This window comes from Ixodes scapularis, unplaced genomic scaffold (genome assembly GCF_016920785.2).
Source record: "Ixodes scapularis isolate PalLabHiFi unplaced genomic scaffold, ASM1692078v2 PGA_scaffold43__4_contigs__length_2004386, whole genome shotgun sequence".
NCBI classification, from domain to species: domain Eukaryota; kingdom Metazoa; phylum Arthropoda; class Arachnida; order Ixodida; family Ixodidae; genus Ixodes; species Ixodes scapularis.
Window position 1 is genome coordinate 1242391 of NW_024609872.1, and position 576716 is coordinate 1819106.

General features: G+C 47.5%; 5 protein-coding genes, 2 non-coding genes and 2 pseudogenes across 7 annotated transcripts; 3 read left to right on the forward strand and 6 right to left on the reverse strand.

The window, feature by feature from the left end:
- The first annotated feature begins 4744 nt into the window (after positions 1-4744).
- LOC120838242 lies at positions 4745-8996 on the forward strand (annotated as a pseudogene).
- A 21334-nt stretch (positions 8997-30330) lies between these two features.
- Positions 30331-261558, reverse strand: LOC8052228 (integrin alpha-PS1). Its single transcript, XM_040208078.3, has 26 exons — positions 261224-261558; positions 87042-87172; positions 79963-80042; positions 77322-77504; positions 75796-75946; positions 71981-72185; positions 68627-68711; positions 65808-65913; positions 64098-64189; positions 61627-61775; positions 60665-60769; positions 56750-56999; positions 56010-56159; positions 54300-54379; positions 51955-52108; positions 50414-50491; positions 49017-49096; positions 48800-48880; positions 47318-47420; positions 45766-45885; positions 42272-42331; positions 41545-41658; positions 40653-40772; positions 39240-39341; positions 36605-36733; positions 30331-35388 (listed from the first exon to the last, which is right to left on the reverse strand). Exons 1-26 carry the CDS (start codon positions 261445-261447, stop codon positions 35305-35307), a joined length of 3216 nt encoding a protein of 1071 aa, XP_040064012.1. The 5' UTR covers positions 261448-261558; the 3' UTR covers positions 30331-35304.
- LOC121046197 lies at positions 240418-247175 on the forward strand. Its single transcript, XM_040500170.2, has one exon. The coding sequence runs from the start codon at positions 241690-241692 to the stop codon at positions 246001-246003; it is 4314 nt and encodes a 1437-aa protein (XP_040356104.1). The 5' UTR covers positions 240418-241689; the 3' UTR covers positions 246004-247175.
- Positions 261559-262493: 935 nt separating the features above from the next.
- LOC8031720 (succinate--hydroxymethylglutarate CoA-transferase) lies at positions 262494-279783 on the forward strand. Its single transcript, XM_042293077.1, has 12 exons — positions 262494-262717; positions 262931-263084; positions 263156-263216; positions 263356-263429; positions 263492-263577; positions 264430-264480; positions 264544-264664; positions 268184-268419; positions 271061-271326; positions 275085-275187; positions 278504-278561; positions 279583-279783. The coding sequence occupies exons 2-12, from the start codon at positions 263015-263017 to the stop codon at positions 279723-279725; spliced, it is 1269 nt and encodes a 422-aa protein (XP_042149011.1). The 5' UTR covers positions 262494-262717; positions 262931-263014; the 3' UTR covers positions 279726-279783.
- A 10468-nt stretch (positions 279784-290251) lies between these two features.
- LOC120838243 (RNA-binding protein 33-like) lies at positions 290252-373866 on the reverse strand. Its single transcript, XM_040500172.1, has 20 exons — positions 373635-373866; positions 373184-373226; positions 371252-371330; positions 368578-368695; positions 364922-365003; positions 357449-357773; positions 353970-354097; positions 340446-340680; positions 338986-339272; positions 335455-335592; positions 333484-333550; positions 332519-332772; positions 320136-320435; positions 317593-317721; positions 314087-314321; positions 308547-308812; positions 298480-298641; positions 297002-297139; positions 296814-296902; positions 290252-294536 (listed from the first exon to the last, which is right to left on the reverse strand). The coding sequence occupies exons 1-20, from the start codon at positions 373640-373642 to the stop codon at positions 294488-294490; spliced, it is 3132 nt and encodes a 1043-aa protein (XP_040356106.1). The 5' UTR covers positions 373643-373866; the 3' UTR covers positions 290252-294487.
- Positions 373867-379833: 5967 nt separating this feature from the next.
- On the reverse strand, positions 379834-380943 carry LOC8031722 (E3 SUMO-protein ligase PIAS2). Its single transcript, XM_002406907.4, has one exon. It carries the CDS (start codon positions 380784-380786, stop codon positions 379908-379910), a length of 879 nt encoding a protein of 292 aa, XP_002406951.2. The 5' UTR covers positions 380787-380943; the 3' UTR covers positions 379834-379907.
- A 26790-nt stretch (positions 380944-407733) lies between these two features.
- Positions 407734-409538, reverse strand: LOC121837479 (annotated as a pseudogene).
- Positions 409539-473214: 63676 nt separating this feature from the next.
- Trnas-aga lies at positions 473215-473296 on the reverse strand. The gene has a single exon. It is a non-coding gene; the product is annotated as a tRNA-Ser (tRNA).
- A 5138-nt stretch (positions 473297-478434) lies between these two features.
- Positions 478435-478516, reverse strand: Trnas-aga. Its single transcript has one exon. It is a non-coding gene; the product is annotated as a tRNA-Ser (tRNA).
- Positions 478517-576716: the final 98200 nt, after the last annotated feature.

Genomic DNA, 576716 nt, shown 5'->3' on the forward strand with positions numbered 1-576716 from the left:
ATTGCAAGCAAAAATTTATGAATGGTTCATCATTTCCAGTTATGCGGAAAGTGGTGGAGCTCCAAAACATTGCAGCCGCACTTGCCTTGCCGGATTCCATGCAAGCTATAGAGGTCCTTGGGCAGTATTCGACGCTTTCTCTCGTTATTTGTGCACCCTATGACCGAGCAATGGTGTCCCCATGACCGGGGGACTGTTTCCATCGAAGCCCGTGGCTCTAATTAAGTTTGCGAGTTTAAAACAGAAAAGAAAGCGCGAACGAAGTTGGGGCACAGCAGACCCAACACCGGCCAAGCCTCTCATCCGGGACTTTCACTCTTTCTACACAATCAGAAAGGGGGAAAGCGCCGGGAGCCCTTTCCCCTTTTCTCTCTCGCTCTCAAAATGGCGGTACCCACGATGTACTAGAAGACTGGGCAGTGTAGCGAGCGCCGGCGGAGGGGGGGCTCTTTCAGCGATGACCGGATCGGTGGCCGCGAGAGGGCGCAACGTGTAGTAGGCGTGCTGCCGGAGTGCGGAGCGCAGGCAGCGGTAGCGCTTGGCTGGCTTGGCGTTCCGCACGGGTTCGATTGTTTCGTATTGTTTGGCTAACTCGTTACGGTATTCTTTATTTCTGCTGTTTCACATATTATTTATAGCACTAATTCGTTGCCAAATGCTTTGCCCGAGACGTGCATCTTCGGGCAGGACGCCACAGTACACATCGCGACACTGTTAGCGCGAACAAGACATTGGCGCTTTCTCGCATTTACTTCGAAAGAGTATTAGTGAGGACGAACTTTTATCACCTGCATTATAGACCCGAATGAGCTTTATCCCCAGCAATTAGAACTTTGCTGAGATCCTTTGGTTTCTCATAGAAAAACCGGCGATCGCTTGTTCGCGCTAACAATGTTGCGTTCTGAATAGCTGCGGGAAATCCATCCCCCAGGGAAACGTTCGAGAAGTCTCTTGAAAGAGACGTCCCAAACGTGTTTAATCCCCTGGATAACGTAGGATAAGCATGCTGATGGCATGATACCTAAACAAATGTGTGCTTTTGTGACCCTTTAATTTCGCTGTCACTGTAGTTGTGATCAATGAAATCCGTGGTTCAAGCGCACTACCCTAATGAATTGTTTCAATGTTTGGGAAAACAAAATGGGCTTACAAAACGGATTATATCGCGTTCTTCCGTAGGCTGCATGGAGGTGCCATTGTCAACTCTCGCAACTACTTCCACGGGTTTTCAAAGGAATTTCCAGCACTAGCCTTTATCGTATTTTCTGTTACTACGTGGGGTCTTCAAACAGGACTGTACGAATAGTTAGAAAAATGTATCCACAGTGGATAAATTCTTATTTATCTACTGAACACCAGCTATATTGATATGTGTGGGCACGGCACACAGAAAAGTTTTTAATTGTACACTGGGCGCCAGCGCACATTTGAGATTAATGAGGTGCACCCAAGGAATCGGATTCCGGAGGCGATGCTACTTGCTTTTCCCAAAAGCTCGGGAGAGGGGGGCTCCCGAGCTCCCCCGTAGTCGGCGCCTGTGGCGTTTTGTACCTCTACATTCTCCAGCCTGAGGTCATGATCCTGATAAGCTTCGACATCTTCAGGATAAATAACTCTGCATCTTCCGCTGGGACCCTTCAATTTTCTTGCGGCAAAAAAAAAACAAAAAAAAAAAAAGGCCTTTTCTTATTGAAGAGACGGAGTGCTGGGCCAACCCTCATTCTTTTTTAAAGCCGTTAGGAAAAAAAATAATTTGCTGATGTGAGGCCATAACCTTTAACGTCACATTTTCACAGTCACTTTTCCAAGCCTTTCTAATGCAGTCAGCGTGCACAGGACCCTTCGGTCTGTCCAAACCAGTGTCTGTAAAACCAATTTAGCATACTTTAGAGTGCAAAAAGTCCGAAAAAAAAAATGTAGAGGACGACTGTCATGACTGCCTGCATTAGATGAAGCAGAGTCTCCCTGTCACTCCTTTTAATGTTGCGGGACGACGACTGACGCCGATCGAACTCGAGAGGGGCACGAAAAAGGGAACGTGCTTCTCTGCAGGACCGGTAGCCACTGTTCCAACCCGGCACGGGCCCCGGGAATTGAGGTTAGGAAGGGGGGGGGGGGGGGGGGGGGGGGGGTTCAGGGGGCATTGAGAATATAAGAGTCGTTGCAAATTAAAGGGGTTCTTTCGAAAAAACAAGGGGGAGTATACCCCCGTAGAGGGGTGTGGGGAAATCAATGCCCCGACACAAAACACGTCCCGTCTCTCTTGTCCCGCCGTTTTTCCGTCATTGCACGCGTTGTCTTACATCCCACTGAACGGCACCGATCACAATCAATTTCACTCAACCATTAAAAAAAAAACAAAAAAAAAACAGCAAAACAAGGCGACGACGTGAACCACACGATCACAAGCAGTACGACCACATGGCAATCCGAGCGGGAAGGAGCACGCCCAGCACGCCTGTTACCCGCAGCGCCCCCTGGCGTCCTTGCGCGCCGTCATCGCTGCGCCGACCTCCTCCCTCCGTTGCTTCTCGGCGCGGACGACACACTGCCCAGTTCTAGTACGCCATACTATAGTCGACCCTTTCTTCGTGTCCTCAGGACACTACATAATGGCGACGAGGGAAGACCGTTGAAGAACCCTGCCGGGCCTGCTACTGCCTGCTGCCGGTGAGCGGACGCCATGCTCAGTTACAGTCAGTCACCACCCCCCTTCCTCGCTACGCCGGGACCAGCGTGCGTGCCGTGGCGGCAGTGGAAGTTAGCTTTCCTGAACTACTTGGAAGCCGTTGGCGGCGACGACTTCGCGCCAAAACGCAGGAGGGCTATTCTGCTCAATGCGCTGGGCCTGGAAGGACAGCGGATCTACAATAGTGTAGCACCGACTACTCCGGCATCGGTCATCAAAGAAAAAGGAAAGGAAGGAGTCACCGAAGGGCATGACGACAAGAACGTATTCGACGAAGCACTGGACGTGTTGGACAACCACTTCTCGACTGCGACGAACGAACTGATGGAAAGACATCGTTTCCGTCAGCGCCGTCAAATGCCGGGAGAAGCCTTCGAAGCCTACGCCGCCGCACTTCGTGAGTTGTCGTCGGACTGCAACTTTGGAGAGGCAGCTGACAAGACTATACGCGATCAGCTCTTGGAGGGGACAGCGTCGCAGCAGATACGCGAGCGCCTGCTCTTCGAGGGAACGAGTCTGACACTAAACCGCGCGATCGACCTCGGCAGGCACATTGAACAGACTAAGCGAGAGCTGAAGGAGCTGGCTGGAGACCCCGTCGTCCAGCGAGTTGTCGACAACAGGGACGGCGCCGAAGGGAGGCGAGGGGTGGCGGGCGCCTCCCCTAAAATTTGTCCTGCCACCCCAAAAATATGCCAGCCTTTACACCCCCCCCCCCCCCCCCCCTCACCCTGATTTTCGCGCGCAGACCCGCATACGCTACATGGCTCGTTATTTTCCTAATTTCCTCGTCCCACGGAAAAGACATTGGCTCGAAGGATAGCCAGCCTAAGGAGGCCTCATACCGGACGTTTTCAACTTTTTCGTGCCGTCCGCTTTATTTTCTTTACGTACACCATGAAGAACGATGCATGAATATCGGTATGGCTTGCCGAAGCTAAGGAGCGTCGTCTAAAACTCAATTCTTTTGTCACCAACAATAAAAGACTTCCTGAAAGTAGCTTCAAGCAAGTGATTACTCGGAAAGACTTGGAATCCCATCTGCACTGCGCCGTCGCTTCGTACCTGCCAGACAAAAGAACTCAAGGGCACTGTTCATGTTCTGACCGAGTAAATCTCCCAAAGTCCTAAGACGCTTGGGCCGAGTGGCGAGTTCCCAAAAGGCGGCTTTGGTGTGTCTTGGTCATCCTGCTTATTTCAAGTCTCTATGGGGTCCTTGTAGCAACTTTGGTGACGGCGACTGTGTGTGCTCTGGAAGGGTGTAGGTCGGAGTCTGGCGGTTCGAGAACTGCCATGCTCCCATCAGTAGTGACCCTGGGGCACGGAGTCCCTTCGAGGGACTATCCCAGAAGGTTGGAGGAAAGCTGATTGTGCATTTGGGGGGGGGGGGGGGGGGGGGGGGGGGGGGCGTAAAACAGTGGAAGAGCTGTATTTTCACAGAGGGTTGTCGAAACTAGAAGTTCTTCAAAAGAAAGGCGGACTACGACGCCACTCCAACAGTGCGGCACGCAAAGTGTCCCAAACATCATCGGCTTCCTTCAAGCAGATGGAGAACAGTGGCGCGGCTAAAACAGTCGCCGTGTATCTCTGCCAGGCGTATTCAGCAGAGAAGGGAGAATCGTCACTACATCTACATGATCGCTGACGTACTCCGGTTTTAGAGCAGATGAGTCACGACAAGCGTGAGCGTGCTTATTTAGTATTGCGGAATGTAAACATGCCTGAATATTTTGCACGTGAAATTCTACATTAACCAGAGTTGTAGATAGGTTGTAAAATAATGAAATAAATTGAGCTGATTTCTATTAAAAACTCACGAAGCGCCAAGTCATCGTCCCTGAATATTTGTTCTTTTAGTCGGATCAAAGGCACCATGCCTCCCCAAAAATGCCGTGCGCCTCCCCACTGCCCCCTCACTATGAAAAGCCTGGCGCCGTCCCTGGTCGACAAGCCGACGAGTGGGAGCACCGGAAAGGCGTTGACTGCGTCGTGCTACCGTTGCGGCTCGACTGCGCGCCGCGCGAATGCGAAGGAATGCCCGGCCAGAGATAAGACATGTCGCAACTGCAACAAGCGGGGGCACTTTGCTGCGGTGTGCAAGACGAAGCGGAGGCAAGAAGGTCGGCAGGAAAATCACGCCGCGAAAGAATCGTCGGCGGCCACGAACTCTGTCACGATTTTGAACCTGGATCCTGACAACATGCGAGAGAAAGGGATCTACGTCGACATCGACGTTGACAGCGTGACATAACGGTTTCTGGTCGACACCGGCTCGTCTGTTTCACTTCTGAGTGAAGATATCTTCCACAAGCACTTCGCTGGCCGCTCGCTGACTGACGCGACGGTGACGCTGCTGGATTATTCCAAAAAGCGCATCCCAGTGAAAGGCTGTTTTTTAACTGACGTGGCCTACAAACACACACGCACGTGTGTTCTGTTTCATGTTGTACAGCGTGGCAAGTCACTTCTTGGACTGGATGCCATTCAGAACCTGCAACTGAACATCCACGGCGACACGCTCAGTTGTCTACAAACTGTCGCGCACTCAGCGGAATTGCTGCCAGTGAATTTACGCGGTGAATTCTCACATATTTTTTCGGGCGAGCTTGGCCTGGCCAAGGGCTTCGTTCATCAAGTCAAGGTGCGTGCATCGGTGAAGCCAGTCGCTGCGAAGCTACGCAGATTGCCCATTACGTTGCGCGAACAGGTGTCTGAAGAGTTGCAAAGGTTGGAACGTCTCGACATTATCGAGCGGGTGGATGCAGCGGAATGGACCTCGCCCATTGTCGTGGTTCGGAAGAAGGACGGCACGATCCGGTTGTTTGTCGACTTGAGGGAACCGAACAAAGCCATCATCGTGGATGGATTCCCACTTCCCCATACTGAGGAGCTGCTGCACCAGATGGTGGGTGCTACCAGGTTTTCAAAGCTCGACTTGGCATCTGCGTACCACCAGGTTGAACTGACGCCCGACAGCCGCGAGTTAACAACTTTCGTCACCCACGATGGTCTGTTTAGGTTCAAGCGCGTCTGTTTCGGACTTGCATCAGCGCCGGCTGCCTTCCAAAAGATGATGTCGCTCATCCTGAAAGGATGCAGTGGGGTTCTCTGTTACATCGACGATGTCATTGTGTGGGGGAGGACGACCAGCGAGCACCAAGAAAACCTGAGACGTGTCCTGAGGCGCATTTCCGAGGCTGGACTCCAACTGAATGACAAGGGCGTGTTCGACGTGGACCAGCTTTCTTTCCTCGGACACGTGGTGGGCAAGGAGGGCCTCGCTCCTCTGCATTCGAAGGTGGAGGCCATCGTTCAAGCACCAGTACCGAAGGACGTCTCGGCGTTGCGGTCATTTCTGGGACTCGCAGGCTACTACTCCCGTTTTGTCCCACACTATTCTGATGTGGTCGAGCCTCTCAGGAAACTTCTGCGTCAGAGCCAGGCATTCACTTGGGATGATGCATCGCAGAGAAGCTTTGAGAAGATCAAAGAGGTCCTGTCGTCAAGTCCCGTCATCAAGATGTTCGACCCTAACCTTCCAGTAGTTGTGACCACTGACGCTTCAGACACTGGCCTTGGAACCGTCCTTCGGCAACAAGCTGGGCAAGAGCTACACACTGTGGCCTTTGCATCCAGGTCACTGACTTCTACCGAGCGGAGGTACTCTGCTGGGGAAAAGGAGGCGTTGGCGTGTTTGTTTGCTTGTGAACATTGGCACATCTACCTCTGGGGCCGAAGGTTCCTACTTAGAACGGATCACCAGGCGCTTGTGACTCTGTTATCGTCCAGAGGTTCCGGCAGGAGGCCACTACGAATTGCAAGGTGGTCAGCAAGACTCCTTTACTACAATTTTGACATCGTCTATCAAAGAGGCAGCGACAATGCTGTCGCAGATGCGCTGTCCCGACTACCTTTGGTGGCAGCAGCAGAGCCAGACATGGAGGAAGAAGTTGTGTCTTTAGTGTCATCTTGCATCACCAAGGATCAAGTGCAAGTCGCAACGGCCAAGGATTCTATCCTATAGCTAGTGACCAAGTACCTTGAGAAGGGATGGCCGGCAAAGAGGATGCTCACTCAGGAGCTGATGCCTTTCTTCCAGCTTAGGGAAGAATTGTCCATGGTGGATGGCATAGTCTTCAGGGAAGACAAAGTTGTTGTGCCGGATTCGCTGACCTCGGACTTGGTTTCTTTTGCACACGAGGCACACCCTGGCATCGTGAAAACCAAACAAAGACTTCGAGACAAGTTCTGGTGACCCCGGATGGACAGGCACGTGGAGTGTGCCGTGCGAAGTTGTCACGTTTGCCAATCAGCCGACAAGTCAGCCAAACCGGTCGTGGCACCACTACGTCCAGTTACTCTCCCGGAAAAGCCCTAACAGAAGCTGGCTATGGACATCGTGGGCCCGCTGAACCTGACCACCGCAGGTCCTAAGTCTGTCGTCACCCTTGTGGACTACCATTCCAAGTGGCCGGAAGTTTGTTTTGCAAATACAGTTACGTCACAAGCGGTGATAAATTTCTTGCGAGGCGTGTTCAGTCGGGAGGGCTATCCGGAAGAACTCGTAACAGACAACGGGCCACAGTTCAAGTCGAAGCTTTTTGAAGACTTCCTGAACCAAAGAGGAATCAAGCACTGTGTCTCGTCGGTATACTACCCACAGGCCAATGGGTTGGTCGAACGATTCAACAGGAGCCTGAAGGACTTTATTCAAGTTTCAGTTTTGGAAGGACGACCGCTTAAAGAAGCCGTCGTGGACTACTTGGGCGTATATCGGTCTACCCCACACTCAACCACAGGAGTGTCTCCTGCTCAGCTCCTCCACGGTTGCCAACCAAGCACCCGACTTGACATCACGGGCCTTCCATCAAAGAACTTCTTCCAGGAGCCAGCCACGGCAATGGAACAGTTACGAGCTCGTGTCCAAAGCAAGCAGCGCTCGACGAAGGAGTATACAGATGCGAAAAGAAGTGCCAAAACTCCAAAATTCAAAGAGGGAGATTTCGTACGGGTTCGTAAACCCACAAATGGCGGTAAGGGTGAGCTATCATATTCCCGACCACTGAAAATACAATAACAGGTGGGTCCAGGCACTTTCCGCTTGGAAGACGGACGCAGCTGGAATGCCTCCAAGCTGGTGGTCGTGCCTGAGGAGTGCGTCACGGAAAGAAGTAAACGGTTGCTACACTTGCTAACCGTTCCTGGAGATCAAGAACAGTCAGCCAGGAGAACCGTCTCGGACAACCAAGGCGAATACTCCATTGGGGAGAATTGCGAAGCTTTGGCAACACCATGTCAAGTTTCTGGAGGCGCAGACTCGGTTGACGAACATCGCCTAGCAGCTTCGGAGGCGCCAATACAAATTACGATTGGACCAGATTCCATTGAAGAACAACGTCGGGAAGTTTTGACATCGCCGGTACAAGTGTCACAAGATGAATGTCCTGTTGTTGGACTTCGACTGGAAGATTCTGCGGCGCCTACACAGGCTCAAGGAACGACGTGGTCGGACGGACCTTGCAGAGGACCGTCGACAAGAGAACGACGGCGTCTTTCCCGTCTGCAGGACTTTCATATAAATTAGCCATTTTTCGCTTAGTTGTTTCGTTTTTCAGGGGGAGATGATGTTGTGTTCTGCTTTTATGTTGGCAACACTGTACATACCATAACGTGATCTGGCAACCTATGACTCGCATTAAAAACGCTTTTTCGTTCAACGTTCGAATAGACTAGTCGACCCTTTCTTCCTGTCCTCAGGACACTACAGGAACGATCTACTAAAACTCTCGAATATCAGACAACGGCTGCAACGACGAAGCTTTGTGCTATCTTCGAGGTAAATAGTACTTCCATTGCTTCGCTGAAAAATCTCAATGCAGAGCATAAAGCATTCGTGAGGCACAATATGGCAGGCACTCGCATGCAGTGCTTCAGTTCAAAGGGTGTTCAGCGTAGCAGTCCACGTATTGAGTAAGAAATAACGCAAAATGTCAGACGAGACTTTTGAGACTCAGCTGGTGCTCAAAATAGCTAAGGTCAATAAATGAAACAGGTTCCAACAATAAGAACTTGAAAAACCCTCTTTCCTTTGTTTCTTCTTTGAGGGCAATATTGTTGAAAGTAACGCCACGAAAGTAACGGATTACTTTTTGGGGTAACGGTCACTTACTTTTATTGAAGGGTAATTGTAATTGTAATAAATTACAATTTAGCCTCGAGTAATTATAAATGTAATTCCTTACTATTTTTCAGTAACGTGTACAAGTCCGCCTGTGACAACCGTCACAGACTCTTTTTCTATCAATAGATCAGCTTTCTATCTGCAATTATCCTTGGCCCTCAAAACAGCCAACGAAAATAAAAGCGACAGGTCCAAGATGTGTTGTTATTTTTATGTATTATTTGTTTAAACTTTAATGAAATATTGAAGGCTATGGAGGGTCACTTGTGCGGGAACACCTGTTTGCGTGGGCCTTAGCCTTTCCGTAAAACTCGCACCAGCCTGCGCAATCCTTTATCCTTTCTATTCATGAAGTGATATAATGGTGATCGTTATTCAGTCTACTGTCCGCCAAGCCAGATTTAGTATATGCATGAAGACAAAACGTCTATATATATATATATATACATATAAAGAGAAAAAAAATTGGCTTGCCGTTAACAGTATATTCAAAGTAGGGAGCCTTCATGTGCGCTTTATGAAGGCACTCTAATTCAAAGAGTCTGTCATTGCTGCAACTTACTCTTCGCTTACAACGTCTTCCGGCTCATTCACCACTACGAGTTCACCTATATATGTATATACAGTTCTTTTTTTTAAGCTTAACAGAATAACGGTTTAAAAAAAGGAGATAATAGATACGTGGATGCCGTTTTCACTGAATATTTGTGGGGCTCGGCGCACATCAGATAAGGGGATAAACGTCACGGTATATTGACTAAATAACCCAATTCTTATCATTTCTTTCTAATTAACAGTTTAATGGGCTTAGTGCCAATTATTGGTTTAAAGTGGGCCATTATTAAAGGCTAACCCAATTCAGACAGCTTTCCGAAAAAGCAAAGAGCTTTGAAATATTTATCGTTAAAATTTTGCCTTTCGTCGCTTCATTCGAAATTGCTCGGTGAAGGGCGCGCCTGATTATGATGTGTAGAAGAGTGACGCATCTGTTTCGAGCCCTGCGTCACTATATCGGCAGCACGTATTTGGTGGACGCGCCGGCGTCACACTTCCAAGATCGTGACGGAAACACAGACCGCTCATAAACAGGTGCGCTCTTCAGCGCGCGGTTTTGAATCAAAACGTCAAAATTGTACCGATGAATATCACAAAGCTTGTTGTCTCTTCGTAAATCGCTCCAATTGGGTTAGGGTTTATTAATGATGGCCTTCAAAACTGCAATAGCGACATGGCCAATTAAATCGTTAATTAAAAGGTTAATTATAAAATGTTGGTTAATTAGCATATGCGACGCTTATGTTCTCATCTAACGTATACGCCGAGCCCCACGTATATACAAGATGACGGCCTCGACGTACCTATCACCTGTTTTCTATTTTTTTTTTAATTCTGTTCGGTAGAAAAAAGAAAAAAAAAAACCTTTATACATTTATAGAAATATGTGCAAGAACGGTTGACAGACATATTCAAGCAAAAACATGGTGCACTTTTCAAGAAGCTGAACCATGAAAAAGGCAGAAATCAATATCAATAATGAAAGTAGAGGTACTAAATGGGGTTTGATGACATTGACAATTATCTGAGGAGCAGGTTTTTTAAGTACTCTCTAATCGCCTTGGTAAATGTGTGCTTGCTTCAGACAATTTTTTTTTTTTATTTTATTAGGGTCTTTTTGAAAGCTTTATTCAGTCCGCAAAACAGCTGCTATTCTGTTCCTCCCGGATGGTAATTTACCAGAGGATCGGGCGGGATTGTAGATTGTGGCATTTTATACATCCGAACAAATGTAAGGCCGATAGTGATCAGTTCCATTGTCACTATGCCTTCCAGGGAGACATGCCCATACTACCGGAAGATCGCCAGGTCCTCGCATACATTTTGGACCGACAGCAAAAATCATCTTGTGCAGTGCAGACCCAATGGAGGTTATCCAACTCAACTCATCGTGTACCTTGGAGAGGGTTTTTGTTTTGTGCATCCCTATATACTGCTTCAAAGACCTGACTTACCCAAGCTCCTTCGCCCAAACCCTTGGGCTCGCGCAGTGTATGTTAAAAGGGGTGGCAGGGTTTGAGCGTGTGTGGGTGACTAAGAAACTGACTGGCGTGGACTAGAGCATTTCGTCTAGAATCTAAAAATTGGGCTGACCAGATAATGCCTCTTACCCGCATGTGTTGTTGGTGCCATTTGTGTTTGTTTTTTGCATCTTTTATTATACAGGGTGTCTCCAACAAAAGTTTAGATAGATGCTAAAATAGCCCGCAAAAATCAGAAACTTGACCGATCAAGTTGTAACTGCTTACAAAAATATATTTTACTAATCATATCTTTGTGTTAAAATTGAAAGCCTCAACTTCGAAAACAAAACAATAAAAAAAAAAACGGATTTTTGCATGTGTTTCAATGGCGGAGAAGGGGTTTGCTTACCTTTTACGGAGGTGGCGTCTCCCTTTTCCGTCGTAGAAAAAACAAGTAAAAATCAGTTTTGCTTTTCTTCTTTTCCTTGTGCACGAAGCTGAGACCTCAAATTTTAGCACAAAAATGTGACCTGTGAACGTCATTTATGAGAGCCGTTACAACTTAATTCGTCAAGTTTCTGACTTTTGTGGGCTATTTTAGCGTGTAATATTCTTGGGGGGGACACCTTGTATTTTCGGGTATTTATTTTTAATAAGCTATGCGGAGGGCAAGTTCGTCTGCTTCTTGCGCAGTGGGTAGCGGTGACGTCAGAACGCCGAGCCCCGATTGGCTGATCGCGACCCCCTATCTGAGCGTCGTCTGCTCCTTTGCAACGTCGTCTGCTCGCAACGTCGTCTGCGTCTGTCTCACCTTTCCTGCGACTTTCGGAAGTGCAGAGGCCAGCTGATTCACGAAAAGATCTTACGCCAAAAATGTGCGTAAGACAAAACGTAAAAACAAATTCGTATTCACGAAACGAAATTTTCGCAAGTTTTGCGCAGGTTACGACGAAATCCTCCGACAGCTCCGAAGTTGTCTTACGCACTTCTTACGATCCAATCAGCATGGCCGACAGCGTCGCGGTCGCTACGACCCACGGACGTTTATTTTTCTACGTGCGCTTCACGCGCGTCCCGACTTCAAGCAGCAAGAAAAAAGTAAGAAGTACTTGAAACACACCACGACGAACAAGAACGCTGAATCCACAAACACCCGGGAAAAGCTCCAACGGCCACGATTCTACCGAACGCGACCAAGCGAGCACGGCAGTTAGGCCTAGCAGGCACTCCGTGACTCGGCGATCGTTTGCCCACGACCGGCTGGCGTGCTGAATGGAATATGCCCGCGCGACCCTTGTGAACCCTTCCCGTATTATACTTTGATCGCTGACCTCAATTTTAGATTAAGAGGTCCATTTCTTCCTCTTGTTATCTCCTTGTTAATAATAATAATAATTTTATTTGCACTTCCAAGGGCGCAGGTGGTGGTGTGCTGGGCTGAGCAGATAGGTGAGAACCCTTACGCGGAGCGCCTGTCAGCCCGAGGCAACGGTGACTCTCGCCGGTGAAAAAGCGGTGAGTCTCCGGCAGACGCAGGAAAGGTAAAGCAGCCATCGCTTTGACTAGCAGACGTAAAGCAGACGACGTTAACTGCGCTAACCCGCCGACGCCGTTAAAGAATGAGGGGTCTCGCCGCACACGAAAGGAGGGAAAAAGTATTTGGGAGGGAACTTGCGAACACTAACACCCTCACTCTCGGTTCTTAGCAAACAAACCTCGGCGCCCCGGGACGCGTACCTCGCCAGTCAGTCCTTTACTTCCCTCCTTGATTTTTTTTATTTTTTATTTATTTAGGAATACTACTGGCTCCAGACAAGGAGCCATGGTAGGAGTGGGTACAAAACATGTATACAAGATGCAGATTTATAAATAAAAACTCAATTAAGTATGAATTCAAGAGCAGATACAAAATTAGCAACAGTTGTGTTAACGACGACATCATTTGGTAGCTCGTTCCATTCTTGAATTGCCCGAGGGAAGAAAGAATATCTAAAACAGTCGTTTTTGAACCTGTATTGTTTTAACGCTCTTGTGTGGCTTAGACGTGAGGACCCGGTCGGTAATGGTTGTATATAGTTAGAGCTTTGAACATGAAGAGTGCCATTAAGAATATTGAACAACAATCTTAATCTATCAATTTTCGCTCTCATTTGCAACGGTTGAAGCTTCGCTCTAATAACTAATTCGGTGGACGATGTTTCTCTACGATAATCATTAAAAATAAACCGAGCAGCTAACTTTTGGATACTTTCAAGCTTGTTAATACCGTTTAGTGTGAAAGGGCACCATTTTTGTCTAACAACTAGCGTCTGCTAGTTGTTAGACAAAAACAACGTACCGCTCGAGTTATTTCGTCTGCCCTCTCTGAAAGGCGAAGTCGAGCTCGCTCGACTTCCGAAAGTCGCAGGAAAGGTAAAACAGACGCCGACGACGTTGCGAGCAGACGACGTTGCAAAGGAGCAGACGACGCTCAGGTAGGGGGTCGCGATCAGCCAATCAAGGCTCGGGGTTCTGACGTCACCGCTACTTCCTTTCTCATGCGCAGAAGACGAAAATGAGCCCACTTGCGAGGCGTATACCGTCATATGCGTTTTGAGCGTAAACATTTCGGGCTTAAATTTTGCACGAAGTTGAATATCAATGCTTATGCCTAAGAAGTTCAAGTCTCTTAGAACTCTTTGTGTAATCTGTCATTCAATGCTACAGTTTCATGATAAGTGTCAGTGTTTTGTAAATTGAAAGGCTTCAGCTAATAGTTAGTAATAAGCTTAATCAAACATCGTCGCCAGTTGCAACATTAGTTCCTTTTCTTCCTGTATTATGTTATTACTTCTACACGCTTCCAAATGGTATCATGCTATTGACAGCAGCACGGGTCCTTACAAGACTTCACATCAAGTTAAACTTACAAGTTTCCATCCATTTAGTGTCTGCTTTGGAACTGCAGCCAAGGATTCATTAAATGCATTCTTGTGATCACTTCGCCCAAGGGGCACTCCAGCGCAAACACGTTTTTTACGAACAGCCTTAATACAAAGCGCTGGTCAAAATATATTTTTCACGAAAATGTAACTTATTTTCGAGCAATATTACGGCGCGGAACGCAGTTTTAACGGGCGGTCCTCCTCTCCACTTTTCTCTCTCGCACCTGTCTGCAGCAGCGGAGGCCCTATGGGGATTGCAACTTGGAACCAATTGCACCGCGTATTAAAATGCGTCTTGCTCCGGAAATATTGCCCGAATTACATTATTTCTTTGTGGAAAATCCGCCTTTTGACCTGTGCTTCCTATCCAAGCTGTTCGTAAAAGAGAAAGTTTTATGCTGATGTGGCTTTTTAATTAAACGAGATCTCACATTTGTGGGTTTGGAATGCGCTCACGCTGACCATGTGATAATCTTAGAACCAGGGCAGGAATTGCGATATTTTGCTGTGCATATGACTTTTATGTGACGAAAATATATACAATTCGTTCAATAACTGATTAGCATTTTTTTTTATACAGTTCTGGAGCTCTGAGTGTTTGATGTGGTCTTTATCATGCACCATTCCCCTGGCTGCAGTAGACGCCAACATTATATTTTTCATGTTGACAAACTAAACTGTTGAAAAACAACTACTTTGAACAATTAGGTTTCTTTTCTAATCATGTCCTTTAAGGTCAAAAAGCGCTTGTTTTCTAATTTTATGTTTTAAGTGTAAACCCTGTACACACATTTTAGTTTACATAAGTGGTTGAGTGTGTTGTTTTTGTTAGTATGGAGTAGATCATGTGGAACACAGGGTTTAATTTAATAAATAGGTTTAAAACTGTCCGAGTCGTTGTTCTTGTTCTTCCTTGCGCGTGGGTGCTGGAAAGTGTAGAAACAGCCGGCTGAAAAAAGACAGCAAATTGGACGGCCATCTTCAACGGGCCGGCTGAAGATGGGCCACCTGTATTGACTTGACATGTCACAACTATAAAGCCGTGAGAAAATGGATGTGGCGTCACGGCTGCATTGCCGTGACGTTATGTCACGGCACCATTATATAGCCATGACACGAGATCCAACTTGTCACTGCTACATAGCCGTGGCATAATGTCACATCAATACAGCCGTGACACCGAGATCAAACTTGTCACGGCTACATAGCCGTGACATAATATCATGGCAATACAGCCGTGACACAAGATCCAACTTGTCACAGCTATGAAGCCGTGACATGCTGTCACGGTATACGTGTGGCACGGGTATTAGTCTGGGGCCGGCTACTGGGCCACCTACAGCCGTGACAAGCGAGATCTAACTTGTCACGGCTGTATATAGTATATACAGCCGTGACAAGTTAGATCTCGCTTGTCACGGCTGTAGGTGGCCCAGTAGCCGGCCCCAGACTAATACCCGTGCCACACGGGCAACTCGACTGCCATTTACAACGAATGACATTTGTGTGATCGGCGAATCAGCTCGCAATCTGTCGCGCGTGGAATGCGCCACGCCCAAAGTGTCGCGCGCTGATTGGCCGTCCATGCGCGTCAAAACTGTCCGATCCGGCGTGCGAACTGTCGGGAAGATGGCTGCTCCGTTCGCGACACATGGTTTCCGACACGTCGTTGGCGTCGTTGCGTCGCTCCGTTCAGCTATGGTGCCTAGATCGCGTCTTCGACTGGTGTGTTTAGCGTCCTATCCCGCCCATACATCAAAAGTGGTCCCAATGTGGCAACAAATGACGCGAGTGTCATGCTGTTGCCTGTCGCGATCCTGGCGGTTGGCCGTAGAAATGCTGGCGAAAAGCACGAGCGAACGCGAGTGTCGCTTTCGTCACGGCGCCCCTTTAGGCGTCCCAACTTCCGGATGCTCTAGCTTCCGTGAACTGTCACAGTGGAAAGCGACCTGCAGCAGAACAGGCGTCTGCCACTTATACCACAACTGTTGGGGCGCCGCCAGGGTCGCAACAGGCGACAGCATGACACTTCTATGACGTCATCAGGCGGAAATCGAGGGACCACTTTTTTGAACCCGGTAAACACACCGGTCGGAGACGCGTTCCAGGCACCATAGTTCAGCTATGGTGTACTAGAAGACTGGGCAGTGTAGCGAGCGCCGGCGGAAGGGGGGCTCTTTCTGCGATGACCGGATCGGTGGCCGCGAGAGGGCGCAACGTGTAGTAGGCGTGCTGCCGGAGTGCGGAGCGCAGGCAGCGGTAGCGCTTGGCTGGCTTGGCGTTCCTCACGATTTCGATTGTTTCGTATTGTTTGGCTAACTCTTTACGGTATTCTTTATTTCTGCTGTTTCACATATTATTTATCGCACTAATTCGTTGCCAAATGCTTTGCCCGAGACGTGCATCTTCGGGCAGGACGCCACAGTACACATCCCGACACTGCTAGCGCGAACAAGACATTGGCGTTTTCTCGGATTTACTTACAATACAATACAATACAATACAATACAACACTAATACTCGAAAGAGTATTAGTGAGGACGAACTTTTATCACCTGCATTATAGACCCGAATGAGCTTTTTCCCCAGCAATTAGAACTTTGCTGAGATCCTTTAGTTTCTCTTAGTAAAACTGGCGATCGCTTGTTCGCGCTAACAATGTTGCGTTCTGAATAGGCGGGAAATCCATCCCCCAGGGAAACGTTCGGGAAGTCTCTTGAAAGAGACGTCCTAAACGTGTGTAATCCCCTGGATAACGTAGGATAAGCATGCTGATGGCATGATACCTAAACAAATGTGTGCTTTTGTGACCCTATAATTTCGCTGTCACTGTAGTTGTGATCAATGAATTCCGTGGTTCAAGAGCACTGACCGTAGTTAATTGTTTCAACGTTTGGGAAAACAAAATGGGGCTTACAAAACGGATTATATCGTCTCCTTCCGTAGGCTGCATGGAAGTGCCACTGTCGACTCTCGCAACTACTTCCACGGGCTTTCGAAGGAATTTCTAGTACTAGCCTTTATCGTGTTTGCTGTTACTACGTAGGGTCTTCAAACAGGACTGTGCGAATAGTTAGAAAAATGTATCCACTCACCAGCTCTGGTAGTAACCATGCACAGTGGATAAATTCTTATTTATCCACTGAGCACCAGCTATATTAATATGTGTGGGCACCAGGGCGCACAGATATATTTTTAATTATGCACTGGGCACCAGCGCACTGATGAGATTAATGAGGTGCACCCAAGGATTCCGGAGGCGATGGTACTTGCTTTTCCCAAGAGCTCGGGAGAGGGGGGCTACCGAGCTCCCCCGTAGTCGGCGCCTGTGGCGTTTTGTACCTCTACATTCTCCAACGTGAGGTCATGATCTTGATGAGCTTCGACATCTTCAGGATAAATGACTCAGTATCTTCCGCTTGGCCATAAGACCCTTCAATATTTTTGCGGTAAAAAAAGAGGCTTCTTAACACCTCCTCATTGAAGAGACGGAGTGCTGCGCCAACCCTCATCTTTTTAAAGCTGTTAAAGAAAAAGATTTGCTGATGTGAGGCCATAACCTTTAACGTCATTTTCACAGTCGCTTCTCCAAGCCTTTCTAATGCAGTCAGCGTGCACAGGACCCTTCGGCGTGTCCAAACCAGTGTCTGTAAAACCGATTTAGCAGATACTTTAGAGTGCAAAAAGTCCGAAAGAAAAATGTAGAGGACGACTGTCATGACTGCCTGCATTACATGAAGCAGAGTCTCCCTGTCACTCCTTTTAATGTTGCGGGACGACTGACGCCGATCGAACTCGAGAGGGGCACGAAAAAGGGAACGGGCTTCTTTGCACGACCGGTAGCCACTGTTGCAACCCGGCACGGGCCCCAGGAATTGAGGTTGGGAGGAGGGGGGGGGGGGGGGGGGGGGGCATTGAGAATATAAGTGTAGTTGCGAATTAAAGGGGTGCTTTCGGAAAAACAAGGGAAGACTACACCCCCGTAGAGGGGTGTAGGGAAATCTCTGCCCCGGCACAAAACATGTCCCGTCTCTCTTGTCCCGCCGCTTTTCCGTAATTGCACGCGTTGTCTACATCCCACTGAACGGCGCCGATCACAATCCATTTCACTCAACCATTAAAAGAAAAAAACTGCAGCAAAACAAGGCGACGACGCGAACCACGCGATCACAAGCAGTACGACAACACGGCAATCAGAGCGGGAAGGAGCACGCCCTAAGCACGCCTGTTACCCGCAGCGCCCCCTGGCGTCCTTGCGCGCCGTCATCGCTGCGCCGACCTCCTCCCTCCGTTGCTTCTCGGCGCGGACGACACACTGCCCAGTTCTAGTACACCATAGTTCAGCTTCGCCCAGTTTCGGGTATCCCTCCACCGAATGGATGGATGTATACTAATGGCTATATTTATAACGGGTGGTAGCTCGCGCTACCTAGCCTAGAAAACTAAAATACAATCCCCTCGCCCTTCTTGGTTTTTCTGACTTTAAAACAAACACAATATTTTTATTACATTCTGTTAAAGTGTGCGTGTGTGAAGATTTTCCGTGAGGCTACTTTTCTGCTCAACATCATTTAATCGCAATGGACCACAGCGGACCATAGGAGCCATCCCAGCGAAGCGAGCACTACGTACAAATCACGTGACTACGTACCGCGCGCATTGCTGCGTCTCTCCGGAAGTTCAGGTCACATGACATTGGAATGGCTCGTAGCGTCCGCTGCCGTCCATCGTAAGGTGAAAATATCGCCTCGAGATCGAACCGTGTCGCCACTGTGCGGCCGAAATTGGAAACGCGCGAAAGCGGGGATACCGCCGTGCGTCGTCTGCTACGGGCGCACGCTCAGAAGCACGGATCTTGACGACGCCAGCCCGTTTCAGGCTGAGCGTGACATTCCTTATATAATGCTTTATGTTTTTGTTGCCGTTTCTTCTAACTAAAGATTGTGTCATGTCGTTTCCCATGCGTAGAAATTCAGCAGAGCGATTATTATTATGTCGGAAGCTTCCATAATCTTAGTGTGTTGGTTTGTATACATTCGCTGGTCCCACGTATTTTTGTTATCTCGCACAAACCGTGGCTTTCATAAAGAATTGAATGTTGAGTGGGTCTGTGGTTTGATTAGAAAATTAACCCTACTGATCGCTATCCTTTCATAGACTAACCAATCAATAAATCCTTATGCTGATTTTTCGCCGGTCATATTGCGTGAAAGACGTTAAAACTACACATTTTTTTACTGGTTTTACTATGTCATAAATGGCATATTACATATCCCATTCTAAATATGAACACGGAAAGCCTTTTAAAATGAAGTATTTTTTTAAGTTATTATTTAAACAGTGTAATCACCCTCGGTGAAATGACAAGCACGCTGAAGTGGTTTATCGTGCAAGCCTGAGTCACAGAAGAAATAAAGACGCCAAAAATATTAAAGCAGGCATTTTTCACTCCTTGTTGACTTTCTCCAGCTCAAGACTCCAATTAACCGCAAAAAAAAAAAAAAAAAAAAAAATTGCAATGAAAGCATTACTTGAATAATCTGAACTTTAATCGATGAACTGCCCAGTCCCGATTTACGTTAGGTGAGGGCGGAGGGTGATCGGAAAGTCTCGTGAAGGGCCCTCATCAGTAAAAGAGTATCACTGCGGCCGATGCTGTTTGTGTCGTGGTGCGCGTCGTTTGTTGGGGTTGCACAGTCTACTGTGTTTGAATACAAGATTATTTAGCCAGCAATTTATAGTATTAGCCTCTTGACATCCGCGGACCTCACCAAGGAAATTGAAGCGGGTGAACCCACACTACCGAGAAAAGCATTTAATAACAGGAACATTGCTGCGTTAATCGGTTACGCTCGTTTATTACAGTCACGGCACATTTATTAGAACAGTTTGTTTCACTTGTTGCAGTTGTCTTGCCAACCGTGCAGTTTGCAGATCTTAACTAGACGAGACACACTCTCCTCATCGCAACGCAGTAGATTTGTTCAGACTCCAATAAACTTACCTACACTACGGCACAGTAAAAAAGCAGAGGAACTTAATAGCATGGCGATTTCCAATACAGCGCTAACTTATCTTCATTCTCTCTCTCTCTCTCTCTCTCTATATATATATATATATATATTACTGCAAAAGCTAGAAGTAAAAAAAAATTGGGTTGTGTGGTATGGTTAAACAGCCTAGAACTTGGTCTGCCTCACAGGGGCGACGAGTCTCCCAGCTGTAGATGAGCAATTTAGCCAGTGCAGTACAACCGCTAGCCTGGAGTCTTTAACGTGCACCACGCAGTAGTGATACACAACCGCACGCCGGTACGATGCTCATCTAGATCGAAACGGGCAGGGGTGGGGATTGAACAAGTTAAAAAAAGAAAAGCATAGAAGCTGCGATTTCACAGCCCACAGTACCACTTTTATGTTATCTGGGTAGGAATTTATTGTGTTTTTTTTTTTTTTTTTTTTTGTAATTCCCACGTTGATGAACCGATACATCCATTTTAAAAGAAACAAATATTTAACATAAATATTCCAGTTCAGCCGGAGACAGGCATCAGTCGTGGTGATCCATGCTTTCCAACGTCTACCTAGAGCAGACGACGCACCCACAGAAGCGATTATATAAATTTAGGCCGCACGCTGGCAACACAATTCGATATTCACTGAAGCACCGAACAGTACCGCATCCTTTTCTGCTAGAATTGTTTTCCCATTGATAGTATGCGACAAAACAAACGCAAGAATCGACGCCGTCTAGCGCGCGAACATGGAGAGTCTATGGGGCGGCCGTTCTCCTATCCCCGCTTTGATGATGATGATAGCGCGACCGTAGCGCCACCACTAGGTTGATCTCGAGGCTTTCGACGGTCTCGATCGGTCCCAGAAGGCCGGCTTGCTTTGGCGCGCGAAATCAGCAGCTCGTTTTTATGCGCGCGGGAAAACTCGATGGCATCCATTTCCTTACAAAACTTGAAAATATAAAACAGAGAGGACGAGGACGGGAACAGGACATCTTTCTGAAAGATGTCCTGTTCCCGTCCTCGTCCTGTCTGTTTTATACTTTCAAGTTTTTGTATCTATTAACCAACACCCCCTTTCGAAAGTCAGGTGCCGGTTATTAGAAGGTCGGAACCACTGCACAATGGCGGAACAACGGCCTCGAGGAACAACGTGCAAGTCATCCCCTAAGATAAGCGAACGTCGGAGCGCGGCCAACACTACGAGCCGACGAGCCAGTCAAGCAGAGTCGAAAGTGCAACGTCACTGCGCTCATCAACTTTTTCTGTGGGCGATTCTTTTTTTTTTTTTTTTCAGTGTGTCGTGAGGTTGAGGTTTTAGTCCGCCATTGTGCAGGGATTCCACAGCTGCCAACAGAGGGCAGTATTTCGAAAGGGGTCCTTCCTTCACAACTACGACTCGCGTCCCGTGACGCACTGAGCGACTTTAGCCAGCTTTAGCTTCCCCAAGCCACGTAGCGGTTCGAAAGTCACGTGACAATATGGCCTTCGCGCCATCCGTGCTGCCATTGGGGTCCATATCACAAGAGCGAATGACATTTTAGCGAACGGCGACATTTGAGCGAATGGTCGTTTTAGCGAATAACGGGGGCGCGCGTTAACCCACCTGTCAAGCTGCGCTTTACGCCGCTTCGCGGCGACAGTCTGCGGCAACTCATTACAAAAATATGAACTCACTTGGCCCACCCGAAAACGCCGCTTCGCGGCGTCCGACTATTCGCTAAAGTGTCGTTCGATGAAACGTGGGCGTTCGCTAAAACGTCATTCGATCAAGTGAGTGCCTCCCATCGGACAGTTCAGACGCACATGTGTCTCGCGCTTAGTGTGCATAGGCGCTGCGAGCGAATGTTCTCCGCGCCTCGCTTTGTCAGTCGCAGTTGGAGGCAATTGCACTTTGGCTCGGCATCTGAATGCACTTTGCGCTGGTGTACTTGGTGACAATACTTGGACAACTCGGATACCACTTGCCTGCCGCAACTTCCCGATGCGCTTAATAACACTGGATGCTGTGCTTAAGCGTGCTGTGTGCGTGTTCTGTGCATCGTGTTTGGTGGCAATGTCTGGACGGTGTGTGCCGCCGGAATCCCCGCTGCGCTCACCACTAGACTCTACAAAAGTATTTTGCGCGATGTCCTTAGCCGTTGAAAGCGAGAGATCGTCTCGATTTCACACCCGGGATCTTCCGCCCTGGTCTGAAATCGCGACGATCTCGCTTTCAACGGAATTCACCATTATGGTGAATTCCGCTCGCAGATCTCGAGCGCTCCAAAAGCGCTCCATTTGGAGCGCGCATATTCCGCTCGCAGATCTCGCTCAAGTTGGTCATCTTCCGCTCGTAGATCTCTGGCAGCGCCCGCTCCACGGAGCGCCCCAAACTCCGCCGAACTTGCTCTGCGGGGTTTCACGGATCTCTCAGAGGAGTGCAACTTCCTATACCGCCCATGGAACGCAAATTGGAAAACCCTGGGAGGCCGCAGCGCCATTTGAATCCCCTGGTATCTGGTGGCTGTACTAAAATCAACATGGCGGCACAGCGAAACCAAAACCGAAACTACACAACAGCGCCATTGTGTTTGGATGGATGGGCGGTAGCTTGCGCCACCTAGAGTTAAAAGTATATATATTGTAGCTTTTTTTTTTTTGCTCGGTTTGCGCGTTGCTTTGCTAGGCTTCTGCTGCTTTGCGGCTGGTTTTCGCATTTCAATGCTGGTTAATGTGCGTTGAAACGCACACAAGCCAGCACCGAAAAGCGAGACCAGCAGCAAATCAGCAGAAACCTAGCAAAGCAACGAAAGTGACACATACACAAAAAATATGCAATGCTTGTCCTTTTGCGTTCATTTTTATTCAACAGACAGTAGAAAATACAGACGAAATTTCTCACTGTTTTGCACACGAGAAACAAAGAAATTAACAACAAAGCAGGATAAAACGTTAAGGTTACGTGCGACGAAGGTGACGATATGCGTCCTTGCAAGTTTGATTATATAAGTAAGCATATACGTAAAGACCGACGACGGTGTCTCAATTGCAACTAAAGGAAACTAAGCAATGAGTACCAAAAAAAAAAAAAACAGCTCAGCGCTTTGGTATTGAGTCTTCATCGAGAACTTGCCCATTCGTTTTTAATATTATCACCTAAATTTAAAAGTGCGTCACTGCTAAACGAAACGGGAAACCAGAGCGGATCGCTCTATCGCTCATCCTCAGTTAATCGAAAAATATTTAGGCTCATATTTTCACTCCTCGCGAACAGACGCGTGAATCGCTGACAACAGTGCCAAATAAACAGCTCACAACAAAAAGTTTGCCATCTTTTAAAGTGAGCATATGTGCTCGATCTTGATATGAAAAGGTCTACACAGATGTCTCCAGTAATTTGACAATGGCATATTTCTCGCGGCGAGTGAAGAGCAATCCTGAATAATGATAGGATTTGGTTTTGTGATTGGAAACCATCGTAGCTATTGCCAAAATCAAACAATTAATACTCACTACCACTGCGACAGTTAGGTTTTGTTGCAAACATCTAATCAGAAACTTAAGCAAGAGAAGACCCAAAGAGCGTACCGCACGTCCATTCGAACTCGAAACCATTGATATCCCGGCTTTCGGCAGTCATTGTTTCCCCACTTGGCACATCAGTGGTGTGTTGATGACGAAAATCCATGCTTGACCACATTACACCAACAACAAGTTCCCACGAAAAAGAAAAGATAGCCGCGCGCGCACGAGCGCGGGACGAATCTCGCGCCCGGACGCACTCCCAGAAGCGAAACAACTCGCCGGCTCGCGTCCCTCGCGCGTTCTAACGGTCCACCGACTTCCCGGCGCCAGCGGCCAGCGCATCTCGAGGCGAGAGGCGCGGGTCGGAGAGAGAGAAAGCGCTCCCAGACCGCCCAGACACGTTGAAAGAGTGAGAGAGAACGTTACAATAACAAGCTCCAAAGCCATTCACACTTTCAAAACAACTTCACCTTTATTTCACATCATTAGATATATGAATCAATTTTATTTAAAATGAAATAACAAGTGCCAACAGCCGCTGGGAGCGCAGCAATCGGAAGCAGTTCGCCGGACCGGACAAACGTCATAAGTATACGCGGCGGGACGGAAGTAGCCACTGATCTCAATGACAATTGCTGGATCGCGCTTGCCGCTCCCGCAAGTGAAGCCACCGGGCGTCACTCGCTTGGGATACGATTTGCCGTTTTTGCTAGCCTTTGCTGCGGTTTTCCAGCGTGCTGACGACACGTTTTCTACTCGTTCGTCGTCACTCGCCGAAGAAGCTTTTTGAAGACTCTGTGTATTGTTGAGACTTTCCGTTGTGAACACGTGGAAAATTTTACGAAAGTGCAGTGTCGCAGGAAAAAGGCACAACGCGTCGAAAGGAAGGGCTGGCGGCGTGTTCAAAGCATCCTTGGCACGCCGAAGTGCCGTGTCTCTGTGCCTTCGCGCGCTTGGATACCGACCAAGAACCGACGCCGTGTGAATGTGTTTAGCGAGTGCAATGTGCGTGAAGCCGTATCAAAAGGTACAACTCGTCGAAAACGTGTCGCCGGTGTCGCGGCGTGATCAAAGCTTCCTTGGCACGCCGAGTGATGCATCTTTGTGCCTTCGCACGCTTGGATACCGGTCAAGAATTGACGCCGCGCCAAAGTTCTGAACGTGTGTCGCGCGTAGATGCCTTTGGATCATTTATATATATCGGCCACGGAGTTCTGGATCGTCCAGCTGTTCCGGTGAGTTGCTATCAATAAAAGGGGGAGATCTGTACGTATTCTTATGTACTATATTAACCATGGCTATGTCCCAAATCTACTCTAATAGATTCCGTGGGAGCACGAATAGGGCAACGTTGTACGTGGAGCCAGGGGGGTTTTCGAAAGCAAATGTACAAGACGGCGAGAATGAAAATCTTTGAAGCGCGGCCGATATGGTCGTGTGCAATCTGTTGACCAATTACAATTAGGCGAGTCGCGTAGGTTGATAATAAGCCAGCACTGATCAGTGATGAGGAGCTGTCGTGCACGGTATTGTGTAAATCGTCTAAGGACGAAAAAAAGACGTACCTTCTCCCCATCTCCCGTCGCTAGTGGACGCTGGATTAAGCTCGTTCCTAAACCGCGAGGGGAAAAGACGCTGATCCAGAGGCACGAACAGCTTCACGCACATTGCACTCGCTGAACACATACACACGGCGTCGGTTCTTGGTCGGTATCCAAGCGTGCGAAGGCACAGAGACACGGCACTTCGGCGTGCCAAGGATGCTTTGAACACGCCGCCAGCCCTTCCTTTCGACGCGTTGTGCCTTTTTCCTGCGACACTGCACTTTCGTAAAATTTTCCACGTGTTCACAACGGAAAGTCTCAACAATACACAGAGTCTTCAAAAAACTTCTTCGGCGAATGACGACGAACGAGTAGAAAACGTGTCGTCAGCACGCTGGAAAACCGCAGCAAAGGCTAGCAAAAACGGCAAATCGTATCCCAAGCGAGTGAAGCCCGGTGGCTTCACTTGCGCTGCAGCATAGAGATCATACATACTAACTCTAGAGGAAAAGGTCCGCCATTTTCCCATACATTCTGGCTGCCGCAAGCGGCGGATCATGCAGGCAGACCTTCTGGGTCCCAAACACGGTTACATCATCAGAGCAGTTTCGTGAACTTCAACAATTCATGAACTTACCGGTGGAAAGATATTCACGTTCCTTTCGAAGCTTTCTTTTTGAAAAGCGCGCAGATGTACGGCCTCGCGTTAACGCTAAACTAAACCATATACCCGGCTTCGCCAGTGGGGCACGGCTGGGCGCGGTTGAGGAATACGAAACTGCGCAACCACCAGATTTCCGAGATTTCGACAGAAGGGAAGTTAATGCAGCGTAATGAGTTTATTGCTTTTTATAAGCGTTAGAATAGCTCATAATTTAGTTTACAACGTTAAATTATCACTGTTTATATTGCTAAGAGTTTTCACTCTTCGCGTTACCATGGCAACGTTGCTTTCTTTCTCTCGTGTTTTGTCGCTCTCTTTTGCGTTCGTTCACTCGGGACCCAGGATGTCGGCGCACGGGATTTGCCACTCCTCCTCACCCACCTTTACCCCCCTGCGCTGCAGCGAACAAGCGGGGAAGCGCGATCCAGCAATTGTCATTGAGATCAGTGGAAGTAGCCGAGAGCTTCACCCCACTGGATCTCTCCGGAAGCTGACAGAGCGGCCCAAGTGACTTCCGTCTAAATCGGCGGTGCGCCTGCGCGGCGAGGTGGGAGAGATCGGCGGGCCGGTCGGGTCGTGGAGTCGGATCTGTTCGGGTGCGTCGGTTGTTTACTCTGGATTGTGACGGCTCGAACGCTTCTACCTCGCGTAGATCAGGGATAAAGAGTCGGGAATGTGGAGCGTGGCAAATCGTAAGCGCTGACGTCTGTGATCGTGAGAGGAAGAACGAGAAAAAGAACAACAGAAAAGCCGGAGGCAGACGCAAGGTTAGGCCTATTCATTCTGCAGCCAGTGATTGTTTACCTTTTTACGCTGCATTCCGTCGGCGTTTTCCCGTGAAATAAAGCAAGAAATGGTTAGGCAACGACCGCGCAAGTGATGGTTTGTTACATCTGTGTTTATTGAAGTCGTACTACAAATCTGAACTCCACGCTGGCAATCCCTGTCCGTGCCCCGCCGCTTCGAGGCGGCCGAAAGGTATATGACGGTGCCGAACGCGGACGTCTTCGTTATTTGTGACATGGGTGCCGCGGTACGTATAATTTCGCCCGGCCTGTGTCGCGTGTTACTTCTGCAGCTAAGCAGTGACAGTCGTCACTGGTCGTTGGAAAGATCCGCCGGCTGAGGCGTTGGTGGGCTGGTCAAGTTCAAGCAGCGGCCATTTTGTACGGCGGAGGGAGAAGGGGTGGAAGGGGTGTGGGGGAGGTCACTCCAAAAATGCAAGTTTATCTTCCCCTCGTCGATTCGGAGCGGGTCCCACGGAGTGGAATTTTGCCTCCCTCGCGGATTTTGGAAAGCGCTCCAGATCTACGAGTGGAATTCACCGCATCACAGGAAATACTTTCATAGAGTCCAATGGTGAGCGCAGCGGGAATTCCAGCGGCACACCACCTGGGTTTGAAATTGGGGCACCGGTTGGTACCACGCGGTACCAGTGTTCTGCAGAACCACTGGAACCAGCCGGTTCCGCCTGGATCTAAAATTGGGCAGCAGTTTGTATCCCGTCTGGAACTGCGTGGTTCCAGGCTGGATACAAACTGGTGCCCCAATTTTGGGTCCAGGCGAAACTAGCATTTTTCATTCCGGCCTGTATCTGACATTTTCGTACGGGATGGCCCAGGCCGGGGGGGGGGGGGGGGGGGGGGCACGAGCCCCGATGCCCTCCCGAAGTCTACGCCTATGACCTGATTCTTCCAACGGATGAACTCCTTCACAGCGGAGGCGATGTAGCCAGATTAGTTCACATATGGATCGGCCAGATCGGCTTCGGCAGCTGTCGTGCTCAGGAAGCAATGGTGAAGTACCGTACGGTGCCGCAATGCCGCAGTTCTGCGACCGACCCAAACATCAGCTTCCGCATTTACCCCAAGGAGGAGCAGCTTTCGAGATGAAGACTTCGTCTATGCGGTTGGAGCGAAGATGTTTGGTAAGAGTTCTCAAGTTATTTCAGTGGACCTCCACAAAGGGGGGGGGGGGGGGGGGGGGGGGTATTTTGTTGGCACCCGTCAGAGATCGACGCTCTCGCATTTTGCACGTAAGCTACAGACACGAAAAGTTTCTGCAGAGAGTGATACCACGCATGCGTGCATCTTAAGTGCTTAGCACTGCTAGTTTTCCTGTGCCACGATGCCCCAAAGCCACGCCAGCAAACAGAGCAAAGCTGGTGATCAGACGGCCGAGATCGACACATGCTCGCGCTCCGTTGCGAACAATTTTTTTTCTCGTCGGGCTGGAAAAAAAGGACACTCGCCCCAGGAACCATGCCGTCCCAGAATCTACCTTTACGGCTACTGGACAAGCCCCCAAAGCTGCGACAGCCCCTGAAGCCGCGGGGAGGTGTGAACACATGCAAACCTCGCAGCGAGTGCTCTCATTTGTAGGGAACATTCGTGGTATCAGTGGATGCTGTGTGATAACCAGGTTTTAAATATTTGGCTCCAGCATACCTGTACGTTTTTATGCAGTCATCACAAGATAGAACATAGTCGTGTCTATTTCAGTTCCAGTGCTGAGCTGTAATTTTAGGGTTCTTTTTTTTTCACTTGGAATCAACAGCCAAGGATGACCTGCCAGCAGCAGTTACCTTGGCAGAGCTGAACTCCGAGGAAGCCGGCACCAGTGAGGGTTTAGTTAAGCAGGACCTACCAAACCAGGATGCTGATGCTGCAGATCCCATTGAAGAGGAGAGAGTAAACATTGCATGTCCAGTGCGAGAATCATGTCAGCATAATTCTAGTTGACACCACAGTTGTTTTCAATGTTTCAGGTCTTCAAGCTGAACTTCACAGCGTGAAGAAAGATGTTGGAAGTCAAGCCGACACCCTACAGCTTGAGAAGGATCAAGTAGAGTCACTAAATAAGCTTTATTTAGTGACACTATACTCGTTTCACCTTATGTTGTGCCGCAGCGAAGACTAGAAGCGCGAGCTCATAGTGTTGGCAGCGAGATGTGCCCCAGAGCAAGGAGCTCGTGCTTGTATCCTTTCCTGCGGTACAACACAAGGCGAAACAGAGCATAGGATCAAGCGCTCAGGATAAAAATGAACAGACTTTTTTTCGATTGGGAAAGCCACGAAACATTGCAGACTGCGTATCTGTGTGCTCTACATACTACCAAACCATGATATGGCCTTGCTATATGAATACTTATTAGGAGGACTGTGCGTGGCAAGGTCTGCTTGGAAGCCTAGTTTGGAACATCCACGGTAAAACACAAGGGTACATATCAGTCTGTGTTGATGACTCGTGTGGACTGCTTGTTCGAGGTTGGGAGTCTCTCGCTTCCTTTTGACACTCGTGGTGCCTAGGGGATTTCTTCCGCATTTTCCTAGCAGCTCCGACACGTGTAAAGTCAGGTAAAGTGTTCACTAGGTTCGCCGAACCTCAAGATTTGCCATTTTTACTCGAAATCCCGATCAGCAGCTGAACCTGCAAGCCTCAAACAGCACCTAACCTCCTCTGCAACCCCGTCTACTTCTGCGTGATAAAATCTGTCTATGGTCCCCGTCACCACGACAGCGAAGCGTCTACCGAATAGGTGCACACGTGGGTGCCTTGTCTAAGCCAGCAACAGATATCATTTTCTGAATGCCATCTACCAAAGTTCACACAGGAAAGTTGACCAAACCTGGACGTGCCGGTTGCATGGCGAGCTTTTGGCAGTTGTGGCGAGGTTTGGTACAAGTTCGGGCCCGAGATTATTATCCATTTAGCCTTGTGAAGTAAGAGGTGACCACGCGTGACAAGGTCTGCTTGGAAGCCTAGCTTGGAACATCAAGCTAGGCATTCAGAAAACGGCACCAATTGGCGGCTCCAGATGCTGCGTTTGGATGCGCTTCCATTCAGCAGACACTTTGTTGCCATAGTGATGGCGACCATTGCAGACGGCCTTTATCATGTGGAAGGAGATGGTGGTGTGGCGACATTGGTGCACTTTTCCACTCTTTTGCCGTGAAAAAAAATTTCAGATGAGGGCTTAATGCAAATGGCTGCTTTTCTCCAGCACCTAATATCTTGATCAGCCTTACATAAAAAGCACATTTTTTATTTAGCTATAAGCCAGTATTTTTTTTCCCCCTGGGACATGGGGCTAAGTTGGCAAACTGCCTTACAAACTGCTGAAGCTGCAACCTCTGGGTTCTTTTGTTATCCTATGGAAATCCTAACTGAACCCAACAAACACTCCTGAGCAGTGACTGCCACGAGGTTCTTTCTTACAGAGGAGTGATAAGACTTCAGCCTGCATTTTCAGTTTTTGAAAAATAATTAAAAAAAAAATTTGACCATAAAAAATCATAAAAAGAAAAATAAAGTGAAGTTTAAGCAAGGCGGTTGCAGCGTTCGAATCTCGTCTGGCCCTTGTCTGGGTCTGGGAGGGGGGGCCAAGGCTTCCTTTCGTCGGCCGGTCATCCCTTGCAAGGGCTGGCTGGTAGAGGGGTCATGAAAGGGTATAGTGGAGGTGGAGGACCTGGGACGTGGTCCCAGACAGTCCTTTCCTCGGGCTACAGAGCTCATCCCAAAACAACCAGGAAGACTGGAAGGATAAGGAAGAAACTAAAGAGAAAGAGCTTGTCCTCTTTAGTTTCTTCCTTCTTATCCTTCTTCCATCACAACACACATAATTAGAGTGACCCTGTACCCAAATAAGGTCATGGTCTTAGAAAACTGCCAACTTGGATCAAAGAGCCGAGTATTTGCAAAATTACAAATGAGTGAAATATGTGAACTAGAGGAAGGAAGGTAAAGAGTGTATAAGACATGAAGCTGCAAGTCAAGTCAACATAAGCTCATCAGTTTTTCTTTTTTTTTATTAGCCTAGAACGTTAAACATTCTTCAATTCATTTACAAATTGTACCCTATGTTGTTCGATGCCCCTACGAAAAAAAACAAAAAGAAATTACAACCGCAAGGTTTGCTCTGCATGCAACATTTGGACTCTGTAAGCATTTGTGGAGTAGAACAATAAGAAAACAGAGTTCAATATGTCGGCTATTACAGCAGAATGCATACAGTAGGCGTTTTGACACCCCGTCTCAAAAGGCGTACGTGCGCAACATGTTCGACTTGATATGGACAGGGCACCTCTGCCAAAGGGCGAAACTGCAATGCCTCAGCGCTGCGCAAGCAGCAAGAGCAGCAGACCGATCTACCATATTGATCCGGCAAAGGGGAAGGAAGGAAAATGAAATGAGAGTGGCTCAGCAAACCAAAGAATAAGTTCCTCAGCAATCTAGAATGCTTTTTCATTGAAAAAGAGAACACAAAATAACAATGCATCTCTGTTGTTTTCAGAAAATTCTAAGCAGTGCACACTGCGAGGCTAGGCAAGATTAGGTATCTGCTCGATACCTTAGAGCAGATATCGCAGAACCCCCGCAGTTATGAATCTAGATCGGTCCACCATTCTTGCTCCAGGAAGCCGACAACGCTGCGGTCTGTCCCATTAGCCGCACAGATTGACCTGTCTCAGGTTAGGTGTTTTGCATGCGTACGTACGACAACGCTGAAAATAGTCCTCTTTCAACGTTGGTACCAACAGTTTTAGTTGATCGTCGGTTATCCACACAAGATGAGAGCAAAATGAAGTGTCAATGAAGTAACTCGCGCAATATTAATAAATATACGATAGTGTGACACGAATAAGCTAGCCAAGTACAAAATGCAACAAGACCTCAATCCCATCACCCTTGACAACAGCACTGGAAGACTACATGTTCGATTTGCAGACTCAAAAAATGTCCTTCACGAGTAGGGATATGGCATGCCCCAAGCTTGGAAAATTCTGTTATCAATAAAGTGCAGAGAAGAAAGGAATATTTCTCTCCAAGGCAAATCTGTCTGGAGAAAGCAGCCACTTTATAAATACTCCCTTCCGGCACAAAAATGACAAAGCTTAATCTCCTTTTTTTTTTTTTTCTTCTGCATTATAACGTGTTGGTTTACGGGTTCCCAGTCAAAGAATACTAAACTCGGCTGAGGTGCCTGCAATTTGTCGGAGGCTCATTTCGGAAAGTGTGCCACGTAACCGAAATTTTATTGGCGTGTCAAAAGATAAGTCTGAGTCTCCTTCGCCCGTAAGAACTGGGAAGGCGAGAAAAACAAGTGTTGTTAAATCGTATGGGCAGAATAAAAACTGAGAAAGCAGGAAGAGTACCTCTGCATTTCTGCACTCGTACAGACACCATTATGTCCCCTCACTCGGAGGTACGAAGATAAAAACAACGGCAACGCAAACCACACGGTCCCGTGGCTCCCGCTGAAAACAACACCGCACGTTGCCACTTTTTGAAATTAGCAAAAGCTTTCACAAACAACTGTAAGAGAAATGATAAGTGACAATAACAAGTTGCTATTTCTTTCATCCAGAAGAAACAAAAAGTTCACAATGTATGAAGCACACGAAATTCCCAGACACCCACCCTGTAGCTGCCACCGTCCGTCATCATCTCGTCACTTTAGGAATCGGCAAATAAACAAAATAAAATAAAACACTTTCAGACATGTTTAACTTGTCATTCAACATACAATAGAAGCGCAACTGCAGCAACACGCAAAATAAAAGAATTTGCACACAAGCTCACAGTCTCGGTAAAAATGAGCATCCTCTGCTTACCTAAATGTTTGGTGAGTGATGCAACAAACCTTCCTATACGCTTAGCGCTGCCGACTGAAACGAAAGAATGGTTCACTCAGAATATGGAGTGCAGGTTGCCTGCTCCGCCTGTGCAGGTGCGTTCCTATTGGTCGAAATAAAAATAGTGGGGGAACACCTTTATGGACCAGCTTGGCTCGGCTGCATGCAATGTTTCCAAAGACCTGCATGCTTTGTTGCAAAGAGTTGGGACTAGCCTTTTCCTAAAATATTGATGGTTTTTTGATGAATGCTGTGGGAACCGCGAGTGTCCAGTGCCCCTATCTAGGCCTAGCACCTGCAGACCACGGAGGGCCGCTGTGGCGGTGCCTTCCCGGATACGAGGCAAGGCTGCGCTCCTGGAAGAGGGCGGCGCCTCCCTCGCCCTTTTGGGTGAATGTGCCCTGGCGCACCCTTAGGAATGATCGTGGACGCGACCCCTCTCCGGGATAAGCCAGACCACCTACCCCGGGTGCGTCCATTTCCAGCAGGCTAGATAAGCTGGCCCCAAAACGGTGGCCCAGGCTCTCGCCGGGGGAGGCTCTGGTCCTCAGAGCCTCTACTTCCTTCTTTGCAGCTTCCCCATTCCCACGAATCTGCCTAATACGGTAACATGGGGCCCTCTGGGTGAATCCCTATCGGAGGGTGGCGCCCACCTTTTAGTCTTTCCTTTCATCGTTAGCCGACATGCAAAACATGCTGGCACGTTTACCGACAAATGCGTCGTTCTATGGACCCACTGACATGCCTTTTAGTTCTATGTGGTACCCCCTCCAAAGGGGAAACCCACAACGCATGACCAAGTTTTAAGGAAGAACGGATCAGCTTTCCTGGGGTTCAAACTCCATCGAGTTCCCCGAAAACGCCGCATCAATGCCTCCGTTTAAGTTTTTTTTCTTTTTCTTCCACTGTTTTTCCCTTCTTCCACTCCACAAGCAGGCAGGAACTATACCCGCAAGAAAATGTTTCATATCAGGGAAGCACTTCCCCGCTCTAATGTGCACCAACCCACTCTTGCACGTTATATTACGGACAGAAAAGTTGCTCGGACTAACTACTTCAGAAGCAGCGCAAGCCACCTGTGTGTCACTAAATCCTCTTAGACCAAACGAGAATAAAAATAAAATAAAAAAAGGCCCAGCTGGCTCGAAAGCACCAAAAAACAGCGAGCAAATCAAGTATCGCTACCGACTGACTTCACTGACGCGGTCCTTTTTAGGCGGAACATCGTTGTGCAGCACTTGTCTGCTGAGACAACTGGCAGTGTTTGTAAAACAAGGAATTCATCTTCTGTTGCACAGAACTTGAAGTGCGACAACCGAAACAAACAAACAAATTAGGACCCATCTGATGGTCGAACACTCTTGCACCACTATATGTACCAAGTTGATTGTTCCAACCCTTTTGACAAGCAGGGCAGCTGTTTTTTGCTTTGTCTTGTCGTCTCACAACTCCTACAAGAATAGAATTTGCAACAGTTAACAACAACCTTCTCAAGGCACTGCAAAAACCAAAATGACTCCTAAGCTTCCAGACAAAACGAACAGAGGTTGCAAACCTAAGACAGCGCGAGCATTTGATTTTCTCGAGCCCTGTCAGTCTCCGAATAATCTTCGATTTCAATCCTTAGCCTTTCATTAAAGGAATTGAAAACATAATTTTTCCTTCGAAAGATGCTAAAAAAACGCCAGATATTCACACGTGCACACACTAGTATCATTCACACCCACGCAGGGATGCGCCCCCATAACCATACACGCGCTCGTTTGAAACAATTTTCACTTCTCATGCATAAAAAACGAAGCGTGCAAGACATCACAAAAGGCAGTGGACTATAGCCGACGTTAAGAACTGTCGTCATCAAAAGCAAAGCCTCAAACACACCAGCACCAGTCTTTTTTGCCAAGCTCCACCGTTAAAACTCCGCTACTCAGCTTTGTCCATTGAGTTGCATTGAACAGTTAAGAACTGTCTCGAACTGTGGTAAATGAGATTAAATTTGCAACTGAAAATAAATGCCAATTATAGTCGCTGAGAGAATTTGCTTCCTTCAATGTAAGGTTTTTGATTTGATGTACACTGTACGCTGGTCATTATTCATTAAATGGTTAAGATGCGAAAAGAGTTGCCACGATTAGTCTTGGAAGACAATTCCAGTTTGGAACATTTTCCCGAAAGACAACCAAAGCGATTACCAGAAATGGTAATTCCTCTACTACCGTAGAATACCGCGCATCCACCCATTCCATATTAAGCGCCCATTCCCAAATTTGTAAGATCTGAAAAAATATGCACAATGCATCAATGCATTGACATGTAAAACTGATGACTGGACAAGTGCCCATCCCCCATTTTTTCGCAATTATCTCTAAATTTCGGTGGGCGCTTGCCCGGTATTTTACGGTATACGGTACCTCATTTGTGTCCATTCATTTGCAGGCTGAAAAATGTTTGGCAATGTACTATGCCAGCAATGGTTGGCTTACAGCCGATTGCTGATGGCTTACAGCCAATCACCGAGTGGCTTACAGCCGAGCGCCGGATAGCTTACAGCCAGCCGCTGATTGCAAAAGACGGACATTGACAGAACCCTGGTATTAAGAGCAAGCAAGATGGCTGTAACCCCATACAGGTGTGAGTCGAGACAAGCGATCTCTCCGTAACAGTTTCAGACTATCGCATCGAGGCAGCACATTAGTGAACGTCTTGGGGAGTCCGTTTCGACCCGTACTGACACATTGCTAATCGAAAATAAAGTTCACACAACCCCTCCCACCCTCCATTCACATTCGAAACGGCTCGACGGTGCAACGGAGGCTATGAGCACAAGCTTGCAGCTTGGGAAAGGAGGTTCTGCCACACGCACGTCCACGTTGCAGGCGTACGCTCCGAGGCAGCAACGAGTCTCGGGCTCGTAGCTTTCGCCGCACGGGACGCAGCCAGAAATAACCTGGCAAAATACACACTTCCCCTAGAGGAACCTTTCGACCGTCGTGCCTCATAAGTTGAGGCTGCGGCGACGCGGCTAGACGCGAGGGAGGGCTCTTTTGTTGGAGGGCCGCGGTCTTGGGGGCGACTCAACGACGCCCGGACGGAATCTTATCTCTCTGCGTAAGCTCATTTTCTTTGTCTCTAGGAGGATCCGTTGAAGTCTTTGTCCGACGTGGGTGCGGGAGAGTATCCTTCCGCCGGGCGTTTCCGCTTGAAGAATCCCAGCTGCAAGAAACAACAGGCACATATTTATTGAGACCTATATACAGGGGGGGTTCGACAGTCTGTTGACCCTTCCAAGGGACGGTATAAACCTAAGCCCTTTCTTTTTGCGAAACATTGAGTAGCGATGCGGGTCATTGGGGCATTTATTACGACAGAAAAACGAGCTGAAGGAGAAGGGACTAAAATTGTCATCCAAACCTGGGATCTACCGATTACTGGTTACGGATGTTAACAACTACACTACCCAACCACGTTCTTTGGCGGTTCCCATAATTGGGAGATCCAGGTTTGGACCCCAGCCCCACCACACATTGTTCCTCGGCTGTTTTCAGACTTTGTTTAATCAGCACAATTTGTCCTACAGCACATCCGGATTGCTTAAGGTTGGTTCACACACTTGTGACTGCTTACGACTGCCGTGCAGAAAGTTGTGAACAGTCACAGCAGGCTTAAGACCGGTTCTTGGTCTCTCTGGTCGTAAGCAGTTGCCAGTGTGCGAACCAGCATCTACCGCCAGAGGTGCCAAAAAGACGATAAAAATTTTCTCGACAAAATGGATAACTGGGCGAGTTGGTACGTATTCATATCAAAACAATGCAACTGGACGTGGACAAAGCAAAAAACTGGACGAAACAAACACAGCGTTCGTTTCGGTCAGTTTCTCGCTTCGTCCGTGTCCATTTTTATTTAATTTATCTACTCTCTGGGCCTGAGAACAAAAAGAAGTGTAGCACTGTGAGACAAACACACAAGTAAAAGAATGAAAAGGTAGAAATGCAAAACAGGTATGACGCATCGTTTAACAAATTAGGAATTGCAATTATAAAACTAGCGGTGTTAGTCATTGTAACCATCACTGTGCGAAGGAAATTCCAATCAATGGAGATTTTGGGCAAGGAGGCAATAATTAAAACGTAGATGCGCCGCCCACGGGGATCCCAACCTTTAGTTGATAATTGGCGCGCAACAATACATAGGAAAACTCTGTTAATTTACGCATGTAGAAGCGCTGGGTCAGAGTGATAAATGTTGTGAAACAAACATAGGCAAGACTTTTTTCTACGAAGGGAGGGATTACGCGAGGACAGGGTTTGTTTCGATGCGACAACTTTTCTCCGACAAAGGTTAGGTACCGGTTGTGTACACACAACTTCTGATAAGGTATGCAGCCGAGACGGCGCGCTGCAGAAGCGAGAGACGGGGAGGGAAGACGAACCTTGTAGAGAAGGAAGATGACCAGGAGCAAGAGCAAGATCCCGGCGCACACGGCCAGGATGATGATCCAGAGGGCGACGCCTTCCGACTTCTGGTACAGGCTGGCGTCTGGGTAGGCCCGCGTCTCCGCCTGCGCACAAATGGCGTCCGAGGTGAACTCGGCTCCCGGAGTCTCGCCATAAAACAATCGGCAAAAGGCTCCTAAACGCTCGAGGAATTCCGGAAGAATGTGTCTGGTCTCTGCACTGATGCAATGAAGCGGTACAAAAGCCCTTTGTACACAATAATGCCCGTATTGGGGTGTGTTTGGCTCGTGGTTGTGTGTGAATGGCAGCTGCATTCCGTACCTTCGGTTACTTGAAGCGTAATCTCAAATCTGCGCTTTCTTTGCAAACCATCGTATGAAACTCACCTGAAATTAGAAAATGCATCCGCTATCTGGTCATCGAACTTAATTGAATCTATTCAAAATTGAGCTGCCAGTTTCTTTCGTCGCCATATTTACGTTTCGACAGCCCGTCATTAATGAAAGAAAATTGTTTGATTTCTTTGCTAGAAATGCGCCGTACAATTTCACTTGTACGTTTCATTTGCAAATTATGTAACAACTCCAATCGCACATCTATCTTGCTTCTTGAACCCATTAATAAGGAATCGCGTTACACTGGAAGTTTCGAACATATTTTGGGGTTAACATTAGCATTGAATAACTCTTCCTTGCCTTTTGCCACCAAACTCTGGAACAATCTTTTCGATGCTGTGGTTTCTATTACAGATCCAGAAAATTTCCACTCAGAATTAGCAACCATTTTCATTACATAATTAACACCCACGTGTTTTAATAGACAATATGTTTTAGGTTGCGATATAAAATATCCGAGAGTCACATTTATTTTGTGCATCTATGTGCTTGCGTTATATTTACTTGCATTAAAAGCCCAAATTCTATAAATATGTATAAGTTTTCCTTGTCAATACATCCTGCAGTGTGTGCTCTTATTTTTTTGAATAATTTAATTTTTGCCTCGTTAATTTTTTATTAAGCTGTACAGCTGCCCCCATGTAATGCCAAGAGGCTTTGGGGTTTTTTGAACAAATAAATAAATGAATAGATGGCTTAAACCTGCTGACAGGCAGACGTGGCAGGGTAGCGTGGGTGCTCCCCCACCACTCTTTGCTGTACTAAAGGTGTCTCTCGCGTGGAAGGCGCAACATTTAATTCAACTTTATTTCATTAAGTCAAGCCGTTTTTCTTTAAAACTTTTATCACGCTGTCCCTGATGACATTCGATCAAGAGGAACAACCTCCCGATGATGATTATGAGATGCATGTTGCCAATGCAGACCCAAGAACACCACAAGATCTTTTCAAGATTCGGTTCTCGAGGCCCGACAGGTAAACGATTGGGTCGGTGTCAAAATGAAGACGCGTTGCGGAGCTCCTTTGTGACAAAATCCCATAGGGTAACGACGTGGGTATTCTGAGGCTGTAGTGCGCCACGGCGCTGACACTCCTACGTAATGTATCGAGACACTGACGCAGTAAAAGTTTTCTGACAAAAAACTCTACCATAGGCAGATTAATCTAAAGAAAACTAGCAACGGTCAACTCGGCAGTGTTGATGAACGAAAAAAATGGGGCGAAATCTCTGCTGCGGCCATGCTGATTCTCAAAGAAATGCATTGGCATTTCACGCAGCGGTTGTATATAACGAAGCGTGGTGAATGCTGCCTCGCTGCACTTTTCTGCGGGGTGAACATTCTCGAAACCCCTCTTCTTCCTGGTGCAAGATCAGGTCACTTGGCGTGTGCGTGAAGGACGCCGGTCACACGGGATTGGCTGGTTATAGACAGCGACAGCATTATGCAATGCTTAGCGACCGAGGTGCAGTGGGGAACGGTGGGGTTGGGGCGTACTTTGGCTGCCGGCGGGGCGCCGCCAGGCGGCGTGCACGGGTGGCCCAAGGTGGTTAAATAGTTTGCATTCGGCCATCTGCAGACTGTCGCCGCAAAGCAGCTTGAATGGGCGGGTGTTAACTTGCGCCCCAGCGATACACCCGCCGTCCCCCACTGCGCTGCGCCTAAATTGGTGAGGGGGGACGTCGCTGACGATCTTCGGTTGCTGGGTGTTACGTCGGGGCGTCCCTCCCTATGAGCGGCCAATCCAGCGCGGCCTCCGCCGCTACGCGTCCTATCGCCTGGCCTCTCGAAATGTGCACCCCGCCGTCCTCTGTTCGCGCTTGCAGAAGGTGTTTCCTAGCCAGTTTTCACGGCCAGTGGGGCTGTGGCGCCATTCTATGGCGACGTTGCAAACTGTAGACTCCAAAACAAAAAAAAAACAGCCAGATTAACAGATTAATTGAAGGTTTGATTCTGCTATGGTGCCTTAGCACTAACCCATTGAGCTCCAGAATTTGCACCCGTAGATGCCACAGAATGCAGTGCTCTGGGAACAACGAGTGGTTACACCAAAACAGACTCGTCAATAAAGTAAAACTCTCCACAGCTGGAAAACAAATTCTGTGCAGTGCAAGCCAGACTGTAATCTTGTCTCATCTAACAACCAGAAATTCCCTTTCGAGTGCACAAAAAAGTTTCCTTCTTTCCCAAGAGACAGAGAGATGAAAGTCGCATACATGCGCGAAGTCGTCTTCGGGTCGTTGTCGCACTTCCAGAGAAGGATCGAGTTCAATTTCGGCAGATGAGAAAATGCTGACTTGGTCCACCGCTGCATAATCCTGCAAGTCAAAATCATGCAAGTTTAAGAGAAATATCCCTAGCTCTTTGCTACAGTACACAAAGAAGTAACAGCAATAGTTGTCATTGCACGCAGTAATGCCTACTTTGATGCATATCCTACAGTTTTATTTACTCGATCACACTCAACACAGCATCGTGGTCACTCAAGTTTGCGGGAAAGGGAACCAACTGCACACGAGTCAACGTCCCTGTCCAAGACTAAATTGAGAGAGGTACCGTTACGAGTGGTGTTCTTTTCATTTATTTACAAAAAAGACCAGCAGTGCCGAAGCATTATACAGCAAATGCAGCTCTCAAGAACAAAACGAAATGCACAATAATATGACAATAATACAATATGCAGTAAAGGCTGTCAAGAAAAGAAACACAAAAAGTAAATGTAAAGAACATAAGTTTTGGGTGTTGCATTACATCCGACGATACACGCGAACTGAGCTATAGGTGTGGAATGTGTAGTACCACCCCCTGCCAACCGTAAAAGTAGAAGACACCGCAGCCTTGCAAGAGTCAATTGCATGGGCCTTGTCTAGCATCTCGAAGTGCTACCCACATGAGTGCGCGTGGAGCGGAGTTTTCTGCCTGGCTCAACGCCGCCGCCGCAAATGCAGATGGGAAGTCTCTATAACGGCTATTGCCGTAAAATGTTGCAGATTAGCTTAGGCCTAATCCGATACCTGCACAGGTAACAATCTCATTTTTAGAGTACATCGCAAGGTCTACAAGCCCCTCGCAGAATTTCCTAATTGCGCAGCTGTCGATCTTGAAGGTTTTGTACCTACAGCATTGGCAGCAATAAAAATGCATAGCAATTTGCTGGACCACTGTGTTGCATGTGAAATGTGTGGCAATTACGCTCTTGGCGCTCTTCATTGGTTAGTTTGGTGACTGGCTTAACGCGGAGTGACTCAGCAGCATTTTCTGGAATGGAGATATTGGGGCTAATTCAGGTTCTAAAATCTGTGACAGGGCATGAAGCTGCTATCTGCCGAACGCAGAGCAGATGTCCCGCAAGGCAAATGGTGGCGGTGTCTGAAATAGGGGGTGTGCAGTCATCGCCTGGCTCAGCCAATTGGCATCGAGACAATCGGCGGCTTTGCAAACTTTTCGGACACCGATCCCCCAGCGAGGCAAAGAATGCTTTACAAACTGCACAAACCCAACATTACGAATTCAAGAGCTTGCATCAGCATTGAAGCCCAATTCCTGTTCAGTCTACACGCTCAGTCTTTTCACCACTACCCCCCTCTCTCAGTCACTTGTCCGAGATTCCCCGCAGCAAAGTCCCCCACCTCGACGAGCGTGGCGTTCCAGAGCCTCGCGTTGATGGTGATGGTGGCAGACAGCTGCTTCTTGAGGTTGCGGATGGTGCACCGGAACTTGAAGCACTTGGCACTGCCTCGGTCGCACTTCTGCACGCACCGACGGGGCAACATCAATTAGGCTCGAGGAAGAACAGCACTCACCATTTGGCAGCGTCTACCTTTCCTAGGCAACTGCTATCTACCGCAATTTGCGGTCTAATTGCGACTTGCAATTTCACAATTTGCGGCCTAATCGCAGCTGCAATTTGCAGCCTTATCACGTAGGCCACAAACCTCGAATAGACAATGTTCTGCGGCCCGGGTGCCAATTGCAATTGCAGCGCAGGTGGTTGGTCCTAGCCTGTCTTAGTCTGGTAGCCATCTCTAAAACCCCACAACCTACTTCTGGAAACTGAGACACTTTCTCAAGCGCAGTGCTCGAGCCTTTCAGGATGCCGAAAAAAAACAGCCTGCCATGAGAACAATGGACACTAAAGCGGCTTTTGAGATCGTCTTTTTACGGTGAACACTCAATCTGTGTGCTTTAAGCATCCTAGAAAATTCTATATTTCAATCACATGTGGCCATTATTCCCGTTTAACGATGCGCCCAAAAGTTACATTGTCCCCCTTTTCTGAGATATACGTCAAAAAAGAGATGCGCAACGACAACTGGTTGCATTTTAATAGGGAGAAAGGCCACACATGATCATAATTTTGGATTTCCTAGGATGCGTAGGGCCCATAGGTTTGAGTTTGCACCATGAAAGACAATCTCAAAATCTGCTGTAGTGCCCCTTTAATGAACCCAAAAAGCAGATCAAGCACGTGATAACTATGAAACGGGAGTGCAGCGAGGCATTGAGACACTTGGAACTCACCATCGTCACCAACCGGACGGTCTTGCCCTCGAGACGAACTTCTTCGGGGGTGATGACAACCTCGCGCTTCTCACGTGACCGTGAACGACTCAGCGAGGCTGGTGCCGGGCGGTGCTGAAAAGGTGGGAAAGAAATGAGCGAACAATTCAAGTTTGTGCATTCAAAAAGTTTCTCTCTCGGTGACACAAACACAACAGTGCATCTGCAGCACAGTCGTGTCAATCTCGTGAGATATATTTGTAAACTGTTCTTTAGTTACAGGGATAGAGCTGCATGTTACTATACCTTTGGAGCACATAAAGGGCATTCTCTGATGTGTGAAAGTGTTCACGTGCAAGCTACAGACTATATTTTGGAAGTGGGAAAAGCACTAGCTACTGTTCCATAGCCTCTAGCACTGAAATAAAATTGTCTTGTAGTCGCAACCTTTTACAAATTTGGTAGAATAAAAATATCCGCATAAAATATTAAGGATATCAATAATCCGTGCTAACTAACACAGGAGGTCTATAGCCAGTTCACCCCTGATCGTGACCTTTTGTTGACTAAGATATTCCAAAAGAGTGGCACTCGAAAAAAGTGTGAAATATTAAGCTCGCCACTGTGCTATAGTTGTCGATATTACATCTTCTCACAATAAATCATCTTTACGTGATGATAAAAATCACTCGTCACATTTTTCTCGTACAATTCAGAAAAGTTCAACCTTGCAAGAACTAGAGCTTACCTTGAGGCCCAAAGGATTCACCTGGCCTTCCAACATTCGGCACTCTCCATCTCCAACAACCTGTCATTTGAGGGGGCGGAAAGAATAGCAAAAAACAATCGAGCCAAAGTACGCCCATGTCATGGTGAGAAACATTACATGATCATTATCAAAAACAACCTTATTGTTCACCTATGCTTATACCTGCATTGGCTTTTAAAGAAACACTAACATCCCCAAATTTTTTTTTTTTTTTAATTTGCTATGCGATATAGAAGAATATCCAATCAATATTTTGCAACAGTGTCACATATATTTTTAATAAAGTAAAAACACGCAACTGCTGGAAACTGAAACCAAAACTCGTCTGGGGAGGAAGAAGAAATATAGAGGGGAAAGATACCAAAAGTCCCGTGGCTGTGCAACATTTGTTTTAACATATTTGCAGAATTTTAAAAGCCATGACAAATGGGTATTATATTTTTTGACCGTTTCTAGTATTGAGTGTGTACCTTCGATGACCCACGACTTGGATTATCTTTGGTGGTTGTGTCTAAATCATAATAAACGGCACGTGACTATGGAGAAGAGAGTGAGCGCAACTCAACCTGGCCAGTTCTCGATCGGCGGTTTTCAGGCGGAAAGAGAACGAATTTCGAGCCGCAAATTGTGTTCTGGGCAGTTGAGCTCTCATGTGTCATGTACAAATAAAAACCTTGCCGAGCATAAATATCCTGTCAGTGCCCCTCTAAGTATTATAGCCGTAGTGGGGCAATTCACAAGAAAGGGTGCCTGAATGATCTTAAGGTGGAGCCACTTTTTCCAGTATGGAATACCGACAGTATGTGATCAGAGTTGAAGTAAAACGGAATAGCATAAAGAAAGATAGCAGTAAAGCAAGAATCACATCTAAGCTGCCACTATGCATAGTATGTCTGAAAAAGTATAATCAGAGAAAAATATCCTAGGCTGGAGGTATGTAGACTTCAAATAACTGAGCCCACAGATCAGTGTGTCTTTTATAAATAAATATACTTCATAAAGCATGCAACAGTTTTTCTGCATGGGACCAACACCTGTGTTTGACGTGGGAGAAAAAAACCCGACACTCAAAGCACTCAAAGATGTCATGTTCTGTGTTCCGTCCTATGTGTTTATTCCTTCGTGTCTAAATTGAAGAGTTTGTTATTTATTATTCCTCTCCAAACAAAACCCAAAATATACATTGATACACGTGATTATTAGAAACTTTCAAATACAAATTGAGTTAAGTCCAGCAGTGGCATGGAAGCATTTAAAATATTGTGAAATAGTTTCAAATAATCTTCCAACATATTTGTTGCATCTGCTTTTCCTACAGCACCGACGCGATGCAGTGAAGCGACCTCAGCAGTACTAGAGTGGCAGTGTAGAAGAGTACTCCTCACAAACGCCACAAGTGCACACAAAAAAGTTTGTGCAAAGGTTGCAATTCTATTTTTATCTAAGGGATTATTGCGTATTCCTAAATAGTAATACTATGAAAGTAGTTATAGCAAAGCTAGTTTGCTGTTTCGATGCATCTCTTGCTTTGGAAGGTTTTTCTCTTGTTCCATCATGAACAGTTTAGATTCAACAAAATTTTAAAAATAGTAAACAGAAAAGCAAGAGTTACTTTTGTGTGAATGTCTGACTACTTATGGTGACAAGTGATCTAGTTGTGATCAGGAACCTTGTTGCAAAGCAGGTTTTTTTTTTTAATATCTTGACAACCCCCAATCTCTCTTTATTGATAGTCTAGGAATGCCTCCTAGTCTCAGCAATAATACAATAAAGCAGCATAAAAGCCTACAGACCTTGTAAACAATATTATGGCCATATGAAGTAGGATTTGGCTCAAAGTTACACATCGAATGGAGGCTCAGATCTGCTAAAACAATGCTTAAATTAAAATAAATAAATAAATAAATACTTTATTTGGGGGCAGAGATGGCCCAGGAAACTTGGGAGCTTGGGGAATTTGCAGTGATATGATTGGCACAAGTCATTTTGGCGCATCTTTTGGAGCAGCCTAAAGTTCATTTTGGAGCAGCAAAAAAGAACCTTTGGAGCAGAACTGTAAATTTCGTTTGCATTCAATCCACGATAAATAAGATGCTAAAAAAAAGAAAGTCAGGTATTGCCCTGTCAAGTAAAAATACTGTGCCTTCTTTGCTGCCACACTGCTGCGCAACTACTCATGGATTCCTTGCAATGTAATTTTCCCAAAACACTAAACTAGTGGTTCAGCCCTGCTTAAAAGCGCCAAACACGGAAATAAACTATTCTTAGAATATGTATGCTTTTGCTCTCTAGCAGCAACTGCATCTTTTTCAAGGTTCCGAAAGTTGCAATAATAATGCGATTTTTATTTCACTTTAAATGAAGCTTTCATAGGTAATTATAGCACACCAATGACCTCTCGGCTGTGGACGGCTTTATGGTTACGCAAAATCTGTTTGTAGGCAATAAATGTGCTTACTTAAACAAAATCCAGTAGACTTTGTTCAGTCTATTGGCAAGCTTCCATTCATCTGTAGCCAAAGCTAGTCCAATATAAATTGAAACCACTTATCGATTGACTTTGACTTCAAAGAGTCAAAGCCCTAGAGAGAGGTAAAGAGAAAACGAGAAATTTCACATAAAAAATAAACCTGAAATGATGCGTCCTTATACCTACCTGTTCGGCTATGTATCAACCCTCTCGATACACTCAAATATTCTTCCTTAAATCTCAAACCTGAAGAAACATTCATGTAGCTATTTAAAACATTGCAGTCGCGCATAATAACCGTGTTTTTCTTTAGACAACTTTGCTGCAATGCTGCAGTAAAGTTGTCAACATTGCAGTCCTATCAACATGCACCACATTCCAAGTTTTAATTTTTTCAAATACCATACTCGGAAGATGTGTTTTCCAAGAACGCATCTGCACTGCAGCAAACACAGCACACAGAGTCGCTGCGGCCACAATATGGTTGCTTCTCTGCAGGGCACCAAAGCCTACGAAGAAGTGCACTTGCCGGAGCTAGCAAAGCCACCCAAACTTTGAAAAATTAGAGCTACGCATATCGAAGTACTTTTGGCAGTTGTCGCGTTTAATACGAAGGTCGAGTCGAACAGGACGTAATTCGAACCGATACTACAAATCATCAAAAATTGGCACGATCCTACCGTAATGATCCGGCGATCTACCGAGACCCGAGTCATCAGAAGGCAGTCAAGAACCAACGTGAGCTTTTGGCGAAGCCTCGGTGCAAATTCGTCACATTTTGGTGAATTGTAGCAGCATGTAGCGGGGTGGGTCCATTGGCACAGCAATCGCATCGCTGAACTCGCAAGGGCACTCTAGGGAAGCCCTGGGTTCTCAGAGCCTTCGAGAGTAGCTATAATTAGTGACGATTGTAGCGCAATAAATATTTAAAAACCCACGTTGCGAAGACTAGTTGCAATCGGTGACGGAACCGAGCGGTTAGAAGGTACGCAAGGGCTCTCACCTTGGGCTCCTCAGTCATGTAGAGGAGGTACTTGCCGTGCTTCTGCTCGTTCTCCGCCTCGTACGGCCACGAGACCACCACGTCCAAGGTGGGAACGGTCCAGGGGCCGTGGTTGAACACCTGTTGGCAGTGGCAACGTAAAAAAGGTTTACTGTGCTACAGATACACAGGGGTACAGTGGAAACGCCATGAAGAGAGCATGAAATTACTTTCAGATTTTACACCCCTGACAAAGCTTAGTTTAGAAATGTGGCGTGTATAAAATGTACTTATGTTGTTTCGCACCTTGATTTTGTGCAAAAATATCGTGAGCCATATTACTCTGTGAAGGTGAATGTCCAGTGAAGCTGTTTAGCATATGACACAGACACGCCCCAAGGAGCTGGAGGAAACTAGACGCGCAACAAAACCACCACCTTGGCAGAGCGGAAGGAAAGGAAACTGGGCACACAAGCACTTGGAACGAGGACAAAGAAAGGGTGGTGTGAGCGTAGACATGGCCGACGCGGGTCGCACAGCGGCAATTCATTAAGAAACCTTTACTATCTTGCTGAGAGTCTACTGATCTTGAAAATGGTGCCTATTGATAATCTACTGAAATGAACTATTGCTAAATTACCCAAGCATCAAGGAGGATTCAGAAAATGGTGTTCCACGCGCCGCGCGTGCCGGCGTCTGCAGCACTAACTGTTCTAAAGCAAAAGCCTAAAACAAATGGAATCTTGCACGCACGTTCGTCAATGCTTTATTTTGGTCATTTACTTCAAATCTTTTATACAGGGAAGGCATGCGTGTGCGGTGGTGCGAGCATAGAGTTTTTAGTCACTGCACACGAAAAATCCACAAAACCCTAGCCAGAAAAAGCTTCGCTGTATAATATCAATGTATAATAAGTGCCGTTCCTCTGAACTTGTGCAAATCATAAACTGCCCCCCCCCCCCCCTTCCCCCCCCCCAAAAAAAAAACCCTTCATTTTCGAGCAAAAGAAAAGTTCCACATAAACTGAGTTTTAACATGAAACAGAAAAGAAAAGAAAGGAGCTACCCCCAACAAACTAAAGCTGCAATTCAGTAATATTTCCTAAAAATAAATAAACCGAAACAAGAAAAAACTACAAAGACATGATGAAAATAATCCCTGGAGAAGGGGAACAAGAGGGACAAAGGACAAACACAAATCTCCAAACACAGCTAGGTGACTGGTACAAAGACACTTAAGACTGCTAACGTGTCGGAATGCGAAAGCATTCGTATATGTAGTGTGTTCCTACAAGGCCTCTCTGGAGTCTGCCCAAGTAGGCTCTACTGGCTCTCAGGGCGGCCGCTCCCCCTTATCGGCGGCCGGGCCGCTGAGCCACAGAGAGGGCTTCTCTGTGGGGTGGCGGCCCTTGGAGCAATGCCACGCACCAGCCAATGGGGTGGCTGCTACAGACTACAGTCTTCGCTCCATGGGACAGGGGAATTTAGGTGCCGTTTGGTGCGGCTTCAAAAGCTGATAACGCTAGTTCGCTCCACGGGACTGCTAATGCTTTCGCAATAAAAATAAGGCTCACCTGGTAGGTGTGGACGACTTTGCTTCCTACTTCATCAAAGTGCTTCATGGCATGTGCCCCAACAACCACTCCGCCGTACCAAACTTGTTCCGGTTTGGTGGCCCTGAAAACAGACGTGCGAGCCAGTGCTGGTTTCACGTTTCTGACACCAAGCTGGGAACCTGGCGACATCTGGTTGATATGATATCACCATCGGGCTAGGGTTGAAATACACATTCTGGATATTTATTGGCCCGTTAAAAATACTGCGAGATATTTCGAGTTGCCTCAGGAGTGTGGAAATTGATTCAAAAACTGTGCGGTGCTCCCCAAACTTGTACAGAATACGGGAACTGCGCATATTTTTCGTGCTGGGGCTATTCTGAAGGAAGCTGAACAACAAGTCCTTGACATTGCGATTCGGGATGGCTGGTCGAGTGTTACATCACAAAACCGTTACCCTGCTGCCTCCAGTACGGAGCTCCCATAACAAGAGAGACTGTTTGCACGTTCCGTTTGGTGAGCACTGTGCATCAACAAAAACACTGCAGAAAAAAACAAACTTTGCATAGTGTTCCCGATGAATGTTATGTATAAAAAATCGTAAGAGTGAACATACAAGTCACCTCAGTGTGGCTTCCCCATAGCATGAGAATATATTTGTCTATATATTTATGTATATTTATTTTTATTTTGGGCAGAATTATTTTGTTAGTTTGAATTTCTGATACTTCTCCTCAGTGTTTTTACTGTTCCTACTCCAACTGGTTTTATTTTTTGTCTTTAGTTTTATCTCTCTCTGTTTTGCTTTGCTTTTTTTGTATGTATGTATTTATTTATTTAGTTAATATACCTCAAAGCGCAATTTCGGGTATTGTATGAGGGGAGAGTGCACTAGACAGAAGGCTGCATAACCACTTTAGGGCACCCGAAAACGAAAAAAATGTATTATATTATTATAAGAATGCAAAAATTCTGTAAAACAACTTTAAAAAAAAAGTGTGTTTCTTTTCCTCTTTACGAGTTTTATACAACTCGAGGTTTGTAAATAAGTGGCCATACTCAACATACGAGCGCTTAAGGTTTAATAAAGATGATGATGATATTGAACTCAGTCTCCTTCATTGACATGCATTCGCTGCAAAGCTGCCCTACAAACCATTTTCCTGCAAAGCTGAAAATTTTGTATCTTCTGCGGGCCCGTTGACAGGACAAGGAAGCAATGCCTTTTGTACGAAGACGTTTTGGCGGATTTGCCTTACCTGCCCACAGTCATTGGGAAGGAAGGAATTCCTTTTCCTAATTGCAGGAAACCATTGGAAAAGCTAATTAATTCAGTCATGCAAGTAAAAATCCGGAGCATTGCATCTTTGCAGCTTCCTCAGCACCGCGAATCCAGATCAAAACGTCACCCAATTTCTCAAAGGCTATAATAAAAAAAAAAAAAAACGAAAAATGTCGTATTTTTGTATTTATGAAAAAGAAAAAAAGGTCAGCAGGTACCCTCTTAGCTCCAGCTCTGCCACTCTCACAACGTTCACATCGATGTCAAGGTCTCTCTGGGGGCTCAACTCGAGGCTGGTGCTGCAAAAAAAAGCGTGTCGCAAAAATTGTACCATCAAGAAAAAATCGCAATTGCACGGGTGACAAGCAAATTGGATGCAAACGCGATTCTCTTCTGGGAAAGACGGGAAAGAGCCGAGTTGTAAATGTCACCTACGTGTTGGCACTGATGATGAAGTTCAGGCTCGTCTCCGCGTCGGCTTCGCTGCGTGCGTTGAACCTCAGGAAGATTTCCAACTGGACGAATCAAGTTGCACGCTTAGACATCCAAAAGGTTCAAGTAGAAGCAAAACAAGCACGAAAGAGTAAAGTCTACCAGAAAAACGTCCCGTATGCAGAGTGCATTAGCGACATACAATATGCAAATCTGAACAGTGTGATGTCATACACATAATATTCTGGTGCAGCATCGAATGTTACTAGATCTAATAATGGTGTTGACACCATGACGTCATGTAACCGCACGGCTTCGCATCACGAGTTATACCAAACCCTGATGTCACCTGATGTGATCCATAGCCGCACGTGACCACGTGAGCCACAGTGGTACGTACCAACGAAAGAGGAGGTTGGAAGATGGCTGGAAATTATCCAGCAGGAAAATCGAAAGAAGTAAAACTAGATAACTAGCACAGCTGGGGAAAGGCGGGACAGAAGAAAAAAAAAACTCGGCTATGTTAGGATATTACGTAGCGTGAGCTTATGCGCACAAAATGAGAGGCGCTATCAAGCTGCTCCGCTGCAGCGTAAGACTTGGGTACTGCGCAACGGAGGCGCAAGGCGCACAGCTGGGCACGCGGCGGCACCAGTGCGTCTGCCGCGGCTATGACGTCACTCCTCTAGAATGCGCAGACCGGCGATGCACACGCGGTGGTGGCGGCGGCAGCTCCGGCGCGCCAGCTGTGCGCCGTGTGACGTCGCTGCTCCTCGCGCTTGCGCAGCACAGCTCTTTGAAAGCGACGCGAAACTGCCCCACCTGGGCCAGTGTAGCTCACGCTACAAAATGGGACTCCCTCCCGCGTGGCTTTGACCCAAAGCCTGAACCCTGTTCCCCAGTGGGCCCAGTGTTGAGGTAGTGCAGACAAGGTTTGACCAGAAAAAAATTGGTGATTCCCTCGCTGGGGGCAAGAGGTGAGGGGGGGTGATGTCTTTATATTTTTTTTGCCCAATCCCCCAAAGGTCATCCTGGCAATATCCCACACTGCCTGGTGTTAGTTAGAAAAATGCAGAATGATACTTTTGGTTTCTAGGCTAGATGGCGCAAGCTACCGCCAGTTATAAATGGTACAGCTATTAGCGACTATCAATTTATCTATCCATCCTTTGAACCATATAATCATAGCTGCTTTGCAGTGAATTTAGTGGGACATTAGCCCGGTAAATTTAGCAGGTGACCACTTTTGTGTTGCTCCCAACGCACGGTACAGCTAAGGTGTTGCAACGCAAATCCCAACTTTTCCGTAGTTAGAATGCATTCTGCATCAAAAAGACATCTTAACTTCCTTCGAACTAAGCATGAAGGAAAGGCATGCATGCCCTCTGTATGCCACTCACCGTGCCTTGGTTGAGGGGGTTTCCGAGCTCGCACTTGACGTACGACTCAAGGGGCACGCAATCCACGACATCCGTGCCCTGCAAGCGGTCACGAATGGGAAAAGGTCCAGCACCACCGCAGAGACCCTCCAAAAGCCAGAAAGCCAACTGAACAACCCCAGAGTGCAAGCCTTCACACGAGAATTCTGCACATCAGGAAACTACGAGATTGCCCACCAGCTCGAGTTTCTTTTTGACATCATCGGCGATGCGACTGGCCAGAGACATTTTGTAGCACCTTTCAGAGCAGTCAAAAGTCCATTATGGAGCAGAAAAAGGTACTTTTGGAGTACAAGCACACACTTCATTTTGATGCATACCACTGCGAATATTACATATGTTAAGATTTGTGTGGAAACCTATCCAACTTAAAAAAATTTGCATGACATTTGATATTTTTGTGCGAAGGCAGATTGGATTTCCTCAAACATCAAACTACCTAGCTGTTTAGAGGCACATAGAAACACTACAGGCGTAGCTACAAGAGGCTGATCAATGAAGGACAGTATATGGAATGCTGTGAATGGTCATTTTAGGTTCAAAATAAAATGAAAACCAAACAGCATATTCCACTAAAATAATGTTAGAATATAGTAATATAGCTAGAATATACATGGGTGGGGGATTCCCCACATGAGTGGAGAATCTCCCACCCATGTCCTGTTTTCTTTTATGTAAACCCCCAATAAACGCCACACTCTTGTCTGACACCAAACTGGACATTTAAAAAATATCTGTAAGAAAATAAATTAGAAGCACGTTTGGTGATTCTGCCAAGTGCATTTAAATGCGGTAGCTTTACACGGTGGGTGGTGCACTTAGTTTGAGTGGTGTCTAGGTCTGGATGACCCTCAGGCTGTGTTCCAAATCTTACCTAGATAAATCCCAGTTACTTCGGCGGGTCGTGTCACGTTACGACACAGATTGAAAAGGGCTATACACGGGTAGGGTTTGGGTCACCAAAGTATGAAAACCTTACCCTGAAGTAAGACTGAGTAAATCTTTGAACACGACCTTAGTCTTTCAGCATTTGGGATGGGTGGTGCTCTTAGTTTTGTAGAGAAACATTACGTCACACCATTGTCTCTGTGATGCTGCTCACGCTTCCCTTCAGCACCACCTGGATAGAAAGATTTTGCACCGAATCTTTTAGGCCACCAAGAGAAAAGCACGCTTTCCTGCCCTTTCCACTCCTCTCTGCACCGTTCCCCTTCTCACACCACCTGCTTCTGCTCCTCCCATTCCTGCGTGCTAAGTTCATAGTCCGGTCGTCAGTGCACTCGGCTTCTACACAGGTGACCAGGATTCGATCCCTGACACTGCTTGCTGTTCATTTTAAAGATTGTTCAGCGGTTACGGACCGAGCAATCTACATGTTTCGTGCTTACGTGGCTCCCGAGGTTGGTCAGCCCTATAAAGCTGCTGCTCTATTACACCCCACAAACACGGAACCCTATGGACGAGTGGACGCGGAGCACAAAGGGGTGAGGGGGCACACTGACCGAAGAGATGAGCTTGCGGCCGACGTAGCTCAGGACGGAGGGGTGGAAGACGTAGAGGGCGGCGTCGTAGGCGGGCTCTCCACGGTTGTGCACCTTGATGGACATGTTGATGTGCTCCTCCCCCAGGTACAGGACCGGCACGCCCCCAGCCTCTCTGGAAGGGAAGGAGTTGGAGGTGAGCACGTTGGCTGCAATTATAGACGGAAAATGACAAGAACGATGGGGGAGGGAGAGGGGTCCTTCAGTTGAGCCGCCTCTGGCGCGAGCGTCCTACTTCCGTTAACACTTTGGAGTCTCGCAAGGTTCGAGTGTGCACGCGCAGCCGACGCACACCGAAAGGCAGTGAGCGTGTGTTGCAGGCCTGTCAAAACAGTTAATATTTTGTACCTTATTCCTGTCTGGCAACAAACTACCTTAGTACCCTTTTTTTGTGTTGAGCGAGGACAGTACCTGGTGTGAACGCCCACAGCATAAGCATGCTGAAGTGCCTACTACAAATCCCGACTTAATTGCCTGTGGTACAACCTGTTGAAATGCTCGATATTTCATGTTTCTTACGCTGTCCCTCTCGATACATCTCTTTCCTGTGTGAAGTGCTTTGTCTTTTTTATGAAATATTACTTTCATTTGCTTTCGCAGTGTAGTTGTCTCTCCCCCAGTATCTTGCAACAGAAAATACCTAAAATTTGAAACATGAAAGTGTCCTCCAAGCATTCTTTACTTAGAATCTTCCAACATTCTACGTGCATCATACCACAAAACATAAAAGTCTATACCCGAGTTACGAGCAAATATTCGGCGGAAAATTGTTATTACCTAGGTTACTGGTTCTCAAAACAAGATCTACGATCAGCATTTGTAGGATCTATACTCCCTTATTATAGTTGGTATACACTTCCCTGTATTGCATAGGTCTGCACTGCAATCAAGTACGGAACAGAATAGTAGTGTTAACCAGTGATTTCGCTCAAACGGTCACACCAACATACAAACTGTTGAGTTTGCTTATGTGCGAGATGGTCCTTCTCACAAACTAGCATAAAATACCGAGCATTTGCTCATGTAATGCAAGAAAAAATTTGGCAGACACACTAAAGACTGCTTGCGTGTGGGAATGTGAAAGCATTATAGTCCCTTTAGTGAAATGCTTTCGATTGATGTTTTTGACATGCATTAAAGTTCTCTCTGCTGATTTGGTGTGTGTGTTTGTGTATATGTTGGCCACAGACCAAAAACATTTGAACCATTTCGCTGCAGAACGATACATTTTCCGAAGAGCAAGTGACGTGCGGGAAGCAGCGTGCTCATTTTATACACTCATGACATGGCGCACGCACTAGGCCACACATTTAGTCAGCCTGATGGCTACGACGTGTGCAATGACGCACACACTATGCACACATTTAGTCAACCAGAACCATAGAGCTGCCGTGGCGTAGAGGAAGCGTTCTCGTGTCGCACCCCGGATGCCCGAGCTCAATTCCCACCCAGACCCAAATGTACAAAATTTTCTTTTCAAAGCTATTAATTGACTTTGTTTACAGGAACCTCCCTAAAAATTTGACGTCCATCCGAGTATTTTTAATCTGTTTTTAATCTCTGCGCCGTTGGCCATTTTTGGTACCATCGCTCTGTCGCGCTGCCGCCGCCAACGCATTTTCGCGTAATGGGTCATTTGCTTTCGCATTAATATGAGGAAGGACATACCAAGCCCCCATTTCAGACTTCCGAGCCCACCTAGCTAACCGAGATGCTCCTCCATGTAAGCCGCTTCCCCGAGCACACTGGTGCAAGGAGGTGAAGCAAAACGCAGAATTTTTGCACTTTGACCTAACCCCAGCCTTTTTAAGATGGTATCGATCGGGCTCAGTAGTTCACAGTCAGTAGGAATCGTTCCAGACTCCGGGCTGATATCCTCAGTGTTCAAGTATAAGATAAAAATAAATTTGTAAATCAAGGGCAAGGAGGAAACTTGAATCTTCTGCAGCGGAAGCCAGACTATTGCGACTTTACATTCGTGGCACCATTTACGAACTTAGGATCCCCAACGCTAGAAGGTGGTTCAGCTATTTTCATTAGCGACCAGACGGTTGATATGGCAACTACTGTCCGCGCAACGTGTCACATTATAATGCAAGGGTTGGAGTGCAGTTTCCCTGTTGCATGCGCCCTTGAGAACAGCTCATCTTGGCAGCTAGCATATTACCTAAGTCACAGCTAGAAGTTAGCAATGATCTGTCGCAATAACTGGATCTAACTCTTGCAAGTGGGCTTGCACAGCAGAGAATGCTTAGTTGTATCCTCTCAAGCCACATTATTACCGGGCCCAAGGATGTGCCACTCACTTTGGCAAGATGAGATCAGCTTCGACGTGCAGGTCACTCTCACAGATGTCATTGCTGCCGCAGTTCTTCAGGAAGCGCGCCTGCAGAGACCAGCAACCCCGTGAAGTGGACTCAATGTCTCATTTCTTTAACTCATGAGCGCACACAGAGCCAACTCGTCAATATGTCACAGAGAGTACAGCAACTGAAGAAAAAGACTGCCAATGGTTCAGAGACGAAGAAAACACAAATTGAAAAAAAAATGTGTCTTTAATCGAGTAATAGACGCACTACTTATGGACAAGGCCCTTGCATCTGCTTTCTCGCCAAACACACATGCAGCTAATATGCATTCTGCACAAAAGAATGTAGTGAATAGCAAGTTAGAGAACTTGATTCCCCGTAAAAATGCAATCTGCGCAGATAAAAGTTTTGTACGAAGACATTAACTCTGTCCCGTAAAACGTTGGCACGTTTCTGCCGACTATCGGTGATTGGCTATATGCTTGCTCCACGGGAAAGCGGAGCCCAGGCCTTGTTCACGAACACTGCGTCCATTAGTCTAGCAAATACAGTCTAAGCTCGTTACAACAGACCTGGTTACAACAGACATTTGGATATAACATACCGATTTGCGAAATTCAGTTGGTTTTTCTCAATGTACCATTGACTCGACTTCATATCTGCATACAACATACTCCTTTACCAACAGACCGAAATCTTGGTCAAAGTCAAGGTCTCTTATAACGAGCTTAGACTGTATGGTAGCATTTAAGCTGCAACAACTCCTTGCATAGTATGGATGGAAGCCACATCTACGTGACAGTAGGCAGTGCACCTCTAGCACTGAAGTGGTAAATTGTGTTCCTGGTGCCACCTGCGTCAAATGAATGAAACCATTTTTAAACGGATTAAAAAAATTGGCCTTGGAAAGTTTGTTTCTGTAATTCGATACAAACAGGTGCTAAGATAGTAAATCGGGGCAGTGAAAATATCAAAGCAGATCTATTGCAAAAGTTAGGAATTAAAATATATCATTCTTATAAAGAACACAGCATATATTTGTGTCTTAATAATATTGGCATCTCTGTTCCCTGGAAGCATCGCCCATAATAACAAGACAAAAACATATATGTTTACGCAGTTCGTACTCAAAAAGTTTTGTCTATATATCCACGTTGACAGGGTCCACATCAATGACACATAACTGTAGTGCATGATTTAGGCTATTTCTCATTAGTCCAGAAAAAAAAACAAATCTGTGCCATAGATCCCTACGCCAATAAATCAATATGCTGATAGTCCAGTATGCCGGTGGACCAATATGCAAATAGACCAATACAAGCGTGCGGTTACAAGCGCGCATGGTGCGCTCAAATGCAAATGTGCGAACCAGCCACTTCCAAAAAACAAAGCCTTAACGCCGGATTTCCTACATCAGCTACCACAGATTGGATACGAGTGATGCGCAATCGATCGGCGGAAACTCGTGCCTCACTGATCGGACACCCGGGCAAATTCCGACGCAGCACTCGTGGCCAATCGGTGCCTCGCCGATTGGCCACAAGGCACCAATCGGCCAATCGGTGCCTCGTGTCACCACGGTGGTGGCACCGTGGTGCCAATCACTTTGGTAGGCAACATAGAAAATTTAGCACTGTGGCCTTGCAGTCTAGGAGCTGTTAACCTCAGTCTGTCTGTCCTCAAGCGGTGCAGCAGTCAGAGCCCCACCTCGAAGACTTTGGAGGCCTCTTTCTGGTTGAGGATGGGCAGGCGGTCGATGTCCGGCAGGCCGGCCCCCTCGACAGGGTACCGGGGCTCCTTCTGCACCAGCTTGTACATCAGCTTCATCTTGATTGGGCTCTGGATGTCCGACTTGTCCTGGACATCGTGCGGTCGCGAGGTCACTTGGTGAGGGAACGCACGTCCAACGAGCGTGTGGTGCAAACGAAAATTGGACGTGTCCTATAATGCGCAAACAAATGGCGCGTCGCGAGAGTAACTTGTCACCCTCGAGTGAGCGCAAGCCTGCCCGAGGAGCGAAGAACAACGCCTAAAGGCGATCCTGAATTTTCCGGTAGAGTTTGTCCCAAAGTCTGGGATTCATTTGTTTGTCCGACAGCGCCGAGGTCATCCACCTTACCTTGCAACTTCACGCACCCCAACAGACGACGATCCTCAAATCGTGCATAACACACGTCTGCAAACCACAGATGAAGGGCAGCCAAACACATCTCTGCTCGTCAAAACACATTGCCATTGTGCTGCCGTATCTGTTTTCATCGTTTTTTATGCTCAATACTATCGACGGTCGGGAAAAACAAAATCGTAGAGAATTAACAACTCGGCCGCAAAGGTAGGGCCGCCCTTTGAAAATGGCGACGGGGAAGCAAGGCCAGTAGAAAGGGTGCAGAGGCTCATTGGAAAGAGGTCCGGCGAGACTCGCAAGATAGGCCCGTTCCAGCGCGTACCTTGAGGTAGACGAGCTCCCTGGAGCAGTGCTCGCGGCCCAGGGTCCACCACTGGAGCTCAAGCTCCCGGGTGACCACGTTGGGTGTGTCCGAGTCGGCCGAGGCATTGAAGCGCACCCGGTAGTACTTCTTGCCCGTGAAGGTCTCCGCCTCGATGCGGTACTCCAGCTGCAGACGGTTGTCCGTGCCGTTGCGCAGAGAAGCCGACTGCGTCGTGCGGCTGAACTGGAAGCACGCCTCGAACGAGAAGCTGCAAACACGTTGCTTGTTTTGGCTCCGTAACAGGGCGGGAGTCGAAAGTTGTGCAACCTTATTACGCTGGCACCTTTATGGGGAAGCCCTGGAATTCCTTCAATTAGGGTGAAGGTTTTGCATTAGTCACGAGATCAGACGTGCCATCTATGAGAGGTGGTTGTTTATAATGTCGTCAAAAGTTTTTTTGAGTTTGAGGCGAAGGAATGATGCGCAAAACAATAAGAAATTTACACAAAAGACAAGTGTTTCAGGCCTACCTTACAGATGCCATCAATATGCTCTCAAGGCTGCACAAGGCTGCGCAATGCTGCGCAAAGCAGCACAATGCATTCGGTTGCACCTAAACGCAAGTGTGCCAACTAGAGCATGCAAATATTCGTCAAACCGGATATTTCGTTAAACCGCAGGAAAGCGAATCCGGCTTTGAGAGCCGGTTATCCGGATTTTCGAATATGACTAGCAAACTGGTTTTTTGGTTATTCTGTCTTATCTACGCAATTTAATAAGGCTTTTATTTAAATTTTTTTCGTAGTCCTAGAATTACAAAGAATGCATCATGTTCCTCTGGCAATTAGAAAGTAATAAAATTACTTATTTCTGCGCTTATGGTGAGGAGAGTAAACTACAAAGAGTGCTTTATCCAGTTTGTTCTCTACAGAGTTTGGTGTTTACACAGCATAAGGCCTCTCGACTGAAATAGTTTCTGGGGCTTAGATTTGACACGAGTGCTGTGTGAGTGTTCAATTGGTGCTTCAGTGATTAAACAGGAGCTCCTGTTGAACGCTGCCACGGCGTTCGGCTACATCAGCCAAGCACTGCGCTAGAAACACAAACAAATAATTTATGTTGTTGTGCCCATGGGTGTAGTTCTCCACTTAGGGGCGCAATGATTGGATGGATGAATGACCTCGAAGATCCCCCTTCATTTTCAAAACATGCAGGTGACAGTAGTGAAACCCCCGGGTAAAAGGCTGCAAAGGCAAACATTTATTTCGGCCAAACAATCTCAATTTTGGTATGGGGTAATGTACTGTACAAATATTTGAATATATGGATATGTATTAATATAACCAATTCCCAACCGTTTGGTCACCAATATTGGATTTTCCAGTGTTAATAATTTGAATAATTGGAAGAGTGGCTGTTCGGGGTAGTTGGTTGGTCATTTCATAAAACTTGTGCATGCGCAGCAAAGATGAGGACAAAGGGAGAACAGGGCACAACTTTTAACCAACCGGCTATCTCAAAAACCTCTGTACTGCTGCCACTAGTGTGAACCAGTCATAAGGTGGAAGATCTTTCTACGGTGCAAACTGTATCCATGCAATCCGAGTAGAAAACCCTGCATTGGTCGTGCATGGCCTTTTTCCCCATCGAAAAGGCACCAAACCTTGCATTTTGCCCCTTTTAGAGCGCAGCTCTTAGGGGCCCGTTCCCGGCTTGAGCGGCGTCGGCGTAACCAAGGTCATCCCAAGGTCACGCGACCCCCAAGGTCATCCCAAGGTCACGTGGCCCCCAAGGTCACCTCAAGGTCACGTGACCCCTCCCCCAGGGTCACGTGACATCCAAAGTCACGTGACCCCCGAGGTCACGTGACCACCCCCCAGGGTCACGTGACCCCCCGCCAAGGTCACGTGACCTCCTCGATGACGTCATCGTCACTGATGACATCACCGGCATCCGCATCGTCATCATCCCTGATGACGTCATCAGTGACGTCACTGATGACCTCACCGGCATCCGCATCGTCATTGTCACTGATGACGTCATCAGTTACGTCACTGATGACGTCACCGGCATCCGCATCGTCATCGTCATCATCACGGATTACGTCATCAGTGACGTCACTGATGACGTCACCGACATCCGCATCGTCATCGTCATCATCGCTGATGACGTCATCGGAGCCCGCATCGTCATCGTCACTTATGACGTCATCAGTGACGTCACTGATGACCTCACCGGCATCTGCATCGTCATCATCATCATCACTGATGACGTCATCAGTGACGTCACTGATGACGTCACCGGCATCCGCATCGTCATCGTCATCATCACGGATGACGTCATCAGTGACGTCACTGATGACATGATCGGCATCGTCACGTGACCCCCCCCCCCCCAGGTCACTTCAACCCCCAGTACCCTTCCCTCCTCCTCCTCAAGAGCTGCGCTCTAATTCGGTGTTACAGGGAGTTGTAAACGGCTTTCACTTTTTTTTTATATATAAATCGAAAAAAGAGGCGTGTCACAATATTTGGTCGCATTTTTACTGAAGAAAATGATCGTGCACGATTAGAATTTAAGGTTTTCTAGGATGCTTAGGGTGCCTGGATCGAGTTTGTGCTCTGAAGACATAAAATGCACTTTAGTGCCGCTTTAAATAAAAATAACAGAAGAGACAAAGGCAAGTAAAAGGACAAGAAAAGACAAGTGATTTCACTGTCTCCTCATATGTCTAGTCCTCGTCTATCATGCTATATGTATTCATTTGTATTAGTTACAACAAATTAGACTCTGCCTCTAAAAGCAACTATGTAAGAGTACTATTCCAGTTACCGTAATTAGTTACGATTTACGTAACTAAACGAAATGTCTTTTTTTAGGTTTAAAAGATTTGTTTTAAAAAAGCTGTGAGTGTGTGGGAAGCACGATGGGGCACTAAATTACTACTTGTGCAATGGGCACAGGGCTGGACGGGCAAAAGCACAGGTAATAAGAGACGAAAAAAAAACAAAAAAAAAAACTGCGTGGTCGTGTTTTCAGACTGCTAGACTGGCACACGTTGCACGAGTGGTGACCTTAGCGCCCCAAATTTTAAATATATTTTCTTTATCAAGAGGTTTTCACTTATGCTCAGAAAGTTTATTTAAACCCCACATTTATTTTCACTAATTAAAAAGTTAATTAACAATTTTTAGTTAATAATCTGAATAATGGCGATGATTACCCTTTTCTATTATGTCCCCTCGACCGCATAACTCACCCGCACAAACCGTACTAGTGTAGCTTTCGTAGCTCTTTTTTCAAAAGGACAAACCTGTATATAAGGCTTTAAAAAAAAACAAAAAAAACACCCTGTACACTTTTGAATTTACACAGAAATTACAATACCTGTAACTTCATTATATTTTAGACCTGCTTGTAATCTTTAAGTTATTGTGGCTTGTCAGAACTGTGTTGACGAGTCCATAAATCACCCACCTGAACATTCCGAGAGATGCCCTACCCGTGAAAGATAACACCCCTATTTTTTGGCACAATTTTTCCATTTTTTTCAGAAGTGCCAAAAGGTAACCCCGTCCTAGTAGTAATTGCGGGCCCCTGGCCAATGATGTCCTCGGCAGAAATGGTGTTACTTAGCCAAGACGGGAGATATGCAAACATTGCTGACCAAGAAGGACAGTCCTCTTTGGTTCGTCGCCCCTCCCCGCAACTGCAAGGTTCGCAAATAAAAAAATCTGAAACTAGCATTTCTTAAAAACCTTCTTTCTTTATCACGCATTGAAAGTTAGTTTACTCCTTATTTTCACCCGAAATGCTTTCAATTTTAGGTGGACCTCTTTCGGGATGTTACGGTAGATGCCGCGGCATCGATGCTGCTCCGACGCGTAGCTCGTTCGGTGGGTCCAATGACTGGAACGGAACAGGTGCACCCACCAGACGTAAGGGCTGCGGAGGTCTTCGGGGCATCCGGGCACGGTGGGGTCAATGTTGGTCAGCTTGCCTTTCACGCTCGTGCTGATGTCGATGATGGGACGGGACCTGCAGGGTGGACGGTGAAACAACAGTCAGTGGGCTTCTCGTCTGCCAGTCATTTAAATACCTACCAAAAAAACAAATTCTGACAGGGAACGAGGCTGCTGCAAATATTCTGCTCACAAATATACAGAATTCTCATATCCTCGGACTTACTGGCAGGAGTTAAAAGGGCTTTCCTTAGGCTGATTCAAGAACCAGAGGGTACTCTTCCAGCACAAGCTATACGACGAGCAAGATGACCGAAATGGATCTCTCCAAGCACGAGAGGAGGCGCAGAAAGCAGAGGGACGATGTGTGCAACTGAGCCCAGCTCCCACAGATGATATTTTCTTTGGCGAGTAGCAAACAAAACCTTAGTTGTGCACCCTTTGTTTTGTTGTAGTGCATCTGGTAGTCGTTAGTCCATAAAACATATAAAAACAATGTACTACCAATCGAAGTCCTTTCTCTACCCCTTCTCGAGGCCGAGTCCTCATTTTTGAAAAACCAGTAAATTTCTGGCAGCCATCTAAAAGGCAGGAAAACCGCGTCTAGCAGACGGCGGTGCGTTCGAGCGCACTCTGTACAGATTTGCAAGTGCGATCTCAGGGCACCGCCATCTTGCTCGCTTGGAGCACGCTTGGGTGTGTAATCATCCCATTACGACGACTTGACAAAGTCGTCGGGATCAGATTATGACGTGCCGAACCAGCAAGATGGCGGCACCCCGAGGCTGTACCTGCAAATGTGTATATCTTCCGACAAGAGGTTGGCACTGTGACATCACTGCACCCTCTACACAAAAGGCAGACAAACTCGCTCGCTTTTTAGACCCAAGGAAGGCGCAATGGAGGGTTGATGAGAACGGCGGCAAGTCTCACCGAAAGAGGATGACACTGTCCGACTCATAGTTCCCGCTCAGAAGGTCAGGGTAGCCATTGGAGTCCAGGTCCATGCCACCGAAAAGGGAGTAGCCCAGCGTGGTCAGCTTGGAGCTCAGTGGTTTCGGCAGGTCGCTCGGCCTTATCACCTGTCGCGGCAAGTGACGAACCATGTTTACTCGGACGAGGGACAGAGCAATCCAGGTCTGCGTGCACACTCCTCACTAGGATTCTGCATTGCAACTATTATACCGGTTGTAGGTTAATCCCAAAAATTAACTTCCACGCCGGTTCGATCAAAATCGTGAAAAACAAAATCCCTGTACGAAAGCTTTTCCAGAAAAAATCAAGCTTAGCGGGAAAAAATCTTTATCGTGGCTTTATTTTCCGCTGATCCAGAGCACAGCCTGCACCGCAACGTCTTCCAAGCATTCGGGTACCGCACTTGTTTCCTTCAACTTGAGAAATCTCACACCTGTGTCTTGTTTTCCTAACCAAAGCCATGATACACATTTTTTTTTTTATGCGACGCCAATTACTATTGGGTTTCCGGTAAAATATAGAGCTAGAAAAAACATCCCCTAAATCAACAAAACAAACTGCAAAAACATCAAACCCCATACTCATAATACCATAATATACCGGGCAAGCGCCCACTCAAACTTCGGAGATAATTGCAAAAAAATGGGGGATGGGCACTTGTCCAGTCATCAATTTTAGATATAAATGTACCATGCGTATTCACTTAGATCTTACAAATGTGGTAATGGGTGCTTAATGTGGAATGGGCAGATACAGTATAGACCACTTACAACGTAACCGCTTATAGTGCAGGACCGGGTATAACGCGGCTTTTTTAATCTACCGGTTCGCCTCCCGTAGAACTCCATGTAATTACATACCACTTAAAATGGAGGCGCGCGAAGGGAAATACCGGTTATAGTGCGGTTTCTGGAGCAGTGCGCCGACCGACTGGTGCAGCGAGCACGCTTCCCTGTACGACACCAGATAACGGCGCTAGCCGCAAGCGGCACTTGCGGGGGCAAGGATGGCAAGGAGGTTGCTCGAAGAAGCGGGGAGAAGCGAAGAGAGAGGCTTCAGTTGCCATAGCGACGGAGGGACGCACGCACGTGTCGTTCACGGCGCAAGGCGTTGGCGAGACCATTGGTCATGGCCCAACCAGCCGTTTGCACGCGTTGCATGCCGGTCGCGGACTGGCTGCTTCTATCCGCAAACATGGCGTCGGTTGTGATCGTCGACGTCGACGGCGTAGTGGAAGCAGTGGAAGCTCATCATACCGCGTAAAAGCGCTATCCTTGACTGTGAATTTTCGTTGTGTGTCGCTATGATAACCCAGCACGTACCAGAAGGGAAGATCCACCTACTCGTGCGGAGATGTCGTGGCGGCACTCTCAAGACGGCAGAAACGCCCGTGTCGTCGTGTTCGTTTACTCCGACTACAGTGGTGCTTTCTAAGCATTTGTGTTTTCGAACATCGCCCGGATTTCTTATTCGAAGCATTTCATGCGTGCATTTCATGCCTTCTTTGGAGCATTTCATGTGCGTACCGTATAAAGAATGCAAATTTTCACACGTTTTCATCACCGGAGAAAAGTGATTAGGGTTAGCAATCCTCAATGCTCGCAACGTCCGTCCTCACTCCGCGACACCGTTAAAAGGCTGCGGGAGGCAAAAGTCACTCATTTCTTTCAAAATGTGTGACGCACTTGAGAGGGAAGTGTACTAGTCTGGTGAAATAAAGACTTTCCTCAAACTAAGCTTTATTTTTCATCTAACATAAAATAAATTCTTTTACAATGGTTGTCTCATGGCATGTATTTTGGCCTGAAAACTTTATGTTTTGGATATAGCGCGGTACTGCTTATAGTGCGGATTTTTGAGACTCCCGCGACATACGTGATATGCGGTCTACACTGTACGCTGTATTCTACGGTAGACATTGAGGAGAACGCACACATTTCTTTCGAGGCACGGCAACGAACAGATTGCAGTGCTGAAAATGAGATGTGCATTCCCTCCTTGGGCCACATTAATTTTATTGGCAGCCATTCTCGAACCTCGAGAGTCGGGTGCCATTTTGGTGCTCGGCTTCGTAAGGATTCCAAGTGCCACTGCGCATTATGGCTGGGAACAAATTGCGAGGATCCCGACAGAGCTTTGCGATTAAAAACCGACTATAATGCGCATCAGCTAAAGAATTTACTCTTCCTAAGGTACATGTCTATCATCAAACGACCTTGATGTACTGCATTAAAAAAACATTCCGGCACTTCCGCCTCTTGTGGATGCTTTTTACGGAGCCAGGCATCCTGGCAAAAGTTGTATAATTAGAAATAAATAATCAGGCAGATTTTTCGAAGATAATCTTCCCTACAGTAAATGAAGGCAGCTTCTGTTTTATGAAGACACTTTATTCTAGTGCAATAAATATAAACTACTTTCCAGCTCACCTGGGAAGGCTCCTTGACGATCCCGTCGGCAGAGCCCAGGTAAATGTAGATTGCTCCCCCACCGTCTTCGTACGGAGCTCCAACCGCAAGGTCTGGAAAATGAATAATTGCAGCTAAAAGCTCGTAATTTACAAAACATGTTTGATTTCCCACTTTTTTACCGGTGATGCTGTCAGCCAGAGAGTTTTCTTAACACGAGTGTTAAGGCTGAATCGACACTTTTGGCACTTCCTTGTAGTTCGCAATGCAAACGTCGCTCATAAACTATGTGTCATTAAAACTTTGGTTTAGGCTAGTTGGTCCATGGTAGGTGTAAGGTTTAAAAGCACAAACAGACAGGGACAATAGAAAATAACACAAACAACAGGGACAAGGCGCTACTCTTAACTGATTTATTGCAAGACCGTTCAACGCATATATGAACAAATCATCTACCGTTTACATTTCAAACAATGCCAACAGCCAATAAAACACTTTACAGACGCCCATCTAGATAAGTCACTCCTTTATCTAGTAGGCTAACAGATGGCACACTGATGCACTTGTCATTCCTCATTTTAATAAAGAAAGCCTTTATAATCTCCCGCTCTGTTTTTTCTTTTGATTTTTTTAAGAACGTCGTTGACTCTAAAAGTGGTTCGCAGCCACAACGCTTACAATGCTGAGACAGATGACCTCCCGAATTGTTGCTTAGATAGTTTGTGTTCTCTTGCCCTGTCATTAAAACAGCGTCCTGATTGTCCTATATAAACTTTCTCGCAACTAAGCACCTACTGTTAGCCTACTAGATAAAGAAGTGACATATCTAGATGCGTGTCTGTAAAGTATTTTATTGGCTGTTGGCATTGTTTGAAATGTAAACGGTAGATGATTTGTCCATGCATATAAGCGTTGAACGGTTTTGCAATAAATCAGCTGAGAGTAGCGCCTTGTCCCTGTCGTTCGTGTTATTTTCTATTGTCCCTGTCTGTTCATGCTTTGAAACCTTATAGATAAACCATGTGACCTTAATCGAGCGGTTGGAAACTGTCTTTAATGTAGGCTCTCCAGAGAACACACTGGCCTGCTGGCACCATCGATGAGGTGAGCCTGGAACTGCATTTCGCTAGAGCAAAGGTTTTGCACTATTTGAGAGATCAAATGTATGTACTGTCTATGACAAATGGCCGTTATAACACTGTCGAGTTTTTCGAGCCAATAAAAAAAGAATGATGGCCAAAAAAGATAAGGATTACTCATAAATCCCAAACGTTCTACAGCTACTTGATAGATGGTGCCAGTGTCTTCTCACGTTGTAAAAAATCGAGAGAATTTAAGGCACTTACCGTAAAGTTCCGAGAGAACGCTTCTGCCCAAACTATCGCCCACCCACCTTTTTGGGCGAAATATCTATTTTAATGAAATTCCCAAACGTCGCCCACCCCCTAAAAATCGCAGTAGCTTCGACGCGTTTGAAAGCCCGGGGAGCTCTTGCCGCAAACATGCCGATGACCCCTCTGGGAAAACCTTGGATGACCGGTCCACGAACACCGCCAGTTACCCCTTTGCTCTAGACAAATGTAGTTTCAGGGCCACCTCAAAGGTGGCGCCAGTGTGCCAGCATGCCCTCTTATCGTAAGAAATAAGAAGTTGATTGCGAGCAAATGCAAATGTGTGAACCAGCCTTTGGCCCATCTGGGTGTAAAAAGAAAAAAGTCAAAGAAAGCTAACCTGGGAACCCGTCCTTGTTGAGGTCGCCGGCTGACGACAGGCCAAAGCCAAACCTAGACTCGTCCTTCCCGACCAGCTTGATCGGCTTGGTGGCTTTGCTGATGCCCTGAAAAGGTGGAACGGGCCCCCTTGGCTTCACACAAGCACTGACCTTTTTCAGACAATATGGTCAAACTACTCACAAAAAATACTTAAAGCAAAAAGTAAAACTTTCGCATTTTTGATTGAAAGAAAAGTAAAGTTACATCGGGTGAAATGCACTCAGTTGAACTACGCACACAGACATATTGTACTTTAAAAGTATAAGGACATTTCAATACAGACATTTATAAAGCCCTCTCGCTTGCATGCTGATCTTTAACAAAACACAAGTATATATATATATATATATATATATATATACATATATGCAATGAAAATGGATGTATGCTTTAATGAACACAAAGTCAGGGTGCGAAGGAGCTGGTGAAAATTGAGGATAACACGACCCCGAGACTGCAAGTAAGCAAAAGGTGACATATAGACGAAAAGACACATGCCGTAGCATACTACACAAAAAGTGAGACGTTTCGTTTATACGTTATCCTTCACTCACCTGCAGTCTCGAGACATGCTTACCTTGAAAGTATCAGAAAAATATACATTAAGTATATTTTTTTTAAAAGTACTTGTTTAGGTACCTTTATAAACTTCGTTATACGAATCACTTACTTCTACGGGTCTAGCACAAAAAATCAAGTCTGTGAAACAGTACTTTCATGTAGTGGCATATTTGTGCTGTTTCAGCCAATGGTGGTACTGAACTCCTACATATACATCTCCATTAAACTTGAAGAGTGATATTGTCACGTGCATGGACGAGAGGAAATGCTACTCCACACTTCTAGAAGGTTTGTGTTTACCAATACCCCAAATCTCAAACATTCTATGGCAAATGTTTGAGATATCGAGTGTAAAAAATAAGGAGGCCAGTGTGGCCTTGCCAAAAGTCTCGCCCTAGTCAGGTGTCACACGGACACCTCGACGCTCGCTTCTGTTTTTCCGACACTCCTTCTCTCTCTCTCTCTTGTTTCTGGCAGGAGTTCGCCAATTAAACCTTTATTTTCAGTTTTACGTTTGTCAATCCTTCTCCATCCCCAACAATATTTTGCAACAGTGGTTAACTCGGGTGCATTTCTCGAGAGACCAAACAGATCTCAATAAGTGCCACACATCTCCTCAATCAAAACTTTCATTGATTTGATTTCTTAGAGCAGTAATGCAAGCCCACTAATTATAAGGGTTAGGCTGGGAGCCCAGTATACTCATTTGGAGACTAATTTGTTAAAGAAATCTGACTGTACACATAGGCTGAAAATATATTGGCATATCCCCAAAAAAAGATTAGAGACTAAAATAACCCGAAAAAACCAGCGACTCCAGCTATCAAGCAGAAACTTTGATACAACTGATTTACATACCAATATTTAAAACCTCAACCTCAAATGCAAAAAAAAAAAAAAAAAAAAAAAAAAAAAAAAATTTTTTTCAAGGGTTGTTGAAACAAATTTTGGGCAGGGATAAATGAATTTAGATTGGGATTTTACTAATAACATATCGTTGAGTGGGCTAAAAGAAGGAAGGTAGAAAGCCGAAAGCCTGACCTTTGGTACGAAAATTTTAAGACACAGCGGACTACTTCGTACCTCCTTCCCTTCGAAAGCTCTCTGCCTTTTCACTGCGATACATCCACGGTACCTAAAGCATGTCACCCGGCCTAAACGCATGTCACACGACACCGGACCTCACTTATTCCCTTCACCCCTAAGCTGACACTGTGGTGGAGGCTATGCGATAAAAGGAAGGCGGCCAATCAGCCGCCTCCCTTTCATTACCTGACCTCATTCTTTGCCGGGCGTATGCGCGAGGAAGCGTGATCACATGGCAAAAGTGCAGCTGGCCCAACGAGCACGTAGCTTCCATAGCACTGTCAGCTTTGGGGTAAACGAAGTGGAAAAAGCAACGTTTGTTCGAGTTTTGAGCGACGGGCTAATCTTCTAGAGATAAAATGGTGGTGTCCGGGTACACAAACGAGTGTCCAAGCAAGATGAAAGTCCCTCCTTTCAGTTTTAAACTGTTTGGTACAATGAGTGATTAGTGAGTTGAGGAGGAAAACTAAGAAGGAAAAAGTTGAAAAATCATTTTACGACCCCTTTAAAGGGGCACTCCAGCGATTTTTTGAGCTATCTCAACTAACCATAATTTCTGACTCCCCGGCCTTCACCCTTTCTGGTATGCTATTTAGTATAGCGAAATTCATAATAGTTATAGCGAAATCGGCAAATGAAAAAGATGAAAAAACCAACATTCAAATATACCCGCACTTTTCAGTGTTGTGACGTCAGTGGCGGGCAGGCTTGCCAGTCGAGTGAGCAGTCTAAAAAATACAATATGCCAATCATTTGTTCCGTGCTGGAGCGCGGGGACTGGGGCGAGCTTCCAAAGCATTCATTTGCCACCATGAAACTGCTTCGAATCAGTTGGGAACAAATTCTACACTCCAAAGAGTGAACCCCTGCACTTCCACTGATGTCACTTTTTCGTTGTTGCCAGTAGAGACTTTCAGTTTGAAAAACATGGTGAGGACCAAAATTGTAAATTCAATAACTTCGTGAAAAAAAATTATTTTGACCTAATATTTGGGATACTATTTTGACAATGTTGTTTGGCGACTTTAGCAAAATTTCAAGCAAATCGGGGACCATGAAGAAATGGCGGAGTATCCCTTTAAGGACAGAGCAACAGTTAATTTATTTAAATGTAAATGCAATGAGACTGACCGTTTTCGAGTTCATGTAAATGTAAACGGCACCCCCTTCGCCTTTCCCGTGGTAGAATGGGGCGCCTACCACAAGGTCGATGAATCTGAAAAAACAAAAGCAACTCTTTAGCATGTTAGTGCCCTTCCTCAACTGAAACTCAAGTTGAATCTCAGCTCATGCCATAGACCCTTTTCAAAGGTGCACACTATCTAGTAGCTCTTGCACCAGCTATCAGAGTCAGCCACTGTTTGGGCACACACTCCAAGTATTCATTAAACACAAGTGCTGCGTTAGCGTTTGGTGAGGAGTCGAATCCAATCAAATGCCCAAGAGATAGAGACCACCAATGTTCCTTGACGGACTTTTAAAAAGGGTCTGTTGTTTAGACATTCTTCAATGAAATTGAAGTGGCACCTTTGTCATAGACACTGTCACTGAGACCTCATATCGACAAGTACAATCTCCCCCCAAAGACAAAATGTTAGCAGCAATGTTGTAGCCAGAGATGCGTTGATATAAAGGAATGAGAAAACGCAGGAAATACAGGCTTTCTAATATAAAATTCAAATGAAGGCATACTCGATTTGACCTTCGAACTAGCAGCAATCAACAATTCATCAAATTGATTACTAACTTATAATCTTGTGTGAATAGTGTATTTTGAGTTTGAAGCAAATTCGAAGCGAATAGTGGTTGTGGCCGAATATTTTAGACTCAAATATTGAATAGTTTTTCGACGTCTTTCACTACCATTGCATAATCATAATGCTCAGACGAAAACCCAGCTAAACTTGTGAAGGTTGTTCCACTTGTTCATTTATAAGCCAAGTTTAATCTATCTATATTGCTGAACTGTGACCTGAGGTCTGGTGTCTCGGGATGGCAAGTAAACGACGGATTTGACATAAAATGAATCCTATAGAGATGACCAACTATACCCAATTGAGTGAATTTACAAATTTTGCTATATAAAATATTCTTTCTTTAATCTCGAGTTAAAGAATGAATTGCGCATGCTGAACGCAGGTTGTAAGGGCATGTCTGCCTTGCATAACAGTCAGTTTAATTTTGAAAATTTTACTACAATGTAGATATACGCATTCACAAAGTTTCTATTTATTTTCAAATACCGTATTCACTCGCACAATGAAAGCACTCGCATAATGAACGCACTCGCGTAATGAACGCACCCCCAAGTCGGCTCTCAAAATTTCGACTTTTTTTTCACTCGCATATAAATGCACCCCCAACTCGGATGTCAAAATTTTGACCCCTTACCCCCTGGCGCGCGAAATGAACGCACTTTTCTATCCTGGAGCAGCGGGGTCGCCAATGCATGGGCAGCGTGGGCAAACAAAACGCCTTGCAAAAGGCGTTAAAAAAATTTGCAAAGATCCAACGGAAGCAAGAAAAAAAAACAACATGGAGGAGCTTTTTTATTTTTGCACAGCGCAGTCTGGACTTAGGGTTGGCGCGCCGCCTCGCACAAGGAGGTAAGAAAGAAAAGCGGAGAAGCGCTCTAAGCGAACGAAACAGCTTGCGAAAGGCGGAAAAAAGAAAAAAACAAAAACAAAAAAACACGAAATTAAAAAAAAAAAGCTTTTTTTATTTTTTTTTTGTATAGCGCAGTTTGGTTACGGGGGGTCGCGCGCAAGGAGGTAAGAAAGAAAAGCGGAGGAGCCCTCTAAGCAAACGAAACAGCTTGCGAAAGGCGGCAAAAAAAAAAAAACAACCCACGAAACTGAGATAAAACAAAAAAAAGAGGAGCTTTTTCTTTTGCACAGCGCAGTTTGGTTACGGGGGTCGTGCGTCGCGCGCAAGGTGATAAGAAAGATAAGCGGAGAGCCCTCGCCTAAGCAAACAAAACAGCTTGCGAAAGACGGCAAAAAACAAACAAACAAGAAACTAAAAAAAAAGTTTTTTTTTGCACAGTTTAGTTTGGTTACGGGGTCGGGGCGGCCGCGCGCAAAGAGACAAGAAGTTACTTCGATTTTTCAGGATAAAAGGTCCGTTCACTATGCGAGTAAATACGGAGGCAAAAATGTTACTTCGCGTAATGAACGCCCCCCCCCCCCCCCCCCCCAAACTTTGCATCGATTTTTCAGAAAAAAAAGTGCGTTCATTCTGCGAGTAAATACGGTACAGCCGCCGTGCGTGTACCACCCCGCTTTGAATTTATGCTTTTCTTTCAAGCACGCAATTGTGATATTCATACTTTTCCAGATGTTTATCGTGGCGGGTTACCCCGTTGAGTGCGCTTCTTACCGAGCACAGATGTAATGCAGAGAAGCAACACCCGCAGAGCTCGCTTCCGCGGGTATTGCTTCTCCGCAGTGCACCGGTGCTCGGTAAGAAGCGCACTCAACAAGGTAACCAGCTGCAATCAACACTTCGAAAAATGCGAATGGTGTTGAAGTGAATATCGAATAGTGTATTATTCGAAACTACTATTCGAAATTTTGAATATTCACACAATCCTACTGACCTAAATGTTAAAAAACGCCATTTAGTTCTGTTACACGCCGTTCTTGCACGACACCGCCGTATTGCAGTGCAACAACATCTGAGGGAACAGCTACTGTGCTTCCCAACCAGCGGTGACGGAACAGGGGGCGATTGCCCCCTGTACATTTTAGACATTTCTAGTAAACAACTCGGGGGAAGCTGATTGAGAGGCGAAATGTACTTGGAAGCTGGAAAATGGCTGGGCTACAGATACGAGCGGTTTTTAACGCTGCTCATAGATGGCACACAACGCAAAATTGTTGTGCAAGATGGATATATTTCCAACAGATGGTGGCTTTTTGTTAATTTAAGCTTCTTTTTTGTTTATTTTTTGTTATTAAATTTTGGTGTTCATTTGGAAAAAGATGGCAGCACTGAGCATTTAGCATGGTCTTTCTAACAATAAAATTATAGGCATTGTCTTTGGCAGCAAAGGTGACGGATATCTTTTGAAGCCTTCTTCCGACAACGAGAGTGCTCCATAAATGGCAACAGAGCTCCATAAACACCTACTGGTCTAAAAGGAATGTGATCAGTACTCCTTTCCCTGCATTCCCAAGTGCTTCGAGACATAAAAACTATGTAACTGCCCCTCCCCAGTGATTTGTCAACTGACATGAGGTCTACAGGAGTGTTAAGAAGCATGCTTCTTTGTTTTCCGCATTTATTTTTATTTTAAAAGCTTACTAGACGAGCCAAACTATCGCAGAGACTAGCTCCGTTCTAGTGCAAGGAAACATGTGGTACAGATAACCCAAAAACTGGCAGTCTTTGCGAGTTCATTACAAAAGGGAACATTTCACACTTTAAAAAGAAAGGGGCAAGCGCAAAAAAAAAAAAAAGAAAACAAGCAGAGGCGATCCCCACCCGTCACTGTTGAGATCGAGAGACGTGAGCGAGTATCCAAAGGAGGAGGCGAACTGTTCTCCGTCGAGGATGAGAGCCGTGTGCAATTTGGTCGATGCCTTGTCCTTGTCAAAGAAGACCACCTTTCCAGTCCCGTTGGAGCGTGGTGCCCCGGCCACGAATGTCGTCTGGTTGTGGAAGAACCGCCCGGACGTCACCGACATGCCTGCGTACGGAAGGAAGCGAGTGTCGTCACCGACCGCTCGCCCGAGCATGGAACTCTGAAAGGATCGCACGTTTTGTCCCGAATGATCTGGAAAGGCACATCATTAGAGCAATAGGTTTTAATGCAGAATGTGCTTAAGAGCTGGGTCCTCAAGAAAAGCTTGATGCGACGTGACAGATATCATATTTATAAGGTTGGCCATACCGAGCATTAACACTCCCACATTCAACATCTCATTCAGACCTCAAACATCCCATGACTGGAACCACCTTCCCACTTCGATTGATGCAATCAGTAACATTGTTCTTTTTACACAATCTCTTACTAACAGCACCCTTAGTTAACTTAAATGCCATCTTTTTTTTTTGTCATTCACTCCATTATGTAATGCACTATGTACCTCAAGAGTAAATCAATCGATAAATAAAAAGATCAGCACAAAAGAACACTTAATTGAGAAGAAAGAAGGAAATATTGAGCACTTCCCAAAGAGAACCAAACCTATGACCTCAAGATACTTGGACAAACAACTGCGCTATTTTTTTAATTGATGTCATTACATTTTAAAACCAATCACTAACAGGTTTTGGACTTCTAACCTTTAAGGCGAGACACTACCCAGAAAAAAATTTCTGCAAAAAAAATTGCTTTTGAAAAATGCTATATTTACATCCACCAACATCTAGAGCAGGGGTGGCCAAACCGCGGCTCCCGAGCCGCATGCGGCTCTTTGCTGGTCCAAGTGCGGCTCGCGGATCCCTCGTAAGGGGACCCCCCCCCCCCTTTCCCTTCGCCTCTTTCCGCGTTTCCCCAGGAAACAAAAAACAAGAAGAAAGGATTTCAGAATAAAGCACACTGCAGCTTGCAGTTTGACAGCCTTGTACTCCCATACGTACAGTCGTACAGCCTTGTGTCCCTATACGTACAGTCAGACTTTAAACAAAAGTTACCTTTGCCCCCCCCCCGCGGCTCTTAGAAGTTCCGTGGTTTTGTTTGCGGCTCTTAGGCCAGGCCAGCCTGGCCACCCCTGATCTAGAGAGTGTTCCCAAAAAGTTTGATTAATTTACCCTGCAAAGTTAATTTTGTATAAATTATTTTCTGTCCACCGAAGCTAAAGAGAAGGTAGGGTTTGAAGCACTTCAAATGCATTTTTCTCCGTTCCATTTTTTTGGTATAAATTACATTTCAGTCAATTTATCTTTTGATAATGGCAATACAAGGAAGGCTCGTTCTTCACTTTTCCCGACTGAAATTTAACAAGAAATTCAGCTATGAAATGTTTTTGTCACTTTACGCATGTCTTTTATAAAAAAAATGTTGACATTTTGTCGAAGACACAAAAACCAAAAAGTTGACCAATTTTGCAGTAGAGAAAATGTATAGAAATAAATGACTTTTTAAAAAAACTTTTCATAGCCAGACCTCTTAGGCATTCTGCTACATATCTAGCGAATAAAAATCTTGAATATTGTGATAGTTTTCCGACGATAGGTTAACTAAACAATGTAGGCGTGTTCTTGACAGAAGCTGCTCCAATTTCCTTCCCATTTAACCGACAGACCTGAGATTTTGTTAAGCATCCTCTAGTATGACCACCAGCCTACCCTGTACATTTAATTAATTTTAAGCCAAGGGTTCAAAAGTTGACCCTCCCAGGGGGTGTGTCTCCTTAGGCTGGTTCACAGATTTGCTTTTGAGTGGGACCAAGTGGCACTGTTCTCGCTTGAAACAGCTTATGTCAAGAAAACACACCGGGAGACTGGCGCCATCTATCAATTAACCCTGGAACAATTCCCATCTGCGTACTGGAAGCGTACGACGAGACAATGGCGCCACGGTGCAGCTTCTAGAAGAAGCATTTTGCACTGACCGCGGCCAGACTGGGATAGACATCTTGAGTAGCAGCCAAACTTTCTGATCAATGTCAGCTTAGCTGAGCACAGCTCATTACAAAAATGTACGGGACCACAGTCGGCGCTAACTTTTTTTACGCGAGACGCGGAAATTGAGAACACAGATCCCCACCACGTGCTGGCGAGAACCACAGCGATTATTTCAATTCCAGTACATCTACCCGATCAGCCAGAGAGCAGTCTTATAATAGAAGAAACAAAAATACTTCTTACGGATATTTTATCGATTACCGGCACTGGCAAATGTCGTCCTATAGTGATCGCTGGACCGTCGAATACACAGACGCTTTGTAGAGGCACCTTTCAGCGCAGATAAACGAAAAACATGGCGGTGTGTTGCCGTCGTTGCTGCTTACAATCGCCAGACATACGAGTGAACCCAAACTCCGAGCAACTCCTACGAGTTGAATGGTGGAAGCAAGGTACAGAGCAGCGCTTGTTGTCAATAGGTTTCCAATGTCGACGTGCCAAACCTTTACTCCGGAGTGAACAAAAAACACGGTCGCAGGAAGGCACGGACGTGGCCAAGGGGCTGCAGGCGCATTAGAATGGGTCGGAGCGCGCAGCGCTTCGCTATGCGATGTATTGTGGATGCCGTCACTGGTGGCGCTGCCAACCAGCTGCCAAGGTGGAGTGGCGCACTCCCATAGGTGTCGCACGCTCCCAATGACTGAACTGAATGTTTTGCAGCATTTGCTGCAAAACCTTTCATTTATATTATCAGAATTATTTTAATCCCGCAGTAAAAGAGGGCTGCGTAAAAAGTGAGGAAATATTTGCGCAGAATCGAATTAATTCCAGGGCTACCAGACAGGTAAAGCCAGTATGTTCTCTCGTAATCAGGCACAAGTGAGTATGGTGCACTTAGTCACACTCAAAAGCAAATGTTTGAACCAGCCTTTACTATGACTTCTGCAAACCCTACCATGGAAACACTGTCCCAAAGGCCTGTTCACAAGCTTGCATCTGCTCACAACCAAGTTGTTGCGATCTCTTACGACGAGAGCATGCTGGCGCCATCTGTGAGGTGAACCTGAAGCTGCATTTTACAAGAGCGAAGGTTTTGCATTAAATTTGTGAGATCAAACGTATCTATGAGAAATGGTTGTTTATAACACAGTCAAAAGTTTTCCGAGTCAATAAAGCGGCGGTTCTTAAACGGGGGTCTGCAGACCCTTTGGGCTACCTGAAGGCCTTGTTGGGGTCCCCCAAGCCCTAGACCAACAATCAAGACGAGCACTACAAATCTTTTTTTTTATTGATGCTGACTGTTCCACAAAGCTAAATATAGATCAAATCATTCGCACTGAGCAAGTAGGTTAGATCATTCTCCGTTTCAAAGCTTCAAAGTTGATTTTCACGCATTTCATTTTCTTCTTTTAGTACCCTTTCATACTGGTTCAATACCCTCTTCTCCCTCCTAGTGGACCCACATCACTTCCGCCTATTCAGACGGAAAACATAGCAAAGTTACAGAAGTGCCTAGTGTTCGCTGGCTACCCAATAGATGGTGTGTTCTATCGGTGTAGAAGATTCTAAGAGGTTTTAAGACGCTTGGTTGTAAGCAGTCACAAGTGAGAGGACCAGCATAAACACCACCATTTGTTCGCAGGGTACTAATTAGAGTGATCGCCCAATTCCCGCAAAAAGAAGGCGAAAGGAAGACCACACGTGGCCTTGGGCAGAGGCGGACTGACCCAGGTAGCTGTACTTCTCAACGGGGGCGTCCTCCTCGAGGAAGGGGCTGACATTCCAGACCCAGTCCTTGAGCAGGCGCTTGGCCGAGATGGTGAAGATGGTGCCCTTCCACGTGTAGGGCCCCGGGCTGCCCAGCACTATGGTCGAGTCCTGTGCGGAAAAGAAGAGGACGGGCGGCAGCTCGATTACGCCACGTTCCACCCCGATCGTAAAGGCAGGTTCACACGCTCGCGTTTGGTTGCAACCGAGTGCGTTGTGCAGCCTTCAAGTGACACACCCAGTTCCTCGAGAATGCAAAGTACCAAACAGTGGTTGCAACCAAGTGCGTTGTGCAGCCTTCAAGTGACACACCTATTTCCTCAAGAATGCGAAGTACCAAGCGTGCAGAACGCTATGCAGCAAGGACACATTCCGATGCCACCAACCGCAAGGTTACCGCTGGAGCAACGTGATTCCAGTTGTCTGCTTTGCATTCTCCAACCGCCCGACAGAATACTACAGTGTGTTCTCCCGTCATAAGTGATCACAAACGAGGCTGCATGGCGCAGTCCGTTGCAACCAAAAGCCTTTAGAAATACAGACACCAAGAACTCTTTGTGAGCAGCTTTCTCAAAGGCTGCATTCCAAATCTTATTTGAGTCGTATATCGTGCGATAAAACAACTAGAGTGACGCTCGATGTGAGCAGGCTTCTGAGCGCCAGGGTACGAGACCTCCACTCTGGGTTGAGATTGAGTAAAATTTGGAGCACGGCCCAAGTGACACTTGGCTGGGTCATGCTAGAGTAACTAAATGGCGGAGCCAGAGTATTGTCTTCCTTTTCCTTCTCAGTGGTGGAGAAGCCGTCACATGCATCAAATATGCCTATACTTCATTTCAGCTTAAGTCCAGATGCAGCCGAAGCTACGAGCTAGTGGGCCGGACCTATGAAAGAGCACCAAAAGTGCAAGTCACTGGGCCTTTTCTGTTTATGATTAGTTCAGTGACGATAGAACACGCATAGATAGTACATGATGAACATCACAATGGTGCACTTTTGTTGTTGTACGATCGATCTCATCAGCTCGGAGCTGAGCCTGGACTTAAAGTGAAATGAAGTGTAGAGCGCTTGCGGAGAGCTGGGTTTGGAGCTGGACATATTTCTTGTTTTGCGTTTATGAAACATACATCTTACACTGAAGTCTGACGAGGAGGAAGCATCTTTAACCTTCGGATATTTGTGTGCAACTTAGATATGTGCAATTGCATTCTTTTTCATAATGAGAGTGCAGTTTCAAAGCATGAACAAGCAGATGACACAATAACGACGACAACGACGCAGCGCACGCTTTTTAAGGATTTGTGAGATGCACGCCGGTGCGTGCACGGTAAATCACCGCCTCGCGTCGCGGCCCCTGTCGCGTCTCCTGCAAGAGTGACGGTAGCTTTCCACAATATTTGGGGGCCAAAATTTGAGACCGTCGCCATACTCTGCTCTGCAAGCGGAGAATGTGCAGGTACTCTAGGTCGTGCCGGTTGGGGCGCACCTCCGAGATGACTCCGCTGGTGCCGGCCTGGCAGAAGCCGAACTGCTCGTGGGCCTTGTCCACGGGCCGGTTTTCGCACGGCTCCCAGGCACGCTCCAGGTCCAGGTACTGGGTCAGGGAGTAGCAGATGCCCCGCCCCCACCGGTACGAGGGGCCCATGCTCACGTGGCGGTGGGCGCACGCCTGAGAACAATGGGACGGCATTGGCTGCGGTCGTGTCAGCCCACACCTTCATCGCGCCGTAAAGCACCACAACTGCGAAAGGCCTATTTGTCGGGGAACTACGGAACACAAATGTGTCAACAGTTTGATGGGAACAGCGCAAAAAAAAAGTAGGACAAGGTCGAATGAAATACACAGACAGGGCGCTGCTGTGTGTTTCATGCCTTGCTGCAGCAGCGCCCTGTCTGTGTGTTTCTTCGACCTCGTCCTACGTCTTTTTTGCGCTGTTCCCACCAAAAAGTATGTACCACCAACTAGCCCAACTACATGCCTTGTGTCGACAGATCTGCCACAATCCGAACATGTCCCAACCAAGATGAAAAAAAAAAAAAGAAATAAGATGAAACAAAAATACAGTCCCTTATAAAATAAAAACTGCAGGAAGCCTCTTAATGACTTCTGCCATGTTTTGACACTGCGTGTGCGTCCCCTTGAGGTGCACAAAAGGCCACAGGAAGGAAGCTGAGGCTGGAGGCAGAACAACTGAAGCTCCTCCCTGCCATCCTCACCTTGTCAGTGACTTTAAGACAGTTCACTGATGGTGGAAGGTAGCCTCGCTCGACTGCTTCTTTCCATCACGAAACGAGGAAACTGTTCTGCAAGGATTAGCTCCCAAACCCCCAGATCAAGTTATAAGTAAAGGAGGATTCTCTCGCAAAATGAAAAGAAGCATGTAGTTGAGAAGCAGATAAGAGTAGAGAAGAGAGTGCAGTGGAAAGTCAGCTGCATGCAGGTTAGTCATATGGTCGGTGTAAAAGGGAATTGGAACGAGTACTAGGACCTTTTTGAGGCCGACGTTTTCTCTAAAATTGACCAAAAATATTTTTGTCTCATGTAACAAACTCAAATTTAAATTAGGTTTTTTCTTTTTTTTTGAGTGGTGCAAGCTGCCTTGTCAGATTTCAAGACTTGGAGCAACAGGCCCTATATTGAAAGCAGATTAAGCGGGCAAACAATCTGTAAGTAACACATTCGCACAATTCTGTTTGCCTTTATTTATATTGGTTCCGGCATTAAGCTCAGTGTGTATAATAATTAATTCTACGGGGAAGTTTCCTCTGAAACTAATTATGTGTAAAGATTATCTTAAACTTGATTGAGTACCGCTGCCATGGTACTTTCCAATCTCAACATGTTTTGCTATTTCTCAATAGGAGCCTCACACCTAACTGTTGTCATGACTCTGTCATCTGCGTCAGTATCCACTGTCCAAATTTCAAAAATGCCGTTCTGGCATTTTTGAATTTCACGCGGTAAGAGCCGACTCTAAAACACCCATGATAAAAATTTAAGCTTGGTATGTGCGCACACAGATTTTTCCGGCTCATTTTACAGCCAGCCTCACGTTCTCCATGCTATACTATATACAAAATGTTTTGTTTTTAGGCTTTATAGATTTGATTTAAAAAAGCCATGAAAGCTACACTGTGCACGTGAGTTACACGGCCAGGAGGACACATTATAGGAGGCTAATCGTCACGATAAGTAAGGTGAACAAAATTTGTTAATGAGCTCTTTAATTAGTGAATATTAACATATAGTTTTAATTCGAAACTTGCCAATCGTCATCAAAACCCCTAAATCAGTCAATTTAATAAAGGTTTGGAGCTTGTAAAAAGTGTAGTGGCGCACTAAAGCTACCCTCATGCAACAGGCGCAAGGCTGCACTGCTAAAATGCTGATGTCAATCTCATCTTTTTTTTTTGCATTGCCAGCCTCGCACATGCTATACAAGTTGTAACTTCAAAGCGTCAGCGTGCTTCCCACGCGCTTCCAATTTTCCTTCAATTTAATGGTTTTCGATGATACTAAGCAAGTTTATAATAAGAACCAAACATTTATTTTCCCTAATAAAAAAGTGAATTGTTCAACTCATCGTGACAATTAACATCCATTACATACCCCTGGCCGTATAACTCAGCTGCACACACCGGATTAGCGCAGCGTTCGTGGCTTTTTTAGAACATACCTGAAAAGGCTAAACAAAACACCCGCCATATATAGCAGAGTGCTCAAAGCAGTATAGGGTAATAATAAACTGGTTGACTGGAGGCAGTGATAGGGAAAGATATTAAAGTTAAGGCCCCTCATTAAGCTTAGGGGCCGAGATAACCCATTACTTTCAGCCTACTTTTGTTTGGGGCTTTCTGCTGGCAACAACAACCACACACACTTGCCATTTGCTTCACCCAAATACGATAACTGGGTTTTCACCCAATCTAAATAAAGAAAAAGATTATACTCTTAGATATTGCGATTTCGACTTTGTTTTACCCCCAAGCAGCATGCACCGTTAGTGACATATCACCGAAAAAAAACAAGATATTGATATTTGTTTCTGGGTTTTCATTACACGGTACTAAATCCCAAAACTATATCTCTCCTTTGAGGATACCAAGACAAAGTCCGGAGGACTCACTAGGACGTAACCTCCAGGACCCTGGCTCCTGACGGTAACCCCGAGCCACTGGTCATCCTTGAGGATTGTGTTTTCTGGAGCTGCAAGGCACGAAAAAGAAAAAAAAAAGAAAAAGGCATCAGTCACTCTTAACCAAGTGGGGCTATCTGGCAAAGCTAAAGAATCTGAGTATGGAAACCGTTCGGAGACATGCACTCTGCTGCATTTAATCTTAGTGAACTTCCGCCCCACTTAATTTTGCGCACGGTGTTCGTACGACACTGTAACGCCACGTGACACTTAAATTACCGCCAAACGTCGCTAATAAATTTTCTGCAATATTTTAAAATAATTTTCTGATAAATGTGGCGGGAATTTGCTCCCGTGACGTCAAAATTTCCCGCTGAATTAAGAGAACAAGTTGTCCGCTAAATTTAATGGGAATGTAACGTCACAGGACGTCACTTCATGTGAAGTCAGAATTTCCCCATTAAATGTAGCGGAGAAATATTCCCGCTAAACTTCGAGGGAAGCGTTTTCCATGACGCAAGTGTCACGTGACGTGGCAACATATGACGTCACCGCCCTAAACGTAAAGCACACGGGATCGGCTGCAATAGTTGGCGAATAACTGCCGTCGGCACTTGTCCTTCTGCAACATTGTCCCCAACAAAGCGGTGAGCCCCGTTGAGTGCGCTTCTTCCCGTGCTTCAGTGTACGGCAGAGAAGCGGCACACGCGGAGCGAGAACTGCGCGAAAGGCCGTAGTAGCCTCGACACCTGGCCGAGGTGTGAAACGGAGTACAGTTTGGTGATTTGCACCAAGGTGCGTATTCGGAAGAGCTTGTGGGAAAAGTCAACAGGCCCATTTCGGCACTGATTGTCGCGTTTGCATGGCTGTCACAGCGCACGATTTACGGGGAAGAAACCTAAGAGGAAAAGGGGGGCAAAGCTTAGGTAAACGCCCCTCAGCGATTCACTCGCCATACTCCGCGACAACTTTTCTTGGCAATGCAGTGGAAGGTACAGGCCCGCTTCCCCTCTCTTATTTTGAGTGTGCGCGGGCTCTCCTCCTCCTACAGGCCCGCGTCCCCTCTCCCATTTTGAGTGTAGGCAGGCTCTCCTCCTCCCCCATTTCCGGGGAGAGGAGGAGAGCCCGCGCACACTCAAAATGGGAGAAGGGACGCGGGCCTGTACCTTCCACTGCATTGCCAAGAAAAGTTGTCGCCGAGTATAGCCTTTAGCCTGCTCTCAGGTCTGCTTACGCTTGCCGAAATTATCCCGCTGATTTAATCCACAAGCTTGCCGAATACGCCACCGGGGCCTAAGCACCGAACTGCGATAATAGTCGTACTCCCGTCAGGTCATCGAAACAAAACTGATTTTACAAAAAAAAGAAAGAAAAAACGTTTTTAGCGTTAACAGTGATGTGACTGGCCCAGTGGCGTACCAACTTGTTTTTGAGTGGGGGGGCAAACCAGACCCTCTCCCCCCCCCCCCCCCCCCCAAATCGAAAATTCGGCGCAACTTTTGTCCAACTTTTCTAAAGATTTGGCAATGATTCGGCAAAATTACAACGTTACCAGACTTAACATTGATATTTTGTTTTTTCTCACGAAAAAAATTTTGCTTCTTCTTAAAATAAATACAACTTGTAGTGCCTATTGAAAGAGTTATGACTAAATTGATATTCTAGAAGATAATTGTATCGATGTCGCTTTTGTGTGTTTACTTGTAATTTTGGTGTATGCTTCCAGAAAGTGGCGTGACAACGAGGTTGGGTAGTAGCCGGCACAGTCACGAATCACACTACGAGAGCTTTGATTTTGAGGCTTCATCAGCGCACGCCTGCAAGTGTGTTTACATTGTTAAAATAAAGGCAATCACTGCGTTCTTACTTTCTCTGGTAGTCGCCGTTTCGTGCGCGAAAACGGATGCAACGGTTGCTGAGCCTTCTCCAGAAGAGATAACAATATTGTAAATATGCATGTTTTTCGATTCGAGTCACTTGACGTCAGCTTTGCATGAAAGTGCGCGTTCCATATTCGCAACGTGCCGTTTTTAACCTTTAAAATTCCGGTTTCTGGTGTTCGGACACACACGGACGTTTAGGAAGATGGGGAGAGTTAGGAATGGTCGGATGTGCAACGTCGACCATGATAGTTCTGTGTTTAACGAATATTTTTCATCAGTGTTTACTAACGAGTGCTTGGACTCCGTCCCCACTCTCCCTGAAGAGCTTTACGAGCGCATGCATCCTATTAACGTTAACTCCGCCGGTATTATAACATTGATTGATAAACTAAAACTTACTTCGTCCGCTGGAACCCATAACATCAACTCTAAAATTTAAAAGAAACACCAGTGTTAGTTCGAGTGAGTATTTAAAACTTATCTTTATTCAGTCCTTATCTCAAAGGTGCCTTCCATCTGACCAAAAGGTGGGAAGGGTAATTCCCAGTCTTTAAACAGGGCAGCCGCTCTTCCGCATCTAATTATCACCCTAATTCATTGACTTCAATTTCTTGCAAACTACTTGAGCATATCCTCTACTCCAATATCATGAGGCACCTATCATCCCATTTCTTTTCTTTAAACAGCAGCACGGTTTTCAAAAAGGTACACTCTCCGGCAATATGAAAGACCCACTGGGAGCGCGTGGCCGAGGCGGTGGCTGGCGGGGGCGCAGCGAGCCCTCCGGGCACTTCCATTCTGCTTCGAGGGGAGGACGCTCACTCGGGCTCAGATAAAGCGAAACGCGCTTATCAGTTTGTGCCGAGTGCCGAATGAGCGTCCTCCCCTCGAAGCAGAATGGAACTGCCCGGAGCGCTCGCAGCGCCCCCACCAGCCACCGCCTCGGCCACGCGCTACCAGTGGGTCTTTCATATCGCCGGAGACTGTACTTTCCTGCGAAACACAACTCTGCGACTTCATCCATGACTTGCACACTAACCTTGAACCTTAAACCTTGAAATGAAAAAACTGACGCAGTTTTTTTTTTTTTTTTTTTCAAAAGCGTTCGGGCGTGTTTTTTATCAACGCCTTCTTTCTAAGCTATCATCTTTTTGCCTCGACCAAATAACCGTTTGCATAGATTCGTGACTTTCTTTTTTCCCGTGTACAGGTCACGTCCATGATGATCATGAATCTTCCTTAATAAATGTATCTCCTGGTGTTCCCCTGGGGTTCGTACTTGGGCCCTTACTCTTTTTAATATTTATTAATGACATCCCCATTGGGATTTCTTCAAAAAACCGCTTTTTCGCCGACGACTGCGTCATCCATAACAAAGTAACTTGTGTGCAAAATAATAACCAGCTTCAGGAAGATCTAGAGAAAATTAACAATTGGTGCAAAGAGTGGATTATGACATTAAACAAGTATAAACGCAAACTAATCCACTTCACCAAGAAAAAAACAAACACTATCATTTAATTACTTCTTGTACTCCGATCTGATTGAGACCGCTACTGTGTATAAATACCTTGGTGTAAGACTAACATCTGACCTTCCCTAAAATAACCACATTGAAGTCATTACTGCCGATTCATCTGGAACTCTTGGACTAAGCAGACGTAACTTAAAAAGGGCTCCACCCTTTGTTCGTAAGCTAACCTTGGACACGTACGTCAGACCAAAAATAGAATATGCTTCAACCATCTGGAATACCCATCGACTGTACCTCATCAATACCCTGTAGAGGCAGTTCAGAACAGAGCTGCTCGCTTAATTTCATCCACTTATGACTTTTTTTTTCAGTGTCTCAGCGCTAAAAACTGAACTAACCATGTCCTCTTTGCAGCTTCGCAGAAAAGTCTCTCAGCTGTGCTTTATTCACAAAATCTACTACCACATTCCCGACCTCAAAACCACTTTGTTATTACCCCCCGACCGAACATCTTCTCGCCTCAACAACGTCTGCACCATCAAGCACATTTCTGACTCTACTAACGCTTCCAATTGGTCATTCCTTTCTCAAGCCATCAGCCACTGGAACAGTCCCCCATCCTCCATTGTCACCATCTTGGACCCTGCTGATTTCTCCTCTGCAGTAAAACTACACCTTTCTTGGCCCATGTGATGGTGTACGGGGCTAGGCAGATAGGTGAAAACCCTTACGCAGAGCGCCTGCCGGGCCAGACTTGTACGTAGTTCAACTACTTTACTCAAGTTACTGTATTTTAACTACTTTTCTGGGTAGTTTAGTAACTTTTAATTACATTTATATTCTAGTAATTCGTAGTTTACTTTAACTACTTTTCCGAGTGACTTCCACTCAAATTACAAATTACTTTCTAATTTTAGTGGTTGTTTTGCCTATCAACACAGAAAAGATTTCGGAAGGTCAGCTGATATTTGCAGAGGGGGAAGCATGCGGAGTAGAAAAGGGGGGGATGGGAAGAAAGAAGGTGATTTAGATAGTCCAAAAAACCCCAAAATTTTAACGAGCCCCCCCACTGTAACAACACTGCTACGAGGCGCGGGGAGCGAACAGACACGACGCAAGAGAGGTCGAGTAACTGTGGGATTAGCTCCGAATAGTGGCGTTTCTTTGTATTCCGAAGCTCAAAGAGACTTGACGCATTTGAAGAAAGGGCTTGTCCCCGCTTCTCTCCAATGTAGGAATTCTTGCCCACTACAGGAGGTGCACACACTGCTCCTTTTACGGTGCAGGCGATAGAACCCCTAACAACGACGCTCACGCCGGATGGGCTGCTCGTGTATCACTCGAAGCGCGTTAACCCACCCCCGCGCCTGCGTTCACGCCGCTTCGCGGTGACGGTGTGCGGCTGCTAATTACAAATCTATTAACCCACCTAGCCCCCCCACCCCCCGTACACGCCGCTTTGCGGCGTCCGGTCGGCAACCCAAGCCCCGCTGCCCCCCATGCACTTCCGTAAATAGAGTCGATACGATTTAGTTTAGCGATGTTTCGTCAACAACATTCGTTTTTTTAGTGTTAATGGTAAAAAAGAAATGTAAATATCGCCAAATGCCTCGACAAAACAAAATGTTCGAGAAAAAAAATAAAAAGAAGTAAGCCGGCCCACACCATAAATAGAACCCGGGTCTGACACGTATGAGGCAGACATCTCACCACTAAGTTACGCTACCTCTTCGGAAACTCGCATTGCATCCGCTGCCTATGTTGACGGCGGCAGCGCCTATCTCCAAGCAAGCAAGCAAAACTTTATTTTGTGTATTGGCCTACGTCCTGGTCTGGACGGCCCGTCCGGCCCATGTCTCGCGGATGGATTCCGTTAGGTTACCGTGTAGCCTTGTTCGTGGAGCAAGGCTTTACGAACCAGCCAATCCGGCGTGCGTGAGCACCGTTGCTAGGGTTTGTATCGCCTGCGCGTTAAAAATATGCCCGCGCGGGTCGGGGGGCAGTGCCCTTGGTATTCCTTGGGCGCCGCCGGCCTGTGTCTGCTCTGCCCAGTGGCGGCCGTTTCAGGGGGGGCAAAACGCATGCCTTGCCCCCCCACTCTGAGAACTGGGGGGGCAAGTGCCCCCCTTGCCCCCCCGGTTGGTACGCCCATGGACTGGCCTAAGCCATTTTGGAGCACCTTTCGGAGCAGCTAAAACAGTGTTCGACAAAATTTAACTGAAGTTCGAATGTCGTGCGCATGCCCGAAATTTTGAAAACGAGTTGACGCCGCATGGACGGAAAACGTGCAATATTTGTTGGATATATTGTTTCATAGCTTCAGATAATAAACTAATAAAACTCCATTCCATATTTAGGGTTCGACACTGTCGAAGCTACTGGCGCAAGCATGTGGTTTCAAATTCCCTATTTCCACGAGAGAGCGCGCACATCAAACACTAATAGCGTTCACTGCACTCGTACCCACGCCTGACCACTGCATGCCAGCGTGGAGCAGGTTCGCTTCGGCCGGCACTACACGAGTGGCTGCACTCTCTGAGTTCGCTTCGGCGCCAACACTCCACGCTTGCATGCACTCGCTGCGCCGAGAAAATTGAGGGTGCGCCAAGATGCAATCCCGTCATGCCTCGCTCAGACGAGAAGCGGGAGCAGATGACGGGGGTTCATCTGCTACGTTGTGTCATTTGCACAAAAAAAAAAAAAGTTTTTGCTAGAACTTGCATTTCGCGGGCAACGGAATCAAATGCGGAATCGTGAGCGTCAGCTATTTCATGAATGAAGCAATAGACAGCCCGTGCTTTATTTCCAAGTCTCGAATCGCTCTGTCGCCGTGCAGACGCTGAAATCTACCAGTGCGTAAAAATAGACTCAGGAGAAACATATAACAGCGGCCGCGAGTTCTCTCTCACGGTGAAAAGTTAAACATTTGTCGACAAAGCTCCCCTAGCAGAAACCTGTGACGTGTTCAGTCAACATCCGGGAAAATTAAACATGGCGACTTTACCCAAAGCTTGGGCGAATCATGTTTAACGTTCCCCTGCGTCAGCTATCTAGCCCCGTCGAATTTGGTTTGAGAAAGCTCTCGATCTAAAAGTTTTTTCTCTCTCTCAACGCCCTCACCGAGGCTAAAATTTGATCCACCAGTAAACGACGATCGAAATCGAAAATCCCACGAAAGGTATTGCTGGATATTCTAACGGAGTTTTAAGACGTATCCTTTCCGTGGTTCACGGATAATACCACGCTTAATAAGCTTCTGCGAGAAAAGTATCATCAGTTTTCTCCAGTGTAAACGCCAGCTGTTTTGTAGTAAGCTGGTCGCGGAAACTTACGCCCTATGTAAATATAGCTTTACAACAGCAGAGTTGCTCGAAGCCATCGCAAATGCCAACTATACGTTGCAGCAACCAACGTCAATAATAAAAAAAAAAAAAAAAAAAAAAAGAACGATGTCAGCGACTGCCTTTTCCCATCCCCACCCATCACGTCGAACAGAAAGTCACTAGTTTCGGTTAAGATCGGTACTCTCACTACCACATGGCGACAGCATCAGTCTGTTCTGCACTCGGTGCATTTGGCAAGTTAGTTCGAGGCCGGTTCTCGTGCAGTGCGATGCATTCTGGGAGAGAACTCGCACGGTGCCTCAGTTTTCAGAATTCCGCTACGAATTGAGGAAACGCACATTGTGCGCATTTTGCAAAGAGGTGTGTTACCCGTCTTTTCTTCCTCGATGGGTATCTGCTTGCAGTCCTGCAGCCAGGTGGTCATGGGGCACTTGTACACGGCCCCGGAGCGGTTCGTGCCCGGCTGGCTCGTCTGCGCCCGGGGAGCGCCCACCAGGAGCCTGGAGGAGGGAAGACAGAAGGACGGCATGGTCACCTTTTTGTTTTCACTGCTACTGCGCTCCGCTTCAAGCCAAAGCTACGATCGAACCAATCAAGCAGCACCAAAAGTGGATCGTCCTGACGCTTTTCGTCTTTGTGCCTTTTCTACCACGGGCAAAACCAATCCCTCATCAGATCAAACTCAGTTTCGAAAGCTAGAGACCCCTCTCAAGTTTGTTCCTTTCCCTAAACCAGAAAACAAAGTAACCGTTCGACTTTCATGGACAGTTCTGGCTCGAACTGGACGTCCACGAGCTTCGTTGCCAGATGCGGTTTACGACTAATATTAAACCTCCAAACGTGCAAAAAAAAAAAAAAACTACGGCCGGATTTGGAAGTTTTGCTTCACTGCACAACAGCCGTGCAAATGGCGAAGCCCAGAAACCAACGTTACTAAAACACTCAGTTGGGAAACTCCCATAGAGACAGCTTTGAAACAATGGCCCCAATCTGTCTCCGAGCACCGAGCTAATGACGAACACAACGCCACCATTTCTCCCGCAGCGGCCACTCGAAGAACTGCACGTGACTTCTATTTTGGCTTTAAGAACAGATACAGCGGTAGAGGTTACAGGGGTGCCACCCCCCTCTCCCCGGCGGACGCGCCGCGTTGAGCTCATGAAGTTAAAATGCACCTAGGGCGGGACGTGCTACCTGAAAGGCCCGCTGAGGCATGGTTGTTTAAAAACAATATTAATTGTGCCGCAAAACCCTGCAAACTAAAGATGATAAAAACATCACGCGCCCATCATTTAGTACTAAACTCCAATAAATTTCATACAAAAAGAGTATTTTCCGTTTGTTTTTACGCAAAAACAGGCTTTCAAAAAGCTCGAAGTGACCATAGTACAGACAAACGATAAAGAGTGGCGCTGTTGTCGCATTTAGCTCGGTCTCGGTGGACGCCAGCGGCCCAGGTTTCGACGGCGAGTTTCCCAACTGAGTGTTTTAGTAACGTTGCCAGAAACATTCGCGTCGGCCAATGGCGATACAGTTTTCGAAAATAAATTGGGACGGTTTTTTAGCGTAAGTATTGCAAGACATCGCTGAGTACGAAGGATGTGGCAAAAAGATGCCGTATAGGTCAGGCAGAACTGACGTAAGTTATTACAAAGAAGTCTTCAGCCGCACAACGCTCTCCCTGCTGCGACTGCACTGCAGTCACATTGAAGGTTGTTGTTTTCCTCCTTTCCCGCACCTTCGAGAGTTCCATTACGGAGCCAAGCTGGCACTATAACCACGCTCGGATTACTTATCATTTTTATCGGAAAGCTCCAACGCCACCGAAGGTTGTTATGGAGACCAAAGAAGCTATACTCGCACGGAAATATGTCCCGAACTAGGCTTCCTCTATGGAAGGCTCCGCGAGGAACAGCTCCAAAAATGTGATTGATGAACGCCGTCCCGTCTTCGCAATACGCAATATTGCCCGCGTTGCATTCATCGAACAAGCAACAACAACAAAAGCGCCGACCAACGGCCCTCGGTTTCTCTAGGTCTCGTGAAAAATGAGCGTCGCGCAGACTTTTCACGCGGCAAATTTACACTATATAATGCCGACCCCCCGAGCCAGCAGAAAAGAAAGGTCTCCTAAACGTGCCACCAAATTAACTGTAAAGCGCGTTGGTAAAATGTACACAAAAAGAATAAGCTCGGGATAAGGGACGACGAAATATCTGCTCGCCGTCCCGATTGTCCCGAGCCTGTTTTACGGCCGCATTCTTAAACGCTACTCGACTCTAACTGCACTCAGTCGAGTGGAGGCCAAATGTACACCTCCACCCCAGAGGCATTCGGCTTCACAGACGCTTCTCGGCGATTCCTCCGCGGAGCAATTCCCGGAGATGTCGTACTCCACTCCACAGTTCCCGAGGATGTCTGGAGACGATCGAGATTATACCCACACGTTTCGTCTAAAACATAATTTTGGTGCAAAGTGTGAATATGTCTGTTCGTTATGTTTCAAAGAATCTGCTTTACAAGCACTGAATTGGTGCGTTTCAAGCTATTCTCTAGCCAGCGTGAAATGTTTGGTTGCTTTATCGTTAAAACAAACACAGGAGCTATCTAGTCTAGTCTGGCAACAGTGTGGGTAAAATAACAGCTGTCAGTTTTTCCTCTTCCGAATTCGACTAAGCATCACGCCTTTTCGCGTACTGGTCTCTTAGAAGAGGGGCGTTCTGCATTGCGTTGTTTTAACTGGATGCTGCTAATTAGCCCAGTTCTCATCTTCGGCATGCCCCAAAATGCAACCGTAAAAAAAAAAAAAAAAAAAAATGAAAACAGCAAGCAGTGGTGCCCACTTGACGATATGGCTCAGATATTTTATGTATTTGTGCTGGCGTGAATCCACAATCATGTGGCACTAACAGCACAGTGAATGTGCCAGTGTACAGTGAACCCCACATATTCAAAATGCTAATTTCAGTGCGACCTTTGAATTTAATTAATTATTTATTTATTTCGATAGTTTGTACGTGCGCATTCTTTCCGTGTCAGGTAAACAAGAAAGTGTCGGAAGAGAGGAAAGAACACAACGGTCGCAACTTTTCATTGTCTGACAGCTTAATTAACGTTTCTATCGACAAAGGCCGCTCCCTTATCGGCAGCGACTTTTGATAGCCACCTCAGAATTGGTTCAACACATTTTTTGACAGATGTGAACTAATAACTGAAATTACAAGTCGCTATGATTTTCTTTTTTTCTTTTTTTAAATTATTGAAGTTTTGAACTTGGTCCGAGGCGCTGAGAGGCTCTGCTGGCAACGCTCAAAACGTAATATAAAAAAAAAAAAAAAAAAAAAAAAATCGGTGTTTTTTTTTAGGCTAGGTGGCGCAAGCTACCGCCCGTTATCATCCACGTTGCAATATGGGGCAATACAGCTCGTTCTCAGCCGGTTAAACTAGGTATGATGGTGTGAAATTAATGCTAAACAAGCTCAAGGCAGCAAAAAAAAAAAAAAAAAATAACACGAGTAAGTTACCTAGTTTTTGTGCGCTGGATTCACACGTTTTACAACGTATGACGTCACCCCCCTGGAGCGCGCGGGAACATTTGAATGTTGGTTTTGGCATCAGGTTCATTCGCCGACTTCTCGATAGCTATTTTGAATCTAGAGATAATAGGAAGCAGGCCGGAAAGAAGAGCCAAGCCTGGGTATTCCGGAAATGTGTTTGGGTAGCGGATTCCGTCAGAGAGCCCACCCGACAGGCGCTCCCACGCACCGCTTCGAGCGTCGTTTGCGAACACTTCCGGACTCGGTGGGCGATCTCCTTGAAGACCACAGATGAAGTCAACTGACCCATCGGGCGTGTCAGTCCTTCTGACAGTCGCCCCTTTCCTCGGCCTGCTTCGATACGTCCTAAGGCACCTGGTCTAAGTGCAGCAAATGAAGGAGGCGAAGGGGATCGGCAGCAAATCGGCGCAGCGCCAGCTGTCTTGCGTCGGCGCCAGAGCGGCCTGCAGCGTCTCACAACCAACCCGATGGCGGCAGGCGGCGACGCCGAGACGCAAGCGTCGGTGCCGCTTGCCGCGTAATCTCGTCGGTTCCGTTTGGGGCGGGGATCTAGTAACGATGGCGTAATGCCTTGTCTTTTATGTAATACTGTCATAGCATATATCCATGCAAAGCTTTAGAAAGGCTGCAGTTTTCGGTCTCTAATCTACTTTAAATCTTTGTGCTGCTTCTTCGCTCGACGAGTAAAGCAACTGCCAACGATGTGTGCAAAACACACGCACGCACGCAGGCACGCACGTAGACGCACACAAACACACACGCGCGCGCACACGCACGCACACACACACACACACACACACACACACACACACACACACACACACATATATATATATATATATATATATATATATATATATATATATATATATATATATATATATAAAACCGCAATGTACTGCGTGGTACGTAATGCGGTTTATTTTATTATTTTTGTCTTCGTACGGTTGCACCTTACATCTGAACGGTATCTCCAAGGTCCCGAACAAAAAGCAGATCCGGGATTCACGAGCAAACGCACACACGCACAAGAAACAAATGGGGGCGAACACTACTCAGAGTAGCGGGCGACACGACTCAAAGTAGCAGACGACAGCGCTGCAGAACTCACGGATGACAGCGCTAGCCACCGCCACTCTGTACTCCAAATAGGCTAAAGCAAATAAAACAATCAAAGTAAGAAAAAAAAAAAAAAGGAGCAGCTGGAACGGAAGATTACGATGGCCGCAGCTCTCCTCCGCAGTCATAGCGAGTTATAAACAAACAGAATATCCGCTGGGCGTCTATTTTGGACATGGCCCTCGAATTCCGACGCTTTCGCCGGCTAAATTCGGTCCGGCACCGCACTGACCCGGTCAGAAGGCTCCCTTTCCTGTTCCTCCTCCTTGACTCTTGGCGTCATTCGAACTATTTTCTATGTGGATGTGACAAACTCGCCAATCAACTAAAATAAGAAAAAAAAAAGTTTTGAATTACAGACACAGCGTAACCGGCTAACTTCATTGCAGCAGACGAAACCAAAACAACGTGCGTGTGCAAAGAAAGGTCCAACGGGTCTCGTAACAACAGCATAAAGCGGAAATTTCGCTTAGCGCATTAAGAACAAATTATAAAATTAAAATGCAGACGTTTCGTATCGTATTCTGTAGTCATGGATTATTTTCCAATTTGCCCCAAGCTAAACCTTTCTTTAATAAACGTCCGGGAACACTGTTCAAAAGGTCGAACTTCTACAATTTTGCCAAATGCAGAACCATAAAGATTATTCCGACAGATTCCACTGACTGATTCAACGGATATTCAAACTGAAGCACAGAGCCTGAACCACTAATTGCATGGTTGTACTTTTAGCAAAATGGTAAAAGCAGTAAAAGTTCGACTTTTACAGGTTTTGCCGGTTTTGCCGCACCTTGTTTACTCCTTAGTTTGTACGAAAGCCCCAAGATGGCGCCACCGGTTCAGCCTATTGTTGCAGACGACCTTCAAACTGTAGCAGGCAGCCGAAAAAAAAAAAGAAAAAAAACGGTAGCGCCCGAAAGAAAACACAGTGTGGATCCCCGCCGACCAAAAACGCGGGGCAGGGACTAGCTTAATGAATGTAGCGACTCCGACCCGCCACGCCACGCCACCTCCGAAAAGTTACAACTCGGAGATCGCTTTTAGAAGCGGCGAGAATAGCGGCGGAAGCCCCGCCCTTGGAGCACCAAACCACCTTGGCGGCAGCAGCCGCGCTGGCCAGTCTACCGGCGACCTTGAGACGCGTTTCCTGGTTTCATTTTTCAAATTATTACCCATAACCCCCGCCGAGCACTCGTCGCATCACGCTAGCCTGACAGGCTCCCGCCCAAGTTGCGTAATCCGGTACCGCAGCTCTTGTCGTTGCCAGTTGTGCGAGTCATTTTGTACAGCCTCTTGGAGCAGCCAAAAGTCCATTATGGAGCAGCAAAAAGTACACACAAGCACACACTTCATTTTGATTCATACCAACGTGAATATTACATGTAGGGCTCCGTGTTTTCGGATAAATCCGAAAAAAACTCCGAAAAACACCAACGGTAAAATTTTGGTCAATCGGTTTTATCCGATTAACTCCGAAATTTGATGTGTCGACGCCCCCCCCCCCCCCCCCCCCCCTTTCCAATAAACTAAATAAAGACGGAATTTTATGATTAAGTTTGATCAGCATGCAGGGCCTATCTATGGTCCCGAAAAAATGCCACCACAGTTATCTTTCAAATCTCCGTTCATTGACGAAAGGGGTCTTAAGACCCGTCCACACTCTTGCGACCGAGTACGACTGAGAGAGACGAGATCTCTTACAACTTCTTAAATGTTTTTAGAATGAGGGAACATACCAACGAGGTATAGGGCATTAGAGTGATAAACTGGCAGCTGAAAGTGACCCCCAATTGACCGCCGCCATGTTGTACAATTTTGACCACAAGACACGTGACAAGGCCAAATCTATGACGTAACCAGACCAAATCTCTGGCGTCAACGATAAGATGGCAGCGCCCAGTGCGTGTCGGAAGCGTTATGGGCGTTGATCGGAGTGTGTGGATTTCGTGAGCGGAATTCGGTTTTTGAGGGTTTTGTGTGCTCTCCCGCGTAGGAATAACGTGAAGTACGAGGGAATGAGGCTTTTCTTTTTTATTTAATTCAGAGTAAGCCAGATTCGGTCCCGTGCTTCTCGTACGGGCTCGGATCACTACCTCGGACATCGCTCGGTCGTTCGAGTTTAATTAAAATATCCGCAATCGTTAACCACGGGAGCTCCTCCATAATCGTTGAGTCGAAGGATACGTCGAACCCATCCGGAACGCGGAGTCTAAAGGTATGTAGGACGTAACCAGAACGCGGAGTTCTAACGGTACGGCGGACGTGCCCGGGCAATTTTCTTAGCTCGACCGTCAAGATTCGCATTTGAAGCAGCGAGTGAAGTGTTGAAATCTCCGAACTGCTCGGTGCTGACCTAACTACGGACCACTTCACTATGTGATCCGTAGTGACGTGAAAAAGACCGACGGCGGTCACTCCGGGCGGACGGCGGCTCCCGGCCGCCTGCCGGGTGCCTTCTGTGAAGGGACCACAGTCGTGTAAGCAGTACTGTACCAGCTTCTCTTATAGTTATGTTGTTCTCGAGCAGCTTCCCGATCACTAAACCCCGCAAACGCGTGCCGAAATTTCAAAAGGTGTCTGCATGCCAACCTGGAAAGCCTTGAACTCCCAGGGAATTTCGGATCATCTGGGAAAGTCAGGGAATCATTCAAAAAGTGGGCTAAATAAGGGAAGACGACTAGTGAAAGCGGCATGGCGGTTGCTCGTCGGCACGGCCATGCTGAATGACATTGCCGAAATGTCATCCTTCGACTCAAACTCAACGAATTTGATCAAAATAGTCAGGGAAAAACTTGAAAAAGTCGGGGAATTTGAAATCAGTAGTTTGTTAGACACAATGTTTGATTTTCTTGGCACTCCACGCGTTTTTACACACGACAGGCACACGCCCGTGTATCACACGGCAGCCAGGCCAAGCGGCTGCCAGCCACTTGTGCAAGGTCGATAAGACGCAAGCGTGGAACGCTTTCGGACTGCTGTAAATACACCAGCGGGAGCGTCCGGCCGCAGTCCGACTGCCTACGCTAGGACACCCGACACAGACTCCGCGTCCTGGGTACGTCTGACGTATCTTTAGATTTTGCATCCTAGGTACGTCAGACCTATCTTTAGACACAGCGCCTGATAATAGTAGTGAATAGGGTCACGTTCAGTGCGCAAGTCACTTTATTACACTCGGAGAGCGGAATTCCATTCCCGTTGCGCAGGTAGTTCCCGAGCTAGGCATGCACTTGAAGACTATGTTTCACTCTTTCATAAAGCAAGCCTTGCGGGACCCCTCCGCCCTTGTGCACCCATTCGCAGGTCAAGTCGCCTTTCCTCACGTAACTCCCGCAGGTTCAGTGAGTTGCCGAGCCACTGCAGCCCTGGCGTCGCTCGGTACATACAAGAGGCGGCTCACGTCGGTCGTCCAGCAGCGTACTGGAGGGACGCAAAGCTAGCAGCCTCCTTGGTGCACGCAAGACGAGGCTGAGCAGAGCTCCAAGCTCTTCTGACGCACATGTGCACTCCAAGGAGACCGGTGTCGCACCCCGATTCCTAGAGATGTGGTCGCACTGGCAGTCTTGTCGGTCCCTGGGGGCCGTCGAGGAGTGCCAGAAAGCAAAATTCCATCCTTCTTGCGCAGGTAGTTCCCCAGCTGGTCACTTCCTTGACGACGTCGCACCCTCTCTGGAAGCAAGCTTCGGGATGCTCTTGTGCACCCATTTGCAGGTCGTGTCGCCTTTGCTCACGTAACTCCCGCAGGTCCAGCGAGTTGCCGAGCCGCTGTAGCCCCGGCGTCGCTGGTCGTGCATCCTGGTCCTGGTCGTGCATCAACCACCGCTGCCCATTTCCGCTGAGTGCTTGGGTGTGGTAGCTTGACGTGCTTTCGCAGAAAGCTGTATGCCTTTGCCGAGTAAAAATGGAGCGTGAGGGCAAACTTGCGCACATCCTCTGTACATGCGTTTTTGTTGCGCCTGACTCTTTTTAAGACGAGGTTGCGCATTGTGTTGGTGAATGCATTGTCAAGTATGTCAACTGCTGGCTTAGGAACTCTGCTCCGTGAACGCTGCTCCGTGAACTGGGGCTCAGTTCACGGAGCAGCGTGTTCAGCTTCCTAATCCTGGCCGTCTTCCGATTGATCTTCTTCTTTGCCTGTTTCAACAGTTTCCTCGCCTTCTGCAGCTTTTGCCTACTCGTGGCCAGGACCCTGTGCAGTCGTGGTGACACAGCTGCGTACGAGTGGTCACCGAAGGAAGTGTTGCGTCGCTTGAACACAGCTTCAGGGGGAGTCTCTTACGTCGTAGCCTGAGAGGGGGAAGTAACCAGCTTTACATTGCTTCCAGAACCAGCAGCAGCTTGGGCCTCTCCTGGGGTTGGCTGATCAGTCGTCGATCCAGGCTGCCTCTCTGGAGGGTGAGACCTGTCAGCAGAACAACGAGCGGTGACATTCAAGACTGCCTGTATTCCACAAGACTGTGTGCCAGGGCATGCATTCTTGGCAGGTTATACTGTGCAGTGTGATATGTGACCACACCTTTTATGCGTTGGCCAGAACTGGCACTGACCCACAAAAAGGGGGTGCTGGGAGTTCTGGCTTATGAATAGGGTTCCATGTTTTGGGTGTTTTTTAATTTGTGAGTATTACCTGGCTCAGTGAGCAAAAGAAGAGCCGTGATCAAAGGGTGCAGCCAAAAGCTGTAACCAAAAGTTGTGTCCAAATGCCGTGACCAATGCGACGCAATCTAAGGAAAAAGAAAATAAGAGAAAAACAAACAGCTGTGCTCACGTTATCATTTTCGTCATGTGACTTAATTAGTAATCACGTGATCGAACAAAAAATAAACCTAGAAATAAATTATCCCCTGCCCGGTTTCAAACCTAGGCTCTCATGATCGCAAAACTAGTGTGCTATTCATTGGGTCAACCTTGCTCATTGACGTCAATATAACTCTGCCAAAGGTAATGCTCACGCATTCTCACATCATAAAAGAAAGCTGAGGTGCTCTCGTAGTTTTATTTTTTTAAAAATGGGGGTGATTTTTTGGTGCTTATTTGTTCTCTCGAATTTTGAGCTTATCAGTGTCTTTTTTTGATATCGACTAACACTCGGAATGTCACGGTACTTATGTGGTAAAAGCAAATGCATATCTGTGGCGTTTCTAGGAGACACAACATGATATGCACTACTCATTGCTAAATGGAGCACATAAAAACAATTTCCAAAGAAAAAGAGCAGCCTCGCAGACAGTTCAGTGCGGTCGGTGTTGTGGTTCAACAAAAGTACAGACGTTTATCAAGGTTCCCTGCCGTGGAAAGTGCAATTTCTCTTCAAAGCAAGCTCAATTCGGGTTCTTTCGGTTTTTGCAGATTTCAAGAAAAATCGTTTGGAGGTCATATTTTCATGTATATCAGTATATACTGAAAACACGTAACCCACTTATGATTGAATGATTGTAAAAAGCATGCAGCATGCCATGGAGTTATTATAATGGTGGTGGTTGAAAGTGTTGCAAAGAACCTGAATGTTTTACTCGAACCTATCAACTTGATCCCAAAGATGCCACTTTTCTAGTGATTCGTTGACCACCACTTTCATATACAAGAGACACACCTTTGCAAGTTGTGCAACTAGTCGCCCGAAGTATCTGAAAACTGGAGCTTGTTACTTCCCCCTCTCAGGCTACGACGTCAGAGACTCCCCCTGAAACTGTGTTCAAGCGACGCAACACTTCCTTCGGTGACCACTCGTACGCAGCTGTGTCACCACGACTGCACAGGGTCCTGGCCACGAGTAGGCAAAAGCTGCAGAAGGCGAGGAAACTGTTGAAACAGGCAAAGAAGAAGATCAATCGGAAGACGGCCAGGATTAGGAAGCTGAACACGCTGCTCCGTGAACTGAGGAAACGACTTCCTAAGCCAGCAGTTGACATACTTGACAATGCATTCACCAACACAATGCGCAACCTCGTCTTAAAAAGAGTCAGGCGCAACAAAAACGCATGTACAGATGATGTGCGCAAGTTTGCCCTCACGCTCCATTTTTACTCGGCAAAGGCATACAGCTTTCTGCGAAAGCACGTCAAGCTACCACACCCAAGCACTCAGCGGAAATGGGCAGCGGTGGTTGATGCACGACCAGGACCAGGATGCACGACCAGCGACGCCGGGACTACAGCGGCTCGGCAACTCGCTGGACCTGCGGGAGTTACATGAGCAAAGGCGACACGACCTGCAAATGGGTGCACAAGAGCATCCCGAAGCTTGCTTCCAGAGAGGGTGCGACGTCGTCAAGGAAGTGACTAGCTGGGGAACTACCTGCGCAAGAAGGATGGAATTTTGCTTTCTGGCACTCCTCGACGGCCCCCAGGGACCGACAAGACTGCCAGTGCGACCACATCTCTAGGAATCGGAGTGCGACACCGGTCTCCTTGGAGTGCACATGTGCGTCAGAAGAGCTTGGAGCTCTGCTCAGCCTCGTCTTGCGTGCACCAAGGAGGCTGCTAGCTTTGCGTCCCTCCAGTACGCTGCTGGACGACCGACGTGAGCCACCTCTTGTATGTACCGAGCGACGCCAGGGCTGCAGTGGCTCGACAACTCACTGAACCTGCGGGAGTTACGTGAGGAAAGGCGACACGACCTGCGAATGGGTGCACAAGGGCGGAGGGGTCCCGCAAAGCTTGCTTTATAAAAGAGTGAAACATAGTCTTCAAGTGCATGCCTAGCTCAGGAACTACCTGCGCAACGGGAATGGAATTCCACCCTCCGAGTGTAATAAAGTGACTTGCGCACTGAACGTGACCCTATTCACTACTATTATCAGGCGCTGTGTCTAAAGATAGGTCTGACGTACCTAGGATGCAAAATCTAAAGATACGTCAGACGTACCCAGGACGCGGAGTCTGTGTCGGGTGTCGTAGCGTGGGCAGTCGGACTGCGGCCGGACGCTCCCGCTGGTGTATTTACAGCAGTCCGAAAGCGTTCCACGCTTGCGTCTTATCGACCTTGCATAAGTGGCTGGCAGCCGCTTGGCCTGGCTGCCGTGTGATACACGGGCGTGTGCCTGTCGTGTGTAAAAACGCGTGGAGTGCCAAGAAAATCAAACATTGTGTCTAACAAACTACTGATTTCAAATTCCCCGACTTTTTCAAGTTTTTCCCTGACTATTTTGATCAAATTCCTTGAGTTTTTGAGTCGAAGGATGACATTTCGGCAATGTCATTCAGCATGGCCGTGCCGACGAGCAACCGCCATGCCGCTTTCACTAGTCGTCTTCCCTTATTTAGCCCACTTTTTGAATGATTCCCCGACTTTCCCAGATGATCCGAAATTCCCTGGGAGTTCAAGGCTTTCCAGGTTGGCAGACACCTTTTGAAATTTCGGCACACGTTTGCGGGGTTTAGTGATCGGGAAGCTGCTCGAAAACAACATAACTATAAGAGAAGCTGGTACAGTACTGCTTACACGACTGTCGCCCCTTCACAGAAGGCACCCGGCAGGCGGCCGGGAGCCGCCGTCCGCCCGGAGTGACCGCCGTCGGTCTTTTTCACGTCACTGCGGATCACATAGTGAAGTGGTCCGTAGTAAGCTCAGCACTGAGCAGTTCGGAGATTTCAACACTTCACTCGCTGCTTCAAATGCGAATCTTGACGGTCGAGCTAAGAAAATTGCCCGGGCACGTCCGCCGTACCGTTAGAACTCCGCGTTCTGGTTACGTCCTACATACCTTTAGACTCCGCGTTCCGGATGGGTTCGACGTATCCTTCGACTCGGCGATTATGGAGGAGCTCCCGTGGTTAACGATTGCGGATATTTTAATTAAGCTCGAACGACCGAGCGATGTCCGAGGTGGTGATCCGAGCCCGTACGAGAAGCACGGGACCGAATCTGGCTTACTCTGAATTAAGTAAAAAAGAAAAGCCTCATTCCCTCGTACTTCACGTTATTCCTACGCGGGAGAGCACACAAAACCCTCAAAAACTGAATTCCGCTCACGAAATCCACACACTCCGATCAACGCCCACAACGCTTCCGACACGCACTGGGCGCTGCCATCTTATCGTTGACGCCAGAGATTTGGTCTGGTTACGTCATAGATTTGGCCTGGTCACGTGTCTAGTGGTCAAAATTGTACAACATGGCGGCGGCCAATCGGGGGTCACTTTTGCCTGATGAACGGTATACTAGTTTATCACTCTAAGGCCCTCTACCTCGTTGGAACATACTGACATTGTGGCGCCATCTATGCGGTGACCCTGGAACTGCATTTCACAAGAGCGAAGGTTTTGCGGGATTTTCGAGGTCAAATGTGCGTAATACCCATAGAAAGGCTCGTTTATAACATTGTCAAAAGTTTTTCGAGCCAAGAAAGAAAGGATACTTCTCGAGAAATAAAAAAAAATATGCCGGACCGCCGAGTTTACACTGCTTCCCAATAGATGGCGCCAGTGTGTTTTCTGGTTTAACAAGTTTTAAGAAACACAGGTTTAAGAGGTCGCAAGAGTGTGAACAAGCCTTTACCGATCATCTCGTCAAGGTTCAGAATGACATGTCATTGTGCATTCGGGCCACGACAAAAGCCCCTGTATTGGTTTCCAGTTTGGGCCATACTATTTGTGTTTTAAGAGGAAGAGAGGTTGTGTTTTTGTAACAGCTAAAGCTACATATGGATCCTAGAGATTACATAAAATTGGAACAGGGGCAGTTGAAACTTCCCTATTCCATCCTTTACCACACCACCTCGCGGGCCGCGGGGGTAGCATGGGATGAAGACGTGCTTTCCAGCGACTACCTCTACGAGTTTTTTTTTTTTTAGGTATCGACGTTTATCCAAGCCACAGATGTGTACAACTTTTGCCATGGGACAAATTAGTATGGCCAATGGCAATGGCACAAACACCAAACCCAGCTCAAGAAATCTTATTTGACATCAGGCTTATAAGCGCGTTTTATTTTTCTTTATCATTATTAATTTTTTTTTTTTTTTTTTTGCTTTTCATAAGAAACATTGCAAACTTAAGCTCCGAATTTCGGGGTTTTTGGAATTAAACAAAAATAAACTCATATAAATTTTGAATTTTCGGAAAAAAATAAACTCCGAAAACAAGGAATCCTAATTATATGTTAAGATTCGTGCGTTCGCCTATCCAACAAAAAAAACATGTAGCTTTGCCTTCACACTAGTGTGCAACGGCCGGTTTGATTTCCTCCAACATCAAACTAGCCGTTTAGTTGCACATAAAAGCACTAGGCATGGCAACAAGATGCTTATCGATGAAGGACAGTGTGGACTGCTCTTATTGATCATTTTAGGTAGGAAATAAAATGTAAACGAAATAGTATATTCCACTAAAATAATGTTACAGTAATCTTGAGCACACCGATTCATGTTTCATTTAGGTTCTAAAGGTTGCCATGAAACAAATTCTTTATTTAGATTAAAAAAAAAAAGCTTTGTCAATAATTTATGAAAATTAATGTAATTTTGCACGTAGCATGCCATAATCACAGAGATCAGAGATGGGCATGTGAACGATATGTACACCTTCCTAAAAGAATCCACCGCGTTGCACCGCCCGTCCGCAACAATTTGCGGACGGGCGGTGCAACAATTTGCGGACTTTGGCTAATTAATTGCGGGAATTGATCCCGGCCACATATAAAACGAAGGACCGAAAACTATTCTTTCCAAAAAATAAAAGAAATTGGTATCTCCGGCACCCCTCAACTCAACGTTGAAGCGGCACCAGCTTCGCCTGTGACGTCATTCGGAGTGGCGTTGGTTTCCGGTTGGGTTCTTCTGGCTTTCCGTTTCCCCAGCGCTCGCCGGCTCGCCAGGCTCGCCGCTCTCCCGCTCTCCCGTCGATTCCCGACCAACATGGCGGCGCGGTGGGCAGTCGAAGTCAAAGTCGAGGTCGAGACACCAGGAACAATAACGATACCACGATACTACGGACCACGACTTGTCCACTGTACCACGACCAACGCACTCCGACGAGCGAGGGAAAGACAAAACGTCCGGGTTGCTCGTGTAGCCGCCGTAGGCGCCACGGGCGTCGACGGATGACGGCGACGGCAGGTTCTGTTGACTTGCGGTAGATGGCGCCACAAATAGTTCATACCCTTTTAGCGGCAATATTAGGCTTTTGAAGCGTTTCTGCATGCCTAAACAACAAGATTTCTTAAACTTAACCTTAAATCAAGCTTACAATTGCCTAACACTATCACTTACAAAAACCACTCCGAATGACGTCACACCACAGGTTCCATTTGCGGCCACCATGTGGCCGCAAGTTGGGAAAAAAAGGGGTCTTTCTTCTGCGATTACGCAGCAAAATAAAGGTATTTTGGTGTATGGTGGCACTTTTTCTCTTACTTATGCCGAAGTAAACGATATAAAAAAATACAAGCTGCACATTCGTTCAGTGTTAAAATCAATGCACCGCCCCTTTAAGGTCGTTCCCAAGCTTCCTTTTCCTGCTTCACCTAAATCATGCGAATAGCCCGACTTTGAATAAGATATTGCCAGAATACCGCAGTCTATCGACAGTAATAGCCGCAGTTTAATTCGGAAATTGTTTGCAGCAAACAACTTTCACACTCACAAAGTTCTTTTTGAACTATCCCCGAACGTCCCGCTTTGGGGGAAGGCTTTCCCTTTAGCACTCAGGTGCACTGCGGCGAAGCAAGATCAGCTTAACTGCGATGCTTCCTTGGCGGCTACCGCTTCACTGTAGTACACAAGAGCGCGGTGAGAAGCGCACTCAACAAAGCTACGCCAGAGCAGACTATAGTATATACTCTGTTTCATACTTAGTGTGCAACCGTGTCAAAGCTTTTGGCGCGAGCATGGGGCTTGATCTCGTTGATCATTTGCACGCGTTCTCGCGCAAACAAAACCATAGAAGAAGCCACGCGCTCGCACCAGTAGCTTTGACAGCGTTGCACGCTAAGTGTGAAACGGAGTATAGTCTAGTCCAGACACAGCCGACTCTACCAGCTCATAGGACCAGTCTCTCAGACAGTATGAAAAGCGCAAGTCACTATTCCTTTTCCGTGGTTCAGTGATGATAGGACACGTAAACAAACAGGACGAAGACTATGACGATGCACTTTTCCCAATGCTTGATTGGTCTCATTAGCTCGTAGCGTCTGCTGCGTCAGAACTTAAACGAACTACGGAAACCCCAGAGATATTGCGAAAATTGCGAGCACTGTCAGTGTTTGACACTGACAGAGAGTTTAAATAGAATAGTATACGTCATTTGCGGCTAAAATCGAAAGTTGCGAATATTCGCGCAAGCCTACCATAACGGTCCGGACGTGCTGCGGGGCCCGAGCCATTATATTTTCAGTATGAATGAAGTGAAATCATATTTTGGCGCAATGTTGCCACAAGTTCCCTACATTTAGGCGAAATGTAGCGGGGTAAGCCCTTTGGCGCAAATGGCGCAGCAATAGGGAGTTTTCGTAGACCGCGCTGCCCCGTCCGCTAAGCGTTCCGCAACGAAGAAGTCGCTACTGCGCCTGCGCGCCGATAGCCTTGACTGTGGAGTTCCCGCTATCGTAACGGGTTGCGGAGGGCCTTGCGGGACGGCGAAAACGATCTACGAAAACTCCCTAATAACATCGCAGCGTTACGCTCGTGAAAAGCCCTCACCTCACTGCTTCCGAGGCCGTTTGCTGACGCCGTCTGAAGTCTAGACTTGCTCATGTAAACTCTCCGACACATCGTGGTGTGTTCGCTGTTTTGAAATTAATTTTTTTTTTTAACGCGAATTGCGTTTTTGTTTGTTTGTCTGGTGCTGTCCGCAGTTCCGCGTAATGCAGTTAGGAGAATTTTTTTTTTTTTCGACAGTCGAGTACATTTAACTGCGTACCGGTGGAATAGGTCCTTGCGCTCGTCCACATGTTCCGAGAAGGAAAGGTGCATTCTCGCGCCCCCCGCAGTGTTGCCAGGAGGGATCGTAGACCCCGTGGAGTTCGTCGAAAGCGGTGTTGGCGCAATTTCAGCTCGAGCGGTGTAAGGCCGCCTCATCAGAATGTGTTCTGGTTTCGAAGGCGGCGGTCACCCCGCTAGTACATGGTACAGTCCACAGACACTGTCCTAGGCCCTCGCTCGTATGGACATTGTGCAAGAGGAGAAGAAAACAAGCACGAGGGTCAAAGCTGGGGTCTGCGTCCGCAAGAGACGCATATACAGCATTGCTCCCTCTTAAAGAAAAGAAAAATCAACATTCTATTTCTTTATTGCAAAAGAAATCTACTCAGAGTTTTCGAACGCAAAACAGTTAGTTTTGAAAGTACGGCATCTGGTCCGGACCGTTAGCGCTACGGTTGGGCGGAGAATGAGTGTGGGGCGATGGGTAGTTTATTTTTTCGGTGAAAAAAATCAAAACAACGTTCCATTTTTTTTTTTTTGGGGGGGGGGGGGGGGGGGGGGGAACTGGAACATACTGGGTGGACATCAAGGCAGCTTCCTCTGAGGGCTACCCACTATCCTTCCATCGGAGCCAATCAAAACTGGACGTTTTGATGTCACCCCAACCCCCGCAAAATAAGCGGACGAACTTGCGCCCCGCATACTTTTGGCAAAGCTTCCTTTCAGAGACGCACACGACGGTGCTCGCGCCGCGGACGCACGATATGCCTGTCAATTTACTTGCTCCGTGCAACACCGCCGCGGATACTACCGCCTTCCGATTTCCCACTGCCCTTGCAGTGCGGAGAAAGAGCGAATTTTCCCCCGCTGACAGAAGACCCGCGCGGTAGTCACGCTCTTGAGGAGGAGGGGAAGGGTACTGAGGGGAAGGTATATCCTTCCTCCCTCCGCCTCACCTCCTCATCCTGTCTGCTACGCGTCGCTCCGAGCGGCGTCGCAGTCGCCTCACGAGGGTCACGTGACCTCACGGGGGTCACGTGACCCCTATGAGGCCACGTGACGAGGATGTCATCAGTGACGATGACGATGCGAATGCCGATGACGTCATCAGTGGCGTCAATGATAACGTCATCAGGGAGTATGACGATGTTGATGCCGATGACGTCATCAGTGACGTCATTTATGACGTATCAAGGACTATGAGGATGCCGATGCGGATGCCGATGACGTCATCGGTGACGTCACTGTTGACGTCATCAGTGACGATGACGATACTGATGACGTCATCAGTGACGTCACGCGTCCCATAATGCACCGCGCGGTTACGCCGACGCCGCTATGCCGGAAACGGGCGCCTAAGAGCTGCGCTCTAAAAAGACACACGTATGACACGGACAGGCGCCAACTTCCAACTGATTTATTGAAACACGAATCATCGTCAAACTCGGTTCCAATCGCCTAAACACATGCAACTGATAAAAATTCTTATCGCATCCCTCAAGAAAGAATTTGTGCTTCTTGAGGGATCTGTGTAAACCTAGCCCCAACCAAAGTTTTATTGATTCAATTAAGGATACCAAGGGTTCGCCCAAAAAACCTTTCGAGCGTTTTTTTTTTTGGCAGCAATTAAATTAACCGTGGAGAGCAGAATGCTGCAACTTTATCGAAAACTAGCCGCACTGCAGCGAAACGTGCCAGCCTTATCCGTATGCAACGAGGGAAACAATTTCACGTAGATTTCGAAACGTCGCTAGAATTCGTCGAATTGAATGGGTGACGCCAACTAGAGCGACACCTTGCCCTTTACATTTTTATTTGCGCCGCAAACCCCGTAAACAAAAAGACGATCGTTAGCGCAGTCCTGGTGAAAAGGAAGTTTTCTCCTCCCGAGACACCCTCCCGGAGTAGGATTCGGTGTCGGTGCCCGTTATCTTATCGGCCGACGCCGCCTCCACTCGCACGGAGGCTGTTTGCCCGAGCTCGCCCACTGGCCAGATAAGCTTGGACCTCGGCACCTGCGGGCACCGAGTCCGCAAGGTTCGCAACAAGGGAGTGGCGTCATGAGCAGCGAGGCGCATCGGCACCGCGCTCGCGACACGAGGACCGACGAAACAGCGTGCAAAACGCAAACTCCCGGTGCTCGTCGTGCAGGGAAGGCCCAGTGACTTGAGCGTATCTGTGTTCCTGATTAAGTTGGTGCCTTCGACTGTGCTCAGAGTTATGATGAAACGAAATAGGGATGTCACCAACTTTCGCCGAATCTGAGCTGCTCACCTTCCAACTTTTGGCTAAATCGGCCAATGGACGGATGGATGTTAATGGCTATACCCTTTGTAACGGACGGTAGCTTGCGACACCTAGCCTAAGCCTAAAACGACCAACAGTTCGACTTTTTTTAGCAATGTAACCCAACTTCGAGACAACTGCAAAATATATAAAAATATATTTTTGTAACGAAAGTTTGTTTTAAATTGTAGAAAAATTGTCACGAATGCTTATGCTATATGAAAGCGAAGACGCTTTTAATGATTTGGTTGTTCGTTAATGCGAAACAAAATACCGGATAAATAGTGCACTCCTCCTCCGCCACGGGAGTCCGATCGTTCTGGATTTCCCGCGCACGCGCAAACTAGTTGAACTTCGGTCGAACGTTCGTCGTAATTTGCGTCAAAAGTTGGAAAACACCGCGCCCCGTCGAAGTGGAATGTCAGCGGGCTCACCCCACATCCTAGCCAATCCGAGCTGTCGCGCTTGTTCGAGCCACGGGAACGGTGCTGCGCCGCTAATTAGCCTGCAGCCTGTCAATCTAGCATTTCAGATTCCCAAAGCACCTTCGAAAACCAGGCGGGGGCGAAAGAATTTTGATTTTCATTTCCGCGCATCTCGAACGCTACCGACTTTCTTTCCTCGTGTTTTTTTTTTTTTTTTAGTTTTAGTTGAGTTGTGTAGTGACAGACGAAGCCTGCCGTTGCACGAGGGCTGAAGAAAAAGGAGGGAGCGAGAAAAGGAAAGTGAAATCCTCTTGACAAAACAGGACCCCCTATTCCAAGACCCGAAAGGACGCAGGAAAATATGCTCCCCTTCCCCCCCGACCCCTCTGGTCTCTTTCACCTTGGCCACTATCTTCTTCCCTGGGCTCGCAACCGAAAAATTCCGCGCAAGGCGAAAGTGCGGTTATTTTCAGCAGCCCCAAAATCCCCACCGCCGTCCCCTTTAAAAAACAAACAAAAAAAACATTGTTTTATTTTGTTTATTTTCAGGCGAACGAACAATCGAGCCGAGAACAAGAGGTACAAAGGAAGGAGCCGTAGAATTCGAAGTAAAAACCCAAATGTTTCTAGCGCCCCAGCCATCGAAACGGCCGCCCAAGGGAGCCAGTCTGACGGAAGACGGGACTTATGACCCAGCCTAGAGCCACCAAATCTGCTGCGCTTAGAGCACCGGCACTCCGTTCCCCGACATTGTTGTGGGCGCCGCCATTTCGGTGCTTGTGCAGAGCAGACGTAAGTGTCGATCATCGTGACTCGAAAGGGCGACTTCCTCAGCGTTAGATTTGGTGTTAGGAAGCTCATGTAATACTGCTTTGCTTTGTCGCAAACTGTTCAAACATTTGTGGAGAACGGAAAAGCGTTTCCTGCAATTTCAGATAAAGCCTCAGATAACTGGCAACCATGACTTTAAGACACAATATGGCCAAATGTCGTTACTCTGAAGCGCAGCTTGTTTAGTGGCACATTACAGGAGCTTGCAGCGCTTAATAGAGACGCTCTATAAAGACGAGGCACTCCGTCTACGAAGTGCCACCGAAACTTGGCAAACGGCGAAACGGTCCCAGTGAGCCTATCAGGGGGTCGGAGGAAAGACACGGGACTGTCTCCAACCTCGCTAGTTGCGCGCAGAGCAGTCAACACACGGGCGGGAAAGAGAGGAAAGGCGCTCTTGTACGGACTTTAAGTGACACTTTTATCTTAGTTAAAAATCTATGAAGTAACGCAAAGAAACAGGAACACGATGTAAACTGGACAGGCGCTACCTTTCAACTAATTTTATTCAGGAAAAAGCGAATCATGTATACATACCCAAAGCGGCAAGACATATATCCAGCCATTAAGTCGGTATCTGATGGCGCGAAAGCTGAAGTTCCCTTCCATAAAGCACAATTTCCACTAAATGTCTACATATATGCCTCACATTATACATTGGGACACTTGTGGCTGTTCCGCGACTTCGGCAGTTAAGGATCCTGGGGAGAAGCCGAGAGACTGTTGCTCGGTACCTCCTAAAGAAGTGTTTTCTTGGTTTTTTTTCTTTTTTTATCGAGAAATGTGGGACGGTATCTGTCAGTGACACGCCAATGGACCGATGTCACCGACCGAAATGCGCAGGCGCGCGCATTCCAGAAGCATACTTAATATAGACAATTGTAGGTATGAAGCTCCGGCCGGTGCCCCACGCGTGCAAGCACGTAGCTTTGACAAGCTTGAATTTCATGGGCGTGCCCGTAAGAGCAGAAGCACGGCGCCGGCGAGTCGCTCTGCTGGAAATCGTCAAGGTACACCTTTCCAAAAAAAAAAAAGCGTTGAGGGCGCGTTTATTGCTGTTTCTGAATTACCCAAACATCAAGGAGAATGCGGGGATTGGTGTTCCAAGCGTATCACGCGCACTCCTTCCCCGTATAAAGGATTCCAAGTAAATAACCAAAATAAAGCGTTGACGAACGCCCGTGCAAGATGCCATTTGTATTAGGTATCTGCTTTAGAGAAGTTACTACTGCTGACGGCAGCAGATGCGGCGCGTGGAACATCAGGGTGATTCCACGTCAGTTAATTCATGCAATGATGGTCCGGGTCATAATAGACCGATTTCACTAAGCGTTCGGCGCATGCGTCACGCCGCCATAACTTTAGTTGACAGGGACAGGCATCAATGCATGACACGGTTCGTGCCGTCTCATGATCTGCACGTGCAAAGCCGCGCGGGTTGTTGCACGTGCAAAAAGACCAAAGTTCCCTGCACGCATCGCGACAGCGGTGGTGTAGCTAAACTGGCTGGTGAGATCGGTCTATTTAGATCTTTTTGTTAAAAATATGTATGAAAGCCATGTTCTTCGGATGAACATTCAACTATATGTGAAAGCCGTGACATTTTGTTTTCGCTGAGATATAAAATGAGAAGCTCCAGGCGCGGAAATTTAGATTTCACGACGCTACTTTGCACAGTCGTTATTTCCCCAACGAAGCTTTCACGTCACCATAACTTTTTTTGATACATTTCACAAAAGATATACAACACATACACACACACAAAAAAAAATATCAATAAAATATTTCTATGCAAACAAAAAATCAAACATGGCATAAAAACGGGTTTTAAAACATATTCACAGTTTTTTTGCAAATAAACCATCTTTCATAATACTTCACACAACATATCAAAATGCGCGTCCTTAAATATTATTTACGAATATATAAAAATTAGATGCCCACCCTGAATTGTCTTTTTGTTGTTAACGCGGAAATGGAGCTGACTTTTCCAAATGTGATAAGATTGGGCGTCGCACTTCGCAGTGACTTGAACTAACCTGTGATGGCAAAACATTGAGTAACAAATGCTAGGCTGTATACTTTCCGGCTTTAATCGAAAAAAAAAAAACAAAGAACGATAAGCATCCGCCGTTTTGGATATTTTCGTACAAGCGGCCAGTTATTTTTCACCGAAAAACTCATGTGTAAACGTTCCTGAAGCTCGTTCATCTTTTCTTTATGGAAGTCGTTTAGGTTTTTTAATGTCTCTTAGTAATCGAGATGTGTTTTTTTCTGACAGCGCTCATTATCATCACTTTATGTCCCAAAAGTTTGTCCTCATTGTGCCCGTTTGTAGATAGCCCCGCTGAGGGTCGCCCTCCTCCTCTGTGGACCTTAATTGGGGGATCTAAAGCGTCTTTCAAACTGTGTGGATCTAAGCGCGTCCGGAAGCTGCATTCGCCGGGCTGGCCAGTACAGTCCCACCTCCTTGGGCATTTTGGGACTTCACATGACATGCGCAAATGTAGAGCGCGGCTCTCGAAATTGCGCGCAGCCAACAGGAAGGAGCGGGCGGGAATGACAGATGCCAGCCTTGGAATGTACGCACGCATGTATTAGAGTAATGAAGTGTGAAGTATATTCTGTATCAGATGTGAATGAAAATAGAACCGTTCCTCGTCTTCAGTTTTCGTTTATATTCGCGATTTTTTCCGTCGATACAATTCGTTTTAAGCGTCTGCACGAGACAGTTACTGCACCGGCATTTTGGAAAGAAATAAACGCCGAAAAACTTCCGCAGCTTTTTGACATAAACAAAAACCGGAAAGTATACAGCCTAGTTACGTCCCTGTAGCTTTGGTAAGGACCGTCACGTGCTTCGCCTCCGTGACTTTAATTGGCTCCAAGGGGGGCCGTAGGGTTCGCTCTTTGCCAAGTAACGCCAAAACCAAGTTTAGAAAGACGAGTGCTTCGAAGGAGAAAGCAATGATATATCGGCTAAAAAGTTTACGTCATTTAGCGTCGATCGCGGTGTCGTCACTAGAGGGGACATTTTTGCAAAAGTCAAGTCCTTAATTAGAAAACGAGAACAATAAAAAAAAAATTACAACTGGGAAATTTTGTGATCGAGCCCAGGTTCGGCTGCCCAGGTAGGCTGCCCTGCTGCGCGTGGGAAAGAAAGCGGCGTCACTGCCGCAAATTTACACCGTCATTAGGGACTTTGAGCAAACCGCGTACCGCACTACCGGAGCCTTTGAAGCACGCTTTTAAGCGCGCGCCCGGGTTATACCGTATACAGTCAGTGACTGCGGGGCGCGCGTTTAAAAGCACGCTTCAAAGGCCCCGGCACAGTGCGGTACGCGGAACACGGGAACGGTTTGCTCAAAGTCCCTATTACTGCGACGCCGCGTTTCCGAGCGCCCAGTTGCTTTGTCTGATAACGATCTGCTGCGTGCTCGCTGAAAATGTAAGCTGACGAGCCGACATATGGTAAAAGCGGACCTGTTTGTAAACACCGCGTTTTTGTATACAGCGAGACTTGGTTATGACGTCCCGCCACACCGGTGGCGCCGCTGTCGGCACGGCGCAGACGCTTCACCTCGCGTGTTTCTGCGCACGCTGCCCATACCCAATGGCATAGCCTCCTCTATGCTCACGAAGCCTGGCAGTTCGACGACGGAGCCATAGAATGCCCGCTCGCACATTTGGAGCGCGAGGATCTGGTAGCACAGAGCATCAAAGAGCCATTTCTCGGGGAACCTGGACGTCTGCGCACAGCTTATGAAGCGGCGAGGACTCGAAACACACTTGTTCGCTCGGGAGAAGTGTGTTTCGGAGTCTCGCCGCAGCGGGGAGTCAGTCACGTGGCTCTCCTCTCGTTCGTTGCCTGCCGCTCCACCTTTTCCATTTCGGCGGCCGCTTTTCGCGGCGACCTGCCAGGCTTTGTCAGTATACGGGAGGCTATGCCAGTGGGCAAACAAGAGCTTCTTTGAAACGGCTCGGCTGTTCACAATCTCTCGAAAGGCTTTCGCTTTCAGTTATAGCACACTGACAATGCTCAAAAAATGAGAAAATTACTGCCGCACCGCTTTAACGGCACTGAAGAAAACACAGCTCACAGTGCAACGGGAGCTACGCTAATCGCGCTTCCTGCGCGGAAACACCCTCTGCGAGAGGGAGTGTGATTACGTCAGGTCGCAAATGATAGACGTACCGACTGTTCCTACAAGCATGAATAGCTTGCTGCTTCTAGCGCACCGTCAGCTGGGGGTTGAACGGAGTAGAGGCGGGCCTCACGGGCAGTGAAACCCGTTCATTTATGTTCTCCCCGTTTGCCCCGACAGCTCCGAGAGCGACCCACTTGGCCCCGTCACGCAGCGGACGCGATAACGCCGAGAAAAACAAAGATCTTTGTGCTAGACAATTCCGTCAACAATCGGGCTGTTTTTTTCGCACAAAGGGACAGCGCGTGCATTGCTTTGTATTGTTCTACTTATCAGCGGCTTTCCATTGCAACCCATAGCAGCACTGGAACTGACGTTAAAAATACGGAACAAAAATAAACGGAAGACATCAAAAAACAGTTTAAGAAAGACAGTTTAAGAAAGAAAGCGTTACAATATTATTTTCGAGTGAATAACAATCTTGTATTGCCCGAGGGAAAAACGAATGTTTGAAAACATTGTTTAAATTGGAATTGCTCGACCCATCCGGTGTGACACATCCTAGGTCAATCCGATGGACGAAGCAGTCGACACTAGTAATAAATTCGCCACGAAGAAAGGAATACAAATATTTTTGCATGTTTATAGCTGCCACAGTTTCTAACGATTGAACGATTAGCTCGTTTAAACGACTGTGAGACACCTGTCGAGAGAAAATCGCGCTATTAACGGAACTCAAACGAACACGGAACGTCTAGATGAGTATCGTACCGACGTACGGTTGTGGAATCGCTACGCCGTGATGCAGCACTCTTTAGAAATATGGCACGTATATTGGTAGACCCCTTGTCCCATATGTAACACCCCCAAAACTACATTTCGACGTTCAGTCTACTGACGTCAAACAGGCGATAGCAACCTTTACGAGTGGCTTGACAGCTGTTGGATATAACGTACTGAATAGCTCATGTGCGTATCAGACGAGGGAAAAAAGATCACAGGTTTTGCAGCAAGGCCAAGAAAACCTTTAATACGTCTATTAGCTATTTTAATAGGTTGTATCTCTCGACTATCAAGCCGCTCTTGAAAGTATCGTCGGTTCCACTGCTGTGGACTGAAAGTCAAATTGCTTGGGAGTATTACACATGGGACAAGAGGTGTACCACTATGTACTTTCTATTTCTTAAAGTGGGGGTTAAAGAACGTCCCGGATTAGCATCCGCACTGCACTGGCTAAATCGCTCATCCACAGCAGGGCCACTAAAAGAGATTACCTTTTGATTTGAGAAAACAGGATACAACGGCAAAGACAGGTATAAATCGGTATGCAAATCGTCAACAGTAATAATCCCCATATTCAAAGTAATATCGTTATCATTCTGCGATACTGTTTGCGGAAAGCGGTTCAATTAAAGAAAAAAAAATACGCAAGCTCGATGATGTTGACAAATACAGGGGAGCAGAAAATGGGTCGAGTGCACCCTTCGCAGAACCACCTCAGAGAAATTGGCATCGCGCGACTCGAGATAAGTCCCACATCGCATCACTCTGCGAAAATCCTTAATGAGGTGTTTGTTCAATCGTTTTCTAGAGATGTACACTGTTCTATTGTTACTTACCCTAATCGTGATTTCTTTCCAATGGACCCGCTTGTGTTTGAGTTTGATGGCATTGTTAAGCTGATTGACAACCTCAAAGTGTCTTCATATTGATAATATTAACACTAAGTTTCTAAAGCATACTAAAATTTACAGTGCAATTTTTCTTACTAAGATTTTTGAGCAATCTATTCTTACTGGTGTCCTTCCTGAAGATTGGAAAACTGGCAAGGTGGTTCCACTTCATAAATCAGGCGACAAACACTGCCCCGACAATTATAGACCCATTTCCATAACCAGTACTCCTTGTAAAATGTTAGAGCATATTATTTATTCACATCTTGTTAAATATCTCGAATCCAACTCTTTTTTCTCGTCCTCACAGCATGGCTTTCGTAAATTTCTTTCTTGCGAAACACAACTTCTCGTCTTTACTAACGATTTATTTTCATTACTTGATCATGGATCCCAGGTTGACTGTATTTTTCTTGATTTCAGCAAAGCATTTGATAAAGTTTCTCACCAACTACTACTCTTCAAGCTTAGCAAACTCAACCTCGGCCCTCAGATACTAACTTGGATTAAGTGTTTTCTTACAAATCGTTCTCAGTTTGTTCATGTAAATAACTCTAATTCTTCAGTGTCTTCTGTTACTTCTGGCGTCCCTCAAGGCTCCGTTCTCGGTCCTTTGTTATTCCTCATATACATCAATGACTTGCCGTTGTGTGTCTCATCATCGCTTAGTTTATTCGCGGATGACTGCGTTATTTATCGTAAGATTACTAATGATTCTGACTCTCTCCTTCTTCAAAACGACTTAAATGCTGTTCTTGATTGGTGCAAGCTGTGGTCCATGACACTTAAACTAAAAAATGTAAAACAATGAAAGTGTCTCGCCGTAACACTACGCCTTTTATCTATCATCTTGATAACGTTTCTTTAGAATGTGTGACCTCATATAAATACCTCGGTGTGCATATTACTTCTAACCTCTCCTGGCATATTCATATTAACCACATCATTGCTAATGCCAATTCTATGTTAGGCTACCTAAAACGTAACTTTTCTCTAGCACCAGTTTCTCTCAAACTAACTTAAGGCCAGGATTGGGAGACATTTGCTTTAGTTCCCCCAGGAACTCCCAGATGGCGCGACGAGCGGACTACGAGCGAAGAAGCGGGAAGCGGGGTCGGACGCGCTGAGCCGATGATCACCGCTAGGCACCCTTCGTCTTCCCCTTCCTTCTCCCCTCGAAGTGAGAGAGAAGTTTGCGGGTGGGGTGGGCGGTGGTCAACTGGGTCGGCTGGTCGTGCGGTCCAGCCGTCGGGCACAGGAGCACATCGCTTCAAAAAGGAGGTGTTCTAAGCAACCAGTCGCTTACTGTTTCTGGCAGGGATTTTTTTTTTTTTTTTTCTGCTGATGTTGAAAAAGAATATTACTTTTATTTGATATAGGTCCGTCAGCTCTGACAAACTTATATTTTCCTAATTTAGAGGCAAATATTACGTGCCTAACATCACAAAACTTCAAACATATAACAACATTGACTTTCGAGTGTATCGGTCTGAAGATCAAGATGCAGTATGGTTGTTTCCGAATATATGCGTATATGCTTACGCATGTGACCTGGATTTGCAACTAAAACGCAAGACCTTCTTACTCAGATTTTCAGGGGCCGCACTTGAAATATCCGACTCCGAAAGCTTTGCAAACTAAGCATGTGTTTTGTATAGAGAACACTAGTAACGTCGGTGCTATTATACTGCATAAGGAGACCAATGAATAACGTTCGTGTTAGAGGGGTACTAAAGATTCTACTGAACGTGGATTCATCGGATAACTTAGTAATCGCTTAACGCTGTTTTATTCATGTTCAGGTTAGGAAATTTATAAACGTTACAATTTCAAAGCGGATTTCTAGGCCTTCGCTGTGAATATTATATGAGCGTATCAGATTCACGTCTCAACATTAAAAGAACTAGCTTTGCCCCCGTTATCACGCGCTACAAATAGTGATGTCCTGATGATCACTACGTAGTTTCCATGAGCACAAAATTTTAGTATTTATTCTATTCACATTTCATTCTTCTGGATGGAAGTAAACAATCAAAACTCGTAATTAGCTTCTAAGATGGCAAAAAAAAAAAACATTCGCACATAAAAAGAAAGTTTTACATCTGAATTTTACGGTTGCGACCGCTGAAATTGAAGAAAACTTTCTGATACGCGGTCAGTTATCCAAAACTAAGACGCGAGTTTGCCGAATTGTTTTTCTTCCAGGGTGAAAAGCAGTTTGCTGTAAAGAAAAGAAAGAAAAACAAGACACAACGCTTTTTTGCGACTTTTAGGGTTACATTGTCCTCAACCTACTTTCCTACGGGACAGAAACAAAGCAAACCCCTTCCTTATGCTTGCAAACAGCTAACAGCTAATATGCCTAGTGAAGCCTATAAAAGGGTAACGGCCAGTCCGACTAAAGAGCTAACAACAATCCTGTATTGTGACGACTGAACGTAACATATAAATATGACATTGAAAAAAAAAAAAAAAAAAAAAAAAACGTTATGTACGTTGGGGTAGCGTTGGAACAGAGGGAGAGGAGACGGGTTCGATAGCCCGCCCCTCTCCTCCTATAAAAATTGCAAAAATTCGAAGTAAACAATGCGATGAGGGGCCAGAAAAACGCTCTCGACTCGCCTAACACGTACACACACATTATCGCCACCGTCAATGGCCGTTGCCACTGTCACCCCTGATATGGAAGCCGGGTAATTCAGACTTGGTAGGGCGCCTCCCCCCTCCCCCCTCCCCACAAACACACATAGATACACCCCTCTTTCTCCCTCCCCTTTAAATAATATCGAGACAACTATGTGAATATGTAGGCCCAGGAAGTTTTTACATGTTCGACATCAAATGGAGTGCTACCAAGTGTCTAACCACGCCTTGTGTCAACGACACAAGCGAGTTTAGAAACTTGCCGGTGTCGTTCGACGTTTTCGGTCTACGATCTATGTCGACGTGTTTGATCTACGACATGTACTTCGAAAATAACACCCCCAATGTTTTAAAGGAACTTACTAGTTCGACAGGAGAAGAGTTTGAAATAATATCGCATGGAAGGTCACAGTACTTATTTTTGGGGCGAAAGAAAAGAGCTTTCGGTTTATTGTCACTTATTTTTAGATTATCTGAACTAGCCCAAGTTTCTAAGTTTTTTATGGTGTCATTAGCTATGCCCACGACTTCCCTGCCGAGACTCCATACTTTAGGAGCTTCTGGACGCGGATGGCCCTTCGACGCAAATAATCATGTACTCAGAGTAGCAGAGAGCGAAACGAAGGAGGGGGGCTAAACAGTGCCATCCCACGCCAAATTTCTGTTCACAAGGACATCGGGCTTACAGGATGGCGACCCCGCCTCGACACTTGAGAAGCGGTCCCGTCGCCCGAGGAGGGACGCTTTTGTGTGCGCAGCCTCTCCTGCTCTGTTCGGAAATACCACTGGGAGTGAAATTCGCTTCGTCGGTTCTCTTCGCAGCCTTGGCCCGACGGACGGTGTACGCTAAGCGGATTTGTTTTCCCGATACCCTATTCACGCCGTAGGCTGAAAATGGGGTGGAAGATACGCGCTTGTTAAACCACTCATACCGTCATCTCTTTGCCACGTGATCACGTTCTCACGCACAGAGAGGGGAGTCAGGTGAGGAAAGAAAGGCGGGTGATTGATTCTACAAGCCCGTCGCTTCTACCGTACTGTCAGCTTAAGGGTCAACAGAGTAGAACCCAGGTAGTACGCGGATTTCTAAGCTTTAGAGCTTACGTTGACATAATCTTCTGCTTTATTGTGCTCACTCCCTATTGTGAATTATCTATTATTGACTGTACAATACGCGTGTCCACAATCGGGGGAAGTTTACTATAACCGAAGGGAGAAAAGGTAACAAAAAAAAAAAAAAAAACTAACAAGCAGCCAGTCTGCTTTCTGCTCTTGCAAGCAGTTTGGAGCGGATGCACATTTTTCTCTGCACCCTTCCCGGATGCTCTGAACTGCTGTAGTAAAAACGAGAACACTGTGGATTGGTAGCTCCTCTGAGACTCATTCGCCGTAGGACGTGTATTTAGTCATTTCAATGCATATAGATTTGATGTGAACTTCTTGGAGCGGTGTTTAGGCGCAAAAACTATTAATTTCACAATGAGTGCGCCAAGTACATTTTATTTTTATTCATTGTTTTTCTTCCCACCACCGATTTTTATCACGATGTAACAATATTACATTGTTTTATTCAGAGTTTTCAAAATAAACGCCCGGAAATACATATTTATTAAAAAAAAATAAAGAAATAACAACAACAAAAGACAAGATATGAGGACCTTATAAGTTGCAAGGATACCGAGGCTGTGAGCGACGCTCACAAAACTGCTTGGCAAAGGGTCGCCCGCGGTTCGAACCCTCCATGTTGAGTTCAGGAGAACGACACTGAGCATGAACGTCACTGAGCCGATCGGAACAAAAAGAAACTCAAGCTAAACACAAGACGTGCCATGGATGATGGCACACTAAATATTATATCAGTAGGCATTTACTTAAGGTAACAAAATGACGAGAAAAACAAATAATATGCGCATTTTTCACCGCTTATATTGAAGGCACATTTCCTGTTCGATTTACAAGTTCATACGCAGAGTAAATAAACTCTTCCACGTGGTATCATCAAGGCCTTCGCGTGAAAATATTTGTTACGACTTGTGAGGGCTAATGACGGGCTGAACGGCCATTTTGCTTCGGCGGCGGTGATCCGAGCACATCATGTATGCGACATTAGAACTAGAGATTCCGTGAACTTTTTGCGAAGCTTCGAAAGGATTGCAAAGGCTTTTTTGCGCTGAGGTTTCCGATTGTTTTCAACCTTCCAATTTTTCGCGCTATTAAATTCGACAGTTTTGAATTTACTACGCTCAGAAATTCGACGATTTTCGAACTTTCGACCCTGCTAAATTCAAAAGTTCAACGAACTTCGAACTTTTAAACAAAAGTTGGAGAAAGTTCCAACCCAGTTCACCACTATATATAGGGGCGAACTGTTGCCTCGAACGTACACGTTCGAGGCAACAAATATCAATAATGCGAGGTGTCAATGTATGAAGTGAAGTTGAAATTGCACTCAGATTCTTACCGTTAACTGATCCTGCCACTAACGAAATGCTTGTAAAAAATTGGCTTGCTCTTTATGTTTATACAGCCTTGATGGAGATGCGCCTCAACGGGTAATCGGTCTCTTAGCTGTAGATGAGAAATTTGGCCAGTGCGGTACAACCGCTAACCTGGGGTTTTTAACGTGCATCACGCAGTGGTCATCACACGAACGCGTGCCGGTACGAAACTCATCCAGATCGAAACGGGCGGGGGTGGCGGGGACTCGAACCCAGGAGGTTCCCAGCGCAAGCTTTCGCTCCACGCTCCGAGCTGAGACGCGTTAGCCCACTCGGCCACTTCCTCCCCAATGCTTGTAAAGCGCCGATTCATCGCTTTAGGGTGGCCTCGTACCCCGCACCTTCTTCTTTTGACTTCCGCGCAGAGCCTCTCGCGCGCACAACTCCGTAGGTTGCCCCGAGGTAACCTGTAGGCCAACAGATCCTTTATCTGCATGCTCAAAATTCAACCGGGGCGCTTCGCTGGGAGCGTCCTTCGTAGCATTAGTTGTTTTTTAACGCGAGTCACTCGATTCCCTCGCGTCAAGGGAAGACGCGCGCGGAGAGTGTCACCGATGCGCTGCAGTGAACGCTGAACCGGCGCTTACTTCATTATCATTAGTGACCGGCTACATTTTAGGGCGTCCAATACTTCCATTCGTCGAATAAGAAAAGTTTCAGGGAGCGGCATTATGGTTTGGTCGAGAACAACCGATCGTGACCTGATCAGTTGTATTAGTCCTGGGGATCCCTAATTGAGCCTGGTTGCCTCCTATACCCTGAGTAGTGTAGAGTGCTGTGCCTGTGTTCAATGTTTTCTCCATCCCACGGGTCATCCTGCCGAAAATAAACGCCCAGTGCAACTGAAAATATTTGAGAAGCCTGGATGCCTTCATGTGACTGCGTTGTAGCGCATATTTAGTTGTCTTATGCCAGCGTTGCATTTAGGCGACGTTTCAACAGATTGCTATTAGTTCGCAAGTAGGAAGTACGTTCACCCGACCGCGTCGGGTTTTTTCGATGAACCGCTCAACCAGTTCAACGCTTGTTTCATAAGTTTCGACAAATGACGAGCAATACAAATAATACCGTCAGTACCACAGCACTGAGAAGGAATGAGTATTTTATAACACAACGTGGAGGGCGCGAGTGAGCTGATGTAAGCTTATAATAATCTGGGCAACGTTTTTAGTAAAATTGGGAACACATTTCGCTAACTTTCTAGATGAATTCATGAAAACTTAGTTCGTGCAGAATTCGATTTTCATTCGTGAAATTCAGACTTGGAACTTGAAATCAAACCTTTTAAAATTTTCGACTTTGCAGTTAGAAAAAAATTCGAAATATTACATTTTTTTTCGAACTTCAATATCAAATAAATTGAAATTTGTATGTGTAAACGAATTTCTCACGGCTAGGCATTTACGTAAACCTGACAAAATTGGTGTCGAAGATGACTACGTCATAATTGCGCGATGCACACGCCTTTGAAATTAAAGCGCCCTTTGGAGCCTGGTTGGAAATTCCGAGGTTAACCGCCGAATTCAGAAACCTCACTCAAACTACACTCAAACTGAAGGGCCCCTCCACTTCCTCGAGGAAGGCGCGAGGGCCGGCGCTGGCCAATCGCGACGGCGGATCCGTCCTCGCGATTGGCCAGCGTCGGCCCTCGCACCTTCCTCGGGGAAGTGGAGGGGCCCTTCAGTTTGAGTGTAGTTTGAGTGAGGTTTCTGAATACGGCGGTAAATATCTGTTTTCATGCTCTAAGCTACCTTTTACTACGGCAGATACCCAGATTGAAATGCTACGACCGGCTATATGAAAACAATATATTGGGGCCCATGGTAGTCGCCTAAACATATTCGAAATTTGCCTTTCGTTTTTTTTTTTTTTTTTTTTTTTTTTATGTTATTACACGGGAACACTACCGGTCGTTGCTTAGGACTAGCATATGATCGAACTTGTCTCATGCAAAATGTAATAATTAATTTCGAGTTAGTCTTCATTTGATACGTCATGGAGCTGCGAGCTCAGTTTTTCCGGTAATTCGTGCAAGCGCGTCCGGCCTTCACGATAGGAAGTTTCTCCTGGGTTCGCGTCGTCGTAGAGCCGTCCAGGCGCCTATTTGCTCAATCAAGCGCATGGACGTAATCAATAAAAGCTGTGCGTCGGAGGTCATAGCTAGTTATCGTTATCGTTAGTTAACGTTATTCAAATAACGTTGATTCCGACCCGCCGCGTGCGGCAAACACGCTTGACGAAAGCGACCGCAAAGCGGCACACGCGTCCGTCTTGGCGTCACTGCGTGATAGCGTCGCGCTCCTTGGAAACGCTGCAAGACGCGCTAACGACCATTCTGACGCAAGGAGATGGGGCTGCCTGGATCCATCACCAATGACCCATGAGACGGGGGCGTAAGCCTTGTCTTCTAGGTGGTGCACACGTTTTTCTCAATTCCCCAGGAATCAGGGAGCATGCTGCGAAAGTATACTCTCTCAGGAGTTGTGTGCAGCAAACGCAAAGGCATTGGCGCGGGCACGTGGCTTTCAGATCTGCTTTCTCTTCGCGAGTGCTCGTGAAAGGAAAGCAAATATGAAAGCCAGGCCCTCGCGTCTGTGCTTTTGCCTCTGCTGCACGTAACTCATGAGATGGAGTATGGTTACACGCACTGCACGTGCTGGCCTCCTCAACGGTAGCTTGTTCTTGCGTTTACTCATCACAGAGCATGGCCCGTGTCTCATTGTGCTTCGGCAATTCTTTTCAACCATGATTTAGTGAAGATTGACTCTGAGTCTGTGGTCATGTGGCTATGCACAACCACAAACGCAGCACTGCATTGAAGATGTAGCGAGTGTTTTTGTAAAAATTTGAATAAAAGCGCATGATCGAACGCCAGATATTGACGGTTCATAAACCAGAGAGTGGCGAAATAAAGCGTCTAGTACAACGTAAAATTACAGTGGTGGTTGCCAGCGTAATCTACGTAAAGCAATATCAATTTTAATGCGTATTAATTTATGAAACCGGACTGAAGCGGTCCCGAACTCGTTCGAACAACCACGCGATATGGCTTTCTGGATCTCGACAATCTAAAAAGAGTGCGAAGGGCACTGCCACGGCGCATCTTCGAATTTTACTCTGAAAGGGTATTGTGTGGGGCGTCACACTGTATCCCTTACCGCTCATTCCCACTGGAAGCGGATCCGCGTTCGCAAAGTGGTTGCAAACGCGGTCGTATTAGCGGCGAGATGTTTCGGTGGCGCCCTCCTATGGTTCCCCCTTGTGACGTCATTACCTTGCAAACAACAAGTTCGATGGTGTTTGTAAAAAGCATCGTGGAAGCCTGAAATCATTGCGCTGTCAAAGGAACACTGCCAACACCGTCAAAATTGAAGTTCTTTCATTCCTCTTATTTCCGTCGATGATAAATCCCCTTTAGAACGTCATAGTCAGCGTTCGGCCAATCGTGGAAGGCCGACCACAGCGACGCTTTCGGTCGCGCACGTCGCCAATAAAGATCCAGTAAAATTGCACGCTCACTTGATGTCATCGAGTGCGCGTGCAATTGTACTGGATCTTTATACAACCGCGTTCGCAACTGCTTTGCGAACGCGGATCCGCTTCCAGGGTGAATAAGCGGTTAGTGTAGTGCCCAGATGCGCACAGCTACATATACGGCTCTGCAGGTGCGCACTAACATATTTGATGACATTTTTCGAGCTCGGAGAGAAAAAATAAAACGGCAATGTTTATTTGCGTTGAGAGCCTCGCGCATAGCACACTTCGGCTTCTGTGTTGGTGTATATCCAGCATGGGCGAAAATGATTGAACTCACTTTAAACTGACCGCATAAATAGGTTTCTTAACCTATCGCGCTGGGATTTACTACAGAGATGCCTTAAGTTGGTTGAGGCTTTCGGTAAAATTGTGTAAAGATTGTATCACCCGAGTAAGTAAAAAAATTTAAAAAACTATGTTTTCATTATACTTTGCAGGTGCACCAAAAGTAAGTTTTATTGTGGCGCTTGTTTCAGCAAAACGAAGTGAAGAAAAGGTAAGTCAATAATATTTTCTTTCCACTTGACAAATTTTTCAATCGTAGTAAACGCCAGAATAGCCCACAACGATGGTTTTATGATTTTGAGATAAAAGGCTTCTCGATAAATTGTTCATAGACAAACCCAGTTTCTATTTTCTTTCTTTTGACTCCGAAGATTTCATGCATCCATACTCTCAATTATTGAATACACCAGCTTCGAGCACGTCTCTAGTAAATCCCAACGCGACAAGTTAACCAATTTATGCAGTCAGTCTGAAGTGCTTTCAATCCATTTCGCCCAGGCTGTATAGACCGTTTTACTGAAAGAGGGCGAGAGAGAAAAGGGGGAAGGGCCACCGGCGCTTTCCTCCTTTCTGATTGTGTAGAAAGAGTGAAAGTCCCGGATGAGAGGCTTGGCCGGTGTTGGGTGTCTGCTGTGCCCCAACTTCGTTCGCGCTTTCTTTTCTGTTTTGAACTCGCAAACTTAATTAGAGTAACGGGCTTCGCTGGCAACAGTTCGCCGGTCATCGGGACACCATTGCTCGGTCATAGGGTGCACGAAAAACGACAGAAAGCGTCGAATACTGTCCGAGGACCTATGTAGCTTGCAATGAATCCGGCAAGGCGAGAGCGGCTGCAATGTCTTTAAGCTCCATCGCTTTCCACATGACCCCGGTCTTGGCGGCAGTGGATTGCGTTCGTAAACCGAAAAGACATTTCCTCAACACCATCTTCTCGACTGTGCTCGGAACAGCTTGTGAATGGAGCGCGCACCGAACGCTGTCCCGCCTATGAACATGGGGTACGCTCGCAAGGTGCGTGCCAGTTTTCTTGTGATAATTGCTGTTTCAGCTTGTAAAATTTTGTAACTGAATTTATCTTAATATTGATAATTTGCAGCGGTGACTCACTCGATTTCATCATTTACAGCACTTAGTTGAAGGCTTATTTCCGCCGCCGGGTGAGGTTAGAAATTGTTGAAAAGGTAGTTCTATCGGTTTTCCTGAATAGCGATCCCCTGTGCGATACCAGAGAGCCGGCAAAAGCGCTCCTTGGAGTGCCGCTGGTGGGTTGTTTGGGTTGTTTCCGTTGATTGGGCGCTTTGAAGTGCTGGATAGTCGCTCCAGGGTACGACTCGTGTGTTGCGATCTGCGTCTTCGAGCCCAGTGTGTACGTTTCTTCGTTCGTGTCATGGCATCCGCCAGTGCGGTAACGGGGAGAACAGCGGCAGCGAACGTGTCAGTGATAGAAATTGGAGGTTAGTACTCAAAATATTGCATCAAATAGTTAAATAATTCGTGGCTGATTTGACGCTTTCTGCGGTTCGATATAAGCACATCTAGAACTTCTTCGTCGTTCATCGACAATGAAATGTGGGAACACGGATACGCAAGATAAAAGCAGCGCAGCAAAACAATCTGTAGCAGCTCCGGGTGTTTACAAAAATTAATTGAGGTTCCCGTTTCGTGTATCGCTGGTTCATTACTAAAAACGGCTGCGTTGAAAGGGGCCTATTGCAAGCAAAAATTTATGAATGGTTCATCATTTCCAATCACGCGGAAAGCGGTGGAGCTTCCAAACATTGCAGCCGCACGTGCCTTGCCGAATTCCATGCAAGCTACGAGGTCCTTGGGCGGTATTCGACGCTTTCTGTCGTTATTCGTGCACCCTCTGACCGAGCAATGGTGTCCCGATGACCGGGGGACTGTTGCCATCGAAACCCGTGGCTCCAATTAAGTTTGCGAGTCTAAAACAGAAAAGAAAGCGCGAAAGAAGTTGGGGCACAGTAGATAGCCTTCACCGGCCAAGCCTCTCATCCGGGACTTTTACTCTTTCTACACAATCAGAAAGGGGGAAAGCGCCGGTAGCCCTTTCCCCTTTTCTCTCTCGCTCTCAAAATGGCGCTACCCACGATAAAACGGTCTATAGACATTTTCCACAGGGGCGCCGCCATCTTGAATTGTCGTCACTTCCAGTATGGGCGACGACAAAATAGTAAAACGTTTCAACCTGTAACCAGTAAAAAAATAGAGGGGAGCCAAAACGAGAATTTGTGACGGTTAGGCTTATAACCTAACTGTCTTGTATTGGCGTGGCGACGGCAAAGTTACGTTTTCGCCCATACTGGAAGTGACGACAATTCAAGATGGCGGCGCGCTTGTGGAAAAGGTCTATATGCCTGAGATTTGCTTTTTTCATTATTTTACGTGATGACGGGTTAACGAAATACGCGGCTTGGGATGAGTCCAACGTGCATTATTCGAGTACACGCCCTGCTGCCTAACAATACGTTTTTTTCTCCTTGTGCCCTTGTGTTTAGGATTAGTTTCGTTCGAGACCAGGTGGCTCAGCTCAAAAAAGCTCAAGGCCTGACCTTGGCGAGGCCGGAGGCGAACATGACCGCTTGCCCCAGAAACAGAGAGCGACTGATGTAGTCTCTGCGACCTCGTAACCCCCCCCCCCCCCCCCCCCCCCCTTACACACACACTCCTTACATTCTTTCTTGAACGGACCTGCGCCCGGCGTCCGGCATCCGCGTGCGTGCGTATGTGCGTCTGCGTTTGTGAGTATGTACGGGTGTTCCCAGCGCCTCCTTCAGAGCATACATCGAAGTGGCAGCGCGAGCTCCCGCTACAAATCGTGTGGCCTGAAAACGCGATCTACTAAAGGGTTTGACCGCATTTACGACATTAAAAGTGTAGAGATATAGTCTGTCAGTACACCTTTATTGGTAGAGACATAGCAAAAAAAAAAAAAAAAAAAGAAAACTCAAAGGGAGAGTAGTAACCAAGAAATGTATTGGGTTGAATCCCTGCCATCCTGCATTGACGAGGTCACGTTTATGAGAGGGTGCAAAACTATTGCACTGAGAGGGGGGGTGGGGGGCGGATTTAACGGATGTTGTAGTTTATGGTGAAAAGATTAATTTTGTTTTGTTTTGGTTATTTGTCTTTCCGTGATTCCGCTCAGATATCTGCGTGTGTGTATGTCCATCAACAATCCCGTCTTTGAATATGCATGTGAGTGTGTGTGTGTGCCTGCGTGTGTATGCACGTGTGCGTTTCTGTGTGTGCGTATATTTGTCTGCGAGGATATAAGCGATAATAAAGCCATTCGTGATTTCGCATCGCCGACCTTGAGCAAGCTGAACGTGTGCTAACTTTAGCGAACTCCCGCGCCTCCCACGCGTCCTCAAATTTCCTGATCTAGGGATTTTCAATGACTCTCACAAAGGCTCTAATAGAAAACAAACGTTCAAAGTGTCGGTGCAACAATTTTTGTACTTTCCGTGAATACCACACAGAACGAATACCTAACGTTTATGATCGATGAAACATGCGCTCGTTTTTCTCCGCACGTAATAAACGTCGCAGAAAAAATAAAGAAGAACAAGCAGCGTTGACCCCCTCAACTGCCAGCTAGAACAAGCGGCCACGCGATCTGGAGCCGATTATATGCCGCCAATGTTGATCATAGCCACGCGCTAGAGTCGGCAAAGCAGGAGACAAGTGTTGAGTTCCAGACATTGCTATGGTTCGCCTATTGTCGCCTTTGCAGCGATTGGACATGGACCATAACCCGAATGCTTGTCGAGCTATCGACTATAGAGCCCAAATCAAGTGCTGACGCACTGATCGGGTCCAATCTACGAGCCGCATTCAACTACCGTCTCTGGGGGATACTGCGATCCCCCAGCTACGTCGTCAAGTTTTGCGAAGGAGAGATTGAAAGAATACGCTCGCTTTTACCCTTGAAGTTACACCATAACAAGGAAGTTTCTTAGACAATGGCGTTGAGTGCGAGTATTCATGAGTCCCCCTTGTGCCAGTAAGCTAATCTAAAGTGAAAAATATTTCAATTGAATACCGCTGCACCACCCCTTTAATCTCACTTATTAGATAGCCAATCGGGAAAAAAATTAGTTTGCTAATTAGTATGTTTTTTTGTATGCAATTTTCAATGTCCGCTGTGGCTTCAGTTAGTTCCCCCCGAAAGGAGTTTATTATCTTCCTAACTACACAAGATTTCAGACTTTCTAAATTATTTGCAGAAACATCCGATATAAGAGGCTATGATTTAAAGGGAAGCTGAAGCGGTTTTAAATATGAGAAAAAACACCTGAGCCCAGTTAATGAGACCTCAGCCATCACGAATATCGTATTCGTTTGGTCGTTTTCTGCGCGGATGAACCGGAAAAGCGCCTTCAAAGTAGCGCCCAAGCCACGCCTCTCCGAAGCAGAGGGAAAGGGGAGAGAGGAGGAAGCCCGTCGGCCGGCGTCACAAAAGGACCGGCTGGGGGATCCCGCCACGGATGGCCGCGCTTTCCTCGTAGGCTGCTCTAGTGCCTTTTCGAGCCGTCCTCCTTCTGCCGTTGCATAGCTCTTGTTTTTATCCCTTGACCAGTCATGCTATTGACTCAATCACCTGACGTGTTGATTGTTCTCTTGTTTGTTCACGTGTTTGCAGAATTCTCGTGGCAACGAATTAACTGACTCGTGCTGTTGCACGATGCCGTACTCATGTGTAGCCGCCAGCTTTCACGAACAGCGCTCGTCGCAGTTGTTCTTCCCGCTTACCGTCTTTTCCACTTTGTCACCGAGATTTTAAAGGGGTGGGTGGGTTTGAGCAAGTTTTAAAGGGTTTGAGCGAAACACGTTTTGTTCGAAACGTGTTTCGGACGGCGCGTATGAAAACTATGTACAGTCTCCGGCAATATGAAAGACCCACTGGGAGCGCGTGGCCGCGGCGGTGGCTGGCGGGGGCGCTGCGAGCGCTCCGGGCAATTCCATTCTGCTTCGAGGAAAGGACGCTCACTCGGGCTCAGCTAAAGCGAAACGCGCTTATCAGTTTGTGCTGAGCCCCGAGTGAGCGTCCTCCCCTCGAAGCAGAATGGAATTGCCCGGAGCGCTCCCAGCGCCCCCGCCAGCCACCGCCTCGGCCACGCGTTCCCAGTGGGTCTTTCATATTGCCGGAAACTGTACGTATGGGTTTTGGTCAGAAGAAGGCTCGCCTGAACCCGACGCTCTGCCGACCATCCTTGAAGGTAATAAGGCAATTCAGCGCATTAAAAGTCACAAGCACAGAGGAAACGTAACTAGGTAGGAATTGTAAGTCGACTGTTTTATAAAAAAATATATTAAGTTATTAGAATTGTGCAGTGTGCTAGAAAAGCCGCGATCATTTAGCCGAATATCGGGTTTCTACTGGCTCTCTTGTGTTAACCGCCTTATATTAGTGTTTTAGTGTTGGTTTCTTATATTGTTGAAGTGACCATATTTTCCGGACCGGACCGACTCCGGTCCGGGAAATCTGGGAAACAAAAGGAAATATTGGGTAGCCCAAGATTGCTCTATTTTGCTTTTAATCTACTCGGCTATTCAGTCACTTGGGAGGGGAGGAGGGCTTGCTCTAATAAGTGGTCATGCAATTCACAATGAGACTTTCATGGTGCAACTTGTTTTAGCATAAACTTTTTTTTACAGTTTCTGACATTATTTGAGGTCTCATATTTTTTAAACGTAAACATGTATTTTGTTAAATTTTCCTTCATAAGGTTCATATTCTCTTCAGGAGAGCTTTGTGGAAATAAAAAGCATGTGACCTTCTGCTCTGAATTGAGGTCTATTTTTACAAGTTACGCGATGTTTTTCGTATAAAGTTTGTATCATGCAACAATTCTTTGTGCCGTAGAAATGCGATCGCACGATGATAATGCTTGGAGGTGGTGTGATGTAGTCAAGAAATCTTGGTAGAAGTATGCGAATGTGGAGGCCCAGGAAGCTTCCACGATTCGACATCAAATTAAAGGCTGCCGGGCACACATCTCCGCTTTTTCTACGTAATAGTCTGCGCAGTTATTCGCATAGTGCGCAAGGACATGCCGGTGGCAGAACGGCCACCCTATCTTATCACCCGTCTCATCTCAGGGGAAGCTCTCCCGTCGCCCGAAGCCGATTATACTATCCCTTCAAACCACTTCAGCCTTGATGAACAATGCAGCCTGCACGCTCACGCGTTCAGCGGCTGCCAAGCACGAAGGCCGATGTGTGGAGAATTCTTGTCCTTTGACGACCGTTTTGGGGAGGGTCACGCTAATCCGGCTTGAGGCTCGTAAAGTATTTGAGGCGTCCCGTCAATAGCACTCCGTTTATTGTCAACGTTTTAGGTTACAATATGTAGCAGTCAGTACGTTCCTGGAGGTATGAAGCCTGCCATGTCGCGTCCGCGCAAGCGGTTCCTCGTGTTTGCGTTTATTACAGCGGGGGTCATTTTTCTACTTTGCCAACGGCTGGAACGCGTACTTTGTCACGTCGAGGGTATTCTGGACACATTCCTCTTTCGGATCCACCGAAAGATTTCGAAAAATCTGAAGCTGAACCCGATTTACGAGAGCAGAAGACCCGGCGCCCGGCAACTTCCGCAAGCGACGGAGCAAACGAGAATCGAGATGGTCCTTTAATGACGTATGGCGCGTCACGCGTGGTTAGCCAATGGCGTGCCGCTGCGGCGATCGCTTTTGGTTTCTTCGCTTTTTTTCGCGTTTAGGGATTATTTTGGGTCAAACGGTAGTGATATTTGGACTCAGCAGGCACAAACACGTCAGAATCAACCATTAACTCATTTTTTTCGAAAAGCTCTTCAGCTTCCCTTTAAGTTATATAGTGAGTAGAGCCGGAGTATGAATATTTTCTAATTTGTTTTTATCGTGATAAGGAATATGCATATCTTAGCAGAGCGTTACTGCGGGCTACAGTGGCCACTGGCCTCGGTACGGTTTCTGGCGCGTGCAGGAGGGCCCGCTTCAAAGTCACAGTGCGTGCTAACGGCAGCAATACCTCGAGGGAGGCAATGCTATTCTAAATCCCCCTTTTATTACAATAAAATTACTAGTAAACTAACCCGTTCATCGAAATCTTCTTTTTTTTAAATAATCTTCTGCATTTACTTGGGATCCAGTTCAATATTGGTTCTAGAGCGTTCAGGGCTTTGGGCCCCAGTTCAATATTGGTTCTAGAGCGCGGCCCCTTTGACAAAAGTTTTGGGCGCCAGGTTTGCTATCATATTTGAGAGGTTAGAGTACGCTGAGGTTTGAACCCTAGGTGCCTCAGCGCGGCGCCTTTGCCCATATTTTCGGACCACGCCCCCTTTTTGGCCGTTTTTGATGGGAGAGAGTATGTTCTAATTAAAATAACTCGCGAAGTAATCCGATTCCCGAAATGCTCCCTTGGATTCTAAAACTAGACCAAGTCTGCTCTCATATGTGTGGGGCTAGAGTACTCTGAGGGTTGAAACCTAGGTGCCTGAGCGCGGCGCCTTTGCCCAAATTTTCGGACCACGCCCCCTTTTTGGCCGTTTTTGAAGGGAGAGAGTATGTTCTAATTAAAATAACTCGCGAAGTAATCCGATTCCCGAAATGCTCCCTTGGATTCTAAAACTAGACCAAGTCTGCTCTCATATGTGTGGGGCTAGAGTACTCTGAGGGTTGAACCCTAGGTGCCTTTGCCCAAATTTTCGGACCACGCCCCCTTTTTGGCCGTTTTTGAAGGGAGAGAGTATGTTCTAATTAAAATAACTCGCGAAGTAATCTGATTCCCGAAATGCTCCCTTGGATTCTAAAACTAGACCAAGTCTGCTCTCATATGTGTGGGGCTAGAGTACTCTGAGGGTTGAAACCTAGGTGCCTGAGCGCGGCGCCTTTGCCCAAATTTTCGGACCACGCCCCCTTTTTGGCCGTTTTTGAAGGGAGAGAGTATGTTCTAATTAAAATAACTCGCGAAGTAATCCGATTCCCGAAATGCTCCCTTGGATTCTAAAACTAGACCAAGTCTGCTCTCATATGTGTGGGGCTAGAGTACTCTGAGGGTTGAAACCTAGGTGCCTGAGCGCGGCGCCTTTGCCCAAATTTTCGGACCACGCCCCCTTTTTGGCCGTTTTTGAAGGGAGAGAGTATGTTCTAATTAAAATAACTCGCGAAGTAATCCGATTCCCGAAATGCTCCCTTGGATTCTAAAACTAGACCAAGTCTGCTCTCATATGTGTGGGGCTAGAGTACTCTGAGGGTTGAACCCTAGGTGCCTGAGCGCGGCGCCTTTGCCCAAATTTTCGGACCACGCCCCCTTTTTGGCCGTTTTTGAAGGGAGAGAGTATGTTCTAATTAAAATAACTCGCGAAGTAATCCGATTCCCGAAATGCTCCCTTGGATTCTAAAACTAGACCAAGTCTGCTCTCATATGTGTGGGGCTAGAGTACTCTGAGGGTTGAAACCTAGGTGCCTGAGCGCGGCGCCTTTGCCCAAATTTTCGGACCACGCCCCCTTTTTGGCCGTTTTTGATGGGAGAGAGTATGTTCTAATTAAAATAACTCGCGAAGTAATCCGATTCCCGAAATGCTCCCTTGGATTCTAAAACTAGACCAAGTCTGCTCTCATATGTGTGGGGCTAGAGTACTCTGAGGGTTGAACCCTAGGTGCCTGAGCGCGGCGCCTTTGCCCAAATTTTCGGACCACGCCCCCTTTTTGGCCGTTTTTGAAGGGAGAGAGTATGTTCTAATTAAAATAACTCGCGAAGTAATCCGATTCCCGAAATGCTCCCTTGGATTTTAAAACTAGACCAGGTCTGCTCTCATATGTGTGGGGCTAGAGTACTCTGAGGGTTGAAACCTAGGTGCCTGAGCGCGGCGCCTTTGCCCAAATTTTCGGACCACGCCCCCTTTTTGGCCGTTTTTGAAGGGAGAGAGTATGTTCTAATTAAAATAACTCGCGAAGTAATCCGATTCCCGAAATGCTCCCTTGGATTCTAAAACTAGACCAAGTTTGCTCTCATATGTGTGGGGCTAGAGTACTCTGAGGCTTGAAACCTAGGTGCCTGAGCGCGGCGCCTTTGCCCAAATTTTCGGACCACGCCCCCTTTTTGGCCGTTTTTGAAGGGAGAGAGTATGTTCTAATTAAAATAACTCGCGAAGTAATCCGATTCCCGAAATGCTCCCTTGGATTCTAAAACTAGACCAAGTCTGCTCTCATATCTGTGGGGCTAGAGTACTCTGAGGGTTGAAACCTAGGTGCCTGAGCGCGGCGCCTTTGCCCAAATTTTCGGACCACGCCCCCTTTTTGGCCGTTTTTGAAGGGAGAGAGTATGTTCTAATTAAAATAACTCGCGAAGTAATCCGATTCCCGAAATGCTCCCTTGGATTCTAAAACTAGACCAAGTCTGCTCTCATATGTGTGGGGCTAGAGTACTCTGAGGGTTGAACCCTAGGTGCCTGAGCGCGGCGCCTTTGCCCAAATTTTCGGACCACGCCCCCTTTTTGGCCGTTTTTGAAGGGAGAGAGTATGTTCTAATTAAAATAACTCGCGAAGTAATCCGATTCCCGAAATGCTCCCTTGGATTCTAAAACTAGACCAAGTTTGCTCTCATATGTGTGGGGCTAGAGTACTCTGAGGGTTGAAACCTAGGTGCCTGAGCGCGGCGCCTTTGCCCAAATTTTCGGACCACGCCCCCTTTTTGGCCGTTTTTGAAGGGAGAGAGTATGTTCTAATTAAAATAACTCGCGAAGTAATCCGATTCCCGAAATGCTCCCTTGGATTCTAAAACTAGACCAAGTCTGCTCTCATATGTGTGGGGCTAGAGTACTCTGAGGGTTGAAACCTAGGTGCCTGAGCGCGGCGCCTTTGCCCAAATTTTCGGACCACGCCCCTTTTTTGGCCGTTTTTGAAGGGAGAGAGTATGTTCTAATTAAAATAACTCGCGAAGTAATCCGATTCCCGAAATGCTCCCTTGGATTCTAAAACTAGACCAAGTCTGCTCCCATATGTGTGGGGCTAGAGTACTCTGAGGGTTGAAACCTAGGTGCCTGAGCGCGGCGCCTTTGCCCAAATTTTCGGACCACGCCCCCTTTTTGGCCGTTTTTGAAGGGAGAGAGTATGTTCTAATTAAAATAACTCGCGAAGTAATCCGATTCCCGAAATGCTCCCTTGGATTCTAAAACTAGACCAAGTCTGCTCCCATATGTGTGGGGCTAGAGTACTCTGAGGGTTGAAACCTAGGTGCCTGAGCGCGGCGCCTTTGGCCAAATTTTCGGACCACGCCCCCTTTTTGGCCGTTTTTGAAGGGAGAGAGTATGTTCTAATTAAAATAACTCGCGAAGTAATCCGATTCCCGAAATGCTCCCTTGGATTCTAAAACTAGACCAAGTTTGCTCTCATATGTGTGGGGCTAGAGTACTCTGAGGCTTGAAACCTAGGTGCCTGAGCGCGGCGCCTTTGCCCAAATTTTCGGACCACGCCCCCTTTTTGGCCGTTTTTGAAGGGAGAGAGTATGTTCTAATTAAAATAACTCGCGAAGTAATCCGATTCCCGAAATGCTCCCTTGGATTCTAAAACTAGACCAGGTCTGCTCTCATATGTGTGGGGCTAGAGTACTCTGAGGGTTGAAACCTAGGTGCCTGAGCGCGGCGCCTTTGCCCAAATTTTCGGACCACGCCCCCTTTTTGGCCGTTTTTGAAGGGAGAGAGTATGTTCTAATTAAAATAACTCGCGAAGTAATCCGATTCCCGAAATGCTCCCTTGGATTCTAAAACTAGACCAAGTTTGCTCTCATATGTGTGGGGCTAGAGTACTCTGAGGCTTGAAACCTAGGTGCCTGAGCGCGGCGCCTTTGCCCAAATTTTCGGACCACGCCCCCTTTTTGGCCGTTTTTGAAGGGAGAGAGTATGTTCTAATTAAAATAACTCGCGAAGTAATCCGATTCCCGAAATGCTCCCTTGGATTCTAAAACTAGACCAGGTCTGCTCTCATATGTGTGGGGCTAGAGTACTCTGAGGGTTGAAACCTAGGTGCCTGAGCGCGGCGCCTTTGGCCAAATTTTCGGACCACGCCCCCTTTTTGGCCGTTTTTGAAGGGAGAGAGTATGTTCTAATTAAAATAACTCGCGAAGTAATCCGATTCCCGAAATGCTCCCTTGGATTCTAAAACTAGACCAAGTTTGCTCTCATATGTGTGGGGCTAGAGTACTCTGAGGCTTGAAACCTAGGTGCCTGAGCGCGGCGCCTTTGCCCAAATTTTCGGACCACGCCCCCTTTTTGGCCGTTTTTGAAGGGAGAGAGTATGTTCTAATTAAAATAACTCGCGAAGTAATCCGATTCCCGAAATGCTCCCTTGGATTCTAAAACTAGACCAGGTCTGCTCTCATATGTGTGGGGCTAGAGTACTCTGAGGGTTGAAACCTAGGTGCCTGAGCGCGGCGCCTTTGCCCAAATTTTCGGACCACGCCCCCTTTTTGGCCGTTTTTGAAGGGAGAGAGTATGTTCTAATTAAAATAACTCGCGAAGTAATCCGATTCCCGAAATGCTCCCTTGGATTCTAAAACTAGACCAAGTTTGCTCTCATATGTGTGGGGCTAGAGTACTCTGAGGCTTGAAACCTAGGTGCCTGAGCGCGGCGCCTTTGCCCAAATTTTCGGACCACGCCCCCTTTTTGGCCGTTTTTGAAGGGAGAGAGTATGTTCTAATTAAAATAACTCGCGAAGTAATCCGATTCCAGAAATGCTCCCTTGGATTCTAAAACTAGACCAAGTCTGCTCTCATATCTGTGGGGCTAGAGTACTCTGAGGGTTGAAACCTAGGTGCCTGAGCGCGGCGCCTTTGCCCAAATTTTCGGACCACGCCCCCTTTTTGGCCGTTTTTGAAGGGAGAGAGTATGTTCTAATTAAAATAACTCGCGAAGTAATCCGATTCCCGAAATGCTCCCTTGGATTCTAAAACTAGACCAAGTCTGCTCTCATATGTGTGGGGCTAGAGTACTCTGAGGGTTGAACCCTAGGTGTCTGAGCGCGGCGCCTTTGCCCAAATTTTCGGACCACGCCCCCTTTTTGGCCGTTTTTGAAGGGAGAGAGTATGTTCTAATTAAAATAACTCGCGAAGTAATCCGATTCCCGAAATGCTCCCTTGGATTCTAAAACTAGACCAAGTCTGCTCTCATATGTGTGGGGCTAGAGTACTCTGAGGGTTGAAACCTAGGTGCCTGAGCGTGGCGCCTTTGCCCAAATTTTCGGACCACGCCCCCTTTTTGGCCGTTTTTGATGGGAGAGAGTATGTTCTAATTAAAATAACTCGCGAAGTAATCCGATTCCCGAAATGCTCCCTTGGATTCTAAAACTAGACCAAGTCTGCTCTCATATGTGTGGGGCTAGAGTACTTTGAGGGTTGAACCCTAGGTGCCTGAGCGCGGCGCCTTTGCCCAAATTTTCGGACCACGCCCCCTTTTTGGCCGTTTTTGAAGGGAGAGAGTATGTTCTAATTAAAATAACTCGCGAAGTAATCCGATTCCCGAAATGCTCCCTTGGATTCTAAAACTAGACCAAGTCTGCTCTCATATGTGTGGGGCTAGAGTACTCTGAGGGTTGAAACCTAGGTGCCTGAGCGCGGCGCCTTTGCCCAAATTTTCGGACCACGCCCCCTTTTTGGCCGTTTTTGAAGGGAGAGAGTATGTTCTAATTAAAATAACTCGCGAAGTAATTCGATTCCCGAAATGCTCCCTTGGATTCTAAAACTAGACCAAGTTTGCTCTCATATTTGCGGGGCTAGAGTACTCTGAGGGTTGAAACCTAGGTGCCTGAGCGTGGCGCCTTTGCCCAAATTTTCGGACCACGCCCCCTTTTTGGCCGTTTTTGATGGGAGAGAGTATGTTCTAATTAAAATAACTCGCGAAGTAATCCGATTCCCGAAATGCTCTCTTGGATTTTAAAACTAGACCAAGTCTGCTCTCATATATGTGGGGCTAGAGTACTCTGAGGGTTGAACCCTAGGTGCCTGTAAGCGGCGCCTTTGCCCATATTTTTGAACTACACCCTTTTTTGACCGTTTCTGAAGTGAGAGACCATGTTCCGATTAAAGTAACTCGAGAAATGAAGCGATTGTGAAAATGCTCTCCGGGATTCTAAAATTTGACGAAGCCTGCTATCATATGTGGGGAGTTAGAGTGCACTCAGGGTAGGACCCTAGGTTCCTGAAAGCAGTACCTTTTCCCAATATTTGCAGACCACGCCCCCTTTTCGGCCGTTATTTACTGCTGGGGTCGAGCGGCACCACCGTCACGTATTGCTTCACACAAGGGAATGCATGAAACTTTACGGGAAAAACGGGGAAAACTGCTACTTCTTACCTTAGTAAGCTGTTCTCGACGATGAGACTTTTATGTTATGTGGGAATGAAAGTTAATATTCTCGTCGCAATTATCAAAAGCGATACAATACTAATATATTTTAATAACTGATTTGTGCTTTAGGGTCGAGGGTTGCGGCTTTGTTGGGTGTAAACTGTGATGCGGTTCAATAAGACAAGAGTTGCCGACAGACAATGTGGAGCCGTTCATGATCTGGACGTCGTCAGAGGCTAGCAAGCGGTAAGTTGGCCTTTGCTGAGGACATTTGCATCGTTTCGGGAGCTTGCACAGACTATTGCTGGGGCGAGCCTTTGCTTTAAACTTCAGTGAGGGCTTCTTTGACGATTTAAAGCTTGGAGCGTGCCGTTCATTCGCTGAACGTGTCATTTATTTAGCAACTGAAGCAAGCGACGCCGGCACAATTGGTGGTGCTCTGGCGCTTTTATTTTTTAATCTGCGTTCGAATACTTGAATTCTACCGATTCGATCTCCAAACACCTGATATAATGATCGCAGCACATCATAAAATACTTGCCTTCGAGCACCGCGTACAAGCTTCAATACTCCTCTTCTTTGTGTTTCTCCCTTAGACTTGTGTGTATCACCCGGGGTCAATCAATGTCCACCTGTGGCGCCACCGACGTTCCCCTGATCCGCATTCCAGCCTACTATACGCCGTTTAAGCTGAGACTAGAAGCTCCACCTTCCGCTCGAGCTTACTGCCCTTGCTAACACAAGTGTGAACGCGCAACGCGCAACTAAAGCTCTGTGGAAGCGAGCGAGCTCGTGCTGAAGGCGGAGATTCTAGGGTATCCACACGAAGGAGAACTCTGCGGACGGATGTCATGACGTCAACCACCCGGGAAACTGCGTCCCCGGCTCTGCCGCGTGCACATGTGGAATAATAATTGGATTGTGTCTGTGTTTATACAGCCTAGAACTTGGTCTGCCTCACGGGGGCGACGAGTCTCCCAGCTGTAGATGAGAAATTTAGCCAGTGCGGTACAGCCGCTAGCCTGTGGTCTTTATAGTGCATCACGCAGTAGTGATACACGACCGCACGCCGGTAGCTTTCGTGCTGACAGCACGAAGCCTCCGCGCCTCCGCCACGGAGGAAAACGGGAGAACGGCGACGCGAGGCGTCAAAAAGGGATGACGTATGTCTCACGTGATGCGCGATCCTCGGAGGAAAGTGGGGGATTTCTCCTTCGTGTGGATACCCCAGGGGTGAACGGAGTACACAGTAGAGATCTGTATTGCCACTACTGCCAAGAAGCTGACATGCAAAGCGACCATCTTGCGCGCGTCACGAGCGCGGAGCGTTTCGCCGAGAACATATTCAAAGGCAACACCTCCCGCGGCTCGCACGATTTCGCGTTTAGGCGGTCAATTTCATACGTGTAATCCCGCTGTGCTCAGAAAGCGTGACAAGTTGTCACGAGAACGGCCTCTAAAAACCGTCAAACGCCCACAAAATATAGCTAATTAGGTCCCGCTATGTAAAAGTTACAGAATGCATTGCAGAAATGCTAAATCACCCGCCCAATTTAGCGCACGATCGTCACGTGACATTATAAGCGAGGTGTGACCCCGTTACTTCATCAGCATAACGTCGTCCCGTGTCATGTGACAACGTCACGCAATACTACACAATGCACATGACTTGAGGCCTAGGCGTGACACTAAAAATCACGATGTCAAGATACTATGACATAACTCTACATTGTGTCACGTGACGTGACGTTATGACGCGACACTGTGACATCACGTGCCCCAACCACGTGATCATCGGACATATTGTACCTACGAAAGGGTTTAAAAAATCTCAAACAAATACCCAGCGCAGCTCATAACACGCTGCTCATTTTTTGTCTTGAGTATGCCCAAAGGATTAAGATGAATTTTAATTAATTATATTAAGATCATATTTAAATAACTCGTTCAAGAACGGCAAGTCAAAAATGTATTCTCAAGTGCACTTAAAATCACATCATTATTATAACTGCGTGGTTGAAGTCAGCGTAATAATTTTTTTATTCGTGTGCGTGGCGTTAGTGCTGCTTGATAAATATATATTTTTTACCTTGATTTGAGAAATTAGATGTAATATTGTATCTTACTTACAGAGAAATGCTTTTACCTTCCGGAGAAACGTTCTTGCCCCACCGTAAAACTAATTCAAATTTCATTTATATTTTTTTTATTCAGGAACTCCAGGTTCAAACCCCGGGGTTTGGTAAATATGTGCTTGGAATTAATGATGCACATTTATCATGTAGTATACATGGTAAGATTAATTTATTTAATTTGTCATTATGCGCGAGAAACAGCTTTTTACTGCTCTAAACGGCCCTGAATTCATTTGGAGAGCCCTGCCTTTTGTTCTTTTAATGACGAGGGCACTTCGAATTATCGGATCGCAAAGAAAATAGTACCATGATGTAGCTGGGGAACTGGAGCTTATATAACCGCAGAGAGCAACTCGTGATACGGAGTGGTTAGTTTGTAAATCAAGTTTGAACTTAAATATTTCTCTGTAAATCACAGTACCCCCATAAGGATATTGCATTTTTTTGCGATTGCCAGTTGGCTCTATTTATCATAGACATACAGTCCTTAAATTTAGCACAATGAACAAAAAGGGTATCTACTAAAAAAGGTCGCTGAGAGCAAAATAATGCGACGCTTAGAATTTCGTGAAATAAAAAATATATAGTTCGTCCCATTGAGTTACGGGCCGTCCCGCCACCGCTGCCGATAGATGGCGCAAGTAGTGTCGGCGCGCTCGTGTCTTCGAATCCTGGGTATAGTATTATTCAAATCTTTGGTTCGCTCAAAATTAGAGTATGCAGCTTCAATCTGGGATCCTAGTCAGACGACGCTCACTTCTCATCTCGAGTCAGTTCAGAACCGCGGCGCTCGTTTCATACTTAACAATTATCACCGTACAGCTAGTGTATCATCCATGAAATCTCTTCTCTCCTTGCCACTGCTTTCTTTGCGCCGCAAGTGTTCTCGTCTATGTCTTTTCTATAAAATATATAATTCTAACCCCATTCTTAAAGAAAAGCTCTTCCTCGTCCCACCTTACGTTTCTCCACGCATTGATCATCAGTACAAAGTCGGCATTCCTCATTCTCGAACCTCAGCCTATCACGAATCTTTCATTCCTAGGACATCACCAGAGTGGAACCACCTTCCGGCGTCATTAATATTATTACCCTCGTTAGATGTGTTTAAAAGTGCTGTTACTAATTATTTTTGCGAAAGTGACCCGTGACCTATTCCATGTCTTCTATTACTGTTTGTTGTTGTTTTTTCACTCACTCCCCTCTGTAACGCCCCCAGGGCCTTGAGGGTATGTAAATAAATAAATAAATAAATAAATTTCCCCACAAAATTTAGCGGGGAACCTGACATCACGCGACTCGAGGTCACATGACGTAAACTTCACCGCAAAACTGAGCGGCGAAATTGACGTGACGGTTTCGCATGACGGTTTTTCGTGAAGGTATTCTCATACAAGTCTGCTCATAAAACGCGTTTTTTTTTTTTTTTTTTTTTTTTTTTTTTAAATGTCGGGTTGCGTTGCAAACAGAACATCCCGATTTCAAAGCTGCCGGTTTCGACACAGCCGAACCTTGCAGAGGCGTGTGTGTGCACTCACGCGATCACTCGTGGGTGACGCACGCTGAAGCGCGCAGGTGGGAAGTCTCATCCCACTCCACGGCAAAGACACAAACTGCCATTTCGGGCATCGGAGAAGTGCCACGACGGGTTTTCGACGTGTCGTACGGCGCGTCGGAAAAAGGGCCGAATTCGACCAGGCGCCGGTCAACCAACACCTATTTTCGAAGACCCGCCACCACGGTGGCGCTGCTGTCCGCACCACGCATGCGCAGAAGCTCCGCTTCTTCCCGATCCCGTTTGCGCGCACGCGCAGTACCTCATGTGGGCAGAAGGGGGCTTGTATGTCAACAGATCGTTGGTGGGCGGGCCAGAGATTGAGCACGAGTGCTGCTTCAGGGTTCCGCCTAGGATCTTAACTGACTCGAGTACCTGCCGAATGCTGAAGTAGCCTTTCCAAATCGTGTCCCGCGCTAGCCTCGGGGAGGTGACATGTCAGAAATCCAGCACCAGAGCCTTTCCATCTAAGAGGTGTCGGTCAATCACAGCGTCACGTTGACGGGACACTGACAGGGTATTTATGCTCGCCAAGGTTTTCACTTGTACGTGACATATATGAGAGCCCAACTACGCAGAACACAATATGCGGCTCGAATTTCGCTTGCTTTCTGCCCGAAAACCGCCGATCGAGAACTGGCCGGTTCCGGTCGCGCTCACTCTGTTCTCCATGGTCACCTGCCGTTTCCTATGGTTTACACACAACAACCAACTATAATCGAAGAGTCGTGAGTCATCGAAGACACACACACTAAATATTATAAATAGAAAAGAAATGATACCCATTTTAGAGCGCAGCTCTTAGGGGCCCGTTTCCGGCTTGAGCGGCGTCGCCGTCGGCGTAACCGCGCGGTGCATCATGGGAAATGTCCCATAATGCACCGCGCGAGCCCCCCACCGGGGTCACGTGACCCCCTCCTCGAGGTCACGTGACCCCCTCCTCGAGGTCACGTGACCCCCGCCGATGTCGCGTGACCCCCCGATCACGTCATCGTCACTGATGACGTCACCGGCATCCACATCGTCATCATCACTGATGAGGTCACCGGCATCCACATTGTCATCATCACTGATGACGTCACCGGCATCCACATCGTCATCGTCACTGATGACGTCACCGGCATCCACATCGTCATCGTCATCACTGATGACGTCACCGGCATCCACATCGTCATCGTCATCATCACTGATGACGTCACCGGCATCCGCATCGTCATCATCACTGATGACGTCACCGGCATCCGCATCGTCATCATCACTGATGACGTCACCGGCATCCACATCGTCATCGTCATCATCACTAATGACGTCACCGGCATCCACATCGTCATCATCAGTGATGACGTCACCGGCATCCACATTGTCATCATCACTGATGACGTCACCGGCATCCGCATCGTCATCATCACTGATGACGTTACTGACATCCGCATTGTCATCGTCATCATCACTGATGACGTCATCAGTGACGTCACTGATGTCGTCACCGGCATCCGCATCGTCATCATCACTGATGACGTCATCAGCGACGTCACTGATGACGTCACCGACATTCGCATCGTCATCATCACTGGTGAAGTCATCAGTGACGTCACTAATGACGTCATCGGTACCCGCATCGTCATCGTCACTGATGACGTCATCAGTGACGTCGGTGATGACATCATCGGCATTGGGGGTCACATGACCCCCAAGGTCACGTGACCCCCCCCTGGTTAGTTTAACCCCCCCCCCCCCAGTGCCCTTCCCTCCTCCTCCTCAAGAGCTGCGCTCTAATTCGGCGTTACAGGGAGTTGTAAGCGGCTTTCATTTTTTAGAGCGCAGCTCTTAGGGGCCCGTTCCCGGCTTGAGCGGCGTCGCCGTCGCCGTCGGCGTAACCAAGGTCATCCCAAGGTCACGTGACCCCTCCAGGTCACGTGACCCCTCCCAAGGTCATATCAAGGTCACGTGACCCCCAAGGTCACATGACCTTGGGGGTCACGTGGGGTCATCTTGGGATCACGTGACCCCTCCCAAGGTCATCTCAAGGTCACGTGACCCTTTGAACGCCACGTGACCCCCAAGGTCACGTGACCCCTCTGAGGTCACGTGACCCCCGAGGTCACGTGACCCCTCCCAAGGTCCTCAAGGTCACGTGACCCCAAGGTGACCCCCACGTGACCCCCCAGGTCACGTGACCCCTCTGAGGTCACGTGACCCCCCCAGGTCACGTGACACCCCCTCGAGGTCACGTGACCACCCCCAGGGTCACGTGACCCCCGCCCCCGAGGTCACGTGACCTCCCCGATGACGTCATCGTCACTGATGACGTCACCGGCATCGTCATCATCACTGATGACCTCACCGGCATCCGCATCGTCATCGTCATAATCACTGATGACGTCATCAGTTACGTCACTGATGACGTCACCGGCATCCGCATAGTCATCGTCATCATCACGGATTACGTCATCAGTGACATCACTGATGACGTCACCGGCATCGTCATCATCACTGATGACCTCACCGGCATCCGCATCGTCATCATCACTGATGATGTCATCAGTGACGTCACTGATGACCTCACCGGCATCCGCATCGTCATCATCACTGATGACGTCATCAGTGACGTCACTGATGACGTCACCGGCATCCGCATCGTCATTATCACGGATGACGTCATCAGTGACGTCACTGATGACATCGGCATCGTAACGTGACCCCCCAAGGTCACGTGACCCCCCCACGTCACTTCACCCCCCCCCCCGTACCCTTCCCTCCTCCTCCTCAAGAGCTGCGCTCTAATTCGGTGTTACAGGGAGTTGTAAACGGCTTTCACTTTTTTTTGTGGCTTCTAAAAAGCCGCAAATACGTTGCCTCAAGAAAAAGAAGTTACACAGCCACGTGACTCCGCCAACTCTTTACTCATCTATATTTACTCTTCCTTCCCAGTCCATCTTTTTTTATTTCGGTTTCGAGCAGTTGAGTTTTTTTTTTTTTACTTTATTAAAAAATATACGTGACTCTGTACAAAATATTGATTGCGTAGTCTTCTGATACCATAATGAATCGCCTGGCAAAAAACAAAACAAATTTTGGTGGGTGTCAGTGTCCCTTTAAAAACTGTCCATACCAGACACGCTTTCTGCTGTGCACAGCATTTCCTGGACGGAAACGGAGGTTCCGATCCGCTTTGGAGCTCTAGTTTGCCGTGGGGAAAGTCACTGTTCGCTAGCGTCCTTGGACAAAATGGAAAAAAAGCCTCGGTGCGTGCTTATCACGTAAGACAGGACGTAGCCACTCACGCACTCCACGTCAGTCCCTAACGTCCCGACTACAAAGGGAGGAGACGACAGCGAGGAAAGACGCGCTGTTGTGTGGCAGATATGTCCTCACTGAAAATTAACGCGCGCTTCCCACGTTCACAATAAGCATGACTTTTTTTTTTTTTTTTTTTTTTTTCACAGCAAGAAGCGTGTTTTGTATGGACTAAAGTAACTGGATCCTGGGAAAGTAGCGCCAAGCTCCCCGTATGGTCGCCATTCTGCTCTATGGAATGAGCAGACGAATAAAAATAGCGGAGAAATCAAGTGAGCGGTATTATGGCGTTTTAGCCACGGCCTCCTTCCTTCATACTGACAATGCCTGCCCAATTTCTGGCTTCCCCAAGCTTTGGCGCCGCTGCGCCTGCTTCACATGATCACCGCCAGGGGCGTCACCTAAAGATACAATGAAGACGATGCTTGTCCGATCTGCTGCGCACTGCTACTATACCGCAACGTACCTGATTCCAATACTTTCGGAACGTATATTTCATAGCGGGTGAGCAGAGACAAGTGTAGTTTCCAAAAGTGAATAAATGGTGTACGGTAGGTATACCCCGACACGACTTGGAGGACAGACGGACGAGCTAATAAACTTTCAGAACGTCGAAACAGCGGACACTGGAAGTTTTTATTGCTTAGGCAGAGCATCAGGCGAAGGGCAGAAGGTGAAGAGAAACTGCAACGGTCCGAGTCCTCTGGGGTTACAACCCTTGCGAAGTGTTAACTGTGCCGGGGCTCAGGTTTCTTAATGACGTACTGACTGAGCCTTGTTAAAGGCTGGAGACCGGGTTTCGGCTATATGGTGGCGATGTTTAATGAGACATGATCTGATGATGGTAGCGTTGATCAGTCCCATTTTGCTTCTGCCGTGCGAGTCCGAGGGTTCTCCTTATATAGACCGACACGCGGAGCGGCTGTGTTTACCAACACGGCCGGAAGGCCGCGCATGCGCGGTAGCTGTGTGGGCAAAAGGAGCCCGGCTCTCCGTGCTTTCGCCATTGCGTTCTATGGCGTGCGCTCGTTGTTGAAGTTTTAGGGACGCTTGTATCTTTATTTGTGCGTCGTATTTCCTCACAAGATATGTCGTATGCTATGCCCGATTATTTGAGCTCGTGGCCCGAGCCTGAACGGCAGTGGTATCGAAACAAACTGCGCGTGGACGGCGTTGCCTACGAGGATCCGTACGCCGTAAACAAGGCCTGCTGGACTTCCGACGTAAAGTTGCTGCCACGGAAGTCGACGGCTCACGTCGTCGTGTATTTAGTTTTTTCAGCAAGCCAGTTCACGGCCGACATGGTGAAGGCGTACAAGTCTCTCGAGGTCTACGATTACTTCGAGTCGGTTTCCGCACTGCCGGCGGGATCAGCAGACTCTGGGTCTGCGGAAGTGTGTGTATTCATTAATTAATTAAATACACACAGCGTCTTCAAGTCAAGGTATAATATTTTTCCTACCCGCATGACCACAAGGCATGACAAGCAGTAACGGTTTGTCCGTTCTGCAGTCTTGGCGGTAACAGGTTACAAGTAACGGCGTTGTTGGTAACGCGTTACTTTTTTCAGTAACGTAGTAACCTACTCGTTACGTTTTCGACACAGTAACGGTAACGTACTTATGTTACTCTTTCAAGTAACGTAGTTACGTTAGTCGTTACTACTTCCCAATTCTTAAAGAAATTACACTTCAATTTTTTCCGTGTTTTAGGTGTCAAGCCATGTTTTCTTTTGCGTTTTTTCTCGTAAGTATTTAGGTAAAACTGTAAAAAGAGATAAAGTAATTATGTTCACTTTCTGCATGAACGTAATGTTTCTTAATATATGACCTGTATCGTCAAAACCGTAAAATGTGTTAAATTATAATTTAAAAAAGTAACGCAGAAGTAACGTGCGTTACTTTTTATCGGTAGCGGTAACGCGTTCCTTTTATTTTTAGGTAACGTAGCTCAGTAACACGTACCTTTTATTTGCAAGTAACGAGTGACGTATTTCGTTACTTTATTTAGGTAACGCCTACAACACTGCCGTTCTGTCGCCGATCCCCTTCTGCTGGGTAGCATGGGCGTAGCGAGCCGGTGCTTTGTGCGCGAACACCATGGGAACAAAATACGGGTGGTCTCGATTCTGCACATAAGCAAGCCTCGGGACGGAGATTGAAATGAAAGCTGCACTTGCCTTTAAAAAAGTGTTTGCCGCACAAACGGTCGCTCGCGCGAGGCGACCATTCTTTAAAAAGAAAAAAAAAATATATCCACGGGTATTATCTACCTTCTGTGTCTTTCAGAGTCTGCCGGGAACTTGCGGAAACTCACTCCGCTGCTTTTCTTGTACATTTCGGTGCAATTAACGGCAACACAGCTTCGCGGCATGCTGAAATGCTATGACGCCCATGCGAAACGTGCGCGCTTTTGCCCACACCCCCCGGCTCCGGCGCGATCGCAGCGCCGCCGCAGCTCCGTGACGTCAAGCCCGCGTGTCGGTCTATAAGGTGTATTCACTGGACGGCATTTTTTAGGGCGATGTTTAGCGCGCGCGCTCAGAACGAGCTTACATTAATTCTACTAAAATAGTAAGGTAGGCTAGTTGGATATGCATACACTCTAAAAAAAAAAGGGTATCACCTTACACCCTTTTGTCCCATATAATACACCCCAAAACTTCATTTCGACGTACAGCGCCTTATAGTCGAACAGATGGCCCCGAATTTTACGAGGGGCTTGATAACGGTGCGATATAACTTATTAAATTGTTAAAGTATGTATCAAAGACCTAAGAAAGAAAACACGAAGTTTTTGGAGTAGGGCCAAGAAAACTTCGATAATCTTTTTTGTAGTCAATAATATGTACATTAGCTATCTTAATAAGTTGTACCACACGGCTATCAAGCCTCTCATAAAATTTGGGGCCGCCTGTTTGATTATAGGACGCTGTACGTCGAATTGAAGTTTTGGGGTGTATTATATGGGACAAAGGGTGTAATAATACACCCTTTTTTCTGAGAGTGTACTACAAATACATAGAGCGAAGGTCGAGTACACACTGACGGAACAAGCGCTAACTCACAACTGTCGTTTTAATACTCGCACTGAGAAAAAGGTAGGGTTTCTTTCTCTCCTTTGTGAACTGAGAAATGACATAAAAATGAAAAAGGAGGATGTTACGCTCAAGAAAATCGAGAAGTAGTAGAGAAAAAGAAGAGGAAGTTGTTGACAGTGAACCAAAAAAAAAAAATTGGGTTGTGTGTGTGTTTATACAGCCTAGAACTTGGTCTGCCTCACAGGGGCGACGAGTCTCCCAGCTGTAGATGAGAAATTTAGCCAGTGCGGTACAACCGCTAGCCTGGGGTCTTTAACGTGCATCACGCAGTAGTGATACACGACCGCACGCCGGTACGATGCTCATCCAGATCGAAACGGGCAGGGGTGGGGCTCGAACCCAGGATCCCTGGGTTCTGCAGGACAGTGAACCACTGAAACAACATCAAGTAGGAAAGGTAACGTAATGAAGTTCTTTATCACGTAACGCCACTGATGGTGCACTGACACAAGCGTTTTCTTTGATGATCATCGCCTCCAGTTCCCTTGATTTTTTTTCTCACGGAACCTTCGGAGGGCTTTTGTTTCTGTCAGTATCGGCTCGCAGTTACAGTCTCTCACGTGCACTGCGAGAAGCCCCGCCGTTGTTGATTTGAATGAAGAACTAATGTTCCCGTAACCTGGTGTTCACGCAGTGGCCTGACTGACCTACGCATACTATGCCACAGGTAAAAGGTATTTCATATAACTTTGGCGAGGTATGTAGGTCAGTCAAGCCAGGCCGCTGCGCGGACACCAGGTAACGGGAACATGCTCCTCCACTGAAATCAAAACCGCGGTGACGTGAAGATATTGCGTCACCAGCGGGATCCCGGTGGTGGTGGCTGTTGCTAGCTTCGATGAAGATGAAGTCCAACAGCCTCTGATTGGCCCGGACGTTTATGTCGTCGCAGCAGCAGCTTCTCTCGATGTTAGAGAAAGAGAAAGACGAAAACCCGTTGACGTCGGTTTACTTCGGCCGATGTTCAAAAGCCTCGGTTTCGGGTCTTCGAGAAGGTCTTATACCCGTGCCACACGGGCAACTCGAATGCCATTTACAACGAATGACATTTGTGTGATCGGCGAATCAGCTCGCAATCTGTCGCGCGTGGAATGCGCCACGCATGGAGTGTCGCGCGCTGATTGGCCGTCCGCTTTAATGTCATTCGTTGTAAATGGCATTCGAGTTGCCCGTGTGGCGTCGAGCGATGGTGTTGCGGACAGTGGCTGTAAGTGTGCTTAGTAGGAGCACGGCCCCGCCGAAGTTGGGAAGGTATATGTGACGGGTGCCTGTCGTCAGGCGCCCGTCCTTGAGGTGCGTTGTTTTAAATTGAGCTCTCACCTCGGAGCTCGGGAAAGCAAGAAAAAGAAAACCGACAGCTCTGACTCGGAGCTCGGGAAAGCAAGAAAAAGAAAACCGACAACGATATGGCGATAAATCTCACGCGGTACGGCGCAGCGTAAAGAAGTACAGAGGAGGACGAAGTTGCTCCCAGCGAACGGCAATACCGGCGAGCCGGGTGCGAGCAAAGACGGCCGTTTTCGCACGAACGAATGAAATTCGAGATCGCCGGTTGGGCACGAACGAGGGAAACGCCGAAACAGAGCAGAAGGGGCGAGGAGGACAATCGTCAGATCGAAAAGGAAAGCGACGAAAGACGCCACGCAAAATAACTCTTTTCTGTTTAACTAACCTTGAGTTGTTGGTTTAGATTAATAAACATTTCGTATTGGGTTAAACCTTGCGGTTGTCATTAAACAACATGCGTGAGAAAGAGAGAGCTGGGCAGGTCAGCCCGTCAAGCAGTGCCGAAAGAGGCTGCGGAAGGGTACAGCCTCCCGATTTTTTTAACAATATCGCGCGAAAACCGACCTGCCATTAGATAAGCGCCTTACCGCGGTGTGAAACAGCAGGTTAGCAAGACTACGCGCGTGTGAAGGCACACGCCTAGCCCCTCGCTGACTACGCGAGATACTGTTAAAAAATCTGGAGGCTGTAGCCTCAGCAGGATGTTGAGCCTCTGCTCCTCAGCAGAGGCTGAGGAGACGACCAAAACCTCGCAAGGCGATTGGCTCATCTGTCTAGGTTGCCATGTCAATCGCCATCTCGGTCCATTCAAATCTTCGAAGCGTCCAGAGGGTCGTTCTAAACCAGTCGCGCCAAGATCACCATGGAGCATCATCGTACTGGAAGCTTTCCTCTCCAATATACGCGTCTTTGGTACTGCGTATCCAATCAACTTATCCATCATGCCCACCTCCACGGATCTCTCACAATTATATTGTCGTTCTTGCATATTTCAAATCAGTAAATTATTTTTCAGTGCCTCCAAGCACCGACACACCATGCGATGGTGCATATCCTCATCTATACTCACAAAGCCTGGCAGTTCGACAACGGAGCCATTGAGCGCCCGGTCGCATATTTGGAGCGCGAGGATCTGGTAGCACAGAGCATTTCTCCGGGAAGCTGGTAGTGAGTCCACAGCTTTTGCAGCGGCGAGGACGCTCAAGGAAAGCGAGGAGCACGAGCGGACGTTCCATCGCTCGGGAGAAGTTTGTTTCGGCGTCTCGCCGCAGCGGGGTGCCCGTTACATGCCTCTCCCCTCACCCGTTGTCTTCCGCTCTACCTTTTCACTTTCGGCGGACGCGTCTCGTGGCGATCTGCCAGGCTTTGTCAGTATAGAGGAGACTATGGGTGGTGGTACGGAGGTGTACGCTTGTTTCGCCGCGGTGTGTGGATAGCAAACTCTCGGTATACAAGAAACGTCTCCATAAAGCTACCCGTCACCAGCGAATCTAGATCGGCTCACCAAGAACGGAGGTGTCAAGGAGAAATTGCTCATTTCACGGACCAAGGTGGCGACCATACGCGGAGCTTGGCGCTACTTTCCCAAATTCCAGTGACTTTAGCTTTGGCGAGGCTGCCTGAAACGCGGCAAGGAGCATCGTAAAAAGAAAAACGAACTGCCTAAGTGCGACCCACAGTAACCACGGCAAATGCCCAAAACTGCAACCAAGAATTTTCTGTCTTGTATGGGAAACCGGCGCACCCTTGTGGTGATGGCTGGTAACCGGCGATCGGGTAGGCATTATCAGTATACCGGAGGCTATGTGTCAGCAGATCCTTTCGACGTGCACGAATGAGCCACCGGGACTTGCGCTTGGAAGGAAGTTCCTCAGTTCCGCCACACCGAGTTACCAATGTCGCAACCGGAAATTAAAAAAAAAAAGTCTGCTAAAACTTTATATCGCGCATTTTTAAGGCAAAAAAAAAAAAAAAAAAAAAAAAAGAGCGCCTGCTAAGCAGAGAGTAGAATACAAAACGCTGTCATCGGACGACACTCGGACAAAATGCAAGCGGGCTCTAAATATTAGCGGTCCAAGTTGGCGCGGCAGCCACGCCCCACGACGTCCTTGGTTGACAGGTTGACGCGAGCACAAAAACAGAAAGGAACTCCCGGTTCCGGGGACTGCCCCGGGGCAAAACCCCGGGCCGCGTCAGCCCCGGTCGACGACGGCGAAGGGTCATGTAGAGAAGGGTCAAAACAAACACGAGATTCCTGTCGACTTGTCAGTACGGCTAAAAGCATCCGACGTCCCGTCCGAAACCGCGGCTAACTTCAATGCACGCTGACAGGTGTATACGTAAACATACACGCACAAGCACACGTATAGAATAAAAGAAAAAAGGCTGGAAAAAAAAAAAAGAAAAGCTGTCGTGGTTAAGCAATAAGCAGAAAGAAAAAAAAAAGATCGAGGAAGGTAATGAACGACGTGGTCCTGCTCGTTTATAAGCACCGTGCGTGCGCCCTGAAAGAAAAAGTAGCCGTAGTGAATTATCGATCAGACTTAGTGGAGTTGGAAGGAAATACATGCGGTATTCTCCCGTGGCCATAAAATTTGCATATTGTGGCCTCAAAATATGACAATACGTCCGGTGCCATTGCAATGATGCCGCGCGCCATCTTCGGGCCATCAAAAGGCAATTAGTGAGGCACGACTCGGTCTTTTTTTTTTTTTAATTATTTGCCGGTACTCCCGTTCTTTTTTTCACAAAAAACCCGAGTACAATCTCATTATTGGCTAGGCGAAGTGCAGCGTCTTTGCTGTGCCTTTAGAAAACGACACGGCCGAAAGAAGCTCCCCGAAGAAACCGGAAAACGCCAAAGAAAGCAGACGGCAGCTGGCCCGTCAGTGCAGACGACTTTCGTGAATTGCCTCTTCAAAGGCAGAAAGCGAAAGCGTCCGAGAACCTCGACCCAGTTTGAGCGAGAATTATTAAACGCACGACCGTCAATCGTACCACTTTCATAAAACTTTTACTCGAGGAGAGGAAGAAGTGCGAGAACTCAAAGGAGACAGAGAAAGAGAGAAAAAAGAGGGGGGGGGGGGGGGCGCACAGAAAAACAAAAGTAAAACAAAATGGCGCTGCAATCGACCTCCTGGCAGACGACGACAGTGTCGAAACATTTTCTGGCCCGATTCCAGGGCACCCGTTCGCTGCATAGTTCCTTGCGCGTCAGTAAAAAGAAACTTAAAAAAAAAAAAAAAAAAAAAAAAACGCGAAATGACAAGTAAGAAAAAATGGAAAGCAGACAAACGAGAGCAAGAGAAGGGTCGACAGAGCCATCACTGAGGCGTGGACGCACCGAGGGTTTTGTAGCATTGAAAGTTTCGGCGTCCCATGTTTCCTGGCGCAACGACCGAAGCATCCCAGAAAAGGAGAAAGCCCGCCTTCCAGGGGCAAATGATGCAGGACCAGCGAGATGAAAAATGACGGTGTATTATAGATGGTCACGGGGACATAAAGATGCGTCCACGAGGCGAGTTTGTCGCCGCAGAGTTCGGGTCACTACCCTGATGCTTTTAGTGGGAATAACGCATCCGTTAAAGGAGCTGTGCAACAATTTTTGTACTGTGCACAAATACCGCTTAAAACGGATCCCTAACGTTAATGACCTATGAAACACACGTTCGTTTTTCACCCCACGCAATAGAAGTCCCAGAAAAAAATTAAAGAAAAACGAACAGCGTTCACCCCCTCAACTCGCAGCCAGAACAAGCGGCCACGCGATCCGGAGCCGATTATATGCCGCCAATGTAGATCATAGCCACGCGCTGGGGTTGGCAAAGCACAGGACACGCGCTGAGTTCCAGACATTGTTATGGCTCGGCTATTGTCGTCGTTGCAGCGATTGGACACGGGCCACTTACCCGAATACTTCTCGAGCTAGTAATTATCACGAGCCCAAATCGAGTGCCCACGCAATGCTCGGGTCCAATCTATGAACCGCATTCAAATATCGTCACTTGGGTGTACTGCGATCCCCGAGTTACGTCATCAAATTTTGCAAAGGAGAGATTGAATGAAAATGATCGCTTTTGTCCTTGAAATTACACCGCAACAAAGGAGTTTCTTGGCCAGTGGCGTTGCGTGTGAGTATCCTTGAGTTCCATGTGTGCCAGTAAGCTCGTGTAGAGAGAAAAACATTCCAACTGAATATCGTTGCACAGCTGCTTTAACGCTGAGTAATTGATGCTTTCAGAGAATTACCGAGCCACTAAAATAGACAAACCCGCGTAAAGCCTGCTTTGCTGACAGAGACGTCCCGCGCAACCCCCTTTCTGCAGTACAGAAAAAAAGAAAAAAAAAAAGAAAAAAGAAAAAAAGGGGGAATTGCAAGCATTTTAGAATATTATAATAGATGGTGGGTACGGCTTTCTGTCGCACTGCACCCTTTTATTTCCCACAAGACTGACGTATTAACGAAATTTTTAGGCCGCACGGTTCATGCTACATCATGCTACCCCGTATCCCTTCTGCGAAAAGCATGGCTGATCCACACGAGGATAATACTTCTCGACAATTCTAAGGGAGTGGAGCAGAGAGCGAAGGCAAAAAACGACTGTAAAGCTTTACACACTACAACACCCTGAAGGGTGTAAATCTGTTTCTCGCAAGGCTAACACCATGTAAGTGTTACAGGAGGCTTAAAGTCTGGGGGGTCGCAGGGGGTCTCGGACCCCCTACTAGTCTGAGACCTACCTCCACAGCCCCAGCATTAGTGAAATCAAAATCATATCTTGCAATAAACTACTTGTTCTCAGGGATGTGACATTTAGGGATTAGCAATTTGAGGGTTGCAGGTACAACGTGGGCAGAGTCAGCAATGGGGTTTGTTTTATGTGCATCTAATACATCTCGTCAAACCCCCCCTTCTTGTAGGGACTCCCCTCAACTTATGGGAGGCTCTAAGCACTGCAGGAGCAACTCTAAAAATGGGGTGCTGGCGATCTTAGTAGCATCCGATAGGATGCTACTAAGATGGCCCAGTATATATACACTCGGTTCAACCTAAGCTGCGGTGTGAGCTACGCCTTCGCCGGACCAATCAAACGCCTCCCTCTCATCACCTGGCCCAGCTCTCCACGCGAGGATGTGGGCGACAGCTTTATCACGTGGCCAAGGATCGACGTATGACTGGTCCAACACACGCTCATACTGACAAAGCCTGGCAGATCGCCACGAGAAGCGGCCGCTGAAATGGGAAAGGTGGAGCGGCAGACAACGGATGAAAGGAGAGACACGTGACTCGCGCCCCGCTGCGGTGAGACGCCGAAACACAGTTGTCCCATGCGAACAACTGTATATCGGGTCCTCGCCGCTGCAAAAGCTGTGCGCTGACGTCCAGGTTCCCCGAGAAATGGCTCTCTGGTGCTCTGTGCTACCAGATCTTCGCGCTCCAAATCTGCGACCGGGCACTGTACGGCTCCGTCGTCGAACTCCCAGGCTTTGTGAGTATAGAAGAGGCTATGCTCGAAACTTCCAGCGCAGTCTTAAGTTATGGTGGCGAACGGGGTACGGGGACCAGCAACGGACCACCGTGCAGTTGTCACGTGCAACGCAGACTTCAGAAACTACCGATCCGCACGTGACCAGCTCCGAAATTACGAAGGCTACAAATAGGCGTGTTGCTGTGTTCTCGCGAATATTTCGCATAGACCATTATAGTACAGCGAAGTTCGAAAAAGTTTCTCTAAGTAAAAAGTGTCGGAAGAGGCAATAATTATTCGATGTACACGTCGGTAAAACCACCTCCGCTGAAGGTGTTCGGCTGCGCGGTACTGGAGTGCAGCGCCATTTTCCACGCCCCCTTTTTGCACCCTTCAAAAGTGAAGGATAAAAAAAGGCGCAATGCTCGGGGTGCTTCGAAAAAGTCTCGCCATGGGGGTAAATTTCTAGAACAGCCTCTTTGGCAGGCTTAAAGGGTAACTGCAAAGAAAAAAAAGTTTTTTTTTTAAATAGCCTAATTGGGACAAGCATGTCAAAAAACAATTTTTCCGCGAGAAAAAACATTTTTTACAGCAATATTTATTGCGTGAGACTCATTTTAGTTTGCGGCTATTTCGTCCGTTTTAAATCGCGCGCCACGAAGTTGTGATTATGTGACGTCAATCCCAAAAGGTTCTCATTGGCTAAGAGTTTGATTGACAGCTTAGATCCGGTTGTTAAACCTTTGTTATATGTTGCAATTTCCTTTTGAGCGGCATATTTTTACGTTTAAAGAATAACCCATGTGATGAGAGTTATTATTCTTTACAAAAGGTTTACAAGACGGGCACTTCCGTTTGGATTCATACAAACAAAAGCGCTTCGCCATTCTCTCATGGCCGCCGAAGTCTCTGCTCCCGCCTGTCTCGCCGGTCTCGCCTACCTCGACTAATCGTTTCACCGAAGTGATCAGTGTTTCGTCGTTTCGTGCTGACCCAGGTGCTTGAGTGAGACTTCTTGAAGTGAAGTAGTGTGTGTTTAGCAGCTGTCGCAGGTGTTAGTGAAAGGAAGCGACGCGGGGTTTTGGCTTTCATAGCGCGGTTCTTTCGTTTTCCTCTTTGCTTGCTTAGCGTGTTTTTTTGTTGGTTGCTTGTTTGCGCGTGCAAATGCTGACTTTTCGGAGATGTCAGATGTGTGATCCCGACAGTGAGCCTTCCAGCAGCCATGTCGCCCCGAAAGGAATGCTATTTGGCTGGAGGCAATCGGGCGTTCGCGTAGCGACCAACGTGTCAAGTTACGTTCTCGTCATATCGCTCTGGAGGCCGTCGAGATTCGCCCCGTGTGCACCTAACGTCCGCGACTAGACAGAAAATAAAAAAGCACTATGTCCACTACGTAAAAATGGTCTCAGTTCATGCATCTGTAGGCAGGTACGAAATCGTGCCCAAATTTATTCACACCGCACGATGCAACACGTCGCTGTACAAACGCAGTCCAACACGAAGCATAAAAACGGCAGATTTAGGACAACAATTCGGAGTCTATTGTTCAATTAAAACGACGTAATTTTGTTGAAAACGCCCGCAGCTTTTTACTCACGGTATGCGTCGGGAAACTTCCACATTTTGAAACAGTACGAGGCAGATTTACTTTTAAAAACGCTCCCAGCGTCCTCCCGGACCAGTTTGACTGGATCAGCTGACGACGACGGGACTTAACTGGTTGAACGTCAACCCCACAACAACCAATTTGCGCTCCGTGTTAGCACCGCATTACACACACCACGAACGTTTCAGCTCTGTCGCATCGCCATGTTGCACCAAACAGAACGGGATCGCCGAAACCAACGCAGCGCTGTCGTGAACCTTGGCTTGTGGTTGCGCACTGGTGGATTCTGTGACTCCCTTCGCTTTCAAAGCGCGCACGACGATTACGAACGATACTTTTCGTCTTCCGGGAACATCACAGGGGCACTTCTCCGGTCACGTCTTCGCTACATGTGCTCGCAAACCCGCGTCAAACCAAAACAATACGACAATACCGCGGTACCGCTGGTACCGCCACTATGGTCCTTCTAGCCACCATACCGCCACTGCCGCCACCGCGGCCTGGCGTAGTCAGCGTAGTTGCCAGATCTTGCCGGAAGTCGAGACGCTGCGTCGTTCAACTCCGCAACGCAAGGAGAGTGAGGGGCGGGGCGTACTCCTCTTCCGCGGGCGTCGAAAGAGCGGGAGTTTCAAATGTGGAGAGGTTCTCACTCTACTAAATTACGTCCTGTGGCGTAAATATTGATTAAAAAAATCATTTTTTTCGCGGAACATTTGTTTTGTGACATGCTTGTCCCAATTAGGCTGTTTAAAAAAAAACTTTTTTTTCTTTGCAGTTACCCTTTAAGGGTGTTAGATGAGTGGCCATCTCCAGCTAGACTATACAAGAACGCAGCCAATCTCTCAACCACATTTCCCTTTTTTTTTTTTTTCATTATTTCCTGGTGACCGCCTTTCTTAATTTTCACGTCCCGTGTTTCGGAGACTTCACGTGCCGGAACCAAGGTAAAACGCTTGACAAACCTTTATTATTTTTTTTTTTTTGTCGTACGCACGATTTTTAATTTTGTTAAGGCAGTATTTTAAATTTTGTTAAGGCAGTATTTTCATGGAGTTGGCATTTTTTTTTTTTTTTTGAGCTGCACAACGCTGAGAGCACAGTAGCCCGTAAAACTATACGATGTTGTCAGCATGCGCAAGAAAAAAAAAAAAAAATTTAAACCACAAAGCAGAGAATAACCGACTGGACAATTTTGAACGAGATCTCGCTGTGTGTTGGGAAACCGACACAACACACCGAAAACAGAAACGCGAAACTAATAACGGGTAAATTTTCCGGCGCTTTATTTTAGCCCTCATTTCCGCCCCCCCCCCCCCCCCCCCCCAAAAAAAAAAAAAAATAAATAAAAAAAATAAATAAATAACTCAGCTTGTATCAAAGAACGGTACAATAAACTGCATCGGCGATTCTGCGACGAATATAAAAAAGACCGTGCCCGTACACCCCTACGCTCAGTGTGCGGAGGAAGCTTTCAGCTTTCGCCGGACCAACCAATCGCCCGTCTTTCACTGCAAGACCGCACCTCTCTGCGCGATGGAGTATGTGCGGGAAACGTGATCACGTGGTGCCAGACCGAAGGTTCTTAGACGGTTCGTCCGCTCAGCGCACTGCCAGCCTAGTGGTGAAAAACGGAGTCAGAGCGCACACGCGGGGGCCAGAAAGGGGGAGATCCCAATATCCCGACTTCCGACGGCCGGCGAATGCGTTTCCCTCTCGCACGCGCTGATGCGTCGCGACTGGACGTCCCCGGGAGTGAGCAGCCGGGGATCACTCGGGCGGCCCGAGCGGTTGGTTAACCCCCACGTGTGACGGAGAGTGAGTCACCATCGAGATCGCCCTCACTCGTATACTTCTAGCCCCGGTCTTTTTGGTACCCCGACGGAAATTACATTAAAATCTACACAGTGTATACTTTATTATTGCGGTAAACACTTTTTTTTTTTTTTTTGGGGGGGGGGGGGGGGGGGGGGCACAACGGTTGCTTTTTCGGAGTACCTTTTAGGTCATGAGAACCATTTCATTCTTTGTACGCCCATTGCAAATAAACGCACCAGATGCAATGTACGAGTTAACTGTTTCCTTTTTGTTTCCTGTGAACGCCTGACACGTGCGTGCGATGGAAGGAATAAGAAAAGCACATATTTCTTTTAGCTCTCGCTGAGAGACATCCGAGCGACTTCCGAAGGTAGCGACTACTAACTAGATATCTGGACCGGTTTGAATGTTCCCAAAGGTGGAAGGATCAGAATCGGGGAACAAATCTAGCCGATAGATATATCCCATTTCCATCGTAAACTGCTTCGCAACCGAAGAACCTTCGGAGTACAAGGGAACTGCTCGAGAGAGCGAGACGCAACTAAGCTAAAAGATACGTGATGACGCTACGGGGAAGCGACATGACATACGAATCATGATGTATGCGGGCAAAACTTCAATTATGTTTTCAGACGAGGATCCGCGGAAGAACTTGAGCTATTTACCTCGGACCCATTTTTGATCAATATGCTCGGAAGTCTGCCAACTTCATTTCCTCGGATTGCATACGAGGACGGAGGAATAGGCATGAACCCCGATCAAAAATCTGTGGAGACGGTTCAGAAACTGGCGCGGTTCACTATAAACAGGAAAGTTTGACGAACTACAAGACAAGCAGGGTCTGTCCTAACACGAGAAATAAATGAGGAGTGTGACAACGGCTCAAAGGCCGACGTACACTGCGCTTTCCACCTTCTCGCCTCCTCCTTTCCTATATCCACTTTTTGCCTTGCCCCCAACTTGGCTTCCGTCTCAGCTTAGGAGAGGATAACCTTCCCTGCAGAAAACCGAGGAATTGTACGTCAGCCTTTGGGAATGCAATGGACTTCTTCCAAAACCGACGCGCCCCATCGCGGCGAAATACCACGCAGTGCACTCTGGGAACTAGTTGGCCACTCAGTTTCGGTTTCGACTGAGCAGCTTCATATCATGCTATCACGCCGCGGCCGAACGCGCTGCTTGCGTTTTCAATTATCTGACTTTTCACGAACGTACAATACACTCATTCTTAAGCGATACAAAACGAAAACCGGGGCACTTTTCTTGGTTCCCGAAACACCGGATATTGTGCGTGCGTATGCGAACGTAGTGAGTCGTGGCTTAGTCGCCTCACCCCACGAGTGCATCTTTGAGCTCAATGTCAGTAATCCCGTCTAGTACCAGTGAACTACAACTGAAATTTGTTCGTCTGGAGCCTTACACGCATTTTGTTTGCCAAACGTCCGCTTCTCGTTACTTCATTGGGCGAAAAGCAAGCCGCATCCTCACAGGGTATCATAGTTGAGGCCAGCGTTTACGCATGAACTTTTAAGGAAACGCAATAAATTCGACCTCACTACTGCACAAAAGTTACTATGATGTCTTCCTCGTGTCATCATATATCTCCACTAGAATTTTATGCTGATAGAAGATTAACTTTTCGCAAACGCTGAGATCGGCTAGCTACGACGGAGGCCCTAACAAGCGTCCCCTACTCCTCGCTAAGCCTTTTTGGACGAGCTTTTACTGACGCCCGAGATCTGTGCCGGAAACGGTGTGTCTGAAATTATCTCGGCATACTCAGGCAGGAAGAAAGCAAACACATAACAAATATAATGGCCATTAGCAGCCGTCAAATGCGCTTTGAATTCGTTCGAGCACTTGTCTGGAGAATGTCGCACCGTGCGCCGGACGGGCATGCATGAACCCCAATGCGGTACGCATAGGGGTTCATGCCCGTCTGACGCACTACCGGCGAACGGTGTGACATTCTTCACACAAGTGCTCGACTTTTGCATTCTTAAAACGGCCTGTATGCGCGAATTTGCCTATATGATTGCACGATAACTTTATGCGCATACGCGATGTTGAATATTAGTGGAATGCAAGTGGGTGGGGACTGCACTTCGTGCAGTGCTGCGGGTCAGTACAGATAAGAGATAAGTGTGTTAAAATTGAGCTTTTCAATGGCACCTCCGAGTTTTACCTCGCGTACTCAGGCACATTAAGAAAACAGTAATTGCAAAAAGTAACATTTCGTCTATGGACGCACGAAGCAAACTTCCTGATCAACAACACTAATGTAAAGGCGCGAGCTCGATGTATGCATACTTATGCGGAGGGCAAGTTCGTCTGCTTCTTGCGCAGGGGGTAGCGGTGACGTCAGAACGCCGAGTCCTGATTGGCTGATCGCGCCCCCCTATCTGAGCGTCGTCTGCTCCTTTGCAACGTCGTCTGCTCGCAACGTCGTCTGCGTCTGTCTTACCTTTCCTGCGACTTCCGGAAGGCCAGATTCACGAAACGATCTTACGCCAAAAATGTGCGTAAGACAAAACTTAAGAACAAATTCGTATTCGCGAAACGAAATTTCGTAAGTTTTGCGCAGGTTACGGCGAAATCCTACGACAGCTCAACTCAGCATGGCCGACAGCGTCGCGGCCGCGACGCCCCACGGACGTTTATTTTTCTACGTGAGCTTCTGACGCCTCCTGACTTCAAGCAGCAAGAAAAAAGTAAAAATTACTTGAAACAGAGCACGATGAACAAGAACGCTGGGTCCACAAACACCGGGGAAAAGCTCGAACGGCCCCGATTCGACCGAACGCGACCAAACGAGCTTGGCAATTAGGCCTAGCAGGCACTCCGCGACTCGGCGACCGTCTGTCTGCCCACGACCGGCTGACGTGCTGAATGGAATATGCCCGCGCGACCCTTGTGAACCCTTCCCTTGTTATACTTGGATCGCTGACCTCAATTTTAGATTAAAAGGTCAATTTCTTCCTCTTGGTATCTCCTTGTTTCTCGAGGCAACGGTGACTCGCCGGTGAAAAAGCGGTGAATCTCCGACAGACGCAGGAAAGGTAAAGCAGCCATCGCTTTGACTAGCAGACGTAAAGCAGACGACGTTAACTGCGGAACCCGCCGGCGCCGTTAAAGAGTGAGGGGTCTCGCCGCACACGAATGGAGGGAAAAAGTATTTGGAAGGGAACTTGCGGACACTAACACGCTTCACCTCTCGGTTCTAAGCAAATAAACCTCGGCGCCCCGGGACACCTCGCCAGTGAGTCCTTTGACTTCCCTCCTTGATGCGCGTCTGCAAGTTGTTAGACAAAAACAATGTACCGCTCGAGTTATTTCGTCTGCCCTTCCTTAAAGGCGAAGTCGAGTTAGCTCCGAAAGTCGCAGGAAAGGTAAGACAGACGCAGACGATGTTGCGTGCAGACGACGTTGCAAAGGAGCAGACGACGCTGAGATAGGGGGTCGCGATCGGCCAATCAGGGCTCGGCGTTCTGACGTCACCACTACTTCCTTTCTCATGCGCAGAAGACGAAAATGAGCCCACTTGCGAGGCGTATTGGTTGCTACAGCTTGTTGATTCGTATACAAGCAAGATCCCCGAGCACCCGAGCTTCGCAGCGTCGAGACTCTCAGCACTGGCTCGTCCACATACCTCGATTGGAACGCTAACAGGAAGGCTCAAGTACAAAAATACAACAAGCATGTGTTAAGACAAGCTATACGTCTCGGGATTGTGCTAAAGCTTCGAGTTATGACCATTTAGGTTAGTTTAGAGGCCACAAATGACGCTCTCGGGACCAGAAAACAATCTCTTGTCGACGTGTCGATCGAAACCGAAACCATGCCACGCCTCCTCTCTGGCCAACTAGTTCCCAGAGTGCAACGCGCGCCGTGTTGCATGCAGGGCTTTATGGAAGTAGTCCATTGTCTGCCTCCTCCAGACCGGAAGTAGCAGATCCCTTACTCGCTCCAATGAGATCAACACTTGAGAGTGCCGGCGCTTACTCAGTCATTTTCTCGCTTCCCGGCGCAAACATTCTCTTACAGCCCTCGCAAGCAACAGATAACGTCTGCTTGCTCGTCGCTTCCGACACAGTTGGCACAAAAATAGAACCCAGAATGGTTTGCCAATGTTTCCAAACGTCGACACTCCAAGTCACCTAAAGTTCGACTAGCGGCCAGGATTAGAAATAAACGAATTATATATCGATTTGCCATCTCTTGCGTGTCGGGGTACGGCGCAGCTTCTTGAAAAGGCACGCGTGGCTCTAACTGAGCCAGCGTTCACGCTAGTCTTTGTTCCGTTAAATCGGATAACGATACCAGATAACGGCAAGATGCACGTTCAAAGGCGCCGACGGTATCGTTATCGGAGTTAGCGAAATCGATCTACGAAAACTCCCTAATAACTGCGGCGACGGCCGAGGCGCTGCACACTACAAGCTTCACGTTCTATAGGGGCCGCTCTAGTTCTTATCAAAATGGCTGTCATCTGCATGATTGCCGTAGAACAGCTGAACGATGCTCGGTCTATGACGCCTAAGTAATAATTTAATAATTTTGTGGAATACGAGCGATATGACAGCCTTACGTCATACTTCCGCGACAGGAAGGTGAAAGCAAGCACATTTAATCATATATTTTTTAAATAATAGTGATACTTTTTATTGACATTTTTCTTGGTTTTACAAAGAAAAGAAGGGCGCCAGGACTAAAAGCTGCTCCTGCAGCTTGACGGGGTCCTGACGCCCGGCACACTTCGGCGAGAGAACAGCATTGCACAAACCCACACGAACCTCAAAACCACTCTTCACGTGATTGCACTCGGTAGAGATGAACAAATTCACTACTCATACATGATTAGTTTTATTTTGAAGCCGATCATCCTGGAGCGTCATTCTCACACCGCGGAAGCACCAGCGCTGAAAGTTGCGAATATGTTGCACACAGATTCACATGGTGAGATTCTGCTTGCTATTTTCAGTCGCGATGTCATACGGGCCGAAAAAAAAAAAGAAAGCGCGGGCCGTAGTTGTGATGTTTGACGTCGATACTAAAAATCGCAAGCAGAATCGTACCAAGTGAATCAGGCATAACAAGTCGGTGATGGCCACTGGTCACAATGCTCAACATCTTGTATCTACTGTTTACACCGAGCCTATTTACCCCAAAACATCCCTCAAACTTAAAGGTATCTGGAGGCCTTCACTTACCCCTTGTCGGAATGACTGGGTCCACGTTTGGTCTACGGGGCACTGTCGTTTGAACAAGCAGACGACAGTTTGAACGAGCACACGAGTACGAAAGAGCAGACAAAATTTGAAGGGATCAGACGGCCGTTTGAACGTGAGCGTGGTCGGCGGGTGATTCGGACAACTTGACAGTTTTCTTGCGTTCATGTTGGAAGAAAACAAATAAATCTGACGACCAAAAGTATTCGCGATCTCGACGCAAAGTGCTGCCCGTACAAGCAATCATGCTCCGGTTTTCCCTTTTCACGGCACCAATGCACGTTCTCGGACGAAGTGAGCAGGCAAAAAACACATGAAACCCGAACTTCACACCTTTCCCGGCTCTTTTTGTACAGCCCCAGTCGCGGCGTTTCGGTGCACGGCAGGTGTTAGTTAGTCTGACTTCTTCCAAAACAACGCAGGAATGCCAGTCGACATGCATGGCGACTTCCGCCCACACCCCCCGACCGGAAGTGCGCCCGAAGCGCCGCCACCGCGGCGTGACGTAACAGAGTTACATCACAGGACGCCAAGTTTGAGTGCACTGCTCATTGGGAATGCCCAGAAAAAGCTCAACATTATAGGTTCCCAAGATCGGGAATGTTGATAATGGTGAATGCACGTAGCAAAAGCACCGCTAAACCTCGCCGTCAGCACGCGCTGAGTAGTTACGCACTCATCTATGGCCGTCAGTGAATATTCGTGGCGAGTACCTCGCAAGGGGCGCTTCTGTTTTCCTCACTCTGGGTAGTGCACGCGCTACCCACGCGGTTATGTTTTAAATATCATAGTGCACAGGAGCTTCGGAACGCACGTGTTTGCACCAGCAGAGAAAGTTAGAGGTATCCTCACTCTGGGTTCTCAAAAAATTCCACCGGGCGGCGATATTCAAACTCCTCGCCGCGAATAGGGAGTGAAGAACAGTGAAAACAATTCCACTGGCGGCCATAGCTGTGTGCTCGACTGCTGAGCGAATGCTGATGGCGAGCTTCCACAGTTCTTTTGCAACCGTGCATTCCGCACCACCAAGATTTTCGGTCTTAGCACCCGAGTAATGTGAGCCCGTTCTGAGCGTGCGCTCTAAACATCGCCCTCAAATATGGCGTCCAGAAAATTACGTCTGTCGCCGTAAAAAAAAAAAGAAAATGAAAAGAAATTGCGCTAATAGTATCAGCCACTCATCGACCAACTACAGCTCCCGATGACGTAACGCTGGGAATAACTAACCGCTTTTAAACACGCTGGACGCAAAACGAAACAAAAGGAAGGAAAGAAAGAAAAAAGTGCTGTCGTTCGACAGAGGCAGGCAGCCTGGCCGATCTCGGAAAGCGGGGGTGAAACTGAGCGGGGGGCGGCGGGTTGCGAGAATTTACGGTTTCCCCAAACGGTATCTCCCCCCGCTCCCCTTCCAAAACGAGATGCACGATTGTAGTCTCTTCCCCCGTCCATCCCCATGCTGGCAGTGCGGTGGAAGCTGGGCGCCCCTCAGGACCAATTAGCTGTCTCCCTTTCTCGCCCGACTCCACTCTGTGCGTGATCACGTGGCGAAAGATTGGATTATCGAGCAGGTAGCTTCCACCGCACTGTCAGGTAGGGGAGCGGGAGCTGCCCGTGCAGGAACGGACACGTCGTGGCGGTGTGGGATCAGCAACCCTCCGGAGAGCTTCGTCGCCGAGCCTTCTCAGCAAGTCCGCCCACACGTGGGACGTGTCTTTGTGGTCACTGCTGGCCGTGGTCTGGGTTCATTCGGCACCCCGTTCGAGTCTTCTGGATGCTTCTGGGCCCTACGAGGACGGCACTCCATCCGTCCTTCCCAACCCCCTTAACTCTCGTTCGGGTGATTTACGACCGTTTACGAATTTACGCCCGCCGTGGCCGAGTCGCTTCGAACCGCCAAGTAGGGACACGCCCCCTCGCCATGTTGCGTCTCCTCTCATCCCGACGAGAGACAGATAAATAGACATAAATATGTAGATGTATAACTAGAGATAGATTGCTCTATATATATAGGGTGGCCCAAGTCACCAGACTCGATCTAAAATGGACCTTCAAAATCGACGTCTGCACGTAGCAATCTAATTTTTTCGTCAAAGGTGTATTTTTCACAGGTCGGTATTTTCTTGTAAAATTAAAAAGCGTAACTCTCTTCCTGTAAGAAAAAAAAAAATGGGGTCCGAAAAATTTGCCAGGGTCTACGCCGGGCGGCGACGCAGACGACCAAGTCGAGTAGCGGGGTGCTTTTGGCGTTCGTATTGATAGATATATCAATACGAACGCCATATATATATACCTCCATATCGCGACGGCAAAAGACCAGCGTGGTTTATTAAAATGAGCATAATGTTCTTGAAATATACCCTTGTTTAAAAAATAAATACGGGCAATAAAAGCAACAAAAAAAAAAAAAACAGATAAAAAAACGCGTCTACATAACGACGGCGCCTTCGCTGCCAACGGATTTCGTTTGCGTGTCGTCTGCTTTCTTTCGCTGGTCGGCTGCACCTTCGGACGCTGCTCACGATGCCATCTATCAATACGAACGCCAAACACACCCCGCTAATGGACCCCTGTCGTCTGCGTCACCTGCCGCCGTAGAACCTTGCAAGTTTGTTGTCCCTGTGTGTTTTTACAGAAAGAGGTACGCTTTTTAATTTTACAAGAAAAGACCGACCTAAGAAAAATACACCTTTGATGAAAAGTTTAGATGGCTACGTGCAGGCGTCGATTTTTACGGTCCATTTTAGGGCGAGCCTGGTGACTTGGGACACCCTATACATACAAAAGTCGAGATGTAGGTAGAAATAGAGGTATAGATAAACATAGAGATAAAGATAAACATAGAGATAAATAGACAAACATGCCGATAGATAGATAGTGAAGTGGACAGACAGATAGAAAAAATATATAGACAGGTAGGTAAATAGGTACACAAATAAATCAATAGATAAAAACACAAATGAAGAGAAAAATAAATAAATAAAGAGCGAGAGAATGAGAACTCTGCAACGCGGAAATAAACGATAAGGTGTTGGGAGAAGAGAAGGTCGCAGAGGGGGTGCGCTCCATCAGAATGCGATGAGCGGCTTCCGATGAATGCGTCGGGCTCACGTCTTTCCATAAAGAGGATTTGATGAGGCCAAGAAACGATCGTTCCACCCCCTTATCGGGACGCCAGCTTCAAATGCCCTTTTATCGTCCGCGACCGCTCCAACGACCGTGGCGGCGTTTGCTTTTCCCCGCGCGTAGGAACGGCTGTTCGATGAACTAAAGACAGGAGTTATTAACCGCAGCGACATCCTTAATCTCTACCATTGTTTCTGCAATTAGGTTTGACTGCATTTTTACCCTCTTTTCCGGGAAAACCCCGGAACCGTGGGCGGTAAATAAATAAAACTAAAAATGGTCGGTCTGAACAGTCTGAGCGACGCCGCGCCTTCCATGACGAAATCGTATACCGATTAAGAAAAACCAGCGAGTTTAAAACGTTTAGTACGGTCTCGAATCGTCGGTGCCCCCCCCCCCCCCCCCCCCAAAAAAAAAAAAAAAAGTGCCTGGTTTGCGATTATTAGACCTAAGAACGAACACACTGCGTTCCTGTTGAGACTAAAGCCTGATTCACATGGTGCGATTTTCTTCTGCGAAATCGGTGAAGCGATGAACCGCACATGCGAAATTTCGCGTTTCCTTTCACATTGATTGAGAACATATGCGATTTTCCGCACTTGCGAAGCACATGGTTGGAACCCTTGAATTCGTTTGACGATACTAATTTCGATATTTAACAAAACTATAAAATTTTCAGATTTATTTATTAGCTTCTTGTAAAAAGTACACGGTATACTTATATTTAGGGCCGATTCAGACGTTTGCATCGACTGCATTCGCATCAACGAAAACGACGAAAACAACGAGTACGACGAATGCGACAAGGACACCGGGAGAGCCACAGCTCATAACTGCTTGAGCTTTATAGTTGTTTCGTTGCTTGGCATGTCGCGCAAGGCGAACAGTTGTCCCGGTGGCTTCGTCACGTGGACGATATTCCATATTGAAAGAGGGCAAGTAGCAGCGCGTCTTGACTTTCATAGAGCATGATGGCCGCTACTCTAGATGACCGACGAGTTCAGACTGCTCTGTAAAAAGGAATACCTACTTCTGCGAAAAAAAAAAACTGCTGCTCCTAGACGGAAGCCCGCGGTGATGGTGGGTCAGGCCGTGCTGGCAAAACAGAGCCAAAGGATCGGAGTTTTACTCATTGGTAAGTCGACTTGTGCTTTTCTGCGAGCAGGTTTCTGGAATACTTTATCTCTGCAGACCCTCTTTATGCTGCACAGGGACCCGGAGCAGTTTCGAAGATATCACCGGATAATGCCGAACGCCTTTGAAAGACTACACGCTTGCCTGGAAACAAAGCTTACGAAGCAATATGTCGTCAGAGAGCCCATTTCGTCGCGGGTGCGGCTTGCTATCACTTTGAGGTAAAATGGTATTCTCTTTAAACTGCACTGTTTGGAGTGAATACGAGGTGCAATTAAACTGGTTTATGTGGCGAACTCATTACTAGTTTCTCGGCTTCCAGACATTAATGTACACAGCAATGTTTTGTTTTTATTCAGGTACCTGTCATCGGCAACGTCAATGCAGGATCTCGCACTGCAATTCAAGGTTGGAGTGTCAACAGGGGCATCCATCGTGCATGCGAGATGTCCACATATATGAAAGGTGCTTCGCCCAAAACATATGAAGGTAAGCAAAGAAATCTGATTTCGTTTTTGGTAACTTGTGGAAAAGAGGACGGTTTCACATGGAGCGATTTTAGTTGCGATTTCGCAGTTGCGACGGCGCTGTTGCGGCAAACAGGCAGGTTCAATGCGATTATGAAATAATCGGAGCTGCGTCAATTGCCAAACATCTTTCGAGACGTCACCAGCGCCGCTGCGACGGTACGAAAAGACAGCCAATAAAAACGCGCCTCATCCAAAACCAACCATATTCTTAGTGTCGCATGCATGCTGTGAAAGAGTCGCTGGCGTCTCGTAATGAAAACAAATGCTTCAAATAGAGGTGGTATTCCGGTCGTGTGGTATTCACTGGGGGCCATAGCTTGCGCCGGTTGCTGTTGAGAGCACGTGCTGTTAGTGAATTTGCACAACGCTTCTGCAACGTATATTTCACACCGTCAAGATTGTTTATCTTTGCCAGCAGTCCGTAGCAGTTCTTTTTGCGCTCTAGCTGCGAACAATGCGCGCCAATACGGCGTCCACTAAATACCGCCTTTAAAGATGTAGATCATTACGAACAACAAGACTCACTGTGGTGGTGTTGGGAAATTGATGAATTCAAGTCCCCCCCCCCCCCCCCCCCCCCTGCCCCGGTGTACTCTTTCTACACACTACCAAACCACGGAATCATCCAGATTTCGAAAGCAGGGGGTGTAGCAATTATTCGAGGGGGGGGGGGGGGGGTGCTGTTGGGAGGGGGTGGCCTTAGGTCTAGATGCATCGGTCAAGAAATTCTGGGGGGTGTCGCCCCCAACCTGGAGATAAATAGGGGGGGTGTAGGAAGGGGCTGGCTTTACGTTTATATACATTGCTTAAGACATTCTGGGGGGGGGGGGGGGGGGGGGGGGGGGGTGTCACACCCCGCCTGGAGATAATTATGGGAGTCGGGTGTACAAATCACTGCAGCAAACTCGTCCTTTGCAGCTGCTCCTTACTATTCGCAGCCGAAATATCTAAATGAATCATGTTGAAAGCTGTTATGTCAAAAATGGTTTCTCAAAACGTTTACACAACAGAGAGCCATTGATCTATGATTATAGGGACGAACTTGGGGAAGAGAGCGCTGCAGACCTGAGGATGTTGAGGGCCCCAATGCTGTTACTGCGCCACCTTCGAAAGACGGGGTCACACATTACGCATCCTACGAATACAGTTTGCAGACAAATAGTAATTCCAGGCACCGCAGCATCCCTGCTTTGTATGTCGCACGGCAACCAATGAATGGAGCAGCCTGGCACGCGGCTTATGAAACACGGATGCGTCAGTGAGTCGCGTTCGATCGATGTCTGCAGACTGTTTTTTGGTCTTTTGTATAAGCAGTCTGACACCGGCCTGAGTTGGGCATAATATGATAGCTTACAAAAGTAAGTGGTGAGTGCCTGGAGCTAGGCTAGTTGGCTAAACATGCTTCTGAAAGTTTCAGCTGAACGTAGAAAAAACGGAGCGAGGGAAAAAAAGAACAGACACACAGCTTTTCAGATTCAGTTACAAAAGTATTCGCAATTGTTAAGCGTCAACAAGTATTTTTCATATTTGAGGATGCATTTATTACCAGTATTACTATAGGTAAAGTAATATTACATGAACGGCTTTTAAATAACAACGTAAAACCATGTGTGAACTTTGTGCTGTACTTCTAGCTCCCATCAAGAATCACAGACTAAGGGAAATTGCCAAGGGCCTTGAGACAGGGCGGAATTTTCCTCATTGTGTGGGGAGCGTTGACGGAAAACACGGACATATCGAAGCCCTTGCCGATTCTGGAAGCCTGTACTATAACTACGAGGTGCTGTATATGGGTCTACAAATTTACTTTAACATATATCATGTTTTGCAAGAGCGCATGAAGTGAGGTAACATTCGGCTTTTCAGGGTAACCTACTCTATAGTGCTGATGGCCGTCGTGGACAGCAAGTCGAGGTTTATGGCCACAGACGCTGGAGCGTATGGCCACCAAAGTGATGGTGGCGTCTTCAAGGCATCAAGGATAGGACAGTGCCTCAGTCAAGCTGCCTTGAATTGTCCACCATTAAATCTGCTGCCATCTTCCCATGTTATCGCCACGTCCGTCTTCGTTGGAGACGAGGCATTTCAACGGAGGTCGGACTTTCTAAGGCCCTGTCCTGGTTGATACCTCAGCGATTATCTAAAAATATTCAACTATCGACTGTGTAGACCTTTAGAATTGTTGCACTTGCATTATAATAACAAAAATCACAGTGTTGTCTTTGTCCCATTTCCAGAAGGTGCGTCCAGAACGCATTCGAAATTTTGGCTACTAGATTTTGCATCTTCCGCAGGCCAATCGACCTCCTCCCAGACCACGCCACTGGAGTCGTCCGCGCAGCTTGTGTACTGCACAACTACCTACAAGACGACAAGTTGCCCATGCTAAATGCCAATGCTGATTGAAGTCGACCACTTCGGCAACATCGTTGATGGCCATTGGCGCAAGGAGGTCTCTCAACAGACAAACGCGTTCCTCCACCTACCGAGGCTGAGATCGCGGCACGTCGACCAATCTGCCCGAAAATGCAACACAGTGGCCACCGCAGTGAGAGACCTGTACTGCAGGTACTTTGTAAAGGAAGCTGCAGTGTCCTGGCAAAGGAACCGCGCTGGATTGAAATCCTAAGTAGTGTCAGCGGTATGGTGACAAATCACGAAGTTTTCAAGTTTTTGTGTGTGAGGATCGTCTGACCTATTTCCGGTGGAACAGGGAGCTGAGGCCACCATTAAAACAATATTCTGCCGCTGCTAGTTAGCTACTTTTGAACGGGCGCTCTGGTGAGAGACGGCTTCCGTGTGAGGCCCACTAGGACTTTGAACAGAGAAAGTGAAACATGTGTATTGTACCAAGACCGGTGCTACTGGAGGGGGATGAATTAGGGACTCTCCCTGTTCATGTACGCTCTTAATGTGCTTAACTAGGAGTGGACGTAATTTATACTCTACCGCCCGTGAAGGAGTGACACAGTCCTCTCAGATCCTTGGTTGGATAAGTGGGACGAGTGTTTTCAGTGCATGTTCTGCAAGATCCTGAACTGAGGCGCAGTCCTTAAAGGGAAGCCGGAACACTTCTTTTAAAAAAAAAAAATGAGATAGAGCTTTATTCTAGCGTAGTTTTATCTCGTGGATATAAATATCGTGTTCGTTTTCCCCGAAGATGTAACTAAACTCGAGAAAACACGAGAAACACCCGAACCGTCGTGGCTTCATAAAAGGGCCTTTCGGCCGCAAAGCTCGTGTCGCTCGAGGGCCGCGCATGCAATCCCTAGCTTGCCAGGTGTGTTCCCCCGTACTGGCACAAGTGTTAACATCTTTTTCTGCCCTTCTTAAAAAAATAGCAAGAGTACGCGTGCATAGCTTTGGTGGACGCTGCTGGAAGGAAGATTCCAAAAACTCCTTTTGTGGCGACACGCTCCTGGAAGGAGGGCCTTCGGCGGTACTTTGAAAATGATTTTCTGCAACCTCCATGCACCAAAATATAAAATAAATAATTTCTATATTCAAGATCCTGGAGGTGAAATGAAAACGATTTAAGTGTGTTTCCTCAAATACAAAACCGCTTCAGCTTCCCTTTAACTTGGTGTGTGAGTTATTTGAGTAGTCTCCGAAGTATGTGCATTTAGGTGGTTCAGGTAGATCTGCAAAGTGCTGGAGGTAGTGTAGTGTTGAGAGGGAGTGTGTTTGTACACGCCGAAGAAGCGTAGCATCTGCCCTCTTTGCAGTGTGGGGTGGGCTGTAGGGGGTTATGTGGTTACGACGAAACTATAACAGAAGGCACGGCGAGTTTCCTTCTTGTCGAGCCTTGCGTTGTAGCTTCCGGGTCACGTAGGGGTCAATTTCGTCTGGTCATTGACAAGGGGTACTCGGATCGTCGGCGGCGTGCGTAGATGAGCGGGCGGCCTTGCAACACCGGCGCACAATTCAAATATTTGCCTTTTGGCGCCGGTGCACCCCATGACTCCAGCAACGTGTTATGTTCCTCTTTATTCATATTTGATGTCTGCCAAAAAGGTGAGCCTGTACTTGATTTTTTTTTTCCTTTTGTAATTGCATCTTTTTTGTCTTTTGTTAGTTATCTTTCAACATTTAAAGCCAGCAATAAAAAATGTATTCCTGGATCACCCCTGCCTCATGTCATCTCTCTAGTTCATTTCCACCCCGGACCTGTTGCCTGCAAATCAGTCTTTTTTTTGTAGAAAATGGGTTGTGGTCTTTGCCTCTTTTACGGACAAACTGGCGGACACTTTTTGTGGCAGGTATAGCCCAAAGTAAATCGACAGAGTACTGGCTGATTCCCCACAGGGTGAGGTGCTATTTTACTGTTTTCGTTGGACCTACGCTGCCCAATCGGGTCTTTACTTAACACAGAATGCGTTTTATCGGCCGACTTTCATGAAATGAACGACACGCTGGACGTGCAAAACACACTCTTTACTTCCTCAGTGTAGGTCAGCATGAACAAGCTAACGTAAATGTTAAGCTCTTTTCTTTAATTCAAAACAATATTAGTGATTGCGAACATGACAAAAACACTGAAGATAAGGGAAACGACATAAATAAAAAAACACAGGTTTTCAGATGCAAAAAAAAAGCCAAAACAATCATGTTGGTGAAATAATCGCAAACTATGCACGAAACCAAATTGTCACAGGATTTCTATGACAAATGTCACGCGTGGCACGTGTGACATTTGCGTAGGGGACTCATTGAATAGTAGAAAGACCCTTTCTTGAAATCTGTTTGGGGATCTGACACGAAGGTCTGTCCAGAAACCGAGAATCGCTGATCGGCACCTTGTAATTAAAGCCATTTTACACGCGTGTCGCTCGCGTAGCACGCATCCAGCGCGTTTACATATCAATTAGTTATTGTCACTATAAGTAAAAATGTGAAGCTCGATTTTTATCAAATGGCTTTAATAACAAGGTTCTGTTCAGCGTTTCTCGGTTTCTAGACAGACCTTCGCGTCATCTGCAAACAGATTTGAAGAAAGGAGCTTTCTACTACGCCACGAATCCCTTACGCAGAGTGATCGAACAGAAGCGCCAATTGTTATCGCCTGCAATTTTACAAAGGAAGCAACCACAACCCTCGCGTGGTACGCAAACGCCAGTTCGTTTTAATGCCAAACTCAAGCCTACATCCCCCGGCGAAAAATATTCACTTGGAAGAAGCACATCTGCCGCCCCACCCCCGCAGCGAATTTTGAAGACGACGACGTAGGTGACGCATTTTTTCGTATTTTTGATTCCCACGTTGCTATGACTACCGTGACGTCTTTCACGAGCCGCGTTTGATTGGCTGTCCGTCCCCTTCGCAAGAGCGGCCGTTCGCAAGGAAAGTTTGGCAAAATACGGAGTTGCGAATTAGTCGAATTCGCACCGCAACTGCGTTGTGCCGCAAGAACGGCGTCGCAATTGCGAAATCGCAGGCAAATTCGCACCATGTGAATCAGGCATAAGAAACGATCGTTGTGCCGATTAACCCAAATGCACTCTAAATTACGTTATTTCTTGACCTAGAGCGATGTTAATGACAGCTCAAGGAACGGAAGGCGGGGTCAGTCAAGGACATGTTATTACTGAGTTTTGTTTTGTCTAGGGTATATACGAGCGAACGCAAGCAAGTTGTGTGCGTTAGTGTTAGCATTGCGTGCTCCGCACTGGGCGTGCGCGGAGCCTAAACTGCCGTTTTTGTTTCGCGCATGACAACGACGCGCACTCGCAGCGTTGAGCACGCAACGCTAACGCACAGCGCTTGCCATTATACGCAATACTAAAAAATTGTCCGCAGTCAACGTCGTGAGCCGACAAGAACGCCGAATCACCGAGCCAGAACACAGTAGTGAATTGAGAATAGCGAGCAGGGACATATAGGAAGTTTTAGGGTATAGTATGCCCAAAAGCTTCGCGTGAAAGGCAAAAAAATTTCGATCACGCGCCAATTCAAAACGCAGTTTGGACTCGGCGCATGCGCAGTGGCGACGACGCTATTTCTTTGCGTACGCCAAGCTTTTCCGTACGCTATTTCAAAACACATTGGGGAATTGTAGTAGAGCGTTTCCGCAGCCCGCTAAGCACCCGGATAGCGCTCCGTAATCCGCCACAAGACCTTGAACTACGCAGATAAGGCTGGCGGCGCGCATGCGCAGCTGCTGCGTTTTCTTCAGGGATACCGTAGCGGAGGAGAAAAACGGTCTACTACAATTCCTTATTAGGGAATTGTAGTAGAGCGTTTCCGCAGCCCGCTAAGCACCCGGATAGCGCTCCGTAATCCGCCACAAGACCTTGAACTATGCAGACAAGGCTGGCAGCGCGCTTGCGCAGATGCACCGTTTTCTTCGGGGATACCGTAGCGGAGGAGAGAAACGATCTACTACAACTCCCTATTAGTAAGCCACGCTCCGCGTCTCCTAAACTACCAGCAACTATGAAAAATTACTGTCATTTTTTTTTTTCTTTCTTTTTATTTACGCGGATTTGACGCCGTTTTCGTTCCGCCACATTGTGAACCCTTGTTTTCGGGTGTAAAGTGCAGACCGCATGGACGCGTTTTTCTACACGCGAAAACGCGACGCGCTATGAACGCTCGCGCGGAAGCTGACGCGGGGGCACTCGCATGCAGACAAAGCCAAGCGCCGCCGGCCGCGCGTTATGAGCGTTGCCAGATAACAGAATTCTCAACACGCTATGTCAATGTTGACGCAAATACTACAAAATGAGAATTAAATGAACAAATAAGTAAATAAAACGGGTTTGTGCGTCACAAGAAACACCTTTTCAAATTTTATATGGAAAATAAAAATGCTCTTGAACACTTTGAAATGTGCGGAATACGAAACAGCGTACCGTGCAGGATCACGTGATAGTTCGACCGACCCTCATTGGGCGAGAGCCGCTTTGACGCCTCGGCGCGCGCGTCTTGTTCTGGGCCGGCTAGAAACCAACGCTCCCGCGAAAACGCGCGCCCGCGCGCAGGAAATGACGTCAGTTTGATTCCGACGCGCCTGAATCGCGAGCAAAAACGCGCCATGCGGTCTGCGCTTTAATCGGAGCGCCCCTAGCGGACGCCGCCGGCGCCGCGCATGCGCGATGGGGGTGTGGGCAAGAAGCTCGCAGTCTCCCATAAACAAACCATTGAAATGCGATGTTGTCGGCGTCAGTGTGAGTCCCCCTGCTCTTTTTCGCTTTCGAATTGTTGATTCTACGTCTTCCTGGCGATCTCCGACTACGTGAGTGGCGTCAGCGTATACGCACCGAGGCTCCTTACACCGCGAAACTTCGCGTGAATAATAGAGAGTTTTAGAATAGCGCACGCTAAAGCTTTGCGCACGCAAAGAATAGCGTCGTCGCCACTGCGCATGCGCCGAACGCAAACCAGGTTTTGCGCTTTCCGTGAGCAATTTTAGCGTGCGCTATTTATCGGAAATAGCGTGCGTACGCAAAGAGTCTTTGCGCTTCTCCAAGCAGGATTCGTGATCAGAAGTTGGCTAAAGCCAAGACGAGCAGAGTTTAAAAAAATGGCGGCTTCCAGGGATTATGTCAGCGGCTGCTTTGGCGGCGTCGTGAGTGCGACTTCGGCGGCATCCTCGCAACTGCGATTTTCAATACAAGCCGACATTGTACTCGGTGTGGCAACGATCACCGGCAGCTTGATGCTTGTGACGCGCGAACATTTCTCGGCGAAGATATACGATGTGCGAAGGTCAGTACACGAGACCTCTCTTGCCGAGGCGACGCAAGCGGACAGGACCGGTCAACCGCTCGCGTCGCATACGAAATCTAAAATGGTGTACTCTGAACCAAAAAACTTTTTTTTCTCTAATAGACAGCATTTCGTGTGTGAAATAAAAATTGTGACTATATCTTGGTGGCGTCGCAAGCGCGAGCTGCTTGGGCTTTTGCGTCGCGACGGAGAAACCCTATTCTAAAACTCTCTTGCGTCGCGTGCGCTAATACAAGCGCTAAATTTAGCGCTAGCGTGCGCTAAAATTGCGTACGTTATTCTAAAACTCCCTAATGTGACATGTGGCGATTCACTCCGCGTGGAAGCCGCAGAATGTACGCTAAAACCTGATTCGCATGATGAGATTTCGCTCGCAATTTTCAGCCGAGACGCCGCTCGGGCAGCAAAAGCGTGAACCGTAGCTGAGATGGTCGACGTCGATACTGAAAATCGCAAGCAGAATCGAAGCAAGTCAATTAGGCATAGCAAGTCAGTGATGGTCACTGGTACCAATGATCAACATCTTGTATCTATACCGTTTACGTCGAGCCTGCTTACCAACCTTCAATCTTGTCTTCTGAGGCCTGCGCTTACTTCTTATAGCAAGTACGGGGCCAACATTTGGTCTACGGGCCGGCGTCGTCTAAGAGAGCAGACGACAAGCAAAAACGTTTGAAAGAGCACACGACAGTTCGAACGATCAGGTGGCCGTTTGAATTTGAAGACGCACTGAACGTAGTCCGCAGGTGGTCCGCACAACTTGATGGTTTTCTGGCGTTCATGTTGGAACAAAACAAATAAATCTAATGACCACAAGTATCCGTGAATTCAACCCAAAGTGCTTCCCGCCCAAGCAATCGTTGTCCGATGGCGTTTGCTTTTCCCTTTTCACGGCGCATATCCAGATTCTCGGACGAACCGAGTACGTGAAAACTGACCTTGAAACCTTTCTCGACTCTTTTGGTACAGCACCAGTCCCGGCGTTTTGACAAGAAGGCAGGTTTTTGCCTGGTTCCTTTCAAAACAACGCAGGAATACACGTCTGGCATGGGCACTCCTGCTCACAGCCCCAGACCGGAAGTGCGCCCGACGCGCCACCATTGCGCCGTGACGTCACAGAGTTGAGTTGGTGTATATAGCAAGGCCGTAGCGCTGGGTTTTCTACGTCACCTAACAGCGGCCAGCTGAGTCATCGAAATTCTGTGGCTCGCGTTGGCCTCCGGCAGGGGACGTAGAAACTCCAGCGCTGCGGCCTTGTTACCCGGCAGCTTTTTGCTATGCGTCTGGCTGTTCCCGAGAGATGTGTCGACGAGTGACTTCGGCGACAAGAGACGAGTCGACGGAAGTCCGGTGGGTCGCCCTATCTTGGGCCTATCTGCTGCCGAGCGTCTTCCGCCATTGCTCAAGCGAACGGCGGCGCGCTTCCTTCCATGACGGGCACCGTTACGAGTGCCGCCAAGGGAATTGACGCGACAGCCGAGGCGATGGTCTCGGCTGCGCCAACATCACCAGATCAAATCTTCAATCCAATACGTTTAAAGACGCTCGAGCCCAATGGAAGCGTTGGCGCTATCCTGGTGACAGGCACGTAGCCAGGATTTTGTTTCGGGGGTGGGGGTGGGGGCACCTATGACAAAATGCTGTATGAGGGGGAGGGAGGGGGGAGAGGAGGTCCCAGCAAAATGGACGATTTCGGGGGGGGGGGGGGGGCGGGCCAAATGGGCCTCCCCCCCCCCCTCCCCCCCTGGCTACGTGCCTGCCTGGTGATCATCTTCAATGGAAGAGAAGGCTAAACACACGCTTCGATTATTCTAGGAGGCGTTGGCCGCACACGGACCCCACCCCACACGAGCATTCTCCGTCAAATTTGCCAAATGTGCGACGATCAAATTGTCACGTGGCATCCTAATTTAAGCGCCAAATGCACCGTCACCTGACACTGATTCCCCGCTAAATCTAGCGGGAAGCGTACCCAGCTAAATACACCTTTCCGGAAATATGTGGCGCACCCAGCGTCTGCTCAATGCATTCACTCTAAACCCGGTAGCGGATGTATCCGCTATTTATCCACCACTTTTTTGCAAATTCGTGGTGGATATATTTGTGACGAATATATCTGGGTCCGCTTGAAAATGTTTTATCTGGGTTACCTTGGAGAACTTTTATCTGGGTCACCTTGGAGAACTTTTATCTGGGTCACCTTGGTGAACTTTTATCTGGGTCACCGCGAAAATGTTTTACCTGGGTCACCTTGAAAATCTTTTATATGGGTCACCCCAGATATTTTTTTACCTGGGTCACCTCGAAGACTTTTTATTTGGGTCACAGTAGATACTTTTTTATCTGGGTTGATTACAAAATTGTTCACCGCTACGAACCTTATTCGATACAAATTAAACCCTTCTTTTAGGGTTACTAACGTCATTCACAAAGCCTTGAACATATGTTTCCAATATACTGATGCAGTCGGCAGCAAGTATAGTATGCATTTAAGTGTTGAGGACGGCGCTAGTGACGCTAAAAATGAATGGAGCTGAATTATATCTACAGCTAGAACTTTTCTTGCGCCTATAGCACGGGGTTATCTAAAAGCTTCAAGAATACGTGAGAAGCAAGAAATAAATAGTACGGTTTCTCACATACGATGCTATATTTTTGCATCTAACATCATGAGAGAAGGACATGCCTCGTTGCTACATTAGGTCATTTAACAGGCGGCTGTTGTCAGTGAGCGCATCGGATCGTTCTATGTCACCTCAGACACAATATGTTGCTCTATGTAAACTCCGGGACACTGTGAGCACGGCTACATCAGCAATTTTTCGTACCAGGGCTGTTTTTTTTCGACTTGCGACAAATTGTGTGAAGAAGAAAGGAGCGATTAAAAATATTTGTATATGCAGATTGCAGATACATGCTCTAGCCACTTTACCACATAATCATGGCATATATTTAGGCAGCCATTATGACATTGCACAAGCTTTCGTATGCACCCCACTTTACCACTAAAAGGGGAGGGCATACGAAAGGGAAGAAGCATGCAAAAGCTCGTGCCACGTCATAATGACTTCTATGTGGTTAATATTTGTAGGAGTCTCTCGAGTATGTGTCTACATTCTGTGCGTAAAAAAATATTTTGAAGCACTATTGTCTTGTTTACTCAGTTCTTTGGAAGGGCTGACAACCCTGGCGGAAGCCTCCTTTGGGGAGGGCATCGAAAAGTTTGCACCCCGTCATAATAGCAGCTTTAAACATTACGGTGATTATGTAAAAAGGTAGTCAGAGTACATAGCTACTATTAGCGTATATTAATATATTTTAATCACTATTGCTTTTTTTACACATTTATTCGGAAGTAAAAAAAGCAACAACAAAGAACTAATACTTTATAGGGAAGTTTGTGGGTATAAAATATGAATGCTTAGGTTAGTGCGCCCCAAAAACCATTTTCCACCAAACTACTAGTTTTGAAGACAGCCCTTAGGCTTTAAGAGGGACAAAACAAAAAAACACAGCGATCGCGTGTTCGCGCAGTGTACTTAATCAGCTTTCTCCAGGCACTACATTAGGATGTCTACCAATATGACTTTCAAATTCTACTTTTTCAGGTTTCCCCTATTCTATCGTAACTCCCTGCTGGGTTCCAAGGGGGAGTACGTATCTGGACCCTTAAGCACTGTTTATATGTGAAAAACACTGGTATATCTGGCGGCCAACAAAGCGTTGGCCAATCACTATATCATACTACCTTGTCAGTCTATTCTTTGATATTTCACCCAAAATAAATCTTTTAGCGCGAGCACAAGGAGAGCACCTCATCTTAGTACGAGCACAAGGATAGAAGCTATATAGTGCGAGCGTTTCAAGAGAACGCGGTTGGAGTTCCAGAGATTTGCGTCGGCACGCCAGCCGAGTTGCATGCAATTATGCCACACCACACGCGCGTGATTTTCAGTCGCTCAGGGAAAGAAAAGCTCAATTTCCCGGACTGCGAGGTGTATATTCCCCGCCTTTTCAAACTCGCCAAATTCGCTGACAATTACAGGTTTTCTGTTTTCCAGGTTGGTAGACAGCCTGTATACAAGGTAGATCATAGGGATCTTCAGTGTGTGTGTAACTGTTGATATCAGGCACGTAGCCAGGGGGAGGCCCGTGCCCCCCCCCCCCCCCCCCCCCCGAAATCATTCATTTTGCTGGAACCTCCTCTCCCCCCTCACCCTCATACAGCATGTCGTCATGTTCGGCCCTCCCCTCCCCTCCCCCCCTCCCCCCTCCCCCCCCCCCCCCCCCCCCCCCGAACCAAAATCCTGGCTACGTGCCTGGTTGATAGCCTGTTTGCATTAGAGAGGTACTGAAAAGTAAGGCATTAAACTAAACCAGCCAAAAGAACGTAACAAAATGATACGTGAAGCAAAGGTTAAACAATGTGAAACGTATTTATTTTATCTTAAAATATTCGCACAGTGAATCCTGGTGAGCTTCCAGAAATTTTATATGCGAATAAGGAAACGTGATTAGTTTCAAAAACTGTATAGTAACGTCTATCAAGATTCTTCACTCTTTCAGGCTGCAAAGATTTTAAGAGGGCCTTCAGAGGTACCCTTCTTCAACTTTGGCGAAAGTTAGCGTCGCCCGCCACCACTATTTGGATTAGTGCCAGGAGCTGAGAAAACGCCACTGGGTAGGTTATGTTTCTTGCATAATAAACTCCCAGGCCGAGCACCAGTGCTCGCTCCATTGATGTTGTCTTGAGGACGATCTTTTGGTCGCTTGAGCACCAGATGACTTTTCGGTCAGTGCCAAAAAATAGTTTCGGCCCAGGTTCCACGACGTTGTCCTCTGGACATTCTAGCTGCGATATTGAATAAACATTCCCACTCACTTATACCGTATGCAAAATGATCTTGTCAAGGATGAGTCGATTCATAATTTACAATAATATTTTTAAGCTAAATAGCAAACAATGTGGTTTACCAGACTGATGAGCTCAAAACGGGTGTTCTGAGGCCTTATATGCTTGTCGATGCTGACAAACGAGCTGTTTTTTATTTCCTTAGTCTCGTAGAAACACCGAACACCCCTTTAAGCCAGAATGGCACAATAAAGACGTCTCTCTCTCTCTCTCTCTCTGTCACCCAGTCGACGGGCTCACGCAGTTATGAAGACGACGAACTCTCAATTTTCCAGGCAGTCCGGACATCCGGAAACGCTTTAGAACGGGCCCCCATCGTTTCATCAAAACTCGTTTCGTGCGACTGCATTTCGTGGACAACATTTCATAGACACTTTTTATGTACACACGTTTCGTCGACACTGCATGGTTTCGTGGAGGCTCGTTACGGGAACACATATCCTCCTGCGACAAAACGTCACAGGAGGAGTTCACGAAATGCGACCGTAATACACATTGCAACGGACTGTCTCGAGGAGTCTCGACGAAACGAACGCGGAAAGCCTTGCGATAAAACAATCTATCGAAGAAACGTCGCACGTCAACGACTTGCCGATGACTGATTTCTCACCGCTTCAAAACAGGTCCAACTAGTTCATTTCCACAAGCGCGAACGGATTCCAGAACACTAATTACTTAAATCCGCCAGACCTTCGCTAGGCGAGGAGACAGTCCACTTCTACAAACATACTTGCAAAATCAGAGGTAAAGAAATGAACTGTGAAAACTTACCCAATTCACGATGCGAAACCGGGCGGTGCCAGCAATCGATGCAAGCACCGAGTGGAATGTCCGCGGCAAGCTGAACTATATCGTTCTAGCGTAGCGGTCGCACCGACACTCAGCACGGACCGCGTAAAGCGCCGCGGAGGTCACGACTTGTTGCCTCCATTATAGATCCTTCTGTCTGAATATCGCTGCTCTCTCTTGGTGCATCTCCCGCGCTTTTGAAAATTCATGACTTCCCATTGGCTGAAGTTCTCCCGGGACCGGCGTCGGGTTGTAGCGTGGTTTTGTTTTTTCTGTCGGCTTGAGGCTCTCTCTTTACAGCCAACTCTTCGTCCCCCTCCTTCTCCCTCCCCTTCTCCCGACGGTGCGGTCATGGATTCAAAAACAAAAACGAAACAAAAAGCAAAAAGGAAGAACACTTGGCCGCAAATTTCACTTTGTTTCTTCATTTTCGTGCACAAGTCAGGGTTCGCCATGGGCTTTGCTGTGCGCTCTGAGATTCGTCCGCTACCGATCTATTTTAACCAAAACGCAAAATGTAAAAAAAAACAACAAGGTCCCTTAACCTTGAAAAATCCTTTCCGCAACAGCGTGGGGAAAAAATATTCGCTACGAAAGGATTGTATCTTTTTTGATGGATTCATTCGCTACGTACCTCTTTTTGTATGTTAGGTTGCTCGGCATTTTGTTGGTATTTTACTTTTTTTGTGTCTGTAGCGAATACAGGACTGTGGAAGCCGGCTTTTTACCGCTGTTGTAGCGAATATATTCGCTACGAGCGCTTTTATTCGCTATATATTCGCAACAGAGATTTAGAGTGTTGTGACCTTCCGATGTACGCCACGTTCGATTATTAGGGAATAGGAGACGAAGTTGACGTAGGTTTACATCTGGCGATTTCAGAACGCTGAAGGAAAGAAAAACGGAGTATGCGATGAGCTCCTTTTGTATCACTTTATTTCTTGTGCGTTCTGAGCTCCTAACAGGGAGTTTTAGGAGATCGTTTTCCAAGGCCCGCTACCGCCGAGCGCGTGCTTCGGAGCATGCGTCCAAGGGGCAGCGCGAGCTCCCGCTACAAACAGCGTGGCCCGAAAATACCATCTACTAAAACGCTCCAATGATAGGGGAGAATGAGTCGTACCGCTTCCAGGATATACGAAGCGTTCGGGTCGGCACGAGCGAACATCAACAGCCCCGCAATAGCCCCTTCCAAGAAAGAGCCTGTGGCTGGTGCCATCTTAAGTGTTTGTGCGTATCGCGCCTGCTTTCTTCGCTTTCCGAAGCGACGAACACGCACTTCTTGGCTGTGAAGATCGCACGCTGGACTGTGATTTTGTAAACATTAATGGAAAGCTCTATAGACTACTCGCATAAATCCGCCACCGCACTCGTTGCATTCGTTGTGGGCCAGGAGCAGAGAGGGTATAATTTTTGCTGTCCACAATGCATAAACGTTACGCCGCGATGAGGCGCTTCGAGTTTTGGAAGAAGACTCTTGGCTTCGCCGCGAGGTCTCCAGGTATTTTTCGGAAAGGTCCATCGAGCGGGCCACCGTACACACTCCGCGGATCCGACGCGAAGCCTCGCCAATAGAGTACATCGATATCTCCGATAGCGATACGATGCACGCGCAAAGGCGGCGGCGGAGTATCGGTATCGGAGCCATCGGGACGATCTACTCAAGCTTTCGAATAACGGCTGCTACCGTACAATTTTCCGGGGTTCCGAGTGTGTGCACAGGCTCGCGTGCCTAGCATAAAAAGATTCTGAGAGGGTGTCGGAGTCTACCCGGGGAAGGGGAGGGTGCATAAATGACCGCCTTTCTGACGCGCAGCCGAACACTGGGCACCTACACCGCAACGGGCCTCGATCAGATTGAGACCACCGTCACGGCACCGGGTGAACGACCACGTCGATACTGCGGTGCCCGACCCTGAGAACGACGGAGACAAGTCGCAGCGGGCGGCCAGCCAAGTCAACCCAAAACCGCCCGAGAGTCACGTGACCCAGGGGAGCGTCGCGCGCGGTCACGTGATGCGTCAAATCAAAGTCGAATTTGGGGTTTTTTACGTGCCAAACCAACGAAGGGCATCTGGTATATGCCCCGGCGGAGGACTGAGGATTCATTTACACCCCCATGGGAATCTTGTGACGTATAACCGAAATATCGGTTACACGGCGCCCGCAATAAGCCTCCGTCAGATGGATCCTTCCCATGACTCCGATAATAACCGACACCTCCGCCCGCGCCTTTGCGGATGCATCGTATCGTCATCGGGTATCGTTATCGGAGGAGCGATAAACTCCAACTTTGTATTGCGGGGGCGCCTTGGAGGGGATTCGAACCCGCCACCCGGGGATACGTAGGCCGGCGCCTCGGCGCTACCGAGGTGTTCGCGGCGCTGGATGGGATGACCCGTCGCGTGCGCTGCCGTCCCTCGTTGCGTTGGTCTGCCGCCCCAACACGGAACGGCGGCCTTGGCGTCCGGAGAGGCGATCATGTCGCCCTCCGAGAGAGGGCCAAGGACGCGCCGGCGCGGAAACAACGCCCGGGAGGCTTCTTCCCTGCCGATGGAGGAATGACACGCGAGGAAACACCGGCCGAGCTGCGCTTTCGCCTCGCTTCCTGGACAGATATGCCTGCCGGTGCAGCTGCTCTAAAGGAAAACACGGACCCTTCGCTCGTGTACACACACACAACCACAGGGAACCCTCGTTTGTGTTGTTGATTTTATGCTTTCGTGTGCCGGGGTATCAAGTATAGGTTTGCCAACCAAGCTCGCTCGTGTTCTTTCGCATCTCCCGACACTGATGTTCCTCCGAAGTCTCGAAAGAGGCGGGACGTTTAATAATATTTTTGTTTTTCCTGCCAATCCCTTCTTTTCTGCGGATGTACACTCGTGGACCATGGAAGCTGAAACTTTTTTCTTCCAAACGACCGAGCGACCAGCGATATATATATATATATATATACCGGTGGCGCTGCCTGCACGCGAAAAGTTGAATTATCGACGAGTGGTCGCATGCGGGCGAGGCCACTGCTATCTCCCACAGCCGGCTCCTTTTCCGCTTTTTAGAAGGATACGATGGGGTTCGCATTTACATTTCGCTACTACCCACCCGCGCTTGTGTTCGTCTTCATAATCGTGGGCGCATCTGCACCGATCAATTTTTTTTTTATTGTAGTGCGGACAAGCTAAAGTTTTGATAACTAGGAATGCGCCCGGCAGCAGCACGTGTGCAGCCACGGTGTGCACTTTTCCAGCATGAGCGTACTGAGGCAGATAGTACGCCACTGCAATCTCGTATACGTACGCTATCTTTTGACGGGAGTTCCCTTTCTCGCGTTAGGGCAGCACCGCCGGTATCTTTCGGTCGTCGCTCGGTCGTCTCGGCTTACTTTGTCCACGACTGTACATCGCCGGCGCACGGGTCGCCTCGAGACAAAGGCGAAGCGAATAGACCGACCTCACCGAGCGTTCAGCCGTTCGACGACGGAGCCATAGTGTGCCCGGTCGCGGATTTAGAGCGCGATTATCTGGTAGCACAGAGCATCAAAGAGCCATTTCTCGGGAAACCAGGACGTGAGCGCACAGCTTTTGCAGCGGCGAGAACTCGCAACACACTTGTTCGCTCGGGAGTAGTGTGTTTCGGCGTCTCGCCGCAGGGGGGCGCCAGTCACGTGGCTCTCCTCTCGTCCGTTGTCTGCTGCTCCACCTTTTCCATTTCGGCGGCAGCTTCTCGTGGCGACCTGAAAGGCTTTGTCAGTATAGAGGAGGCTATGGTTCAGCGCATGCGTGACGCCGCCATATCTTCAATTCGCGGGGGCCAGGGGGCAGTGCGCGAGACAACTCGTACCGTATCGTGCTCTGCGAGGTCGGCGCACTCGCAGAAAGAAGTTTCTTTGATGCACTGCGGCCGCAGCGGTGTAACCAAAATTTTTTTTTTTTTTTCTTTAGGGCACAAGGAATATTACAGAGGAGAGTGGGAACAATCGTAATAATAATACAAAAGGAACAATATATACGATACTTAAACAACGGGGAACGTGCGATTGGTAATATATGTACACAAAAGTGCGTGGTCATTAATTGATGTGAGAGATGCGGGTAAGCGGTTGCAGTCTTTGGAAGTTCTGGGAACAAAATAGTCGTAATAAACGTGAGGCGAAATCGGACACTGACCTTGTGACGATGATCGAGGCGTGCTGAAACTAAGGGGGAGGGGGGGGGGGGGGGGGGGGGATGAGGAATATGGCGATGTATTTTATGAAAAAAGACAAATACGAGAAACTGCGCGACGATGTACGAGGCTTGAGAGTAACAAACTATCGTTCATTAACGTTACGCTTGCGGTGCAGTTACAGTTGGCGAGTATGAATCGTGCTGTTCCGTTCCTGAACCCCTTCAAATGCAGATAAGAAGCAACGACGTCGCGTAAAACGTCGTGCTCGTACTAACTGCACGGTAAACATTTTGTAGATATCTCAAACAAAACTATAGGCCAATCATTCTCAAACTCGTCGATGATAGAGACAAAACTAAAATTTTCAGCAGTTGGCGGCTGTTGAAGGGTTCGGCTTATAGCATTTCGGAAAATTTTTCCTCACGAGTGCAACAAATTCGAAAAAAAAAAAAAAAAAAAAAGCTATGGGAAAGAGCTAAAGACCTAAAAAAAAAGTGAAAGCCGCTTACAACTCCCTGTAACGCCGAATTGGAGCGCAGCTCTTGAGGAGGAGGGAAGGGCGCTGGGGGGGGGGGGGGGGTTAGACTAACCAGGGGGGGGGTCACGTGACCCCCAATGACGATGATGTCATCACTGACGTCACTGATGACATCATTAGTGACGTCACTGATGACTTCACCAGTGATGATGACGATGACGATGCGAATGTCGGTGACGTCATCAGTGACGTCGCTGACGACGTCATCAGTGATGATGACGATGACGATGCGGATGCCGGTGACGACATCAGTGACGTCACTGATGACGTCATCAGTGATGATGACGATGACGATGCGGATGTCGGTAACGTCACCGGCATCCACATCGTCATCGTCATCATCACTGATGACGTCACCGGCATCCACATCGTCATCATCACTGATGACGTCACCGGCATCCACATCGTCATCGTCACTGATGACGTCATCATCATTGATGTCATCATCACTGATGACGTCACCGGCATCCACATCGTCATCGTCATCATCACTGATGACGTCACCGGCATCGTCATCGTCATCACTGATAATGACATCAGTGATGATGACGATGACGATGTGGATGCCGGTGACGTCATCAGTGTCGATGACGTCATCGGGGGTCACGCGACATCGGCGGGGGTCACGTGACCTCGGGGGGTCACGTGACCTCGAGGAGGGGGTCACGTGACCTTGAGGAAGGGGTCACGTGACCTCAGGGGAGTCACGTGACCTCAAGGAGGGGGTCACGTGACCTCAGGGGAGTCACGTGACTTCGGGGGGTCACGTGACCTCGGGGGGGTCACGTGCCTCCCCACGAAGTCACGTGACCCCAGTGGGGGGCTCGCGCGGTGCATTATGGGATATTTCCCATGATGCACCGCGCGGTTACGCCGACGCCGACGGCGACGGCGACGGCGACGGCGACGCCGACGCCGCTCAAGCCGGAAACGGGCCCCTAAGAGCTGCGCTCTAAAAAATGGCGATCAAGTTATCTTTATCTTATCTTTCGACAAAATAAAAATAAATGGCGAGACTTTTCGCTGGGATGACACAGCGATCGTAAGAGTGCCACTAAATTATGCCAGGCAAGAAGATACTAATCGACTACGGGCCAGTACCCCCACAGTTCTAAACCGGTTTTCGTCAACTGCCTCCAACAATAATCCTTGCGCTGTAACTAATAAACCGATTAGATTATTTCACTTAAACGCTAGAAGCATTGCAAATAAAACGGTTGAATTCGAAGATATAATTCTCAGTTATGACCCCGATGCAATAATAGTTACAAAAACTTGGCTCACGGATAATATATCTGATAATGAGATTGTTCCGCAGTCTTATAAAATTGTTCGCAAGAACCGTTCCTCCCGGGGAGGGGGCTGGTCGCAATCGTTATTAAAGATAGCATTGATTTTTTCCAGCTAAATACGAAGTTCACAGCTGAGGCTGTATGGGTGGAACTTTTTTTCCTATAACTGATTTATTCTTGTTGGAGCTGTTTAAGGGCCACCAAGTGCTGGCATAGCTGTGATGTACAAACTTCCAAGACTTCTTACAGGAGCAATCTAAGAGTTTCATGAATATAATTATGGGGGAATTACTTTAACCTCCCAAAAATCGATTGGCCTTCGATGACCACAGTGGCCTCTTGTAAACATTCCGATGCTTTAATAAACATTGCATTCGCAAATCATCTAACACAAATAGTGTCAAGTCCCACTCGCATCACAGAATGCACTAGTTCGATCCTTGCACTTGTTTTTGTTTCTCACAATTTGTATGTTGCCGACGAGCACTGTGCGGTCGCAGAGGGCTTATCCCACCATCATACGGTTGTTCTTGATTGTCCGGGACTTGTTCCCAAACGTTGTCCTGATAAGAAATCTGAGTTTAAGGACTATAATAGAGCACAAGACGAAAGCATAATATATTACCTCGAGCTATCGTTCGACAGATTTGCTGATAGGGCTTCAGCTTCGGGACGCGGAGTAGACGAACTATAATGCACTTTTCAAAATGCGGTGCACACCTGAATAGAAAGGTTAGTGCCATCTTGTAAGAAGCGATCTAAAAAGAATAACACATGGATCACAAGGGAGATTTTACACATCAAAAGGAAAGCCAATAGGTAAGCAGAAAACGCGAAAACAAAATAGGATTGACTGCCTTACGTCATAGATTGAGAACATTAATTAATAATTCTAAGTATGAGTATTACAGCGTTAAAATGTCTAACTTTCTTCGTAATGAACCCCAGAAGTTTTGGAAGCATATATCGGGTTCAAGGCACCCAGTTAACAAGATCATTAGTCGTGGGATACAATCTGTCGATAATAGTTCAATCACGAAGATACCTAACGACTACTTTGCCTCTGTGTACACCACAAGTGACAACTTCGTTCCTCAGTTATTGATTAAACTCGCTTACGTACTAGACATACAACTATCAGAGGAGGGACTCTTCTCTGTGTTACTAAATTTGAATACAAAAAAAAAAAAAAAGTCTTGCGGTCCAAACAAAATCCCTCATTTTTTTTTAAACGTAGGTAAGTGGTGTTTTAAATTTCTTTTTCTAATTTATAGCAGATCGCTATACTTCGTTTCAGCTTCGGTCCGAGCGCGGTCGATGTTATGAGCCGAAGGGCCAATCAAGCAGCGCAAAAAGCGCAGCGTCATGGCGTGCTCTCTGTGCCTGATAGGACTAGCCGGCGGAGGAGCACGCACAGAGACACGGCGAATATCGGCGGGTCCTATCAACTGCAGAGAGCACGCCATGACGTTGGGCCTGTTTCGCTGTTTGATTGGCCCTTCGGCTCATAACATCGGCCGCGCTCGGACCGAAGCTGAAACGAAGTATAGAAAGGGGGTGGTATCTAAACAGTGGAAAGTGACAAAGGTTACACTCATCCAGTCTTGGGCAGTAACTAGTTGCTAGTAACGCGTTACCGGTAACTAGTTACTTTTTCCGGTAACTTTTACCTGTAACGCGTTACTCTTTAATACTGGTAACTTGTAACTGTAACACTGTTACTTTTTTATTGGGTAACGGTAACTGTTTAGGCCGTTACAGTTACTTTCTTCTTTTTTTTTTACTATATAAATTAGAACCTACTTCCGCGGACATAGAAATCGCCATCTTGAAGCATTTTTCTCCAAAAATCCTCGCTGACAAAAGAAAAAAGCGTGGTTATGCAATAAACAAACAAAAAATTGCCTGGTTTAGCCCACGACCCAGAATGGGCGGCGGACGAGTCAGCACGAAACCGGGAGATAAAGGAAGCGGCGCCTGCGGTGGTAGGGGCGGCAGACAATGTCTGTTTCACATACTTTGGCTCACTCTTCTCTCGTGGGGACCATCTGCGGATGTCGGTGGTCGTGCAATGTCTCCGAGTGTTCGGTTTGGGCTGTGTCTGGGATATGTCCGTGCTGTCGTTTTTACACCCAGCCGTTCACCGTTTCCTTATCCCAATTAGTTTTCAAGGAAGCCGTCCCCATACTGTGCAGAAAGCCGGCGCTTGATTAACTTATTCTATTCGGAGCCGCTCGAGCAAACATGACATCCACAGTTGGCGTTTCGGATATATCCCATAAAATATATGTGACCATCTCTGTCCTCATTCGTTTCGGAGTGGAAAATAAACCAAAACGTTCACTGACGCGGGCCGATGACAATTTTGAAAAACGGTTGATTCTAAGTTTTAACAAGTATTGGAACTAAATTATGCACATCAAAATGCTGAAATGGCGAATGACGCAAAAAAGAAACACCCTTCAGGTTTGAATTTTTAAAATTTTCTCAGCTTACTTTTCTTTTCACCGTACTGTAAGAAATAAAATAATATTGTTTTAGTTTGTGATTTCTTGTGTCCGATTTTTGTACTGTAACGCGAAAGTAACGGCGTTACTGTTTTTTCAGTAACTGTAACTGTAACACGTTACTTTTTGAAACCGGTAACTGTAACTGTAACAAAGTTACTTTTTCCTCCTAGGTAACTGTAACTGTAACACTGTTACTTTTTACTGGTAACGTGCCCATGACTGCACTCATCCATCAGAGAGGAGATAAACATGATGCATCGAAATATAGGCCCGTTTCCTTGCTTTGCTCGTGTAGCAAGGTCCTAGAGAATTTTTTATTTAGTCATCTCATGTCCCATTTTGAATGGAATAACTTTATCAGAGAGCCAGCATGGTTTCTGGCGTGGTGACGCCACGATAACTCAGCCCCTTTATATAGTAAATGAACTTGCGAAAGTCGTTGACAAGGGCGGGCAAATGGATGCAGTATTCCTAGATTTCGCCTAGGTTTTTGATCGCGTGTCACACAATAAACTACTTATCAAGCTAAGGGTGATACTAGGAAATGATCAGCACTTGCGATGGTTCGATTCTCACTTGAGCAGCCGTCATCAGTTCGTTAAAGTAGGTGGGGCTTGTTCCCCAATTGTACCAGTTATCTCGGACATTCCACAAGGATCGGTGCTGGGCCCACTGCTCTTTCTCGTTTTTCTAAACAATTTGACGGTTGATAAACGTATACATTGCCGTTTTTTTTTTTTTTTTTTTTTTTCAGATTACTGTGTGTTTTTTACTGGAATAGCTTCGAGCAATGACCAACTTCATTTAAAAAAGTGCCCGAGTTCAATTTCTCAATGGTGTGACGAATGGAAAATGTTGCTAAACAGCTCGAAAAGTGTACAAGCGAGTAACGCGCAAAAGGTCCCCCTTGGAATTGGACTATTGCATACAAAACTCCCATTTACAAATTGTGCATGAATTAAAATACTTAGGTGTCATAATCTCTTCAAGCCTCAGTTGGAATAGCCACATATTCTGGACTGCTCAGAAGGCATCAGCAAAGCTATAGTCATTGAAAAGGCGGCTGAAGCACTGTACCCCTGCAACCAAGCTTGCAATCTATACACGACAGAAATACGACCTGTGCTAGAATACGCGGATTTTGTTTGAACCCTGCGACTAAATTGAATATTGATCGACCCAAGGAGGTACAAAAGAAAGCACTGCGCTTCATTTACAACGAATACACAAGAATGAGCTATATCAGTAACTTGTAGAATAGGCCGAAAATTGAGCTTCTTTCAACCCGGCGCAAAATTAATCGTCTAAAGCTTTTTTTATACCATTGTACATGACTCCTCTCGCCTTTCATTCGACAGATTTATGCAATTTAACACTTCCCGTCACACACGACATAAGCATTCCAACACAATTGTGGTACCTTACTCCACACCCCAAGTTAAAAAAAAAAAAACAAGTTTTCGTGCGAACCACTAACGATTGGAATAGTCTTCCTGTCAACATTACCGATGTATCGTCCATTCAGGAATTTGCTTGAGCATTACAGTGTTATTTCTGAGATGTAAAGTCCTAGATGCTTTTCCTTTCACTAGTGTGTAACTAGCTTTTCTTCTTGTGTGTTGCTCTGTATGCCCTCTCCTGACTTGGCTGCCAAATGGCAGCCGGTAGTACGTATAAATAAATAAATATTCGCCCTAAAAAAAAAAAAGAAAGAAATATTGGGAATGAGATACGAAGTGACACTCGTAGCTGGCCTCCAGCTATACAGGATTACTCGGACACGGGGAATGAATCCGCGTACTCCGTCTCCAACTCAATCACCCGAGAGGTCGGTGGTGTTCCCGACGAAGACGTCAATCCCAGAGCACGACAGAGACGTCTCCATTAGCTCCTTCTCGCGCGGGTGGAAACGAGATGGGGCGCCCGTGTGGAAATAGCCCCTGAACGCTACCGCTGCTGAGGAAGAACGAGACTGTGGAGTTTGTTCGCCGTGTTTGCGACACTACACGTATATCTTCTAGCCATTGTCCTATAGATAGGTTACAACACTGTCAGAACTATTTCGAACCTTGGGCGAAATAATTGGGCGTATAAAATTCGGAAATGCCCGTAGGCCGGGAGTGGGCCAAAACTACCCCAAAAATAATGCCCCCCCCCCCCCCCCCAAAAAAAAAAAAAAAAAGTATGTGCAAAGCAAAAAAGAAAAAAAAATTATTTTAGCAGAACTTGGCCAACAACAAAGATTATACGGCCCTCCTAATCCAATCAGGGAGACGGAGAGAGGACACCTCTCCAAAGGACAAGTGCACACCGTCGCTATACGCTGTCACGTGCTCCCGCACCTTTATGATTGGCTGGCTGGGGCCGTTTAAAGGCCGACAACCAGACTCGAGATTCTGCAAGGCAGAAGATCCTCCTCACCATGGGGGAGGAGGAAACGGGTAACGGTGGACAGGGTAAAAGAGGGAGAGGAGAAAGGGAGAGAAAAGTGGAAAGCGCGAACTGGTCGTCGGTCTTTAAAAGGAAACTGACACCCCCCAAAACAATGCTTTTAATTTTTTGCCAGACGATTAAATATGGTGTCAGAAGACTACCCAATTAATCTTTTGCTACAGTCACGTACAGCTGCAACGGAAAAAAAGTAGCACAAGTGACCGACGACCGGAGCGACAAAATCGCGACACGCGGCGCTATTGTTCCCGAGCGCGCCGATAGCGAGAGTGCCAGTCACGTTCCATGTCTCATTGCGGGGGGGTGGCCGGCAAAAAAACAGCCCATCCTAAAGCCCTCATTTTAACAGCTATCTTATCTCTCAATTTTCTGTCGGCCACCCCCGCGTTGAAACATGGAACGTGACTGGCACTCTCGCTATCGGCGCGCTCGGGAACAATAGCGCCGCATGTCGCGATTTTGCCGCTCCGGTCGTCGGTCACTTGTGCTACTCTTTTTCCGTTGCAGCTGTACATTTTTAATAAAGCCAAAAAAACGTAACTGCTCGAAACCGAACCCTAAACCTGCGCATGGAGGTCGAAGGAAGTCACTAGGCTACACCCGACTGTGTGCTTTCTTCTATTTTCCCCCTCCGTTCTTTTTTTTTTTTTTTTTTCTTGGCACGCGCAGCAGACGACATGCTTTGCAGAAATCGTTTGCCGTGCGATTGCTTTGCAGTTATGTTTGTTTCGAAAGCTGTTCTGCATTTCAAGATGAGTTGTTTTGTACATTGAAGAGTTGGAAATGAGCAGCGAGTGCCCGCGGTGAATGCCCGCGATCGGCTCCGAAACGAATACCCCCAAGATGTTGCGTGAAGAACTGCCTCATATGTCCTGCATCCGAAAGTGGCATTGTGCGGCAGAGTCCGCGCCAGTTTCCGAAATATCAACGGGATCGGAACCAATGGCTGGCTGCAATTCAGGCAGAACAGTTACAGGGACCACGAAAAGCGGACGCTCCGATTTATATGATCCTTGCATTTTGTGGAAAGCGACTACATTGAGTTCGCAGGTGTCAAAAAGGGAATCCCATACCATTTAGTTCAGCGACGTTTCGTCCACAACATTTGTTTTATTCCAATAATAATTGTAAAAAAAAGTGTAAATATCGCAAAATGTTTGACAAAAAAAAAACAAAAAAAAAACACAGTACGTTTACATTTTGGATCAAACCTGGTCCACTGCGTGCGAAGCAAACACTTTTCCACTGAGCTACCGGGGGAACTCTTCGTTTGCAGCAGCAGGTCGACTGTATGTAGGAAAGTTTGCTGCCGATTTCCCTCCAGCAAAGGTATTCCCCAGACTAGAAGTCGGGCAGCACCACGCATTGGCCACATTCGCACCTAGTAAGGAAATCGTACGCGTGCCTATTCAACTCGAAGTACGCACTTCGTGCTTGACGTTCGTGCGAGCGAAGTCTTTAGCCGCGAGAAGGAGCGACGGCTCGGCGACGTCTTCGTGCAAATCGGCATGGTAGTCGGGCGTGTGGTACGGAATGAATTCCAATTCATTTGACCGGCCCAAATTTGTCTTTCTAAGGAAGACAGGAGAGATTTGCCAGTACCACGAACGACAGTTCTGAAGTAGAGTCCCACGCCCGTCGTCCGCTGTCATCGCCTTCCAGCCCGCGAGTCCCCCGATACGCGATACGACGCCATGCTGGTAATTACGCGCTGAACGCACAGAATTAATGCTTCCAATCCTCTGTGCAACCTTTCTTTTTCCAATCAGTGTATTTTCAGCTTTTTAGAAGCCACAAAAAAATGGGTTTCATTTTTTTAAAAATATTTTTAATACCTTTAATGACCGACGACTTTGTTATACTTGGTGGTTGTGTCTAAACCTCAAAAAACAGCACGTGACCACGGAAAAGAGAGTGAGCGCGACTCGAACCGGCCAGTTCTCGATCGGCGGTTTTCGGGCGGAAAGAAACCGAATTTCGAGCCGCAAATTCTGTTCTGGGTAGTTGAGCTCTCATATGTCACGTACAACTAAAAACCTCGACGAGCATAAATACCCTGTCAGTGCGCTTTGTTAGCTTAAAGGGGTCATGAAACGATTTCCCGACTTCTTCCTCCTTAGCTTTAATCCTCAACTCAAATGCGAATTGTGAAATCACGTGGTCGTGAAATTCCTTCGGCACCGGTGCGATGACTCCTAGCTTCCACCGTGCTTTTTATGCAGACCATAGAACTTGTCACTCCCCAGTGACAATAAGTTCCGTCAGGGCAATCATTGGCCACGAACGCGAATCCAAATATTCGTCGACGGATTGATTGTTGACGAGCGCATACGTCCGAGTGACGCAGTTCTCGTGTCCAATGCGTGAGCTGGGCTCTGCTGACGTCAGTTTGGCGCCGGTGACGCGCCTTTGGAACCGCGGATGTATCATAGTGAAAAGGCGGAGAGCTTTCGAAGGCAAGAAGGTACAAAATAGTCCGCTATATTTTCAAATGTTCATACGGAAAAGCTGGCTTTTGACTTTCTAGCCTCTTTCTTTTGGCCAACTAAACGATATGCGATTAGTAAAGTCCCGATTTAAAATCATTCATCCCAACCCAAAATTCGTTTCATGGGCCCTTTAACGAGAAACCCCGGCAAAAAGATAAAACGAGCTTGAAGCGACCACTATTAGCGTGATCGCGTCAGAATAAGCATCTCTGTAATCTAATACATTTTCCCCCTCTCGGAAAGTTCGTCATCGGAAGATCAAGCGGATTCCCCTAATATTTAGATATATATCCTAATTTTCTTTCGACGGGTCGTAACAATCCGACCCCAACGCCCTCAAGCTGCAAAAGTAAATCAATCTCAGAGCAAGAAGAAAGAAAAAAACAGGATTTAGAGCACGCGACACGAGCAGTCTTGCCCGGTAGCTGGCCCCAATCAGGCCGAAAGCCTCTGCAGCGCGTGGATTAGAGACGGCCCACTCGTTCCGCCGGGCCTGCAAGCTGCAACCTGGCCCTATAGCATTTGATATAGCCCTTCGCATTGCCCTCGATCCGAGCCGCGTGTTGTTATTTCCTTTCGGACCCCGGAGCCACAGACGCCGAGGCCGCCTTGAGCCGACCGAGAGCCAAGGCCGGCCACATCAACCCTTTTTGACGACCATTTCCATGGCAGCGCGACAGGGGCTCGCAACGACGACCTCCCCGCGTGCTCTCTCTCTCGACACAGCGCCGGTGTAATACCGATAGCGCGCACTCGAGGAAGATAAAGCACGCTCGCGCTGCACCTGCGATACAACCAAGAGCGGGGCAGGGCGTGGGAGGTTGGCCGGGTCAATGGAGCTCTTATGTCTTTTCCGCTAACCTCCATAAACATTTTTTTTTTTTTTACAGTAACACCGCTAACAAGAATTTACCGTAGTCTTGCTTCCCTGTGCCGCCATTTTCGGAAGGCATCGTCCCGCACGAACAACAATATGAGCAAAAATATCTATGAGTATCGGTGTATGGAGCTTAATAAAAAGGAACCAAAAACCGATACCAGAGCCCGATGCCAACGTGTTCTGACGGGGGAGGCATCTTTGACCGATCTCCATTTATAGTTCGCTGACAAACGCTGCTGGTTACTCGATGACAAAATATCCATTGCGTTCTGGAGGCCAGCTGCCCAAAATATGCCGGCTGAGAAGCAGCTACACTCTAAGAAATGCCTGCGCGTCTACTTACCCGCAAAACACTCGAAGAGCCAATCTCTGCGATCTACGAAATCAGCTCAACGAGTAATGAGGCGGAACATCCGTTTAGATCGAAAAATGAAGTCTGCGCTGTGGGATTACGCAATGCAAGCACGACGCCTTGCATTGCGTAATGCCACAGCGCAGACTTCATTTTTAGGTCGAAACAGATGTTCCGCCTCATTACTCGTTGAGCTGATTTCGTAGATCGCAGAGATTGGCTCTTCGAGTGTTTTACGGGTAAGTAGACGCGCAGGCATTTTTTAGAATGTACTGGAGGGTGCGGACTTTAAAAAAAAAAGGAATATTGCCGAGTGCAGTGATGTGATGGGTCCGAGTCATTTTGAAGCAGCACCCTTTGGAGCAGCCAAAAGTTCATTTCGGAACAGAAAAGTAACTTTTGGAGCAAAATTCTTCGTTTTCATTCGTACAAGTGGGAATGTGGCGTTAAAATTCACGTCTTCGCCAATCCGCCTAAAAACACAATAGGGAGTTTTCGTAGATCGTCTTCGCCGTCCCGCAAGGCCCTCCGCAACCCGCTACGATAGCGGGAACTCCACAGTCAAGGCTATCGGCGCGCAGGCGCAGTAGCAACTTCTTCGTTGCGGAACGCTTAGCGGAGGGGTCAGCGCGGTCTACGAAAACTCCCTAATCGCGAGTTTTCGTAGACCGCGCTGCCCCCTCCGCTAAGCGCTCCGCAACGAAGAAGTTGCTACTGCACCTGTGCGCCAATAGCCTTAATTGTGGAGTTCCCGCTATCGTAGCGGGTTACGGAGTTTGATGCAGATAGAGATCAAATAAAAAAAAAGTACGACATTTGAGGCGATAACCTTAAGCTCCGAAAAATCGCAAAAGCCTACCGCGACAATCCGGTCGTGCAGTGTGGTTTGAGCTATCATATATCGAGTGAGTGAAATTAAGTCTTGGCGCAACATTGGCGCACATTCCTTACATTTTGGCGAAATGTAGCAGGATGTAGAACGGAAGCCCGTCTGCGCAGTTTGGCGCCAATGGTGAAGTAATAGGGAGTTTTCGTTGATGGTTTTCGTCGTTCCGCAACCTGCAGGCACGTTAGCCAGGATTTTGTTTCGGGGGGAGGGGGGGGGGGGGGGCGCCCATGACAAAATGTTGTACGAGGGGGAGGGGGGAGAGGAGGTCCCAGCAAAATGAAAGATTTCTGGGGGGGGGGGGGGGAACACCCCCCCCCCTCCCCCGCCTGCCTCCCCCACCCCCCCCGGGCTACGTGCCGTCCCGCAGCGTTCTCCGCAACCCGCTACGACACCGGGAACTCTACAGTCAAGGCCATGGGCGCGCAGGCGCAGTAGCGGCTTCTTCGTTGCGGAGGGCTTAGCGGCGTCGCCCTATAGGTTCGCTTCGGTGCAGCACACACCTGCCAAGTGGCGGAGCTCCTTTCGCGGACAGAAGGGCCTGCTTGCGGCCACAGGGTGCAACCAAACTGGAGCACCTCAGCTGCAAAAAGTTGTTATTGAAGAGCACGTGACTACCGTTGTTACAGCGACGCTGTATGTATATGGCTAGGGTTCCGTGGATTGTATTTATGTGCGTTCGTTACAGCCACGCTGAGAACTTAACAAACGGCCTGGCGGGTCCCGGCATCTTATGATCGCTCCTCAGGCAATATTATTGCGGTCCGATAAGAAACGCCCAAATCACAAAGCGTAGGAAGACGTGCCTTCCTTAATTTCAGAGGCTACTGTTGTAACCACCGACGCCGACTGTGGTCAGACTGTTTATTCCAAACAGCAGGGCAGCCAGACAGCCACAACTCCAGAGTCCGATGGGCGCGCAGGGTTTTATAGGCGGCACCGATCCCAATGACGTCCACTGCTATCAATGAAAGATTCCACACGTGTGTGATAACCATAACAGAGCATCAATACAAGTTCACCGCGATATATCAACAATAACAACACTTACAATGATACATCATTTCCAATAATACAGCAGTTACAGGTTCAGTTACGCTTTAAAGGGAAACAGGGTTATATTAAAGTTTCTCAGAAAATATTAACCGACGTCCGAGCTCTGGGTGGCACGCCTCCTATAGGCCGTTTTTTTTTTTTTTTTTCTTTTCCTGACGGCCGTTACGTAGCATTTTGACTTAGCCGAGTTGGGGCCAAATCGAAAATCATCTAGTTGCCGATTGGAAGGCCCTAGAATTCAGGGAAGCTGTGCCAACACCTTTACTTTCTTTTTTTTCTTGGCTATACTTTCCTTTATTGTAGCGATGCTTCGAACCATTAACTTATATTTGTAGCCCAACCCAACTACGTCATATTTCAACGTGGAGACTGTCACACGAAAACGGTCTACACAGCGAGCTTAATCGAATGTTACTGGCCGTTCATAAGGTGAAAACCGCCAGCATACAGATAACGAGAGCGTCCGTTGCTTACGTCATCTACAGGAGGCCAGAGCGGGGCGCCGGTTGGACACGAGTGCCACGTAAGCGTTCGGCTGGGATTCCTCCCTAATCAGGAGCCGAGTCCCCGCCGAACGCTGAGGCAGCCAGGGTGTCCCATGAGCCAGTGACCAACGCGCCCAGTGCGCATCCACTATTGGCCCTCTCCTCCCCCTCCCCCCATCTTCACTTAAAACGCTCACACATACACACACTAGTGTTCTATGTGTGCCCCGCGGTAACGTAGAAAATCCGGAGCTACGGTCTCGCTACCTCGGAGGCGTAGGAAACGCTCGTCGACCCAACCGCTCATCGAGGCAAAGAAGACCATTGCGGCGGATTTGCTACGTCGCCAACCGCCAACTGGGTAATCGGTGGGCTGGTACTTGGTCTCGGAGCACGTGCCTTTCGCCAGGGCATCCAACAAGTGGTCGTTGGAACATCTCCCTCCACACCACGGTCTATTTACGGTGTTGGGTCTGGCCGAACTACTTGGATTTCGAGCCTCGCCGCCGGGTAACGTAACCCGATCCGAGAGTTCACGGGAACAGTTTCCCAGCAAGGTGCGTTCGCACGCCCCGCCGCCGCCGGTGTAAACGGATAGTAGCGGCGACGACGTGACCGCGCACGCTTCTCGGCTCGCCCACGGCGTCAACCTCCGACAGCGAACAAGCGGGATCCATCATCCCACGCAGGGAGGCGCCTCCCAAAAACGAGGTCGACGCACCGGAGGACAGGTGGCGCCACCGCCCGCCCGCCGCCAGCGCCCGGGCTGCGATCCGCGCATCGCCTTCTTTCCAGCCATCGACAGTGCCCCAAGTTCGACCAGAGCCAGCAAAAAAGAGCTATGCGTCGGCGTATTGTCACCACAATGGAACGCTCGACACACTACTCGGCTGAGGGAGGCACAACTATAAAGAGAGACCATAACGAGAGATGGCGCTGGCTTCCACGGTCAAAAACCTGCAACGTATGAATCCAATCTGTTCGGGTGGAGTAGTGGAGTACTACCCACGAGAAGTCGTGTTTGGCGCGAGAGGACATAAAACGTCGTGGACGCTCGATACTTCTTTTTTTTTTTTCTGAGACAACGGAAAGTATGGTATCACCACGTCCGCTAGCGCCATCTGTCGGCGTGGCGTCCACACAGAAAACCTGTTGCTTCCAAGGTCGTTGCGTATGCGCAGTGTCCAATATTCACTAGACATCTTCATGTAGTCGAATTCAAGAATCCGCCGAATCAACACTATCACGTAACAGCATCGAATGGCTCACACCAGGAGAGGTCATGACGAGTTATGTGACGTCAGCGCGACGTCACATAGGGACAGTGGGTGCCAGTAATGCTACCAACTTCCGCTATGAGCTTTAGCTACGAGTGTACTCTTTACGAGCAAGAAGCGGTACAAGCGTAGGCACTGAACCTGCGCATGTGGCTAAGCCGGCTGTTAAATCTGTCGCTGCGCATGTGCAGTACCAAACGACACTCTCCAATGTAGAGAAATCCCCGGCCGAAGAAGCCACCTCCACAGCCCAGTGCGCACGTACTGTACGTATTATTAGGATCAAAAATGACCTGAAACAACCAAACCGGCCTTTTCCTATATCTGCGGACCCCACAAGCTCTATCATCTCTCAATTTGCCAGAGAAGGAGCCCCAAGCATGAGACCCCAACTTGACATTCCATTCCTCCAAAAGTAGCAGGTGGGCCAAAGGAGCACGAAGGACTGCTTCACTCTATACTGAACGTGCAGTACGTGCTACGTAGACGCCCCGTCGGGTCTGTAGCCACGCTTGGCGGCAACATCTGCAACCCCCAGGAGTTGCAGCAGCAGCTAGCCTTTGTTTCCGAGGCAAGCGCGGAGTCATCGAAATCCCTACATGGTCGGAAATCCGAGATTCCGAACTCCGACGTCACGCACTTCCTGACCAATCATCGCGAGGGCCTACGCAGACGACAACGACCGCACCCGCCGCCGCTCTCACCGCCTGCCAAGAAAAACACGCGTCATGGCGGCAGCGACGGTGACTCTCGCAGACGAAACAAAGTCACGTGATCTCGAAAGCAGTGGCGAAAAAGCCGGAAAAAAACAAAACAATAAAAGAAAAGGGGTGAAAGATAGAAAGACGGAATGAAGCGGGATACAAATCCGTATAATAACTCGTCCGTTTGGCAGAGTCGCGACGCAAAGCAGACGATCCTTACGTACCGCGCAGACAGTCCCAAGTGTTGTTTGCTCCACGCCTAAACCATTAATAACGACGCTTTTTTTTTTTCGTTACCCGAGTTTTTACGGTTTTTGTTTTCGCGTAAATGAGAGAAGCTCTTTTTGTATGGAGGACTCCTTTCGAGGGGTGATCTCCCTGAACTGCCAGCTATATTGCTTGAGTTCGCGCACCCATCTTTAAACATAAGAACGACGTATAGAACTCGGAGTTAAAAAGGCTACATTGATGGAATGTAGACAGCAATTCGGAAAACAGAGAGCATGAACACGCACCACGCAATGTTCGTTGGAACTGGAAAATTGCAAAACGCACACCGAAACCTCTCAAGTCGGTCACATTCGGGAGAACACTGAATTTGGGAGCTTTCGCTCTGTGGAGTGGCATCGGCAGGCACGTAGCCAGGATTTTTTTTTCGGGGGGGGGGGGGGGGGGGGGGGGGGGGCGCTTATGACAAAATGTTGTATGAGAGGGAGGGGGGAAAAGAGTGCCCCCCCCCCCCCCCCCCCCCCGGGCCAAATGCCTGGGCATTGCATACCGTAACCGTTTATCAAGGTGGGGCAAGCTGTCGCCTGATACAAAGAGTACACATCCACTACCATCCCTCCATCCATCCACGAGGTAAGAAAATTGCCGCCTGCACGAAGTGATTTGAAACTTGTATCGAAGACAAGTAGCCAGTTTTACCAGATACAATTTCGAGACGCCACCCGCGTTTGGTTTAAAAATTTAAGGACGAAATCCCTAAAACATTTAACGAAAAAAAAAAATCGCCAGGAACATTTCACATTTTTGCAGTGACATCCGTACGAAAGGACAGACAAAAAAGACAAAAAACGGAGCACCTCTAATGCTTAATTGTCAACGTCTTCCGCGCGTTACTAATTTAAAGCACATACGTTACTAAGATTGTCCCAATCTAGTAATCTTTGTTTGGGGTGTCTAGCAACGCACCCGAGAAAGATGCAAAGTTTGTGTAAACGATGGATTGGTCACGGCCGGTGCACGTGGCACCTCTAAATCAGAAAAAGACAATCGAGTGCACCGAAAACAAATACAAACAACTAAAATGCTTAACGAGTAATGCTGCCGCGTTTAGTATTAAAAAAAAGGGGTGGGGGGGGGGGGGGGGGGGGGACAGAGTACATGAGCAGTTTTTGTACTAGTTAACTGAGATCCTCAGATCACTTTTCCAGCCACACGCAAAGAAATGGCGCTGCCTGTCTCCGAGCAAAGCCGGGCTGTTCCTCGCGATCGGGCAATCCGAACCCCAAGTGGAGCACGACAAAAACAAACTGACGGTCGTCAAAGTCAAAGTGCAGCCTCCCACACTCCAAAAGGCGGACAAGCTCGAAACGCGGCACCAGCGAGTCCGGTCAACGGAAGCGGGAGGATCTGTTTGTTTACAGTAAGTCCCTCGCTCTCTCCTGATCCCGATGTCGGGCACACCGCAACAGCACATGCGGACGATATAACCGCCCTCCCTAAAAGCAACATGCAAGCGAGGAAGCGAAAAAGAAAACCCAAGTAAAAGCTTCTAGCTTCCACTTTACCATACAGATTGCAGAGGACACCACGAGACATCCGATTCCCAGCCAATTGAGCCCCGTAAAAAATACCACGTGACTGTGCACCCCTCCCAACGTTGGCCCCTCTCCCGGGAGGTCACGTGACACTCGGACGGCATCGGATTGGCTCCCATGGCCCGTAGCGTCCCCTGGGGACCGTCGTCGCTTGAAACGGAGTCAGAGCTCCCGCGCTCAGTCGTTCCTCGTCACTTCGTCACACGAGGTCGCTGCCAGCGAGCGTTGACGGACTTCGGACGGCGGAAATTCGATAACCAGGTTTCAGACCCTTTCGACGCTTCGGCTGGTATCAATTTTTCCCCGTTTCTCCATCGCGTCGTGGCAATGCCAAGCACGCCGACGAGTTCAGTCTGTCGAGCGTGAGGCGCACGAACGGATGACCGCCCACCAAGCACCGATCAAATGACGGAAGCGCCGAAGAAGCGAAACAAATTCCCCACGAAAGAAAAATTCAAAATAAGCGCACAACTAGACAAGAAGACTTGCGTAAGCTTCAAACTTGCAAATCTATCTAAAAAAAAAAAATTTAAATATACAAGTAAGGGGAAAAAAAAAAAAAGAAAACTGCACACACAGTCAGTCGGCCTTGCACGCGAAGAGTGTACGCGTGCAAAGCCCGTCGTCTGCTACGTCTGGACTAGCAGACGACCGCCTGCCACAGCTGCGGACAGAGCAAACGATCGTTTGTTCCAGCTGGACTATAGCAGACGACTCGATCATTCGCTCCACGGACCGCGAAACCAGCGGAGCGGAACCGAAAGACCGGCTCGTGTTCGCACACAATAAATTCGGCTTCCGGGCAATAAAAGCGCATAATGCCCGCGGCGCTTCTTCTCGCGAGGGCGTCCTGTTTTTACCGGGCGCCAGTCGCCCATTGTTACAGGGCCGAGCGTCGTTATCGTCAGAACCGCGACGAGAGAACAAACGACTGCTGGGTCGACGAGCGAAAACAAGTGGTACCTGCATGATCTTAGTATGGCCCACGTATACAACAAAAAGAAGAAAAAAAAAAAAGAAAAAAAAAAAAAAACAACATGGAAATGCATAGCTTAACTTTGAACTTTACAAAAACCCGCGACCGAGGAAATCCAAAAACGGGAGACAACAGCTGCATATCTTGCCTGTTTTGTGCAGGTTCCGCGGTGTTGATACGTAGAGCTCAGCATGTGCACGGCAGGCCAGCTGAAAGGGTCGAGCTCTCTCTTCTAGCCTCTGCTTTGCATAGGGAAGCGGATCGTATATCATAAATGAACATTTCGAGTCCACTCATCATTTCTTCCGTAAATATAGTTGAGCAGCTGCTTTTGAATATGAATATAATATTATGGCATTCATAAATTAATTCAAATATTTATAAAAGAAGGAAAAACAGAAAATAAATTGTAACATGACTCGTACCTAGCGTCATAGCATCGTGCTGGTGGCCACTTCTACTCGTTCCTATCGAAAAACAAATTCGGTAACGCAAAATACAATGTGCCGCCCGCCCCCCCCCCTCCTCCCCCAACCCACCCCCCCCCCCCCCCGAAAAAAAAAAGAAAAGAAAAAAAGGCCGCTATTTTTTTGTTGAAAATTCTAGAAAATCTTTTATCACATATGAATAAAATAACGGTTAGTTCTGAAACATTGGCATCCGGTTCGGACCGATAGAGCTATATTTGCGCGAAAAACAAGCGTAACTATTTAACATAAAAAAAAAAACACAAAAAAAAAAACACACAAAAAACTATACATGTCTTTGTAAATTTGCTTGTTGTTGTTGGTACAAGGCACGCGCAAAGCAGCAAGGTGGCCGCGGTGAGCGCTGCTGTCACATCCAATGCCAATCCATGTATACTAACAATACAAACCAGGCCGATTTGCGACAACCGCAAGCAGATCGGGGACCACGGGATCGTAGCCGCCGAGAAAGCAGACGATAAGGGGAGAGGGCGTGTAGCAGACGACGCGCACCGGCCGGCGGTAGGCAGAGACGCCCGCTTCGCTTCCATCAACGGCGGTTTTCTTCGTTTTCCGCCAAAGACAGCAGGGGGGTCACCGTCGCGTTCCTTTCCCCACAGCCTCGACTCGAGGGGCTCCCTCCCTGTTTACAGGACTGATTGGTCGTGCACGTCTCTCGAGGGGGGGGAGCAAGATGCGGTCAATTTGGGTTAGTCCTCTCTCTGCATAGACCTAAAAGGCGGCCTAAAAGGCGGACTCTACCCGTGATCAGAGTTCGGCTACTGTCACACCACGTCCGTTTTAAGCGAAACTGACGCCGCACGCTCCCTCTATTGGAGCTCAACGACGTCGGGAGTAGCTCTCCTTCTCACCTTACCATGAACCGCAGAGGAAGCTTGGTGCCAGCCATCGGAGCCAATGAAACGCCGAGCGAGTGTCACGTGCAGAGGGGGGTCACAGCGACGTGCGAGGGCCGCGTGGTCACGTGACAAGTTCACGACGCTGGATTGGCTGGTGGCGTCGGCTGCGGTCCACGGTCGGGTGCAACAGCGGAGAGGAGAGCCTCCCTCTCGGCGCACTCCGGCTCATTGAGAGGCCCGTGGAGCGAGACTCAATTTAGGGGCAAATCTGTCGACCCGCACGCGTCATTCGGAGACAGCCGACTCGATGCCCTGGGCAGCCAGTCCCGCACCGAGACAATAGCCAGCCGGATCTTTTAAACGTCACGGCTGATTGGGGCCGGCTAATTGGGGGGGGGGGGGGGGGGGGGGGGGGCTTTTATTGGCGCGTTTTTTGGACGGACCTGAGTTAATTCTTCCTGTTTAAAAATGCACCAACGTAAAATAAAAGTGCAAAAAAATCTAAATAAAAAAAAAAAGGACAAAGAAAGAGGGAATCTATGTCGTGTAACTAATTTGAACAATTCGGAAAGATACTTCTATCTCGGAATCGACGTCTCGAACGAAAGAAGAATGCTTCGGAATCTCCAAGTTAAACTGGGTTTCACAACCTAAATTTACAATCGCATAGTGTGTGTGTGTGTCTGTGTGTGTGTGTGTCTGTGTCTGTCTGTCTGTCTGTGTCTGTCTGTGTATGTGTCTGTCTGTGTGTGTGTGTGTGAGAGAGAGAGAGAGAGACATGTGTGGGAGGGAAGGAGGGTATTTTGCGACATGCGTACCTATCCCAGAGATTAAAAAGATATATGCAGGAGTTGAGGAAAAGAGAGAGACAAGGAAGGGATTTTTCCAGATCTTCCAACCAAAAATGATCCTCAAATAGGCCATCTGCTCTTAAAACAAATCCCCACGATGCATTATGAAAGGTAAAAAATAAAACAACAAAGCTCGTGCCCTTCGCAGGCAACGCACGGGGTAGGAAGCTGCAAAGACTGGGTCAAAGCGCCTAGGTACGACGAACTGGAAATCGGTGTCTAGGTACTTCTGTTGTACCTGAGGCACAGACCTAAGCACTTTTATTTCTCGCTATCTGTGTCTTAGGTACATTTTCCCATAACTTGTAACTAAGTGAAGTTACTTTTTACCATACTTGGGTAGTAATTCAATTACAGTAATTAAATTACTGTAATTTAATTACTTTTCCTGGTAATTTGTAATTGCAATAATTACTTTTGGCTAAAAGGAATTGTAATTGTAATTTAATTACTTTCTAGCGTCAGTAATTGCTAAATTTCAGGCACAATTACAATTACTTTTGCAAGATTTTGTGGCGGCGGCGCTTTTCCCCCCTGGCCACGGAGACGACAGCACAGCCAAAGCGACAGGGGAGAGAGCGTCTCCCAACCTGTTAAAAAAAATATGGAAAAGAGGGATGGGAAAGAAAGGCTGGGATAGAACGGAATGAAGGATTTTGTACTGTAAAACGATTTAATGAAGAATTTGAAAAATAATTTGATAAATGAGGGCTACATTCGCGTCCGTTTTCGTTCCTGTCGTAGTTGAATCTGACTCTTCGTCTCGTTTGCTTCCTGTTGCTCCAGCTTCTAGGGGTCTTTCTTATTTCTCATTCCCACACGGGGGCATCGGAGGTCGAAGTCGAGCTGGTTGGCTCCGATCACATCATTCGGTCGAGGCGGGGAGGTTCGAGGTTCTCCTTTCGCGTCTTCGCCGCTAGCATATTCGCTTACATATTTCAGTCAGGTTTGGAACTTTTTTGTTCATGAAATTATTCTCTTTTCTTTATGAGTTTTTCACGTCCTTCTCCTCTATCACGTATGTTGATACCACTAACAGCAAGTCGTGCTACTCTAACATCGAGGCGAAGAAGCAAAGAAGCAGCAGGTCTCATTAACACGACTCACCCTGCCTTACTTCCAAGTGTTCTTGCTACACTGCTCTTCCTTCTCCCAATCCTCGTCTACCTTTTTGTATAAATCTTCATTATTTAGTGTTCGCTCTACCTAACCCTTTCAACCGTTTTTCAGCCTGATTGGACGAGATTCCAAAACTTACAAACCGCGGCTTTAGCTGTAGGGAGCTTGTTTTTGCATTTGTGGTTCGTTGAAGGCTTCTTTTTTTATAGAGGGCTTGGCTTGCACTTTGTTTTTACACCTCTATCGTGACCCTCCACGCGTTGTCCTCTTGTCTTGGCCTGTGGAACCGTCCCGAGGCGCGCAGTGCTGCTTTGCATTGAGAAGCTGCAACAGTCTTATCTACAATGGAACAGGAAAGGCTGCCGGGGCCTTGTTGCGAAAAATGCTCTAAACAGATTAGCACCAATGTAAAAAACTATAATCGTGAGGAGCAAACTCTCCGCACCGTTTCTGAAAACAAATTCAATAAACCGAAAGGCGACCTCCAATTTGCGGAAACACTTGCAGGTAGGCAACTTTCTTGTTACTTTGAATAATACTTACAGTTATAAAAATAATAATAATATTAATAGCTTGTCTATATCTTCCAGCTGAAACACGCTCAAGTAAATCGTGAAATCGAGGCGTCCAAGAGGCCGCAGTTTTGGAATAATTCGCGGATTCTAATTTTCGCGACGCGGTGCGGTCGCGATATAGATTCCAATATGTTTACATTTTTTTTCGCGAATTGTAGGCGATTCGCGAAATTCGCGAAAATAAAGTCGTTTGCAGTGTATCATGAATTTTTCGAGGTTGTTCTTGCCATGCTAAATTCAAATCGGTCTTCTTTATGAGACGCATAACATCGATACAACCATTGCTATCCTAATGATTAGCTACATGACGATCCTAAATTTATTATTTATCTCAGGAGCTTTTTGGGTGTTACCGTGCACTGAATTAACCCAGAATCCCTGGCAATAGAGTTGCTGCTATTGTGACACTAGTTTTGTGAAAGCGACCACAGCTCGCGTGCTACGGTTACCCGCATCCGGCATGTTACAAGTCCACAGACAGGGAGAGGCAGCGAATCATCGTGGCTGAAATGTTTTCGTAAGTTGTCGTATCCTTTAAATGTTTGACGTCGTTTACAAGTTTCTCTTATTAGCCATTTTTGCGTGAGTTTTATGATACCAGTACTGTCGCATATTTGTTTCCTTGTATTATTTTTAAGTTTATTTTTTCTTGGTTTGACTTGGATATTATTTGCATAAGCTCTAAGGAGATTCACCTCGCACCTGTGAATTTTGTCGCCATTTTTTATGTTTTGAGAATATATGAACGCAAGAGTTCATTACTCCAAACTATTAAGTTCTATAATCCATTTAACAAATTTCATAAAAGGAAAGTACAATGCGTGACATTTATACAGCGGCCATATAACTCGTTTACAGTTATATGGCCCAATGTGGGGGGCAACTCTCAGAAATAAGTAATTGTAAAGTAATTGCATTACTTTTAAAAAGTAATTTGTAATTGCAATGAGTTACTTTTGCGTAGTAGTAATTGTAATTGTAGTTAAACTACTTTTGGAGCTAAGTAATTGTAATTGTAATTAAATTACATTTTGAAAGTAATTTACCCATGTATGTTTTTTACAGGTACTTTTCTATTCACCTCGTCAAAATCGCAGAAACTATAAATCTTGAAGTTGAAACGTTGATCACGACACACTACCAAGTGCCGTGATCAACGCTGAACTGGGTACGACCTGGAGGCACTGACTTGATCGAGCGACGTTTCAGCGAACGAAGCCGCGCCCATGATGTTTCATCGAACGACACTTCAGCGAATGGCGGTGTTCATTTGAGCGAACGGTACATTAGCGACGCCGTTCTAGCAACACCAATTTATCGAATCGCTTCGGAACTCCGTTTAGAGAAAATAGCGACCTGCTTCCTTCATCTCAAACCAAAATCGACTTCATTGCGTGTTTGAAGCTCCTCTGATACGAGGAAGGGGATAACTTGAAAGATGTGCGTAGTTTCTGTTGCCTGTATCTCGTCCTGGTGGTGGCTCTCTTCTGCCATAAATACAATATAAAATATAATTGAAAATAAATTATAATTATAATCGTAAAGCGATGTAACATCGCGTATACAGTTTCCACTCAATAAATCGGATTAAAATTTTGCAGTTATCAAGACTGAACAAGTTCAAGAAGAAAAAGAAAATCTTATTTTTCTTCCGACTAAGGAAAGAAAATGAAAACGAGGAAGCTTCAAGTCATTTGCTTATCGCCTCGAAGATTAGGTGCATATGCACTCGACTCATGCGTTCCTTCATGCGGCCGACGTCTTCTGGGCCCGTCGACGTCAGCACCGGCTCATGTAAATGAGGTTTTCCTTATTTCTCGCATTGGCACCAATAAAGCACATTCACCGAACTCGTTTTTGTTTGTATTCTTAGTATAAAAAGACTTCCAACATATCCTCACAAATTTGGGGAAAATATATAGAGTCTCTTTGAAGTAACTGTACCTAGGTACATTTTTATGCGAGTACCTAGGTACCTTTTCGTACGAGTAGCTGTAACTGTTTCTTACGTACATTTTTAAAGTCATTTTTACGACCCCACCTGCCAAGAAGCGGCGTTCTTCTGGAAATCTCTCCGGTCGGTAAAACCCAGCGAGCGTGCCAAATCTTTCGGAGCACAAACGACCCGGCGAGCAAAAAGGAGCGGCGAAGCACGGTCAGGCCGAACAACCACTTCCGCTCTGGTCACCCCCAGTTGGCCGCCTCGACTCCATGCGGCGTCCGCCGTCCGGACCCAGACAACCGCCCACGGATGGACAGGTAACACGAGGCGCACCGCTCCCCCCAAAAAAACAGCCCGGCCGACCGATACCCCGAGCGGGGCAGGCGAGCAGAAAAAGGGGTGGGCAGTCAGTCGCCGGCCCGACCGAGTTCGACGATCTCTCCGATCGCCCAGATGGTCACTCGAAACGGTCCCCACGGGGCCCCGGCGCGAGCTCCGGCCAGGCGCGGGCCCGGCCGAAACGGCTTCTGGCGCCGGCCGAGGGACCACGCCGCCGAACCGGTGTTCGGATCCCGGTTCGAGCCCCGAAGCGAGGCGAAAGAGCCACAGCTGCTGGCGTTCCCTCGGTCGTCCGCCCGGCCCGGTATAGGTTCGGCTGCTTGGGCAGGGCCGCAGGGGGAACCAGTAATAGGAAGACCTGGCGGGGCCTGAAAGGATGCTCGGCAGGTAAGCAGGCCGTAGCGCTCCAGGGTCTACGTCACCCTCAAGAGGCCAGCGCGAGACACGCATTCGACACCAGTGTCGGCCTATGGCTGGAATTCTCCGCGGTCAGACTGCTTGCACACCATACGGAGGATAGCCTGCAGATTGCAGGCATGTTCACACACGAAGCAAACGTGCGTCCAACATGCCTGGGGCGTGTCGCGAGATTGTCACGACGAAACCAGCGAACGGCTTTTGTGTGGAGCAGCACGACTGCGGCTTTCCTCACATAACACCAGTGGCAACAACAGTCATCTGGTACGCACGGGCTAAAAAAGGAAAAATCATTTGGACCACCCGAGGATTTTCCGACGCACGACCGAAATCTAGGTAACACGGCACTTTCTCCGCAAACAGCCTCCGTCAGATTGCGTTCGAATCTCAACAGGGATTCGAACCCGCGCCGCCTGGGGTCCGTAGGCCGGCGCCGCTTAGCATCGGAGCCGCGGAATGCGGCTGACGCTGCACTCGCGCTGGCCTTCCGTACGTGACGTCGAACGGACCCGGCACACCGGCCTTGTCGTATACGGGAGGTGCGGGGAGAGGCCGGAAAAGAAAATATGAATGGGCTCGCAGCTCGGAGGTGTACAAACGGGTTCGCGCGCGATCACGCAGGTCCGTGGGAAGGACAGGGGAACGAGCCAACAAAAAACAAAAAAACAAAAAAACATCTATTGGAGTAAGGAGGCTGACGCGGGCGGTAGGCGCTGAAGCCGCTGCACGCGCTTTGCACACGCGCTGCTCCTCGTCCTACGCGCGGAGGGCGGGGATGAGAGCAGCCCATGCTTTCTGCCGTCCACGCAGTGCGCAAATAACTCCGGCCATACACGAAAACGTTATCAAAACGGAGGAGAAAAAAAAATGCTACCCCGGAAAATACACGAGCGTCTGCCCCCTCGCCGGCCGTTCCAAACTAATATAAAAATATGCCTTTTGATAATACGAAGCGCCCAGACTCTTTTACGGGGAATGGTGCTTGGGCGCTAACGAAGGATCTTTGACGCGTCGGGGAGGGCTACAAAACGTGTTTGGAGAGACGGGCGAAGAAGAGTACACGAAGTGGGCGAAGGAGTTCGGCGACGCCTGCAGCCGGAAAAAGACGCGGCTCCAGTTCGGTGTTTTCTTTCTTCCCTGGGAGGTCATTCACGGGCCCTTTAAAAATACGGGCGGGGGTATCTCAGCAGGGTCAGAACGAAGCTTCCACCGCTGCACACGTTGAACTCTTCCGTTTCAATCGCCAATGAACGGCCTTTACAGGAATACACGTTGAAAAGTTCAAATTGAACGCGGTGCGGACTGTACGATTCCTCGTTCAATATTGTTCATTACCACGAGACGTCACGGATCTGGTGAATGACAGAGTGCGTTAATGATATGACTTTTGAAGCATGCGAGCTTCTTTGTAAGCTAAGAGCGAAAATGGAAGAGCGAAAAGCGAAAAGAGAAGGAGTAGTATAAAACAAATGTGCATTGTATGCATCGAAGTTTACATCCTTTGGAATAGACGAGTACTGCTGATATTATTAATAATAAGTGTTTTGCCGGCGTTACGTCCCTCATAGGCTCAGTGCACGGCACTAGGAAAAAGTGAGCACACGCGAGGAGTAACAGTTAGGGGAAGGGGGCAAAAAGGCGCATGCTTCTCGGAAGTATGGGCAGAAGGCGACGATTGGGATGACCGGACGGAGCGGCGACTCGGAGTCAGCGCGGTGGGCGCGCGCACCCGGTCTCCTGCAGCGGCTGCTGAGTCAGCCCTGACTCAGTCCTCAATGCGCGCCCAGAGGATGCATCACCAGGCGTCGCCAACCCCCGTAGCACCGATACGGCTCTTCGATCGTGCGCCCCGAATGGAAATCGCACGCGCTCGAGACGGCGTCGCGCATTTGGCCGAGGCGGTCACGCACAAAAACACAAATCACGGCAGATGATTCGATATTGGGCCACCCTCACGCCTCGGCTATTCTGGGTCTCATACGAATCATCATCGTAATCATTCGTCTTATTATTATTATTATTGCGCCCACAAAACTCCGCAGTAATGCACGAGGACAACCTGGTCCTTTTTTCATTTATTTGTGGTTTATTAATCTAATGCTAATCTCTTTCGAGATTCTTACATGAGTGGAATCAAAAACAATATCACACACACACTACACTTGAACGGATAACTTAAAACGAAAGTCTAGAAAATTAGCAGTATTCGCAACATCGGGTGACAATTCATTCCAATCAATAATTGTTCACGAAAAAAAAAGGACAACTCGAATGCGTGCTTTTATACAATTAAAAGGTCTTATGTGGGGGCTTACCGGGCAGGCGCCGAACAAGTGGGCTCTTAATTGATCCTTAGGGCAAATGATAACTTTTTTAGAGGCGCGCGTTACTCTACATAACGTTTTACTTGGACTACTTACAATGCACGCCACAAAACCTACTTGGTTCGGAAGCACCTGGCGTCGCTGCGACACTAGAGCTCGTGTGTCTCGTGACCACCTGGTTCCTTTTAGCCCGGTCACTACAGGTACAGATCTCCAACTCTATATATAGGAGGCGGAGGTGAGCAGCGTGGCTGAGGTGGCCGGTGCTGTGAAGCGCCAGTTCTCTAGGTCCGGCTGGAATCTAGCCTGATGAACGAATGTCATTCACGCAATGCGAGAACAAAAGCCGACCCGAAAGAGTGCCGTTCTGACCGGCATTTTCCTTCACAGGTGAACACTTGAGACTCGATTAACTAAATCTTACCTAAAGCCATCACACAAAAGCCCGTCTGCAAACACGATCCACCGCAACATGTGTGGTTCGAATGCCGCCTGCCAAATTTTCTCCTTGAACCCATTGCCTTGCGGCATTCGAAGCTCAGATCTCGTGATGACTCGCGTTCGAATCTGTATGCACACTGTCTCTGTACGATGGATAAGCAGTGTGACCCCGGCTTTAGAGGCTAGTTCGATGAGTGGGACACACAAATAGAGGGACCACGAACGCGTAAAAGAACAGTCTTACGCCGTTGCTAATACATAAAAAACGCTCTCTGCAGACACTCTGTGAAGCATTACAAAAAGCCAACATGGTATGAGCATGCGCGAGGAGCCGTCTGCATGCAGCGAACACGTCTCTGCGGCTTCGCTGCATGCAGACACCAAATTGTCTTTTTCATGCCCCTGGCTACGCGTTGCAAAGCAAAGCAAGGCCGCCTGCTGCCGGTGCCGCCCTCCAGAACGTACACGATGTCACCCAATAGTATACAGGACGTGACATTCGAAAACCTACCCGCGTCCCGTCAACACCTCCTATAGATAAAAAATCCGTAGTGCGGAGTGAGATGGCGTCATCAGCCAAGGCGAACGCTGCAGGTCACAGATTGGACACGACGAATGCGTTGACGTTCGGCTCAAACTTGACTCGAAAGCGAGCGCTGACGCAGCACATGTTCCCAGTCTGTGTCCAGCGTTAGCCTTCCCTGATGACGCAATCTCATTCAGCACTAGGGCCTTCTCCTCTATTGGTCAAGCGCTGACCATGCATGTCTGACCCAGCCGTCTTGTCGCGCGATACGACCTGCCGAAATAAAGTCGGAACGTATCTTTATATATACAGCCGCTTGCGGAGCCTGTGGATGCCGCTCCTACGAATGTTCACACTGTCAACCTTTAAATGTCACGCGCCCTTTTAAGTGCCCCGCCGCCCCAGAACGGCAGCAAGTCCGCTCAAAGGGCGGCGATAAGCTGGCGTCGCGTGGGAACGTTAAATATAAACAAGATAAATATAAATACTACAGGTTACGGAACGCTTCACAAATGACGACTTCCGCTCTGTTCAACTTAAAATGCACTCCGCGTTCTTATACGTACGACAGCCTCACTGGCCGCAACCATCATCATTAGAGGGGACACTACAGTGATTTCGGAGATCGCTTTTTGTGTACCGCAAACTCCACCTACGCGCCCTAGGCATCACTCACGCCCCCCCCCCCCCCCTCCCCCCTAAATATAAAGAAAAAAATGGAGATCACGCGTTGCTTTTATCTCCTATTGAAACCACTCCACACGTCGGAAAGCGCCTCTTTTCAATGATAACTGTATTCACCGTATTTATGTACATATATATGTGGTATTCACTGGCGGCCATAGTTGAGTTGAGTCCGTTGTTGCAGAGCGCAAGCTCACGATGAGCTTCCACAACGCTTCTGCCACGCGCACTTCACACCACCAAGATTGTAAGTCTTCTTAGAAGTGGGATATCGTTCTGAGCATGCGCTGTGAACGCTAGGCTCAAGTAGAGCGCCCAGTGAATACCACCTATCAGTATGGCGGGGTCTGGGGGGTTCAAGGCCGACGTACCCAACCTCGGTTTTCTGCAGGAAAGATAATCCTCTTAGTACTCCTCTCTAAGCTGCGAGGGGAGCCAAGCTGGGCCAAGGTAAAAAGGGGAGAGGACATAGTAAAGGAGGAGGCGGGCAAAAGTGGAAAGCGCGAAGTGTACGTCGGCCTTTAAGCTGCCCAAGCAGCCTGACTGGTCCCCAACCCCTTTTTTCGGTGCACAGCGGTGCAGAAAAATAAACTGGAGATTTCATACCGAGATTCCTCGACAAAAGAGCAACGAAAAAAAGAAAACAAAGAAACATACACCCAAGAAATAGAGTGAAAGAAGCCTTTAAACGAATGGGCATTATTGCCGTTTACCCGCATGCTACCGTTCCAAAATGCTCCGAAGAAATCATCGCCATATATCTCGGTGAAGTGACCTTGCGTCGAGCTTTTAAAAGGGGGGAAAAAGGCCCCAAGTAATCGGACGCTTATAGGCAGCCTAACGTGAATCCTCTTCTGAGGTGTCCCTTGGGGACCCCCAAGTGGGACGCAGAGACAGCAGAGCGGACCCTCAGACAGTCCAGGTGCGCGCACAAGGTCCTTCCGACAGCTGCCCGGGCACAGACACGGCCCCACCCTGCAGCAGGGGGCAATGCGGCGTCGCATGCTCGGGATCGGCCATTGGACACGGCTAGAGTGCCTGGAACGCGTCTCCAACCCTCCTATAGATAAGAGCTTCCTACAAGTATAGCGACCTTTTTTGAAACACAGACTGCCTAACGGTGGATGTTTCAGGAAGCGAATGGCGGCGCACAGCAGAGAACTAAACTCTGGGACGCCATTTTGTTCCAGCGGAGTTTGCTTTGTCATTTGTGTTGGTTGTTTGTAGAAGAATCGAGGGACTTTCTCAAACTCGAGTGTCCTAGCTCCAGCAATGTGCTTCTTCGATATCCGCCTCATGACGTCCTAAAAGCGTCGCCATCCTGGTGACGCAGCAAAGCTGGATGTGGCGCCTGTTCTGCAGCGGGTTCTCAAGCGTCCAAGGAAGCTTCGGCAGTTGAGACAAAAGCCCCTCGATCTGTTGGTGTTCCCATTTGTAGTGACAATGCAGCGCTTGAAAGCAAAGGGGCGGCGATGCACTGAAATCAGCGGCCCTCGGAAGCGAATGCCGGCGGAGCACTGGCTCCTGACTACTGTCCGGCGCGTTCTCACAACAATATTGGGTGATACTTATATTTAAAAAAAAGCACGTCAAGCGTCAACTTTATTGAGGGGCTTTTGCTGAGATATATATAACGTTGAGTAAGACGGCCAAGACGCTGTGACTGCAGCGACACTCGCGCTTTTTGCCGAACTTCTACGACCAACCACCAGGATCGGGACATCCGACAGTGTGACATTCCAGCTTCTGTGACGTCATTTGTTGTCACTTCGGGATCGAGACGGAGACACGGCACAGTACGATCAAAAGCGTCGCTCCGGTCGGCTTTCCATGATTGGCCAAACGCTCGTTATGACCTGTCTACTGAGATTACTTCCGCTTTTAGTGGCAGACATAAAAGCAAATCAACTTCAACGGCGTTAATTTAAGATCCTGATAAGTCGCAGGTTCCGCCGTGCTTTTTACACACCTAACAAAAAAGAAAAAAAGAAACGAGATGACATTGCCCGGCGGAGGATGGGTGGAGCATTTCAACAAATTCACTAAATTATTAGAAACTACAGCCTTTTACACTGTGAACATTTATACGCGTAAACACTGGTAATTTTGTCTAATATATGAAACACGCTACAGATAAAAATACTCAAATCTCAAAATTATAATAATAAAAATAACACTTTTCCAGAAGCAGGGCAACAATGCTTAAATAGGCAGACTTTCGAACTTCGGCAAAAGGTCGAAAGTTCGCCGAAGCAGTCGAACCCCGAGGTTCGACGAGAATTCCCGACAATACATCGAGCCCAAACACATACGTCTTGCGTTGGACAAGCGATAGCTCCCCGCTTCTCTCCTCCGCGTCTTTTACGCTGGATGGCGTCATCACCTCTGGTGTTCCAAATAACGGCATTTCTTCGTGCCGACTTTTCACTGTCTTCAGACTGTCTAAACGTATAATAGAAGACATCCGACTTGACGCAGGCGCACCGGGCGGCGGAGAGAAGCTCACCGGAGGAAAGCTCACGCAGCCACGGTTGCCTTTTCCTTTCTGCTTCTCGTTACAGGTCCGATCGAGTCACGACTGTCCCACTCACTGAGTCCGTGGACGCAAGATCGTGCACCGCGCGAACCGCCCATACGGCCAAGGCTGCAACAAACATACAGAATCCGATGGCACTGACGACGTCGTTCACTTACGACGCGAGGGCGTCGCCCAACCGAATACGCCAAACAAAATTTAAAAAAAAAGAGCGACAAACAGCCGGACAAGATGAGAAAAAGAAAGAGCCGCGTTTCTCGATGCGTGTAACAGGACCGCGACGTGTATCTCCCAAACGACAGCGACGTGCTGGCAGAACCGGGCGTCCCCGCCTCTTGCCGTGCCATGGTGCGGGGGACGACAGGAACATCGCCGAAGACGGCGGAAACGTCCCACGGTCCATCACTCGCCAACTCGCGTGATATCCCCGCACAGACGACCGGCATGCGCGTCGGCAAACGACTGCTCCTCGGTGCCCGAGGCAGCCCCAAGCGCGTATGCACAAAGAAACTGGTTTCGCCTTCTCTCGGAGCCGGACCAAGCAACCAAAACAGGCGCGCAAAGACGAAGCACCGATCCCTGACGAGGTGCGCGGAGGAAACGGCAGACTGGAACCAGTCTTCTGGATGGCGGCGAACCTTCTTTGACCGATGCGACATGGCGCGCCGCCGATACACCAATGCCTTTGGTTGGAGGAAGGCACCACGTTAGCGCGGGCTATATCCGTCTGCTCAGTATTAAAATTCGCTATTAGAGAGTACCCAGGAGCTGCACGATTATTCGCGGCGCGACAGCGATATTCAAACCCGAAAAAAACATTCCGGAACTTTTCTGCGCAACACTGCTGAGGCGCAGTTTGTACGGTGCAGCGGGCCCCCCACTTCGCGTAAGAAGAGCAGACCGTTTTCTAAAGTAAGCGCCGTCTGGCAGCTGCCGATTCAATTCTTCGAGAACGCCACTCTTCGGGCAGCAACCTCGAGTGTGTAATAATGAACACGAGGTCTGCGTCACTGCTCGGCGTGAACTCTGCTCAGCTCCTTGCTCGATTGGTTCAGGGCCCGACAGAACCGTTAAAGTGGGCTCCTTATCGCGCATCACGCAATGGTGATAACTCGCCAGGTGACCGCGGTACAAGGCGGCCCTGTCCAACATCCTAACTTCTTTCTTCCATTTGCAAAGATGTTTCTCAGTCTGAGTAAAGTACGTAAAAAAAAAGAAGAGATTACCCAAAAATAATAAATTTGAAAGTTCCCTGCTTCGACAGACGAGCGGCGCGCGTATAGATTGCGGCCAAATGCGTTGCAGCCATCTGTAACACGTTTGCGAGGCTTCCACGGTTGTCAGCACCAGCTTAGACTTCCGCCAGATTGAGCACCTCGCCTCAAGGGCTTCCTATACCGAAAAGAAGCGGAAGCAACGACAAAATATCTCGTTGACGGAATGAAGGAACGGTCGAAGCTTGCGACGGATGCACTCTCTGTCAGCTGCCTCGGTTCGAACACTCCGAATGCCCTTGCAAGAGGCAGACAACGCGTGTCTTTTTTACGGGAGAGCAATACGGGAAACGCCAGCAGCTTTCGAATCGGCAACAGACTTATTCCAAAACTCGAAGAGCCTCATCGCGGAGTAACGCCACGTTATGTATTGTGCGAATAAGCGGAAAAGCAAAATATACGCTCCTGGCTTACACTTTCCCAGAATGCAACGGGCGCGGTGACGGATGTATTGGAAGTACTCTATGAACTGAGGGACTTTTACGGGCGAAGGCTCCGATGGACTTTTTTTTTTTTTTTTTTTTTTAGCTATTAAATACATTTTCGGAAAATCTTGCCTTTGCTGTTCCCGGCATGCTATTCAATAAATCTAAATTCGAAATAGCTATTGAGAAAAAGGCAAATGAAGGATGCAAAAACCAACATTAAAATTTTTCCGCTTCTTGGGAAGTCTGATGCTATACGTTGTATAACCTGCAAGTCGAGCAGGCAGTAAAAAAAAAAAAAAAGTATTTCGCACGTTTGTTCTTGTTTTAATGGCGTGAGTTTTCCCAGCCTTTTTGTTTCCCACTATCAAACTCGAAGCAGGTCGGAAACAAGCTGTACTGTCCTCTTATCGCAACATTTGATGTCACGTCTTTTTGTGTGGCCAGTATAGAGCCTAGGACCAAGGTTCAAAATTTAAGAACTCCGGGGGAAAAAAATGGAGACTCGCAATTTGGGCTTGATAGATCAGACATATCTATAAAAATGTTAATCATTTTAAAGGGAGATTGCGGAGACTATAAAGATTTCGCCTTTGAAGCGATAGTCTTATATAGGAACACTGCACTAACCTTGCTTGCTCGTGTTGGTGTTGGTCGCACCGTAACAAGGCCATGAGATAGTGTCAGCAAAGAAACGCAGGCGCAACTGTTGCTTTGACGTCATAGCGCGCGCGACCAATGGCGTAGCACCGCGCAAAGGGGGGTGAGCCGCGCGCTGACACTCTCCTCTCCCCCACCTCCGGCTTGCCTACTATTGCGTATTAGTGCTATCGCACGGTCATTGCATTTGAAGGAATGTCTAGCTGGACGATCTTTTTATAGTCACTGGTAGCATCACTTCACTCAGACGTGAAACTCGGGTACGGAACCGCCCATAGGTGCTGCTTCCACGATCAGTACCATCCTCTCGTCCCAGAGTCCGCTTCTCGTCGTTCGATGCGCCACCGTTTTGCGGACGGCTGCTATGGTAACAGCAGCGTATGCTATGTAATCCACCTGTTTTGAAGCACGGCGTCTAGATGGCGCTTCACCGTACTCTATGAAAACCCAACGAAGTCAGGAGAGGCACCCAGGGTTAAAAAGAGGAGAAAACGTAAGAACAGGTATAAAAAAACAGCACAATCAGACATTGGATATATTAACATGCAGGGTGGTAGAAATAGGTTAAAATGGGAAGAGGTAGAGGAGCAACTAAGAAAGGAGGATTTAATGGTGTATGGGTTTGTGGAAACACATCTCAGAGACATGGAGCAGCCACCTTGTAACCCTGACTATGTGTGGGAAGAATGCAACAGAATGGAGGGAACGAGGAAGGGAGGTGGAATTGGAGCATTTATTAAGAAGAATATGAACTTTCAAAGGATCAGAAAGGAGTGCGCCGAACATTTGTGGCTGAAAGGAAAAGTCGCTGGGGAATCAACAGTCCTTGGATGGTTTACTTATGGACAGGGACAGGTGCTAAAGAGGAAAACAGAAAAATGATTGATTGCATATCAAGAGACATTAGTGAACTAGGGGAAGGCTCCGAAATAATTATTATGGGAGACATGAATGCCCATATTGAGGGTCTGGATGGGTATACGGACTCAACTGGAAGCATATTACTAGAACTGGTGGAAAAACATGACTTAGTTTTATGTAATACCAGTCAGAAGTGTGACGGGCACATAACTTGGGAAACTGGCAATCTGCATTCAACTATAGATTACGTACTCATATCACACAAAATATATGGTAAGTTACAAGTAATGAAAATAGATGAAGAAGGTTCCAAAAGTCTTGGTAGTGATCACAAACGTATTAAGCTGAATTTTGCCAGAGATGTAAATGCTGAAACTAGACAACATAATTCAAAGCAAACTTTCTGCAGCGACAAAGAGTTGGAAATAGTTGTTGAAAGAATAGAGGCAGCAGTTGCAGGGCAACGGCATACAGATTGGACCTATGAGAGCCTAACTAGGCTTTTTGCTCTAGAACTAGACAAAGTTAAGAGTAAACGAAAGGGGAAGCAAGGACATAGACCAAAAAGCTGGTGGGACAAAGAAGTGAAGCAAGCGATACAAAAACGTCAGGAAGCCTCTAGAGAACACAGGTATTCCAAGCGTAGTGGGGAGTCCGAAACGGAAGTAAAAAGAAAATGGGACAATTTTATAACATGTCGCCGAGAGGCATCCAGTTTGATCAATGCAAAAATTCAGAGAAAGGGTGAGGAATGGATGAGTAATGTAAGTAAGAAAGATAGAAACGCTGCCAAGAAGTTTTGGGAGCACTTGAACTCACTCGGTGAAACAACGCAAGCTAGACAGAGGTTCATACTCTCGCATCAGGGAGATCAATTAGAGGGAGATGATGCGATACAATATATAGGAGCAGTGATGGAGGAGAAATTTCGGGAACGGTTACATGTGGAAGATAGGAGAACCGAAGGAAGTAGCAGTCCAGTTTGTGACATCGCGGATTTTGGACAAAGAGAATGGGAAAAGGCGGAACGAAGAGTCCCTAGTGGCACGTCGACAGGCACAGATGGTATCCCTATCAAGCTGGTGAAGAATTTGGATCCTAAATCTAAGGCAAAACTAAGGGAGGTAGTGAGTACCATGATAACAAAAGGAAATATTCCAGATGAATGGAGGCTTAGTAGGATGAGTATGATATATAAGGGAAAGGGAGATAAGTCTGATATTAGGAATTATCGTCCTATAACCGTGACACCGGTTATTTACAGGTTGGTAATGCAGATTATAAAGAACAGACTGGAGGAATGGGTAGATTGCGAGGGCATACTGGGCGAATTACAGAACGGGTTTCGAAAACAAAGAAGGTTGGAGGACAATTTATTTTCTCTAACACAGTGTATAGAAATAGCGCAAAAAGAAAACAGACAGCTCTGGCTGGCATTTCTGGATATCAAGGGTGCCTATGACAATGTGAACCAAAGAAACCTGTGGGACATAATGGAGAACTTAAACCTAGATGAAGGATAACAGCACTATTAAGGAACATTTACAAAGATAACAAGGTGATTATAACATGGGAAGGAAAGGCGACAGGGAAAATAGAGATAAGACGAGGCCTTAGGCAGGGGTGCCCGTTATCGCCTATGCTGTTTATGTTGTATCTGAGAGGATTGGAGGATAGACTAGAGAAGAGTGGGCTTGGGTTCAACCTTTCTTACAGTAAGCTAGGCCAAAAAATTCAGCAATCCTTACCGGGATTGATGTATGCGGATGATATTGTACTAATGGCTAACAACATGACAGAGTTGCAGGAATTAATGAGCATCTGTGGTAGGGAAGGAGAGGAATTAGGTTTAGAATTCAGTAGCGAAAAATCGGCAGTCATGATTTTTAACGAGGATGAAGTTGAGAGGCTGAAGATCCAGAATATTACAGTTGAGAGAGCTAGTAAATACAAGTATCTAGGAGTATGGATATGTGATGGTGCAGAATATCTCAGAGACCATGAAAAGTATATAATAGGTAAGGGCAACAGAAATGCAGCTGTAATGAAAAATAGAGCACTTTGGAATTACAACAGGTATGAGGTGGTGAGAGAGATTTGGAAAGGGGTCATGGTGCCTGGCTTGACTTTTGGAAACGCAGTGCTATGCATGAAATCCGAAGTGCATGCGAGACTAGAAATAAAACAGCGCGGAGTAGGTAGACTGGCTTTGGGGGCACATTGCAAAACGCCAAACCAGGGAGTACAAGGAGACATGGGATGGGCATCATTTGAGAGCAGGGAAGCGGTGAGCAAGGTAGAATTTGAGGATAGGTTGAGGCAAATGGACGGGGAGCAATGGGCACGAAAGGTTTTCAGCTATTTATACATGAGGAGTGTAGACACAAAGTGGAGACAGCGCACTAGGAAATTAAGAGGAAAGTTTTTGGGCTATAGCGAATATACGGAAGAGCAAGTCTCAGTTAAGAAGAAAGTTAAGGCCACAGAAAGAGATGGGTGGCTAGAGGGAATGCAGACAAAGACGGCTCTGGAAAGCTATAGATTAAACAAAAGAGTTATTGCCAAAGAAAGCATTTATGACAATTCTAGGGGAAGCTCATTGCTGTTTGAGGCAAGAACGGGTGTTCTGCGAACCAGAACATACAGAGTGAAGTACCAGGAAATTGATACAGTGTGCACTGCTTGTGGAGAGGAGGACGAGACGGCTGAGCACTTGATACTCTACTGTAAAGGGCTTCACCCTATGCCTACCGAAGACAACATAGATTTAATAAAGTGATTGGGTTTTAGAGACAGCGAAGGGAGAGTGGATTTCAAGACTGTAGAGATTACCAAGCAAAGATTAAGTGAATGGTGGCAGAAATCGAGAGAAAACTAGGTATTTTCTTATCCACTGATGGCCAGGGGGTTTCATAGCCTCACTTTCTTTGCACTGCGGAGTGAATATAGATTTCACATTTAAATAGTCTAAGCTTAAATGGTAAAACAAAATGGCTAGGTGGCGTAAGCTACCGCCCGATCCAAAGGGCTCAGCCGTATTCATCCATCCATCCATCCATCCATGGAATACATGGTTATGAAACGAACCCCGAGATGGCGCTTCAAACGACAGGAGGCGGACTGAAGGGTCCAACAACTAACCTAATCTAGTAACGTCAGAAATACAAACAGAAATAGAAGTTGTCATTGGTGCGTGGAAATATGCGCGGTCTGATTGGGCGCGCTGAAGACTAAGGATGCATTAAATCAGATAAGAAGCTGTCGATGGTTGCGAGTCGCTGCAAGTCGATACGCACTGCAGTATTTATGAGGCCGAGATGTGACGTAATGTTTGTTTTTCGAGACAATGTTCAGGCGCAAAGCTGGAAACTTTTGATTTATATCTGTCACGTCTGTCTTCCATGAGCTAATCCTGCGCAGATTTATGGTCCACCCCGGCTCCCAAGTCGACTGCTGCTTAGCCCACCCACGTAACTGCTTCTTCGCCAACTCCTTCCGGCTCCCTCTTGGCCGAGCTATTCTGGAGGCGAAATAGAGATGGAGGCCTTGTCAAGAACACCCTTGCTGACAACAATGGCCTTCTTACGGGTCGCTCAGTCACCAGTTCCCATGCGTCTTGGCGCCGCGAAGAAGGCGTCTCCAGCCAAAGCGCGTCACCAATGCAGATCTCTGACCCACTTTTGAAGTTCTGAAACTCTCTAGTTTATTTGGTTTCTAGTCTTACTTGAATGCAAATACGTTTGTTTGTTGCTTTTTTTCTTGGCTCGGGGGTGATGATAAAAAGAGACTTAGCGTTTCAGACAACATGTAACGTCACGGAGAGATGTGACGTACCGGACGGAGCAAGGGTCCTTTACTCGCTAAACACAGCGGGAAATTTTATCACGTTAGGTGGCGTGACACCTGTGAACGTATATTGCGTTTACAGAAGTTCCGCGGGAGCATTTCTCTAGTGTAAGATTAATTTACAAAAATACATAGAGAAGTAAGAAAAATGACCCTGGTCGTCATGGTGGGTCTCGCCCGTAACTGCGCTGTTTCTTGTGCCATGATCACCATGTACGCCCGCGGATGGCCGCGGTTTTCCTAGAAACGCCCGGCCCGCGGCCCGCTGCTACCAACGCGAAAAATAAGCGCTCGTAAAAAAAATTATTTTTCGTCCACAACGCGCGAAGTAAAAACGATAACTGTGGCACGGTCGAACAATGCGGGCGAAGTAATGCCGTCACGTATGTACCTGAGGTGCGACGTGGTTAATTCTCGTTACCGTCCTGACAACGACGACCACGATCACGACCCCCACGAGTGCTCGGCGATCCGTGGAGCGGGTAAGCGCGGTGGAAGACATTACTCATAGCAACTCGATACTGGCAAAGTGGCATTTCGCGTAACGCGAGCGACATTTGAAAACAAGTGTTCGAAGCAGACGACAGGAAGACTCTCCCTTCGCCGCGCTGTTACTGGTGGGACGCCGGGGCTCCCCTCTTTTCTCTTCGCGTGGCGCGACCGACGGGAAGAACCGACTTTCCTGTCCTCGCGACAAGAGGGAGAGAACGGTCTTTCCATAGCGGCGACGACAGCCGACGGCCTCGAAATCTCTGCAGTGTCACCCTTGAAGAAAAAATCCGCGCTGCGACACGCACCAAAAGCGCAAACGAAGATATCAGAAGGAATGAGAAAAAACAGTCGTGTTGTGCGAATATTCGAATAGTCATTTCGAATATTACGCTATTTGATATTAGCTTCGAGATGAACTCTGATTTTATGAATTAGATTGCGCAACACGACAAGGAAAAGTAGAAGGAGACAGGAGGAAGCGCTTAGACAACACAGGACAGAGCGCAATGGACCTACCGCAGGTGTAGCTGAGGTTTGGTTTCCTCTTTTTTTATTTTATAGGATGCAGTCTTCATTGCTTTTTTTTTATCTTTCTCTTCCTGTACCGTTAAACGTCAGTTGATAGTAGCGCTGTGTCATGTACCCCTCTTCTACTTTTCCTTGCGTTGCGCTATCTAATTTGTAATATGTTCTACAACTAGCCCACCAGATGATCTTGAAGGACTTTGATATTCGTATTTTTCGAAGTGTTGACCGCGGCGGGTTGGCAAGCCCCGTTGAGCGCGCTTCTTACCGAGCAATGGTGCACTGCGGAGACGCAACACTTGCGGAGCTCACTTCCGCGGGTGGGGCTTCTCTGCAGTGCATCGGTGCTCGGTAAGAAGCCCGCTCAACGGGGCTTGCTAACCCGCCGCGGTCGACACTTCGAAAAATACAAATATTGCAGTCACGTTCCCACGAGGAAAGCCCAATTTCAAAGCGGGATGCATGCGCGCGTGCGGTGCGTGTGAAAAGAAACGGAAACTTTGTGAATGTAGATTTCTACACTACCGTAAAAATTTCAAAATTTAACTGTGGCTATTATGGAAGAGTGTATGTTAGGCAGACATGGCCTGACAACCTACGTTTATGATTCATGATTTCTTTTTTTATATTTTCTTTTTCAAATTCTAGGTCTAATAAAGAATATTTGCATATAGCAAGACCATTTTGTAAACCCCGTCGATTTGGGTATAGCTGGGCATCTCTGCGTTAATTTTATATGAAATGCACCGTTTAGACTAGTCATTCCCATGTAGGCAGTGGACTTTCCGAGGTCACAGTCCATAAATATGGCTGGATTAAAATAAACTTAGCTTCGATATGGACAATTGGAAGCTTGGGAATAACCTCTACGGGTTCAGATGAATTTTCGTTTAGGCATGGTGCAGAAGTGAAAAGCTTGGAGAAACTATTCGATATTCGTTACTGCACGACATTTGTTTTCGAAAAATGCCGTTTGAACCGCGACGGCACCTCCAAGCAAGATGACATTCGTTTGACCGCCCCTTGCAATCCCAACCCAGTCCGAACTCCAAAGCAGCTAAGTGTAACCAAACTGACCAAAGAATCAAGTGCTATGTTCGAGACGTCATAACGCAAACCAAATATTTTGACGGGGGACGTCAAAATGATTTTGAAAAGGTTCTCGGTCTTCAGGAAGTAGCATCAGACAACTCAAAATAGTCACTACCTAAAACGTTTACTGCGACTTAACAGACACACACAAATAAAAAGATACCGCGACGCATTACATGTGGCATCCTCAGTGCACGGGTCGTAGAGGTACGAAATATCTGTCTTTTAGTTAGTTTCATTGTGTACAGTGCTAAGTCGGAGTAAATATTTCAGTTCTCTCGACTTTTGGAACGGTTTTGCGCAACCAGAGCTGTAGCAAAATCCAAGATGATTAATAATTAGCGAAATATCACAATATACGCGCCCATTCAGTTCTGCCATCGCGTAAACGAAGGAACGTCGTTTGACGATAAATCAGCTATATTTTCCGCCGTACTGTCTCTAAGCATTTAGCGTGAACATCTGTTTGGCTAAATCTCGATTACGGATAGGCGTCACATGACTATGCAACCCCCCCCCCCCCCCCTTAAGAAAAAAATAAAGGAAGAAATGGAAGCGCTATTTATCTTCAAAGTCCTACGACGCATGGAATGTAGTATTTAAAGAGCGATTGTTCGCATTTGTTTCGAAGCCATTAAACAGCTAGTCGTTTCGGAGGGTGAAGAAGAGCCTAATTTCCTGGCTAAATTTAGCGAGAAATTGAGAGCTTACCCGCTAAACCGAGAGGAAACTAAATTGATGTATAGGCCCCACTTACGTCAATTTCCGCACTAAAATCAGATGGGTAATTACATTGATGGATAGGTCACATGGTCGGGTTACGTGACGTCGATTGCCCCGCTAAATTTAGCGGGGAAACTATATTATTATACCGGTCGCGTGACGTCAATTCTTCCGCTAAATTTAGTGGGAAAATGCACCGACGGACGGACGGACGGACAAATATCTGGGTTTAGGGAGCTCCGTTAACAATTAAACCGTGCCACGAAAATATACATATATGAGGTATTCACTGGACGCCATATTTGTGGGTACTGTTCAGAGCGCATGCTCAGAACGAGCTCACATTAATAGCCTGCTAAGACCGGCAACCTTGATGGTGCTAAATGCACGCTTCAAAAGGACTGCGGAAGCTCGCCGTCAGCACGCGCTCAGCAGCAGCGCACACGTACTCCCTTAAGATAAAACCCTTGGAACCATATGTGTGGTCTGTGATACCCCAACTACGCGAGGCGTAACTCGACTAGATTTCCAGTTGAACAGGCAGGCGCAAGAGCGGAGCACGGGAGCCAATTAGCGGGACTCCCCGGTGTTCACGCGGGCTATCAACCTCGGCTTTTTCGTCGACCGAGCGCTTGTTCTTAGCGCACTCCTGCGACTCGCCCAAGTCTCGAAGTAGCAATTCCTTGGCCTGCCATTTTCTAGACGCCGCGCACTGGAAGTTGGAACGCATCCATGGGGGGCAAGCGAAACTTTTAGGGGGCTCATGAGCAGTCTTGTTCAGAGTCCTCCCAAATCCCCAGCCGATCATTAATGCAACGCACAAAGAGCCCTATTCTAAAGGTGTATCCACACGACGGACCGGGCCGCGGACCGATTGATCACGTGATGCGCGGCCCGCGGGCCACCCGGCAGCAATGAGCATCCACACGGCGGACCAAAAGAGCAGACGACAAAGTGAACGGGCCGGTCTAACCGTCGACCTCACAGCTCCGCCAAACGCATGCAGCGAGCTGCTTTGAGGCTATTAGCGGCGAGATGTTTTGGTGGCGCCCTCCTATGGTTCCCCCTTGTGACGTCATTACCTTGCGAACAACAAGTTCCATGGTGTTTGCAAATAACATGGTGGAAGCCTGAAATCATTGCGCTCTCAAAGCAACACTGCCAACACCGTCGAAATTAAAGTTCTTTCATTCCTCTTATTTCCGGCGATGGTATACCCTTTCCGACGTCATAGTCAGCTTTTGGGCCAATCGTGGAAGGCCGACCACAGCGGCGCTTTCGGTCGCGCACGTCGCCAATTTGTAAGGAGCCAAGATGGAGGTTGAACGAAAGAGACGCTTGGCCGCGGCGGCCCTGGCGTTGACTATTGAGGACGAGGAGGACTTCCAAAAAGGGCATGCAACTATCGTCCCACAGAGCGTGAATTGCTCCACGAGCGCGATGAAGTAAAAAGTTGCATCGTCGCACCATGCCGCCATCGTCGCACAACAAAAGGTTCGTCTTCTTCGTCTTCAACAGTTGGCGCCAAAAGAAAACGACTTTGAATTTGGATTCCAATCCAAACAACAAAAGTCAGCTTGTTGCCAGACTTAGCACTTCAATTATACTAAAAACGCCGCGGTTCGCCGCCAAGGTCCGGGCGAGAAAAGTCGCTTGGCATTTCTCACAAGCGCGGGCCGCGGACCGCCGGCGGACCTCGCAGACCGGTGACGTAAGATCCCGTGATGCGCGGCCCGAGGACCGAAACAGCAATTTGGTCCGTCGTGTGGATACACCTTAAGCAGCCTTGTCCACCATGTTCCGCTATTAGGGCACCCGTGTTAATATAATAGATAAATAAATAAAAAAAAATATATATATATATTTATGCTGTGTACGGTTTATAGAGTCCGAAGTTAGCCAGCCCCCACGGGCGTCTGGTGGCTCGGCTGTAGATGCAATCTTTAGACAGTGGAGGGTATCACCGCTCGACCGGGGTATTTAACGCGTGCACCACGCAGTACACGACCGCATGCTGGACCCGACCACATGCAGAACCCAGGACCCTTGGATTCTGCAGCGGGATCTTTCGCTCCACGCGCTCCCAGTTGCGGTTGTCGGACACCGATGACCCGCACCCGTGTTGCGGAACGTCAAAACTCACAAAATCACAAGAAAACACGTTTTAGACATTAGAAAACAAAGGAATTTAATGCGATAAAGCGGATATTCGTGAAAGTAACTACCAGACAATTATCCTGGAGCTCTGGGGTTCCAGTCTGCACGGCCAAAAACTGAACGAGTTTCCTACGTGAGAACCGAGTCCAGACAAATATACACCATGGTCAAGTCTGAGTTATCCTGGCTATCGCGTTTTGTTTGTCCGACTTCCGGGCAACGCTACCCCCTCTTCCCCGACGTCCGCCCCGTCACGTGCCCCAATCCGAAAAGAGGGAACCGGAAAAACACCGGAAGGATCGAGGCTGACAACAGAGCTCTCGCGCCATCCGAGCGCGAGAGAACAAAGCCGTCGGCAAGCGAGCGCGCAGCGACAAAGCGGGACAGCGTCCTCGGCGACGCCGAAGCGGAAGCCCCAGCCCCCCGCGCCAAGCAGTCGGTCATTGCCGGCCCCGGAGAGTAAAGAGGGCCAGTCAAAAAAAGGCCCGGGGCCCGAGCGCCGGAAACGCCGGGCCCGGACTCCGGGCTGGAAGTAGGCCAACTCGAACGGCGACTCGACGCGGCACTGCTTCTTTCTCCTGCCCCCGCTAGAAACAACAAACGGGGAGCAAAAGGAGAGCGCGCGCTCTGCGCAGTCGAGGGGGCGACTCGGGTGGAGGTTACATAACCGCGGTCCAAATCCGAACGGACCGTGGGCCCGGTGGTCCGTCTGGCGTCCGTCCTGTCCACGCGCCCGCTCGGCGAAACAGCCGGCCACGGGACCCTGCAGGAACGTTAGACTGAGGTCCGTGTTTTCCACAAAGGAGATTACGGATTTCGGCGGCTGGAGTCTTCTTCGGCAATCGCCTGTAGGCTTTGTCCATGCCTCTACGTCTTTCGGCTTGTCTCGCTGTATCTTTCTGCATTTGATTGCACTTCGTCCCCCGCGCAGTCAACGTTCGACGGGAATCACCGACAGGGCGTGTCTTTCGAACATCCGGCCTCCAATATGTGCATGAGAAGCGCCGGAGACAACAAACTGCTCCCTGCCCTTCTCACACTGTCAGAGACTGTGTTTTAGGTGCTTCTTCCTTTTCTTTTCCGACGCATTTTCAGTCCGATGGCATAGATCAATGCGGGGTGCCGTCTGCAGGGGCATAGCCTCCTCTATACGGCAGGGGTTCTGGCGGAAATTCCGGATCTAGTCTGCTATTTGTTTGGTCTTCCATTTCTTTAGGAGCTGCGGGGTCGTGGCGCTGCCAGCCCTCACCATTTTCGGGAGAATGGCTTGATATACCCCGAGTCCGGAGGGAATGGAGTCTCAGGGATGTCTGTTTTCTAGCTGCTCATATAGTTGCTTCTTTGCATTCTCTGTGATGACTGCTGCGTCGTGTCCATTATTTAAATTCTTTGACTAAACGCAGTATGTGTGATCTTGTTGAGATTGCTTCGCGTTGTCACAAAGGGAGGGGCGACTACTATACTCTTTCGCGACTTGGTTAGCACTATCGTTTCCCTCGCTTTCCGCGTGTCCCGGAATGCAACATTCTCGCTCTTCCGTGTATCATTACTGCCATCTTCGGTCTCGCTGTACGCAGATCGGGAGCGTTCTACCCGATAGATGGCGCCCGTGCGTTCTCTCGAAAGTTTTTTCAGACATAGGGTATATTAACATGCAAGGTGGCAGGAATAGGCTGAAATGGGAGGAAATAGAAGAGCAGCTGAGACAGGAGAATTTAATGGTATATGGGTTTGTGGAGACGCATCTTAGGGACACAGAGCAACCACCCTGTAACCCAGACTATGCGTGGGAATATTGCAATAGAACAGCAGGCTACAGAAAAGGAGGTGGAATTGGGGCATTCATTCATAAAAGTACGGATTGGCAAAGGGTCAAACAGGATTGTGTGGAACATTTATGGTTAAAAGGAAAAGTGGCGGGGGAGCAAACACTACTTGGCTTTGTGTATTTGTGGACAGGAGCAGATGCCAAAGAGGAAAACAAAAGAATTATAGAATGTATGGCAAGTGACATTAATGAACTAGGGAGGGGGTGTGAGATTATTATACTAGGAGACATGAATGCACACATTGAAGATATGGACGGGTACACGGATTCGACAGGTAACATGCTGCTAGATATGTGTGAAAGACATGACTTGGTTTTATGCAACAGTACCGAGAAGTGTGAAGGGCTCATAACTTGGGAGGTAGGGAGTTTGCATTCGACGATAGATTATTCACTAATGTCGCATAGGATGTATGATAGGCTAAAGGTAATGAACATAGATGAACTTGGGGTCAGAAGCCTGGGTAGTGATCACAAACGGATCAAGCTGAGCTTTACGAGAGAAACCGGGAAAGGAAAGATGCAAGATGAACAACCAGATAGGATCTTTTACTCGGAGAAGCAACTGGAGATAGCAACCAAACAAATTGAGGAATTAATTTCTGGCGATACCACAGCAGAATGGACTTACACAAATTTAATGAGATTATTTGAGCTAGAGCTATCCAAGGTCCGACCTAGAGAAAAAGGAAAAGGAAGGCATAAACCCAAGAGCTGGTGGGATGGGGAGGTTAAGAACGCCATAAAGAGACGCCAGGAAGCATCCAGGGAACACAGACATTCCAAGCAAAGGGGGGAACCAAAAGCCGAAGTAGACAGAAAATGGGATAATTTCATAATTTATAGAAGGGAAGCATCCTGTTTAATCAGTGAGAAAATGAGAACAAGGGGGTCCCAATGGTTGTCAAAAGTGCACAAAAAGGATAAAAACGCAGCCAAGAAATTTTGGAAACATCTGAACTCCATGAGTAATAAGACAAGTTTAGAACAGAGGTTTATAGTTACAGCTCAAGGTACTCGACTGGAAGGGGATAAGGCAATGCAGCATATAGGGACAATGATGGCGGAAAAATTTAAAGACCGAAGGAATGAGGCACATGCTTTATCGCAGGAGAACAGACCGGTAAGTGCTATGGATTCGTTCGGACAAAGAGAATGGGAAAGGGCAGAGAAAAGAGTTCCTAGTAGCACCTCGACAGGCCCTGACGGTATTCCCATTATGTTAATCAAGAACTTGGGCCCAAAATCTAAGCAAGCATTAAGAGAGGCAGTGAATAAAATGGTAACGGATGGGAAAGCCCCCGATGAATGGAGACTAAGCAGGATGAGCATGATATATAAACGAAAGGGGGACAAAGCGGACATAAACAACTATCGTCCTATAACGGTGACGTCAGTGATTTACAGGGTGGTGATGCAGATTATAAAGGATAGACTGCAGGCATGGGTGGAGAGCGAGGGGGTGCTGGGGGAGCTGCAGAATGGGTTCCGGAAGCAAAGGAGGTTAGAGGACAATCTGTTCTCTTTAACGCAGTGTATCGAAATAGCAGAAAAGGAACAAAGGCCCCTATGGCTAGCGTTTCTGGATATCAAAGGAGCCTACGACAGTGTAATTCAAGAGAATTTGTGGGGCATACTGGGTACATTAGGGGTAGAAGCTGGAGTAACTAATCTTTTAAAAGATATATATAATAGCAACAAGGTGCTTATAAAATGGGAAACAAATGTATCGGAGCCTATAGAGATAGAGCGGGGGCTTAGGCAAGGCTGCCCTTTGTCGCCTTTGTTGTTCATGTTATACTTACAGGGATTGGAGAACAAACTAGAGCGGAGCGGGTTTGGCTTCAACCTTTCTTTCATCAAGCAAGGTGAATGGATTAAACAATCACTACCGGGGCTGATGTATGCAGATGATATAGTGCTAATGGCCGACAACAAAGAAGATTTGCAGAAATTAATGGATATCTGTGGTACAGAGGGAGATAAACTCGGTCTTAAATTTAGTCAAGAAAAATCGGCAGTGATGATTTTTAATGATAAAGATGGTGGCGAGCATAGGATACAAGAGGTCATGTTGGAGGCAGTGGATAAGTACAGGTATCTTGGGGTATGGATAAATAATGGTGTTGAGTATCTAACGGAGCATGAAAAACATGTAGCGATGAAAGGTAGCAGGAATGCAGCCGTCATGAAACATAGGGCTCTGTGGAATTACAGTAGGTATGAAGTGGTGAGGGGGATTTGGAAAGGGGTCATGGTTCCCGGCCTGACCTTCGGCAATGCGGTCCTGTGCATGAGACCAGATATTCAAGCAAAGTTAGAAATTAAACAGCGGGGCGTAGGTAGGCTTGCTTTGGGAGCTCATGGAAATACGCCGAATCAGGGGGTACAAGGCGACATGGGATGGACGTCATTCGAGGGCAGGGAAGCTAGCAGCAAGATAGAATTTGAGGAGCGTTTGAGGGAAATGGAGGAAGAGCAGTGGGCTAGGAAAGTTTTCAGTTATTTGTACATGAGGAATGTAGATACCAAATGGAGAAAGCGAACTAGAAAATTATCAAGCAAATATTTGGGCGGCAGTGGGGGCGCCAACCAGGAATTACGGGTTAAGAAAAGGATAAAAGAAACAGAGAAGGGTCTGTGGGAAACGGGTATGCAGACAAAACCAGCACTGGAGACGTACAGAATGTTCAAACAGGAAATTTGCAAAGAAAATATCTACGATAATTCTAGGGGAAGCTCTTTGTTGTTTGAGGCCAGGACAGGAGTATTGCGGACTAAGACGTACCGGGTTAAGTACCAGGAGATGGACACTTTATGTAGTGTGTGTGGGGAGCAGGAGGAAACGGCTGAACACTTAATACTTTTCTGTAAAGGGCTTCACCCAACAGTTAACAGTGACCGGGCGGATTTAATCAAAGCATTGGGTTTTAAAGACAGTGAAGGAAAAATAGACTTTACACGGGTAGAAATAACCAAGCGGAGGTTATCAGACTGGTGGCTAAAATCGAGGCAGGGGTGAGATTTAATCTTGGAATTCAAAACATATTAGATTTATAATGTTGGCTAGGTGGCGCAAGCCACCGCCCGATTCACAGGGTTTAGCCAGATCCATCCATCCATCCATCCATCGTCCAGAACTCTCGTCCTAAGCGGCCTACAAGCGGCTGCAAAGACGTCGATCGCACACAAAAGTGTGACGTAGCCCCTTTGGGTTGCTGACGTCAATCGTGATCGCCGGCGCCGCGCCGTCGTTCGACGTGGTGCCACTGTTGGTCAAGGTGGATCCCACCTTTTCGGTGCCTGTATCATCAATAGGATTCATTATCCAGTGCTTCCGAGAACCGACTAAGCACGCTGTCAATTTGATCCGACAAAACGCTATGCCAAAGCGCTGGGCACGATGACCGGGGTCACGTTCAACCCCTCGCTCAACTCATCAAGTACGCCCTCGGATGGAAGGTTCCCACACTTCGGACTTCTTACGACCGAGTGCCTCGGCGGGAGAGCACACTGCCGCCATCTATTGGGCAGCCATAGAACGCTCGGAACTTTCCTATATATATATATATATATTTTTTTTTTTTTTCGCGCACCATTTTTTCATTATGGGCACAAAAAAACTTTTGAGTACGTTATAAAGGTACATTTCTCAGATTGCACGTACATTTTATCACGCAAAACCTTCGTCGACGTTCAGATGGCGCCAGCGTGTCCTCTCGTCGATCGCAAGAACTCGGTCCTCAGAAAATGCGAGCGAGTGAACGGTGCTTTACGGTGGAGTACCCGGAACGTTACGGCACGCTTCCACGTATCATTCACGCTGCGGTTGTCGGAACGCAGATCGAAGACAGCAACCTATACGCCCGACTCCTCGCAACCTAAAAAATAAAAAAAATAAAAATAAGAAAAAAAAAAAAAAAGTTCGCTGCTCGGGAATCCTTTCAGGGTCACGAGTTCCCTCAACCTTGAAGTGAAAAAGAAATCATTCCTCCGGCATTCCATTCCTCGAACGACGGCGGATTAAGGCGAATCTAGTCGCCGCGGGTCCCACCGCACACCACGATGTCGGGGGAGCCGCTTGAGAGGGAGGTCGGCGGAGGACACCACGCGTGAAGCAACACGTGGTGCTCGGAGAACGCCACAAAAATGAGAAAAGACGGGGGGCCCCGACAGATGCCGTTGACGCCAAGTCTCGGGAGCGTGGGTCGCAGCCGCTGCTCGGGATAGCTCGGGTGGCGGATTAATTGGGCCTCGTCGGAAGCGACCACCGAGGGGAGGCGCTAACGACCTTGCGCCCCAATGAGCGGGGCCGACCCCGTTCCAGCATTCGACGCTTTCTTTCACCAGTGGTGACAACCAACCCGCACGACGAACGCATTCCGCGGGCACAATATGGCGTCTTCGAGTTCACTATAAATGATGCTGTGCGCCACCGTTCGCTTCCAAAAACCCGGACAGTTGCAGCCTGTGCTTGAAAGGACGAGCCTTCTATCTCCACTCCGTTTGGCTCGAAATACGACCGCAGTCAAAAGACCATGGTCCGGGCGCTCATCATCTGCGCGCACCGACCGACTGAACCAATCAGTGAATGTGCCGTGATCCTAGCTGAGCTCGTACTTGGAGGCAACCTACACTCGAGCGAAAGAATGCTTCGGTTTTACGAGTAAATCAACATTAAAACAACTATTCTATTAGACCGTACCCTACTGCTATACTCACCCTACGATGGAGGCCAAAGCTACGGGGCGACCTCATCCAATCGCGAGCCAGCTGGGGAACCACGCGTTGCTGCGACGTGCGTATCGGCGCTCCGAAACAGTGGCGTTGCCACGGCTCCGAGACACGCGCACTAATGCGCGAGGGCCACATACCACGTCGGTCTCTTATCTGGCTCGTGATTGGACCTGGCAAGCCTCGACCTTTGACCGACCTTAGGGCGAGGAGCGGCGTAAAATACAATTCCCTTCGAAACGCTCACATCCTATAAGAAACGCAAAGTGTCGCGAACGCATCTTATATTGTCGCAGTCAATCAAATTGCGGCATTAGGCGATCGCCGAACAACCAGTCCCCAAGCAAGAAGCCTGGCCACGCGGTAATTATGCTGCAATATAAGACAGTTCTTCTCAGATCTAACCTATGCGGGCAGAGACTGAGCGGGATAAAGAGAGCGGGGGTCGTCAGAGCTCTGGCTCCAATCATTTGTGACAGCCTTTGTCTCCACTGCACTGTTCGAACCTGCAACGCCGACATTCTGCGTTCGAATAATGCAGGGGGGACCACGGCAGTTGGCTTTGCGTCCACCCACTCATCATTTCAACAAGAGCTCGGCGCTTCCTCCTCTCCCTTCGTTTCCGCCCGCACAGCCAGAGCGGAGTCCAGGAAAAGGGATTCAATCCGGGGGTGTATCATTGCGAAGTCACTGTAATTATTCTAGGATTAGATAATCCGAAAATTAACAAAATAATATTGACATCGACGAGTACTGAATGTACATTACACTGTTTACAAGACTGCGACATCGCTATCGCACACGGCCATTCCGACGCACGAACAACGTGGTCTAAGTGCGCGAACGGCATCCTTACGGCGACCCGAGTGAGCTGTTAAAATTGTTCCGCATACGACACCTGAAACGGTTTGCCGGCATGTCGCCACCTGTCGCAACCTTGACAGTTCAGTGCGGCGTTGTCTCAACGGGTGTGGACATTGCATCCAGTGGCGTACCAACTTGTTTTTGAGTGGGGGGGCAAACCAGACCCTCTCCCCCCCCCCCCCCCCCCCCCCCCAAATCGAAAATTCGGCGCAACTTTTGTCCAACTTTTCTAAAGATTTGGCAATGATTCGGCAAAATTACAACGTTACCAGACTTAACATTGATATTTTGTTTTTTCTCACGAAAAAAATTTTGCTTCTTCTTAAAATAAATACAACTTGTAGTGCCTATTGAAAGAGTTATGACTAAATTGATATTCTAGAAGATAATTGTATCGATGTCGCTTTTGTGTGTTTACTTGTAATTTTGGTGTATGCTTCCAGAAAGTGGCGTGACAACGAGGTTGGGTAGTAGCCGGCACAGTCACGAATCACACTACGAGAGCTTTGATTTTGAGGCTTCATCAGCGCACGCCTGCAAGTGTGTTTACATTGTTAAAATAAAGGCAATCACTGCGTTCTTACTTTCTCTGGTAGTCGCCGTTTCGTGCGCGAAAACGGATGCAACGGTTGCTGAGCCTTCTCCAGAAGAGATAACAATATTGTAAATATGCATGTTTTTCGATTCGAGTCACTTGACGTCAGCTTTGCATGAAAGTGCGCGTTCCATATTCGCAACGTGCCGTTTTTAACCTTTAAAATTCCGGTTTCTGGTGTTCGGACACACACGGACATTTAGGAAGATGGGGAGAGTTAGGAATGGTCGGATGTGCAACGTCGACCATGATAGTTCTGTGTTTAACGAATATTTTTCATCAGTGTTTACTAACGAGTGCTTGGACTCCGTCCCCACTCTCCCTGAAGAGCTTTACGAGCGCATGCATCCTATTAACGTTAACTCCGCCGGTATTATAACATTGATTGATAAACTAAAACTTACTTCGTCCGCTGGAACCCATAACATCAACTCTAAAATTTAAAAGAAACACCAGTGTTAGTTCGAGTGAGTATTTAAAACTTATCTTTATTCAGTCCTTATCTCAAAGGTGCCTTCCATCTGACCAAAAGGTGGGAAGGGTAATTCCCAGTCTTTAAACAGGGCAGCCGCTCTTCCGCATCTAATTATCACCCTAATTCATTGACTTCAATTTCTTGCAAACTACTTGAGCATATCCTCTACTCCAATATCATGAGGCACCTATCATCCCATTTCTTTTCTTTAAACAGCAGCACGGTTTTCAAAAAGGTACACTCTCCGGCAATATGAAAGACCCACTGGGAGCGCGTGGCCGAGGCGGTGGCTGGCGGGGGCGCTGCGAGCCCTCCGGGCAATTCCATTCTGCTTCGAGGGGAGGACGCTCACTCGGGCTCAGATAAAGCGAAACGCGCTTATCAGTTTGTGCCGAGTGCCGAATGAGCGTCCTCCCCTCGAAGCAGAATGGAACTGCCCGGAGCGCTCGCAGCGCCCCCACCAGCCACCGCCTCGGCCACGCGCTACCAGTGGGTCTTTCATATCGCCGGAGACTGTACTTTCCTGCGAAACACAACTCTGCGACTTCATCCATGACTTGCACACTAACCTTGAACCTTGAACCTTGAAATGAAAAAACTGACGCAGTTTTTTTTTTTTTTTTTTCAAAAGCGTTCGGGCGTGTTTTTTATCAACGCCTTCTTTCTAAGCTATCATCTTTTTGCCTCGACCAAATAACCGTTTGCATAGATTCGTGACTTTCTTTTTTCCCGTGTACAGGTCACGTCCATGATGATCATGAATCTTCCTTAATAAATGTATCTCCTGGTGTTCCCCTGGGGTTCGTACTTGGGCCCTTACTCTTTTTAATATTTATTAATGACATCCCCATTGGGATTTCTTCAAAAAACCGCTTTTTCGCCGACGACTGCGTCATCCATAACAAAGTAACTTGTGTGCAAAATAATAACCAGCTTCAGGAAGATCTAGAGAAAATTAACAATTGGTGCAAAGAGTGGATTATGACATTAAACAAGTATAAACGCAAACTAATCCACTTCACCAAGAAAAAAACAAACACTATCATTTAATTACTTCTTGTACTCCGATCTGATTGAGACCGCTACTGTGTATAAATACCTTGGTGTAAGACTAACATCTGACCTTCCCTAAAATAACCACATTGAAGTCATTACTGCCGATTCATCTGGAACTCTTGGACTAAGCAGACGTAACTTAAAAAGGGCTCCACCCTTTGTTCGTAAGCTAACCTTGGACACGTACGTCAGACCAAAAATAGAATATGCTTCAACCATCTGGAATACCCATCGACTGTACCTCATCAATACCCTGTAGAGGCAGTTCAGAACAGAGCTGCTCGCTTAATTTCATCCACTTATGACTTTTTTTTTCAGTGTCTCAGCGCTAAAAACTGAACTAACCATGTCCTCTTTGCAGCTTCGCAGAAAAGTCTCTCAGCTGTGCTTTATTCACAAAATCTACTACCACATTCCCGACCTCAAAACCACTTTGTTATTACCCCCCGACCGAACATCTTCTCGCCTCAACAACGTCTGCACCATCAAGCACATTTCTGACCCTACTAACGCTTCCAATTGGTCATTCCTTTCTCAAGCCATCAGCCACTGGAACAGTCCCCCATCCTCCATTGTCACCATCTTGGACCCTGCTGATTTCTCCTCTGCAGTAAAACTACACCTTTCTTGGCCCATGTGATGGTGTACGGGGCTAGGCAGATAGGTGAAAACCCTTACGCAGAGCGCCTGCCGGGCCAGACTTGTACGTAGTTCAACTACTTTACTCAAGTTACTGTATTTTAACTACTTTTCTGGGTAGTTTAGTAACTTTTAATTACATTTATATTCTAGTAATTCGTAGTTTACTTTAACTACTTTTCCGAGTGACTTCCACTCAAATTACAAATTACTTTCTAATTTTAGTGGTTGTTTTGCCTATCAACACAGAAAAGATTTCGGAAGGTCAGCTGATATTTGCAGAGGGGGAAGCATGCGGAGTAGAAAAGGGGGGGATGGGAAGAAAGAAGGTGATTTAGATAGTCCAAAAAACCCCAAAATTTTAACGAGCCCCCCCACTGTAACAACACTGCTACGAGGCGCGGGGAGCGAACAGACACGACGCAAGAGAGGTCGAGTAACTGTGGGATTAGCTCCGAATAGTGGCGTTTCTTTGTATTCCGAAGCTCAAAGAGACTTGACGCATTTGAAGAAAGGGCTTGTCCCCGCTTCTCTCCAATGTAGGAATTCTTGCCCACTACAGGAGGTGCACACACTGCTCCTTTTACGGTGCAGGCGATAGAACCCCTAACAACGACGCTCACGCCGGATGGGCTGCTCGTGTATCACTCGAAGCGCGTTAACCCACCCCCGCGCCTGCGTTCACGCCGCTTCGCGGTGACGGTGTGCGGCTGCTAATTACAAATCTATTAACCCACCTAGCCCCCCCACCCCCCGTACACGCCGCTTTGCGGCGTCCGGTCGGCAACCCAAGCCCCGCTGCCCCCCATGCACTTCCGTAAATAGAGTCGATACGATTTAGTTTAGCGATGTTTCGTCAACAACATTCGTTTTTTTAGTGTTAATGGTAAAAAAGAAATGTAAATATCGCCAAATGCCTCGACAAAACAAAATGTTCGAGAAAAAAAATAAAAAGAAGTAAGCCGGCCCACACCATAAATAGAACCCGGGTCTGACACGTATGAGGCAGACATCTCACCACTAAGTTACGCTACCTCTTCGGAAACTCGCATTGCATCCGCTGCCTATGTTGACGGCGGCAGCGCCTATCTCCAAGCAAGCAAGCAAAACTTTATTTTGTGTATTGGCCTACGTCCTGGTCTGGACGGCCCGTCCGGCCCATGTCTCGCGGATGGATTCCGTTAGGTTACCGTGTAGCCTTGTTCGTGGAGCAAGGCTTTACGAACCAGCCAATCCGGCGTGCGTGAGCACCGTTGCTAGGGTTTGTATCGCCTGCGCGTTAAAAATATGCCCGCGCGGGTCGGGGGGCAGTGCCCTTGGTATTCCTTGGGCGCCGCCGGCCTGTGTCTGCTCTGCCCAGTGGCGGCCGTTTTAGGGGGGGCAAAACGCATGCCTTGCCCCCCCACTCTGAGAACTGGGGGGGCAAGTGCCCCCCTTGCCCCCCCGGTTGGTACGCCCATGATTGCATCGGACGTGAATTGACGAAATCCACACGACAGGTAGCCTGCGACGCTATCCAAGGCACGGACACTCGCACCACGAAGATACAAAACAGCCTGTCCGGGGCCGTAGATACCTCCCACAAGATTGCCCACAACTGCCGAGATTGTGCAAACGAAGCATTTTGAGGGCGGTGTACTATAATACCGGCTGGCCGCGGCGCTAGATTTTCTACGTCAGCTAGGAAGCCAGACGGTGCCAGATTGGACACGACTGCTGAGCCAGCATTCCTCATGTTTTCACTCGTGAAGTAACCAGTAGTGACCCTAGCCTCTTATCGTTAATTGCGACGACAGGCTCGATGGCGCGTTTAAACGGCACAGGGGAAGCCAAGAGCCCGAGACACTGTCCAAATGGACAGTCTGACAAGGCTCCTATGCTCGTGGTGTGGCCTCGCACGTCGCCAACAGAAGGTTCGGCTGACAACTGATTGTTCACAACGTGCCTCCCCGCCAGCGCTTGCGCTCAGGTAGAGAATTTCACGACGTCGTGCAGCCAAGAAAATAGGGTCACTGTTCCGCTCACAGGGGATGTAGGTTCGGCGCCTCGAAGGGGTTGCCCACGTACCGCGAGGATCTCCAAGAAAACCAAAGGAGTTGAAAACACGGGCCGGAAACGCCAGTCCCGGGAGGCCAAGGTGGCAGAGGCCTCTACCCCCAAACTTAGCACTTCACCCGGGGCCCGAAAATACATGACGCGTGCACCGGGTGAAAAGGAGGCGCCGGGGGAATTGGCTCGGCCGCCGGCACGTGTTCGCCGACGACGGACGCCTGCGAAACGCCGTCAAGTGGCCGCCGTCACTCCGACAGACGTCCCTATCGCCAGGGCAGATCGGTCATCGCCGCTAAGCTGACAGGGCGCTAGAAGCTACGTGCTCGTTAGGGTATCGCTGGAAAGTTCGCCGAGTGGCGAACCTGCACAGGCTCGACTTTTTCGAACTTTGAACGCAAAGTTAAACAAAACGCGGAAATCGACCGCGAGCTGATATCACCTGGCGGAGAAGAGGCGCCAAATTGATCGTGCGTATTGCTTGGGATTAACGAACTAAATAATTTGAACTGCGTTTTTATGTTGCGTATATTTTAACGCAAACTATCGTATAAATTATTTTTTCCCCGGAAATTTAAAACGTTTCGCGTGAAGTCGGGCCACAATGTTCAGAACCTTATGGTGGAAATAACCCAACGCTGTGGTAAAAGATTCGAAATTTGGTAGAAGGAAAATGACGCAGGAAAAAGAAACGCCTCAAACTCAGTCAACAACTACTCAATTTCCAATCTTTTACCACAGTCTATAGGGTACTTTTCAACATGATCAACATCCACCAGCTCGACTGCACACACTGTATGTTCGTTAATGTTCAAAAGTAGGACGGTCGAATTTTGCAAAAAAGTTGTTCGAAGGTTCAAACCGGTCGAACCTCGACAATAGTTCGCAACATCCACGGAGAATTTGGCCATTTCTTTAGATCAGGGGGAGGCAATGAGGGAACGCCACTGGCCCCAAAACGGGTTAGGCGTGTTCCCAAACACATTTCCTGGTCAATCATAGGCCGCGAATAATCCCCTGGCGTGAACAAAACAAGTAATCAGAATTCGCTTCAGTCATTTCAGCGTATAGTACAAGGCTATGGATCTTGGTGATCAAAAAATGAAAGACGTTTACAAGTCTCTGTAGTGCCGAATTATAGCGCAGCTCTTGAGGAGGAGAAGGGGAAGGTACATGCCCCTCCTCCCGCTCCGTAACCTCCCCTCCTCCTCTTCTCCCATTTAGCGAAAAATTCTTGCTAAATTCAGAGCTAAATTTAGCGAAGAAATTTCCCCGCTAACTTTAGCGGGGAAAGGTCCCGACGGCGACGCCGCTCAGCCCAGGAACGAACGCCTATACACGTTTGCAAGTCCGGCTTCAGGGCGCTGCCATCTTGCTTGGCTGGGGTGCGCTCGGACGAGTAATAATCCGATTACGAAGCCTTGCTAAGGCGCCATAATCGGATTATGGCCGCGCCCAAAAGCGCACCCCACTGAGGAAGATGGCCGCCCCTTAGACCGGACTTGCAAACGTGTATAGGAGCTGCGCTCTAGAATTTGACAGACGTGATGCTTCCGTGGCGGTCGTATTTAAAGGAGTCATGAAACGCTTTTTCAACTTTTTTCTGTTTAGCTTTCCTTCTCAACTCATAAATCGCGCATTGTACCAAACAGTTCAAGAAGTCGGAAAGGGGAGAGTCCCCTCTTGCTCGGAATCTCGCTTGACTAGCCGGACACAGCCATTGTCCCCCTAGAAGATTAGCCCGTCGCTCAAAATTCCGACTAGTTGCTTTCCCCACCCCGTTCACCCCGAAGCTGACAGTGCTGTGGAAGCTACGTGCTCGTTGGGCCAGCCACACATTTTCCACGTGATCATGCCCTCTCGCGCATACCGACCCGCAGAGAATGAGGTCAGGTGATGAAAGGGAGACGGCTGATTGGTCCGGCAAGCGCGTAGCTTCCACCGCAATGTCAGCTTAGGGGTAAAGGGATTAAGTGAGGTCCGGTGTCGTGTGACGTGCGCTTCGGCCCTGGTGACGCGCTGCGGAGGCCCGGTTATGGTAGCCCGGTGACGCGCTGCGGGGTCCGCGGATGTATCACAGTGAAAAGGCGGAGAGTTTACGAAGGGAAGGAGGTACGAAATAGTCCGCTATGTTTTGCAAATTTTCGTAGCGAAAGTCCGGCTTCTGACTTTCTACCTTTGTTCTTTTGGCCCACTGAACGATGTGCTATTAGTAAAATCCCAATATAAATTGATTTACTCCAGCCTAAAATTCGTTTCATGGGTCCTTTAACGAAAGAGTTTTAGTATAGCGCTGCGCGTTTGCGTTAGCGTTGCGTGCTTCACACAGCGCATGCTCCATGCGTGCGCAACGCCGCGAGCTTTACGTCCGTACGCTCCCAGTCGATTTCTGCGTACGTATGCAGCAGCGCTCTGCGTTCCCGCCTCGTTGCTCTCGTCGCGCGCAAGACAGCGCGAGACTCCGGTTAGCTTGACTCAGCTTGACCGAATACCGACTTTAGATTACTTGGAGCTGTTTGCAACAGCTGGGTATACCTTCCGCTGAACTAAACACGCAGGTCTGACGTTGTCACAGAAGTAGTGGCATCCTGTAATTTATTTTTATTACGTTATTTAAATATAACGCGTTTTCGTTTCCGTACACATATTTCTCCTTGTAGCCTGTATGTTTCTCCGTCGCTGGTTCGGTTGCTGCAAAGGCACGTGTACGTGCGCGTTGTTTTCGTTCTGTTAGTTTCTTCCTAGTTAGCTCAACCTCTCGCGGTTCGCGAGCGGGGGTGTACGTGATTCATGTTTTGTGTCTTCCTTACTTTTTTCAACCTCAAAGTCACCCTCACTGCGCCCAAAGTCTTGAGCTCCATTTGTGTATTGGTAAACTTTTCTCGCCTGCAAGGTCACCCTTAGCAGGACAGAAGTTGTTGGCGTAGGGGCCTCCTGTTTTAGCTATGTCTTACTTTTTCTAACTTCAACATGGCGGCCATGCAGTGTCAAAGGTGCCGTGTCTACGTGGTCTTCCCTTTTTGTATGAACTACTTTGTGTGCTGTTGGTGTTGTGCTGCTTGGACTCCGACCCCGTGCGTGAACAAGCGTCCGCGAGTGCCTCGGCCGTGAGCGCCCGACGCCGTTAAAAAGAGGGCGACTGGACCCCAGCATCAGTTCGCTCTTCGGGGGGGAAAGCCGCCGCCGCGTACTCCCGGGAACCCGAGCCGCCGCACCGCATCTCCGAGACCGACCACCCGCTGCCCCGGAAGGACCGCCGCTTCGGGGGCCGCTCTACGTGTGTCGTCTCTGTGGATGGACTGCCGCCGTGCTCCCCGGTCAACTGTATGTTGCTTCAATTTTGAACTTTTCCTTTCGACCGTCGCTAATTGGACTCTTACTTTCGTCTTGATCTTTGTACACGCGTACTTAACTGGATGTGTAACGTACTTCTCTGTGCTTAACTCGACACGTTTGTCGCTCGTAGCATCACTGTCTTGTAAAATGTACGTTCTGTTACTTTAAATTCCCTTTATATGTTCGTTTCGAGCCTATAAACACTGTTTTGTTGTTGTTAATTTATAACACGCCTCCGTCTCATTCTCTGCGTTTGCTTACCGGCTATGCCGGGCATCGAACGACCACCCCCTTATTGTCATGGCTCGGTGATGACCTTCCGTCGTCGCCGGGCTCGTGACAATTAACTGGCGTCCGCGACAGGACGTTCGATGCGAAGGAAACGTGGTGACTGGAGAGGGAGACGAGTTCTGGAAATGTGCCGCGTTATTTGAGACGTACGATGCATGAACGGGATTTCCTTTTGTGAGCGCCTGTTTGGGTTGTTGAAAGTGTTTCGGAGATAGAAGCATGGAAATGGAGAAGTTGCTAGCGATGGGTAGTCAGCTTGGCCTGGCGGGCGCTGAGCTCCGAAAATGGGTAGAAGATAAACAGCGAGAGGATCGAGCGTTTGCACGGCAGACAGCGGAGGATGAGCGCACAGCCGCGAAGGAGGCTGACGAGCGTCAGATTCAGCTTATGCGCCTGAAAATAGAGTGTCAGCAGCTGGAGAAGGAGACCAGAGAAAAGGAAGGAAGCCGGGGAAAAGACGCGGAGCCAAGCTTGAAACTGAACACAAGCAAGCTTCTCATCCCGTTCGATGACCGGAAGGATGACCTAGACGCGTATATTAGACGATTTGAGAGCCTTGCGGAAAGCCAGAAGTGGCCAGAGAGCCAGTGGTCTACAGCTCTAGCAACATGTCTGAGCGGGGAAGCACTCAGTGTTTACGGGCGGTTGCCGCCGGGTGATGCAGCGGATTACTCCAAGGTAAAGACAGCCCTTTTGAAGCGGTTTCGTTTCACGGCGGACGGCTTTCGGGACAAATTCGATTCAGGCAAACCGGCGGATGGTGAGACCGCAGCTCAGTTCTCGGCGCGTCTCAGCCACTATTTCGATCGCTGGATCGAGCTGTCCGATACGAAACACGAGTTCAAAGACCTCCGAGAGCTCCTGATTAAGGAAAGGTTCCTACATGGGTGTCATTCCAACATGGCGCTCTATCTGAAGGAAAGGAAGGCGAAATCGTTGGGAGAGATGCTGGATCTAGCCGACCAGTTTTTAGAAGCGCAGGGAAGCCTTAACCTCGCCAAAGTAAAGAAGGATAACCGAGATGATATCGGGAGGCCCGAAACTGACGAGAAAAGAAGCAGTCAACGAACAGCGCCTCGTTGTTATCTTTGCAACCGCGTTGGGCATCAGGCTTCACAATGCCGGGCCCACACCACTAACAACCACGGCCTTACTTGCTTCAAGTGCGGGCGAAAGGGCCACAAGGCCGACGCGTGCCGGTCGGGAACAAACGATAGGCCTCAGGCATCGTGCGTTTACGCCCCCGTCGGGGTGACGAATCGGGAGGGCATTCGCGACGGCTACCTAGAGCTGAAGAATGGGGAAAGAATCCCCGTCGTGAATGCAGTCATGATAACACAGCCGAAGTTTCTAGTCGACGGACTGCCGGTGGTCGCCGGAACGTATGAGGGCAAATCGATTTCGGTATTGCGAGACACCGGGTGCAATACGGCGATTATAAGACGAGAGCTCATCCGCGACGATCAGCTCACAGGAGAGACCCGGCCCGTTTATGTAGTCGACGGAACAGCCAGGATGCTGCCCGAAGCGCGGGTGGAGATCGACACCCCGTACTATTCAGGGGTCATCACGGCGCTCTGCATGGCGGAGCCGCTCTATGACCTAATCCTTGGAAATATAGAAGGCGCGAGGGCACCCGACGACCCAAAGGCGGCAGTGGAAGAACCCATCAGCAACGAGCCCGCTGATGAGGAAGCTGTAGCAGCAGTGGTAACGCGCTCGCAGATGAGGAAACAACCCCAAAGGTTCCAAACCCTCAAAGCCCCCGACGTCCCAGCACAGCCGCTAAACAGGGATTACGCGGATGAGCAGGAAGCGGACGAGTCGCTCAGGCCGTGCTTCTCTCAGATTGGCCAGATACTGACGTGCAGGGATTCCGAAGGAAATATCGAATTCCACCGGGAGGGTAGGCTACTGTACCGCAGCTACACTGAGAAAACCGGACACGTGGTGCGTCAGCTGGTCGTCCCTAGGTGCCATCGAGAAGCGGTATTGAAAACTGCACATGACGGAATAATGGCTGGTCATTTGGGCGTGCAAAAGACGAAGGACCGAATTTTGGAGGAATTTTTCTGGCCGGGCATCACCGCAGACGTGAAGAGATTTGTCGCATCATGTGACATCTGCCAGAGAACGATCCCAAAGGGCAGAGTAACCCGTGTGCCGCTGGGGAAGGCGCCGCTCATTGAAACCCCATTCAAAAGAGTGGCCATAGACATCGTGGGTCCAATTCAGCCCCCTTCCAAGCATGGAAATCGGTATATCCTGACCCTAATGGATTACGCGACCCGATACCCGGAGGCCGTGGCGCTGCCGAGTATTGAGACGGAGAGGGTCGCTGAGGCGCTAGTAGAAATGTTCTCTCGATTTGGCGTCCCGAACGAAGTCCTAAGCGACCGGGGCACCAATTTTACTTCCGATTTGATGAAGGAGGTTGCCCGACTTCTCTCCATACGCCAGCTGCATACAACGCCGTACCACCCTATGGCAAATGGGATGGTCGAGAAATTCAATGGCACCCTGAAATTGATGTTAAAGAGAATGTGCGCCGAAAAACCGAGAGACTGGGACCGCTACCTGGCGCCGTTGCTCTTCGCGTACAGGGAGGTCCCCCAGGCAAGTTTGGGCTTCTCGCCCTTTGAGCTGTTGTATGGGCGACATGTGAGGGGACCCCTGGCCATTCTGAAGGAGCTGTGGACGAACCACCACCTCGACGAGGAGGAGAAGACAACCTATCACCACGTTTTTGACCTCCGAAATCGGCTGGAAGAGACATGCAAGCTAGCGCACGAGGAGCTCGCGAAGGCCGGAGCACGCTACGCTAAGATGTACAACCGGAAAACTAAAGAAAGGTTCTTCCAACCAGGAAACAAAGTGCTGATTCTGCTGCCTACCGATAAGAACAAGCTACTGCTTCAGTGGAAAGGGCCTTTCGAGGTCAAGGAGAAGAAGGGAGAGGCCGACTACATCATCGAGACAGCAGGAGGGAGAAAGATTTTTCATGCTAACATGCTGAAAAAATACGAAGAGCGGGGAAGCCAACCGGTGGAAAGGGTGTGCCAGGCGATCTGCGGCGTCACAGACTCGGACAGCGATGGAGGCATTCCTGTTCCAGCGCTTCGGCAATCCGAGGACGAGCGAGATGTGAGGCTTTCTGATTGTTTGGGGGTGGATCAGCAGAAACAGCTCCGAGATGTGATTTCAGAACACTCGTGCATTTTCTCCGACGTCCCGGGCAAGACGGACTGGGCCGAGTGCCGGTTAGAGCTCACTACCGACACTCCGGTCCACGTAAAGCAGTATCCGCTTCCATTTGCGACGAGAGAGGGCGTAGAAAGAGAGGTGCAGGAGATGGAGCGACTCGGAATAATTGAGAAATCTCGGTCGCCCTACAACGCTCCAGTCCTTTTGGTCAAGAAACCGGACGGCACGAACCGCCTGTGCATTGATTTCCGGCGCCTGAACGACGTGTTGGTTGCCGATTCGGAGCCCATGCCCCGAGCTGACGCGGTCTTCGCTGCGGCTGGAGAGAAGAAATACTTCTCGAAAGTAGACTTCGTCAAAGGCTATTGGCAAATTCCATTGAGCGAAGAGTCCAAGCCCAAAACCGCATTTTCAACCACGTCGGGACTCTTCCAATTCCGCTTCATGCCATTCGGCATAAAGACAGCCCCCGCCGTATTTTCGAAACTGATGCACCGAGTTGTGGAGGGAATTCCGGGAGTGCAGCACTACTACGATGATGTCCTAGTTGCCAATGCTACGTGGGAGGAGCATCTCACTTCTCTGAGCCAGCTGTTTGCAAGAATCGAGACAGCCGGACTAACAGTGCGACCAGGCAAATGTGAATTTGGAAGGGAAAACATCGAGTTCTTGGGGCATCGCATTGGCGGCGGTGAACTGGCACCACTCGGGAAAACACTCGACAGGATCCAAGCGGCGCCAGCCCCGCGAACAAAGCGACAGGTACGAGCATTTCTCGGCTTGACAGGGTATTACCGCGCCTTCATTCCCGACTACGCCAAAATCAGCGAGCCGCTCACCCAGCTCACGAAAAAGGGCGGCAACAACGTCGTTAGGTGGACGTCGGCCCATCAAGAAGCCTTCGAGGAGCTCAAACGCCGCGTCTCAAGCCCTCCAATACTGCGACTCCCAGACTTCTCCAATCAGTTTGTGCTGCGCACGGATGCCTCAGATACCAGCCTTGGAGCGGTACTAATGCAGCGGCATGACGGCACGCTCCACCCCGTCGCATATGCTAGCAGAAAGCTGCTCCCCAGGGAAGCAGCATACAGCACCATCGAGAGAGAGTGCTTAGCACTAGTTTGGGGGGTGCAAAAGTTCGCCACCTACCTATACGGCGTGCATTTCTTAGTGCAGACGGACCACCAACCGCTGAGCTACATCCAAAAAGCGAGGCAGCTAAACAGCCGAGTCCTCCGTTGGAGCTTGCTGCTCCAAGAGTATCAGTTTAGCGTCGAGCATATCAAGGGCAAGGAAAACATGGGAGCTGATTATCTCAGCAGGTTGTAGACTGGTCGCGTTTTATTTGCCTGCACTGTTTTGACATCTAAATATGTTACTACATCTGTACTTTGATTTGACTTGTGTGCTCGTCTGGGCAAGGGTTATGTGGTGCATTCTTATTAGTACACAGGCCTGCGCGCCGACTTCTGTGGGTCTAGAATATTATGTGATAATATTCCGAAAGTGGGGGGCCGTGTCACAGAAGTAGTGGCATCCTGTAATTTATTTTTATTACGTTATTTAAATATAACGCGTTTTCGTTTCCGTACACATATTTCTCCTTGTAGCCTGTATGTTTCTCCGTCGCTGGTTCGGTTGCTGCAAAGGCACGTGTACGTGCGCGTTGTTTTCGTTCTGTTAGTTTCTTCCTAGTTAGCTCAACCTCTCGCGGTTCGCGAGCGGGGGTGTACGTGATTCATGTTTTGTGTCTTCCTTACTTTTTTCAACCTCAAAGTCACCCTCACTGCGCCCAAAGTCTTGAGCTCCATTTGTGTATTGGTAAACTTTTCTCGCCTGCAAGGTCACCCTTAGCAGGACAGAAGTTGTTGGCGTAGGGGCCTCCTGTTTTAGCTATGTCTTACTTTTTCTAACTTCAACATGGCGGCCATGCAGTGTCAAAGGTGCCGTGTCTACGTGGTCTTCCCTTTTTGTATGAACTACTTTGTGTGCTGTTGGTGTTGTGCTGCTTGGACTCCGACCCCGTGCGTGAACAAGCGTCCGCGAGTGCCTCGGCCGTGAGCGCCCGACGCCGTTAAAAAGAGGGCGACTGGACCCCAGCATCAGTTCGCTCTTCGGGGGGGAAAGCCGCCGCCGCGTACTCCCGGGAACCCGAGCCGCCGCACCGCATCTCCGAGACCGACCACCCGCTGCCCCGGAAGGACCGCCGCTTCGGGGGCCGCTCTACGTGTGTCGTCTCTGTGGATGGACTGCCGCCGTGCTCCCCGGTCAACTGTATGTTGCTTCAATTTTGAACTTTTCCTTTCGACCGTCGCTAATTGGACTCTTACTTTCGTCTTGATCTTTGTACACGCGTACTTAACTGGATGTGTAACGTACTTCTCTGTGCTTAACTCGACACGTTTGTCGCTCGTAGCATCACTGTCTTGTAAAATGTACGTTCTGTTACTTTAAATTCCCTTTATATGTTCGTTTCGAGCCTATAAACACTGTTTTGTTGTTGTTAATTTATAACACGCCTCCGTCTCATTCTCTGCGTTTGCTTACCGGCTATGCCGGGCATCGAACGACCACCCCCTTATTGTCATGGCTCGGTGATGACCTTCCGTCGTCGCCGGGCTCGTGACAGACGTGCTCCACAGCTTTCTTCCGAGCGCTGGCGTGCATCATACGCGATGCTAACGCGAGGGTCCCTTTACGCTATCCTAGATCCCTCTAGTGGCGGAACGAACGTGAAAATCAATGGGTCGGTTGTGCTCGTTGAACCAGTCCGATTTCGATGCTTCGCCACGTGATCAGGCTCCCTTCCATATACCTATGCACAGATACCGGAGCCTGGTGATTCGGTGAGCGCGTAGCTTCCACCGCCCTATCAGCCTAGGGGTGAACGGAGTTCAGCCTGAGCTGGCTGGTCGAGACACATATCCAGTCAAAAGATTGAATCAGAGGATCAACCAGGAAAGAAATTCAACGAGTCAAGCACGATATACATATATCTTTTGTACCAGCGTTTCTAATTTTGTGGGGATGCCCAGTATGATGTCCAAGCTTTCCTTGAATTTCCTGCCGAATATCGTTACGGGTAAACCATGGAACGCGCCGAACAAGCCGAAATGGCCGAAACCTGCGCCGGAAGTCAGAGAGAAACAGGAAACGGCGTATCTGCATGTGGGTAACCCGTTACTCGATCAAAAAGTAACAAATTTGTTGCCCGTTCTCGTTCGCAAAATGTAACGAACTATTCGCGTTCGCGTTACTGAACGAAGTAAACGGTCAAAAGTAACGGCGTTACTCATTGTTATGCGTAACGCGTACTCGTCTGGGCTGTATCCATTGGCTTGGCCCGGCACTTACGGCGACAATGGCCCTGCGGACACCTTATAAGCCGAGGACGCACTATCGCGGACAATTTAAGCTGCAGCAGTCGTTTATTGTTTTTCCACATACAAACCAATTTCTAAAAAAAAAAAATGTTTTGCTTGCACTGTTCGATGGAAGCTTAGGTTCCATTCTTTGAACTCCATGGCAAATCGAGAGATAATGATAAGCTGCGAGGAGTACACGCAGACGGAGAAAAAGGCACGATTTGGCGTTGCATCTCATGATGTCCGCAGGAGTATATGCACTCTTTTTTTCGCTAATCGTGTCGCGTTTTGTGCACGGCAAGCTTGCAGTCTCCACTCACCGGAGCGTGTGGAGTACATCGGCCTTTTCCTGCAACAACGCCCACCGTGTTTCGATTAAAAAAAAAATACTGCTCTGCCCCGGCGAACAGAAGCGCCGATGAAGCGAGTCGAGCAACCCAGTTGAGGCATATCGTACTGCGGTTGCCACCGTACGCGCCCCCATTGCGGAACCTCAGACGGCGTCTCTGTGGAGTCCTAGCCCGCGGTCAAACTGCTCGTAGGAAAGACGCGGTCTGCACACACTATGAGAATTAGGCTGCGGACGCGCATTTCATGCATGCCTGCAGACAGCTTTTCCAGTGTCGTACAAACTCCCCATACATGTAGTGTCCGTCGATTGTTCCTCGTACGATGTCCGCGACAGCGGCTTTAGGTTGCGCCACCTAGCGTCTTGGACGACAGTTTTAAACTCCAAAAATTGACTCACAGTGAGATAAAAAAAGGAGCACAAATTCGTAACAAGAAATGATGTGTCTGCCTGAAGGGCCTGACAACTAACCCTTCAGGAACACAAACCAGTAGACAGATCCACCTAAAATAAAAACAATAATAAAAATATCTGTTGGGATGAGGATCACCCAAGGTGGCGCAAAAGTTGGCGCTGGTAACTATCTGAAATGACCTATTTACGAAGCTTCGGCAGGCGCGCCCGGCCGGAGGAATCTAGACAGGCGCGACGGGACCGCCACCCGGCGGAAAGTAGATTCGCGCGATGGGACCGGGAGACCGGAAGGAAAGGAAACTAGGCACGCAAGCGGCTTGAAACGACAACAGAGAGAGGGCGATGCGAGCATAGACATGGCCGACGCGGGTCGCACAGCGGCAAATCTTTCAGAAGCCTTTATTATCTACTCGAGAGTCGACTGATCTTGAAAATGAATAATCTACTAAATAGACCTATTGCTAAATTACCCAAGCATCAAGGAGAATGCAGGGAATGGTGTTCCACGCGCCGCACGTGCCGTCGTCTGCAGCAGTAACTCTTCTAAAGCAAAAGCCTAAAACAAATGGCATCTTGCACGGGCGTTCGTAAACGCTTTATTTTGGTTATTTACGTCGAATCTTTCACACGGGGAAGGCGTGCGCGTGCGGCAGTGCGAGCGTAGAGTTTTTGTTGACGCACATAAAAAAATCCACGGAACCCTAGCTATAAATATTCGCGCTGTGAAACACTTCGAATGTAAAAACGATATTGTCAGAATATCGCAGTTTATCATATATACTAGCCGCAATTATATTCACAAACCGTGCGTACCGTCCCTCACTGGAGGGACGCTTTCTCTTCATCTTCAGCACACAGGTGTGCTGCGGCGAAGCAGGATATGCAAAATTGTCCTTTCACGGCAGCACACCACTGCGCGGTGACAGGCGCAATCAACGATCTGGCTATTCATTCGCAACAAACAAAGAGCGCAAGAAGTATTATGAAACTTCCGAAAGGTGTCAATGATTGATGGAGATCATATGGAATATGATGTTATTTGAGAAAATAATTGGAAATTTGCACAAGTCTACTGTAACGATCCGGCCGCGTAGCGGTGCCTGATGTATTACATTGTCAGTATTAATAAAGTGAAAATAAGTTTTCGCGCAATGTTGGTGGAAATTTCTCACGTTTTGGCGAAATGTAGCAAGATGTAGCACACTCAAGAAAAAAAGGGTGTCAAAAGGTGTATTCTTACACCCTTTGTCCCACATAATACACCCCAAAACTTCAATTCGCCGTACAGCGCCCTGTAGTCGAACAGACAGCCCCAAATTTTACCAGGGGCTTGATAGCCGTGTGGTACAACTTATTAAAAGAGCTAATGTACGTGTTACTTAATACAAAAAAAAAATAATAATCGGGGTTTTCTTGGCTTCACTGTAAAAACTCAGTGTTTTCTTTATGTGGTCTTTGATACGCACTTAAGCTATTTAAAAAAGTTATATCGCACCGTTATCAAGCCCCTCGTGAAATTTGGGGCCGTCTGTTCGTCTGTTCGACTATAGGGCTCAGTACGTCGAAATGAAGTTTTGTGGTGTATTATATGAGGCAAAAGGTGTAACGATACACCCTTTTTACACCATTTTTTCTTGAGAGCGCAGGGCAAGCGCTTTGGCGCAAATGGCGCAGCAGTCACATCACTGCAACATTGAAAAACACTATATTTAGCGGGAATAGCTCTAAACTCGCAACTCTGGAAGATGACTATGCGATCAGTAATTTGACATTTGAACAAAGTCTAGACACAATGGAGGATACACGATAGGAGAGAAAAGAGAGGCGACTAAGGATCTATACACCGACACGCGGGTTTGACGTCACGGAGCTGCGGCGGCGCTGCGATCGCGCCGGAGCCGGGGGGTGTGGGCAAAAGCGCGCACGTTTCGCATGGGCGTCATAGCATTTCAGCATGCCGCGAAGCTGTGTTGCCGTTAATTGAACCGAAATGTACAAGAAAAACAGCGGAGTGAGTTTCCACAACTTCCCGGCAGACTCTGAAAGGCATAGAAGGTGGATAATATCCGTGGATCGAAAAGAATGGTCGCCTCGCGCGAACGACCGTTTGTGCGGCAAACACTTTCTTGGAGGCATGTGCGGCTTCCATTTCAATCTCCGTCCCGAGGCTTGCTTATGTGCAGGCAAACCGTTGTCTGATCGAGACCACCCGGATTTTATTCCCACGGTGTTCGCGCACAACGCCCCGGCCAAGCGCTCGTCAGAGGCTCGCTACGCCCGTGCTACCGAGCAGAAGGGGATCGGCGACAGAACGGCAGTGTTGTAGGCGTTACCAAAAAAAAAAAAAAAGTAACAAAACACGTTACTCGTTACTTGCAAATAAAAGGGACGCGTTACTGAGCTACGCTACCAAAAAATAAACGGAACGCGTTACCGCTACCGATAAAAAGTAAGGCACGTTACTTCTGCGTTACTTTTTTAAATTATGATTTAACACATTTTACGGTTTTGACGATACAGGTCATATATGAAGCAGAAACTGAACATAATTACTTTATCTCTTTTTACGGTTTCACCTAAATACTTACGAGAAAAAACGCAAAGAAAAACATGGCTTGACGCCTAAAACACGGAAACAATTGAAGTGTAATTTTTTTAAGACTTGGGAAGTAGTAAAGACTAACGTAACTACGTTACTTGAAATAGTAACACAAGTACGTTACCCGTTACTGTGTCGAAAACGTAACGAGTAGGTTACTACGTTACTGAAAAAAGTAACGCGTTCCTGGTAACGCCGTTACTTGTAACCTGTTACCGCCAAGACTGCAGAACGGACAAACCTTTAGTGGTTGTAATGCCTTGTGGTCATGAGGGTATGAAAAATATCATACCTTGACTTGAAGACGCTCTGTGTATTTAATCAATTAATGAATACACACACTTCCGCAGACCCACAGTCTGCTGATTCCGCCGGCAGTGCGGAAACCGACTCGATCTAATCGTAGGCCTCGAGAGACTTGTACGCCTGCACCGTGTCGGCCGTGAACTGGCTTGGCGAAAAAACTGAATAAACGACGACCTGAGCCGTCGACTTCCATGGCAGCAACTTTACGTCGGAAGTCCAGCAGGTCTTGTTTACGGCGTACGGATCCTCGTAGGCAACGCCGTCCACGCACAGTTTGTTTCGATACCGCTACCGTTCAGACTCGGGCAACGAGCTCAAATAGTCGGGCATAACGTACGACATACGTTATGGGGAAATACGACGCACAAATAAAGACACAAGCGTCCCTACAACGTCAACAACGAGCGCACGCCATACAGCGCAATGGCGAAAACACGGAGAGCCGGGTTGCTTTTGCCCACATAGCTACCGCGCATGCGCGGCCTTCCGGCCGTGTTGGTAAACAGAGCCGCTCCGCGTGTCGGTCTATATATGAAATGTCTGAACACCAAATGGACAAACCAAACCCAAAAACTGAAATAAAAAAAAAAAAGAACAGTCAAGTGCTGGGCAGAGCGGACTACCTCTGTAGAAAAGGAAGCAAAAACAAACCAAGAAAAAAAAAAAAAATGTGGGAGGAAAGAATGCAGGAAAAATCGGCTTTAACTATGTATAGGGGCTGAAAAACAGGAAATAAGGAAGGAAGATAGGTACGGTAATTAACGGGGAGCTCGTTGTTATATGAGGCTAGAACACGAGTATTGAGGACTAGGACATACACAACAAAATATGAAGAAATGGATACGTTGTGTGACGTCTGCCAAGGCGAAGACGAGACAATAGAACATGGGGTGTTGAGATGCACAGGGCTTGCTCCCGCCCTCTCGGAGGGGGCGACGGATTTAGCCGGAGCGCTGGGGCTTGCACACGAGAATGGAAGAATGCATAAGTGCATTTCAATAACAAAGAGAAGATTGGAAGACTGGTGGAAATTATCTAGGGAGTATCGAATGACGCACAACTAGTTACCACAGCTGGGGACAGGCAGGACAGAGGAAAATTAGGACATGAAAAGCGGGTACAAACGCTATCGTCATCATCTCACAGGGGTGCAATTTAGGTTTCGCCCGAAAATCGAAAAACTCGTAGCGTAGCGTAAGTATCGGCGGAACAAAAAAGAAATGTTTTTCGACGCACGTTTATTTCCAGACATATACCTAACCTCACCAGGTAGAAATTCGTTTTTTTTTTCCTTCCAGGTTGGGCGTTCATTTTTTTTAAGGGTAGAATGAATGAATGAAGGAATGAGTGACAGAGTGCCTCGTCTCTGACCGGACGTGTCGCTGCGAGTGTCCACGTCAGCGTCGTCCCTAACAGATAACGGGCAAATCTGTGGGCACGGAGGAATCAGCTCAAGAGGTGTGCCGACCTCCGGAGCGACGCCGCTGATAAGTGGCCGCCCCAAAGAACCTCGCGTCGTCCCTCTTGCTCGGACCTGTCATCTGTCAGGCAACCAGACAGCCAGCCGGCAGTGATCGAGAATACCTCGCTTATTGGTGCAACCATGAATATATACAGATGAAACAGATCCCATGACTTGTGATAATAGAAAGGAAAAACTAGCTCGGCGCGTTATCACGAAGACATGACAATCGGGGCTGTCTTCACCTCAGGAACCGCACTAAAAAAAAAAAGAGTCCGGCGGAGCATTACTAATTTCCCCCCTTACGAGGGTAATTAGATTATATGTAGGCGCATTTTAGATTAGATAAGATGTGTTATATTATCAAGACGCGCAGGCTTCAAACGCCAAAAGCGTCCTTTCTTCCTCCAACAACGAAATCTTGTAAGAACTACTTCGCGTGGCGTAGGAACAATGCGCAGAACTTCTTTTTCTGTTCAGGTAAAAACTGAACAGAAAAGTATAGTCACCGACAAGTGGCCCGATCTTTTCGCGTGCTAATCTTTTATCGCATCAACCATCTTGACCATTCGTGTAGATTATGTGGAATTTCTTTGTCCACACTCTCTTCTCAAATGCCTACGATACCTTTGGCATAAAAAGGCTCCATATATAAACCACCTGACTAGACTGTTTCTATACATAACCAGACATAACGCTAATACATTTGCAGCAACCCTACTACCCTCTCCCTCTCTAACCCTTCGAATTAAATTACAGGATTTTAGTATCGCGTCCATGTTGTGTTGATAGTTTTATTTATTTTTTGTCTATATTTATATGTGAATGTGCATGCCCACTTCACCCTGTAACCCCTTGCGGGTCCTCGAGGAAAAGAAATGATGATGATGATGATGATCGCGTCCGCCTCAATAAACGTCGCAACCGCTGCCACTAATGAAATACTCTGAACCGAAAAGTCTGCCCACCCCTGCCCGTTTCGATCTGGATGAGCATCGTACCGGCGTGCGGTCGTGTATCACTACTGCGTGGTGCACGTTAAAGACCCCAGGCTAGCGGTTGTACTGCACTGGCTAAATTTCTCGTCTACAGCCGAGACACCAGACGCCCATCGAGACTAACTTTCGACTGTCTACAACATACGCACAATTATTATTAAGCGAAAAGTAGGTACATCCCGCTCCCACCTTCGTCCGATTTTTCTTTCCCGAACGATGGTAGAAAACAAACTAGTGGAAGGTGGATGTTTACGGGGCGCGAGTTTCGACTGTAAAAGCATGATGACATTAGGGAGTTTTCGTAGATCGCTTTTGCCGTCGCGCAAGGCCCTCCGTAACCCGCTACGATAGCGGGAACTCCACAGTCAAGGCTATCGGCGCGCAGGCGCAGTAGCAACTTCTTCGTTGCGGAACGCTTAGCGGAGGAGGCAGCGCGGTCTACGAAAACTCCCTATTAGCGAGTTTCCCGTGTTTCCGTCTCCGCTGCCCGGAGCTCTGCAGCCAAGCCCATCGGCGCGCAGGCGCAGTGACGGTTTCTTCGTAGCGGAGGGTTAGCGGAGGGGGAAACACGGTCTACTAAAACTTCCTGTTGTTACACGTTGTAGATGAGCACCAATGTTCGGTGCTAAACGGGTGTTAACTTGGGGGTCTTTAACGTGCATCACGCAGAAGTGATTACATAACCATAAGGCTGGTCTAATGCCAGCCTTAGTTGTCAAAAGAAGTAGGGGCGAGGCTCAGGATTGCCTGAGCATTGCATGAACACGTACGTGCATGCGATCGATGAGGAGGGGGGCGGAGATGACTAAGCACCAGATGAAGCCAGTGGATGATGACACTCGCCTGCGTGCCTGCGTGCTGAAGGTCAAAACCGCAAGACCGCATTCCGCAGACAGCTCGTAAACTTTGTGCAATCTTTCCTCCCTTCTCTTTTCTGAGCAAAGCAGTCAACCCCGGACGTACTTTGGCTAACCAATCGGTTATTGTTTTCTGTAAAACAATACATGTAAAAAAAAAAAAAAAAAAAAAAAAAAAAAAGACGGTAGCAGTACAATACGCGCAGTGATCCTTGCCTTAAACTTGCTTTCGAAATGTTTCCACTGTGCGTCGCCAAAGTAAGCGACGTACGAGGGCTGATTGAAAAGTAATAAGACCTCGTGTTTTTCTTTGCAAGAAAGTAGACGGACAGTGATGTACTGATGTCTGGGAAGGTAATAAATCCACATGTCTGAACGTGCAGGTGGACCGTCATGTTCTGTAGGGCTCTGTCAGAGCGAGCGAAAGCACTGATACGTGTCGCCATGCCGGACGACGAAGACGTGCTTGTGAGAGTCGGCAGAAGTGCGCGATTGAAGTTTTTGTTAACCTTTGGAGAGCGGTAACTGCACTGTAACACAGTTCTAATGAGCCGAACTTATCACCCTGTAAAATATGGGCATTCTCAACCCCCCCCCCCCCCTCCCTAAAAAAAAAAAAAAAAAAAAAAAAAAAAAAACTTACGCAGCAGTTTTTTTTTTTTTTTTTTTTTTTTTTTTTTACGACGAAGTAAACAAAAGGTTTGGGCACAAACGAGCTTGCCCAAGACAGGGACAAGAAGGGACGGACAAACACAAAGGCTCAATGACTTCGTGTTTGTCCGTCCCTTCTCGTCCCAGTCTCGGGGGTTTTAGTCAAATGTTTAAGTAAACAAAGATGCGGCTGCAACGCTTGAGAGTAATGTCACAAAACATTGTTTAACATTTCTTTGAGCTGTTTTTTTTTAAATATTCTAGTCAATAGCAGAACGTCTTAAAGTGGGGAAAACGTTATTTTTTTCATGTGTGTGTGTAAAAAAGGGAATGCGCAATTTCTTTATTTTATTTATTTATTTATTTGACGGGAGCATTTGCGTTTGATTAGACGGGCACTAGAATGCTTTACCTTCGGTCGTATTATATTATGCTTTTATCGAGAAAAATAAGTCTGTCAACTTTGAGGGTGATGGTTTTACGAACACGCTTGCGTGAGGCTTCCGCCGTGCTTGTTGCACGAACCCTCGGGCTTGTTGTTCATATCTGACAGTCCGTCACAATCCATGAAGCTCCAGTCCCCATACATGATACAGAAGACACGCTGTTCGCTGCAGTTATGACAACGGAAGCATCTGCGCCTCAACCATCTTCCAAGCACCTTTGTTCTATATACATTGTCTCGTGCATGTCTCAGACAGTGCCTGCAGAATGACTTTTAAATGATGTGTTAGCAGTGCTGGCCCACGAGTACGCCACCGAAACATCTCGTCATCAATATCCCCAGACTCCCAAACACGAAGGGGGGGGGGGGGGGGGGGGGGGGGGGGGGCTATGAACTCATAAAACTGTACTATTGTACTTCTAATTTACAATAATCTTTCCGCAATCGTTTTAGTGATTCGATGGATCGATCAATCAACCTAGTTGCTATGTTCAAAAATACAATTAGTAATAAAGGATACATTTTCTCTAGCTACGCTAATTTAATAAAACAAGTATGATTTATTTTATTTAAAAAACAACTTTTTTTTTTATTTCCCTATTAGCTGATTGTGGTGAGCAAGTTATAACTTTCTCCAGTTCAATTTCGCGGCGAAACTGCGTGTGGTCACACGTTTGCATTACACTTCCCTAACACTTTTGGGGGGACTTTCTATTTAATTATTTATTAATACTATTAACTCGAATTTCGATTTACAGGATTGATAGTTACAGGAAATTAAAGAAACCACCAACATATGAAAAAAAAACTTAATAAAATTACGAACAAAACATTTAATACTAGTCAACTAGCCAATCACCAAAAGCCAAGAACAAGATACACCGATACTCATGTAAACCGTTAACATGGAATAGTAATCAGAGAGCGACCTATAGTACAATTCCAACATTGAATACCACTTCTATTTGGTCATCAACAATAAACGCAAATTACTCTTTTTATAAACATGTGCATATTCTGTACAAAATATACACATTCTGCCCCAATAAATAAATATATATATATATATATATATATATATATATATCAGTGTGTCGAACCGAAAAAAATACGGGTTCGGTTACGGTTCAGGTTCAGGTAAATTTATTTTGTTCCGGTTCAGTTCCGGTTCGATTAATTCGATCTGCGAACCGGTCCGCGAACCGGTTCGGGGCGCTGAACCGGTTCGCGAACCGGTTCGGAAATGATGAATGACAAATTGCAACATCAAAATAAATTACAAATAAAACATCTGAAATCAGCACATACGAAACGGGATACATCGTAGTGTAAGGCTCAGGGATTTCTACCAGGAATGGTTCCTTTATGTGCACTCAAAGGTTACCTCACCGACGTTTACGCATTCGGACTTCATCTAATTGGGTCCGACGCAGTAGCTGTAAAATCCGCGACCTCCTTACAAACCCACTTACAAGTAGAACTCGATAACTATCCCGCCACCTCGGCGTGTAAGCATTTGAAGGAACAGTGGGGAGAAAATACAGCTTTCTTTATTTGACCTAGCCTTCGGTAACTCAAATTAGACACTTAAAGAAGTTTTCATTAAACAAGATACGGAATATAAAAAATGAAAGCCGTTTACAACTCCCTGTAACGCCGAATTAGAGCGCAGCTCTTGAGGAGGAGGAGGGAAGGGTACTGGGGGGTGGGTCAAGTGACCTCGGGGGGCGGGGGGTCACGTGACCTTGGGGGTCATGTGACCTTGTGGGTCACGTGACCTTGTGGGAGTCACGTGACCTTGGGGCGTCACGTGACGTCGGGGGGTCACGTGACCTGGGGCCACGTGACGATACCGATGACGTCATCAGTAGCGTCACTGATGACGCCATCAGTGATGATGATGACGATGCGGATGCCGGTGACGTCATCAGTGACGTCACTAATGACGTCATCAGTGATGATGACGATGACGATGCGGATGCCGGTGACGTCATCAGTGACGTCACTGACGACGTCATCAGTGCCTATGACGTCAACGGGGGTCACGTGACCTGGGGGGTATCCCCAGGTCACGTGACCCCAGGGGGGGTCACGACCTGGGTAACCATCGTGACCCTCGTGAGGGTAACCGTAGTAACCCTTGTGAGGGCAACTCTCGTGACCCTCGTGAGGGTAACTCTCGTGACCCTCGTAAGGGTAACTCTCATAACCCTCGTGACCCTCGTGAGGGTAACTAACCCTCGTAACCCTCGTGAGGGTTACGAGGGTGAGTAACCCTCGTGAGGGTAACTCTCATAACCCTCGTGACCCTCGTGAGGGTTATGAGAGTTACCCTCACGAGGGTTACTCACCCTCGTTACCCTCACGAGGGTTACTAACCCTCGTAACCCTCGTGAGGGTTACAAGGGTAAGTAACCCTCGTGAGGGTAACCCTCGTGAAGGTAACCCTTTTGAGGGTAACTAACCCTCGTAACCCTCGTGAGGGTTACGAGGGTAAGTAACCCTCGTGGCCCTCGTGATCCTCGTGAGGGTAACCCTCATGAGATTAACCCTCGTAACCCTCGTAACCCTCACGAGGGTTACGAGGGTTGCGGTTACGCCGACGGCGACGGCGACGGCGACGGCGACGGCGACGCCGACGGCGACGCCGCTCAAGCCGGGAACGGGCCCCTAAGAGCTGCGCTCTAAAAACACTTCACCTAACGCAACGCCAGAAGGACGTAATAGGATAAATATTAAAATAGAAGAGTTCGCTGTCTCACAAATATGTTAGCTTCTAAGTGCCTATACGAAACCGGATGCATTATTATCAAACTCCACAGCCTTTTCTTTTCTCATTCCGATGGAAGCAAGCTTCAAGAACTCGCGCGTTCTAGAAACGTGTTATGAAATGAGCACACAGCAGCATTAAGGATTTACGAGATTGTCGGAAAATGAAATCCCGTAACGCGATTTTTTTTTTTTTTTTTGCACAGTTTTTTAATTTTCTTTCTTCCGTGCAAGCCGCGACCAGCGCAATACTGGTTCCTATGTCAAGATTCATGGATGCAGGGTTTGTCAAGATTCATGGATGCAGCGTTTATATTCCTAAGACTGAGTGGAGAAGAAAAATATGTAAGCGAGGTGTGTGCCAGTTGACGGAACTTAAAAAACAAATGGCATTGATAGCACATTCATTGTCAACAGCGCGTGGCCGAACCGTTTTCACATGAGCCGGTAACAGTTATTTTTTTTCCGGTTCAGTTCCGTTTCGGGTTCATCGCGATAACAATATAACGGTTCGGGTTCGGGTTCAGTTCCGGAAAAAATATCGGTTCGGTTCCGGTTTTCGGTTCGGTTCGGTTCCGGTTCGACACCTTAATATATATATATATATTTTTTTTTGCACGATTCGGCGAGCACCAGCGCACGCATCGTTGACCAAGGCCGGCAAGCAACCCGAGCCAAAGACGGAAGCGAAGATCGCGCTTGGGGAAGTTTTCTACTTCCCCGTCGCGCGCCCAAACAACCCCCGACGCCTTTCCCGGCGCAGGTGTGGGCACGAGGCTCGGGCTGACGCTACCATCGAGTCGGATGCAGCACTTGCTAACCCGCAAAAGAAGCCCGCGGTGGAAATCGGTACTGGCTGGCGCTCATCTTTTATCCGCAGTTGTAAAGCGGGAATACTAGGTGTTCACGCCCACCTTTTGGGCGGCTGAACACTCGAATCCCTCCACCCGAATAATAAGAGAACTTGAGCGGCGGCGCGGAAACACTGCGCGTCTACATACAACAATACCTATGCGCAAAAATAAAAAAAAATAATACTGCTGTCAAGTTCGAGATGACGGATAACTGGCAGATGGCACAATAATCGTGTTTCCAAAACTTGAGCGATAAGTGGGGGGAATAAAAACGCTAAACAATGATTGCTTTGGCGGCTTCATATGTAAGACACAGGCGACGAGCAGGTGAAACGGATCCTTTCACCTGTCTTGAACTAATGTCGAGATAAAAAAAGTCTTTGGACATTTTTTTTTCTTTTCTTTTTCAGTATGAGGTTTTGACTTTGTTTCATATTTTATGACAAAAAAAACGAAAAAAAAAACTTTTTTTTTTTTTTTTTTCGGACATTTGGACAGTGGTTTTGAGATTCTTTAAGTGCATTTGTTTCCGCATTCACATTTGGATGCTTTGTATTTGTATGCATACTCTCCCAGCCCGACGATTACCACGATTGAATCGGCAGTATTCGCCAATAAAAAAGTAAAACAACGGAACAAAATTAAACTACTTAGGGCGCCAGCGGGTTGCCCAGTTTCCGGCAGAGTTGGCAAACCCGGCGACTGACCCCTCCCAGACGGACAGACGCAGTCCCCGGAACCGGCCAGCAACACAGCGACCGCAGCAGCACGCGATACCTACAGGTGTTACAGCTGGCGGCGCGGTTTGTGCGGGCGGGCGCGCTCTTTTGTCGATGTTTTGCGCTGCCAGCGCACGAAAGAAGGCAGCCCCAAGTTTGGGCAGAGAGCGAACAGGGACCGACGCGCCCACACCGCAAGTCCCACTCGGAGGGGCGTCGATTTCCCCCGAGACGGCTGTGCAGCGGCACGCATGCTACCCCCGCTTTCGGGCAGCACGTCTTCCGAAACGGACCGAGTAGGAGGCTCCGAGCAATCTGTCGAACGCTAACATAACTCGGGAGCGGTTCCACCGGGCGGAACTTGGTGATCTCCGGCGGTGCATTCCTGCGGCTGTTTTCTTCGGTAGACACACGGTTTGCATCAAAACGTCAGCGACGCAAACGCGACCGAGACGAGGACACCGCGGGCGTCAAAGTGCCGGAACTATTATTAACTTCTTATTTTTTTCCCTCCGTTTTTATGTCTTCGACGTCCAAGGGCATGTTTACGCTCGCTCGACCGCTCGCTTCCCAAGGTGTTCCGCCGAGAAAAAGCGCTGAACGTCCCGAACGAAGTCGAGAACTTCTCGTGGTCGATAAAAAAAAAGTGGGGTCCCAAAAATGCGTCGTACAGCGTGCCCGTCCCACTCCGGCAAAAAAAGTTGTCGGACTCGGATTTGGGCGGGCAACGACGAGCGAGACAAGCGGCATGTAGTACTCACATGTGCTCGATAACGCTGTTCTTGTTTTCGTTTAGCACCTGGTGCTCGGAGACGGTGTATCCAAAGTAGGTACCCTTGGGGCCAAGTTTGAGCACGGGTAACCTGGGTTCCAGGTTGAACGCGCACACACTAGTCAGTAAGCACAACGCAGACGCGATTAGTAAACTCATAACGTGTCCTCGTTTCTGCACGCCGACCGCGCTGGCGCTCCCCGACCCGCACATAACTCCCAGCCCAAAAGCCGACTGGCGGACGCGCGAGCCCACCACGTACACGACAACGCCGACGCTAGCCGACCGCCGACCGTGCGTGGGGGGCGCAGAGAAGGGGGAGTCAAGCCAGTTGTTAAGCGGTTAGAGTAGATAAAAATATACACAATATCACCGCCACGTGGATGGATGGATGGATGAATACGGCTGAGCCCTTTGGATCGGGCGGTAGCTTACGCCACCTAGCCATTTTGTTTTACCATTTAAGCTTAGAATATTTAAATGTGAAATCTACAGGGTGTCACAAATGAAAATTTACACGGTCTTTTTTACCGCAAAAATTAATTAGGCATCGCCGAATGCTCATTCTCCGCCCAAATGTAGAGCTAGAGGTCACAACCAGATGCCAAAGTTTCACCCCGATCTGATAACTTAATCAAAAGTTATAAGTTATTTTCTGAAAATTTCAATGGGAAAATGGAGCCCATTTTTGACCGTTTTCGGTTTCTGGTGCCATAGAGTCCCATGTGTTTGAAAACTCCGTCGGCCGCCATTTTCCCATTGAAATTTTCAGAAAATTATTTGTAACTTTTGATGAAGTTATCGGATCGGGCTGAAACTTTGGCATCTGGTTGTGACCTCTAGCTCTACCTTTGGGCGGAGAATGAACGTTCGGCGATGCCTAGTTTATTTTTGCGGGAAAAAAGACCGTGTAAATTTTCTTTTGTGACACCCTGTATATTCACTCCGCCGTGCGAAGAAAGTGAGGCTATGAAACCCCCTTGCCATCAGTGATTAAGAAAATACCTAGTTTTCTCTCGATTTCTGCCACCATTCACTTAATCTTTGCTTGGTAATCTCTAGTCTTGAAATCCACTCTCCCTTCGCTGTCTCTAAAACCCAATGACTTTATTAAATCTATGTTGTCTTCGGTAGGCATAGGGTGAAGCCCTATAGTTTAGACGGTAGGTCGCGCCATCTAGGAAATCAAAAAGCAACCATAACGATAGCTGTTTGTGGTGCCATCTTATGCCCTTAAAAGCAAATACGAAATATTTTTTTTTAGCCTTTCATGCGGTTTCTGTTACGGATTTACACACTGCATTAACCGGTGGCTATTAATTAAGTAATGCATTTCAAATGGAAATTTCGAGTTCACAACGTTCAATTGCCGCCTAGCTTACCCGCTACATCGCGGGCAGCTCTAATCGCTAGTGATGCAGTCTAGCAGACGAATTTGCGATAACGGCGGCACTAACGTTGGGCGGCACAATATCAGCTGGAACCTGGGGGGCTATGTTCGACAAATGTTTCGTTTCTCCTAAAAAGAAACGGAAGTGACGAAAGTGACGATATCGCGTCTGATTGGTTAGAGGCTCAATTGACGAAAGTTCCCTCTTTCGTCATTTGAACCTCTAGTCAATCAGACGCGATCTCGTCATTTCCGTCACTTCCGTTTCTTTTTAGGAGAAACGTAACATTTGTCGAACATAGCCCCCCTGGATTCGTCTGCTGCCCGAGGTTAATTGCCAGCCGAGTCCCAGCAATGAACGCGAGAGTGTAGGTGTACCCGTAAATCACAATGTCATTCGCAAACCGCGTTTCAAACTGGACCTATCAATGGATTAAATGGAGCACGTGCACCAAACGAGGTACAGTCACGAGTCTGATCGTTGCCTCCCGAAACTTTCCATTACACTTTTTCTTAACCTGTTGGTTTTAGCTGCATCAACGGGCAAGTTGGATGGACCACTGGCTGGAATTCGGGTGCTTGATTTGACACGGTAAGTGGGCATCGCCTGCGCACACCTCTTTGCGAGCATGCATGACATTTGTCGCGTAAAAACGGTCGTGACTGCCGCAGTACACTACCAAAAAACCCATAAACGCGTTAATCCGAGGCGCGTCTTCACGGTTCCGCAGAATATTGGCGGGACCGTACTGCACCATGATACTGGGTGACCTGGGGGCTGAAGTTATCAAGATCGAAAAACCCTGTAAGTGATTCTTTCAGCTAGCTTTGCCACCGTAATATACACTTTTTTTCTTTTTTTTGCAGTTATTGGCGACGAAACTCGAAACTGGGGACCACCATTCATCGCGGACCAGAGCTGCTACTTCTTGTCTGTCAACAGGAACAAGAAGGTGCAGTTGCAATCAATGCGGAGCGCAAGATTGTCTGCTTCGTTTGGAGGGGTTGTGGTGACGTCAGAAGACCGAGCTCCAGCTGATAGGCTCCGACTAAAGGATAGTGCACGGGTAGACCTAAAGGCTGCTTGCTTTGAGGTCTACCCACTGTCCTTCAATTTGAGCCAATCGGAGCTGGGCGTCGTTTTAACGTCATCACAACTGATGCACAAAAAGCAGATGACTTGCTTTCCGCATAGCTTAATCTTGTCTGTCAGCAGGTTCAAGGTAGAGTCACAATAAATATGAGGGTGAACACACGAGTGGCAGTTAGTCGATCTAGCCTATCGGCGATGCAGTGCCTCGCAGTGGCACGCTTAAATTTGAAGGTGAGAGTAGGTGGATGTCCCTCGCTCAGGGCGAAGAGACGGGCTGTTGTAAACTTGAGCTACGTGCCAACTATGGTCCTCTCGTGTTAATCTGCAAGGACGTCTCAGCAAGGCGCTGCAGCACATATCGGCTGTCGTTCGCATGTTCACCCTACCCTCTTTTGCCGAAATATTGATTTGAGTGTAAATGGATTTGCTACATATCCTCTCTCTCTTCGTTCTGGCCGAGCATGGAAAGGTGTTTTCTTTGTTTAAACTTCGTGGCCGAAAATAACCCTCGAAGGAGACAACAGCGAAGTTTTGAAGAGCCATACATCGAAGTCACTAGCTGATGTTTTGGGCAAAGTTTTGGGTATCGAACGGGTGGGAGATGCCTTCTGCACACATTGTTTTTTAGTCATGCAGTTAGTCTCGAACCCAGTTGCTTGTTTAGGTGGCAGCACAGATTTGGAAAACAATGAATTGCTATAACTTGTTGCAGAGCGTAGCCATTGACCTGAAGAAACCAGAGGGTGCCAGCTTGGTCAGGAAGGTAAATTTCCTCATCATTGTGCGTGGAATAGACTCCTACCAACAGTAATCCCAATGGTTTCAGATAGCTACGTCGTGTGATGTGTTCATGGAAAACTACCTGCCCAGGAAGCTGGACACTCTGGGTCTTGGCTACAAGGATATCGAGGCGGTTGCACCTCAAATTGTCTACTGCTCTGTGACAGGTATGACACTTAAAAATAGTTCCCACTCACATGCGCACGGATACAGGGTGCTGCAGGATATCATACAATCGTGACAAGAGGTCGTCTTGCATATGTTACAGAGTCACCCTCTATGGATAGTACAAACTTGCACGTCTCAAACTAAACGCGTGTACCAGCGTTTCGGCTGCGGTGCACATGGTCACGGGAAACACGCAAAGGAAGAGCGAAAATTTAAACTCCCTAACACGGGTCAAAGCTGAGACGCTAAAAGCTCGGGGTGGGAGATGCCGCCGTTTCGCGCGTTTGAGATGAAAGAAAAGAAACCAAAGCGCCACGACGCTGGTCTGGCATTACCACCAACAACTAGGAGATGCATACCCTAGGGGGGCATGAATCTTGCAGTTTCTATTGTTTTAAGGCATCGAATCTAGGCGATTTTTTACATAAAAACGTGTTTTCTGTTTGCCAGCACTACTAAAAGGGAAAATATTTCAGCGATGAGGTCATTATGTACAGCCCCCTCTGGTGGCTAATCACGTGAGCCCGTACTACTCAAAACGAGGGCGACACAGGTAGTGCGAGATCCATCTTGGTGAGCTTGCATTACCCAAAGAGAGGGTGTCACAGTTAGTCTTCAGTGCGGGAGGCCTGACAAAGATAGGAAGCTTGCAGTTAGGGAGGGACAGCTGAAGCTCATCCCTGCCTTGTCAGTGACTAATACACAGGGTGTTCCAAAAAAACATTTACGGGGTTTTCTTCGCCGCAAAAATAAACTATGCATGACCAAACGCTCATTCTTTGCCGAAAGGTAGCGCTAGAGGTCCATACCAGATGTCAGTTTTAGCACAAACCAATATTTTATTCAAAAGTTATAAGTGGTTTTCTAAAAATTTCATTAGGAAAATGGGGCCCATTTTTGCCCGTTTTCGGTTTCTGGCGCCATACAGCACCATGTATGCGAGAATTACGTCGGCCACCGTGTTCCTGTTTACATTTTCGGAAAATCAGTTATAACTGTTGAATAAAATATAGGTTTGGGGTGAAACTTTGGCATCTGGTTTGGACCTCTAGCGTTACTTTTGGGCGGAGAATGAGCGTTTGGCGGTGCATGATTTATTTTTGCGGTGAAAAAAACTCTGTAAACTTTTTTTAGGGACTCCCCATAGAAGCACAGTTTCAATCTGACCAATGGATCGAAACATCTACACTGACGCAGTGTTTTTGAAACGAGATCTAAGTACAACACTTTCTTAAACACGGCACGTTCAGAAAAGGCACACATGCCCGCCAATTTTATATGCTCTGCAATCATCATGATGATTCTGAAGGAGCCTAGTGGATGATAAGGCTGGCATTTGCCATGCTCACAACCCATCTCGGGTATCAAGCTTGTGTACAGGCATTATTGGTGCATTGTGATTACTAGCTCGGTGCACAGATCTTTGCTCTCACAAGTTCTGCAAGAAGGCAGAAGTGTGGGTCTTTTTTATGCACAAGCGATTTGTGTTTGGCCAAAATTCTCTCAAACGTTTGCAAAGAAATGCACACACACACACACACACACATCTAAAAAAAAATAAAAAAAACAATTGTCCAGACAAGCGATTGAGAGCACCTGAACTAGCGAGGAAAACATGGGTAATTAATAGACCCTTTTCAGAAGTGTGTGCCACCTAGTGGCTGCTGCACCAATCACCCAAGTCTGCCATTGTTTGGTCATCCACTCCGAGCATGTATTTAACGTGAGGGCTGCGTCAGCGTTCGACATGAATGCGGCTCAGCTCGTATCAAAAACAAGTGCAGCATCAGCGTTTGGCGAGGACTCGGATTCAATAGCATGCTTCATGCCCAATGGATGGAAGGATGCTATAACCAGAGCCGTACATGTAGATAGTTTGGTCATTCGTTGGGAAGTATAGAAGACAAATGAGGAGGCGCCATTGGCCGAAAGCGGGCTGGGCGTGTTCCAGGGCGTCTTCAGAAATTCAAATGTGACCAACCAGAAGCCGGAAATAATACCCTGGCGGTGGTCGCGAGAAACAAACCTGATAACTGCATTAGAGTAACTCTCGATGGCTGAAAATATGGTACACGTGATGTACCGATCACGCTCATCAAAAATGATGGTGGAAGAGTGCGACTAGCGGAACGATTGACATAATCCGTACGTCAAACGCCGAGGTCCGGGAATCTGCCGTCCGAGCGGTCACACACTGTCCGTGCAAAACAGAGTTGAGCGGCGCATTCGTTTCTTACATCTTTCTCGATGATCATGATCAAAACAACACGTGAGCCCATTTTCAACCACCAAGAGTTACTACACTTCGCTCTTACGCATTTATTAAAACCGTATACGAACATAGACTTTCGATCAGAACTGTTTCTCGCTACCACCGCTAGGGGATTCTTTTCGGCTTCTGGTTGGTCAAGAGAGCATGCCAAGCCCTCTTCCCGAGTCTGCCGCACGCCCTGGCTCTGCCCGCGCCTCCCATTGACTAAACTCTCTACATATACGGCTCTGATGCTGACGACTCTACCCTTTATAATGGGTGATAGCTTGCGCCACCTAGCCTAGAAACTGGAAACCAAAAGTATGATTCCTCCCCTCGCCCTTCTAAGCCCATGGCGACTGCCAATGTCGCTCGATGGGGTTCTGAAAAGCGTCTGTACCAACTGAAGAGGGTGAGTGAGAATCTGGGGGGTAAGGAGGGGAGCAGAATGCGGCAAATTCTGGGCGCTGATATCGGCGATTCCGAGAGAAAGAATGAAAAAGGGAGAGCGGAGAAAGAAAGCAGACGAAAGGTTAGGGCTGTTCATTCTGCCACGACAAGTTGAAGTTGCTCGAGTGCTTTTCAACTTTATTAAGTTTCATACATTATGCGATTCTGGTGTTTTCCTGCACAATAAGCTAGAAACGAACATGGTACAGACGACACATGACATTTTGCTGCTTCTTTGTGCATATTTAAGGTCCGTTCACACATTTGCGACCTCTTAGAACCGAGCGCCTTGGAACCTCTTAATATCTTTTAAGACTAGAGGACACACTGGTGCCATCTATTGGGCAGCAATGGAAACTTGGTGGTTTCGCATATTTTCTGTTTCTCTCGTGCATTACCTTTTCTTTTTCTGGCTCGAAATACTTTTTCCAACGTTATAAACGAACACTTCTCATAGGTATTATGCACATTTGGCCTCAGAAATCCCGCAAAACCTTCAATCTAGTGAAATGCAGTTCCAGGGTCACCGCATAGATGGCGCCAGCATGCTTGTGTGTTCTCTCGTCCTAAGAAATGTTAAGAGATTTCAAGACACTCCATTCTAAGAAGTCGCAAGGGTGTGGAACGGGCCTTTAGGTGTCGCCAGTGGTATGGGCCCATCGGGACCACCAACTGAGATTGCCAACGTCCGCTTCTATGCCCCACCGTTCCCGAGTGACCCCATGCATAAGAACTTTCCCTCTAGATTATTACGACGACTCCACGGTGAGGACACCTTGCACATTATAACCTTATGGTGCTCCTCCCTCGAGCCCAGGGTATAATCCCAGGGGGCCGTACCGGGATCGAGCAGGGTACGACGTCATAGCGGCCTCCATGGGGGGTCTGCTGCACATCACTGGGCCGGCCGATGGCGAGCCCTGCAAGGTGGGCGTGGCCATCACGGACATCTGCACGGGGCTGTACGCCCACGGAGCAGTCATGGCCGCCCTGCTGCAGCGCCAGACCACCGGGAAGGGACAGTGGATCAACTGCAACCTCCTGTCCACCCAGGTACGGCCGCAGCCACTGCCCACGGGAGGAAGTGTGGCAAAACTGTACACGTACTATCTGTGTCACCTCATGGGTGCTGTAAACAGATGCCCTCGAGAGTAACATACAAGGATAAATGGATGGTATTGGCTGTGCCCTTCGTATCGTGCACTAGCCCAACAATACGAGAATGACAGGGAGGAGCTTCAGTTGTCCCGGAGGGGTCTTTACATCCCTTTAAATGGCTACGAGGATATAAAGGCAGTTGCAGGTTTGCACTAAGAGGGTTGCCGACACCTGTGTGTCAACTGAGTGTTTTCACTAGATAGCAGTAATCTTACGGAGCTCCTAACTGTGCACTCTTATTAACCACTGTTGTAATCTGCTGCGAGGCTGACCGGAGTCCAAGGTTGCCATAAAATAATTGCGTTCTATGTATCAAACGTGGTTAATGAAAATCAGCTTAAAAAAATATGGGGACGAAGAAACTAACAAACACGACAGGACGGAACTGTCCTAGCTGTCAAGTTTCTTTCTTTGTCCCCGTTTTTTTACCTGATTTTCATCAACCATGTTTAATTATTACCAGCTGGCCCAGTTTTCTACTTTGTTGCATGTATGTTTATACAGCCTGAAGTTAGACTGCCTCGATGGGCGTCTGGAGTCTTAGCTGTAGATTAGAAATTGAGCCAGTGTGGTACAACCACTAGCCTAGGGTCTTTAGCGTGCACCACGCAGTAGTGATACACGACCGCACGCCAGTATGATGCTCATCCAGGTCGAAACTGGCAGGGGTGGGGACTGAGACCAGGATTCCAGGGTTTTGCAGCACGAGCTTTCGCTCCACCTGCTCTGAGGTGCGATGCATTAACGCTCGGCCTGCAGTGACAGGAAAGACCCCATCTGGGACATGTGAAGAAACAACCAAACTCGGTGGTGACGGAGGCAAATGACGTCGGAGCATCCACTCGGCTCTTCTAGTCAATGCTTGAGATTACTACAGCCACATTTGTGCACATAGACGAGCAGCTTCTGCATCAGGGGTGCCAGTACTGTGAAAAGGAACGTAAAGAGTGCAACACTTTTGCCAATGTGATCTTGGCTTAGGCCAAGATCACATTGCTATCAATTTGTGGATGTATAGTCTGCTTTAGGTTAAGAAAAGCAGGGGCCACAAATCTGCTCACCATGATTGGCGGTTTCTTCATCTCCACAGGCCCGCCCCCTGGTGTTCGCTCTGCTGAAATGGAAACACTGGAGGGGTTTAGGGGAGGAGCTTCACCCGCTTCCTTAACCTGCAACTTACTACAGCTCTACTTACACTGCAGGGCTAGAGGACATTGCACATTGATGGGAAGATGGGTTGCCACGTTTTCCTGGCTTTTCACTTGTCTTTTATCCCGGCTCTTGTGTAAACCTCGAGATTTCTCTGGGGCACCCCTGCGCTAGGCTACAAATATGGTTTTTATAACTTCGCAATCTGAGCACTGTTGGGAGCTTGGTTGTGCAGAACCAGCATCAGCGATTTTTAGACGGCCACACGGATGAAACGAATCTATATCAATTGGAGGGCTAGTTGGTTGGATATCTAAACGGCGGTTTAAAAAGCGCAAAGGACTAAGGAGAGAAGGAGACAGGACAGAGCTCTTACTTACAACTGTCAAATTTAATAGAGCATCTAGAGAACGTTCTCTAGATGCTCTATTAAATTTGACAGTTGTAAGTAAGTGCTCTGTCCTGTCCCCTCCTCTTCTTAGTCCTTCGCGCTTTTTAAACCACCGTCTGGATGAAATGTAAGCTGTTCAGTAGACATTTTTCAAACCTTATTAACGCAGTGCAGGATGAGTGACAGTCGTGTACTCGTGAGTGTGGACAGGGGCCCTCTATACCAAATGAATGTATGTATGTATAGCAGTGGCCATCCCTCCATTCATTCATCTTTTGTATTGGGTGGTAGCACGTACCACCTAGCTTAGAAACACCCGCACCCATCCGCTCAAAATTCACCACTTTTTGAAGAACTGGCACCCCAATACTTAGTTCGAGGCTTCCATGGTAGGAAACTCTAGGAAACAAAAGGTGCTATTAAAGGGGGTGGCGAGAAGCTTCAAGTAAAAGAGGGGATTGGTGGTCGAGAGTGTTAGCGCAACACAGCTCTGAGTATGTGGAGCGAAAGCTTGCGTTGCAGAGCCCAGGGTTCAATGCCAACCCTGCACGTTTCAATCCGGATGAGCATCGTATCGGAGTGCGGTCGTGCATCACTACTGCATGATGCACGTTAAAGACTCCAGGCTGGCAGTGCTACTGCACTGGCTAAATTTCTCATCTACAGCATAAAACAGTTGCCGCACCTCAAAGGCAGACCAACCTTACGCCACATAATACAAAAGTCCATATCTTTCTTTTTTTTTTGGGGGGGGGGGGGGGGGGAAGCTTTTTAGTATGAACTTGGGGGCGAAACATAAGCCACAATGAGCACAAAAGCAATGTTTTGGCAGATCAGTCTAGGTGATCGCAGCTCAATGGGCCCAACAGGATTCTAGTTTCCTTGCTCGAAGGAATGTTCACGCTCGCACGTGCCACGACCGGATACCTTCGTACTGAGAAAACGTCAGACGGGGAATTCAAAAAATGGTTGATTGATGATGTTACCTGTTCCTAGATCGCCTGCCTGGCCAACATAGCGTCCAACTACCTTAATGCGGGCAAAGAGGCCACGCGGCAGGGTACTGGCCACGAGAGCATCGTGCCGTACGCTGCCTTTGAGACGCTCGACGGCCACCTGACCGTCGGAGCGGCCAGCGAGAAGCAGTTCCAGGCCATGTGCAAGGTCATGAGCCTCCCCCAGGTCGCCGTCGACACCCGCTTCAAGGACAACGCCAGCCGCGTCAAGCACAGGGAGGCGCTCACGGACATCCTCAACAGAGTGTATGTGCAGCACACGTGTGCCTCGCTTCCTTCTCATTGGCAGAGATTGGAGATTTAGCACTAAGATGGTTCAATGTCGAGTCAGGACATGCAAAAAATAAAATCCCAGATAACTCCATTATTAGATGTCACTAAACTTGCGTCAAACTTGTTTTGTCAGCAATGTGTTAGTTTCTTGGATAAGTTCGATGAATTCAATGAATGTTGGAGCTTTCTACGTCCAGGCACCAACAGTTAAGGCTTAGTTTACAGCGTCGGATTAATTTGAGCCATCCTGTTACAGTAAGACTGATCAGCAAGACCTAAGCCCGCACATTTAATTGCCGTGTCATGAAACAGTTTCAAAGCCTGGGCAATAATAGAGAAGCAGTAATCCCCACTTCCATCAAACTCGATGACTAATGTTAGTCAGTACCCTGAAGCGCTTTTAGTGTGATGTTGAAGTCAGTTAAACACTAATTGCCTGGTCAGTTGCGGTAGTACGACTCTCTGCCAGTGCTTCGACAGTTCCTCGAAGAGCTCTCTCTTCCAACTTGAGGCAGAGTCGGGAGAACTGGAATGTAAACAGCAACTTCATCCGGGATCCAATTCTTGTCACAGTGAGAGCAAGGGCAATGTTGAATTACACTCTCATGGAGCAAGCTAAGGTATCAATCCAGGCGATTTGTCCACCGCTGCGAGGAAAGAATGGGGTTTGTTCGCTTAAGCGTCATACCCAGATGGAAATAAATCGTGAAAGCACCAAACATTGTTAGCTAACAAAGAAAAAGAATAGTTAGTTGTCTTGTGCGAAGCGAGTGCCGGTCCAAAGCGAGATCCAAAGCAGACCGAAATTGTTATTGCCCGCTATATCACATTGGAAGTGATTGAGAACCCATGCTTTCTTTTGCAAATTGTGCTGCCGTACTCAAACTGACATTGACCAGTGGATGGAGTACTCAGGCCAAGCATATAGAAGGCTGCGAGACTTCTTCCGCTATGCTTTGAATGCCATTTATTCTAGGTTTCCTCTGGCGCCTGTGTTTTTACTCGGTGATTTTAACCTACCCCTTATTGATTGGTCGGGAGAATATCCTGCTACTTCTTGCAGCTCTCCCCATTACCATGATTTCCTTAATTTGTGTTCAGATTTTTCTTTTTCACAAGGTGTTACCGAACCTACACGGATTTCCGGTACAACTGCCAATGTGTTAGATCTTATACTTACAACTGACTCCAATCTCGCTTCCTCGATAACCTATTTACCAGGTATTAGTGATCATTCAATTTTGCAGTTCAATTTGTTTACTTCAGCGTGTACTTCCAATAAAGCCAGAAAACAATTCCCAGACTACAGTAAGGGAAATTTTGAAGCGATAAATAATGAGTTAGCGGGCTTCCTTAATGAGTACCTACTTGACTTTTCTGAACGTTCCGTTGAAGTTAACTGGAATTTGTTTAAGGACAAGATAAACTTTAATTACCTCTTTCATTCCATGCAGGTTCATTTTTTCTAACGTATCGTCACCTTGGTTTAACGTCATTAAATGTCTTTCTAACAAGAAAAAACGCCTTTTCCGCACTGCGAAATCGTCTGGTTGTGATAAGCATTGGGTAGCTTATAAAACAGCTGCAAATGCTTATAAGGCAGCCATCGATGAAGACAAGAGAATCTTTTTAATGTAACCCTACCTTCTATGCTATCCAATAGTATTAAACAATTTTGGAGTGTCGTAAACGGACCAAAGAGGACTGATATTACGCTTACTGGGGTTGGTGGCGTCGACATTCCGAGAGAGCAGTGTGCCTTTGTTTTAAATGATATGTTTGTTAAGGCATTCTCCAGTGACGTTGGCTCATGTTTTCCTATGTATCCAGATTATGATTTTTTCCCCATGGATCCTCTTATACTTGATTATGACGGAATTGTTAAACTTATCGACAATTTGAAAATATCTTCTTGTGGCATTGACAATATTACCCCTAAATTTATAAAGCACACTAAAATTTACATCTCCGTTTATCTTGTTAAAATTTTTGAACAATCCCTTAGCCTTGGTGTCTTGCCAAGTGACTGGAAAATAGGGAAGGTGGTTCCACTTCACAAGACAGGTGACAAACATAGTCCTCTTAACTATCGAACCATTTCCTTAACCAGCATGCCCTGTAAACTTTTACAGCACATAATTTACTCTCATCTGGTAAATTTCTTAGATTCGAATTTTTTTTTTTCGCCTTCACAACATGGCTTCCGCAAATCACTGTCCTGTGAAACTCAACTTTTACTAATGACCTCCTTTCCATTCTTGACCGTGGATCCCGGGTTGACTGTGTCTTCCTCGACTTTTGCAAAGCGTTCGATAAAGTTTCTCACAAATGCCTATTTTATAAACTTAGTAAACTTAAGATAGACCCGAATGTTTTGTCATGGATTAAATGTTTTTTAACTGATCGTTCTCAATTTGTTACTACCAATGAAGCTAAGTCCTCTCTCAGTCCCGTTATATCTGGTGTTCCCCAAGGGTCCGTTTTAGGGCCCCTTTTGTTTCTTATTTATATAAATGACCTACCCATGTGTGTATCATCATCCATTTGTTTATTCGCCGACGACTGTGTAATCTACCGTGAAATTACTAACGATTCTGATACCGCACTTCTTCAAGATGACCTATGCGTGGTATCCGACTGGTGTCTCTTAATACTAATAAATGTAAAGCTATGAGTGTCTCTCGTGGTATCAAGACCCCATCGTCATACTCAATTTGTAACACTCCTCTGCAGTTTGTGTCTTCTTATAAATATCTTGGCATACATATTACTTCTAACATGTCATGGAAAGCTCATACTGATCACATTATCGCTAATGCTAACTCTATGCTTGGGTATCTCAAAAGAAACTTCTCTTCAGTCCCTATGTCCCTCAAACTAATTTTATACAAAACTCTAGTTCGCTCAAAGCTCGAGTATGCTGCAGCAATCTGGGATCCCGGCCAAACGACGCTCATGAATAACATTGAAGCCATGCAAAATCATGCGGTGCGTTTCATTTTCTGCAATTATCACCGCACTGCTAGTGTATCATCTATGAAATCAACTCTATCTCTGCCTCTTCTTTCACTACGACGAAAAATATCACGCCTATGCCTGTTTTTCAAAATGTATCATTCTAACGCCTCGCTGAAGGACAAACTACTTCTGAGCTCATCTTTCATTTCTCCCCGCATCGATCATCGCTTCAAAGTCGGCATACCTCTTTGCAAAACCTCGGCATACATTGACTCCTTCATTCCTCGAACGTCCTCCGATTGGAACCACCTTCCCGCATCTTTTGTAAACATATCATCAGTTGATTTATTTAGAGCTGCATTAGTTAATCATTTTTGCTAATACATATTAGGCTGATCTTTTCTTCTCTCTAGCAGAAGTGCATTGTTGGCCTTTGCTTTGCTTTTTTATGTTTTTGCATTGTTGTTGTTCTTGTCTACCCCCTCTGTAATGCCCTCTGGGCCCTGAGGGTATTGAAATAAATAAATAAATAAATGGTACCAATGAACCGCCCAACGGTAGGCTCGGAAATGGAGAAAAACTTTATCAATGGCCGATTACGTGCGCTTGGCAGGAAGCTCTGAATTCACATCCGATCGGCAGCAAAGAACGCTTCTGCACTCACTTTGACCAAAACCGGACCGCTGGATGACCCGGTGTCAGCGTGGGAACATTGCCAGGCTTAATTTATCGTCACCGCTGCAACAACGCCCATCTCCTCGATTACTGACCAGGTTCAAGACCAAGCCGACGCAGGAGTGGCTCAGCCTGTTTGAAGGCTCGGAAATCCCCTATGGCCCAATCCAGAACATGCAGCAGGTCTTCCAAGACCCTCAGGCAAGTGTAACTCTCTGCGTGCTGCCATTTAGGGAATGCCGTCCTTCTCAACGGTGACTTAGCACGACGCTTCTCAAACATTGCAAACCCCCAACTATCTTGCGGCTCATTTGCAGAGCTCCAATGAATATGTAGATATGACACAGACGTGTTGCACACATCGAGGAACTTGCGTTGCCGTAAATCGGTTGAAGTTGTAGTCAATCCGGATTAGTATAAATCCTGTTTACTGCCTTTGGCATCTGGCGGACGAGCCCAAAGAGCTCTTGCAGCGAAAAGCGAAAATGGCAACACATATTCAATTCACTTCATTTTATTTACTCCCACAATACAAAATGGGCGACGGAGGCAGGAGAAAAAGCTGCGAAAGTGCAGCTTGACAAAGCCCCTGCCCCCACAGGCAGATCGGTCAGCGGGATACAATTGCATTAGGTATTTAAAACAGAAAAGGACATTTATGCACCACACCGAGAAAGATGTTATTACAAGGACAATATTTCACGCAATGTATTCTTATTGAAATTTTCTGTGCAGACACCTTGTTCTTTGAAAAAATTTAATACTGTTGGAAATCTGTGCTGAATCATCTGAAGCCCGTAATTAGTTTGTGGACATGGTACTCTCAAGGATCCCGCGCTGCGCATTTCAAATGAAATATTTTTTTTAGTTAACGTTAACTTGGAAATTCGTCATAATGGATCATTAGGAAATTTAAGTGATGCCAATACATTGCTGCTAGCTTATATTGAAAATATTCTTTGATTTTCATTGTTTACAGAAAAGAGGTTCAGTATGTGTGCAATACGACTCATTACTTAAGATGCAAATTGCTTTTTCTGCAGCAAAAACAATTTATTAAAGTTAGTGCTTGTTGTAGTTCCCCAAACCGGATGACAGTATGGTATACGAGAATTATATACTGCATTGTAAATTAAAAGTTTTACACGAAATGGTAATATATAGCGATGCTTATATAGAACATCTATGATATTCGAGAGTTTGAGAGTAAGATTTTGAACATGCGAGTCCCATAAGTTAACATATGTTTGTGAAAAATCATGCCCAGGGTTTTAACAGTACCGTAAAATACCGGGCAAGCGCCCACTAAAAATTTAAAGATAATCGCGAAAAAATGGGGATGGGCACTTGTCCGGTCATCACTTTTACATATCAATGTACTGTGCACATTTTTTCAGATCTTAAAAGTTTGGGAATGGGCACTTAATGTGGCAAGGGTGGATGCGCGGTATTCTATGGTAGTTATAAATTTAACTTTGGAGGAATTCATCATTAATTTTGTGGTGGCATTAACACTGTACCTCTCGGTTCGAAGATGATTTCATTTATTTTTAGAGAATTGGAAACAGTCCACCAACTAAGTTTTTCTAGGCACATATTTGCATCAGTAACTAAAATATCAATGTTTTTTCCTGAAACAAAATACATATACTGCCCGATTTGTCATAAATGACAAATGAGGCATTACTTGTGATAGTAACTACATAATTTATGAATAGGTTAAACAGCAATAGCCCCGAGACACTACTTTGAGGTACTGCTGTTGGAACTGCTTTCAGCATCGAAGAATATCCATTTATTTCAACACTGCTGCCAGAAGCACAAGTAGTTTTCTATTAGAGCTAGGGAACGCCCTCGAATTCTATAAGAATATAGCTTTTCTAACAGAGTTTTATGATCCAGAGCGACTCTTCTGCAAACCATACTGAGAATCCCTAAGTAGCATATTTTTTTTTCACAAAAATGATTAAGCCTGACATGAATAACTTTCTCTAAGCCCTTGGAAACGCTTTATCCGCAAAAGCGCGTATTAAAAACGCACTCGCCAACAAGAGTGCACTGCAACTTGTGAGAACACAACTACAGCTGGAAACCCTTACCTGTCATTGGTAGAGCGATCACTGAATCAGTGTGGACCCCTAGGGCTCTGTGGACCACAGTTTGAAACCGCTGACTTAGCATATTGACTTTGCAGCATATTTCTAACAGCATGTTTGCGATGAGCCGCATGAACTGCCCACCCGCAGAAGTTGCAATTTCAGCCAAAAGGTATTTGTGCATTGGAGAAAAAACATTGTTTTTTTCTCCAATGCACGCAACAGAAAAACAATTTTTAGAGGATACAGACATGAATTTGTTAAGCAATTGTTAAAGGAAGTGACATAAAACTACCAGCCATCATAGCTTACAAGGTCAGCTTGTCTTTCATCTTGCTCAACATTGCTCAACTGTAGAGGTAAAAGAGAGGACAAGATGCACACGAAGTCATAGACAGAGTAATGCCAGTTCTGCTTCCTGTACCTCGGCCAGGTTATATGCAGTAGGCTGAATTTAGCCCCTGCTGGTCTCTGCTTGTGTTCCCACTTTTCCTTTACCTCAAAATACAAAAAAGCAAATCCAAACTTGACTTAAATAAAATATACTGAATCTGCTAGATTTAATGCAGATGAGACATAATTGTCCCTTTTGAAGTCAGCTTACCACTACTCAGTAGTTTTCAAGATGCTTTAAAACATTGGAATGATTGTCCAGGCCAGAACTTAGATTGCGTCGGATCAACCATCAGTGTTTACGGAGAGCGGACAAAAAATCTCCGCAATTTCCTGTCGGCAATGAAATTTGTTCGGTGTTTCCACTACTGCTGTTCCTGGAATACCCACACATTTAGTGGGAGTTAAGTGAAAGAGCTGGAGTAACAGGGTATCTCGCATAGTTCCTTCGTGCAATTATTCCTGCAGGTGGCTCGAGCCACACCAGCCTTTCACCACACTTGGTGCACAAGAGCTACTCAGCTGCAGTTGCATAAAACACACACTAAAACAGCTAGCTGATTAGCACTAAAATGCCATTATTCATCGAGTGTCATTGAAAAATTCCCGTCCCTGCAACGCGGAACAATTAACCCCTTCAGTGCCAACTTTTTTTTCTCCAAAAGTAACCTAAAAGTGCCATATTTTTTTATTTTGAAATTGTTATTCCTCTAGTATAACTCATAAAATCTGAAAAGTTCATTACGCAAAAATCAGCGGAGGCGAAAAAAATATTTGCCAACTAAAACAAGTGCTGCCATCTATGATCAGCGCCGCAAAACTACTCGGACGAGCCTAGCTCGTCCGAGTAGTTTGAGGGGGACCGAAAAAAACCACTGGACGAGCTGAGCTCGTCCACAGCATTTTTAGCCAGAAAGTGGCAGACGAGCTCAGCTCGTCCAAGGCACTTAAGGGGTTAAAACGACGATTAACGGTACTGTCGAGATTGTGACGCTCCTTATCCTCCTTATCTCTTTCCAAATGTTCAGGGACGAGAGATGGTGGTGAAGCTTCCACACAAGACTGCGGGTGAAGTGTCTGTAGTAGGTAAGAACAGTTTTCCCAGCTAGAATCTGTTGCATTTCTCAGCAGCAGAGGGAAAGATCCTCCCCATCACGCAACCATTCGGCGTCAGAGCGAACTGGAGCTTTCGGTATACGTGCACATTGTTGTCTGACGATTGGGAGCAACAACTGCCTTCTTCGAGATGTGGGCATCCTCGAGGCACTTTCTCACCATGTTATCGTGTGAAAACGCAGCTCCTCGAGTGGTGCCCAGAGGCAACATGCTTCTCTTTACAGATGGAAGCTCCCATGTTTTCGCTTGACCGTCGAGCGAGAACATACAAGCATGAGAAGATGCATTGAAAGCTGGCACAAATCTTCTCAAGGTTTCCACAGATTTGTGAGCTGGTTTTCAATGTCATGCTGAGACTTTTTCAAAGACAAAAACCATAGAAATTTTATAATTTTAAGATAAACTCCACATTTCATGACAGCGACAAGGAGGCACAATTGTCATAGGCTGTCTTGTACAGAACTGTTATAAGTATTTTACAGTAGTCCTTGCAATTCTCACTCTCCTTGAGGCTGTTAGTGTCGCCTGCATCTCCAGTTCTCTCCTTTCTTGTGCCTTGAATGCTCATCGAGGGCTATTCTCCATGTCACCTTACGACGGACTGCAGAAGACGCTACGAGTCGTCGAGTTAACCGACCCAGTGCCGTGCAAGTGGCGCACGACTTTTGGGAGGGGCGCAGCAGCGTGCTGGGCACTAAGGCACGCGACATGTTCCAACACTAGGTCGGCCGGGACCACTTCTGACATCCGCTGCAAACCGTCCAAAAGTGAAACGGAGCGAATGCAAAATTTACCCTCTTCCAAAGCCTCGAGAACCTCAATTTCATTTTCAAGGGTTTGCAGGAAACCTGGTCTTTTGTCCCAATATTGGGCCGATAATTTTGCAGCGCTTCTACCCAAATATACCGGCAGCGCTTATTTTCTGCCAAAAATAAGTGCCGCAATAGCTGCATCACAGTCATAACTATGCTTTGTGTGCCCCGCAACCCAGGACCAGCTGTGGAATTCGGTGCTGCAATCAACGCCGTGCGTTCGCCTCCTCCGCTACTCGGAGAGCACACCGACGAGGTGCTGTCGGATTTCCTCGGTGCCCAAGAAATCGCCAGGCTTCGAGCCGACAAAGTGGTCTTCTAACGCGCCAAGCAAGAGCAGTGCACGGTGTATAAATGAGAATAAATTTATTACTTTTTTACGACCGCCACATTGTATTTGTATAGAAATACAACAGAACAGGGTGTGCAAAAGTTCTACTGCAAGTAGCACTCGAAAAACATCAACAAAAGCTTGGGTTGTAAAGAGACCCATCGTAGCGGACATGGAACCAATAAATTGGTCTTGTAAAATATAGTCTATATAAGTGTATATCACATGCAGAGGCAGTCATCTTCAGGTACATCCACTGGCTTAACGCACATTTGTCGTAAACACGTCGGAGGTAGTTGTTTGGAAGGTCTGGTAGCATTCATAGTGCCCCTAACAATGTTAAGTTGCTCACTTAACGAAACAATCCTTAAGACGTATTGAGACTTGCACTTTCGTGAGTCTTGGTTCTTATAAATATGGGGCTATGCAGTCTTCATGCTGTCTCGCACCAATTCTCACAATAATGCGCACAACCAGATCAGATGGGCTGAAATCACACCCAATGCTTCAAGCCATATCTGTACAATGACAATGCACAAAACGTGAAGTGAAACATGTCTTCTAAGGTGCAGACTAGTACCAGTGTCTGGAAATGGTGTAACAGCACTTTTCATAAATGTTGAACAGGTACACTGCAAACAACAATCCTCACAAATAAAAAGCGGATGAATAAAATTGAGCAAGCAGCTGAGCAGACATCACCACCTCGAAGTCAAAATTACATACTACAGGGTGAGTGAAAAAATAAACATAAAATACACACGGTGACCCTTAGGTACAAATTTCAGTCACAATCTGATATGAATGCCATGATAGTGTGTGATCATGCTTGAGCACACGTTGAAGCACAGTTGGAAAGTTACAATCGTTTTGCAATTCTCATTTAGGACATCATTCTGCAAGCCCTTCAGATTCAACCCAACAGAGCTTCAAATTTAAGTGCAGCCATTCAAACAGAATCCATCTTTTAAATGCACCGGATGATCCACGATAATAAATACTGGCAGTAGGAAAATTCGGAAGACAATATTTGCTTAGTAGTGCTGAGAACAACTAGCACATCCTACTAAAAGATCGCTTGAAAAAAGGTTGTGAAGGAGCAGTGTTCTGCAGTACTGCCCGAGTGTCGTCCTTCCGAAATGGAGAGCCATCCCTAAATGGTCAGCACTGCGGTGGCCAATACTTACCTTGACCATTACCATGACCACTGTCTGAAGAGCTAACAAAACCTGCAACAACAAACTTGGCCGTAAAGCCTGCCCTCCAGACTTAGGATGGCGGTCCTAACACGCTGACCTGTCATTGTATGCTTCAAAAAAGAGACATTAGTGGCAGCTTCCAAATGGGGTCAACGAACATCCTTTAACATTTAACACAAAGTATGAGGTGTCCTAGGGCAAAGAAACCTTCAGCAATGCTGAAAGCACCTGAGAATAGGGAGCATATGTTGCGTCTTGAGCGACACGAAAAACTCCAGCTTGGGGGAGCTTCCCATACAGAGGCTGAGAAAACTGTACAGACCAGAAGCAGCAGCTGGAATATGGAAGTGATCCCAAGTTCTTGACAAACGCCAATAACATTGCCACACTTGAGCGCTCTGCTTGGAAACGGCTCATACCCAAAGTCCAAATGGAAAGATGCGACACACCAACACAAGTAGACAGATACCCCGCAAAAGCGCGATCAGTTCTATGAATTAAGGGTGCTGTTAGAGCTCTAGGATTGAGTAGATTCCACAGAGCAGTGACCATTCAAGCAACGACAGATGCAGGCAGGAGGCAGATTGTGCAGTAGTGAGAGGGTGACAACCACAAGCAAATGGAGGGGAGGTTGCAAAGAGCCAACAGATCCACAGCAGCAACAGAAGAGGACAAGTTGGCACCAGCATCACGAGTTGGGAAACTGGACTTGGCCCTCGGTTGCTTTCACAGCTTTAAAGGCTAACCACAATTACATGTTACCTCATTCAATTGCAGGGCTGTCACTAACAACATACTGCAATTTATCTCCTAGTTCTACAGTTACTGCAATCTCCCTGGAGCCTGCTCAAAGAAATAAAAACTGAGCTGGTTTCGTGGGATTCTTTGAAGGCCACACTGTCAACATTGGTTTCAGCAAAAGGAAGACATAACGCGCAGGAAATACAGACATGCCATGGAGAAGCCAACCCAACCTTGCACAAGCAAACGTACGCTGCCATGATATGAAACTCGTTTATACCCCGTTTCACCTTCAGTCCGAGCGCAGCGGACGCTAGAAGCCATCCCAGCCAATCCAGCATGGAGAGAGTGTCATGTGACCTTGAGTTCCCTGCGTCGGATCGGCTGGAATAGCTCCTGGCGTCCACTGCGCTCGGACCGAAGGTGGATTGTTCAGTTTCAGTTTGCACTCACTAAATCGTAGGAATCGTAAAATTAAAATAATATAAAATTATATATAATATATTAATATAAAATAATATAAATAATAGCAGGTCCCTATAGTCTGGGTTAGAAAAATATGAAAGAAGTCCTTGCCCCAAAAGCTCCTCACAACTTCTAGAACCACCTCCACCGACCGTGCAGACGGGGAAGAAGGCTACCTTGTACAAATTCCGGCTCGCAACATAGCGCACACCGAGGGCAAAAGAAACCTTCGAGGGACTCCCGAAAGCTATCTTCTTTGCATCGTGAATTATCCCAAGTGGTAAAGTTTGTACAAAGAAGCTGGAAGTGGTGAGGAGGGGACGGCCTTCCCTGAAACAGACCGTTCGTCAACCCAACGTGCGCGAGCTGGTGCCGAAATCTCCCGAGAAAGAAAGGAACGTGCAAACCTGCGCATTCCACTGGCCAAGGAAAATGAAACGTGCCAATTCATCCAGCAGCAGTAGGTAGCAATGCGCAGCACAAATACAGCATCTCCGAGCAAAGCTTTAGCACAGAACATGCCCTTACATCACCACCAATTGACAAAGCCACAATTTAACGCTCTCTCTCGAGATCTTCTTCGGTCTAAACTTCTACAAGCGAGAAATCCCCGACAGTGCGTACTTCAATACTCAACACGTCGTGGCAATCCAGCAATTTATGTTTTTGGGCTACAATATGAAGACGAGAAAAGTGCAAGAAAACGTTTAAAAGCGTAGCAAACCACACCTAGAGAAGAAGACGATTAGCTCAGCTAGGCAAGTTCAGAATGGCAAAAAGCAAATAAAAGCCAGGGGATAAAATGGCATGGGCACGACGTTGAGAAGGTTAACCTTGCAACTTTCCATTGTGAACGGCTTTGTCAAAACTGGCAGAGTTGTGGCATCGCAACTTAACGGAGAGACGAGCAACCCAAAAAAGATGGGGTCTCCGAGCAAGAAACATCAATGCATTCCTCATGCCTTCATTCCCCCCCAGCCAACCAGGACATGACCACCCCCATTGGAGCAAACAGGAAAACAGAAGCGAACACAAAAAGCGTTTGCCAGAGCCGCTCAAGGTCATGTGGCACTCTTTAGACAAAACTGCATGCTCCAAAATGGCATAGATGGAATCAAACTCTTTTCGGGGCTCTGGCCAACATTCTATGGTGTCTTCACAAAATTGTGATTCACCGTGTAATAGTGGAGGGTCGGCAAAATGCGACAGTACCGCGATGACTACTCTAGTCCGGTAAAAGAACCCGAGCAGATGGCGCCAATTTCTGTGCCCCATCCCCAATACCTGCCTGAAGGAAAGAATTGCTGCCCTACTTCCAAAAGGCATTCGTTTTTGTCTTTCACAACCAGCTGCCATTACTTTTCTCCGTTTAAGGATGGCCAGACTATTTCCATTTCAAGCAAACCAAAGGCCCGAGATACTAGATATTCTTTTTGCTCCTCTTCTTACTCGTGGCTTCAAGTTCCTTTCCTATCAAGCTCAACATTAAAAAGACCATGCTCAAACATACAAACCAATCTGTTTGTTCTGCTTGTCCTGAAGCAGCACATGAAACTGGTGTCCTGTCATCCCATAGCAGTGCACATCTCAGAATTTTTTTCAATTATTAAAAAAAAAAAAGGCTAATCATGGCTGTGCTAAATGCTGTTAGCAGAGTAACTGTCATCGTCATAAATGCCTTTCAAATTAGAGTTGCAGTGAACTTCCATGATCTCGAGAGTCAAGTAGAAAAGAAAGAACAACATCCCGACCAGCTTTACTGGGAGGTTTACAGCTGCAGCTATTCCAAGCATTTTGCCTAGGTTCCTTTCGATTGCTATTTTATTCAAAAAATGAAAAAACTCCAAGGAAAAAAATTACTTCATTAACATGCTTCTGGTTATTGGTTACTTTTCAGTTGAAGCATAGGGTAGGAAAATGTCTGTTTGGATTAGGACTTGGTCAATATTACCTGGCATCCCCCTTATAATACTTGTTATAACTACCATCAAATTAATATTCCAAAATTGCTTCAGTGTCCCTTTTAAGAAATGCAACATGATGCTCACAGGTGGATAATCAAGATGAGTTGTCTAAAATTTACAGCCCATTTCCATTTCCTAACTAAGAGCTTGATATTTGTTTTCCTCCACCTCCACGTAAACCTAGTGCTACTGTGCATACAACCATAAAATGTGCATTCAAAAATTAGATTTGAACATACTGAAGAAAAAAAGGCAGCATTTTGAATTTTCAATCTCAAGTTTGCAACTGCATATTGCACATGTCCTTGTATCTGTGATGAAAAAAAACAAACGAAAAAGGTCCTTATTTCATTGATCTTCTAAGGTAATTACAGTGGTCAATAGATGCATTACAAAGCTGGAACAGGCAACAGCTGTTCTCACAATTTGGGCATCATGTCCAGCACACGATTGGACCCAAGTCTGCGTCAAATAACAAACACGGCGCTTCTGTCCATCCGATACAAGTTCAGAGTGCAATCCCAAAATATGGAAGCCTGTAATAATTGCCGCATTAGCTAGTAGATGCTGCAAGCTGCCACTCTATAAAAAGGGCGTTGACGTCTGCAGAAAAAGCTGTGAGCAGGAGTAGTAGACTACTAGATATCTTGTTTGAAACGCAAAAGTGGCTACAAACCAGTAAATAACTATGAAAGCGTTATAACAAATAACTTGATGTGAACCTTGTTTAATTTACCCCCCAAGTTATTCACTTGTAAGCATCATGTTTCGTCCCTCAGCACTCAAGATAAAGAGAACTGTTTCGTGTAGACCCCTTGCTTTGCAAATGCTTTAAAAGTAAGCTATCTGGCAAAAAATGTTGCTGCAGCTGTACCGGACTAGGCATTTAACTGGCAAGAAGTGAACGAAGCTACCATAGAGATGCCGTCACTGTACCCTTGCCAAGAAGATAGATTCTGTGGAGTCAGATCTCATTAAAGCATGGTGACTGACAACCTGAGGCCATCCTTTCAAGTGTGACTTCGATGCCTCAATTGGACCTTCCCCGTCAGTCTAAGAAGCTCAAAGCATTTGAGAAAATGAAAACTCACTGCACACATTTTCGAGAATTAAGGAAAAAACCCCAGCAAAGAGGTAGAGACCTCAAGCTGTATAAACAGTACAGAAAAAAAAAAAAGGGGGCAATTGAATATTTGCACACCACAGGTACAGTAAACAAAGTCAGCAAAGTTGGGAAGAACGTTAGAGACAACCACATTTCTTGCATGACGAGACCTCTGCAATTCAGGAGCTGCAGGTCCTTAGAGTTATGACAATTAGGCAGGCTCATCCCCTAGGTCCTTTTGAACCCGGCTATGCACAGCCTGTGCCGGCCTTGCCAGCAGGGATCAAGGCTGCCTTCAAGCATAGTAAAGCTCGATTTCTGTCCATCCCTTTCATGAAGCTGAGTTGGTAAGAAACAAATCAAGCCCAAAGCGGACATAGAGAGTGTGTCTGTCGGTACAATGGAGTATTCTAAAGCAAAATAAACTTTTTAAAGAGCTGCGCTGTAGTAAAATAGAACCCGTATAGACAATGCAAAGCCCCCCTCTATGCGATAGTTTCTGAACACAAGGCAGTTTTAAAGATTTCCCTAGGGTGTCATAGCAAAAGCCCCGAGCTTTGGCACAGCATGCCAAGACTCTTCGGCAACCATTGGTAGATATTTTTTTATATACTACGGGCTACTGTAAAAGGGTAGCATGATCACAAGCTAAAAGTGAGACATAAGCCACTGCTTCATCAAAAGCATTCAAAAACAAGACTTTTTGAGATTTTGGACACACTGCATATAAAATGTCCAAGTACATGCGTGCTCTCGTGAAACTTTCTGCAGCTGGCAAAAAGTGTAAAAGCTTTCATAATTGGGAACGGCGTCACTAAAATGCTCGTGGTTCCAAAAGTACCAACAACTGCCCGAAATGTTCTGTTTCACACACCTAAGCACAAAGAAGGTTTCACAAGACTCCAAAAGCATCCCCAATAAATCTTGGTTAACATGTTGCATACATTCCATATAAAACAAAATAAATAAATAAATAAAGGAGTAACAACTACGCCGGCATTCTTGCACAGATGAAAAAAATAAACAATTCTAAACTTCACTTCTACAAAAAAAAAAAAAAAAAAAAAAAAAGCTTTTTTGAGATTAAGTTAAGAAACAGCAGACCAGGGATTCTAGAAGCCAGAGCCCGCTAAAACCACTTCTGCCAAAGTGCAACTGCAAGGTGTAAGCTTTTTCTATGCGACTTGTGTGCACCGAGAGACCGGTCTCTCAGACAAGCGATGAAACCGGGTGGAACGTCCTTCGAAGGGCCAATCAGATTGTCCCAGTCCTCACTGAAAATATCCACTCCAACCCCCCAGGGTACATGGTTTTAAAACGAAACTAGCAGCCCCTTCATTGCCTTTTAATAAAGTGTATACTTTCAAGGAAATGAACTAAGCTTCGGAACAGGGATGCCAGAACAAAGAGAACTCATTTCAAGTCAAATACTGATGAAACAGCTTCAGCACTGGACGGAGAGGAACTCGTGATTTAATACCCAAAAGCAAACCGCCACCTAAACAGAGGTTAGGACATAACCTTTTATGACCAATGACTGGCATGGCATGCACCTTGTTTTGTACGCTCAACTCGAGGTAGTATTGAGAGCACCCTGCGCGAGTAAAAAGATTAATTAAGAGGCACGAATAAACGGTGGTTCAACATATCGAGAAAGGTAAAGAGAACTGGCCATACAATCAATTCCAATGCGGACTGCCGCAAAGGTGTACAACTGAAGACAATGTTCCATATTTTGCGGTAGATTCTCTCAATTATAATGCTAATTTAGAATATTTTGGCACCGATAGAAACAAAAATTTCGAAGGAAGAGCCATCTCAAGTAATGCATTGAGCGAGCCTTCCCCGACTTTCGCGGAATGACTGTTTTCGAGTCCCAAGTACCCCGATATTCTGAATAAATATTATTGGCTCATTACTTCGCGACAGTCTGAAAGCAGCAACACAGTTGAGCTTTGTGGATTCTGAAGACGATTCTTGTCACTCGTCTTGGAAGCGCGCTTCCTCGCTCGACGAGGTTTTTTTAATTTGAATGACAATGATTTTGTGCGAGACAATGGCAACGGGAATGATGACTATAAAGAAGAATATGAAGAGGATTCAAATGTCGGCGACCACGAGGTGGACGCGACAAATCCTCCACAGACACTTCATCATTTTCCCTTAAAGGGGCCCTGCAACCATATTTAAGTGTCTACCTTTTAGCTGTTTCCACATTTCCTGTGGCTCGGCCAACCAAGAGGGCACAGAGAGAGTCACTAAATATCGGCGCGTCATATTTTAACCAGATGACGCGGAAACCTCCTCTTCCTCCAACGGGGATGCCCCGCTGTTAAATTAAATATAAGGAAGTAGTTTTTGTTCAGTATTTTACATGAGAGAAGAAACCAATACAGTTTACTAAGTATGGAAACAAACAAATGACCGCATCTCTACGTGGTGAATGATGTTGAATGGGGCGAAGCTCCGGTGGTGCTGATGATACTGATTTTGTTCATAGGTAGTGCTGATGGTGCTGACTTTTTTTTTATCCTCTCCGGAACAGCTGGCTGTCTGCGTAGACGCTGAGCCGCAGCATGCCAAGCTTTTTGTTCGTTTTCATCCATGTCAGAAAGAGAATGTGTGGTGTGGAACGTGGTTATATACGCATTTGAGCATTTGACCGCAGCGCCCTCTTGTCTATAAACGTTGAGCCAATGCATGCAAAGTTTAACGTGATTATATACGCATTTGACTGCAGCGCCCTCTCCTGTATAGATGTTGAGCGGCTACATGCAACGTTTCATCCCCGACATCCCCAGCTCTTGAGTTACTATTACATCTCAGAGCCCCCTACTCGTTCCGCAGTCGTGGCCGAGTGGTTAAGGCGATGGACTAGAAATCCATTGTGGTCTCCCCGCACAGGTTCGAATCCTGTCGACCGCGCAAACATTTTTTCTTTTTAGATCGCAGCTCTTAGGAACCCGTTCCCGGCTTGAGCGGCGTCGCTGTAACCAAGGTCATCCCAAGGTCACTTGACCCCCAAGGTCATCCCAAGGTCACGTGACACGCAAGGTCACGTGACCCCCAAGGTCACGTGACACCCAAAGTCACGTGGCTCCCGATGACGTCATCAGTGACGTCACTGGCATCCGCATCGTCATCATCACTGATGACGTCACCGGCATCCGCATCGTCATCATCACTGATGACGTCATCAGTGGCGTCACTGATGACGTCACCGGCATCCACATCGTCATCATCGCTGATGACGTCATCAGTGACATCACTGATGACGTCACCGGCATCCGCATCGTCATCATCGCTGATGACGTCATCAGTGACATCACTGATGACGTCATCGGTATCCGCATCGTCATTGTTACTGATGACGTCATCGTCACGTGACCCCCCTAGGTCACGTGACCCCTACCCAAGGCCACTTGACCCCCCCAGTACCCTTCCCTCCTCCTCCTCAAGAACTGCGCTCTAATTCGGCGTTACAGGGAGTTGTAAACGGCTTTCACTTTTTTTTTTTAAGAAGACAGATGGGATGGCAATCGATGTGAGCACGGACATCGGACAAGGCTAGACCCTAAGGAGCTTCGCCCCTAAAACAACACGCAATGACCCGTCGACATACCCGCCACCAAGTGGTGGAAGAGGTGGCGCAGGCGCCTTCGCGGAACCTAGCAGACGACGCACGACGCCAGCGGCACATTTTGCAAGAAGCGAAAGTATGAATTTGTTTCTTGTGGTCTCGCGCCACAGGAGATCCACCCGGAACTTGAACATCATCAAGTTGGGGCCGAGAGGTTTCATGTATCGCACTCCGGACGCTTACGAAGAACGTCCTCATACCATATTACTCCCAGCTCCGCACTTCTATCAAGGATTCGAAGCTCAACCCCGACAAACCCGGTAAATTCATGCCGGTAAGCACAGTAAAGGGCTGAAGCAAACAACGAGCCGTTGTCGCGCAGGCAGCCGCAGGGAAGCAACCACCAATGTAAACCGCAGCCGATTGGCCAGTCGCTTCGCTTCTACCATTGGCCACACAAGCCAGGACCAGGGACGTCATGAAACAGGTTATTTTTTGCTCGTTTTTATCATTTTAATTTGCCTATACCTTTTAAAATAAAGCGAATTTCGAGAAAAGAAAATCTCACTTAACGACTCTGTTCAGTGCGCTCAGGTTCGGTGCATACTAAAACCAGTCAAAAAGTTGTTGCAGAACCCCTTTAACTGCCACGCCCAGTGTCAATGTCGACCTCGATGACGACGACCCTCTAGATAGGGTCGGGTACTGGGAACTTCTTTTGAGTGCTTGATGCTATAAATCAGATAGTCACGCATTTCATCATGTTATGATGGAAATTCTGATCAATTTTGATCTAACTTGTAAATACTGTACCCCCGTGCCATCTTTGTTTAAAATGAAAAAACCTACCTAATCCGCTGAACCTACCTAATCCGCTGCATCTCAAGAGGGGGATGCAGACGGTATGCTGAAAGAGAAGCAGGTATCCCCCTCTCTTCTCCAGCGTTTTGTCTGCTTCCTCCTCCCCGGCCCGGCTTACCCTTGCCCTACCTTCTTAAGTTGCAACGGACTATATTATAAGTACAGGGTGTCACAAAAAAAAAACATACAGGGTTTTTTTTTATCGCAAAAATAAACTAGGCATCGCCAAACGCTCATTCTTCGCCCAAAGGTAGCGCTAGAAGTAACAACCAGATGCCAAGGTTTCAGCCTGATCCGATACCTTGATCAAAACTTATAAGTGATTTTCTCAAAATTTCAATGGGAGAATGGAGCCCATTTTTGCCCATTGTCCGTTTCTGGTGCCATAGAGCCCCATGTGTTTAAAAACTCCGTCGGCCGCCATTTTCCCATTGAAATTTTCAGAAAATCAATTATAACTTTTGAATAAGGTATCGGATCGGGCTGAAACTTCAGCATCTGGCTGTGACCTCCAGCGCTACCTCTGGGTGGAGAATGAGCGTTCGGCGATGCCTAGTTTTTTTGTTTTTTTTTTTGCAATAAAAAAGAATGCATAATTTTTTTTTTTTTTGTGACACCCTGTACACATTAGAAACTAGAAGTGCCAGCTCCTAACTTTAAAATGTGCCAGAGGCATGGTTAAAGTGCCTGTGAGTGAGTGCACCTGACAAACCCTAGCACTCTCCGCTTGTGGCTTTTGCTACACACTCCCACTAAAGCAAAACAATGTGTAGTGAAGGGTACGAAGCAATGTAAATAAAACAATGACCACATGACGGCATAAGTGGGCAAAGTAAATCTGGAAAGTTTACGTGCCAAACCAACACAGGGATTCTTTAGCGTGCCCTAGCAAAAGAGCAAGCGCTAAGGCACCATTCACACACTTGCAACTGAGTAGGACCAAGAGAAGAACCGGTTTTTAAGCCTCCTGGGACGGCAGAGGACTGGACGCACCGCTGCGAAGCAGGTCCTACACTGTCACAAGCAAGAGGCTTAAAAACCCGTCTTGTCCCTCTCGGTCGTATCCGATTGCGAGTGTGTGAACGGCGCTTTAGACTAGCCGGGAATCTTTCGACACGCAACCGTAATTTAAGTTACACGGTGCCTTCTATACAACGAGCTTGTCAGATTATATGCCAACAGAAGCCAGATGACAGAGAATACGGACTACATTACTGAAGTCTTATGTGGACGGAAATTAGAGACTCCGCATAAAAAGAAAATGAAAACAGCCAAAGCTTTCCCAAGAGCCGACAAAGCCCGTAGCCACGGGCCACATTTACTCGAGTAATTTTCACGTTTCTGAGCCAAGCTTGCGTGTTCACTTTTCCACGAAGCGTGCGGTTGTCGGCCGTAAATTTTAGGTTCCGTCTTTTCGAGCTGCAGTTACCAAGCCCGGTGCATTCTCGTAGACAGCCCTTCGGGTCATCTTTCTCGTGCCTCCCTGACCCATCTAGTTTGGCATCAATTTAAAAGTTGTGCCGCATCATTTCAGACCAAACCACTCGACTATGCTTCCTCGCAGCCATCTCTAACAGACTGAGAAGTACAGACTACGAGCATGGGCCCTCAGCTTTAGGATCAGCGTACGTTGCGCAAGTTCTCATCCACTGGGGGGTTGCTTTCGCTGGTAGGTTTTATCCCTCACTCTGAACTCTTGTAAATGTAAACAAAGCATATTGAGGCCTTATCTCTCGCTCTCAACTATCGCAAAGTTGAACGATGCACACAGAGGCCTCATCCCTCGCTTTCAATTTTCGTGAATGCAAGCAAAGCGCACAAGTCGTTCTGACTACACCTTGCAGTTGCGCTAGTTGCGACTCGAGTTGAAACGGAAGCTTAGGAAGAAGTGACCTCCTGCTTCTGCTAGGGAGGAGAAGCTGAGGAGAGAGGGGGGCTGGGGTAATGGGGAGGAGGAGGCTCCTCTGAAGAGCGAGTCTCAGCTGGCAACGTCTCCACATCGATATGTGGTCACTAATTTGTGTGTGCACCCCTGCCAATCGATGGCCGCCGCCGACCGATTTGAGCAGTCCCGAGCCCGAAGTGCGACGTGAACAACGAGAGAAGACAAGTCGGCAAATGAGCAACCGAAACAGCTACAAACGACCTACCGTAGTAAAAGAAATTTGGTCCATTGAAGCACGCTTCGACTAGAATTATAATTTAAGTAGTTCAGCTATATGATAAAGCAAAGTAAAACAACTAAGACAGACTTGCCCAGGAAAAGTGTTGACGTGCGGCAATTTGTCGCGGAATTTTGATGGGAAATCGCTTTGAGGTAGTCCGAACACTGGCATATGCAGGACCTTCAGACCTGTGAAGTTGAAGGACAACTGTTCAATGATCCTCAATGACTAGTTGGAAAGGTACAACTATCAAACGGAGACAGATACCACCCAAAAAAAAGCTGGGAGGATCGAACTGACGTGAAATGGCTGCTACGAAAAAGCCCAGAAAAACCAAATGGGCAGATATAAATGAACAACACAAATGTGCCGTAATTTCCAAACCAAAGCTCGAGCGAATTTTAATATTTACAAGTGTCCCGGGAAACAGCAATACCATAGAGAAAATCTTGCTGATGACACCCTTGGGAGCAGTAAAATGCACCATACAGAAGAAATGGCTGACTAGCACAATTCATCTTTCCTATTCTTTGATTCTTGCAGCGAACCTCTCCTGGTCGACCCAAAGGGAAAGACACGTCCTGAAATGTCAATGGTTTCAATATTTCAAGGTTCATCAATGAAAAGAAGAGTAATGTTACATATCCCATACAATTTTAGGAACTGCACAGGTGCCCTTCATTCTTTGCGTCTTTTCATTCCGGTTGTGAACCTGCATCTCCGTGGCCATCCCAGAGGTTACTACCTTTTTAGATGCCCCAGCATTCTTGTTGAAAGTTTGAGCGTTGTGCGGGAGTTTGCTTGAAAGTTTCAATACCAGCGAGGTACCAAGTGCAATAAAGACAGCTCTATCTTAGAGCACACCGAAAGTGACAATAAGCACTGGACGAGTCGACGCAGTGCCCTTCAGGACGAAAGCCAGTTTGCAAGCACGGCAGAGTGTGTAGCTTTGCAACAACACGGTTTTTCCGGACAGCAACCAACTCTTCCATTTCCTTTGGTGCTCGTTGGCCATCGCCGGCTGCTCGAAGGTTACGAGAAAACAATCAAACTTGGAATCGCCCAGTCTGAGCCCTATACCTCCCCGACTCACGTTAGTTGCAACAAACTTTCCAGATCAGCTAAAGTTCCTCGGAGGTTTCCGTCTTCTCTGCTTGAAGGCATTTCAGATGCTACGTCGGATTGTTATCCCACAAAAGTGTGATCCGGCCCAAAAACATAAAAACTGCGCAAATGACGACCAGACTTTTCGGCGATAGTCTCCCGAATACAGAGAGATGAGGTGCTGCATGCGGTCTGCCAAGAGCACAAAATGCACCTGATCTCGAAGAACGCAGTGACCTAGACACCCAAAACGTTGCGTGCTTGCTCGTAGACGGAGGCAAAGCAAGAAGCTGAATGATCAACCAGTATACAAACTAGAAATTAAGCGCAACAAGAGCTACCTCTGAACAAACATGAGTCTCCATCTATACAATATATAATGTGAAAGCGATTCACTTTCAACATTTCTTTGCACAACAACGCTGATTCAGGGTTCCACCCGTGCCAGATGTCATTTCAAGACGTATGCCTCGTAGAACCAACGACACAGCAAGGTGTAAACAAACCAAACAAAATGCGCTTCGTTGAGGTCGATGAGGCGGCCAAGCTAGGGCATGCCGAGAGTTGCCAGAAAAACCCGTCTCTCCGGAAGAACTTCCACCTCCCAAACCTAACCGACCCTATCCCGCCGAAAGGGGCCCGCCGTCTCTGTGCATGTGCCAGCCGCAGAGACCGTCCTTCCATAGAGACAACATTTACGAATTTCTTTTTCCTTTATGCATTTAATGAACGTCACAATGTCACGCACAGTCACCGACGCGAGTCCAGGCATGGCGCCTGCGCGGAGGGCAGAAAAAAAAAACCTAAAGAAAACTCGAAATGACCGTACGTTGAGCTACGTTTGTGCGGAGAGCTTCGCCGCATTGTCCAACGCATCTCAAAAGGACAGTCACTCTCTTAGAAATGTTCCTCCCGACGACCTTTCGCCCGACGTCTCTGCGGCAAAGGGAAAACTAAACTAATGAGAAAGATGAAGCCACGAACAAGTCACGTTTCGCAAACGCAGCCGTTGCATCCTCCTCCGGCGTCGCGTCGTTTTCATGTCCGTGGCGATGACCCCGCGTCGGGGTCGCTCGACCGGAGGTCGGAGCGACCCTTGCGCTGGTAAGCGACAACGAACTGGCGGAAATCGAACCGAGACGACGTTCCCCGCTGCAGTTACGACCCTTTTCAAGGGGCACGGCCGAGAAGTCACGCGCGGTGGCTGGGAACGTTCCTCAGTTCCCCAGTAGCGTGCGTGCAGGTCGCATGAAAAAAAAAAGTAAATAAAATGTCTAAGACACAAACCAGAACAAACGATTCTTGGTGGGCTCTGTGCAGTCTCGCGGAGTCGTAGCCACCAAACGGCAAGTGCATTTACGCGACTTTTGCGAGAGCGAGTCCCGCAACAGTCCGGTGAGGTCACGTGAGACGGCCGGCTGGAGAAGCGGCGATGATGACGACAACGAAGCACGACGCTCTCCCGGCTACGACGAATCCGGCTTGGGGGCGTCGGGATCCCTCGTCGGAATCCGCGGAAGTGGAGTGACCGAAAAAGGGGGTCCTACCTCTCCCTCCTTTGGATCCCCGTCACGGCGGCAGCAGGCTCACTTGGATCATGGACAGGTCGAGCATGTGCCTGCCAAAGAGGGAGACGCTGGACGTAAGTGTTCAAAAGCCAAACAATAAGGTCCACGAATAAAAAAGAAATGAGCTTGTCTTAATTGCATTTCATAAACTCGGAGACGCATCGAATGTGTTGCAAATGAGTTGGCACATGCAGGGTGGGTGCGTGCATGTGTGTGTGACAAACACAATGTCGCACGACATCGGGGACTGGCAAGAATCGAACAGAGTTGAGCACAGGGGGAACACAACGTTCCCCCTGCAGAGTTTGAGACCCCTCATGCTAAAAAGGTGTGTTTCTTAGTCTATCGTAGAAAACTTGACAATCGATTTTCGAGAACAAATCTATATTGAGATACCCAAGCCTGGCAGAGTGTCGCAACACAAGTGATACATAGTAAATATATTTCACTACTCAGACAAATTTCTCAAATGTATCAAGACAGAAAAAGATACCCAAAAGTAAGTAGAACCTCGTTGATACATTTTTCAGGGGACCGTGGAAAAAAACATTATCCGGAAAAATGTAACAACTGACAATGCACTTAGGGGGGGCTCTGGGGGCTCTACACGAGATAAAAAGCAGCCCTTATACAACGGTTTATTTTATGTGTACTTAACTGTTGAGGTCTCGGACCTGTTCAAAAAAGTGTGTAATGTCTGCCTGCTGCTTCGAATTAATGTTAAGCACTAAAAGCCAATTCTCCAGGAGCCGCAGTCCTCTCTTACTCTCCATGCAGTTGTGAAAATTTACGAAGCCGCGTAAGGTGTCCAACGCAATGATTGCATCCGCAAACGTGGGCACAGTGTAATCGTTTGTTTCTTGCTCGACATCTTCATCACTTTCTTCTCTTTAAAACTTTTAACTTCTCTTTAAAAGGAAGTGCCTTCCTGTTTCGTGATGCCATGACCGTCGTCAATGGGCGCAAAGCGCACATACCCAGAGACACCACGGTTCACATAATTGAGTGGAACAGAAACTAGAAGTGCAGTGTGCATGCAGGTGCACCTCAAGCCAGAGAAAGAGAAGGGTAGATGAAAGAGAGAGCAAGAGTCGCCAGCCTTCCTCCCCGTTCAAGCTGCGCTCCACGATCACACCCGGGCAAGATGGGAAGCTGTGGCTCAGCAAAGCCCAGCGAGGAGAGACGGAAAGGAGTAAAGGGAGGACGGGCGTCTGCATGCCCACGCATGCTGTGCGACCCGGATTGCATGGTTCGGCTTTGCTCCGCTAGCTTTGCTTCCGAGCCAGCGTGGCAGCCTGGTGCCCGGCGTGCCGAGACTTTTGGACGTAACAACCGGGAAAGCAAACATAACAGGCAAAAGCAAATACATGTATCTCTATGGATAAAACAGGACCGGCTGTTTTGAACGTAACAGCCGGGAAAACGAATTAACTCGTATTAACCGAGAACATATCAACAAGGTTCCACTGTATCTCTAAAATACTGCATTGCGATACTGCCCAGCCCCTTGGCAAACCCCACGTTAAAAGTTAAAGATCTCCTTTGATCTCTTCAGAGACGTCCCATATGTGGAATGTATAGGTGAGATATCGCCGCGTGCATGGCTGAGAAGGAACGCCACTCCATACTTCTGGAAGATTTGCGTTTACTCTTACCCCCACTGTGCGACACTCCAACATTCTAGGACGAATGTTCGAGATGCCAGGCGTAATAGATAAGGAGGCCAACATGGTGTTGCCGAGTCAGTCCTCCCTAGTGTTCAACGCTCACACATTCTAGGCTGAACGTTCGACATACTGGCTGTAGTAATAAGGCCAGTTCGCCAATTAAATATTTATTTTCAGTTTTACGCTATCCTTTTACAATATACGCGACTCTGGGCAGCGTTACGGCATGACATCATGTCACACCGCGAGTTAAGAGACCTAATGTGACATCGCAGGCACCACGACTTAATGTCACGTCACATATATACCCGACGTTGCCCAACACGCACCACATGTCAGTGCGACACATGCCGAAAAACCTGTCGGCAGGCAAGAAAACAATACTGCCTTTCTTTCCCGCGAGCTTTTTTCCCCGAAATAAACGCTACAGAGAAACACAATGTCATATTTTGGTTCGACGAATATTAGGCTTATATAGACGTTGGCTCATAGAGGAACTTTGTTTTTCTTGCCGAACTTTCGATTTGGGTAATGTCGCGTGCCGAAAAGCCGAATTTCATTTCCTCGGTTGCATACGGTGTATTATTTTCTCGGGCCGTCGCGCGAGGTTCCCAAAGGACGCTGGCCCCATGAGTGGGGTGTAAAAGCCCGGGCGCTCACCTCTGATACTTCTTCTGGAATTGCACGGCCTGCTGGTGCTCCTTGAACTTGAGCACCGCCTGCCGCTCCGTGCGGTCCAGGATGATCTCCTGCACCCGTCGAAAAAAGAAACCGAGGAATCAACTCGCCCGTCGCGAGCCGACCCACAACGTCGATCCAAGCACGCCACGGGGAGAGGAGGGACTCACGCTGATGACCCCGCACGTCCGTCCCAGCTGGCGCAGTCCATTCTCCGTGGTGGACACAGACAGGTTGGAGACCAGGACACGGCCCGCGCTGGGACCCAGGCCCCCGCTCGGGGACAGCACCACGTAGCCTCCAGGCGCCTGCACGCGCGAGGACACGAGCCTTCGGTGTAGGGACGGCGGGGATCGAGAAGAAAGCAATTCGAGGGGGACGCTCCCAACAGCTCGGCAGTCCTCAAACAATATTTCTAAAGCAGGATCTGTTATGTGGCTTGCTCCTAACCAGTAACACAGCCCACAAATGCTGCGTCACCTGTGCTAGCCATAGTGTGTTGTTGGGGCAGGGAGGGCCCCTCACGAAATGCTTTCTGCTCACACGATGGATGGACTCCTCCTCTTAAGCATTCCCTAAAGCGGGAAGGGTGGAGAGCTTTACGGGAGGAGCTGGTCTTGACCCACATGCAACACGCTACAGCAGTCTTACTGCACTGGCTATGGCCCCTGACAATATGAGAACGGCAAAGAGGTTCTTCCGTTGTCCGGCTTCCTGCTTTCAATGATGCTTCGCTGACTCGCAAGCTTCGAGCATTCACGAGCGGCAAAAGAATGGTGGAAGGCCATGAGCGCATGCTAGAGGCATTTGAAAGAGATGCCCCGTGGCTACGGCAGTTGTAACGTATTGGCTAGATTTCTCGTCTACTGTATTTACTCGCATAATGAATGCACATTTTTTCCCGGAAAATCGATGCATTTTTGGGGGGTGCTCATTACGCGAGGTAAAATTTTTGCATTTACACACTTTGCACGAATGTCATTTTAGGTGCCAATGACATGGTAGGGTACCATGGCACGTCTCCACTGACAGAGGCGCACCCAAGGCTGGTCGTGGGTGCGCCACTGTGACCATGCTCTATAAATTGCGAACCTTCTTTAGGGCGCTTTCAGCATGCCTTTTACCGAAGGAAAAGCACGCTACGGAGCTCACTCGGCAAGGAGAGCGACGCGACCGTTCTTAGGCCTAACCACTTTCACAATATCAATGTCCACAAGCGGATCACAGACGACGGCGTGTTTGTTAACATCAATGCATCCGATGGACGAAGCACGTCTGGGGCTGGGCAATTCCTCGACCTCAGCTTTGCTAGGCGTGCACGCCGCTCCATTTCGCGGTTGATTGCTTCCGCAACCACGCAATTACAGCCATTACGAGAGCGGCTTGGCTTGGCCTGGCCGCTTGGCGGCAAAAGAAAATTGGTGTGCTTGCTGGCTAGCTGGCTAGCTAAGTTGGACACAGTTCAAGACTCGTGGAGCCGAAAATTAGAAATGGGTCCATTACGCAAAAAAAAAAAAAAGAAAATTAAAATAATTATGCCTTTCGTGGGGGCACGGTGCGTTCATTATGCGAGTAAATACGGTATACTGCGAATCAGTGCTGCCATAACTCAGACCGACCATCTAATCTGCTCCTTCGGCCTCCCCACCTGAGTCCCAAGGAGGGGTGCCATCATGCGCAGGTGCCCGCCTCCCGGCATCTGGAGGCGGCCGTTGTGGGACACGATGCGGATCATCTTGCGTGGGAACGAAGCACCCCCAGGCTCCTGGGGAAACCTGGGCGAAGGCACGTTGCCCCGCTGCGCTCCCGGCTGCTGGAACACCATACAGAAGGAACGAATGAGGCACCCACGTTCCAACACCGAGAATTCGAATGCCCTTGCTTCGACCATTCTCGTATGTTGCGTGAAATTTCGTCATCCCCCATCTCTTATCAAATGTCCGCATAACCGAGGGACTTCGATGCACTACCTGGATACAATATTTCCATAAATGATGGTAATAAATTTGCACCCCCTTCCTTTCTAGCCCCCAAAATGGATTATGGTGTATTTCCTATTGTATTCGTGTCGTGGGGGCTATTTTTTTTTTAAATATGTAACGATGATAATAATGACGAGCAGACTCATTGTAGTTTTCTATCCAGCTCGTCCGTATAGATGTTTGCGAGGGTAGTCCCAGCCTAGCCTCGGACCGCGCTGCATGTCAGGAATGAGGTGCTTCCACTCTCCGACTAAGACGTCGTCTGCTTCTTGTCGGTGCGCAACGCACTCCTACAAGATTATGTGATTATGCGCAATTGTGCAGTCTTCCAAAAATCTTGCGCTGGAGATCAGAGTCAGCATGGATTTTATCGTTGACGCTGCGGGTTTATTTTAGCTGCGAAGTGCTACCCTTGATTGTAGCACTCCACACTCCGTTTCACCTTGCGACGACCCACAGAAAACGCTACGAGCCGACATGGTTAATAAGATGCCACTTGCGTATAGTTGCATGTCAGTTACAACGATAAACCGGTACACACCCAAGAAAAGACTCCATCTACCCATGCAGCAATGTCATAGCGCAGCTTCAGGGCGGCAGAAACGTTTCTGCTTTGTTTGTTTACCTCATAAGCTGGTGCTCTATGGGCGCTTGGGACCTCAAACTCGCAAATTTGTTGATAGCGTACAACATATATGTGCATACAAGTTAAGGTTATCGATGGTCTGTACAGTCGAGCCCGGTTATATCACAACCGGGTATTTCGAATTATTGTTTATATCAAACAGTCCAAACACCACCTTGAAAAGACTCATGTAATAGTATAGGAGCGTTGCTTTTCTGTGTCCAACTCCCATGATGGGGGACACTCGATACAGACAAACCCACTTATAACGAACCCACGTATAATGACCTCTCGGTTATGACGGCCAGCTTTCAGGAAATATATGAATTCAAGGCCCTACCCATTAAAATTGATCAAGATAAAACAACCGTTTTTCAAAGCATCATACTGATACAAAAAACACTAAAAATCCGCTTTCAAAAAAAGGAAAAAAAAAAACAAAAAAAACTCCCACATGCAAAAAAAGAGAATAAAGAAAAAAAATGAGCTAGATACCGGGGGCGGCGCTCCGGGAGACGGTCAAGGTCATTTTTACGGCCCCGCGGCGTAGTTCCCCAAGAGGAGGAAAGAAAACTACAAAAGCAAAAACGCCCCGGGGTCGCGTAGTCTGCCGATTGTGAAGAAAGGAGAAGAGGGAAGTCAACTCTCGCTATGCTACGTTCGTTTGTTCTATGTTTGCAATGCTCAATGCTCAGTATAAGGTGGCTAGCCCCATTGCCATTGTGACTGTTTACGTTCACCATTTTGGTATTCTATCATGCACATTCTCTCGCGTCTACGGACTCGTGTCTGTCGTTTTAAAATAGAAAAAAAAATCCACTAGGAGCTTTATTTGAACGAAAGGGCATCACATGGTGGAACAAGATAACAATGGCGCAGCACTGCGTGACCCAGCAATCCCAGCCACCCGACAAACTCGCAAAGTGTTGTTTGAAAGACAACCCTGCCAGAGGCGACGGCCACGCACTCGTACATGTGCAGGAAGCACGGTACTTAAAATGCTTGAGACTTAAGGAAGTATTGATTACCTTTGCGGACTAGTGCACGGCATTCATTTGTGTTGGCGTGCATTTCATAAAATGTGTTCTATGAGGTACGTGGTCAATCTTCATTATCTTACCTGCACGGTAGAATCGGCAGCAATTTACTTTTTCATTATCTGAAAGCAAAATCTTACTGCGCGTTAGAATTTGGGGCGCAATAGAATCGTGCAGTTTCTCTAAATAAAGAACTGGCAGAGTAAAACTACCACTATCAGCTTTATTCTCCTTATTTATAACATGTTTTAAAGGTAAGTCCAGATATAACGAACTACTGATAAAACGACTACTTTTCGCGGAACTATTGTGTTCGTTATAAGTAGGGTGTGCATTTTCCGGTTTTAACCGAAAAACACCGATAAACATCCGTCGGCGACGAAAATATAAAATCGGTTAAAACCGAAAAACACCGGTGGTTGGATATTTTCGCCCTGGTTAAAACTGAAAAACACCGGTCGTTGCTAGTTTCCGACCTAGCGAAACCCTTTCCCCCGTAGAGGTTCGCCAAACGTGTTATCTCGTGGATCCTGCATTCTTCCAGTATTTATACATGGCTTGCAGGTGGCGTCAGTCCGCCCTCCTTTCTGGGGGTCAAAAGCGTCTAGTGAACGCAGTGGAAGCTAAGCTCTCATACGCCTTTCCCCTATTGTGTCTCCCATGGCCCCCTTTTGTGGAAAAAGTAACACAGTGGAGGGTAGGCTCTCACGTGCCTTTTCCTCATTGAGTCTGGCCAAGTGATGTCGGTGCAAGCCATGTATTCAGAGGTTGCTGTGGTTCTTGGAAGACACTGTCAGCGTCCGTGTCGTACAGGAGCTGGAGGGTAGGCTCTCACGTGCCTTTTCCTCATTGAGTCTGGCCAAGTGATGTCGGTGCAAGCCATGTATTCAGAGGTTGCTGTGGTTCTTGGAAGACACTGTCAGCGTCCGTGTCGTACAGGAGCGTGCGTTTTCATAATTGCGGTTTGCGAACCGCAAGGAACGTGCTGCCCTTATGGCAGCACGTTCCTTGCGTGTAGATGCAACCATGAAAGTATGCTTGGCATCTACTATAATAACCAAGTGTTAGAAATAGTTGCTTCCTGGAGAATAAGTGTATGAACTATGTGAATAAAATTGGAACTCTGTCTGTGATCAATCGCTTTTTTTCACCGATATTCACCGATTTTAGCCTCGTCGTGAGGCGTTTCACCGAAATACACCGGTGTTTTGAAAATAAATAAACACCGAAAAACATCCGCCGATTTTTCTCACAAATAAACACCGGAAAGTACACACCCTAGTTATAAGTGGGTTTGTCTGAATAGACGTTTCCTGTTTCCTGTCGTTCTCAGTCACATGGATTCCGTATCTGGTATGTGGGACAAAAAAAATAAAAAAACATTTATTAATAATAAAAAACATTATTAGAAAATATAGGCGAGTCAAAATGAGAATGTGTGACCAATTGCATATTTTTTGTAAACACCTTCCAGCGGTGTGGAGCAATCAAAATGATGTTTTACTGCATACCAGAAGTGACGAAATTCAAGATGGCTGCGCAATTGTGGAAAAGGTGAATAGCAAAGGAAGCACTGCACCCAGCACCCACCGCTGCCCCCCACCCCCCCTGCCACCCGTTGGGGTCGGATTGCGCCAACCGCCGCCGCGAGCCCAGGGTTCGCGTTGCGGAGCTGGAAGACCGCCAAGCCACCATACGTGGGGGGATATGCAGCAAAAAAATAAAAAAAAGGGCAACGCTGTGCAACTCCTTGGCCCCAAAATGAGATAAGTAAAAACCAAAAAACAAAAAAAATATTCCTCAAGTTGAGGTGTGTTGCGGTTGAGCAATCGCACTTTGGACACCTTACTTTGTTTACCTTTTCTATCGCCGTTATTGCTTTGCCCGCTTTTTTTCTTCTTTTTGCCTTTTTTTGTTGCCTGAATTTAGTGAGCTTTCTTTTTTGTTGCTTGCTTAACTTTAGTCTATAGATCGAGAGTTTTTTTAGGTGGCTCGCTTTTCCCGTTCTTTTATTTTTTTTAAATTATCTTTGTGTTTTGTCGCAGGTGCTGTGTGAAGGTCGTGGCTAAGCGCGCGCGTAAACGCGGTGGTGTTTGCGATCTTCGCCAACTATGCTCTACAGTATTTAGCGGCTCTTAGATGCTCTATCTGGTAAGGTCCTGTATGTCGCGGCCTTCGGTATAAGCAGAGAAGCGCGGAAATTTTAACTGGAGCTCAAGTTAACATGTATTTGTATATCAAATTATAGATATATCAAAATACTTTACGATCCCCTTTGAATTCGATATATCCGGGTTCGACTGTACTAGTTTGTAAGCAATGTCAGAAAAATTAAAATTTTCCCAGTTGAGTATTTCTGAATGTTTGCTCGGTGTATGCAAACTCAAAATTGAATATATTTGTCGCTGTTTCTCGGTCAGAATGACATCCGCTTTTATCACTGTAGCAAAAGGATCTGGTGAGATTTGAGCTCGCAGTGAGATTGTGTATGTTGAAATCGATGCCGTCCCGGGACGGCATATCGGTTTTTGTCTAGTCCCCCTTGCGAGCCTAATATATAGATAATGAAAATAAATGAAGCGTGCATCTATTAAATGTCATCTGGCCACTTTCTGTTACGCCAGAGAATGACAATGCACCCTGTGTTTGGGCACGGCTGCTGTGGTGTGGCTGCTGTGGTGTTACCGTCATTTTAATGCAGAATGCGTTTTAGGGCTGCCTTTTAAGTCTAGGACCCCACAAAAGGTCGTAACAAAACCATAACACGGTCAGCTGTCTTTCCAAACAACCAGTTTGTGCATCGGCGAGAACCGAACCAACGAATTTTCGCTCTGTAGTCTGATGCTCTACCCCTGTGCTAGCCGGGCGGCTGAAGAGTTAATCCAGCTGCTATTGCCAATTTTCATAATGTTTTCGAACCTACTTTTACGGCTACGTAGTTATTTAGATCGCCAGATTCCCCAAAACACGCAGCAAAAGCGTGCAACGGGATGCTACAAACACCAAAGCATCACTCATACAGCGATATCTCACACGGATGACCATATTTAAAAAAAAAAAAAGAGGCGCATTTGGCAGGAATGTTGACGTCATGTTTCTCCGAGAAGGATTGGGAACGGCCTTGTGTCATCTCCGCCTCGCGGCCTTGAGGGAGCGAAGCGAAAAGAGGAGGAAACTAGGTATCTTGACGGTCACGTGCCTCGTCGGCCTAGTTCAATCTAGACTTCTTTTTCCAGAAATACAACCGTCCATTTGAGATATCGCCTCACTAGTAGTGTTGTAGGGATCGTAGCGTCCCGCCTGCATCTCCAGCATTGTTTTTTTGAAATCCAAGTTTCGGTTCACCATCCCTTTAATAGCTAGAGAAGGCTGGCAAGAGAATCTGCTGCCACGGATTACTGTTCTAGCCACTAGGTACCGTATTTGCACGAATATAACACGAGTTTTTTTTCGAAATTATGTGCTCCAAAACGCACCTCGCGTTATATTTGGAATCGAGTTCAGCCTAGAGGCGCGCCAGTCTGGAGAAAGCCAGAGGAGAAAGCCATCCCTCCGGCTCAATGCAAAATATCCGGTGTGAAAAGAAGTGGGGGTGCGGAAGGTAATTTATTAGCTATTTGGCCACGTGAAGGGGCGAATAGAAAACATAAAAAAGCATTTTTATCGCTTTTGTGTTTGTACAACGCGCGCAGGCACGCCAGCAGAAACTCGGTGCGCGCGCGCCAAGCGGGAATGTGGGCACTGGCCAATTCGAGCCAAGCTGGGCCAAGTCAAGCCAACACAAGCCAAGCCAAGACCACGAACCGCGTTTACGCAGTCGTGCAACACGAGGCATTTGTTTATGCAGAGGGACCAGAACAAGAAGTGTGATCGTGTATTGGATTCAGCAGTTTTTTTTCCGCCTGAGCATTGTTTAGTTTCTGCTCCAGAGTGATCTGGTGTTTGTGTGTTGGTTCTTCTGCTTCTTGCCTTGTTTCGATTGTGGGCGGCTGCGGAGGAGCTCACACAGAAGAAAAGGGAACTGCCCGACAAGCAGGTGCCGTGCTGCTGCTTATCTGCGTTGTCGCCAAGTGGATTGTAAATGGAAGGACCCGAGCAGTCAGGCTGAGTGCAGTCAAAACTGGAATACTGGAATCACAAGCTCGAATCACATTCTAACGAGCCACGAACGGCCCGCTGCGCAGCCGCAGCAGGAGAGCCACAGTTAACACTGGGGTGTTCCAACATGGCTGCCCAGTTGGGCGTTGCCGCTCGCCATCAAAGTAGTGCACCCTGGTTTCACGTGGCTAGGTGTGCGTTGCACCTGATAGGTGGCGTTAGCGGCGACGGCTGCCTTTTGCGCAATTTTTGCGTCTCCACGCATTTTCTTTCGTTTTCCGAGTGCGCTGTCTTCGCTTTGTCTGTTTGTTCTCCGGTGCCCCCTATTCATGGCTCTCGTGGTATCATTAACCACCGTGACAATGTCAAGAAAATGCAAGCCGCTGTCTCTAAAAGAAAAGAAATGGACATTAACTGCAAGGTCGAAGAAGCGCGTAGACCTGGCACGCGAAGTAGGCTTGCTGGTTTCTACTTTTAACCCTATTGTCGGCAAGCGGGAAGAAATCCGCAACAAGGTGCAAGTGTTCGGCGCGAGTGTCAAGCAAACGAGAGGTGTGCAGCATGCACAGATATCCTCCTGGCTTGGCTTAAGGGGAGACACGGGTCTTGGGGAAGAAAAAAATTCAAAACATTAATTTTGTAATTTTTTTTTCCCCCGATGTAGATGTCCTTAACAAGCTACTTTCCAAATATTAAAGAGTTCTGATGAGTATTTATTACGATATAAGACTTCAAAGTCAAGTACATTGTCGTTTTTGCTCACAAAATGTTGTCAAGAACAGTCAAATTCAACACTACGCCAAGAGAGAACCACACTGCGTAGCGCGGCCATTTTAGTCTCGTTTGAAAGCCGCACTTTCGCGCTTTACGTTTTTTAGCGGAATGAATATTGTCAGTCCGACAACAGTCGTAATCTGAAAGAAACAAAAATAAGAATACTCGCACACCATTGGGGCTTTTGAGTCACGTGTGGTGAATGCTCTCCTATAATTGGATGCGACGAAAATTCGGCTGCTAGACAAAAGCGAAATGCACCGCCATCTTGGACGCATCTGCTTGCGCATCGCTGCGTATCGCTGCTACGATGGCCGGTGGTCATTGAAAGTTTCGAAGTGCGCATCCCTTCGGCAAGAAAAAAACGTCGGCCTCGGCCACGAGAGGTTTTGTCAGATCCACCTGCAGCGGAGGCGAACGACACGGCGAGCAACGCGAGCGCGCCCACGGACGATGCGATCGCGCATGTGATACCCATGGCCAAAGTGACGCGTGTGGACACTCCGCTTCTTTCCGACGCGCAAAAAGCAGAAATCGAGTCTCGCGCGAGAGATACAGAGCAGAAGCTTTCTCAAATGTCCGCCACTCGACGGAAGCAGTCTCTTTTGGGAGAAAAAACAGAAGATGCTGACACGACGGCAACGGGAACATCGTTCACCGTGCTAAGCCTTTCTGCTTTGAACGAGCTGCTTCGGCGTGTGAAATGCAAACTCTGCGGCAGCTCGGTAAACATCTCGAAAGGAGGCCGAGAATATGGAATTGCCGTGAAACTGATCTTGAATTGTGATGCATGCGGAGAAGTGGATAGCACTTGGAGTTCGCCGAGAGTAGGCGGGGACGCAAAGTGCAATCCGTTCGAGGTGAACGTGCTTGCGACTCGTGCTGTTCTCAGTAGGGGGAATGGACGGGAGGCACTCACTTGATCGAATGACGTTTTAGCGAACGCCCACACTTCATCGAACGACACTTTAGCGAATAGTCCGACGCCGCGAAGCGGCGTTTTCGGGTGGGCCAAGTGAGCTCATATTTTTGTAATGAGTTGCCGCCAGATGGAAGTCGAAGCTGCCGCAGACCTCTTCGGTCGTTCGTGGAACAAGCATCGACTCCGCTACACCACCATGCTGAGCGATGGTGATAGCCGGGCTTTCAACAACCTCCAAGCGGACAAGGTGTATGGTTTTGTGCCCATTGAAAAAGAGGACTGCATAAACCATGTGAGCAAGCGAATGGGTACTGCTCTCCGAAACCTCGTCCAAAAACAGAAGGGAGAGGGCAGGCCAAGCCTTGGTGGCAAAGGGAAGCTAACGGGTGAGCTGATCACGAAGCTCACGATGTACTACGGCTGGGCACTGAAGGGACACCAGGGCGACATCGATGGGATGCAGAACGCTGTTCTGGCTACTTACAACCATGTGACATCCACCGACGCCCAGCCAAACCACTCGCTCTGCCCAAAGGGACAATACTCCTGGTGCAAGCAGAACAAGGCTGCGGCAAAAAAGCAGCCTGCACCCAAGCATTGCTACAATTTGCCACAATATGTCGCAGAAGCCTTGCTTCCAGTGTACATGCGTCTCTCCGACAGGAAACTGCTGGAACTCTGCCAGCGAGGGAAGACGCAGAACTTGAACGAGAGCCTGCACGCTGTAATTTGGTCATTGGTGTCAAAAAGCAGGCATGCTTCCCTGTACACTGTTGAAGCTGCCGTAGCTGAGGCAGTGATGAGGTTCAATGCAGGGAAAGAGTGTGCGACAGAGGCGATTTTGAGAGAGCTGAACATCAACGTGGGCAGCAGCAGCCTTCAAAGGTGCGGCGAGAAGGATCGCCGCCGGCTCGCTGCATCTGACAAGAAGCATAAGCAGGCTGAGAACTTTCGGCACGCAATGAAAAGGAAGCGGACCAGTGTAAACGAAAAGGACTATGTGCCTGGTGGTTTCTAGAGTCGAAGCCAGCTGGATTCACCCACTACCTCTGTGTAAATAAAGCGTCTTCATGTTTTAAACTTCGTTTCTTGTTTTCTCAAAACTACTTTTCGTGCCACAATGCGGGCTGTTGCCCACGGTATCTCTGGATGCACTGGTTTGATTTGCATGATTCTTGTTGCATATGAAAGCTTAAGAACTGGTTGGTGCAACCATACCAAGAGAATGTAATATTTATTTGTTAAATTATATTTTAATTAGCGGCTAAATTAATCATGTGTTTGTTGTTCTTCAAGGCCTTACTAGATAAGAGCACAATATTTTTTTTGATAAAGCTAAAATTAAAATGGTGGTGTGGTTGCACTCTCTGGTCTTTCTAGAACATGTACACATAAAATTTATATCAGTCATTAAAGAGGAAGTTATAAAAAAGCTGGGCAAAATGACCTAACATGATGTCATCATTATCTTAAAATATATAAGTGTTAGACAAGAAGTGACTGGATATTTGCTTAGAGCTTATCAAAGAGCACTATGTAACAAAATTTCAACTATGTAAGTTAAAAATTAATGAAAATAGCCATAAGAGCAGTGTCTGCCCTTAAAGAAGTACGAGCAGCAGGTGTGAACATCGACGGTAAAGTTAACTTTCAAAGGAACTTGTTTATCGACATTGAAAAGAATAAAACCCAAACCAAAGTGTCCAACTATTTCAAAGCTGCGGAATAAAAAACGAGTTTCTCATCGGGTATGCATGTTTTACATTTTCGAGCTTATTTTGGATACTACGATTTTCGGGTAATACGTTTTTTCTGTTCCCGTGGATATTGTATCGACGAATTCCACTGTAATTGCGAAAAAATGGGGGATGGGCATTTGTCCGGTCATCCATTGTACATATCAATGTACTGTGCATATTTTCTCAGATCTTGTAAATTTGGGAATGGGCGAATGCGCGGAATTTTATGGTGTGTACTCGTGTGGCCGCAAATCACGACGCCTAGGCAGAAGACTGCTCGAGACCGTCTCAAAGCTTCTTGGAAGCGTAGAAAGAATGAGACAAAAACTATAAGTTACATTTATAACGCCGCATAAAGCCGACCGATGCAGAAAGCATAGTGCGATTGGCCCAACAAGCAAAACAAGGTTATCACAAAACGACGGGTATCTATCGATTCCAAAGAAAACTCGCCAAAATGTTGGGGCAAACGCGCCAAATTTTATCTGTGGGTTTGCAGCACGGTGTCTCGGAGAGCAAGGCTGGCGAGGGCACCCACCTGGGACCTGAGGGGCACCACGTTGCCGGCGCCCCGGATTCCCGGCGGCACGCCCGGCCTGATCTGGGGCGGCGGGTTCTTCCTCACGATCACCACCTTCTTGAGCGCCGAGCCTTCGGCGCCGCCGACCTCGGGCTGGGCGGGCGGCGGCCTCGGCCCCAAGCGCTGCTTTACCCCTCCCGGCTGCGCCTGGACCACCGTGATGGCCGCCGGCTTAGGCTGCGACCCCAGCAGCGAAGACCTGGCCTGCGCCGCTGGTGCTGGGGCTGCGGATTTGCGACACATATCAATATAGCACGACACATATTAATGTAGCATGACACATATCAATGTAGCAGCTAAACTGCGCGCTGGCCGAGCACGCGCTTTAGCGTCAAGCGAGCAACGATAGCGGTGATAGCTTTCAGTGCACCATAAGGTGCCATGCTGAAGCTTGGGGAGCGCCGAGGGAAGGGTGTATACACATCAGAGTAGGCCACGCACCCTGCCCCTTAGGCTCACTTCAAAGCGGCACAGTCTGTACTGCGAGCCACGCACTCCTCTGTTCGCATTTCATTTTTCCCCGATAGTACATGCATACCTCGATCAAGCACAAGGCACGGATTGGACGGGAGTGCAGTGACTTGCGCTTAATTAACCTGATCACCGACTGAACACAAGTCACTGAACGAACACGTGCGGCTGGGATTGCTTTTCAATTGGCTCAATCACCAATAAAAAAAAAGCTCAAGGTACACCTAAGCATTTCTTATGAGTTCCGAATGTGAAAGCATGCAAGCCGCTCGTCCGCTCCCTTTGTCGTCTGCTCGTCTGCTCCTTTTGTCCTCTGCTGCGTACCAGCGCGGGTGCGCTTCAGGATCTCGGAGGCCATGGCACAGCGGCCAATGAAAGCCCCGTCCACGTGCGCCAGCCAATGAAACCGAAGGCGCGCGGAAACTATCTGCCGTTTTCGCGCTTCCAACTGATGACGTCAGCTCGCTCCATGAGACAGTTAATGCTTTTGCTTTAAAAGACAAATTACGGATTGAACGAGAAATAACCGACTGACCATGTCTGACAGAAGCTTCTGTCCAATCCAACGCTGGTCACGGCTGGAAACTAACGAATTTGGGGGTTTTACACGCCAAACCAACAAAGGTTATGTGCCAAGCCTCAGCGGAGGACTGAGAATTATTATATGTAGCTGCATATTCAGTAAAACCTCCCTAATTCCAATCCCATGGGACCAGCAGAAATGTTCAAATTATCCGAAAGTCGAATTATCGAAAGGACGAAGAAAACTGCGCGAAAACGTTTCCCTGCGACATAGGTTGATTTTGAGAAGAAATCCCTCCTTAGCGTGGTCAGGTGCTCCACCGCACTCGCACTGTCAGAGCTGCGCATCCCTTGCGCTGACGATCCACCACAGCAAGACTTCTTCCTAGTTTCGGGTGCACCACCTTCCACAGCCACTTTCTTTCCGCACTCTACAGTAGAACCTCGTTGATACGTTCCCGGTTTGTGTGATGTTCCGGTTCATACGTTCACGAATGAGGGCATGGGAAATATCCCATAGAGTTGCGCTGTTTTTTTTTTCCGGTTCCTACGTACCCGGATAACACGATTTCCCGGACAGTACGCTCAACTATCTGCCAAATATTGATTGGATTATACGTTTCTTGGCAATCAACGTCGCACTGCCATATTCGGAGCTCCGAACATCCGGTCTAGACGAACGAGCGCCGAGCAGCTGTCCTCAGGCGCATACGACCGACACAGCGCTCGCATTCGGAGCGGTCCGCCCGCCGATAACGCCGCTGCTGCGTCTATTGTTCTCCGCAACTTCCGAGAGCCGTCCGGGTGCACAGGGCGTTTTGATTGGAATTACAGACCACACAGCACGGTTTTACTGTCTTAGCTCATTATTCGATAACCGTATCTACCCGAAAATAAGTCGACCACGAAAATAGCTCAACCTCTACTTATTGAACCCACCAATAATTAAAAAATATAATTGAAATATAGGTCGCCCCCCCTTTTTTTTTTTAAGAACAGAGGAATGTTTGGGCAAAAGAAACAAACAAACCTTTATTTACAGCACTCTCAGCTGAATCACGGCGTGATGCCAAAAACTTGTCAGACCTTGTGAACATGTCATCGTTGTTGGAAGCTTCCTCAGCTCGGTAGACATCCTCACAAATTCGCAACGATACCTCACTGACACCGTTGCAAAATGACAACAAACGAAAGGAAGTGGAGACGGGCGAGTGACGAAACACCAAATACAAAGATGCGAGCAACGCCACAAGTCGCCGTGAGCAACGCGCGAGCCGCTGCAAGCAACAACAAAAAAATAACCTAGATTTTTTTATGTGCGCTTATTTGCACGAGAGAGAGAGAGGGATGGAGGAGAGGGGAGGGGCAAGGTGCATGGTGCATCGCGCTCCTCTCCCTCCCCTTCCCCCTTGCATAGCGAGGGGAATGCGTGAGCGGTGCTGGCAGCGGACAGGCACAAAACCCGACGCCCGAGGGATGCGCGCTGTTCAGCTTTTTTTGTGCACCAAAATCTCTCTGAAACAACAAGCAGGGCAGCTCTACAGCAACGCCGGCTCGGTAACTCGATAGCTCCATGCCCTCGGTAGGGTCGCAAAGTTTCATCACGAATGTAGGTCAAAATTCTTTGGTCACGATTCACTCTCACTAACTCCAGCAAGCACTTGGAGGCATTGTTCAGAAGGTTGACAATTGCAAGAGTGTGCAAGAGTAACTCTAGACTAGGACGTACAAGGGAGTGGTAGCGGTTGCAGTAAATGAACAAATCCGGCATTTCTTTGTTTCTTTCTTTGCATTGGCTAAGCTTTGGTTACTTCATCAAGTTTCTCCAACGCTTTGGCAGCTTTGGCTTCGCTTTGCGCCCCAAGCCTGCGCCATCCCATCTCACTATATTTCCTGTGCCATGTATTCTTCGTTCGTTCTGCGATGGCATCCCGAAAGTGACACCATAGCAGAACTGCTTGTTTTTAAACTATTGCTTGTTTTTTTGTTTTTTTTGTGTGAGTGTGTGTGCTTAAGACTTTAAGTTCGGCTCGTACATTTTCTCGACTAACACATTTTTTTTTTTTTCTCGCAGTTTCTTCAAAACGTATTCCCCCCAACGAGGTTCTACTGAACTTTTCGCTCTTGAAAGCCTGTAGGATCTCAGCCTCAATTTTCACGTATGTGGCCAAAGTTGTACGTATGTGGCCAAAGTTGACGTTGTACCTTTCGATCACTTGTTGTTGAAAGACACCGTCCTTCAAGGCCCTCAGTATTTCCACTTTCGTCACTAAATTCTTGGCCTTATACAGCTGCAACGAAAAAAGAGTAGCACAAGTGACCGACGTCCGGGGCGGCAAAATAGCGACACTATTGTTCTTGAGCGCGCTGATAGCGAGAGTGCCAGTCACGTTGCATGTTTCAACGCAACGTGACTGCCGGCCACCCCCGCATTGAGGCATGGAATATGACTGCCACTCTCACCATCGGCGCGCTCGAGAACAATAGCGCCGCGTGTCACGATTTTGCCGCTCCAGTCCTCGGTCACTTGTGCTACTCTTTTTTTGTTGCAGCTGTACTTCAGCCGCTTCCACGCCAGGAGACTAGAGCACTGAGGCACGGCAATCCAGAGCATAACTGGTGCGAAACACAGAGAACCGGAAGAGCGAAGAACCGTGGGAAAAACCGGAAAAACCACGTGTGCACTATAGAGGACACGAGCAAAAAAGACACAAACAAGTAGAAGAAGAGGACAGGACAAAGCGCTGCTATCAACTGGCGTTTTTAATGTGAAAGAGGAGAACGAACCTGGAGATTTTTTTAGTGATAGAAAAAGAAGAGCAAGGCTGCTGTCAAAGCCAAGAAACCAAAGGAAGGAAAATATTATTTTTGATGCAAAGCTATAAAGAAAAACAGGACTGGGAAATTGAGACTAGAGAAAGAAGATAAGAAAAAAAACAATTCGGAACAAAAATTAGAGAAAAAGAAAGAAGTTTAAAGAAAAATTTAAAAGAGAAATAAAAATTGAAAAATTGTAGAGTTTCAAGAAAAGAAATTGAGGTATAGGGAGTTCTCTGTCAGATGGTGCACTAATGCAAGCGCCCCCTCTGGCTTTCATGATTTGAGCCTCGGAGATCTCCCTGGGGTTGTGGGTTCCAATTTCAGCAAACCCAGGGGTGAATTTGCAGTCTCGGATATGCAGGGAGATGTGTCCTGCCGGAGATGATTTTAGTGAAAGGGTGTGTTCGCGTAGTCTGGTGTTGGCGCACCGGCCAGGCTTGGACTAGTAGCACTTTGTCCTGTCCTGTTCTTCTGCTTGTCCGCGTCTTTTGCACTCTTGCCCTCTATCACGCATTAGCAACTAGCCCAGCAGTTAATTCTCATACACGTGTGCACCTCGGCTTGATAGCGGTCATACCCTTTGGAACGGACAGTAGCTTGCGCCACCTGCTGAATTCGTCTGAATTAATCGTGGCGCACCACACTCCCTCCAAATTAAAGAGTGTTTGGTGCCATTGACTGATACAGACGTTTGACAAGACCAGATTGGAAGTTCAAATTATCCGTATCAGCAAGGGTTGTATTGACGAAGTTTTACTGTAAATGGACCTTTTTGGAAAATGGAAATGTCAAATAAAATATCCCCAAAATAAATATCCCAAAAATAAATATTTTTTACAGCGGAGCTGTTAAGGGCTAGGTTCCCCAGGATTGTGTCCGGTACCAAAGAAATGTCGGCACAAACCTACACGAACCTCTGGACAGCTACCGCCACCTATAAGCGACGGCGGCAACCAGGCAGCCAGTCTAGTTACCACCGTCGCTCGTAGATGGCGGTAACCTTTCCAGCTATCATAGAAGAATGGATAGTTGGGCGAGTTCGTGTGAATTCATCGTAGGACACAGCGCGCAAAACGGACGAGGACGAAGAAGAAACCCACGTGACGAGCGCAGCACACGTCACATGTGTTTCTTCTTTGTCCCCGTCTGTTTTGCGTGCTGTTTCCTATGCTCTTATCAGTTTCAGATCGGACTCGCTATGCGTCAGTTGCATGCCCTTTCTTCGGGAAAAGACCGGGTGCTGAAGGAGCGGCGACGTACGCAGCAGCGCAAATAGGTCCAAAACCGTTGCGTGCGTCGAGCGCTTCCGATTCTTTTGCGAAATAAGTGCAAACCGCTTGCCTGAAAAGTCACCGCCGAGAACAGAGGCTACAGCTCCGCTGCTTTTCCTTATTCACCAGAGTGGAAAGGCTGAAAGTTTTTTTTGTTTTGTTTATGATTAGGGGAGGTTTTAGCTTATATTTGGAGTTGAACTGCAAGCAGCAATATAGGTTAATTCTGACTGCCTGGGAATCTTTTGACGTGCAACCAAAATCTTGGCTAAGCACCTTCCATCCAAACAAATCTGTTAAAAAAAAAATATAAAAAACTTACGGCCTTGTTATTTATATGGTTTTAAACCCTGCGACTTTGTCTTCCAAACTTCCCCCATTGCCAAGCCACTCGCATCCCAGCTCCCCACGCACCTGAGACGGGGCTGCTGGCAGGGTTGGCCGACGGAGGCTTGGCTTCTGCGGTGCCCTGCCCCTGTGGCTTGGGGGCGCTGTGGGGCACCTCGGTGGCCAGCAGGCGCTTTTCCATGAGCTCCTTCTGGCGCTGCATGGCCGCCAGCTTGCGCCGCTCCTCCTTGATGCGCACCACTTGCTCGCGCAGCTTTTTCTGCTCCTCAATCTTGCGGCGCAGCTCCTTGGTTGCAGAGTCCTGCGGGGGGGAGGGAAACCCCTTCACTCTTCCTCTGTCTTTCATTATGTCACCCTCATGGCGCTGCAGACGGGAGTGTTTCGTGAAACGAAGTATACGCAACAAACACTAAACATAGCAAGAAAATTCTACGACAGTCATTATGGCTGATTACAATGATAAAGGTTAATCGTGGCGTTTCCAAAAAATGTTACGGTCGCCGACAGAATGAAAACGACGAATTGTGGCCGTTGACCACCCGAGCGTCGTCAAAGGTGGGAAGCTCCTCCCTGCCGTCCTCACACTATCAGTGAGTACGGTGTCAATCGTTTCAGACTCGGGCGTGGGAATCCCACAAACGAACAGGGAAGCATGTCGGATGCTTCCCCGTCCTTTCCTTTTCCCAGGCTCCGAGCATTTTTACTACGTTTAACAATTGGAGAGCTCGGGGGCAAGCACTAATGTGCTTAGAGTGAGACAATGTTGCCCAACAGGCCTGAAGTTGAATGCAGTCGAGCGTTAGCTCCATTTCAAAATCCCGTCCCCGTCGTCTTTGGCTTCGTCTGCAGCCTTTTACCGATACCTCCGGTTTCTTGTACTCCAGCTAATCAGTGCCGGGTCACTCATACTCTCTCCTGGCGTTCATTTGTTCGGGTTCCTTCTGTCCACTCCAAATTTCAAGAAGCCGTCAATTGTTGTCTGACAAAACGCTAAGCCCAGGGCAAAGTGCAAGACAAAAGCTCCTTATTATCGTCTCTTACGAGTCGCCCGTATATACGAGACACGGCTAATAAGGGAGCCCAGGTTTGAGATGGAGCGCAACTCCAACCATATGGAGCATCCACACATTCAGTGGTGGTGCCCACCATCAAGGGGGGACACTACCCAGAAAAACAAATTTCTGCAAAAAGAAGTAGATTTTGAAAAATGGCATATTTACGTCTGCCAACATCTAGAGAGTATTCCGAGAAAGTTTCATTAGTTTACACTGCATAGTTAATTTTTATAAATATTTTTCTGTCCATTGAAGCTAGAGAAAATGTAAGGTTTGGAGCACTTCGAACGCATTTTTCTCTGTTCCACGTTTTGGTATAAATTCCATTTTAGTCATACTATCGTCTGATAATGGCAATACAGGAAAGGCTCGTTCTGCACTTTTCCTGAACGAAATTTAATAAGGAATGCGGCTATGGAATTTTTTTGTCACTCTACGAATGTCTTTTATAAAAAAACGTTGACATTTTGTTGAAGACACAAAAGACCAAAAAGTTGACCAATTTTGCAGAAAAGAAAATTCATAGAAATAAATTACTTTTTACAAAAAACTTTCCATAGCCGCACCCACTAGGCATTCTGCTAGATATCTACCAAATAAAAATCTTAAATACTGTTACGGTTTTCCGACGTTAGATTAAGTAAACAATGTAGGCATGTTGCTGATAGAAGCTGCCCTAATTTCCTTTCCAATTAACCGACAGACCTAAAATTTTGTTATGCACCCTCTAGCATGACCACCTGCCTAACCTGTAAGTTTCCTTAATTTTAAGCCAAGGGTTCAAAAGCTGACCCTCCCAGGGGGTGTGTCCCCCGTGCAGATGCAACTAGCCCCTCCCACACGGGCTGGTTGTGCGTCGTCGCTTGGCAAGGAGGACAGTGGGTAGCGCACGGATCGGAGACACTGGACGCTTTTGCCACCTCCTTACGCGTTGCGATGCACCAATGAGGCCGGAGAGCCAAATTTTCAACGTCACCCAAAGAAAAAAATGCGGGGCGTGAATTGGACGAATGTTGTTGTTTTTTTTGTGTGTGTTTTTGCCAACCATAGAGTTATTTAATGTATGCCAGAGGTTCAACTGGCGCTAGTGTGCTGTCACTAATTGAAGGACCCAGTAAGCGGTCGAAAATTGACTTCAGGTAGACTGTGGGAAAAAGTGAGTGCATTTTCTCCCTGGGCTCGATTATAAGAGCAAATATCTCGAATAATACGCACATACTAGGCAGCTTAGAACATTTCTCAGTCAGGCAGGCGAAATAATTGGTCAGTTACGGCAGTTTTCTTTCAAATTCATTGCATTAAAAACTGCTAAAACGACTTTGTACATGTACACTGTTGGACACTGTTAGCGCAAGCACGACGTCAGCGCTTTTCAGCATGGGGGATATGCATGCCAAACGAACGAAGGACATCCGGAAAAAAGACAGCAAAAACTTTGCAGTAACACTGGATCAGGAACTCTCTGTGCATGTGCAAATGAAATAAACTGAAGGTCACGTCACATAGTCCGATGTTCAATAAGTAAGTAGTGCTTTATTCTTTTTGCTCTGTACGAACATGTTTGTTCCACGTTCAAAATATCCCGTGCATGCTCGAAATCTTTGAGAACAACCGCCCGATAAAAGCTGCTTGGCACAGAAAATAATAAAAGGAAACACCTTTCATAGCCCACACTTTATTCTTTACGTTTGGAATGTTTTTTACCACTCGTAAAGATGCACGACGGTGTCATTTTCCTATAGTGACAGGACTGGCATATTAGCAATATACAGGTATCACCGGAATGCAGGCAAACCTTGAACAAGCTTCATATTCCTTTCGACCGTTATTTTGCTTAAAATCGTCGCTTTTGTTTTATGTATCTGCTCTGGAACACAGGGTTGAGTCTGAAACATAGCGAAGTTAAAGACCGTTCACCGATGAAGAAAAATGCGCTAACTAAAGCAATTACACTTTTACAATGTTAATAAAGGTACATACTACTCAGTACGAGCCAAATAACCAAAGTGCTCCCCATCATTTTGCGGCGAAGAGACAAAATGCACGTGCGTTTTTCCATAGAAATGCACAGGAGCATCGCAAAAGTAGGCTGGTTGTTGTCTGCTTGAATTTGCATCACGCAAGTTGCACAGACACTAGCACCAACTGAACCTCTAGCGTACATTGAAACTTTATGTTGCCAACGAAACGAGAGCCTTGGCCGTTGACGAGACTCGCATCCAGTCCGTGCCCTGCATTCGCCTCTTTAGGCGACGTTGCAAATTCAGGCCCCCGGCTTTGCTACCATGTGTTGGTCTGTTCCGCGCAGAGGTAACTCGAGAAAGGCTCGGCATCTCCCGTTAGTGCAATCAACCGCAGTAACTGCTGCCACCTCAGTAGGGTGCCTGAAACGCATCCCATTGGTGTCTGTAACGTCCCATACCGGCCATGGACCGAACAGGGTTCCGAGTGGCAATAAATGCGGAAGTTGGCCAATCATGTCATCAAAGTTGACTAAAGCAGAGGCTGGCAACCCACCTCCTCGATGGCCTTGGGCAGAGTGGCCTTGATGGGCTCCGGCGGGGGCAGGTTCTCCACAATGGGCACCTCCTTGATGTTGGCGTTGTTCACCGTGCGTCCCGGAGTGCCCTGGCTGTGCTTGCGCGGCTGCGTCCGTCAAGGGGAAAAACGCGGCTCAACATCACTGCAGTCCACACTCGGCGGATCAAAGTCCGTTTATAAGAATTTTCAATTGGTTCGAAGCGCGGATTCGATCACGGCTATCATAAGTATACACTACTATGGGCAAAAATGTGGGGTAATCCGAAGTTCAACCTCTGGGTCCCGTTAGTTTGAAGGATTGTGTGCCGGAGAAGTGTGGCAAGTCCGGGAGCGCAACAAAGCCTAGGAGTTATGCCAACCGCTCCCAAAACTTGGCCATGCCTGCTTCATCGCTTTTATCTACCTACTCTGCAGTCGGGAAAAGGGCGACATCGTGTGGCTACGATGCCCTTAGACACGTTCAGTTTGCGAAGCACACTTATCGTGGCACACGTGCATCAATGGAAACGAGCCAGAGTCCAGCAGTTTATATTGTAAAAATATAAATACCCGCACGGCTCGGGGTTCGTGGCGACGCCACCCACCGAGCGCCTACTAAAGTAGGTGCCCCCAGTGTGTGTGTATGGTGGCCCACGTGGCCGGGGTGATGTTACTCACCAAGCACCTAACACCTCACACCTCAGGTATAGGTGCCCCCTGTAGGGTGCGCTTACTTGTTTGCCACCCAGCAACAGCTAGTGTGTGCCTTTCCAGTAGTATGCCTCAACACAGGCACAGAAAGCAAACAATTTCACATTGTAAGTAGAATCTCGATGATACGAATCTCGCTGGATCGCAGAAAAAATATTTGTATAATACGAAATTCGTATGAACGAGAAACAAGTCGCATAAGTACATGAAAGCAAAGTGTTTAATGGCCACACTCCCAGTCAAAGAAGTCAGTAATGTTCTTCCGAGTCTTCTATTCTTCATTATCACCAAGGAGAAAGTTTTACAACGTGTAAAAACGTTCCGAAACTCCTTCGTCAAATCCTTGCGTTTTCTTTTAGGGTCCTCGTCCCCTTTCCTCAGAACTTGCAGCTTCTCTCTGAAGGACAGCGATTTTCTCTTGCGAGACATGTTAAAACAAATCGCAACTCACGCTGGACTGATGAGGCAGGATGAGGGATGTCCTCCCGAAAGTTTGTTGATGCAAATCGCACGGAGTTCAACAGACGTGCACATGCGCGTGCAAACAAAGGATGCTTGCTCGTTGACGTTTGCATCATCAACACCGATTCCGAATGTCGTTTCTTGTGTTCACTCGAGTGACTGAGAGTTGTTAAAACCCGTTCATCACGTGACAATAAAAATAAAGCAGCAACCTAGTTACTCCAGCAATCCGAATTCGAATCCCGTGACAACATAGATAGTGCAGCAACGGTGGACGTGGGTATGCTTTCAAGTTTTTGAACACAGCCACGTTTTATTATGATTGCGCCGCGTATGTAGAAAGAACGGCAAGAAAAATAACTCAAAAACGGTGGTTACAATTGCCAGAGCCGAGTGATGCCACCCTAAAAGATGTGTAAATGTTGTCGATGACTGTTCGTATGATCCACCTCGGCCCGATGAAGCATTCAGACCATCCCGAAACGTAATACATTAGTCTTAAGGAACTTTGGCCAGGGATTTCGAAAAATTCGTATCATCCCGAAATTCGGATGAACCGTGATCGTATCATTGAGATTCTACTGTATACGTAAAAATGCTAAACAGAGTGAGTGCCTCCTATATCCTTCGTGCCTGGCAAAGCAGCCTCCCGAGGCCGTCGCGCGGCTACTCATGGTGACCTCGTGAGGGCGCCGTGCTAACACCGTCTGCGTAAGGAGCCTAGATTCAAGAGAGGGAGCAGCTTAAAGCGCAGAAAATGTTATCAATTGAATGGCAGACGCCTCGTGGGCAGACTTTTTGCGAGTGAGTGCGTGTTACATTGTCGCTTGGCGAGGAAAGCGGGTGGAGAGGTGAAGACGTTCGCAAACAGTCAACACTTTGTCGACCTTCTCGCAGCTCGTATTGCAAACACGGCCCACAAACCGGGCGACCCTGGTTGAGCGGTCAGAAACACTTTGACATTCGAGCACACTAGGTGGGGTCTGTGTTGTCTGCTTCAATCTACTTTGCCTTCGGTATTCAATGTTGGTTGCACGATATCAACGCGGACAGGAGGTATTGACGGAGTAGAGAGTCAGATATCCACAACAGCTTCGACATCCCCGTTTTTGGAATCAAATTAAGAGTTTAAACTTTAGTAACTTAGTGATGTCACATTGATACGACTATGCCTTTAAAAATTTATTGTTGATTAGTAACACATTTATTGTTTAGTAGTCCCTTACTGACCCGTAGAATAATTCTAAATCATTCAAAGGCACCCCCAAGTGCATCTTTCCTCCTGTCCAGCCTTCATCCCTCCAAACTGGAAAGAGCGGAGGAGGAGCTTGCTCCGCTTTGCCCTGGCACTGACAAGTCACCCTTACCATGTGAGGAGCCTCCAGGCGCAGGGTCTTCTGGGGTACTGTGACAGGCGGGGGGGACGTGGGCCTCTTGCCGAAGGGGCCCGCCGCCTGCGGGAAGTGGGGCACCCCAAAGGGGCCCGCCGCAACGCCCGGCTGCTGCTGCGGCGTCCCCCCGTGGGGCCCGGGGCCGTGCTGCAGGAAGCCCACGGGGCCCCCCTGCTGCTGCTGTTGCTGGGGGCCGTGGCCCGGAGGGGGCTGGGAGGGCGGTCCCTGGGGGAAGGGCTGGAACGGGGGGTGCTGGGGGGGCTGCTGCTGCTGCTGCTCCTGAGGACGGAGGAGACGCCCGGGAACAAAGGGGTGAATTTCCGACACAACTTCGATGGTAGTTTTAGCGCAATATTATTGAAAATAAATTTCTATAGAGCATAAAGTAGAGTATTTAAAGGGCCACTGACCGCTCACGTATCAACCCTTTCCTTTTATTGCCGTAAACGACCGGGAAAGATCCCTCAAGATCGTCCTAAAAACTTAAGCTCGGGAGCAAATAATTTGAGGAGAAAACAAAATATATTTAAAAAGCCAGATTTGAAATTTTTGAACAAATCAATCGGGCAGATGGCAAAATGGTGCTCTTTTTGCTTTTTCGGATAACTTCAAACCAAAAGTGCTATTTAGCTTTCTTTCTATCTTCTTTCCTAACTGATTGCAGCAATCACCGGCACTCGCCTCTGCCATCCTGTACGTAGCGAGCTTACATCGCCGTGCACTTGCCGCGTCCTTCATCCACGTGCGGATGACGTGTCACTTTTCATTTCGATGTTCTCTTTTTAGTTGCATTCTATTCAGTGGGCCTCGAACATTTTTTCAGTGGGCAAAGAAGAGAATAACACGTCGCAGACATTGCTGAGCGATGTGAGGGACAACGCAAAATTCTCAACCGCTCGACAATTTCTCTCTCCAAGTCCAACAGTTACCATCCAGCACCGAAAGAAACAAATCGCCCGAGCCATCACTGACTTCCCAGCTATCAACTCCCGTCGTGTAACGATCCTGGCCTGTTGCTCGTTCATGACATTCATTCACAATGTTCGGTCACGTTGGTCATTCATGTCGGTCAGTCATTCCTGACGCCCATCCACGACGCTCGCTCGTTGACAGTTTTCGCACATTTTATGTTAAAACCGGGAGACGGCCGACGCCTCCTGACTGATAATTCCAGGCTCCGAGTTTTTAGCCGTTGAAATCGGCAGTGTAGTGCATTCCGAACAGTCGTAAAAAACAACATTTGATGAGTGTTGTTACACACGCACGACTCGCAACACTTGCACATTTCCAAAATATGCCTTCGCCTACTACACCAAAAAAAAAAAAAAAGTGATGGAAGAGGGAGCTTGGATTGGGGGAGCTGGACATTGATCTTTGACGGGCACTTTCGCAATGATGCTGAAATCGCGCACCCGACACAAGTACTGCACAGGCACCCAGCGTGAACTTGGATCTAACCGCACACCTCACACAGGAGCGATGCCCAAAGTGCGGCAGCCACCAGCGTTGCTCGGCAGACGTTAGGAAAAGCTTTATCGACGACCAACCAGTTCCCTTTCCTACGTAGTTCACAGACTACGAGGCAGCGTCGCGCACGATCGAGTAAATAAAAGTAGACACGCATAAAAGAGGGCGTTACTATGCGCAAAAACGGCTACCACCTTTGCACACTGCAGTGATGCGATTGGCTTAAGCCGTTTTAGAGCAACCTTTCGGAGCAGCCGAAACAGTGTTTTGGAGCAGCAAAAGTGGCCTTTGGAGCAGCTGAAACAGTGTTCTAGAGCAGCAAAAGTGGCTTTTGGAGCAGATATTCTTACAAAAATAAAAATATTTGTTTTAAGTGTTAGATAGACGAAGGACACTTTGCTCGCCGCAATAAAAAAATTATCGTCAATTTAGACCCCCCCCCCCCCCCGAGTCTCAACATGTAACTGAAATGCCAATGACATGACAGATTTTCCAATACTTCACTTTAATCATATGTACATATATACGTACCCGCCATAGATAAATAAGAACCAAACTGCACATATTGAAATTTATTTGAAAATGACCAGCGTAGTAATAAATATCACAGCATTAGGTTGACTAGTTATGTAATATATTAAATAGAAGCAGTCTCCGACTAATGAAACACATACCTAACAACTGCAGTGCAATGCGAAACTGCAAAGACAAAGGTGCATTACGACTAGCGGGTGCTTTTCTTTTTCCTTTTCGAAACTTTCTGCAAGACTGCTGCAAGCATCGCTTTGCTTTCGGCTAGTAATGAATGTCCACTTTCAATGTCTCCAAAGAGACATTTAGACATATCCTACAAGTGTACAGTGCTGTAGGCGTTGCCGAGCATTTTTGAAAAACCGCTTGCCACCGTTTTACTGGTTCCCGACGTGCCAGATTTTCGTCAAAAATAAGCAAACGTAAAACAATGGGTTGCAAGCGTCCTGGCTGGTGCATCTGTCGTGCAATTATGTTCGCATGCACGAGGGCAACTTCGGCGGGCTTGCAGTCGCATGTGCTTCGTCACGCAAGCAGAGATGGCTGTTCAATCGAAACCTAAACCATGCCACTCTGCTTTGTCACCAACTGGTCCCCAAAATTGTATGCAAGATAGAACTGTCCAGCATACGACAAAAAAAACAGCCCAGCGGCGCGTGCTTGCCAGGCCGGCAAGAGAGGTACAAGCTAAACACACAGAAAAAAGAACCTGAGCGCATTGATGCAAGACATCAATAGCCAGGGTCAAAAAGTTCTTGGAGCGCTTTGTGCAACGACTGAACTTGAGACAAAAAAGCGCGCTGTGCGGGTTCAGAACGTAGACCATTGCCTTCTTTGCTTTAGCTCACTTCTCCTCACCAACTTTCTTTCGTGGCAAATTTTTCACATACCGGAGTCCCTCTCGAATGCCCACCGAGAGAAACTTGGGTAATCAATACCTTGACACAGCAGTCTTCGAGTTCAAGAGGGATTTTTGCAGTAGCTTATAATTTAAGCAAGAATAGGAATGTCTATGAACATGCGACCGTCCTTACGTTTCCTTTTAGAAAGCGTCATATCTGCAGCGACGTGGGGACGGCAACACTCGACGTTGCGCAAACACGTCGACTGGAAGGCAAGGACCAAATAGTTTTTTCACGGCCGCTGCTTTCAGGAGCGAGTGCTTCAACTCATAAAATGGCTCTAGCCACACAAACACGTTGTTTTGTTTCACAGCATCACGGCATGGCTGGTACCCGGCACGCTAGAGTCAGAGCATCCCCCCACGCCCACGGCTATCGTTGAAAATTTTTTAAAAAGACGCGAGACAAGACTTACGAGACGACAAGAGAGCGAAACAAGAGACGGCGGGAAAAACCACTGATCTTTATGACAATTGCTGGATCACGCTTCCCGCTCCCGCGAGTGAAGCCACGGGACGGCCATCTTTTTCGTAGACGAATTGCGGTTTTAGTAGCGTTGCAGAGGCTGGTGGCAGCGTGCTGAAGACACATTTTCTACTCGTTTATCGTCATTCACCAAAGACGTTTTCTAAGACTCTGTGTAAGCGTTGAGACTTGCTGTTGCGAACAAGTGGAAAATTTTACGAAAGCGCGGAGCCGAAGAAAAAAAGGCAGAACTCGTAGAGAGCAAGCTTCGCCGGTCTCTCGGCATGATCAGAGCTCCCTTGGCACGCCAAAATGCTGCGTATCTGTGCCTTTACATGCTTGGATACCGATCAAGAATCGGCACCACAACAAAGTTTTGAAGGTTTGTCGTGAGATGTCTTTGCACCATTTATCGTTCCCAATCTGTACGGTTGCTCTTATGCACTATTAACTAGGGCTGTGCGAATACCGAATAGTAGTTGTCGAATTGAATGTCGAATCAAATCAAGAAAAAAAAGCCGAATATTGAATTAAATATTGAATAGGGATTTTATTTACAGGAATGTTTCAAAGTGTGCCGTGAATGAGATTATTATATGTGCAGAGTATGCGCCTGGTGCAGAATATGCATCTCGTATAGAACAAAAGATCAAAAGTATAAAAATTCTGGTTAAAAAAGAGGCCACATCTCCACGTGGTGAATGATGTTGATTGGGGCGAAGTTCTGGTTGTGCTGATGATACTGATTTTATTGTTCATAGGTAGTGCTGATGGTGCTGATTTTTTTTTTATTGCACATAGGTAGTGCTGAGTCCCTAGTTGCGTTTCGACTTCATTATTACTGCTTTATGGACGGTGAAACGCAGAGCCAGTAGTTCTTCTAGCGGATTAGCTTGGATCCATTAGAAGCCGTGGGAATGCATCTCCACTGCTTAAAGGGGCGGTGCAACGATTTTACAATTAAAAGAATTTGCATCTCGTCATTTTTACGTTGTTTAAAAACACCTCCTTCATTAAAAATGTTGCGATTCCGGTGCATAATCGCAAAGCAAAAGTCAAGCTTTTCCCCCCACCTGCAGCCCCAAGTGGCAGCCGAAGGAACTACGGCAAATAGATTACATGACCTCGCTCGGCTCTAAGCTGCAGCCTAACGCCCGCTAATGTCAGCAGAGAGAGGGAGAGGAAGCGTCCTCCGGGAGAGCACACGGGAAGCTACACGGCACTCCGAATGACGTCACTAGGAGGGGGACCAGGTGTGGCCCTGAAGGCCGGTAGTGAGTTGAGGGGTGCCCGAAATGCCAATCTTTATCTTTTTCTTACGCAACAACTAGGACACGCAGGCGAAATCGGTTTTCTGTTGTTTACTTCAGAAGTGTCACAGGGCAACTTCCAGAAATCTTTGACCGAAGTCCGGAAATCGTTGCACCCTCCCTTTAAGTCAACGGTCCATGTCAGAAAGAGAATGTGTGGTATGGAATGTGGTTATATACGCAGTTGAGCATTTGACTGCAGCGCCCTCTCATCTATAAACGTTGAGCCAATGCATGCAAAGTTGCGCGATTATATACGCATTTGACCGCAGCGCCCTCTCGTGTATAGACGTTGAGCGGCTACATGCAACGTTGGAGTGTAGCGTAGAGGTTAAGACGTCTGCCTCGTAAGCAAGCGGTCCTGAGTTCGAACTCCTGCGCGGGCATACATTGTTTTTTTTTAAAAGTGGGCCGATCGCAGAGGCAGTGCAATCGATGTGAGCACGGACGCCGGACGAACGGACAAGGCTAAACCCTAAGGAGCTTCGCCCCTAAAAAAAAAAGCAGCTGTTGATGGACGTTGGACACTAAATATCCAATTTTATGGCACAAACATAATCTATGTACCCTAAGCGTCATAAAAAACCCAGTTACAACCACGCGTGTCTTTTGTTCTCGTTACAAGCACGACCCCACATCGCGACTTTCTTTTTTCTATATTTGTATACTATCTCAGAAAAGGGGCACTTTGCGATATTTTGTCTCAATCTTAAGGGAGAAAAAGGGCACTGGGATATTACTTTATATAAATGAACAGGTAGCAGTTAAATCTGAGTAAACAGGCTTAAACAATATAATCTGAAGCAAAAAAAAAAAATGTGTGGTTAGGTGGCGCAAGTCACATTTAACTGCCGCTATGCGTCCATTCCTTTATCTATCCTTTTTTTTAGAGAGCCTAAATTTAAAAGATGGACCAAGCAAAACTGAAACCACGAAGACCGCTCCTGCGTAGATCGGTCGTAAGTGCACATTTGTGGTGTTCTCGTATGAAAAGAAGGCGAGCAAATGGAAGAGCGACGACGCCTGTCCAATCAATGCTTCCGTCTTTTCGTCACCTTCTTGCAGTTCGTAACGCGTCTATCGAATGGTTGGAAACTCTCTCAAATCTAGGCACACTAATTTTCCATTCCGTTTCGTTTTGAATCAGAATTTGCGGCTTGCGGTTCCAAAAGAACGATGACAACAACTCGGCTGGTTTCATCGGCATGGTTGACGTGGTTTTCTTTTCTTTCTAATCTTGCAGTCGCCGACTTGTGTGAGTGTGGCAAGTATGTTATACATCGGCCTTTCAATTTGAAATGAAGGGCTTTACTCGTGAAAAGAATTAGGCATGGCGCGGAATTCCGACTTCCCAAAAATTTCTCTCTGAAAGCAGCGCAAACAGGAGGTTTCAGTTGTGATTTAAGGTTAGATTGTGTCACGATCATGAGTAAATATCTTTGCTATAAAGTTCGTGGCGTTCGTTACTTTTCTTTTTTCTAACCTGTGTGTTAGATTTTTATGGAACGGTAGGACCAAGAAGTGTTTCTCGCGTGGTCTGTCTAGCATCACGGCGCTAACATCGGGAGGAAAAACGGCTTTTTGTCAGCTCCGCGCCGACCGCGCGCCTTTGGCCGAATATATTGAATACTCGAGTAACGCAATACTATGAATTCAATTCGCAAATAGAACTATTCGGGAACTTTCGATTCGATTCGAATTCATATATTCGAGTCGGCACACCCCTACTACCGTATTTACTCGCACAATGAACGCACTCGTGTAATAAACGCACCCCCAAGTCGGCTCTCAAAATTTCGACTCTTTTTTCACTCGCGTAATAAACGCAACCTCAACTGCGACGTCAAAATTTTGACCCCCTCCCCCCACGCGCGCGAAATGAACGCACTTTTTTATCCTGGTGCAGCGAGGTCGCGAATGCATGGGCAGCGTGGCCGAACAAAACGCCTTGCGAAAGGCGTTAAAAAATTCGCAAAGATCCAACGGAAGCAAAAAAAAAAACATAAAAAGATTTTTTTTTTTTTTTGCACAGCGCAGTTTGGATTTTGGGTTCGCGCGCCGCCGCGCGCAGGAGGTAAGAAAGAGAAGCGCTCTAAGCGAACGAAACAGCTTGCGAAAGGCGGAAAAAAAACACGGAACTAAAAAAAAACAAAAACAAAAACCTTTTTTTTTTTTTTTTTTTGCACAGCGCAGTTTGGATTTTGGGTTCGCGCGCCGCCGCGCGCAAGGAGGTAAGAAAGAGAAGCGCTCTAAGCGAACGAAACAGCTTGCGAAAGGCGGAAAAAAAACACGGAACTAAAAAAAAACAAAAACCTTTTTTTTTTTTTTTTTTTGCACAGCGCAGTTTGGATTTTGGGTTCGCGCGCCGCCGCGCGCAAGGAGGTAAGAAAGAGAAGCGCTCTAAGCGAACGAAACAGCTTGCGAAAGGCGGAAAAAAAACACGGAACTAAAAAAAAAAAAAAAAAAAAAAAGCCTTTTTTTTTTTTTGCACAGCGCAGTTTGGATTTTGGGTTCGCGCGCCGCCGCGCGCAAGGAGGTAAGAAAGAGAAGCGCTCTAAGCGAACGAAACAGCTTGCGAAAGGCGGAAAAAAAACACGGAACTAAAAAAAAACAAAAACCTTTTTTTTTTTTTTTTTTGCACAGCGCAGTTTGGATTTTGGGTTCGCGCGCCGCCGCGCGCAAGGAGGTAAGAAAGAGAAGCGCTCTAAGCGAACGAAACAGCTTGCGAAAGGCGGAAAAAAAACACGGAACTAAAAAAAAAACAAAAACAAAAACTTTTTTTTTTTTTTGCACAGCGCAGTTTGGATTTTGGGTTCGCGCGCCGCCGCGCGCAAGTAGGTAAGAAAGAGAAGCGCTCTAAGCGAACGAAACAGCTTGCGAAAGGCGGAAAAAAAAACACGGAACTAAAAAGAAACAAAAACCTTTTTTTTTTTTTTTTTGCACAGCGCAGTTTTGATTTTGGGTTCGCGCGCCGCCGCGCGCAAGGAGGTAAGAACGAGAAGCGCTCTAAGCGAACGAAACAGCTTGCGAAAGGCGGAAAAAAACACGGAACTAAAAAAAAAACAAAAACAAAAACCTTTTTTTTTTTTTTTTTTTTTTTTTGCACAGCGCAGTTTGGGTTTTGGGTTCGCGCGCCGCCGCGCGCAAGGAGGTAAGAAAGAGAAGCGCTCTAAGCGAACGAAACAGCTTGCGAAAGGCGGAAAAAAAAACACGGAACTAAAAAAAAAAAAAAAAAACCTTTTTTTTTTTTTTTTTGCACAGCGCAGTTTGGATTTTGGGTTCGCGCGCCGCCGCGCGCAAGGAGGTAAGAAAGAGAAGCGCTCTAAGCGAACGAAACAGCTTGCGAAAGGCGAAAAAAAAAACACGGAACTAAAAGAAAAACAAAAACAAAAACCTTTTTTTTTTTTTTTTTTTTTTGCACAGCGCAGTTTGGATTTTGGGTTCGCGCGCCGCCGCGCGCAAGGAGGTAAGAAAGAGAAGCGCTCTAAGCGAACGAAACAGCTTGCGAAAGGCGGAAAAAAAACATGAAACTAAAAAAAAACAAAAACCTTTTTTTTTTTTTTTTTTTTGCACAGCGCAGTTTGGATTTTGGGTTCGCGCGCCGCCGCGCGCAAGGAGGTAAGAAAGAGAAGCGCTCTAAGCGAACGAAACAGCTTGCGAAAGGCGGAAAAAAAACACGGAACTAAAAAAAAAACAAAAACCTTTTTTTTTTTTTTTTTTTTTTTTTTGCACAGCGCAGTTTGGATTTTGGGTTCGCGCGCCGCCGCGCGCAAGGAGGTAAGAAAGAGAAGCGCTCTAAGCGAACGAAACAGCTTGCGAAAGGCGAAAAAAAAACACGGAACTAAAAAAAAACAAAAACCTTTTTTTTTTTTTTTTTTTTGCACAGCGCAGTTTGGATTTTGGGTTCGCGCGCCGCCGCGCACAAGGAGGTAAGAAAGAGAAGCGCTCTAAGCGAACGAAACAGCTTGCGAAAGGCGGAAAAAAAAACACGGAACTAAAAAAAAAACAAAAATAAACCTTTTTTTTTGTTTTTTTTTTTGCACAGCGCAGTTTGGATTTTGGGTTCGCGCGCCGCCGCGCGCAAGGAGGTAAGAAAGAGAAGCGCTCTAAGCGAACGAAACAGCTTGCGAAAGGCGGAAAAAAAACACGGAACAAAAAAAAAAAAAAAAAAAAAAAAACCTTTTTTTTTTTTTTTTTTTTTTTTTTTGCACAGCGCAGTTTGGATTTTGGGTTCGCGCGCCGCCGCGCGCAAGGAGGTAAGAAAGAGAAGCGCTCTAAGCGAACGAAACAGCTTGCGAAAGGCGGAAAAAAAACACGGAACTAAAAAAAACAAAAACCTTTTTTTTTTTTTTTTTTTTTTGCATAGCGCAGTTTGGATTTTGGGTTCGCGCGCCGCCGCGCGCAAGGAGGTAAGAAAGAGAAGCGCTCTAAGCGAACGAAACAGCTTGCGAAAGGCGGAAAAAAAACACGGAACTAAAAAAAAAACAAAAACAAAAACCTTTTTTTTTTTGCACAGCGCAGTTTGGATTTTGGGTTCGCGCGCCGCCGCGCGCAAGGAGGTAAGAAAGAGAAGCGCTCTAAGCGAACGAAACAGCTTGCGAAAGGCGGAAAAAAAACACAAAACTAAAAAAAAACAAAAACCTTTTTTTTTTTTTTTTTTTTTTGCACAGCGCAGTTTGGATTTTGGGTTCGCGCGCCGCCGCGCGCAAGGAGGTAAGAAAGAGAAGCGCTCTAAGCGAACGAAACAGCTTGCGAAAGGCGAAAAAAAAACACGAACCTAAAAAAAAAAAAAAAACCTTTTTTTTTTTTTTTTTTTTTGCACTGCGTAGTTTGGTTACGGGAGGTCGCGCGCCGCGCGCAAGGATGTAAGAAAGAGGAGCGGAGAAGCCCTCTAAGCAAACGAAACAGCTTGCGAAAGGCGGCAAAAAGAAAAAAAAAAAAGACCCACGGAACTAAAAAAAAAATAAGAGTTTTTTTTTTTTTTTTCTTTTTGCACAGGGCAGTTTGGTTACAGGGGGGATATATGAAAGATAAGCGGAGAGCCCTCGCCTAAGCAAACAAAACAGCTTGCAAAAAACGACAAAAAAAAAATTTTTTTTTTTTTTGCACAGTTTAGTTATGTTATGGGGTCGGGCGCCGCGCGCTAAAGGCCCGTCCACACTCTTGCGACCGAGTACGACTGAGAGAGACGAGATCTCTTAAGGCCCGTTCACACTCTTGCGACCGAGTACGACTGAGAGAGACGAGATCTCTTACAACTTCTTAAATGTTTCTAGAATGAGGGAACACACTGACATTGTGGCGCCATCTATGCGGTGACCCTAGAACTGCATTTCACAAAAGCGAAGGTTTTGCGGGATTTCCGAGGTCAAATGTGCGTAATACCCATAGAAATGCTCGTTTATAACATTGACAAAATCTTTTCGAGCCAAAAAAGAAAGGATATTGCGCGAGAAATAAAAAAAAATATGCCGGACCGCCGAGTTTACACTGCTTCCCAATAGATGGCGCCAGTGTGTTCTCTGGTTTAAGAAGTTTTAAGGAACCCAGGTTTAAGAGGTCGCAAGCAGTCGCAAGAGTGTGAACGGGCCTTTACAGCTTCTTAAATGTTTCTAGAATGAGGGAACACACTGACATTGTGGCGCCATCTATGCGGTGACCCTAGAACTGCATTTCACAAAAGCGAAGGTTTTGCGGGATTTCCGAGGTCAAATGTGCGTAATACCCATAGAAAGGCTCGTTTATAACATTGACAAAAGTTTTTCGAGCCAAAAAAGAAAGGATATTGCGCGAGAAATAAAAAAAAATATGCCGGACCGCCGAGTTTACACTGCTTCCCAATAGATGGCGCCAGTGTGTTTTCTGGTTTAAGAAGTTTTAAGGAACCCAGGTTTAAGAGGTCGCAAGCAGTCGCAAGAGTGTGAACGGGCCTTTACAGCTTCTTAAATGTTTCTAGAATGAGGGAACACACTGACATTGTGGCGCCATCTATGCGGTGACCCTAGAACTGCATTTCACAAAAGCGAAGGTTTTGCGGGATTTCCGAGGTCAAATGTGCGTAATACCCATAGAAAGGCTCGTTTATAACATTGACAAAAGTTTTTCGAGCCAAAAAAGAAAGGATATTGCGCGAGAAATAAAAAAAAATATGCCGGACCGCCGAGTTTACACTGCTTCCCAATAGATGGCGCCAGTGTGTTTTCTGGTTTAAGAAGTTTTAAGGAACCCAGGTTTAAGAGGTCGCAAGCAGTCGCAAGAGTGTGAACGGGCCTTAAGAGATAAGAAGTTACTTCGATTTTTCAGGATAAAAGGTCCGTTCATTATGCGAGTAAATACGAACTAATTACGGACGCAAAAATTTTACTTCGCGTGATGAACGCCCCTCCCAACTTTGCATCGATTTTTCGGAAAAAAAAGTGTGTTCATTCTGCGAGTAAATACGGTATTAAGCATGGCTATATTCCGAATCAACTCTAATGGATTACATGGCAGCACAAATAGAGCAACGCTGTGAAGCAAGGATGGTTTTCAAAGGCTAGACAACAAGACGGCGAGATTGAAAATCTTTGAGGCGTGGCCCATATGGTCGAGTGCAATCAGTTAACCAATCACAATAAGGCGAGCCGCACTCAAACTTGATGTCACATGCAATTGTTAATAATGAGCCAGACCACTGATCAATGATGAGGAGCTCTGTGTGCGGTGTGCTGCGTGCACTAACAACTTAAAAAAGAAAACCCCCCCCCCCCTCTCGTCTGATAGTCGTCAGATTAAAGTAAAACGCTGCTCCAGAGGCACACACGGCTTCAAGCACATTACACTCGCAAAACACATCAACACGGCGTCGAATCTTGATCAGCATCCAGGCATGAAAAAATGCACAGAGATGCGGCACTTCGGCATGCCAAAGCTCACGCCGCGAGAACGCGTTAAAGCGCAGAACTTGCTTTCGACAAGTTCTGCGCTTTAACGGTGGCACTGCGCTCTCGTAAAATTTTCCACGTCTTCTAAAGAGCAAGTCTTAATGCTTACACGAAGTCTTAAAAGACTTCTTGGCGCATGACGACGAACAAGTAGGAAACGTGTCTTCAGCACACTGCCACCAGCCTCTGCCATGCTACCAAACCCGCAAATCGTCTACGAGCAAGATGGCCGTCCGGTGGCTCCACTCGCGCTGCAGCGACAAAGCGGGGAAGCACGATCCAGCAATTGTCATAGAGATCAGTGGGAAAAACCATGCAAGACCGGATAGAAGATTGATGTAGGGTACTTTGTGTTGGGCGGCCGCTTGCGCCACCTAGCTTACGTGGTGCAAGCGGCCGCCTGACACAAAGTACCCTGCATGAATCGTCTATCTGGTCTTGCATGGTTTTTCTTACATGTGCTTATGCTTAGCTTATGTATGCTCAATTACAGCACTTAGTTTAGTTTCGGTTTTGAAAGGCTACCAAAATTGGTCCTTTGGCACGGGCTTGGCGCAGATTACCCATATTTTGGCAAAATGTAGCAGGATGTAGCAGGGTTAGCCCCTTGGCGCATTTTGGCGGAATTTGCACAGAAATCACATCACTGACACTACAGCAGAAAGCCACAAATTCTTCTTTTTAAGAGGAACTTTCGCAATAATGGCAGTTTTCAAATCCCAGGAAGAAGGTGTGTCCCAAACGGGGCGGAGAACAATTACCCGCTGCAGTCTGGGCGGGGGCGGAGCCGCCCTCTGCTGCAGAGGCATCCCCTGGAACGGCTGGGACATCGCCGGGAACGGGTGACCGCTGAGCTGCACTGGCTGCTGGTGTTGATGCTGCTGTTGCTGGGGGGGCGGTGGCTGCTGCTGCTGCAGGGGGGGGCTGCCAAAGTGTGGGGGACTCCCGAATGGTACGGGAGGCGGAGGCCGGTGTTGCTGCTGCTGTTGTTGGTGCTGCTGCTGCTGCCCGCCGCCTGCACATTACCCGGCCGAAAGCACAGGTAAGGATTCGTGGTGCATGGGACACGTCTCCAGCTTGCCCGTTTGCCGCCTACCCCTAAAAAAAGCGGTCGTTCGACGTCCGACTGACGACGTCGCAGAAAAGTCGCGTATCCGCCCGTCACGATCTCGGCAGTGTCGCAGCGGCGAAGGAGGACGCGCCAAACAACCATTCTGCTGCAGGTTTCTCTTCGGTTGACAGTCCGTGAAAGCTGCGGAAGAGTACCCGGTGCTTCCCCGTTACGGAGCTAAACTGCACGATGGTACGGCACCTGGGGTGCCTCTCCGATTGGTGCGTTTACCGCGTCGTAAAATGCTTTCCCTCAGTTTTCACTCGACGACGTCGCAAAGCGTTGCGAAATTGCCCGTTATAATCCTGGCAGCGGCAGAGCGGTGTGGGTGGACGCGGCAGACGTCTGTTCCGTCGCGATGTGCTCTCGGCTCGACGGTCTGCGGAATCGTCCTCCACAGCGAGGAATCGGGATGCCGCGACGATGATGTCATATTTTTCGTCGAGGTTTCTACAACTGACTGCCAGGATTGCGACCTCCGACAGCTTAACGTGCCGGCTCCCACGACGTAATCTGCAGCAGCTTCGGGACCATTTTTGACAGGGGCAGTGTAGGATGACGGGCACACCGGTCGGAGGTCCCTTCCAGGAACCGTAGCAACGGCGGTGCACTCACCGGGCTGTGGCAAAGTGCCGGGAGCTAGACGACCCGACTGCGGCGACCCCCAGGGGTCAACGTCCAGCTGCGGGGAGGAAGAGAAGGCAAAATACGACCGTCAGTACCCTACGGAAACCCACGAAAATGACCGGCCTCCACCGAAGCGAAATGCAGGTGAAAACCGCAAAAACGAGGTGGAGGCAACAAATGCTCGTACGGAACGAGATAGAAACTTCAAGGACCCCTCCAATGATAGCGCATAGTAAAAGAAGTTTTAGCCGTACAATTGGGATTGCTTTCTGCTTTTCGATTAAATGTGGGTGCAAAGTGCGGTGCAAATATGCAACCAGGAATGTGGAACGAAGGTGGGCTTGGCAGTACCCATTCGGAATGTGGCGAAGCATAGATCGGCGTATCTGGTCGGCCGGTGGACAGCTGCTTACCATAATATCCCCAGTCATCGCCCATCCCCGAGCCATCGCCCACCCGATTTTTTGGGCCAATATCGATTTCCGAAAAAACACCGAGTCATCGCCCACCCCTTCAAATACCCCAGCGCGGACTCTGCGATCCGCGAACACTCATCCTACCCGAATGACGCGGCCGCGGACCTTACAGTTGGAAGACGTCCGTGACAAAGTAAAACGAAGGAGGGAAAGACACTTCTTTTTGTTTACGCATTTCCTCCGTGAGCGACCCCAAAGTGGTCGTGTATCCGTGCGAAAAGAAAACGATGGAGATAACAAAATAAGAGTTTGTTAACGTAACCGCAGAGTGTTAGGCCAAGGTCTGTCTCCGCCGAAGTAAGGTCACCGCGAACCCGCTCCTTCTTCCCGCCCGTCGCGACCGCGGTTGTGCAATATTTTAGGCAAAGCCAAAGCGTAAATAAAGCTTTGCTGGAACGTCCTACACAGACGTTTGCAGAGCGTCCCAACCGAGCATTGATAGCCCGCCGTGCACAGACGCACGTATGTACGCACCAAAAAGAAAGTTGCGCAAGAGCTTGCAATTGACAAGGCGCCCGACTTGGCCCGACGCCAAAGTATTTGCCAACGCGACCGCCGGCTTTCCGGCTTTCCCAGCATTGCTCTTGGTCGCTTCTTTGGTCCGCTCGCTCGCTCGCTCGTTGCGCCTGGTCGGTTTTTCTATTTTCTTGTAAACTTTTCTTTCTTTTTTTTTTTTTTTTTTACTAACTAGGAGAACATAATAGTGACATTCTTTCACGGAACAAACGTTCGTGCTATATGCAGATCGGCGGTGTTTCTAGCGCGTATGCAAGCAACGGACTTCGCTATAGTAAAATATTCTTTCGTGAGCATTTTTTTTTCTATAAAACAATTAAACTAAATCGAGTTTTGAGTTTGATGTATCTCTTGTGCATCAGCGCTAGATACGCAGAGAAAAATAGGCGTTTTTTTTCGCTTTTTTTCAAGTGTTTGTGCTCACCCACCGAGACATGGCCCACCCCACTTTTTTAACGAATTTCAGGCGGTTGGGGGGTGGGCGATGACTCGTGATATTACGGTAGAATACACACGCTTTGCACCTCTAGGCGATGCGCATAAGAACTAGCAAAAAAATGTACAGAACCATTCGGCGAGCACTAGTTCCGTCCCAAAGCAGGTTCATCCAGATGTCATACTTTTTGCTATCCAGTAAATGCCCCCCCGTCAAAGCTGCCTTTTCCACATGCCAGTGCTAACAATCCCTCTAAGAGAGTGAGTGATCTTTGAGTGTGTGCGTGATGTGTGAGTGAATCAGTGGGACGTTTGAGTGAATGTGTGTGATCTCTAAGTGTGTGTGATGTCAGAGTGAGGGCGCCATGTGTGAGTCTGCAATATGTAAATTACTGTGGGATGTGTGTGATGCCTAAGAGAGTGTGCGTCATGTGGGAAAGAGCATTTGATGTGTGAGCATGTAATGTGTCATGCGTGTGTGCAATGTGTGAATGTGTGCGAGTGTGAAAGAGAGAGGAAGGGAATGCCCCACCCTGAAGTCCTCATCCCTCCCCGGGTGGTGGGGGTGGTGGTGGTGTCCCCCAAACTCCTGGACCCTCGACGCCTGGGGCATGTCAAAGGGCTCCAGTCCCCCACCGGGACGCCCCGTCGACAGGAACCGCTCCATGGCCTGCTGCCCAGGGGGGGGAGGGGGGCGTCACGAGCGTGTCCCGAGCTCGCAAGCGGGAGGGGGGCTCGCACTTAATGCCCTCCTCCCGCTTTCACGCAATGATTGCACCTCATTGTATCGGCTCGTCATAATGTACCCAACCATAATTACGTTCCCGAACCTTTCCTACTCTCCAAAGTTTTCTTCCCCACTGTCCTGTACAAAAACTTTCCACCTAGAGTCACCGAAGAAGCCACACTTTATTGTCACTCCTCAACCCCATTTATCTCACTGGTGCCACCATTGCGGTCCTTAATGCAGAGATGGCACAGCTGGTGATACAGTCGAACCCGGATATATCGAATTCAAAAAAGATAGTAAAATAGCTCGATATATCAATAATTGGATATACAAAAACATGTTAACTTAAGGGGGGACACTACCCAGAAAAAACAACTTCTGCAAAAAAAAGTTGATTTTGAAAAATGTCATATTTACATCCACCAACATCTAGAGTATTCCCAGAAAGTTTCATTAGTTTACACTGCATAGTGAATTTTTTATAAATTTTTTTCGGTCCTTCGATGCTAAAGAAAAGGTAGAGGTTGGAGCACTTTGAACGCATTTTTCTCCATTCCACTTTTTGGCATAAATTTCACTTTAGGAAAACTATCGTTTTGTTATTACGCAACTTGGATTCATTTTTATGAATTTTTCTGGGGTGAAATTGTAAGGGGAAGATAACTATGAGCTTGTATTTTTTATTTTTGTCATTTTTCATGCTCAAGAACTAAAAGTTTGGAAAAAGGATGGAAATCTAAAAAACTGTATTTGTGTTTATGTGACTTTTTTGTCATGAAAGATGGTATAACATAGAAATATAGCTCCATAGTTATCTGCTTTGAACTGTCCTAATGCAATATAACACATGAAAACAACAAATTTATAAGTAATTTGAAAACAATAGTTTTCCTAAGCAGACACGCCCACTTTCGTCTCTGAACGTTTGCAATTTTTTTTGTACTTCACCCAGGTTAACAAAAATCGGCAGAAATGTTCTCAACATCAACAGAAACAAGCAGTGTAAATATAATTCAAATCCGACAAGTGGTTAAAAAATTTACTCTTTTGGGTAGTGTCCCCCCTTAAGCTCCAGTTAAAATTTCCGCGTGTCTCTGCTAATACTGAAGCCCGCGACAAACGGGACCTTACCAAATAGAGCCTCTAAGAGCAGTAAAGCTTATTTGGTGAAGATTACTAACACCGCGCTTTTAAACAACGGTGTTTGCGATCGTTTACCCAAAACCACCACGACAAAACACGAAAATAAATTTAAAAAACGAAAGAACGGAAATACCAAGTCACATAAAAAAAAAAAAAGCTCGAGGTACACCTAAGCACCTCTTTTGAGTTGTGAATGCGAAAGCATGCAAGCTGCTCGTACACTTCCTTCTTTGTCTGCTGCATACTTTTCGTTGCCCATCGGCCGCTGACGAGCGCAGCGGCCAATGGGAGCCCCGTCACTGCGCGCCAGCCAATGGAACCGAAGGCAAAATCTATTAGCTTTCCTTCGCTCCTTTGGGATCGGGGAAACTAGGTGCTGCTTTCGTGCTTCAAACTGATGACATCAGCTCGCTCCTTGGGACAGTTAATGCTTTCGCATTAAAAAACAACTCTTGATCCATAGAATAGAGTGAAGCGAGCAACAAAAAAAAAACCTCACTAAATTCAGTCAGCAAAAGAAAAAGGCAAAAAATAATAAAGTAAAAAACGGGCAAAGCAAATATGGCAAAGGAAAACGAAGATAAAGAGTTCAAAGTGTGATTGCTCAACCATTGTTCGTTGTTCGACTTGAGACTTTTTTCTTTTGCTTATTTTATTTTGGAGTTAAGGAGTCACACAGCGACAGCAGTGTTCAGGGAACCAGAGTACGCTACCATTTCCAAAGCAGGGACTCTGCGAGAGTGTCGGTCCCATTGCTTCTGCCATCCTTCACTTTTTTTTTTACAATTCTTTTTACGTTTATTTTTTGTTCTTTTTACAACTGCTTTTTTGCTGCGTATCTCTGTGGTGGGGCTATCTTGGCTTGGCGGTTTGCCAGCCCCGCAACGCGAGCTATGTACTCTACGTACTCGCCGCGGGGACAATCCGACCGCGGAAGAAGCATCCCGTGCAAGCGTGCGGGCATGCTTTGTTTGCTATATCGAGTGTTTCCGCCATGGGAGGCCATGGGAGTTTGATACAGAAAAACAATGCTCCTATACTATTACATCTGAATTTCAAAGGGATGTATGGACTGTTTGATATAAACAATAATTCGAAATACCCGGGTGTGATATAACCGAGCTCGACTGTAGTTGCTTCTAATTTTTATAGAGACGAAGCATGCAACGCACGCGACTTTCGGTGCGTGCACGATGGAGTTGGCAACGCATGCGGCTTCCGTGTCGGGGAAACTTGTTCAAACCCCGCTCCGCACCGTTCATTTTCTCATTAACCTTCGCTCTTCCAAAACATTCCAGACCATTCACAGCCACCGTCGAGCGTTCCAACACGGAACGCGTGAAACGTACCGCGCCTACAAAAGTGACGGTGACGGGCCACTTTGGGACCCTCGCCCTTCCATTGATGACACGACATGCTGCTCGTTGCCAGGCACGTAGCGAGGGGGAGGCTCATAGGTCCCCCCCTCAAAATCTTCCATTTTGCTGGAGCCTCCCCTCCCCGCTCCCCCTCATACAGCCTCTTGTCATGGGCAGGCCCCCCCTCCGAAACAAAATCCTGGCTACGTGCCTGCTCGTTGCATTCCACTCATACTGTAATATACCGAAGAAGTGCCCACTTCATTGCCCCTGAAAACTGGGTAATCTAGACATGGTTGTTTGGCCGGTAAAATCCAGCGACTAACGGATAATCTGTAGTGTTGGCGAGTATGGGAAATGTTAATAGTGGACACTTGGACAAAGTGGGCGCCTCCGTGGTATTTTACGGTATCTACATTTGTCATTTGTTCATTAAAAATGCCCACCTGCTTGGGCCAGAAATCTTGACTGAAGTGTTGCGAACTAAATCAATAAACAAAAGATGCGCGGTACTTCCTTTTTGCACTTTGCAAGCGCAAGTTTGTCTCATTAAACATTTGTTTTAAGTTCTATGTTCGTCCCTCCGCGACACTACGCTCCCAGCACTCTTCTTCGTGCCTCTAACGCGTCCTCGACCGGCGAGCTCACCTGCCCTATCTCGCCCACGGGTCGAAAGTGGTCCCAAATGGCAAAAAGAACTGTGTTGCGAGAGACGGCAGGTCACAACGTCGTCGCCGTCCCAACAGTGGGTCGTCAAAATGCCGCCGAAAAAGGCGAGCAGACGCAAACGTCGCCGTCGTTCCTTCAATCGTCTGGGTGCATAGCAACTCACGGGCGAGAACTGCGGAGAGGACCCGGGTGGGCCCTGGTGGTGGTGGTGTCCCATGTGGGGTGCCATAGGGGTGGCAAAGGGGTCCCCCCTGCCCACCATGGCCCCGCCGGGCGGCCCAAACTGGCGCTGCTGCTGCCCCGGGGGCGGACGCAGGAAAGGCTCCGGCATCTGCTGCTGCTGCGGGGGGCCGGGCATGGTGCCGGGGGGACCGCCGCCAAATGGGTGGCTAGCACCTCTGGGTGCACCCTGGTGGCCGGCAAAAGGGTGGCCTCCCGTCGGACGGTGCCCTGAATGCGAGACGTGGGCGCTTTAAAGGCAGCTGCACGTGCTTGCGGTCACAACTGCCCGTCGCTCTACAGAGTGAGTCAGATGGATTAATAGCCCTTTGAAGAGACTGCATAAATCCCTTCCTCCAAGTTACAGAGGTGACCGAAGACAGCATTTTGTGCACCAAAATTCAGGGAATAAGACTTGCCTCTACGGCCCATAAATCTGACATTTATGGTGACCGTCCGCTAATGAAAGGTGTCTGACCGGCGCAACAATCGACGGGTGAAGGAAGGTAGGAGTGAGGGTGCAGGCACGGATCCCTGACCACAGAAAATGGTTTGGGTCAGACAATGCGTGGGCTTCTTTCAAGTAATGCATTTCCAAATGGACACAAAACCAACCAATGGCCGTCTCGGCTATTGTTGACGGCTGCCGCCATCTCGCGGTTGTGACGCCGCCCAGATGTCGTTCACGCGCAGATGGCTGCCGTAGGTAGCAAATTCACCCTCTCCATTTTTTACTCTTTAATCGAGTAAGGCTTTTTTTTAGAAATTGCGTTGCACAAAACGCGCAATCTTTGGCCACCTCTGTACAAAATCTTAGCTCGCTGGATTAAGAAACCAATTTATACGGTCCCTTCGAAAGGCCGACAATCCCCGACTCCGTGCAGTATTCTTATTCTGGTCGCGTCACTTCGCCGCTATGGTTGTGTGGGAAGTTACTGCCTCCCAGGCAACTTAGTATTTTTTAAGGAATAGGAGTTACGGGGACTCCCCAGCTGCATTCGCCGCGTCAGCGTTGTGCCAGGCAGAAAACCGTTTAACGTATGCTCGTGAGTTCACAACCCTTCGATGCTGGCTCTCGCCAGGTGGCACCGTCTTATACTTCTACGATCGGCGAGGAACGCCGTTACATTCCTCACTGTAGAACTCGATTTGCGTGCACTTGTAAAGCAACCTATGACTCACATAGATACCTGCCTCCACATAGTGTTAGGAAAAGACGTTCACTCGTGCGTGCAACATGTTCCCTTTCCTACCAACCTCAGTCTCTGCAATACTGTGCCTCTCGCAATCAAGCCAATAGACGGCGAACACGCATGAAAGCGGCCATTACGGCGCGCAATGTAATGGTCCTCGTTTCTTCGTGCTGTCCGGTGAAAAGCGGATCTTCCGTTGCGGAGCACCTACCTTCGCCCTGCATCCCGGGGGCTCCGACGTGGGTGGCCCCGTTGCGAAACTGCGGGTTCACGAAGATCTTGCCCCTGGGTCCCGCGTCCGGGGCCATGCCGGGGAACCCCGGGTGGCCGGTGGGCACTGCAAAGCGGGGCCCCATGCCCTGGTGGCCGCCCCCGAACTGAAGCCAGGGCTCAATGTGCTGCTGCTGCTGATATGGGCCCGGCCGGTGGGCGCCCATGCCGCCCCGCTGCACGAGACAAGCTGAGGTCAAGGACGGGCGAGTTTCCCGGCGGGCTGCAAGCTAGAGTCTTGCGACTGCCCTGGGAGGCAGACGCTCAAGTCACTGGATCCAGGGAAAGCAGTGCCAAGCTCCCTGTATGGTCGCCATCTTGGTCCGTAAAATGAGCAAATTCTCCTCGACCCCTCCGCTTTTGGTAAGCCGATCTAAATTCGCTGGCGACGGGTAGCTTTATGGAGACGTTTCTTGTAGTCCGACATTTTGTTATCCACAGACCGGCGAAACAAGCATACATCTTCGTACCATTACCACCAGTGCTTGGAGGCACTGAAAATAATTTTCCTGTTTTAAAATATGCAAGAACAATAGAATTGTCGGAGAACTATGGAGATGGGCATAATTGATAAGTTAATTGCATACACAGTTCCAAAGACGCTTATATTGGAGAGGAACGCTTCCAGCACAATGATGCTCCACAATGATCTTGGCACGACAGATTAGCCAATCGCCTTGCGAGGTTTTAGTCGTCTGTATGCTAGTATCTGTTTGTGTTCGGCTAGCAGGTAGGGAAGGCAATGGTGCTACTTTCCCACGATCCAGTGACTTTAGCAGACGCGTCCCACCGGATGGCACCAACCGAGTGCTGCGTTACAGAACGTAATTGGGGTTCCATGTTTCGGGTATACGCTGATATTTTCATATGCGCGACCAATTTTAGGCTGTGCCTGCGTCGTCTGGAATCCGCTCCCTCAAAATAGAATATACGCTCACTCAAAATCGGTATACGCTCACTCAAAATACAGCGAAAGCTCGCACTGCAGAACCGAGGGATCCTAAGCTCAATCCCCACCCCTGCTCGCTTACGCCAGTAAGCACGCTAACCGACCGGTATCCCTAGTGTGCACACCACTTGCTCGGTTTGTTCTGACAGCTTCTGGTTGCCGAACTTCACGATAATCCTACGGGGCGAACAAAGGGGCGAGCTCATGGAAGGTACCGACAATACGATGGCCAACGACGCACGAGAAGGACACCATGTTTGTTTTGCAGAGAACTAGAAAACCTGCGACAAATACCAAAAAAACCCGAAAGAGCCAAAGAAGAAATGTTACAAGATTGATACATCATGACTAATATTACAGTAATATTGTGAAACCGAAACTAAAAAAGGACAAGTTCTTATTCTTTAATTGGTTAAGTTATACCCATCAAATTGTTTGGTTCGAACTATATTCAGCTGCGCAGAGAAACAGCGCACTTCGGCTCTGTACCCTTGGCTCCATTGCCACAGAAAGTTGATGCCAAGTTTAGCACCCTATTACATTTCTTTTGCCGAATAAATAATAAAAACAAGATTCATGCATTTCCCACGTATCCTGTCATGAATAAAGTTTCTTTTATTCAAACTGTTTACGACTGCAACATGCTGCCTGATTTACTAGTAGAGCTGCCCTCTGTTTACTCAATTTTTAATCAAATAATATTGTTGAAAAGTTGCTGTTTATCTTTTGTACACAGTTGAACCTCGATTTAACGAAACCCGATTTTACGAATTTCCCGATTTAACGAACAAATTCCGATTCCCTGCGCGGTCTATGCGCGAGGTCTCCCTTCCTCGATTTTATAAAGTTCCCAATTTAACTAAATAATTAGCGGGTTCCGGTGACTTCGTTAAATTGAGGTTCAACTGTAGTTTCGTATTCCTGTTTTCTAAGCTTTCGATGATATTGTCACGGTTGGTGACCAAAAGAAAACAGGAAATAAACAGGGAGAAATAAACGTTTAATGTGGCGAACTTGTGCCGAAAATAAGGAAGGAAACAGAAGAAAGCAGAGCGTCGCGGGCGTCGAAGTCGGCGTGTCAGCAGAATCGAGCGCTAGGGCGAGACTGACTCGACAAGGTCGCGGGCGGCCTCTTATCTAGTGTGTGCCGCTATCTCGAAGATTCGGCGAAAGCGGTTCGAGCGTCGCGTGATCGGGGCGAGAATGAATACGCACTTTCTAGAAAACAAAAGCAGGGATAAATGATAGAAGTTACGTGCGGTACATGAATAAACGGGAACTTTCTGGAGGACCGTGACCGAGCGTTGCTTTCTCAGCCTTGCGCGCGGCATTACTCCCCCCTTTAAAAGTGCATCGCCCCGATGCAGTGTAAAACAAATCAAAATAAAAAAGAACGATAAACTAAAGAGTCTTTTGGAGCACAAAAGGTCCACAGTCCTATCGAGCGTAGTACGGCTTCAGGCGCACGACGTGGACGACCTCAGGTCGTGGTGGGCGGCGTGACGATGTTCGTGTTCCGTCGGGCATCACCTCGTAGTTCAGCTCGCCGAGGCGACGAAGTACCTTGTATGGTCCAAAGTACCGTTTCAGCAGTTTCTCACTGAGGCCGCGGCGACGGATGGGCGTCCATACCCACACCCTATCTCCGGGCTGGAAGTGGACGTCCCTGCGACGAAGGTTGTAGCGGCCGGCGTCGACGCGTTGCTGGTCTTGAATCAGGAGTCGGGCGAGCTGGCGAACTTCTTCGGCGCGTTGAGCAACCGCCTGGGTGTCGTCGCTCTCGTTGTCAGATGGCTCAAGGGGCAGCATGGCGTCCAGCATGGTCGTTACCTTCCGACCATGTACCAGCTGGAAAGGGGTGAATCCAGTGGTCTCTTGAACCGCCGTATTGTAGGCGAACGTGACGTAGGGCAGCACCTCGTCCCACGTCTTGTGCTCTACGTCGACGTACATAGAGATCATATCGGCGATTGTCTTGTTGAGTCGCTCCGTCAGCCCGTTGGTCTGCGGGTGGTACGCAGTTGTACGACGATGGCTGGTGTGACTGAGTCGGAAGATTTCTTGGGTCAGTTGTGCCATGAACGATGATCCGCGATCTGTAATCAGAACTTCTGGAGCGCCGTGCCGGAGGACGATGGACTCAATGAAAAACTTGGCAACTTCCACAGCAGTCCCCGAAGGAAGAGCTTTCGTTTCGGCGTACCGCGTGAGATAATCTGTGGCGACGATGATCCAGCGGTTCCCCGACGTCGAAGGCGGAAAAGGACCAAGTATATCCATTCCGATCTGCTGGAAGGGTGCAGTTGGAGGAGAAATAGGCTGCAGGAGTCCGGCCGGCCTCGTCGGAGGTTTCTTGCGTCGCTGGCACTCGTGGCATGATCGTGTGTACAGGTGGACGGTCTTGGGGAGCTTGGGCCAGTAATACTTTTCACGAATACGGGCCCGTGTCCGGCTGTATCCAAGGTGTCCGGACGTCGGGTCGTCGTGACATGCTTGAAAGATCTCCCCTCGAAGGTCGGTCGGGATTACCAGCAGCCACGGCGAGTTGTTGTTCCCGAAGTTCTCTTTGTAGAGTACACCTTGTCGGATGGCGAAGGTCGGCAGTACTCGTGAGAAGACACGTGGCACGGTACTCCTGCCCCCTTCCAGGTGCTCGATTAATGCGCGCAGCTCAGGATCGTCCCGTTGACGTCGTGCCATATCGTCGGTGTTCACTGCTCCTAGGAAGCACTCGTCGTCATTGTCGTCGCTGCAGCCGGAAGGGGTTTCGACGGGGGCTCTGGACAGGCAGTCGGCGTCGCTGTGCTTGCGGCCTGACTTATAGACCACTGTCATGTTGAACTCTTGTAGTCGAAGACTCCATCGAGCGAGGCGTCCTGACGGCTCCTTCAGGTTCGCAAGCCAGCAGAGCGAGTGGTGGTCCGTGACTACACGAAACGGGCTCCCGTACAAGTACGGACGAAACTTCGTTATTGCCCAGACGACCGCAAGGCATTCTTTCTCAGTCGTGGAGTAATTTTTCTCCGCCTTGGACAATGTCCGACTTGCGTAGGCGATGACTCGCTCGATGCCTTCTTGCACTTGGACTAGTACTGCGCCCAGTCCCGCGTTACTTGCGTCCGTGTGAATTTCTGTTTCCGCATCCTGGTCGAAATGTCCAAGCACAGGAGGAGTCTGGAGTCGTTGTTTCAGTTCGTCGAATGCCTGCTGTTGCTCCTCGGCCCATTCGAACTTCTCGGCGTCCTTCGTGAGATTCGTAAGTGGTGCGGAAATCCTTGCGAAATCCCGAACGAAGCGTCGATAATAGGCACAAAGTCCAAGGAATCTTCGCACGGCCTTCTTGTCTGTCGGCGCTGGAAATGCCGCGACGGCGCGAGTCTTCTCGGGGTCTGGGCGGACGCCTTCGTTACTAACCACGTGGCCAAGGAACTTCAGTTCGTCATAGGCGAACCGGCACTTTGACGGCTTGAGTGTGAGTCCGGCGGTCTGAATGGCTTGAAGAACAGCTCGGAGTCGTCTCAAGTGCTCGTCGAAGTCAGCTGAAAATACTACGACGTCGTCAAGGTAGACGAGACAACTCTGCCACTTCAGCCCTGCCAGCACGGTGTCCATGACACGCTGGAAAGTTGCTGGCGCCGTGCATAGTCCGAAGGGCATCACCTTGAACTCGTACAGTCCATCCGGCGTGACGAAGGCTGTCTTCTCTCGGTCCCGTTCGTCGACCTCGATTTGCCAGTAGCCGCTCTTCAGATCCATCGATGAAAAGTATCGAGAGTGGCGCAGCCGGTCTAGAGTGTCGTCGATGCGGGGGAGTGGGTAGACGTCTTTCTTCGTAACCGTGTTGAGCTGCCGGTAGTCCACGCAGAACCGAAGAGTTCCGTCCTTCTTCTTAACCAGCACGACTGGAGAGGCCCATGGACTGCTTGAAGGTTGGATTATGTCGTCATTCAGCATCTCTTGAACTTGCTGATGGATCACCTCCCTTTCCTTAGCGGAGACTCTGTACGGCGATCGATGCACAGGGCGCGCGTCGTCCTCGGTAACGATGCGGTGCTTGGCAACCGCGGTCTGGCGCATCTTCGACGACGTCGCAAAGCAGTCGCGGTATTCGGCGAGGAGGTTAGCCAGCTGACGCCGTTTAGGGTCCGGAAGCTTAGGGTCAATGTCGAGCTGCGCTGGCGACGTACTGTCTTGCTGGGGCGGCGAGGATTCGTCAGTAATCGCGGTGATTTCGGCGGGGTTTCGGAGTTTCTCGATGTGGCCCACGGCTGCACCTTTTGTGAGGTGTTGCGTTTCGTTTCGGAAGTTCGTCACGAGGGCCACAGTCCGCCCGTCCTGAAGTTCAGCTACTCCCCTTGCGACGCCTATGCCTCTTCCCAGGAGCTATTGGAGGCTTCCCTCGAGAAGAACTTCGCCACAGGAAGCTTCATCGATCCCGACAAGTACGAAAACACTCGACCGCGGTGGTAGGTTTACGTGGTTTGCGAGGACTCGGACCGTGGGTGACGTCGCTTGGGGTCCCTCCACTGGTGGAGCAGGTTTTCGTAGCGTCAGCCAGTTTGTTCCGAGATCGATGACGGCGCCATACTCGCAGAGAAAGTCCATTCCGAGGATAACGTCCCTCGAACAGTCTTGCAGAACGACGAACTTGACAGGGCACGTTTCACCGTGGATGTCGACGCGAGCAGTGCATCTCCCGACTGGTGTGATGAGATGTCCTCCGGCGGTTCGTATTTGGGGTCCTTCCCACGGCGTCATGACTTTTCGAAGGCGGCGGGAGAGCCTCCCACTCAAGACTGAGTAGTCTGCTCCGGTGTCCACGAGTGCCGATGCGTCGAGGCCGTCGATCACAACGTTCAGGTTGTTAGACACCGATGCAGGAGCGTCGTTGTGATGCTTGGGGTCGGGAGAGTGGGAGCGCTCCGTCGTTCTTGGAGGCTCTTTACGTCGGTTGTCTTCGGCAACTCCACCTCCAGGGGTTGCCGCGCCTAGTTTCCCCGGTGAGGAGCGAGGGGTGACAGGCTTTCACGTCGGGGTCGGTGCATCGGCGAAGCTGGACGTCGGGGCGATGGCGACCGGAACTCTCGGCGGGACACAGGCTCGGGGGACTGGGGTCGTCGCAGGTACTCGTCGATCTCCCGAGGGCGTTCACCATACCGGGGGCGCGGGTCGTTTGGGTGGAATCCGCGCAGCCCGAGTCGTCGGTATGGGCATCGGCGGTACACATGGTCGGCTTCCCCGCAGTGGTAGCAGAGCGGGCGTCGGTCGGCCGTTCGCCACACATCGGTCTTCCGGGGTACACGGGGCTCCTGGCTGGCGTACTGGGGCTGGTCGTCGCGGCGTCGGTCGTGCTGCGGCGCAGGAGACTGGCGTCGGGGCGGCGCGACATAGGCGCGAGGAGGAGGCGGTGGCCGTCGGGCCACTGCGGCGTAGGTCACGGTGGGCTCCTCGGGTGCAGCTACGTTGGCAGGAGCCTCCAGTTGAATTGCCCGCTGAACCTCGTCGCGGACAACTTCGGCTATTGACACCGAAGCCGGCTGGTGGGTAGCAGGCAGGAGCTTCTTAATTTCCTCCCGGACGACGTCCCGGATGATCTGACGAATGCTGGAGATGCTGGAGCCAAGGTCGCAAGCGGACGGCGGAACCGCGCTGACGCCGGGTAGCCTCTGGTAGTGGCTGGCTCGGGATTGCAGTGCACGCTCAATGTTCGTCGCCTCGGTTACAAATTCTTGAATCGTCGTCGGTGGGTTGCGTACGAGGCCACCGAAAATGTCGTCCTTCACGCCGCGCATCAGGATACGCAGCTTCTTTTCCTCGGTGGACTGAGGGTCGGCGCGGCTGCTCAGGCGGAGGACGTCTTCAACGAAGCTGGTTACCGTTTCGTTGGGCCCTTGAGTTCGTACTTGAAGGAGGTCTTCCGCTCGCTGTCGTCGTGTCTCGTTCGTGAATGTCTCCTTCAGGCCAGCGATACAGGTGTCCCACGACGTAAGCGACGCCTCGTGGTTCTCGAACCACTGCCTCGCGGTACCCTCCAAGGAGAAGTAGAGGTTTTGGAGGCGCTGCTCAGTGGTCCATCCATTATGGCGTGCTACACGTTCGTAGTGCAGGAGCCAGTCCTCTACGTCTTCGTGGGTCTCGCCATGGAAGGTCGTCGGGGTTCGCTGGGCAACAGGCAGGTAGACGACGGCGGCGGCGGTCGGGGACTGCGATTGCTGGTCGTCCATCGTCGGCCTCGTAGGCTGCCTGGTCCTGGGTGGCAGAAGTCCGTATTCCGGGTGTAGACCTTGGGTTCGGCGACTGGTCCGAGTTTCAGGTTCCGCGTTGAGTGGTCTTGTCACAGGGCTTGGAATCGGGCTTGCACTGCGGGCCCCGGGAGGGGAACGCTGTACGGGCATGCGGTACCCCGCACCTCCACCAAAATGTCACGGTTGGTGACCAAAAGAAAACAGGAAATAAACAGGGAGAAATAAACGTTTAATGTGGCGAACTTGTGCCGAAAATAAGGAAGGAAACAGAAGAAAGCAGAGCGTCGCGGGCGTCGAAGTCGGCGTGTCAGCAGAATCGAGCGCTAGGGCGAGACTGACTCGACAAGGTCGCGGGCGGCCTCTTATCTAGTGTGTGCCGCTATCTCGAAGATTCGGCGAAAGCGGTTCGAGCGTCGCGTGATCGGGGCGAGAATGAATACGCACTTTCTAGAAAACAAAAGCAGGGATAAATGATAGAAGTTACGTGCGGTACATGAATAAACGGGAACTTTCTGGAGGACCGTGACCGAGCGTTGCTTTCTCAGCCTTGCGCGCGGCAATATTGCCATAGTATTGTCTATGCTTTTATGCCCCCACCCCTCCTCCTCTTCTGTAATGTTCCACTGGTCCAACACCTCCTAGAAAAGAAGGCCGAACCGCTCCGAGTGGTTACGTCACAATGTCGGAGAAAGAATGCCATGGCGCAACTACGTAAGAAAATATCTGGCACCGACGTGAAAACAATGTTTCTTGTCGAGCGGCGCGATGGTGTTAGTGCACATTTATCCCACATTAATACATGTTTTAAAAGTGCAATCTTGTACAATTTATTCTATATATAATATAAACAGAATATACAATGCGCTACCAAGGTTAAAAGTACCAATTTTATATTTATGATTATCCCCATAACCACGGGACTATGTTCACTTCCACAGCTCCCCACACTTTTTGAATGAATCGGCTCTGATGTGACATTTTCTTCCCTCGTATGGGCTCTGCTTCTGGTAAATTTACGTTGTGTGTGAGCTGCTGACTGTCTAAAAAGGAACGCTGAGACTTTCAGAAAGGAAGGGAACCGGAAAAAATCCATTCATCGCCGCAGGGAGCGCACAAAAGCAAGGGATAAGTCGACAATGTTAAGCCTCCCACATTGCTGCCGCTGCTCTCGTGTGTGGTTCTTTTCATCTTTCTTCCCGTCGTTTTTCTGTGGTCACCGCAGTCTCGGGTACTTTTTTTGTGTTTGCTTGATACTAAGGCATTTATGTGGATTTGCAGATCTGCTACAGTTTGAGTGACATGTGTGTCAACTACTCAACGATGACACTGGTCGATTATCGGTAGACCTCTCTCTCAACAGAGAGAGGCTTCTTGGAGTTTGTGTTCAAATGTTTTCGTGCCAGATAATGGGGGACGTATGAATACGATCGACAGGTGAGAAACAACTTATTTACGGGCTTTCTTGGTCATGTGGGACGCGAGTAAAGTGGTGCAGTTTTTTTTTTTTTAATTATTATTTCGAGTTAGAGTGGAATCTTGTTCTTCGTCGTTATCCTTGTGCAGTTGCGTCAACATTTGTAAATATGCGTGGTAATATTCTAGTGTTCACCGGAAGGTGAATAACAAGTTTGGGTGGTTATACAAAGTGCGTTGTTAGTGCTTATTTATACTAATGCCATTTTATTGCCTTTACCATGTTTATACTAGAATCTTAACTGTATTAACTTAACAGGCCTTAAAATTTTAAAAAAAGTCATGTTTTTGAAAAGTAGTCCAATCAGTTTGTAACTCCTGAAGAATGCTGTCAAAATATTTTATTCCTGTAAATAAAGTATTTACTCTGAAATAAATTATTTGTGACGTACCGGCAGCCGAGCGAACTTCGTAAAAATGCTTGTGGTCGTACAAATTTGCCACTCTCAAAGCACGCTCGCTCTGTGTTCATTAGGCCTAGCACAGACAGGCACCCCTCATCGGAAAGAGTGCTTAAGCCTCCCTCTTTCGGTATAGAGCTTCTTCTGAGACAGAGTGCGCACCAAACGTGAAACCCCATGGGAAACAACACTACACGCTCTCTTTTTGGCCACACTGGTGAAGAAGGAACTCTGATTCGCTCAAACCTGCCACGTGACCCTATACCCCATGCAGTGTGGAGTGTATGCCAGTCTCCTGCATTTGTACCCCTCCGACGAAGAGCCAATTCATATTGCTTGTTCCACTGGGACGGACTCCTGGTGCCACTTGAACCGAAGCAAGGTCCTCGAGGAAGCGACAGAATCACCAGCATCTCGGCCACATAAGCCAGCCCTCTCCAAAAAGATAGCGAAGGAGCTAGTGTCCTTGTACAACCGCCTGTCACAGAGGCATTTGCTTGAAAGATGTTCCCAGATTAAAACCCGGATGGCGAATGATTCTTTCAATGCCTATTTGAAAGAGGTGCCCAAAGGTCGCTTCTCTAAGTGTGCCGTGGCTCTCACAGTCTTCAATCTGGGTCCTCGAGGCTTTGAGCCAGGGAGCCACCAGACATCACAGGCTGTGAAGGTCACTCGGACGAAGGTTGCAAAGGCCCAAATGAAGGCACTCGAGTCATCCAAGGATTGCACAAGAGACAAAAGATGGAAGCTGCGGCCAAAGCACAGAAAAACAATGCAGAGCAGAGACTGATGTATGCTTCTGGAGCATTTTAATTCAAGTGGCAAGCGCCATTTAAAGTGGAACACAATATGGATTTTCAAACGCGTTTTCCTCAGCTTCATGTTTTGACTATTTTTTAATTTCTCAAAAACTATTGTTCGATGGCTGAAGTATTTTTATAACGACTGTGCGGTTTTTCTGGAGTAAAACTTACTGGAGAACTCGACTATGTGCTTACTTTTTCAAGATTGTTATTTCTTTAGCGAGAAAAAGGAGACTTTTGTAACAGAAAAAAATGAATGAAATGAACCCCTTTTTCGAATTTACTTTAACGCCACATATGACACTTGAAAATTATTTGAAACACATTACCGATTAGTTTAGTCACTCGTCCTTATATCCAAGCAAACAAATTGTGACATTTTGGTACTATATTGTAACGATAGTCTTACAGCCCAGCTGTTAGGGCTAGGTTCCCCAGGATCGTGTTTGTGCATGTCGACACAAGCCTACCTGGGCAGCTACTGCCATCTATAAGCGACGGCGGCAAGCACACAACCAGTCTGGTTGCCGCCATTGCTCATAGATGGCGGCAACCTTTCCAGCTATAATAGACAAATAGATAGTTAGGCGCGTTGGTGGGAATTCATCGCAGGAAACAGCACGAAAAACAGACGATGACGAAGAAGAAGCACACAGTGTATTGAGTACAGCTCTGCTGGTCTTCCTTCTTTACGAGAGTGGAAAGGCTGAACGTTTTTTTTCCCTCGGCACTACTAGTTGTATAATATTTTTGATATATGAGGCTGTAACTTGGCACGACATTGACCTTTTCAGCTGAAAGTTGGTGTAGCTTCCCAAGTTTGCATGCCTAATATACCCTGCCAATTTCATTGAAAGAGCACCAGTACCTAAAAAGTAGACCCTCCAAGGGACAGCCCCCCCCTTAAGGTAATACTATTATTGCATACAAAATAAGTTATATTTTGTTCTAAGGCAGCTCGAGCTCATAGGGAGAAGTAAATTAGTTGACTGTAAATAGTAAGTTTTGTACCCCTGTCACACGGAAAAGTTAATATACGTTCATCAAAAGATACAAGATTTAATCAGCTCGCGGTCTTGAGTGATTATACAAGCGTCGCGAGCTGATTTGTCGACCCTATAACGTTATTCGATAGAAATTGCATCAATTTTATCATGTGGCCGGGACATGATGCAAGAATTCAGTGACTGCACGCGATAACATCGCTTACATGATCGTAAGTGATACTTGTCTAGCCGTGTCCGCGTTGACTACGTCTACCTGATTTTTAACAGTGATCTGTTTTGCTGTGTCCAATCACTGCGTGTCTCGGCATTTCGTCGAAGTATTTCTGTATAAAATACGCAATCCTACAGCAATAATTGTGTGACTCAATGTTTTCCACTTAAAACAATCACATTTTTCTATAGACGTCTCATACCCATACCTTGTGCCATTTTGTACCGATTATTTAGCGGTGTAATGTTTCGCCCATGTAATAAAATATTTTCTAGACCTGTTGCTATCTGCAGCTTTCATTTTAGCTAATAAGACACGCGCATGTGGCTAAAAGAGCGTTACGACGGTCGCTCCAAGCACGTTGCCTTCACTTCGACGCGCACCCCCAATGGCCTTCCTTTGCAACGTCACAAGAAGAGCGCTACGGCCTTCTTTTCTAGGAGGTGCTGACTGGTCAATGTGGGTACGAAATAAAAAAATAAAAACAAATAAACACCGAAAACTAACCCTCGAGCAGGTTTTATCAAAATCGGAGAAATTGGAAAAACCCTGAATTGGAGCTGTCCTTGATAAAGATAAACCCTGCACGAAAAACCTTCATCCATGACCGAGGGCAATTTTATACTTATTCTCGGGGTCGGGGAATCCCGTGCCCGTGTCCCGTTCTTCGAGACTATCCCAGATTAAAGCAGACTTTGTGTGGGACACCGAAAATTGACACAAAAACATTAAGCCTTAAAAAAACACCCCCAAACAAACAAAAAACAACAACAATCAGCTGCGAAAACACGAAACCCCAAACATAATCAGTTTGAGCTTACGAGTCGAGCTCCCATACTGAGAATTTCTCATTTCAGGGGAACAACTGCAAGTCCCATCTCTATCACAAAAGGAGGTTCCACGGGTTGCCCAGTCTACAGACCGGCATAAAAACACACAGCTCCCTTCAGTGCACTGCGCGTGTAGCCCCAGGACGGCTAAGGGCGTCACGAACCTGTCATTGCTCAGTTTCGTGCGGCTAGAAGCCGCTTGCTTCTCTAAAGAATGGAGCAAAGTGCAAAGGGCCAGGCGCCTATTTAATAGGCTAGAATTTTGTCCATTCTGGCAATTAAGAAGACAAATCACTCCACCAACTAAGAATGGCCATGCACCACCGTCCAGTGAATCAGAAAAGAGCACTCAAGCTGTCAAAAGCAGACTTGCTGCATCCACAATTCGAGGGAGCAGCTCGTAATGCTTTGTACTGGCACTGCCGAACGTGCGGGGGAACACCGATATTTGTGGGAAAAAATATTTGGTCAGAAGGACCCTGCGGAAAGGCTCGTCCCCGGGAGCTTCATCCACACGTGTAACCCACAACGTCTTCTTCTTTTCTCCACCCAAGAAGACAAGAACAGCGGGGCGTCTTGTTCAAATACCCAAGCTTCAGCGTGCCCATGTCGCCTTCCGGCGTACTATGGCTGCACATACACATTCCAAGCTCACGAGACCGCAAAGTACTGTCGAAGGTGTCTCGTGCTGGAGCCGAGCAACCGAAGGACCTCCCAGCCGTTCCCGTTCTGTCACAAGTGGATTTTAAGGTCATCTTTTTATGACGCAAGCTCATCGTGGCACACCCCTCTCTCTGACTCATAGGGTGTCTCGAGCAGATCTCCCGATGTAAAACGAGCCAAAACAATCGGCGCCTGCACATGGAAATCTCGAACTTTCACCGGATGCGCACTGTGCATGTCAGTTTTACCACAAAATATTTAGAGATATATTAGCGAGAAACTTGACAAAGTCAAGATTGGGTGCGTTTGCAGATGACGCAGTTAGCAACGCTATTTACTCGTGGCGCCATCTTTCGATAAACGCAGCGAGCGGACAACGTAGTGCGTCGTCTGCTCGCTACGCCTATCAGGAGAAGGCGCTGCAAGCAGATGTCGTCGCTAACCCGATCGTCTGAAAGTGCACCCGACCTTGACTTTGAAGAGTGTTTTGCCCTCGTTTTTAACAGGGCAAACTATGCCTAACTATGCCTTGAAATTTCACGGGGTAAAAGTGATCCGCACAGTGCACATCCGGTGAAAGTTTTGAGCTTTGTATGTGCAAACGCTGAGTCTCCCGACTCGCTTTACGGCGGAAGGCCCGCGTGTACCACCCTATATCTCAGAAATGGCGTAATGCAACGTTTGGTGGCACTTTTAATAAAAAAAAAATGGCAACGCACGATTTTAATTTCGGGTCTTCTAGATTCCCAAGGCCTCGTAGACCGAGTTCCTGCCGTAAAGACACGGTCTCGGGATCCATTTTAGCATCTTTCCAAAGGACCACAGAAACAGGAATGCCGAAGGGCAGGGATTGCGCGACAGCGGAGGAGGGAACACGAAAGACCTTTTGCTGGTGGGGGCGGAACCCCTGGGAGCCCCGCCCTCTGCCGTGGCGCCCGGCCCGCCTCCTCTCGTCCTCCCGGCTCATGTAGGCATCCACCTTGGCTGCGTCCTCAGCGCTGATCACCGAGTCTGCACGAAAGAAGAGGAACCACAGACCGTAAAGTGATAAGCCATCTTTAGGTGCAACGATTTTAAGGTTAAAAGAATTTGCATCTCGTCATTTTTACAATGTTTTATCGTGTCCCGGAGGACAGCGAAAACATCTCTCATTAAAAAATGTTGCGATTCCACTGCATAATCGCGAATCAAAAGTCGAGCTTTTTCCCCCACCTGCAGTTGCGAGTGGCAGCCGAAGGAACTTAGGAGAGAAGCTTACGTGACCTCGCTTGGCTCTAAGCAGCAGCATAACGCCCGCTAATGTACGCAGAGAGAGGGAGGAAGCGTCCTCCGAAAGAGCACACGGGAACCTCACCCCGAATTACGTCACTAGGAGTGCGACCAGGTGGGACCCTGAACACTGGGAGTGAGTTGAGGCCTGCCAGGAATGCCAATATTTATATTTATTTTACGCAACAACTAGGACACGCAGGTGAAATCGGTTTTCTGTTCTTTACTTCAGAAGTGTCAGAGGGAAACTTCCACAAATTTTTGACCCAAGTCTGGAAATCGTTGCACTCCCCCTTTAAAGGGGGGGTGCAACACAGTTTTCCCATTGCACCCCCCCCTGGCAGTTTTTAGTGAGAGTCATTATAGGAATTCCTTGGCAGCATTCGCAGCGCTACACGCACTCACGCGTGCATCACACTGTGGAGCCAGGCAAAGCACATGCACTTGGCTCTTGCAAGGTGGCAATGTCTTCTATGGTTGGCGGGGGATGAAACTAAAAATTCTGCACTGTAGACCTCAATTTGTGCGTACTACCAAGTGTAAAGCAACCCACCACTTATAAGGGGGGACATGGGCCTATATATCTTTTTTTAAGTTTATTTTTTAAATTTTATGTCTTCGGTTTTAGAAACTAATTTACACCCTTACACTGAATTTGAAAACCATAGAGTAGTTACGTTGACATAAAATTTTTTCAACACATTGTGAGGCAGTTAACAAAGAGTTCAATGTTGAAATGCATTTTTGTTAGTTCCACTTTTTGCTGCAAATTTCATACGAAGGAATCTTTTGTTCGAAGGTAAAAGTATTCTGATACCACCATCAAGATGTGTCTGAACTGAAATTTACTGGGCAATTGGGCTATCTACTTTATTTTGTTTTACGTTAAAGTCCTTATTTAGAAAAAATTTCAAAAATTCATATTGCACAGATAGGCATCTCATATTTTGGGGTAATAACTCTTCCTAAAATATTTACATTCGAGTTATAAAAACTAGACAGCCCAAAGTCCTACATCCCCCACTTTATATTCTAGCAGTCAAAAGAGTGTCTTATGCAAGTATGCGAAATTGTCCTAGAGAGCTGAAAGTTTGCACGATACACATACATCTGTCGTTAAATCTCGCCTACAAATTTCATTCCGGTCGCTCGAGTAACTCGGGAGTTAAATCACTAGCCTGTGTTCCCCTTTCATGGCAGCTGTCTCGATTTAGTCTTGGGCAGGGACTCCTGTGTGCGTCACATTTCCTACCTACCTCAGTGGACACAAGTGCGTGATTGAGTAAATGAAGACACGCATAAAGGCGGGTGTTATTACGCGCAACAACAGCTATCTTTGTCGCTCGTTCACGCACCGTGGTGGAAAGCTGCGGATTTTTTTGAGCTACCCAAACTTGCTGGTGACAAGTGAACGCAGACGATAAGAACACCATCCGCATTTTTGCGACGCTCACTCTGTGCCTGCTGCACGAGTGCAATCTTTAGCTCAGCCCCCGCCTCATACCTGCTTTAAGCCTTTTGAAAATTGACCGATTTAGGAATTTTCGATGACAGCAAGTTTTTAACTGAAACAATATGTTTATGTTTAGTAATTTAAAAGCAAATCGGTAAGCATTAATTAATTAGTTAGCTAATTAGTACTTTTGATATCCCTGAAGTAATCCATCACTAACAACTCAATTCAAAAGTTTTTTTTGTTTATAACATTTTATGCAAAAAATACTCCAAAAGCCGGGAGACGTCATAATTAAAATAAGAACACCGACTTGACTAACAGAAAAAACAACTTCATTAGAGGTTTCGCCTCCCATGCGCGAGGCATCATCAGTAGTTACACAGCAAATGCAGGGTTCAACCTCAACTCAACGCTCAACATTCGTGATAAATAGCGTTGAGTTGAGGTTGAACCCTGCATTTGCTGTGTAACTACTGATGATGTCTCCCGCATGGGAAGCGAGACGTCTAATGAAGTTGTTTTTTCTGTTATGTCAAGTCGGTGTTCTTATTTTAATTATAACATTTTAGTGGCAGGAATTCTCGAGAGCCTCCGTTGAAAAACCCGGTGGAGTAAACACGTATATAGAGATAACAGCACCCTCGTTAACTGTATTTGCTGTTCCACACGTGTTCCACACGCGATAAATCACACTTGTTAGCGCATTACCTCCTGTATGCATAACTGAAGTAGGCATATGACAGGTGCATGTTACCTAATTCGTTGGATGCAAACTAAGCCACGGATGCATAAGTGTGGAGGGTTCCCTCAGACAGGATATCCCATTTGAAACGAACTGTACAAGGTGCCATCAAAAATTTCCAAAACTGGTCTTGAAGCGTAGAAGGAAAAGGCAGCACGGTGATGCAAGCGTGGCAGTCGAAAGCAAAAACCTTGCTGCGTCATTATGCTACATGGCATCTTTCTGTGAACCTCAGAAGCTGCGCTAGACGAGCTTTTATGACCACATGCACAGTGGCAATTTCACCATAGACTGCAAACCAGAGCGAGAGCAAACATTATTTCTGCGTCAAACTCGGCAAATCTAAAACAGACCTTTAAAATTATTCGGCAGGCTTATGTCAAAAAGCAGTGAATTGTGCAAAGTGTTTTGAGTAGCACTTGCGCTTCAGAGAGGCAGAACATCGCGGGAAAACGAAGGAAGAGCAACCTTCTTTGACCTCCCTTTGTCTTCCAGTGACGTTCTGCCATTCTTGAAATGTGAGTGCTACTAAAAAAGGTTCACACGATTCACTGCTTTTTGACGTTAATTCCGCCGAATGATTTTAAAGGTCCCTCTTTCAGGTTAGCCGAGTTTGTTGCAGAATTGACGTTCACTCTCTCTCTCTCCCACTGGTTTTACAGTCTATCGTGAAATCGCCATTATGCTCATGCAAATGATAGCATAAATTTGCATAGCTCGGCTCTAAATGTTGACAAAACGACGGGCTTTGGCATGTCCCCGCATTAGACCGCTGCAAGCATATCCCCATGCTGCCCTCTCTTTTTACGCTACAAATTCAATCAGTCTCGGAACTTTCCGACTGCACCTTGTAACCGTAGGGTCAATCACAGCCAGGCTCTCCATGAGCGCTCACCCAGGGAGTCCGGGATGCCTTGCCTCTTCTTGGCCGCAGAGCCGCCGAGGCCCGCCCGGCGCTCCGCCCTGAAGCGGCCCCGGCGGCGCTCCTCCGTCACGCTCTCGTCATCTTCCTCGTCGTCCTCCTCTTCCTCCGCGACGCTGGCTTCGCCCCCGCGGGAGCCCCGTCCCCTCTCCACGCTGCTCGAGGCGGGGGACGCGGCAGGCTCGCTCCTGGGGGGCGTGGCCGGCACCTCCGGGGGTGGGCCCTGCTTGGGATCCATCCGCGTCGACGGCGAAGGCGGCGGCCGAGTGGTGCGTGCTGGCCGCACGCTGCCCTGGCTCTGCGCAGTTCCGGGGCAGGTTTTTCTGTTTTCTTTGTTTTGTTTTCATGTGATTAAAGTTCAGTTGAGAGTCAGCGCTTGTGCTGTTTGCACTTCCTTTAGTCCCCGTTTACCGTGCACAGTGATGTGATTGGCCTAACCCATTTTGGAGCACCTTTTGGAGCAGCAAAAGTGGCCTTTGGAGCAGCCAAAACAGTGTTTCGGAGCAGAAAAAGTGACTTTTGGAGCATATATTCTTTGAAAAATAAATATTTGTTTTAACTGCTGGACAAATGAAGGGCACTTTGTGTTGTGTTGTGGTGTGACGTGTTGGGGCGAAATTCGCTGCTTGTGTTTTTGCTGCTGAGACATCCCACAAGTATTTAGTGCTGTAGGCGTTGCCAAGCAATTCCGAAAAAAAACAACAAAAAAAAAACACTTGCTTTCGTTTTGCTGGTTCCCAACGTGGCAGATTTTTATAAAAAGTAAGCAAACGTAAAACAATGGCTTGCAAGCGTCCTGGCTGGTTCCTCTCATGCAATCATGCTCACATGCACGTGAGGGCAACTTTGACAGGCTTGCAGTTAGACGTGCTTCGTCGCGCGAGCGAAGACAACGGCTGTTCGACCGAAACCATGCCACTCCGCTCCGTCGCCAACTGGTTCCCAAAATAGTATACATGTACAAAATGTAACCGTCCAGAATACGACAATAAACAGTCCAGCGGCGCAAGCTCGCCAGGCCGGCGGGCAAGGTACAAGCTAAACACACAGAAAAAAAGAAGCAGAGTGTATCGATGCAAGACATTGTGAGCCAGGTCGAAAAGTTCTTGGAGCGCTTTGTGCAACGACTGAACTCGAGACAAACAAGTGCGCTGTGCAGGTTCAGCGTGCAGACATTGCCTTCTTTGCTTTAGCTCACTTCTCGTCACCAACTTTCTTTCACGGCAGATTTTTCACGTACCGGGGTCCCTCTCGGAAGAAAGCCCACCGAGAAAAACCTAGGTAATCAATACTTCGACACAGCAGTCATTGAGTTAAAGAGGGATTTTTATAGCAGCGTATGATTTAAACAGGAGCAGGAATGTCGATACGTTAAAGTTTAAAAAGCGGCATACCTACAGCGACGTGGGGACGGCAACACACGACGTTGCGCGAAAACGGCACTGTGGTCGCGCGTGCGCTTCAGCTCACAAAGTAACTCTCGCCGTGCAAAAACATGGTTTTGTTTCACAGCATGACGGCATGTCTGGAACCCAGCACACTAACATCGGAGTGTCCGCACACGCCTGCGTCTATCGCTAAAAAATTAAAAAAATAAAAAATAAGAAAGGAAGATGCGCGACGAGATTTTTGAGACGACGAGAGCGCGAAACGCGAGACAGTGGGAAAAATCATGCAAGACCGCATAGACGATTGATGTGGGGTACTTTGTGTCGGGCGGTGTTTTGTGCCACCTAGCCAACGCATGCTCAATTACGGTTCTCAGTTTAGTTTAGTTTTTGAAAGGCGAGCAAGATTGGTCCTTTGGCGCAGATTAGCCATATTGTGGCAAAATGTAGCAGGATGTAGCAGAGTTAGTCCCTTGGCGCATTTTGTGCAGCAATCACATCACTGCGTGCGCTGTTTGTCTTTTCTGCAGGTGACGAGGCCATCTTCGGCAAGGTACAAGTTTCAAAACGGCTCTGAACCCTTGGACGGAACCCCCCCTTTCTCACTTCAGTCCGCCTCCAGTGATGTGATTGTCCTAAGCCATTTTGGAGCACCTTTTGGAGCAGCCAAAAGTGTTTTGGAGCAGCAAAAGTGGCTTTTGGAGCAGCCAAAACAGTGTTTCGGAGTAGCAAAAAGTGGCTTTTGGAGCAGATTTTTTTATAAAAATAAAAATATTTGTTTTAAGTGCTGGACAAAGGAAGGGCACTTTGCTCGCCACAATAAACAAATTATGGTCAAGTTAGACGACCTGGGAGTCTTTCAAGTTGTTAACTTAAATGTCAATGACACAACATATTTTGCAATGCTTCAATTAAATGATACATATATATATATGTACCCGCTATAGATAAATAAGAACCAAATTGCCCATATTAAATTTATTTGAAAATGACCAGCTTAGCAGTAAATATGAAAGCAGAAACTTCACTCGTTATAGAATATAATAAATTGAAGCAGTATCCAACTGCTGAAACACATAACTACTGCAATGCAATACGAAACTGTACATATGAAAAAGGTGCAGTACGACTGGTGGGTGCTTTTCCTTTTGCATGTTGAAACTTTCTGCAAGGCTGCTGCAAGCCTCGCTTAGCTTTCGGCAAGTAATGAATGTCCACTTTCAATGTCTCCAAAGAGACGTTGAGGCATCCCACAAGTGTACAGTGCTGTAGACATTGCCGAGCAATTCCAAAACGTCTCCCACTGTTTTACTGGTTCCCGACATGCCAGATTTTTGTCAGAAGCAAGCAAATGTAAAGCAATGGATTGCAAGCGTCCCGGCTGGTACCTCTGTCGTGCAATCATGTTCACATGCACGTGAGGGCAACTTCGGCAGCATGCAGTTGCACACACTTCGTTGTGCGAACGGAGACGGCTGTTCGATCGAAACCGAAACTCTGCCACTCCGCTTTGTCGCCATCTGGTCCCTAAAAATTGTATGCAAAATGTAACAATCCAGCATAAAAAAAAAAGAAAAACAGTTCAGCGGCGCGTGCTTGCCAGGCCAGTATGTGAGGCACATGCTAATTTAAAAGGTTAAAAAGCGCAAACAAAACAAGAACAATAAAGCTAATAAAAAAAAAGAACCTGACCGCATCAATGCAAGACATCGCGAGTCAGGGTCAAAAAGTTCTTGGAGCGCTTTGTGCAACAACTGAACTCAAGATAAACAAGCGCGCTGTGCGGGTTCAGCGTGCAGACATTGCCTTTTTTTGCTGTAGCTAACTTGTCTTAAAGGGACCATGAAATGATTTTAAAATCAAATTTCTTCCACCGCACGTCGTAAAAGGTGTGAAAAGAAACAGAAATACCCAAAAATAGGGAGCCAGAAAAAATTATTTGCTATAGAACTTTTAAAAGAAAACTGGACTCTTTTGCGCCTTCTTTCCTTCGCCTTTTCACTACGATGCATCCGCGGAAACGGAGCACATCAGCTGAATCCACAACGCCTATTGGGTAAGAGCCTACCTCACCAGCACCGCGATCGTAAACAATAAATAGCCGACGAATGTTTCCTACAAGTTTTGTTAAATAATAATCAGATCCACATTTTGTAGCATAATTAGAGATGTGTGGCGAAAATTGCCAAATTTGATAATGCTGAGAGCCAAGCGCCATTTATCGTGTGGTAAACGAAGCAACTACTGCGCGTGCGCAGTAGGGCAGGGCCGACTTCAGTTACTTGGGTCACAACGAACGTTTATTTCCTTTGATATCCTTCCTCTCAAAACTCTGACTGACCGAACGTTTATTTTTCTACGTGTTCTTCTAGCGTGTGCCGACTTCAAGCAGCAAGAAAAAAAGTACTTAATACAGACCACGACGAACAAGAACGCTGGATCCACAAACACCCAAGAAGAGCGACAATGGTCACGAATCCAACGACTCCGACGAAGCGAGCTGCTCAGAATATAGGCCTAGCAGGCACTCCGACTCGGTGCAGCGTTGCTTCGTCGCAAGACCGTCTGCCTACGACCGGCTGGCGTGCTGAATGGAATATGCGCGCGCTACCCTTGTGGACCCTTCCCGTATTATAGTTTGATTGGTGACTTCAATTTTAGATTAAGAGGTGAGGTCAATCTCTTTCCCTTGTTTTCCGAGGCAGTGTTGACGAACACTCGTCGAAAAGGGACTCTCGTTGATTCTATCTTCTTGTTTTGTGTGATATAGAGCTGAAATAAACGCCGTATGGATTACCTTCGTGACACGGTATGTACACTTTGTTATTGGTATGCCATTTTTATTCTGACAGACTGCACGTCACTGTCGAGCTATAACAGTTCATGGGAGGTATACATGCAATGCCGGTCCAACCTTTCTTTGCCGAGTGTCGCATCAGTATCGAGTTGCAATCGTAAAAGATCGGTCCCAAAGCGCTTACCAACAGCGCGAATACAGCACTTCCATCAAACGCGCGCATCCGCTCCGAGTGTGAACAGGTATACGTGGCTCTTGCTGACACTCGTAGTTCAAACGTATCTTTTTAAACGTCGGCTCGATCCTGCATCTCCGAGGCCGCGAAATACGCCGTGGCAATTTGTTTCCATCTACGTCGCTTTGCAAACGACTGACACGGGCCGCCTTTTGCCAACAATGGCAGTTGGGTTGACTTCTGAAGTCTTCACTGGAAGACTCGCCGCGCTTCCCAACAGGCATACCGGCGTATGGGACTAGTCACATGCTGTCGCTGCAGCGCAACATATCTCATTGAATTTCACTCAGCTGCGATGCGGCGATGAGAGGCGCCGATTCAGAAAATACGTCGGTGACATCAGCGCAGTAAAACCTACCGGCGCACCCCAACTCGTCGCCGCTAACGCTCCCATTCTCCTACTGCCGAGAGAACTTCCGGTTCCGGAAACAGCGTAAGTCACAGCTTGTTTTGCGGTCAGTTGGAGAGAAAGAAAAAGTTGATATTTCATTAATTTTTCGTGTAGAAGTTAATAAACCGAGACGAAAACGGATGCCTGTTCGGCATTCAGTGAACATTGACGGTTTAATGTAAAAGTTATCTGGAAAAAGTAAAGTCATTTCATTGTCCCTTTAAACTTTCTTTTGCGACAGACTTTTCACGTACCGGGGTCCCTCTCAAAAGAAATCCCACCGAGAGAAACCTACGTAAACAGTACTTCGACACAACAGTCTTTGAGCTAGAGGGATTTTTGTAGTAGCGTTTAATTTCAACAAGGACAGGATTGCTCGTTACCCTGCAGCGGTCCCTACGTTTCACTTTAGGAAGCGCCATATCTGCAGCAATGTGTGGACAGGAACACCCGAAGTCATAACCACGGCGACTGGTAGGCAGGGACCAAAAATAGTTTTGCCACGGCCGTTTCTTTCAGAAGCGAGTGCTTCAGATCACAAAGTATATACTCCCAATGCGCAAAAAACGTGGTTTCGTTTTACAACATGACGGCATGGCTGGTACCCGGCAAGCTAGCGTCGGGGCGTCCATATACGCTTGCATCTATTGTTAAAATATTTTCAAGAGGATGCAGGAGATGCGGGACGAGACCCACGAGAGCGCGAAATGAGGAACGGCGAGAAAAACCATGCGAGACCGGATGGACGATTGATGCAGCATACTTTCTGTCGGGGGCTCGCTTGCGCCACCTAGCTCACGCATGCTCAGTTACGGTACTCAGTTTAGTTTCGGTTTTGAAAGGCGACCGAAATTGGTCCTTTGGCGCAGGCTTGGCACAGATTACCCATATTTCGGCGAAATGTAGCAGGATGTAGCAAGGTTAGCCCCTTGGCGCAGTTTGGCGCAATTGGCGCAGCAATCACATCACTGCGCCTCCCGTTGTTCCAAGCGCCATCTAGATTTTTATTTACAAACTGAGTTTTCCATAGAGTACGGTGGAATTCCATCTGGACACTGTGCTTCGAAACGTATGTATTCCATAGAATTCACAGCAGTTACCATAGCAGCTGTCCGGTGTGTCGAACGACAGAAGGCGAGTCGTGGTGAGTGAGGAGGGGTACTGCTCATGCATGCAACATCTATGAGCAGTTTCGTAACTGAGCTAATCTAATGACGTTGAACATAACTTTTTTTCCATACAAAAGCCAGCTTCTCTGCATGCAGCAGTTAGCCTCTAGCCTTCACAACGCCACCAAAATGCTGGCGTCTGCCTCAAGGTCAGGGTCTTCAGAATAAAAGGCGGAAACGACGGCACGCAAAAGCAGCACACAAACGGCCGGCTTGCATGGGCGTGCAAAACACTGATGCAGTGACGTTTCGCTGCAGCGGCGGCAAAACGTCAGCAGTGTGCCCAGCAGCCATCCGGACACCGGCGAGCCCGGGACGTGGTGACTCGGCGTCGCAAGCAGCAACGCCGCCAAGAGCAACAAAAACCACCATGACAGCCACTGCAGTGCCACCAACGGTTGCCACACTCTGTTCTTGTGAGGTGAAATTGCATTAATCACTGCAATAACAATGCCAAAGTAAAAAAAGACTTGTGGAACATTAAAAGCATTTTAATAAAATTTCAGGTTATTTGAAAACACTTTTTGCAAACGATGGCTGTATAAAGCTACCATGTTTAAATGTGTTTGGCAGAATAACCATACATGCAGCCATTTTTTTACTCAAAAGAGGCTTCCTATGGTTAGGTTTTGTTTGCAAAGGAATAGTATAATGAAAGGGTCAAGGTTTTCTTAACTATCTAGCAGCAGCACGTACGGTGCTTGCAAGCTGTTTAGGTTTAGAAGCATCAAATGGAAATACTGAAGGTAAAACGCTGTCACCTTAGTTCCACTGGGTTTCACTTTGGCATGTCCGCTTCCGCGACATTCCGGCAGTTCCAGATTCCAAACCGGAGTTACTTTACACAGTATCTTTATAAGATGGTAAGCTCTCATCCTCCAAATTCAATTCTGAGAGGCGTAAAAAGTCTGAATAGAAAGAGCCCGGCTAAAACCTCAAACTAGCTTCTCTACTGTGCAAACCAAGTCTGAAAAGTCTACGAGTGTGTTGGACAGCATCCAAAATTTCTGGATTATATGGGAAATCTATGGTAAAAGTGACGGTCCCGCAAAGACGTCCAAATAAGCAATGTCAAAAATGTTGCCATCCCACGAAGTGGTTATTTGTTTTAGGCTTCTTAAATTCCTTTCCCTCTGCCGCTGCATGCGCTACCTTTATGCATTTACTGTCAACAACACATTTTATAATGTAACGTAATATTTTTAACATCTAGGTGTCTAAAAAATCGCTAGACGACCGCAAGACTCAATTTCGCCTCTCCGCCGGGATTCGCAAAACACTGGCCCCATATCCTTTTCATTCTACTTTTATCTAGGCAACACTAGTAACAGCCAGTCCCCACCCTCGAGTAGCGAACGTCTCCAGAATGCAGACGCAGACCGCAGAAAGTTTTCAAAGTGTTCCCTTGGCAGCTCGCCACGACGTGTCGAGATCGACGTCGCCGAGGGGCAGAAAAGGCGACTCACTTCCAGGTCTTCGGACTCCTGGATGAGGGAGTCGAAGTCGGGGTCCACAGCCACGTCCAGGACGTCCTCGTCCTCGTTTCCCCTGAGAAAGATTTCCCCCAGCTCCATCGTCCCGGCAAAGACCAGGGTACACCGAACGCGTTACCAATGAACTGGGCACTGCTAGTGACGTCGCACGACGTCAGTGGGGCGTCGTGACTACGACATCGTGAAGTCCCGTCGCAGTCATGTAATGCCATAGCGTCATGCGACATTGTGACGTAATGTCACACTGCGAAGTCAGAGTCGTGAGGTCATGGGATGTCAGATGACAGTGTGACATCATGCGAGTGGTGTGAATCTGTGACATCATAGTAATGCGACGTTGTGACACCACGGAGTCCTTTGACATTGCGACGTCGGGGTTGCGGGACGTCGCAATGTTTTGTGACGGTTCTTCGTGAAGGCTGGCTCTTCACGACGGTCCTTCATTACAATTTTCTCAGGCCCGCTTCACACGAGGAAATTTGTCCGAGCAATTTCACGTAGCAACACCAGCAACGTAGTCCGCCCGCGTGGACATGCAGCAACCAGCTGTTGCAATTTGCCATTTTTGTCATTAAATGTTACTTTTCTTGCACTATTTAGACACACAGTTACGCGGTATAAACATGTTTTTATACCTTTACGTGGCAATGAGAATACTAACTTATCTTTCTGAAAGGGTTTATTTCCAAAAAAGACCAATCTCAAGCTAGAACCAAGTCTTTAGTTGTCATCATCGCCGGCACGGGGAATCACGTGAAAATATTGCTTCCCTCATTGGCTACTACCGCTTCAAAGTTTTTCGAGTTGCTTCAAGTTGCTCACTGGTTTTGAGTTGGACCCGATCTCAGCAGTTTTTGTCCATCTAGGGAAAGCTAGGGAACAACCTGCAAGCAACCCCAAAAATACTGAGAAAGTTACCCCATGTGAAGCGGGCCTCAGAATTCGACCAACAAAACAAATTCTGCATTAAAATGACCGACGAACGTTGGACGCGACACCTCTTGCCCAAATCAACGCTCAAAGCACCGGTTGAAGGCATGTCGAAATGAGGATAAAGAAGGACCATTTTGCTAGGGTGCCGGGATCTTTCAGACGCGTTGTGTGGTTGTCACAAACACCTGCGCGTCTGGAACGCCATACGAGTTGCTTCTCTTTATGCTCAAAGAGAAAGGAAAGAAGGAAGAATGAAAGAAAGGGAATCGCCGAAGGACATCACTTAATTGTGCTGTATTACACAGCGATGGAACCGGCAGTTGACTTTTGGAAGCAGTTGCTGTAGCAGGCAAATTGGTTTATGGCAGCAACCAACCTTTTTGGAGCCTGCTAGCATATCATTGAAGAATGAAAAAGTGATTGCATTCCTAAACGAGTTCATCTTTGATGATGAGTGAGGATTCCCTCTTTGACAATGGAGCACATTACTTATTACCTTTCGTAATAAGAATAGAGAGGACACAATAGGAACACAAAGCTTTCATCCTAGAAATAAGCCACTGGTCAAAGTAGGTTCCATTTACAACGGCTATTAAAAAGGGGGTTGAAAAACGAATCATAGCGCAACACTTAAGTTTGGATGAAGCATCACTGCCCCGGTCCTTTTACGGTCAATAGCTTATTTAGCACTAAAAAATATAATTTCTGTAAAATGCCAACAAAAACCAGCATATCTGCTAACATGTCTATCAATAAAAATTCATACCTCAGGTTTTATCAACCTACTGAACTCGAGACTTCAACATCATGAACTGCAAAAACAACCAGCCAGAAATATTGAGAGAGCCTACATTTGCACTTTAAATGTGACACTGCTTTTTAGCTATGTTGGAACCCCAGTCGAGTCAAAGTTCGCTGCCCCTGATCGACAACTTTTAGGGAACTAGCTTGGTTAATGTATTTCACCAAATGTAGACCAGTGATTTTTTTTATCTTTACGGCACAGCTTTTAAGATGAGATGTCAACCTACAATCAAGACCAAACAAGGTAGACCTGTAAGAGTACTGAGCGCAATTTCCGAGCCTATCTCACTACCCAGTGCTCCCCCGTGTCAGCCGCCACTCCTCGCACTCCTGTCAGTGCGAGTGCCATGGTACTCTGTAGTCACGGCATGAAGGCATGTGGCCAACGAGGTAGAGGGCCTTAGAGCGATAAACTGGCAGCTGAAAGTGACTCTCAATTGACCACCGCCATGTTGCACATTATTGATCACTGGACACACGACCTCATAGTTTTACGTCTAAATTTCAACAAAGTACCGCGCACAAACTTATCTTTAATAACGGTACCGACGAGATAAATTATGTTTAGTTTGTTTTAAGTCCAAAATGTGCTTTTGCGACCAAAACTCGGGCGGCTTCGCAATGCCTCCACTAGATGGCGACAGCCGCGGTGCTGTATTTGGGGATTTTATCGGAGCTAGACATTGATCTCTGGGGCTAAAAGCATGGGAAAAAAGGTTAATCATGTTTTTTACAGTGACTGCGATATAAATCTCGGCTCAGTTTTGCATAAAAGCCTCAGGATTTGGCACGGTCACGAGTCTAGTGGTCAAAATTGCACAACATGGCCCTCTATCTCGTTGCATGTGGCAGACATGATAACCAAACAATCTCATTAAAAGTACATGACCCTGGTACTGTCTTATCACAGAATCCGCTATCCCACTATTTTGGAAAGCTTTCCCGCAACTTTCAGCTCCTGATATAGCAAACATCGTCTGGAAATTTAGCCGATGTTGGCGACAAACCAGGCAGCGCATTATGCGGCCAGTGCAGTATGCTGAGAAATTTGTGTTGGTAGTCACGACTGAAGGTAAGACAAAAATTTCACCCAGAGTGCAGTCAATACGAGCCAGTGGGAACAATTAGGAAGCATACAAGAGCAACATTGTGGCAGTTGTCATCTTCCTATAGGTGGTATTCACTGGCAGCCGTAGCTGAGCTCACTGCTGCTTTTGCACCACCATGGACAGATTTTGAATGAAGGAGTAATCTACACTGAGAAGTCGCCTCGAATACATTTAAGTGCAGCGAATGTCTCAAGACTTGCACTTTTAGCATGTGTGTTCATGACTTTACCTGTTCGAGCCTTCGACTGTGATCCGACCTCAGATGAAACAAACTACACAGCAAGTAAAGACGCACAAAATATATTTGCACCATTTTCCCTTCCTCCTACCTCTCCGAATACTAGGCTTGACCAATAATTGCGTATTTATTTTTGTAAAAGCCCACTCTCCGCAAATGGCGCAGTTCTGAACAAACAAGGGCATTTTGGCGCAAGATATCGCAGACATTCGTTCGTGTCCCAATTTGACCCAAATGGAGCAGCACTTCCGTCACCGATGATTACTCTCTTAGTTACACTGCAGTCCGACGTAGGACAACAGTTCTGCAGGTTTCGAAATCGGCTCGAAACGCCTCTCGAATCTAATTCGTGACTCGCCAAACCTACAGACGAGGTGCTCGGGATTTTCGAGTTTAAGGCTGAATAGCGCTCGCAGCAACCTGGCAATGCTCCTAAGCGTAGCACGTCCAGTAGCTCTAGGCGTACCACGTACCTTCCGTCGGTTCGCAACGTAACCCGCTCGAGTTTCATTTCCAATCTACGAACGACGGGGGACGGCAGCTACCTGTCTCTGCTGTACCTGTACTCGTCCACCACCACGAGCGTGTCGCCGTCTTGGAGAGACACCAGGTTGCCCTCCTCGTCCACATACTGCACGCCGTCGTCGCCAGACGAGGGGTCCCCTGCGCACGCGCGCAAATGATACGGCTTCGTCAAGATGCAGTCGAATGCAGACACGCTTCGGGGCTGGTTCGCACGCTTGCATTTGGTTGCGGACGAGCGCACTGTGCAGCCTTGGGAAGAGAGAACACATGGGCACGCGGCACCATCTCTGAGGTAGCCCTGGAACTGCATTTGACTAAAGTGAAGGTCTTCTATGCAGTATTGACGAGATAGAGGTACGTGCTAGCTATGAGAAATGGTTGTTTATAACACTGTGAAAAGATTTTTAAGCTCATGCTGAAAGACAGATAAAAAATATATGCGCGTTCCAGAGACGCTCAATAGATGGAGTCGGCGTGGCCTCTCATCGCGAGAGCAAGGATGCACGAGGCACTCGGTCGAAACTGAACACAAGTGCATGAACCAACCTTCTAGATGAAGCGCAGTAAAAAAAATGTATATATATTAAAGGGGCCCTGCAATCACTTTTTTACTGGTTTTTAATTTGCACCAAAACTGAACGCACTGATCGTAGTAACTCAATGTAACTTTTCTTTTCTCGAAATTCGCTTTATTTTAAAAGTTATAGGCAAATTAAAATTACAAAAACAAGCAAAAAAGAACCTCCGTCATGACGTCCTTGGTTGCTTGAGTGGCCGTGAACTAGACGAGGAATAGTGAGCTCATCGAGCGCTCACGGCCGCCGCACTCTGTGTCGACGGCACCAGAGGGCGCCACTAAAGCATGTTCCGGATATTCTGTATGCAGCGGGCAGCCAAAGCGGCTTTCATTGCGTTTGCTGCGCGATTAAACACTAATTCGGCATGACACCTCATTGGCCACAAACGACAGCAAACACGGGCTAAAGATCAGTTAAAAATGGGAGCCACTTCGCGCTGCCATACCGCGAAACGGCCAAACCGCAAGACAAAGCCTCTCGCCGAAGGCCTTCGGAACGCTCGGAGCCGGTCGGGTCCTCCTGTCCATACGACTGCAGCGCCACCGCGTACATCCGGGATTTTTCCGTGTCAGCGCCTTATCCTACTACTCCTTTCTAGTATGCGCCACCTTCTCCTCCGCTTGGCGGCGGGTATGTTGACGGGTCATTTCTTGTTTCCGTACTTTATAAACTGCATTTCTTTCTTTTTTTCATCTATAATAGTGAACAAAAACTACTTTTATAAATAATTGAAACGGTTCGCGCCACTTATATTTTGTATTTCAACCAAAAAGAAGTTTTTAGTGGCTCTGACCAGTAGTAAGCCCAGGACCAAAGACGTCACATTTTGCGCGCTTTCGGTACCGCGGGTCGCCCTCGTCGGTGGAGGAGGTTTCCGTGTCGTCCAGTTAAAATATGGCGCACTGATATTTAGCTACTCTTTCCGTGCCCGCTGGCTTGCTCGAACCCCAAGAGACGTGGAAACCGCATAAAAGGTAGACGCTTAAATATGATTGCAGGGCCCCTTTAAGGTGTAGGTGCGGTGAAATCTCCTAGTGTGGCAATTTAGACAAACGACACGGCCAAACTGACAGACAACTTCCCGTGGCTATGCAGTTGGAGCTATGGGTGCATGTGCACGTCTCGGGCGCCCTTCGAAGCTTGCACGCTCTCGGCTTCTTCAAAAATGCCGCAGAAAGTTGTCCGTAGGCACACAAGCCGATTCTCTAGATGACCCGAGCCACGAATTGACCGACCCACCGCGGGTAGCTGTTTCTCTCGAGGCTACTGCCTATTTACGTTCCGCCTGTGAAGCGTTCTCCCGAGCGCTTCGTAAGCAGAAATGCTTTGCGTTTGCCTGGTAGTGCGTCGTGTGCTGCGTTGAAACACCGACACTGCCTCGGAGTGGCGCTTTCATCGGTGCTGTGTGCGCCCCAGCCGAATGTAACACTGGTGACAGATAAACATGAATTCCACAAGAGAGAGGATATCAATCAATGTGAACCTCATAAATTCTGTTTTGACACAAGCCAATGTTTGTGTGGGGGGAGATACCATCTGGAAGACAAGGGGTGCACCTTTTCCCCCAAACGTCACCACCGGCTGATCTACGCAGCACCACCTATAGTCCGTTGCATGTCAAAGAAAGCGGGACAAGCACCTCCCGCAAAGCCGCCAACTCTTTTTACTTTGGCACAGCGGACGCTGGAGAGGAGGCAAGGAAAGACTCGCATACTCTCCAGCGCCCGCTCTGCCATAGGGGAAAGAGGGGAGGGTTTCAAAGGAGGAAATTCTCCCACTTTTCTTAACCTGCAACGGGGTACAGCTCGCCTCTGCGTCAACGGCAGCGTGTCTTGCAGCGTTTCGCAAGGAGCGCAATGCTAGCAGACGGCGGTGCCAAGACGCGAACATCCGCCACTCTGCGGTGTACTCTCGTCAAGCTATTGGAGAGAGCCAATGCATGCAAACAAAACTTGACACCCGTTCCACGAAGTGTTTAATCTGAGCGCTAGCTAAAGTAAAAGAAAAACAACCAATTTCCAGTCCCTTTAAGACTGCCTTCACTTTTTCTTTAAGAAACTCTGGTCTCGTGACTAAAAGGAATCACTAAAAGGAATCGAAGAAAATGCTGACGTACGGGCACTAGAGGTGGTCACTTCGTCGTCGTCAAGCTCCAGGAGTGCCTCTTCATCCGCAAGGTCAAGCTCATATTCGTCCTGAGGAGCACCAAGAAGGTAGAGGATGGACAGTTAAGAACAGGAGCAATCAGGTTTCATCAGGAACAGGGTTATAAAATGTACACTGCCTTCAAGTCTGTTTGAATTGAAGGGTATATAAATAGCGCCAATTGAAGGGCAAGCTGGTGCTGAATTTGAGAATATACGGGAGCACTTGAAAACAGAGACAAAAAGTGGAGAACTGGACAGTAGTTGTCCAGTTATTTCTTTTGTCTTCAAACACTACTACATGTACTAAAAGAAAACTATTTTTACAGGATTTTGGACAGCAGGAAGTCAGTGTATACTGCCTTTCTTCCTACAGGTGGCGAAATGCCTGCAACTTTTGTTATTAATTTGTTATGTTAACTCGGAGTAAACCTTTTCAATCATTAATTCATCCGGCTTTTGGAACATTTTTGCAGTAGGAAGTGAGCTAATGGAGACATCAATTGCAGATTAAAAATCCTTGCACATTGTTTTGAATTACTTAAAAGTGCAGGTTGACTAATTTTTTGTTTTGCTTGTTGTTTGCATGCTAAGATAGAAACAAGTTTGTCAGCCCCAAACTTAGCGAGTGCAATACCATCCTTTAATGTGCATTACACTGGTACGACGCTCATCCAGATTGAAACGAACAGGGATGGACACCAGACCCAGGATCCCTGGGTTCTGCGGTTCAAGCTTTCGCTCCATGTGTTCCGAGCTCAGGTGTGTCAACACAGTCGGCCACCAATCCCACAGATTTACTGATTCAGTGATTGATGCAACAAGGGTAGGAGGACAGTTCCAGTAAAGTGGGATGTATGGAAAGGGTAGTTCATGTGCTCAAATCATCTGACCAAAAAAGTGGTGAACTCGCCCCCTTCCCCCCTGAAAAAATAATAGGAAGAATGAAATCAAGATTAGGGGCAACTCATGTACAGGGCGAGTCAAAGGAAGTGATGGCTGTTTGAAGGAAGTGTACAAATCAATTTCAGAATGCACTGAACTCAAATTTTCTTGAGGGGTAGCTGGAGAACATGCAATAAGGGTATAAAGATTAGAAAGAAAAAAACATTAGATCCCTACCTACAGTGGCCATCTTTTAAAGAAAGGCGTCTTATTGGCGTTACAGCCGACAGACGGCGGCACCTAAGATGTCAGGCGGTATGCTTGAACCATGCCATGGTTGCAGACGACGACACGGCACATGGGCATCCGGAGGGGGCCCTGCGCTCCCCCTCCACATGCCCATGTACCGTGTTTTCTTCTGCAACCACAGCTCAGGCATACCGCCTGCCGTCTTATGTGCCGTGTTCTGTTGGTTGTTGCGCCAATCAGACGCCTTTCTTCAGAAGACGGTCGCGTAGGTAGGAATGCCACATTTTTCGGTTCCAACTTCTTACTTGGGCAAGTTTGTTCGGTTGAACTTTGTACCCTTAATGCACGCTCTTCAGCCTCCTCTCTAAACAATTGTAGCTCAATACGTTCACAAACTGATTTATGCAGTCCCTTCTAACAGCCATCGATTCCTTTGACTCACCCAAAAGAACTCCTCAATGCAAGCGAGTTTTTTCTCGCTTTTTGAAGATTCGGATGACTACAACCCGTTTGATCTTAAGTCCGCGCGTTACCAACGCTACGAGCCAATGAGGCCAATAAACTTGCCTCAGAAAGCGCTAGATCAAGACATTTTTCGTGTTTCTTCGTCCGCGTTTTTGTTGAAACTAGCTTTTGGCCCCGCTGGAACTAAAGATCAAACAGAATATTGCTAAAACAGCAATAATAAAAAATTAAAAAAAAAAAAAAGAAAACACGAGAAAAAATGTTTGAATCGTTGGACATTGAAGACCGGTAAAATATGCAGTTACCTTCAGTTGGATGTCGTCGTCCAAGATGTCATCTTCGGTGCTTCTGGCAGAGAGGGGCAAAAGAAATGAAGGATGCCAAAACGTTGTGGTCAGTGCGATATTAACTCGGCCGCGGGAATTTGAACGATCAGATGTACCGCTAGCTCGAGCGAAATATCCAAAAACAGAGAAAACCTGGTAGGCTTTGTACGCTGCGCAGGAGTGGTATTAGCAGCACGTAAACGCTGACAGGGCTAAACGCGTTTTATTTCGTCAGGTGAGATCGTGCCGGATTTGGCACATCGTATACGGCAAAACAAAGGCTAAGACGACAAAAAAAAAAATTTTTTTTCTTACAACCAGGTGCAACTGCAAAGAAATGTACCAAAGTTCAATCGACAATTCAGAAAATCGTGCGAACGAAGTGCACGCGCTGAAGAGAAAAGTTTTGATCATGCGAAATCCAACTAACCTCGCCATGTCCACCTGTAGTATTAGGCCTACAGAAGGAAGCGGGCTTTGAATAGCATCCCCTCTGTCTGAAGTCTTGCTACCTACGTTGGAAGTGAATGGCCTTTAAACATAATCACGCACAGTCTAAAGGACAGCGTTTTTAATTAACTATTCACGAGGCTAAATCGCGTTCCCACTTTGCGAAAAACACTTACAAGCCGTGTTATGACTTTCACGGGACTGTTCAAGTTATTGTACTTTTAAAACATGAGATAACAGGATAGGTGACGCTAGTGAATAATTTGTTATTTGTTGGTAAAAATCATTTTCATTTTATTTTGTTTTTAAAAATAAAATAGACAAAAAGGAAAAGAATAAAAAATAACCCGTTAAAAAAAAAAAAGTGAAGTATTGGCAATTTGATGTTTGGTGTCGCTACCTCCCGGGCGCCCTCCTATGACGGAGCTCAACTTTAGCATCATTCAAAAACAAGCCTGGAGCTTCACATTACAGCTTGCGCAGCGTGCGTCAGAGCTATTTACAGCCTTTCTGATTTTTGTTTTTTTTTATCTGTGGAGGCTGCCGTAGAAAAAGGTTTTGCATTCCCCAGAGTAAATGACGTGCTGTCTTCTCAGCTGTGCACACACAGTTGTTGCAAAGCAACACATACCTATTTTAGCTACATTGAGCTTGCCGATACTGACGCTTCTATCCAAGTGTGATTCGACAGTTGCCGACAAGCAAATGCTCATCAGCAACTGATGCTTAGCTTCCTCCCGTATTGAATGTGTGGCAATTAGAAGTTCGTCACCATCACAACTTCTGCTCAAAAAAAAACAAAAAAAAACGAGATTTTTAAAAAAATTTTAAATTGTCGGACATGGCCCAGCTAATTTGGACAATTGATTAATTTGTTTTATCCAATTTTTAGTAAGAATTAACAAAATGAAAATCACTCGCCGAGAAGCATGCCACGCATATGCACATTTGGGTCCACAAAATTAAACATACAAATGATAGTAATTTGTAGCAGGTGTATACCTAATCGTTTGGGAAGCTGATTCACATTGACAGGGGGAATAAGCAGCTATTTAATTGAAACAACTCTGTTAGTCAGCCAATTCTTCTTCTTGCCTGTTATTTTGAGAAAATATTTGTGTCCTGGTTTACAAAAACCAAAAAGGAATCAACTTGGAACTAATAAGAGACAAGCACTCACAAGACACATTGTAACCAACAGGATACACGGAATCACTTTCACTGAAGTGTTTTCTACAAACACGAGAGGTTCTCGAGCTTCGCTTTCCTATTTTCAACTTGAAGATACATTCCATGCTCAGATTTATATTTCGCCCGAATCCTAATAAAAGACACACCCTATTCGTTGTGGAAAACATTGTAGTGGTGTAAAGTGCTGGATATTCTATTTTCAGCATCCAGCACTTTGCACTGTGGTAGAGAACAACACACCACCATCCCAGCACTTCGACACCTCATTACCAAAGGCATTTGCTAGTGTGACTATGCGTGCCACAGTTTCAAGCTTTGGTAAAATGTTCTACTACAAATATAGCTTCACCCAATAAACAGAATGCGCGAAACAGCTTCATGTGCCGCGTGGTACCCAAACGACGCATGAAGCGAGCTCACGAGCCGAGGGACCAAAGATCTGTGCTATCTGTCCCAGTCTGTCCTACCCGTGATGTCACAGACGATGCTAATGATAGCTAGAGAAGTGCCCCCTTTAGTTTGCGCACGCTACCAATAAGTTAGGCGGGGGGAAGTTTTTTGTCCCGCAAGAACAACGCCTAAGGTAAAAATGTATATGCTCTAATGGCAGTCACACCCCTTTAATTTTCAGCATGGACCTTTTCCACAATAAAGACACACCACGTGGCAGGCACAGAAACTATGTTCGGTGGCGAGTTCTACAGCTTACTCAAATCCAAAGTTCTGAAGTTATTGCTTAAACGGTATGGCACTTGGGGACTGTGTCTCGTAAGGTCGTGCCCCTCAGCTTTGGCAGCGATCCATTCCAGATTGTCTCGAATACAATAGACCTCTCGCAAAATCAAAGCGATCCTCCTGGCGTAGTGCTGCGCAAAGCTATCTTGGGTACCTTTTGCCCACCGTTTCGATTTCGATTTGCCAACCTTAATTCACGACATCCCGTTGGGAACAAATACAGTGCATGCATTTTCGAATATGTGACTTCCCTCGCATTTATAGTGCTGCCTACCAATACAAAAAAAAAATGCTGGGGCGCGTTTTTTGAAGCTCCCGATACACCAGAGTTTGTGCGTAGGTAAACAAAGGAAGAAGAATTTCACTGGACCGATCAGCCTTTTCCATCGTCTTAATGTGCTAGGCTCTTTAAAAGATCCGTGATCCGCGGGAGGGCCATGCTGCGTATGGGACGCGGCAGGCCTTACTCCTATTCCTCGGCTGCTGGACATCCGTGTTTCAATGGGGGTTCTCACAAAAATGAATGGGGGCAATGCAAGCGAGAGTCAACTTTATCTTTATCCAGTGCCGAAATGCACTACTTGGAGAATGGCGCAGCGAAATCGAAGCCATGCCCACGACCTACTTCAATCCTGACCTGCCCACAGAAGAATGTGCGAGTGCAGACCTTGTAATACGTAGCCGCGGCCGCAACATTTAGTCACGCTACGACGGCGCTGCACAAAGGATTTTTTGTCTACTAGGGTGTCCGCACACCAATCAAAGGAGTGCAAGGTGCGGCGACCTTATCTCGTCCTCACCTACTCTACTTGTGGGCCTCGCGGGATCGAGTCGCCAGTCGGTAATTGCGTTACAGATTCGTCGCTTGAGGCGCTGGCTGCCAGCACAGTGGATACTAATGGCTGATCCGAGAAAGCGCCTTATTTCCTTGCGCTTCCGTGCCCGGGAAAAGCGCTCTTTCAATTTAAAGGGGCCCTGCTATCATATTTAAGTGTCTACTTTTGTTGTGGTTTATATGTCCCTTGGGATTTGAGCAAGCTAGCAGGCACGAAGAGAGTAACATATATCAGTGAGTCTCCACCTACGAGGGCGACCCGCGTTGCCGAAAGCGCGGAATATGTGACGTCTTTGGTCCTGGGCTTACTACTGGTCAGAGCCGCTAAAAGCTTTTTTTTTAGTCGATACAAAATATAAGTGTCGCGAACCGTTTCAATTATGTATGAAAGTAGTTTTTGTTCAGTATTTTAGATCAGAAAAGAAACAAATGCAGTTTATAAAGTACGGAAACAAGAAGAGACTCGTCGACATACTTGCCACCAAGCAGTGGAAAAGGCGCCACATATTAGAAAAGGGTAGTGGGATCAGGCACTGACGAGCAGCAAGCATAGAAAGGTCCTGGATGTACGCGGCGGCGCTGCAGTCGTTACGGGCTCGAGGATCCGACCAATTCCCAGTGTTCTGAAGGCCTTCGGCAAGGAGGTTTGTCTTGCAGTTTGGCCGCTTGGCGGCATGGCAGCACGAAGTGGCTCTCTTTCTGAACTGATCTTTACCCCGTGTTTGCTGCCGTTTGGGGCCAATGAAGTGTCATGCCGAATTAATGTTTAATCGCGCAGCAAATGCAATGCGAGCCGCCCTGGCTGCCCACTTGAGACAGCCTATCCAGAACATGCTTTAGTGGTGCCCTCTCGAGCCGTCGACATGGAGTGCGGCAGCCGCGAGCGCTCGCTGAGCTCACTACACCTCCTCTAGTTCACGGCCACTCAAGCAACCAAGGACATCACAAAGAAAGTTATTTTTTGCTTGTTTTAAATAAAGCGAAATTCAAGAAAAGTTTCATTACGTTACTACATTCAGTGCACTCAGGTTCGGTGCAAATTAAAAACCAGTAAAAAAGTCCTTGCAGGGACCCTTTAAGCAAACATGAGAGCGATGCACGCTGCTACCTGCTACGGCTACTGGAAAATGCTGGTGCCACGTTACGGTAGGCGTTTCTGAGAAACAGAAACAGCTGCGCGCCGTGCGGATTGTACGCTAGACAGACCGTAAACCAAGTTTGGGTCGTAGAAAAGCCTTTTTGACGCCAAAACGGCGAAGCGATGCACTTCGTCAGTGACAGCGTCTTTCATAGGGAGCCATTCTGTGGGCAGGTCAAGATTACAGTACGTTATGGCCTTGCCACTCCTCTCCATGGTCAAAAAGATCCCATAATGCAACGTGCCCAGTGTTGCATGCAGGGATTTTTGGAACTATAGGGCATCACTAGCACCCTATAGTGCTAGTGATGCCATATAGAAATATGGCATCAGTGGACGCCGTATTTGGGGGCAATGTTTAGAGCACATGCTCAGAACGAGCTCGCATTACTAGGCTTACAAGACTGGTAATCTTGATGGCATGGAATGCACATTTGCAAAGGAACTATGGAAGCTCGCCTTCAGCATGCTCTCAGCAATTGTGCACACAGCTATGGCCGCCACTGAATGATCCTTATTGCAAGCTGTGCAGAGACATGGCTGCTACCATGTCTCTGCTCGTGCAAGCAAGAATGTGCAATTGCAAGCCTGCCAAAGTTACCTTTATGCGCTTGAGACATCTCCTAGAATGCCGAACGTTGCAAGCGTGATGGGAGCAGAGGTTGTACATGCACAGAGGCCCTCCTCAGCCCATTCCCGGCTGCCTGCATACACTATGCTCTTGAAGATGTTTTTCTGGTATAGAACATGTCATGTTTACAAAATCCCAGCCTAGAATGCGCATGTATGTCATGTTGCCTAAGAAAAAAAAGCAATGAATGCTCAAAATGGCATTGACAAGCAGCCAATTTCTGGAATGCTCTACAGACTCCCTTCGAGAGTGGCATCTGTCAGAAACTGTAAAATTTCTTCAAAATGGTAGACACAAGACACCACCAAATTCGGAATGTCATCACTGTGCTGTGCAGTTTTAGAGTTGCATATTCTGCGGTGTCAAAATGTTTTGCCATTGTGCAACGTTGACGCTGCCATTAGTTTAGACATTGGGTGTAACTGGAGATGGGTGCTTATGAGGCTAAACTACCCCCCCAAATGCAGCCAGCCCCTATAAAAAATCTTAAAAAATGTGTGCCTCCGAACTGCTCAAGCAAAATGGATAGCGAACAACTACTACGAAGTGCAGGTTTGCTTCTTGCACAGGGGCCGCAATGATGTCAGAACGTTCAGCTCTTATTGGCTGATTGAAAATAAGAGTGGGCAGACTTCAAGGCAACTAGCATTGAGGTCTACCCACTATCCTTTCAATTAAAGCCAATCAGAGCTCGGTGTCGTTCTGACGTCACTGGAACTTCTGCGCAAGCAGGTGAACTTGCGCTCCACATTAGCCTGACTTCTCACTAATGACAAATGCCTTTCAGGTCACAATCAGCTGTTTGCCACAGTGTAAATCACTTTGACGCTATTTCAATCTAGGCTCTCTAAGCAGACGCTGTTAGCACAGTGCCCTGATGCGGTCGCCCCGAGCAATCGCACGACAGCTTCCGGAGACCGTTCTGCCAGGCAGCAAAAGTATTTAGGATGCAATGGTACGGCACATAGCAGATGGCACTGATAAAGCTGCATGCCACATTGTTTGTGATGCAACTTGCATTGGCCTGGGACCCAACATCGGCTTTTGTCTCCTGGAAGACAAGTCCCACAAGCGTGGCTTTCCGTCTCTAGAATGCTCGGAAAAGTGCTTCGAGTACTTTGCAACTCCATCGTGCTGCGAAACCACCCGAGACTCCAAAGCTCTTCCTTCACCTCAGTCTCAGGGTACATTTATGCCAAGTTTTACCATACTCCACCTCACCGTAACTTGGCCAACGGCAAAGGCTACGAAGCCAGCTAGCCAATCAGCTCGTCAGAAAGAGACACATGGTATATACTACACTGCACTAATTCTGCCCGGCGCTGTCAAAGCCCCGGATGGGTCAGAGTGGAAAGCCACTTTTATATGAGTGTTGAGCCACGGGCTAACTTTCTGGGGGGCAAAAGAGACGTCTGGGACACAAAGGGGGGTAAGAGAGTGTTCCCCTTAGCCCCTCTCCAACTGCTTGGGTTATGCTCTCGCACCTCTATTTTTGGTATGAGATGTCACGCGCTTCACCTCCGTCGCTCCGATTGGCTCAAAGGGGCCGTAGCGTTTGCCAAGTTACGGTGAAACAAATATAGCTGGCATGTGCTACTAGCGTCTACAACCTGCGAGCATGAGCTCGAGCAGTGACACAAGCCCAAAGCTTTACCTCAACCTGAACTCTGGTTTATAAAAGAAAGTAACACTAAAATCCCGCAAACAAGCGCACGCATCCCGATTAGGCGTCTTCCGTGAAAGAAGCCGTCAGGTCTATGAAGGACACCTCGAGTTCCCTATTGACGAGCCTGAGCGGCCTCGCCGGACTGTCCTCGATACAAATCACGTCGGCACGCTTGTCAACCGCCGTCCAGAGCCCTCCCCCGAACAGCTTCACCGCGTCGCACGACTCGGCGACTTGCCGCAGCACCTCCAGGGTGAAGAGGTCGAGGCGGAGCGCCCGCACGTCAACGTCCTTGTCGCACACGGGACACCGCCAAAGGGGCCGGACGGTGGCTTCGTTCAGCCTAAGGTAGGCCAATGCGTCGAAGCACTGGACGTGCCGGCAGTCGGCGCCGCGGCAGGGTACCACGAGCCGCGCTCTCTTCAGCGGGCAGTTAAGCGACACCGTAGCACAGTCCACAATGGCGTCCCGGTTCTCCTTGTCGTCCATGAGAGCGGACAGGGCTTTGGCGGCGGACACGTCGTGGATGCCCTGGCCGTCGTCGGCGAGAGGAGCGACCAGCTTGAGGTCTTCGGTCCTGTCCACGACGAGAACTCCGACGCACAAGTCTCTGGGGATGCCAGAGCCCGAGATCGAGATGGAATTAATGCCGGCTTTTACGTGACCGCTCACGTTGACGACTTTCAGCGGTACGTCGGCGAACTGGACGTCGTTGACAGCCAGAGTTACCTTGCAGGTCGCCACGGGCTTGGCGGACGAGACGAAGTGCAGCAGCACTCGCCTCCTGTCGATGTCGCCGGCCAAGTCCTGCGGCAGAAGTCGGACACTGAAGAACCCCAGGCCCCACCAAACTTTGCGGGTGCTGAGGATTCGGTAGAAAGGCAGAAGAAACTGAGCGGACTGAGTCTGAGCCCCTCCCTTGTTCGCACTTAACATGACTGAACTTGAGGCTGACTTTGTTTTCTCCGGTGCTCCGTCGCTTTACAACTTTAATTCAGCGTTTTAGAACTTCGCATGAGACGTCCGGAAACAAGATAGCAGATTAGGCAGCGGTCAGATTCAAAACCTTCAAAACAAGGAACAAGGTTTCGGCTGGATGAATGGACAAATGCCAGAGACAAATGCTAACGGCTATGGCTATACCCTTATAACTAGGCGGTAGCTGGCGCCATCTAGTGCTACAACCAAAAAGAACCAAAGGTTGATCTTTTTATAGAGTGATTATAATGTACGCTAGAGGCTCAAGTGGCGCTAGTGTGCTGACGCAAATTGAAGCAGACAGCAACCAGTCGAAAATTGACTTCCGGTAATGCATTTCTATGGGAAAAAGCGGAAAAAGTGAGTGCATATTTCTCTGCGCTCGATCATAAGAGCAAATATCCCGAATAATTCGTACGTACTAGGTAGCTTGGAACATTTCTCAGTCAGGCCGACGAAGTAATTGGTCAGTTACGGTGTTTTTCTTTCAAATTCATCGCATTAAAAACGGTGCTAAAACAGCTTCGTACGTGTATTTATGTGCACTGTCGGACACTGTTAGCGCGAACACGACGTCGGCGCTTTTCAGCTTGGGGGATATACGTGCCAAACGAACGAAGAACATCTGGAAATTAAGAAAGACGGAGTAACACCGGATCAGTAACTGGGTGATTTCAGATAAGATCGACCAAAGGATGGCTAGTCGACATTTTCAAATCAACTGATGTTTTTATATGTTATTGTCTAGTGTCTGGTATGAACGAATCCAAACTTAGTTTTGACTAGAAAAAATATTTGGGGACAGGAAAAATCGTAAGGCATGAGGTGGTGGACAGTTGCATTAACGCGCACTGATGGAGGGGGCCCGTTTGAGAGTGAATAACTAAAGCGATAACATTAGAAGAACTCTAATACGTTTTAGGCGCAAACTATGGGTATAGCTTGCTTGTAATATAAAGTAATCATATTTATTTAAAATTTATTTATTTTTCTAAAAATTGACAAACATGCCTGCTCGAACGACAAATGGCAAACTTTGGAGGTCTGTATCTCATGAAATAATTTAATCATTATTATATAATGTGCAGATATTATTCTACTAATATATAGCTAATATTTAAAAAATAACTAAGGTATCTGTGTGATACAATAGTTAGGATATATTTAGTCAAACATGAAAAAAAAATCAAACAAAGAAAAATTCCGATGCGAATAAAAAAAAAAACCACCACCCTCGATTTTTTTTAAATTTAGGTAACCTGTTATACTCTATTTCGGCATTCATTTCCATTAAAAACATGTTGCATCATTTTATTGAGAAAGAAGATACAACTCCCCAAAGTAGGGTCCTTTTTCAAAGCCTACACTTAGCAGTGTTTTATACAAGAACTGACTCTGAGTTCCAGTTTCATGAAACCAACACACATCTTTTATATATTTTTATTCAGATGAGGCCAATGATAACTAAAGAAATCGTTCACACACTTAAATTAAGGAGAAACTACTGTGCACACAGAGGTATCATATTACGGACTAGCGATCCGAGAAAAGATCATGCAGCCATCGGCCACTAGGAACTTTGTTTACTTTATTCTCCTGCGACACTATATGCTATTCCCCCTTCCGCTCTACCATCATCTCTCTCTCTCTCTCTCTCTCATATATATCCCTGATATATATCCAGAACAAAAACATGTTCAAGCATTTCCTTTCTGCGTGGTAGTGTTCTGTGGCTAGCAAAAATCATTTCCTCGCTAAGCTCACGATTATGGCAAAATAGTTGCCGGAAACCGCAGACGACACTCGTCGCTAGTTCTGGCAAAACGGCCGATACAATCTTTTTTTCGCATTTCCCCGCTCGCTGTAAGGACAAGGGGGTTCGCTTCAACCAGCAAAACATGGTCGCCGACGCCTGTTTACTGAGCAGTCATGCCTGTCGCCATCTCACTCGCTGGCGTCACGGGCGATAATATCAGGCACAAAGGGGCACACCAACCGGCAGCATTATCCCCAAATACTCGAGCCTCGCGTAAATACATAGAGTGTAAACGCTGTCGCCATGTTATCGTAGTAAGACCGCCCCTCCCCCCCCCCCCCCCCTCCCCCAACGGGGGACTGCAGTACGCGACGGCGTACTAACACAACGGCGACGATATCGACATCGCGGGCTCCGAATTTTCCCATAGTTCTACCGTTCTACTCCACGGGCATTTCTCGAAACGCTTGATATTGTGTACGCCCGCCTGGAAGGATTTCAGGCGCGTAGTTAAGATAAGGCGGTTCTCCGCGGCAAAAGAAAGCAATTTCACAAAAGCTTAAAAGCGGCGGCGACGCGTGTGCGGTGAACGCTTGCAGTTTTGGTGTAGACAGGGTGTGTGTGTTCTCGTTGTTGACACCAGCCGGCGATAAGGCACTGCAGGCGGTAGCTCAGTACAGCAAGGGCTAATCCGAGTGACCATCAACGTAACCCCACCGCCAACCCCTCGCGAACCGGTCGCCGACATGGCTCAGGCTGTGTCATGAACCACGTGGTAGAAGCTCGGGTGCTTTCATATCAGCGCGTGGAGGGACGACAGTGCGATTCCGGAAAGTCTTTTTCGAAGGCCGCTGACCACAATTTTTTGTCTGGAGACTTTCCCTCTTTCTTCCTTTGACGTGGATCAAGCTTTGCCGACAGCCTCAGTTGTGACCTCTCTTTTCAAATGTACGTTTGCAGTGAGTGAGCTCCTCAGCCTCGGACTTGTCACTTGTGCACCCAGTAGTTCTTTCACTTGGCAATTATATGCCATCAGTTGGGGTTTAATTTCTATTATTTATGTATACATTATGAAGACGTCCTGGAGCTCCGAACGAGTGTTTTGTGCAGATTACTTTTGCAAACACAAAAAGACTATACCAAAGCAGCGGAATTTTCGAAGTGTTGGCGAGTTGGACCTAAACTCGTTGAAGCAAATTCTTCCGCCTGACTGTTCCACCAAAGTGAGTGCGACGGACTACCTGTGCTACCATTGCTTCATGCACATCACTAAGGAGATCTCGATGCGAAGCTCAGAGCAGTGCCCTGACATATTTGTGCCAGCTGAAGAAGCAATTGAAGATCTAAATCGCAGCATACTACCTACAGATGTGTCGCCGCTGAGACAACCAAGCGTCGTAAGAAGTCGGGACAGGCCTGCCTATGTCAAGAGAAAGCAGACAGAACTGGAGCAGGTTGCTGTCAAGAATATACGCTCAAGGCTACGTATTGCGTACGACAGGGACGCACCATCGGGGTCGTCCGAACCAACATGGTCCACATGCACTGAGTGGGTGGACAACTTTCGGCAGGCCTTTGAAACCGCCACCTCTCTCCGGGAACGTTGTCAACTGCTTACACTCCTGCCGTCAACACTGACGAAGAATGAGGTTCAAAAGATGATTCCACAGGCCTCAATGTACCTCATCAGTAAATCCCGAAAACTCAAGGAAAAGCATGGCGTGTGGTATGAGCCGGATCCTTACACGAGGTGCAAGGTGAGCCCTGAGAACCTGTCTGCTGCCCTAGAGTACTTCACGAAAGACGAGCTACAATGTTCGCGCCAAAGTCCCAACCAGAAGGACGTCATCTCTGTCATGCTCAACGGAGAGAAAACGTTCGTGCCAAAGCGCTTCATGACACGCTCAATACGAGAGGCCTTCCGTATATACAAAGACAAGCATCCCGATTCCGACGTTGGGCTAACGAAATTTTATTCGTTGCGCCCTAGATGGGTCCAATGTATTCCACACCAGGAAGTGTGCGTTTGTGTGCGCTGCGCCAATTATTATCTTTGTATTGCCGCTCTAGAGAACGTTACAGGCTCAACATTCAACACTGGTGAAATGAACTCGGCATTTCTGTGCGACCCAGCAACAGAACTGTGCCTTCAAGGAGACTGTGATCACTGCCCAAAAGGCCAGTTTCTTACACTCCAGGAACTTGATATCCCGGAGGATGAAGAGATTGTGCTTGCAACATGGGAGTCCGGCGACCTTGTAAAAAAAACTTTGGAACCTGAGACTTTCCTAAAAGTCATCCAAGTGACGGTTGGAAGTTGGTTACTTCACAACCATATATCCGGCAAACGCAAGGTAAAGCGATCTACGATGAAAAACAGTGCATGCAACGCGGGAGCATTGTCTTTCATTTTGACTTTGCTGAAAACTGGACCATCGTGCTTCCTGACGAAGTGCAAGCATATCACTGGAAAAAAACAAAAACAAGTTTCGATATTTACATGTGTAGTGACGACAAGAAAATCTACAAACAGCTTTGCCATCATCAGTGAGGACCTGTGTCACGACGCCGCTCACGCTTGCTTGGCTCTAGAAAAAGTGAAGGAGTGGGTTGAAGACAACGTTGCGGTATACTCGTACGTGACGTACGTAAGTGACGGCGCCGCCAGTCATTTCAAGAATCGCTACCAGCTTCACCAATTTGCAAAGGACGATTGCCCACAAGCCCAGTGGTTATCTTCTGCATCTGGACATGGGAAAAATGCATGTGACGGAGTTGGCGGACTCGTGAAGCACCAGGCCACGCTGAACAACCTGAGAGAACGTTCAGTAAGCGCAATTCAGACGGCCAGGACAATGGTGAGCGTTCTATCAAAGAAACTGAAAGGCGTGCATCTTGTATATCTGGACGAAAATGAGGTTGTTCGGTATCGTGAACAAAAAAAAGAAGAGTGGCTGACGGTGCGCGCCTTCCCTGGCATTCAGTCTTGGCACGCGTGGCGGCTCAGCAAGTCATCAACAGAAGGGAGCTGTGACGTATATGTAGCACGGACAGTCGGATCTGCTTGGAAGCAACTTTATTAAATGGGTACAGCGAGGAAAACCTTAGCGTAAAGTGCCGAATTTGATTTCCCAAGGACTGCTCATTTTGAATGCAGGAACATCTTATTTATCACATTTTTCTTCACGGGGTATTTAACCTACTGTTTTTGTTGGTGGTTACTAATAATTTTTATCTGATCACTATAAAAAAAAAAAAATCCCAAAATGTTATCCTCGAGCAGGATAAAATATATCGGCTTGCCACGATTCATTCATACACCGAGAGCATCGAAGCTGCTCCAGTTAGGCACTATGGCATCCGTCACCTGAAATTGTTTGTAATCGTAAATACACAGCCAACCTAAATATCTTACTATTATATCTTTGTTTTTGTGTGTGGAAGTAAAGTTATTTATTTTACTCTAGATGTAAAATATACCGGAAGGTACAACTTCACACTGCATCATCTTTTCTCAAACCATTAGTCTCTAATATGATAACACTTTGTACGCTTATGTAAAATGCTGTATATAGTTTCTCCTCCCTTTTACTGTGTGACCGATCGCTCTTTTTATCAATGACCTCATCTGAATAAATGTATATAAAAGATTTGTGCAAGTTTCATGAAACTGGAACTCAGAGTCACTTCTTGTATAGGACACTGCTAAGTGTAGGCTTTGAAAAAGGACCCTACTTTGGGGAGTTGTTTCTTCTTTCACAGTGCAATGATGCAACATGTTTTTAATAGAAATGAATGCCGAAATAGAGTATAACAGGGTACCCAAATTTAAAAAAAATCGAAGGTGGTGGTGTTGTTTTTTTCGCAATGGAATTTTTCTTTGTTTGATTTTTTCCCCATGTTTGCCTAAATATATTGTAACTATTGTGTCACTCAGATACCTTATTTATTTTTTCAATAATAGCCATATATTAGTAAAATAATGTCTGCAAGTTATGTAATAATGATTAAATTATTTCATGAGATACAGATTTCCAAAGTTTGCCATTTGTCGTTCGAGCAGGCATGTTTGGCAATTTTTAGAAAAATAAATAAATTTTTAATAAATATTATTACTTTATATTACAAGCAAATTGTACCCATAGTTTGTTTGTAAAAAGTTTTAAAATTCTCCTAGGTTTATTGTTTTAATTATTCACTTTCAAACTTGCCCCCTCCATCAGTGCGCGTTACTGCAACTGTCCACCTCTCCCTGCCTTACGATTTTTCTTGTCTCCATATTTTTTTTCTGGTCAAAACTAAGTGTGGATTCGTTTATACCAGACACTAGACAATGTCATATAAAAACATCAGTTGATTTAAAAATGTCGACCAGCCACCCTTTGGTCGATCTCATCTGAAATCACCCAACTACACGTGCATATACGATCAAAATTAATTGAAAGCCACGTAATCTATTCCTATTTTAAATAAGTACCGTTTTATTCTTTCTGCTCTGAGCGAAGCTGGTTGTTCTACGTTCAAAATATCACTCGCACGCTCGAAATCTTTGAGAACAAGTGCCCGATAAAAGCTGCCTGGCAGAGAAAACAATACGAAGAGACAACTTTTATAGCCCACGGACTTTATTCTCTACGTTTTGAATGTTTTTATCCGCTCATGCACGACGGGGTCATTTTTATGTAGTGACAGGCAGAGCCGTATATGTAGAGAGTTTGGCCATTCGTTGGGAAGTATAGGAGACAAACGAGGAGGCGTCATTGGCCGACAGCGGGCTGGGCGTGTTCCAGGACGTCTTCAGAAATTCGAATGTGACCAACCAGAAGCCGGAAATAATACCCTGGCGGTGGTCGCGAGAAACAAACATGATAACTGCATTAGAGTAACTCTCGACGACTGAAAATATGGTACATGTGATGTTTCAATCACGCTCATCCAAAATGATGGTGGAAGAGTGCGACTAGCGGAACGATCGACATAATCCGTACGTCAAGCGCCGAGGGCCAGGAATCTGCGGTCCGAGCGGTCACACTCTGTCCGAGCAAAACAGAGTTGAGCGGCGCATTAGTTTCTTGCATCTTTCTACACATGGAGAATAGAAGGGTAGGAGAGGGCATGACGTCGGCCGCGTAGCCTTCACAAGCCATGCTCCCTTGACGCCTCGCCTCTTTCTCATTTTCCTCCTTACTCTCCTCACCTACCATGCCAACGTGACCACATCACGTGACCGTAGCTAGCCTTCGTCTTGCTATGGGGTTTTAGAATACACCACAATCTAGCCTTCGATCTCATAAAACCTACCGGACGGAGCGCGCGCAAGCCTGCAAGGAGTCCTTCTACAATCAACCATCCATCTCACACGTGACATGTCACGCGCACCAATCGACAGAGAGATCTGCGGTCACGCTGGGCACAAAATCGTTTAAACTTTTTATGACTAGGCTTCACCAATACTGCAACGTGCCCCCTCCTAGTACTTCTAACCTCCTTGTTTCTACATGATCACAACCCCAGGAATTTTGGACATGGGCGCGTCCTCACAACTTGCGCCATCTCTCGGCATCCGGGAACGGGACTGACCGTAACTCAATGGGCGAAACCAGTTTATTTTTAATTGCTCAATACCAACGCAAATAATCAGCTTGCTCTCATTGGAGATCTATTGAGTTGGAATACTTACATCTGCAGACAAAAGTCCAAACTAGTAATACTATAAATTTCTGGCTAAATAATCTTGTATTCAAACACAGTAGACTGCAACCCTAACAAACGACGCGCACCACGACACAGACAGCATCGGCCGCAGTGATACTCTTTTACTGATAAGGGCTAGCGAGGCTTCACGAGACTTTCCTATCACCCTCCGGCCTCACCTAAAGTAAGACTGGGCAGCTCATCGATTCACTTTCCGATTACTCAAGCAATGCTTTAATTGCAATTTTTTTTTTCTGCCGGTTAGTTGGAGTCTTGTGCTGGAGAAAGTCAACAAGGAGTAAAACAATGCCTGCTTTAATATTTTTTACGTCTTTATTTCTTTTCTGACACTGGCTTCCACGGTAAACCACTTCAGCGTGCTGGTCATTTCACGGAGGGTGATTTTACTGTTTAAATAATAACTTAAAAATACCTAATTTTAAAAGGCTTCCCGTGTTCAAATTTATGTAGGACTCACAGCGTGAAGCTTAGAATGGGAGTGCAATATGCCATTTATGACATAGTAAAACCAGTAAAAAATGTGCAGGTTAAACGTCTTTCCCGCAATATGACCGGTGAAAAATCAACATACGGATTTATTTATTGATTAGTCTATTAAAGGATAGCGATCAGTCGGGTTAATTTTATAATCAAACCACAGATCCATTTAACATTCAATGCTTTATAAAAGCCACGGTTTGTGTGAGATAACAAAAATACGTGGGACCAGCGATTGTATACAAACCAACGCACTAAGATTATGGAAGCTTCCGACTTAATAATAATCGCTTTGCTGAATTTCTACGCATGGGAAACGATACACCACCTTTAGTAAGAAGAAACGGTAACAAAAACATAAAACATTTAATAAGGAAGGTCAAGCTCAGCCTGAAACGGGCTTGCGGCGTCGAGATCCATGCTTCTGAGCGTGCGCCCGTAGCAGACGACGCACGGCGGTATCCCCGCTTTCGCGCGTTTCCAATTTCGGCCGCACGGTGGCGACACGGTTCGATCTCGAGGCGAATAAGGTTAAAAAAGAAGGAAGGAAAGGGAACCCTTCTTCACACCATTTCTAAATAGTTTACTGAGGGGAATACATCCCATTCCTTGAAAATGCAATAGGTTCGGCGCGGACAGGTTTTATGGGCTTGGCAAGAGCCATCTATCGGCTTCCGGGCGGCATATGATGATGATAATGATGATGGTTGTTGATTTTGAGGCAGGCTTTTTTCTTCAAAAGCAATACGCGGTGCGCGCGGCGCTGGTCGTTCGATTGTGGGTCTTTTTATCTATCTTATTTTATTTATACATATATACGCGTATAAATAAAGAACAGAACGGCGACGACGTTGAGAGGATGACACACAGGGTGACGGCGGTGCCTCAGTCTGAGCCCTGGTCCCTTGGAGGCGGCAGCTTCTACTTTGACTGGGCTGCCTCCTTGAAGCCTGATGCTTCGACCGCAGTGGACCCCAGTGAGCAACATCGTCATCACGTTCCGGGGGCTCCTTCATGCACCGATCGAACGGCATGCCAGATCTCCGAGCTCGCAGCTGACCCGCCCAACCCGCCTCCACGAAATCTGGACTTCAGCGAATCGGACTGCCGTCCTCCCCAATACCAACAATCCACATCGTCGTCATTATGCATGTATATACTCATCGCATTATCATGTTCACTAGACGCGGCACCGCGGACCTCCATGGTACGAGCTGCTGCCTTTCCGCGGCGCCGCGGCTCTCCAGAGCCAATTAAATGAGGTCTATAAAGACTAAAGACAAAATGCTTTGCTGACCAACAACCGGTAGCGCCTTAAAAAAAAAGAACAATAGTGTTTCCCCGTTTATAGAATACAAAGTCCAAAACTACACCATACTATACTTCGTTTCACCTTATGTTGTACCGCAGCGAAGGCTAGAAGCGCGAGCTCATAGCTTTGGCAGCCGCACTTAAGTCACGAGAGCTTGTGCCGCCGAGATGTTCCCCAGAGCAAGGAGCTCGCGCTTGTAGCCTTTCCTGCGGTACATCATAAGGTGAAACAAAGTATAGTGGCGCACATTAGCGAAATAACATACGCAAAACAGAAAACAAGATTGTCTCTTGAACGCACGTGAACGTGCGCTCAAACCACGTGCACGAGGCACGTTGCACGTGCCTCGTGCATCGACGCACCTTGCGCTACTTTTGAAACATGAAGGGGCGAATCGGAGACGACACCGCCGCGGCTGCCGCGAACATCCAGGTGCACATGCCCGTGTGCTGACGCGGACCTCCCCTCCGTCAGGGCTGGATTCGGCGCTGTAGGCGTTCCGCCTAATGCAAATGAGCGGAGGGGAATGTATTCCTCTCTCCACAAAGGACACGACACCGGATCTCTAACAATGGGGTCAAACCAACAAAACAACTGAAAGCACCAAAGATGACAGGCACATCATAAAAAAAAAAGGAAAACACGCTGGGAAAACTACAGATTGCACTGGACCTTTCACTGAAAAAGTCAGCTATAAAACTACACAAAAAAAGGAAATAATGTTAACAATACCGTTAGAGATTTAAAAATCGCTTCTATTCCGCATCTAAAGACAAAAAAGGCTTTCACTGCATTCCCATGCTTCGCTCTTGCGATTGATTCTTTCAACAGCCGCTTGTGGTCGTTTTTTTCTGCTACAATTGTGGTTGTCCAGTTCCATGAAACTGCAGTGAACAAGCTTCCTTGTCTTTAGACAAGGAAGCGTCTGTCAATACCTGTTTCGGGTTTTTCACTAAAATGCTTGATATCCACCAGCTCACTTGCGCCATTACGTTCTGCTCACCAAAAACTTCACTTAAGTGCTCTTAAGTGAAGGCACGACAAAGCAGGTGAGCGGCAATGCAAGGACAGTTGATCTGGTGTCGGTCGTCGTCCAAGGACAATACCTAATAATTTGCTGACATCAATTATCTTTGTCCACGCCACGAAGCACACAGTTTCCAACTTTGAGAGAGAATGCCGCTGAGTGACTTGAAGAAATAGAATGGTTGGGTTGTTCTCAAAAGGGGACACCAAGCATCACCCGACTTCACTTTGCCACACGAGACTTACACAAGTTGCAGTGGTCAGGGGATGCAGAAAAAAATTGCCATTATGAAATGGAAGTGCAATGGCTTGGATAGCAAACTAACATTGTTGCCAGCCACCAAGTCAACGGTACAGCAAAAGGCACAGCCGAGTAAGCAATGCATGCCCAAGCTTGCTGCATTGACGCAGAAAACCACCAGGAAAATTTGCGGATTAAAAGATGATGTCAGTGGTTACAAGATGGCATCAGTCAGTCAAAGTTGCCACTCGACCAAGCTGAGCACCGACGGGCCAGGAGCGTCATCTCACAACAAGGAGCACAGGCATTACGACTGAACGCCTGACACGAGACTGTCGCAGAAAGAACTCGTTGTGGAACCATTTGCAAAGAACCAATAATGATGTAATCAAGGGGAAATAAACATGTTTGACACACTAACCAAATAAACATATTTCCACTCGCCTTTACGCCTTCAAAGACTATACACAAAGAAATGTGTTCACAGTGCGTGCTGGACCTTTTGAGGAAACTCACATCTCTGACCCATTATGTCCCATTAATTAATATTAATTAATGGGACATACCAGACTGGCAGACTTGTTGCCTTAAGCTGCACTCGTTCCACTTCTCCTGAACATGTGGCGCATCCGAAAACCAACTCCAGTGACGTTAAAATGTTGTTTATTTATTTATTCTTTCCAAGGGCCTCGGTAGGCATTGCAGAGAGGATACTTAAAGGGCCCATGAAACGAATTTCAGGCTGGAATAAATCAATTTATATTGGGATTTTACTAATAGCACATCGTTCAGTGGGCCAAAAGAAAAAAGGTAGAAAGTCAAAAGCCTGACTTTCAGTACGAAAATTTGAAAACACTGCGGAATATTTCGTACCTCCTTCCCTTCGTGAGCTCTCTGCCTTTTCACTAGGATACATCCGCGGACCCCGCAGCGCGTCACCGGCTCCAAACGCACGTCACACGACGCCGGACCCCACTTATTCCCTTCACCTCTAAGCTGACATTGTGGTGGAAGCTACGCGCTTGCCGAACCAATTAGCCGCCCCCCTTTCATCACTTGACTTCATTCTCTGCGCGTGGGTATGCGCGAGAGAGCGAGATCACGTGGCAAAAGTGTGGCCGGCCCAACGAGCGCGTAGCTTCCACAGCACTGTCAGCTTCGGGGTGAACGTGGTGGGGAAAGCAACTTTTGTCTGAATTTTGAGCGACGGGCTAATCTTCTAGGGGAAGGACGGATATGGCGGTGGTGGTGGTATAACTTTATTTTTCAGAAGGTTAGGAGACCAACGAGTCCCGGTCGGGGCCCTTAGTCCAGGGCTCCGGATTACAGAAACGAGAGTCCGAGCAAGAGGAGACTCCCCCTTTCCCGGGAGCCTTCCATACTGAAAGAAGTTCGACCGGTAGTAAAATATCCCGCACCGAGAGACGGCGGGATACTCACCCTCCGATCCCAAAGGGAAAAACCGCAACGCTATAACACACCCACCCATTCAAAGTGCGCAAAACCTGTCGTCCCCGAGGCCATTGTATTCGCGAGGAGTGTCCTGTATTCCCCCTCGTAAAGTATTTGCTTCCACGTTGCCGTGTGCGCGTACGAAGGCTCCCTACCCTTTCCATCTTCTTGAACTGTTTGGTAGAGTGCGTGATTTATGAGTTGAGGAGGAAAGTTAAACAGGAAAAAGTTGGAAAAGCGTTTCATGGCTCCTTTAAAACTACACAGATGATAATAACACCAAAGAACACTGACATTTATGAGCACAAAACGGGCCCAGCTGGCGAAAATAAATATTACACTCGTAAGAAATAATTATTACCTCTGAGCATCTAGTTTAATAGTATGTGTTGATGCATTGTTATATAGCAGGACACGTCCTATACGCATGACAAAATAGAGTGAAAGACCCTTTGCCAAACCCCATCAAGCAACACAACTGTCGCCATTTTTTTTCGGCGTAAAGCACACGAATGGGCCCCAGTTCACGTTGAACGTTAATGCAGCATTCGAGTCCAATTAGCCCCGAGAAGTTCGCGTGGCGCCCCCTTACGGCAAACTGGGGTGACGTCACGGCGAGGAGAGAATTTTTCCCCGGCTCGCCCTGTGGAGGCTGTGACGACGCCAGCTGTCGGCGTGCTCGTTTCTATTTAATGTTTTTTGGCGTTTTTTTGTAGGAAGTGTAATTTGTTTAATGTGCCTTTATTGAGGTATCGCCTGTAGCTACAGGCGAAACTTCAACCATCATTTTAAGCATGGTTGACGGGGCAGGCAACGCATGAATCGCTGCTGGTATATGAAAATAAAGAAATATGGCCACAATTGCAGGAGCGTCACTATAGATTTACATCTCGCACAATAAATGCTGCTGATGGTCTGAAGGAATTAGCAGGTTAGGTATACAATTTTTTGTTTTGTATCTCCGTTTTTAAACAAGATCACCGAAGGAGAAAGGCTGCATGCTGCTCGAGCAACATGCTAAATACAGTCTGGGCCATGGGGAGAGAATCACAAGTAAGACAGCCCAAGTGCAGGGGCAAAGTAAAAATCAAACAAACAAACAAGGAACATTTATTATACACATTGCTCGCATTTGACCTTTGCTCGATTCAGATAGTATTTCAATGGACTACACGGGTGATAGCTGTGGACTTGTTAATATCAACCCTAAAGTAATGTATGACAAACGTAAGCGAAGGTGTCTAGCTCGTTATTAGACCGTTGAGCCCTAAAATCAAGATTTTACTTAAATCGAATTCTCCTGAAGCTAAAATACCAGAACCTTTTCTCACGCAGATTGTCGCCATTCACGGGTTCCACATTTTGTGCAACTAGTGCTGCACCTACCACTGGACAGACGTTCGAATGCTTGCTTTTACTCCTGTTTTCCTCTGTTGTCAGAGAGTCCAGCTGTAGGGAGTTTGGAGGCTGAGGAAGCTTTTGGAGACCTGCAGCAGTGTCTCTTCTAATTGGAAATTACAATTCAGACAAAACGGTATATTTTCCGAATCCCCAAGGCTGGAATAAAAATGTCAGGAAAAAGTGGAAACATTCCAAATTACGGTACTATTGGGCAGGAGATCGAACTATAGGGTGTGCTTTATCGAGGTTGTTGTCCCCACAGCCCGGTGCTTACTAACACAGCATAAGGGCTCATTCACACTGGAAGCGGATCCGCGTTCGCAAAGCGGTTGCGAACGCGGTTGTACAAGGATTCAGTACAATTGCACGCGCACACGATGACATCAAATGCGCGTGCAATTGCACTGGATCTTTATACAACCGCTTTGCGAACGCGGATCCGCTTCCAGTGTGAATGGGGGGTAACAAAGAAATTGAACCTCGCCATGCACAGCCTGGACACGAGCGCTTCGCTCTGAACAGTGCTTTCGCACGAGGAGCGGCCTTCGAATCGTCATCTTCGATATCGCTGATCAAAAACAAACAAAAAAATTCGGTTTGTTGTCCCCGCACTGTTAGCAAAAATAACACGCCCAGACGTGTAAACCGTTGTCCCATAGCGGACACGTCGAAACGTGTTCGTTCTACACGAGGCCATCTGTGTTTTTCGTCTACACATGAGGTGCTGTGTAAACTTAACACGCTACACCGTGTCTGCCTTCCGCAAAACCGTTTCGAACGTGTTCCTTATGAAACATGGCGGCCAGCGGCCGAGAACAGGCGAGACGAGCCCAGCGAGTCGCGCGCCTTTCCACACAGGGCGCGTTAGTTCTCGTTCGATGTCTTTTATACACAGTAAAGTCTCCAAGCGGCGGACGTAGCTACTTGCAAAGGTACGTACGTGCGTTGTCGGCGGCGTCAGTAGCTTCAACAAGCCGCTAAACAAAAAAAAAAAAAAGAATGCCGTACTTACATGGATAAATAACTTGAGCAAACTGTTTAGAATCGGGCGGTAACTTGCGCCACCTATCGAGATTTCTAGCAGCCTGTTTAAAAAAAAAAGACGAGTCTATTAACACTGCGAACGACCACGACTACACACAAACCTACATACAACGCAGGCAACACAACACACCGCTACACAGCACCAACATGTACACAAACACAACAACCGACACTACGCCCGACACTTCCTACTCGATACCCATTCCTCCCCGCGGCGCAAATAAGCTTGACATGTGCGGGTGATCTCATTGGTCGCTGACCATTACAGATTTATAGAAGAATACACAAAACACGGCGGAATGGGCAGCCGTGTGTTAGAACTGTTTGCATTTAAAAAGTATGGAGGCAAAATCTATAATGTTAGTCCGTTGCAATAAATAACGATATGTTAATAATAAATCTTAAACCGGTCATGAAAAAGTTCAAATTTTTGTTATTTTCTTGCTTGACCAGTGTTATGAGCAGTCAGACTAGCTTGAACCAGATGGAAAAACAAATTATTGGGATTTTGTCATTACGTATACAATAATAAATGAAAATGATCCTTGCGCAAAGCATTTTTTATATATGTTTGTGAAGGACATCCGGACAACCGCCCAACACTTCACTTCCGCTAGTTGCAGCAGTTGCAGTACGGGAGCAGACGCCTTCACTTTTGGGGCGTTTTGATGCAGTTTGTTGTAGTATGTCGTGTCGGTGTCGAGAAGAGCGGTGGGGCTCGGGAGTTTGTGACCGGTGTTATTCGTGAACACTGGTGTGGGGTGCTGATGCGTCTTTTTTTTTTTTTATACTGCCACCACCCCGAACTTTGAAGATACACGGGCCCGTAGCACTGCATTATGCTGAATCGCGAGCTCCTTCTCTGTTGACGTCGCGTCGCTTTCCTGGTACCACCCGTGGATACTGCAAGCGTTTAAACAGTGTGCACCGTCTCGCCTACATCCCCGGTGACGTACTCGACCTGCTGAAACTTGTTGCTTCCGTCATTTTAGAGTACGCAAGGCAGTTATCTCGTTGGTCTGGTTTCGGTTATAAAAGCAAGGCAAAACGCTCGTAGTTCCCGCCCTCAGTACACGTTGGCCATCTTCCACACTTTGACACCGGATAACTGAATGAACGAGGATTTACATTCACTTCCGAGGTTACTCTCGCCGCTTCCTCACCGTTGAGCAGCAGGATGAGCTGGCGACAAGCCGCGGATGAAAGGCTTGAGCATCAACAGCCCAAGCGCACTCGGTGCCGATGCGGGCGACGCGGGTTTTGTCAACCGGGAGGCCAACACAAACCGTGACCATTCCAGCTCTTCGTCATGACACGGTGTTGCAGAGAGCAGGGTAAAATACAGCTACACGGATCACCGAAGCAAACGACTGCTATCTTAAATCTTGGCTTGTGATTGCGCCTTTGTAGTAGATCATCTTATTCGTTTTGCTGGAGAGACGCAAACGACGGGCATAACAAAATCGCTTGCATATTCCGCATATCTCACAAAAGCATTTACCCCGTCACCTTGCGAAAAGCGCGAAACACGGAGTCCGCACCGTCCTAAGCTTCCCGTTTTTTACCTGCTTTAGAGCAGTTTGTACCTGCTAGTAGATATGCCTACTGAAACTGAAACAGGGCAGTGCCAGAGAGAAAGAGACAAAGTTGAGAAAGCTTGCTCGCTCTCCAATTTCTCAACTCTCAAGTGATTGTACCATAATAAATGCACCAACGCGTCTTGCAAAATAAAAAAAAGAGCACTACGCTCACAACATAAAAAATGGTCTCAGTACATGCATCTGTGGGCAGGTAGGAAACCTTGCCCTAATTTATTCACGCCGCATGATTGGCGCAACAAACTCGTTGCAGGACCGAATCATCTACTCGAGCGGTGTGCGTCGCTATGCAAACGCAGTCCAACACGAATCATAAAAAACGGCAGATTTATGACAACAATCCGGAGTCCATTATTCAATTAAAACAACGTAATTTTGTTGAAAACGCCCGCTGCTTCTTACGGTATGTGTCGGGATACTTCCACAGTTTGAAACGGAACGAAGGAAGATTTACTTTTAAAAACGCTCGCTGCGTCCTCCCGGACCAGCTGGACCGGATCAGCTGACGACGACGGGACTGTACCCGTTGAACCTCCACCACGCAACAAACAATTTGCGCTCCGTGTTAAAAGCGTGGTTCAAACAGACCCGGAATACAAAGCACCGCACCACACACGACGAATGTTTCAGCTCTTTTTCGCATCGCCGGGTTGCACCAAACAGAACGAGATCGCCGAAGTCAACGCCGCGCTGTCGTGAACCTTGGCTTGTGGTTGCGAACTCGTGGACCCTGTGACTCCCTTCGCTTTCAAAGCACACACGACGATTACGAATGCTACTTTCCGTCTTCCAGGAACATCACAGGGGCACTTCTCCGGTCACGTCTTCACTATGTGCTCGCAAACTCCGAAGCTCTATGCGAAGCTTCTCGCGTCCCGTCAAACCAAAACAGTAGTGGCGCCATGCGTACTTGCCAGATTTTCTCCGGTCAAACAAAAACAACGAAAGCCAACCGGCGCTTGCTTCCAGCGTACATCGGCGTTGCGCTTGCGCCGTGGCCAGATCGCTTGCAGTTGAAGGTTGAAGCAAAAACGAAACCAACTGCAATGTCACGTGTTCACATCGAGGACACGCTTTTTATATCCATTTTAACTCTTTGGAACGAATAATTAGACCTATAACTTTATTTGTGGTGTCTAAGAAACTGTTATCAGGACCCCTAAACTAAATACAAACATGCGCGACATGAGGGAAGCCGCATTGCCATCGACCAGAAGATGGCGGCGAGCACGGTAAGCGCGGGTTTCGCCAACGTCCTGCGACATGGCGCAATTGCTTTTGGTGCATATCTGTCTCCGAGACATGTTTCTTTCCGCGGCATTTGTCTCGACGGTCCTTTCTAAGTGTGTCCCCAAGCATTCCGGTGCTTCGATAGCCGGCAATGCCGCGGTCGTCGCCGGGGGCGATGCGTGTTATCGAGGTCGGCTACACGGTTATGCGTGTATGACCGAACCAAAACACGTTTTTTACAACCTCGCATGATTTCTGAACGAATTATCCGTTACTCATCGTGTAAATTTATGGTAATTTGTGTAAATAGCGTGTTTTTCACCCCAAATATTCGCCAAATACACGGGACTTGCTAACAGTGCGCAGCTGAAGCGTGCCGCTAGAGGCGTGACTGTTCGATCTCCTCCCCAACTGCTGTGCATATTTTGGGCAGTTCAATACATATCATACAGGCAACTGGGGGCAATTCGGCCGTTTTTGCTTCTACCATACAAACTAATTTCCAGTAATTGTGCATCTTCTAAGAAATATGCCTGCATACGTGTATAAACTATATAACTAATTTACGAAGAAGCTACATTTATGTAAAACAACCCTGTTCCATGAGCACTTCAAAGATCATCAGACACAAGGTCTTTAAACCATCTGCGAACCAGCGTATGCAGAGCGGCAGCGCAAAGCCGGAGTCCCGAGTTAATTTGCCGACCACCAAAAGGCCCATGATATAAATACCACTTCAAATGCCTTGAAAGCGGGATGTAATATCGTCCTAAATCATGAACATGCAAGGTACAGAATTCCAGCGTCTGAAACACTTGCGCCACCGCTCCACCGATCATTCGCAAAATTGCCTTGTGTCGTGTGGACGGGCGGGAGGTTCATCGGCGGAATTGCCTCCGCCGATAGCTTTCGGGGTTTGTAACCCAATTTTAAAGGTAAAAGGAACAAGCAGGCTTATAAAATGTACGGAAGCACGTCAATATTGGCCTAACCCAACGTCTTGTACACCGGGTAAACGAAGTCCAGCTCCTCGAAGAGCTTGCGGCGCACAACGCCAAACCAGGAAACCGGTGCTGGGAAGCGAGCCAATGCGAGATCGCGGAGCGGAGTCATCGCCCTGACGTCACGGTATGCCTCACCCAATCAGGGCGCGGCGGCCGCAGCGACGCTTGTGTTCGCTCTCGGGGCTAATAGGCGCTGAGCCCAGTTCACTGTGATGGCTGATATAACATTCGTGTCAAACAAATGCCCAAAGTATAAAGGCCTTAGCAGTGGCGGATCCAAGGGGGGGGGGGGGGGGGGGGGGCGGCCGTTATCCTTCCCCCCCTCCCCCCCTCAAGGGCAAGTTGACATGGGTGAACCCTCCCCCCCCCCCTTGCACGAGAAAGAATGGGAGAATAGTATCTTTAAAAATTCTCCGCCCCCCAAAAAGAAAGACAGAAAAAAACGGAGTTCTGGATCCGCTTCTGGGCCTAGATAATTAGAGTAGTAGCTGCTGTAATTTGTTTCATCACAATATGGCAAACGGCAAACGGTATAACGTCTCGGTGAGGCAACATTCACGTTGGAGAGAGAGACGTTACAACATATCATCAGAGTGCTCGTCTGCACAGATTTGTCACACACCTTCATTCCGTCTCTCTGATTGGCTCGAGGGGGCTATGGCAGTTGCCCTTTTCCAAGTTACGGTGAAACGAAGTATAGGGAGTCCACACTTTTGAAAAAAAAATCTATTGAAGAGACTGAAAAGAATGTTAGTCAACACTTTTTAAATAGACTGCTTTTTGGGCAAGGAATGAACACAAATATAAATCATCGTGTCCAGGTAATTAGAACAAGTAAATAATTGACCGACGAATACATTGCATAGTCACGAAGAGAGAAACAGCGTCAAAAGTAAAAAAATAAAAAAATAAATAAAAACGAGTCACGCAGAGACCGAGCGCTGACTGACAACGGGTTTATTTCTGGAAAACCACCTACCGGCATAAAAACACACACAGACAAACATACATTGGACTATCGCCTAAGTGCACGTGTCACAGCTCTCCAAGAACATGATTTTCTGATCGAAGAGCGCAATCGAGGGAGCACTGAGGCACTCATCCTTATACTTCGAAATGTAATAAGCCTCGAATATTTCGTGAGTCACCTGCTGACTATGCCAAGCAACAATCGTCGTATTTTCCAAAAGAACCCACATCTATCACAATGAATTGCCAAATTACCCGAAGGTGAAGATCTTATCGAAAGTGCGCCGATCGCGCACGGCACAATGTCCTTGTGCTTCTTACCACAGCCGAGTTTTTTCGGACGACCCCTATGAACCTTAGCACATAGACACCTAGGGCTGTGGTAAGAAGCACAAGAAGGAGTTTGTGCCATGCGCGGTCGGCGTAAAGATCGCAGGAGCTTCCTCGCTAAAAGTTGCAGTGATATTGCAGTTACCTAGGGCTGAAACAAATTTCCCTATGCCCTACGTCCGACGCATAGATTTCGCGTCAATTCTCAAACATTCCAACGTTCAAAAAAAGCTAAGAGAATGCAAACATATTATGCTAAAAGACTCAAAGTTCTATCGATCCTCGAACACATCCGGGAATCCGAGCACCGGTACGGCGATACGGCTGATGCTGTCTGACAGGCGTTAATCTCCAGATGAGTGAGTGCGATCTTGCGCAAAAAGGGTATAATCCTCTATATTTTCACATCAAAGGAGCCCGATGTCGTCGGAAAGCATGCGTTCGGACGAAGCTGCACATCACTGCTACGCGCACCGAACGAACTCGCATCCGCCAGCTCTGGGCGCTGCCATCTTGAGGATGACGTCACGGCTCTTGTGAGGTCCCGTGACGAGTGGTCACATGTTGTATTGTAGAGAAAACGGACAGGCATGTAATGTAGCTAGTCACTGTGCGTGACATCCATCTTTTTCTATCCTCCTCCTCTTCTCTTTCCTTTTCTCGTCAGCCCCCGTTCCCACTTCTTCTGCGGCCAACATGACATACTCCCCCACTAGTAAAAAGACTGTTATGGAGAGTAACGATCAGGAGGCCGTGCGTTCCTCTTGGGTCTGGACCCGACGGAGGATTCGGTAGTTGGCACCTCTACTGCTGTGCCGGGATCTGTTGGACCAACCGTCCTAGTTAACTTTGAGGCGTTCCAACAGTGTCCGTCTTCTGTTCGAAACGTCCCGGGTCCGAGTGCTTTTTCTATTCTGACTGGGGCACCAAACGATGGAGTGCCCTTTGCTGTATGTCCTGGCAGTCGGACGCGCACGTAGTCCCCTCCCCTGAAATTCGGAGTCTTGACCGCCCTGCGTTTGTCAGCATATTTTTTGAAGTTGCTTTGGTATCTTTCCACCCTCCTACGAAGGTCCTTTATCGCCTCCCTAGCATTTTGTGTAATGTCTGGATGGGGTAGTCCCATGATGTCGAGTCTTGTGCGCATTGGTCGTCCGTGTAACAGCACTGACGGGGACAGATTAGTTGCTGCTTGAGGTGTACAGCGGTAAATCCCCAGGAAGTCCACCAGGTCAAGCTGTATGTCGCCCTTCTCCAACAGAATGGTTTGGGTGTACTCCTTGAGCACTCTGCTAAAACGTTCCACCTGTCCATTTGCCTGTGGATAATAGATGGACGATGTTGCGTGAGTGATGCCTCTGTCTTGAAGGAATGTCTTAAATTCTAAAGACATGAATTGCGAGCCGTGGTCTGATACCAGAACCTCCGGATAACCTTCCCTGCTGAAGATTCCTTGCAGGAAGTATACTGCCTACGTTGTTGGGTGTGAGCAGAACCCAACCTCTGGCCACTTGCTGTAGTAATCTATTGCGGTGATGGCGTATCTGCAGTTTCCAGAAAAACTCGTGAACGGTCCGATGAAATCGATTCCGATCTGCTTCCACGCACCCTCGGGATAGCGAACTGGTTGCATGGGAGCCGGTGCTGTTTTTGCTGTTTTGTCATGTTGTTGACAGACACTGCAGTTGGTGATGTAATCATTGACCTCTAAATTCATTCGAGGCCACTAGTAGTGCTCTCGCAGTCTCTGTTTTGTTCTGATAATCCCAGGATGAGATTCATGTGCTATGTCCATGATCCGACGTCGCAGTGTTGTCGGTGGTACGATCTTCTGGTTACAAAGGAGTAGTCCACGTACGACAGAAAGTTCTTCTTGAATCTTGTGGTAAAGGATCAAGGTAGCTTCCGCGAGCAAAACGTGGGTCTTTGCTGAATTTATGCTCTCTACTACCTTGGTCAGTGTTGGATCTTCTCTAGTCTCTCTCTGGAGTTCATCCAGGGTAATGCTCCTGAGGTGTGCTCGAACTGCACATATAATTTCAGCGTCTTCGTGGTCACTGGACTCCGCAGGTGTGCTTGTGACTGGAAGGCTTGAGAGAGCGTCTGCAACCACATTCTGGTCGCCCCGCCGGTATTGCACTCCGTAGTTGAATTGAAGTAACCTTGCAGACCAGCGGGCGATGCGCATGGGTTGTCTTCCTGATCCTTGCGTGGAAGGTAATGTAACAAGGGCCTGATGGTCCGTACGCAATATAAAATGTCCTCCTAATAGAAATGTGCTCCATCTCTCGCAAGCCCACAGGCAAGCCAAGGCTTCTCGCTCTCCGACTGAGTATCTTCGCTCCGCCTCAGATAACGTCCGTGAGGCAAACGCAACCGTCCTGATGCCCTCTGGGTGCAGTTGCTGTAAAACCGCTCCTAGTCCGTAACTGGAGGCATCAGTTGTCACGATTGTTTGTAGGTTAGGGTCGAAGATGGCCAGTGTGGCACAGTTCTTGATTAGGTTTCTGACCTTCTCAAATGCCTGTGCTTGTTCAGCAGCCCACGTAAACTCTACTCCTTTCCGTAGTAGAGTATAAAGAGGATCAACAATCGTTGCGTAGTGTGGTACAAACTTCAAGTAGTACGACGCAAGTCCAAGAAAGGATTGCAAGGACTTAACGTCTGTAGGGGACGGTGCCTTACTGATGGCATCCAGCGTTCCTTCAGCTGGCTTGATGCCCTCTCTGGATAGATGATATCCCAGATATTGTAATTCTGTGACTGAAAAGGTGCACTTCTCACTGTTGAGTTTCATGCCGCTCTTTTGTAAGCGCGTCAGGACTTGCTGCAGATTCTCGTCGTGTTCTTTTTGAGATATACCTGCAACGAGAATATCATCTAGGTAGTGGACGGTGCCAGGGCATCCCTTCAGCACAGTCGACAGCATCTTCTGAAAAGCTGCTGCTGCCGAAGCTAGGCCGAAGCAAACTCTCTTGAATCGAAAGAGTCCATCGTGCGCTATAAACGCAGTTAGATCTCTGCTTTCCTCGGCCAACTCCATTTGATGATAGGGGGATGACAGGTCAAGCTTGGAGAACACTGTCACCCCAGTCAGTTGATGAAAGATTTCCTCTGGATGTGGAAGTGGATGACTTTCAATGACTACTGCCTGATTTGGTTTCCGTAAGTCCACGCAGAGTCGAATTTCCCCCGTTTTCTTCCACGCCACGACGATTGGAGAAACCCATTCTGATGCGTCGATCTTCTCGATCACGCCTGTAACCTCTAACTTCCGTAATTCATGAGATACCTTGTCTCGTGCTGTCAGTGGAAGACGACGAAGTTTTTGTTGCACCGGCGTAACGGTGGTTCGTGTTTTGACTCTGTAGGCAAAGTCCTTCACGAGTCCCAAATCGTCTGAAAAGAGTTGTGGAAACTTCTCTTTAAACCGCTGAGGATTTTGTTGGTTTGCCGTGGATAATTGGTGACACGAATGTGTTTCGATTAGGGGTGTCGCGAACCGGCCGCGGTTCGAGTTCGACCAGGTTCGACTTTTTCGAACTTTTAGTGAAAAGATCGGCGAACCTTGCATTGAGGTTCGACTCGTGTGCGCATGCGCGACAGGCTGACCAGTTGGCTTCGGATTGGATGGTGATGGCTACGTGATGAGTCAAGGGCAGCTCTGATTGGTTCTTTCAGTTAATTCAGTACAAAAAATTAAGTTATTAACTTCTTCAGTAATAAAAATTGATTTCTTTTAATTGCAACTGTTCATAAAATAAAATAACCCATTGCAAACAAAAAAAGTTCTCCAAACCTAGACATGCTTGTATCAAGGTCTGGTCACAATGTCCACAAAGTCGAACCGGTCGAATCTGGTGAAAAGTTCGAAGGTTCGTCGAACCGGTTCGACCCAGTCGAACCCCGAAAGTTCGACCTAAAAATCTGGTTCGAAAAAAGTTTGCGACACCCCTAGTTTCGATGTCTACTGTCATCTGCAAGCCTCGAAGGATGTCTAATCCAGCCAATGGTTTGCCTGACGTGACATGAAATGTGCAGGTAGTTCGTCTTGCACCAAACGATACTTCAGCCTCGAACATCCCCTCTACCTTGATCAACCCATTTGAGTAATTCCTAAGTTCCAGGTTAGAATGTTTGAGCTTGATATGTCGAAAATGTGTCTTGTATATCGCCGAAGATATGATGGAAACTGGCGATCCTATGTCCACTTGCAATTTTACCGGTACTCCAGCGATGACCACCTCGCAGTACAAGGTGTCCGGAAGCCCCTTGATGTTCATTAGCCCTTTGGCCTTGATGGAAGACGTGGTCTTCGCTGTCGTTGATTTCCTGCATACTGAGGCGAAATGACCGCGTGTACCACATTTCTTGCATATCTTCGTTCTCGCTGGACATGGAGTATTGTCAGCTAGGTGAGCCGAAGATCCGCATCTGTAGCAATTCTGACCTTGTTTTGAAGAATTTGCAGTAGTTCTTGTAAGAGCTGCAACATCGGAAGTGCTTGCGACTTTCTTGTCTTCGTTGAGTAGCTTAGACTCGCGCAGAGCTTGTTCCACTTGTCTTGCAATGACGAGTGCTGTGTCCAGTGTTAATTCTGGCTCGAGCAAAAGCCTCTCTCGCACTTCCTTGCTGCTGGTTTTCTCTACTAGCTGGTCACATATTAAATCTTCCGCCAGCCCTCCAAACTTGCATGTCTTGGCCAGGCTCCGTAATGTCGCGACGTACTCTTCGACCGTTTCTCCCGGTAGTTGTTCCTTTTGACGGAAACGATACCGTTCGACGGTCTTGTTGACGGCTGGCGTGAAGAATTTGCTCAGCGTACGTACTGCGTCGTCGAATACCTGAGTAGTGGAAGCACTGTCCGCAGAAGTCGATGTTTGAGGGTCTTGTGTGGTAGCAGGTAGAGAACGGTATACTCGCTGACCCTCCACTCCAAGGCAGTTGAGTAGTATTGCCTTTTTCCTGTCGTCTGGATAAGTAGTCGCTCCGCTCGCCAGCATGAAGGTCTCGAACAGTGAGTACCATTCTACCCATGGAATTGTCAGTTTACCTGGAGCCGGTAGAAAAGGCGGTGGCGTTTCCAGCTTCATTGTCGACTGCGCCAATTTGTTGTATTGTAGAGAAAACAGACAGGCATGTACAGGGTGTCACAAAAGAAAATTACACCGTCTTTTTTTACCGCAAAAATAAACTAGGCATCGCCGAACGCTCATTTTCCGCCCAAAGGTAGAGCTAGAGGTCACAACCAGATGCCAAAGTTTCAGCCCGATCCGATAACTTATTCAAAAGTTATAAGTGATTTTCTGAAAATTGCAATGGGAAAATGGAGCCCATTTTTGCCCGTTTTCGGTTTCTGGTGCCATAGAGCCCCATGTGTTTGAAAACTCCGTCGGCCGCCATTTTCCCATTGAAATTTTCAGAAAATCGCTTATAACTTTCGATTAAGTTATCGGATCGGGCTGAAACTTTGGCATCTGGTTGTGACCTCAAGCTCTACCTTTGGGCGGAGAATGAGCGTTCGGCGATGCCTAGTTTATTTTTGCGGTAAAAAAGACGGTGTAAATTTTCTTTTGTGACACCCTGTACTGTAGCTAGTCACTGTGCGTGACGTCCCTCTTTATTCTATCCCCCTCTTCTTTTCTTTCCTTTTCTCGTCAGCCTCCGTTCCCACTACTTCTTCGGCCAACATGACATCACATTTGCGTACAGCATGGCGGCAGCCCGGGAGGGGGGGGGGGGGGGGGTGCCACTTCCGAACTTCCGGTTTATCACTCTAAGCCCCTCTACCTCGTTGGTCTGAAACGAGCACACTACGGCAGCATGATCGACAAAACGTCACGGTAGTTATGGGAAAATGTTGAACATACATTCAACTTGATTAATTCTTCAAATAATAAATTTGGAGTGATAAAAACATTAAGTTATTTATTGGCATCCTCGTATTGGTTGGATACCACTATATCACGTGACTACGATACAGTTTACAATGTTTTAGACCACCTGAGACTGTGGAAGAAACACGACGACGTCTCAGGATTGAGACGTCGTCGTGATTGAGACGTCGTCGTGTTTTTTCCACCCAGTCTAAGGTGGTCTAAAAATGGTAAACTTACACCAGCTCGCCTGCGCCCTAACTGTTTTTACGATACAGTATCGGTTTCAAAAATATTTGGGTCTTCTGTCATTTGGCAACCATCGCAGCTATGCTACTTATCCCGTCGTGGCTGGCAGTCATTGTGGAACGCAGTTGTTTAATCTGATTGTGTATTCGAATTATAATAAAACATAAAGTGGAGCAATAAAAAATATCATTCCAAGAGAGTTTGAGCATAGAACTACGCGATGTCACTACGAATAACGCACGCATGTGACCTCTCGACAATCAGCATAAATTTTTTTTTCATTGGACAATGATGTACACGTTTTCAGCCACTTATTTTCGCCTGTGTTGTTCTAAGACATTAAACAAGTTTTCCCACGACCGGCGTTATGGTAGCGAGTTTTCCCATAATTTTCTTTTACCACGATTTTCCTCAGCAGTAACTTGACATGCTCGTCCGAAAATACACAAAAGCGATCAATTTCGCTTAGTATCGAGACGGGGCTAACAACCGTTCGAAGTTGAAAACGGGTCCCTAAGCGTTCCCTCGCGGCACGATCAACATACGGTAGCGCAAGGCTCGGAACCTAAAAAGTCAACCTCGATGTCATAGGCAAGGCTAAGGCTAAACAAGGTCAGTCTCCTTACAATTGTATCTGAGCATATCAGACGGCAGATGCCATTCGTTGGTTCGTGTGTGTGACGTCATTATGGCGCCGCTGTTGGAGTGATATCTGACGTTCTAGCTTCGTCCATCGAGTCGGGCCGACGTCGCCATCTTGCTCAGACAAAAATTCCCTTTCGGTTACTAATCTATCTTGACGTATATTTGTAGAACTAAGGGGGAATCTCTTCGTGAATGAGCGAAGTATCTGCGGACATGCTTGAATCAGTGTTGGAAGCACAATTGCTTCGTACATTTGTATGCTTGAAACACGTCTACAGGCAGTTTGTGTATGGTCAATGTGACCGTCATCCTACAAGGACACGCCTCAGAGAGTGTCTGAAGACTGTGTCTTAGACCGCGGCTTCGCAGTTCCATGTATCCTGAGCACTCGCTCAATAAAGACAAGCACAAAAAAAAACGAGGAGGATGAGGAAAGAACATTTATTGTCCAACAGAATTGGCATTCTCCCTCCCCCCTCGGCACCAGGCCGGGGAGGCAGGAGGCACCGCTTTAGATGCTGGCCAGGAGGTCTTGTGTCCCGGCGGCCTCTTTAGCCAGTGGGACGAGGCGGAGCTGGAGCTCAGGGTCTGAACTGCGCAGCAGGGTCTCCCAGGATTCTTTAGAAGCGATATTTAGCGCCCTCCCAGGAGAATTTGAGCATTCCCAGATTATATGGTCGAGGGTGTACACTCGTCTGATCTTATATCCGGGAACATATGGTTCACCAGGATTGGGTGTGGGAACGTGTATGTTTGGAGTGGTCGCCACGCGACTGCCTGCGTATTATTTAATGACGGGCCTGGTGGGGGTACCAGCCTACGTTCCAATCTGTAATGTTGAGTAATTTCCCCATATTTTACCATGCGTTCACCGCTCCCTTGCCAGAGGGGGTCCTCACCAGCCCGGTGGTATAAACCTCGAGCTAGCTCGTGAGCCGCCTCGTTGCCGGGGACGGAGGCATGTGCCGGTGTCCAGATCAACGTAATTTTCCTCGCAATTTGTCGCTGATCGAGAATCTTCGCCGCCGCAGGCGAGATTCTGTTTGCACTAAAATTTTGGATGGCAGTTTTACTGTCGCTTATGATGAAATTTGCTTCTGTGCCGACGCAACGGCTACCGCTCGTCCGTCGTGGCCACAAGCGGCGTCCACATACGCTACCTGCTCCGAGGGCAGCTCCCTATACCGGAGACTAATGGCCTCTGCTCTCTTCTCTCTTCTGATCTTATTATGCTCGGGATGCATATTCTTAGGTAAAGGGGGGATGGTTAGCCAGCTTCTGATTCCCTCCTTAATTTCTGCCTTCAGGATTGGCCCCTGTGCGGATTGATTCCTACTTTAGCCAGGATAGTCCTGCCCGGTTTTGTGGCGCACAATCTCTCAATCTGAGATGTGCGCACCGCTTCCGCCAGTTCCACCCACGTGTTGTGCATCCCGAGCGCCAAAAGTCGCTCCGTGGATGTGCACGTGGGCAGGCCCAGCGCGCGCTTGACGCATCTACGCATTAATCCGTCAATTTTCATCTTTTCTGCCGACTTTAAGTCAAGATAAGGCGTAGAGTAGCTAACTCTGCTGAATTGGAAAGCTTGTACCAGCCTCATTATATTCTTTTCTTTTAATCCTCGCCCTTTGCTCGCAATTCGCCTGATGAGGCTCAGTGTCTGCATCACGTGGCTCTTTAATCGCTTTAGAGTCTCTCCGTTGTGGCCGTGGAGAACTAGGCCGAGAATTCGTGTCTGTTCTACTTTTGGGACCTCTGCTCCCGCTACCTGAATTAGAATATTCGACGGTGCCTTACACCGGAGATGCTTAGGGTTGTAGACGAATAGTTCCGATTTTTGTGGCGAACAAGCCAATCCTCGCTCGGCCGCGTACCTCACGATTGTGTCGGTCGCCGCCTGGAGCCTTTGTTCAATTTCCGAGTCACTACCCTGGTTGACCCATAAGGTAATGTCATCTGCGTAGAGGCTGAATTGTAGCCCCTCGATGCGTTCCAACTGCCCGGGGAGCGCGCACATGGCCACGTTAAAGAGGAGGGGGGACAACACCGAGCCCTGGGGCGTGCCCCTGCTGCCCAGCTCAAGAATGGAAGATTCGATAGATTGGAATTTTACGCAAGCCGTCCTGCCGGAAAGGAAGTTTCGCACGTAATTTAAAGTTTTAGTGCCCACATTTAGATTGCTAAGTCCGGTAAGTACCGACTCGTGCTTTACATTGTCGAAGGCTTTCGTCAGGTCTAGCCCTAGGATCACCTTCGCATCCTTAGACCGCGAGTCGACAATGTCGTGTTTAATCTGAAGCATGATATCCTGCGTGCACAGATGAGGGCGGAACCCGATCATTGTGTGCGGCAAGAGGTCCTGCTTTTCCAGGTATTCGATTAATCTCGTCTGGATGACGTGCTCCATTAGCTTTCCTACGCACGAGGTAAGCGATATGGGCCTGAGATTCCCGAGCTGCGGAGGCTTGCCCGGCTTGGGTATTAAGGTGACGTTTGCCGATTTCCAATGCTGCGGCAGCTCGCCTTTGTCCCAGCATTCTTGCATGTACTCCGTTAGGTAACCTATCGAGGTATCATCCAAGTTCCTGAGCATTTTATTTGTAATCCCGTCAGAACCCGGGGCAGACTTTGTGCGGAGCCTAACTAATTCCGCTCTAACTTCCGCTTCAGTGATGGGAGCATCAAGCGCCTGGTTGTGCGCTCCATCATAGTCTGGAAGGGGAGTTTGATGGGTCTCACCTACGTAGTTTTCTATTAGTTTCTGCATGAAATCGTCGTCGCCGCCGTCAAAAGCCTGTCAAGCTTTGGCGAGTCTGATTCCCGATTGGGTTTTCGAATTTTCCGGGTCGAGCAAATGGCGGAACATACCCCACGTTCTAGCGAGGTTCATCTCGCCTTCCATCTGGTCGCATTTGTTGCCCCAATTTTGTTCACATAATTTAAAGGAGTAATCCTCAATTTCCTTGTTGTGTCGCGCTAACCTTCTCCAGAGGGTGCGGTTCCATTTTTGTGTCCTTAGACGTCTTTCCATGCTTTGCTTAGCCTCCCACATATGCAGGAGGCGGCTATCGGCAATCTCGGGGGCGTCTTCACCTTCTAAGGTTTTGGTAACCTCCCCGACGTTCGATTTTAGCTGTTCCGCCCATTCCCCGATGTCGCAAATGGGCTTCCCTTCCTGGTTGGATCTGATTGTTCTAAACTGGTCCCATTCGACGGTGGCTGGCGCGCGTGCCCTGCGCGTTTTAAGGCCTTCTTTGAGAAGGGATACCAGTATGTAGTGGTCGCTCCCAAAATTTAGCTCTGAATTGTGCCATTCGAGGCCGCGGACGTTCTTGGAGAGGGTGAGATCTGGAGACGTATCCACACTAACGCTGTTGCCAGCTCGCGTGGGGCTATCAGGGTCAGTGTGTAACGAAAGCCCCTGGTCTTGCATGTCCTCCCACAATTGTCTACCTTTTGGGCACTGATGAGAGTACCCCCAGGCCTGATGATGCGCGTTGAAATCCCCCACAACCACTAGAGGCCGGTTTCCGCTAATTTTGAGAGTTTTGCGGAGCAGGGCTCTGAACCTAACCTTTTTTTGTTTAGGCGAACTGTATATATTCAACAAAAAGAGGCTGGGTTCCGTTTTTTTGCCCGTTAAAATTTCGACGAAGACTTTCTCGATCTCCCGCAAATCGAGCTCGTGTTCTATCACCGCGATGTTTCGTTTCACAAGTGTCGTGACCGTCGATTTCTCGCCCCGGTCGCTATGAAACGCCTGATATCCTGACATTTTTGCGGGTCCCCCCGTCTCCTGAAGCGCAACCGCGAGTGGCGTGATGGTCAGTAGCGGAAGATATCGCTGCAGAATCGGCCGCTTATGGCGGAAGCCACGACAGTTCCACTGCCAAATTTGGTTCTCAGCACGACTGGCTATTTTGCAATTTTGAAACAACGTGCTCGATATTTTGCTGCCAAATATTATTGGCAACCAACTCGGTACGCAATGTCTGAGACTCTTCAGCTTGTTTCTGAATAGCCTCTGCCTGCTTCTGGACAGCGCCCAGAATGGCCTGAACTTGGGTATTCATGTTAATAATGAACTCGTCTAATATGATTTCCAGTTTCATCATTCTACCTTCCAACGTCTGACCAGGGTCCGCGTCCTTAAATTTGCGCTTCAGCGGGGGTGGGAGGGTCGCCTCGGTAACCATTTTGTCCTCGCTCGACGGCGGCTCCGGGGCCACGGGCCGTGGCTGAGGCGGGGTAGGGGTCGGTGGCCCCTGTTTTTTTTTTTTTTAATTTTGAATCTCTACCTTCTGAGATTCCACAATCCCGCTTAATTTTTCAACCATTTTCTTTAACTGATCAATCTCGTCAGCTTTTTTATCTTCCTTAGCCTGGGTGACCGCGCCTTTGCGAAGCTCACGCCCTTACGCTCCTGGCTCCAACCTCGTTTTCGTGGGTTGGCCAGCCCTCTGGAGCTGGAACGCCCCCTGGACTGGCTTCTTCCCCCGGAGTTGTCCCGGGAGCCGGATCGGCCTCTGGGTTCCACCGGATTCCTTGTATCCAATCTTGGGAAGGACTCGTCTCGGACCTTGTAGCCCTTTTCCGGCTTCGGCTCTCTCGGTCGGCTCTGGCGTTCCGATGAGTCGGTCTGACGTTGTTTCCGCTCCCACCGCTTCTTCTTGACGACGTAGGGTGTCCGGAAAATCTCCCGGCATTTCTTGTCGCCCAGTATATGCCCTTTGCCGCACAGTTGACACTTCGGCTCGCAGCTGTGGTCCTTCGGTGGCCTTTCGAGACTGCACCCGCGACACCTGACGTTCTTCGGGTCGGGGCAGACGTCGTCCCGATGATCCAGGCGTCCGCAGGCGGTGCAGATCAATTTCTTCTTATAAAGTTGGCATCTCAATGGGACGCCTCCAAAAAGGATCCATCTTGGTACCGTGTTCTCTTCGAACAGTAGCATCACGGCCTTCGACTCCCTGCCCAATCTTCTGACTCCCAGAATCTTAGGTTGTCGCGGCGGTCGAGTCTGGTCTTGATGTCTTCTATCGTGTAGAAGAGTGGGATGTCGTATATCACCCCCTTGCCACAATCCTCCGGGGTGGCCACGTAGGCAGAGGTTTCGACACACTCCCCGTCGAGCATTATCTGCTTGATGCAGGCGTACTTAAGCTTACGCTTCTCGCACGTGGTCTTGACGAGAATAGACTGTTGTTTCAAGTTCGGCGAGAATATATCGTCGCCCTCTTCCTTGGGATCGATCCCGGCTGCGGCTTTGATGACGTCGCCCAGGTGGGCCGTCCCATATTGGATCAGCTTCGTGAGGCCTCCGCGCGGCCTGAGCACGATCTTCGCCGCCTCCGTCGGCATGCGCATCTGCCTGCGCTCTACTTCAGCGCCATCTGCCATTGTCGGGGCGCGGCTTTGGTCGCTTTCCCGCGTAATACTTTCCAACGGGACAATCTTCCATTTTCGGCTGGTAAACTATTGGTTTGGCACTTCCAGCTCTTCGGGTCGGATGAGCTCACCCTCAACAGTGACCTCCATGTTTAGATTCTTCGACGGCGAGCGCCGATTGACCCCGGGTAGGGCCGCCGCGGACTCAGTCGACTCAGTAGGCTTAGCGCGGTGAGGCGCCCGTTAGGCTTAGACGCTCCACATGCGATGCGGATCTCGAAAAGCTGAAAAATGGCGAAGAAGTGGTCCACTTGCCCAATATTTTGTGCCTCCGTGGTCCTTGCGTATTCCACCGCTCAATTCACCGAAAATCTGGGGTGAAAACTTCGAAATGCTACGGAAATCGACGAAAAATCGCAGAGCCCGTGTGAAATGCCTCCGCTCACTCGTACTTCGTCGTCGTCCACAAAAAAACGAGCACTTTGTTTCTAGACGGGCAACACCACTCTTCCCGAAACGGATACCGAATCAGGCAGAATGGCATCCCTCGTTTGACGTAACACAATCACCTGAATTGCCTCCCGTAATGATGACAGTCTTGCCGGCCACTCCTTAGGAACCGCGGTATTTTCCTTCGGTACACTTGACATATATATCTTCAGTGTGATACCCAGAGCCACCAGCAGAAGAAAGGCTTTGAACAGAAGATTCACGAGAGTCACGCCGAGCTGCATGACGAACAAATGCATGTTGCCCCGGTTGCCACTGAAAGGCAGTAGTTTGGTGTAGTAATACGGTAATAATTGAGTAATGGTACGCGGGAAAACTGAACACGACTCTAGTAGCCGCTTCTCTCGTCTAATATTTAAAGATGTACAGAAATAAAACTGTCTGAAAAAGGCGCTTGGGACAAATATCCGCACAGTCCTAAAACGAAAACACCTTTTGGCACATAAGATTAGGCCGCCTCGCCAAGTATTTTTGTCAATATTACGTACCCGCCATCATAGTCTTAAATAAATAAGTATATCCCAAAGTTACGGTGCACATAGTACCAACCATTCCTAGACACGCTATATATTAAGTATTCAGAAAGTTATATACGTAATTTTCTTCCGCAAACTTCAGTTTTCATAGAAACAATTTGTGTGAGTTGCGACTTATTTGGCCCTTTTATCACGTGCCATTTACTTCTAGAGAGTTGACCTTAGTTCTCCCCCTGGGGTTTTTCCGAGCGCGTTTCCTCGAAATAAAAAAAAAAAAACTTTGAATTCCATTGTGTGAGCGCACGGTTCAAGGGGTGTGGTAATGAAATCCCATTGAAACTTCTGGAAACGGCTGATTCGGTTCCACATAAGCGACTGCTACACGTATGACTGGTTGGTATTCATATGGTTGGTGGCATCTGATGAGCTAGCGCACTATGGCCTTTGTTGCTGCTGCGCCAGAAAACTCCAAATTCATTCACCACTTGAAGCGCCATCGTAGGGGAGATGTTGATGAGGTGTGCCGAGGACATAGCACTGCCGCAATAACATCAAGATATTTATTGTTGTCCGTCGGTTACGCAAGGTCGGACCTAGAACCACTAAGCTACGCCTTGAGTATCCGCACTTTTTTCCCAATTTTCTCGTGGGCGCCCATTTTAGTGCTTAGTGCAGAGCGGCTGCGATAAATTGGCGGTCACCATTGCCTTGGACATGAAGCGCGTAAGGAAATCCGAGTCCTCGCCGAACTGTGACGTCACACTCGCTCACGATACAAGCTGAGTTAAGTTTGAGCCGAAAGTTTACGCAGTCGTCTCGCCCAATACGTGCTCAGAGTATGTAATCAGACAATGGCGGACAGGCGTTGGACTGGGCTTTTCAAGAAGGTTCTATTGGAGGTCGTTAGGATTCGAACGTGCGACTTGCCAAGCTTCAGATACGGCGCCAGGATACTGAGGCGATGAGGTTTTTGCTCTGTCGCGGACTCGGTTAACATTTCTGAGTGAGGGAAAACCGTTTCCTGCCATTTTAGAGAAAGATTCAGGCGACAATAACTTTGGGTGCACCAAGATGGCTGCGGTGTTCTTACTCCGAAGCCTATAGTATACTTGGTTAGTCATTGGCAGGATGAGAATGGCAGGGAGTCTTTTTTTCATGTGCGGCCTCCAGAGTGCTCGTTGCCCACCACCGTGCTTTGGTTGCACGCGCACGTTCGAAGCTCACAAGACGAGGAAGTGCTATCGACATTAGAAAGCGCGCGCTGGAGGCGGGGCAACTGGAGGATATTCCTGTCATAGCCTCCTTACTCACAAAGCCTGGCAGATCGCCACGAGAAGCGGCCGCCGAAGTGGAGAAGGTGGAGTGGCAGACAACGGATGAGAGGATCGAGCCACGTGACTGGCGCCCCGCTGCAGCGAGACGCCGAAACATACTTCTCCCAGCGAACAAGTGTGTTACGGGTCCTCGCCGCTGCAAAAACTGTGCGCTGACGTTCAGGTTTTCCGAGAAACGGCTCTTTGATGCTCTGTGCTACCAGATCCTCGCGCTCCAAATCTGAGACCGGGCACTCTATGCCTCTGTCCTCGAACTGCCAGGCTTTGTGAGTATAAAGGAGGCTATTCCCTGCCGTTCTAGTATTTGACGGTGATTATAATCGGGCCGATCAACTATAATCACGCGCATAATCGCCGGCGAGAATATAATGTGAGTATATAGATTCGGCCCCCACCACCCAGCGTTTTCTCATACGCAACTTTGTGATACGTATTAGTTATGGAACTAGCAGATTGTAATTTCGCGCAACCAAACCGTTGTCGGAAGTTCGCGCTAACATTTCGGGACAAGTTTTACAAATGCTCGCCCGGAGTGCTATGAAATCCTCGGAAACGATTTGCTAAAAGCAATCTTGAGTTCTAATTTTTTTTATTGTATCTCACGCTGTTGCCCCAAGTGAAAAAACAAAAACATTTCAATACTTGCTGTTATGGACCACATCAATGTCCCCATACGTGAAAAGGAGCTTCCATCAATATCTGTAAAGGGGTATTCACCGGGGAGAGATCCCACCCTTTGCTTCCTGAGATGCACATCACGTGACAATACGTAACGCTTTTGCTAGGAGCCGCGCTGACGTAGACATCCCAGAGGGAGGGGGACCCTTTCGTCAAGCCGCACAGCCTTGGCGTGGGATCTCTTTGAAACTGGTGGTATTTTGTTTGCATGTTCGGTAACTTTCAAGATTTTGCTCACTGAGACACCGGCGGTGGCATTGAGATCACCTAACTTGTTGTGGCTTGGACATTTTTGGACATCAAAGTGGCATATGACAATGTGCATCAGGAAAAACTCTGGGACTAACTGAAGGAATACGGCCTAGGGAGAACCATTCTCAAGTTTCTTGAACAGGTTTATACGAAGAATGAGGTGGCTATAACATGGGAAACCGAAATTACAAGACCAGCAACAATAAAAAGAAAACTTGGACAGGGACGCCCATCGGCTCCCCTGCTCTTTCTGATATACGTCAGTGAGATGGAAACAAGATTAGAGCAGTGCAACCTAGGTTTTGACCTGACTTACATGGAGGAATGACTTAAAGTAAATAATATATTGCCGGGGTTAATGTATGCAGATGACATTGTACTCGTATCAGAAAGTCGTGAGATAATGCAGGAACTGATTAGGATTTGCAGCAGGGAAGATGACGGTTTAGGTCTAAAATTCAGTAGGAACAAGTCAAGTATGATAGTTTTCAACGACAAGAAGGCGGAACCCCTGGAGATACAGGACACAGTGATAGAACACGTAGAAAAGTACGAATATCTGGGAGCATGGTTAAGTGAGGAAAGAAAGTATCTAAAAGAACATGAAGATATTGTAATAAAGAAGGGGAAACGAGATTCAGCTATTATGAAACACAGGGCACTCTGGAACTATAATAGATGGGAGGTCGTTAGGGGTGTATGGGAGGGAGTCATGGAGCCAGGACTGTCATTTGGGAATGCGGTATTGTGTATGAGGTCAGAAATCCAGGCAGGTTTAGAGATACAGCAAAGGAGTGTGGGTAGGTTGGCATTGGGGGAACATGGGGATTACGCCAAGTGAGGGAGTACAGGGGGATATGGGTTGAGCATCTTTTGAGTAGAGAAGCGATCAGCAAAGTAAAATTTTAACAAAGACTAGCTGAAATTGAGGATACACTGTGGGCAGCAAAAATCTATATATGAAAAGTCTAAACACTAAGTGGACAAACCAGACCCGCAAGCTAAGATCTAAATACATTCAAAGAGATGGGGCCGATCAGAGCATATCAGTAGAAAAGGGAGTAAAGGAAACAGAGAGAAAATTGTGGGAAGAGAGAATGCAGGGGAAATCAGCTTTAGTAATATACAAGGTGCAAAAACAAGAAATAATGAAGGAACAGTTCTGTGATCCTTCATTGGGGAGCTCATTGCTGTTTGAAGCTAGAACGGGGCTGCTAAGAACGACAACATATAGGGCTAAATTCTACGAAATAGACACTCTATGCAACATATGTAACCGCGAAAGGGAAACTATAGAACATGTAATCTTAAAGTGCACGGGGCTTCGTCCCACCCTTTTTGGGGCGATGACCACGGATTTGGAGGGGCCACCGGCATTTGCAAACATGGATGGACGAATGGATAAGGAAAAAATTGAGGTAACTAAAAGGAGATTGGAAAATTGGTGGAAAAGTTCTAGGGAGGGGTAAAATACAGTAAAAATAAATAATGGAAACACTTTAAAAGGGGGGGGGGGGGGTTGTGTTAGAACCAAATTTATACAAATTTAAAAAAAAAGAAGGGATGACGAAATGTTAACTAGGCTAGGTGGCGCAAGCTTACGCCCGTTACAAAGGGTATACCCATTACCATCCATTTATTCATCGCGCTGTGAGGCGTGTCGTTTGACGTGCCCGGAGGAGTTTTCGATATTCAGGAATATCGTCCTCAAGCAGCTCCTCAAGTAGAGGGTTTTTGATTACACGTCCCTTGCGTCATTGACTTATTCAAAAAGTATTTTTTTTTAGAAACAAAGCAGTTAGGCCTGTTTCCAACGGGGCACTTCTTCCAGCAATTTCGGTGTTGCTGGCGAGTTGTTTCCTTGCTTTCCCTAAATCCTGGAGCTATGACACAAATTGCTCGGATCGCGACCGGCTCGAAACGGACGAGCAAACGGACAACTCGGAGACGTTTGAAGCATTAGGAGCCAATTAAAGACGCGATATTTTCACGTGACACCCCTGTGGCGGTGATGATGACAACTAAGTACTTGGTTCTGGCTTGAAATGGATCGTTTTTGGGAATAAACCGTGTCAGAAAGATGAGTTAGCATTCTCAACACCTTTTAAAGATATAAAAAATCATGTTTATAGCGCGCAACAGTGTGTCTAAATAGTGAAGGCGTGGCCGAACTGCGGCTCGCGAGCCGCATGCGGCTCTTCGCGTGTTCAAGTACGGCTCGCGGCTCCATGGTACGTGTGCCCCCTTCACACACCTTCCTACACCGTGCCCCTTCACCTCGTAAGTCCCCCCCCCCCCCAAAAAAAAAAAACACAAAAACAACAACAACAACAAAAACAAAAAAAAACATTTCAACAAAAAAAACTTGGGAGCTTTGTACTACAAAACGTACAGACACCTGGACTGCTTTTTGACACATATAAGGTGTCCCAAGTCACCAAGCTCCACTTTAAATTGACCATAAAAATCGACGCCTGCACCTAGCAATCTAGACTTTTCGTCAAAAGTGCATTTTACAGGTCGGTTTTTTTCTTGTAAAATTACAAAGCGTAGCTCCCTTTCTGTAAAACATAGGTCCAAGAAACTTGCCAGGGTCAGCGGCGGGCGGCGACGCAGACGACGAAGTCGAGTTGCAGGGGGTGTTTGGCGCCCGTTTTGATAGATTGCGTCGGGAGTAGCGTCCGAACGTGTAGCCGACCAGCGAAAGAAAGCAGACGACACGAAGGCGAAATCCGTTTTCAGCAAAAACGCCGTCGATAGGTTGCGATAGGTGAACACGGTTTTTTTTTTGTTTTTTTTTTTTATTTTAAGTTTTGATTTTGTTGTGCGCATTTCTTTTAAACCCAAGATACATTACAAAAAGATTGTTTATTTTAATAAACCACGGTTGTCGCGAGCAGACTCGATCAAATATACGGCTCTGGTCTCGATTAGAGTTCCTGTACAGGCTCCCTACGGGAGCCAGAGTTGCGCATTTGTTTTCCCCGCGCCGCCACGCCGCTATTCGCCCAGATCCATCACGTGAGGAGCAAAGCATCCGATGGCGTGCGAGAAAGCCACCTTTACGGTCGCTCCGCCGACGTTTCTCTTGCCCCGGCGTATGTTTCCCTGCTCTCCGCCTCCTTTTCCTCCTCTCCTGTTTTCCACGCGTGGCGGCGCGCGCGGCGCCGCTATTCGCCAAATTTAGTCACGTGAGGAGCAAAGCATCCATCTCGTGCGGGAAAGCCGGCTCTACGGCCACGCGCCGAGGCTGAATGCGCAACTCTGCTACCGTAGGTAGCATATACAGGAACTCTAGTCTAGATAAAGCGGTAGCGCCATCTATCAATGCGAGCGTCAAACGCGCCCCGCCACTCGATCTGGTCGTCTGCGTTGCCGCTCTTTGTTGACCGAGTCAAGTTTCTTGGACCTATTGTTTCCAGAAAGAGCTACGCTCTGTGATTTTTGCAAGAAAAAAAAAAAAAAACGACTTGTGAAATTCATTTTTGACAAAAAGATTAGATTGCTATACGTGCAGGCGTTGATTTTTACGGTACATTTTAGATCGAACCTGGTGACTTGGGACACCCTATAGATGTGTCCAGTGACTCTGTTTCCCTGATTGGTTTACAAATAATTTCAAACCGTACGCGCATAACGGGCATCAGAAGCAGTGGCTGGCTAGCGAACCATGTATTCATTAATTATCTTAGCGGTTCAAGAAACGTTCTGCTGCCCGGTGTTCTTTGTTGTAGTCGACAATTATAATTGTCTCATTTGGAAAGCACTGTTCTCTACATATCTTTTCTTGGTAAAAGTAAACAAAACATGAAAATACCGAACTTCAGTTCTAAGTCACCGGCACATCCATACTTGGAATATTGGCTTCGAATGTCGCGTGCAAAGCTAGTTCTCGAATAGACCGATCTCACTAAGCGCAGAGCCGTGTATGCATAACGTTTGGTCAATGGGCAGCGCAGGCAGAGGCAGGGCGTGCATCAGGCACAGAAAAAGGGTTTGGCATGCTCTCTTGACCAACCAGAAGCTGAAAAGAATCTCCTAGCGGTGGCAGCGAGAAACAGTTCTGATCAAAGGTCTATGCTCATATATGGTTTTAATAAGCACGTAAGAATGAAGTGTAGTAACTCTTTGTGGTTGAAAATAGGGTGCACGTGATATTTTGATCACGATCATGCAGAAAGATGTAAGAAACGAATGTGCCGCTCAACTCTGTTTTGCTCGGACAGAATGTGACCGCTCGGATGGCAGATTCCCGGCCCTCGGCGCTTGGCGTAAGGATTATGTCGATCGTTCCGCTAGTCGCACTCTTCCACCATCATTTTGGATGAGCGTAATTGGATCATCAGGTGTACCATATTTTCAGTCACCAAGAGTAACGCTGATGCACTTATCAAGTTTGTTTCTCGCGACCACCGCCAGGGTAATATTTCCGGCTTCTGGTTGGTCACATTCGAATTTCTGAAGACGCCCTGGAACACGCCCAGCCCGCTTTCGGCCAATGGCGCCTCCTCATTTGTCTCCTATACTTCCCAACGAATGGCCAAACTCTCTACATATACGGCTCTGACTAAGCGTTACGCGCATGCTTGACGCCACCATAACTGTAGCTCACAGTAGGCAGGCGCCAATGCACGGGACAGCTCGCGCAAAACCGCAGTGGGGTTGTCGCACGCGCCGCAACCCTAACCGCTCATTCACACTGGAAGCGGATCCGCGTTAGCCAAGCGGTTGCGAGCGGGATTGTATAAAGATCCAGTGCAATTGCACGCGCACTCGATGACATCAAGTGCGCGTGCGATTGCACTGAATCTTTATACAACCGCGTTCGCAACCGCTTTGCGAACGCGGATCCGCTTCCAGTGTGAATGAGCGGTAAACGTGCCAGGACGCCTCCCGGCAGTGGTGGCGCAGCAAAACTGGCAGGTGGCAAACGTAAACATTTTCGACAGAGGTCCACCGGAAGCACCCCCCCTCCAGGCCTGTGATTCTCGACGTAAGTAGACGCGAGCGCTCGCGTAGCAGAACGCATTGTTAGGAAACAGCACAGTTTGAACGGGCCTTTACTTTCCAGAAATGAGCGCGAGTTCCGAGTTCCGGAGGCCGACAACTTTGGCCGTGATGCGGAACAGGTCTTCCTCGTGCTCTTCTTCCACGTGTTTTGGCCCCAGCAGGGCTTTCCCGCAGTCGGCGAAGTACTGGCCAGTCACGTGCAACAGGCCGGGGTCCACAGCCGCGTACACAGAAGTCTGGGCTCCTTCGGAGGGTGTCTGCAAAACGTTACGCATGCATTGCACTGTAGGTAATTTCTAAAAAGCACGTAATGGCTTTTTTTAAAAGTGCCAGTGTTTTGGCATGCACTTCGGGCATGTATTAGACGCAGTGACGGAAATCGCGGCGAGGGGGGGGGGGGGGGGGGATGTTCCCCCCCCCCCCCCCCCCCCTCCTTTCCGAGATCATCATTTGAGCAGCCTTCAATTTGACCTGCCTCAAATTTAATGTCAGCAGGCGCCTTTCCGAAATCAACTAGAAGTTCCAACTCTTCACAGACACAACGACAAAAAAAAAAAAAAATAACATCCATTTGATTGGTTCGAACAGATCACTACAGCCGCGAGGTTACGAAGAATAAGCGATAATGCGCGCGACTCAAAATGCCTCGTCGCCTTCACAGTGTCTTTCAAAAAGGGATGCAGCGTGTCTAGGACCAGACTTTGGCCTTGTCGAGAGCCCCGCGAGCTTCGGCTGCCACTTGAGTTCTTACCGGGCGGCCTCACTGTTTTGTCGGCTTTTCTACCCAATTTCCGGTTCTCGTCGCCTTTTCACTCTCTCGTACGCCCGTACGAACAAACAAACAAACAAACAAACAAGTTTTTTTTTTGTATTACACTCTTTTTCTACGTTTGTCTTGTTTCTGGTGTGTAGATCTTATAGGCTCTTTTTTTTTTTAAATATAATTTAAGTTCGGAACGTTGTTCGAGCAGATTAACTCGCTGTGCACTGTAAATCGTTAACGCTAGATGTGGACATGTGTGCATGTTTTTTGCTCAAGTGTACAGTTTTGATTTGTGTTTAAATTAAATTCATATTTTTAGTAATCAAGATGGCTGCCATGCCAAAGATTGTGACGCCCCTGATATTTTCCTGGATTTACGCCACTGATTGGACGCGAGGGCAGCGGCGGCGTTCGGTGTGGACTCGGATTCCATCACGCAGTTCGTGCCCATGGATGAATGTAAGATGGATGTTAATGGCTACACCCTTTGTAACGGGCAGCAGCTTGCGCCACCTAGCCCAAGTTTAAAAAGGCCGAAAAATTGCGACCACCAGTGTTGATTGATGAGGTTTTTAAAGGGGTTATTGGTGTGTTTAGTTTTAAAGCAATTACGGTTATCCCGTTTAATCTAGCGCGGAAATCAAATCGGTGTATAATTAGACACTGATTCTGGTTTTCTCGGGAAAAAAATTGTATATTATAGCCGGAAAAGTTTTTGCGACAGTAACGGTGACTGTTGCAAGTGGAATTTACCGTGAGGAAATGGACGGCGGTGGTGTGGCGAGATCAAGTGCGCTGTACTGCCGTGCTTTCCAATAGACGGAATGTGAGCAACAAAATATTTTACAAATGAACTTACAAATGAGGCTACATTAAGGCCAAAAAGTTTTGGTAGAGGATATAAACTGAAAAGAAGGAGCTTATCTTAAGAAAACATATTGTTTTAACGTAATTACGATGTTAAAACTTGCGGGACAAGGTTTGAACACTTTTATTTCAGAGAAATGTCATAAATATGCGTTCGATGCCAGCAGTCATAACTTTAATTAATTACGAAGGAAATTCCTTTAGCAGTCACGTAGATAACCCTTTTAACCGCGTAATGAAGCAGAACTAATGTGATAAGATGAATTATCAGTGTGTAATGTTCAAATAACCAAACACAGTGCGTTTGAGATGGATATGTTTTACGATAAGACGCAGTAATATTAAAGGTTTTAATTTGATTTAATTTATTCTAGTTTATTGCACACTAAGAAGTCGGTCTGCAAAAATATTATTCAAACTCTTTTGTAAAAAACAACAACAACAACAAATGCTACGCATGATTGCGTCAAAAAGAATGAAAAAAAGTGAGTTCTGAGTAAACAACAATAAAGATTCGAAGTAACTTTATCTGACAAAAAAATATTCAGAAGAGATAAAATTCATCTGATTTGTAACTCGGCTCTTCCTTAGCAGTGCTTTTACTGCTTTTGATCATCTGGTAGTTCGTTTTTTTTTTTTTTTTTTTTTTTTTTGCCAGTGTGTTTTTTTGCATTAGTAAGTAGGCTGATAGGAGTCGTTAACAATATAATGTTGATCGCCTGTTATGCAAGCTTTTATTGTGTACAGGCCAGGTTCGATTACAATGTTCTTAAGAACGTCGACGTGCCTCTGTTGCCATTATTGAAATGACAAACAGTGTTATACAGAACAAACTTGAGTGTTGGTAGGCTTGGAAACTTAATTAGCTACCTTAAGAACTTTCCACCAGGTGATGCCGTTGTATTACAAACGATCGTTGCCATTCAGTTTTCCTACGGAGGAATATTTTGAGCATAATTATTACTTATCTTTGGAGAACGATAATTATTAATTAACCTGTCTTTTGGAGAACAATCATTTTGATGCATGTGAAATTTTTAATTGGCCTATATACATGTTTGTGTGCTCGCAAGTTTTTTTTTCACAACTCTTTATTTTGTCAACTCTGTATTTTGTGTGTATTTCAATTGTGTGTGCTTAAGCCAGTAGGCTTTTGAGCTGTTGGTTAGCACAAGAGAAAAATGAACATTGATTGATTGAAGACGCAGGATCAGAGAGCCTGCGTCTTGAGCTCGGCTGAAACCATACCAACTACTCCGCCTAGCGGGAACACAAACCGTGCCTTCAATGTTCGTGTGTGAAGCTGCAGTGGAATATAACTAGCTAGTGGGACCTGCCACATTTCTGAAAGGTCCTCTACGTTAGCTCAGATGGCAACGATAGTAGTTTTGGAGACGGGCGATGGCACGGGGCATCAGTAAACTTTTTTTTGCCTTCCCGTCGAGTTATCAAAATAGAAAGACACTATGAATGTTCGTGAATATCTATAATTATCATCAACTGAACAAAACAGAGGAAAAATTATTAATGCTGTAAAATGTACGAAATGTCGTGCGATATGTGAAACCCAAACTTGTAGTTTCGGCCTCGCAAGGTTTCATCAAGATCATCGTCGTGTCTCAATTTCTGTGCCCATAAAATGTCCGTAATGTGGCAGAGCGCAATAAAATGTAAAACGCGCAGAAATAAAGAAAATTCACTTTCATAAACGTGTGTGTAGGTATTGCGAAGGTGTGAAATGGGGAATTATTTAATAGACAGCGAGAAAGCGACAGATATCGTAAACTCTTCGTTAGCCAACAACGCAGCATCTCCTGCTACCCGCACGTTCTCTCGTACCCAAGCGTTCCTGGTCTTTATCTTCCTATCAATATATAAAACAGACGTAAGCGAAGCAAAAATTCATTACTAAGAAAGCATAAGCACATAATTAGGCTGCCTCATAAAATTATGATAATTGCAGAAAATGTTAGCCTACATGCCCAAGATCATATATTGATTATGACGGCAGTATTTAAGAGCACTTATATTTATACAAGCAGGTATACTGAAGTTCACTGTGCACAAAAGCTCCTAGACTAGAACACAGTGAATGATTCTGAACAAAAAGGGAACTTCACGTGACAGTTTTGTAACGGATACAATTTGAAGACCTAACTTTTCCACTAGGCGTTTATGCTTACAAAAGTGCATTCGGCCAAAATATCTGTCATAAGCTATACGAACGAAACATCGCTGAATAAACTCTGTGCGGACTATATCAGATGCACTGAGCGAGTTTTACATTATGGAAACAAACTCTAGATTGCATCTACTGAGGGTTGAAAACAAATGAAGTATGCACGGTACATTAACACAGTTTTGATTTATGCGAGAGCTTAGACGCAACATGCAACTGCTGAGCAGACAATATTAGTGATATGGCAGCCAAATGAAAAATAACAATCAAAAACACTCCAAAATCACGAATCATTGACACACTTACTCTCAAGTGCATACGAATGAAGAATTACCTCTAGTTTTTTACAAAACGACAGGACTCTAGTTTTATCTGGATTATTTGATAAATAAAAAGAATTAAGCCGAGGGTTACGATTTTGGCTACATCTCGAGAATGGCGTAAGGCAGAAGCGATGTTTTTGCTTGCAACACATAAAGAAAAGCATAACTATGTGAACATAAAAAAAAAATCAATTTGAACTGAAAAGCGCTTTTAAGCAGTTTTTTTTAATGCCTACAGCTGATATCCTGCAGCGCCTAATATTTTCTCGGATGTTTCTCGAAAAGCTTATATTTGTTTAGCCACCTCATGGTACTTTTTTAATATAGGGGGGAGGGGGGGGGGGGGTTGTTTAAACCGCCAGCCGTGAATGTGGCCGAGTCGGAGAAAGAAACCGCTCCATCGACGATCTACGTGACTTCCGGAGGGGATATGACGTAGTGCGTACACGCAGGAATTCAGTTCCGCTTTGGTTTTCTATTGTTTTGCCATGTACTCGACTCTCGAGCCTTCTCCGGACGGCTGTTTCGGAATGGTCTTGTGCTAGCGATCTTGATTTGTTCGAAGCGGCCCTTTAGGGCTCATTGCTTCTTATGTACAATTTACGTATCAAGGGTTCGTGTAGATATTTTTAATTTAATTCTCTAATTTATTTTACCTTTGTGCCCTAGAACGCACGCACCTCCGATATGCATTGTGTTTTGGTTGCCGGTGCAAGTAAAACAAAAGTCCAAGGACTTAAACATATTCAGACTGAAAACTTTTTCAGAAAAACTGCACACGTGTGCTTTACGCGGAGAGCTGTAAGCAAACAAATATGCTTAGAAAACAGTTAAAACAAGTGCCGAAACTGCTCGAAATTGCTTGGGCAAAGCCCGTCAGGAAGAGCGATCCGTCCGGAAGTTGATTCTTGCGTGAACGTAGCTGAGACGGGGTGAGAGTGGCCACCTCCACTCCGGAAGTGACGAAGTACATCCGTGAATGAAGTCCTTCTGACTCGGTTAGGTCCACGTGCGTGCACGTAGCCTTCGCCTTTTATAACCCTTCTAACATGGGTCGAAAGTATCAAACTGCCATTTGTTGGACATTAAGAAAAAAAAATCCGCACCGATAGTTTTGCTCGAATAGATAACATTTCCTCGCAGGAGGACTCGATGCCATCGTGGCTAATTCTTGGTTTCAATGTAGAATCTGCGTCTCAAATGTTGAAAAGAAAAAGGGTTACCTTGCCAAACAAGACCGCCATTATAAAAATGGTGAGACCAATTATACTATTTCCGGGTTTGAGGATATCCGTCTTCACCGTGCCCGGCTGAAGTACATTCACCGTCACGCCTGCAATTAAAGGGTATAAATATTTTGAATTAAGCGCTTCGAGATGTGACCATTTTTAGATCCTGACCAATACAAACCAAATACCAAAATTTTCTTTGCCACTCACATTTTTTGTTACATAAAAGCAATTATATACTCAAGTTTGAATAGAATCTTTGTCTCCTGGGTAATGGCGATCTGCATCGCATGTTTTTGAACTCACTTTCATAGCTTCGTGTTTTGACCGCCAGGCGCAGTTGATTCGCTCGACAAGACTTGCATGGTGATCTAACCTGCCGCCACAGATTCTAGGTACTGTCTATTTTGATGGAATGGCGAGTATCCCAAAGGCCTTGCAAATGTCTAGCGTTCATAGGTACTATCGCGGACGCTATTAGCTACAACACGGCAGCCGTGGCCGTTCCCTGCCCCTGCGCCACAATACAGGCATACTCCAAAACATCGCACCTACCCCGCCTACACTGTGCGGCGGAATCTGCATGCTTGAACGTTTGTGGCGTCTTCAGAATGGTCAAATATTCTACACGTGACCATGTGTGTGGGCGTATCCTGGCAATGTGCCCGCAGTCTGACGAAAGCTTATTTTGGAGAGTTCACCGTGTAACCAAGACTTCGATTGCGCGTCAAAAGATACCCAGGTGGTCGAAATTAGTCCTCAGTTCTCCACTGAGGCGTGCCAGATGTCCTTCTTTGGTATGGAACGTATGTAACCCTCCCTCTTCCACCTATCCACGTACACACACACGAAAAACCATATGGGTAACACAAACATAAGTGCACCATAAGCTTTAATACTAGTGGCCGCTTTGTTGTGATGCGCGTTAATAACCATGCAAAGGAACTTATGCCCTAAGGAAGCGTCGACAAATGAATCACAAGCGAAGCTCTGATTAAGACAGGCCATAGCGAAATTTACGCTGAAGAGGAGAGGTAAATCCTTACCGTCTCGTTTAAGCTTGCGCGCCAGCGTTCTGGTGAAAACTACTTGAGCCAACTTGCTATCAGCGTAGACCATGAGACTCCTATGAGGACGAGTTGCACCCAGCATCTTCTGTTCCAGGTGGTCGACACTGCCGACCAGATGTAATACTGACGACACGTTCACAACACGGCTGGGAGCGCTCTTTCGCAGTAGTCCTGCATTCGACAAGGTTTTGTTTTCTTGACACTTTTGGATAATTAAGCCCACAAATCTAAATTTTCTTGCGAAATATTGCGTCAATATTCTAGTATTCCCGTTTCAAAGGCGTTCTGCCGGAGCGCCCATGCACTATGAAGTGGCGGCATAAGAACCATACCTTCACACATATTTTGCAAGCAGGAAAACCCTTCGAGACTTTGTTTTCTCCGTAAATTAAGTAATATCAAAGATATAAGTTCACGCGCTATTTACAAAGATAAAAATCAGTTGAAAAAACAGTGAGTGCGCAGGCGACCGAGACTGTGGTAAACGGTGGAAAACTTGGTCGAAGAAAAAAGACAGACAGGGGAAAGAACGTCTCAAACTCAGGTACTGCGTTTATTTCATCAAAGCCTTATATATCCACAACCTAATCACCGACCACCGCCGCCACAAAGTCAACCTTTGTTATACAATCCTACCCACACTGGTCTTCACCTGAACCGTAAACGGTGACCTCAATCCCGAACGGAAAACTTGGGACCTTGAACAGAACAATCCTACCGACCCACTTCCTTTCCAGCCTGAGTTTGAAAGGGCTGATATGTCCTCCAACGAGCCCTTTCCCTCAACGAGGACTGATACGTCCTCCAACTGAGCCCTTTTACTCAAAATGATTTATTGCACGTTTACCTACAAATAAAAAAAAAGTTTTTTAAAAGCACTTATTTTAGAAAACTTCTTGAAACTATTATCGGATGCAATCTAAGAACAATCTTTTAGCTCCACCCACAAGCGCATTGCGCCCATCTGAAGTGCCTCCGCCGTCGAGAAAGTAGTTCGCTAGCAACGTTGCTTTTTCTTCCTCCAGGAAACGTGTCTTAAACTACTACAATAATTATTTAATTCATTCAAGACATTTAAGTAAGTTAGAATACGTTTTTGTCAACGAAATAGCTGTTTAGTAATGAAAGAAAGTCATGTCCAATGTACCGTTTTCCCAATTCATTTTCTGTCCAAGATACTGTCTAACATACCGTCTAACATACCTCTCAGCAGTGCTAAGCCTCGCGCCCGCTTCGAAATTTTCGTTGGCGATAGCGTCGCTGGATTCTCACATTGTCGCGCAAAAACTGCTGCAAACGCAAGCCGATACCATCAAGATTTCGTGGCGTAACCTCGGGCACGTAAAACACGGTGCAAAAAAGCAGAATAATTGTCACGAGAAACTAGCGTCGCGTTGCTAAGGCCAGCAGCCATGTTAAGCTTTTTTTTTTTTTTTTTTTTTTTTTTCTTCAAAAGGATCGCGATTGGTTCACGGAATCGTGACGTCATGAAAACGATTGGCTGGCGTTTCTCGGCGTAGGTTTACATTTTCCTCTGAGTGGTATTTCCGGTTTTTTCTTAGCTTGCAACCGACTATACACTGTTAGCGAAAATGTAATATTTCGCCTGTTTACACCCCATTTTCACTCGTTAGCATATTTTTACACGCTCTGCTAGTGATAAATCGTCAAAAAATTACTTGGGGTAGTAAAAATTGGTGTTTCGGTTTCGGTTTACACGACTAGGCGTGTAAGCAACACTGAAAACACCCCAGCCCAACACCCCAAAACGTCGAGCGCCATGTTGCTTCTGCCTCGAAGCGGTACGGCGGACGTAGCAGCCGAAGGTGAGTGTTTGATTTTTTTTATCAAGTTTGTATAGAATGTAGCACGTCTCAGATTTTTATTACATGACATTCAAGAACGCTAGATTTGCTTTGAGCAAGCCGGCTCAGGCGTTAAGCCCGATTCACACAACCGGCGTTTAGCCACCCCGTCGATTGGAAACGACTCGACTGCTCGCCGGTTCTTTTGCGCGAGCTTTCGCTCGGGCGCTGTGAACCCTATGAACTGTGGTGCTCAAAGCTAGCACAATTAGGCACGGCTAGCGTCCAGGTGGAAGCTGCAGAGAGCGGAAACCGAAGACACCGTCGCATAAGAGTGGCGAAGCCGCGATCCTGCGCTGATCGTTGTCCCGCCGCTCTCTCCGGCAATATCGACACTTCGCTGCTGGGTGTCTCGTATTTCGACGTTTTAGAGAAACTTGGCATTGGCAAGCGCGAGGAGTCTCTATATCGTTTTCTCCGTCGCCTGCGTGGAGGAAACACGGTGGCGATAGAAACATATGCTCATGCAGTCAGTCAACTTGGACAATCCCCCTGTTCCCTCAATCCTATCGCATTCTTTGACTGCGTTTGTGACAACAACGTTTCCCCAGTGTGAAAGCTTTCAGTCACAACGGGCTACAAACTGGGTTGTGCATTGCATGTAGCCCTGAGGGAATTCTTCGCCGGAGACACCAGCACATTAGTTTCATTGGTAAGGTGACCGGCCACTAACGTGTTTGGCAAATGAAGCGATCACGGGTAAGTAGAAATGCAAACAATGTTGAATGAATATTAAGGTGGTTGTAGCCAGAGCCTGCCAGTTGAAATCAACCTTTAACAATATAGTCTGCAATAACTTCTTTTTGCACTTAGGATTGCAATTTTAAACTCAAAGCCACTCCACATAGCTGTCGAAAATCGTGTAAACGACAGCAGTCATCGTCCCCGGTTCGGATGAGCGAAGCCTTAGCTTGATGAAAAGAATGGCGGTCTATACTTCTTGGTTGTTTCAATCACAACCTCGCACAGCTGAACAGACAAACAAATCAAGGAAATATATCCCGTGCTGGCTTGCAAATCACAGCACACAAGCAGGGTACATAGCAGAGCAGAAAACACTGGCAATGAGCACACGGAGGCATGCAGCTTCCTTTCTTTTTCCCTCGGCGAATGATTGGTTTGCTGCAGCATTCCGTAAGTACGTCGACATTCAAAAGTTGAGCCTGATCTGTCTTGCAGTGCCTTGCGGAACGGCAAGTATCGCCCACCATTCCACGAGGCACTGCAGGACTCGCAAATGTGTGAACAGTGCTTTGCAATAAAGGCCATGATCGGGCAGCAGGTGCCCATCTAAAGACATTTAATATTGATTGGCATTGAACTAACCTTTGGGCTTCATCACGTAGCAAGCATGGGTGAGGTATAATTCAAGAACATTTAATGTTCGACGAGTTTAATACGTTGTGGTGCTTTCCCATCTGTTTCGGTGTCACGGAGTGGGGTTCAAATTAATAAAAATAATTCAATGATCCACTCTGAGAATAAACGAGAAATTACGGGAAAAGAACAAGAGAGCTAAGTTCGACCATTGACTAGCGCTAGGTCCACGCCTGGTGTATAATCAGTAGAGAAAGATGATGACACAGGGAGGATAAGCAAACAAAAGATTAGATTTAATAAAGTGAAAAACTAAGCTGTACACGGCAATAGAGCACTCAACACAAACCACACTCCAGCTCAAAGCTATGGAGCCCTGCGAGCCAGAAACTAATACTAAAAGGACTCGACGCTCATAAAACCGGAATAAGCCAACAAAACAGTGACGAAAACCCGACACTAACAACGAGAGCAAACCGAGATGGAGCTCGAACGTTACCGCTACACACATGGGATAATCCCCCAAAACAGTCGCGACAGAAAGTAGCACTATGTAAAAATCTTCCCAACATTCAACAATTCATACTTCAGAGCCAGAGAGTGCAGTAGACAAGTCCTAGAAAACCAGGCTTAGCTTTCCGGTAGGTGCCGAGTCCAGAGCAGTCCGTAGTCTGGAGTTGTCGGCCGAAGAACGGCGTCTCGAAGTCCAGCGGTCCAATTAGAGGCTTGATGAGGTCGACACCGCGCACCACACAGCCACACACGCTTCAGCACAACAAACTCAAACACTTGTCCGACAGGCAGGGCAGAAGCCAAAAATCACACGTTCCAAGACTCATCTGCAGGGAGTAACCGCGTTGAGTAGCGACCCGGCCAGCTCTGGGGTTGGACTACCTTCTTTGTTCCCGAACCCCCTTTTATAGGCTCGTCTACCGACCAACCTCCAGTTTCCCCGCCTTTCGGGTCAGTCAACTTTCAAGAAAAACAAAGCTACACAGCAACGACCCAAATGGCAAAACCTATTACATTTTTCAGACAACCAAACATATGTGCCCCTCCATTCCCCCGTACGAGTCCAAAAACATCAATTATCGCCGATACATACAACACGACAGGCGGCAGACTGAGCAAAGCCGCCACCTTCAAAAAGCGTGCTAGCCAGCGTAAACATCTTTGTATCCCGGCGGCGCCCCTGCATGTCAAATCGGCACCATACGCGAGCCAGCATACGCACCCCTCTGTCCGCGAGGTCAAAGCCACAAACTGTGACCTGGGATGATCTACGTCGCCCGTTAACAAAAACCCAGTCCGCAAACGAGCAAATTCGTTGGGTACTTAGAAAGGAACTACGACGGGACGAACTGAGATTAAAAGTGGCACCACACTCCCCCTTTTTGACCGTACCAACACTTAAAGTGGTCCAAAAAAAAGACCATAAAAGTATTTAAAAAAATGAAGAGAAGCCTGAATTTGTGACACCCGGTTTCTCCATCCTGTGTTTTTTTTTTGTGCTTTTTCTATTACGAAGCGAGACATTATTCCAGCCGTAGGCACCAGATGTAATTCCCGTCTGCGATCATAAGATTATAGGATCCTAAGTGCCGGCAGCTAAGTGTCAATTACATCCGGCTTGTGCATACAGTGCAACATCTTTTGCTATTTAGCCGATCATCACTTTACAGCCTGGGTATCTGTTCTTGTAAACGACAGTAGTGCTACATGTTAAACAGCTCTAAAGCGATAGAGCAAACTCATATCTCATTATCTTTTAGCTGAATAAACTGTTTGTTTGGTTATGCTTGTTATCCAATTTTTGTTTTAAATTTAATTTTCTCATATAAACACCTTACATTATAGAAAAAAAATCTTTTTATAGTACGGAGGTGTCCATATTAAGAAGACATGACTGTATCATCTTTGAAACTAGTTTGCCACAGCCAGTGTTAATATGTATTGATTTTTTATGCAGTGCCTGCCTTTCCTTGCCCCTTGTGAGGACGACTGAGAAAGCGACTTCGCGCCACAACGACGGATGGCAAGTGTCCCAAGTGTCGTCACCTATAGTGGTCATGTGCTATGTGTTCGCAGCATTGTAAGCCGACCGTGGAGCACTTTCAAAAGGGAACTTTCGCCATGTGCACAGTATGGCCGTGTACAATACGGGGCACGTACAGTCAGAAGAATTATGAGAGGGAACATGCGGGCGCGTGTCACTTGGTACAGGCAGAGCAGCCTAGCAAGTGTCATGCTTGTGCACTGAGGGGCCCTGGTTTGAAGAGCCGAGGCAGAAGTTTCAGCGGCGGTGTCACCGCTTTGGCGGCTTGTCGCCGAAGCAGAAACGGGGTTAGCTAGCTTTGCTCGTGGCTGGCTTTGTGTAGTGTGGTAGACCGGGAACGTAGGCTTATGAACTTCGGCAACAAGAATACTACACGGCTTTGGTGTTTTGGTATGAGCAACAAACGTGACACTATCTGCTACGACTAGCTACGACCACCCACCGCAGCGGTGAAGGCATACAAGAAGCAGAAGCTGTGTATTACGCCGTTGCCGTAACCCAACAGTGCTCATTTGTCTTGGAGGGCTTTCCGCCCAGAGACTTTGCTCGTCACAGAGTGTTATTTCCCGTGTTTCTCTTTGTGTGCTCAGTGGCTGGACGGGCCTCATACAGCAGTGCTTCAGGTTCAAAGGTGACTAAAAGTTGAGGGTGGATGGACTTGCAGCAATCCCCTCGGTTGGTGCGTGTGACAGAACCTTTGTACGGCATCATCGGGAGGATGCTGTTGTGAGTTAGCAAGTTGTCCAATTGTATGTTCATTATGCTAATATTTGAAAAAGCTTGTTTAAAAGGATGCTGGACCAAAATTTGGATTTCATAAAATAAGGCCGCGGAAGCTTTGAATGGGAGCTCTACAAACTCCGAAACATCACTCATACATTAATATCTCAAACGGATGGCCGTATTCTTGGAAAGCAAAGGGCACAATCAAACAAGAAATGTGACATCATACTTCTCCTGGTACACTTCAGAATGAGGGGAAGCGGCCTCGCTTCTCTCATTCCCGCTTCGGTTCACCTGCTTAAAGGGATACTGAACTGAAATTTTGAACTCACAAAACAAGGCTGGACAGATAGGCGGGACGGTGCAAAACCCAAAAACATCACTCATACAGCGATATCTCTAACGGATCGCCATATTTTTAGAAAAGAAGTGCCCGGCCGAGAAGGCCGACGAGACAAGGCACGTCACGATTCTTATTCCTTCTCCTCCTTGCTACGTCCCGTGTCAAGCTGGCGAACCGAAGCGAGGAGGAGAGAAGCGAGGCCGCTTCCCCTCATTCTCAAATTCTCCCGGAGGACAGTGATGTCAAAGACCTCGCTTGATCCTGCCCTTCTTTTCCAAAAGTGCAGCGATCTGTTTGAGATATCGATGTACGAAGAATGTTTTGGAGTTCGTAGAGTCCTGTTCAATGCTTTTAGAGCCTTATTTCGCGAAATTCAAATTTCGGTTCAGTATTCCTTTAAGGGGATGAAGCCTAGAGGAGAGGGAATGAGAATCGCGACATCACATGTCTCGTCGGCCTTGTTGAATCCCACATGTTTCCAAAAATACGGCCATCCGTTAGAAATAATGCTCTATGTGTGATGTTTTGGGGGTTTTGCAGCGTCCCGCCTACCGCCCCAGTGTTGTTTTGCAAGCTTCGAATTTCGGTTAAGCATACCTTTTAATATGAATAATTGTGTCATCAGAATGTTAGAACATGTCAGTTCTACACAGCTACTCTCAAACATTTTCGAGTGGTCTCGCCTGCCAGATTCAAAGGGGGGGGGGCAACATGTACATGTTTTTATGTCTACAGCACAAATAGTTCCTATCATGCACTCTAAATAGCTGTCAATCGACAGACTGGGTAAAAGAGTGAGCACAAACAAGTCCAACTACCAACAATGCTGTCCATGGCGAATCTTGGACACCATGTCTTACGTTATGTGGCCTCAGCGGTCTTTCTATAGTTCTTTTCATTGTTGCCGGTAGAGCAGCTACCGATAGGGGGGGTTGCGAGGACGTCAACTTTGAAATGCAGTTTCTTCACACAATGTTTGCACTTTGGGAAGTTTCTACACATATACCTTGAAGTCGCTATTGTACGGATGAAACAACTTTGTAAGAGTGTCTATGAAAACTTGGGCAGGGTTCTCTTTAACGTGCCTGACTTACAACAAGGCTGTCCAACTTGAGAAATTTCACTGGTGGGAAGCTTATTTTCATATTAGAATGGTGTACTTCTTCACAGCGCTGTATGTATCCAACAGAAACTCCAGATGTGTTCAATAAAAGTAGCATTTGCTAATATTGTGTTTTCTGTGTATCTGATGCACTAGGTTGTATTTGTTTTGAACGCTTGCTACGTTTAGGCTATAAAAAATAGTCTAAATTTTATGCCGACAAGCTCATTGAAAAAGAAGTGTTCGGTCTGAATAAAAGATTCCAGAAATTGCACTAAAATAAATTGCTACTTGGGGTGGCAAAAATGGTGTTTTACAGTCGACTCTCATTATTTCAAACTCCAGGGCCCGTTTGCTCGAAGCGCTAACCGCGGCTGAAGTTAGCCGCAGTACCTAGGAGAGGGATTTTCAAATCACGTGACTGGCTCGGTAGGGATGCGGGGAAGCGTGGCGGTGCCCCGGTGAGTGAGCGCCGCACGCTTTGGAACTAATATGTCGTTGTAGCTGCAATACCGGGCGCGTTAGTCAGCAACGAATGGTGCAGGAGGCTTTCGCTTTGCCTTACCTCACTTCATCACAAAGCATGAGCAAGGCTCTTGCTGCATTTTTTAGATAGTCTTTCGACTCTGGCCATTCCTAAGCCTAAATGAATGTGGTAATTGTCGGCTTAGCAACATCTTTGGAAAGCGGATTGTCTTGACTCTATCGGTCGGGTATTGATTGCACACAAAAGCAAACAGCATCCCTATAGACCTTTTTCTAAATTACCCAAGCATCGCGAAGAACGCTGGAAGTATAATTCTGCGGTCCGCGCGCACTGGCCTTCCTCTTATAAAAGATTCGAAGTAAATAATCATAATAAATATTTGACCAACGCATGTGCAAGACAAAATTTGTTTTAGACTTTTTGCTTTAGAACAGTTACTGCTTCAGACGCCAGCACGTGCAACGCGTGTAACTACACTTGTAGCATGCACCTCGGTGCTTGGGAAATTTAGAGAAAGGTCTAATATGGTCTATTGGGACGCTGTCTGCTTTTGTGTGCTATTAACACCCGGCCGATTGAGTCAAGGCAATCCACTTTCCAAAGACATTGCCATGCTAACATTTATCGCGTTCATTTAGGCTTAGGAAAGGCCAGAATCGAAAGACTATCTAAAAAATGCGGCGAGGTCATATGCTCATGCTTTGCGATTTAAATGAGGTAAGGCAAAGCGAAAGCCTCTGGCACCATTCATTGCTGACTAACGCGCCCAATATTGCAGCTACAACGACATATTAGTTTCAAAGCGAGCGGCGCTCACTCACCGGGGCACCGCCATGTTTCCCTGCATTCCTGCCGAGCCAGTCACGTGATTTCAAAATCCCTCTCCTAGGTACTGCGGTTAACTTTAGCCGCGGTTAGCGCTTGAGCAAACGAGAGCTGGAAGCCACACGCTTTAGTTTGAAATATCAGAAGATTGAATTATCAAAATTCATCTAAATATTGTCACGAATAAAAACATACTTCTTTATTAAACTTAAAATCAGTGTGTAATGCGCCGAACTTGTGCTGAGAAACATAAATTAACAAAGACTTTTGATGGTGTCGAAAGGACAACTGCCTCAAGCAGCCAAGCGAAGGTACTTTTGTAAGCGCGTGGGTATCTAAAAGTTTCTGAGCTCGAACAAAAAAAATTTAGAGTCGTCTCATCATTCCAGTCATGCAAACAAAAGAAAGAAGGACATGCGCTGGCGGGGTCAGCGGCATGTGAGTCGATCACGCTGCTGACTCGGCTATTTGCACGTGGCATTACTCCCCTCTTGTGAAAGACTCATCGTCTTTATGCAACACAAAATTAAATTAACAGCTTAAACAAGACTAGTTCAAAATGCAGAGTCTCGTAAATAGCAGATTTTCACAGTCCTACCGAGCATACCTAGTTCAGTTGAGTCGGAAGACGTGAATCGCCTACGGGTCGCAGAGGGCAGCGTGACAATGTTGATGTGCCATTGGCCAACGACTTACAACTTAGGTCTCATGTAGCGAATAACCTTGAGGTCGAAGCACCACTTTAACAGTTCCTTGCTGGAACGATGAATTGGTGTTTAGATTCACAGTGGGTAGCCAGGCTGAAACTGGGCGTCGTGGTGACAAAGATTGTAGCAGTCATCGTCAGGAAGTTGTGGCTTGCATCAAAATGCGACCAAGCTGGCAAACTTCCTCCGTTCGTTGAGTGACATACCAGGCGTCGTCGTCCTGTTCGTCTTCGTGACAGATACCACACTTGCCGTAGGTATTGTCATCGGGTTCATCATTAAGGTCGCCGTCAAGTTTGTAGTCGTGGTTGTCGTTAAAGGGCAACTCCAGACCATACTTTCAATTTTGGGATTACGACTGTTTTTAGTGCAGTCAGCGTCCCTGAATTGCAAGGTGTAATTTTTTCCTCGTTATTGTGCGTAGTTTTAAAGATATGGACGCCTCAAAGTTTTGTTTGGGGCACGGCCAACAAAACCGAAACTAGCCGCTCGAGGCCCTGGCAGCACTAGAAATCAGCCGCTATGTGAACGTGACGTCAGGATCGTTCTCGTTCAACGAGTACGCAGGTTGATCAGCAGCTACTTCTGTTGCACTAGCCGTCTAAAGGTAGGAGGTAAGCTGATTTTATTTTAATTCTGTATATGTGGTAGATATCCAGCACATGTAGGAAGAGTTAGTGCGTATACCCAAAAGCTAGTGACTGGAAAACCCGTAAACTCGTACAGTGCCGTACTCGGCGGCCGCTGCCGCCGTGCGTGTGCCATGCCGTACTTGTCGCTAGTATACCCAAAAGGTAGCGACTGGAAAACGAGTGAACTCGTTCAGTACCGTACTCAGCGGCTGTCGCCGTGTGTGCAGTCTTCCGTACTCTGTCGCTAGGCCTAAATTGTCATCGGGGCTCCGTGGATGGAGCGGCGTTGCTCTACGACGCGCTGCCAGTGAAGTACAGTACTGGGGGCCCTCTCGCTTTCGCGCTGCGGGTCAGTAACAGACACAAAGCTTTGAGGCTTTCCGGCACGGGCTGCTGCGTTAGGGCTGTACATGTCTGTTTTTGCATTCTTTTTTCCTTGGGCGCGTAAAAGCCAAAGTCCACTCGTCGAACAGCGTTTACCCACACCTTCTTCAATTTCTGGTATGTTGGAAACTTGTGAAAAAGCACCTCCGGGTTGTGCAGCGGGTTGTTTGAGCAGCCCACAGCACTACAAGTTCTACTCGGCATCCTTCGAGGAACAGCTGGGCAGTCTTGGGCGCTACGAGTTGCTCGCTAAAACCAGTCTTTGAGTCCTCACAAGCAAATAAACAAAAGGCTATACCGAAGCTACACGGGCTACAGATAAAAGCAATGGCTAAACATGACAATCACAAGTTCAAGTAGCGGTGGTAGCGGCTCAAAGAAGTGCACTCCGCGTAACGCTTGGAGGAAAAAAAGAACGATACTGACGTCACGGCCCAATGTTGCTTTAGTGATCGGCAACCCGCTAGCCGACCGCTAAGGTGCAGCGGCTCGCGGCGGGTCACATTTTTATTATCGGCATTAGTTGAGAATGCGGCATCCCACGGACGTAATATTTTGGCTGGGGTCGTATTTTGTGTCACTACAGCGATACCAGTAATTTCTTTAATTTCGAGTTTTGGCCGGAGTTGCCCTTTAAAGTCATCGTCCGGATTGTCCTTGGATAACTGTCAAAGCCGTAGTCGGGATCGTCTTTTATGAAATTGTTTGAGTCTTCGCCTGGGTCATCATCAGTGTCGTCATCAGTCTCTTCACCACGGTTGAAGACTGTTTGTCATTGAGGCCGTTGTCAGGTTGGTTGTTGACATTGTAGCCGGGTTTGGTCTTTGGAGTTGTCGTCCGTTTCATCATCAGCGTAGAAGTCGTCATGATGTTTTCGTCTAAGTGTGGTAGCCAGGAGCTTTGTCAAGTTCATTGTCCGGGTCGCTTCCGAGGCCATAGTTGAGGTCGTCGTTGGTGTCAGAGTTGGAGTCGTCCTCGGATGATTTCAAGGACGTCGCCTTCACGATCGTCGTCTTCAGAGTTATCGTGTTCACAGATGGTACGCTTTATGGGCATAGACTGCGTTACCCTGCACATCCACCAATATGTCATGAACAAAAACAAACTTGATTAATAAAACTTCAGATCATTGTTAAATGCAGCGAACTTGTGCCGAGAAACATAAAGTAACAAAGACCGCACATACTTTGACAGCGACAAAAGGACGACCGACTCGAGCAGCCATGCGAAGCTCTTTTTGTAAGCCCGTAGGTATCTAGAAGGTTCCGAGCTCGAACAAACAAGATTCTCGAGTCATCTCAAACATTCTAGGCGTGCAAACAAACAAAAGATTCCCCATTCCACCCAACTCCATTGCAGAGAATTGGAATTTTCTAATACTAATTCCATTCCTTTAAACTCCTGGAAAGGAAAAACTGGGCCCATCCCCACTCCTGGAATGGCTGAACTGCTGCATTCCATTCCTCTCAATCCCTTCCAATTGTGAAAATGGCACTTGACAGCTAGTACTAAGTTACCGGAAAATAACGTCGGCGTAAAGCTGGCGTTGTGAAATGCGTAGACAACTGCAAAATTCAAAACCCTACCCGCAATCATTGATTTTACTAGGTTGAGCTTTGGTCGCACATAGCACTAGTGGCAATTGGTAGGGGGGGTACTGCAGATATTGATCGCACCACCAGGTGTAAAAGCCTCGTAACAGAGAGGAAAACTAAGTCGCCCATCTTTTCCACAAAAGAACCGTATATGTCCTCCACTTTTACGAGATACATAATAAGTGAGGAGTCACGTGTATTAACGAAGTGCGGGCGGTGTGACATTGTCCCTGCCTGGTGGCCTGCAACTGGTGCTGTAATCACACATGGTCCCAACAGCCTTATGGTTACATCTCGCAGCACCAGGAACGACACTTTGGCTGTGTTCCAAATCTTACCCAAATAGATCCGAGTTACTCCGGTGGGTCGTGTCACGTGACAACACAGATTGAAAAGTGCTGGGCACGGGTAGTTTTTGGAACGCTGAGGTACAAAACCACCCTTACCCTGGATTAAGATCGAGTAAATTGCCCTTGTCAGCCTACAACTCTACAGTTTGGGTTGCTTCACTGGGTTTGCCACTTACATCCTCGAAGGAACATAAGCAGTCAGATAACCAAACCGTCAGTTACCTAAGTGCAATAATGCCGTTTCGAAAGCCCCTTTGACGGCATCTAAGCAGCTCGCATTAGAACAAAGCCTATTCCATTCCTACTCTATTCTGGGCAAAATGTAACTACTAATTTCATTCCCATTCCATTCCAGTGCTGCCACCATTTTATTTGCATTCGATTCCAGGGTTGTGGAAGTGCGGAATCGTTCCAACTCTGGAGTGGCAACTCCTCAACACTGGTGATAGTCACCAAGGCACCCAGTTCAGTGTGAATGCTGTCCTCACAGCCCATCCAAAGCTGTTATTACTGTAACAAACTCCAGTACGACGAAGTAGTTGAATTCGGAAGCCTGTTGTGCAGATTTGTACCTTGCATTGTTTCCGGTATTTTTTATTTCTTTTGTATTTTATAATGGACAACAACCGTTGTAATCTCGGTATTGTTGCCAAACCTGAAGGTTTTATCATCGGTGCACTTTTAAATAAATACATATATGCCACAGCCGCAGCTCAGCAATGAGCACTTACACTGCAACTTAGGTGTTTTGTAAGTATTCATTTTGATTGCGCGATAATCATGTTTGTCGTCTGTTAGAATTAAAAAAACCAAAACAATATTCAACATGATGGATAATTTTGGACACCCGCGGCATGTGTGATCTGAGCATTTGTTCTTTTCATCTGAAGTGTGTCTCTTGCTTACTACCTATAGAGTATACAATGTTGTGGACGGAAAAGATGCTGCGACCGACTCCGAGCAATAAAAACATTCTGTTTATTCTCATGTCGTTGAGCTCGTGGTGACGAGTATGAGTAGCACTGTCATCTTTGGCGATGCCAAGGCTGAACCGATAGACTGCCGCAGAGCTATCGCCCTCAGCTCTGCACTGTGAGGAATGGCACGATTTTGTTGAAGTGATTGCGGCTCCAGAGAGGTGTCGTTGCTGTTGACATGTACCGCAAGCAGGATGACATACTAGAAAGCAGGAAAGAGAGCGTTTGGAAGCCGTGCATGGTAGTTGACGCCGAGGTCAGGAAATGAGGCAGCAGACGGGGGAAATCGACCCTGTCGTGCTTTCAGTCTGGCTCGATCAGTTTGGAGTGTACAGCCTCGGACTGAAAGGGGGATGCCGGCCGACTGCGGGGCCGATGCAACATCCCCTAAGATGAGGAACCGAACTGAGAGCGAATGCCTGACATGGCAACGATGAGGAGACCCTGGTCGGCTAGCAACATGCCTTGTGAACAGTGTGAAGATGTTGATGAATATTCACTTGCCAAGCCGGTGGGGCAAGCAAGGTGGTCGCAGCCCATTGCTGGGAGATGCCGGTGCTAGATGCGACAGAGCAGAGGTGGTTGTGGAGGCGCTGCAGATGTGGAGGCTGAGAAAGTTGAATATGTGCCTACTGCATTTTCGTCCGAAAAGGCAGAGCCATTGCCGTGCCCTTGGCCACGAAGAACATTCCCCTGGATAGCAGGTGCTCGGAGTCAATCATCATGTCCAGGTCACCAATCTGTAGCACTTTCGATCTTGAGGACGGAAGAGACGGTGCAACAGACTCTGAGTTTAACTGTGAAAACATTCTCTTTATTCTCGTACCGTCAAGCTCGTTCCGACGAGTAGCTTGCTTTTATACACTGCAGTCATTAGCATTATAGTTGATCTAAGTATTTTGCAACACTATTAATACGGCAGATTGGGCGAGTTGGTACGGCATAATTACGAACCAGCGCACAGGTAGACCAGTTACTCAAAATCCAAATACACAAAAATATACACTCGCACAGCGCTGATGTGAGTTTTTTGTGTTTGGATTTTTGGTAACTGTCTACCTGTGCGCTGGTTCGTAATATTGCAACACTGCCGTCTTTAGGCGGTGTGGAGGCTGAACCGATGGACCGCCAGAGGCCCATATCTGTATCTGTTTCATATACTGAATGCCTTTTTGCACGGCTCTGTGTTTACTTTTGTCTTCCAGATTTTTACTGCTCACTTGTTTTTTTTTAATTTTATTTAGAGGATACTACTGGCCATTGAAGGCCCAAGTAGGAGTGGGGTACAACATATGCATTCACACACCGACAACAACAAACAAATAACACGACATTAAGAGGTTTACAATAACTAACCAGCAAATATACAGAAGGGGGGGGGGGGGGGGGGGGGGGCGACACAGCATGCATCAAGCAACATGTAATTCAATCATTTGTAATAATAGATGTGAAATTTAAAACTCATCTTTAAGATTGAACATTATCAAACAAATGTGAATTTAATTAAGCTATAAATTTTATATAGACTTACTTTTTATACAATTTTGTCTAGATTTGTCAGGATACAATCTGCAAGTACGCATAAAGTAACTGGAAAGTTGAAAGAAGCAAATTAGAGATTGCAAAACCTACTTCTCAATAGATATTTTTTTCCCAAAGTATTTACGTGATAGTGCAGCTGAAATAAGGCTTCTTTTTCAATTTTTTTTTATTTGAAACACCTTAAAAATCATTGTTTTCTAAGATTTTTTTTTATTATTATGCTTGGAAAATTAAGTTACCGATTGTGTTCGGTTTATTCTAAACTATTTATATGAAATTCCAGAGTGCTTTTGTGCATAACAGTGGCTAGATAAGGTTTTTATAATTTCTGATAAAACAAACTGACTAGTTTCTCTTTAGTGACCGTTTCGCCAAGGTGACAGCAGAACAAGTAACGGATCCCGACGTCAAACTGCAGGAATTTGAGGTATATGTTTTCTTAGCGAATGCATGCACACCACTGTTGTGACATATTTGAATATCCTTATCGCTTGCTTGGGCTCAGCGGGTAATGCAGGTCGGCACTAGCGTGAGTATAAAGGCTGAACTGCATAAAGCGATTTAGCGAGTGACGGCGACAGCGACGAGTCCGCGACGTATTACGAAGATTTCTTACTATCGATCGCTCGTCGCGTCACTCGGTTTTTGGATTTCTAGAAAACATCGTTCCGCTTTCATGCGGCTTGCGTCGTCGCGCGAGTGACCGAGCGTCAGCGAAGCGGGTCGCCGTCGCTGTTCTCGTCGCTCGCAAAATCGTTTACATTCGGTTTATACTTCACGCTGTCAATAATATCGACTCGAGCGCGCATAATTTCATTTCCACGGGAGCGCGTGTAAATCAAACCCTAAACCAAGACGGGGGCTGCAGCCAGCAGCTTTGAGAGCGTCATACAATGGATTATAGTTTGACAGAAGCAAGCACACACTTCGCTAGCGCATTCCAGCCTTGAGCGCTCGAACTTCCGAAAACGAAACCAGATTTTGCTACATTTTGGCTAGCTCGAAACATTTTTGTTTTAATATAGGGTGTCTTTTAGCTATTATCTAGACTAAGAGAAATGTGTACCTTCCCAAATTATATTTATGTCGCCGTACTATATAAGTAATAATTGTGTAATATCGTTACGTTCATATAAAATACAGGGGGTGTCACCGGACCTTCGTCTGAAACAAAAAGTCTGCTATATATACCGAGCGGGTTTCTAACAGGATTGAATAGGAGTGTCGGGTTGTTAGTGCCTCTGTTCGTTGTTTGTGTATGTAGGTGCTTGTATGTTGATCTTGTGGTATGTGCTGTGATGTGTGTGTTGGTATGCTGCCGTCCGTGTTCGAGCGTGTCACTTCCACAAATGCCAAAATATCCTTCATTTTTGTAGTTTTCCGCATACTCACTAGGTGGCGCAAGCAGCCGCCCAATTTTATTTTAGCTTTGTTTGTACGTAGTCCATTTATGTGTAAGGAACCACACCACATAGCTACAGTCTAGTAGAAAAGTAACCGCGTGTTTAAATGGCGCATAGCGCCGGCGTTCAGTTCGTGTTCGTTCGCTTGCCGTTTCGGTAGCCGATTCGTACCCGGAAAGCCGCAAAATTTGCGTACACACGAGATATGAGTGGATACGTCGAAACGTCGCGTACAACTTTGCTCGCGGTAAAGAAGTGAGCGGGACGTCGGTAACGCCGGTCGGGTAGGGTCGGGTTGGGTCGGTGTCGGAGCTATTCGTCGTCGCTCGCGGCAAACGGGCTTTTTCAATAAAGTTCATGTCTGTGGTCGCGAAAAGATAACTGCTGCGGAAATTACCCGGCGTCGGTGACAATGCAACCGGCTTGAGGCCTCGGCGATCGGCTGAACCGCCACGCGAACGAGACCTGCTCGATGGGGAAGCACGCTGCTGGATGCAGTCGATGGTCGCTCCCACTGTCGCGTAATCGCCGTAATGGATACGGCGTCGGCGCTTGGGGGTGAATGCTTGCGGTAGTTCAGCACGTATGGACGATTACGAACGAACACGTGCAAACTACGCTTTCGCTGCGGCGAAAAGCCGTGTAAAGCGCTGGGCCTCGCTCGTAGAACCCGTCTTGCGTCAAACGGCCGCCATTGTAAAAAAACACCCCTAGACGTGTGATCGCAGAACGAAGTACACGTTCAAAGATGTTCATTTTACACGAGACCTCGGGTGCAAACGAAATACACCGAGCCTCGCGTGTAAAACGAACACCATTTGGGGAGTCCGCCCTGGGACAACGGTTTACACGTCCAGGGGTGTACTTTTTCGCTGTGTGTGTACTTCCGAGTTGCATCGAAGCATGGCTGATGTAGTTACCGATGGCTTTGAAACGATTTGTCTCTGTGTGCACAATGTCAGTTTACGACCGAAGTGCCGTACAATCGTTGCACTCACTAATGTGTTCAGCAATATTGGGTGCATTTACTTTTGCATTCATTTATTTTCTGTTCTACCAATCTATCATTTACTCACCTTGCCGTTTCACCCACATACTTGAAACCAGGGATGGACAGAAATACTCAAAAATGTATTTGGAAATACAAATACTGGGATACATTAAAATAGTAGCTAAAATACTGATACTGAAATATATATCTAAAAGTGTATTGCGATACGTATCGGAAATACATTTCAAAAAGAGGCAAAAAGTATTTGGCAATACAAATACAGGAATACATTTTAGAGAGGGCAGAAATACAAATACAGAAATATTGATACTGCGATACACTTTTCAAATTTTTCGAGACGCCAAATGAGATGAAGCGTGAAGTTGGAAGTGGCAGTTTTTGATTCCGAAACTGTTTTCCCGTAGTCTTGGCACTTTGACTAGGAGCGAGTGAATTCGGACGACGAATAGTCTTCAATGGGCTCAAAAAAAAAAAAAAGAAACGTTTCATTAAACACTGACCGCGGTCCCTTCCCTGAGATCCTGTCTGTCTGACGAGGGATGCGAAAGGACTTTGATCTCTATATAAATTCTATGTCATCCTAAATTCCATCAAAATGTCACCATGGCCCTGTCAAATAAGGACGCCCCTGTCAACATTTATCACATGACTGCACGGTGGAATGAACTGGTATTCTTTGTAGGTGTGACCTTGAACATAAAACTTTACCGCGCTGTTGTATTAAAGGCCAATACGTGCTTTCGTTGTAGGTTACCTCGTTGAAGATCATGCCGGCAGTGTCATTTGGAATTTTCGAGAATAGTGGACCACCTAAAGCATTCTGGAACACATGTCTTCCGTTGCGGTTGATGAAACGATACGGTAGCATCCCTGTTGTGAAGGTCCTTCCTACCGAACCTCCGCCACCCACGCATGAATTGCAATCCTCAAGTTTCGTCTTGCATACTCCAGATAGAAACCTCGTGGATGGCGACGTGATATTGCCGGCACAGGTGCGAGCTCCCCGAGAAACAGCGCGCTCGAGTCGAGTCGCAGGTGTACGAAGTCTGGGTCGGCACAGTGAGGCCACGTCTGACCTCCTTCCTGGGTTTCCGATCACCAAAGCAGCGGGTCACTTTGAAGTCGGTTGATGACGTACCCTTGAGCCATGCAATATTACGGGCGCAGCCGCAGACGCATTCGAATATGTGTTGAACTTCACTGCGTGAGTCATCCTACTATTTCAAGTCAACCACCGCGAGGCTCATGCTGCAATGGGCTGTGAATCAGCTTTGCCGGCTGGGCGTACTGTGTACGCTAAGGCAAAAAAAGACGGTTAGCAGCGGGCTTTGGAGGCCAGCAAACAATGACTCAAGAAACCCCTACCTAAGAACCTGCGGCACAAGATGCTCCGACTTCGCTCCTGGCACGCCACCTGGTTTGAGTCCCCGACTCTACGCAACACTTCTCAGAAGAGAGAAGGGAACGCATAGAAAAATAGTTTGTAGAATCAGAAGGAACCTTGGTCAGCATGGTAACAATGCCCCAGCATCTCCTTAACCCTGTTGTCGTCAGAAGTAAAAAAAAAAAAAAATCTTTTGGATTTGTATTTTTTTTTGGGAGGGGGGCGGTATTTTTCAAGAAATGTAACGAAATACATTTCACCCTGATTGTATCGCGATATAAACAAACATTAAAATGCATTTCGATACAGGAATACAGATACTGGTGAAAAAAAGGTATCGCGATACAGAAATACTGATACAAAATGTATTTCTGAAATACTATCGCGATACATTTGTATCGCGATACTGCCCGACCCTGCTTTAAACCGCATTCCAGGGGTATGCGGTTTGAGCGGCTTTGGTATGTGAAGCGACGGATTGTGTTAGACAGTTTTAAGAATACGGAGCCCAAAGAGAGGAGAAATGAAAGTACACCAAGTCCGGGGTACGTGACCAACGGATCTAGATGTAGCATTGTTAACCCTTGCAATGTTGGCATCTCAAACAAAGGAGAACAGATGTTAAACAAAGGACCAACGTTTCGTTTAAAAGTTAAAACTTCGAGGTTGGATGTTTTCCCTCGATTCAGGACGTTTCGAATGTGATCATTTTTGTCGAGAGGGTAGCGTTTGTAGATCAGGCAGTTGAAAGAATGAAATGTCTTTTAGACAGGTCTTATCCAGCGGAACGGAAGAATTTTCGAGGCGTGGTTTCGCTTAAGAAATAATTGGAAAGAGGTCCGCTTGAAACTGCTGCAGACAGGTGAGTCCTGCAAGTTCGCTATCCTTCCGTTGACGATATTCAAAAGAAAATCGTCTTATGCTTTGAATTCCTTTTTTGCTGAAAGGATGGAAGATAATGGCAAGTTGAAAAAAAGTGTTGTCACGGTTTTAAAGGAAGACGGCTAAACGCACTGGCAAAAAAGCTTCTGAGTTAAACAGGAATGACGTTAAGTTTAAAGCTTTCTTTAAAAGATCACAAAGTAGACATGTCCTTTCATGTGGGGGTGAACAAGAAGAGAGCGTGGCAGCACACCATCTCGCGATTTCTTCAACAATGGTTGAATCTTGTGCACCTTGAAAAAAGTCTGGCCTTTAAGAAATCGAATGAATTGATCAGTGTCCTGGGAGGAGTTCATGGAAAAAAATGTTCAGTATTATGCATGGACATAAAATAACTATGTTATTCGCCAGAGAAGGCACGTCTAATACAGTGGGTTTGTGAGGCTTTGGAATTGAATTAAGTTTATTTTCAATCCAACTTAGAAATAACGATGGATAGTTTTCTTTTCATTCTGGATCCCTATCTTGAGGCAACGGTAGTCGAGTACAATGAACACAAATTTGTACAAAGAGATGGGGTATGTATAGGATCATCGGTCACTCCGATGCTAGCAGAAATTTACCTTAGCAACATAAATGCTACCGTAACGGATAGATTGAATTGTATTTCATCGAGTACAGGCTTTGTAAAAAGATATGTCGATGACATATTGATCTGCTCATTTCGCGAAGAGGAAGTACTCTGAGTAGCAACGGAGAGTAAGGGGAGCTGCGTCGGAACTTAGGTTCACCTTAGAAAAGCTGTGTCTCTTAACCTACGGATTCACGTGAGGGCGGGCTTATGTTGGGAGTACGAAAAAAAAGGCCGCGAAACCCGTTTTGTCTAGGAAAAGTTGTCATGCTCACATCTTTTTCCGTATTTTCACACAATTTCTTTCAACCTTAAAGCATGCGCAAAAAAGTTTGGAATAAATGTAGCGTTTAGGTCCGACCACTAAACCGCTTGACGCCGTTTCAGACAAGCCAAAAAGTATGTCAGGATGCGCACCGTAAAAAACCGGTCGATGGCAAGGAAGGGGTGGTCTATGAAATACCAATGGAATACTGTTTCAAGTATGTCGGTGAAACGGCAAGGTGTGTACATAATAGACTGGTAGAACACAAAAGAAATGTAAAAGGAAACGCACCCATTTCAGAGATTGCTAAACATATTAGTGAGTGCAACGATTGTATGGCACTTTGGTCGCAAACTAATTAACATTATGCATAGGGAGCGTAACAATACCAAGAGGTTCATAAGAGAGACATTTCGCATCAAATCCATCGGTAACTGTATCAGCCACGCTTCGATGCAACTCAGAAGTAGTTCCAAGAAATATCTTAAAATGTAATGTTTTTGACCAGTTTTTTCTCTCTTTTTTTGCAGTTGTAAGGAAACGTGCAATGAGTCATTTTGGGTGAAAGAGTTCATCTGGAGGACATATCAGTCCTCGTTTAGATGAAGCACAGCCCTTTCAGACTCCGGCTGGAAAGGAAGTGGGTCGGTGGGATTATTCTGTTCAAGGTCCCAAGTTTTTAGTTAGGGATTGAGGTCACCGTTTACGGTTCAGGTGAAGACCAGTGTGGGTAGGATTGTATAACAAAGGTTGACTTTGTGACGTTGGTGGTCGGTGATTAGGTTGTGGATATATAAGGCTTTGAGAAAAGAAACGCAGTAGCTGAGTTTGAGATGTTCTTTGCTCTGTCTTTTTTCTTCGACCAAGTTTACACCTTTTACAACGATCTCGGGTATTCTACATCATGATAAAAATTGGTTGTTCTTATTTCCATGATCATGTTTTCATGTCCACGGCAGGAGCTCACGTAACTTCATTACATCGTTGGCTTAATGTATCGACACCGCCGCATTTTACCAAGTGTCAAACTTTTAATCTATAACTCTTCATTTTTTTTTCTAATACAGACTTCTGACACCTAGTTTGAAACAATAGTACAACCACAAAACTTAAATAAACAACTTTTTTTTTTGCAGAAAAAGGCTAAGAAACATTTCCAACGTCTCATACGACAACCCTAGGGAAACCATTTTTAAAAGTTTAAAACTGATGAATGTTAATAGTACATATAAATATAGTTTGTGTTTGTGTAATCAGTCTGAAGTACAAAGAAATTACCTTATTTTGATTCACTTGGCTGCTCTTGCTCCAAAAGTGCGAACTTACCCCACTCCAAGTTTACAAAATTGGAAGTTACCTAATCTTAGAAATACCTATGCTGAGCAAATATTTTCTAATGCGCTTCCAAACTTACTTTATTTTTTTAGCTCCACAAATATTGATCCTATTAAGTCACCAAGATAAGACATTCGAGAATTTGTTTTCAATGTGGCTTTTAGTAGTGTTTTCCAGAGGTTTCAGATGTATGGTGCTTTGTGTTTTCCGTGTATATATCTGCATGCATATATGTGTGATATATTCTGTGTGTGTGTCCTTTGCTAAGCGCACTCTCAATGTATATGTGTGTAATATGTTGCTTCGAGGGATGTGAATATTGCCGACTGATTACTTTTTGAATACTATTGTGTCTTGTTTATTTTTCTTGTGCCACTGCTCTTTGTGTAAGAGGGGGGCCGAGGACTTGTCAAGCTGCACAATGCAGCTTTTTTCATCGGTCTCCCTCCATCATTTCTTTGATGGAAAAATATTATTATTATTATTATTATTATTATTATAGAAGACGTCGCCGAGAGCAGTCGTTCTTTTGAACTGCTCTCGGTATGTATTATTGGAAATCAGTTTTTAATGCTCTTTTACTCCGCTTCAAGCTGTCCGAGACACAAGCGCAAGCACTTAGGTGAATTGAATCCGGACCTGGTCACAACTGTCGTTTTTGGCCTCGGCTGCCAGGACAGACCTCCGCCTTATTACCCTGCAGAGATTTGTGTTCGTCCGAAGCCAGCTCTTCAGCAAGACCATCTTCGCGGTGAGCTAACCGATTTCTCGTTTATCTGCGCGAGCCTTCTTAGCAGAGACTAAACTGGTGCAGATCATGGCTTCAGCTGTGGAATGCGCTAAGTGCAGCAAAGGAATTCGGAATGATGGCAAACACTTGGTTTGTGCGACTTGCAGGAGCGCTTTCCATCTTAGTAAAAACTGCGCAGGCGTTTGTGAATCAACGTTTACCGCCATGAGTCAAGTGCAGAGAGACAATTGAATCTGCAGGTCTTGTCGCAATAATGAGAGCCTCTCAGTTTCAAGCCCAGCGCATTCCAGTCCACCAAATTCTCAAAGGAAACTGGCTTCTTAAGGGAAGAACTAACATCCATGAACGCAAAACTTGAAGCCTCACTTCCTCTGAAACAGAGCGTCGACTCCCGGGAAGTGCTCCCCGCTAAGCTTGACGAACTCCTCGCCCTGGGGCCTATTGTTGAGTGCCTCCAGACGACAGTGAAAGACGTCCAAACATCGATTGGTGACTCCTCTGCAAAATATAACTCTCTTTCAATGTTAGCAACATCAAATAATCAAACGGTGAAAGCCCTCCAGGCCGAGGTCTCGAATCTACAAGACAAGGTGCAGTCCCAAGCAACAGAGATTCTAAAGATACTTACTGAGCAAAATGACAGCGAACAGTAATCGCGTCTTGCTAACATAGAATTGCACGGCTTGCCGATCCTCCCGAGAGAAAACCTCGTAGCATCTATAGCCGAGCTCGCGTGTAAGCTGTCTATTGCTAAGATATTCCAGTGTTTTGGCATTCAGGAAGTACATCGCTTGCCAGGCAGGCGCGACGGGATTGCATCAGTCCTAATCCGATTCTCTTCAGTCAGTCTGAAGGAAGCCTGGATGGCTGAGCGTGGTGCCTTCGTTTGCTGAGTAAGAGAGGGCACCCCACGGCTCTACTTTAATGATAACCTGACGCGAGCGGACAATGAGCTGTTTTGGCTAGCAAGACAGAAAGGCAAGGCTCAAGGCTACAAATTCGTATGGGTGAGGAAAAATATTTGTCAAGAAGAGCGAGGGTTCTGACCTCATTCGTGTCAACCAGATAACGGACAACGACAGCATTGTATAGGCCCCTAATGAATTTTGCTCGAGTGTCAGATTTTCATAGACTTCGTATTTTTTTTTGAAGATTCTCTAGACTCATCTTGTACTGTAGTTCATGTTAATATCAGGAGCCTTCGAAAGCATTGGAATGAATTCCAAGTATTATGTAGTAATATCAACACTTCAGTTTATGTTTTTGTTCCCTCCGAAAATAATGTTGCAGCACAAATGACAAGTCCGTTTTCTATGTCAAGCTATAACAGCACGTTTACCACTCGGCCATGTGGCAGAAGGCGTTGAATTGCAGTCTATGTTCGCGATAATTGGTCCGTCAATAACCTAATGGTTGCGTTTAATCACGCCGAATGTATTGCGCTCAATATCACAAATAAGCTCTTTATGTTTTTTTAGCAATATATAGGCCTCCATCAGAACACGTACGCGATTTTTCGGATGAACTAGATGGTGGTCTTTGGCAGTTGTTCCTTTACGATCAATTATGCATTCTCGGCGATTTTAACATCGACATTTTGACCACTTCAAAGTCTTCATTGGGCACTTGCCTCAACACTCTTTCTGGTAAAGGAATTAGCAGCTTGATAAATGCTCCGACCCGTGAAGAAAATCTTTCGGGTCGGTTGGTCGTCTCATGTATAGACCATATCAATCTCCGAACTTGTTCACAAAGAGGACAGTCAGCAATTATTACACAGAAGTTTGCGGATCATTACTTTATTTTATGTCGGTGGTCCAATTTTAACCCTTCCCTGCAAAATAGCTTACTGGGCACTAGAAAATCTGTCATTGACACCGCTAAATTTGATCGTCTTGTTTGTTCCTTCGACTGGAATGGCTTTCTTCAATCAATTAGTTTCACGGACATATACCAAAAGTTCGCTCATGTCATTAATATGTTTTACGTTTCCTCAACAAAAGAAACCTGCGTTAAACGACGTCGGCCTAATCACTACTGGTTGAATGCAGACATTTTGGCGGCAATAGACCCTTTCCGAAATTCAGTCTGGCCACTTTGATCACTATCATCACCATCTGAAAAATGGTATATGTGCCATACGAATGGCGGCTTTCTAATTACTGATGAAGGAACATGTTGAAGATACTTCTAAGCTGAGGATTCGAGGCCTATACATTCTAGACGTTAGCACGTTGCGAAACCGGAATCGAATGCAAGCGCTGCGTAAGTGTTCATTTCTCTAATTCGAGCCCAGTGAACCTGCTAGTGGCACAAAATTGACTTCGAAACCCCTTGACTTGGCGCTTCGTTCTGACTGGTTGCATCGTTGTGGGAATCGACACTGGAAGAGATGATCCAGAAAAACCTGTATAGCAAAAAGTTTATTCTCGTCTGCCGTTGACATGCAAAAGTGACGGTGCCCGATAAAATAGTGCAGGCTACGGGTTCATTGCCGCCATTCGTATGGCAAAAGTTAAACCGCCATTTCAGCCTCCAGATGGCACTGAATTTCGGAAAGGGTCTATAGCGGAAAAGAATAACTTGTGGGCTCGATATAGGCTTTCGCCTAGTAATGCTGTACTTAAACCGAACTTCCAAACTTGCAAAAACAGGGTAAATGCGATGATTCGCTCGGCAAAACGAAAGTATTTTCATAAAAAAATTTCAGAGTCTCGCTCGAACATGACACGGACTTGGCTTATCGTCAATGAGTTTCATGGCAACCCTTCTACAAGTTCTGTTAATTACGTTCCAAAAAAAAAACAAAAAAAAAACAACTTCGGTTCAAATTTGTTAATTGTTGTAAGAGATTTAAACAGTTTTTTTTGCAACCTTTTTTGGTAAAAGCAGAAATTCTTTCGTCACTTTCGACAATGTCGTCACAGCTCCTGCTTTTCTTCCACCGCTGAATGATGTCGACCTTTAGTCGTTACTGTTTAGTTTCAAGGCCTCCAAATCTCCAGGCATTGACGAGATCCGAGTTTCCGATCATCGCAGAAATTAAGAGGTTATCAAGCATGTATTGCTTCATATGTTGAATAGCTCTATTGAGAGTTGCGTTCTTCTAGATGAACTAAAAACCGTTATTGTAAGGCCCTTATACAAAGGAGGCGGAGCGAATAAGATTGATAATTGCCGCCCAATTTCTATATTACGAATTATTCTTCAAATCATAGAAAAACATGTATTCCAAGTTATGTCATTCTTTCTAGACGTGCATAATGTCCTCTGAACTAGTCAGTTTGGTTTTATTCGGGGAAAAGGAACTCAACCTCTGCTGGAAGACTTTTCAGATTTACTCTTTTCCGGTTTTGAAAGAAATCTTCTTAGCTGTGCCCTCTTTTTAGATGTATCTAAGGTGTTTTATACGGTCAGCCATTCAGTCCTTTTGAGAAAGCTATATAAAGCTATAAAGCTATATTCGTGGCCCGTTTTTTTCTTTTCTGTCCAATTACCTTTTGAATCGCCCACAGCTTGTAATTGCTGCTGAGTCCCGCAGTCCGCGAACAATCCTAAGAGCAGGGGTACCCCAGGGCTCAATTCTGTCTCCACTTCTATTTATTCTGTTTGTTAATGATATTTCAACATCTCTCTCTGAAGCCAAGCTTTATCAATATGCGGACGATACCGCAATAGTCACTCGACATCTTGTGTGCTGCGACTACAGTCATGGACTGGTTTCAGCGAAACCTTATGGACGTTAACGTAAATAAAACTAAACTTATCTGTTTCCATAATCCCCTTAAATACGTGCGTCTGGATTTCCCTTTTGGTTTACATAACTCAAAATGTGTACCATGCTAGTGTGTTTCATTGAAATATGTTGAATCTGTCAAGTACCTTGGAATTTTATTTGACTGCGGTTTAACTTGGAATGCTCAGTTCATGTCACTTTGTGCAAAGCTAAGGAGTGTAAGTTGTCTTTTATATAACACCAAATCGCTTATGCCTTTTTCGGTACGTAAAATAATCGCCCACACCCTTGCATGTAGCGTGTTAAGGTATGGGATTATAGTGTTTGGAAACAGCTCTGCCCACTGGCATGGTAAAAGAGATAGCATTTTGAAAAATATTTTGAAAAGTGTATCTTATGGCTTGCAAACACCTGATGCAAGTGACCTGTTTAACTTTCTGCAATTCCCATGTCTCAGAAGTCTGTATACTCGAACTGTTGTCCAACGTTACTTCTGGTCTCATGTTTTGGAAAGAGAAAACGTACCTACTCATTCCCTTCGTTTTCAAGAAATATTTAAAATCCCCTTTGTCCGTACCCGATACGGTAACCATACGCGCGAATATTGTCACGAATGACAATTGATGAGGCGATGATAACTAAAGAAAGCTAAACGTTTAATGGGGCGAACTTGTGCCCAAAATAAAGAGAACACAAAGAAGAAGAACAGAGCATCGCAGGCGTCGAAGTCGGCGTAACAGCAGGTTCGAGCGTTAGGGCGAAACTGAGTCCGGTTCGCCACGCGGAGCCCCTTATGTACATGCGTGAGCTTCTGGAATAATCAACGTAGAATGTTCGACGCGTAGAACATTCGGACCTCGAACGCGCCAACAGGATTCTCGAATCTACCAGAATACTAGTCTGCAGGAATAAACATAAAGATGCGCAGCTCCCAGGAATCAAACCCTAGCTTTACGCGTGGGAGCCAGGCACGATAACCGTTAGGCCACTCGCGCGCTGCCTACTTGGCCAGCTGCGCGCGCGGCAATATTATGTGCCTGAGACATTTAAGGATTTGCACTCTGAAATTCTGCAGGCTAATTCTTTGAGCCAGCTGAAGAAAAGTATGAAACTTTATCTTTTTGGAGGAGAAATTACATAACAATGTTTATATTTAGTGCATATGTATTTGTGTACGTACATATTATTAATGTTTTGAGCACTCCTAACTGTTTTATCCTCGTTTTTTCACGTCCGCATTGCTTTATTTTTGCGGATTTTTGTACTGACTTTGTTTTTGGTCGTTTCACAATTGTGTTTATATTTACTACATTTGCGTTTGTGTATATATTAGTGATCTTGTCTTGTGCACTCCTAACTGCTTTATCATCGTATTCTTTCCCGTTCTCTGCTTTATTTGTGCTAGTTTTTTACTGGCTGTGTTCTTGGACATTCCAGCTCTGTTTCCTTTTTTTTTTTTTTTTTGTGCGGCGTCACACAAGCCACTGTTGGCTTTGATTGCCCCCGCACTCCTGTACAAATTAAAACTAAACATTCGAGAGAAATCTCTCTGGTTGGGAAATACAATAATTAAAATACGGCAACCAACCAATTCCTAAACATGTATAGGAACCCTACGCTTCGAACCAACTTGGTTCTTCGTCAGGGCCCAGGGGCGACTGTGGCCCTTGAGGAGCGGCGTTTTTCGGTCTTCTTTTTCTTCTCTCAGGGATGCGGTGCATTTCTCGATCTTTTTTTTTCTCACGAATATGGCGAAGCCCGTTCACATACACTGTTGGTAAAGCACCAAGGCACCTATTTATGTTGCCTGGCGTCGCTTGAATGTGCCAGGACTCGATGAAAAGCCTACGTTGGTTGTTAGTCTCTGCGTGGATACTGCTGGTGTTGTCGAAATCAATCCGGTGGTCTTTGACTTCGCAGTGCTCAGTGACTGCGCTGCACTCGTGGTCGAGCTTGCGAACGTCGTTTTCGCGTTGGCTTATTCTTTCATTAAACTTCTTTGTCTCGCCGATGTAAAGGGCTGGACAATCTGCACAAGGGATCTTATAAACCACGCCCTGCGTTTTGTTTTTCTTTCGGAGGGCGATCTTTTGGGCGGGGCACGAGTAACCCAAGCGTGGACATCGGCTTGTGGGCCATGCTGATTCCTTCTTTGGCTAGCACGCGTGGAAGCGCCTCGCTTGTTCCTTTGTTGAACGGCACGCAGATGCGCGAGGTTGAGCGTGGCTGCGTAGAGGCTTGTGGTTGCTGGTGTCTGGGATCTCGAGCTTGATGACGGGCGACGCGTTGGATAAAGGTGCTCGTGTATTCTTTCTTTCTTGAGATCAGCACGGACGGTTTTTTCCTCCTTTCGTCTGTCAGCCTCAGACGAGCATATTCGGGTCTCCAGCTCGTCGCACGCCCTCCCGCGGCGGAAACGAGAAGCGCTCTAGTGAGGGCATGGCCTCCGGTGAGGGTCCCCCGATTCTCCAGCGGGCACGGCGGAACTGCTCGCGATCATGGCTCGCTAAATGTCGTTTCCGAATGCGAACAACACTCTTCACTCTCCCAACGTGGTTCTGCAGCCGGTATTGGATTGTACCTTATTAGAGAGTTTTAGTATTGCGTGTAGAAGCAAATGCAAACGCAAGCGCTGTGCGTTTGCGTTAGGGTGGCCTGCTCCAGGTTGCGCGTGCGCATCGTTGCCATGCTCCAATCCAAAACCGCAATTTCGGGCTCCGCGCGCACGCAGCGTGGAACATGCAAAGCTTACGCAAACGCACAGTGCTTGCGTTCGCTCGTATATGCAATACTAAAACTAAGTACTGTTTCACCGTTCCCAACACCAACGAAATGTGCTGCAGTGAGCAGACGCGCAAGCAGGTAGGTGTTCCTTCGTATTGGAAAGCCAGAGGATGGCAAAACGACGGCGAGCAAATGCGAAAGGAAATGAAGGTTAAAAGAAGTAATAATTAAAAAGAAATATTTTTTTCTTGTTTTTTTATTTTTTTTTTTGTTTTTTTTTTGGGGGGGGGGGGAGGGGGGATTTGGTCTGGAAGGATATTGGCGGCGAGTTTGGAAGTTTTGCCGATTGTCAAAAGTCGCTACTTTGATAGCATCCTCAATTAATCTAATTTTACCTTAATTTCTCACATTAGCTAGGATGTAATTGATTTCAGACTTTATTTATTTTATAGCTTGGTAAGAGAAAATGCTGCAATTGGCACCAGTGACGATAAGCACCAATTGGCACCAGTGACGAGCGTTACCTTTTCACCAGATAGTTCTGGTGAAAAAGTAACGCTCAGCACCCCAGCACCCCCCTCCCCCCCCGGGAAAATGGGAAGTCTACGCCGCTGGCTAGAATGTATGTTGAGTCAAATGTAACGTAGCCATACTCGAAGAATCTGAACAACACAAAAAAAAAATGCTCCAAACGAGTACACAGATGAACAACTCCTGGAGCATCTCACGGACAAAGGGGTGACGCCTGTTAAACGGCATGTTGCCTAAGTTTCTCAAGGCGAGAGAAGTTTCGTCTAGCGTTTACGGGTTAGCATCATCTTACAATTTAGAGAATACTGGTGAATGCCCTTACGTATTTTCATTCAATTCACAACTCACCTGGTGAAAGAATAGTTTGGACAAGCAGTGCGTTCTTTCCATTGTCAAAGACAGGTACTCGTGGTTTATGCGTACTGCGGACCTCAGCAATGCAAGGTGTGAGCAGGCTCACACAAACTTTAAGAAGGCAGCTCCAGAATCTATTATAAGGGCACAAACTGTGACGGACTATATAGTGCATCGTTCTAGGGTTGTGTGCGAAACATGAAGTGGGTGCGTTACGCAAACACAAACCGATGTACGGCAAGACGGCTAAGCGTCTCTCGCCACCACCAAATCCAGTGAGACCTGTGTCTCTTGCGCATCCAAATTCAGTGAAGAAATTATCGCTTGCATAGAGGCTTTATTCTCAGTTTTACGGTAGTCGAGCCTTTTCCATTCGCGACATCTGTGGTGGAGGTGGGTACCTTTCTACGTCCTTTCCTCGTACGTTCCTGTGGAGCCGTCAAACCAGATTGATTAAAAGCCCCGAAGAGCTTTCTTTTGTGGAGCGAGACGGAGTCCAAACAAGCCGCCTTACTCAAGGTCAGCCGCCGGAATTTGGTTTATCGGGGAAAACCCCAAGGAACAAATCAACCAACCCGAAGTGTTTTTCCTAGGGCAAGCCGACCAAGACCCTTGTTGCTGCATACCCCTTTGTGTTCTACCCGTCGCCCCCCGTACTCCGACGCCCTTCCACGGCAACGTCTATGAGGACATCGACGACAGAACGCAGCAGTACGAGCGAGTTGCCCGTCACAATGGGCGGACGCCGGTGCAATGCTTGCAGAACGTCTACTTTTCTCTCAAGAAAACTGCACGCATCCTGTATGAAAACTACGAGGCGAAGATCACCACCTGGGAAACAGGCAAGGATGAGCTCCGCCGATCCGTTTCTACCCAGTAGCGACGAGAGCGCACTGAGGAGCTGCTTTAGGCAATGGTTCGAGAGCATCGTCATCTTCGTCGAAGACCTGGTTGGACTCAGCAGCCCAGCGGATTATGATTCTCCCGAAACTAAAAAAACTGAGGATTCTTACGAAGGGGGGGGGGGGGGGGGGTACAAAGAAAAAAATCTTTGGGGTTCTTGTGCGCATTCCACCTGCGAGCGTTGAACAATTCGTGACGGAGGCTAAGAACATCCAGGCACGAGCCTCTCGCTGCCAGCGGCTACCTGGCGTCACTGCATTCTCGTCGTCAAGCTGCGACCTTGGCTTCAGTACTTCGGACATACTCGAGATCATCCGGGACGTGGTCTGAGAGGAGCTCCTGAAGTTGCTTTCCGCCACTGAGCGCCCGGTCTCGCGTTCAGTGGGCACGATCGTGCGCGACGAGGTCCAGCCGGCCATGCAGCCGGAAGCTCCCGTCAGCGTGGCCGCCCCGGAGGAGCCGTTGTTGACCTACGCAGCCATAACCAGACGACCACCACCAGCTGTCCGCCAGTACCCGGCGCCTTCTCGACGAGACATTCCTGTACCCCAGTACGCTCGACGCCAGGAGGTACGACCCCAGTACGTCCGCGAAGAACAGTCGGTGCCAAGGAAAACGGACGTCTGGAGAACGGCTGACCGAAGCCCGCTCTGCTACCGCTGCGGGGAAGCCTATCACATTTATCGCCGATGCCCCGACCGCCAACTTTGGCTGCGCGGGTTCCAGCCAAAGGACCAGCGTCCCATCATAATGAGAAACAGCGCAACAGGAACAGGACACAAAGTAGAATTACACAGGACATACGCTGACTAACAACCAAATGTTTACTATAACTTCCACGCCCGCACAGTGGCCCGCACAAGCACAAGCTTTTCTTTCTTAGAAAAGATAAATGCTAATAAAGAAAGAAACAGCGGCACTAGAAGGAAGTTTGGCTTGTGCGGGCCACTGTGCGCGCGTGGAAGTTAGAGTAAACATTTGGTTGTTAGTCAGCGTTTGTCCTGTGTCCTTCTCCTACTTTGTGTCCTGTCCCTGTTGCGCTGTTTCTCACAATGTCGTGCAACCAACCAGCCCAGCAAGGTATCTTGTTTCCAGCGTCCCCAATAAGATGAGCGCCCACTTGAAATTGGTGAGTTTCTTCGCCGTCCACCGTATAATGCGCCTGCTTCGCCTTGAGAACCTCCATCGCCTTCACCGCGACGCTTTGCATCACCTCTTCGTAAGTCCCGCCGGGAAAGCCTGTCTCCACTGCTTCGCCGGGAAAACTAAGTGCGGCGATACCGGGAGGTGGTATTGCCGAGGATGAGCGACGTAAGAATCCTCCACGAACGTTCGGAGGACTCCCTAACTACAAACAAACTGCATTAAAAAGACGCTTTCATGAAGGCGCCAAATAACCTCAACGTGCTATATCGACGGACACCACGCGACGGCGATCATCACCACCGGAGCAGACTATTCCGTTATGAGTGGGAAGATCTCTCGCCATCTTCGAAACGTGATGACGCCGTGGGATGGCCCACGAATTAAAACCGGCGGAGGACACCCCATCACGCCAATAGGGAGGTGCACGGCTCGCGTGGAGATCCACGGTGAGACGTGCACACAAAGATTTGTTGTCTTCAATGACTGTGCGAGGAACGGCATTCTCGCAATGGACTTTGTCTGAATACGGCACCGTCATCGACCTGGGAGCAAACAAGTTGACGCCCGGAAACTTCTCTTAACGCCAGATGGTCCCGAAATGACGTCAGCCGCTGTCCGGATCCTCTCCGACCACGTCAACCCTCCGCCGCGTTAAAGGGACCACGAAGGCAGTTTTGAAGTTTTATTCGACGATTGAAATGGATGTCAGGCACGTCTCAGATACTGTTGACCAAGTTCTAGCCCGAACAGAAGTTTGGGTGCCGCGCCAATCGAGCAAACAGGCGCGGTAATAATAACGCCGGGAACGATGCCTGAGACCCCACCGAGGCGGCGGCAGAAAGGTGAACTAAAGTGCGCCGAAGCCTGACGACAACGGGCACCTCATCTGGCGATATGTTCAAACGATAGACGCGCTCTTGGTTTCGATTTCGGTGGTGAGATGTGATGAAACATTTTTATTTGAACGTTGGATAATCTTTTGAAGTTGTGGTTGGGAATTAATAGGTTTCATACCGTGTATAAAAGCATAATCTGAAGCGATCTCTCCGTTTGTCACAGGGGGGGTAAAGGTGGGTGAGGAGGAGTGGCAAATCCCGTGCGCCGACACCCGGGGTCCCGAGTGAACGATCGCAAAAGGGAGCGACAGAACACGAGAGAAAGAAAGCAACGTTGCCATGGTAAACGCGAAGAGTGAAAACTCTCAGCAATATAAACAGTGATAATTTAACGTTGTAAACTGAATTATGAGCTATTCTAACGCTTATAAAAAGCAACAAAGTCATTACGTTGCATTAACTTCCCTTCTGTCGAAATCTCGGAAATGTGGTGATTGCGCAGTTTCGTATTCCTCAACCGCGCCGAGCCGCGCCCCACCGGCGAAGCCGGATATATGGTTTAGTTTAGCGTTAACGCGAGGCCGCACATCTGCACGCTATGCAAAAAGAAAGCTTCGAAAGGAACGCGAATATCTTTCCACCGGTAAGTTCGTGGATTGTTGAAGTTCACGAAACTGCTCTGATGATGTAACCGTGTTTGGGACCCCGAGGGTCTGCCTGCATGATCCGCCGCTTGCGGCAGCCAGAATGTATGGGAAAATGGCGGACCTTTTCCTCTAGAGTTAGTATGTATGATCTCTATGGTTTGTCACTGGTTGAACGCATCCCGCACTGCTACCTCGGGCGCGTAAAAAGCATCGAGCAACCATGGACAAAAAAAAAAAGAAAAAAGTACGAGCGCCGGGGGCGGCGGACTTTTGGTTTTGGTTTCGTGCGTCGTCTCGTGTTCGCTTTGCGAACTGGTGTCTCACCAATCATGCCGCGTTTATGTGCAGTAGTAGGTTGCGCGAAAGGTCGGCTAAAACGTGCGGTCGATCGGGCGACGTTAGTTTGCATAAACTGCCGACCGATGCAGCAGTGTGCAGCATTTGGTTGCGCGCCGGCGTCTTGCGTAGAGTTGTGGACAGCGGTGTCAGGATTTGTTCATTGCATTTCCGACCAGAAGACTTTGAGCAGCACCTTCACGTCAGCCGGAGTCTGGGTAAAAGTGGGGCGGGGAGTCGCTCTGGAGGCGGCGACCGAGGAGTTGGTGGTAGGTCTAGGGCGCCCTCGTAAAGCGCCAATCCAGAGTTCTGCGTCCTTAGCAGCATCTCCCGTTCAGTCGGCGTGAGGTCGCTGAACGAGAGCTCAAACTCGTTTGCGAGCGCGGCGTTGTCGGCCATTTCTTCCAGGTTTTTTTCACAGACCGCCGTGCACTAGAGCGAACCACGGGAACCACACTGAGTGTGCACTAAATCCTACCAATGCCGACAGCGCTCCCTGACGTCACTTCTCTTTCCAGAGGCGAAAAAGGGAAGAAATCGGAATGTTTGTTTCGGTTTCGCAAATTTATTTGCAGATACAGAAATAAGAGTCACAACGGTCTAGAAAAAATTGTGTGGCATGCCAGAACCCCAATGCTCCCGAAAACACCTTTCAAAAAAAAAAAAATAAATTGCCTTCCTCGTCTCTTTAAGCGTTTTCGCAGTTCAGACGATTCCGCAGTTCACGCTGAGCAGTCATTTGGTCTAGACTTGTGTTAATTTTTTTAAGGTCGCATCGGGACATTGCACTTCTAAGGGGGGGGGGGGGGGGGGGATAATGCTGTGTGCATGACCGAGGAGGAACGCTTCTTCGAACATTTAGAAGATTCCAGTTTCCTCTTACCCCGAGAATCGAAAACAGGGAAGCCAACAGAACCTTGCCGAGTCAGTCTCGGCTTAGCCTATTCTCGAACATTCTAGGTAAATATTCGAGATACTGAAGATAAGGAGCCGAGTGTGGCCTTGCTGACTCACTCACTCTCACAGGTATCGGAGCTCTAGTCAGTTGCCACGCCGACGCTGCGACACTCACTTCTGCTGTTTACCGACGACGCTCATAATCTCTTTTGTTTCTGGAACAAGTTCCCCGATTAAAACTTTGTTTTCCGTTTTACGCTGGTCGAGCCTTTTTCATCCGCGACAATATTCCTATACGCGTTTTTGCATCCCCACTGTCGTGACTGCTGCACGAGTTATGGCTCACTTCCGTGCGTCAAACGGACCTCAAGGTTCGCTAAAATTGATTCATTTAGGGATTTTAGATGATGCTAGGCAAGTTTATACGTGAAATCATACGTTTTTTTTACATATTTAAAAGTTCATGAGTAAATTTTAGTAAATTGTTTTGCTAATAATTCATGTACTTGCAATACCTGACCTCTCTGCAACTGACATGTAGCTTGGTCCAGAAAAGATGTTTTCTTTCTTCTTAACCACCCTATTTATAGAAATTTTGAGTCTTTGCTGAAACACACGATACGTGAACCAGAGTCATGCGCCACGAAACCGCAAAACGCCATGGCAAACCTATCCTTTTCCACTTTTGACAGCAAACTTTCTCATGCTGAGAACATACGAGTGTATACGGTGGCGCTGCTGTCGGCTCACGGACTCAAAAAGTGTTTTTTGTTAAATAAATTCTACGGGCACCTACAATCAGATTTTTGTTTTTGTTTGACAAATATTAGGCATAGTTGGGCGTAGGCTCACACAAAAATGCGCTTTATTATTTTATAATTGATCTAGGTAACCTTATGTTCTCAAACGCTTGCGTTCTATCAGAACCCTTATCGTCACAGTCACACGGAGTTATAGCTTTTTGCGATGCGTTACTTTATTTATATGGGTCGAAAAACAGGGTTTCATTATCTCGCTTGTAAACCGTTGATTTCACTGACCCTGCGTACAAAATTCTTGCACGTATTTTAAGTGCAACAGTGTTTGTCAGCTCTGACCGAAACAGGCTGTACTTTCTTACCAGCCAGCAACACCGTGAGAAGAAAGTGACCAAGATAGTTGGCTTGAAAGCAGGGCTCGCATCCGTCTTCTGTGAGATCAGGGTTTCGTGATTCTGGAAAGACGTTGACATTAGGTTGTAATCCCGCTACTATCTAACCACAGCAAAACAACACATTTTGTCCCAGAAGCTATATATAAAAAAAAGAAATTGCGTTATTCGCCGAACCGTCCCCCATTAAAACTGCAATCTGGCCGTACTCACAAATTCCGTAGTACGCAAAATACATTTTTGACATCAGGATGGAGTTGTAGCGTTCTGGAAGTATTTGCTCATATATGGAACGTTGTGTGTAACGTATTTATTTATTTATTTACGTGTATTAGCTAGTCCAGCAAAGTCGAAGGCACCTAACGGATAAAGCAGAAAACAGTGGCGCCAGGTTCGCTCCCCAGCCTATTCCCGGCGCCTGGTGGTTTGACGACGAATCGGGGAAAATAGCTTCAAAAACTCATGATAAAAATCGCCCACATCTTCCGCTGTAAAGCATTATGCGCGGTTGTATGCGTGAAAACAAAAAAACTACATGCACATAAGAAGCGAAAATTGTGTTTTACGTAAGAAAATGTATCTCTGTAATATAACGTATAAACGAGCTTCCAAACTCAGATGGTTTTAACAAAAAAAAAAAAAAAAACAAGTGAAAATAGTCTGTGTGGTAATCTTTTACTTTTTTAAAAAAAATAATTTCCCAACCTTGACCATACATACGGGTATGAGAAAATGCGGACACATTTTCCCATACCCGCATGTCGGTGATATGTACTATAAAGGAAGTTTACCAGTATGCACATTCTCCAAAAAGGTTCCATCCTAATCTGGTCTGGCACTTCATTTGGCACAATTGTGGCAGACCAGAGAAAAGCCAAGCTTGGTGTGGCCGAAATACCTGAATTAGACGTTGCTTTGGGTTAAGGTTCAAGCCTGGCACTTACTTTGGCAGAACTGTGGCGGACCAGAGAAAGGCCAAACTCTGCATGTCCAAAATACCCAAATTAGGCGTTGCTTTGGCAGTTATGGCTCAAGTCTGGCACTTACTTTGGCACAACTGTCGCGGACCAGAGAAAAGCCAAACTTGTTGTGGCCGAAATACCCCAATTCGGCGTTGCTTTGGCAGTTATGGCTCAAGTACGGCACAAACTTTGGCGCTTCTCTGGCGTAAAAGAGAAGAGTCAAACTTTGGCATGCCCTAGGATCGCCCAACTGAGGCTATAGTTAGGCACCGTACTTTGGCACTGATGAGTGCCATGGTGCAAAACCTAACTGCGCCAAAGTTGGGCCCTTATGCTTGCCAGACCTTTGCCCAAGTTGGGCATTCCTCTGGCCTACTACCTGGATGCCAAACCAATCCAAACGAAACCAAACCAAGGATGGCTGCATGTATCAAGATAATGAATGCTGACGGAATTTTATAAAGGCCGAGATGACTGAAAAACAATACCGGCCGAGGTTTCTTAAATCGGCGCCTACTCTGGCAAGCACGGTCGATCAACAAAACGGGAAGCAACTCGAGTGAGAAACCAAACTCGCCCTCCACGGCCTCTGCTCATTAAAAAGCGTACGACTGACGGACACCAGTGACAGCAGAAGTTATGGTAAGATTTCAAACCGGAAGTAACTCATGTGAAACCGCCCTACCTAATATTACCACCCTCCTCCTCCTCCCCCAGAAAAAAAGTTTTTTGGTCGATGCACATGTTTATTATGCTGCATAAACTTGCGAGGTATGCATAGCGAGGCGATGCTCTAATCACTGCGACATTGTCTGTGTAACCTGTCGGAAGGCGCGTTTGTGTTTCACCGCCGCCCTTGTCAGCCAGGCGACAGTTCAACACACCCACTTTCGCCAGCTTGCATTTACAGTTTCTTTCGTAATTATTACAGGTTACGGAAGTTTAGTAGAAATGTAAGGAGCATAAACAACAACATAATAAATTTCTTTCAAATTGGGTAAACGGTTCAGAAGTTCACTGTTTTGGGGTAGTTTTCCCGCCGCACGACTCACGCGAAGACAAACCAACGGTTTGCGAGAAACCAAAGAAAAAATTAAAGATTTTTACTAATCTCTGTATTGCGAAATTAGAGTGCAGTTCTTGAGGAGGAGGGGAGGGTACAGAGGGAAGGGTATGCCCCTTTCCTCTTTCCACAGTTTCCCCGCTATATGTAACTGGGAAATTGAAGCCACGTGACCTAAACACCAATTCAATTTCCCCCTAAATTTAGCGTGGAAACTGAACTGGTGCGTAGGTCTGTGGCGTCCTATAATGCAAGACTGGGCATTCAGTTTCCCCGCTAAATTTAGCAGGGAAACTGTGACGCCCCATTGTGCAGCGCGCGCGGTTACGCCGACTCCGCTCAACTTGGACACGGGCGCCTAAGAGCTGCACTCTAAGACACAAATGAAGCAGTTTGTAAGCGTGATGACCTGTAGTATGATGAGCGTGATGACTTGTGAGAGTGTGAGGACCGTGAGGACCTGTCAGTGTGAGGGCCGTGAGGACCCGTGAGTGCGAGGACCGTGACTTGTGAGTGTGAGGACCGTGAGAACCTGTGAGCGTGAGTTCCGTAAGGACCTGTGAGTGTGATGAGCATGATGACCTGTGAGTGTAAGGACCGTGAGGAGCTGTGAGGGTGAGGGCCCTGAGGACCGTAATGACGTGTGAGTGTGATGAGCGTGATGACATGTGAGTGTGAGGACCGTGAGGACCTGTGAGTGTGAGAACTGGTCTTTGAGCGTGAGGACCATGATGACCTGTGAGTCTGATGATTCGTGATGACCTCTGAGTGTGTCGACCGTGATGATCTGAGCGTTACGACCGTGCTGATGACGGCGAGTGAGTTTTGGATTTGTGTTCAACAGGGAGGGAGAGTCCGGGTGAGGACCCTGTTTCTTTAATATATCGTTACCGTGAGTGGGCGTGAATTCTGATTGAGGAAAAAGAAGTGATCGTCAGTTTGAGTTTGTACAGCTTAAAATGCCGACCTATGGCTTGCACCACGTCAACTTAAAGAGGCTGTAAAAATATCTAGGATTTTTCGGCAAAGGTTTAGTTGGTCCTCTCTGAACAAAGCACTGCACGACATAGTGTCAAGAGTGCCGTCCTTAAAGGGGCGATGCAACAATTTTTGTACTTTGCGCAAATACCGCTTAGAACAGATCCCTGACGTTAATGACCTATGAAACACGCGTTCGTTTTTCACTTCACGCAATAGAAGTCCCAGAAAAAAAGTAAAGAAAAACGAGCAGCGTTCACCCCCTCAACTCGCAGCCAGAACAAGCGGCCACGCGATCTGGAGCCGATTATATGCCGCCAATGTTGATCATAGCCACGCGCTGGGGTTCGCAAAGCACAGGACACGCGCTGAGTTCCAGACATTGTTATGGCTCGGCTATTGTCGTCGTTGCAGCGACTGGACGCGGGCGAATACCCGAATGCTTCTCGAGCTAGTAATTATCACGAGCCCAAATCGAGTGCCCACGCAGGGCTCGGGTCCAATCTATGAACCGCATTCAAATATCGTCACTTGGGTGTTCTGCGATCACCACGTTACGTCATCAAATTTTGCAAAGGAAAGATTGTACGAAAATAATTGCTTTTGTCCTTGAAATTTCACCGCAACAAAGGAGTTTCTTGGCCAGTGGTGTTGCGTGCGAGTATCCTTGAGTCCCACTAGTGCCAGTAAGCTCGTGTATAGTGAAAAACATTCCAACTGAATATCGTTGCACAGCTCCTTTAAACATATTACACTCCTCCGAATCTCTCATTACCCTATTAATCGGGGCTATTTTTAAAATTTCACCCCATATATTTTTCCCACTTCCCAAGCCAAGATAGTGGCTTGCTTCTGGAAAAGACCTAATCTCTTCTCGTTTTCATTTTTTCCCACTCCTTACGGCAGCAAAGAAAACTTACGGTTGTTCATGTATTTCGTAGAAATTGCATGGCCTTTTCTAAGAACCAAAACAATTTGAGAGCGTCCATTGAACCAACCACTTACCGTTGGCCATGCCGGCGTTGTTGATCAGAACATCAAGTCTGGGCTCCGTGTTGATAATGTCATTCGCAAATTCCCTAATAGACTTGAACGACTGGAGGTCCAACGGCTTAATGGTGACTTGCTGTTCGGTGTCCTCGAAGATTTCTCGAGCCGCCTTTCGGGCCTTCTCTATATTTCTGCAGGCAATAATCACACGGGCCTTCCGACGGGCCAGTTCTTTCGCCGTCTCCTTGCCGATTCCTGACCAATCAGTCAATCAATCAATCAATCAATCAATCAATCAATCAATCAATCAACCAATCAATCAATCAATCAAATCATTTATATATTGTAGTTAAATACTCATAATAAGACATTATTGAATGAGTAAAACAATAATTAGTAATCATTTATAATCGCTCGTTAGATTGAGTAGCTGGTTCATTGATTGAGTGACTGAACACTTGACTAATTATAAATTAATCGATCAAATAACACAGTATTTCAATTAAACAATTTATTGATGAATTTAATATCAATAACAGATTGATGAATTTATTCTATATTAAAACATTTTTTGTATTTACTTAAATTACTCATTTTAACTGACTAAATGATTAATTAAATATGTTTTCATAATTGAATACAAATAAATAATAAATATTAATAATTAAGGATATAAATTAATAACGTAATTAAATATTAAATATTCAATTTTAATGTAGTATTTGTCACTTATTAATTGTCCCACTTAATTTCTCAATTAATTGTATATTCATTGACAATTTAGTTACTTTGTTCGTTTATAAATACTGATCATCTTATTTTGAAGGTTGTGGCAGGAGGCGGCATTATATTTTCCTGCTCAAGAGGGTATACAAAAAGTATAATAAGGTGTAGTAAAAACAATATGGCAGTGCAACAAAAGCAGTATTACAATAACAAAGGCGGTCATCTTTTCATGGACAGCTTTGCAGTGCTTGCAAGAATAACTTGATTGAAGACAAGCTAATATGCTCTTCAAAAATTAAACAAAGCGCAGGGTGGACAAAAAATATCAGGATGGTTTAAGTCGTGATTTAAATCGAACCAGTTTCACCATGAATATTTATATCAAACCTTTCCGCGAAAAAAAATATTAAAAACGATTTTATTTAGGGTTTGTCTGTCATTTGATATTCTTTATGTCACAATGCAATTAATGCAAAGGTGCGACAGAGCTGGATTAGAATGACGAGAATAATCCCTGAAGAAGGGGAACAAGGGTGAAAACGGACAAAAACAAATCTCAAACGATAGCTGTGACTGGTTCGCGACCGACAAAATCCGCCTGGTCCTTGGGCCGAACCTGGGACCTCTCCATTTCTAGTGAAGCGCTCTACCAACTAAGCTAACCAGGAGTATTTTTTTGTTCATTATTGCATGCGAATACAAAACAAGATGTACACATCATAGGTTAGCTTAGGTGAACATTATGCTTTAGAACACTTTGTTATTCATTGAACTCGAGCAGAGGCAGCCAGTCGGGCACTATTTCGCGACACTCATATGTACTTTTGATTTGGGCTACACGCTGAGTAAAAAGAAAAAAAAATGAAAGCCGTTTACAAATCCCTGTAACGCCGGTTAGAGCGCAGCTCTTGAGGAGGAGGATGAAAGCGTACTAAGGGATAGGTGACTCCTTGAGGTCACGTGACCTTAAGGGGTCACGTGACCTGAGGGGGTCACTTGGTTTAGGGAGGTCACGCGATCTCAGGGGGTCACGTGGCCTCAGGGGGTCGCGCGAACTCAGGGGTTCACGTGACCTCGGGGGAGGGGTCACGTAACCTCAAGGGGGTCACGTGACCTCAGGGGAGTCACGTAGCAGGGGGTCACGTGACCTGACGGGGTCACGTGAACGACGACGGCGACGACGACGCCGACGCCGCTCAAGCCGGAAACGGGCCCCTAAGAGCTGCGCTCTAAAACTAACAGGTTTTGGTGCCTGATAGGTGTTTCTTACGTCCATCCGAGATTTCCTGATCCTATGGAAACCCAAAAGAATAATGAGATCATACGACACAGTGTCTTCTGAAGAAACCGGCAGGAAATGTATTGACTGCGGTGAAATATTAAGGTCTTTTTTCAACGTGCGCTGCCGGACGTCCCAGAAGAAAATTACGTCTCAGCAATCAATAAAAAAACATGTTCTGTAGTTCCCGGTGTTTTGCACAGTAGACAATTCATTGTCCATGTAACGAACACCCCTTTCTCCTTTAAACATACTTTGCTTGGTAGTACAGAACGGCACAACTTAAAAAAGGAAGTTTTGGCCGCTGGAGGGATTCCCATCTTTTTAGCGCGACATAACACAACTCAACCAGGGCCGTCTTCATAAATTGTGCGATAGATTGGTGTTGGTAACAGAACATATACAAGGTCTCTTCATAGTTGTTTCCTTGAAACAGTTCCGAGATAGTCCCTAGAAAATCTAACACTTAAGAAGTTGAAAGCGTCGACAACTTTTTTAAGGTACCCCACTGACCGTGGGGTTTGGTCTCCCGCCGACGACACCAAAAATGATGGGAGGTGGGATGCCAGTGTTGTTTGAATCATTTCACAAACGAAAGGGGTCTCCTAACCTTTGTGAAAAAGAAATCTCGATACCATGGCGGATAAATAGATGCGGAAGGTCGATGACACCTGCCGGGATGCGCCGGAAAGAGGCTATTCCGTCGCATGGGCTCCCAGGGAGACTTCCATACGAACACAGCAAATATTCCGTGAAATTTTTTAATGATTCGCCTTGTGCAGTGCAGTACATGTAAATCATACCACAGCTCGGCTACGAAAAGACGTTGCAGATTGTCGACCTTGTGAAGATCGGCATTTACTACTTTCTATGACGTTAGAGTGCCTAGATATATTAAAACAACTGCTTTTAAGTGGTGACGCTGAGCTTAACCCTGGGACAAACCATTCTCCCGAAGAAAAGTGACGTTGATTATTGACGGCCAGAAAGAGCACATGAGAGTGCTTAACGACATTAAACGAGATCAGCGATCTATCCGGAAAACTGTTAATAAAAACACCGAAAATTTAAAACAAAAAATCTGGATGCTCGTTTGGTGACTTTAGAATCGTCAATAAAGAGTGCTGCGGAACTGCAGACTTTGGTCCGGGGTTAGCGGGGAGACTATCCAAGCGTTGACGTGAAAAAATTATGATCTAGAAAACCGCTCAAGGCGCAACAGTCTTACCGCCGAATTCAGAAACCTCACTCAAACTATTCGGCGGTTATACTCTTCGGTTTAAATGAAACAGAAAATGAAACAAAAACGAATCTCTCCGAATCAGTTAAGTGTAATGTGTTAAATAAAGTTAATATTAATCCCAGAAGTAGAGAACGTGGCAAGAAACGTCGCAGCCCTCGACCTGTTATAGTGCGCTTCTACGACCACAAAGAGAAGATGGCAACCCTAAGAAACTGTAACAGGTTAAAGGGCACTAGCAGTTATGTTGATGAAGACTTTTTTTAAAAATGTTCAAACCATTAGAAAACACGTCTAGGAAGTCCCACGCGAGGAAAAAAATCGAGGTTCGTAAGTTTGGTTGGTTTATGACAAAGTGGCTGTTTACGGTCCTATTTAAGCAGGCCGCTCGACTCCAGTGCTCCTCCTCTCTACAGAAGGCGAAGGAGCTACAACGTTTCCTCAAAAGGGCAATACACTGTGCTCATAACAACTATGCCCGCGACGTCGCCCTTAGGGCGAGAAAAACCCCTAAACTATTTTGGGACTACGTCAGTTAGCTGCAATCAAATTGCAAACACCCGTGCTTTGTGGACAACAACCGTCCAATCACTTCATCAGTGGACATTGCAGAGCATTTCTCGACTCAGTTCTCCGCAGTCTTCAACTCCTGCTCTTCGTCCTCTGAACTCGACTTAAACATCCTTATTAGGGACCTGGAAGTCTCCGTTCCTGCCCCTGCCGTCCCTCTTGAGGACACACGCCTTTCCCTTGCTCAGTTGGACAACGCTGTCCAACTGATCAAGCCATCACACTGCACTGGACCGGACCACTAGCTCGCACCTACTTTTGTCAAGGAGCTGTATCCACACGTCTCATTTTCTCTGTTAAGACTATTCCAGTCCTTCGTGGACTGTGCCTTTGTGACACCATCCTGGAAAAAGGCTCTCGTCACGCCTGTACACAAGGGCAAAGGGAAGCCCCTCAGCGACTTCTCAAGTTATAGACCAATATCAATCACGTCAATCTTGTGCCGCACGTTTGAACGGGCTGTCAACAAGCACCTCCTTCACTACCTTGAAACCAATAATGTGCTATCGGCCTCCCAGGGCGGGTTCAGGCCAAACCGCAGCTGCGAGACTGCCCTGGCCACCGTGACTCACTACGCGAGCTCCAACTTTGATAGCCGCATCTCCACCGACGTCATCCAGATCGACCTTCGAAACGCCTTCGACACCCTAGACCACGCCATCCTTCTTCAGAAGATTGCACGAGCAGGTGTTCGAGGCCGTCTCCTGCTTTGGATGGGTCGTTTCTTTACCGATCAATTGTACCGAGTGCTGTTTCACGGACATACATCCCAGGACTTCCCACTTCCCTCAGGGGTTCCTCAGGGCTCTGTTTATGGGCCCACACTATTTCTGCTGTACGTGAATGACATGCCAGACTCTTCTGGAAGCCTCCTCGTGCAATACGCCGATGACACCACAATCTTGGCCCCAATAACATCACTTTCCTTTTCCACGGACCTCCAGAGGCACCTTCAAATGGTTGACAACTGGGCTCACTCCAACCATCTGAGTATAAGCACACAGAAGAGTGCTGCCATGCGCATAAGTAACAGCAGGAACGTCGTCTGCAACACATACTCAATTGGAGACTCTCCAATTGAGGTCGTACAGTCTCCCCCTATCCTGGGAGTAACATTCACCCATCGCTGAATTTTCAATGCACATCTCCAACGCAATATTGAAAGCCCGCCGTACCTTGGCTTTCGTGACACGCATTTCTAGGTCTTGCGGTCCTGAAGCTTTTCGCGCGCTTTACACTGCTCTGGTCCTGCCAAGGCTGGAGTATTGCTGCTCCGTTTGGACTCCGCACCAAGCTCACCTCTCCTCGAAGCTCGAGGGCGTACAGCGCCGCGCAACCCAGACCTTCCACTCCCGCCTCACCAGTCTACGGAAACCCCTGCCACCCTGCGACGACCGTCTAAGGGCCCTGAAATGGCAGTCCCTACAACACAGACGTACCGTGGCGAGTGTTCGCCCTCTCTGCAGGCTCCTGCACGGTTTTATGGACGGAACATATCTGAACGCATCAGTGAGGCTGAACAAGCGCTCTAGACAACCTGTGCTCCAGCACGCTCGAACTACCCGCCACCGCCACTCGGTGCTCATTGATGCCCTCGAAAACTTTCTCGCGGCGCCCGCGTCAATTCGGTCTCCCCTGTCGCATAGCCGGACTGACTCGGCCGCCTTTTGCTGTGAACTCTCACGCATCCGCCAGCAATAAGGGGTCCCCCTGCTGCGACACCTGAATTCGGGGTCCTCTCGCTAGGGTCTCAGCGTCGCCAGAGGTGGCGGCGGACGCGGATTGGGTGCGGGGGTTACGTCGGTGCTCTGCTGAGACTCGTAAGCACACGGGTGTCGGTCGGGTGTGGCGCGTCACTCGTGCCCGGCCTCTGCGCCGTGCTTTCCCGTCCCTGGCGGCGCGGGGATTCCGGTGCTTGGGCTTCGTGTCCGGTGTCGTAGTCTCCACTTTCACGTGTCCCGATGCTCCTTCGTCTTGTTTGTTCTTCTGTCGTTGTTGTGTTTCAATTTAATTCTCTTGCTCTGGGTGGCTGGCTAGCAGACGCTCACGCGTAAGGGCCCCCGCCTATCTGCCTAGCCTTGCGAGCCACCCAGAGTACCTCAAGTTCCGCTAATAAAGATGAGTGAATGAATGAATGAATTAGTGTGTTTTACTGGGACAAAGAATCTAACACTCGACGGCGGTGCCGCGATAGTCGGGATCTGTTGGATGAACTAAGCCAGTCGCCACCTACTGCTGGCCAAAGTTTTAAGGGCGAAGCTCCTTATGGTCTAGCCTTGTCCTGCGTTCGTGCTCACATCGATTGCCGTCCCATCAGTCTTCTAAAAAGAAAGAAAAAAATGTTTCCGCAGTCGACAGGATTCGAACCTGTGCGGGGAGACACCAATGGATTTCTAGTCCATCGCCTTAACCACTCGGCCACGACTGCGGGACGAGTAGGGGGCTCTGAGATGTTTTAGTAGCTCAGAAGCTGGGGATATCATGGATGAAATGTTGCATGTAGCCGCTCAACGTCTATACAGGAGAAAGCGCTGCGGTCAAATGCGTATGTAATCGCGTTAAACTTCGCATGCATTGGCTCAACGTGTTAAACTTCACATGCATTGGCTCAACGTTTATAGACAAGAGGGCGCTGCGGTCAAATGCTCAAATGCGTATATAACCACTTTCCATACCACACATTCTCTTTGTGACATGTATGAAAACGAACGAAAAGCTCGGCATGCTGCGGCTCAACGTCTACGCAGAGCCGCAGCTGCTCCGAAGACCACGGCGCGAGAAACTGCTGCAAAGCGTCAAAAACGCCAAGCGGACCCGCAGTTGAGAGCTCGGAAGCACCTACAGCAAAACCTATGAACAAAATCAGTATCATCAGCACCACCAAAGCTTCGCCCCAATCAACAGCATTCACCACGTGGAGAGTCGGTCATTTATACCTGATGCTCTCACGGTAATCAATCTGAATGCGCGAAGTGTGCTAAATAAAAGGTCTGAACTCGAGGCGGTGTTTCTAGAGCGCGATCCTGACGTTGCTATAATAACGGAAACCCGGTCAAGTGTCTCTGTTGAAACTTTTGTTTTTGTGCCCCCGAATTATGTATGTTTTCGTAAAGACCGGGAGTCTCGAGGCGGTGGGGTCGCCATTGCCATTAGAAGAGAACTAAGGAGCTTTGAATTGCTCGCTCTAGACGTAAAATCCTTGTTCTGCAAATTCATGGCTGATAAATATCCTATTAATAGTGGAGCACTGTATCGTACCCCTTAGTCAAATGTTGATTATTTTACATGTATTAACGACTATTTATGGTGAGCACGTTCGCAGCAAGAACAGTAGACTTATTCTAGCCGGGGATTTTAACCTGCGCAACATTGACTGGTTTAATTTGTGCGTAAGCCTTGCGGATGTGACCCCGTCTCATTCACTGTTGGATTTGGCTTATTCGCAAAATTTGACACAAATTGTTCATAAGAGTACTCGAACTGAGGGTTCAACCAAATCGACGCTCGACCTGGTATTTATAAGCACAAAAAAATACTCATGCGAGATTATTGTGAGAATCTCTGATCATAAGATGGTTCTTGTAAAATGTCCCTTGGGGAAGCTTGATGTTCAGACGCCCCAAAAAGTCTCCTTCCCGAACAGCAGGAACGTCGTCTGCAACACATACTCAATTGGAGACTCTCCAATTGAGGTCGTACAGTCTCCCCCTATCCTGGGAGTAACATTCACCCATCGCTGAATTTTCAATGCACATCTCCAACGCAATATTGAAAGCCCGCCGTACCTTGGCTTTCGTGACACGCATTTCTAGGTCTTGCGGTCCTGAAGCTTTTCGCGCGCTTTACACTGCTCTGGTCCTGCCAAGGCTGGAGTATTGCTGCTCCGTTTGGACTCCGCACCAAGCTCACCTCTCCTCGAAGCTCGAGGGCGTACAGCGCCGCGCAACCCAGACCTTCCACTCCCGCCTCACCAGTCTACGGAAACCCCTGCCACCCTGCGACGACCGTCTAAGGGCCCTGAAATGGCAGTCCCTACAACACAGACGTACCGTGGCGAGTGTTCGCCCTCTCTGCAGGCTCCTGCACGGTTTTATGGACGGAACATATCTGAACGCATCAGTGAGGCTGAACAAGCGCTCTAGACAACCTGTGCTCCAGCACGCTCGAACTACCCGCCACCGCCACTCGGTGCTCATTGATGCCCTCGAAAACTTTCTCGCGGCGCCCGCGTCAATTCGGTCTCCCCTGTCGCATAGCCGGACTGACTCGGCCGCCTTTTGCTGTGAACTCTCACGCATCCGCCAGCAATAAGGGGTCCCCCTGCTGCGACACCTGAATTCGGGGTCCTCTCGCTAGGGTCTCAGCGTCGCCAGAGGTGGCGGCGGACGCGGATTGGGTGCGGGGGTTACGTCGGTGCTCTGCTGAGACTCGTAAGCACACGGGTGTCGGTCGGGTGTGGCGCGTCACTCGTGCCCGGCCTCTGCGCCGTGCTTTCCCGTCCCTGGCGGCGCGGGGATTCCGGTGCTTGGGCTTCGTGTCCGGTGTCGTAGTCTCCACTTTCACGTGTCCCGATGCTCCTTCGTCTTGTTTGTTCTTCTGTCGTTGTTGTGTTTCAATTTAATTCTCTTGCTCTGGGTGGCTGGCTAGCAGACGCTCACGCGTAAGGGCCCCCGCCTATCTGCCTAGCCTTGCGAGCCACCCAGAGTACCTCAAGTTCCGCTAATAAAGATGAGTGAATGAATGAATGAATTAGTGTGTTTTACTGGGACAAAGAATCTAACACTCGACGGCGGTGCCGCGATAGTCGGGATCTGTTGGATGAACTAAGCCAGTCGCCACCTACTGCTGGCCAAAGTTTTAAGGGCGAAGCTCCTTATGGTCTAGCCTTGTCCTGCGTTCGTGCTCACATCGATTGCCGTCCCATCAGTCTTCTAAAAAGAAAGAAAAAAATGTTTCCGCAGTCGACAGGATTCGAACCTGTGCGGGGAGACACCAATGTATTTCTAGTCCATCGCCTTAACCACTCGGCCACGACTGCGGGACGAGTAGGGGGCTCTGAGATGTTTTAGTAGCTCAGAAGCTGGGGATATCATGGATGAAATGTTGCATGTAGCCGCTCAACGTCTATACAGGAGAAAGCGCTGCGGTCAAATGCGTATGTAATCGCGTTAAACTTCGCATGCATTGGCTCAACGTGTTAAACTTCACATGCATTGGCTCAACGTTTATAGACAAGAGGGCGCTGCGGTCAAATGCTCAAATGCGTATATTACCACTTTCCATACCACACATTCTCTTTGTGACATGTATGAAAACGAACGAAAAGCTCGGCATGCTGCGGCTCAACGTCTACGCAGAGCCGCAGCTGCTCCGAAGACCACGGCGCGAGAAACTGCTGCAAAGCGTCAAAAACGCCAAGCGGACCCGCAGTTGAGAGCTCGGAAGCACCTACAGCAAAACCTATGAACAAAATCAGTATCATCAGCACCACCAAAGCTTCGCCCCAATCAACAGCATTCACCACGTGAAGAGTCGGTCATTTATACCTGATGCTCTCACGGTAATCAATCTGAATGCGCGAAGTGTGCTAAATAAAAGGTCTGAACTCGAGGCGGTGTTTCTAGAGCGCGATCCTGACGTTGCTATAATAACGGAAACCCGGTCAAGTGTCTCTGTTGAAACTTTTGTTTTTGTGCCCCCGAATTATGTATGTTTTCGTAAAGACCGGGAGTCTCGAGGCGGTGGGGTCGCCATTGCCATTAGAAGAGAACTAAGGAGCTTTGAATTGCTCGCTCTAGACGTAAAATCCTTGTTCTGCAAATTCATGGCTGATAAATATCCTATTAATAGTGGAGCACTGTATCGTACCCCTTAGTCAAATGTTGATTATTTTACATGTATTAACGACTATTTATGGTGAGCACGTTCGCAGCAAGAACAGTAGACTTATTCTAGCCGGGGATTTTAACCTGCGCAACATTGACTGGTTTAATTTGTGCGTAAGCCTTGCGGATGTGACCCCGTCTCATTCACTGTTGGATTTGGCTTATTCGCAAAATTTGACACAAATTGTTCATAAGAGTACTCGAACTGAGGGTTCAACCAAATCGACGCTCGACCTGGTATTTATAAGCACAAAAAAATACTCATGCGAGATTATTGTGAGAATCTCTGATCATAAGATGGTTCTTGTAAAATGTCCCTTGGGGAAGCTTGATGTTCAGACGCCCCAAAAAGTCTCCTTCCCGAACAGCAGGAACGTCGTCTGCAACACATACTCAATTGGAGACTCTCCAATTGAGGTCGTACAGTCTCCCCCTATCCTGGGAGTAACATTCACCCATCGCTGAATTTTCAATGCACATCTCCAACGCAATATTGAAAGCCCGCCGTACCTTGGCTTTCGTGACACGCATTTCTAGGTCTTGCGGTCCTGAAGCTTTTCGCGCGCTTTACACTGCTCTGGTCCTGCCAAGGCTGGAGTATTGCTGCTCCGTTTGGACTCCGCACCAAGCTCACCTCTCCTCGAAGCTCGAGGGCGTACAGCGCCGCGCAACCCAGACCTTCCACTCCCGCCTCACCAGTCTACGGAAACCCCTGCCACCCTGCGACGACCGTCTAAGGGCCCTGAAATGGCAGTCCCTACAACACAGACGTACCGTGGCGAGTGTTCGCCCTCTCTGCAGGCTCCTGCACGGTTTTATGGACGGAACATATCTGAACGCATCAGTGAGGCTGAACAAGCGCTCTAGACAACCTGTGCTCCAGCACGCTCGAACTACCCGCCACCGCCACTCGGTGCTCATTGATGCCCTCGAAAACTTTCTCGCGGCGCCCGCGTCAATTCGGTCTCCCCTGTCGCATAGCCGGACTGACTCGGCCGCCTTTTGCTGTGAACTCTCACGCATCCGCCAGCAATAAGGGGTCCCCCTGCTGCGACACCTGAATTCGGGGTCCTCTCGCTAGGGTCTCAGCGTCGCCAGAGGTGGCGGCGGACGCGGATTGGGTGCGGGGGTTACGTCGGTGCTCTGCTGAGACTCGTAAGCACACGGGTGTCGGTCGGGTGTGGCGCGTCACTCGTGCCCGGCCTCTGCGCCGTGCTTTCCCGTCCCTGGCGGCGCGGGGATTCCGGTGCTTGGGCTTCGTGTCCGGTGTCGTAGTCTCCACTTTCACGTGTCCCGATGCTCCTTCGTCTTGTTTGTTCTTCTGTCGTTGTTGTGTTTCAATTTAATTCTCTTGCTCTGGGTGGCTGGCTAGCAGACGCTCACGCGTAAGGGCCCCCGCCTATCTGCCTAGCCTTGCGAGCCACCCAGAGTACCTCAAGTTCCGCTAATAAAGATGAGTGAATGAATGAATGAATTAGTGTGTTTTACTGGGACAAAGAATCTAACACTCGACGGCGGTGCCGCGATAGTCGGGATCTGTTGGATGAACTAAGCCAGTCGCCACCTACTGCTGGCCAAAGTTTTAAGGGCGAAGCTCCTTATGGTCTAGCCTTGTCCTGCGTTCGTGCTCACATCGATTGCCGTCCCATCAGTCTTCTAAAAAGAAAGAAAAAAATGTTTCCGCAGTCGACAGGATTCGAACCTGTGCGGGGAGACACCAATGGATTTCTAGTCCATCGCCTTAACCACTCGGCCACGACTGCGGGACGAGTAGGGGGCTCTGAGATGTTTTAGTAGCTCAGAAGCTGGGGATATCATGGATGAAATGTTGCATGTAGCCGCTCAACGTCTATACAGGAGAAAGCGCTGCGGTCAAATGCGTATGTAATCGCGTTAAACTTCGCATGCATTGGCTCAACGTGTTAAACTTCACATGCATTGGCTCAACGTTTATAGACAAGAGGGCGCTGCGGTCAAATGCTCAAATGCGTATATAACCACTTTCCATACCACACATTCTCTTTGTGACATGTATGAAAACGAACGAAAAGCTCGGCATGCTGCGGCTCAACGTCTACGCAGAGCCGCAGCTGCTCCGAAGACCACGGCGCGAGAAACTGCTGCAAAGCGTCAAAAACGCCAAGCGGACCCGCAGTTGAGAGCTCGGAAGCACCTACAGCAAAACCTATGAACAAAATCAGTATCATCAGCACCACCAAAGCTTCGCCCCAATCAACAGCATTCACCACGTGGAGAGTCGGTCATTTATACCTGATGCTCTCACGGTAATCAATCTGAATGCGCGAAGTGTGCTAAATAAAAGGTCTGAACTCGAGGCGGTGTTTCTAGAGCGCGATCCTGACGTTGCTATAATAACGGAAACCCGGTCAAGTGTCTCTGTTGAAACTTTTGTTTTTGTGCCCCCGAATTATGTATGTTTTCGTAAAGACCGGGAGTCTCGAGGCGGTGGGGTCGCCATTGCCATTAGAAGAGAACTAAGGAGCTTTGAATTGCTCGCTCTAGACGTAAAATCCTTGTTCTGCAAATTCATGGCTGATAAATATCCTATTAATAGTGGAGCACTGTATCGTACCCCTTAGTCAAATGTTGATTATTTTACATGTATTAACGACTATTTATGGTGAGCACGTTCGCAGCAAGAACAGTAGACTTATTCTAGCCGGGGATTTTAACCTGCGCAACATTGACTGGTTTAATTTGTGCGTAAGCCTTGCGGATGTGACCCCGTCTCATTCACTGTTGGATTTGGCTTATTCGCAAAATTTGACACAAATTGTTCATAAGAGTACTCGAACTGAGGGTTCAACCAAATCGACGCTCGACCTGGTATTTATAAGCACAAAAAAATACTCATGCGAGATTATTGTGAGAATCTCTGATCATAAGATGGTTCTTGTAAAATGTCCCTTGGGGAAGCTTGATGTTCAGACGCCCCAAAAAGTCTCCTTCCCGAATTTCTCGAAAGCAAATGACGAAAGTATATTAGATTTTCTAGATGCCAACTACGACAATTTTTGACAAAACTCCTTATTAAGCCCGTCAACATATACATAATATTTGGCAAAAATTAAAAACCATTATTCTTAGTGCCATAGAAAAGTTCGTGTCACTTCGGGTAAAACGTTGTTTACAAAATAATCATTGGATAACAGAAAAACATCGTTCGCTTGAAGCATAGGTTGAGAAGAAAACGGCGGCAGCTTCAGAACGGTGAAACGAATGAAAGGCGAGCGGAGGTGCGGAATCTTTCGAGCAGTTTTAAATCTGAAGTTCACCATGCCAGAAGCTCTTATATGAATAATTCCCTTCTAAACTTTACAAAGGCTTCTCCGGAAAACTTTTGCCGGTACTTATCTTCTTCGAAAAAAGCTGTGGCCAGCATTGTTGATAACGGTAGCGTTATAACAGCCAAAAACCGGATTGCTTCATTGTTCAATGAAAAGTTTCAGACAGTTTTTACTAGAGACGATGGCTCCCTTCCCGCTTTTCACACTTCTGGAGCAATACCTCACATTTTAAACATAGAAGTCAGCAAGGTCTGTTTAACTTGCTATTAAAAATTGTCACAAAAAAGTGAAAGCCGTTTACAGCTCCCTGTAACGCTGAATTAGAGCGCAGCTCTTGAGTAGGAGGAGGGAAGGGTACTGAGGGGGGGGGGGGGGGTCACGTGACCTCGGGGGAGTCATGTGACCTTGGGGAGTCACGGGGCCTCGGGGGGAGCTCACGTGACCTCGGGAAGGGGCTGTCACGTGACCTTCGGTGTCCCCTCCCCGAGGTCACCGAAGGTACCCGAGGTCCTCCTGAAGGGACCCGAGGTCCTCCCGAGGTCCACCCGAGGTCCTCCCGAAGGAACCCGAGGTCCTCCCGAGGTCCTTGGGGGGGGAGGGGGCTCGCGGTTACGCCTACGCCGACGCCGCTCAAGCCGGAAACGGTCGCATAAGAGCTGCGCTCTAAAAATCTTCGGGACCCGATGAAACACCAAACATGTTTCTACAGCGATATGCAGAATGGTCTCCTCATTATTTAGTTATTATTTTGAAACTTTCACTCAGCAAAGGAAGGGTTCCACGGGAATGGAAATATGGGAAGGTAATTCCTATTCACAAACAATGTGATAAAAACAACTCTGAGCAACTATCGACCAATATCACTCACCAGCACATGCTATAAAACATTAGAGCACATAATAGCTAAACACTTGATATATTTTATAGAAAGCAATAGTATTCGGAGTACCAATCAGTATGGTTTTAGACAGGGTTGTTTTACCACAACGCAACCGATTGAGATTTTTCACGATCTTAGCAGAAATTTAGATAAAGAGGGACAACCGATGCTGTGTTTTTACACTTTGCGAAAGCCTTTGATCGCGTATCGCATCCGAAGTTACTACATAGACTTAGTCCCATTCTAAAGAATAGTCACATTGTAAATTGGTTGGAAGGTTATACTTATCGGACAGAGAACAGTTTGTTTATTTTCAGGGCGAAAACAGCAACTCATTGCCAGTGCTATCTGGTGTTGCGCAAGAATCTGTGCTGCATGAGACCACTCCATTTTATCTTGTATATCAATGAAATGAGCAGGGTTGGGCAGTATCGCGATACAAATGTATCGCGATAGTATTTCAGGAATACATTTCGTATTTGTATTTCTGTATCGCGATACATTTTACCAGTATCTGTATTCCCGTAACGAAACACTTTTTAGATGTTTCTTTGTATCGCGATACAATCAAGATGAAATGTATTTCGTTACATTTCTTGAGAAATACTTCCCCCCCCCCCCCCTCTTAAAAAAATCCGAACGCTAGTTTTTTTTTTTTTTTTTACTTCTGAGGGCGCGAGGGTCAAGGAGATACTGGGGCATTGTGACTATGCTGACCAAGGTTCCTTCCGATTCTCCAAACTGTTTTTCTATGCGTGCTCTTCTCTCTTCTGAGAAGTGTTGCGTAGTCGGGGACTCGAACCAGGTGGCGTGCCAGGAGTGGAGTCAGATCATCTTCTGCCAGAGGCTTTTAGGTAGGGATTTCTTGAGTCATTGTTTGCTGGCATCCAACGCCCGCTGCTAACCGTCTCTCCTGCCTCAGCGTACACAGTACACCCAGCCGGCAATGCTGAGTCACAGTCCGTTGCAGCAAGAGCCTGGCGGTTGTCAACTTAAAGTAGTAAGATAACTCACGGAGTGAAGTTCAACACTTATACGAACGCATCTGCGGCTGCGCCCGTAATATTGCACGGCTCAAGGGTACGTCATCAGTCGACTTGAACATGACCCGCTGCTCTGGTGATCCGAAACCCAGGAAGGAGACCACACGTGGCCTCTCTGTTCCGACCCGGACTTCGTCCACCTGCCACTCGTGTCAAGCGCGCTGTTCCTTGGAGAGCTCGCACCTGTACCGGCAATATCAGGTCGCAATCCACGAGGTCTCTGTTTGGATGATGCTAGGCGAGACTCGAGGACTGCAACTCATGCGTCGGCAGCGGAGGGTCGGCAGGAAGGGCCTCCACAATGGGGATGCTACCGTATGTTTTTTCAACCGTAACAGAAGACAAGACGTGTGTTCCAGAATGCTTCAGGTGGTCCACTATTCTCAAAAATTCCAAATAACACTGCCTGCACGGTCTTCAACGAGGTAACTTGCAACGAAAGTATGTTTTGTCCTTTCATATACAGCAGCGTGGTAAAGTTTCATGTTCAAGGCCACACCTACAGATGAAGAATACTGCTTCATTGCACCGTGACGTGATGTGATCAATGTTGACAGGGGCGTGGTGACGTTTTGATGGGGTTTAGGGTGACATAGAATTTATTTAGAGGTCGAAGCCCTTTCGCATCCCTCTTCAGACAGACAGGATACCAGGGAAGAGACCGCGGTCAGTCCTTGATGGAACGTTTTTTTGAGCCCATTGAAGTTTCCTCGTCGTCCGAAACCACTACCTTCAAGGCAAAGTGCCAGGCCTACGGGAAAGTAATTTCTGGATCAAAAACTTCCACTTCAAACCTCAAGCTTCATCTCAGTTGGCATCTCAAACAAATTTGAAAAATGTATTGCGGTATCAGTATTTCTGTATTTGTATTTCTGCCTCCCTAAAATGTATTCCTGTGTTTGTATTTCCAGATACCTTTGGCCTCCATTTAAAATGTATTTCCGATACGTATCGCGATACATTTTTACAGATATATTTGAGTATCAGTATTTTAGCTACTATTTTAATGTATCCCAGTATTTGTATTTCCAAATACATTTTTGAGTATTTCTGCCCGACCCTGGAAATGAGTGACGGATTCTATCCCGCGATAACTTTAAAGCACTTTGCAGACGGCACCATATTATATTGTAATATTTCTTCTGTTCATGATCAAGTAAACTTAAATAGTTCCATCTGCAAGTAAACTTTGCAGATGGAATTGAACATTAAAAAGACTGTTTACATGAATGTTACGCGCAAAAAACAGATATTCGAATTTAATTATACTATTAGAGGTCTTACGTTGAATAACGTTACCAAGTATAAATATCTCGGAGTGCTTTTCAGCTCCGATATAAGCTGGAACTCCCATGTCGAGCATGTATTCCAAAAAAAGAAAACATTTCAAAAATTGTGAATGCTCAGAACGAAGTTACACTACGCGGACCCAGAAGTGAAACTAATGACTTTTAAGTGCTTGGTTTTCACGATTGAATACGCGAGCCCTGTATGGGAGCTGTATCAGTCGTGATGTGTCAAGCCAACAACAACGTTTATTCAGGAAGCGATTAGTTATATAGTACGACGCGGCTGCGCGGCAGCGCAGCACGTGTCAACAGTTTATCTGTTAACGAGATATGACATCGCGGTTTACATGTAGCGCGTGCGTGACTTGCACGATACAGGGGCCATTTACCACTAGAAATATTTCTATTTTAGAAAAACAAAGCAGTGCACTTTATATACACTAGCTACAAATCAACTGACTCCGTCACTGAACTCAAGTTTCGATCAAACTTAAACAGCGTTCAATCCAGGCTGGTGATAAACCGGATGAAATATTTTCCCCAGATTCCGAATGGGAGTTATATGATTGACATTTCTAAATATATAACGACACCCATACAGATCGTTTTAAGTACTCATTTTTCGTTCGATGTATTGATGAGTGGAACAAGCTACCATACTGTGTTGTTAATTCGAAAGATGTCGTGTCGTTCACCGAAGAACTCGATATTTCTATGCCTGAAATTAATAACCTTGTAAAGTATTGTATTCAATTTTGTACCACTCTTGCCTTGGCCTAACGGCTGGCAGAAGCAGTAAATAAAATAAATAAATAAATATATCTTGGTGAGACCAGTGCTTGGCGTGTTGTTCCAGGCTGGTCGCCACATCCGACCAATAGGCTGTGCTGTTTGGACATAACGCTGTTGTATTTAAAACTCAATAACCTGTCTCGCGACCCCAGGAATGAAGACAGGCGTACCGAATGAGAGAATAAGAAAGTGAAGATAATTGATGGCTGCGCCCATTCACACCTGCTTAAATGCGTCTATATGTCAAGGAAAAAATCAGCGCCAACCTGGCGTATCTCTGCTCGTTGGGTGACCAACTGGGCGTCGTCGGTGCCGTCGTCCGTCGGGTCGTGGGGCAGAATGGTGTTGAGCATCGTCGTCACCTTTCCGCCGTGCATAAGCTGAAAAGGTGTAATTCCGACGGTTTCTTGAACCACCGTGTTGTACACAAACGTGACGTAAAGTAACACCTCATCTCACGTCTTGTGTTCCACGTCCATTTACATCGATATCATGTCGGCGATGGCCTTGTGTAATCGCTCCGTCAGCCCGTTGGTTTGCGGGTGGTATGCCGTTGTTCGACGTTGGTCGGTGTGGCTCAGGCGGAGTATCTCTTGAGTCAGTTGCGCCGTGAATGATGAGCCTCGGTCCGTAATCAGGACTTGGGGAGCGCCGTGTCGGAGGATGATAGACCGAACGAAGAACTTGGCTACTTCCAGGCCGGTTCCTGACGGGAGTGCTTTTGTCTCGGCGTATCGGGTGAGATAACCAGTTGAGACGATTATCCAACGGATGCCCCGCGGCTTCGTCGGCGGTTTCTTCTATTGCTGGAACTCGTGGTACCATCGTGTGTAGACGTAGACAGTCTTCGGCAGCTTAGGACAGTAGTACTTCCCTCAGATCTCTGTGAGAGCCATGCTGTAGCCAAGGCGACCAGATGTCGAGTCGTCGTGACAGGCTTGGAAGATCTCTTCTCGAAGACTAGTAGGGATTGCCAGGAGCCACGCCGAGTTACTATCCCCGAAGTTATTTTTGCAGAAAATACCTTGCCGGACGGCGAATGTCGACAGGGCACGTGACAAGGCTCGTAGAACCGTACTCCCTCATCCCTTCAAGTGGTCCATCAGTGCGCGCAGTTCGGGATCGTCCCGTTGGAGCGCTGCCATGCCGCCAATGCTCACCGCCAATGCCACGTGTATACAGGTGGCATTGTCACTGCGCCAAACAAGCGATCGTTGTCGTCGTTGTTTTCGGCGCAGCCGGTAGCTGACTCGACGGGGGCTCTCGACAGGCAGTCGGCATTGTGCTTTCGGCCTGACTTGTACACCACGGTTATGTCGCACTCTTTCAGTTGTACGCTTTACCGAGCAAGGCGTCCCGATGGGTCCTTCAGTCTCGCCAGCCAGAATAGCGAGTGGTGGTCGGAAACAGCTAAAAATTGGCTCCCGCATAAGTACGGGCGAAAGTTCGTGATGGCCCAGACGACGGCAAGGCATTCCTTCTTTGTTGTCGGGTAATTTCGTTACGCGTTCGGTTTCGTCCGACTAGCGTTGGCGATCACGCGTTCTGTACCTTTTTGTCGTTGGACCAGTACCGCGCCGAGTCTTTGTATTGCTGGCGTCCGTGTGAACTTATGTTTCGGCTGATCGGTCGAAGTGGCCAAAAATCAGTGGCGACTGGAATTGATCGCATTTGCTAGTCGAATTCTTGCTGTTGTTGTTTTCTTCATTCTAAGTTCACGGCGTCTTTCGCCAGGTGCGTGAGCGGCGCAGAAAACTTCGCAAAGTCCTGAAGGACTTGCCTGTATTACACGCAAAGTCCCTGGAATCTTCGTAGGCCTTTTGGCGGTGGGTGGTGAAAATGCCGCTACAGCGGGAGTCATCTCAGGGTCAGGAAGAACACCTTCGTTGCTCACAACGTGACCTAGGAACTCCAGTTCGCCGTAGGCGAACCGGCATTTCTTCGGCTTGAGGGTAAGTCCGGCGGTTCTGATTGCTTAAACAACGACCCGAAGGCGTCGGAAGTGCTCGTCGAAGTCGGCCGTGAATACCACGACATCGTAGAGATAAACGAGACAGATTAAACTCGTACAGTCCATAGAGCGTGACGAAGGCCGTCTTTGTACCGTTCGTCAACTTCGATTTTCCAGTTGTCACTCTTCATACCCATCGACGAGAAGTAGCGGGAGTGGTGCTGTCGGTTCATTGTATCGTCCATACGAGTGAGCGGATACACATCTTTCTTCGTCATCGCGTTGAGCCGCTGGTAGTCTAGACAGAATCGAAGAATTCCGTCGTTTTTTCCCCAGTCCGTGTGGAGAGGCCCATGTTTGCTTGAAGGCTGGATGATGTCGTCGTTGAGCTATTCTTGCACTTGTTCATGAATGGTCTTTCTTTCCTTTGGAGAGACCCGGCACGGCGGTCGATGCAGAGGGAGCGCATCGTCGTTACTAACGATGCAATGTTTTGCAACTGTTGTTGGGCGCACTTTCGGAGTCGTCTGAAAGCAGTCGCTGAATTCGAAGAGGAGGTATCTTAGCCGTCGTAATTCCGTGACACTGAGCTTGAGGTTAACGTCGAACTACGGCGGCGGTACGGCTGAGATGGCGAAGGCTCATCAGAGATTGCGGTGATTTCGGCGGCGTTCCGGCGTTCCTGGACGTAGCCTACGGCGGCATCTTTCGTGAAGTACTGTGCCTCCTGTCGAAAGTTCACCACAAGGTTCACAGTGCGTCCATCCTGTAGCTCTGTTACGCCCCTTGCTACGCCTATTTCTCTTCTGAGAAGGACTTGGACGTTGCCTTCCAGAATAACTTTCCTGGAGGCGACTGCGTCGGTCACTACGGGTACAAGAACACTCGAACGCGGCGTAAGGTTCACGTTATTGGCAATGACCCGAACGGAGGCCGGCGTCGTTTCGGATCCCTCCAGAGGCGTGACGAGCTTTCACAGCGTCAATCTGCTTGCTCCAAGGTCCAATCAGGGCATCGTATTCGCACAGGAAGTCCATGCCGAGATTGACATCTCCCGCACAGTCCTGAAGGACGACGAACTAGACTGGACAGGTCCTCCTTGAATTTCGACGCGAGCAGTGCGCCTTCCAACAGCCGTGATGAGGTGTCCTCCGACGGTGCATATTTGAGGGCAGTCCCATTGCATCGTGACTTTCTGAAGGCGGCGAGAGAGCTTCCCACTCAGAACAGAGTAATCTGCTCCTGTGTCCACGAGCGCCGACGCCTCGTAGCCGCTGATGACAGCGTTGAGGTTGCTAGGCACCTTAGCAGAATCTTTGTTCAGATGCTCTTCGTCGCTAGAGTGGGTGCCCTCAGACGTTCTTTGGTAACTCTACCTCCAGGGGTGCCGCGCTTAATTTCCACGACGAGGTGGGGAGACAGGCTCTCTCGGTGGGACCTCCGAATTTGCGACGCCGGACGTCGTTGTGACGGCGAACGAGATCCCCGGGGGGAAGCTGGTGCTGGTGACGACGGATGACGCAGATACTTCCCGATGTCCCGCGGTCATTGTCCGTTCCTTGGATGTGGGGCGTTCGGTGCGAACCCACCCCAAGCTGCCAGTAGGGCCTTCGCAAGTAGTAGTACACATGGTCGGCTTCCCCGCAGTGGTAACACAGCGGGCGTCGGTCGCCCGTCCTCCAGACGTCCGTCTTCCTTGGCGAAGGTTCCCCTGAGCGCACGTACTGCGCCACTGGAGGTTTACGTCGCGGTGGCGCCGTATACGGGCGAACAAAGGGCGGCTGTCGTCGAGCAATTGCGGCGTAGCTGAGAGTGGAATCTTCCGGTGCTGCCACGGAGGCGGGAATTTCTGGCCGAAAGGCTCGTTGAACTTCTTCTCGGATGACCTCGACGACGGAAAATGAGGTGGCGCGATCAGCAGTGGGTAAGAGTTTCCTGAGCACGTCCCTGACGACGTTGCGGGCAATTTCTTGAAGGTTGTCAGCGCCGATGCCGCCCTGATCGAATCGGGGAGATGCCACAGTCGAAGAAACAGGCGCGCTGGCGAGTAGGTTGTATTGGCTGGCTCGGACCGACCTTGCAAGCTCAATGGTGGTTGCTACCCTCAACGAATTTGTGGTCAGTCTTTGGCGGGCAGCGTACTAGCACTGCGTCAGAGCTGAGAATCCCTTTCAGGTTCCGGCACGCTTTGTCATGCTCCTGCGTCCACGTCGATTTTCTTTCTTGGCTATAGACGGCGATGCAATGCCTTGGCAATTTTAGCTTTTCCTCCAAGAAATCTGCTGTAAAAGTTTACCAGTCTCAAGAAAGGTTGTAGTTCTTTTTTGTTCTTTGGGCTCGGTGCGCTCTTGATTGCAGTTACTTTTTCTTCACTTGCGTTAATGCCAGTGGAATCAATTTTGTGACCCAAGCACTCTATGCCTGTTTTACAGAACTCGAATTTGTCTTTGTTCACCCGCAAATGCGAGTCTTTCAACCGATGCATGACTGCTCTTAATCTTTCATCGTGCTCCGCCACGGTCGAGCTCGAGATAACGATATCATCGAGATATACGACAACTCCTGTCTACAACACGCTGGAACATTCCTGGCGTGATCAATTACGGTAAGGACTTCTGATGACTCGTTATCAAGCACGAGCTGCTGATAGGCCCGGGCTAGGTCTAGTTTTCTTGAATACCTTACTTGACCCTAGAGTGGCAAACAACTTGGCGACTGTCGGTAGCGAATAGACATTGTTCTTAACCGCCTTGTTAACTGTGCTACGATGATCCCTGCACAGGCGCAAAGTTCTGTTTTTCTGTCTCATCACGACGAGCGGTATGGCCCAGCCGGAGTACTGGGTCGGCTCCAGGATGTCTTGCTTCTCCAAGTTGTCTTTGGTCACAACCTCTCGAAGGGCGAACAGCACCGGCCAACTCTTCAAAAACGTGGCTTGCACATTGTTGAGCTCGATGTGGATCGGAGCTCTCTTGAATCCGGGCAAATCGGTGCAAAATACCTAAAAAAACCGCGCTGTTAGCGCTTCGTCGGACGGGCTGACGTATCGGATGCCGTGTAACTCGGTGCCTAGCGATCGAAACCATGTTCCAGTTTCGTCCCATCAAGGTTTTTCCGTGCTGTGCCACGACCATGATTGGCAATACAGCCTTGCGTCCTCTAAACATGACGCTTACCATCGCTTTGCCAACTGTAAGTGATGTTCGTTTTGACCAGGTTAACAACTCGGTGTGTGTGTGCTTTTGATGGGAATCAGTCATCAGTCTCTTGTCTATCTGGCGAAACGTTTCTCCGCTCATGATAGATCAAGACGCTCCAGATCAACTTCCATGGTTATTTCTTGTGACTCTATTTTTATTGGCACTGGAACCTTTACTTCGGTTTCGTGTACCTCGCAGATCGAAGAGAGCTCGTCTACTTCGTAAACGCTGTCTCCCTTTTTTTTTTGTTCCTTCCTTTCTTTACTGTGGCCGTCTTACTTTTGGATGCCCTCCCTATATGCCCTATCATCTGGCATTTGTTGCAGACGGAGTCTTTAAATTTGCACAGGGAAAATTTGTGTTAAACGGTGCAACGGTGGCAGTTTCCGCTATCTGCTTGCTTCTGAGGCTTTATCGTTGTCGCTTAAATTTCACAATCAAAGTAAACTTTACCGCTCTGTGGCTGTTGCTTCCTGATGTCTCGCTGCTGCTCCGACGTTGCCTCTGCAGTTACGGCCAAGCCGTAGGCTGCGTGGCGTTCAGCCAGAAGCCGCTGCTACACTCTCTCGGGCGCGATACTGCAGGCGAACCTGACTCGCATCACGATTTCAAGTGGCAGTTGTCTATCTCCGAAACCGCAGTCTTCTGCCAGCTTTCAAAGCGCTCTCACGTAGTCTGCAACTGTCTCGCCGGTGTGCTGGTCGCGCTTGTAGAACAGGAAGCTTGCGTAGAGTTCCGATGGTCTTGGGTGCAGATGAGCCTTGACCGCTGTCACTATTTTGGCATAGTCTGCAGCTGTCGGTCTCGTCGGCTTCACCAAGGTGACGATTAAGGAGTACGTGTCTTCTCCTCAGCAACTCAGCAGGATGGCACGCTTCTGCTCAGGTGTTGTCAGACTATTGGCTACGGAGTACATTTCGAGTTGCTCTACGTACTCGCCCCAGGAAGCGTTGGTGCTGAGGTGATACTCGTTGATGCCGCCCACAGCCTGCAGCCGTCGGTCTCGTCGGCAAGCAGAGTAATAGCGGCAGCGTACTACTTTAATGAAGACTGGCCTTCTTCAACGACCATGGCTGTATGACGGTGATCGAATCACAGGAGCACGAGCTTAGATAGCGCACACCAGAGTTCACGCGCCGGTCACGCCCGCCCGTCATGCAACAGCAGCATCGTTGCATTATGCAACAATGATCAGCACATTGATACTTTAGAGTCTAAACCCATGTTGTTGTAAAAAAAAAAAGCTATCTCCAAACTCTGGTCTCAAAACCCGCTTTTTTTGCAAGACTCGTAAAATTATGAGGCGCTGGAGAAATGCAGCCGTCTGCGTTAAGTCCTCGTTTCGAACCCTTTTTGTTCGCCTTCGGCCCAGTGAAAAGCTTGTGGGAAGGGCCTTAGAACGCACCTGGTATCGCTGCGCCGTAGCGTTCTTCCGCAACATAAAGTTCGTCTGCTTTCCTCTCCGTCACCATGGCAACGAACGCCGAATGAATAGAAGCACGCACGGTACCGCCCCGTGAAGCTAGCAACAGCTGACGCCATTTTACGAACGTCGTCTGCTAGCCAAAGCCGAACGCGGTGTGTCAGATCAACCGCCTCCGCCGGTGCGCCGCTAGCAAAGACGACGAAGCTGAGACACGCCGACGGCGATTGAGCAAGCAACAGCACCGCGGGACGACTGTAACGGCGGCATTTATTGGAATCAAAGGCGCGAAATAAGCAAGAACAATTTTTATTTGAATCATAGCGCTCGATATCCAAGTTGGGGACCACATACTTTTGCTGGATCTTTCCTGTGAACTTTCTACAGAGACACGAGGTGCTGCATTCAGAAAACAGCTCCGTTTGCAAAATATGGGGGTCCTGAAAAGGGCCGTTTAGACCGCTACCAGAACCTATAACTGACGAAACGAGCACTTGACAAGCGGTTGGCGCATAAGTCGTCTTTATGCATGCAGGTGGGCGACGGGCTCAGCGCAGCGGATCAGTCGAAGTCACCGGGGCCGTCTGAATCCTCATCCTCCGCACTACAGGGAAGGTCCCTGTCTGCGTCGGGGCTGCAGATTTTGGCGGCCGCGGCGACGAACAACTGGAATCCAGTGTTTCCGCGCGCCTTCTCTCTCCTCCAAAACATGAACTTTGCAAGGTGCCCAGTGAAATGGTGACTCTCGTGCCGTCCAGATCGAAGAGAGTTTTTGACGTGGCCCCAGGTGCCCTCCACCGTATTTGTGTGCGCACCAGTGTTCACGTCGATAAAGGGCACCTTGTGGTTGAAGGTGAGGTGCGTGAAGCGGGCGTCATCTGCAAGCTTGCGATAGCCAGCCCAACAGTCAGTGATTATTCTTCTTCCAGGGCGGACTCACTCGGCTATTAGCCCTTGCAGGGTTTTAGCGCCACGGGCCTCCACGGGAACAAGAAAGCAGCACTTGCTCCCACGCTCCACACCGCCGAAAACCCACTGGCCAGGCCTTAAATACCCGCGATGGTACTTTCGTCGACCGAACATACTCTCGTCAAGTTCTACAGTCACGCCTTCGCCACCAATCATGGCTAAATACTTAAAGACGGCATTTACCACAACCTCCCGACGAAAGCTCGTCTAATCAGTTATTTTCTTACTTGCGACATCAGTCTCTCGCTGAATGACGGCGCACGGTAGGCTCTGACGCCGGAGGATGATTTTCATGAGTTCAAGAAGCGTCAGGTGCGATCTTTCGAAAAATGAACCGCTCCGTACCGAGACCTCGGCCCGGCACTGAACTTTGACCGGCTTCCTCTTGGACACCTCACGAGTCATCCACACACCGCACCCCCCCACACACACACCCCCAAGTAGCCATCCGCAAATGTAGAGCGGACTTGCAGCTTGTCATCGCAGCTTCGCACTCTGCAAACGCATGAAAACCCAGGAGCCAGGAGCAGGTCCATGCGCTGCAGCAAATTAATTGCTTCAAGAGGGTCTTTCATGGCTGCATGAAGACGGCACAGGTTAAACACCATGGCACTGCGATGCTCGCCTCTGGAAGAATAAAGCGCCGAGGGCCAAACGAGTATCGCTGCGATCCTTTGCATTTATTATTTTTATTTGATCCGCCATTTTATACCTTCTGACACCATTCTAACAAACTCATTGGTTGATCGGTAGGACCACACAATCGCGTGACAAAACAAACGCCAAACGTATGACCACAGACGGTATCGTCACAGAGAAGGGAGCGGTCGAACTCAACAACAAAATTAAGTAACAAAGTGAATAAGAAGAAAAAAAAAAAATAAGAAAGGAGCCGTTAGCTTTTCGGACGGCGTCTTCTTTGATGAGAGGAGGAGTAGCAGTGCTGCTCTGGCTGCTCGAACTATTCCTTTTTTGTTTGCCCTTGAGGGTGCCACGACCCTTATTTTAAGCTGATTTGTTAATTTAATAACAAACAACGTGTTGGAACGGAGGAGGTAGAGAGTCTTGGCGTCAGAATTCGACGTGGTAGAAAAGAAAAGAAAATAACGAATGCACAATACATACAGTATTGCAAGACCGTTATACTCCACACTCGGGCAGGCCTCATGATGCCGCCGACGACCGTTGGGCTATTTATTTTGTTTCTTCAGATTTTTTTATCACGACGACTACTGCACCGTGCCTGAGAGTCTCCAGCGGAGGTCCGGCAGTTTTTAATAATTATTACTATTGTTGTTTGAAGGGCACCCTTACTATGCTGCTTTGTTCCTGACGCCATAAAAATATGGGGCTGGAATAGTTAGCACCACGTATAAAAAAAATTAGCACTTGCTAAAACGTTGATTCGCTAAAACGTCACTGTTCACTAAAACATCATCGCTCATGTGATACGGACCCGCGAAAATGAGCTTTAACACGCAAGTGCTCGGACCCTCCATTCCATAACTCTATATAACCCACTGAGATGGATAGAAATATTTATTAAAAATCTGGAGAAGGCAGCCCGAGTTCTTGGTATGGGTACTCTTTAGAGAAGGGTAAGCTGGAGTACAGAAGTTTAGAGGAAAGAATGACATACATACACATCACACGCGCACGCACTCTGAGTTGGTTTAGAAGTCCAGTGTCCCCGACGTGTTTTTGTAGCGCTTTCAAAACGATACACAAATACCACAAAGTATTTTCCGGCCCAGGAATTTGGTGACGTTAAATGGTATATGTGTTGTCTCCCTTACTCCGTCCCTGTCTTGCGGTGCATTTTCTCAAAAGTGGTCTATGGTCCAGCAGTTGCAGCGTTCTTCTCGTGTCTTCTCGTTGGGTGCTGTATTTCACGCATGCACACAAACGATGCTAATAATGAAGCATAATAATTCTACTAATAAATTATTGGACAAATTTTATTGAACTAATTGTATCCACATACCAAATCGACCACGAACTGAACTTTTTTAAATTTTTTATACGAGGTGCTAACTATTCCCGCCCCATATTTTTATGGCATCAGGAACAAAACAGCATAGTAAGGGTGCCCTTCAAACGACAATAATAATAATCATTAAAAACTGCCAGATCTCCGCTAGAGACTCCGAGGCACGGTTGAATAGTCGTCACGAAAAAAAATCTAAAGAAACAAAATAAATAGCCTAACGGTCGTCGGCGGCATCACGAGGCCTGCCCGAGTGCGGAGTATAATGGTCTTGCAGTACGGTATGTATTGTGCATTCGTTATTTTCTTTTCTTTTCTACCACGTCGAGTTCTGACGCCAAGACTCTCTACCTCCTCCGTTCCAACGCGTTGTTTGTTATTAAATTAACAAATCAGCTTCAAATAAGAGTAACAACAAAAAAAGGAACATTTTGAGCAGCTAGAGCAGCACGGCCGCTCCTCCTCTCATCAAAGAAGACGACGCCCGAAAATCCAACGGCTCCCTTCTTATTTTTTTCCTTTTATTCACTTTGTTACTTCATTTTGTTGTTGGGTTCGACTGCTCCCTGCTCTGTGACGATGCCGTCTGTGGACATACGTTTGGCGTTTGTTTTGTCATGCGATGGTGTGGTCCGACCGATTAACCAATGAGTTTGTTAGAATAGTGTCACGAGGTATAAAATGGCGGATCAAATAAAAATAATAAATTCAAAGAAGCGCACAGTTCTGCTCGTTTAGCCCCCTCAGCGCTTTATTCTTCCAGAGGTGAGCATCGCAGTGCCTTGGGGTTTAACCTGTGCCGTCTTCATGACGCCATGAAAGACCCTCTTGAAGCAATTAATTTGCTTCAGCGCATGGGCCTGCTCCTGACTCTTGGGGTTTTTGTGCGTGTCCAGAGTGCGAAGCTGCGATGACAAGCTGCAAGTCCGCGCTAGATCTGCGGATGGCTACTCGTGGGGGTACGGTGTGTGGAAGCCGTACCCCCACGAGAACTTTGACCGGCTTCCAAGAGGAAGCCGGTCAAAGTTCAGTGCCGGGGCGAGGTCTCGGTACGGAGCGGTTCCTTTTTCGAAGGATCGCACCTGACGCTTCTCAAACTCATGAAAATTATCTTCCGGTGCCAGAGCCTACCGTGCACCGTCATTCAGCGGGAAACTGATGTCGCACGTAAGACAATAACTGATTGGACGAGCCTTTGCCGGGGGGTTGTGGTAAATGGCGTCTTTACGCATTCAGACATGATTGGTGGCGAAGGCGTAACTGTAGAACTAGACCAGAGTATGTTCGGCCGGCGAAAGTACCATCGCGAATATTTAAGGCCTGGCCAGTGGGTTTTCGGCGGTGTGGGGCGTGGCAACGTATGCTGCTTTCTTGTTCCCGTGGAGACCCGTGACGCTAAAACCCTGCAAGGGCTAATAGCTGAGTGGGTCCGCCATGGAACAAGAATAATCACTGACTGTTGGGCTGGCTATCGCAAGCTTGCAGATGACGCTCGCTTCACGCACCTCACCGTCAACCATAAGCTGCACTTTGTCGACCCGAGCACTGATGCGCACACCAATACGGTGGAGGACACCTGGACCCACATCAAAAACTCTCTTCCATCTGGACGGCGCGAGAGCCACCATCTCACTGGTCACCTTGCAAAGTTCATGTTTTGGAGGAGAGAGAAGGCGCGCGGAAACACTGATAGATTCCAGTCGTTTGTCGCCCCGGCTTCCGAAATCTAGAGCCCCGACGCAGACAGAGCGAGGATTCTGACGGCCCCGGTGACTTCGAGTGATCCGCTGCGTTGAGCCCGTCGCCCGCCTGCATGCATAAAGACGACTTATGCGCAAACCGCTTGTCAAGTGCTCGTTACGTCAGTTAAAGGCTCTGGTAGCGGTCTAAACGGCCCTTCTCAGGTCCCCCATATATTGCAAACGGAGCTGTTTTCTGAATGCGGCACCCCGTGTCTCTGTAAAAAGTTCACAGGAAAAACCCAGCCAAGGTATGTGTTCCCCAACTTGGATATCGCGTGTTATGATTCAAGTAAAAATTGTTCTTGCTTATTTCGCGCCTTTGATCCCAATAAATGCCCCCTTTAAGTCGTCACGCGGTGCTGTTGCTTGCTCAGTCGCCGTCGGCGTGTCTCAGCTTCGTCGTCTTTGCCAGCGGCGCACGGGCGGAGGCGGTTGATCTGACGCACCGCGTTCGGCTTTGGCTAGCAGACGGCGTTCGTAAAATGGCGTCAGCTGTTGCTGACTTCACGCGGCGGTACCGAGCGTGCTTCCATTCATTCGGCGTTCGTTGTCATGGTGACGGCGAGGAAAGCAGACGAACTTTATATTGCGGAAGAACGCTGCGGCGCAGCGATACCAGGTGCGTTCTTAGGACCTCCTGCATGCTTTTCAATGGGCGGAAGGCATACGAAAAGAGTTCTGGATAAGGACTTAACGCAGAAGGCTGCATTTCTCCAGCGCCTCACAATTTGACGAGCCTTACACGAAAAACGCTTTTTTGTTTTGGCCATCCCGCGTCCTGTTTTTTTTATCCGTAACATGGGTCTAAAGTATCAAACTGTCCAATGATCATTATATTACAGAGTCGGTGTTAGGAAGTGTTGTGACAGTAGGGGTCCGAGTGCGACCACATGGTCGCCAGGCAGAAAAGATACATCCACCCCGAGAGACAGCTCGCCAAAAAAGTGACTTTAATAGTCTATCAACTACTGGAGGAAACTCCGTTTCCGCTAGTACCGCAGTTCAGCACATATGTCGCAATATGTTACCAGGTGTCCTCACTACATTTGCCCTTCCAGCTGGAGTTAACTTTCCCTCGTGATTTCACAAGTTCAGTCTTTGAGGAGGCTTGACTTGCCGCCTCGAGCGTGCGACGCGTATACCCGGTGGGAGACTCTGCCGTGTAGAACTGGGCCCCTCCGATGAGTCGCCTGTTGGTCTTTCGGCAACAGGAACTGTCCCGTCTGACGTTGCAGGCCGGGTGCAAACAAAGTCGCTTGGCTGGCTGGGGGTACTGGGTGTAAACGGCTCCAAGTGGCGACGGTTGCGCTGAACAACACTCCTTGGTGTCTCGACCACGTAGGAGCGCGGCCGCTGAGCCGGACACAACACCCTAGCGGCACATTGTACATCTTGTACCCACACATCTTCCCCTGTTTCCAGGGGGCGCAGTGACTGGGCGGCGTGACGCCTGTTGAAGTCCTTGCGTTGGCGTCTCCTCACCCTCTGGTCCCTGCTCTTGACGATCTTTGGTGACGGTCACTTCGGCATCAGCGATGCGTGTAACCCTGGCAGTCTGGTCCGGAGACGACGACCCATGAGCAGCTCCGAAGGGCTGTAGCCGGCCACTCCGGTACTGTCCCGGTACACCAGCAACGCCATGTGCGGGTCCTTTGCCTTCACGAAGAGCTCTTTCAATGTTCGAAGCATGCGCTTTGCCTCTCCATTCGCTTGCGGGTACCTCGGGCTGCTTGTCCGGTGGGCAAACCGATACAAGGCTGCGAAAGAGGCAAATTCTGTCGACGAAAACTGAGGACCGTTATCCGAGACCACTGTCTCTGGAATCCCAAAGCGGGCAAAGGAACTCTTCAAAGCCGCGATGACGGAGCTTGATGTTGTGGTCGCAAAACTGACCACCTCGGGGAAACGGGAATAGTAGTCAACCATGACCACGTAGTTGCGTCCCTGCAGTTTAAAGAGGTCAACCCCGATAACGTTGCCAAGGGTGATCGGGTGTAGGAGTCCCGAGAAGCGGCTCGCAGCGCTGAATTCGTGTTTGGGCACAACACTCACTCGTCCCCACCAGCTGCCCCAGCTCGCTGTTCAAGGTTGGCCACCACACTGAGTGGCGAGCCCTTTCCTTGCGTCTTCCCACGCCTTGGTGGCCCTTGTGGAGTAATGTTAGCATCTCCTTCTGAAGGGTCCGAGGAACCGTGATGCGACAGTTCTTCAGCAACAGGCCCTCAAAGGCTGTGATGTTGCCTCGCGCCTTCCAGAAAGCCCTAAGATGCACTGGAACCTTGGACACCTTCTTGGGCCACCCATCCTTGCAAAATCGGAGTACGCCGGCACAGACTCCATCCTCTGCTTGGTGCTGGCGAGGGCGATCGAGGCGAGTGGATGCAAGACTTTTGATGTCCTTGAGCAGTCACCCAACGAAGAGCTCGATGGTGTCGACTTTGTTGTCGGCAGCCTGTACAGGAGCTCGGGAAAGGGTGTCTGCTGTCGCCAAGAGCTTTCCCGGTACATAGAGAACGTTGTACTGGCAGGACATAACCCGCATCCTCAGGCGCTGAGTGCGAGGCGGCATAGTGCCCACTTCCGCAGATCCCAACAGAGTGACGAGGGGTTGATGATCTGTTTCGACACCAAACCTGATGCCACGGACGAACTGGTCGAACTTTTCAACGGTCCATGTGACGGCCAGAGCCTTTTTCTCTGTCTGGATGTACCGGGTTTCAGTCGGTGTAAGAGATTGCGAAGCGTAGGCAACGGCACGACGCTTTCCCGATGGTTGGTCCTGTAGCAGAACGGCTCCCAGTTCATACGAACTTGCATCAACCGACACTGTTGTATGCAGGGCGTCGAACCGAACTCGAAGCCGAACCGAAAACCGGATCAAAACCGTTATTTTTGACCAAACCGGAACAAAACCGAAACTGAAATCGAACGCTTCATATTGAACCCGAACCGTAACGAAACCATAATCTGATGTGGCGGTTACATGTTCAACGAAAACGGTTCAGGGACAATTGTGTCAATAATGGGTCTAAATGGAAAAAGTTGAGAGAGTATTTGTTTCTTATGTTGTCAAGACTAATCCTAATACTGTGAGATATTTTTACATTTCGTTTTTATTGCATACGTAATAAATAAAAAAATCATCGTCTGGAGTGTTTCAACTTCACTTTGTTTCTTGGATTGACCCTGGCGGCGCGGTAGCGGCGGGTGCGATTTCAAAGCAACGATTGGCTACGAAATGTCAGTGTGTCGGAGAGGATTGCGCCACTCTAAGCACGGAGGCCCACGCGCCCGCGAATTGTTGACCTCCAGATGGACCGCAGTTGCAGTCGATGAGCCATTTAGCCAGTCGATCACCGATAGCGCCCCACGTGCACTTCCAGAGTGCAGCGTGTCGACACGCTGAAAGAAGGTGAGAACGCGCTGCATCAACAGTATAGTTTGTAGGGCCGCCTGTGGTCCATTTCAGTGAAAAACAATATTTTCTTCAACGTGTTCGGAGTGCTACCTCACAAAAAAACAACAAAAAAAAACATGAGCTGTCGGAGACAACGTTACTCGGCGATGATTCGCCGACGCGCCGCGTCCTGGAAGGAGGCCAGCATGTTGCCTGTTCAATCATTTTCTCATTTCTGTTTGAAGTCCTCTTTCATCGTCTTCAACTGACCATTCGAGAAACGTCGTTCGCTGCGTTGGCATTATCAGAGCTTCGTTCGGTGGCTGACAGTTTCAAATGTGAGAACTGTTATAATATTATGACAGCATTAACGTTAACAATGCATGCTATGTAAGTGGTTCCGAGTCCCTCAGACCGGGTCATTTGCATAGAGCGTTGTTTGCGATAAAAAGTCAAAGTTACTAGACAAAGCATCGCCATGAGATCTTTGGAGCAGCGTTTTTCCGCCGGAACCCGAAGCGCTGTTGGCACTGTCAAGATGCAATCACATTTCATTATACGTGTGTGCTTACGTGCCCGGTCATTCACACATCGGCCATTCTGGCCGATGTATGCACGAGCACAGCTTAAAGGGATTCGATATACCACCCCAACGGCGCACTCGACGTCCCTGTTTCTCTGTTTTACGACACATTTGTTTTCTCTTGTTCCCCTGTCAGCCACTTAAGGGAATATCTGTGACATCTTACTGGGCGCCGAAAACAGGTAGCATGTATGAAAAACACGTGTTTGCAGAGTAAAACAAAGAAAAATATATAGAGGGCAAGCAATCCAGCTAGATACCTTTTTACTGTTTACAAAATCACAGCCCAGAGTGCGATCGTCACAGCTCAGCACGTGCGTGTTTGTCGCTTCGGAAAGTGAGCAAGGCACGTGCTATACGTCCGAACACTAAAGATGGCACCGGCCACAAGCTCTTTTTTGGAAAGATCTATAGACCCATCCCGAAAATACGCCCTCTTCTGGCAGAGTTTGAAATACTGCACAGCTGCGTGCGCAAAAAACACCATAAAAATGAAAAGCCGATCGCTTAAAAAACAGTAATATACAAATAATAGCCTTGCCACATTAATGGTGTCTTTTGCGCACTTCCCTGTGCAGGATTTGTGTATCTACCTGAAGAGGGAGTAGTGCTGGGATGGGTCTATTGCAAGTATCTCGTGCCCAGAAAAGGCCGCAGGAAGTGCTTAGTCAATATTCAAAGGTCGAGTTAGGAACGGGTTCGAACCGGTTCGCGCTCATCAAAACCGGTAACCGGAGTGATATTACGTGCGCTACCCTAAACCGGAACCGAACCGGAACAAAATACAATGCTACAGAACCCGAACCCGAACCGAACCGAAATAATGACCGGTTCGACACCCTGGTTGTATGGTACGAAGGGTCTTACTTGGCCATGCAGACTTCGGAGCTCAACATGCCCTTTAGACAATCCAAGGCAGACTGCTGACTGGGCCAGGCACTGTTCTTTCGGAAAAGAGCTTGAATCGGCGTAGTCGGGTCGGACAGGTGAGGAAGAAAACGGCCTACGTGATTAGCCATGCCAAGAGGTCTCCTGACACCACTGACGTCCGCTGGGGCCTCCAAGTTTACCAGAGCCTGGACCTTGTCTGGATCGGGGCTGATACCGTCTGCGGTGACAATGACCTCTAAGAAGCTGACAGCGGACGCTGAAAAGACGCACTTGGCCCTGTTCAGTTTCACTCCGGCACTGCTCAGGGCGACCCAACACTGTTTCAAGACGCTGGTCATGTTCCTCTTGGGTGCGTCCGAAGACCAGAATGTCGTCGATCATGTGGACGACTCCGTCTAGACCCTCCAAGATCCTCCCCATTGTACGTTGGAAATACTCCGGAGCGGAGCAAATTTCAAAAGGAAGGCGACAGAAGTAGTATCTGCCAAACGGGGTGATGAAGGTCGTGAGGAGCTGGCTTTCGGCAGATAGCTTGATCTGGTGAAAACTGGCTGTAGCGTCGACCGGTTTTCTCGAAGCGATGGTAAACCCATTTTGGTAAACCACGGTGCCTAGGAAGGGAAAAGTACCTAGGTACTGTAATAAACGGCTGGATATAAAACAACAATAATTATTTTTGATTGGGCAATAAGATGCGCCATCTATCGGTGAAACAAGCCAGTCATTTTGTTTATCCTCTTTTTCCGCTGATTGTCATCGATCTAGTATGGTATTTTAAGTCAAAATATAGTAATGTTGTACTTGAAGACCAATTTATTTGCTTCCGATGGTACGAAGAAATTTTAGCTACTATGCTAGAGTTTGTCGACGAATATTCGGAAATGTAAGAAACATTTCCTTCAATATGTTTCGCCATAAACAACGCATAGTTTTCCCGTGTTTCTTCCAGTCCGGCAACGCCGGTGCTGTAGTCTCGTTTTCGTTCCTTGCGACGCACGTTTCTGCAATTCCTGCTGATCTCAACTGTTTGCCCTCTCTCAGTGTTGTACACGTTCCTCAAAAAAAGGAACGAAAGCTCGTTCCTCGTTCCTTCTGATTTTTGGAACGCGTTCCCGTTACAAGTTCCATATGTGAAAAAGGAACTCGTTCCCGTTACAGTTTCAAAAATGGAACGTATCGTTACATATACGTTACATTTGTATTTTTGCTAATTACCATATTTAGTTAAATCAATCAGAGTTTTTTTATCTATCCCATTAATAGTCAACATACGAGTTTGCATGTCGGGATGGAAGGGCACCAGGAGTAGAAAACACGCGGAAGTAAAGTTTTATTTGTTGATATATGCATGTTAAAAATCCCAGCTATTAACCATGTCCATGTTTGCAGTGGACAATTCAGACGAGCCAAATTTAATGTACTTTTACCCAAGGTTGCACTAGCATTTTACAACAACCTCACACGCTTCAATTTAACAGAGTCCCGTGTTAGAACTTGACAACAGTTGCTTCTCCTTGTTGCTGTCCGCAAGACAAGCAAGTGAAGGAGAGGGCAAAGCTTCTGGAAAGTCAGTATTGAAAGCTACAAATACTTGGTTGGGAAGGTTAAATTTGTTGTTCAGTTTGAAGCTGGGGGACAAGAGAAGGAATAAAGGCTATTTTTTGTGTATCTTTTAAGTGAATAATGTTCGGGATACAAGGGTGAGTCCGATATCTCGCAATCTGTGATCTTGTTGTAATTGTAGGTCTCGTTATTGAAGTTCAAAAATGGCTGTAGTCGCAATAAAATTTCTTGGTGTATGAGGATTCGTGGAACCAAAGAAAGTAGCTGAGTTTGAAACAACCCTCTCTCTTTGTCTTTTCCTACGACTAAAAGTTTTGCTTTTTGTGCCGCAGTTTCGGGCACTCAAAAATATATCGACTCCCACCAGCTCTCCTGCACCCAAACTGTTAGCAAGCGAGGACCATACAAAATAATCCATAAGATTAGTAGCCAAAAAGTTAACGAGATCCTGCACTTCGTAAAGATATTGTTTATGTACTTTCATACTTTCCCTGTTAGAAATAAAATAAAAATCACCCCACTGGACGAAAAAAAGGAACGCCGTTACTCTTTCCGTTCCAGCAAAAATGTAACGCGTTCCCGTTCCAGTTCCAGCGATGTAAAATGGAACGGCGGCGTTCCTTCGTTCCTCCTAAAAGGAACGCGTTCCAGGAACGCCGTTCCGTACAACACTGCCCTCTCTTCCGTTTGCCCAACCGATTCACCGGTGACGAGAAGCTAAGCTTCTCGTCACCGTTGAATTGATGGCCAAAGGGGATATGTAGAAACCTCAATGCTGTCGGCATACTGTCGGCGCACTGTGAGCAAAAAAAAAAAAAAAAAACAGTACAAGGTCTCAGCTGTTCACCCGGAACGAAGACTTTATTGAGGATAACCCCCTTTCTCCGCTAAGTAATCGCTGCTCACGAGTTGGCGTGCATAGTGTAACAAATTAAACGTCTTAGTATAAATATGTACCAACACTTGTTCGCCAAACATTTTTTTCACTCACCATAAAAACACTTGCAAGGCTTATGTACCGTCATATGTCTTGGATCCCGGACTGCTGAAGAGTGATGCGTTCGCGGAATGCTGCCGTCGGTTAGTTTAGTAGTCCCTCTGAACTATCGCTTCGCTTGACGTGCTAATAGGTTGATGGTGAGTTATTAATATAACAGCCAGATCGAAATGAATGTTCAGCAGAACCAAGCAGAACTATTAGCCCTCATTAAGCGACGCCGCGGCCATTTTGCTTCTAGGTACTGCTCCTCCCTCGGCGACCCTGCTGTCCCAGTCCCGTGACCTGGAATTCCCCCTTCTAGGGACAATAGTTAACTTTAAACCACGGTTGGCGTTCGAGAAAACTGGCATGTGCTCCACCGATGGGAGGACGTGACGCTCCCGCTGGGCCACCTGGTTAAGGCGTGTGAGATCGACAAACATCCGATATCCTCCAGAGGACTTGGGGACGACAACGTTACCAGAGCACCAGTCCGTCGGATCGTCGACTTTGAGGAATCGCACCGTCAGCTTCTCGCTTATCCAGTTGTTCGCGGACAATGTTATGTAGGGATATCGGTATGCGGCGAACAACGCTGAGGGAGGACGGCTGTGCTTTTGGCTGGAGTCGAATCACATACTCGTCCTTCAGCTCACCCAAGCCTTCGAAGATGTCGCTGTGAAGAGGGCTTTGCTGGTTGAGACTGGAGAGGGCGTCAACAAACTTCACCACACCCAGCTTCTGGATGGCAGGAAACCCCAAAAGAGGCGGGTCTTGCGACGGCAGGACGTAAACCCGCTCCACGACCGACTTGCCTCTCCAAGTGAATCAAAAGTTAAATTGGACGTTTGAGTGATTTATACAGCGTAATGTTGGTCTGCCAGTAGGGGCGACACTGGTTTACACTGTGGATGAGCAATTTAGCCAGTGCAGTACAACCGCTAGCCTGGGGTCTTTAACGTGCACCACGCAGTAGTGATACACGACCGCACGCCGGTACGATGCTCATCCAGATTGAAACGGGCAGGGGTGGGGCTCGAACCCAGGATCCCTGGGTTCGAGCCGGTACCTCCAAGTCAATGCGGCTTGGAAGGTACCGAGAACTGTCAATGGGTGATTGCCCGGTCCAGTGAGTTGCCCTTCAGGCTCCTGGAGACTGCGAGGTGCTCCGGGAAACGTGCTTGGCACCACCGTGACTTCGGCTCCGGAGTCCACTTTGAAGTCGACGTCGTACCCGTTGACGGCTACCTTAAGAAACTTCGCTTTGCCCATGGTCGAAACGGCATGTAGACGAACAGTGCTCAAACTTCGTTTCCGCTTCTCGCAGACATCTTCGAAGTGACCCAGGCGTCGACAGTAGTGACACTTGGCTTGTCTAGCCGGGCACTCGTTACGGGGGTGCGCTCGACGGCCGCAGAATCTGCAGTCCTTGCTGCCTTCTCTCGGCGACGACGCCGAGTCTTGCTTGGGAGACGTCTTGGGGGCCAGTTTCCGTCCTTTTTTCACATGTGCTTCATCCAGCTTGAGCTGCTTAGGTGCGACGGCAGTTGCCTCGTCACGAAAAACGGTCGCCCGCGCCTTGACGGCGTCTTCGTGGATGTGTGCTTGTAGCCGGGACTCGGCCATGGTGAGGGTCGGACAACGGCAGAGCTTGTCAGAGAGTCTCGAGTCGAGAAGTCCTACGACGAAGCGGTCTCTAACGAGCCTGTCCTCGACCTCCGTGGACGGATAGTTGCACCTGCGGACGAGTGCTCGAAGGGCCATGTAAAAACTGTCGACGGTTTCCCCTCGTTCCTGGACACGCCGGTGAAAAAGAACGCTCTCGTACACTTCGTTCGGTGGATGCACGAAGTGCGCGCCGAACTTGTCTGTTACCGCAGCGAAGGAACGCCATTCCTCTGCGGTGAGGCCTAACGTCTCAAGAATACGCCGTGCCTCTTCGGATCCCATAGTGTAGAGTAATGTCCGCACTTGAACTTCGTCCGACGCTTTGTAGAGGCCTGACGCAAAGCTGAAGTCTTCGAAGTGTAGAAACCATTGCGGCCACTTGTCGGGGTTTGCGAAGTCCAATTTGGGCGGTGGAACCAAGCTCGGGAGTGAGACAACGGGGGCGGTGGCGGCGGCAGTTTCCGTTGTTCTCTCCTGCGACATGACCAGGAACGTAGCGACGGTGACGAGAAGACGAAAAGCGTAGGTGCGCGCGACGCGAAGACGACAAAAAGCAGGGCCAGCTGTGAGCATAACAGCAGCGAGGAGGACGTCAGACCGGGAGGCCGCCCACTTCTGACACCATGCTGTGACCGTAGGGGTCCGAGTGCGATTACGTGGTCGCCAGGCAGAAAAGACACATCCACCCCGGGTGACAGCTCGCCAAAAAAGTGACTTTAATCGTCTATCAACTACTGGAGGAAACTCCGTTTCCGGTAGTACCGCAGTACAGCACATATGGCGCCATCTGTTACCAGGTGTCCTCACTAGAGGAAGGTCTTGTGATATTGCTTTGCTCTGTCGCGAACTTTTTTAACATTTGTGGAGGGCGGAAAAGCGTTTTCTGCGATTTTAGATAAAGCTTCATATAAATGGCAACCATGATTTTAAGACACAATATGGCCCAGAGTCGTTACTCTGAGACGTAGCTTATTTAGTGGCACTAGTTAAAGTTAACCGGCTTCGAGCAAACGGGCCCAGAAGTTCGGATACCCTGTGTTTAAAACTCACGGCAGTACATTTGTGCTGCGAAACAATGTTTGCCTATCTTTGCCATTTTTATTAATTTTCACGCGAGTCTAACAACAAAGGTTGAACATCAATCTTAATGACATTTGACACACATTTTTAGGCTATGCCTAATAATAAGTGTTACAAGTTTCTAACGTAAAACCAACGTTACTAAAACACTCAGTTGGGAAACTCCCATAGAGACAGCTTTGAAAAACTGGCCCGATCTGTCTCTGAGCACCGAGCTAATGACGAACACAACGCCACCATTTCTCCCGCAACGGCCACTCGAGGAACTGCACGTGACTTCTAGTTTGGCTTTAAGAACAGATACAGTGGAAGAGGTTACAGGGGTGCCACCCCAGCCTCCCCGGCGGACGCGCCGCGTCGACCTACGGAAGTTAAAATGCACCAAGGTCGAGACGCGTATATACCTGAAAGGACCGCTGAGGCATGGTTGTATAAAAACAATATTAATTGTGCCGCAAAACCCTGCAAACTAAAGATTTTAAAAACATAACGCGCCCCTCTTTTTGTACAAAACTCCAATAAATTTCATACAAAACGAGTCTTTCCTATTTGTTTTTACGCAAAAACAGACTTTCAAAAAGTTCAAGGTAACCACAGTACAGACAAACGATAAAGAGTGGCGCTGTTGTCGCATTTAGCTCGGTCTCAGTGGACGCCAGCGGCCCAGGTTTCGACGGCGAGTTTCCCAACTGAGTGTTTTAGTAACGTTGCGTAAAACCGACCAGTTGACATGGAGATTAATCGTGAATTTACTCCCACGAGGCCTATGGGGTAGGAAATATAGCTCTCAATGTACGATGAAAATTAAAAAAAAGGGTCACGATGTGCAAATCAAACGATCTTTAAGTACTCATAAAAAAGCTTAACCAATTCGGTTCACATTAAGCTCTGCCTGTTTGTACTACGAAAACACATGCGGCCAAAAATATGTTCCCAACGAGCAAAATTTCTAATATACTCAGATGTATATCAAGATGAAGACCGTTTCCTATTCTACATACTCTCATATAATAAATATTTGTAGGAAGCACCCAAGGGTGTGAATTGCGATTCAAACACCTGCTTACACCGTCGTTTTTTCATGGCCGCCGTGTAGCTCCAGCCTTAACGCTCAATTTGAGGAGAGACTGCGTCCCAAATCCTACCTCCCATCACTCAGCCTTATGCAGTGGCCACCTTTTTACGCCAGACATTAGGAAATGCCCGTCTGGACAGGCTTTACTTAATGTCCGTTTGACTGAGGCGTTAGCACTCAAAGCCCATCTTGATTTGGACCTCCCTGTAGTCAAAGCTGGATCAGCCCATGTAGAGTAACTCTGTATGCTACGCTTGCGGAGCAGTGTATCGCAATGGTTCTCCTAGGGCAGCCATGCTGGATCCTAGTCTGCACTGCGGGAAGCGACCGTCCCTTCTGCAGAAGATCCGGAGGCGCAGATGGGTGCGACTGTGAGGCAACGTGCTGAGGCGTGCTAAGAGAAGATATGCATGACGGGGAAAACAGCTAAGAAAACACGAACTACGAGGAAGAACATACACAACAGGACTATACAGCATTGTCCTGTCGCATATGTTCTTCCATGTAGTTCCGTGTTTCCTTAGCTGTTTTCCCCATCCTGTATAACGTCAACCAGCTGGCCAAGCTCACTACGTTATTATAGAAGACATAGCTGGGCGACAAGGCATGCGTGCGTCGTCGTCCCGTCATTTAAATAAATAGACAAATAAATAGACAGACAGAGAGGCAGGCAGGCGCGCGGGCAGGCAGGCAGGCAGGCGTAGATGGATGGATGGATGGATGGACGGATGGATGGATGGACGGACGGACGGACAGACGGACGGACGGACGGACGGACGGACGGACGGACGGACGGACGGACGGACGGACGGATGGATGGATGGTCGGACGTACGGACGGACGGACGGACAGACGGACGGACGGACGGATGGATGGATGGTCGGACGGACGGACGGACGGACGGATGGATGGATGGATGGATGGTCGGACGGACGGACGGACGGACGGACGGACGGACGGATGGACGGACGAATGGACGGACGGATGGACGGATGGATGCATGGATGGATGGATGGATGGATGGATGGATGGATGGATGGATGGATGGATGGATAGGAAATTTTAATTAAATAATTCTTTATTTTCGCACATGAGAGCCGTGTGATTTGTTTCCTGTGTGTTTCTGGGCCCTCGGTAGAACATAGTAGCCGACGAAAACGACGTCCCTTCGCAAGCCGTAATTGCGCGTGATTGTCTGGTACAAGGTGCCCGGACGTGCCGGTCGCGTATCGATCCGCGGGCGCCGTATACGCAAGCAACGTGACCGTCCACCGTGTCAGCTGCTGATCAGACTTTATAAACATGTTTTAAGACATCGCTCGCGTTATAAAATAACGCGATTAAACTGTACTCAGTGGTTACAGATAATGTTGAATGGTAAAGGAACCTTCCAGTTCATTTGATTTTCGTGTAAAGTGTACATTTCACAAACCCAGAGTGAGAAACATGCTGCACCCGAAACTCGGCGCCTGCAGGGTCGTTATTCCGTAAGAAGGTTGGATCCAGCTCGGCGCACCTGACCGCTTCTCCGCCAATACAGAGCTGGTGGCGAATAGAAAAAGAACGCGGCACTCTGACTCTGCAAGCAGAGCCTATACAGTTACTCCAGGCCCATGTACCCTTCCACGGCCTCTTCCGGTGCTGCTTGACTGGCTGACCTGCTGAGTTCTCTCTCACCCACCTCGAGGTAGTGACGGGTTCCTGACGGCAGGCAGCGTACGTCATTAGTCATTACTAAGCGTGAGCCTCGGCACAGCTAACACCTTCCACACTGCTTAGAAGACTTCGTAGTGGTTGTACCCAGTGCTCTTCGCCTGGGGTAATAGACCGTTCCACTACGAGGAGCGGAGAGAGAAAAAATTCCGTCCCCCTTTCACCCCATGCGTCGTCTGATGCGCTGAGTGGGCTGTACCTAAAACCGGCTGGCGTTTAAACTTGGTTAAAAATCGCGTCATTTCGAAAATGTCGAGCGCAGAGTCGCGGATTTTGATCTGCAAGTTATCGTGCAATGCCATGCTCGATAAAAAAGACTAACTGGGTCCAACTGCACTGCAATTGAAGTAACGGAACAGAGGTACGCTAGTCGATCATTCACTGAAATAAAACAACAGAGCGCTATAGGCTGCAACGGTGCACGAGCGAGAGTTCAATGTTCGGAGCAGCCCACCGCTACAGCCCAAAGATGAGAACGGCAACTTCAAGGTTTGTCGTCTGCTAGCGGAATCGGGCGCGTGCCCTCTATCTCTCTCTCTATCTCACTGTTGTTTTACCCCGCCGACCCTGCTGAACTTCCCGGATGTGTGGGCAGGGCGCTGCGATTGAACAAAATGGCGCCGCCCTGAGAGTGCTAAATGGGATTGTCTATAACTTCTGCTCTTGGCCTGCTCTTTGGCCTCAGGAATGATAGCCTTCAGTGCTCTCTGTTTCGAAAATGTGAAAGTTGAAAAGCTCGTCCGTTCCGCTTGCAATTCGTGTTGGGCCATATCTTCTGTCCACTACATTTATTTAATCGTGGAAACTGCCCATATTGCTGCTGACCCGCTAAAAAATATGTGTTTCGAAAGTATTGGAATCACGTACACTGTGGTAATCTAGCAGTGCGTGTCGGAAACTCGTCTTTACTATATGGGGAGGTGGCGCACCTGGCGGTGATTATGTGAAGCAGGCGCTACAGCACCAAAGCATTGGGAAGCCCGACATTGGGCATGAATTGTAAGTATGAAGGAGGTTACGGTCTGACGCCTTTTGCGCACTTTTGTTGAGCTCCGGGGCGTTTGCCGCTTGGAATGAGTCGCGGATTCACTAACACTGTCATAATGCTCAGGCGTTGTCCTCTAGGTGGCATTGTTGATGCCAGCGGGATGACGAGACAATAAAGACGGTTTCGAACTACTCAACAGACACCTTTTCTAGTACGCGTACGCTGTGGATTGAGAGACCTGTGTGCGCGTGGTCAATCCGTGCTCAACATGACGGCACAAACTCCCGCTTGCAGTGCAAAGCTCTTGGGAACAATGTACGAAACATCCCCAATATTCAGCATGCCTCTGTGACAAGAACGTTGCAGTCTGATATATTAGGTATCCTAAGCAGTCGCTCAATCGAGACATGCACAATAACTTAGCACTTCATCAGAAGATGGTTAACACCACCCCCGAAATCCACACCAGACCAATGCAAATACATGTGACTCGTGTGACTGACACCACCCTAAGTTCACCTGAATTTCCTCCAGTAATGATGACAGTCTTGCCGGCCATTTCTTGAGAACCACGGTATTTTCCTTTGGTACACTCGCAGTATATCTTCAGAGTGAGACCCACAGCCACCAGCAAAATAATAATTTTAAAGAGAAGACCCACAAGAGCCATGCCAAGCTGTATGGCGAACAAATGCATGTTGCCTCGGTTGGCACTGAAATGTAATAATTTATACAGTAAGACGATACTGTTATATGAACTAAAGACATTCTTGAAAGCTGAACTCGCCTCTAGTAGTCGCGCTTCTGCTCTAGTGTTTGAAAACAAGCAAATATAAACTCTGTTGCGAAAAGGTATTTTTAGTATAGGAATTCACACATCCTTACAAGAAAACGTTCTGCATAAAGCATTAAACCGCTCCGTCCAGTGTTATTGGAAACATATTATAACCACTACTTTTTTAATAAATGGTGACCTAAATCCCGCAGTTATGGTACGCATTCTGACAAACACTCCCAAACATTTGAACTATTCTATAATAACTATTTCAAATTGCGTACTTAATTACTTAATATACTCTATTCTACAAGTATAGCACTACACGTGATATAGTTGTATCTCGTTAATATGGATACCTTCGTTCCCGCAAAAAATCGTCCATAATGTGGGTTGTCCGTAATGACGACAGAAAAAATTGCTGTCCATTTAGCGCGGAGTTTTCATAATAACAGGGTCCATATAGTAATGAGACATTACTGTATACATAAATATCCCATGTAGATTTCAGGTTCCATAGAAACAACTCCCGTATTTTGGTGAGTTCGTCACACATTTGAGCGTTCCTTAAAGTGAAAACCTTGTTGCTGGTTAAGAAAAGCAGGACAAGCTCTTCCCGTAAAGCCCTCCACTTTTCCCATTTAAGCAGAGCGGACACTGGAGAAGAGGCGAGTCCCTCCTAACCTCCTCTAACCGTTTGCTCTGCTTAAGTAGAAATAGAGGAGGGATTTGCGGGATGAGCTTGCCCGGTTTCCCTCAATCTGCGACAGGGGACTCACACTCCTAGAGAGATGTCCTCAATTTTCCTCGGAGTTTCTCTGACTGCGTTTCTCTCAGTTTGAAGAAAAACTCTGGATTCAGTTACTATGAGATGGTTTACCACACGGTCCAGCGGGAGAGGAAATAATTTCGTCGGGGGTTCTGCAAATTAATTATTAGTTCCACACCAGCGAATTCAATGTAGACACAAATGATTGGTGTGTTTTCATTTGGCAGTTTGCGTCTGATGAGCTAGAGCAGGGTACCTTAAAGGCCTGTTCACATATGTAGCGGAGCGCTACAAGCGTAGCGCCGACCTCGCGCTAAGCGCGTGCTGACGGGAGCGTTCACAGCTTTGTATCGCACCGTCAATACTGTTGTTCATGGCAGACAGTAAGTAGGGGACGACACGTGAGAAGCGCTACATTAGCGCTTCGCTGCATGTGTGAACCGGCCTAAACTCGTTGAGCAAAACATTCTTCGCTTTCTGACATAGCGGGGGGAGTGCCCAAAAGAACGCCGCAAAGTTTCCTCCTCCCTGCGCGCGCTCAACTTCGCAACTTTTGACGAAAAATCCCCCGCGATCCCTAGGCGGTGCACGAGAGCACGAGACAACGCGGGGGCAACTGTAGCGGGGAGGCGAGCGTTCACGCCGCTCGCTGTAAGTTGTCTTTGAGCTCTCTATGGCTGTGTTCCAAATCTTACTCAAATGAATCGAGTTACAGATTGAAATAAGCTGGACGAGGGTAGGTTTTGGAACGCCAAGGTACAAAACCCTTACCCTGGAGTACGATCGAGTACATTTTGGAACACGGCCCATCTCTAGCGCCGACAATCCCGACATGCCTCGCCCAGGCGAGGAGCGAGAGCAGACGACGAGAGTTCGTTTGCTACGATGCGGCATTCGCACAGCGGAACGGAAAGAAAAAGTGGGTTTTCTGCTCGAAATCGCGTCCCGCGGGTCACAAACTCAAACGCGAGCTTGAATTGTAAGCGTCTGATATTTCACGAAGGGAGGAATCGACGACCCGTGTTTTATTTGCAAAATTTGAGTCGATTTGTTTCCGTACAGACGCGCTGAAACCTACCAGTGTGTAATGAAAGGTTCAGGACAAACACAGAGGCCGCGAGATCTCGCATCATCTGTGTGCGGGTGAGAAGTGGAACATTTGTCGACAAAGCTCCCACAGCAGAACCCTGTGACGCATTCACTCAGCGTCCGGGAAGGCTAAACATGGAGACGTTGCCCGGGGCTCAAGGAAAGTCATATTTGAACGGCAGATATCTTGCCCCGTCGTATTTTGTTTGACGACGCTCTCGTTCTCAATGCCCTCACCAGGGAAGTAAAAGGTCTTCCGAAACGTATTGCTAGATGTTCCAAAGAGCTAGATTTAAGCCGTATCCTTTTCGGTGGTTCACTCATCATACTATTCTTAAACGAAGCAAGCTCTTGCGCGTACAGTGCCATCAATTTTCTCAAATGTATGCTGTTTCGTAGTCAGCTGGTTTCGGAAACTTCCGCCATTGGTAGATATCTCTGACAGCCTAGTTCTTTAATCGGAAGTCATCGCAAATATAAGTTGCATGTTGCAGCAACCAACATTTATAGACGTTGATTGCTGCAACGTCTATAAACGATGGCAGCTACTGCGCTCTCGCATTCCCACCCATCACGTCGAACAAAAACGCGCTAGTTTCGGTTTGAGGTCGGTACTTTTCTACAACATCTATGGTGACAGCATCAGTCTGCACTCGGTGCATTCGGCAAGTTCTTTCGGGGCCTGTTCTCCGTGCAGCACTCTGAGGGTGCAATGCATTAGAACTCTCACAGTGCAAGTCGGGATCGCGGATCGGGAGCCCGTCACTGGCCTCACCGGCGGCCATTGCTTGACAACAGGCAATACGCCGCGTCCTGTTTAAATCTTCCTTAGTTTTCGTCCCTGTTGTTTTGGCGTATTACACCATGGAGCCAATACACGCAAGTCTAAGGGAGAAGCACGCAAAAATAGGAAGCTTGTACGCGGTGCTCGAGGGCGAGTATTTTATGACGTGCTGCGATGATTATATCGGGTGCTTGGAAATCAAATAGAAATTTGTCAAACGTTCGAACATCGATTTAAAAAAAAAATTGGCCGGAGCACCACCGATTTTACCGACGTCGCTTGCTTCGGATGCTAAATAAATGGCACGTTCAGCGACTGAACGGCACGCTCCGAGTTTCAGTTTGTCACGGAATCCCTCACAGCAGTTCAAAGAAAAAGCTTTTACCATGAAGTGCTATGCACACGCGGTTAAAGCGATGCGAATTTCCCCAGTAAAGGCCTTCTAACTTATCGTTTGCTGAGCTCTGATGACTCTGAGATCACTCTCGGTAGCCCTTGTCTCATTAAGCACATTGCAGTTAACGCCCAACAAAGCCGCCCTCGACCCTCAACCACACAACATTTATTTAAACAAGATTGGTATTCTAACGCCTTTAATATTCTTGCCCACAATATCAACTGTTATTTGCGGAAACACGATAGAAGTTTCATGATCGAGAACGACCTACTAACGTAATAAAACTGATTTTTCCCGTTTCTCCTATAGCATGCATTAGATCGTGTCAAGCGATGACTGCCGGTGGTGCCGCTCGACCCAAGCAATAGAGGCCTCTATCCGCGATCCAGTCTACTAAGAGATCAGTGGTGGCAGTGCTATTAGACATAAATCGTTTATTTGCACCAGTACGCCCATACCTGACCGATGTGGGGACGAGACGCAAAACCGTACATCCGGCCAATATTGAAGCCGGTTTTCGGCCGAAATTGCCTCGAAACTCGCCAAGAAGCAACGTGCTGTTTCGGCGACTCGTTTGTGTAATTTATTTGTTCAGTCATATTAATGGGTCCCCGACCACTGTGTACACCCCAAAAAATAAATGTACTGTGTACTGTGGTAATTACACCTTGACGAGAAGCAGGCACGTAGCCAGGATTTTGTTTCGGGGGGGGGGGGGGGGGGGGCGTCCCTTACAAAGTGCTTTATGAGGGGAAAGGGGGAGAGGAGGCCCCAGCAAAACGGAAGATTTCGAAAAAGGGCAAACCTTATGTGCCTCCCCCCCCCCCCCCCCCCCCCGTGGCTACGTGCCTGACGAGAAGGGGTATTGCAGTTTTACATCTTTATAAAAAGTTCTAGTGCATTATCACACGTTTTAAGAAACGTGTTCAAAAAATCACACATTTTTAAAGGTGTGATGTTTACATATTTTTTATAAGGTCTATTGCTACACTCATTAGGGTATTAGTTATGGGACACCACACTTACATATATAAAGGTGTGAACATGTTTAATGTATATATACCTCTAACGGAAGAAAATCGCTTTCATGTGATTACATCGCGTGCCGATGAAACGATCTGTCGATGACGCGTCGTTTGATGAACTGATTTGACCGCCAATGAGTGACGACTGCCAGTAGAATTTCTAGGAAATAATTCTGCCGGCTGCCAGGAGACTCGACCCTACCCAAGAATTACCCCGGTTCTTGTTTGTTTTCCAACATCCTGAATTGTATACCAGCTTAGTAGTATCTCTTCGGATATTACAGAAAAAAACGATGGCAGCCGCAAAAACTCTGACAGCCCGGCTCACAGTCATGTGGGAGACTGACACGTGCTCGTCAGTCGCCCCATGCCTTGAAAGCTACCGGTTCCGAAGAACCGGAGCGTTTAGAGAAGTTGTGGTTCCACGGTCATGGTAGACGCGATTGTCCGCCGCTTCGAAGTCCGGGCGCCGAACGAAGCTCGCCGCAGAGTCAACGCACAACGGCTTTCGATAGCGGGTACTGTCGCCGAAAATCGTCGTCGGGGAATTGAAAGGCGTCCCCGGTGGTCTCGGTAGCAACGCCGACGATGGCGGAAGATAAGCTCGGCCGCAACGTACGGCACCGCCATGTTGACAAAGTTTAACTTCTTCTCGATCCGAAGCGAAGATCTCGAGCTCAAACCACGGCTCTCGCAAAGTTCGGAAACGTCACTTTGACGTCAGCGACAACTTCGACAAACGAGGTTTCTAATCACTTTTTTTTTACACGAACTTTGGAGGGATTTGGAGCGTTAGCAGGTCGCCTAGGGACAATCTGCAAAGCATTAATTTTAGCTTGGCCTAGGGATGTAGGGGCAAACGGGCGCTACGTCATCGGCGAAGCCGTTCAATCAGCGGGCTCCTCGCGCTCCTCACGCGCTGCACGCGCGTCTCGATGAACTTTGCTACATTCTGCCTTTCTCAAAGAAATGAGCGTTCGAATGATTGACACCTCGCTCGGCGCGACGTCAGCGTTGCGAGAGTCCAATTAGCGCGTTCCGCAAACTTCGAGCACAAAGTTGTGCTTGACGAGTTTAGCGACCCAGGGGTTCTGTGCCCAAGAATGGGGATGCCTGACAGTGCCAATTGTGAGCGTTCCTTATTCATGTATAACACCATTGGGGTACAAAGGTTCCGTGTGGTCCTTGAGCCTGCGTGAGGAAGCGGCAGGGGGTCTTTTCTGGTGTCGTGCCGGGAGCAACAGAAAACTGCCTCGCCTGTCGCATACGGTCCGCGGGCTGTGGGTTGCCAATCCCTGAACGAGAGCAGCCCTTGAATCACCACCATACGAGAGAGATCGGCGAGAGTTATTGAGAACAAACATTGCCACAACATCTATTGCGGTCTGTTGGTTACGCAAGTTCGGACCTAGAGCCACTAAGCTGAGCTTAGAGTATCGCCACTCCATTACCCGTTCTTTTGCGGGTGCCGCGATTTGTGGCTTGGTGCAGAGTGCCTGCTATGGACGATCGTTAGGATTCGAAAATGGGTCTTGCTGAGCTTCAGATACTGCGTCAGGAAGCTCAGGCGCTGATGTTTTTACTCTGTCTAGGACTATTTTAACATTGATGGGGGACGGAAATCCCGTTTCTTTCTTTTCAGATAAAGATTCGGATAACTGAAAGCAATTTTTTCAAACATCAAGATGGCTGTCGTTGCTTTGAAGTGTAGGTTATTTAGTTGTTTTACTGGCGACGAGATGTTTCGATGGCTCTCTCTTGTGGGTCCTATCTGATACGTCATGACCCGGATGATCGAGTTCCAGCGACAATTTCGATGGTGTTTATAAATGGTACAGTATAAGTTTGTGGCCATCGCGTTCTTAAACGAACACCGTCCAAGTTGACAGTATAACATTCCTCTTACTCCTCTTAAAGACCGACGACCCAGTTCGCGCTTTCCCACCTTTCCCTCGCTTCCTCCTTTCCCCTTTCTACACAGTCAACCGTTGCCTGTTTCACCCTCCTCTATGGTGAGGACGATCTTCTGCCTTGCAGAATCTCGAGTCTGATCGTCGGCTTTCAATGAAGGTGTCGGAAGTATTCGCTGGCGGCCATAGCTGTGAGCGCAACTGATAATCAGGCTGACAGCAGGGCTGTAAAGTACCTCAGTACAAGTAACTGGAAATCGGTAGCTAGGTACTTTCGTTATACCTGAGGTACAAACCTACGCTTTCGTTTCTCGGTATTTGTATCTGCACCTTGTGTACCTTTTCCAGTAACTTGTAGCTAAGTGAAGTTTCTTTTTACTAGTACTTTTCTCTTGACTTCGTCAACATGGTAGAAACTATAAATCTTGAGGTATTAACACAATGCCATGTGTCGTGATTAACGTTGAGTTGGGTACAACCTGGAAGGCACTGACTTGATCGAGCGACGTTTTAGCGCCCCGCCCATGATGTTTCATCGAACGACACTTTAGCGAATGGTGGCTTTCATTTAAGCGAACGGTGGATTTGTGACGCCGTTCTAGCGACACCAATTTATCGAATCGCTTCGGAACTCCGTTTAAGAAAAATAGCGACATGCTTCCTTCATCTCAAACAGAAATCGACTTCATTGCGTGTTTGAAGCTCCTCTGATACGAGGAAGGAGATAACTTGAAAAATGTGCGTAGCTTTGTGGCCTGTATCTTGTCCCCCTAGTGGTCGCTCTCTTCTTCCATAAATACGATATAAAATATAATTGAAAATAAATTATAATTTCAATCGTAAAGCAGTGTAACATCGCGTATATAATACAGTTCCCACTCAATAAATGAGACTAAAATTTTGCACTTATCGAAACTGAACAAAGTTCTGAAAGAAAAATAAATTTTCTTCTAACTAACATAAAAAAAAAAACCGGGGAAGCTTGAAGATTTTCGCTCGTCATTGCGAAAGTTAGATGTACATGCATTCGACTCACGCGTTTCCTCACGCTGCCGACGTCTCCTTGACGCGTCGATGTCAGCACCGGCTCTAAGGGCAAGAACGTCAACAAGCGAGTTTTGGCGGTTTCGGCGTGACATGGTAAACAGTGGAAGCTGTGGCGTCGGTGAACTAATTGGAGCGTAAGGATAAGGCACGTGAGGACTGAAACCCGATGTGGATATCGCAGTGAGACCAATGAAGCACATTCATCGAACTCGTTTTCGTGTGTATCCTTAGCATGAAAAGCTTTACTTCCAATATATTCTGACAGATTTCGGGAAAATACACGAACAAAGCATCTTTGAAGTAACTGTACGTGTACCTATGTACATTTTAAACGAGTACTTAAGTACGTATTTAGGCACCTTTTTGTACGAGTAACTGTAACTGTATCTTAGGTATATTTTTCAAGTAACATTTAAAACCCTGGGTGACAGCGAGCTTCCATAGTTATTTTGCAACATGAATTCGAAGTTATATATTTTTGATTTTCTATATTTTGGGAAAATACATAAACAAAGCATCTTAAAGTAACTGTACTTGTACCTAGGTACATTTTAAGCGAGTACTTAGGTACGTATTTAGGTACCCTTTCGTACGAGTAACTGTATCTTAAGTATATCTTGAAGTAACTTTTACAACCCTGGCTGACAGCGAGCCCCTATAGTTATTTTGCAACATGCATTCGCACTATCAAGATTGCCGGTCTTAGCAGCCTATTAATGTGAACTCGTTCTGAGCATGCGCTCTAAACATCGCCCTCAAATATGGCGCCTAGTGAATGCTCTCTAAAGGCGCGGCCAGGAGGCAACAGAGGGAGCCTTTTGCTCGCTGCGTCTATCAAAAGATGGCGCCACAAGTTAAGAGCGCCAGAAACGCGGTCGTCTGCGAACCGGCGTAACGTGTACTTTGACAAGTGTTTTCCTCGGACTTTTTAAAAGAAAAAAAAACTACGCCGAGAAAAACTACGCCCTGACTCGTTTTATAGCGAAATTTCCGCTTGGGACACGCAATGCACCGAGAAACAGAAAGTGAGAGACCACGAGATATTCGAGTGACGAGCCCTGGTTGGAATGATTAGTGGGTAAACGCAAAGGCTTCGTTTCAACTTAAGTCAAGACGCAGCCGACGCTACTAGATAATAGGGAGTTTTCGTAGATCGTTTTCGGCGTCCCGCAACGCCCTCCGCAACCCGCTACGTTACCCGGAACTCTACAGTCAAGGCTATCGGCGCGCAGGCGCAGTAGCAACTTCTTCGTTGCGGAGGGCTTAGCGGAGGGGGAAACGCGGTCTACGAAAACTCCCTATTGGGACAAATTAAGCAGCGTCAAAAGCGCAAGTCACCCCATATTTTCTATAGGGTTGGTTCGTTGATGATAGAACACGTGCAGAAACATGACAACATCATTATGGTGTGCTTTCGACGTCTGATTGGTCCCCTCAGCTCCTATCGTCAGTTGCGTATCGACTTAAGGTGAAAGAAGTAGCGTCGCCTTCCGTCTTCACTTATTGTTCGAACACCGAACGCCGCCTGCGTTCGGCGTTCAAATGGCTTTCATAGTATACGGAGTTCAAACGGTAGCTGCAGCCTTAGCATTCACCCACAGATCGGCGATCTGACGCCTCTCGCGCTTTTATCTTGCCCTCTATCTCTCTCTCTCTCCCTCAGTTTTTCTGAATTTAGTCGGACTGATCGACAAGGCAAATGTGGGTAACTTGACTCGACATGATAAAATATACCGCAGTGTTGAGCTTCGGCCCGCAGCATTCAGTCTGGCTCTAATTCGCAACTTTGTAATAAGTATCAGTTATTGGGTTAGCAGATCGTACTTTCGCTCAACTAAACTAGTGTCGGCAGAACTAACACTTCGAGGTAAGTTTTAAGATGCGTGCCCTGAGCTCCATAAAATCTCCCGAAACAATTGACTAGAAACAATCCGGAGTTCTAAATTTATAAATTTCTGTCGCACTGTTGCCCCAAGTAAACAATTCATCATTAACATTCGCTCTCACGAAACAAATCAGCGTCCGCATACGTGGAAGAAAATGAAAGTCCACCAACTGATTTGTAAAAGCAAGAATCACGTTTTCACGCGAAAAAAAAAAAAAAACGAACTAGCTTGATACTTACAGCTACGACGAATTGGTCGGGAAATACGAGGAAACGCGTCCATACCAAATCGTTATAGTGAGAGCTCTCTGCGATGCACAGTTAGAAAAGCTGTAAGCGGCAGGTGTGTTTTGTTTCTCGCGCGCAGAACGCAGCTGGAGAGAGTAACACAGATAACTGTTGGGGGGCCCAGAAACAAAAAAAAAAAAAAAAAAAGCGGCTCACGTGATGTGCTTGTGGCACAACTGCCGGCAGATTCCACCTTTTTAGGCGTTGTGGAAACTGGTAACTCGTAAACAAAATAAAATTTTGGATAGTGGTATCTTAGTTCTGATCAAGTTACATTTCCTTTTCGTCTGACGTTAGGGCGAGGACCGAAGAGGCGATGGAAAAGCCAATAACTAGGCTACGCTCAAAGTATGCATTAGTCCTTTCCCAGACTTTCTTGAGGGCGGCACCTCCTTGCACAAGGAGGGACTTAGAGTCAAGTTGTGACTCTAGGCGCATCTTGAGCAAGAAGCTCGCGTAAATAAAAAAGATAAATACAAGAGACAACTTGTTCATTTGGACTTACTAGCGCCTAACCCATCGCAAAGCTAGGTTTTTATATCAAGTGGCAAATTATGGTCTCATATCAAGGTATGTCTTTAAAATTTTTTATTGGATCGGTATTTTAGTTACGTTACGCAAGTATTATTACAAAAATACGTGTAGGTTCAATGCCCGTCGAAACTGAAATTGGGAGGAGTGGGATATCTATAAAATATTTCTGCATGACTGGCCAATCTGTCGAACGCACTTAAATGCGGTACTTTTACAGGGAGGGCTTATAGCCACTAAATAAGTTACCCTTCAGAGAAACGACACTAACAAGCTTGTTGCTTAAAATCAAGGTTATCAATTATTTGAAGCTTTGTCTAAAATCCCAGGTAACGCTTTTCCATCCTCCATGCTGAAGAAGTCGCACTTCTGAATTACGATGATCGTTAGTTGCATCTGCTTTGCGCTAAGCATCAATAAGCGAAGCTAATTTAGTGGCTCTAGGTGGGTTCACACTGGCGTTCGAATCCCGACCGCGAAGTGGATCCGCTCGATTTTATTATCAAACGCTCGTGGAATTGTATTCGACCATTGAAGAAACACTATCACACCCCCCCCCCCCCCCCCCCCTCCCCCGAAAGTATATTTTACCACGCGATTTACTATGGTATAAAAGGACAATCCAATCAATCACGTACATTTTCAATAGAGTCAAACACGTACGCCAAACGCACCCCCCCCCCCCCCCCCCCCCTACTCGGCCCGGTCGTCTGCGTCGCAGTCCGCCGTTTACCCCGGCAAGTGTTTTGTCCCTATTTCTTTTTTTTTTTTTTTTTGCAGAAAGGAAGCGGCGCTTTATAAATTTTACTAGATAAAAGAGGCCTCTGAGATACAGCTTTGACGAAAACATGGAATTTTCATGTGCAGGCTCTTATTTTTACGGCCTATTTATGATCGAGCCTGGTTATATAAAGCACGCTACACTTCCTGTGATCTGTGCAACATTTTCTTTTTCGGTCATCGTATTTGTAGTTTTGTAGAAACCACAAAAACTAGGTCAACACTATCTTTTTTATATATATATTGAATATGGGCCTTAAATGACGCACGATTTTGAATCAGGGATTCAAACCGAGAAATATAACGTTTCAATTACGGTTACGGTTACGGTTTCCTCCTGATATCGGTTTCGTTTCGGTTTTTTTACAGTTTCGGTTACAGGATGCAGGATCCTTCAAACCATTTTTTAGGGTTTCTCCAATAGTTTGCTTTATTGAAATGCTAGACAGCCGTTTTATAAGAAATGGTTTAAAGCAGACACCTATGAGTTACTCAAACCACGATGAATAAACCTGAGGCTGGGGCAGAAATGAACACTAAGTTGAAGGAACAGAAAAGGACAGGACGACGTCTCAAACTCAGCTACCAGGTTTATTTAGTCCGCCTCCTTAAACTGACGACGAGGTGTTTTGGTGGCGCCATCTCGCGGGCGACCCCCTGACGGAGTTCGTAGGATGCGAGCAGACGACGCGTTATGTCAAAGCACGGAGAGGCTATGTTAGTTCGCATCTATACCGATTAAAAACGGTTTATTTATTAAAGAAACATGTCTGAAAGTTTGTGAGTGATATTTCTCATGAATGTAAATGCCTCGAAGTTGCTTCTCTTGTAAAAAAAATATCTCAACTGTTCAAACACCAACCTGCAGATTGGCATTACAGCTTGTGCGGCGTGCGTCAGGGCTATTTACGCCCTATCTCATTCTTGGTTTCTTCAGGTATGTGGAGGCTCATGTAAAAGAAATTTTGCATTCATCAGAGTAAATGACGGTCGTGCGCGCGCACACAGTTTTGTTGCAAAGCGCCACACACATTTTTTTTAGCTACATTGAGCTCACAGATACCAAAGCTTCTATTCAAATGAGACTCGACAATTGAGGGGGGTACGTGCAATAATGGTACAAGTACACTTGTACCATTCGTGATATTCACGGTCACGGATGCCACACTTATACATGTGGTACTCTACTTTCGATGGTAGGGAACACTCTACACTTATGTACTCGAAGTTCAAGCGCTATATTGACATTGGCATGCACAGATAAAATTATTGAGGGACTTTATGGCGAGCTCTGCTTTTGCACTTTTATCACTATTGCACGTAGCCCCTCAATTGCTAAAGAGCAAATGCCCGTCAGAAACTGACGCTTAGAGCCTACCGCATCGAATACAAGGCAAAGTAGTTTGTCACATTGCGACTTCTGCTCGAAAGAAAAAAAAGCAGAAATATTAATTACTTCTTAAATTGTTGGACATGACCCGGAAAATTCAGGCGATTGATTAAGTTTCTTTATTCAGTTTTTACTGAAAACGTTAACGAATTAAAAAAAAAAAACCTTTACTGAGAAGCACATCACGCTTTATGCGCGTTTGGGTTCGCAAAATGAATCATGAAAACTGTAGTTCAGATCAGGGTCTCGTATATTTCGAGGCGACCAGATGAATAAGCAGGGATCTTTAATTGAAACGACTCCGGAAGCCAGCCACCATTTCTTCGTGCCTGTTATTTCGAGGAAATATTTGTTTACTGGTTTACGAAGTTCGAAAAGGAATGAACTTGAAACTAGCAAGAAACCAGCACTTACAAAACACATTAGAACCAACAGGATACACGGAGTCGCTTTCACTGAAGTGTTTACCACACACGGGAGAGATTCTCGAATTTCACTTTCCTGTTTTCAATATAATGAGACATTCCTTCCCCAGTTTGATTTTTTCGGAATCAATCATAATAAAGAAATAACCCTATTCGCCGTGGTAGATGTTGTGGTGTGATAAAGCGTTGGATATTCTATTTTCATCATCCAGCTATTTGTACTGGGGTAGAGAACAGCACACCACAATCCCAGCGCTTTGACACCTCAGTGCAAAAGTGCTCGTTAACAAGGCTACGCGTGCCACGGTTTCAATCTGTGGTAAAATGTCCCTATACAAGTATCCCTTCACCAAATAAACACAACGCAGTGATACAAGCTTTGCCGCGCGTTGCCCAAATAACGCATGAAGCGAGCTGACTATCTGAGGGATCCAAGAACTGAGCGGTCTGTCCCAGTCTGTCCTACCCGTGACGCCTCAAACGACGACGATGATGCCTAAAGAAGCGCCCCCTACAGTTCGCGCACGCAGCCAAAAGCCCCCACAATCTGCCACCCCCAACATAATTTCACGGATTTGGTTGAAAGACAGTGCTAAAGGTGGATCGGTGTAGGGTATGATGACAGTTTTATCAAACGGCTGTTGGAAGGGGTTGTAAGGGAAGGAGGAGAAACAAATCAAGGTGAAGGGACCAGATTTGCTCTGATCCCTTATTTTCATGAACTTTCTCACAACTTGAGGGCATGTGCGAAATAGTTTGGAGTACGCACGGTCTTTAGCTCGGATTTTAAACTGAGTAGATTGACGCCATTTTAAACAAGTGCGAATAACTGCAAAAAAACCATCCGGAAAAATCGGTAAATTGCGAGAATGGTGTTGTGTATGAGATACCACTAGAATGGGGGTTTAAGTATGTAGGCCAGACATCACTATGCATCAACAACAGATTGAGCGAACACAAAAGAAACAGGAAGAACAGCGCACCGAACGCAGAAATCGCAAAACATGTCCACGAATGTAACAACTGAACTGTTATTTTGTTTCGGAGACAGAAATCATTCACAAGGCGAGGAATGATGCAAAAATATTAGTAAGGGAGACGGCGCGGATTAAACCTCTAGGTAATTAGACAAGTCAGGCTTCGTTAAAATTCAGTAAAAATTCCAAAAGCCTTTTAAGGATAAAATTGTTTTTTTAGTATGGGATGTGTGTACTGAACACCTTTGCCACATTTTCCAGGCAGTGTGCGTCATCGCCTTATTGCTGGCTTAAAGTTTGCGTGTTTTTGTTTTGTTTTTTGTTGGTGGAGAGGGCATTGTTTTTCTTGTGACCTTGGTTAGAATAAAACAGGTACTGATCCTTTTGTTCAATTTTAGGGGAGATTGTAGAGTTTTTTTGTTTTTTTTGTGAATCGGCATGCAGGCCGTCTATGGTATACTACTTTGTGTATTGGAGGGTTTGGCGTTTGGACCGTTTAGAGGTTGTCCCTTTGTGTTGGTGGTGGCTGATTGAAGGGTTTAGCGTTTGAACAGGTTAAAAAGTTGTCCCTTTGTGTTGTTGGTGGCTGATTGTGGGCTACATTGCCACCCGGAGAATTCTGCAGCCGTGATGTTTACATCTGCCAAAATAAGCCTACTTTTTGGACCGGGCTCCAAAACCGCCTCGCAACCGGGTTCAAAACCCGACACAGAAGTGGGGAAGGTCAATCTGCTGAAGCAGGACTTCAACTTACATAACTCTCGGATATCTTTACCGTTTTTCTTTGCTTTCTAATCGCAAGGCGGATTACGCCGTAGTTTTCGATCCAAAAGCACTTAGTTCGTCGCAGTGTTGGACAAAATACTCGATGAAAGTATTTAAGGTAGGTTACTTAATACCTGCGTCATAAGGTATTCCAAAATACTGCTCAAGTTACTTTTATTGTAAAGTATTTTGAGTAGAGTACAAATACTTTGAAATGTATTTCTGTTACTTTTGAAGATACTTAGCATTGCTTAATTTGTATCGACGTCAATTATGCAGAAACGCAAATTTGGGTTACCAGAATGGTTTATTAGCACGCAACAACACAAAACGAAAAAAAAAAAGTATTGTAGGGCTTTTTTATGCAGTCCGACTATAAATAGCAAAATATTGTAACGAATTATAAATGATGAGGCGGCGAATAACTGAAGAAACTAAACGTTTAATGGGGCGAACTTGTTCCCAAAACAGAAAAGAGAAAGGCTAGCGTCGCAGGCGTCGATGTCGGCGAAACAGCAGGATCGACCGCTGGGGCGAGACTCACTCCGGACCGCCGTCGGAGCACCCTTTGTACCCGCGTGTGTTTCTGAAACATTCGGCGTAGAAAGCACGGCGCGTAGAACATTCGTAAGTCGATCAGACGACAACATTCTCAGTCTTGTCCCAGAATGTCAAGTTGAAGAAATAAGTAAAAGAGAAGTCCGCTTTCTGGTATCGAACCCGGGGACTCCACGCGAGAGCGTACGCGCGAGAACCAAGCGCGGTAACCATTCATCCACGCGCTCGCTGGACAACGCACGTGGCAGGGATTTCCCTAGACCCCCCCCCCCCCCCCCCCTAGTTTTCCTGGACACCCCCCCCCCCCCTTTGAATCTAAAAAAAAAGGAAAAATAAAATAAAATTCTTTTTTTTTCAGATTAAGTAGAAAACACCACTTCTCAGATGTATATATAGAGAAAGGGAAACATACATTACGGGTATGAGCATTTGGTTAATAGACGTCTGTAATTTAGCTACTGGACTAAAAAAAAACAGTTTTATATTTTATCTAGCCTCGCCTCGCATCACCTCCCCCCCCGAGCCATTGGGACACCCCCCCCCCCCCCCCCCCCCCCCCTTGATTAGAATCCTGGGGAAACCCCTGGCACGTGGGAATATCACTGATAGATGTTACAAAACATTTCTGGGACAACAAGAAGGAGGTCGCTTTAGCTATTAGGGAGGAGATCAGACCGTGGCACCCCAAGCGGTTAACTCTAGAACTAGATGGATGGGGACAACAAATACAATGGCTCAGCGCTCGGCTGACTTAACCGAACGCGGCGTTAGCGTTCGGCTGGAGTTCGTGTTCTCCGGTGAGGGGGAGGAGGGTCTCTTTTGTTACCACTCCAGCCTGCATAAACAGTGCAGCATGCACCCTGCCCAGCTCTGCACAAAAGCCCAAGTGGGTCAAGTTCGCATCCTCTGACGACTGCTTTCGGGGGAGATCCGGCACTTAAAGGGGCAGTGACACATCAAAATCATATTTTTTTTTATTATCCGAAACGATTGAAAACGATGCCGGGACATTACCCTCAAAATTTGAGATTTGGGAATTCAGTATTCGTGAAGTAAAAAAGCAATTTCCAAATGCCGAATTCGAAGTTCCCGCGCGATCGGCGCCGGTGCCTTGACGTCAAAAATTGAGGAGACCTGAGAGTCGACTTCCTTTCACCACTCCCTGCTGTTGCCATGGCGACCCAAAGCGAGGAGGAAATTAGTGAGCGGCGGGGCTGCGGCGGACCGGTTTTGAGCGGTGTCGCCTGTTTTCCGTTGGAGGATACAAATCCAGGAGACGGCACCACAACGAACTCCCGATTTTTGGTATTTTAAAAAGAAGGGCCGTAGTGCGTTCGCAATTGCGTTAAAAAACATGTTTTAGGATTGCCGTAATTAAATGTTATAGAGATGTCGCCTACAAAGCTTCTAAATTTCCTGATTTTTGACGTCACCGATCAAAAGAAGCGAGGAGGCGAGAGGCGGGAAAATCAAACGCCAAAAATAAAAAGGCGCGCGCGCGCGCGGGAAATTTTTTTTTTCGCGATGCGGATTTTTTTGCGTGTCTATGACTACAACTTGCATCGTTTTAGACAATAAAAATAAATACGACCTTTGGGATGTCAGTGCCCCTTTAAGGCCACGGTCCCACAGAATGTGGCAGTTTAGGCACTTTTTGGCAGGTCATTACTCATCTCCTTTTAAATACTGTTTTGTGGGATTGATGTCATTTGAAAGGCAATGCAATCCTCTTTCATTTGATATTATGTATGTGTTGGTTTTTACTGTTCATGCGCGCTTGTAGCGTTGCGAATATGATGGCGCGGACCCTCACTTGCTCCGCTAGTTCATGTTTTATGAGCGATCCATTAAAGATAGCACGGTTCCAATATAGCAGTTTTGTTAAGATGATGTCGTAGCAGAATGTAACGATACACTTTTTTGGTATTTGCACTACTTTGTTTTTTTCATTCCTCCAAATATTGCCCTAAAATTGACATTTTTCAGCACAAATATGTTATTAATGACAAGCGCTAGGGCAATGAAAGTAGCTACAGATGTAGTGCTTATAATTGGGAATATGCAAAAAAAAAATTTAATGTTGTGTAAAATTTGTTTGTTTAGATATTTTATATCAAACGTAGCACTTTTTTGTGCTTCGAGTCATGGTACTTCAAATGCCGCTGAGGAAATAATTAAACTATGATAAAATCTTTTATAAGATCTAGAGCTACAATGGTTGCCCAAAAGGTGGACGATGGCTTTTTTTCATTTTCAAAGTCATAACGCCCCAGGAGCGTTTCAAACTTACCTGTTTGTGACGCATATCTTTTTTGGACATCAAACAGATTTATTGGCATTTAATAATATTTATTGTTTGGAATAGATATACATTGCGATGTATTAAATTTTCACAATGATCTTGCTTTGGTTTCTTAATAGGTGTAGAGCTTAGCTAATTTTAAAAAACAATTAAAAACTGTTTGGGTGTTTTGTTGCGCTACCGAGCGGATGGCGGACAAACTGCTGATTTCTAGTGTTCAAAAAATTTCCGAGGGCGGCGTTGGCGTCTGTATCATCATCAATCTCCGTGTCTTTTTACCTTCACATTTAAAAAAATATATTGGAAGATTTACTATCGATAAATGAATGGTTTAAGTACTGGGTCAGGTTAATAAATGTAAGACAAATAATTACACACTCGTAGCGTGATATAATGTGTTCATTATTCGATATGATTGAAATCAATAAACAATAAAGACGAAGAGGAAAATAATACACCCGAGTTCACTTCATGCCTAGAGTCACTAAATGAGCTTTAAAGTATCGGCACTCCGTTCCCCAAAATTGTTTTGGGCGCCGCCATTTTGGGTCTTGTTCAGAGCAAACACAACTGCCGATCGTCATGATCCGAAAGTACGACTTCCTCAGCATTAGATGCGGTGCTAGGAAGCTGATGCAATATTGCAATGCTCTGTCGCGGGATTTTAAACATTTGTGGGGGACGGAAAAGCGTTTCCTGTGATTTTAGGTAAAGCTTCAGGTAACTGGCAACCATGATTTTACACCACAATATGGCCAAGTGTCGTTACTCTGAACCGTAGCTAATTTACTGGCACAAGCGGCAACAGTGAGGAAGAGGCAGGTGTCAAAAGGTCTTGTGGAATCCACGGGGCTTACGTCATGGCCCCTCCAGGTATTACAAGCCTCTTGAACAAGAGCATGGATAGTGTCATCAAATAAGCTACGCGTCAGAGTAGCGACACTTGGCCATATTGTGGCTTAAAATCATGGTTGCCAGTTGTTTGAAGCTTTATCTGAAATCACAAGAAACGCTTTTCCGTCCTCCACTTTAAACAGTGTGCGACAAAGCAAAGCAACATCACATGAGCTTCCTAACACCGTATCTAATGCTGAGGATGTCGGACTTTATAATCATGACGATCGGCAGTTGCGCCTGCTCTGCACAAGCACCAGAATGGCGGCGTTCACAACACTGTCGGGGAAGAGAGTGCCGATACTCTAAGCGCAGCTAATTTATTTGCTCTAGTTCCCGGGAAACTCCTTTTTCCTGACTGAAAATGAAAGTAAATATGAATAATACACCGTTATTATAGCCTTATTTAGTTATAACCAACTACAGATAATGAGAGGAGGAAGCAACCGGGTAGGAGAAACGCGGGTTTTATGTGCGACTGTTCTAACCGTCTCAAAAGAGAGAACGTGCGCGCTTGCACTGGTTTAAAAAAAAGCATCCAAAGAAAAGAGGCGACACGCTGTGCTCTTTGTTATTATGCGTCTAATCGCAAATTGTTGTGTGTATGTTTATACAGCCGGAAGTTAGTCCGCCTTAGTGGGCGTCTGACTCTCAGCTGTAGATGAGCAATTTAGCCAGTGCGGTACAACCGCAAACCTGGGGTCTTTAACGTGCACCACGCAGTAGTGATACACGACCGCACGCCGGTACGATGCTCTTCCAGATCGAAACGGGCAGGGGCGGGGTGGCTTCTGCAGCGCGAGCTTTCGCTCCAAGTGCTCCGAGCTGCTGTGCGCTAGACCGTGCACTCGGCCACCGACCCCCCCCCCCCCCCCCCCCCCCCTTGTGCGTCTAATTTATATTAGCGGCGAGATGTTTTGGTGGCGCCCTCCTATAGTTCCCCTTTGTGACGTCATTACCTTGCGAACAACAAGTTCGATGGTATTTGTAAATAGCATGGCGGAAGCCTGAAATCATTGCGCTCTCAAAGCAACGCTGCCAACACCGTCGAAATTAAAGTTCTTTCAGTCCTCTTATTTCCGTCGATGGTATACCCTTTCCGACGTCACAGTCAGCTTTTGGGCCAATCGTGGAAGGCCGACCACAACGACGCTTTCGGTCGCGCACGTCGCCAATACAGGTATAAGTATTTGAACATCAACGATGGACGTCGATCGCCTCGAGGTAACGTAACGTAATAACATGTAAATAATAAACTTGTTGAAGGACTGAACGACACAATTTTTCAATTCTTGGATTATAATATGGCGGTAGCCTATTGTGCTTACTGTTGATGAAGAGCAATTAATATAAGGTGACGAGGTAATGATTAAATGATGAGGCTCTGTAAGGACGACGACATTAGTGGGTGTCGAACTACAACGTACAGTGCCAGACTTGTTTCAAGTATCGTGTACCCAAAGACTTTCTTCACCCGCAACAGAATACGGTAGAATCAATGAAGATGCTGCTTTACAACTGTGTGTGGAACAGGAAAACTGCACTGTGCAGAAGTACGGCTTATTCGTTAATAGGAGGGACGGATTTCTAGCAGCATTCCCTGATTGACTACTTGGAACAAATGGCCTCGTTGACGTAAAGTGTCCCCGTTCCAAAAGATTCTCGAAGCATACTTAAACCGCAAAGGAGTATGAGGCGGAAAATAAGAAAAAGGAGCCTGGTGTGAAAGGTCCAAATCACCACTATCAAATACAAGGGCAGTTACACAATACACAAAGAGAGTTTTGTGATTTAGTTATATTTACACTTAAGGGCATTAATATCCAACGTATTCAGAGAGATGACACCTTCTGGTCAACCAACATAAAGCCTTTTCTACTCATGTTTTACATGTAAGATCCGACTTCCGCTGAAAGTCCTTACGTAGACGAGTTGTCCGACCGAATAAACTGCAATTACTCCCGATCTGGGAATCTCTCTATCTTCGTTTGTAAGCCAGGGTATCATAAGATCGAGGGGTGTGGCTCTTCGTCCGCCGAATATTGCTTCGGCGGGTGTTTTTACGTGTAAAATGAGACCGTCGCGTGCTGCTGGAACAACAACCTGGCGATTCTTCACTGAACTGCTTCTTCCGTAAGCTTCAAAAGGGCTTTTTTTTTGTTTCGCACACCATCTGTTTTGCTTGCCCGTTAGTTGCAGGATAGTATGGTGCACTAATGTGATGCCTGATGCCGGTTTTTTTTCTTCAAAAACTTGTTTATTTTGTTTGAAGCAAGACTTGGCGCGTTATCAGAGAAAAGTATTTTCGGTAGGGCAAAAGTAGGTAAAAGAGACCGTAGAGCGTCAATGACGTGTTTGGACGTCGTGGCAGGCATCGTGTAAACTTCCAGCCACTTAGAGTACGCATCGCCAATGACTCCGCAGATGCGGATACGTTTCGCCACCCACCGATTGAATAGTGGATCATTTTCAGTTAGTGTTCATGATGGCGTTGGACTCAAGGAAGACTTCGAGTCTTTCCAAAAAGGTAGCCTAGGTGTCAGGACTTTTGTCGAAAACGGTAAGTGTTCGAAACGTCGACAACGTCGGTAGCCACGTGTTGTGCTTGACACTGGACACTTACCATTCGCTGAGAAGAAACTTGCTTGTTCGTCTGCCACGAGTCGTCCGATATCAGGTCATCACCGCAACACCATCTCCCGACAAAAACGCATGTCCATAGTTAGCAATCACGTGAACTTATAAATTCCCGAATGCTCATAATTTGCCGTCGCTAAACGCTGTTCATTCATAGCGTCTTCATTGCAAATAAACGTCTTCCTATTTCTTCTGATGGTTTTCATCATATTCCATCTAAGCTATTCTTACAACATTATGTGTGTCGGTACTTCCGAAAATATTGCAACGGCGTTTGTTTTCTGGGAACCCCCCCCCCCCCCCCCTATAATGTAACAACCTTTTCAACATCTTTCGGACCCCGTGAAACACAATATTTCGTGACGTTATTTTAGTCGTCGTAAAAATGGTGAGGTAAGTACCGTAAATCGCGAAGCAGTTTACTTGACGTCCGTTTCCATTGGTGTCTTGGAAGATTGAGTCTACTGAGCGTGCATTCCTGCAGAAGAAATTTTCATTGATAGAATATTAACACGTCAATCAAGATTTAATTCCTTCTTGGTAAGATTTATTGCGAAAGCCCGTGACAACCGCCGAACCGCATCTCCCTATATCAGAGAACAATTTATACCCAGCCTGACATTCTCGCATACATCCGTTTGCTGGGCCACGCTACGTGAGCTAGCTGAGCACAGCTGGCAGCGGCGCGAGCAAGGCCACGAGGGGAACGTGATGGTGCTCGAGCCATCCCACTGTGAACCAATGTTTCGACCACCCCACGGGTGCGTGTCGCCATCTATTGGTTGAACTAACGCCTTGTTCAAGATGGCTGCCGTGGGACCGCAGCCTTAAAGGGGTAATGAAAACATAGTTCTGCTTCTTCCTCCTTAGCTTTAATCCTCAACTCAAATGCGAATTGTGAAATCACGTGGTCGTGCCATTCCTTCGGCACCGACGCAATGACTCATAGGTTACACCGTGCTTTTTATGCACACCATAGAACTTGTCATTCCCCAGTGACAATAAGTTCCTTCAGGGCACTCATTGGCCACGAACGCGAATCCAAATATTCGTCGACGGATTGATTGTTGACGAGGTCATACGTCCGAGTGACGCAGTTCTCGTGTCGAATGCGTGAGCTGGGCTCTGCTGACGTCAGTTTGGCGCCGGTGACGCGCTTTTGGATCCGCGGATGTATCATAGTGAAAAGGCGGAGAGCTTTCGAAGGCAAGAAGGTACAAAATAGTCCGCTATATTTTGAAATGTTCGTACCGAAAAGCTGGCTTTTGACTTTCTAGCCTCTTTCTTTTGGCCAACTAAACGATATGCGATTAGTAGAGTCCCAATTTAAAATCATTCATCCCAACCCAAAATTCGTTTCATGGCCCCTTTAACGTCACTTCACTAATTGTTGGTATCTTTTCATTACACTATGCCCCGCGCTCTATTAAAAGAGATAACACGAACATACCCACAAGTCCTGCGGTCATGTGCAGAGGCCTTGTGTTGGGTAAACACCGAGGTGTGGGGGTGACAAACGGGTCAGGGCGCTTCCCCAATAGTGGCATCGCCGAATATCACCTCCTGCGGCGCACCTTAGACGCATCGTTTAACTACAACCTATATTCCCTATACTATGTTCACTATAAACGAACTTGGGACACGGGTATGAGTGAATGGATAACAACGAGAACCCACATAATAGCCACGGCAGTGGCCGCACCTTCTTCAAGTAGGTTGCGTTCAGAAAAGCACTCAACGTTCGGGGACACTTTGTTGGCATTTTGAGAGGTCACCCAGCTCCTAGTTCGTTTCCTGAACTGTTCTCTGCTTATCAATGCTCGCTTACAGACAGTGTTTGCGAGAGCAGCAAATGTCGGACTGACAGCACAAAAAACGAAAAAAACAAAACAAAAAAACTCGACGTTTTGTTTTAGCGGGGTCAAATATACAAAAAGCAAAACAAAAATGCCTACTTTTTTGTGTCTGTCCACTTCTCATTTTCTTCTATTTGTTATTTCTTGACACTTAAGTCTGCATTGTTGTCGTAGGTCGTTCCCCGGTCTGTTTGCGCCTGAGGGTGGCATCTTTACTTCCGTAAAACCACACCTTTGGTTTGAGGATTTTTTGGGGGGAAACTTTATAGAAACATGAGGCGCCTTTGGGAAGGCGAGGGGAGAACCTTCATTGTACGAGCTTAGGGCTAAAATATGAGTCACAGTCGGCAAAAAAGTGATATTTTCATGAGCTCAGTTAAAGCCACCGTAGCTAATCGGAGCTAGCGACAGGATTCGGTTGCTCGAAAGAATGTTCACGTTTGCCCGTTCCACGCCCGCCCCACTTCATACCGAAAAACTCGGAAAATGGCGGAATGTCAAAAATGTATTTAAGATAATGGGTACAAGATACTCGGAATTGTAATTAAAATAGAGTATTAAATACTCTCCATCAAAACTATTTGCAAGATACCAAGATACTCCAAAAAGTATTCAAGATACTGTATCTTTAGTAGAGCATTTGAGATAGGCACAAGTCTGGCGTCGTAGACATGGCCTTCTTCATAGGCGAGCGGAGCGTCCTCTGAAAGGTGTTCATGTAACTCCCCCGCGCCTCAGCCTGGTCGCTCATGATGCACACGAACAATAAATGTGTGGAAACACAAACAGAAATTACGAAAAGCCCAAAAGAGACGAATTTTCGTCTTTTGATAAAATGCTAATAGTGGTGATTTTTTTTTATACGGTTTATTAGCGCCGGCCAGCCAGACACTGACAGATGTTTATTCGCGACTCCAGCGAAACCTACGGCACTTAGCGGCTAGAACACAAAGCTGTGGCGGCAGGTTCGCTCTCTAGCCTTCTCGAGCGAATCAGATATTCACAGCGCCTGGAGGTCTGAAGACGAAACCATGAAAGCAGGTTAAACAGAAACGTCGTGAAAATCGCCAATACTATTCATGCACCGTTTTAATATTTAAAAATGCGCAGCCCAGCGTGCTATGTGTAGGGCCAGCACGCGGTTGTTTGTCGCTTCGGAAAGCGAGCAAAGCACCCGCCATGTGCACGAACACTGAAGATCGCGCCGGCCAGAAGCTTTTTGTTTAAGGAATACTGGGTTCTGAGGTCACACAGCTCATCATGTCACCTTCGCAGCTCATCACACACATGTTCGTCGATTCTTGAAGTGAGCAAAGCACGCGCCGTACGTCCAAGCGCTGGAAATGGCGCCACCGGTCAGAAGCTTTTTTTTCTACTTATGACCGTGACTCGTGCTTGATCGAACTAGTCCTGCAGGCTCGTGTCTATGTAAAGTCTGAATTTTGTGGAGCGAAGTTTAACAGTAAAATACGTTTGAATGGTTTAAACGTGGTTCCCACTTCGGAGCCAGTCCGAAATCAAAGACATTTCTTTGCTCGTGCCCCGCGACGGCCGCTGCTCCCTGCCGGAAGTGGCGGACGCCGGGCGAACAAAGTCTAGCTCGCCTAGATCACGACCTACTCTATACTTACGACTACTCCATCTGGAAACACTACAGCACGCACCCCACGGAGGTGCGTGCTAGCTCAAGCTAGCTCTTACAGCGGAGCTGTCAAGGGCTACTTTTCCCAACATCGTATCCACCAGCAAAGAAATGATGGCACCGAACTCTGGACAGGTACCATTTACCTGAGCGACGGCGGCAACCAGACAACTCGGGCCCTATAGCCAACCGGCAACGGCCAGGCGGCGCCAGCAGGGTGAGAGCGCACGGTTATACCCTGTCTCGTTCTAACTTGGCAAAGGGTAAACGATAAGCCCCACATTGCGTGCCGGCGGCTTCGAAATGCGCGACGTATACGAGCGCAACGCACAGATATTGGAGCATGACGCAGCGAAAAGCCTGACACTTCTCTGGAGTTGAGGCGCGCTCCGCTAATACGCAGTCACGTTCCGATTGGCCCGCCAGGGCCGTAGCTTCCGCTCTACTGGCACGTTACGCGATCACGGCTTCCTGGGATACCCAGTATTTCTTGCTTCAGATACTAGGCTAAGCGGCGCCACCAGAGTAAAAGCTCAAGTTTGAACAATGCAGCCGCCACTCCCAGGGTACCCAATATTTCTCGTTTCAGTCGCTAGATGGCGCCAAACCAAACAGCATTGCAGGTTGCCTCTGGACTCCCACGGCGACTAGAAAGAAGGAAGTGACGTCAACAACGAAGCAAACGCAGATTGGATGTTGATTGGTGAGAGTCGCTGATCACGAATTTCCGCAGAAGAAATCAAAGCTCTTTTTTTTCTTGCTTTCTTCTACAGAAATTCGTCATCACCAATCAACATGCAACCTGCGTCTGCTGCGTTGTTGACGTCACTTCCTTCTCCCTATGTCGCCGCGGGTACCGCGGGAGTCCAAAAAGCGCCGTATAGGGCCCCTGGTTAGAGTGTACTGGAAGGAACGAGTGTACTGGAAGGAACTGTGGAAGCTCGCCATCAGCACGCGCTCAGAATTCGCGCACACAGCTATGGCTGCCAGTGAATACTCCCTATAGGGAGTATTCACAAGCGGCCATAGCCGTGTGCGCGACTGCTGAGCGCGTGCGGATGGGGAGCTTCCACAGTTCTTTTGCAACGTGTACTCCGCACCGTCGAGAGCGCCGGTCTTAGCAGCCTATTGATGTGAGCTCGTTCTGAGCATGCGCTCTAAACAGCACCCACAAATATGGCGTCCAGAGAATACTCCTTATATACGCATTTGAGCATTTGACCGCAGCGTGACATAGCGTCTACGCAGAAAAGCACCACCAGAGCTTCGCCCCAATCAACATCATTCACCACATGGAGATGCGGTTGTTTTTTGGCTTTAATCAGCGTTTTGGCGCCGAAACAGACACAGTGGAAGAGGGGTGCCACCCCTGTCTCCCCAGCGGACGCGCCCCGCCTTACAACCGAAGTTAAAATGCACCTAGGTCGGGACGCGTTACCTGAAAGCACCGCTGAGGCATGGTTGTATACACCAACTCATGTTTACAAACAAACCGGAGCGCCCGGAGCGCCCCTAGCGGACGCCACCGGCGCCGCGCATGCGCGATGGGGCTGTGGGCAAAAAGCTCGCCGTCGCCCATAAACAAACCATTGAAATGCGATGTCGTCGGCGTCGGTGTGAGTCCCCCTGCCCTTTTTCGCGTTCGAATTGTTGGTTGTACGTCTTCCTGGCGATGTCTGACTATCTTGAGCGGCGTACGCGAAATTACCGAGACTCGTTACACCGTAAAACTTCGCGTGAATAATGTGACATGTGGCGATTCATTCCGCGTGGACGCCGCAGATTGTACGCTAATGCCTGATTCGCATGATGAGATTTCGCTCGGAATTTTCAGTCGCGACGCCGCTCGGGCTGCAAAAGCGTGAACCGCAGCGGAGATGGTCGACGACGATACTGAAAATCGCAAACAGAATCGGACCAACTGAATTAGGCATAACAAGTCGGTGTTGGTCACTGGTAACAATGACCAACATCTCCTTGTATCTACTGTTTACATCGAGCCTGCTTACCAACCTTCGAATTTAAGTCTTTTGAGGCCTTCACTCACTTCTTATCGCAAGTACCGGGCCAACATTTGGTCTACGGACCGGCGTCGTCTAAAAGAGCAGACGACAAGCAGAAACGTTTGAAAGAGCAGACGACAATTCGAACAATCAGGCGGCCGTTTGAACTTGAAGACGCACTGAACGTAGTCCACAGGGGGTCCGCACAACTTGACGGTTTTCTGGCGTTCATGTTGGAACAAAACACATAAATCTGATGAACACAAGTATCCGTGAATTCAACCCAAAGTGCTTCCCGCCCAAGCAATCGTTGTCCGACGGCGTCTGCTTTTCCCTTTTCACGGCACACATCCAGCTTCTCGGACAAACCGAGCACGTGAAAACTGACCTTCAAACCTTTCTCGACACTTTTGGTACGGCCCCAGTCGCGGCGTTTTGACGAGAAGGCAGGTTTTTGTCTGGTTCCTTTCAAAACAACGCAGGAATACACGTCTGGCATGGGGACTTCTGCCCACAGCCCCAGACCGGAAGTGCGACCGACGCGCCACCACCGCGCCGTGACGTCACAGAGTTGAGTTGGTGTATAAAAACATGAGTCCGGACATTTCGTCGAACGCCGTTTCATCGAACGCCGTTTCATCGAACGCCGTTTCATCGAAGCCGTTTCATCGAACGCCTTTTCATCGAACGCCGTTACAGCCTGCAATATTTTTGCAATTTATTTTAATTTTTATACACAACGTCATTTAATTCTCCCTTTTTTTAAGTCACAGTATGCAGTGACGAGATAAGTTCCTTCGTTAACATATCCTGCTTCGAGAAGAAAGCCTCTATGAAACAATGACCCCTCTCCATGTCACATGAAACAATTAAAAATGAGACAAAAAAAAACCCCAAAAAAAACAGAAAGCACGATGTGCTTTCTGGGAAGCGGGTAGTGTTTTATTGTCTGACAGCGTGTACCTGTAACCTTGGGTTATGTGAGGATCCGAAAGGGTTCTGTCTTCTTGGGTGACAGAGTTCAATCAGTGCTTTAATATTGCCTAGTGCGGGTTGGCCTTCCTAAGAAAGCGTCCTGAAGATGATTCATAGGCAAAAGGGTCGGTGATAAAGTTGACAGTGAAGGGGAGGTGGTTCTAGTCCAGGTGTAGCCCGAAACCATGTTGGGTGACACTTTGTGCAGCTTTTGTCTCTGTCGAGTTTGAAAACTAAAAAAAAAAAGAAGAAAAACGTTCAATCTGAGCATAAAGCTGATAATCAGAGTATCGTTATATTTTATTTCGTGTGCTCTCCCGGCAGAGTATCGTTTTATTATAAGCGTGCTGCCCTGGCAGTTAAAGGCTTTTCGGGAATAAACCTTCAACTAAGCGTAAGTGTGCGAACGGGCTGGTGTGAATTGCACATTACCGAAACCCCCAGACAGCCGGTAAAAAAAACGACACAGACATTCAAAAGTGTTTTAAGTGTCGGCCTTTTACCTCCAGTGTCATGTTTTCTAACATGTACATGAGTAAAGCTGTCCAGTAAGTCGCATACCCATTTGTTTTTATACCAATGGTTTTCATTTCTAGTAATTTGGCTCCACCCTAAAAACAGTTTCACAAGTGACTACCTTAGTCTTAACAAATGTAAGGTAAAACATCTATAAAGCACTGTTATGCCCCAAAACTCGATACAGAGAAATTCGATGAAACGGCCCTTAGCGATTCGATGAAACGGCGTTCGATTAAATGTCCATTCATTCGATGAAACGGCGTTCGATGAAATGTCCGCTACCCATAAAAACAATATTAATTGTGCCGCAAAACCTTGCAAACTAAAGATTTTAAAAACATCATGCGCCCTTCATTTTGTTCTAAACTCTGTATCGTATTGCGCTATACAAGATAGCCACGTGACGAGGCGATGAAGTGCTCGCGCTACCAACGCGAGCGCTCGGAACATCGTTCGGAGCTTTTGGGCTGAATGGACACACGTCGGACACTGTGGGACATAACATCGAACTGGTAATGATGTCGCAATAATAAACATCGATACATGGTGTCAGAAGTGGGATGGTGGTCTAAGAAGGCAAAAGTCTTCGCCAAGGACGAAAGTTGAGGTCAAGTCTTCCGGACTTCGGTGACCAGCCAGGGGGGCTAAGCTCGCCTCCGGCGGGAATCTCTCCGATGCCACGTCACGAGGGAGGGGAGGAGCTTCTTTTGACTCCGCCCCGGCGAGTTTCCCACTCCCCCTCTTACATTTCCGACCCCCCCGGCGGCGGCGAGTTCCCCAGCGTAGCTCTGATTTTTCCCTACGCTCAGCAGTGACGGGTTTTTATTTTATTTAAATCGGGGGATCGGTGGCCGGCTGGGCTAGCGCACACCAGCTCGGAGCAGATCGAGCGAAAGGTCCGTTGCAGAACCCAGGATGCTGGGCTCAATCCCCACCCCGGCCCGTTTCGATGCTGATGAGCATCGTACCGGCGTGCAGTCGTGTATCACTACTACGGGATGGACGTTAAAGACCCCTGGCTAGCGGTTGTACGGCACTGCATGGCTAAATTTATCATCTACAGCTGGGAGAATCTTCCTCGTTGAGGCAGACCAAGTTTTAGGCAGTATCAACATACATACAGCCCAATTCTTTTTTTATTTAAATCGTAAATGACAAATAAGAATAGGTAACAGCAGGGATGCTATTATACAAACATTGCTTGGATGTGGGCTAGTTGACTAGACATTGTGATGGTTTGCTGCGCCACGTAGATGCAAAAAAAACTCTCTTGGTAAAGATATAAACTAAAGCAGAGTATAGACGAAAAAGGAATGGCGCAGACTAACAACTGTGTAATTTCTTTCTCATCTTTTTCCCCCCACATCGCCATACAGCCACAATATTTTTTTTCTTTTTTTCAGAATAGTGTGCACGTGGAGCGAAAGCTCGCGCTGCAGAACCCAGGATCGTGGATTCACCCCTACCCCTGCCCTTTTCGATGTTGATGAGCATCGTACCGGCATGCGGTCGTGTATCAGTACTACGTGGTGCACGGTAAAGACCCTAGGCTAGCAGTCATACTGCACTGGCTAAATTGCTTATCTACAGTAGGTGACAATGTCGCAATGTTCTGGCATGTTCTCCTACTGTATAAACAACTAACGGCCAATTTGTTTGTCAAAATACGGTGTGGAAGAAGAAAGATGAGAAAGAAATTACACAGTTGTTAGTCTGCGCCATTCATGTATATTGCTTTTCTTCTATCATCTGTTTCAGTTTGAATTTTATTAAGTACGTTTATCTTGCATCTACGCAGCACAGCAACCCATCAGAATAATTGTAAAAGCCTGTAGTTAATGGTAAATTGCGTTTTTAGTTGCAGATTGCCGTAAAAACGATTCACTTTGTAGAATTTGGATGTAGGATTTACGACGGGGGCGACGGTTCATTCACGGCTCCATCGCCTCAAGCACGGTTCGCCACGCAGTTCATCGCACAGCCACCTTACCACGTCTTTCGAGAGGCGATAGTGTTGTTGAAAACGAACGTCGTCCATGTCAAACACGTTGGCGTGGTTTAAATACCTATGCCGACGGCAAAACACGAACGAAAACGCTGCCATTTTGGACGCTCCTCCCTGATCTCGCGCCCAACTCGCCCCCAAACTCGCCTAGGTCGGAGCCGGCAAGCTTTTCCCATCCGCGGCGGCTTCTGCCACGTCACAATGACGTCACCGCATCTCGCCGCGAGTTCCGAGTATGCAACTCTCCGACCGCCTCAAACCCTCCGTTCTGACGTCACGATCTAGGGAGTGTCGGCGCGTGTCGACATACACGGCGCCGACCAATCGCGGCGGTCGGCGAGTTTGGCGGAGAACTCGCCTCGATCTCGCCGCGCCGAGCTTAGCCCCTGCAGGTTTGAAGGTGCAGAAGCACGTCCAGACCGAGCATTCCAGAGGTCCACTTCCGCAATGGACCTTTTGGCGAATATGTGCTGCCACCTATGGGACGAACCTGAGGCGCACTGGGTTGGAGAGTATTTGTAGAGAAAACAACGTCCACGTTAGGCTTCTTGTGTGCTACCGGTTCGTTTTCTTTTTGCTGCTCTTAGTTTTCTTTCGCTGCTCATTTATACATCGGCCAAACTGGCCGATGTATAAATGATAGAGCAAGGGCGCACGCAACCTCGGTGAGAAGCACATCAGCAGGACATTTGTCAGCTCATTGCCGGACCTGTGGATGCGATGCCGAGCTCACCAGCATAACCGTCCTTCATAGGAACAAGAACTCCTTCGCGCGTGAAGTGCTGGAGGCCTTGGCCATCGAAGGAAAAGGAGAAGATTGCGGTCTGCCACACCCCGTTGAATACTAGGCTAAAAGGTTTTTATAAGTGTTTATTCTGCCGTTAGACGAAGAAAAAGAGAAAAAAAAGGGCCTAGGCCGGGAAGAAGACAAAGTAAAATTCAGTTGATAGTCAGCGTTGTCTCTGTCCAGTTCTTTCCTTCGTGTCCTTGTTTCTTCGTGTTCAGCTGACCTGTTTGCCAACAAAAGGTTCTCACCTTGGGTTGATGATCTGGAGGACCAGCGTTGAAACCGACCGAGGGCTGACGGCCGTGGACGCGAGTAGCTAAACAGTGTAGGGACATGGTCCGGGTGTGCCTTGTCTAACGCCGGCTGTGATCATCGCCGCACTTCGCAAAGCTCTATCGCTAGCAAAAATTACAAGTCAGCTTACCTGTAATAAAATACATAGTCTGGACAGCTGACTCGGCTTCCAGGTCTTCGAGGGGTCGGACTTGTCAACTCTCCTGACGGCACGAATCCAGGCTGTCCGCTTAACGAAATGAAGCTTAGCACACGGGAAGCGAAAAAAGCTAGTTCCACAACCCGGGCGATAATAGTTCCGACAGCCGAAGGCTACACAGTTCACCGGCATGATTGCGGTGCACGTCGTAATCTAGAACGGGCGTCTTCAATACGATGACTCGTGTTCACCTTGTTCGCAACATCAAAACTTGAGTCTCGATGGTCTCCAAGGCAAGCAAAGGCGAGAAAAGCAAGATGGCGGATTGTTTAGAACTAGATACTCTCGAACCCAGGCGCATCAAATACTCCGCGCATGCGCACCGCGTATTTCTACAAAAGGTGAATTGGAAGAGGGCCAGGTCGTCGAGTCAAAAAGAGATGGTGGTCTAAGAAGGCAAAAGTCGTCGCCAAGACACGCCCGAGGTCGTACCAAGTTTTAACCGAGGACGGCAGAGTTATTCGGAGGAACAGGCAACATCTGCTACCGACAAGCGAGCCTTTCAGACCGAACACACCGCAAGATGACACCTCGGACGAGGTAACTCATACAGACTTACCATCGGTGGCATCACCGGGCCAGGCTTTAGTGCCTTTAAGCAGGCGTTCGCAATCTCCTCCACGAAGATCCCAGCGGCAAACAAGGCCTCCTATGTGACTACACTATGAGTGTAACTTTAATCAAGTGCCTTACCGCCGAATTCAGAAACCTCACTCAAGGAGGAGGAGGAAAACGTTTATTGGAACATGAGGGATGATGCTGATGATGACGGAAGTGGAGCCTTAGCGGGGAGGGTTCCTCATTCCAGGATCCCTAGAAGCTGGCCAGCAAGTTTGGCCCTTTCGAGCAGCCTAAGCTGCTCTCCGGGGTCCCTGCTCCGCAGCAGCCTCTCCCAGCCGGCTTGGCCTTTTTCTTCGTCTTGGAGCTTGGGAAGCTCGTCGTTATTCGTACATTCCCACGTGGAGTGGTAGAGTGTCGCTCGGGAGCCGCACCAGGGGCAGCTGTCGTCTTCGTACCTGTCCGGATCCACGTGTCTGGCCAGCACCTTGTTCGGGAAGTTGCCCGCCTGGAGTCTCCTCCATAGGGCGGCATCTATTCTGTCGAACCTGTCCGCGGGCTCCGGAAACTGGAATCGGCAGGCCTTGTAGTGGTCAAGTAGCTCCGAGTAGCTCGGGTTCACGATAACGGTTTTCCCCGGCTGCGTCAGACCGGCCCGGAAGGTATGAGCACGGGCTCGGTCGTCTGCTGCCTGGTTACCCGTGACGCCCGCGTGAGCGGGAATCCACGCGATTTCGTGCGTTACTCCAGCACTTTTCGGGGTGACCTTATTTATAAGTTTGGCGGTTCTCGCTCCAATCCTGCCTTTTAGAAAATTTCGACAGGCCTGTTGAGAGTCCGACAGGATGAGCATGCTACTGCCCTTCCTATAGCCGTCCATCATGGCGAGCGCTATGGCTCTCTCTTCGGCCTCTTCCGTCGTTGCCCTGGGCATCGAGCAGCTATTTTTCTCCATCTTGTTTTTGTCCAGGTATACGGCTACCTTTGCATCCCGGTCCGGGTAGTCGGCAGCGTCGACGTACGCCACCTCTCCCTTTTTGGCTATCCTTTCGTAGTACCTGGCTCTGGCTAGTCTTCGTTGTTCATGCGTATCCGGTCTCATGTGTTTTGGTATGGGTCGTACGATGTACGTATTTTTCGCCATATCGCTTAGGTCGGCCGTTCTGGTCGCCTTTGTCCTCACGTCGTTGAAGCCGAGTTTGGTCGCCAGGCGTCTTCCGGTCTCGCTGCGTCCGAGTCTCTCTTTCTGCGCCGTCAGCATGGCATCCTTGTGCTCTCCGTACGTGTTAGAGATGCCCATGGCCATGAGTTTTTCGGTTGATGTGGTAATGGGTAGTCCTAGCGCTAGCTTGTACACTCCCCTCATTTTGCAGTCGATCTTTCTCTCTTCTGTTTTGGTGATCCGGTGGTACGGCATGCAGTAAGTGATCCTACTTACGACGACGGCTTGAACAATCTTCGCCACGTCTCGTTCTTTTAGACCCCACTTCCTGTGGGTGACTCTCTTAATCATCCTTCCCATGATGTCTATGGTTTTGGAGATCTTTTCCCATTGTAGCGTGGCTTTCCCATTATGTTGTAACCACATACCCAGCAGCCTTAGTTCTTTCACTTCGGGCACTGTGTGGCCTTCTATCGTGACGTTGATGGGTATGCTTCTGTCGTACCTTCGTCCATGAATCCTCAGAATCTCTGATTTTTCGGGCGAGCAGTGGAGTCCGCTTGCTTTTGCCACCTCTTGTATGACTTCTGCCGCCTTTTGCAGCCTTTCCTCCTTTTCTCCTAGCGACCCTTTTGTGATCCATATCGTAATGTCATCTGCGTATACCGCGTACCCTATGTTCGGGATCTTTGCCAGTCTCTCGGATAGCTTGAAGAGCGCTATATTAAAAAGTAGGGGTGACAGCACCGCTCCTTGCGGCGTCCCCTTGTTGGGCATGTCGAACGTCTTAGTCTTTGTGTCATCAATCTGGATGGTGGCGCTGCGGTTTTCCAGGAAGGAGCGTACGTAGTTGTAGGTCTTTTCGCCTCCGTTGGTGGCGTTCAAGTTGTCTAGTATGGCGGAGTGGGCAACGTTGTCGAAGGCCGCCTTTAGGTCTATGGCTAGCACGATGTGCTCCCCTTTGGCGGGGATTTTGCCGCTCAGCACTTCTTCCCTGATCTGAAGTAGCACGTCTTGAGTGCTCAGGTGTGGCCTAAAACCGTACATGCAGTGCGGCATGAGCCCCTCTTCCTCCAGGTAGCGCTGTAGCCTGTTTTTCACCATGCGTTCCATGAGTTTGCCTACGTTCGACGTTAGCGAGATAGGTCTCATGTTGTCTATATGCGGTTTTTTTCCTTGCTTGGGAATGAGCTTGATTTGCGAGTGCTTCCACTCTTCCGGGACTTTTCCGCTGTTCCATACCTCGTTAATAAAGTTTGTGAGTTGCTTCTGAGTCTTCTGCGGTAGATTCCGTAGCGTGGCGTTGGTGATGCCGTCCCTCCCCGGTGTGCTGTTGGTCGTTTCGGCGGCGGCTGCCACCAGCTCCCCAACGTCAAAGTCTCTGTCAAGACTCTCGTTGGTTCGTCCCGTATACTCGTTTCCGGTTTCGGGTGTCCCTTGATCCGGGACGTACCTGTTCTTGATGTATTCTAGCACGTCTCCTTGGAATTTGTGTACAATCCTCGTGAGAGTTCGGTTGGTTTCGCCTCTTGTCGATGCCGGGTCCGCCAGGTATTTGAGCAGGTTCCAGGTCTGTTTTGTTTCCAAAGTGTTCTGCAGTTTGTCGCATTTTTGCCACCAGTTTTGTCGCGCCAAGTCATCGGCGTACTTTTCTATTTCCTCGTTGAGTTCCGCCACTCGACGTCTCAAATTCCGGTTCAGTTTGTTGATTTTCCACTTTACAGTCAAATTGCGCCTTTTCTTCCACAGCGTTTCGAGTCGCGAGTCAACTGCAGTGACTTTTTCGGTCAGCTCTACCTCGTTGGTGTAGTCTTCTTTGGCTCTTTTTAGTTCCCTTGTCCACCGCGCAAGGTCGTCTATGGGTCTTGTTTCCACTTCCTGTCTGAACTTTCTCCAGTCTGTTCTCTGATTCTTTCCTATGCGTCGACGCTTGGCGTCTGCCACTACTTCGATCCTAATGATGCAGTGGTCGCTTCCGAGGGTTTCTTGCGTGTTTATCCATCCCGCCGTGGCTCCCCTGATCATCGAGAGGTCCGGGTTTGTGTCTCGACTCACGCTGTTTCCCACTCTAGTGTGGCAGTCTGTGTCGTTGATGATCGTTAGTTCGTGCATCTCGATTAGCTTGAGTAACTCTTTGCCCCTCTTCGTGTCCTTTACGTAGCCCCATTCCGTATGCGCCGAGTTGAAATCTCCCGCGACGACTATCGCGTTGTCCTTGCCGGCCATCTTGCATGCCGTTTCCATGATTTCCGCGAGGTCCTCGGTCTTGTAGCCCTTGTGTTGCGCGTACACGTTTAGCACGAATGTGCTCTTGCCTCCCTTGTTGCTAGGCACCACTTCCGTCAGAACGTTCTCTACTTCTTGCTTTGTTTCGTGATGTATGACCGTGATGTTCTTATTGACGAGCGTGGCGACCCTGGGCTTGTTCTTATCGTTGCCGTAAACGTAGTACCCACTCAGATTCGCTTCTGAATTCGGTTCTTGCAGCAAGATTAGGTGCGGTTTTTCCACTTCGTCCTGTAGATAAAATGTAAAATTGCTTCGTTTTCCTCGGTAGGCTCTGCAATTCCACTGCCATATCAGAAGCCTACCTTCCATACGGTTGCTTTGCCTCTGCTTTGGCTCCTTCGTTGCTCACGCAGCTGACATCGCTTTCGTAGCCGTCCTTTGCACATTTCCTCCTAGGCGGGCCCGCCGCCCCGTCCAGTAAACTTGCGAGCATCTGTTCAATTTTAGCGAATCTTTGCTCGAATTTGTTTTCCAGTTGCTCGAATTTGCTTTCTAGTAGCTCAAACTTGTTCTCGAATTTGTTGTCTAGTTGCTCCTTTCTTTCCTCGAGCGGACCCTTTCTTTCCTTGGGCGTCTTTTTCGGTGCCTCTGCCGGCTTCGGCTGAGTTTTCGGCTCGTCCGTTTTGTTTTCACACCGTCTTCGGAGAGTCTCCAGTTCTTTCTTGTGCTTCTCTTCTTGTCTCCAAGAGTTTCCTTCCAGTCTTTTAATGGTTTCCGCCATCTTGGCGTTTTGCTCCTCCATTTTATGGAATTGTTCCCTTTGTATCTCCATTGTTCTCTGAAATTGTTCCCTTTGTATCTCTGCCACCTTCTTTAGCTCTCTAATTGTCTCCTCCATCTCGGAAATTTTCTGCTTGTCCGATTTCTCTCCCTCTATTGTGGGGTAGTTGGCTTGCCCAGTAACCCACCTCAGCGTAGGGAAGTCTTCTATGTTGCTCTGCGCCTCCGCCCACGCCTTCTTTTTGCTGACGTCGGTCAGTGTATCAGTAGTTTTGGGCTGCACCTTTTTCGTCGGTTCTTTGTATCGCTTTTTGCACTCCTTGTCCCCGGTGGGGTGTTCCCCTTCGCAGAATGCGCATCTTGCCCTGCAATTCTCTTCGCCTTCCGCGTGCGTTCGGCCGCAATTTCGGCACCCCTTTGCGTCTGGCGTGGGGCATACGTCACTCCTGTGTCCCGGCTTCATGCAGACGAAACATACTTGCTTCACCGGCCTGTATTCCCACACGTGTGCCATTTGCCCGTATAAGCACACTTGGTTTGGCAAACGGTCCCCGCTAAAAGTGAGGACCACAACTTCCGTATCCCTGATTCTTCTGGCTTCTATTATTTCAATGTCGGCGTACTTGCCCCTTACACTGAAGTTTTCTCCCAGTTCTTCGTCTGTAAACTCTTTAGAGACTCTGTATACCACTCCTTTTACCGTGTCCTCCATGATGACTTTAGCTTTGAAGCTGTGCTTCTTCCCTTCGATCTCAAGTTCTTCGATTTCTGTCACCGCTTTCGCGATGTCTTCCCTTTTCGTGCTGACTATTATGGCGTTGGTACCTTTCAATATTCTTGTTGTGATTTCCTCATCTCGGAGGGCATGGTTTCTTCGGATGGCCTTAATTAGTGCCTTGCCTACGGATCCTTCTCTGGTGTCTCCGAGTTTCAGACCCTTTTCGGGTCTAACAGTAATTTTTATCTCGTCTCCCGGCATCGGTCCGAATCTCCTCCTTTTTGGCTTCTGCTCCTCGGTTGACCCCATGTTGTTTTTGACATCGCTGGTGGACGAGCTGACTTTCTTATCCTTTTTTCTAATAATGTAATTCCAACCCCTCTCGGGTATTCCGCCTATTCTTTTCTCGCCATCGGCGGCCGTCTCGTCCATCTCCATGCCATCCCCGCGTGGGGGTAGGCTTGTCTCTAAAATGTCGATATTGCCGGTAATATGCGACCCACTCACGTTTCCGTATTATCCTTCTTTGCCTCTCGTCCTCCTTCCTTCCGTGGTATCAGTCTTTTCCGGAAAACAGGAAAATTTTCGCGTCGTTCGGTGCGAGATGCGGAGCCTTCGTGGAAAACGTTCGTCCCCGCCGCAAACTTCTTCTTTTTTTCACCTCACTCAAACTACACTCAAACTGAAGGGCCCCTCCACTTCCTCGAGGAAGGCGCGAGGGCCGGCGCTGGCCAATCGCGAGGACGGATCCGCCGTCGCGATTGGCCAGCGCCGGGCCTTGAGCCTTCCTCGAAGAAGTGGAGGTGCCCTTCAGTTTAAGTGTAGTTTGAGTGAGGTTTCTGAATTCGGCGGTTAGTGTGTTTTCTCTTTTTTATTTGTTTTTTTTTTTTAACTAACGTGATCGCAAAACATTTTTATAAAAAAAAAAGAAAAAAGAAATACAGGGGAGGGGGGGGATATGTATCGTATTGCGCTATACAAGATAGCCACGTGACGAAGCGATGAAGTGCTCGCGCTACCAACGCGAGCGCCCGGGACTTCGTTCGGAGCTTTTGGGCTGAATGGAAAAAAATTGGGTTGTGTGTGTGTTTATACAGCCTAGAACTTGGTCTGCCTCACAGGGGCGACGAGTCTCCCAGCTGTAGATGAGAAATTTAGCCAGTGCGGTACAGCCGCTAGCCTGGGGTCTTTCACGTGCATCACGCAGTAGTGATACACGACCGCACGCCGGTACGATGCTCATCCATGATCGAAACGGGCAGGGGTGGGGCTTGAACCCAGGGTCCCTGGGTTCTGCGGCGCGAGCTTTCGCTCCACGTGCTCCGAGCTGGTGTGCGCTAGACCACTCGGTCTAGCGCATCGAACTGGTAATGATGTCGCAATAATAAACATAACATCGAACTGGTACTCATGTCGCACTAATAAACATCGATACAAACTCCAATAAATTTTATACAAAAAGAGTCTTTTCCGTTTGTTTTTACGCAAAAACAGGCTTTCTAAAAGCTCAAGGTGACCACAGTATAGACAAATGATAGGGAGTGGTGCGGTCTCGGTGTACGCCAGCGGCCCAGGTTTCAACGGCGACTTTTCCAACTGAGTGTTTTAGTAACATTGACCTGGGCATTAATTTTCGCTAACTTAAACATCGCTCAGTAGTAAAAAAAAAACAAAAGACATGAACTAAATAATTTACGATTTTATAATCTGAATAAAGCTACATAGTACCCGTTACGAGTGAAGAAACTACGCTGATCTTTATTATTCCTTGTCGAAGAGAAAAATATAGCGTACGGTTTCCCATAGGAATAGACAGGAAGACTGCACATGTAGACTGCTTGCTCTCTGCTTCAATTTGCACCCGGAAGTTCCATAGACGTTAGCGCCAGCTGAACCTCTAGCGTTTATTGTAATAACTCGAGGGAGAGAGTCGATCCTAGGGCGACCACAGCGCCACCTCTTGCGCGCTCTACGAAATAGCGCCACGTCGGGAAACGAGTTTCCGAGCAGACCCCCTCGTTGCCCGTCTGGTACTGGTAATGGCTGACCAACTAAACGTTGTATTAATAACCACACAACCCCAATTAATGTTATGGTACTTCTTGCGGGTAAGTAGTATACGTTGTTTCCCAAAGACGTCAGCTCAGCGTGCACTTTGGTAGCGGACTATCTGTCATTTCGAAGGAACAGTGGCTGGCGGAAATGAGGATAGAGTGTACTAGAAAGAACGAGTGGGACGAGCTACAGGCTCCGCTCATGCTTTCAGTTGCACCTCAAATTGTGGAAAGCGATCAGGTGGAACCAAGCTGTGGACCCAAGCCACTTCGATCGCAGCGCCACCTTCGTAGAGTGTACTAGAAAGGACTGAGTCAAAGGACTGAAGCGTTTTTCGGCGCCGCCGCTTGTGGAACGATCTTGGCGTTGGAACGCAACGCGTTTTTCATAAAAACCGGCTAATCCGAACCGCTGCCCTCCTAGTGCCCGAGAGGTCGCTACGACTATAATAAGGGTGTCAAGCAGCTTCTGGCTCTTTCTGATATGTGCTTTCAAGCTTTAGATATTTTCATTTCTAACTTTTGTTTTTTTTTATTGGTTTGTGTGTTTTATTTATTTGTTTTATGCTCTTTCGCGATGGAAGACAGCAACTGTAAGTTTTAAAATAATCTTCGAGTCTATCTCGGCGCTCAGTGGCGTACGCTTCAGCAAGAGACGCTTGGCAACATTGTACGACAAGAAGCGAACGTCGTGGTAAGAGACCTCGCATTGGCAGGTCTGCCTCACTGCCAAAGGTGTATAGACGAAGATGAAGACGCGGCTTGCTCTGCGGCAGAGATGATAAGACAGCGGGTTTTGTGAGGCATAACCGGAGGGCAACTGAACGGAACACAGTCGACCACGAAGAAACCCGTCTTTTATGAGAAGTCAACCGTTTTCTGACCATGGCCATAAGGGCAAAAGGTAAGCGGGGGAAGACGTTCTGGACTAAACTCGCGGTAAAGATCCTTGCATCGTTCTGCCTTACAACTCGCGTGTCAGGCTTTGCCAGTCATGTTTTGAAAACATGGTTCACTACTAGCGGTGTAATCTTGGATCAGTGGACGCATATTGTGTATGGAATCTTTCTGTTGTCCCTAAAAAAGGTAGTGCGAAGTATATGACTGCAACTGACGGCAAAGGCTGGTTCGCACATTTGCGTGTGTATACTACTGATGGCGTTCCTCTGCCTTGTGCAGCCTTCTGCTCGCTTACGATGGAACACATTGGCGGCATCTATCAAGTAGCCCTTGAACACTTTGCTAAAATATTATCTACAGTCCCACCCATTCTGGCAATCTAGGTGCCATTTGGCCACTCACCAGTCGTCTCATTCTCGATGTTTCTGGATATGTAAAACACAACTTATGCTTTATGCTGCTTGTAGGTAATTAAAGCGTCAAGAATGGGGAAGCGAGAAGTGTCACTTGCTCCGCTGGCTCGTATTTTGTGAGAAAACCATTAAATAAAACACTATATTGACGATGCTTTCGTATTAACAAGATATAAGCAGAGAAGTAGATGAGGGATTATTTATTTTTATTACATCTCTCTTTCTTTTTTTTGCAGTTCAGCAAATACCGCCTTAAAATAAACATGTTCACCACGAGTACCTTCTTAATTATATCTGCTAGTGATTTCATATTACCTACTCCTGTAGTTCTTGGCATTGTTTATATTCAAAATCATTTTCAAACGTATAATGTTGTTGGTGAAATATTTTATAGCGAAAATAGCAATGTTGTGTGCTTTAGATGATGTAAGTTCTAATTTTGCTTAACGGGTAGTTCAACTACAGTAAAATACTTGTTGAGGTGTGAAATGCCGGAGACATGCGAAGATGTGGACGAGGGCTTTCGTTAATTTTGAAGTAATTTTGTAGAATCCTATAAATCCGCTATTTTTAATGTATCTGCTTTATGACTATGTTATAGATTTAATGTCATCTTAATAATAATAATAATAATATTATAATAATAATAATACATACATACATACATACATTTTATTGACTCAGTTGGACTATTAAAGAGGGATATGTTTGCGGGCACATCAAAGCCAGCGAAGGGCTTGTGGGATGACACCCTAAAAAAATTAGAAAAGTCCACTTAAGAGATAAAGTAAAGGCATTACCTTCAAAATGAGAATAATAATAATAATAATAATAATAGTAACAAACAGCTTTCAGCCTTTCCACTCTGGTGAAGAAGGAAGAGCAGAGAAGCTGTAGCTTTTGTTCCTCGGCGGTGGCTTTCCAGGCGAGCGATCTGCTCTTTTTTCGCAAGGGAATCTGAAGCGCTCGACGCAGTGTAACTTTAGGCGATAGCGACCTCACGGCGGTTACGAAACCATTCGCGCTGCTGCGCACTTCGCTGCTCATTCGGTTCAGGCTCTCCTTCCTCCGAAGAAATGTAGCCGCGAAATCTGAGCGACGGCGGAAAGCGAACAACCTGCAAACACAACACTCTGGACAGCTACCGCCATCTATGAGCGACGGCGGCAACCAGAGTTTTATGTCGACAATTCTTTGCGGGGGACACGATCCCGGGGAAACTAGCCCTTAACAGCTCCGCTATAAAATATTACAATTAATATTATTGTTATTTGTTAATCAATATCAACACTACAAAATTTCAGTTCTGCTGTAGTGTGACCTGGCAGTGAAAGCACAGTCTTCACAATTACAAATACGAACAAAGAATAACTTGCACTGAAAGTTTTGAATGCTTATTTCTGTCATTTAACAATCTTTTTCACATTCTTGCTTTAGGTGACGACTTGATTTAGAAAGAAATATAGAATCCGGTAACGCGTTGAATATTCTCGAAACAGAAAATGCCTTAGTCCTTTCTCCATAGCGACTATGTATCCGTAAAACTTCATAGCGAGTTTTACACCTTGATGTACTATCGGGGGAAAATTAAAAATACGAACAGAGGAGTCCATGGCTCACGGAGCAGGCTGCGCCGCCTTGAAGTAAGCCTAGGGGCGAGGGTGTGTGGCCTACTCCCTTCGCTCGGCGCTCCCCAAGCTTCGGCATTGCGCCTCTTAATCCGTTGAAAGCTATCACTGCTATCTTTGCTCGCTCGGCACTCTCGGCGTGAGGAAGCCCGCCGCGGCAGTTTGATACTTTAGACCCATGTTACGGATAAAAAAAACAGGACGCGGGATGTCCAAAAAGAAAATGCGTTTTTCGTGTAAGGCTCGTCAAATTATGAGGCGCTGGAGAAATGCAGCCTTCTGCGTTAAGTCCTTATTTCAAACTCTTTTTGTTCGCCTTCCGCCCATTGAAAAGCATGCTGGAAGGGCCTTAGAACGCACCTGGTATCGCTGCGCCGCAGCGTTCTTCCGCAACATAAAGTTCGTCTGCTTTCCTCGCCGTCACCATGGCAACGAACGCCGAATGAATGGAAGCACGCGCGATACCGCGGCGTGAAGCCAGCAACAGCTGACGCCATTTTACGAACGCCGTCTGCTAGTCAAAGCCGAACGCAGTGTGTCAGATCAACCGCCTCCGCCGGTGCGCGGCTAGCAAAGACGACGAAGCTGAGGCACGCCGACGGCGAATGGGCGAGCAACCGCACCGCGGGACGACTGCAACGGCGGCATTTATTGGGATCAAAGGCGCGAAATAAGCAAGAACAATTTTTATTTGAATCATAACACCCGATATCCAAGTTGGGGACCACATACCTTTGCTGGGTCTCTTCTGTGAACTTTTTACAGAGACAGGGGGTGCCGCATTCAAAACACAGCTCCGTTTGCAAAATATGGGGGCCCTGAAAAGGACCGTTGAGACCGCTACCAGAACCTATAACTGACGTAACGAGCACTTGACGAGCGGTTGGCGCATAAGTCGTCTTTATGCATTTTTTATATTTTTTTATACGTGGTGCAAAGTAATCCCGCCCCATATTTTTATGGCGTCAGGAACGAAGCAGCATAGAAAGAGTACCCTTCAAACGATAATAATAATAATAATTAAAAACTGCCGGATCTCCGCTGGAGACTCCGAGGCACGGTGGAGTAGTCGTCACGATAAAAAATCTAAAGAAACAAAATAAATAGCCTAACGGTCGTCGGCTGCGTCATAAGGCCTCGCCAAGTGCGGAGTATAACGGTCTTGGCATACGGTATGTATTGTGCATTCGTTATTTTCTTTTCTTTTCTACCACGTCAAATTCTGACGCCAAGACTCTCTACCTCCTCCGTTCCAACGCGTTGTTTGTTATTATTTTAACAAATCAGCTTCAAATAAGGGTCGTGGCACCCAGTAGAGTAAGCAAAAGAATAAAAAAGGAACATTCCGAGCAGCCAGAGCAGCACGGCTGCTCTGGCCGCTCTGGACAGAGCAGCTCCTCTCATCAAAGAAGACGCCGTCCGAAACTCCAACGACTCCCTTCTTATTTTTTTATTTTTATTTTTATTCACTTTGTTACTTCATCTTGTTGTTGGGTTCGACTGCTCCCTTCTCTGTGACGATGCCGTCCGTGGACATACGTTTGGCGTTTCTTTTTTTCTTTTTTTTTTTATGTCACGCGATGGTGTGGTCCGACAGATCAACCAATGAGTTTGTTAGAATTGTGTCACGAGGTATAAAATGGCGGATGAAATAAATATAATAAATGCAAAGAAGCGCGCAGTTCCCCTTCGGCGCTTTATTCTTCAAGAGGCGAGCATCGCAGTGCCATGGCGTTCAACTTGTGCCGTCTTCTTGGCGCCATGAAAGACCCTCTTGAAGCAATTAATTTGCTTCAGCGCGTTGGCCTGCTCCTGGCTCCTGGGTTTTCGTGCGTGTCCAAAGTGCGAAGCTGCGATGACAAGCTGCAAGTCCGCGCTAGATCTGCGGATGGCTACACGGGGTGGAAGGGGGGGGGGGGGGGGGGGGGTTGCGGTGTGTGGATGACTCGTGAGGTGCCCAAGAGGAAGCCGGTCAAAGTTCAGTGCCGGGGCGAGGTCTCGGTACGGAGCGGTTCCTTTTTCGAAGGATCGCACGCACCTCACGTTTCTCCAACTCATGAAAATCATCCTCCGGATGCCAGAACCTACCGTGCGCCGTCATTCAGCGGGAGGCTGATATCGCAAGTAAGACAATAACTGATTGGGCGAGCCTTTGTCGGGAGGTTGTGGTAAATGCCGTCTGTAAGCATTCAGACATGATTGGTGGCGAAGGCGTGACTGTAGAACTAGACGAGAGTATGATCGGTCGGCACAAGTACCATCGCAGGTATTTAAGGCCTGGCCAGTGGGTTTTCGGCGGTGTGGCGCGTTGCAGCGGGTGCTGCTTTTTTGTTCCCGTGGAGACCCGTGACGCTAAAACCCTGCAAGGGCTAATAGCCAAGTGGGTCCGCCCTGGAACAAGAATAATCACAGATTGTTGGGCTGGCTATCGCAAGCTTGCAGATGACGCTCGCTTCACGCACCTCACCGTTAACCACAAGCTGCACTTTGTCGACCCGAACACTGGTGCGCACACCAATACGGTGGAGGGCACCTGGGCCCACGTCAAAAACTCTCTTCCACGTGGACGGCGCGAGAGCCACCATTTCACTGGTCACCTTGCAAAGTTCATGTTTTGGAGGAGAGAGAAGGCGCGCGGAAACACTGGATGCCAGTTGTTCGTCGCCGCGGCCGCCAAAATCTGCAGCCCCGACGCAGACGGGGACCTTCCCTGTAGTGCGGAGGATGAGGATTCAGACGGCCCCGGTGACTTCGACTGATCCGCTGCGCTGAGCCCGTCGCCCACCTGCATGCATAAAGACGACTCATGCGCCAACCGCTCGTCAAGTGCTCGTTACGTCAGTTATAGGTTCTGGTAGCGGTCTCAACGGTCCTCTTCAGGGCCCCCATATTTTGCAAACGGAGCTGTGTTTTGAATGCGGCACCCCCTGTCTCTGTAAAAAGTTCACAGGAAAGACCCAGCAAAGGTATGTGGTCCCCAACTTGGATATCGGGTGTTATGATTCAAATAAAAATTGTTCTTGCTTATTTCGCGCCTTTGATCCCAATAAATGCCGCCGTTGCAGTCGTCCCGCGGTGCTGTTGCTCGCCCATTCGCCGTCGGCGTGCCTCAGCTTCGTTGTCTTTGCTAGCGGCGCACCGGCGAAGGCGGCCTTTGATCCGAATAAATGCCGCCGCTGCAGCCGTCCCGCGGTGTTGTTGCTTGATCGATCGCCGTCGGCGTGTCTCAGCTTCGTCGTCTTTGCTAGCGGCGCACCGGCGGAGGCGGTTGATCTGACACACCGCGTTCGGCTTTGGCTAGCAGACGGCATTCGTAAAAATGGCGTCAGCTGTTGCTAGCTTCACGCGGCGGTACCGTGCGTGCTTCTATTCATTCGGCGTTCGTTGCCATGGTGACGGCGAGGAAAGCAGACGAACTTTTTGATGCGGAAGAACGCTGCGGCGCAGCGATACCAGGCGCGTTCTAAGGCCCTGGCCGCATGCTTTTCAATGGGCGGAAGGCGAACAAAAAGAGTTCGAAATAAGGACTTAACGCAGAAGGCTGCATTTCTCCAGCGCCTCATAATTTGACGAGCCTTGCACGAAAAGCAGGTTTTTTTGGCCATCCCGCGTCCTGTTTTTTTTATCCGGAACATGGGTCTAAAGTATCAAACTGCCGGATTTCTCATCGACTGAAATAAGAGGAATGGAAGAACTTCAATTTCGACGGTGTTGGTAGTGTTGCTTTAAGAGCGCAATGATTTTAAGCTTCCACCATGGTTACCTTTCGTGACGTCATTAGCTTGCGAAACGACAAGTTCGATGGTATTTGTAAGGAACATGGTAGAAGTTTAAAATCAGTGGCTCTTAAAGCAACACTACCAACACCGTCGAAATTGAAGTTCTTCCATTCCTCTTATTTCCGTCGAAGAGAAATCCCTTGCTGACGTCATAGTCAGCATTCGGCCAATCCTGGAATGCCGACCACAGCGACTCTTTCGGTCGCGCACGTCGCCAACTGCAGGTAAAACGCGCGCTCCTTTTTTTTTTTTTTTTTTTTTGCGGAGGGGGGGCGGGGTTATTTTACCGGCGCGCTTTAGCTGCTACTAGCGGCGAGCTTCCTCGTGCCGCAAGTACCGGGCGAGCAAAGATGTGGTGATTAAAAGTAGCGCAGAGTGCGTCGATGCACGAGGCACATGCAACGTGTAGCCCTTGGGAACACGATGGCGGCACAGCGACGTACTGAGCTAGATTTCAGACGCCATGATCTTCCCAGAAGTGGCGTGTGGTACGTGTCTCGAGCATTTTCACAACAATGAATGGCGCCACTTCTTCCCAGAAGAGAGGGGCTTTAAGCGGTGATAGCTTTCAGCGGATTAAGAGGCGGAACGCCGAAGCTTGGGGAGCGCCGAGCGAAGGGCGTAAACACATCGGAGCAGGCCACGCACCCTCGCCCCGAGGCTCACTTCCAGGCGGCGTAGCCTGTACCAGAAGTCACACGCTCATCTGTTCGTGTTTCATTATTCCCCCGATAGTACGTGGTGCAATTTTTTGTTGAATTTTGAAATCACTGTATCAAAAGTGGTGCTCAGCTATGGTTTGCATAGAAAGAGGGAATAAAAAGGCTGGTACACTTAAGCACTTCTTATGAGTTGTGAATGCGAAAGCATGAATGTCGTTCTCGCGCGCGTCCTCGTAAAATGGCCGCCCTGCGCTGACATCGGCCATGCTGCCGCTCTGCAGAGCGGCGACACGACAGATTCCTTTCCCGCGTGCTGGCGGTCTGCCCGAGCGCGCCAGCCGATTCTTTGTATTGGCACGCTGGGGGTACGGGCACGCAGCACCATAGGGTGGCCCTCCTTGAAACTGGCACGCAGCGGCCAATGGGAGCCTCGTTCCTTAAAACAATGGCGCTCGCCAGCCAATGGGACCGAAGCCGAAATCCATCAAATTTCGGTTTCATTGCGCTTCATTGGGAGCGAGGAAACTAGCTGCCACTTGGCTAGGTTTTTCACATGCGTTCAAAGCGGCGAGCCATCAAATCGTGGCTTCACCTGAAGAAAGGAGTTTAAGGAACCGTTTGCACGAGGCTTCAAAGCTGATGACGTCGGCTGCGCTCGGTGGTACTAGTTAATGCTTTCGCATTAAAAGAAGGCTTCTGAAGCGGGGCGAACAGGTTCTCACTATACTGTGTTTCACCTTGTGATATACCGCAGGAAAGGCTACAAGTACGAGCTCCTTGCTGTGGGGCACATCTCGGCGGCACAAGCTCTTGTGACTTAAGAGCAGCTGCCGACGCTATGAGCTCGCGCTTCTAGCCTTCGCTGCGGTACAACAGAAGGTGAAACGAAACATAGAACACGTCGATAAATTGTAAGACACACTTTTCCATATCCTCCTCAATACATTATCGATTCTAGCGTGCCATTGCAAGGAAAAATTAAAAATAAAGTGATGCCGTATCTGAGCACGCTATAGGCCAAGGAATGCATTAACAACTCCCTGGAAGCAAGCGGAAGAAACATCTTTAAATCGTAAAGCTGGCAAGACGGACTACGGAGCACGGTGTTCATAGCGCAAGTTTACAACAATACCCCCCCCCCCCCCCCTTATTTTCTTAGAAAAGCTACAATCTTGGTGGTGTACAATCCACCTTGCGGAAGGTTTCTGGAAGCTCATCGTAAGTTCGCGCTAAATGTCAATGCACTCAGCTATGACCGCCAGTGAATACTATCATGGGAAAGTAGCGCCAAGCTCCTTGAATGGTCGCCATTTTGGCTCATTCATGAGCAACATCTGTTTTACCTCTCCATTCTAGGTGAGCCGATATAAATTCGATGGTGACGGGTAGTTTTACCGAGACGTTTCTCGAGACACCAACACCACATGCGGTGTCTGTGCTTGGAGGCATCGAAAAAACTTTTCCTGTTTTGAAATACGCAAGAAGAACAATATAATTGTGACAGATCCGTGGAGATGGGCCGGATTGATAAGTTGATTGCGTACACAGTGCCAACGACGCTTATATTGGCGAGGAACGCCTTCAGTACGATGATGCTTCGTGGTGATCTTGATGCCACTGGATTACCCATACAAAAATGGTCTATGGACGTCTATGGAAAATCCTATGGTGAGCTATCACCTTCTATGGCCCTCTATGGTCAGCCATAAGAAACCATAAAACACGCTATAGCCACCTATAGAAAAATGTATGTCTTCAAAGCTTTAGAATCTCGACCATTCCGATTTCTATACCTGGCTAAAGAATAATTTATGACTACGCAGCTATAGACTCGCGACTATTCAATATTCTTTAGCAAGCTATAGACATATGTATGTCCTTGATGCTATAGATTGGCGACTATTGAATTTGCTTTAGCCGGCTATAGAGTGGTGTATGTCCCTAAATCTATAGAATCGCAACCATTGAATTTTCTTTAGCCGACTCTATAGCATTTTATGTCACCGAAGCTATAGGCCTCTGACCTTTCAATGTTCTTTAGCCGTCTATAGAGTGGTGTATGTCCCTAAACCTATAGACTCGCGACCATCGAACTTTCTTTAGCCGTCTCAATAGTGTTTTATGTCACCTAAGCTATAGGCCTCCGACCATTCAACGTGCTTTAGCCGACTATAGAGTGGTGTATGTCCCTAAATCTATAGAATCGCGACCATTGAATTTTCTTTAGCCGTCTCAATAGTGTTCTATGTCACCAAAGCTATAGCCTCCGACCTTACAATGTGCTTTAGCCGGCTATAGAGGGATGTATGTTTCCCGAGCTATAGACTCGCGACCATCCAATTTTTTTAGTCGGCTCAATGGTTTGCTTAAACTATAGGTCCGCGACCCTTTTTTTTTATTTTTACTGCAGATGTACGAAAGTGGAAGAGAGTCATTCATGCGCTCGATCGGGGCGAGAATTTTTTTCAGCCAAATTAACGGGGCGTACGTCGCCGCGGCTATACGCCCGCGATCAGAAAAGCTTCCTTAGCTGCCTATAGGACTATTGCAGTTTTGCCGGCTGCTTTCCCTGCACATTGCCTTATTTCGGCGTTGACGTCATCTCAATCTTCCGTTTTTTAGCTCTAATTATCTGTCGTTTCCAGTGTATTTTGTAAGTATATGTATTTCATAGCGCGCCTTCTACTTTGTCCATATCCCTGCCATGTTTTTATTTCTTTCTGCCTGCTGTGTTAAATATATTTAATGTTTTTTGTGTATATTTCGTCGTTCTCGACGCGGCGTCAAGAACGCTGCTTACGCCACTACAGAGGTGAGCTTTACTCTTGCCACGACGGTTTATCGCGCTATAAAGCCGTCCATTGGACTCGTATAAAGTCTCGAGAGGGCGGTTTCGAATGCCGGTGCACATGTCATCGGTGTAGGTAGAGCAACGACGTAGCAATCGCGACGCGAGTGCTGACTGCGCCTCGATCTGGCCGGCCGCGCTCGCTCTGTGGAAATGTAAGCTTGGGACTCTCGAGCCCTGTTAGCTTACTAAAGATGCAAGACACTACTTGGTCGTCGCGAATCCTTTGCCCATCGAATGGCTTCGAAGCCGTTCCAGCGCCCGGCGTATACCCTACGCAGTGTCCTCCAACAACCGTTCGCACAGCATCGGAACCCTCCGTCTGCGAGCCCCGGCGGTTCGCCGTCGCGGGGATTATGTTCGCGGGAGTTCATGTTCACGGTGTTTCATGTTCACCGCAGGAGTTCATAAAATGCTCCCATTGAAGTCGCGACGATAAATCGTCGGCGCTCGCAGACTGCCAGTAGGCTCCGGGCGGTCGCTGACAGGCGCTGCTGCCTAGGGTACGCCGAGCACTGGAACGTTTTCGCCGGCGTTCGCAGGACAAAGATTCTCAACGACAATGCAGCGCCCTGCATCATCAGCAAGTTAACGCTGCTCGAGAGTCCCACGCTCACATTTTATCAGAGTGAGGCGCAGTCGTCTCTCACTTCGCGATTGCTGCGTCGTTGCTCTGACTAAACAATTGACAGTTCTCTCGAGACTTCATGAGCGTTAAATCGACGCGTCTATAGCGGGATAGAGTGTCGTGACAACAAAAAAGCTTACCCCGGCAGGGGCGTGAGCAGCGGTGCAATCTCCGTCAACGCCCATGTCGAGAACGGCGAAATATACACAAATAACAGCCGAAAAAAAATTAATATCATTAGGCACGCGCTACCCTAGGTGCGTCCTATTATCTCTCTGTTCTGCGAATTCAACAAATCAGCAAGCGCTGTGGCTAATTTCTCTTCTTTTTCTTTAAATTATGAGACATTAAAGTCGTTAGAGCTTCTTGGAGCACACATCCCCACCACGTGTCATCATGGTGCTCAGAGATTGTAATTGATGGCAGTGATATAGACTGAACTCACGGATGAAAAACGTATTACACAAATTTCTTAAACCACGCAATCATAGATGCCACAACGATGCAAAGATTCCCAAAATTTAAGTTTAAAAATGCGAACCTAACAGTGTACACATAATTCAAAAGTGCTTGGTAAAAAAAAAGACATATATATATATATATATATATATATATTTATTTATTTATTTATTTATTTGTTTGCTTGTGGACATCCTGCGCAAAAGAAAAGTATTCGCCATTAATTATTCATTTTAAATTATAATGTGGGCTACAAGGCGTAAAATATGATATCTTCAAACCTCCCTCGTTTTGGGTCACTTCTGGGAAGTGCAGCTTTAGAAAAAAGTCCAAAAGCTGGGGGGCCTTCATGGAGCTGTCCTGTTCACTCGGTAGTGACAGCAGAGTAGGCGCTATGCGTGTTTGAGGCCAATCACGTCTCGGGTTAGGGTCCCGTGACAACTGTCTCGAAGCTGGTGATAACGCTGGACACGGCACCTGCCTTAAGCCCAAGGCCACACATAGCATCCACTGCACTATCAACCTTGGCTCGAACTGTCAACAGGATATAAGTGACACATTGTCTCGCTGTGTTCATTGTTGGTATGCCCCTGAAGATTATATTAGTCTTTGTGATCGCACCCCCGTTTTGGCCTTGAAGAAGCCCCGCTTTTCAATTTTTCTGTTTTCTCTTTTTCCCTAAGCTAAAAGCATTGTAGAAGGTGCGGACTCGGCGGACCAATCAACCGTAGACTTTTTATCGCTTCACTCCGCTCTCTGTGCGCATGTAACGGAAGGAGCGTGATCCCGTGGTTTGACGGATGACGCATTAGCCACTGCCAATCCCGGAATGAGGCTGCTTGCGGACCTAGTTTCGCGTGTCGTGCGGCCCGCGGGGCTGCTGTGGATTTCGCTTCTATGGTAAAAGGTATCCCGATCGAAAAGTCCTACCCGTATGTCGGCAACAAGCGATTTCTTCAAGGAAGCCCAAGACATTCTTGTGATGCTTTCAGTGTTCGGTTCGGCAAATGACAGCTTGTGCTACATCGTGGTGAATCTTCATGGATCCCTTCCTTCTCGGTTTTGTGTTTGAGTGGTTGGTCTGCAGTGCCCGTGTCGACGTATATTTCGGATTACATCTTTCAAGTCCGGTATTTTGAACGTAAGTGCGCTGCAACCTACTTGGCGACAATTGACCGTTCTGTAGTGTCTATCTCCTGGCAGTGCCTATCTTCTGACAGCTGGGAGAATAATTTCCCCGTAATTCTAACGCAGTCGCCTGCCATTAGCTCTCTGAAATCATGTGAAAATTGTAGTTAGAATACTGACATTCTTATTCTCCCAGCGTTTTGTGAAAAGACGTTTCATGGACACCTTTGCGTGGAAAGACGTTTCATGGACACACGTTTAGTCGGCACTCGTTACGCGAATTGCACGCTGCAGGGACATTTCGTCGCGCCTGTATTCCTGAAGCGCGTGCTCACCGACTCAGCCCACCTGTTCACGCCACTTCTTGGCAAATTATTAAAAAAAAAGACATATTTTGAGTTGTTTATAAACGTCACGTGTTGATGAAACGATCTCGATGAAACGTCTTTTGATAAACTGATTGCAGCGCCAATGAGTGGCGACTGGCATTAGAATTTCGGGGGGAAGGGGAGGGGGGGGGGGAGAATTCGGCCGGCTGCCGGGGGACTAGACACTACCCAGGAATTGCCTTTGGTTCTTGTTTGCTTTGCAATATTCTCAGTTGTATAACAGCTCAGTAGTACCTCTTCACATAGTAGAGATTGCTTAATGTGTGCTTGTCTACAGAATGGGCTGTGTGTAATAAACTTCTAGGAGATTTGAAAACAATACCTTGTGTCTGTTTACCTGTGCTTTTGCAAACACCTGAGTGAGTGCATTTGTTTTTTGTTGTTGTTTTGTTGAAATGTTAGCTATTTGTTTTAAATGGGGCTATGAAGTTCGGCACGTCTCACAAGGTTTTTTTTTTAAAGATGTCCAGTGACAACAAATGATTTGTTTCACATTTCATACGATTGCGGTAAAAAGAAAAACTACAGGCAGCTTTGGCACGATGGCAAAGAGACTCATAAGACGAGCTATAGAATGAGCTATAGCGGACCATGCAAAGAGCCATAGGCGGCTAAAAAAACTATAGGAAAAGCCATAAGCAGCTATAGCACGGTGTCTAAAAAGATCCATAAGGTAAGCCATAGAGATCTCTATAGCAGACCATGCAAGAAGCTATAGGCGGCCGTAGCACGATGGGTAGAAGGAACCATAGGACGAACTATAGAATGAGCTATAGCAAACCATACAAAGAGCAATAGGCGGCTAAAGAAAGCACAGGAAAAGCCATCGGCAGCTATAGCACGGTGTCTAAAGCGAACCATAAAGTAAGCCATAGAGATCTCTATAGAAGACCTTACAAGAAGCTATAGACGGCCAAAGGAACCAAAAGAAAAGCCATAGGCAGCTATAGCACGGTGTCTAAAGCGAACCATAAAGTAAGCCATAGAGATCTCTATAGAAGACCTTACAAGAAGCTATAGACGGCCAAAGGAACCAAAAGAAAAGCCATAGGCAGCTATAGCACGGTGTCTAAAGCGAACCATAAAGTAAGCCATAGAGATCTCTATAGAAGACCTTACAAGAAGCTATAGACGGCCAAAGGAACCAAAAGAAAAGCCATAGGCAGCTATAGCACGGTGTCTAAAGCGAACCATAAAGTAAGCCATAGAGATCTCTATAGAAGACCTTACAAGAAGCTATAGACGGCCAAAGGAACCAAAAGAAAAGCCATAGGCAGCTATAGCACGGTGTCTAAAGCGAACCATAAAGTAAGCCATAGAGATCTCTATAGAAGACCTTACAAGAAGCTATAGACGGCCAAAGGAACCAAAAGAAAAGCCATAGGCAGCTATAGCACGGTGTGTAAAACGAACCATAAAGTAAGCCATAGAGATCTCTATAGAAGACCTTACAAGAAGCTATAGACGGCCAAAGGAACCAAAAGAAAAGCCATAGGCAGCTATAGCACGGTGTCTAAAGCGAACCATAAAGTAAGCCATAGAGATCTCTATAGAAGACCTTACAAGAAGCTATAGACGGCCAAAGGAACCAAAAGAAAAGCCATAGGCGGCTATAGCATCTTTTCTAAAGAGACCCATAGATTAAACCATACGAAATTCGATAGCCAAATTTCTATTGAAAAAGCTATAGACAACCATAGGGCAGACCATAGGAAAAGCTATAGACAGCCATAGAAGCGGCTATAGCTAATTGGGCCAATTTTCTATAGCCGGCCATACAAAGGATTTTCTATAGCCGACCATAGACCATTTTTGTATGGGTAGGACGACCCTTTCGAAGCTTCAATGATTTGAAGGGGCCAAAATGGCCATTTCCATAGCAACGAAGACCGATTCACCAATCTTCTTGCGAGGTTTTGGTCGCCTGTATGTTAGTATTTTTTTTTGTGCTCAGACAGCAAGCAGGGAAGGCCATGGCGCTAAATTTGGGTGAGTGTATACGTTTATACAGCCTTGAACTTAGTCTGCTTGAACGGGCGACTTGTGTCACAGATGTAGATGGAACATTTGGCTGGTGCAGTACAAACTGTTAGCCTGGGGTCTTCAGCGTGCTCCACGCACTAGTGATACACGACCGCACGCCGGGTCGATACTCATTCAGATCGAAACGGGCAGGGGTGGGGATTGAACCCAGAATCCCTCGATTCGGCACAATGCCGCTACTTTCCCAGGATTCTGTGATTTTAGTGAATACCACCTATTGTGCAAAGCATTCGTGTTCACTTCAAAAGACAGGTCAAAGTCAGGTACCTTCAGTACAAGATCAGAGGAGATGGCTTATACATACTCATGCTTCAGCTCATAAACCGCAGTAAAAATTTCCGAGGACACCTAAGCATTTCTTAGTTGTGAATGCAAAAGCATGAATGTCGCTCTTCCACTCCCTTAGCCTCGTATGCGGTGTACTGACGCGGACGGCCCTGTTTCTGTACTGCCAAGATTGCGGCCGCCGGTGATAAAAATGCCTCAGGCGCCAGCATTTACCTCGGCACCAAGAGAAGCAGAAGCGGCCGCAGCCCTCCACCCCCGCCTCTGGCAACGCCTGATACGAGAGCGGCGGCCGAGCGCGCGCTCTCGTGGAGCGGCCGCCAATGGCTATCTCGGAGCCGTTTCGCTCAGCCAATAGAATAATAGGCATTTCTTCCGTGTTTTCTTTTCGCGGCTACAGACGCCGCTGGCTCCGTTCCAGGAATAGTTAATGCTTTCGCAGAGACACCGATATCAAACTCATGCAAGAGACCTATGACATGGCCACGCAGCTGTAAGTTTACGTCAAATACCGGCAACGAAGCATAACGCACAGGGTACGCGCAAATACCAAGACCCGCCCACCGGCGGCGATCTTCGTTCGCAGAGGCGTGCCGCAGCAGCAGATTGATACGAAGGAGTGGTGTAACTCGACGCAAGAAGTTGCCATGCTGACGACGATAGAAGTCTTCATCTCGGCATACTACAGACCGTGCATAGACAAGGAAGATGACCGCGGCAGCAGATTGATACGAAGGAGGGGTGTAACTCGACGCAAGAAGTTGCCATGCTGACGACGATAGAAGTCTTCGTCTCGGCATACTACAGACCGTGCATAGACAAGGAAGATGACCGCGGACGGGTCCCACACCTGACCAAGAATTACAAGGGGCGCCACAAGATGCTAGTCGGTGGGGACTGTAACGCCGTACACGAGGACTGGGGCTACGCAAAAATAACGTGCAGATGTAGAGTGCTGCAACGAGAGATGAAAATGGCGTGCTTCACGCTGGTGAACACGGCGGCAGTCAAGACAACGGGTGCTATTCTGGTCACAAACGGTCACGTTCGTGTTTCTCGAAAACTCTTCCCCCCTACGAACCGCGCGCTCCTATTGACCACAGCCCGCGGGATAATTCCACGCGGTTCCCATGGGAATGTTCGCGAAACACGAAAGCTACAGTTTGCCGTAACTGTCGCTCTTCGAGTTCGAACCGTGACGACAAAATGTGACGTATGATTACGTCCGACCTATGTAGCACATAGCGGAAGTAGCGTAACTAGACTAACTGCGGTATTACTCGACACACCCTACTTTCTGTTTCACTATGAGTGCGAGCTAGTGCGGGTGTAGGAGCTACAAAAACGTGCTCCGGGCTTTCAATGTCCCTGTCGAGCAGGCGCGCTTGCGCAGTGCAAGCCAACGTTCGTGCAATCATCGTTCAGGGTGATGTGCTCGTGCTTTTAACTTCTGTCTCTACTGCACGAAGGGGAACAAGCTTTGGGCAGGATTCTAGAGCGTAGAAAATGGCGGCGACGATTGTTGCGCAACGATGGCTCGACCAACGCGTACAATGACGAATTTTCCGCGAGCACCCGGTTGCCTTCGCGATGCACGACGACTGTTTCTGACGACAATACCGCTTGTCGAAAACTACCGTGTGATCGCAGTGTGACCAGCTGCGCGACGAGAGACGGCGACGATGAGAGATGATGACCGTCGAGCAGCAGCTACTAAATTGAATCGCACTGAGATCTTTCGCAGCGGGGAACTACAAGAGCGCGGTTGCCACCGATGATCACACAGCTAATGCCCAGTGGATGGTGATCAGAGCCGTGACGGCCGTCGCGAGTGTCGCTGTCAACCGGCTGGGAAGAGACGGGTGGGTCGACAAAACCCCGGACCGAGGCAGCTGAGGCATGTGCGAAAGAAGGTTTTCGTAGCCACCACGACAAGTACACCGACGTCGTGGGGTGCGTTGACGGGACCTAGAATCTAACAGAACCTTCGTCACCATCATCATCGGTCTGAAGGAGATCGTCACCGTTCTGAAGGACTCCAACACTTTGCCGCAAACACCACTTTACCATTAACAACTTGGTGGTAAGTTGACGGTAAAACTTCAGGGTTTCTACCGCTTCGAAGTTAGTGCACGCTTAGTACCTATGTCTTCAGTTTACCATTTGTTGCGGTTTGTAGCTACTGTCAATAACGCAATAACGCAGTCATCGGACAGTCATAAGAAACACTTTTCGATGCCCTGCAATGAACTACAAACAGGTGTGTCCTAAAATAAATCGTTAGTTGTTTAGACAGCAGGTGTTTAGTGTGACAGAGTATGGTAACATTGTTACCCACTGTAGACTAGAAATTTAGCCAGTGAAATCTTGTGGATGGTCGTCATCTCCGTGACCAAGAAAAATAATAAAGATACCATTGTCCTAGATTCAACACGCGTGTGTTTAATGTAAAGGTTATCATACCAATTAAATAGATTGTCGTTTCAAAAGTGACCGTAACTCATTGAAATTGAAGAGTAGTGTGTGCTGGATTTTTTTTTTTTAATTTGCATGTAATGCAGAGCAAATAAGCGCTGTTGACTTATCACCATCAAGCATAAGCGACAAGCGGAAGCAGAGTAGATGTGTGAAGGAAACGCGAGCATATGTGCTAAAGAAAGAACCGCTACGTAACGTGAAGAATGTCAGTCTTGCCATTGTGGTACGAGCTCAGTGGCTATGCACATGCTTATGGCAGCCTGTGAATGTAGGATGCTCCCCTTATGGTATCATCCAGTGGCAAAGCCAGGGGGAGAGGGCGAGGGGGAGGGCTTATGGGGCTTCGCCCTCCCTTCTCCCCGAATCCGGCGGGCCCTAGAATATACACCCTAATTTCGACACCATCCCCCCCTCCCGCACCCCAAGTCATGAACATCCCAGCCACCTCAACCCCCCTCCCTCACCCCCTTAAATGTTCCTGGCTACGCCTCTACTATCGACAGCACTCAATAGGTAGTCAACATTATCAAGATAAGCGAAATTTTCTTTATTTTATGCACCATGCAGGCAGTGTTTCTGTCTTTATATGCGTGCAGGCAGAACACACACTGTAGAAAACACTTGTGTGAAGCCTGCGTTCACAATGCAGTTCCCGTCAAACTTTAGAGGCGTTACCGAATTCCACAAATTAAATTTTCAACGAAACGCATTAGTGTTGCAAAACGCTGGCAAACTTACGTTGCGTTTTACATCATTCGCCTTTGTCGTCCGATGAATGAGCAGGCAGCACTACAGAAACCTCAATGAGCTTGTCGTTTTTTTTCTTGCCGTTGGGGCGATCGCTGGCGGTCGTGGCGGCGGCACAATTCTTTCGCAGACCGTTGGCTGCTGCCTCCGTGCTCGCGGAAACGTGGTTCCCCTTGTGTCAAGGTGAGGTTTTGAATCTTGATGCATTGCATTGAATGAAGGCCTATTACCGTCTTCATAATCTCAGCAGGGCTACCGTACGAGCCACAACACCACCACCACTCTTAAGCTTCATAACACCGGCACAAATAGAAGCCAAGCCTTGCATCTCGCCAAGTGTTATATCGGGGACGTTAAACGCCAGCTCACTGTGCTTTTCGACCCGGTTTTGCCGCCGAATGGGCTCATCCAACATCACGAAAGCATTCGTTTGCGCGTTGATCAAGTGACCGATCGTATGTCAAACCCCAGCCGCGGTCGATCCGGCGAACATCGCGGCCATGTTCTTTCGAGTTTAACTCGTCAAGGGTACGGTTGTCAATTTAAAACAATACAAATAGTTCCGTGCATTCTTGTTCTTACGTCATTTTGTCGTCACAACTCGAACCCGGAAAATGACTGTTAGCGGCAAACAGAGGCTTTCTAGTTTTACGAACGTTTCCTTGGCAAATAGCGTTGAATCGTCACGCGCAATGGAGACAATGGGACAGCGAGGTACGTATGTAGGGATATAAAAAACATAAAAGCCGTTTTTTTTTTTTTTGCACGAGCTTCTTTGCAAATAAAAAATAAGTAAAAAAGACCGCCCGAGATTATGCGGTCGCGTCTATTTCCTCAGCGCTAAAAGAGAAGAGCATGGCTTATGGGGACTACCGTCGTAATCACTGCGGTGAGCAAAGGGAGCAAAGCATTATTAAAACTGCCCGAAAAAACTTTCCTGCATCATCCACAGCATGTCCACAACCGGTTCACTCTGCGTCAATCTCATGACTTGTCATATATTACAACAGATTCGTCGTCAGCTCTGTATCCTTTTGGAGTCTCCTTCACAGGCAAACAGGAAATTTCATTTGCAGCTTATGTTCACGGCGGCATCGCAAAGGATGATCGGTGTCGCAGCGTAGCTTCACATAATATTTTCTTCTCGTAATTCCATCCGTATCGTGCATAAACAGGGAAAGCAACGACGCAAACGAGGCACAAACACCACAAGGTCGTTACCGCGGTTTTCGCCATGTTTGTTTTCAAAGAGCGTAGCGAAAGACTTCGAGAAAACAGGCTGAGATATCTTAGCTAAATTTACTTTACATCATAATTATTGAAATAATCTTTCGTATTTTATAAAAGGATAATATTATTTTTCTTTGTTTCCTTCCGTTTTTCGGAAGGTAGCCTTTTTCCGTTGTTCGCTCGTTTTAACTCCCGGAGGAAAGAAAGAAGAGAACAAAAATAACAAGGGGAAATGCGGGGATTTCTGCGCCCCAACTGCGTGGACACGTCATCGTGACGTAGGGGGATCGTCAGATTTTAGATGACCGCGTGCGTGAACCCAAACGTTAGGGCGGAGTTTGAGGCTCCGCCCCTTCTTTCTCGATACGTCGCAACTCGAAAGGTACCCGTTTGCGACTAGAATAGCACCCCAGGACTACGCCAAATTCTAGACAACAAGATGCCACACCCGACCTAACCGGGACAAAGTGCATCGTGCGAGCCGGACGGACTACAGACAAGGACACCTGGGCCGGTTTTCTCGAAGCGATGGTAAACCCATTTTAGTAAACCACGGTACCTAGGAAGGAAAAAGTACCTAGGTACTGTAATAAACGGCTGGATATAGAGCAACAATAATTATTTTTGATTGGGCAGTAAGATGCGTCATCTATCGGTGAAACAAGCCAGTCATTTTGTTTATCCTCTTTTTCCGCTGGTTGTCATCGATCTAGCATGGTATTTTAAGTCAAAATACAGTAATGTTGTACTTGAAGACCAATTTATTTGCTTCCGATGGTACGAAGAAATTTTAGCTACTATGCTAGAGTTTGTCGACGAATATTCGAAAATGTAAAAAAAAACATTTCCTTCAATATGTTTCGCCATAAACAACGCATAACTTTCCCGTGTTTCTTCCAGTCTGGCAACGCCGGTGGTGTAGTCTCGTTTTCGTTCCTTGCGACGCACGTTTCTGCGATTCCTGGATAGCTAGGTTCGACATTGTACATGTACCTTTTTTTAGTACACGGAAGTGACGTCATCACGTCTGATTGGTTGGAAACAAAAGTGACGCAATTTCCCTAGAAAAATGTGGGCGGAGTCGGCAAAACTGGGCGGAGTCGGCTACCGGACGTGACAACAAAATGACGTTTCGTTTTGTACCGAGTACGTTTCAAAAGGTACTTGCTCGGAACTAGGTGTCATTGGCAGCATGTTTTCGGCGGCGAGGTGTCGCCGTCTCGTCACTTCGACTTTTTCTTTAATAGAGCTTTTTTTTTCGCCAGAAAGGCTGTATCGGGAACACCGCGATGCATTCGAGCTTCCGGAGGAGATCTTTCGGAAGCAATACCGCCTGCCCAAGATCGTGGTGCGGTGGTTGTGCGACGAACTTCGCGAGGAACCGGAGGTGAGGAGAGTGCGTACCACGTCATGACTGTAGAGCTTCAAGTGTTGTGTGCACTGCGCTTCTACGGCACGGGGAGCTTCCAAGGCATGGTGGCGAGCGACGAACACGTAGCGCGGGACCAAAAGACAGTCAGCGTTGCGGTCCGCGCCGTGTCCGTCGCTATCGTGCGTCGTCTCGGGGTCCAGCGTGGCTGGATCCACTTCCCCGAGACGCCGAGCGAGAGGTTCGACGCGGAGAAGGGCTTCAGGCTGCTCGGCAGGATACCCGGCGTCATCGGTTGCGTGGACGGGACCATGGTCTCCATCGTCGGCCCGTCCAAGAACGACCCCACCGTCACGAAGGCGGCGTACTGGTGCCGCAAGTACTTCTACGCCCTCAACGTGATGGTGGTAAGTACACTCATGTTACGTTGTCAAAACGCGCCCCAAATCTGTAGAAAAAAAAAACGTATTGCCGATTCGGTTTAAGTATGCCGTTTTATGACTGCGGGCTGTGGGGTCTCACGACTGCGCGAGCGTGTGCTCTACGTAGCATGTGAGCCGTGAGACTCTTCTCCCAAAAATAATACTTGTCTGTTAAAACGTGCAAGCTTCCGTAAAAAAAAAAAAAACACATTATTTTTGTTTCAAGGTAGTTAGTTGTACCTTGCTTCCAGGAAGGTGTGTTGACATGCATGTGTCAGACAAAATAACTTAAAAGGTTCTGAAATTGCGACTGCTTTGTGAACCATAAGTACAATCTACTACTTGTGGATTCAGGTAATTACATGTCAATATCTCTCTCACTTTCAGGTGTGTGACGCCGACTGCCGGATAATGTGCATCGACCCACGGTATCCCGGGTCGGTGCACGACTCCTTCGTGTAGCAATTTTCTTGGCTCCGAAGCCAACTCGAGCAAGGGCAGGTGCCACGCGACGGCCGGTTCCTGCTTGGTGAGCATACTAAATTCATTCCTTACGCACACGGTGGCTCCCACTGCTTGAAAGCCACAGTACTACACGTACTGTGCTTGTTGTGAGGCACACAGACACAGTTGCTGGAACGCCTTGAAGTGAGACAACACCCAAAGTTTGGCCATTAATCTCTGTTTATGTCCACATAACACTCACACTCTGCAGGCTACGAAAGCCACACTACACCAATCTCACGACAGTGATAGACTATGCAAGGCATGCGACCGCAGTGCGAGTCGCTGTCCGGTTCGGCCCACTCACTGTTACTGTCTGCCTGTACCCTCTTGCTGGTTGGTTTTTGCATGAAGTTGGAGCTCTTTCACTGATACCTGGGGGCTCGCCTGGTCGCTTTGACGGTCGTCAGTTTGTACGGAATGGGATCAATTCCTCCTTGGCCACTTGGGGCTCGCCAAATCTGTCCTCGGGTCGTCTCTGTCCCACACACTGGATTCTTTTCCCTGACCCTTCTTCTTCGGTCTGCCTATATAGCTCCTCCTATTAGACCCTCCGTGTCTCAACAGGACCTGACTCCTTTCCAATCTAACCACCCCCTCTCTTTTCCCCATCTCCAACTCCACCGAGGATCAGGAAAGAGGTTCGTCGAACTGGCGCCTTATCCCCTTGCTTGCCAAAGACAAGGCCAGCGTGTTCTGCTCTGCCCGTGCCTAAGGTCACGGCCACACCCCCAAAAGCAACAGAGCTTTTATCTGTCGGATGCAAGGGCCTAACAATGCACTTGCATACAACACAGCACCCTTAAGGAATCGTGCACACATCCCATACAACCCACCAGGAAAACACATAGTTACATGAAATAACAGGGAGTTTGCAGGCAAGCTGGTGCTAATTAATCATAATGTAAACTAATACTGTAGTGCAGAAATATTAACACACTTTTAAGTCACACTTAAGTTACATTATAACTGACATAGTTGCACACAGCTGTTTTCTTGCCTTTTATTTTGAAAAGTAAAGAATGTAATATGTTCCATCCTCTACATGTGCAGGTGACAGCGGCTACCCCTTGGAGCCTTGGCTCATCACCCCTGTCCCCGGGAACCACGCGACCTCCACCGCTTGCGGCCGATTTATTAAGGCGCATTCCTCGATCAGGTCTGTTGTGGAGCGCTGCATCGGGCTGTTGAAAAACAGATTCCGGTGTCTGCAAAGGCACCGGGCTTTGTATTACCACCCTTCAACAGCCACCGCCATTATTTCGGCATGTGCAGTGCTCCACTACATCTGCCTTGCATCGAGCGAGCCAGAACCGGAGTCAGACTCCGACCCTGAAGAGTCAGAGTTGGAGTCTGAGCCGAGCTCGGACGGTTCTGAGCCGAGCTCGGAGAGGTCAGCGTCGGCTCCCGAGAGGCTGGCTCCTGCCGGCCCTCCGGTCGGCCTTCCGGTCGGCCTCTAGGACAGGGGAAAGGCTCTGAGGCAGCGCCTTGTCGCCCGGTTCGGAACCCGCCGCAGACGTGCCCGTGCGGAGCGCCACACGCAAGGGGTCCGCCGCCGCGACGGTAGTCCCGACCACCAGGGACTCCGTCGGGAAGCCCCTCAGCGCCCTCGCTGCGGTGGTGCCCAGCACGGACGCCGCCAGCTACAGGGAACCTCTCGCCACCACGACTGAGGTCCTGACCACCAAGGACCCCGTCACATTCTTGCCCTCAGTGAAGCCCTCCCCGTGGAAGCCGTAAAGTGCACACTTCGCTTCCTGCTCCACAGTCATGGCCGTCCACAAGCTACATACTCTCTTCAGCTCCTACACCTTGTGAAGTTCGTCGCACAGCCAGCGTGCTGCCTCCGGATACGTGTCGAGTGCATCGCGGTGAAATCGATACAGCCTTTTTTTATTTTTATGAGCAGAAGGCACGAGACGCAGTCGACAGTGACAGAAAAGGTTCGGAGGTTTAGTTGCCAGACCAACAGGTCATCTGGATTGCCCCTGCAAAGAACTCAGAAGTAATTTAGACTACCTCTAGAAAGAAATGCTTGCTTTTGCAGAGATTGCTTTCTTAGTTGCTGATTGAACCAGGGATATTGTTGTCATGGACATTGTTTCATTTTACAAATGCTTCAAAGCATCTTGCCTTCTGCTCCATTTTATTATCTCTTTTATGGTACTTCATCAAAGTTAGGTGATTGTGTTATCTCAAGACAGTGCACATGTAGTTTGTTTTGAAAATTGCTTTATTTCTTAAAGAAAAACCTGTGACTTCATGAATAAAAGTGTGATAACATGAAATGCAATATTTCATTCTTGGAAGTAAAACTGAGCATCGACTGGAACCATGTAAGCAATTGGGCAATCTTAAGTAGATATCACAGATATCTTGTTGAACACTCTGGTCTTATTTGAGCAAAATAGTTAAATTTCGAAAGGAAAAAAAAATATATATATTTTCTGACTAGCATACCACCATTAAACACTGGACCACTTTGAAAGAATTATCACAGATGTTGCGCCAAACATTCTTATTTGAGCACAGCAATAGCAAGTTCTCGAAAGATAAAAAAAACTGTTTCTGACTAAAGCAGCCGTCACTCGCGCGCTCCCCGTTGGTTCCGCCGACCCCTCCGCTGCCCCCGGCACACCCGGCTCCTCGTGGTTCGACATTTTGGTTTGAAGAAGGCGCGTAGCGCACATCCCGCATAATATTGGAACAACTTTCTCTCCAATTAATTCTTAAATGTATTGCAAAATGGTACAAAAAAGCGGTTTCTTTTAACAACGCCCAAAAGGTTTTGATTGTTTTTCAATACTTTTACCTGTACTAGAACAGATGCGACGGCCAGCGACGCACAGGATTGGTTGCCGTTCCTTCGCTAAACGCAGGAGCTGCTCCCCGCGTCGTAGTAAATCCTACCCCGTATCCCGCGCGTAGGGACGCCTCAGGGAATGCGTAGCTACTTCCGCTCGTCGGTGGTTGGCTCCGGACGTCGCTGAAACGGGTGACGGGTGTCAAGTTTGCGATGACGTAGCGGCGTCAAAGTGGGCAGAGCCGCCACGTGAGTGTTGCTAGGATACGCTCCTCCTTTTCATTACGTCACTTCCATGTACCTTTTCTCAAATGTCCAACCTAGCGATCCAGCCGTTTCAGCGACGTCCGGAGCCAACCACCGACGAGCGGAAGTAGCTACGCATTCCCTGAGGCGTCCCTACGCGCGGGATACGGGGTAGGATTTACTACGACGCGGGGAGCAGTTCCTGCGTTTAGCGAAGGAACGGCAACCAATCCTGTGCGTCGCTGGCCGTCGCATCTGTTCTAGTACAGGTAAAAGTATTGAAAAACGATCAAAACCTTTTGGGCGTTGTTAAAACAAACCGCTTTTTTGTACCCTTTTGCAATAAATTTAAGAATTAATTGGAGAGAAAGTTGTTCCAATATTATGCGGGATGTGCGCTACGCGCCTTCTTCAAACCAAAATGTCGAACCACGAGGAGCCGGGTGTGCCGGGGGCAGCGGAGGGGTCGGCGGAACCAACGGGGAGCGCGCGAGTGACGGCTGGATCGCTAGGTTGGACATTTGAGAAAAGGTACATGGAAGTGACGTAATGAAAAGGAGGAGCGTATCCTAGCAACACTGACGTGGCGGCTCTGCCCACTTTGACGCCGCTACGTCATCGCAAACTTGACACCCGTCACCCGTTTCAGCGACGTCCGGAGCCAACCACCGACGAGCGGAAGTAGCTACGCATTCCCTGAGGCGTCCCTACGCGCGGGATACGGGGTAGGATTTACTACGACGCGGGGAGCAGTTCCTGCGTTTAGCGAAGGAACGGCAACCAATCCTGTGCGTCGCTGGCCGTCGCATCTGTTCTAGTACAGGTAAAAGTATTGAAAAACAATCAAAACCTTTTGGGCGTTGTTAAAACAAACCGCTTTTTTGTACCCTTTTGCAATACATTTAACTAATAATTGGAGAGAAAGTTGTTCCAATATTATGCGGGATGTGCGCTACGCGCCTTCTTCAAACCAAAATGTCGAACCACGAGGAGCCGGGTGTGCCGGGGGCAGCGGAGGGGTCGGCGGAACCAACGGGGAGCGCGCGAGTGACGGCTGCTTTAGTCAGAAACAATTTTTTTATCTTTCGAGAACTTGCTATTGCTGTGCTCAAATAAGAATGTTTGGCGCAACATCTGTGATAATTCTTTCAAAGTGGTCCAGTGTTTATATGGTGGTATGCTAGTCAGAAAATATATTTATTTTTTTTTCCTTTCGAAATTTAACTATTGTGCTCAAATAAGACCAGAGTGTTCAACAAGATATCTGTGATATATACTTAAGATTGCCCAATTGCTTACATGGTTCCAGTCGATGCTCAGTTTTACTTCCAAGAATGAAATATTACATTCCATGTTATCACACTTTTATTCATGAAGTCACAGGTTTTTCTTTAAGAAATAAAGCAATTTTTAAAACAAACTACATGTGCACTGTCTTGAGATAACACAATCACCTAACTTTGATGAAGTACCATAAAAGAGATAATAAAATGGAGCAGAAGGCAAGACGCTTTGAAGCATTTGTAAAATGAAACAATGTCCATGACAACAATATCCCTGGTTCAATCAGCAACTAAGAAAGCAATCTCTGCAAAAGCAAGCATTTCTTTCTAGAGGTAGTCTAAATTACTTCTGAGTTCTTTGCAGGGGCAATCCAGATGACCTGTTGGTTTGGCAACTAAACCTCCGAACCTTTTCTGTCACTGTCGACTGCGTCTCGTGCCTTCTGCTCATAAAAATAAAAAAAAGGCTGTATCGATTTCACCGCGATGCACTCGACACATATCCGGAGGCAGCACGCTGGCTGTGCGACGAACTTCACAAGGTGTAGGAGCTGAAGAGAGTATGTAGCTTGTGGACGGCCATGACTGTGGAGCAGGAAGCGAAGTGTGCACTTTACGGCTAACACGGGGAGGCTTCACTGAGGGCAAGGATGTGACGGGGTCCTTGGTGGTCAGGACCTCAGTCGTGGTGGCGAGAGGTTCCCTGTCGCTGGCGGCGTCCGTGCTGGGCACCACCGCAGCGAGGGCGCTGAGGGGCTTCCCGACGGTGTCCCTGGTGGTCGGGACTACCGACGTGGCGGCGGACCCCTTGCGTGTGGCGCTCTGCACGGGCACGTCTGCGGCGGGTTCCGAACCGGGCGACAAGGCGCTGCCTCAGAGCCTTCCCCCTGTCCGAGAGGCCGACCGGAAGGCCGACCGGAGGGCCGGCAGGAGCCAGCCTCTCGGGAGCCGACGCTGACCTCTCCGAGCTCTGCTCAGAACCGTCCGAGCTCGGCTCAGACTCCAACTCTGACTCTTCAGGGTCGGAGTCTGACTCCGGTTCTGGCTCGCTCGATGCAAGGCAGATGTTGTGGAGCACTGCACATGCCGAAATAATGGCGGTGGCTGTTGAAGGGTGGTAATACAGAGCCCGGTGCCTTTGCAGACACCGGAATCTGTTTTTCAACAGCCCGATGCAGCGCTCCACAACAGACCTGATCGAGGAATGCGCCTTATTAAACCGGCCGCAAGCGGTGGAGGTCGCGTGGTTCCCGGGGACAGGGGTGATGAGCCAAGGCTCCAAGGGGTAGCCGCTGTCACCTGCACATGTAGAGGATGGAACATATTACATTCTTTACTTTTTAAAATAAAAGGCAAGAAAACAGCTGTGTGCAACTATGTCAATTATAATGTAACTTAAGTGTGACTTAAAAGTGTGTTAATATTTCCGCACTACAGTATCAGTTTACATTATGATTAAGTAGCACTAGCTTGCCTGCAAACTCCCTGTTATTTCATGTAACTATATGTTTTCCTGGTGGGTTGTATGGGATGTGTGCGCGATTCCTTAGGGGTGCTGTGTTGTATGCAAGTGCATTATTAGGCCCTTGCATCCGACAGATAAAAGCTCTGTTGCTTTTGGGAGTGTGGCCGTGACCTTAGGCACGGGCAGAGCAGAACACGCTGGCCTTGTCTTTGGCAAGCAAGGGGATAAGGCGCCAGTTCGACGAACCTCTTTCCTAATCCTCGGTGGAGTTGGAGATGGGGAAAAGAGAGGGGGTGGTTAGATTGGAAAGGAGTCAGGTCCTGTTGGGACACGGAGGGTCTAATAGGAGGAGCTATATAGGCAGACCGAAGAAGAAGGGTCAGGGAAAAGAATCCAGTGTGTGGGACAGAGACGACCCGAGGACAGATTTGGCGAGCCCCAAGTGGCGAAGGAGGAATTGATCCCATTCCGTACAAACTGACGACCGTCAAAGCGACCAGGCAAGCCCCCAGGTATCAGTGAAAGAGCTCCAACTTCATGCGAAAACCAACCAGCAAGAGGGTACAGGCAGACAGTAACAGTGAGTGGGCCGAACCGGACAGCGACTCGCACTGCGGTCGCATGCCTTGCATAGTCTATCACTGTCGTGAGATTGGTGCAGTGTGGCTTTCGTAGCCTGCAGAGTGTGAGAGTTATGTGGACATAAACAGAGATTAATGGCCAA

Bases quoted from the DNA above. Each gene is read 5' to 3' on its own strand.
- LOC121046197 (XM_040500170.2), top strand. From the start codon at position 241,690: ATGGAAATGGAGAAGTTGCTAGCGATGGGTAGTCAGCTTGGCCTGGCG.
- LOC8052228 (XM_040208078.3), bottom strand. From the start codon at position 261,447: ATGTGCGGGTCGGGGAGCGCCAGCGCGGTCGGCGTGCAGAAACGAGGA. The intron at 80,043-87,041 runs GTAACACACCTC...CGTGCCTTGCAG, and splicing joins CATCGAGGAAGAAAAGACGG to CTCCAGAAAACACAATCCTC. The intron at 64,190-65,807 runs GTTAGCTTTCTT...TTCATTTTCCAG, and splicing joins CAACAAGGACGGGTTCCCAG to ACCTTGCGGTTGGAGCTCCG.
- LOC8031720 (XM_042293077.1), top strand. From the start codon at position 263,015: ATGTCATTCGCAAACCGCGTTTCAAACTGGACCTATCAATGGATTAAA. The intron at 264,481-264,543 runs GTAAATTTCCTC...CAATGGTTTCAG, and splicing joins GTGCCAGCTTGGTCAGGAAG to ATAGCTACGTCGTGTGATGT. The intron at 275,188-278,503 runs GCAAGTGTAACT...CCAAATGTTCAG, and splicing joins AGGTCTTCCAAGACCCTCAG to GGACGAGAGATGGTGGTGAA.
- LOC120838243 (XM_040500172.1), bottom strand. The intron at 317,722-320,135 runs GTAAGGGTGACT...TGACGGACGCAG, and splicing joins GCCTGGAGGCTCCTCACATG to CCGCGCAAGCACAGCCAGGG. The intron at 296,903-297,001 runs GTGAGTCCCTCC...CGACGGGTGCAG, and splicing joins GGACGTGCGGGGTCATCAGC to GAGATCATCCTGGACCGCAC.
- LOC8031722 (XM_002406907.4), bottom strand. From the start codon at position 380,786: ATGTTAAGTGCGAACAAGGGAGGGGCTCAGACTCAGTCCGCTCAGTTT.